The sequence below is a fragment of the Chiloscyllium punctatum genome, chromosome 2 (assembly GCF_047496795.1).
Source record: "Chiloscyllium punctatum isolate Juve2018m chromosome 2, sChiPun1.3, whole genome shotgun sequence".
NCBI lineage: Eukaryota > Metazoa > Chordata > Chondrichthyes > Orectolobiformes > Hemiscylliidae > Chiloscyllium > Chiloscyllium punctatum.
In genome coordinates this window covers 85,845,615-86,422,330 of record NC_092740.1, presented here as the reverse complement: position 1 = coordinate 86,422,330, position 576,716 = coordinate 85,845,615, and the positions used below count along the sequence as shown (strand labels likewise).

The 576,716-nt window shown below is 40.0% G+C and overlaps 3 protein-coding genes across 7 annotated transcripts; 1 reads left to right on the top strand and 2 right to left on the bottom strand.

The window, feature by feature from the left end:
• Window positions 1-6,009: 6,009 nt before the first annotated feature.
• LOC140486261 (beta-1,3-galactosyl-O-glycosyl-glycoprotein beta-1,6-N-acetylglucosaminyltransferase-like) lies at window positions 6,010-116,467 on the bottom strand. Of its 2 annotated transcripts, XM_072585172.1 has the most exons (3): window positions 116,069-116,467; window positions 62,020-62,137; window positions 6,010-9,499 (listed from the first exon to the last, which is right to left on the bottom strand). In XM_072585172.1, exon 3 carries the CDS (start codon window positions 9,361-9,363, stop codon window positions 8,071-8,073), a length of 1,293 nt encoding a protein of 430 aa, XP_072441273.1. In that variant the 5' UTR covers window positions 9,364-9,499; window positions 62,020-62,137; window positions 116,069-116,467; the 3' UTR covers window positions 6,010-8,070. The 2 variants fall into 2 exon arrangements, with proteins under 2 accessions (XP_072441273.1, XP_072441281.1); XM_072585180.1 differs by lacking the exon at window positions 62,020-62,137.
• A 26,002-nt stretch (window positions 116,468-142,469) lies between these two features.
• On the top strand, window positions 142,470-162,084 carry rfk (riboflavin kinase). The gene is made up of 4 exons (XM_072585160.1): window positions 142,470-142,811; window positions 151,357-151,508; window positions 153,222-153,324; window positions 159,250-162,084. Exons 1-4 carry the CDS (start codon window positions 142,730-142,732, stop codon window positions 159,378-159,380), a joined length of 468 nt encoding a protein of 155 aa, XP_072441261.1. The 5' UTR covers window positions 142,470-142,729; the 3' UTR covers window positions 159,381-162,084.
• A 17,845-nt stretch (window positions 162,085-179,929) lies between these two features.
• Window positions 179,930-555,572, bottom strand: pcsk5b (proprotein convertase subtilisin/kexin type 5b). 4 transcript variants are annotated; one of them, XM_072585118.1, is made up of 38 exons: window positions 554,920-555,572; window positions 541,376-541,480; window positions 485,927-486,040; window positions 483,890-484,033; window positions 476,445-476,521; window positions 445,017-445,105; window positions 420,758-420,930; window positions 401,626-401,838; window positions 394,815-394,915; window positions 377,854-377,957; window positions 372,437-372,554; window positions 359,731-359,919; window positions 344,666-344,802; window positions 338,285-338,425; window positions 326,260-326,359; window positions 323,577-323,770; window positions 320,825-320,909; window positions 319,468-319,571; window positions 310,546-310,675; window positions 308,197-308,312; window positions 259,868-259,970; window positions 257,280-257,416; window positions 249,968-250,168; window positions 247,347-247,415; window positions 233,386-233,428; window positions 231,126-231,268; window positions 220,329-220,532; window positions 213,493-213,579; window positions 211,763-211,961; window positions 203,387-203,607; window positions 201,978-202,220; window positions 200,750-200,833; window positions 198,786-199,013; window positions 196,144-196,321; window positions 192,240-192,457; window positions 184,521-184,621; window positions 182,942-183,125; window positions 179,930-181,448 (listed from the first exon to the last, which is right to left on the bottom strand). In XM_072585118.1, exons 1-38 carry the CDS (start codon window positions 555,097-555,099, stop codon window positions 181,033-181,035), a joined length of 5,673 nt encoding a protein of 1,890 aa, XP_072441219.1. In that variant the 5' UTR covers window positions 555,100-555,572; the 3' UTR covers window positions 179,930-181,032. The 4 variants fall into 4 exon arrangements, with proteins under 4 accessions (XP_072441219.1, XP_072441228.1, XP_072441247.1 ...); XM_072585127.1 differs by lacking the exon at window positions 200,750-200,833; XM_072585146.1 differs by lacking the exons at window positions 179,930-181,448; window positions 182,942-183,125; window positions 184,521-184,621; ... (13 more) ...; window positions 257,280-257,416; window positions 259,868-259,970 and adding an exon at window positions 303,423-306,668 and having other exon boundaries at window positions 554,920-555,563.
• Between the last annotated feature and the right edge of the window lie 21,144 nt (window positions 555,573-576,716).

The following is a 576,716-nucleotide window of genomic DNA, read 5'->3' as shown; positions in this document are numbered from 1 at the left end:
AGAAAGGTGCCTGTGGAAAACAGGGAGGTAGGGTCTCCTTCGCCAATATGAATTGTGATGTTACAACATACATCAGGTCTAATGCAATGTTGAACTATGCACTGGACAGAATGCAAGCTGCACAAGCCTTGCCCAGCACCACTATATGTACAAAGACTAAACAAATGTTCTCAAAAGGTAAGTTAGAGCTTACTTTTGTGTTCCATTTCAGACTAGTGCTCTTCCAGTAGCAAGAGATTTAAAATAGTTCATTAATGATTTACAGCAAGAGGACTATGGTAACACTTCCTTGTTTTTGGTTGTGCCCTATTTTCCCATTTTTGATAATGTAAGAGTGAAGGAATGGCTAGAGCTCACAAGGTTGAGCGAGGCTGCCACACTAAATAGGTAACACACTTGAAAGCGATAGTGCAGCAGTACTGACTACTGAGTTAATGAGCAAGGCACTAATCAATTCTTGTTTCTTGAGTGTACACTCCCAGGAATTTGGTGAACTTTGTCCAAAAAAACAATAGGCATCCTTATGGAGATGTGATTGCTTGGTGCTGATGAAGCATCAATGTTGTCTGTAACCTTTCCAAGCCGAGGTATTACTTAAGTTCTGATCTAGGGTGAAATGGGATGCTTGAGAAGAGCTGCTGGTCAGATCTTCGATGCCAGCAAACAACCTCACTTCTGACCATGTAAACATGAAAGATTGTTAATGAAGTAGCAGAAAATGTCTGGTCAGAGGATGTTGTGCTGAAGAACATCTGAAATCATGTCCTAGGGCTGCAACAAATGGCATCTTAAGATCCTACCCATTATCTGGCAGGGTACAACCTCAACAACTCAACCATTAATTCACTGAATTTTGCCATGTATCTTTGGTGCTATAAATGATGAAATGCTGCCTTATTTAGTGGAGTAATGCTCATCTCCCACCTGGCATTCCAATTTGGTATCCATAGTGTTGAAAAAGGGTTAGAGCACAGTGACTGGGCAGACCCTGACTGAGATTCAGTGGACATTCTGTGGTAACTTGATAGTAATGCTGGTGCCATCTGCCATCATTTTGTTAATTGTTAGGAAGAGACTGATAGGAAGGCCATTGGTAGGCTTGAATGTGTCTTGATATTTATAGATTTAAATATCTAAATAAATTTTCACACTGTGTACAGCTGCCGATGCTGCGCCTGGATAGGAATAATTTGATAGGGGACCAGTTAGTTTCAGTGCAATATGTCTACAGTATAACAGCCTCAACATTATTGTACATATAAAACAAAATTTTGTCACTTGCTATTAAAAGTTTATTGATGGGTATGTTCACTGTGTTCAACTCAACATGGCCTGGAATGAATTTTCTCAATCTTCCACACTTTATTAATTATGAAACTGAGCTCTTGGATACTTTTCTCAAAGAATCACATGGCTGGAGGGATCCGATTGTTTGCCGCTGGCCAGTGATTCCAGTGTCCATGTCTCTGGTGCCATATTCAATGCCTAGCTGCACTCCACTTCTAATGCTGCAAGCTAGGAATGGCTCCTCACACAGTGTTATTCAACTATCAATATTGAAGACATGTCTCTGAAGCCAGACAAGCTAGCTCCCTGCTTCATGAACAGTGTCCTGGAGGTGTTGGTGAATGGGGTGGTGGTGACGTGTGCAATTTTTCTCACTCTCAAATATCACAGGAGGCCATACCACTAAAGCAAGCCCGCCAGAACATAGATTGCAGCACAGGTCAATGTCTTATCCTGAATGAAATTCAATGCCGAGTAAAGCAGAAATAAGATAAATAATCTTCCGCACTCCACAAGACTAAGTGTCACCATCTTCTCCCTGCTAGCTCACAGTCACGGGGACATATCCAATCTAAATCTGGCAGTACTTATGCCTCTTACCAATGCTCAAAGACAGCAGATCTCAGTATTGCATGCATCATATCCTCTCAATGGCTGTCACCCACTTCATCCTCTAGAATTACTAAAGCTACCTGGCCTCTGTGCTTCCTTTCTAATCACTGGGGACCTCGCCAGCTATCCTGCTCACGCATGATCACTAACTGCATCTGCATCCACTTTCATCTACCTAAACCCTCATTTTGTCTCATTGTGGGAAATTTTGGCCTAACCTCTGGCCTGATGTCATAACAGCTCTCCAACTTGACTTAACTGTGAGCCCAGAGTTGAAAAATGTGGTGCTGGAAAAGCGCAGCAGATCAGGCAGCATCCAAGGAGCAGGAGGATCGACATTTCGGGCATAAGCCCTTCTGTGAGTTCAGAGTGTTGCACTTGATCTGCAAGACTAAGTGTGGCCAAATCTCGAGACTGCAAGCACACAGAACCACAGGGTCTGATAGGACCAAGCACCTAACTGACCGTGGTCCCATAGTGTAAACAGATATGACCCTATTGACTGACTGCAGTGTCCCTGCATCACATTAGGTCCTTTGACTTTCACACATCACCATTTACTTGAAATACATACAGTTTCAGGCACTGAAGCTGCTTGCACATGCTGTAACTCTGATATTGATGCAGCATGGTACTGCACGATGCAGCACTGTACTGTCCATCTCCGTCTGACTAATAGATTGACTTTTCACTGCTCCTCAACCCCATGCTTACAACCATCACAAACTGCCTGCCTCTCCCTCTAAGTGAAAAAGCATTGCATGTCACTGAGGCTGGCAGCCTGGACTGAGCACTAAAGATCTCGTGCAACCTGTAAGTTAGTCGAAGTAAGAAACATACATTTAAAAAAAAATGAGCCACACAGGCACTCTCCAAGTAAGTGCTACAATGAGTAAGATATTAGAAGGTAACCTAAGAGCAATAAGTCTGTGTCCATATCTGTGTCCAAACAAAAGCAACCAGTGTAGATGCACAAAATACATGTCTGTTCCTATGCACAAAGTGATATGGTGGAAGCATGCAAGTTATAAGTGCTGCTGAGCTGCAAAGAAAATGTTGAAGGCCTAAAAACAGACACAATGGATGGATTGCCAAACCTATCTTACAAGGAGGATGATGGCCATGAAACATGAAGGAACATCTGAAGACACAGTTTAATAATGGCCAGGACAATCTTTCAGACAGCTGCAGCCACTAAGTGACTGTTGTCTTTTACCTCTCTGGAATTTGAATCATCTAATTTTACAGTAGAAGAAAGGACAATTAGAACTGGCCTATAAGTAAGATAAGTTGTGGTTTTAATAAGATGTAAATGTTTGGAAATAAGGTCATCACTATTCAAAGACAATATTCTAAAATTGCAATTTAGGGTTTGAGGGGAAAATTGGGAATTTTTTTCTTGACATTGAGTCTGAATTTTCATTCATATCATTTTTTTTCCATCTTTCTCATCATTACACTCACCATATTATGGAAGGAAAGGTTTTGTCCATGGTGTTTCTCATCAACTACTTCCTGAGTTATGTAATAAATCAACCTGGCTGAACAAAGGTCTGAAATCAATATTGAATCCTTGCAGTGTCAAGCATATGTGACTGGAGATCATTGTTTCCCCTACATTGGTTTTGTGAATGCAACTGATGAGACAAGACGTACTATTGTGCAGTAACGAAGGAGAATCGAATATAAGCTGATCGGTATGATTCTATGAATATTACAACATTAGGCTGCAGCTTCATTTGTCAGTGGTGCAGCTTCATTCATTTTAGATGGTTATAATATTTCCCAAAATACGCTTCACTTTCCAATTAAGTGATGAGGAATTTGTAAGACCAACTAGTTGGAAATATCTGAATAATAATTGTGCTTTGTCAGTAAGTCTGCTTTATATTTACAGTTTTATACTGCTGCCTTGCAACTGAGTAACTAATTACCCCACTTCAGGAACTATATGGAGTAGGCCCATTTGACTAGCAAATTCATGAAAGAATGCTGGAAATTCAGTTCTTTATTAAATGGAAATTATAATCTCAGGGTTACTAGTGCAATATCATGACCATAAAACAATGCACAAGGCTACCACTGTATTTAAAAATGTTGTAAATCTCTTCTGATAGGGAGTAGCTGTACAGGGAATAATGGAAGCAGACATTCACTGTCAAGTTCACCTCTCATAAGGCCCTTCTCTCAAAACCAAAAGAAAACAGGATGACCTGTGCCAAATATCAGACAGTGACATTTCAAATGATAAATCTTTAGTAACCCGCCCTCAATCTCCCTCAATTTGTACACTGTTTATAGGTATTAGGTGCTAGGATTCCTCAGAGTTCATTATGAATACATATTAAAGAAGTGCTGAACAAAATTTAGCTGATTCTCAGTAGAATTATATTTTGGACAGAAGTGCAGTTTCAGGGCTATGCTAGTCTATGAATCTATCACTGAGGAAAATATAGCCACAGAAGTGAATTCATTATTGTTATGTACTGTAATTCTAATTGCAATTTTAAATAAATATACAACAGAAATGTTTTAATTCTACTTTCCCTATATTTATCCCATTCTATTCTTTCCTAATTCTTTTTCCTGTCTTTATTACTTTAAGTTATATGTTACCATTTTGTTAACACAATCCAACCTTCTCTTTTAAATGTTTTTACGATTTAAAAAAGAACTTTGAATGTTTTACTTGTCATATTTGTTTGTCTTACGTCTTTCTCCTGACTCTCAAGAATCCTTATGATTTTACAGTCAATTGAAAATATAAAGTCTAACACACATCAAAGCAAATTGAATGGCCAATACAACTGACTGTCCTGAGACAGTCCATAACTCGTGTCACATGATAAGGATTAATTTGAAACACACTACTATAAATGATAAGTAAACACACAATGATGGAGAAACTCAGCAGTTCTAGCAGCAGCAGTGGAGAGAGAAACAGAATTAACATTTTGAGTCTGGTTTGAAGAAGTCATATCAGACTTAAAAACATTAACTCTTGTTTTCTCTCTCCCCAGATACCACCAGACATGCCGACTTTCTCCAGCATTACCTGTGCTTGCTTCAGATTTTCAGCACCATCAGTATTTTGCCTTTATTCGACTATTGTGAATAATATTGCTGACAGCAATAGAATATTTAGTCCAGTACAGGCTGTTAACATCAATATTGTGAACAAAGGAAATAGGAGTGTGGAAGTATATAAGTTTGAGTATGCTCTGCCATTTAACTAGTGAAGGGTTGATTTTGAAAGTCAAAGCCACTTTCTCACACTATTCCCATGATATATTTGATATCCAGAAACTTGTCAATCTCTGTACTGAATATAACTAATGGCTTGGGGTCCACAGCCCTCTGTTATACAGAATTTCAAAGACCCATTATTATTTGAATGAAGAAATTTTTCCTTATCTCAGTCTTACGTGGCCTCCCTCTTATTCTGAGACTGTGTCCACTGGCTCTAGAACTCTCCCACCCCAGAGAAACATCCTTCCTGTTCTACATTGTCAAGCCCTGAAAGACTTCAGTGAGATCATCTCTCACTTTTCTAAACTCTTCAAGAATATTGGCTCAGAATCCTCAATCTTTCAGTCCAGTCTTCCTGAACCACATCCATTTGGTTTTTAACTGAGAAATCAAGATGAAAAATCAATGTCTGTATTGCAGGACAATGTTGAACAGTATGAAAAAGTAGATTAGGTAAAACAGGAAAAATGATTAGGTCAACACAAATCACTAATTTCATAAGCCTAAAGATTTTTAAGAGGAAAGAATGACTAAAAGATATTCAATCTAAACTCATTGTTAATTTTTTTTTGCTTAGAATGGTACTAATGCTGAATGATGCCAATTTCCCTGATTCACCAGGTACAGAGGAACTTCGATTATCCAAAGAACACAGGCAGGGAGTATTTCATTTGAATAAATGAATGCCAGATAATCGAATACTGGATAACACAGTTTAGTCAAGCATTGGGTCCTTGCAATCTTGTTCGGATAATCGAATGCTGGATAATCAAGGTTCCTCTGTAACTTGAAGCCTGGTGCTTTGTTGAAGTTAATGCACCTAACATATAGCAAAAGTATTGCCCTTGACCTTAAGAAACCCATGATCATATGAGATTTATTTCAACACAACAAAACAAACTTCAGTAATATAATAAACCTGCAATTCATACAGAATGCTGTACCATACACCAAACCAAATTTCTAAAATCATTTTTGAACTGCTTTGAATTATGCTAAAGATCAACAGTAGAAAACACAGCTATAGGCTAATCTCTTGCTTGAAGTGTTGGCATATGGGAGAAAAGTATATTGTTTCTCAGTTGTCAAGAGCTGTAATGAACAGGCGATACAGAAAATGCTGAAAAGTAAGAAGAATGGACTGAAGGGATTTGGCTCACAGGAAGAGTGCAAATCATCAAACTAATGTCAAATTTGATGTAAACACTCACAATTTTCAATGATAAACACTAAATTTCCTGATATTCAAATATAATTATATGAGAGCTGTAATCATGGGATGGCTTATTCTAAACTACATACTGCTTTGAAGATCAGGGAATGTGAAATGAGGTTTCAGTTGAGAAACTTCTTCTTGAACTGGAAATCTAAGGAAATTTCTCTAGCCACTTGATTGTTCAGAATTTAAATAATATTGATAAAAGTCATATGTTGCTAAAGCGATCATCAGGACAAACACAATAATGCTAAACTTTTGTTACAGATATTTAATATTCTTGCATTTGTACTGATGAGTACAAGATGAAAAGCTTTAGCAGGTGTCTTTCTTTTCAGCGTTGTAGTTCTATACTCAAAGAGTGGTCAGAATATGGAACCTACTAACAAAGGGAATACGTCAGTGAATAGCATAGATGTATTTAAGTGGAGCCTAGATAAGTGTATGAGGGAGAAAGAAATAAAAATATTTTTTCAATAGGTTGAGATGAAGTAGAATGGAGGATGGTTTAAATAGAGTATAAACACTAAAATTGATGATTTGGGGTGTGTTCAATGGTCTATTTCTGTATAGCTATTTCTATACAATTCTATGCAAACTGGATGCACTATGTTCTCTCAGTACAATGTATTTTAAAAATGAGAACAGAAGGTTAAGCTACATGACAGTAAATTATTTTAACCACAGGTGTTAACATGCAATTGTTTGCATAACTTTTCCACTGGGTAAATACTCTTTTACTTGCAGACTTTCATGAAACTGAGTCCAAATACCCTATATGTAAATAAATTGTAATTATTAAATTTGAACTGAGCCAGATTACGAATGAGGCTCATCTCTCCAGACAATATTGGGTGCCATTAAGCTAGTTTGCTGAATATAATATTCACGTTTTTGAAAATAACTAGTTCTTTTTTACAACCTATATAATTTAAAAAGCAATAATGCAAATTTGCATTTAGTCCTGCTGAATAATAATAATGACTTGGCCTGAAGTTTTCTCCTTTAAATATTCACTGTTATCTTAACTTGGCAAGGAAGTGCACGTACATACTGTTCATTGAACACAGAGGCAGTGCTTTTAAAAAACTAGTCTTCTACTACAAAAAGAACTTAATCTAGCATGTAGCCTGGTACATTTATGAGCCATCAACCAGTACCAGCCTGGCAAATTTGGTGGACTTACTCTTTTAAGGAAACTGAGGAATGTGATTGTTTTTCTCCATAATTATTGATCTGCAATTTAAATTCAGTAGCAGGATGAATTGGGGTACTCCTAACACCCAATGTGAGGTGTTTTAAAAATCTCACATTCAATCTCGACCTACCAGTAAAGATGGGACAACAAATGGACAGTTGTCCCAGTACCCAAGAAACAGGATGTCCACTTATTAATTACATGGGGCTCCAACTCTCACACATTGTGGGTTTAACATGGATGGGCAGATTTTCTAGGCCTCAGGGGAAATGAAGTTAAGGAAATTGCCATTACGAATTATCTTGTGGGTAGAGGAGCAGGAATGCTTTCTCTTGGCTTAGATTTTGCTCAGCATTACACTCCTACATTCAATATCAAGTCTGAATTCTTCTGACGTACATGTTTTATAATGTGTTTGTAGATCACTAAATTATGAAGAAAGACAGGCAGTCTCCCATTCTGTTTAGAGAATTGAGAATTCCCAAATTGAGATATTTCTTTAGGAAGATCATGCCTCAGTATAACTTAAAAGATTGCTAATAGCTTTATGTCTTAGATGCTCCTCCAAACATTGCAATGCAATTCCATCGACTTCTGTGTCAAACTTATTGGCAAATAGGTGATGCTGCTGCAACATCCATTTCAGATCCCCTGCTCCAAATACACACACTGAACGGACGTGTACACCAGTGCAAGGTGGATAAGGTGCTCCTTTGGAAACATCACCCTCAAGGTAACTCCATTTTACTAGCCTTGCTAAAGAGTTCATGTCGGAGGTATCGTATTTATTATTAACAGGGACTGATCCAGGCATATCAGGCATTCTTTGTAATGTTGCCCACATGTGTTCATCTGGACTGAAAGTATCCTTTTCCCATTCGATAAACTTTTGTATTTTAGGGCTTTTAAGTAAATATTCCACAAAACGTCTACTGACAATGAAGTAGGCACTTCCTGAAAACATTGGTGTTTCAATTGGTGGAGCATTTTTATTCGTCTCTGTGTCCTTTAATTTCCCATTCACCACCTTAAAACTGTGTTTCCATCTCTTCTCTTTATGTGGTGCAGTCTTCTCTGTTTCTAAGCTGTTTGCCCCTTTTAAAGCCTTGAGTTTTTCCACCATTTCCAAATTGGTTTTTAAGGGAAAATCCATGCCACAAAGATTGATCAAGTATTTCCATGTTGAATTCTTTTGAAGTAGATCTTTCATGCAATTTACATCGGCCTGAACCCTGCTCCAGGATGCATAGGTTACATTTTCAAGCTGGCTGGCAACAAAAACATTATCAAAGCAGGAGGCTATGCCCCTGACTGCATCCAAGAAAGTCGGAGATGACTTTTTGTCAACGTGAATACAATAAAAATTTTGAGGTGCATATATCAAGCGTAAAAGTTTCCCAAACATGTCAATCCTGTGATGGATTACTATTGAATATGCTAATGGAAATTCTTCTTCCTCTTTGCTAAGTGGAAACGTGATATATCTTTGTAATCTGGTGAAGTTGGAGCAATGTTTGGTCATGCCTATGTAATCTTTCTCATTCAGCACAAGACGTTTTTTGTATATAACTGAGAGCGTCTGAAGTTTAGCCAGTTTTATTGACTCTTCATCTCCATTGATAACACCAGTGCAATTTACATAATATCTGGGGTCCTCTTCAACAAGCTCCAAATTTTGGTGCTCATTGACAGGACTCTTGTCACGTCTTATAAGAAATAGTAAGGTTATTGAACAGAAAATGCCTGTCAGCACCCATCGAAATTGCCTGTATCTAAAATATTGCAGTCTTCGGCACAACATTTCTGATTGTTTAATGTATCAAATTTTATTTCCTGCTCATCGTCAGTTTCCTTTCCACTTAGCCAATGAAGCCTTCGCTGTAGAACATCATCTTCAATCTCAGATGTATTGATTCACATGAGACAGACTGAGACAACTGTAAGAAAATACAAAGAAAAAAACAATCATGTGTTCAATAAATAAGTGAAATTGAATTGTTGGGAATTGTAAAACTCTCTACACTGTAAAACATACACTGTAATTCTGACATTGAAAACATAAATAAAATGCTTTGAGAGAATTAAACACAATCAATAAGATAAACACTTTAACAATCTGAATACGTTTGTAGCTCTAAGACTATTTTAATTCCTTGCTATGATAAAAAAAATGAATAAGTATGCTTCTGCATTTATTGAGAATAAATATGAAATAACAAGTACAACAATAAAGTGACATATAAACTTAAACCTTCAAATAGCATCCAACACTCAAAAAATTGTGTAGTACATTTTCAGCTTTGACTGCTTCAGGCTTGAGCTCTTCCATAGATACAAAGACATTCTTGATATACTTTTGAAGACAGATACTCAAAATGTAATTTTAATTATTAGGCAAAAACATGATGGATAGAACTAATTCTGAGTGTTACTCAGATCATATGAACAGTTGCTGCCTGTGGTGGTTCCCAATACTATGTGACATTGTGGAAAAAATGTATTCATGTTTAATTTTGTAGGTTTAGGCCACTCACTCCCAACATTCCAATTTTTTTTCAGTTCTGAAGAAGTCATACCAGGTTCAAAACATTAATTCTGTTTCTCTCTCCACATATTGCCAGACATCCATTTTCTCTGTGTTTGATTCCAATTAAATATCGTGTTCTAAAGAAATACTCATTTAAAATGTATTGGATGATGACAGCAAGTCTTACATGAAACAACGACAGTGACTTAGATTATAAATTATTTCCACGTTGTGATGTGGATACACATTGCACTCCAATGAGATGGAGATGCATGGTCTATGAATTCCCAGCAGAGACAATGATTTTCCCAGAGACGTAAACAATTTCCTTATCACTTTGTCAAAAATACTTCCAATGGTCTACGGACTTGCCTCCTTCCTCAACACATGATAAACGTAAATTCAATGCATTTCCCCAATTCGGATTTCTACAACATTTTCATTCTCTTCATTACGCTTAATACATTGGTAATGTATATCTAAATGCCATTCTGAATTACTTTAACATAAATGATAATTGCATCATTAACATTCAAGAATTTGAGATTGTTTTCCTTAAAAGAGCGAGTGTTTGTGTTAAAATGTTTGATCCAATTCTTTCATCAAATACCATGAAGTCAGATTGCATATTCACAATGAGCCTACCTCTGTGTTTTCCACAGAATCTTTCCACAGAATTCCACAATATCTTTCAGGTCAGATTAAGGATTAAAACTCAGGTACATTAACATGGCCTTCTTGAAATTTTACTACTCTTCAACTGCACAATATACACAGAGATTTAACTGATTGCTAATTATTAGGAACATCGGAATACCATCGCAGTACATCGTGTTCGAGAAGTATAAATCACTCAGAAATACATCTGAAAGTGGTGTTATTTGCATAACAGAGATTAAAAAAAAGACAAAGTGCTAGAAAGATTCAGCAGACTTGGCAGCTTCTGTAGACAGAGAAATGTTCATCAGTCCAATATTACACCTCTTCAGAACTTTTTCACTGAGCATGCCTATATGCTGAAAGTAAATAGCTCTCAATTGGCACAATCAGAACAGTGGACAGCTATCCCTTAATTTAAGTTTGAAATCTACTCAGGTGTATATGTTTCTGCTCTGGCTCTTTGATAGAATTTCTACAGCGTGGAATCAAGCCATTCAGCTCATTGAATCTACACCAACCCTCCGTAGAGCATCTCTTCCATACCCACCCCCTACCCTAACCCTGCAATTTCCCATGGTTAATCTACCTAGCCTACATCTCCCTGTACACGAAGGGCAATGTAGTATGACAAATCCACCTAACCTGCAGATCTTTGGACTGTGAGAGGAAATCAGAGCACTCAGAGGAAACCCACGCAGTTGGGGGACTGGAAAGCAGGGTTTGCTTCCTTTTATTTCCTTCTCTACTGCAGCTCAACAATGTAATTTAAGATAGGGAGGACTTAATGGATACGTATTGATCAAGAGCTTGATTGAATTTATAGAATCCCTACAATGTGGAAACAGGCCCAACAAGTCCACACTGACCCTCTGAAGAGTATCCCACCCAGATCCATTCCCCAACCCTGCAATCCTATATTTGCCCCAACTAATACATCTAACCTACACATCCCTGAACACAATGGGCAATTCAGTATGGCCAATTCACCTAACCTGCACATCTTTTTGACTGTGGGAGGAAACTGGAGCACCCAGTGGAAACCCATGCAGACACGGGAACAATGTGCAAGCTACACACAGATGGACAGTTGTCTGAAGCTGGAATCAAACCAGAATCCCTGGTGCTGTGAGGCAGCAGTGCTAACCACTGAGCCACCATGCTGCTTCAATTGAAGAATTGATTGAAGACAGGTCCTCCACTGATGTCAATTTTACCATGCTTGATGTATAATAAGATCAACAGCAGCAGGAAATGCCACCCTGACCCACTTGCCACATTCCCATCTACCACTTCACTCACCTGGCCCATCCACTTGCTACCCCACCTACCTGGCAGTTACCCACATATAACTCCACATCACCCATCTGCCCCATTCATCTGTCGCCTCACACAACTGCCAACTACCCACTTACCATCTCACCGACCTGCCATCTCTGGGACTGGAGGGTTTGGGTTATAAGGAGAGACTGGATAGGTTGGGGCCAAGAGGGAGGGGATGGAGTCGAGAGAGGACAAGATGTGTTTATCGTCTTGACTCCATCCTCTTCCCCTTGGTTCAGTCACTTCCCACCTACATTTGTGAAATCAACCACGCCTGCCACCTCTTCAATAACTTCCAGTTCCCCAGACCCATGCGCTTTATCTTCACTGTGGATGTGCAGTCCTTATACATCTCCACACCCCTTAAGGATGGCCTCCAGGCCCTCAGCTTCTTCCTCTCCAACAGACCTATTCAGGCCCTCTCCACCAATACCCTCCTCCACCTTGCCGAACTAGTCCTCACCCTTAATAACTTTTCCTTTAACTCTGCCCATTTCTTCCAAATCCAGGGGTGGCCATGGGTATTCGGATGGGCCCCAGCTATACCTGTCTCTTTGTCAGCTGTGTCAAACAGTTCCTCTTCAGTACCTGCACAGGCACTGTGCCCCAACTCTTCTGCTGTTACATCAATGACTGCATCTGTGCAGCGTCCTGCAGCCAGGCTGAACTGGAGCAGTTCATTGACTTCGCCCACAACTTCACTTGTTCCATCTTGCACGCCTCCCTCTCCTTTCTTGACCTCTCCATTTCCATCTTTGGCGACAGTCTACAGACAGACGTATACTATAAACTCACAGACTCTCACAACTATCAGGAGCACACTTCCTCTCACTCAGCATCTACAAGAATTCAATCCTATTCTCCCAATGCCTCACCTCTGCCACATCTGCTCAGACAAGGAGACATTCCACTCCCAAACATCCCAGATGTCCACCTATTTTGAACAATGTGCTTTTCCCACCTCTGTCATCAAGACAGCCTTTTACCGCACCGCTTCCCCTTCTTGTTCCACTGTTCTAACCCCACCACCTTCAAACGCAATAAAGACAGGATCCCTCTTGTCCTCACCTCCCACCTATCAGTCTCCACATCCAATGCATCATCCTTAAACAGCTCTGCTAACTCTAACATAAACACATCAGCCATTGCTGCCTGAAGACAGTGAGTTTGGTTTTACTGTTCGCTGCACTCTGCTCTGGCTTTCCAGTCTGCTAGCTATACCACTCCATTCCGGGTCTGCCAGCCATCATGCTCCGCTCCAGGTTTTCAGAATTACTGCAATGGTATGACAATACAGGGTGACTGCCATATCCATGGAGTTGGTTTCTACTTTTTCAGTTATCTGTGGTTTACTGCAGACCAAACATACAGGGCCGCTGTATCTACAAATACTGCAGGATTTTGATAGTTATGAATCATTTTCATTTCTAAACCCAATTTGAAAAGTAGTCTCAGCCAATACTGCAATTTAACCTATTTCAATGTATTTCTAATACTTACACATGCCAGTCACTGACAGTACTAAAAGGGAGGAGGTTGGTAAAGGAATGCACAGGTTGCATTCCTAAGCACCAATAATCAGCAAGAGGATACATACTTTTCATAGGAGTCAGTTCTATTCTCAGTGAAGGGAGAAGAGTTAAGGGACAAGCAGGGAAGAGGCTCCAGTCTAACGAGCCAGCCATGGTAATTTATTTTGATTTTTTTTTAAACAGAAGCCTTCTGGTCAGCATCAATTGTCAAGTAATGCTGTAGCACTAGAGCATTTCTCAGGCATTTTAGTCAAAATTTAATCATTTTCAAAGACATCATGAGCTTGTTAGTAAACTTTCAATGCACTTTGTGCTTTGAACCACATTGGGCTGTATTGCTTCCATCAGGCATATTGAAGATCTTAGAACTCCACGTTTGATAACACGGGCATGCTTTAATATATCTGTTGCTAAGCATCACATTTGATATTCTAATCTATCCAAAATACAATATTTGTACCTCTATTTCTGTTTTATATTACCTTAGTTAGATAAACATGTTGAATGCTGTAAATAGTTTTGGCCTCCAAATTATCAGTAGGAGGTGAAGACATTGGAGAAAGTGCAAGATATACAGAACATATGCAAAGAGCATACAGCATAGAACATAGAACAGTAGAGGCCCTTCGGCCCTTGGTATTGTGCCAACCGTTTATCCTATTCTAAGATCAAACTAACTGACACACCCACCATTTTACTACCATCCATGTGTTTATCCAAGAGTGGCTTAAATGTCTCTGACTCTACTACCACTACTGGCAGTGCATTCTATGCACCCACCACTCTGTGTAAAGAATCTACTTCTGACATCTCCCAAAACCTTCCTCCAGTCACCTTAAAATGATGACCCCTTGTGATAGCCATTTCAGCCCTGGGAAAAAGTCTCTGGCTATCCGCTCTATCCAAACCTCTCATCATGTTGTATACCTCTATCAAGTCACCTCTCATCCTTCTTCACTCCAATAAGAAACGCCCTAGCTCCTTCAACCATTTTTAATAAGACATACCCTCTAATCCAGGCAGCATCCTAGTAAACCTCCTCTGCACCATCTTTAAGGCTTCCACATCCTTCCTATAATCAGGTGACAAGAATTGAACACAATATTCCAAGTGTAGTCTAACCAGGGTTATATAGAGCTGCAGCATAACTTCGCGGCTATTAAACTCAATCCCCTGCTAACGAAAGCAACACACATACACCTTCTTAACAACCCTTTCAGCTTGGGTGGCAACTGTGAGAGATCTATAGACGTGGACCCCCAAGATCCCCCTGTCCCTCCAATAATCCTGCCTTTAACCCTGTCATCAGCATTCAAATTCGATCTTCCATAATGAATCACTTCACTCTTTTCCAAGTTGAACACCATGTGCCACTTATCTGCCCAGCTCTGTATCCTATCAATGTCCCATTGCAACCTACAACAGCCCTCCATACCTTCCATAACTCCACCAACCTTCATGTCATTGGCAAACTTACTAACACACCCTACCATTTCCTCATCCAAGTCTCTTAGACATATCATAAACGCAGAAGTACTAGCACAGATCCCTGCAGAACACCGATCTCCACAGTGAATATTTTCCATCCACTACCACGCTTTTGTCTTCTTTGGCCCAGTCAATTCTGTATCCAGACAGTTGTATTTTCCTGTATCCTATGCATTCTTACTTTCTAAATGAGCTTATGATGGAGAACCTTATCAAACACCTTGCTAAAATCCATATACACCACATCTACTGCTCTACCTTTGTCAATGTGTTTTGTCACATCCTTAAAAGATTCAGTAAGGCTTGTGAGGCATGACTTGCCCTTCACAAAGCCATGCTGACTACTTCTAATTAAACTATGCTTTTCCAAATAATCATCAGTCCTGACCCTCAGAATCCTCTCCAATAATTTGCTCACTGCCAATGTAAGACTGACTCGTCTGCAATTCCCAGGAATACCCCTTTTCCCTATCTTAAACAAGGGAATAACATTTGCCACTCTGCAATCATCTGGTACTACTCCAGTGGACATTGAGGACACAAAGATCATCACCAAAGGCACAGTAATCTCTTCCCTCACTTCCCGTAGTAACCTTGGGTATATCTCATCTGCCTCAGAGGATTTACCTATCCTCATGTCTTTCAAAATTTCCAGCACATCATTCTTCTTATCAACAACCTATTCAAGCATATCAGCCTGCTTCACGCTGATCTCACAAATGACAAGGTTCCCTTTCACTAATGAATAGCTGAAGCAAATCAATCATTAAGGAGCTCCCTTACCTCCTCCGACTCCAGGCACAAGTTCCCTCCACTATCCATGATCAGCCCTACCTTCACTCTGCCCATCCTCTTGTTCCTTACATAAATGTAGAACACCTTGGGGTTTTCCGTAATACTACCTGCCAAGACTTTTTCATGCCCCTTCTAGCTCTCCTAAGTCCAGTGTTCAGTTCCTTCCTGGCTACCTTGTAACCTCTAAAGCCGTGTCTGATCCCTGCTTCCTCAACCTCAAGTAAGCTTCCTTCTTGCTCTTGACTAGGTGGTCCCAATCTCTTGTGATCCATGGTTCCTTCATCCTACCATCCCTTGCCTCAGTGGGACAAACCGATTCAGCACTCACAGCAAGTGCTCCCTAAACAACCTCCACATTTCCCTGAGAATGTCTGCTCCCAATTTATGCTCAACAGTTCCTGCCTAATAGTACTATAATTCCCTCTCTCCCAATTAAATATTTTCCCACATCGTCTGATGCTATCTTTCTCCATGACTATTGTAAAAGTCAGGGAGTTGTGACCACTATCACCGAAATGCTCTCCCACTGAGAGATCTGAAACCTAACCTGCTTCACTGCCAAGCACCAAATCCAATATGGCCTCCCCCTAGTCGGCCTATCTACGTATGGAGTCAGGAATCATTACTAGACACACCTGACAAAATCTGCTCAATTCAAACTACTTGCACTAAGGAGGTGCCAGTCAATATTAGGGAAGTTGAAGTCACCCATGATAACAACTCTGTTACTTCTGCACCTTTCCCAAATTTGTCTCCTGATCTGCTCAGTGTCTCTATTGCTACTGGGACGTCTATAGAAAACTTCCAATAAGGTGACTGCTCCTTTTCTGTTTCTGAGTTCTACCCATATTGACTCAGTAGACAAACCATCCTCAATGACGTCCCTTTCTGCAGCTGTGATACTACCCTGATTAGCAATGCCACCCCACCACCTCTTTTACCTCTCTCCCTATTTCTTTTGAAACGTCTAAAGCCTGGAACATCCCAACAACCATTCCTGCCCCTGTGATAGCCAAGTCTTGAAATGGCCACAACATTGTAACTCCAAGTACTGATCCATGCTTTAGGTTCATCCCCCTTATTCCTGACACTGCTTGTGTTAAAATAGACACACTTCAACCAATCACACTGACTGCAACTTTGCCCTATCAACTGTCTATCCTTCCTCAGAGACTCTCTGTATGCTGTATCTGGCTGTTCACCAGATACCCCATCCTCTGATCTGTAGCTCCAGTTTTCATTCCCCTACAAAACTACTTTAAACCCTCCTGAAGTGGTCTAGCAAACATCCTGCCCAAGATAATGGTACCCAGTATATTTGTTACAATCTTACAGTGCTGAGATAGTTATCAGGAAAATTAAAAGCTGTGTAGTCTTTCTTGAAAATGTTGGATTTTTAAAAAAAAACTCATGTTTTTTATAGCTTTTGTGTGACCACCAGATTTCTTCAAGCACTTTACAGCCAATGAAGAGGATTCATAGAGAAGCTACAGGGCAGAAAGTGAACTTCATCCTGTCACGTCATTGCTAACATTCTCCTGCCTTTTTCCCAAAGCTGTGCACATTGTGGCTTTTCAGGTAATGATCTGATTTCCTTTGATTGCCTCGATTGACCTAACCTCTACCATACCCACAGGCAGTAGTTTCTAAATTCTAAGCATTCTTTGTGTGAATTCTTTTCTTCATTTGCCAACATTGATTAATTTACCTATTACCTTGAATCTGTACCCTCTGATTCTTGACCCTTCACTAATGGGACCAATTTTTCTGTATCTACCTGGTCTAGAACACTCATGATTTTGAATATTTCTATCAAATCTTCTCTGAACTTTCTCTAAGGAGAACATTCTAATCCATCCATGTAGCTAAACTTCCTCATCCCTCGAAATATCCTGGTGAATCTTTTCTACGGTCTTTCCTTCCTAAATATGCTGTCCAAAACTAGATGCAATTCTACAAATGAAGTCAAATCAGTATATTCTATCGGTTTAATATAAGTTTTATTTATTTTTACTCTATGTCTCAAGTTGCCATTTGATTTATTAACCACATTCTCAACCTGTCCTGTTACCTTCAACGATTTATGCAGATATAAATTCTGATTCTTCTGCTCCTACACCTGATTTATAATTACACTTTTTACTTTGCATTGTCTCTCTGTATTCTTCCTACCAAAATGGGGGTTGCTTTGTAATGTTGGTTTGTAATGCAAAGTGATGTCAACAGTGTGGGTTTAATTCCTATGCCAGCTGAAGTTACCATGAAGAACTCAATCTCTCACCTCGTATGAAATGTGCTGATCGTTAGGTTAAAGCCACTATCAGACTTCTCTCCCTATTGAAAGAATAGCCCTATGGTCTGGAGAAATTATGGTGACTTTACCTACCAAATTAATTGCTTTATGCCTCCCTTCATTACATTTAATCTGATACTTGTCTAATCTTTCTATTACCTTGTCTACTTTCATTAGAATTTTGACATCATCATCCTGGTGATTCACAGCACTTGCACATTTTGTATCATCACAGTTTTGATACTGTCCTCTATAAATCAAGGTCTGGGACATGACTAAGTAAGAAGGAAGAGCAACTGTCCTATGTCCCACGGGAACTTCAGATAAACCTTTCTCTAGTTTGAAAAGGAACCCTTCACGACTACGATGTGCTCATAGTCAATTCTATATGCTTGTTACTCCTGTTCTCTGTCGTCTATAAACTCTAACCTTTCATATTCAGATAATCACTGTCATTATGTGATAACCAATGCAGTGGAATTGGTAAATGACAAACTCCCACAAGCAGCAATCTATTTTATGTAATGCTAATTGCGAAGTAATCATTAGTGGAACCTAACAGTTCATTTTTTGAAATACCATGGGATTATTTACATCTATCTGATGCAGATAGATAAGGCCTTGATTTAGTATCTCACCTGAAATGGTGCTTTGTCATTGCAGTACCAACAGAGATCTTTGTGCTCAAGACTTGAACTCTGTACCTTGTAATTCTGAGACAAAACTGGAACCTACTGAGCCAAGGCTGACAATGATTTTGATGGGTGACCTTTAAGTCCAAGGAAGGAATTTATGGGCTAAACACAGGCATTTGTTGCTAAGTATAAGTTAAACCCAAACTAGAAGTCATAAATATAAGATCCTATCCTCAAGTTACCTCCCTGAAGGCAGGTTTTGATGGTTAATCAACAAACCATGGAGAGGTTGAAGAGGCAAGCCAAGGTGTACCTCAGCCAGAATGGGGATCAAACCCGATGATTTTGACATGAATTTTAATCTACATGCCATGTATCTACTCTGAGATAACCAGCCTTGATACAACTCACAAATGTATGATAGTAACACATAAACTCATGATGGAAGTAAGGAGAACCTCTATGCTTGGACACAGTGGTTACACTTTGAAATTTGCTTTCATAGAAAACAGTTGAAAGGAATACCATTGATATATTCAATGAAAAGCTGAAAATATATTAGCGAGAAAGTAATAGAGATATATATTGCTGACTTCAGACAAAGAGAGGTAGGAAAAGGCTTATGTGGAGCATGGAACTGTTGGACTAATAGTCTGTTTCTGTGCTGCAAATGCCTTGTAATACTTTTCAACATACTCAGTCACTTTCAAACAAAGTGATAGATTTCACAGGAAACAGTTACCACATCCGATGGCCTTTGCTGATGAATGCTTTTTTAGGGTTTCGTCAACAAATAGTACAGTTATAGCTGTTGTAACAATGACTACTTTTAATTTCACGCTTTACCAAGCAATATGTGTGTGGTTATCAAAGCCATGCAATGAAAGTAGCAATTTATAACTTCTCAGTTCAAAAATGGAAAGTCAGAAAGCAGAAAATTATCTGCTAGTTAGCTTGTCACCTGTCATGGAGTAGGTGTTAGAATCAACCAGTCAGTAGGTTACAGCTGAGAACTTAGCAAAGTATGAAGTTAGTGAGAAGACTCGGCATGTTTTTTAATGAAAGAAAAATCATGTTTGACCAGTTTATTGGAGTTCTTTGAAGGGATAACATATGTTTTGGATAAAGGGAATCTTGTAGTGTACTACCCTTGAATTTCCAAAGCAATTGACAAAGTGCCATACAAAGGTTACTGTGCAGAGAAGTAGCTCATGGTTGCAGGTAACATATCAGCATGGATAGAAGATTGGCTGGCTGGCAGAAAACAGAGAGTATGCTTAAATGGGCATTTTTTACAATTGGTAAGATGTGACTTCCTTAGCTTCATGTTGGACTCAATATTTAACTCAATTTCTTTCTTTCCATAGATGCAGCCAGATTTGATCTGTTTCTTCAGAAATTTCTGTTTTTCATTCAGATCTTCAGCATTTCAGCATTTGCAATATTCTGTTTTTATTTCAGGTCAGAACGTATGTTGGGTGGATGACATTGGAGGTTGCAGACAGTTATAGATAGATTAGGTTAGTGGGCAAAAATCTGTCAGATTAAATATAAGGCGCAATATGTAAAGTTCACTTTAGCAAAATGAATAAAACAGCAGAGTATTATAGAAACAGAGAACCACTGTTGAATTCTGAGCTGCAGAGGAATCTAGGTGGTTCTACAGCATGAGTCACAAAAATTAGTGTACAGGTAGAGCAAGTATTTAGGAGGCCAATGAAATACTATTTTTTATTGAAAGAGGAATCGAACATTGGTGTCAATCCTCAGTTATACACAGCTTTGGTCAGACCAAATCTGGAGAGGGTGTGCAGCTTTGGCCTCCATATTTAATGAAGGATGTAATGGCGCAGTGGAACCTTGACTGGGAGGCACAGGTTCAAGTCCCACCTACTACAGAGGTGTGCAATAACGTCTCTAAGCTGGTTGATTGGGAAAATAGATTAAGGTAGGATGCAAATGTGTTAGACATGGCTCTCAAGTGTTTTACTAGATTTATACTTGGATGAGTAGGTTATCCATGAGAATAAGATAAAAACAATGACTGCAGATGCTGAAAATCAAATACTGGAATAGTGGTGCTGGAAGAGCACAGCAGTTCAGGCAGCATCCAACGAGCAGCGAAATCAACGTTTCGGGCAAAAGCCCTTCATCAGGAGGGGTTTTGCCCGAAACGTTGATTTCGCTGCTCATTGGATGCTGCCTGAACTGCTGTGCTCTTCCAGCACCACTAATCCATGAGAATAGGTTGGACAGATTTTTTTTATTTCCACTGGAATTTAGAAGAGTGAGAACTCACTTGGTTGAAACATATAAGATCCTTCATAATCTTGACAAGGCAGGCTTGGAAAGGACGTTTGCTCTTGTGGGTGAGACCAGAACAAGGAAGTACTATTCAAAAATTAGAAGTTGCCCTTTTAAAAGGGCGATGAGGTTGTGTGACTTTGTAACTGTCTGCCCCATATTGAAATGGAGGCAGAAACTGAGAGATTCTTGATAGGTAAGTGAATCAAAGATTATCAAAGGGGTAGATTGAAAAGTAGAATCTGAGGCAAACTGATCAGTCATGATCTTGTTGACAGCAGAACAGGCTCAATGGGCCAAATGGTGTTCCAAATTTCAAGTTTGTATCACCATAGTATATACCCTCTGTGGTGATTACTAGCAATCTGTTCAAGTTTTATTTTGGGTACCCACTGCAAATATTTAATAGCATTATATTACTGCAGTTTGTGAATGATATTGAAGCATATGTGTAATGAAAGTGGAACTTCAGATAAACCTTTCTCTAGTTTGAAAAGGAACCCTTCACGACTACGATGTGCTCATAGTCAATTCTATATGCTTGTTACTCCTGTTCTCTGTCGTCTATAAACTCTAACCTTTCATATTCAGATAATCACTGTCATTATGTGATAACCAATGCAGTGGAATTGGTAAGTGACAAACTCCCACAAGCAGCAATCTATTTTATGTAATGCTAATTGCGAAGTAATCATTAGTGGAACCTAACAGTTCGTTTTTTGAAATACCATGGGATTATTTACATCTATCTGATGCAGATAGATAACGCCTTGATTTAGTATCTCACCTGAAATGGTGCTTTGTCATTGCAGTACCAACAGAGATCTTTGTGCTCAAGACTTGAACTCTGTACCTTGTAATTCTGAGACAAAACTGGAACCTACTGAGCCAAGGCTGACAATGATTTTGATGGGTGACCTTTAAGTCCAAGGAAGGAATTTATGGGCTAAACACAGGCATTTGTTGCTAAGTATAAGTTAAACCCAAACTAGAAGTCATAAATATAAGATCCTATCCTCAAGTTACCTCCCTGAAGGCAGGTTTTGATGGTTAATCAACAAACCATGGAGAGGTTGAAGAGGCAAGCCAAGGTGTACCTCAGCCAGAATGGGGATCAAACCCGATGATTTTGACATGAATTTTAATCTACATGCCATGTACCTACTCTGAGATAACCAGCCTTGATACAACTCACAAATGTATGATAGTAACACATAAACTCATGATGGAAGTAAGGAGAACCTCTATGCTTGGACACAGTGGTTACACTTTGAAATTTGCTTTCATAGAAAACAGTTGAAAGGAATACCATTGATATATTCAATGAAAAGCTGAAAATATATTAGCGAGAAAGTAATAGAGATATATATTGCTGACTTCAGACAAAGAGAGGTAGGAAAAGGCTTATGTGGAGCATGGAACTGTTGGACTAATAGTCTGTTTCTGTGCTGCAAATGCCTTGTAATACTTTTCAACATACTCAGTCACTTTCAAACAAAGTGATAGATTTCACAGGAAACAGTTACCACATCCGATGGCCTTTGCTGATGAATGCTTTTTTAGGGTTTCGTCAACAAATAGTACAGTTATAGCTGTTGTAACAATGACTACTTTTAATTTCACGCTTTACCAAGCAATATGTGTGTGGTTATCAAAGCCATGCAATGAAAGTAGCAATTTATAACTTCTCAGTTCAAAAATGGAAAGTCAGAAAGCAGAAAATTATCTGCTAGTTAGCTTGTCACCTGTCATGGAGTAGGTGTTAGAATCAACCAGTCAGTAGATTACAGCTGAGAACTTAGCAAAGTTTGAAGTTAGTGAGAAGACTCGGCATGTTTTTTAATGAAAGAAAAATCATGTTTGACCAGTTTACTGGAGTTCTTTGAAGGGATAACATATGTTTTGGATAAAGGGAATCTTGTAGTGTACTACCCGTGAATTTCCAAAGCAATTGACAAAGTGCCATACAAAGGTTACTGTGCAGAGAAGTAGCTCATGGTTGCAGGTAACATATCAGCATGGATAGAAGATTGGCTGGCTGGCAGAAAACAGAGAGTATGCTTAAATGGGAATTTTTTACAATTGGTAGGATGTGACTTCTTTAGCTTCATGTTGGACTCAATATTTAACTCAATTTCTTTCTTTCCATAGATGCAGCCAGATTTGATCTGTTTCTTCAGAAATTTCTGTTTTTCATTCAGATCTTCAGCATTTCAGCATTTGCAATATTCTGTTTTTATTTCAGGTCAGAACGTATGTTGGGTGGATGACATTGGAGGTTGCAGACAGTTATAGATAGATTAGGTTAGTGGGCAAAAATCTGTCAGATTAAATATAAGGCGCAATATGTAAAGTTCACTTTAGCAAAATGAATAAAACAGCAGAGTATTATAGAAACAGAGAACCACTGTTGAATTCTGAGCTGCAGAGGAATCTAGGTGGTTCTACAGCATGAGTCACAAAAATTAGTGTACAGGTAGAGCAAGTATTTAGGAGGCCAATGAAATACTATTTTTTATTGAAAGAGGAATCGAACGTTGGTGTCAATCCTCAGTTATACACAGCTTTGGTCAGACCAAATCTGGAGAGGGTGTGCAGCTTTGGCCTCCATATTTAATGAAGGATGTAATGGCGCAGTGGAACCTTGACTGGGAGGCACAGGTTCAAGTCCCACCTACTACAGAGGTGTGCAATAACGTCTCTAAGCTGGTTGATTGGGAAAATAGATTAAGGTAGGATGCAAATGTGTTAGACATGGCTCTCAAGTGTTTTACTAGATTTATACTTGGATGAGTAGGTTATCCATGAGAATAGGTTGGACAGATTTTTTTTTATTTTCACTGGAATTTAGAAGAGTGAGAACTCACTTGGTTGAAACATATAAGATCCTTCATAATCTTGACAAGGCAGGCTTGGAAAGGACGTTTGCTCTTGTGGGTGAGACCAGAACAAGGAAGTACTATTCAAAAATTAGAAGTTGCCCTTTTAAAAGGGCGATGAGGTTGTGTGACTTTGTAACTGTCTGCCCCATATTGAAATGGAGGCAGAAACTGAGAGATTCTTGATAGGTAAGTGAATCAAAGATTATCAAAGGGGTAGATGGAAAAGTAGAATCTGAGGCAAACTGATCAGTCATGATCTTGTTGCTCAATGGGCCAAATGGTGTTCCAAATTTCAAGTTTGTATCACCATAGTATATACCCTCTGTGGTGATTACGAGCAATCTGTTCAAGTTTTATTTTGGGTACCCACTGCAAATATTTAATAGCATTATATTACTGCAGTTTGTGAATGATATTGAAGCATATGTGTAATGAAAGTGAGTTTTTGAGACAGATCACAAGATAGATGTTACAAACCATTGCTCTTATTAATGAGTCTCACGTATTGCAAGTATACAATGAGAATTTGGTGGAGAGGTCCCTGGGCTTTTACTGCCTGTTGATATGTTTGGAGCACAATTCTGGAATGAATTTAAGCTGGCACAGGTTAAAATTCCACAACAAAACAAACACAATCCCTAAACTACAACAGGGCCTCCAGAACAGAATTTAAACAAAATGTTTCAGTGTAAACTTTGGATACAAAGGGATATTTCTGTGATTTTCTGTTTCCTGCTTGTGGACGGAGTCTGAGATGGTGCCTGCCTCTGAACCATAATTTTTAACAGAGCAGTATTCTTGTTGGAAATGCAAAGTTCACCCAATTACTCACTCTGCCCAAGGGTGCTCTTCAGCCCTCAGGAATAAACATGATCTCCAAGAGCTTGACACATAAACTCGATTATTGCTGGATTCTTCGAAACACATTCTGATCTTTCCCTTCAAGAGTAGAGCCATGTCTTAATGACTGATTGCATATTCAATACATGTTAAATGTTTTCAGATTTAATGCTGGACCTGCAAAACTTTAAGTCTATTTACTTTGTGAAAGTATTTTACATATTTCCACTCCTGTCTATTTTATGCTATTATCATCCTTTAGGCTTTTTTTCCCATTCAGCTTTAATAAAAAGAATTGTATTAAAAACATTAATCTTGCTTTCTCTTTCATGTCCTAACTCATCCGGTAAACACCCTGCAGTTTAATGAACATTTTTAACTGAAAAATACTACATTTATTTGAATAGCATTATTAGAGATGACAACAACAGGAGTCAAATAGGGTGACAAAGTTAAAAACGGCCTGGCTGAACCAGTGACAATGGTTGAGGAGGGTATACAATTCACAACAGAGACTTAAGGTAAAGGCCATTATCTTCGCTGTGTTTAATAGACGGAAATTTTGGCTCATTCATACTAGGAGTCAACAAGCTATTGGAAAAGTCAAGAGAGGTGATTAATTGCTAGAGATGATCATGTAGTAGAGCCTAATGTCAGGAACATATATATAAAAGCTAACCTGATATATATGGATCATGTCAATAAGAACTCGTACATGAGAAAAAGAAATAGCATAATTAAATCAGAATTGCTGGAATAGTTCAGCAGGCCTGGCAGCATCTGTGAAGAGAAATCAGTTTTAACATTTCGGGTCCAGTGACCCTTCCTCAGAACTGAAGAAGGGTCACTGGACCCAAAATGTTAACTCTGACTTCTCTTCACAGATGCTGCCAGACCTGCTGAACTTTTCCAGCAATTCCTGTTTTTATCTCTGATTTAAAGCATCTGCAGTTCTTTCAGTGTTAATTTGGTATAATTAAATCTTTGGGAGAACCCAGATGCAATTGTGCAGGTGAAGGAAGAAATGTCAATGCTAGAGACACTATATGACTGGCATGTTCTTGAACTGAGGGCTATTAAAATGTGTGATGTTTCACCACAGGTGTCTATTGAGAGAAAATCTAGAACATAAAAAAGATAAGTCAATATGGACACCAAACAATTAACACTTCATACAAGAGTACCAAGCAAGATTCATTCGTCAAAATATTAACTCTGGTTTTTCCTCCACAAATGCTAAGGCAGTAAACTTTGCATTATCAGGAAGGAGAGATCACATTCGCAATGAGGCACAACATGAGTGAATATATGTATTTCTGGGATTTTGGAGCAGTGTGGGAATTCTGAGCAGAGGGCGAGGGATGCTTTTTGCCTGCTTTTTAGGTTCATAGACAGTAAGTTTTTTTGAACATGGTAAGTTGGAAGCCCAGGATCAGGGGCCCAGCATAATACACAGGAAAACAGTACATTCATTGGTTGGTAATAACTGCTAAATTGACTATCATCATAAGACCATAAAATCATAAGACATAGGAGCAGAAATTAGGCCATTCGGCCCATTGAGTCTGCTTTGACATTCAATCATGGCTGATGAGTTTCTCAATCACATTCTCTTGCTTTCTCCCTATAACCCTTGATCCCCTTTACAATCAAGAACTGATCTATCTCCATCCTAAATATACTCAATGACCTGGCCTCCACTTCTGTGGCAGTGAATTCCATAGATTCACCACTCTCTGGCTGAAGAAGTTTCTCCTTATCTCCATTCTAAAAGGTCTTCCCTTTTCCCTAAGGCTGTGCCCTCAGGTCCTAGTCTCCACTACCAATGGAAGCAGCTTCCCAATATCCACACTGTCTAGGACATTCAGTATTCTGTAAGCTTCAATTAGATCAACCCCCCATCCTTCTAAACTCCATTGAGTATAAATTCAGAGTACTCAAATGTTCCTCATATGTTAAGCTGTTCATTCCTGGGAACATTCTCGTGATTCTACTCTGAATGCATTCCAGGGCCAGTACATCCTTCCTGAGATATGGAGCCCAATACCGGGCACAATACTCGAAATGTGGCCTGACCAGAACCTTATAGAGCCTTGGAAGTACATCCCTGCTTTTATATTCAAGTCCTCTTGAAATAAATGCCATCATTGCATTTGCATTCCTAACTAATGACTCAATTTGTAAGTTTACCTTGAGAGAATCCTGGACTTGAACTTCCAAGTTTCTTTGCACTTCAGACTTTTAAATTTTCACCCCATTTAGAAAATAGTCCATGCCACGAATCTTCCGACCAAGTTGCATGACTTCACACTTTCCCATGTTGTACTCCATCTGCCACTCCCTTGCCCACTCTCCTAACCTGTCCAAATCCTTCTGCAGGATCCCTGCCACCTCTATAATACCTATCCCTCTACTTATTTTTGTATCATCCGCAAAGGTAATCATATATTATTTTAAAAGAGTTTTTTTAGGAGAGACGTTTTACTGTTTAAAAACTAAGAGACCAGTAGCAGGTAAAAAAGAAAATAAATTGAGAACTAAGTAAATACAACATGATCAGATGATGTGTTGTATAATATGGGAGCTACTGAATCTCATTGTATTTCATAGTAATTACATTTGTGGCAAACTTTGGTTGCTTAAGGAACCCCAGCTCTGAGCTGGTGTTTAAACGTTGAACATTGCATCATCTCAGGGAGGGGAGTTATGTGGATGCAGTGTTTCATGAGGAAGCGACATCCTTTAGATTAGATACCTTATATTCTGTCAGTGTGCACATGGGGGGAAGGATGTGACCACGAGTGAGGCAGTTAGAGGGTACCAGGAGCAAGGCAGGCCGAGGATACCAGAAGTCTCAGCTATTGAGCTTGTCTAACAGGTTTGAGATCCTTGCTCCCTGTATGGAAGAGAGTGCAGGCTGCAGGGAAGATGAGTGAACTAACCATAGCACCATGATCCAGGGAGAAATTCAAGAGTGGGAAGAAAAGAGCGATGTAGTTGTAATCAGTGATAGTATAATTAGGGAATAGCTACTGTTCTCTGTGGCCAGGATTGTGAGTCCCAAAGGCTGTGTTGTCTGCCTGATGCCCTGGTTCATGATGTCTCATCTGAGCAACAGAGGAACTTGAAGTGTGAGGAGAATGATCCAGTTGGCATGATTGATATAGGTACCAATTGTATAGGTAGAAAGAGGAAAGTGGTTCTGCTGAGAAAGTATGAGCAGCTAGGAGCTAAATTAGAAAACAGAAATAATAAAGTTAATGATCTCTGGAATACTACCTAAACCATGGGTTAATTGGCATACGATAAACAAGATTGAAGAAAGCTGAAACAAACGTTGCAAAGATTGTTGTGGGTTCAAATTCACAGGACATTGACACCAGTACTGGGAAAAGAAGGCACTGTTCCAATGTCATGGGCTCCCCCTGAATCATGCTTGGGCCAGAGTCCTGGTGAATTGCATAACTACACTATGGATAAGGTTTTAAACTAAATAGTTGGCAGGGTGGTGTTCAGTTGCATGTCAAATTAGAAAGTTAAAGGTAAATGAGAACGTAAGACTGCAGATTATGATGCGGCTGATTGTCTACAGAAAACAAAAGGGTCCAAATGTGTGAATATCATATTATACCAAGGAAAAATCAAAGTGTAGGGAATTGGATGATAGATTAAACTTAAAAGCTTTGTATCTTAATACACTAAGAATTTGGAATAAGGTTGATTAACTGACAGTGTAAATCAAGGTAAATTGATATGATCTCATAGCCATTACAGAAACATGATTACAAGGCAATCAAAACTGGGAACATTACATTCAGGGATATTTGACCTGATGGAGAGACAGGAGAGATGGATAAGTGGTCGTGTAGCATTATTAATGAGATATTAAATGAGGACAATTGTGAGAGATGATCTAGTCTCGGATGATGTAGAACCCACTTGGGTGGAGATAAAAAACAGCAAAGACGACATTGGTAGGTGTAATGTACAGAACTAGGAGAAAGTGAGGACTGCAGATGCTGGAGATCAGAGCTTAAAAATGTGTCGATTCTCCTGTTCCTTTGATGCTGCCTGACCTGCTGTGCTTTTCCAGGAAGGGCTTATGCCCGAAACATCGATTCTCCTGTTCCTTTGATGCTGCCTGACCTGCTGCGCTTTTCCAGCAACACGTTTTTAAGTAATGTACAGAACCCCAAACAGTTGGCACACTATAGAAAAGCTATAAATCAACATATAAGAGCAAGTAAAAAGAATAGAGCAATAATTATGGATGACTTTAATCTTTATGTTGATTGGATTAATTCATTTAGAAAGGGTAGCTATGACAAAAAATTCATGGAGTGCAATAGGGATAGTTTCTTAGAGCAATAGGTCATGGAATCAACTAGGGAGCACGTTATCTTGGAACTGGTAATGAGTAATGAGGCACGTTTGATAAATGACCTCAGAGCAAAATATCGTTTGGGAAGTACAGAGGAGCCGCAATTAAGCGAAAGACACAGGCGGACAGTATTTCGTTCAGTTAATCGAATTCTGGATAATTGAATGCTGGATAACATACTTTAGCCAAGCATCGGATCATTGCGATCTTGCCAGATCAACCGATATTAGGATAATCGAATGCTCGATAATTGAGGCTCCTCTGTAGTGATCTTAACATGATAAATTTGAATATTCAGTTTCAAATGTGAGGAACGTGGGTCAAAAACAACTGTGTTTCACAGAAATGAAGGGAATTACAATGAAATGATGATAGAGCTGACGAAAGTGAATTAGGCCAGTAGAATAGAATTGAATGGCCTTCATTATCACATGCTCATGAATGAATGCAGTGAAAATAGATTAGCTAGAATGACAGTTAGATATGACTATAGGAGATATAGTTAGTAAGTTTGCAGGTGACACCGAAATTGGAGGTGAAGTGGACAGTGAAGAAGGTTACCTCAGATTACAAAGGCATCTTGATCAGATGGGCCAATGGGCTGAGGAGTGGCAGATGGAGTTTAATTTAGATAAATGCAAGGTGCTGCATTTTGGAAAAGCAAGGAGATCTTCGAGTGCAGGTTCAAAGCTCCTTGAAAGTAGAGTCACAGGTAGATCAGATAGTGAAGAAGGTATTTGGTATGCTTTCCTTTATTGGTCAGACTATTGAGTATAGGAGTTGGGAGATCATGTTGCAGCTGTACAGGATATTGGTTAGGCCACTTCTGAAATTTTGTGTGCAATTCTGGTCTCCCTCCTATTGGAAGAATGTTGTGAAACTTGAAAGGGTGTTGCCAGGGTTGGAGGATTTGAGCTATAGGGAGAGGTTGAACAGGTTGGGGCTGTTTTCCCTGGAGCATCAGAGACTGACAGGTGACCTTATAAAGGTTTATAAAATAATAAGGGGCATGGATAGGGTAAATAGACAAAGTCTTTTCCCTGGAGTGGGGGAGTCCAAAGCTAGAGGACATAGATTTAGGGTGAGAGGGGAAAGATATAAAAGGCTCCTAAGGGGCAACCTTTTCACGTAGAGGGTGGTGCATGTATGAAATGAGATGCCAGAGGAAGTGGTAGAGTCTGATACAATTGCAACATTTAAAAGGCATCTGGATGGATACATGAAGAGGAAGGGTTTGGAGGGATATGGGCCAAGTGCTAGCAAATGGGATGAGATTAGGTTGGGATATCTGTTCGGCATGGACGAGTTGGACCAAAGGGTCTGTTTCCATGCTGTGACTCTATGATTCTATAATTCTATGATAGTAGTCAAGCAGTAGCAGATATTTCAGAAGGTAAGTAATGATTCTCAGCAAAAATACATCCAATTAATAAGCAAAGATTCTAAGAGAAAGATAAACCAACCATGGCTAGCCAAGGAAGTTAACGAGAATATTAATTTGAAAGAAAAAGCATATAAGGGGATAAATTCAGAATCTAGCAAAGGAGGACTAAAAGGATAATAAAGATAGAGAAAATAAAATTTTGGGGGCAAACTATGAGGAATGTAGAAACTTATAAGCACTTCTGTAAATTTATAAAAAAGGAACAGAGAGGTCAAAGTGAACACAGGTCCTTCAGAAGATAAACCCATGGAATTTGTATGGGAACAAGGAAATGGGACAGGAGTTCAACAAATACTTTGCATCAGTGCTTACGGTGGAAGATGACTTGAATGTTCCATTAAAAGTAAAGAATACAGGGGAGGAATTAAGTAGCATCACATTGCTAAAGAAATCGACAAACTAATGATGCTAAAGGCAGATAAGTCCCCTGGCCGTGCTGGCTTGCATCCTTGGATCCTAGAAAAAGTAGCTATCACGATAGTGGAGGCAATGGTTATAGTTTTCCAAACTTCCTTGGATGCTGGAGAAGTGCCAAAGGACTGGAAAACTACTAATATGACATCCCTATTCAACAAGAGATGGAAACAAAAAGTGGCATCTAAAGACCCATTAGCCTAACATCTATGTTGGAAACGTATTGGGATCGATTAATAAGAAAGTAATAGCAGAACATTTGGAAAAACATAATCTAATCAAGCAGATTCAGCATGGCCTCAATAAAGGGAAATCATTTCTGATTAACTTATTAGTGTTTTTTTGAAGAAATTTCAACCAGGGTGGCTAGAGGGAAAGTTGGTAATTTTGGATAGGAGAACAGCAGAACAGAATATTATTTAAATGTAGCAAAGCTGCAGAAAGCTGCAACACACAGGAATTGGGGGAATTTGTACATGAAACACAGAAAGCTAGTTCAAAATGTATCAGATGATCAAGAAGGCTAATGGAATGTTGATACTTATTTTAAGGAGGTTAGATAATAACAATAGCAAAGTTCTACTGCAACTGTACAAAATGCTGGTGAGACCATATCTAGAGAGCAATTTCGAGAGTCCCCTTATTTAATGAAAGGTATCATTCAATTGGAAGCAGCTCAGGCACAGTTCACTAGGGTGATTCTTTGATCATCTTATCACCAAAGGCTAAACAGTCTGGGATTCTACTCACTGGAGTTCAGAAGAATGGAAGGTAATCTCATTGAAAAATATAGGATTCTTAAAGGATGTGACATGGTAAATGTTGAGAGGAAATTTCTGCTCATGGGAGAGTTTGGGCCAAAGGGCATAGTCTCAGAATAAAGGGTGCCAATTTACGGTGATATGAGGAGGAATTTCTTCTCTGAGAGGGTTGAGTGCCTTTGGAACTCCTTACCATTGACAGTTGTGAGGGCAGAGTCCTCGTGTATACTTAAAGCTGCGCAAAAAAGATTCTTGATCAGTACAGAAATCAAGGAAACCATGGGGGAAGAGCAGGAAAGTGGATATGATGAATGTCAGATCAGTCACAATCCTATTGAATGGTGGGTGAGGTTTTAGGTGTTTGTGGTCTCACATACATAAGGCATGCCTTGGCCATCCAAGGTCAGCCACACCGATTGGGGAGAACATGTCTGCTAATTTTAGTTCGTCACTTTTGGACACTATCTTAAGCAAGGACATTGATAAACTGATATCCCTCCATTGTTTTGTGTTTAAAATTGTTGCAAGCTAATATCCTCTTTCAATTTGTATCCACCTACGTGTTTGCAAGCATGCCTGCTTTGAGAATTACGCCCTCTCCCCTACTAATGGCATCCATGAGTATGTGAAATAATTGCCACTGTTGGTTTAACTTTACAATACTTCTGTTACAATTTTTACAAGTCAGAGTTCACCAATAGAAAAATGGGAAACATAAAATAATGTTTGTGTTAGGGAGGAATACGCCATTCAGCCCTTTGAGCCTGCCCCACCATTCAATAGGATTGTGGCTAATTCTCTATCTCAGTGCCATATTACAATTTCTCCCATACCTCTTTTACTTTTAAAAACTAGAGTTTTGCTTGTCTCTTTCTGTGGTAGAGAATTCCACTGGTTCAATACCCTCTGAGAGAAGAAACTTATCCTTCTAACAGTTCTAAATGGTCTCCCCCATATCCTGAGACAATGTCTTAGGAAAATAAGCTACCACTTTAAAAAAAGGGTAAAAGTTAAATCATGGTCAGCTTACGGACGGTTGGTAAATATATGGAGAACGATTCACTTTGAAACTCACACTCTATCTATAGCAAGAGATATATCATTCACACAAAAGTTCTGTCAAAACTGGACAGGAATGGAGGGAACATCCCCTAATTACTATGTCTTTGCAACACTATAAACATATGGGAACATATTCTTTATTTGCTAGCAGCAGAATGTTTGTGCAATATGGTAAATTCAATTCGAGAAACTTTTCATCCATGGTTACAATGTAACAAGAAATGTCCCAGAGTCAAGTGAGATTTTCTGTGTTGTAACAAAACTCGTACTAAGGGCAATTTCGCAATCTTCCTAAACCTAGTGACCACATCACTCTCATCCCAAAGTTGTTTAACCTTTTGTTTTTTTTAACCGAGACTTACATTCACTAATCTTTGCTTTTTTATACTAAATTCTGAAGTACCAATACTACAACTGTGCCAGAAGGACTGCCACAATTCCAACAGGCAGCTAGACATCACTTTGTCAAAGGCAATTAAGACTTGGCAATATGAGGTGCCCACATTTAATTAACAACTAAAATAGAAGTTCTCTGACTTTTGGGGTTAACTAATACTGTCTTTGGCAGATGGGATTAACTCAGTCTAGATCCTTCAATCCATAAACTGTTGGTTCATGAGTCACTGAAAGCTGAACTGCATCCAAAATTTGTATACTAGGTGACAGTCATTCCAAGATTGTATCACCTTATTGTATTATTTGCTTAATTTAACCTTTAAAAAACTGAGCTTCTTAAACCTAACTAACAGAAATAAAGCTTGAAACTAAACTTAATGAGCTTTGGATTAGACAGTTTAAATTCCCATGGCTAATTCCCATTTGTCCGATTAGTTGGCCTAACTGTACCAAGAATCAGACAGTCCTTACATATTTTGCCAAGAGATTTCCCTCATGCTCTCCCATTCTCTCTTTGTATTCCTCTTGCCTCCACATTAAAGGAAGTCAAACCAAAGTGGTTGCAATATTGTTTGCCTGCAGCCTCAAAACACCCCAAAGCCATTATTAAGCATGCTTGGCACAGGTATCATAAAGCATCAGTGCCAGCAATGTCACACTGAGATTACTTTCAATTTAGAAAGTGTTACAATGGTCTCATGAGAACAGTGACTGAATATAATTGTTCACATTTCCTTCTCCCTCATACCTTCCACCTTTCTCTCATAGGTCTCAATAATTTGTCCCTGACACGATATTTTTCAGCATCTGAGATCAAGGGCATACTGCACAGCATACTTTCTAATTCGAGCACATTTAATATATATGCATTTTACACTCCTTGCAATGCACACTAGCGCCATTTTCTTTTTATACCCTAATACGAATAACAACTCTTTCTATTACTCCTTCCTCTTTACGTATGAACACAAAGATTAGGAACAGGAGTAACTCATTCAACCTTTGAGCCTGTTTCATCACTTAATAAGCTCATGACTGATCTGATTGTAACCTTAAATCTGCATTCTCTGATATACTTGCAGCCCCTTCCTCATGAAGAATCTATCTGTCAGTGCATTAAAAATATTCAAGGACTCTGCTTCCATAACCTTTTCAGGAAGAGAGTTCTAAAAACTCATGGAGAGATGAAAATCTCCTAGTTTCTGTGTTTAAATGGGTGCTTTGATTTTTAAACAGTGACCCCTAGTTCTAGGTTCTCCCACATGAGGAAACATCCTCCCTATAACTCCCCAGTCAAGACTGTTCAGAATCTTACACATTCAACATGTTTGCCTTTCCACTTACATCCCCCTAGTGTGATTCCATCTTTTTTTCTTCTTCCTTTCAACATTTGCATGAGTAAGCCATAGATATCTCCATTTACCTTTTCAGAGCTTCTCAACAATTCTCCTACACTTTCCTCAAAACAAAATACCAAGCAAAGGAAGATAAGCTTAGGGAAAAGTATCCAGCATCTGAGGCCTCATCCAAGTAGATCAGAGGAGATTAGAATCCTGGCATAACCACGAATATCAGAAAACACATGTCAGACAAATTATCTTATCAGGTGTCTGCATATTATTTTTAATGATTAAATTAAATCACCTTTACCACATTCCAAACTTTAATCAGCAGTATGATTTATAGCATTGTCAGTCTGTCATTGGTATTGAATTTGGGTCAATGGTTTAAACATACTTAAAAGAAGAATGGAAAATAAGTCTGCTAATATCCTATGACAAACAACTACTCATTAAACCTCCCACAGATAATATCTGTGCTGCTCAGGTGTATGCAGTGCAGAGGGATATAATGACTGTCTCATTTGACTCCCAGTTAGCATCAATTTTTTTTAGATTACTGATCATGTGAGAAATGTTCAGAGATTTTATTGTGTTAAAGGCTCTAATTAATGCAAATAATTGCTAGTGATTCTGCTGCTGCTCTTTCCATTACATTTTTCTTCATCTAAATTGTGTAAGTAATAATTACTTTCATGTTCTGTACAAGAATATAACTGAGATTATAGGTAATAAAACATGTGAAAGAAGCAATCTGGAAACTTTCTAGTAAACTAGATGATCCATTGACACACAAAAGTATCCCTTTAAATCTAATTTGATTGACATAGAAAAATTATTCTCAGAGGATTTTGCCGTTTTAATATAAAATTGAAGTCCTAATTGTATCATAGGATATATTTTAAACTGTACTTTAAACTGTACTCCAGAACTTGAATTGAAAAGAGACATATATATTGCCAAAGCTTTCACCCGACACTGATCATGACCAACACAAGAATGCCAAATTAACAATAAACACAACAACTTTAACACAATAAAAGGATGCTGATTAGTTAGCAAGTTGACTCTGATTGGCTGAGACATTGCCATGGAAAAAGCAATGCAGAAGTTTAAGTTCTCCTAGCCCCTGGGGAATTCAAAAACATCTCAAGCCTTGAACATAATCCTACTGCTTGTGGAGAATGGGTTCCCATGTATAGAACATGTTTTATTAACTGGCACCTATGGGAATAGGAGTATGCCAGTTGATCAAATATTCCAATTGATTAAGACGTCTATAATTAATGTAAAAACACATACTAAGTAATAGAAATGTAATGCAGAGGATATACACATCACTGTTTGAACATTGCAGAGATTGTGATAATACAATAAACTTTTGGCATTTGAGATATATAGTTTTTGCTGGTTTGCCAAGAGTGTCGGTTCATAATGTGCCAGTTAAATTAAAGTTTACTGTATATTATTTGTTGCAAGTATAAATGAGTTACTTTATGAACTTGACTGATTTTCTTAAATATCTATATATTAACACAAAAGCAAATGCTGTCCAATCACAGAAACACCATGAATAGTCAGTGTTTTGCTTTGGGTTTTACTAAGAAAGATTGGTTGCGTATGGTTTGTACTCTACCTATGATGAATATATGGATGTGATCTATATGGACGTCAGTAAGGCGTTCGACAAGGTTCCCCATGGGAGACTGATTAGCAAGGTTAGATCTCATGGAATACAGGGAAAACTAGCCATTTGGATACAGAACTGGCTCAAAGGTTAAGACAGAGGGTGGTGGCGGAGGGTTGTTTTGCAGACTGGAGGTCTGTGACCAGTGGAGTGCCACAAGGATCGATGCTGAGCCCTTTACTTTTTGACATTTACACAAATGATTTGGATGCGAGCATAAGAGGTACAGTTAGTAAGCCCACAGATGACACCAAAATTGGAGGTGTAGTGAACAGCAAAGAAGGTTACTTCGGATTACAACAGGATATTGACCAGATGGGCCAATGGGTTGAGAAGTGGCAGATGGAGTTTAATTCAGATAAATGCAAGGTGCTGTATTTTGAGAAAGCAAATCCTAGCAGGACTTATACACTTAATGGTAAGGTCCTAGGGAGTGTTGCTGAACAAACAGACCTTGGAGTGCAGGTTCACAGCTCCTTGAAAGTGGAGTCGCAGGTAGGTAGGATAGTGAAGAAGGCGTTTGGTATGCTTTCCTTTATTGGTCAGAGTATTGAGCACAGGAGTTGGGAGGTCATGTTGCGGCTGGGTTGGAGGATTTGAGCTAGAGGGAGAGGCTGAGCAGGCTGGGGTTGTTTTCCCTGGAGCTTTGGAGGCTGAGGGGTGACCTTATAGAGGTTTACAAAATTATGAGGGGCATGGATAGGGTTTGGAGGGATATGGGCCGGGTGCTGGCAGGTGGGACTAGATTGGGGTGGGATAACTGGTCGACAAGGACAGGTTAGACCGAAGGGTCTGTTTCCATGCTGTACTTCTCTATGACTCTATGCTCGAACATCTAAGGGAGATAACATAGCCATTCAATGGGATGTATGGTTTATATTTGAAGTTTGGCAGTGTTGCATTTTTCCCCATAAATGCATGCCAAAAAGTTTGGCAATATGTTGCTCTTTTCAGCAAGATCCTCGTTAATGTATTCATGAAGTCCCTGCCTATTCGTGACATGTGCTCGTCCAGATCAAGAATAATTAAGATGAACTTGGGAAGGAAGTATTGGAAATGCATCCAACTTTGTGATTGCTATTTCAATGACTTGCCTTCTTACCAGATAATCAGGGCTTAAGCTTTTGAGCAGATATTGACTTTGCAATTTTGCAAAAACATTTAGCATCTCTCCATATATTTACTTTGATTTTAATTCATTTACTTCTCTGTATTTCACTGACATCCCTATTTTCATATTACAATTTGAACATGTGCAAATATCAAGACATTTACCCACGTTTAAAAAATGGGTCACATTCGACAGAATAACAAATAGGAGCTTGCTTTGTTTATGTGGAAAAGTAATCCATTATTCATAACAAATGACTGCCTTGGGACTTGGGTTTTAAATGTCATTTGCCTTTTGGCAGAAACACTTCTGCACCTTACAAACTGTATTCACTTTGAAACCTGAATGTTAAATAGATTTATGACTGACTGAACAATACTGCTGGCACCAAAGAAATAAAGGCATTATTGTGTGAATTTTAAGTATGTTGTACAGTTTAACACAGAGAAGGCAGTGACATAGCAGTATTGTCACTGTAGTAGTAATCCAGAGACCTAGGCTAATGATCCAGGAACGTTGTTTCAAATCCCAGTGTAATAGTGAATTTTAAATTCAATCAAGAAATCTAGAATTATTGACATAGTCTAACAATGATAATGCCAGTGATCAATTGTTAAAAGCTGGTCTGATTCACTAATGACCTTCAGGGAAGCAAATTTCACCTGGCTTGGCTTATATGTGATTCCACATCCCCTCTGAAATAGCCTAGCAAACCTCTCGGTTATTCCTAAACATGATAAAGTCCAATAAAAGAAATGAAACTGGACAGACCATCCAGCATCAACATCAGAAATGACAAGGAGGTGCCAGTGTTAGACTGGGGTGGATAAAATTAAAAATCACACAGCACTGGGTTATAGTCCAAAGGGTTTATTTGGAAGCAGTGCTCTGAAATCTAGTACTTCCAAATACACCTATTGGACTATAACCTGGTGTTGAATGATTTTTAACTTTATCAGCAATGACAGCAGCAAACATTGCCCTGTTGACCCTCCAAAATTCTCCAGATTAGTATCTTACGCCAAAGTGGGAGAGCTGTCTCATAGATTCATCAAGTAGCAGTCTGGGATGGGCATACTCATGGAATAATATCTTAAACATTACTAACACAATTCCTGGAAAAGTCCTCTCCCACAAACAAGATAGACACACCAGAGGTGGAAGCACAGAGATAAACAGTAAGGAGGGAGCTGCCCTTGAAATCCTTAACATTGACTGCAGATGGCATAAGGTTTCATGGCATTAGGTCAAACATGGACAAGGAAACCTATTGCTGATTACTTGTAACTACATGCCCTCAGCTGATGAGTCAGTGCTCCTCCACATTGAACACAACTTTGCAGGATGTACTAAGGGCAGCAAGAGCACAAAACATACTCTGGGTGGGGGTAAATCACCAACAATTACTTGGGAGTGAAATTACTCCACAGAGGCCAGTATCCCACTACCAAGTTGCCCTTTATTTACGTGCAGAGAGTCCTTGACACTGATCCAGCTCCCTCACAGCCAGCTCTCAGAGCGAACAGAACCTCAGACAATCTTGTTCCTATCTGTGAGCCAGGGCTCCCTGATTGGACTAAGGTTAACAGCCCCAATCAGGGAACTTATATTCTATGAAGGCCACTTGGCTACATCATTAAAATCACTACAGGTAGCACCAATACTGACCAAGTTCTGAAGGATAAAACTGTCAATTTGGGCCTGCAGCCTGTGGTAAAGGAACCAACAAGAGGAAAATACACTTAACCTCATCCTTACCAATCTATTTATAGAAAATGCATCTGTCCTTGATTGTTTTGGCAGGAGTGACCACTATGCAGTCCTTGTGGAGATGAAGTTCTGCCTTCACTTTGAAGATAGCCACCGTCATGTTGTAGGCACTACCACCATGTTGAAATGGTAGAGTTCAAACAGATCAAGCAACTGAAGACAAGGCATCCGTGAGGTGCTGTAGGTCATCAGCAGCAGAATTATAATCAACAAAATCTATAACCTGCAATTATCACCAAGGGGATCAATCCTCATACAATGAAGGGTGCAGCAGAAACAATATCAGGGATTCCAAAAATGAGGTGTCAATATGGTTATGCCACAGTACAGGACTAATTGCATGCCAAACAGCATGCAATACACAGAGCTCAGCAACACCACAACAAATGGATCAGATCTAAGCTTGGCAGTACTGCCACATGCAGTCATCAATAGTGATGGAAAGTTACATAACTCACTGTAGGAAGAGCCTCAATTAATATTCCCATCCTCACTAAAGGAGAAAGCCAGTAGCTTACTGCAATAGTCAAGGCTAAATGATTAGTGTGAATCCAAAAGCCCTAAATGGACGATCCATCTTGGTTGCCTTATGAGGTCAGTGATATCACAGATGCCAGCCTCCAGCCCATTTGATACACTCCACATGATATCAAGAAAAGGTTCAAGGTACATGATTCTGAAGATTATGGGCCCTTATAACATTCCAGCAATAGAACTGAAGATATACTTCCAAACTAGGCAAGCTGTGCTAGTATCACCCTGGCATTCACCCCGTAATATGGAAAATTGCCCAAGTATACTTGTCCACAAAAAGCATGATAAATCAACCTGGCCAATTACTGCTCCAAAGAGACATAATACTCAACCAGAAGATACTTACTGATGTTCAACTTGGACTCCACCAGACCCACTCGGCCATGACATCAATACAATCTTGGCCCAAACATGAATAAATGAGCTGAACTCAAGAGGGTCACTGTCCTTAGCACAAAAACATTATTTAACTGAGTGTGGCATCAAGGAATCCTAGCAAAACTGGAGTGAATAGAAATTCAGGGGAAGCCGTTCCACTAGTTGGAACTATACCAACTACAATCCAAACTCATTGTGCTTGTTGGATATAAATCATCTCAGTCATTGCTGGAGTTCCTCAGAATAGTTTCCTGGGCCAACCACCTTTCGTTGTTTTATCAATGCCTTATATTGTCATGAAAATGATCAAGCAGATAATAGTATTCTTGTTACACATACAGCACCCTTATTACTAGCAGTGCAAGGGACACATCCTTAAAGGGTCAAAGGTTGCCTTTACCTAGAAAGTCTGCCTTTTGGCGGTTACAAATGTCAGGGTCCTTTCAGTAGTGAATACTGAGGCAAAGTACTCACTAAGGATTCCCCCTACCTCCTTTGACTCCAGGCATAGGTTCCTTCCACTCTCCCTGATCGGTCCTACCCTCACTCTGCCCATCTGCTTGTTCCTCACATAAGTGTAGAATGCCTTAGGGTTTTCCTTAATCCTACCCATTAAGGCTTTTTCATGTCCCCTTCTAGCTCTCCTAAATCCATTCTTCAGTTCCTTCCTGGCTACGTTGTCACCCTATAGAACCCTGTCTGACCCTTGAGTGGGAGGTTTGCTAGAGCTCTTCAGGAGGATTTAAACTAGTTTGTCGGGGGATTGAAACTGGAGGAAAGTATCTGAGGATGGAGTAGCTAGTGAACAGGGAGATACAGCATGCAGAGATTCTGTGAAAAGGGATAGACGGTTGATAGGGCAAAGTTGTCGTCAGTGTGATGGGTTGAAGTGTGTCTATTGTAACGCAAGAAGTGTCAGGAATAGAGGTGATGAATATAGAGTGTGGAGCAGTATTTGGAACGATGATGTTGTAACTATTACAGAGACATGGATAACAAAAGGGCAGGAATGGTTGTTGGATATTATATAAATGACGAAGAGCAGTGGACCACCACTGGTCACAAGCCTCCCGCCTGAAAGGCAACCCTCCACCACCGCCCTCTGTCTTCTACCTTTAAGCCAGTTCTGTATCCAACTGGCTAGTTCTCCCTGTATTCCATGAGATCTAACCTTGCTAACCAGTCTACCTGATCTACTTCAACACCACTTTCCCACACTATCTCCACAACCCTTTATGATAGTAGTCTTCAGAATTTAATTGACTTCTGTCTTTAACAAGTTCAATTATTGAACTTCTCCAGCCATCTGGAGTAGAGTATTCCAAAGTCTCTTCATCCTCTGAGTGAAGAAATCCTTCTCATCTCAGTTTTAACTGATTCCTATGCCTTATGCTAAGATTATATCCCCTGATTTTAGATTCACAAATTGGGGAAACATCTTATCCATATCTATCCTTTAATTTCAGAAGTTTCAATGAGGTCACCCCACTTTCTTCAAACTTAATATAATACATATCCAGACTCCTCAATCTATCTGCGTGAAACAGTCCCAACATCTCAGGGAATAATCTGCTGAACTTCCCCTGCATTCTCCCTATGGCCAATATATTCCTACTTACATTAAAGGACCAAAATTTACACATTATTCTAGGTGAGGAGTCAACAAGTCTCTATTCAACTGCAGTAAGTCATTTTCAGTCCTGTACATAAATTCCCTTGTGGATGAAGGCAGACATACCACTTGCCTTCCTAATTGCTTGCTGCATTGTGTGTGAGCTTTTAGTGACTCATGAACAAGACATTCAGTTCCTTCTGGACACCTGCATTTCCCAACCTCCCATATTTAAAAAATATTTTTCTGTTCTTTCATATTAAAGTGATTGGCTTCATCTTTTATCGCATTTTGTTCCATCTGTTATGTTCTCGCCTATTCACTTAGTTTGTCCAAGTCCTCTTGAAGCATCCTTGCATCTCCCAGACAATTAACATTCCTGCCCAAAAGCTTCATTAAGTTTGTTCAACATGGTTTCCCTTTCAGCTCCATATCGGCTCTGCAAACATTACCAGCTTTTTCTAAATGTGCATTGTCTCTTATCAACTCAATCAAACATGAGGTTAACCCTGATTACTTCCTTTATTGATGTCCACATGCCCTTCTTATCTTCTCCTCCACCTCCATTTCCTTAATCCAATGCAGATTGACTTGAATGGATTTGGTTTAGCCATTCACTGGGGGAGGCGATGGCCTAGTGGTATTATTGCTGGACTGTTAATCCAGAGACCCACATAACATCCTGGGGAACTGGGTTCAAATCCTGCCATGGCAGATAGTGGAATGTGAATTCAATAAATATCTGGAATTAAGAGTCTAATGATGACCATGCATCAATTGTTAGGAAAAGAAACCCATCTGGTTCACTAACATCCTTTAGGGGAGGAAACTGCCATCCTTACTTAATCTGGCCTAAATGTGACTCATAGCAATTAGGGAAGGGCAATAAATGCTGGTCTGGCCAGTGATGACCTCATCCTGTGATTGAATTAAAAATTTACGTAAAGATATGATCAGATCTTCATTGTTCTAGGATCATTATGTACTGCACAGATAATGCCCAGCTTCTTATGTTGACTAAAAACTGGCTTTTTTCACCCTCACCCCCAACAACAGGCACCTTGGTGACCCTGTTAAATTACTGATAGGTCAGGAAACAGGTTTGATTCTGGAAAGTTTAGAATTCAGAGTTCGAACATGCCATGATTGGCATCTTAACAACCTCAGCTACTTTCTAATTAGTTAAATAATAGATAGAATGGACTTCTATCAACTTTAATCACAGTTTTTCTTTCCTGGGACATGGCTATTACTGGCAAGGTCAATGCTTATTTCCCAGCCCAATTAAAGTGATTACTTGAACCGCTGCAGTCTATGTGGTGTCAAATACCAAAAGTGATTTTAGGAAGTGAGTATCAGAATTTTACGTTGGGGAAAATCAGGACAAGACAAGATCATGTTAGGATCCTAATCCAAATGTTGTTCTAATCCCCTTAGAGAACAATAACATGTTCTATAGATCATAAATTTGAGCCTCCAACTGTATGATATGACAAGATTTCTCATTTTGAAATTCAGTTCAGTATTAGCTAAACACATTTTGTTGTTTCAGGAAAGTGGAAAGAGAGAAATCTGAAACGTTTTTGTAAAATAAAAATATACATAACTTTTTTTTACAAAGTAGATTCTGGCTGGATCTTAAGATGGCTGTTATTAACACAGAACAGTCAAACTGACTTCTTTTGGAATTATTCAGTAATTATCAGCACAAAAACAAAATCAGCACTTCCAGCCAAATTAAGACAAAGGACTAATAAATGCAATCTCCACTCAGCTAGTTTTGAACAAAGGAAACCATCAAAACCCATTCTGGCATGACTGGTACAAAAGCCTCTACAGTTACTAAAAAACCACATCAGTTTCAGACAAGAGACTATCATGACCACCTGATTGGCTAAGTGGCTTAGCCTGAATCCCAGTCACATGACTGAATCTGTTGGTTTGTTTGAATCATCTTTAATTATATAGCTTTGACCTTTGTTCTTCAGTCAGCATCCAACACCTGAATAGTAAGCAGCTCCAAGTTTAGCTAAACACCTGTCTCCGATATCAAATTCTTTGAAACGTCTGATTTCTGAAAAGAAACTGGTGTCTCACCTGCAAAGTGAAAAATTCCCAGTTAGTGGGCACTGCACTCATCTCAGCAATTCATCTAAATCTGAGCTCCTGCAAAAGTGACTTCAGTGCACAGTGAACTGAAACAACCAACCAGACATCACTTACTGGACACTTTCATTCATTTGAACTAATTCTACTATCTTTGAACTTAAGAAATTTGCAAATTGTTACTTCTCTCCATTCCTTTCTCTTTCTTTCTTAGAAGTGTGTGCATGAGAATGTGTCCAATTTAATGTAACAATAAACCCTACTTTGTTTTAACTTTAAAGCCCTGAAACCTACCTTTCTAGCTCACCTTCCTAAAATTTTCATAAATTCTATCCTTGGCCGTCTCTTCTAATATCATCTCATGGGGGTCACAGTCAACCTTTTATAAATTATGTCTATGTAGCCTTTTGGGATGTGTGTAACATTAAAAACACTTCATATATTTATTGTCATTGTTTGAAAGTTCAACTCCTATGAGGAGAATAGCACCACCATCTTGAAGGGATCTTATCCATTTAAGACAATACAATCTGAGTGTTCAAATTTACTTCCCCTACTCTGCTGTATTTCAAGCCACCTGGGAGATCTCATTCTTACTTCCTGCCTAGAGGAACTTGTGCTGGGACCGTCAGAAGCAGAAACAGCACTTGAACTCTACACCTAGTAACCCATCTTCTGTCTCCTCATAGTCTGTCCACCATCTAAAACACACATGTCAGGATTGTGATGGAATACTGTCTACTTGCCTGGATTGCTTCAGCTCCAACAACAATTAAGAAGCTTGATGTTGTGAAAGAAAAACAAACTGGCCCAGTCGATTAGAATTCCATTCACCCCCTTCAACATTCACTCCCTTCATCAGGGATACACAATGGCAGTGTGCACCATCTATAAGAGGAATGTTCAATAGTCAGACCATGGATCACAATATAGCCTGCTAAAGGTCATTTCCAGTCAACCACTGCGGTTCTTAATAGAGGAACTAAAAGCCCTGAAAGAAGCATTTAAGGCTGTAAATAGGGGTGCCCTGGTGTGAGGAGGGCCTTCATGAATGAGGAGGAGAAAAGGAGTTTGAGAGAGAGAGATGGTGAGGTAAAGTGAAGGTATATATGAGTAAAGGAATGCATGAGTGAGGAAAGGACCATGACTGAGAAAGTGACTGGGTAAGAGAGTGTATGTGCATGAACCCTGACAGTGAGGCAAACACACACCACCTTTCACTTCTATCTTCAAAAATCTATCCACAAAAGGAATAAAACCCAGACTGGGAATAATCCATTTTTATGTGAATCCCCTGAGGCCTACTAGGTGTGTATGCTTAGAAAGGAATGAAATGTCAGTGTTCATTAAACCCATCTGAGCTTGGCAACCATTTCCACCTTTCCCAGATGATCGACACTTGGGGCCTAGTCTCATCTTCCTCTTGCTCTGCTTTTTAACTAAAAAGGTCAAAAGGTGGTTTTATTAGTTAGCTCAACTGTTTGGCACTTTTTAATGATCATTTTTATTGAATTAAGCTTTTTTTCATACTTGCTCATGCAATTTGTGTGTCACTAGTCAGGCACATTTATTGCCCATCCTTAATTGCTCCAGAGGGCAGTCAAGAGCCACCCACATTGCTGTGGGTCTGTCGTCACATGTAAGACAGACCAGGTAAGGATGGCACACTTTTTATTTGTAATTGGATTCAATTTTCACCATCTGTCATGGTGGGATTTGAACCCGTGTACCTAGGACATTACCTGGGTTTCTGGATTAATAACTCAAGAGTGTGGTGGGAGAAAAGCACAGCAGGTCAGGCAGCAGCTGAGGAGCAGGAAAATCAATGTTTCGGGCATAAGCCCTTCATTAGGAAGGACTTTCTGGATTAATAAGCCAGTGATAATATCACCAGGCCAATCACCTCCCCCTCAGTTGTTGAGTGATTCCTTAGGAATTACTTCTCACAAAATTTAATCTCTTCTATTGAAATTTGTTCAATAGCGCCCTGAAGAAGAGGAAAATTGAAATATGGCTCTCTGTGTGAAAAGGGTGGGCTACTGTGATCTACAAGATGCACTGAGCAATTCACCAATACTTGTTGGATAGCATCTCTACCCCCAAGGAGTTGCATGGTAACTTCATCACCTGCAAGTTCCTCTCTAAACCACACACCATTTTGACCTGGAACCATATCACTAGCCTTTCAGCGTCATTGGGTCAAAAACCTGGAATATCCATCCTACCAGCACTGCAGATGTACCTACACCAAATGGACTGCAGTGGTTCAAGAAGACAGCTCACCACCACCTTCGCAAAGACAATACATGATGCCCAGTCATTATCCCAACCCATGAACAAATAATTTTTTAAAACTGAAATGTGGAACAAATAAAGGATCTCCTCAATGCACCTAGTAAGAGAAAAACTTCAAAAGGTTGAACACAGAACAACCAGTTGAGAGACCAAACCTAGATTATCTGATTGGAATTAGAGTGAAGGACAAGCCAGTCTCACCAGCATGAATGGCACCCTCAATATATTTTCCTTTCTCAATTTTTATAGGCAACAGTTAAAGGCCTCATGAAATCTGAAGGAGCAGGCATAATCATAATATGTTGTATGGTGCAAATAAACCAGGCAGAGATCCCTCATGTTCTCAGATTTAAAAATGAAACTGTAAAAAGCAGTCTGCATTGCTACCCTTAACATTAAAATTAGTAAATCACAAAGGCATCAGGTAGTTAAAAGGATGAGAAACCAAGGAAGGAAATGACAAAGGAACTAGCAAAGCTTGGTTAATAACCTCAGTTGTAAATTCTTTATTTAAAAAGAAGTTGGAATGGTGAAATATAAGTTGGCTGAATTTATGCTGCCAACTGTAGCTGGGAGAAATACAGAATATTGATGAAGTATGAATGTTTTGGAGTTTGAGGGGATTACCAAAATTGGATGGTGTAAAGCAGTGAAAAGGGTCTGATAGAGTCATAGAGATGCACAGCATGGAAACAGACCCTTCAGTCCAACCCGTCCATGCCGACCAGATATCCCAACCCAATCTAGTCCCACCTGTCAGCACCCGGCCCATATCCCTCCAAACCCTTCCTATTCATATACCCAACCAAATGTCTTTTAAATATTGCAATTGTACCAGCCTCCAGCACTTCCTCTGGCAGCTCATTCCATACACGTACCACCCTCCATGTGAAAATGTTGCCCCTTAGGTCTCTTTTATATCTTTCCCCTCTCACCCTAAACCTATGCCCTCTAGTTCTGGATTCCCATACCCCAAGGAAAGGACTTTGTCTATTTACCCTATCCATGCCCCTCATAATTTTGTAAATCTCTATAAGGTCACCCCTCAGCCTCCGACGCTCCAGGGAAAACAGCCCCAGCCTGTTCAGCCTCTCCCTATAGCTCAAATCCACCAACCCTGGCAACATCCTTGTAAATCTGTTCTGAACCCCTTCAAGTTTCACAACATCTTTCTCATAGGAAGGAGGCCAGAATTGCATGCAATATTCCAACAGTGGCCTAACCAATGTCCTGTACAGCCGCAACATGACCTCCCAACTCCTGTACTCAATACCCTGACCAATAAAGGAAAGCATACCAAACACCTTTTTCACTATCCTATCTACCTGCGACTCCACTTTCAAGGAACAATGAACCTTCATTCCAAGGTCTCTTTGTTCAGCAACACTCCCTAGGACCTAACCATTACGTATGTAAGTCCTGCTAAGATTTGCTTTCTCAAAATGCAGCACCTCACATTTATCTAAATTAAACTCCATCTGCCATAAGCTGTCAGTCCTACCCATCCCTGAGCCATGTTTCTGTAATTTCTATGATATCTCAGTCCCATGTTCCTAACCATGCCCTGAGTTCATCTGCCTTCCCTGTTAGGGCCCTTGCATTGAAATAAATGCAATTTAATTTATTAGTCCTACCTTGTCCCTGCCTGCCCTGACTGTTTGACTCACTTCTGTTGTCAACTGTACCAGTCTCAGAATGATCTGTTTCCTCATGGGGTAGACCACTTAGGACAGAGATGAGGAGAAACTTCTTCACCCAGAGAGTGGTGGCTGTGTGGAATGCTCTTCCCAGAGGGCAGTGGAGGCCCAGTCTCTGGATTCATTTAAGAAAGAGTTGGATAGAACTCTCAAGGATTGTGGAATCAAGGGTTATGGAGATAAGGCAGGAACAGGATACTGATTAAGGATGATCAGCCATGATCATATTGAATGGTGGTGCAGGCTCAAAGGGCAGAACGGCCTACTCCTGCACCTATTGTCTATTGTCTCACTATCTCCCTGGGTCCCACCTCACCACCCCCACCACCCCTCCCCCCCCCCCACCCCCACCCCCAACCCCACCTTACTAGTTTAAATCCTCCTGAGCTGCTCTAGCAAATCTCCCTGCCAGTATATTAGTCCCCTTCCAATCCGTCCTTCTTGTACAGATCACTTCTACCCCAAAAGAGATTCTAATGATCCAAAAATGTTAATCCTTCTCCTATGCACCAGCTCCTCAGCCATGCATTCATCTGCTCTATCCTCCTATTCCTGCCCTCACTAGCTCGTAGCACTGGGAGTAATCCAGATATTACTACTCTTGAGGACCTCTTTTTTTAAGTTCCTGCCTAACTCTCTGTAATCTCCCTTCAGAATCTCAACCTTTCCCCTTCTTATGTCATTGGTTCCATTGTGTACAATGACCTCTTTGAAGGGCTTAGGCCCGAAATGTTGATCCTCCTGCTCCTTGGATGCTGCCTGACCTGCTGTGCTTTTCCAGCAACACACTCTCGACTCCTCTCCAGCATCTGTATTCCTCACTTTTTCTCTAAAGCAGTGAAAAGACTGAAGTACAACGGTACAAATTTTACATTTTTGAGGATGATGCACAATGAACAAGTATAAGAAAAGAAACAGGAATTACTGCAGGAACAAATATGAGAAGCAGCATTTTAATTGAGCTGAAAATTAAACAAGAGGAAGTCCACTAGAAGCATATCAGCATAATGATCGCTTTCGATGACAAACACATTTCTGAGCCATTTTGAGTTTAACAAATAATATGGGCGTACACCGTTACTGTGCAAGAGACAAAGTCAAAAATCCTGAGAGCGAGTTTAAGAGGATACTAAATTGTTTTCAATCTTGGACAATCCAAGAGAGTCAGGGGAACAGATAGGGATGCAGTCACAAGATAGAATTTATGTTTGGGTGGTAGCAGTAAAACTGTCTCCAAATAAGAACTGCAGATGCAGGCAAAGAAATCCTATCTCATAATTTGGAGATGTCTATCTTGCTCAACTTAGATATGTTTTGCAATCAGCTGGCAGGGCTCACTGATCTCACTGATAACGTTAAGTTTTCTTTCTGTCAGATCAATATCAAGACAGGAACGTTGATGCTGTCTGTCAGATGAACAATGATCCAGCAATTCTACTTGGAATATCTTATATGGTGCTTCTGATTCATCTTTAAACCTGAAGTGTATTTTCAACAAATAAGTGCTCAACTATACTACTGGGATGTGAATGGAATTCTTTATTCTGATACTCAGCTCACAACCTGGGAAAGAATGGAAGTCTTGAGCCATTGCCACTGAAATATAAACCTGAGAGTGTGGGTGAGAAGGTAGGTGGGAAGCCTGGAAGATTAGGACTGAAACATAGTGCCTTCCCATGTCCACGCAAGTAAGGCCCAGGGTAGGAAAACTCAGGCTGCCCACCTCCACTTTAAGATTCTTTGTGATTAATTAACAATTACTCAAGGGCACAGACATGAGCTACTCACACGACCCAATTCCCAATCTCCATAAATCCAATGTCCCTGCTACCATCATCTCATGGAACTCTGCCTCCATCCCAACAATACCTACCTTTAATCATCTGGGTCAGGTCATATTGGAATAATGAATTGGCTTTATATAAAGGGAAAGCTGCAATTTCCAGAAAGATTCTGAAGTTGGCAAAATTACCCCCCCCCCTCCCCGATTTTGAGAATGCTGTCATTCTGCAAAAGTATAGCCATTTACTAATATTGATTGACCACAAAGGGGAAACTGAAATTGCTTGCTCTGAAAACTGTCAAGAAGTAACGTACATTCTTGCATCTGGACTGCTGCATAACAGCAACCTCCCAGAATTTAGTGGTGCATAACCACAATTGACATCACATGCTGACCACAATTTTCAAGTCTCAAATGTCAGAAAATCTTGAGTAGTACACCCTCAAGTCCTTAAAAGTTCATCCATCTGAAAAAGCTTTACATCGGTAGTTTAGTTGAGTAAAACTATTCCTTTCATGCCAGAAACGTAAACTAACATCACCATGTGTCAACTAACTCTGTAAGTTGCAAGATAAGTATATGATTGCGATGAATTAATTCTGGCATTAGGAGAGTTTTACCTCTCACCCATTAATTTTCATACCCTTTGCTAAAATTAAATTATTACCGTCGGTTATGATATGTGTTTCTTCAACGCGAATTGGTTTTTAGGCGATTGAAGAATGTAGACCATTACCTGTCGAGTGCGAATTTTCCTTACCTGTATTGGATAGAATGTGATTCTGGCCCCATTAGTTTAAATGGCACAGCTATTGCACGATTTTCTTATTACGTGAGATCACACGAGAACAGAATTATCACATTGTATGAGAACCGACTGTATAACCTCTTCTTGACCTCTCTGTACTTCCTATCCATCTTAGCTCCAGATCTCTCAGCCTCATCTGCTATCAGTGCTGCCTGCTAGAATGCTTTTTTAACTGAAATTTAATATCCAGAATTAATTAAAACTAGTTGGGGCACTAAGATGAAAGTAAAAGTGAGTAGAAGACTCAAACAGCAGCAGGGTAATAACTAGTTTGGAAATATGAGATCAGCCAGAAGGAAACTGTGAGGCAGTCTTAAATTAATTTGGAATGTGTATAAATGCACATGACTTGGTCAATAAGGTTGGTTGTTGCAGTTGCAAATCATCATGGATAAGCTAAGGGAAGGTCATATTTGATTAACTTGGATGGAATTTTCTGTGGAGGAATAGCATACACGTATTTAAATGACACCGTTCAGAAGGTTCTATAGACAGAAAAGCAACGGCACATGGGATCTAAGAAAATGTAGGAGGTTGTATCTCAAGTGCAGTATGTTAGAAGTTAAGGCCAGCAAGACTATCCTGAACAATTCTGCAGTAGATGGCTCTGTTTGAAATCTGTCCAGCTCTGAATCTTGAGCTGGAGTGTAAATTTGAGACACTGGCACATCACAGAAAGGAAGCAGTACCTGGATAGTTTCTTCAGTCACACTCTTATATAAAGGTGCAGTTCAGTGCTGGCGAAGTCATGTGTACGCAACCAATAACTCCCTGCATTCAAGTTCCTCCTTGCCACTTTTTAAAAGAAGACAATACAGTCCTCTCACCAACTGTATGAAGCTTGTGTGACCTCCTGAGAGCAGCAACAGACGATAAACTGTGAGACATTTACCGTGCTGTCTGTTCTTGGCTGGAATATCCCACTGGCACCAAAATTCAAAATCACTGTAACCTTAGCAGCCACTAGCAGTGCCATTCTTTCCCTGCATGAGGCTGCAGGTCAAGTTCTAAGAGGTGGCACAGTTCCAGTTGCAACCATCTGAATGGTGAGATGCAGACACTAACCACATTATTCCTGGTTTAGGTACACTTAGAGAAGTGCTTCTTAAAGATTTTAGATGGATAAGTCTTCCTTTTGAGTCTCTTTCTCTTACTGAGATCATCTGTCTTCACGGTTCCTTTTGCTCCATTTCCCTCATTCTGCAATCTCATCTACCAACATAGCTCTCGTGACTCGGAATTTGTATACTCAGGGGCCATTCAGAATAATATAATGCCTTCCAAATGCTCACAAAACAAATTACGTATTTTAACAACTCTTCAGAACTCTTGCAAAGAGCTTCCAATTTATATACCTTTGAGAGAAAGGGATTAACGACTTATAACGACTTATTGTTTCTTGCTTGAGATGCTTATTGCTTGAGATGCTCACGCATACAGTAAGATACAGAAGAGTCACTGGTTGGGAGTTTGCAGTTACCGCACAGATAACTGAAATGCCTGTTAGGAAACAGATAACACTATCTACTGGAATATCTGGCTTCTGATGTGAATGAAGACACCATGAGTGCTATCCAATAATGTAGCAAGTGTCTATCAGAAGCACACATTCTGCAATTTGTATTATGAGAATCAATTATACTAATTTTCATCAAGCTGGGACAAATTCCTGCGTCTGCTTGTTTACAAATCAGAAACATATTGATTCAGCAATGCAAAAATCTGCATTCTTGAATATAAATAACTTAATGCATTCAAGAAGTAAATAGATAAAGACATAACAGAAAAATGTTACGTTGGTAGGGTGAGTTGAGGAAAATGCCAGGAGTGATTTTCAAGTGTTAATACATTAGTGATTGCTAGGCAAAATAGCCTGTGCCTGTGCTGTTCAGTCTATTTGTAAACACCAAAATTCAGCATTTTTCTTTCTGCTTAAGAGCCCCAGCCCAAACCACCTCAGGTTTTTGTTTTTTGACTGCTGATTAACTAACTTCATCTTTGTTACTTACTGTCCCTGCCATGAACAAAATGCTGCCTGAGTGATTATAAGGTAAATAATTTCAGTCTAAATGAGCTCATATTTATGCAACCAATGTAATTTCCATTAGTGTACAATGGAATTAATAGGAATCACGGAAGAAAATAAGCTTATTCTGTGTCGCAGTGTAGTGAAATATGCTGTAGTGTCATCATTCTGTTTTTGTTTTGTATTTTACATTGTCTGACACATCCATTGTCTCTTCTCTGAAGATGGTAAATTAATTGTGAAGTTTTCACTATTGATCACAAATATTATCCATGCCATTTTAAATGCAATTATGGTAAAACCCCAACTAGTCAAATCCCAGGTGATTTTCCTACAAATTAAATGAGACAAAAGAACTGCAGATGCTGGAATCCAAAATAGATAGGCCGAAGGTTGGAAGAACACAGCAGGCCAGGCAGCATCAGGAGGTGCAGGTGCCAAGTCCAGAAGAAAGATTACACCCAAAACGTCGACCCCAGTCCTGAAGAAGGGTTACATCCAAAACGTCAATGTCTCCACCTTCTGATGCTGTCTGGCCTGCTGTGTTCTTCCAGCCTCCTATTTTAAAAATTGAATGAAGCTTTGAAATTGCCAAGGAGGTGCTGATGTAATCTGATTTGCATACATGCATATAGCTTGATCTTCAGAATCATTTGTAGCTGTAGTGTGTGTTAATCCAACAGTTGGCATGTGTGGTTTCCATCACCATCTTCCACTTCTTCTTCATTATGATCATGACCTCCAGAAGAGATGGGTTGTACTTCTGCTTCCTATGAAATTCCTCGCTATGCTGAGAGATCAGTTACCATCAGCCTTTTTCACCCTCTTAATCGCTCCTGTTCCATTGGCTGCAGTCTGCCCGTGGTGCTAGGAGGCAAGAATGCCAGCTTGACGCTCTTGAGACCAGCAATGTTGGGGTATGAGTGGCAGTCGTCTGCACTCATAACAATCTTCCATGTCTTTCATTAATGTATTTTGTCCTATTTCATGATCCCTACCTCAAAAATTGTGGAGAGCATCAGATGGTTTTAACAACCTGGTTGTATTTGTGCAGGGCTTTGACATTTACAAAGTAATGTGGCTTTTGAACTTCACTTTCACAAGAAGTGGAAGCTTTTTGGTGCCATCCAGGTTGGCACACATCACAGAAGTGACAAGTGTCTTTCTACTCTTTCCACTATTTTACGTTTCATTTTAAAATGGAAATGTGATCCGACCAATAAACCTTTTAAATAGTCCTATTACTTCGATATTAGCAATGTCTTTTGGTACATACTCATTCAAAACATGGGCAAGATCACTTTGAAGCCAATCATCTCTTATTGCAAAATGAAAACCGAAAGAACTGTGGCTGCTGTAAATCAGAAACAAAAATAGAAATTGCTGGAAAAGCTCAGTAGATCTGGCAGCATCTGGCAGAACCAGATCTGAGGAAGGGTCACTCAACCCAAAATGTTAACTCTGATTTCTCTCCACAGATGCTGCCAGACCTGCTGAACTTTTTCCAGCAATTTCTGTTCCTGTTTCATCTCTTTTTGCTGCTGTGTGTGGAGACTTTGTATGTCCTTTCACCCTTGAAGATCTCAATGTGAAGTGATGGCTTGTCAATAGCTCCTGGATTTAATGCTCTTGTGTGCCTTAATTCAACACTTATTACACACCTTATTCATGTAATAAGTTTAAACAAGTCTGGGAAATCTAGAGTTACCAGTTTGAAATTTGGGCTTATCACAAGCAGAATTTGATATTTGCTATTCGTTGAACAAGAATGGCTGAGAACTTTGATGAAACTGAAACTTCAAATTCCCCAAATTTAACTCATTGCAATTGTACCACTTAACCTTTTAAACTATTATGACATATAAGGAGAACTAAAGTGGTAATTCTTAGCTTTTGCTCTCATTTTAATTCCTTTCCTCTGTTTAGGGACTTGTTGCTATGAGAATTGAGTGTTTTTGTTTACTTTGTAGTTATGGAGTCAGGAATATCTAAAGGGATAATGAAAATATTTATTAAATGTTTCATTATTTGGGATTTTTGGTTTCTGCAGCTTCCTCTTGCCTTACGATGAAGAGAATAACTGATGACAAAGGTAATTAAGCCCTCAGTGGGTTGAGTATTCATTTGTGGATCCTCATCCGGACATCAAGAGGCAATGCTGATTGGAAACAAACTTTTAAATACAGAGAGTTTGAGACATTTGAGCAGGTCAGCAATTATGTAGCTGCTTCTCCATTCCTCATTAGAATGGAGGGTAGGCTTGCAAGACTGCATTTGACCAATAGAGAGCTTGGCAGACACATTGTCGGAGATGGAAACTGCTGATGTAGGCAGGTAAAGGAGAGAATACATCAAGATGGAGGTGACATTGAAGACTTTTCAAAAATTTTTTAAAAAGTAGACATATTGCAACTGCAGTATGTGCACCAAAGTATGTTGGCTTCAGATGGAGGTGGGTGGAGGCTTAAATAATGCTAAATCACTCACACTCACCCTTGGGTGGCCATCTCCATGCATTGTCCATGCTTTGGATCCCATGGATGTCCAATTGGTATGTGTGCAAAATTTAGAACATTGGCCTGAAATAGGCCCTTAAATTGCCCCAATTTACTACCTGTCACTTACAGAGAGATAGCACTCACCAAGCCTTCCCCAATCCTCTTTCTACTAAAATGGTCCAGGAAAAAACTTGACTGACTCTTGGGAAATAAGGCAGGGCAGGTGACTGAGGTGTCAGTGGGGGAGCACTTTGGGGCCAGCAACCATAATTCTATTCGTTATAAAATAGTGATGGAAAAGGATAGAGCAGATCTAAAAGTTGAAATTCTAAATTGGAGAAAGGCCAATTTTGACGGAATTAGGCAAGAACTTTCGAAAGCTGATTGGAGGCAGATGTTCGCAGGTAAAGGGACGGCTGGAAAATGGGAAGCCTTCAGAAATGAGATATTGAGAATTCAGAGAAAGTATATTCCTGTCAGGGTGAAAGGGAAGGCTGGTAGATATAGGGAATGCTGGATGACTAAATAAATTGAGGGTTTGGTTAGGAAAAGAAGGAAGCATATGTCAGGTATAGACAGGATAGATCGAGTGAATTCTTAAAAGAGTATAAAGGAAATAGGAGTATATTTAAGAGGGAAATCAGGAGGGCAAAAAGGCGACATGAGATAGCTTTGGCAAATAGAATTAAGGAGAATCCAAAGGGTTTTTACAAATAAATTAAGGACAAAAGGGTACTAGGGAGAGAATAGGGCCCCTCAAAGGTCAGCAAGGTGGCCTTTGTGTGAAGTCACAGAAAATGGAGGAGATACTAAATTAATATTTTGCATCAGTATTTACTGTGAAAAAGGATATGGAAGATATAGACTGTAAGGAAATAGATGGTGACATCTTGCAAAACAGAGGAGGAAGTGCTGGATTTCTTGAAACGGTTAAAGGTAGATAAATCCCCAGGACCTGATCAGGTGTACCCGAGAACTCTATGGGAAGCTAGAGAAGTGATTGCTGGGCCTCTTGCTGAGATATTTGTATCACCGATAGTCACAGGTGAGGTGCCGGAAGAGGTTGGCAAACGTGGTGCCACTGTTTAAGAAAGGCAGTAAAGACAAGCCAAGGAACTATAGACTGGTGCGCCTGACCTCAGTGGTGGGCAAGTTGTTGGAGGGAATCCTGAGGGACAGGATGTACATGTATTTGGAAAGGCAAGGACTGATTAGGGATAGTCAACATGGCTTTGTGCGTGGGAAATCATGTCTCACAAACTTGATTGAGTTTTTGAAGAGGTAACGAAGAAGATTGATGAGGGCAGAGTAGTAGATGTGATCTATATGGACTTCAGAAAGGTATTCAACAAGGTTCCCCATGGGAGACTGATTAGCAAGGTTAGATCTCATGGAATACAGGGAGAACTAGCCATTTGGATACAGAACTGACTCAAAGGTAGAAGACAGAGGGTGGTGGTAGAGGGTTGTTTTTCAGACTGGAGGCCTGTGACCAGTGGAGTGCCACAAGGATCGATGCTGGGTCCTCTACATTTTGTCATTTACATGAATGATTTGGATTCGAGCATAAGAGGTACAGTAAGTATGTTTGCAGATGACACCAAAATTGGAGGTGTAGTGGACAGCGAAGAGGGTTACCTCTGATTACAACAGGATCTGGACCAGATTGGCCAATGGGCTGAGAAGTGGCAGATGGAGTTTAATTCAGATAAATGCGAGGTGCTGCATTTTGGGAAAGCAAATCTTAGCAGGACTTATACACTTAATGGTAAGGTCCATGGGATTGTTGCTGAACAAAGAGACCTTGGAGTGCAGGTTCATAGTTCCTTGAAAGTGGAGTTGCAGGTAGATAGGATAGTGAGGAAGGCGTTTGGTATGCTTTCCTTTATTGGTCAGTGTACTGAGTACAGGAGTTGGGAGGTCATGTTGCGGCTGTACAGGACATTGGTTAGGCCACTGTTGGAATATTGAGTGCAATTCTGATCTCTTTCCTGTCGGAAAAATGTTGTGAAACTTGAAACGGTTCAGAAAAGATTTACAAGGATATTGCCAGGGTTGGAAGATCTGAGCTACAGGGAGAGGCTGAACAGGCTGAGGCTGTTTTCACTGGAGCATCGGAGGCTGAGGGGTGACCTTACAGAAGTTTACAAAATTATGAGGGGCATGGATAAGGTAAATAGGCAAAGTCTTTTCCCTGGGGTGGGGGAGTCCAGAACTAGAGGGCATAGGTTTAGGGTGAGAGGGGAGAGATATAAAAGAGACCTAAGGGGCAACATTTTCACGCAGAGGGTGATACGTGTATGGAATGAGCTGCCAGAGGATGTGGTGGAGGCTGGTACAATTGCAACATTAAAGAGGCATTTGGATGGGCATATGAATAGGAAGGTTTTGGAGGGATATGGGCCAAGTGCTGGCAGGTGGGACTCGATTAGGTTGGGATATCTGGTCGGCATGGACAGGTTGGACCGAAGGGTCTGTTTCCATGCTGTACATCTCTATGACTCTATCACTCTTTGACAGGAAACTTCACAGCAATGGGCACACTATTCACTAATGCCAACTTTCCAGCCCTCCAATACATTTCAAAAATTCTGTCCACTATCTCGGAACTACATTCACATTACTTTTAAAATGTTGTAGAAAATGTATTTTCCCAGGATTTCAGCAGAAGTTCAAGGGCAATTTCTCTTTACCAATTGATGCCATGATGACAAAGAGGAAGATATTTTAAGGAAATTCAACACCATAATCTTTGCTTTAATTACTGTTTGAACATTTTCATAATCTGACATATGAAAACAATTCAATTTCCCAGCTGCTGCTTATACTGATAATTTTGCAGCTATACCCCTTATTCTCCTGTTACCAGGCAATGGAAATTATCTTGTTATATGCTGAGCTATTTCAACTATTACATGTGCCCATTTTTGCTGAAGGTCATTTACCAGTTATTTCAGAAGTTAAAAAAGGTTAATGTAAAATCCACACTGTTAAATCAGAGAGGGAGGATATTTAATTTCATGAAAAAAAAGGTACAATCGTACTTGCTCGTAATTATGTCTAATAATTTGTTTAGTAAGTTCTGCCATGATAATGAGATTCCAATTATACATAGAGTCATTGACCAAATGTAGATGACTCTATGGGCTCCCCATTACAATAATAAGAGTTAAAGGATTTGTAAGAGCTAACCTGCCATTAATATGCATGTCATTGGTCATGCACAGACCATAGCATGCCATGATACCTTCATCCTGAGGCAGTCTGGTATTATCACAATCTTCAAACCTACAAAAAGAACCTGAGAATGACTGCTGGAGACATGGGAGATGCATCCACCATCTAGCTGATAACCTACCTCCACCACTCGACTATTCCAAGATCACAGAGCTATAATAAAAGCTACATAGTCACCAGAAATATCATGCAGCGGACCATCAGCATTATAAAACAATGCTTTGATTATGCTTGGATCATATGGGAGAGGTCAGTGGGAGGGAAACCCTCCAGTAAAGGGCAGAGTACGTCTCCAAGTTTTTAGCAATCTGTTGAAACCTCCTCAAGCCATCACGAGGATGCAGACTTTGCCATTAGGCATTCAAAGATCACCTTGGAAGAAGGAGGACAATGAAGAGTAAAAAGCAGGGAAGAGGCAGCTGGCACTCCAAGTAAGCTGTTCGTGAATGCCTGATTAGACTGTACTTTCATTTGTGGAAACATCCCTTCACTAATATGCCACTGAAAAAAGGGTGAGATGAGGAGAAATTTCTATTCTCAGAGGGTTGTGAGTCTTTAGGAAACCTTGCCAGAGAGCAGTAGGGGCACAGTCCTGTGTTTATTTAAAGCTAAGATAGATAGATTCTTAATCAGTAGGGGAATCATGGGTTAGGGAGGAAGGGCAGAAACATGGATGTTAGCCATGTCAGAGCAGCCATGACCCTATTTCTTACGGTCTTATGTTCTCTGCCATGTTATCATCCATATGACTCACAGCATTTTCTTTGTCAAGATCCTGCAAGAAAAACTACCAAAAATAACCTTTCCTTAACATCTTTAGCTAAAACCACATCATGTAAACAAACAAATAAGAATTTTTCATTCTTGTGCATTCCATTAGCCTCGGAGCTTTTGTCTGGTCCAATGATTGCATGTTGTGATATTTCGGTGGCAGCAGCAGAGCTGACAGAAGGCTGCAGACCTTCATGGGGGAGGTTGCAGGATGACTCTGCAAGATGCTCTCAAGCAGCTTTGGGCCTAGGAGTGGGCAACAAATGGTGGTCTGCCCAGGACACTCACATCCCATGAATGAATAAATTAAACTCTGCACCATCTAGGATGGGCAGTCACAGTCTGCTGACAGCCAATACAAAGGCATTGGCAGAATGTCCATAATCTTAGTGAACACTCAGAGGGCACATTGCTTGACTTTAGAGTGCAGAGATTCACAAACTTGCTGGCTCAAACTTTGGGCCTGAATGGCATCAATTGTGAATCTCATGATTTCTGACTGAGCCCTTGCAGCACTGAGACAGTGGATGGCTGCTGTGAAAGTTGAGTCAGCAGCCCTCAAGTCCTGCATCCTGCAGGTACTCAAATGCTATCATGGAGTTAGTCACCTATTCCACAATGGTAAAGACAGACTCCAAGCTCTCCAAACAGCCCTGAGCCAGAACCTTCCGTTGTATAAGATAATGGCTCTGAAGGGGTTAATGTACATGTTACATTGGCTCCACCCATTCTTCTACTGATATACATTCTGTGAGTGGAGTCAAAGCACTCTACTCTACAGATACTTCTGTATCAGCTCCTTAAGGTGCTAGTAATTATGCTTGATCAAATATAGTTTTACTATTACTTTCAAGTACTAAATCTTCTTGTTAACTCAAGCAGTACCTTGGCTGTAGATAACTTATAATAATGTATCCTCTACCACTAATCATGAGAAAGGCAAGGACAAAGGAAGATTGGCGGCAGTGAACCCTCTGAAAAGCTCTTTTTCACTGAACACATACTGTTAAAGCTGGCAAATACCACAATGGTGCCAGTAGTGGTCATCTGGGCGAATACAACATTCTCTGTGCCTCTGGGCAGTAATAAGAGGCTGTTTGGGAGGCCTGTCAATGCACCAAGCATTTCAGCATACATTGTGATAAATGTTACCCTGTCAAAGTCCTAATCTGTGTTCATTGTAGCAGAATCCATCTAGGACCATGGCCTCTGGTGAGCTAGTGTGCAAGCAATCATTTTGCCACCACCAAGCCCACTCCCAACCACACCCACACCCCACTGGTAAAAGTCAAGCTCTTTCTGATCAAAATTTACGTGAACTGTAGGGAGTCAAATTACACATGAGAAATATTTTTGAGGAGTGAAATGATCCATTTTCCTCAACATCAAATTTGCATAATTCTTTGAGTTGCCTGATCACTTTTTAAAGACAATAAGGAGGCAAGCAACATTTCAGTTTTAGAATGAGAGACAGAAAGGTTAAAAATTAATCAATTGCATTGAGCCTTGCATGAAGAAGCAGGCTGAAATAAGAGTGGCTGTCACCATATCAGAAAAGGACTGGGAGCCGGGGGTGGGCTGAATGAAGTCTGTCTGCTCAGAAACAGGGCTAGTGAAGACGGATGAATCATGAAGGAGGATTCATTGGAGTCTGAAGAAGTCTGAAACATGATAATGGCACCTAAAACAGGAGTGCCATGTCTTGCCCACTCTCCTGGACCCCTTCAGCAAAATCAGTTAAATGGGGGCTACCTTCTGAGACTCCAGTTGAATGATGGGAATAGTAACTGTTGCAAATGTCTATGAACATATTACTGATGGAAGTTCCTCCCATATTTTAGCTTCTTAGAGTCATAGAGTCATAGAGATGTACAGCATGGAAACAGACCCTTTGGTCCAACCCATGCCGACCAGATATCCCAACCCAATCTAGTCCCATCTGCCAGCACCCAGCCCATATCCCCCCAAACCCTTCCTATTCATATACCCATCCAAATTCCTCTTATATGTTGCAATTGTACCAGCCTCCATCACATGCTCTGGCAGCTCATTCCATACATGTACCACCCTCTGCTTGAAAACATTGCCCCTTAGGTCTCTTTTATACCTTTCCCCTCTCACCCTAAACCTATACCCTCTAGTTCTGGACTCCCCCAGCCCAGGGAAAAGACTTTGTCTATTTATCCTATCCATGCCCCTCATAATTTTGTAAACCTCCATAAGGTCACCCCTCAGCCTCTGATGCTCCAGGGAAAACAGTCCCAGCCTGTTCAGCCTCTCCCTATAGCTCAGATCTTCCAACCCTGGTAACATCCTTGTAAATCTTTTCTGAACCCTTTCAAGTATCACAACATCTTTCCGATAGGAAGGAGACCAGAATTGCATGCAATATTCCAACAGTGGCCTAACCAATGTCCTGTACAGCCGCAACATGACCTCCCAACTCCTGTACTCAATTCTCTGACCAATAAAGGAAAGCATACCAAATGCCTTTTTCACTATCCTATCTACCTGCGACTCCACTTTCAAGGAGCTATGAACCTGCACTCCAGGTCTCTTTGTTCAGCAACACTCCCTAGGACCTTACCATTAAGTGTATAAGTCCTGCTAAGATTTGCTTTCCCAAAATGCAGCACCTCGCATTTATCTGCCCTTGTTGGCATTCTGCATCCAAAAGTTGCCTTGGAGATGTTGTTAGTTTTTCCAATTATATGACACACATTCTATTTCCATTCAAGTTCCCAAATCAGAAATCTATCAGACTATTGTCATGTAACATGCAAAATACACTTTACTATCCCTCAGATATTACAGTAAACTTGTACATGAAATATAACAAAAAATGAGGGATATTTTAGCCAAAATTTGACATTTGCACATTATCAACTATTACTTTAGTATGGATAGTAACTCGAAGCAGAAATTCAGAAGAGGAGCGTTCAGATGAGGGAACGGCATAATGGGTGGAAAGCAATTGTTGCATGGTCACACATATGCAGTTGCACTTCAAGCCAGAAAGCTATATGATCATGATGTGGGAGTTGAGAAAGGACATAAAGCAGAAACATACTGTTATCCTGAATGTCCTCGGTCACACCGAATGCAGTTGACCTTTCAGCAGGGCTCAAATTATGTTGGCGTGTCTGTCCTTTGCTGCTCTGCTGACTTTTATTTCATACCGCCTAGTCCTATGAAGAAGAGGGCAGAATTTTAATGATTGCATTGGGTAATGTACCTGCCATGTGACAAAAGATGGCACATGAAATAGAATTTAATGGTCACTGTAGGAAGAGTTTTGATGGAGAATGTCCTGAAGATTGGTTGGAGCTCCAGCAGGACCATACACAGGAAACAGTGAGGGCTTCCCATGGAATCAAACCTGTTACAAGGTAGGGATCCCACACTAGTGAATCAGAGGCTGACAGCTCTCTGGTACTGGCAATTCCATTGGGAGCTGTAGTCACTGTGGTATGTCATTCAGGCCTTTGGAGGGTTGTCAGTTAGTTCAATTGGCTGGATGGCTGGTTTGCAATACAGAGTGACACCAATACTGTGGCTTCAATTCTCTTACTGGCTAAGGTCACCATGAAAGTCCTGCCTTCCCAACTACACCCCTTGCATGAGATGTAGTTTCCCTCAGGTTAAATCTCCAACCTATCACCTTTACCCCACCTCCATCCACCTGTTGACTCTCAGCTATCTTCTCCCCAGACCCACCCCCCTCCCATTTAACTGTCCACCCCCAAGGCTCCCAGCCTCATTCCTGATGAAGGGCTCTGGCCCAAAATGTCAATTCTCTTGCTCCTCTGATGCTGCCTGACCTGCTTTGCTTTTCTAGCAACACACTCTTGACTTAAATCACTACCTATCAATCGTCTCTCTCTAACGACACAGCAGCCACAGGGTCCTCTGGAACTCTAGTGACTTTACCTCTGCCTTAACCAGACATAGACACTGGAGCCATGAGAGAAAGCTAAGTGGAGCAGAATGTGAGAGGGATTACCAGGAAGGCTCAGGGAGGTTTTTCTGTGGGCTTCCTCCTCCTGAGGCCGGGACTCTGGCACAAAGTGCCTGAAACAAAGGGGTTCTCTACAAATTGGCCATAGACAAGTCAGACAGGATTGCTTTGTGGTTGTCCCAGTAGAATTCCAATGGCGCCAGCATAAGGCCCTTAATTGGCTCTGAGGTAACTACTTAAGGGACTCAACTGGCCTCCAGGGAGGATTGCTACATACCCTCTACAGTTTCTGCTTGGATCTTACTCGGGCAATGTAAGATCCGCAAAGGTACCTTTGGATCAGATCCAATAGGATACTTTATCTCCTCAAAGCATACCCTATCTATCCAAGTAAATCCATATGGTTTAGATCTGCTGTTATCTGATTTAATGTGCACACTTCAGGTTTCAGACACCTTCCTCATTAGAATCATTAGAATCATAGAAGAATAGAAGTAGCCAATGATTGAAATGACTAGCTGCTTCCATAACAGTCCACATATGAATCCTAAGGTGACTCTGTTGCCATACCATTTCAGGAGGGTGGGAGGAAATGGCATAGTGGTATTATCACCTGGCTATTAACCTAGAGACCCAAGTAATGTTCTAGGAACTGGATGCAAATCCTGCCATGGTAGACGGTGGAATTTGAATTCAATAAGAATCTGGAATTAACAGTCTAATGATTACCATTGTCGATTGTCATGAAAAAAAACCCATCTGGTTCACTAATGTCCTTCAGGGAAGGAAATTGCCATCCCTGCCTGGTCTGGCTTACATTTGATTCCAGACCGAGAATAATGTGGTTGATTCTCAACTGCCCTCTGGCCAGTTACAGGTGGGAAAATAATGCTGGTCTCACCAGTGACACCCTTATCCTGTGAACGAATAATGAAAAAAAGAGAGATGCTATGTCTGGGGACAAGACTAAGACTTTCTGTGGACTTGGTTATTTTTGCCACTTCAGAGGGACGCTACAACTGGATCTATTATGAGATGGAACTGTAGGAGACTCCCGAATGAAAGATGGGAGAAAGCAAAAATATCTAAAGCATTAAATGTGAACAATGACACCCTGAAGCATACCATGCATACCAACAATGTTTTACTATTTACTGAAACATGTGCCTAGGAATCTGAATTTACTGCCAGGAATTTCACCATGCAATTGGGAGAATGCCTTAAAAAGTCACCTCTGCTGCGTAGGCTTCTCAAGCGTTTGCAAACTCAGCAGTGACCGGAAGCTGGAAGTTACTGAATCAACAGTGTTTTTCTCAGTCCCCCTTGTAATTCAGAAAGAGCAGGCGTATTTCCTCAGGCATCAAAAAAACAAACCATCCTCCATGTTCCTGATTAATTACTTGCTTTTGTTCCCACCTTAACCTTATAACTTCTCTTCCTCCCACAACTTTGACAACAGACCGTATTCCCTCCTAATAATAAACACACGCTTTACTGGTTACCCATTTGCTAGTCACCAACTTCAACGGTTCCCTGTAACATCATTTTGACATCGAAGGTCCCTCTCAGTAGTTGGCCAATCTGATTGGCTTTTGGGAAACAAGATCATAAAACATAGGAGCAAAAGTTAGGCCATTCGGCCCATTAAATCTGCTCCACCATTCAATCATGGCAAATAAGTTTCTCAAGCCCATTCTCCCGCTTTCTCCCCGTAACCTTTGATCCTATTGATAATCAAGAACTCTGTCTTAAATATAGTCAATGACCTGGCCTCCACAGCCTTCTGCAGCAATGAATTCCATAGGTTGACCACTCTGACTGAATAGGTTTCTTGTCACCTCTGTTCTAAAAGGTCTTCCCTTTACCTTAAGGCTGTGCCATCAGGTTCTAGTCCCTCCTGTTAATGAAAACATCTTCCCAACTTGCACTCTATCCAGGCTGTTCAGTATTCTATAAGTTTCAATTAGATTCCCCCCACCCCCCCCAACCCAACACCCCAACATCCTTCTCAACTCCATTGAGTATAGACCCAGAGTCCTCAAATGTAAATGTCAAGCCTTTAATTCCTCGGATCATTCTCGTAAACCTCCTCTGGACCCGCTCCAGAGCCAGTACATCCTTCCTGTGGTATGGGGCCCAAAATTGCTCACAATACTCTCAATGTGGTCTGACCAGAGCCTTTTAGAGCCTCAGATGCACATCCTTGCTTTTACATACTAGTCCTCTCAAAATAAGTGCCAACATTCTATTTGCCTTCCTAACTACCAACTCAACCTGCAAGTTTATCTTAAGAGAATCCTGAAACAAAATAAAGAGTTACCTTGGCAGGACTTCCAGTTCTCTCACCTGGATAGATTCTTCAACCATTTCAGCCTCACCCACAACATGAATTGAAGTATTAGTGAATGCCAATATTTAATCACTGATATAAGGTCATCAATTTGAAATGGCAATTATTTCTCTCCACATAGATGCGTCCATGACTCCTTGTGCGTTTTGCATATCTTCTGTCTTTATTTTAAGTCCCAAAGTGGGGCTTGAATATTAATAAGGAATTAGCAGTCCTACAGTTCTGTCATAGCCAGATGGTCTGTTCGAGGATGAATGAACAGTGACATAATGCAGTGAAGCACATTTAATATAACTTAAAAGGCAATGTGCTAAATAGAAACCAAGTTTTGAAAGATATGTGTCCTAAAATGATGCAAAGCACTAATTGGTATTGTTTCAAAGCTGTAGTAATTTGTAATATTTCAGCATTTATTACACAATCTGATGTTCTATTTCAAAAGGAGAAAATTACTTTCCACCTAATACTATATGCCTTTATCTTATGTTACAATTAGCTTTCCTCCTTTTTTATTCAGGTCGGATCACCTACAGCATACTCTGAATTTCTGTCGATATAGAGGGAAAAGAGAATGAAATCGACAGCAATTGTGCAGAACATACAATACCAAGAAAGTGTAGTGCACTGTCCAGACAACACTGGGGGACCCTCTCATACAGTTCCAAGCTGTGAATCACAATTTTAGCAGCCCCACCGTTTGCGCCACCGTGGCCCTGATCATTGCTTATGCACCAAATTGGCAAAGGTGCCACGCTGCCTGAGTGGCTAACACATTATATCCAAAGGACTGTGCCAGCTCTACTGTAAACCTCTTCCTGTCTCACACCCACCTCAACTAATTCACACATGATACTTTCATGATATATGAAGCAGCATTCAGTTGTCTCCTCAATGGCTAAGGTCCAACAGATTCCATGCTTTCACTTATAAAAGTGACACAGACCCTGCTCACCCTGTGCATTTTCTGAGCCATTTTTCATTTGCACTGGGCATTGAGAGAATGGAAAGTGATAGCTAGGAACGTAGCTCACGATGGTCACCATCGCCAAAAGGGTCTCTCTGGGTATGAGGTAGCTGCCCCGACCCACTCCCCCACCACCCGCTGCCCTGGTCCAAAGTTTCCAGGCCCCCCTTCCTGTTGCATTAGCTCGACATCCGATTTCCACACACCCTCCAAATGGGGAGACCAAGCATATCAAATGTCACCTCCAACAGACTTCCTGCTCTCCCATATTCCAGCATTACCCATTACTCAAAACTCCCACTGTGGATGGCATGGTGGTGCCACTGTCTATAACCCCCCCTCCCATTGGCTATCACGCCTTCAACTGTTGTTTCACATACATTCATACATCTGCACTGTCCCCCTGTCACTAATCTTGTTCTCATCTCCACATGTTCCTCTGTTTCCCACACTGCCAGCCCTGATCCCCTAGCTCTAATACATGAGAATGGATTGAATATGAGCAGGAGTCAGCCATTTGGTCCTTCAGGTCAGACCCACCATTCAACAAGATCATGGCTGAATTGCCCAGGCCTTATTTCTTCTTCTCAGGCAGCTCCCAGTCGTCAAATATCTGCCTACCTTCACCTTAAATACTTCAATTATCTAGTCTCTGCAACTGTATGATATACCGAATTCCAAACATTTTTGGCTCTATCACTCACGCCAGTGTTCTTCCTGTTTTCCCAATAGGTCCCCTTTTCAACCTCACACCAATCAATGGATTGACACCCATGGTTGTATTTACCCAAGTTCTCGAACCCCTATTGACAAGCAGACCCTAGACATAGAATCATGTGGTCATAGAGATGTACAGCACAGAAACAGATCCCTCAGACCAACTCGTTCATGCCAACCAGATATCCCAACCTAATCTAGTGGGCGGCACGGTGACACAGTGGTTAGCACTGCTGCCTCACAGCGCCAGAGACCCGGGTTCAATTCCCGCCTCAGGCGACTGACTGTGTGGAGTTTGCACGTTCTCCCCGTGTCTGCGTGGGTTTCCTCTGGGTGCTCCGGTTTCCTCCCACAGTCCAAAGATGTGCAGGTCAGGTGAATTGGCTATCCTAAATTGCCCGTAGTGTAGGTAAGGGGTAGATGTAGGGGTATGGGGTGGGTTGCGCTTCGGCGGGGCGGTGTGGACTTGTTGGGCCGAAGGGCCTGTTTCCACACTGTAAGTAATCTAATGTAATCTAATCTAGTCCCATTTGCCAGCACTTGGTCCACGTCCCTCCAAACATTTCCTATTCATATACCCATCCAGATGCTTTTTAAATATTGTAATTGTACCAGCCTCCACCACTTCCCCTGGCAACTTATTCCATACATGCACCGTCCTCTGTGTGAAAAGGTTGCCCCTTAGGCCTCTTTTAAATTTTGCCCATCTCACCCTATAGCTATACCCTCTAGTTCTAGACTCCCCCACCCCAGGGAAAAGACCTTGTCTGTTTATCTGATCCATGCCCCTCATGATTTTATAAACCTCTATAAGGTCACCTTTCAGCCTCCGACACTCCAGGGAAAACAGCCCCAGCTTAATCAGCGTCTCCCTATAGCTCAATTCCTCCAACCCTTGCAACATCCTTGTAAATCTGTTATGAGCCCTTTCAAGTTTCACAACATTCTTCCGATAGGAAGGAGAAAAGAATTGCATGCAATATTCCATAAGTGGCCTAATCAATGTCCTGTACAGCTGCAACATGACCTCCCAACTCCTGTAGTCAATACTCTGACCCATAAAGGAAAGCATACGATACGCCTTTTTCACTATCCTATCTACCTGCGACTCTACTTTCAAGGAACTATGAACCTACACTCCAAGGTTTCTTTGTTCAGTAATGCTCCCTAGGACCTTACCATTAAGTGTAGAATTCCTGTTCAGATTTGTTATCCCAAAATGCAGCACCTTGCATTTATCTAAATTAAACTCCATCTGCCACTCCTCAGCCTATTGGACCATCTGGTCAAGATGCTGTTGTAATCTGAGGTGACCTTCTTCGCTGTCCACTACACCTCCAATTTGGTGTCATCTGCAAATTTACTAACCGTACCTCTTATGCTCACATCCAAATCATTTATGTAAATGACAAACAGTGGTGGACCCAGCACCGATCCTTGTGACACTCCACTCAACTCCTATACTCAATGCACTGACTTATAAAGACAAGCACACCAAATGCCTTCTTTATTACCCAGTCTACTTGCAAATCCACTATCAAGGAACTATGAACCTACACTCCAAGGTCTCTTTGCTCAGCAACACTCCCCAGGACCTTACCATTATGGACAAGTACAGAACCACCCTGGTCCTCACCTTCCACCCCACCAACCTCTGCATAAATTGCATCACCCACTGACATTTCTGGCACCTACAAATAGACCCCACCACTAGAGATATACTTCCCTCCCCACCCCATCCACTTTCCGCAAAGAGCGTTCCCTCTGCAACTAGCTGGTCAGGTCCATGTTCCCCAACAACCCACCCTCCTCTCCCAGAACCTGCCCCTGCCACCTCAGGAATTGCAAAATCTGCACCCACACCTCCCCCTTCACCTCCATCCAATGCCCAAAGGAGCCTTCCACATCTGTCAAAGTTTCACTGCACTTTCAAACATGTCATTTATTGTATCCTTTGCTCCTGATGCGGTCTCCTCTACACTGGGGAGACTGGATGCCGTCTCGCACAGCACTTTAGGGAACAATAGACAATAGACAATAGGTGCAGGAGTAGGCCATTCTGCCCTTCGAGCCTGCACCACCATTCAATATGATCATGGCTGATCATCCTTAATCAGTACCCTGTTCCTGCCCTATTTCCATAACCCTTGATTCCACTATCCTTGAGAGCTCTATCCAACTCTTTCTTAAATGAATCCAGAGACTGGGCCTCCACTGCCCTCTGGAACATCTCCAGGACACCTGCACCAATCAATCCCACTGACCTGTGGCCGAACATGCAGGTCCTGGGCCTTCTGCATCACCACTCCCTTACCGCCCGATGCCTGGAGGAAGAATGCTTTATCTTCTGCCTTGTTACCCTTCAACCCCAGGGCATCAATGTGGACTTCACCCATTTTCTCATTTCCCCTCCCCCGAACTTGCCCCAGTTCCAATCTTCCAGCTTAACACTGCCCTCATGACCTGTCCCACCTATCAATCTTCCTTTCCACCTATCCGCTCCACTCTCCTCTCTGACCTATCACCTTTACCCCCACCTCCATCCACCTACTGCACTCTTAGCTACCTTCTCCCCAGCCCCACGCCCCTCCCATTTATCTCTCCAGCCCTGACGCTCCCAGCCTCATTCTGATGAAGGGCTCCAGCCCAAAACATCGATTTTCCTGCTCCTTGGATGCTGCCTGACCTGCTGTGCTTTTCCAGTAACACACTCTCGACTCTGATCTCCAGCATCTGCAGACCCCACTTTCTCCTTACCATTAAGTATCTAAGTCCTCCTCTGATTTAGTTTTGCAAAATGCAACACCTCACATTTATCTAAATTAAAATGCATCTGCTATTCCTCAGCCCATTAGCCCATCTGATTAAGATCCCACTGTACTCTGAAGTAACCTTCTTCGCTGTTCACTACATCTCCAATTTTGGTGTCACCTGCAAACTTACTAACTCTACCTCCTTTGTTCGCATCCAAATCATTTATATAAATGAGAAAAAGCAGTAACTAGCTAAACCCCTGATTGCTCTGTTTGCAGCTTCCTATCTGACTGTACACCTCTTCCCCTGACTGTTGGTGCTGGCCTCACAGCACAGATGTCAGCCCACTTCGTGGACTGCAGGAGGGAAATCCCCTGACAGTGAACTGCTCAAGCTGATAACTGACTTTGACCAAGCCTGTGGACTGTGTGTGGACTATGCCCCTGACTAATGGTCCCAGGATCCCTACAGATGGCAGCTCCTTTTGACTGGCTATTTGGTGGAATAAATGTGCTGTGTGTTTGACGTACAGGCAGCTGGGACATGCTGTGAATTTTAGATTTATATCCTGTTACACTGTACAACATGTTGTCAACCACAGCTCTGCTGCTTCTAACCCCTCCTTAACTCCAGGACAGTTTGCAACCAAAAAGGCAAGCAGCTGTCCATGTATCTGTTCAAAAGAGCATGTCAATATGTATTTGGTTCTGGCTGAAGCATCAACTTGCTAACAGGCAAGGCATGGATGCTCAAAGCATGCAAGTAGTCCTGTTGTAGTCTTTGTAATTGTCAATGCATCTTGCATTGTAAGTCTATGCTTCCTAAATAGTCTACAAGTGGACCAGAGAGAAGCCATGTTGGTTGTGAAGTGTGACAATCATGATAGCACCTTTAGTCATTCAGGCCCCGAGCTCTGTAATTTTCTCCCATACCTCTCTGCGTTCCTTCCTCCTCTGTTTGGAGACTACCTCTATAGTGCTAGTGAACCCTGCTAGGTCTATATGTAATGCACCTAACATAATTTTCATGTTACAGATAATCGTGTTTTGCAAAGACATTAATTAACCATTTTCCAAATGTTCTCTGTCTCCCTTGTTATTGAGCAATAGCCAATTAGGACTTCAGCAGAGGCGATTTTTATTGGCTGAAGTTCGTTGAGGGCTAGCCTTCAACATTTGTAGCTTGGCAATAAATCGGATTGCACAGATGAAAAACAAGCACAACTGAATTTTTAAAATTAATATTAATGTAGCATCCATGAACTTCTCTGGATTATCATAATCATACAATGTTCACATTGGATAAACAAAAAAAGTTTGAGATTAATAATATTGAGTCCATTATCTGGATAAGAGCATCTAGAACTTTGCTTTTATGGATGTTTTATGCATTAGTCAAATTGTTATACTATCAAATAGGCAACCTAATTGCAAGAATGTGATATCATTTCCTTTACGGTCATTAAATGTGGCTTTCTTATCAACTGCTAATGAGTAAATGTCAGCTTGAATTTATGATCAAACAAAAAAATCGAACAAAAAAAACTGGACGACTGGTGATACAAGGAAAATGATTGTCTCACTGCATTTCAGAATGATATGTTCAATAACACATGGAGTTATGTTTTCATACATCAGTTATTACCTATTCTGTGTTCTTCATAATTACATTCATTTGCACTTATTTCTGTACATAGTGAAGGGATAGTTCCAATGCTGAATAGTTAAAGGTTTACGTGTGAATGAAATTGTTTGCATTTGATAATTTATTTTTATCTAACCTGCAATTTGATTAATAATAGAATATGATAACATTTGACTTGGAAGACAAATAGTAAAGAAAATTTTAATTTCCTTAGGTGTGTGGAATCTGTAATTGTTTTTCAGAATATTTGGAAATTACATTTATGAATATTCATCAATTAAAAGGGATGCATTTAATTTTCTAAGCTATAAAGAAAGTCTGGCCCATGTCATCTTGATCCAGAAGCACTAACAGGAAAGAAGTTAAGAAAGAAAATGTGTGGCTGTAAGATACGAAGGGAAGCTGCATGCAGAGAACAACTACAAGCAGAGAAATTGGATTCTGAAAGAAATCAGACTAGAGATACAAACGCAGAAAGAAAGGAGACAGACAGAAAGACCAAATAAAGTCCTGAGAGAAGACAAAGCAGATCACTTTCAAGGCACAGTCATTATTTTTTGTTTGGCAGAGGAGAAGGTGTTCTTGCAGGTATTGTTTCAACTGACTAAAAATGTCTAAAACCTGGAAAACTGTGTTAATGGTTCAGTCATTACTGTTATCCCAGAAATGGCCAAACCATGAACTGGAAAAATATTGATTTTTTTGGTTGAAAAGGAATTCTAGAAAGCTACATGATCATGATTATTTCATTCATAAAACTCAAAGGTGAAATACTCTTCTGCCCTATTCTAGATAAATCAAGCACAGTCTGTTTTGGAAAGGTATGGCTACAGTTGTGACAATTATGCAGGTGCTGATGTAACTGCTTGTAATTACATGGCATATCTTTGCTATATCTAGCATTTAAAATGAAACATGTTTTTTCCATTTACAATATCATTTGTCTGTTAGTTAATGAATTCAATTTAATGTGCATTGGTTCTGATTCATGTTAATGTAAAAGCAATGAAAATTGGAATTGTGTTCCTGATGTCTTAAGTTAGAAGCCATTCAGTAAACCTGGTTTAGTTGTGAGTTTTTAATGGGGCTTCTAACAATTGTTCCATAGTATTTACAGTTCAGAAACAGGCCACTTAACCTAACAGGTCCACAATGATGCTTATACTGCCTCTCTGCACCCTTCTTCATCTAACATCATCAACATGTCCAGCTGTTCCTTTCCCCCTTCTTCTTAGCTACCCTTAAGTACATCAACATTGCGAAAACCACTATTCGTGCTGTTTTGCATTATAATTATTCTCTGCCGTTCTCCTAGCTTTTGTTTTGCTTTGTTTTATTTACTCGTGGAACATGGGCATCACAGACTGGGTCAGCATTTATTGTCCCTCCCTAGTTGCCCTTGAGAAAGTATGGTAAGTTGCTTAAACCTACCATACGATTAGGGAGAGAGTTCCTGGATTTTGACCAAAGATACTGAAGGAACTGCAATTTGTTTCCAAATCAGAATGACAAGTGGCTTGGAGGGGAGCTTGCATGTTATAGCATTCTAAATATCTGCTGCCCATGTCCTTTTAAATGGAAGTTGTCATAGGTTTTGAAGATGTTGTCTAAGGATCGATTGTGAATTTCTGCAGAGTATCTTGTATATCCTATATACTACTACTGAGTGTCAGTAGTGGAAGGACTAGGAGTTTGTGGATTGGAGCCAAATAAGCGGGCTGCTCTATCCTGGATAGCGTCAAGCTTCATCATTATTGTTACAGCTATACTCATCCAGGCAAGTGGGGAATATTCATCCCATTGTACTCCTGATTCGTTCTTTGTACACAATGTTACATTTGTTTATTAATTTTGGTTTCACCCCCAAGTGAAAATATATTTTCTAGTATACCTTACAAAACCCAGTGTCACCAGTATTGAACAAATAAAACGAAGATGGAAACTGGAACAGTAGCATATCCCATTGGTACCTAAACTCGATTCTACATAAGGTTAATAGATGTTCTTTGATAATCAATTCTGTCCTTCCAGAAATTGACTCCAGTTCTTATTTCAAACCAGCCTTGCTACTTTTAATCACTTAAATCTCTTTCAGATATTTAGTTTACTTTTATTTTCTTCAATCACAGTAACTAACATAACACATGTGTATAATGTATATTATCATTTACGAAGCCCATATTTCTCTTAATCCTTCTCCCTATCATAGGTTTGCTGCAAAAGCTTCTTTTGATCATTTTTAATGCCTTACCAAGCTCCATTTTAAGTTTTATTATCTGTTTTGCCATTTTTTATCTGACATACCAAGGAGAATAGCCCAAGTCTGTTCAGCCTCTCCCTTTAGCTCAAACCCTCCAATCTACCTTTCATCAGGATTTACCTGTTTTTGCATTCTTGTGTGTACTGTATTTGTATTCAGCTTTATGTGGTTTCTTCTCTATTCAACCAAGGGAATTTGTTTTGATGAGTACAGCTCTTGTTTGACCTGCACTTTATATTTAGTCCTTTTCTTTAAATACCATACCTTCCACTGACATTCTATTGTTTTACCCTCTAGCCGATTTGCTTCGCTAACAATAGACAGTCTCTGTCTCACTGTATTGAATCAACCTCATTTAAATCAAGTATTTTAGGAGCTGTTCTGGGTTCCTCCCTTTCAAAAACAACAGTTAACTCAGGAACTCCTGTAGTGTAGTGATAGTGTCCCTACCCCTGGACTGAGAAACTTGGTTTCAAATCCCACCTGATCCAAAGGTCATAGAGTCAGAGAAATGTACAGATTGGAAACAGATGCTTTGGCCCAATTCGCCCATGCTGACCAGATATCCTAAATTAATCTGAATCCAATTGGCCCATATCCCTCGAAATCCTTCCTTTTCATATACCCATTCAGATGTCTTTTAAATGTTGTCACTATACCAGCCTCCATCACGTTCTCTGGCAGATCATTCCAGACAAGCACGACCCTCTGTGTGAAAAAGTTGCCTCCTTGGGTCCCTTTTAAATCTTTCCTCTCTCACTTTAAATCTAATTTTGGACTCCCCTACCCTGGGGAAAAATCTTGAATATTCACTCTGACCGTGCCTCTCATGATTTTATAATCATCTGTAAGGTCAGCCCTCAGCCTCCAACACTCCGGGGAAAATAGCTTAAACTCTCCCTATAGCTTAAACTCTCTAACCCTGGGAATGTCCTTATAAATCTTTTCTGAACCCTTTCAAGTTTTACAACATATTTCATATAACAGGGAAAGCAGACTTGAACAGAGTATTACAAAAGTGGTTTAACCAATGTCCTGTACAGCCACAACATGACCTCCCAACTCTATACTCAGTGTACTGACCAATAAAGGAAGAATGTTAGAACTGCAGATGCTAGAGATTAGAGTCAAAAAGTGTGGTACTGGAAAAGCACAGCAGGTCAGGCAGCATCCGAGGAGCAGGAGAGTCAACATTTTGAGCATAAACCCTTCATCAGGAATGTGAGGGAACAGGGAGTCAATGTTTCAAGCATAAGATCTTCATCAGGAATGTGGGGGAGCAGGAGAGTCGAAGAGCTAATGTTCAAAATGTTGACTCTCCTGCTCCTCAGATGCTACCTGACCAGCTGTGCTTTTCCAACACAACACTTTTTGACTACTGATCAATAAAGGTAAACATACCAAACACCTTCTTCACTATCCTGTCTACCTGCGTCTCCAGTTTCAAGGAACTATGTACTTGCACTCTAAGCTCTCTTTGTTCAGCAACACTCCCTAGAATCTCACCAGTAAGTATTTAAGTCCTGCTCTGATTTGCCTTTCCAAAATGCAGCACCTCACATTTATCTAAATTAAATTCCATCTAGCACTCCTTGATGCACTGGCCCATCTGATCAAGGTCCTGTTGTACTCTGAGATAACCTTATTTGCTGTCCATTATATCTCCAATATTGGTGTCAACTGCAAACTTACTAACCATACCTCCTATATTCACATCCAGATCATTTATATAAATGACAAAATCCAGCGGATCCAGCACCAATCTTTGCGGCACACCAAAGGTCACAGGCCTCCAATCCAAAAGCAACAGTCTACCACCACCCTTTGTCTCTTACCTTCAATCCAAGTGGCTACCTCTCCCTGTATTCCATGTGATCCAACTTTGCCTAGCTGTCTACCATGCAGAACCCTGTCAAACTCCTTACTGATGTCCACATGACAACTTCCACTGCTCTGTCTTCATCAATCCCCTCTTTCGCTTCTTCAAAAAATTCATGTGTTATAATATCTTTAAATAGGTTGATCAGGGGAAAATAACAGTGAACTCTATGTTGTGGTTTTGGTTGCACATCAGCCCTATGCTTCTGATCTTCGGGCATCAGGTGTGGAAGGGTCTTGGCAGATTGAATGACCTGCTTGTGGTTCTAGCTGTAAATAGGCCCAGAGAGCAGGCTATGGAGGGGGTCTGCCCCTCTTTGATATGCCTTGGCATCGTTGGAGACTGAGCACATGGAGTGCATCAATGTTCTGAATCTGTTCAGAGAGAGGTTGGCATCAGAGGATACAGTGCTTTATGTCCACCTCACTGCATCTGTAATTTAGTCTCTTCTCTCTCTCCCTAAACTTTCCCCACTCTTCACTTTCGATGTTTTGCATTGCCCATAATGCGCTTTGCATGTAAATACTGAATCAGCTACATGGGTGTTTTTACTGGTGGTGAATAATCGTTAAAAAAAAGAACAAAAAAATCACAATGCATCTGGTGGTGGGAAGTTCACTCAGTTGTGTATGCAAACTCTTCTGAATAGAAAAAAACCCCTCAATAATGACATGACCATGATTAGGTATGTGCATTTAACATTAGGCAGTTAACTAAAACTGCCTCATTGCTTACTGTTAATTCTATGGCATCAATAATATGACCTCTCCTCTTGATTCCAGTATATGTTTTGAAAGAAACTATTCTGACAGTGAAGAAATCAGCTAGCTTCCTCATATGAGCTCATCAATTTATTCCAATATATAAGGGAGCTAAGATTCCCAAATAAAACCAGTTTGTTATTTCTAACCGCATGTTTATTCTCTTCATTAATGTATTCTATCACTTCACAGCTGTAATCAGAAAGACAAAGGACACTCACTACAGTCTTATGTTAATAGCAGACCCTTTTAGGCTATTTCTAATCAACTTGTTCACAGGTGTAATTACACAGCTCTGAAGCATGTGGAACTTGAAGTCTAGCCTCCTAACTCAGAGGGAAGGGTACTACCATGATTCCACTTGAAAGCCTTTTACCTTTGCTTCTTGAAGTTTTAACTGAATACTGCTGGCCTGACATCAGCCATTTCAACATGTTCTTTCAATGAGCCACTTCCCTTTCAACTTATCTCACTTTCTCCGAATGGAGATATATTGCCACAGGTAACACATGAGTTCCAGCATGTCTTTATGACTAGATTAGATTACTTACAGTGTGGAAACAGGCCCTTCGGCCCAACAAGCCCACACTGTCCCTCCGAAGTGCAACCCACCCAGACCCATTCCCCTACATTTACCCCTTCACCTAATACTACGGGCAATTTAGCATGGCCAATTCACCTAACCTGCACATCTTTGGACTGTGGGAGGAAACCCACACAGACACAGGGAGAATGTGCAAACTCCACATAGACAGTTGCCTGAGGTGGGAATTGAACCTGGGTCTCTGGTGTTGTGAGACAGCAGTGCTAACCATTGTGCCACCATGCCTCCCTATCTGAAATATGTGAATCATTTCCTTTTCCAATCCTACTCAAACCAAACCTTAGATTGATAACTATTTCAGTGCTGCCATCTGCTCAAATCCTGAATGGAAAACCTTCAACATATTTTTTCCAATTTCCAAGCTTCTCTCATCTTCCATGTCCAACTTTTCCCCATGTTGACTTCACTGTCTCCATTTCTTGGGGTAGATTATCCACAACCATTCGATATAAGTCCATTGACTCTTACACGTTTCTCAGCTATACTTCCTCACATCTACACTATGTAAGGATTTCCTTCCATTCTCTAAGTTTCTACATCTTCATTGTATCTGTTCCAATAATGCAACCTTCCAAACCACAGTATTTGTTATGTCTGCATTTAATCTCAGCTGAGGATTCCCACCTACAATGTGTCTGGCCCATTCCCCTCACTTATGCTCTCACCCTTCCTCCTCCTTCCCACAGCCATGAAAGAGTTAATCCTGTCCCACCTTCTGCCCTACCAGCCTCCATTTCAACAGATTATTCTTCATTATTTTCACCACATCCAACACGATGCACACACCAATTGCAGCTGCTCTTCTCCCCTCATCATTCGAAAAGGACCGTTCCATCTGGGACACCATGTTCCACATCTCTATAATCCCCAATACTCCAAGTTCATCCAAAGGCATTTTTTCATGCAAACACATAAGATGTTACACCATTTTATCATCTCTCATCTCACCAACCAAGGTCTACTAAACACTAATTATAGTTGAAACATTGGGCTGGAGTGGCAATTTCATGAGGATTGGCCCTTTGCCCTTGTATTTTACAAAATAATGGTGAGTTCCACCTTCCTGAGAGGAGATTCTGATCAGGTCAGCAAACAAGAATGCAGAGCTTTACTTCTATTCTAACAGTTCTTTGGCACTGCAAAACTGTCAGGGGAAGGCAAACCTCATACTGTTCTCACAGCAGTCAGCAGCCATATTTTGAAACTTGAAGTTCCCGATAGGCACTTTGACAACGCAAAAATATGTGAAGTTGGGTGCTTCAGAGGTGGCCATTGGTATTGGAATCCAAAGTCTAAATTCTTTTTTTGCTGTGTAAGTTCCCCTATAATAGGGGGCCTGCGGCTTATTAATCATGCATGGAGAAATCTTCTCAGGATGTTTGAAATAAAGTTCCAAAAACATTAATTGTTACGCAAATTGTAGCTGGGGCTTCCAGAAACTGGCTTTGACTCTGAATCTTTACAGTGTGTACAGTCGATTTCTCAAGTAATAAAATTAAGAATGAGATGTGGGATGTAAAAAAACAATTAAGGCATCAGCAAATAAAATAAAATTTGCAAATCATAAATATTAGATACATTCAGAACATGGCATTGTTCATTAAAATTATTGATCTACAATAATTTGGTAGAACCTTCCCAACCCCTGAGCAGCATGGGTGTTGGCAAGTCAATTCCAGAAAAAAAGGTTGACAGAAATGAGTTTCTCAAAGACAACAGGAATTACTCCTATTCTCCAAAACATTGCTTTAGCATGCAATTATTGCCAAATCTTACCTCTTTTATGTGGATATGCATCTTTCCACCTAGGAGATAGAAACTACATGGCAACAATTTCTGAAATGATAGAGCAGGTACCTGATGACTTCAGATCTCTGCTTGTGCCTCTAGCTCTCCATCAGTCACCACCATCTCGCTGCATGCCCAATGAGCAGCAACTACCAACATCCCCCCATGCACAAGATTGACATTAGGAAGTACCAACCTCTCTGCTTGCTCATTGCACATCTCTAGTCAACTTATAATACAGTTCTGCACTTCAAAGCTGCACTTTGGAGTGCACCAGCACCTATCATTTTATAATGCTGATGCCAGGACATTGCACACAGGCATCTTGTGGACTAGCATCTCAGGGATTGTTGCTTGTCCTCTTAGCATTCATACACTTAGTGCCTGTTTGGATGCTCACACCATGCCTGCTATTCCTTAACATTTTACACATTGCCCTTAAGGTTTCACAGTACCTCTGTCTTGCCCTGCTTTTTACTTCAGAGAAAAAGTCAGGCACTTTCTTGTGGTTGCCAGCAGTAATCAGATAAGGGGGTGAACACTATTGTTGGCTGGCACTATGTTACATGTCTCAATTTCATGTCTGCACCACGTGTCAGCTAGGCTAACAAGGAAGGGACAGAGTTAACAGGCATTAGTCAACAGCAGCAAAAAGAATCAAAAACATTCTAAAAATACAAAGTTGATGACTCTTAAATACATGTAGTATTCTGAACAGCGTAAATGAATTACCAATGTAAGTAGAGGTTAATGGACATGATCTTATAGAGACTTAGTTATGAGGAAATCAAAGTTGGAAACTAAATATTTAGGATGTAATGATTGAGACCAAGTTGACCTTGTCAACTATGAAATGCTTGACTGGGTTTGTTTACCTGGGACAATCAGGAAAGCCTTGGCTGACCAATATAACCAAGAGATTAGAATTTTCTTAGTTTAGAGAACTGACTCTGAGCTGGCTGGGTACAGCCAGTGTACTGTGCACTAGTGAATAAAGGGTGACTGGTGCTGGGACCTGGGTATGTGACTTTTCAAAACGATCATCAGGAAACAAAGAATGGTGGGGTAGTTTTGTTAGTATGAGATAGAATGAGTATGATAGCAAGACATGATCTTGAGCTGAATGATGTTGAATCTATATTGGTGGAGGTAGTGGATAGAGTGAGTGTTTTTTTCCCTGTCAGAGCATTCAAGTTTTACCTGTGAGTGATGTGAGGGCCTTCGGGGTAATTTGCATTAATAAGATACTTTCACAGTACAGGTCATCTTTAATCATAGAATCCTACATTTGAAATGTAACATCCAACTATGTGGGATATAAGTCCTGGCACAAGCAATTTTAATCATTTCATTAGTTAATTCAGATTGGTCATAGTCATTTCTGTGAAGCAGAAGTAATCACAGGGGCCCCTAAAAGTAGCACCTGTAGAGCACAATTCACAAATTTAATCCATGATCTCATAGGTTTCACAAGGGCACAGAGCTGATTTCTTCTCACCTTGAACTGTAAATGTTCACTAATATGCCCTTACATGCAATATTGGGTTAGAACCAAAAAAACTGCATGTGGGAAGGGAGATTATTTAGAATTAGAGAACATAATGTTGAGTGTTCTGGACTGTAAGTGGCCCGGGCAGAAGGTGAGATGTTTCTCCTCCAATTTACCGTCTAATTCACTGTGACAATGGAGGAGGCCAAGAATGATCATGTCAGAGAGGGAATGGGAAGGGGAATTAAAATAACTGGTGACACAGGAGGCTTGAAGAACACAGTGAGCTAGGCAGCATCAGGAGGTGGAGAAGTCAACATTTTGTGTGTAACCATTCTTCAGGACTCAGGGCGGTGAAAGGTGAGCTGCAAATAAGGGCATGGTGGGGAGGGGGTGAGGGGGAGTGGTGGTGGTGGTGGTGGAGCCAGGTGGTGAAGTCGGGTTACATGAACACAGATAGAGGGTAGGAGCTGGTTGGTCAATGGGAGAAATGAGAAACTCCCATCCCTGACTCCCTTCCCAGACCCTCCCCCTCCCTTCCATTTCTCTGATCGATCCTTCCTTCCAGCTACCAACTGGATTCATTCCTCATATCGACCAACTAGGTCATTTTCACTCCCTATTGTTCACCTATCGCGACTTCACCACCCTGCCCCACACTCCCCGCCCACCTCTTTACCTGTAGCTCCCCTTACACCCATACCCAGTCGTAAAAAAGGGTTACACTGAAACATTGCCTGGCTTGCTCTATTCTTCCAGCCTCCTATGTCACTGCCCATTTTGATTCCCTTTCCCTTTCTGTCTCTGACATGACCATCTTGGGCCTCCTCCATTGCCACAGTGAATCAGACCGTAAATTGGAGGACCAACACCTCATTTTCTGCATTGAGTTCTCCAATTTCAAATAACCTCCCTTCCCATCCCCAAATCACTTCCCTGACCCTCTCCCTCCCTTCCATTCCTCTGATCAACCCTCCCTATCAGCTAGCAACCAGATTCATTCCTCCCATCGACCAACCAGGTTTTACCCTATACCTGTGTTCACTTATTCCTACCTTACCACTCTGCTCCCTCTCCTCCATCACCAACCCCCCCACCCTCTTTATCTGCAGCTCTACTTACATTTATCCTCAGTCCTGAAGAGGAGTTACACCCGAAATGTTGACTTCTCTACCTCCTGACGCTGCTTGGCTTTCTGCGTTCTTCCAACCATTCTGTTTGTCTACCTCATATGCAATATTGTCTTTTTTGCTGACATGAGCTGGAGGGCAAGGTATCAGTAATCATACAACACTTAACAACCTTCTATTTTATTTGTTTGTCATGGCATGTGCTACATTCATCTGAATAAAGTTCCAGTGACATGGTCCAGGTACGGATCCTCTTTGTCAGAGTCTCCATGTCCCCGTTTGAAAGAACATGCTAAACTGACATTTGTGAGTGATGTGAATTCTGACTGATTATGTTACATTGGAGAGGGTGCAGAAAAGATTTAAAAGGATGTTACCAATACTGAAGGGTTTGGTTTATAAGAAGAGGCTGGATAGACTGTGACTTTTTTCCCTGGAGCTCGGCAGGTGACCTTTATAAAGGTTTACAAAATTGTGACAAGCATAGATAACGTGAATATCAAAGGTCTTTTCCCTGGAGTGGGGCAGTTCAAAACCAGAGAGTATATCTTTAAGGTGAGAGGGGAAAGATTTATAATGGTTCTGAGGGGAAACTTCTTCTCACAGAGGGTGGTTTGAATATAGAATGAACTGCCAGAGATACAGGTACAATTACAACATTTAAAAGACATTCGGACAGGTACATGAATAGGAAAGGTTTAGGGCGATGTGGGCCAATTGCAGGCAAATGGGACTAGCTTGGTTTGGTAAACCTGGTCGCCATGGATAGATTGGACCACAGGGTCTATTCCTGTCATAGAGTCATAGATGACTCTATGATTTGTCATGTTTCTTATGGTCCCCCCAAACAGGCATGACTAATGGATCCAGCCACACCTGAGATATTGTCACTGTAGCTGCACTGCAACTAAAGCACAGAAAATGAGGAGCAACAGATGCTCCAGCAGGTCCAAGAGCAGCAGCAACCTCCAATGCTTTGCAAACAGCCTTCACATGAAGAGTTCATTGGTAAAGGACCCCTCAGGGTGTGCACAATGTCAGAATCCTCAATGCCATTTCCTGCAAGTGAGTGGGAAGCAGTGTTGGCACTGACTGAGGATACCCTGACACTGCCACACAACAATACCAACTTCTGAAGTGGACCCACCAAAGTAGCGTGTTGAAAATTGAGTCTTGCTATTCCCAGAATGGTCACAAAAGCTAAAGATTTCATAAAAAGAATACTAAATTTCCAAATTTACCTATATTTCGAGATCCAGGTTAACAGAAAACATGAACAAGATTTCTGCATATAACAATGACTACTGTTTAGTACAACCATAGAATCCTTGCAGTGAGACAGAAACTATTCAGCACATTGAATCTGCACAGACCCATCAAGCAGCATCTCACCCAGATCCACACCCTCTGACTATCCCAATAACCACATTTATCCCACCTAGCCTGCACAGTCCTGGACATTACCTGGTCAATTCCATCTAAATTGCACATCTTTGGACCATGGGAGGAAAGCCCAGCATCCAGAGGAAACTCACGCAGAAGCTGGGAGAATATGCAAGCTACACGGACAGTTAGCCAAGGCTGGAATTGAACCTGGGTCCCTAACACTGTGTGGCAGCAGTGTTAACCACTGAGCCACCCAATAAATGGATTCTAGTTGGAGGTAACCAATAATGAGCAGTCATTTTTCATGGTGGAGAAAAGGACACCTATTGGATGTCTAAAGGCTCCTGGCTATCTTGCTCCCACACACAAGGTGTTCAGTGACCTGGGAGCCAATATAGTTGTTGGTAGACAAAACATGTTTGCCATCAACAACTGTTCTCCACTCCATAGACCAATCAGCTGTATATTGATGGCCGAAACTACTTTGTACACTCTCTTGGCAACACTCCACCTGTTGTAACTGGTGTCACTAATTGATCAAACAACAATGTAAACAATATTTACTCTAAGTGTTAAAAAAAGTGCAGCAATTCCTCCATTGTCCTTGATTTTTTTTAAAAACATCCCTTTTCACATTTCAGTCCACAATCAAAAGTACAGAAAAACAAAAAGTTAGTCTTTATACCTGCGACATGTAGGAGTGGGTGGCCATCCTATCCAGTTGCCAAGGTGACAGCTGCACTGAAATATTTATGTAAGTGACTGCTTCAAAGTTTCCACTGGAAACCTTTGTGGGACTTCTCAATCCTCAACCCATAAATGTAACAATGCTGTTATTGGTACAAATCGTGATGGTCACACTACTTTATCTCATTTCCACACGATGAGGTCCGTGCTACAGCCCAGGCTTTGGCATCATACTAGCTTGCCCCAGTGCAGGGTGCTTTAGTCTGTGTACGTGCTGCACTGAGAGCACCAGATCAAACTGCAACTGACTTCGTGGACAGAAAAGGACTTCACTTCATCAATGTACAAGTCAACTGAGATCATGTGTACCACATCTTAAAAGTCTGTGCAAAGTTGCCATGATGTTTAAGTTTTTGAGAATTTTCATGATCCCACATCATTTCAAGGTCCTAATGCTTTACAAGGATGGTTACAGGGACCCTCGGTGACCATTGCTGATGACTCCAGTATCCATCCCTGAAGAGGCCAAAAGTAGATATGATGCAGTTCATTCTTTCATTAGGGATACCATGGAACAGGCCTGCTACAGATGAAGCTCTGATGCTTGGAAAGCTCTTGAGGCTTGCAGTATAGCCTAGACAGGTGGTGCTGCATAATTCTAGCATGTTGTGCTCTATACAACTGGAACAGGCAAAGAGGGGATACGATGGAGCTAGGAGAGTGGAAGCACTCTTCTGAGGAGGAGGAGGATGAGGAAACTCAGCCTTTGGAGTACTCTACTGTAGGATATTCTACAGTATCATAGAATATCCTTTAACAAAACAGGCAGGACTTAATTGACACCCATTTGAAAAAGATGTGAGTTGGGTGAAATGATCGTCCATTGAATATAAATTTATTGCAATGCAAAAGGCAAGCATTCACAAAGGCAACAGCAGCTTCTGTACACTTGCTTTAGTTTTGCTTTGGCTATTGCTAAATAAAGGTGATCCTTTTCATCCAATTGAACAATTCCAGTATGTGATGGTCCCATGTTGAAGAATGAGAAATTAATAGCCTACACAGAGCATTGGGGTAAAAGCAGCACTCCCTTAGACATGATTCTAAAATGGGATGACCCTAAGGACTAGTAACCGGTGTACTTTGTTTCTTAAATAGGATTGCATTTCCAAACATACACTAGCATTTGCAAAGAAGGCTCAGCTGTGTCACATCAAAAGCATTAGTTTTTGGTTCCCTCCTGCCTGATGAAGGGCAGCTATGGATCTGGCAAACAGGGGGCTTTTAAAAATGGTGTCAGCACCAGGAATATACCAAGGTCCCAGCTGTGGCAATTACTTGTGCCTCGAAGGAGAGGGAAAATTGGACAAGTGGGATGCCACAGAGGCACATTCCTTAGGTAAAGAGAATGGGATTTGGAGAATAGCCTGAGAAATGTCACTCGGTCTCAGAGGGTAAACTGTCCATGAGACTCACCAAAATTAATACTTAGTTACTTTCTGGTAAAATTCAACCCATTAATTCTCTTTCTCTCTTCACTGATGCTGACTGACCTACTCATTATTTACAACATTTTTCCTTTTTATCCCAGCACCTGAAGTATTTTGCTTTGGTTTTACTGAGTCCTTGCCATGACTGTTGATACCAAGCCAGCACCATCATGAAATGGTCCAGAATTTCCCACCTGCTGGTATTTGAACCATACTGGGACCTGCTTTGCCAAGAGATTTTTACTGTTCAGCAATTTTCAGAATGTCTACCATGTGTAACGTTGTCACACTGCACGTTGCCCACTTGAGTAAACTTGAATGATGAAGTCATTTCAAACACACCCAAGAACTCACAATGCTGCTTTCCAAGTTGGATTGCACCCAATGATGTTAGCAGCTTTTCGCTTAGGAATGAAGATCATTAACCCGACATCTGGCAAAACTCAGTGATTTGTATCAATCTGCTGATTTGTTTAAAGAAACTTAAAGCAGGCCTTTGTACCAGTTATTTCTTTCCTATACTCATTGAGTGTTTGTTTATCACAAAAGCTTTGATTTCATATAAATAAGTTAAATGTTTCATTGTCTTGATGCACTTATTTTAACAATCAAGTTTTAATTTAAAAAAGAAATTAGAGTAGTTGGGATCAGCATTTAAAGGAATATTTCTCAGCAAAGATAAAGCTGAAAGGACATTGCAATATTTGCTTTACTCCTGATCTGTAATGTAATTTAAATCTTTGGAAGAGACAAGCTACAGGCAGAATTTTATCGATACAAACGTAGATTTCAGTTCTGAATAACTTGAAACATTAACTCTGTTTCTCTCTCCACAGATGCTATCGGACCTGCTGAGTTATAGAGTCAGAGACATAGAGATGTACAGCACAAAAACAGATCCCTTAGTCCAATTCATCCATGCTGACTAGATATCCTAAATTAATTTAGTCCCATTTGCCAGCACATGGCACATATCCCTCTAAACCCTTCCTATTCATTTATCCATCCAGATGCCTTTTAAATGTTGTAATTGTACCAGCCTCCACTACTTCCTCTGGCAGCTTTCACCAGCATTTTCTCTGATTTTTTTCAGATTTCTGGCATCCACAGTATTTTACTTTCACTTGAATTTTTCTGATTGCAGATTTTACTGTCCCGCCACTGGAAAAATCAGCCAGGAACTTACACCCCTCTTCCCCGCTCCTGACGGATACCCTTGGTTGTATGGAACATTAATTGAATGGGGCAGGATTTCCACCAGATTTCTGAAACAAGTTCCACCTCCAAGAACTGCCAGCCCATCTGATAGATCAGCAGGTCTCTTGTCCCAGCACTGCCAGGTGGAGTAATGCCCACTGCAAGGACAACATTGAGACATGGCAAAGAACAGCCAGGATCCACAGGCAAAGGTGAATACTGTGGAACCTTTGACAAGGGGAAGATTGTCAGAGGCCAGGTTCCAAAAGGCCAAGTGGAGAAGGTAAGTGGAGGGAATGTGGAAAGGAATTCAATCAAGAAAGAGGAAGAGTAAATCAGGGCACTAGTTTAGAAAACTGTAGTTGGAGATATTTTTAATTAAGCTGTTTTAATATGACACATAAATGGAGTAGGTGGGACTTGAACCAAGCCTGCTGGCTCAGAAGAACCCAAAAGTGCATTTGCAGTTTTAGTATATTGGCTGTCTTTCCATAGCCATATAACCTCTACCTCTGCTGTAAGTGCTGTGGTGCAGTGTGTGGGAGCCAATACGTACACATCACCTGAAATAGCATCATGAGACTCCACCACGCTAAACTTGCTAAGATTCTCTGACCCATTCCCTCGACTCCGACTACACATCTGGACATTGAGGCCAGGTAGAGCCAATAAAGGGTTTTATGACTGAATTTGTGACAGGATTCTAGGACTTAGGGCTAACCCATTTGTTGTAGGATTGATTAGCTCCATCACATGCTGCATTTTCTGTTCACATAATCTTGTGTTTTCACTGTACCAGTTTGGTAACTCATATTTTGGAATGTCCAGTGCTGTTTTTGGCATGTTTCTTGTGCACTCATTATTGAGACTGAATGTGAAAGTTTATTAGGGGTAAGCAGGAATATGGAGTAAGCAGACCAGTAACAATATTGCGAAATGACAGAGCAGGCTTGGGTGTCTGAATGACCTACTACAGCTCTGATTTCATGCTTTTGTATGTATGTACAGTGGTATGTATGCACAATGGTTAGCTCTGCTGCCTCACAGCACCATAGACCTGGATTTGATTCCAGCCTTGATGACTGTCTGTGTGGATTTTGTACACGCTCTCTTGTCTACATGGATTTCCACTAGGTGCTTCAATTTACCCCCACAGTCCAAAGATGTGCAGGTTAGGCAGACTGGCCATGTCAAATTGCTGCATAGTGTTTGGAGAATATGCAGGCCGGATGGGTTACCTACGATAAGTGTGGAGTTACAGAGATAACAGGGGATGCTCTTTGGAGGGTTAGGGTGGACTTGATGGGTTGAATGGCCTCTATCTGCACTGTAGGGATTCTACGTGTGTATGCTGAAGATGACTGCATAGGATCAACTCAGTCATTGTCATCTCCAGAGTCTTAGTAGATATTAGGTGGTCTCTTTGTTTTTCTTTTTTATTTGACTTTTGTGATCTGGTCTGATACAACTGAGATGCTTGTTAGACCATTTCAGATGGTAAATCAGAATTAACCAGATCACAATGAGTCTGGTAGCACATACAGAGGATATATGTGAACCAGATGGGTTTTTTAAATAATCCAGTAATATGATAATCATTATTGCTGAATCTAGAATTTTATTAATTCATTGAATTTAAATTCACTAGATCAAATGTCTCTCAATAATAACACTGTAAATACACCACATGGACAGCAACAGATCAATGAAGTGATTCTTTCTCAAAGGCAGTTAGGGATACACAATAAATATAAGTCTTTCCAGCTACACTCACATCCCAACAACAAAGAATCAAGCAAAAATTTATATTAATATAAATAAAGCATCCCAGTTCAGACTCACAGAACTCTGACAGCACAGTAAGATGTCTTTCATTCCATCATGTCGACACTGACCCTCTGAATCAGAAGTTGACTATTTCTTCTCCCTGTAACGCTACATGTTCTTCCCTTTCAGATAGCTGTCTAATTCCCTCTTTAGTGCCTCAAATAAATTTCCTTATACTCCACGCTCTGAAAATGCAGTTTTTAACCACATGAAAAAAATCCTTATATTGATGCATTTTCAAATTGCTTTACACCTGTCAATGTTGTCCTCATGATTTTGAATACTATGACCAAACCTCCTCTCAGTTATCTCCTCTGTAAGAAAAGTAGTCCTAACTTCTCAAACTTATCTTTGTAACTGAATTTCCTCATCCTTTGAACGATTCTCTTGAACTTTTTATTCACTTTTTCTAATGCCATCAAATCTTTCCCAAAGTACAACACGCAGAATGGGCTGCACCTCTTAACTATTGTTTTGTACAAGTTCAAAATAACATCTTTGCCCTTGTACTTTATGCCTTTATTACTAAAGCCAAGGATACAATGACCTAGAACATTTCTGTATGGTTTGGTAATATTTTCAAAAAATGTCCATTTATCTTTCTCTGATTTATGCAGCCAAGCCTCTGATCCAGATACTCTCAGAGTCTTGACACAACATAATAGAGATGAAACTATGTTTTCCCACATGATGCCAGAGGTACTGGGGTCCCCTTATGTGTAGCAGCAAACAGTATAGAGATTAACTGAGAATGGCATGTATAAGAAAACTTCTGCAGTTATTATGTAGCTTGTTGCTCTTTTTAAACATTTAATATTATTATTATTGATTAATTGTATGTACAATGATTTTTAATTTAAAGTTAAATTCTAAATGTCTTTTTATTTAATAATTCTAAGTGCAATTTATTTTTCTTATTTGTTCGAACATTCAATATTATTTGATGATCTCTAGTGAGTGAGAGTGGATAAGTGAGTAAGGGATTAAGGTGATAGGTGAGCTGGGTGGCAAAGTTTTAAGTGACAGGGTTATTGTGAGAACCGTGTCTTTTCTCACTTTGTTTAAAATTGTGGACAGAAATGAGAAAGAGCTATTTTAAAATTAGTGTTTTGAAAGGTTGGCTGCATATTTTGAAAAGCAAGTAAGCTAATACATGTGGCAAGCTCATCAATAGCTGTTTGAACAAGCAACAATTAAAGTGGTTGATGAACAGGAGCAGAGAGTTGTGTATAGATGTAGTTGGGTGGCATGAAGGAGTTGATTGCTTTCGGGACGAGTAATCAGTTATTGATGACGAAAATCTTTTGTCTGCCAACAACCGTGTGATTGGTTTTCAGGTAACTGAACAGCTTGAGGTTGGGAGCAAGATATTGAAAAGCGCTTTGGTCTATGCAGTCAAACTTGAAGAAAACCAATGAATATTGCCCTCAGGTGATTGCTATAAGCGTGATATTAATTGATACATCAGAGATAGTTTGCTAAATAAGCAGCCAGCCCTTTTCTCTTATAAATCAGTGGAAACATTTGGAAAAGGAAAGCCAAGAATAAACTTTCAGATCAGCACAACTCAACACAATTTGTGGACAAAGACTACTGAATTGTCTTTCCAGATTTTCCCCTCGATCTACCTGTCTGTTTGTGTGTGTGTAAGGGAAAGTTTATAAGGGCATTACAATTTTATGTTAAGTGCTGATTGCCATAATTGACTACCTGTAGCTTGAACCTAATTATTTGTAATTAATAGCAATTTCTGTTAAGTGCAGAAACCTGGTCCACAGGCTGAAAATCAGATAAATTAGAAAATGTTGTACACTTATTTTAAAAATTTTAACTTCTGCGACAACTCTGAATAATAGGGTTTGATTTCCAGTTCATTATACCATTGAGCCATGGCATTGGGAGGTGGGAGGAGGATAAGATAGCAGATAAGTGGGTGAAGGCTCAGGGTCGCACAGTTTGGCAAGCCCAGAAATGGAGGGAAGCGGGGGAGCTTTCAGGTCTGAAGGCCAGGTTTTGGGAGTGTGTAGGTTTGGAGTTTTGGCTCAGTATGAGTTAAACTTAGATTGTTCTTTAACTTCTTGTCTGTTGCCCTCACTACTTCCAAGATAATCTTTCCCATGAGATGTATCTCCTGCTTTCTGAAGTCTATTTCAACAAAAAATATTTGACCATTTAACTGTTGACAATATCAACTGCTGATATTGTCAACAGTTCACTTGTCACAGTGACTGTCAGGGTCCCCTTCAAATATGCCAGGATCAGTTCTCTTTTATCTCTTACCTCTTTAAATATGTTGTTGCTTCTCAAATCTGTACTCATATTTTGTCTAAGAGCTCCTTGTATGAATCTCTCCAATCAGATTTCTGCCTCATCACAATACTAAAATGGCTCTTGCCCAAGGTGGCCTATTCCTTTTTGTCTCCTTTGACATTGTTGACCACTCCATCCCCTCTAAATTCTCTCCAATGTCATTGAGCTGGATAGGATAGCACTCAGTTGCTTATACTATATCTCTTATTAGAGCCACAGAGTTACCTGCAATGGCTTCTCTTCTCATTCCAGCACTGTTACTTCTAATGTCCCCGAAGGATTTATCTTGGGCAGCCTGCTGTTTCCCATCTACATGCTACCCCTCATTACTATGTTGCTCAACCTTTCCACTCACCCTGAACTGTAAGACTTGTTGACTGATATCCAGTACTGACAAATAGAACCTTTCTCCAAATAAATATTTAAAGGACCAAAAGCACTGGCTTCAGTCCCTACTACAAGCTCCATTCCTTAGCTATTGACTGGGTCCCTTTTCCTAGCAATTATCTGAGCCTGAATCAGGCGATGAGCAAACCTGGTGTCATATTTGACCTTGGAATGTGCCTCATGCTGTGCATTTGCACCGCACTGGGACAGCTACTTTCATTGTGAGATGAGCTGAAATAGAGGTCTCTTGAAATTAAAGTAGATGAACAGAGCTTAGATTTCAAAAATTCAGGGTGAGATTTCTTTGAGATGACCATCAAATGTCAACAACTGAAGGAAAAACTTAGCAAGAATGTCCACTAGATGGATAATGGCAAGAAAGCTGTGGAAAGTTTTAGGTCAATGATTTCTCGATAAAATGCATTGTGGATATCTATAATGTGTTGCGATTTCATAGTCATACAGCATGAAAACTGACCTTTCATTCCAGCCAGTCCATGCTGGACATAATTCCAAACTAAATGAATCCCACCCGCCTGCTCCTGGCCCATATCCCTCCAAATCTTTCCTATTCATGAATTTGTCTCAGTGTTTTTTAAACATGGTAACTGTCCACATCCACCACTCCCTTAGAAGTTCATTTCACTCCCTCCATATAAAAACCTTGCCCCTCATGTCTTTTTTAAATCTCTCTACTCTCACCTTAAAAAATGCCACTTAGTCTTGAAATTCCCCATCCAAGGGAAAAGACACCTACCATTAGCCCTATATATACCTCTCATGATTTTATAAACGTATGTAAGGCCACCTCTCAACCTCCTACACTCAGGTGAAAAAAATGTTCCAGCCTATCCAGCCTTTCTTCATAACATTTCCTTTTTTAAATATGATCCTGAAAAGACTTTGATAAAGCGATGGGGGATTACCAAAGGCAGTTGGCTGTTCGGTGGTAAAGAAAATAATTCCCTTAAACCATATCTGTTGTTTCAAACACTTAAAACTAATAGCATAAATGCACATGCCTCAGTAATTTTGACACTGAAAAGCCACACTGACTAATGAGAATCATGCATGACAGGAAATGGTTTATTATACAAAATCAACTGACCTTTGGTGCTGGATCAATGGGCTTTATCACATCCCTGATAAATGTTCAGTTCTAAGAGGTACAATGTGTTGATTTACGTAATTAACTGCCAAACCCATTCTGATGCAGGCAACACTACAATTTCACACTAACTTTAAGGATTTCCATGATATGGAGGTGCCGGTGGCGGACTGAGGTGGACAGAGTTAAAAATCACACAACACCAGGGTATAGTCCAACAGATTTATTTGGAAATACTAGCTTACAGTGCTGCTCCTTCAACATTAATGATTTCAGCATCCGTCTACCAATAACCGTACTTTTGGTTAGCTGGATTCATCAGCAGAGAGCTAACACCATCAATAATAATCACCCATCAAGATATAAAGGACTGAAATAAAAACAGAAAGTACTGAAGAAACTCAGCAACATCTGTTGTAGATTGAACATTCAAGTCAATATGACCCTCCTAATTTTGCAAAATATTGCAAACACAATGTCTTTCCTGCTTTTTTTTAACATGAACTGCTGGTTTTGAGGCAAAAGTTCTGCTGGATGTTGGAGTCTCTTTTGAGGAGCTCAGTGAAAGGTTACAACAACTGGGCTTCAACACTTTGTAAAAACATGGATCATGCCTCTCAGCTTGTGCCTGTGGTGAGATGACCCATACCTCTGTGACAACCAATGGTGTTAAACAAGGATATATCATGACTCCCTAACTCTTTAATTTCTTCTTTGCATCGATGCTTAACAAAGCCAAAGACACTTCTGCAGATACTTACATTAGGTTCCACTCAGGGAAGCTCTTCAATTTTTCTGACTACAAGATTTCACCAAAGTCACACGGCCTAAAATCAGAAAGTTTCTGTATAGAGATTAATGTGCCCTAACTGTCCATAACAAGGATGTTATTCAGATTATGGCAAACAAATGATTGAGCGCTGCCAAAAACTTTGGTCCCCAAGCCAGTGTCTCTAAAACCAAGATTATGTTTCGGTCAGTACCATGTACATATTATGAAGCACCAGGCATAACTATTGATAGCATTAGTCTCACATTGTAGAAACATTCTCATTCTTTCCACTGTGCACCTTAGGGATGCTACTGTTGATAACGGTATTAGCCATGTATCCAGAAAGTAAGTTTGGCCCAAGGCTGACTTCATAATCAAGTCTAGAAGCAACGTGACATTAAACTGAAGACTAAAATCAAACTCTACCAAGCCATTTTCCTGACCGTCCACTAAATGCTTCAGAATCATGTAACTGCTGTAGGTCCACATGAAGGTTGGGGAACACTTTTCACCAAGAACATCTGAAGTCCATCATAAGAATTAATGACAGGACCAACAAAGTCCATCATTGCCCTGTGGTAAACAGTATAGAGACCACCAAATAAATACATTATCTCAATTGGTTATGTCTCTAACATGGATGACTGCAATATCCCAACCATCTCTTTAAAAGGAAATACCTTGAGGCAAATAATTTCAAGTTGGTCAGCAAAAACAATACAAGGATAGTCTAAAAGAGAGCCTTACAAACCTGTGCTTCAGATTACCATTTTTGAGAAAACACCAGCCAGCCAACCCTTGAGGAGATTAGCACTGAAATTTGGTTCAGCATGCTTCAAGGAACCTCTGCATTAAATTTGCAGCATCTAAAGTGCCGGGGGTCAGTTAGAGGTGGCACAGGTTGAGTGTGTTCTCCAATTACTAATAACAACATGAACCATCAATTTTGTGGACATTGATGACAATCTCACTTCAGCCTCTACAGTCATGAGTGAACCCACATAAGATAAATAGAAGGCATCATCATGGCCCAGTGATTAACACTGCTGCCTCACAGTGCTTGGGGCCTGAATTCAATTCCACCCTCAGGTGACTGGCTGTGTGGAGTTTGCACATTTGCCTGATGTCTGCATGGGTTTCCTCTGGGTACTCTGGTTTCGTCCCACACTGCAAAAAAGTGAAGGTTAGATAATTTGGCCATGCTAAACTGCCCATCCTGTGCAGCGATATGATGGCTGGTTGGATGAGCCACAGGAAATGCAGAATTACAGGGATAGGGAGGGAGTGGGGATGGGTCCGCGAGGGATGCTCTTCGCAGGGTCAGTATGGACTGAATGAGCTGAATGGCCTGTTTCCACACTGTAGGAATTCTATGAAATCACCTCCAGTTTGGAAATACTCAAATTACAAAGATTCTACTGCTAAGAATGGGACTGTTTGAAAGGGTTATAGCAATGTAAACAACTTACAAACAAAAGTAAAAGTCTTCTGCAGTAAAATTTCATCCAAAAATACTGCATCAGTGTCAGGCACAGCTTCCAGAAATGGTGCAACGATTCCAAAGCTACTATTTAAATAAAGTCATATTAGCATGGTCATTATTTTTGGATTTTTGCTGCTTCTATATTTATTGCAGACTACAGTTGTTACTTTACACAGCGATGGAGATCATGTTGAGTTATGCATTACTGTTTAGTGGTAAACAGATGAGGAGAGATTTCCATGAACAGTTTGAGGGTTATTGAGTCAATAACTGTTTCCCATTGCAGAGCAAAGAAATCAACCACCTTCCCCATGCCATGTGATTAATCCAAATAAAAAGCCACTATCCTTCATACCTACACTATCTTCATTATTCCTTCACTAACTAGGTGGTAATGGTGCTGCCTTTTGACATAGTAGCATGCACACATTCACAAAGTGTGGCACATTTAAACAAACATATAGACCACAGAAATGCAAGTTGCAGCTTCGAGCTGGTTAAAATAGATTTCAGACTCTCTAAGTTTTATCAATAGAGGACTGTTTTTCAAAGGTTCCAGAAAGCTTAAAATATGTCTTTAAAAATCTTTTCTTGTCCTATAATATCAAATTCCGATTGTTAATGATGGTCAGGCAACACCAACAACTTTAGATAACTTAACTGAAAACATGGAAACATGGAAAAATGATAAAAGGAAACTAAATATTGTGATTTACTCAGTTTATGAAATTAATTTATAACACTGCAAACAGATTTTTTGTTCTCTTCTTTGGATACTCACTATTGTCCATCTACATATGTGATCTTAATGGTGCTTGACTCAAAAGTTCATATTGCCATTCTGTCCTGCCACACTGCACAGGGAGATGATGATATGTCCCATAATATAAGGTCAAGAAGATCAATTTGCAGTCAATAGCTTCAATATTAGGCATTCGTGTAATAACACATAAGGAATCAGATTTTAGACCCAATTTCTAAATTGGATGGCTGTAAGGCTAGTGGATGTCAAAATCTTGAATTCTGGAATAATCCCACTGATTTGGAAGTTAGTAAATAAAGCCCTTTATTCAATGAGGATAGTTAGCCTGACATCAGTCATCAGGAAACACTTGGATCAATTACTAATAATGTGGTCACGGAGCACTTCAAAAATCATAGCATAAGTTGGCAGAGTCAATTAGATTTTATGAAAGGGAAATAGTGTTTAACAAATCTATTTAAGTTTTTGAGTATACAGCTAGCAGGGGAGATACACAGAGAGATTGTCAATGTGAAGTCTTTGGAATTGTTAAAAAGCATTTTGATAAGGTGCCACATGAAATACAAAAGGCTGGTCCATAAAATAAGATATTATGGGATGGTGATGGTTTATTAGCAAAGTTATAAAACTAGCACAAAAAGAAAACAGAGAGCAGATACATGTGTCATTTTCAATTTGTCAGCTGTTACAAGGCGAGAGATTTAAAAAGGATCAGTGCTCCAGCCTATGTACTTATAATTTATAAAATCACAGAATCACATTATTCCTACAATGCCAAAAGAAATCCTTTGGGCCTATCATGTTTGTGCCAGCTCTCCAAATCTGCAATTCACTTAGTTCCACTCTCCAGCCGTGTCCCCTCAAAACTGCACATTCTTCATTTTCAGCTAACACTTTCTTTTGAATGTTTCCATTGAACCTGTCTCCACCACAATCTCAGGCAGCACAGTTTAGGTCTTAACCACATGCTGCATGAAAATGCTTTTGCTCAGTACATCATTGCTTCTTTTACCCATTACATTATATCTGTGCCCTTTCATTCTGGATTCCTTCGTGAATATAAACAGTTTCTCCCTATCGATTTTGTACAGATCTCTCATAATTTTGAAAACCTTTAACAAATCCCCACTCAGCTTTCTTATTTCTGTGGAAAATAGCTTCAAATTCTTCAATCTATTTTGAAAATTGAAGTTCCTCATCCGGGAATCGCCCTAATGAATATTTTCTGCACTTTCTCGAATACCTTCATATTTATCCTGACAGTGAAATTCCAGACTTAATGTAGTGCTCCAGTTGAGGCAGAAATGTATTTTATATAGGTTCATCATTCCTTATTTAGTCTCGTACTCCTACCCCATTCATAAAGCCTGAAACACTGTATGCTTTGTTAACTGCACTCTCCATCGGTCCTGCCACATTCAATGACTATTACGTATATACACCTAGCTTCCCCTGCTCCTGCATTCTGTTTAGCATTGTGTCCTTTATTTTATATTCTCTCTATGTATATTCTTTCTAAAAGAATCACTGAATTGTTGTGGTGCAAAAGAAGGCCACTCAGTCCATCATGTTTGCATTTCTGTTACCTATGCCGATTTCCTGCATTTTCCCCAGATTACTGCACACAATGTCTTTTACAATGCAAAAAGGAAGGGCTGACTGGACCTGCAATTTCAGCATGCCCCAGAATGCCGAGTACAAGATAAGATGATAATGTGACCATTCAATAAGAGTAAACATAAAAACACTTTCTTTCACTGTAAAGAAATGTCCCTAACTCCCCTGCAACTATCAAAGCATGTCAACAAAGAGGTGTGTTGCTGCATATAGTCCTCTGACAAAACCTATTTGATATTAAAGGATCCATGCTTACTTTTGCTAGTCTCTTCCAATTAAAAGACATGTACTATTTGTTGGGAGTTTTCTTACTTTTTTCTAGCTAACTCTCATTCTTTTGCATTTGATCAATTTTTCAGTAATCTTATAAATTGTATCTATGATAAATAGATAGTTTAAATTAAGATATTGTGTGGAATACTAAAGGGGTTCAAATGACATGGGTTACAGTTAGCTGTGGCAGAATCAAATGAGATCTCAACAACAGAAGAACCTTGCTTCATTTTTTATGCTTTTACAGGTCGCGTGACCAGATTCTCGCTTGGCAATTAATGGCATTAAAGCTTATCAAACACATCATTGACAGCCCAACTTGCTGAAATAATATTCAGCTTTTCATCTTAGCAAACGCAACAAGCAAGCTAGATACTGAAAATACTTGACATGAAAACTAATGTGGGGTCCTGGAAAATTCAGCTCACTACTGTTCTGAATGACAACCCTGTTCGACACCAGACACTAACATCGCAGGCTATGCTCCATGGGCATCTGCTGTACACCATGTCCACTGATATTGGCTTTCAACATGTGCCAGCCTCTCACAACACTTATGGCAACTCCTGATCCACTTCCAGAATGCATCTCCACTTCAGTACTGCACCTTGAGATGCACAGGAAACATTCATTTCAATGTTGACTGTGTGTTCAAGAACATGCACCCAGTTCATGGATTGGACCAAGCTATATCTCCAGCCTGGTTACTTGCTCTGTCAATGCACGCTTACTCTGAGTCTGCCTGGATGGTCAGTTTCCTTTCCTTGCAATGCCTTTCATTTGTGTACTTTGGCCTCTCAGCCAGAAATATGAGGCTCATATTACTTGTGTTATTTTTTAGTGCAGAAACAATGGAAGGAAGTTTGTCACAGTTATCAATGGGTCTCAGTCAAGTCAAGGGAGAAAGCCAAAAACATGTAAGATTTAGCAATGTTTCTATGCATGGACCCAAATCTTGCTAGAAAATTAATTTCAATATAACAGTCACTTTTCATGTTTCTAAACACACAACAGCCGGAAAATCCTCTTTGTAATACTGTACTTGAATTTGCTCTCTCCCACAAAGGATAAAAATCAAATACTGAACACCTCCAACTTAAATTAATGACAATTCAGCCAGATTTAAATAATCAGCTTAGTACCTTGTCTTCATTGGGGCACATATTCACAGAAATATTGCTTATTAGCTTTTTGAGCTAATATACCCCCTTAAAACACCCCTTGTTTCAGTGCTACAAGTTTTAAAGGTGAGCATGTATGAATCAAAAACTGCAGGCCTTCTAAGTGCAGTGTAGTTACCTAGTTTTAGACATAATATGTGCTTTAATTCTCAAATCATATCTCATTGCCAAAATGTTTGTTGATGCACTGAAACTGCTCTATGATAAACAAGCAGACATTTATCTATGAATTCTTAAATCAGCCAGTAGAATTCTTTAAATGACCAAGATGCATTAAGCTTTAACAAATCAAAAAGCTTGATGTGTTTATTTTGACTAAATATTTAACACTAAAAAAGTAGTTCTCTTAACCCCTTCACCTTTCAGCTACATCCTACACTCTTTCTGTGTTGTGTATAATTCCACTTTTGAGTCATTTCTGGCCTTTTGTGAAATAGAATATTTTAAAGATTTTCAGAATGCTTAATGGTGTTTCTTCCACACAAAAGACATGTAAATAATACTCCAACTGTCAACACAGGATATAATACTCTTCTGACAGGAGGCTTTGTTCCTATTTATAGTGAATATTTTCCAACACCTGGGGATGGTTTACAAGACTGCAAAGTAAATTCAACGGTATGTCTTACAACACCAAACTATTTGTGCAACAGTGTCCTACAGATTCGGTTTGTACCATTTTACATTATATCTGTCATTTTTCCAACAGTTGGTTCATATTCAAATTCCATTCAAGCTAATGTAGCAATTATTTCAGATTTTCCTTTTGTCATGGGCCAAACCAAATTCCCTCAAAATATAACAAAGGCATAACCTCGACCCTAACTTTTTATTTTATTTACAGGAAGTGTAAGGTGCTATATTCCAAATGTGATTCAGTTGGTCCACCGTTGGGCTTTAAGCAAAACATGCTTTATTCTTGCAACACAGTGAAAATACGAGCAAAAAAAAAATTGGCATAACTTTAACTCCATTAAAATACTTAATTAAATAATACATTATGTATTACTAATCAGCAACTGTTCCAATATAGCAGCATCCCATAAACACATACTTGGGCAAAGGCGAATTCAGCAAAACAGAATCTCCTTGTGCGTTATTTCCTTTCCAGTCCAGGAGAAAGGAACTCTGAAACAAACAATATAGTAGCAGAGGAGGACTCAAGCTTTTTTTCTACAGCAGAGAGGGATCTACATCGATCAGCTTCAACAGCCATCTCCAAACCCCAACTGAAAACAAAACTAAAACTCTAGGTCTGTGTGAGCCTGACTCCACCTACTCAAAAAAGCTCTGGGAGCTCAAAGCTGTTTACCCATTGCTTCTGAAGCAAACATTCCAACACCACTGTGGTAATACCTCTTAAAGGCACAGTACCATCACAGTTTATTCATTAGGAGGTCACCTATTGGTATCTTACATTTATGAAAAAGCTATGCAAATTATGGCGAGTTGAGCCATACCATCCTCAGATCTGTTTTTCATTGCTTGAACTCTGTGGACAATGGGGCTAAATAGCAGTACTTGAAAGAAGGATTTGTTGTGACTGCTAGAGTGGTATCAGGAAGAATTCTATCAAGGTGGCATAATTTACCAGAGTGGTACCACAGATTTCTAATATGAGGTGGAGAGAACGAGAGACAATCTGCAACCCCAGGAGAAAGAGAACTTGCCAGCTTGCTTGAATAAAATCTTCATGGAAAAAAAATCATCATGGGTGGCTCGGTGGCACAATGGTTTTCACTGCTGCCTCACAGTGCCAGAGACCCTCAGGCAACTGTTTGTGTAGAGTTTGCACATTCTCCCCGTGTGTGCGTGGGTTTGCTCCGGTTTCCTCCCACAGTCCAAAAATGTACAGATTAGGTGAATTGGCCATGCTAAATTGCCCATAGTGTTAGGTGAAAGGGTAAATGTAGGGGAATGGGTCTGGGTGGGTTGCTCTTCGGAGGGTCAGTGTGGGCTTGTTGGGCCGAAGGGCCTGTTTCCACACTGTAAGTAATCTAATCTAAAAACAAATAATGTTGACCATCATGGGACAGAGCATTGCTGAGATTAGAGTCACTAGTGACACTGCATGGCTCGATGATGGGGGCATTTGCATTCTTAATCTTTCTTCTGTCTTTTAAGATTCTCCTTTATTCCACAATTTTGGGAATATCCTGGTGGCATACACGTAGACTTCTTACTTCATCCCTGGCCCAATCCTTTTTCAAAGGCCAGTGCATCTCTGATCAGTACAAGAAAATGAAAACATTGAAGATGAAGAGAAACCATCACTTGATCTTACCCTCATGGCCACTGTGACAAAAGGTGAAAGGTATAGTGCACAGCAAAGAAGGTTACCTTAGAGTACAACGGGAACTTGAACAGATGGGCTAATGGGCCGAGGAATGGCAGATGGAGTTTAATTTAGATAAATGTGAGGTGCTGCATTTTGGAAAGGCAAATCATGGCAGGACTTATATTGGTAAGGTCATGGGGAGTGTTGCTGAACAAAGAGATCTTGGAATGCAGGTTCATAGTTCCATGAAAGTACAGTCGCAGGTAGACAAGATAGTAAACAATGCATTTGGTACACTTGCCTTTATTGGTCAGTACATCAAGTATAGGATTTGGGAGGTCATGTTGTGGCTGCACAGGACATTGGTTAGGCCATTTTTGGAATATTGTATGCAAATCTGGCCTCCATCCTGTAGGAAGAATGAAATTTGAAAGTGTTCAGAAAAGATTCACAAAGATGTTGCCAGGGTTGGAGGGCATGAGGTGTTGGGAGAGGCTGATTAGACTGGGGCTGTTTTCCCTGGAGAATCGAAGGCTGAGGAATGAACTGATAGAGGTTTATAAAATCGTGAGGGGCACGGATAAGGCAAATAGACTAGGTCTTTTCCCTGGGGTGAGGGAATCCAAAACTAGAGGGGATAGGTTTAGAGTGAGATGGGAAAAATTTAGAAGAGACCTAAGGGGCAACATTTTCACACAGAAGGTGTAAAGAATGAGCTGCCAGAGAAAGTGGTGGAGGCTGGTACAATTACAACATTTACAAAGCATCTGGATAGGAAGGGTTTAGATGGATATGGGCCAAGTACTGGCAACAGGACTAGATGAGTTTAGGATATCTGGTTGGCATGGACGAGTTGGACCGAAGGATCTGTTTCTGTACTGTACATCTCTATGATGCTATGACTCTATGTATAAAATATTTTGGGGTCTTGTGTTTTAAAACACAAGCAGACAGATATTAATTTGTTCTGAGAAATTTTATTTTTAAAATAAGTTCGGAAAGTGACCTAAACGTATCAGTTCTGGGAAGATATATGACAAGTACCAAGCAGACCCCTGTGGTGTTAATCAATAAGATATCTATATTGTTGTGTTTATGACCAGCAGTGTAAACACTTTAAGGCAATTAATTTTTTCTGACTCTGAGTTGAGCTAGAAGAATGATTTCTCTAAATGTATGTCTCTGAAACAGACAGTATTGGAAACAAGTTGAACTTTGTTGTGCTGCTTGTATCAAATTGTCTTCTACATTATTTAACTTAGTTTATTTATCTTTTTTTGTTTAACTTATATTCTGTTAATGAACATCTGCAGCTTTGTCAGAATGAGATTCAGTGATTAAGCACCATGTTAACACATCAACTATAAAAATTAATTTATGATTTATCAAGTTAGGATCAATTCTGGGATCTGACTTTACAGTAGTATCATCAGTTGGGATTATAGCATCATCAACTCAGAGATTTAAACAAGATATACCTTTGAGGCATGAGTGTAATTTATATAGGTAAGATAAACAGCGTTATAAATAAAAAGCTACCATAGTACTGACTGTTATGCAAATCACTCCCTGGTTTGCACAGAATTAGAATATAACACATGAAACCTTTTCAGTCAAACCAGAAATGCAAAAGTTATGAACCTGTAGGAAAACCAGGGGGACTGCAGCAATTGCAAAATTTATTACTAAGATCAAGGGAGAAGTGTTTGCCAGTGTTTCCCTTATCAAACTGCAAATCCTGGTTGAATGTATCTATCCCAAAACCCAGTGTAGTTCCAGAACTGGAAGATTTACAACTGACATGATTTCTCACTGAAGAGAAATGCCATGAAAAAAGAATATATCCCTATTAAACTATCTTCAAGGTTCTTACCAAGGTATTTGATCATGTGAGCAGAGATAGCCAATTTAATATAGAGGCCCTTACTATTTAAGTTTTATGTTTCTCATTTTTTTTAGTTTGGAATTTTGAGATAAGGTTAAGAGTTGTACTTTGAAAAATCACTTTTTTTAAAGGAGAAATGAATAAAGGCAGATGTTTGCTGTTGGGAACTGATTTAGAAAATAATGCAACGTAATTACTGATCTAAGGGCATTGTAAATAAAGTGGCACTGAGTTGTTGCTCAGTTTAGGTTGACAGCTGGTTGGCTGTTGAATTGGCGAATCAAGGCAGGAGTGATTCCTCCTGGGTTTCATCGGGAGGCAGTGTGATTTTTAAAAACATCCAGAGGCATTTGCTCAATTTGCTGGATGACTGACCCAGAATGATACCAATAATGTGGGTTCAACTCCTGCATCAGCTGAGGTTACGATGAAGGATGCTCCTTCTCAACCTCACCCAAGGCATGATGACCCTCAGGTTTAAACACCATCATCTCTTTTTCTCTTTCTCTCTCTCTCTCTCCCTCTAATGAACGAGCAGCTCTTTGATCCATTACTTTACAAGGACCAGCAATCTACCATTTGATGCTGAAATCAATATTCACACATCAAAAAAGTTGGAATTGTCGCGTCTAAGCTGAGGAAAGAAGTATGGAACAATAGCAACCTGACTGAGGAAATCAAATTTATGGATTTACCAAGCCTGCATCCTCAGTTCACTCAACACCAGTGAGCACTGGGCTAACATATATTGGTCATAGAAAAGGCTAAACAGTTTCCACAATGCTGCTTCTATTGTGTATCCTCAATACCTTTTGACAGGACTAGATTATCAGCTTAGAGATTCTGTAGTCTCCTTATTCCATAGCACACAGTCATTGCTAAGCCAGTGATGTCTGCTCTGTCAGCTATATTCATCAAATACATGATAAGCAAATGATGGAAGGGCCATGAAGGGTCTGATGAACTGGCCACTGAGTTACAATCTCCTGGAAATGGTAAGGTTCTAAAAAGGTGACAGACATTGGCACTAGCATCTCGAAGATAGTCAAGTAACAATGGTGTCCTCTGGAGGCTGACTATTTGGAAGGACATAGGAAGAGGTGAGTCAAAAGGAGGGCCCAGAGAGAATTGTTTTCAGCCCACCATCTTTCTCTGCAGCAAATGCAGCAGAAACCGCCATGCAAGAATGGGGCTAATGTATCAGCTAACCAGTTGCCAAAAGAGTGAGGAGGACGTGAAGGAAAAGGAGAGGAGACCACAGCATTGACTTATCTTTCTTGTTGAGACTGTACAATTAAATCATGAGTGACAAGAATAAGTTGAACTACAGTTCTCCATTCATCCATTCAATGCTTAACACAGCATTGACCACCCGGGCCAAAACTATTGTGTTGATAAGAATGAAAGCTGCCACTTTGGAAAGAAGAGGGGAACTGTATATGATCAAAGGAAAGGATGGCACACACTCCAGCTCACTGGAGGATGGGTCAGATACAAGTTCTGCTCTGGATGACTCAGATAAAGACTTTAAAGTTTTACAGTACAAAAGGCTGATAAATGTACATAAATAAAAAACACAACTTCCATTGGAAAATAAACAGCTTCATCAAAGGTCTCACTGCTCTCTTGGAAATCCAGACTGCTAAGTTTGTGGGTCTGGATATGAATAATGAAGATAGCTGCTTGGTAGCACACCAATCCAACATGAAGGGAATGTTGGTGAATGTAGTTCAAGTTATTGTTGTCATTCATGATTAAACTGTACAGTCCTAGCAGGAAGGATATGTCAATGCTATAACCTACTTTCACCTTTTTCAATTTCTGCCTTACTTCCCTAGCAGCCAGTTCTGTTCAGCATATTTTACTTGGTTTTCTCAGTCACATTTAATTCCTGTCTGACCAATAATCCCAATGAAATTATTTACCCAACATATTATTTTCTGGTACATAAAAGGTCTGTGAAACCACCCAGATTATCCTGAGTTTACAATGACCTGGGTTATTGGTTTATCGATCATCAAATCAGGATCTTATACCAGGATCTCCCAGAAAATCCAATACAATTGAGCAAGCCTGAGGACTTTGAAGAAGCTTAATAAGGTTAAGCATCGGCAATAGTTAAAGTATAGAGTAAAGGAAATTGTATCTCAACTCTGCATATAGCTACTGAGCACGTGCAAAAGGAAACTATGTCATAGTGATACCAGATCACAAGGAACTGGGGCCTTCTGTAATGCTCCAAGTAAGATGTCCTTTTTCATTATCATTAGTATGTAGTTATATTCAGTAAAGCATGTTGCTGTTCACACACAAGAGCGTAGATCTCACGTCACCACGGGAAGGAAATCATGAAATCAAGAAAAGTATGTAAATTATGAGAATAATAGTTATGGTTATAACAGTAGCTATAGTATGGATAAAATGAAAAACATATTCTACATAATAATATGTCTGTGTAAGTTAAAACTTTTTTTCACCATGTTGAAGCTGTTGTATTAAAGTATTTGTTGCTGTAGTCAGGGATGGGTAAAGTCCTTAACACATGGAGCTGAGGTTAAGGTAAACAAGTTTGCCTGGGTTTTGTAACCATCAGTAAAAGAATAGTGCTCTCCACTTACTTTACTGACAACTGCCTGCAGCTTCTCAATGGAGACTGGCTGCCAGCAAACATTTGATTCTGTGTGATATCATATCTAGTGGATTTGTGGCATCTGTGAGCAGAGTAATCAATAGTGTGGTTCTGCAACTAATCAAACTGAAAAATTGCCAGTGATATATACAGAGTCTAAACAAGGAAGTATGAAATATAATGTTCGATTACTTGTAAAATCATGTACAGAAAATGAAATGAAGCGGAAGAAGAAAAATAGTGATTAGAAGTAAAACCAAAACAAACAATTTTTAATTTTAACATCTTTCACATTAATTAAAATCTGAAGGAATAAGATTAAATGAAATTTTTGGAGCCACTGAAGTGGTTTGACAGCAATTAGGTTTTTTTTATCATGCCATTAAAGATTCACTTAAACCTGAATGCATTCATGCTAACCTATTCTGCTATGTATAGTAACCTCACAACCCTAACATGGATTTCAATCTTTTTGATGAGAGACCAGTGTTGCAAAGCTTTTGGAGGAATACAGCAAATTATACCACAACCTCTGCAGGTTTTCATGAGTATGTGCAAACGCCAGAACTGGCTTCCTGAATTACCAAAAAACATGCCATGACTTTATTTGGCAGATAAAATGAAATACAAGTCAACACTGATTAAATGGGGAGCTGATGTGGTCAGGTTTTAATGTGATCGATATGTTCTACTTGGGTTGGAAATGTTATTTTCTAATTGAGATGTTGATTTTGCCCTTGTCCAAAAGACAGTCCAAATATTAAATCCAACAAAAGAGTGGAATTAAGAGTGTAATGATGACCATGAAACCATTGTCAATTTTCAGAAAAAAAACACACTGGTTCACTAATGTCCTTTAGGGAAGGAAATCTGCCGTCCTTAACTGTGGATCAGGCCAGACCACCTCAAAACATTTCAAGAAACTAGCCCAGACACTAACTTTGCTAGTCGTTTAAGCAGGTGTACAGTGGATATTCAGGGAGTGATGCAGCTGGCCCAATGACTTAGTTTTAAACAAACAGAATTTATTTACAAGATTATTAAATGAAGCACAAACAAAAGAATATAGAACAACTTAACCTATCCAAAAATCTAACAGATTATCCCATTTTAATGATGCTGTTCCAAATTCCTTCAACAATTCCCATAAGCACCCCTTGGCACAAAAGGTAAGATCAAACACTGGATCTTACAGGAGAGAGAGAGGGATGGCAGAGATTCAGCATGGAGCACTTTCATCCATGTAGCTGTTTTTAGACCAGCAGTTTCAAACCAGACTAACTTTTCTCTGAACAGCCAGACTGCTAAAACCTAAAACCAAACACTACAAAACCAAACCAGAGAAATCGCCACTCCCCTTTCATTATATAAGGGTTCTTTTTAATTTGAAAGCCTTTTTCCCAAGGCAGTATCTGTTACCAAAAATCAAATTAGCCTTAAAACCCATCCAAGCCAGACCTCTTGGCAGCTCTGCCTCATACAGCATAACCTTGTTAAAGAAGCAGCATCATCACACCTGGCCTGGCCTACATGTAACTCCAGACTCACAGAATCTGGCCTTCTAGGGCAATTAGGGATGGGCAATAAATGCTGGCCTGGCCCGTGATGCCCACACCCCATGCATGAATAAAGAAGAAGTCATTTTCTAATCACAAGTAAAATGTAAAAATTGGTCATTGTAATAAAAGACTCATTCTGCGTCTGTCATTTGATAAGAGATTAAGTAGAAACATGCAATTGAATCCTGGGTTATCTTTCCAAGTATGTGTTCATTTTATGTGTTTCCCCCAGAAAGTCTTATCTTTATCTCAGTTCAATCTTCTTTGCAAATTAATATTGTCATAATGTTGGTCTTTTTTGCAATGTTATGATGCGCTTGAGTATTTTCTCCAGAGAAGGGGTAATTGACCAGGCTCCAACGAGGCTGGATTTGCAAGGTTTATTGGGCCCTTTTTGTTTACCCCTAACAGTTAATGCCTCCAGCCTAGGACGTTCATGTCTTTAAAAAAAACTGGTAAAATCAAAGGGACGTGGCCAGCTAGCTATGTAGCTAGAGTCAGAGGGTCATAGAGATGATCAGCACAGAAACAGACCCTTCAATCCAACTCGTCTATGCTGTCAGATATTCCAACCCAGTCTAGTCCCACCTGGCAGCATCCAGCCCACATCCCTCCAAACCCTTCCTATTCATATCCCCATCCAGATGCCTTTTAAATGTTACAATTGTACTAGCTTTCGCTACTTCCTCTGGCTGCTCATTCCATAGTAATACCGCTGTCTGCGTGAAAAAGTTGCCCCTTAGGTCTATTTTATATCTTTCCTCTCTCACTCTAAACCTATGCCCTCTAGTTCTGGACTCCTCCACCCCAGGGAAAAGAATTTGTCTATTTATCCTATCCATGCCCCTCATGGTATTATAAACCTCTATAAGGTCACCCTTCAGCCTCCGATGCTCTCGGGAAAACAGCCCCAGCCTATTCAACCTCTCCCTATAGCTCAAATCCTCCAACCCTGGCAACATCCTTGTAAATCTTTTCTGAACTCTTTCTAGTTTCACATCTTTCCGATAGGAAGGAGACCAGAATTGCATGCAATACTTCAAAAGTGGCCTAACAAAGTCCTATACAGCCACAACACGACCTCCCAACTCTTGTATTCAATACTCTCACCAATAAAGGAAAGAATACCACATGCCTTCTTTACTATCCTATTTACCTGCAACTCTACTTTCAAGGAGCTATGAACCAGCATTCCAAAGTCTCTTTGTTCAGCAACACTCCCGAGGACCTTACCATTAAGTGTATAAATCCTGCTAAGATTTGCTTTCCCAAAATTCAGCACCTCACAGATACCTAAATTAAACACCATCTGCCACTCCTCAGCCCATTGGCCCATCTGATCAAGATCCTATTGTAATCTGAGGTTACCTTCTTTGCTGTCCAGTACATCTGCAAACTTACTAACTATACCTCTTTTGCTCACATCCAAATTATCTACATAAATGACAAAAAGTAGGGGACCCCACTACTGATCCTTGTGGCACTCCACTGGTCACTGACCTCCAATCTGAAAAACAATCCTCCACCACCACCCTCCATCTTCTACCTTTGAGCCAGTTCTGCATCCAAATGGCTAGTTCTTCCTGTATTCCATGAGATCTAACCTTGCTCACCAGTCTTCCATGGGGAACCTTGTTGAATGCTTTACTGAAATCCATATAGATCACATCTACTGCTCTGCCCTCATCAATCCTCTTTGCTACTTCTTCAAAAAACTCAATCAAGTTTGTGAGACATGATTTCCCACGCATAAAGCCATGTTGACTATCCCTAATCAGTCTTTGCCTATCCAAATACATGTACATTCTGTCCCTCAGGATTCCCTCCAACAACTTGCCCACCACAGACATCAGGCTCACTCGTCCATAGTTCCCTGGCTTGTCCTTACCACCTTTATTAAACAGTGACACCATGTCACCCAAACTGTAGTCTCCCGGCACCTCACCTGTGACTATCAATGATACAAATATCTCAGCAAGAGGTCCAGCAATCACTTCCCTGGCTTTCTACAGAGTTCTAGGGTACTCCTGATAAGGTCTTGGGGATTTATCCACTTTTATGCATTTCAAGACATCCAGCACTTCCTCCTCTGTAATATGGACATTTTTCAAGATGTCACCATCTATTTCCCTATATTTGTATATCTTCTATATCCTTTTCCACAGTAAACACTGATGCAAAGTACTCATTTAGTATCTCCCCATCTCCTGTGGCTCCACACAAAGGTCACCTTTCTGATCTTTGAGGGGCCCTATTCTCCCCCTAGTTACCCTTTTGCCCTTAATGTATTTGTAAAAACCCTTTGGATTCTCCTTAAGTCTATTTGCCAAAGCTATCTCATATTGCCTTTTTGTCTGCCTGATTTCCCTCTTAAGTATACACCTACTGCCTTTATACTCTTCTAAGGATTCACTCGATCTATCCTGTCTATACCTGACATATGCTTCCTTATTTTTCTTAACCAAACCCTCAATTTCTCTAGTCATCCAGCATTCCCTACACTTACCAGCCTTTCCCTTCACCCTATCAGGAATATACTGTCTCTGGACTCTCGTTATCAAATTTCTGAAGGCGTCCCATTTTCCAGCAGACCCTTTATCTGCCCCCAATCAGCTTTTGAAAGTTCATGCTTTATACCGTCAAAATTAGCCTTCCTCCAATGGAGACTGCATTCCAGATCACATTCTCCAAGAAAACCTTCAACTCCCCGCGGGTCTCCTCGTCGATTAAGCCTGAGATACGCTTGACCCCGCCATGCTGAGCCAGGCGCCGGATGGCTGGTTTTGTGATTACCTGGATGTTATCATGGAGCACTTTGTGGCGCCACTTTGATCCACCTTTCCACAGACCTTTGCCTCCTTTGCCTCTTCTAGACATCACATCTCTTCACTAGCCTTCGTTTTGATTCAGTTCCATAGCAGTGTGTGTGAAAAAAGACTGCTGGGGCAGGTCCAGCCAGGCACTCTCTCTGTCTCTCTCTCTCTCTTTCAAGACTGCAAACCCTGGTTTGTTTCATTTTTACTCTCTGTGCTAAGGGATGTGTGTTTATTGGGACAGTTGCAATTATTTCCAGAATAATTAAGTCTGGATAGTCTGTCAGGTTTTTGGATAGGATAAGTTATCCAGTATTCTATTTTCTGTTCTTCGTGTTTCAATCAGTAATTTTGTAAATAAATTCTGTTTGTTTAAAATTTGGCAGTCAGATCAGCTAATTCACACCAGGAATATCCAATATACACTTACCAAAACAAATAGCAAAAGTTACGGTCTGGGATACCTGCTTAAAAATGTTTTGAGGGGTCAGGCCTGGTCCATAACAATATATATTGCAAACAAAATTGGAAATGTATTTGTTGTTAGGTAATTTACAGACAAGTTGGCCACTATATTAGAATTGTTAACATGTAATTTTCTTTTTAAAAGTGACTTTGTGGTAAAATGGTCAAAGAACTAAAATTAGGATGGTTGAGAGAAAACAAGTAAAGGACAGAATGTGCTGCTTAGATAAAAAGTGGAGGATGATTCCCCAGTCTTGTGGACGCGCATAAATAATACACCCCTCAGCATGTGTTGTTTTGTGATAAAGTCATTGATATGGAGATTCAAGATTATAGGCAATTGCAGCGAAGAAACTGCAACATTATAAATTTTAAATCTAAAATTTAATAGACACTGGTCTGAAAAAACTCAATCTTTTGCAACCTTGAAAGCTTAGCAGATTCAGACCTGGTTATTATTTGGATGCAAGACTGCTTAAGAATACCAGGTGCAATAGGTATCTAAACTATCACTCTCCATTTGTTTCCTTAAAGACTAGAATTTAACATAGAAAATGGAAATACAGCCAGCATGTTTTAATAAAAGGAAAGAACACTAAATGAAATTGCTGACAACAATAAAAGATGCAATTTTAAAGGTATCATGTCATCTCTTATGCTACTACTATAGGGAATCAGAAGCAGTTGCATTTAGTGCATCAGAGAAAGTTTGGAATACAAGATATAATAATATACCTAACATACATTTAGAAAGGCAGGATCAGGAAATTATCCTGGAAATTCAGCTCAGAGAAGACGGTTCAGGTCTGAAATAATTGCAGCATAAAGTTATTTAGAAGTTACAAAATATCATGTATATCTGACAATGGCTGCATTGACAAAAATATTGATTGGCACAGGAGCTTATTCTATGCAATTTTGATAAAATAATGGAATCTATGCAATAATTAATAAAGGCAGCACAGAAAAGAAAGAACTAAAAGAGAAAAAATATTGCTAAAGAACAAAAGAGAGTCAAGATAAGTTTAAAAATGCTCAAGTATATTTTCATCAATCTAAAAAGAATCACCATAAGTAGCAGATATAATGATTTAGATTGGTATCATCTTCTCCACACTTGTAGAGGAAGATGCATGGTTTACGTGATACACTTGTTGAACATGTGTATAAGTGTGACCCTACCTCTTAACTCAGCATCTGAAGTTTTCGTTTTCTAAATTATATCAACTATCCTCATTGCACATTCTCTGTTATTTGGATAACAGGTGAAGAAATTGCAACATTATAAATTTTAAATCTAAAATTTAATAGTCATACTAGTCTGAAATAACTCTATCTTGTGCAACTTCAAAGGCTAAATAGATTCAGACTTGCTTAGTATTTGGATGCAAAACTGCTTAAGAATACCAAGTGCAATAGGTAACTAAACTTAGGATCTTAAAAAAAGGTGGCTGATGAGACATTAAGTGTATTAATGCTATTTTACAAAATTGTCTAGCTTCTGGAAAAGTTACTTCAGACAGGAATTGAGCAAATATAAGCCCTTCTCAAGAAGGGAGACAGAAAAAGAAAATCTGGCGGCCAGTTAGTTTGACAACTGGCGAGAAGAAGATCAGTAAAGAGATATAGACCATTCAGCATGATTTTGCAAAAACTGAATCATATTAAGCTAATTTATTGGTGTTCATTAAGGACAAAGGGAAGCCTGTAAAAATGTTACACTTGAATTTTCAAAAGGCAATTGATAAGTTGCCACATCAAAGATCATTGTAAAAACTAAAAGCTCATGGTATCTGGGGCAACATTAGTTTGGATAAAATATTGCCTGGCTGGCAGAAAAGAACACTTTTTTTCTCATTCATTCATAGAATAAAGGTTTTGCTGGCTGTGCTAGAATTTATTATCTAGCTTGAGTTGCTCTTAAAAAGCTGGTAGTAAGCAGACTTCTTGAACTTCTGCAGTCTATTTGCAGTAGGAAGACCTACAACGCTGTTAGGGAGTTCCAAATTTTGATCCAGCAACACTGAAGGAACAGTGACATATTTTCAAGTCAGCATGTTGACTGGCTTAGAGGGGAACTTGCAGGGTGGTGGTGTTACCTTGTCTCAGCTGCCCTTGTCCTTCTCAACAGTAATAGCAATGGTTTAGAAAGTGCTGTTTAAGATTTAATAAGCCTTGGTGAATTTCTACAATATATCTTATAGATAGTACACACTTCTGCTATTGTGTGTCACTGGTGGAGGGATGTGAATACTTGTGGATGTGTTGCCACAAGTATGTGTTGCCTAGATGTTGTCAAGCTTCTTAGTTGTTGTTGGAGCTGCATTCATCCAGGCAAATGGACAGTCTTCCATCAGACCCCTGACATGTACTTAGTAGATCATGGACATGCTGTGTAGAATCAAGAGGTGAATTACTCACCACAGAATTCCCAAACTCTAATCTGCCATAGTACCATATTTAGCTAGTTCAGTACAATTTCTGGTCAATGATTACACAAAGTTGTTGATAATCAGAATTCAGTAATAGCAATGTCATTGAATGTCAATGAGTGAAGGTTAGGTTGTCTCTTATTGGAAGTATTCATTGCCTGGCACTTGGGTGGTGCAAATGTTACTTGCCACTTGTTAACCCAAGTCTGTATATTGCCCAGATGTTGCTGCAATATGCATAAATGGATCTTTTTCTGATTGAAAAGTGGAGTTCCATCGGATTCTGTCCTGGACCTTAGCTTTTTTTTAATATATTTCAATTATTTAGACAAGGGGAGAGCCATGGTAGTTATATTTGCACATGACATAAAGAAAGATAAGAAAGTATGTAGTAAAGAGGACATAAGTAGGTTACAGACAGACATAGACAAGATAAGTGTGTGTTTAAAAAAAATCTGACAGAAGGGGTATAGTATGGGAAAATGTGGAGAGTTTTGCTGAAATGGATGAATGGCTGAACAATTCTGAGGTGCACAGAGATCTGGGTGCTTTTGTGTTATTGGACAGTGAATAAAGTTATTTAAAAAGGGTAATGAAATGTGATCCTTTTCTATGATTAGATTACATTACTTACAGTGTGGAAACAGGCCCTTCGGCATAACAAGTCCACAATGACCCGCCGAAGTGCAACCTACTCAGACCCATTCCCCTATATTTATCCCTTCACCTAACACTATGGGCAATTCACCTAACCTGCACATGTTTGGACTGTGGGAGGAAAAAGTGAGGACTGCAGATGCTGGAGATCAGAGCTGAAAATGTGTTGCTTGAAAAGCACAGCAGGTCAGGCAACATCCAAGGAACAGGAGAATCGACGTTTCGGGCATAAGCCCTTCTTCAGGAATGGGAGGAAACCCACCCAGACACGGGGAAAATGTGCAAACTCCACTCAGTCAGTCGCCTGAGGCGGGAATTGAACCCAGGTCTGCTGGCACTGTGAGGTAGCAGTGCAAACCACTGTGCCGCCCATGATAGTCATTGAACATAAATATATGGATGTTAGGCAGTTTTGCTTCTGTTATACATGGCAGTGAGGCAACCACACCTCAAGAACTGTGGAGTTTTGATATACTTGTGTAAGGAAGGATTGAAATTTATTGGAGATAATTTAGACAAGGTTACTAGCTTGATACCTGGAATGAGTGACCTGTCTCATGAGGAAAGGTTGAACAGACTGATCTTTTTATCCATTGGAGTTTGGTGACTTGATTGAAGTACATTAGAACTCAAGTAACAGCAAAATAGTGCAGTTGTTGGAAAGAAAAACAAAAAGTGCTGGAGACACTCATCAGCAACTGTGAAGAGAGAAACAGAGTTAATATTTCACGTCCAATACGACTCCTCTTCAGAGCTCACTTATGAAGTTCTTCTTCAGGACGTCTTCAGAGTTTTCTTCAAAATTTGGTTCTGAAGTTATTTTGGGATAGAAACATTAACTTTGCTTCTCTCTTCACACATGCTACCAGATCTGCTAAGTTTCTCCAGCATTTTCTGTTTTTGTTTAAAACATTTAAGATCCTGAACAGTCTTGACAAAGTGGGCATGAAAGGAAAGTTTCCTCTTGTGAATAAGTCCAGAACTAAGGTCCTGTGTTTAAAGATTAGGTGACTTCCTTATATGACACAGATGGAGTTTTTTTTTCTTCTCAGAGGGTCATGTAATTTTATAACTCAGCCTCAGAAGGCAATGAATGTAGAACTGTTGAATATTTATAAGTCACTCACGGCAACAATTGAGTACAACATTGAGTACCACACTATATTTCAATAATTTCTCTGACAGGCAGTGGCATCTCTTTTGTGTATGTAAAGAAATTTACAGCAAATTCAGTGACTAAACATGACTCATTCTTTACCAAATCTCAAAAGAGTATCTGTATTTGCATAACCTGATGTCTGATACTTATTATGCTGATAACTAATTTTAGTATTTGATTATCTTTTCTCAAAGACCACTTTTACTATGTGTAGTAATTTCCCGGTGTCAGATTTATTATTCCTGATCCCTTCCATAAATAACTGGATATTTTCACAAGTCACTTCCTTTTATTCAAGGAGACTTTACTTCCTCTTACTATCAGCAATGGAAAGGAACAGGATTAATCATCAATTTTCATGCAATTATTAATTAATCAATACTAGAATATGATTAGCTTAAAAATACGCGGTAGACCATTTAGGACAGAGATGAGGAGAAACTTCTTCACCCAGAGAGTGGTGGCTGTATGGAATGCTCTGCCCCAGAGGGCAGTGGAGGCCCAGTCTCTGGATTCATTTAAGAAAGAGTTGGATAGAGCTCTCAAAAATAGTGGAATCAAGGGTTATGGAGATAAGGCAGGAAAAGGATACTGATTAGGAATGATCAGCCATGATCATATTGAATGGCGGTGCAGGCTCGAAGGGCTGAATGGCCTACTCCTGGACCTACTGTCTATTGTCTATTATTTGAAATAACGTGTCAGCTTTACACCAATTTTGCAAGGAAATATCACTGAGAGACTTCTGTACTCTCCGTCGGACACTACTACAGTTGTACAAACACGACAGTAAGCTTTGCTTCTCTGCCTTTTTTATCTTTAGCTGCTGGAATTATTTTATCACAATGTTTGCATATCTATCGCATGTAAATTCAAGGACTTCAAGGCTCGATAGCTAACTTTAGACCCACCATGAATTGACAGGCAAGAGGGACAAGGGTTATGGTTGGGGAAAAACTCAGCAGGTCCGGCAAGGTGAAAGGTCGACCCAAAAAAATTAACAGTGATTTCTCTCCATTCATGCTGCCAGACCTGCTGAGCTTTTCCAGCAATTTATGTTTTTTTGTTGTTTCTGATTTTCAGCATCCACAGCTCTTTCGGTCTTTATTCAGATCGTTCACAATCGTTATTTAATGGCAGGGCAGATTCTAAACGCTGAATAGCCTACTGCTGTCTTCATGGACTTGGACTTCATTCTGGTGGCTGCTGTAACCCTGAGCTTTACTGTAACCTGGACCATTATGGTTTTCTCCTAAATGCGTTTGAATTTATGACTACGATACACGCCCTACTTCGGGGAAGTGGACGAGTCCATGAGGTGTATACTTTCGGCGGGAGAGGCTAATGGGCCGAAGGGCCTCTCCGGCACTTCTACGAAATGCTTGAAAGGCAGAAGCGAATTGTGAACTATAATGCCCATCATATATATATATATATATATATAAAAACTGCGTTTGGATTTAAATTAGATCCTGGCAACTTCAATGCCCGGCTAAATATCGAGAGGATGATGCGAGCCGCGAGACCATGACAGGTAATGAAGCGTTGTCCCGTGTAAGAAATCCAACCCGTCAGCATACCCAACACGCTGGAAATGTCATCATTCCTCAAAGTCATTCACCCCCTGGAAGAACTGCTTGGAACCCAATAAAGAAATCAATAGCAGAAAATGTGACACAACTTCAGGACATCTTACACCCCATCTGCAGCAGAGGTCAGGAGTACATGGGAACAGTTAAAAGCAAACATCCACGCTTTTAATAATTGCCGATTCTACATGTATTTTCACATTGCTGTTAGCAGAAGAATTTGAATTGATTGGCTTAATATACTTTGCTTTATTATCCTGGCGTGATACTGTTGAAAGGATCTTCCTCGAATGCACTCTGCCTTTAGATTTGAAACTAGTGGATGGCATTACCAGGGTCTATTGTAAGACGGCTATTGTCCTTCGAATGTCATAACTGCTACCGACAGGCAAAGATTTTCATTCATCTTATCCATCTAGACACAGCATTTGTGTGATTCACTTCTAATAAAATTGGATTCCATTTGGTGACAAAACCCTCTTCCTTAAAACTCAGCAATTTTTCTTGCTCCACTGTTCAGGTCACCAACAGTCAATACAGTTTAGTCAAACACAACGAGCTGCTTTAACAGTATTGCAAGACATGAACTAAATATCTAGTTAATTTATATTTCCTGCAACTCTGTTCAGCAGCTCTGTGTAATAAGTCCACTTTTAAAGAAACATGTCAAAATGGAACCAATGTCAGGAAACTGCATCAAAACACGTAGAACAAAGCATGCCTGTGTATTTTGTAAGCGTTTTTACTGTGCTCCTTGGATGCAAAGCTTAAACGTACAATGAAAACTAAATTTTTCAGGGAGGATTCGGATCTCAAGTTTCGGTAGCAACACGTAAAGTTTAAAAACCGATCTGAAAGAGTAAATTTAACTTACAGTCAAATCAATGCGCAGGCAATGTTGGAGCTCCTTGCGTCTTGGCAGTCAGGTCGAGACGGCAGCAGCATGTTGTTCCTGTTGGCTTCTGTGTCAGGCTGTTGCCGAGAGCTCAGTGAAACTGCGGCTGCGAGACTGACTCACTGGGAGAAGGGAGAACACTGGCTACGACATGACCTTGCATCTGCGACTGCTCTTTTATGGTAGGGCGTGGGGATTCTTCGTCTCTCTTTGATAGGGCTCTTGTTGCAGTTGTTTCCTAACCCAAGTCGACTGTCTGTTGAATTCCCGGCTGAGTGACGGCGATCAGTCAGCGAAAACATATCCCCCTTTCTCACTTTCCAGTTCACTGTCGCTGCGGTTACCGTTGATTTCCATTGGCAGGTGTGGGCGCCCCCTACTGTCCTCAGACCCCTCACAGCAGCATCAGGAATGTAAATTGCAGTGGGAAATAAGAGAAGTTACCATAGCACAATCCCGATATCAACCGTAAAGAGGAAGTCAGTTTCCCTTGATGACGATCAGTTAGCACGACCCACCCTTGACAAGCTCACAAATTATACTATGACGCATGATTTCGCATTTTACCTGACAGTGTTTGTCAAAGAGAACAGCTAATTCAGAGCTGCACTGAAAAAAAAATCTTTTCACCTTTGATCGTGATTGCAATAGGATTTTAGCATTGGCTGGGACACGCTGTATTTGCACTTTATGATGGTGCACGGCTGACTTTGGCAGCTTTGAGAAACTGTCGTCGACTGGTAAAGACAAATGGCATTAGGACATTCTCTTCGAATTAATTCTAGCCGTTTCCTGAATTACAGTAAAACTTGGCGCGATTGGACTAGGCTGCAGTCCCAGCTCAAATCAATGAATCAATCAATTTCCGAAGTGCATGAGGAGTTCACAGCATTTCCAACAATGTACATCACGCCCCGCCTTAGACCATAGATGGCAGATTTTCAAACTCTAGCCATACAATCCAGATCAGAAAATAGTTCTCATTGTATCTATTCACTTAGTTCCCGAGCCCTTCTAAATCTTTATTTTCCATCATCCTGCTATTCAATTTAATTTTGCATGATGACATTGTTTCTGCCTTCAACACTTATTTTGGAAGTGAATTGCACAGCTCACAACTGTGGGTAAAGCTATTTCTCCTGCCGTCTTCTAATTTTCTTACATATTGTCACATGGGATTGGCTCTCCTTCTAGACTCACCAGCTATCAGAAACAGTTCGCTTGTATTTATGTGCCTCCTATCAGTTTCATCCTAAACTGACTATACCTAATCATCCTATTATTCATGCCAGTATGATGAGAAAGCTTATTTATTCCTGTTCCTACATTTAATCTCTTAGCAAGATCCATTTGATTGATGCTGGTGTAATTCATTCATCCATGGCAAATGTTAGCCCTGAAATGCATTAAGCAATTTTAATACATTTTTTAAAAAATGCATCAAATCAATCAACATAGAATTCATCAAGTATAGCTTTATGTGTTTTTGTTCAAATACCCTGTGGTTAACAAATGTTCCTTATTGTATTTTCCATGTCCATACACAGAAATGTACCTATAAATTATATAAATTTATCATTAACACTGACATGTGGGAATGTTGGCATGCAGTTTAATATCACGAAGTTGGTCATATATTATGCTGTAAATATTAGGGTCATTTTTAAGTGTCAGTTGCAATCTTTTAGAATTGAAGATGACATCTATTAGGCGATGTGTGTCATCAAATAACTAAGGAACACAACTTTGGATCCACAAGTTTCTCTGCAATAGGGGCATGTTGCTGTGTGTAGAAATGGAATTCAATGCTATAACTTGGTTTACGTTTCTTTCCTCTGCAGCTACTATTCCATCCCACAGTCCAGTCACTAAGCCACAGACAGGTTTAGGACTTGATGGATCAGAATGCTAGGATGGTCCTCCAAGTCAATGGTGTCAATGCCTCTGTGTTTTAGGATGAGCTTGAGTGTATCAGTATATTTTTCCCACTTGCTAGACTTTGTGCATAGGCCAATACAGAGCTGAAAGATAAGAATCATCTAAAGTAGTTGGTTAATCAGGAACAGGACTTTAATTGGGATAAATGCAGCTTTCATGAAGGATGGTAGTGTTTTGGATCAGACCAAACTCCCTCAAAATATATTTAGAAGATAGTCTAGACCCTAACTTTTTCTTATTTCAGTGGTAAGCATAATGTGTTGTGGATGTAGGTTTGCTCACTGAGTTGGAAGGTTCATTTCCAGATGTTTTGTCACCCTACTAGGTAACATCTTCAGTGGGCCTCATGCGAAGCATTGCTGATAAGTCCTGCTTTCTATTTATATGTTTGGGTTTCTTTGGGTTGGTGATGTTATTTCCTGTGGTGATGTCATTTTCTGGGTAAAGTCACTTCCTGTTCTTTTTCTCAGAGGTGGTTGTTGATAGAGTTCCGGTTGGAATGCCATGCTTCTAGGAATTCTCATGCGTGTCTTTGTTTGGCTTGTTCGAGGATGGATGTGTTGTCCCAGTCTAAGTGGTGTCTTTCCTCATCTGTATGTGAGGATACTAGTGAGAGAGGGTCATGTTTTTTGTGGCTAATTGGTGTTCATGTATCCTGGTGACAAATTTTCTGCCTGTTTGTCCAATGTAGTGTTTGTTACAGTCGCTGAACAGTATTTTGTAAATGACATTAGTTTTGCTTGTTGCATCCTAGAAGCATGGTATTCCAACTAAACACATTGGGTTAGACCCCCATCTAGCACCCCCTGAGAAAAAGAACACGAAGTGACTTCATCACAGGAAATGACATCACCAACCCAAAGAAACCCAAACATATAAATAGAAAGCAGGGCTTATAAGCAGTGCTTCACCTGAGGCCCACTGAAGATGTTACCTAGTAGAGTAACGAAACGTCTGGAAATGAACTTTCCAGCTCAGTGAGCAAACCTACATCCAGAACCTCAACCTTAGCTACAAATCTTCTCAAAATTCAATAGGTGTTGTCCTTTGCAAGTTAGATCCTGAGCCACATTGTCCTGCGTAAACTTTCTCCTATTTCTGAAGAATTACTCCTGGTAACCCAGTGTGGCTTCTAAGACTTTGGGTCCAGGCAGGTCCAAGAAAAATGTCTGAAGCAAAGTCTAGGATTGTTCTTCATGTTCATCAGCTAAGGTCTTTGATTTTCAAAATGTGTTCCAGATGCAATTCGATTGGTCAATCTACCAGATTTGAAGCAAAACAAGCTTTATTCGTATACTATAGTCAAAATAAACAGAAGAAAAAAATAAAGAAAAGAGTTGACTTAGCTTTAACCCTATTGGAAAGCTAACAGAATAGTAGATTATTTTGCTACTCAACAATAACTGTTCCAATACAGTAAACATCCCATAAACACACTCTTGACAAAGGCAAATTCAGAAAACAGATTGTCTCACATGCAACTCCAGCAGCAGAAGGAAAAATATCAAGAGAAAACTCTGAGAGTGTAGCAGGGAAAAAAAAGACTGCAGTTTCCAAACCCTGCTGAGACCCCAGCAACAACTGTTATTGAAAAAAAATCCCAGTTCTGTGGGAGCTGGCCCCATCCATTTAGGCTGCTTCAACTGTTCCTACTTTTGAAAAAACCAAGGCATCACAAACTACTTACTCTAATAGCTCTGCATAGATTGCTCAATCCTCTCTCTCAACTTTTCTTCGTTAAAAAAAGGACAAAATACACCTCCTAAAGTCACAGAATCATCACAGTAGCATTGATCCAGCAGTCCTGCTATTTGATCCCCAGGACATAGGTATCACTGGTATAAGATCTCAAGAATTTGACTAATTGTGGAAGATAAAGAGGGATTTCTTTCCTGTCCATTGCAAGTTAGATCCTGAGCCACATTATCCTGCATAAACTTTCTCCTATTTCTGAAGAATTACTCCTGGTAACCCAGTGTGGCTTCTAAGACTTTGGGTCCAGGCAGGTCCAAGAAAAATGTCTGAAGCAAAGTCTAGAATTGTTCTTCATGTTCATCAGCTAAGGTCTTTGATTTTCAAAATCATGAAGCCATATTGATCAACTTCCAATGCTTTGTTTGCCCGTTGTTGAAGTCTGCCACTATCCTGAGATTTCTGCTTGACAATATGATCACTATCACCCTGAAGGAAGGATCTGAAACTGACACCTTTTATACCCAGAATGGGGTGAAAGAAGGTTGTGTGATCACTCCCACCTTGTTCATATCTACCTGAGCATCATCATCCACCTCCTCCAACATGACCTACTACCCAGTGTCATCATCTAACATCATGTGGGTAGGAAACTATTCAACCTTGGTTCAGGACAAAAACAAATCCTATCACCACGGACATGCACAATCTTCAGTGAGTGGATGATTGATATGTGGTGGCCTACTCCAACAGGACATGAAAATGATGCTTGACTTTTTCAACATTTTATATATGATGTTTGGCCAAGACAAAAGGTCCTCCAGCAATCTTCCCACCATCAGTTAAGCATACCATGTACCACATGCATAGAGAGATTGGCTCTGGAGTACACACAGCTCTTCCCACATTTTAGCAGCAAACATACGCAAGGAGCTATCAATGAAGAAATCCAGCAGCAAGTCAACTGTGTCAGTGGTGACTTTTTCAAGCTGCAACAACATATTTGACAATAGGGACTTCTAGAAGTCAACAAGATAAGACTATTATGTTGATCACCCTCCTCTACTGCAGCAAAATCGGGACAATCTTCTAATGTCATAGATTTTAAGTGGAGATGCATAATTATCAGAAACTAATGTAATTAACAAATATGATATATTGCTGATATATGCAGTAATAATTAACATTTGGCATCAATCATACTTTATAGGGAATATTGCTACTGGGTTGGCATTATGCTGTATTTTGTATCCAAATACTAAATGTATTATAAAAATGAACTATCATAGAGTCTTAGATATGTACAGCATGGAAACAGACCTTTCGGTCCAACCCGTCCATGCCGACCAGATATCAAAACCCAATCTAGTCCCACCTGCCAGTACCTGGCCCCTATCCCTCCAAACCCTTCCTATTCATATACCCATCCAAATGTCTTTTAAATGTTACAATTGTACCAGCTTCCACCACATCCTCTGGCAGCTCATTCCATACACGTACCACCCTCTGTGTGAAAGGTTGCCCCTTAGGTCTCTTTTATATCGTTCCCCTCTCACTCTAAACCTATGCCCTCTAGTTCTGGACTCCCTGATCCCAGGGAAAAGACTTTGTCTATTTAGCCTGTCCATGCCCCTCATAATTTTGTAAACCTTGATAAGATCACCCCTCAGCCTCCGACGCTCCAGGGAAAACAGCCCTAGCCTGTTCAGTCTCTCCCTTTAGTTCAAATCCTCCAACCCTGGCAACATCCTTGTAAATCTTTTCTGAACCCCTTCAAGTTTCACAATGTCTTTCCGATAGGAAGGAGACCAGAATTCCACGCAATATTCCAACAGTGGCCTAACTAATGTCCTATGCAGCCACAACATGACCTCCCAACTCCTGTACTCAATACTCTGACCAATAAAGTAATAAATTCACCTGCTGGTTTACATTTCACAGAAGCTGTCTGTTGTCAGTTATTTGTTGAAAATATCATGTTGAAATTGACAGGGCTGTAATCCTGAAACCCATTTATAATGATATGATGGTAATGCTAAGTATGTGACTGTATGAAAAATAATGAACTAAACATTAGCAATTATAAGAAGTGAAGAGAAGGAGCAAGTAGTTTATGTAATAGTCCTCAGTGAAAGGAACCAAAAAATTCTCTGTATAATACTAAATGACTAGATTTTATTATTTACAAAGGAAGTTGCAGAAAATTGTAACTTTTATATTCCTATTCTAAGTAGGTTCTTTTTTGTGTTTTGTTATACAGTTTTCAAACACAGAAACCTAACAATGAAATTGATTGGTCTGATTTCATCTTCAAAAACAATTTCAAAAGGTCCGATCTCTCCGTAAGAATTCACACTGGTTCTTTGATTTGTAGATGGTTCTGAACACTGAACCATGGTTCAACATGTGAGGAAAACTATTGTTCCTTTAAACTATTATTTTGTGTGTAGACTTTAGCTCATGTCAATCAAATATAAGAATGGTTTTAATTGATGGCAAGTGTTAAAATGGTTAACATAAAATTGACAGAAGTGACAAAGTTTCACCTGCACATCCACCAATATCATTTATTGTATCCGTTGCTCCCGATGTGGTCTCCTCTACATTGGGGAGACTGGGCGCCTCCTAGCAGAGCGCTTTAGGGAACATCTCCGAGACACCCGCACCAATCAACCAAACCGCCCCGTGGCCCAACATTTCAACTCCCCCTCCCACTCTGCCGAGGACATGGAGGTCCTGGGCCTCCTTCACCGCCGCTCCCTCACCACCAGACGACTGGAGGAAGAACGCCTCATCTTCCGCCTCGGAACACTTCAACCCCAGGGCATCAATGTGGACTTCAACAGCTTCCTCATTTCCCCTTCCCCCACCTCATCCTAGTTTCAAACTTGCAGCTCAGTTACTAACTCCTTGACTTGTCCGATCTGCCTATCTTCTTTTCCACCTATTCACTCCACCCTCTCCTCCTTGACCTATCACCTTCATCTCCTCCCCCACTCACCCATTGTACTCTGTGCTACTCTCTCCCCACCCCCACCCTCCTCTAGCTTATCTCTCCATGCTTCAGGCTCACTGCCTTTATTCCTGATGAAGGGCTTTTGCCCGAAACGTTGATTTCGCTGCTCGTTGGATGCTGCCTGAACTGCTGTGCTCTTCCAGCACCACTAATCCAGTGTTTGATTTTCAGCATCTGCAGTCATTGTTTTTGCCCAGAAGTGACAATAGCCCTATTCATTTCAACATGATGTTTTCAATTAAAAACTGACAAGGGAACAGCTCTTGTGAAATACAAACCAGCAGGTGACTTCTTTTTAAGAAATTAAATAAGGACAGTTCATTTTTGTAATACATTTTAGTACTTGGGTACAAAATACAGCAAAATGCCAATCAATAGCAATTTTCCCTATAAAGTATGATTGATGTCAAATTCAAACAATATACTATAGGAGAAAACCAGTCAAACCACTGAGAATGTTTACATTCTGCAGTCTGGAATCATTCTGTGAGAAAGAACACTGATGTACGTTTGATAGTCAAAGTTTAGCAATAATAAACAAACTCATAGTGTTCCTGCATTAAAAGGCTATTCAATATAACTTACTTCCATTCCTATGGCTTTGGGTCTTACTTTACTTTGTTTGGTGACTTTAACATAGAAGTTCAACCTTGAAATTCTGAAGAAAAATTATTTTACTTCTGAGTGTTGTTAGCACATTATAGTGTTCTTCTCCATTCATGAGACATGAACATATGAATATAACTCTACAATTGTGAATTCCAGCGATACATGACCTTTTCTTTTATACCAGCTTCCCCTTAATCTAAAGCTATAATGTCTTGTTCTAGATTTGTCCATAAGGTGAAACATCCACTCTGCATTACTTTGTCAATCCCATTTAGCATCGTACATACCTCAATTTTTAGGCCTTCTACCACCCTTCTAAACTGTAGCATGTACAACCTAAATTACTCAATCTCTCCATATAAGACAAACATATCACCTCTGGAATTAATCTATTGAACTTTCTCTGAACAACCTCCAGTGTAATTCTATCCTTCCCCAAGTAAGGTGACCAAACATATATGCAATATTCCAGATGTGGACTCACCAATCCCTTGTGCAGTTGCAACAACACCTCTCTACTTTTATACTCCATTTCTTCAGAATAAATGCCAACATTCCATTTTCCCTCCTTATTACCTGTTGTTTCTGCATACTAGTTTTAGTACCTCACAGACAAGGACACCCAGATTCTTCTGTACCTAAGCATTGTGAAGATTCCCTCCATTTAGGTAGTAAATTGTCTTTTTATTCTTCCAAGCAAAATGGATAAGAGCACAAGTAAATCCATGGCTATAAATATGTGAAACAAATTTTTGTCGTTGTATTTAATCTTTGTTTTTCAGCTTTCTGCAGGAGTAGGTTTAATCAAAATTACACTTAATGGGGAATTATATTTCTCCTGCACAAGACATGCTGTGGCTTTACTTTTGAGAAATTGAGGGGAGAGAAGGCAGGTGGGCAGTCAGGTAGCCCAGCTCAGCAGCTAACTACCACAACTGAAGACCAAGCTAACACCACAACTGATAACCATGATCGAAAGACTAGGGGAGGAAATAATCAGGCTGACAGTTTCACTGACAGTTACTACCAGTGGCACATCTGTGTTTTGGCACAACTAAAACTGATCCAAAAATTTAACCAAAAACCTAAGGACAATTTTTGCAGATGTGCAGTTTAAAGTTGTGATCGCATTACTTGAATATTGAAATTGTTCGACTTTTAATAACAAATTGAACTGCAAGGAATCCTGTTTACAAAAGAATTCTGCTTGACAGAGATTGTTGGAATAACACAAAGTTTACTATATTTGTTTTTTATATATATATATATTTTTAATATATATATTTGCCATTAAATTTTCTCTAGCCCTTAGTGCACTATTTTCCTTTTTCTCCACAAATTACTTTTGTTAAACATCCTTTTATTTCTCTCTTCACCACTTTCTCCTTCTGCCTCAGTTATCTTTCCTGACGTGTTTTTCCTTCATCCTATGCTGATAACAGAACTTCTTTTTCTCCAGATATCAGTCTCTTACCCCTTCCTTGAGGGTCATTTTCTCCTTTGTAGTAATTTTCCACTTCACAGCTTGTGCAGTAAAATCATAATATGGATCATTAATTGAAATGGAAATAAAACTTGGATATATGATTTGCTTTGTCCCAGTGCAGTTGTACAAGTACTGAAATGAAAATGAAATCCTCTGAGGCTGAATGTTTTTATCTGGTTTTTAGTAAATCTTGACTCTTTATTGAGATGGAACACTTTTTATTTCTCTATATTTATGAGCTGTGTCTGCAGTTTTGACTGTAAAAGGTTTTACTGAGCCCACTAGATGAGCTGTGGTGGAGAGGCAAAAATTGATATTTAACTCTATGCCAATCTTCCCTTTTAAGTAGTAGGTTCCCAATCCAAGCTTAGTTTGATTGACCTCTACCTTCAGCAAGAAACATTCTGGAGGAGGTTGTGCTCCAAGAGCAAGGACATAAATCGGTGGAAAAGTAATAGTGCTGATACTGGTAATATGAAATGAAACCAGAAAATGCTGGAAACGTTAATTTTCTATAATTCCAACATTGGAAGTTTTTCATGTACTCTGAATATTTGTAATAGTTTGTTACATCCTTCAGACATGGCATTGGTGGCACAGTGGCTAGCACTGCTGCCTCACAACAACAGGAACCCCAGTTCAATTCTAACTTTGGCTAACTGTGTGGAGTTTGCATGTTCTCCCTAACTGTGTGGGTATCTGGCAGGTACTCAGTTTCCTCCCACATTCCAGAGATGTGCAAGTTAGGTGGATTAGCCAAGGTAAATACGGATGGGTTGCTCTTAAGAGCAATCTCAGTGGGCTGAATGGCCTCAATCTGCACTATCTCTATTTATGAGTCAATGACTGCTTCACAATTCCAACCAGAGTCACTGGGTGTCTCCTTGGCAACAAGGCATATCATGTGTGGATGTGGACATGAGGGCCCCACAAAGGCTGCAGAAGGAAGTTATAACTGGAGCCATGAGAGCACAAGGTCATTCATTGAGAAAGGCATTGATCTGCTTAAGATGCAATTTTGAAAATGTCCGATATTTTGGTGCATATGCACGTGCAAATATTTCTTGAATGTTAATGGTCCGCTCTGTCTTGCACAATACTACAGTATAGAGTACTGGAGCTGCAGCAAGAGGAAGGTAATGTTTGTTCTGCAGCCTAGAGTGAGGAGGAATGTTGAGAAAAGACTTCCTTCCACATACACACATGTAATTTGCTGCCAGCCAAGAGCAAGAGAGTTCTTTGCTGCACCTCATTGTGATACAGAAGAGCAAAAACGAGGCTTTCCTTCATCTTAAGTGGAAGCCTGAATATGCAAGCCATTGGTCTGTTGCCTGCTATGTTTGATTTTCCATGCAGTTGTAAATTTCTCTATGGAGATGGGTATGAACACAAATACAAGACAGATCATGGCAGTTGCAATTATGATGAACATGGAGAGTGCATGTGCCATGAAATGACATTCCCTCAGTTGTACACCCTCTCTGACAACCCCTATGATAGCTTTCTATGTCAGCCATGGAAGACCTGTGGGAGATAAAAGACATGAATTAGAACTAATACGTGGAAAGTGTTTAAAATCACATTGTGCAGTTGTTCACCAGTGACAACAAGTCAAGCCTAGCATTAAGAAACATAACATCGTCTAGTTCAAAGCAGCCTGCTTGATCCACATATCAGCCACCAGTTTAGTCAATCATTCTTTACACTGCCAGCACACAGTGGCAGCAGTATATATACTATGCATAGGAAAGCACCTTGCCAAAGATCCTTTGATAGCACATTCGAAATCTGAAACTTCTACTGCACTGAACAACAAAGACAGCAGGTGCATGAGAAAGCCATCACTATTAAGTTCCACACTAAGTTATATAGCATCCCGATTTGCAGCTATATCTCAGTTCACTCCATTAGTGCTGAATCAAAATCTTGGAACTCCCTTCGAACAGTGCTCTGGGTGTAGCTATGTCAACATTGACAACAGTGGTTCAAGATTGTAGCTAAACAGAACTATCTCAAGGGCACTTAGGGATAGACAATGAATTAGCAACATCCATAACCCATAACACATTTACTATTTTTAATAGTAAACATTAGACAGTGTGATTTCAAATTCTGTCAGCACATATCAGCGAGACCCCAAAATAAATCAATAATAAAATAGTAATGAAATAAATAACTGTGTGCAAGCAGACTGAAAGAGGATGGGAAGTCATTGATTTTCCTTTGGCTTACAAAGATTCTGTCCCATGTTTAGCTTGCTGCTGTCTTCCTAAAGGTGCAATCTGTTCCTGTTTGAAAGTTGTGGGGTCTCTGTTTGGTGTAGAATCAATCTAAAATCCCTACTTGCAGCAATGTAAATAATCATGAAGTAGGCTGCATTTTGCAAATGCCTTTTTCTCATGTTAACAATTCTTCGAAAACTATTTGCTCTTCCTTTTCCTTTGATCGTAATTTGAGCTTCACTCAGTAGAGTATTATCCATCTGACTCGTTTCTGCCAAAGTTTGTACTCCATGTAAACCTTTCCTCATATTCTTTTCCTTTTGTTACTCAAACTCCATATCTCTTTGATGCATAAATCAGGCCTCCTTTAAGTGTATCAATGTATTCATTGTCATGTGTCACTGAGTGGCACATATTCATCACCTTTTGTATCGTGAAATTCTTCCTAACATTTGTTCACCTATTCATGATTCTTTTTTGTAGAAAGTGAGGATTGCAGATGCTGGAGATCAGAGTCGAGAATGTGGTGCTGGAAAGACACAGCAGGTCAGGCATCATCCAAGGAGCAGAAGAATCAACGTTTTGGGCAAAACCCCTTCATCAGGAATGAGGTTTGTGGGCCAAGGGGGCTGAGAGATAAATGGGAGTGGGGTGGGGTTGGGAAGAAGGTACCTGAGAATGTGATAGGTGATGAAGGTGGTGGAGAAAGTGGTAGGTCGGAGAGGAGGGTGGTGCACATAGATGGGAAAGGTGATGGACAGGTCAAGAGGGCAATGTCAAGTTGGAGGCTTGGGACTTGGATAATGTGAGGGGAGGGCAAATGAAGAAACTGGTGAAATCCACGTTGGTCCCATGTGTTTGGAGGGTCCTGAGGTGGAAGATGAGGCATTCTTCCTCTAGGCAACGGGTGACAAGGGTTTGGTGATGGAGGAGGCCCATGATCTGTGGATTGTGAGGGGGAGTTGAGGTGTTCAGCCGTGGAGCAGTGGGATTGGTTGGTGCAGGTGACCCAGAGATGTTCTTTGAAATGATATGCAAGTTGACACTCTGTCTTCCCGATGTAGAGGAGACCACATTGGTGGCAATGGATACAGTAGATGATGTTAGTGGAGGTACAGTAAATTACTGTCGGATGTGGAAGGTTCTTCTGGAGCCTTGGATGGAGGTGAGGGGAATGGTGTGAGTGTAAGCATTGCACTTCCTGTGGTGGCAGGAGAGGTGCTGCAAGTGGGGTGTGGTCTGTTGGGGGGCTTGGATCTGCTGAGTGAGTCACAGAGGGAATGGTCTTTTAAAAAGGAGGCCATCTTGGATTTTCTAAGGTGGAATTGGTCATCCTGAGAACAGGTGGGGCAGAGGCAGAGGAATTAGTAAGAAAGGATGGCATTTTTACAGGAGGTAGGGTGGGAGGAGTTGTAGTCCAGGTGAATTTGAGGTCGGGGTGAAAGGTGTGGGCGAAGGTGATGAACTGTTCAAGCTTTGAATCCTCCCACTTCCTCCAGACCAAAGGGGTAGCCAAGAGCACCCGCATTTGCCCAACTATACCCGCCTCTTTGCTGGGTATCTGAAACAGTCCATCTTCTGCAGCTACACGGGCACCAACTCCCACTTTTCCCTTGGCTACATCAATGACTGTATCGACGTCACCTTGTGCTCCCACGAGGAGCTTGAACAGTTCATCAACTTCACTAACACCTTTCACCTTGACCTCAAATTCACCTGGACCATCTCGGACACCTCCCTCCCCTTCCTGGACCTCAGCAATGCCATCTCCAGTGACCAACTAACCATGGACATCTACTACAAATCCAATGACTCCCAAAGCTACCTGGACTGCACCTCCTCTCACCCGAACTCCTGTAAAAATGCCATCTCTTATTCCTAATTCCTCTGCCTCTGCTGTATCTGTTTCCAGGATAACCAATTCCATTTTAGAAAATCCCAGATGGCCTCCTTCTTCAAAGATCGCAATTTCCCCTCTCACATCATTGATAATGCCCTCCAGTACATCTCCTCTACTTCCCACGCAGCAAGGACAGAACCCCCTGGTCCACATACAAACAGATTCCACCACCAGGGACTTATTTCCCTCCTCACCCCTATCAGCATTCCGGAGACACCATTCCCTCCCTAGCTTCCTTGTCAGATCCACGACCTCCACTCGCCCCCCCCCCCCCAAACACCAACACACATCCCACTCCCGGCACCTACCCCTGCCACCACAGGAAGTGCAAAACCTGCGCCCACACCTCTCCCCTCACTCCGTCCAAGGCCCCAAACAATCCTTCCACATCCAACAGAAATTTACCTGTACCTCCACCAATGTCATCTACTGTTTCCATTGCACCCGACGTGGTCTCCTCTACATCGGGGAGACAGGACGCCAACTTGTGGATCGTTTCAGAGAACATCTCTGGGACACCCGCACTAACCAACTCCACTGCCCCGTGGCTGAACACTTCAACTCCCCATCTCAACCTGCTAAGGACATGCAACTCCTAGGTCCCCTCCATTGCCAAACCCTTACCACCTGACACCTGGAGGAAAATGCTTCATCTACCACCTTGGGACCCTACAGCCACATAGGATTAATGTGGATTTCACCAGTTTCCTTAATTCCCCTCCCCCAACATTATTCCAGTCCTAAGCTCCCAATTTAACATCACCCTCTTGCCCTGTCCATCATCTTTCCCATCTATCTGCTCCATGGTGTGGCATGGTGCCTTAGTGGTTAGCACTGTTGCCTCACAACACCAGAGAACCCAGGTTCGATACCAGCCTCGGCTGACTGTCTGTGTGGAGCTTGTACATTCTCCCCGTGTCTGTGTGGGTTTCCTCCGAGTGCTCTGGTTTTCTCCCACAGTCCAAAAATGTGCAGGTCAGGTAAATTGGCCATGCTGAATTGCCCATAGTGTTAGATGCATTAGTCAGAGGGAAATGGATCTGGGAGGGTTACTCTTCGGAGGGTAGGTGTGGACTTGTGGGCCTGAAGGGCCTGTTTCCACACTGTAGGGAATCTAATTTGCTCCACCCTCCTCTCTGACCTATCACTTTCTCCCCCAACTTCATCTACCTATCGCATTCTCAGGAACTTTCTCCCCCAGACCTCTCCCATTTATCTCTCAGCCCCCCCAGCCCACAAACATCATTCCTGATGAAGTGCTTATGTTTGAAATGTCGATTCTCCTGCTCCTTGGGTGCTGCCTGACTTGCAGTTAATGATCCCTTTTTGTCATATTTATTTCCTTGTTCTGGATTCACACAAAAATCAGCATCATATAATTTTCTCTTCCTCTACTATAAAAGCGCAGCCTTGGTTAGGACTCAGTTCCAGAGAAGCATTGAACCTGATATGCTGTAACTGCACAGGAACACTGAGGTCCATTTCCATCAAAAGAGAAAGAGAAATATGTTGGGAGGAAACTTGGTGTTCATTCAGAACATTGGGGACATATAACATGTAAGCATTCTATTGTTATTTTTATCCTTTGTTCCAGTTCTAGATTGAGTAACAGCATGCCATAGCAATGCACAGGATTCTGAAGGGCTACATTTTCAAGCCAGTTTGGAAAGCTATCTTGCCAAGAGTTCATTATTTTGGGCTGCCAAGTCTAGGTAATAATACTTTACAAAAGCATGTGTACTGTTCTAGGCTGCTGCTTTTCAAATGGTCTTGAGGGGAACCTTTTAGCATTCTGGCCCAAGAGTTGAACATTGTGAGACTATAATGAGCTCTAACATTACTTGGTGCTTTCCTCCTGCCAGGAAATAATGTAAGGGGATACAATGTGCAACCCAGTTTGACAACTGCTGTTTAGTTAAGTAGGTGCCCAAGACAATGTACCAAAAATTGTATTTAGATTGGTGACTTTTATTTTTTAATCTTGTGTATATAACCCAGCAGAAACATTATCAAAGATTAAGGCTGTTGATATGCAATGGTAGTGTTCCTACCTCTCGGCCAAAAATCTGATATCAAGTCCCATATAACTTGGAAGTGTGACGTTAACATATCTGAACAGGTTGGGTAAAAATAACTTCAAAATACTTCTACTCTGCACAAGCCGATAGGTTGATACTTCTATACAATGAAGAACTGATGAACTTTGGCAACATAATCACATGAAATAAATACAACTATGTATAATGACGTGGAGATATTGTGTTGCAATCCTACCTTTGAGCTAAACATTCCAAGATTAAATCCGAGTTCATGACTTGATGATCGTGGAAGGTACTTTCATAATGTGGTGAAACAGGCTAACCAGCAAACTAAATCCCTCTGATACACCCATGGCAGGCAGCAAACATCTCCTTACCATGTGGAGTGGTGCCCCTCAAGCTAGAATCTCTGATGACAGACATGTACCAGGAAAACCTAGCTATGAAAAAGACATAAGCAGATACTTTGCCTGATGCACCACTAGGGTGGGTGGGACATCCACGCAGGAGTTCCTCAGGTTACTGTCTTAGGCCCAAGCTTCTTCAGCTGCTTCATCAATGATCTTCCCTCCATCATAAAGTCAGAAGTGAGAATGCTCACTGATAGGGTAAATGGACAAGGTCTTTTCCCTAGGGTGGGAGAGTAGAGAACTAGAGGGCATAGATTTAGGGTGAGCGGGGAAAGATTTAAAATGGACTTAAGGGACAATTTTTTCACACAGTGGGTTGTGCGTGTTTAGAATGAGCTGCCAGAGGAAGCGGTGAAGTTTCAACATTTAAAAGCATCTGGAAGAGTATATGAATAAGCAGGGTTTAGATGGTTATGGGCCATGTGCTAGCAAAAGGGACTAGATTAATTTAGGATATCTGGTCAGCATGGATGAGTTGGACTGAAGGGTCTTTTTCCATGCTGTACATCTCTGTGACTCTGCGACTGCACTGTGTTCAGTACATCAGTGCTTGCGCTGATAAGTAGAATGTAACAGTTGAACCCCAAAAGTGCCAGACAATGACCACTTCCAACAAAAGAGAATCTACCATCACCGTTTGACAACTAAAAGACATTCAAATCATTGAACTAACTACTGTCATCATTGATCAAAGATTGAACAGGGCTGGCAATGTAAATACTGTGGCTACAAGAACAAATTAAAGGCTAGAAATTCTGTAACAAGCAACTCACCTCCCAAATGCCCGTCCACCAACTGCAAGGTAGAAATCAGGAATGCATCTGAATCTCCTCAGATGGACTATTTAGTCCATATCAGCCCAATTTTTGGCACCTGAAACACCTCCTTCAACATCCAGTCACTTCACCATTGATAGACAATGGCAACAGTTTGTACCATCTACAAGATGAACTGGAGTAACTTATTAATCTCCTTTGCCAGCATCTTTCAAACTTGCAACCTCTATCATCAGGAAGACCAAGGGCAGTAGATGGATGGGGACAGCACCACTTGCAAGTTGCACTCCAAGAAGTCTATTATCTTGAACCAAAACAGAAATTGCTGGTGAAACTCAGCAGGTCTGGTAGCATTCCTGGGGAAAAAAGGAGAGTTAATATTTGTATCTGGTGACTGTTCATTTAAACTGTTTGTTCCCACAGATGTTGTCAGACATGCTGAGCTTTGCCAGCAATTTCTGTTTTTGATCCAATTTTTAAAATTTTTAACGTGTTATCTTGACTTGAAACTACATCACCGTTCCTTTATTGCCTCTGGGTCAAAATGCTATAACAGCACTGTGGTGTGCCTGCAAAAGAGGGTCTGCAGCATTTCAAGAATGCAGATCATCAACATTTTCTCTGGAGAATTTAGAAATGAACAGGAAATAGTGGCCTAGCCAATGATGCGTAAAACCCAAGAATAAATATATTAAAAACCTCACTCATCCGACCAGTGGGTCATTGAAATCTTCGAGGCCTACTAGACCCAAAGGAGTTTCATCCATATTCTCAGCTTCATGGAAGCAAACCTCTCAACCACTGTCCATGATTGCTGGAAGCCCAACTTAACGTCCTTACATTGATGGGTCTAATTAAGGACTAACCAAATGTAGTAAGAGAATCAACTATCAATACCTGCTGGAAAAAAGGTTGGATTGAGGACGTGAATAATTTTGTAGGGTTCCAAATGGATCCTGAAGTAGTCAAGATTATTATGTTCTCAAAACAAATTTACAGATCTGGTCACAGATCAGGTGGGGCGATTTGCTTTAGTCTGATCAAGTGGATCTCTATATAGAAGAGTTGATAGAACTGTTGAAATCACACAAAAGTAAAGAGAAGTGAGGAAAATCTTATAGAAGGCTCACTTTATACTAAAATGATGGCAGACTGCCTGAGATCAGCTTAAGAATTAACAGCAACACACTATGATACAAATATGAAAGTAAGCATTGTTCTGCTCATGTTTCTTACTGAGAGGTTTACAAAATTCAAAAGCAAAAAATGAAGCAATCAAAAATAATATTCTCTTTATATAATGTTACATCAAGATCCACCTCCATCTCATACACTCACTCTTTATACAACACAATGAAGGTTATTCTCAATGTGTAGGCAGGATTTCATCTCCACAAGGCCTGTGAGATGGTCTCTCTCTAATCGACATTGTCATGCTCAGATGCATCTGCAGCTGGCAGATTGGTAAGAATGAGGTCAAGTACATTTTTTCATCTTGTTGGACCAAATCTAGCAGCTACATCTTTTAGGACCTGACCAGCTCAGTCAGGAGTGTTGCTGCTGCTGAGCCACTCTTGGTGGCAGTCATTGAAATCTCTTACCCAGAGTGTATTATGGGCCCTAACTCCCCTTAGTTCTTCTTCCAGTGTTGAGCAACATGGAGGATCACTATTCACCAGCAGTTAGAGCACAGTATGTAATAATCAGATGGTTCCTTGCTCATGTTTAATCTGAATCCATGAGACATTATGGTGTATGGAGTCAATGTTGAGGACTCCCGGTGCAACCTCCCTCCTGAATGTATACCACTGTATTACCCTCTCTGCTGGGTCTGTCCTGCTGGTGGGGCTGGACATATCCAGGGATGTGATGGTGGTGTCTGGGACATTGTCTGCAAGGTATGACTATATCAGGCTATTGCAAGACAGGTCTCCCAATTTTAGCACTAGCCCACACATGCTAATAAGGAGTACATTGCAGGGTGAACAGGGCTGTTTCTGCCATTGTCTTTTCTGGTGCCCAGGTCGACGATAGGTGTCCACCCTGTTTAATATCTTTGTTGAGAATATTAGTAGTGATTGATACAACAGAGTGACTTGCTTGGCCATTTCAGAGGGTAGTTAAAAGTCAACACATTGCTGGCGGTTGGAGTCACGCGTAGGCCAACCAGGTGAGGATGGTAGATCCCTTCTCTGAAGGACATTGGTGAACCAGATGGGTTTGTTTGACAATGGACAATAGTTTCACAGTCATCAATAGATTCTTCATTCCAAATATTTTTCCTTTGAATTCAAATCCCAACTTCTGCCTTGGTGCCCAGAACATCAACTGAGTTTCTGGATTAACAGTCTATTTGTAATACCACTAGACCATCGACTCCCCTTAATAAGGGTCAGCGTGACCAATTTTATATATTTCTACATTTATTGCATTATTTATCTCCTGGAAAATCTTTAAAGAAAAACAATATTTTAAGTAATTTTTTTTTGCATTTCCATGTCAAAGTTTTGGATGGTTGGAATCAATCCAGTTGACTCCATTATGAAACATGCTTTCCATTTGCAATATTGTCATTGGTGAAGTTCTCCAGCACATTAAGTCCAGACAGTTGAGGGACTTGATTACACAGGTACTTTGATTTACAATTGGAGAACTCAAATAATGTTTTAGTGCATAATTGCCTGTATATTTCTGACACCTGCTGTTTACATTTAATATTGCAGCTGTATATTACCAAACAGATCTCCGAACTAGTATTGAAGTTGTACAGGGAACGTTGAGAGACTTCTTGTTGCCTTGTCTTCAGAGACTGTCGAGTTGTAAATAAGAAGTCCAAACTTACGCTCCTGCTCATGAAAAGTATTGTGTATATGAAATAACTGTCCAGAGGCCAGAATCCCATCACCAAGTCTCCCTTTATTTGTATGAGCACAGTACAATTTGTGGCCAACCAGCACGAAGATAGAAACCTGAACTGAGGAGCTTCTAATTTCCTGGTTATTATATTTCTTTTTTCCTTCTCCTTTTCTTCTCTCCTTTTTTTTCTTTTGGTGAAAACACATGCAAAAATGAAGTGCAAACACCAAAGATCGAGCCCTGCCACAAAATCATCATTGTCCTTGTTTAAAAAATAAAAGACTAACACACAGGCTGCAACTGTCCTGTGAAAGCTTTTTAAAATGTTCCCTAATGAGAACTAAAATACAACAGTACTCTCTAGCTGTAGCCAGCCAGCTCAGAAATCAGTTCTCAAAAAAGAATAACAGTAACACACTAGTTCTGGCCAACCAGCTCAAAGCCAAGAGTGTGGTGCTGGAAAAGCACAGCAGGTCAGGCAGCATCCAAGGAGCAGGAAAATCGACATTTCAGGCAAAGACCCTTAATTAGGAATGAGTCTGGGAGCCTCAGGAGTGGAGAGATAAATGGGAGGTGGTGCGGCTGGGGGGAAGGTAGCTGAGAGTGCAGGGCAGAGGAGATGACCTGGGAGTTGTAGTGAGATAGAGACTTACTGAGATTCTCATTTTTGCCCAGTTGATTTTAACCTACTGCGAACCCTCTTGAACCTCTTCAAGGTAGGCATCCTTGGAAGAGGGTTCGCAGTAGGTTAAAATCAACTGGGTGAAAATGAGAATCTCAGTGAGTCTCTATCTCGCTGCAACCCCCAGGTCATCTCCTCTGCCCTGCACTCTCAGCTACTTACCCCCAGCCCCATCACCTCCCATTTATTTCTCCACCCCAGTACAATGGGAATGCAGTCCTTTTTTGAAAATCTAGACTTCCTCGATATAAATACGGAACAGGCTTCCCTTTTGAATGCGCGTATAATGGTACAGGAAGTGCAGGAAGCAATATGGCATCTCCAGGGTGGCAAAGCACTGGGGCCAGATGGATTCCCAACTGAATTCTATAAGGAATTCATAAACATGTTGGTGGAGCCACTTCTGGGGATATATACACAGGACTGTCTGTCGTCTTCTCTTAGGGAGGCTAATATCTCCCTCATTTTAAAGAAAGGGAAAAATCCCGAAGAACGTGCTTCATATTGACCAATTTCACTGTTGAATTTAGATTTTAAAATTTTATCCAAGATGCTGGCTCTGAGGTTGGAGAAGGTCCTGCCTTGTGTTATAAAAGAAGACCATTCGGGTTTTGTTAAGGGCCATAGCTCCTCCAACAATATCAGGAGAGTACTGAACACAGTGCTCGTTGGATGCTGCCTGAACTGCTGTGCTCTTCCAGCACCATTAATCCACAGTGCAGGAATGCCAGCAAAGATTGATTCTGGGTTTGGTGATCTCCTTAGATGCAGAAAAGGCGTTTGATCGGATAGAATGGCTATATCCATTTGAGGTCCTAGAGTGCGTTGGTTTGGGGGTAGCAGATGGGTAGCAGTACTGTATAATGATCCTAAGGTGGCAGTCATTACAAATTGTATTAAATCAAATAACTTTAGTATCGGAAGAGGTCATTTACATAAATGATTTGGATGCGAGCATAAGAGGTATAGTTAGTAAGTTTGCAGATGACACCAAAATTGGAGGTGTAGTGGACAGCGATGATGATTACCTCAGATTACAACAGGATCTTGACCAGATGGGCCAATGGGCTGAGAAGTGGCAGATGGAGTTTAATTCAGGTAAATGCGATGTGCTGCATTTTGGGAAAGCAAGTCTTAGCAGGACTTATACACTTAATGGTAAGGTCCTCGGGAGTGTTGCTGAACAAACAGACCTTGGAGTGCAGGTTCATAGCTCCTTGAAAGTGGAGTCACAGTACATAAGATAGTGAAGAAGGCGTTTGGTATGCTTTCCTTTATTGGTCAGAGTCTTGAGTACAGAAATTGGGAGGTCATGTTGCGGCTGTACAGGGCATTGGTTAGGCCACTGTTGGAATATTGCATGCAATTCTGATCTCCTTCCTATCAGAAAGATGTTGTGAAATTTGAAAGGGTTCAGAAAAGATTTACAAGCATGTTTCCAAGGTTGGCAGATTTGAGCTATAGGGAGAGGCTGAACAGGCTGGGGCTGTTTTCCCTGGAGCATCAGAGGCTGAGGGGTGACCTTATTGAGGTTTACAAAATTATAAGGGAAATGGATAGGGTAAATCGACAAAGTCTTTTCCCTGGGGTGGGGGAATCCAGAACTAAAGGGCATAGGTTTAGGGTGAGAGGGGAAAGATATAAAAGTGACCTACGGGGTAACATTTTCACACAGAGGGTTGTATATGTATGGAATGAGCTGCGAGAGGAAATGGTGGAGGCTGGTACAATTGTAATATTTAAGAGGCATTTGGATGGGTATATGAATAAGAAGTGTTTGGAGGGATATGGGCCGGGTGCTGTCAGGTGGGACTAGATTGGATTGAGATATCTGGTCGGCATGGACGGGTTGGACCAAAGGGTCTGTTTCCATGCTGTACATCTCTATGACTCTAGATAGTCGATAGGGTGTCCTTTATCACCGCTGTTATTTACCTTGGTGATTGAGCCGTTAGCCGAAGCTATCAGGAGGGATCCTGAAATAGTAGCGCCAAAGGTGGGAATGGGGGAACCATAAGATCACCTTATATGCTGACAATGTCTTCTTGTTTTTGGCCAATCTGAAGAAGACTGTTTCTCAATTGATTCATGCAATTAATTCATATGGTGATTTCTCGGGTTACAGGATCAATTTTATAAAATCAGAAGCCATACCGGTAGGGGGATCAGTGGAGGTGCCTAACCTGAAGGATGGAATGCAATTCCCATTTAGATGGTCATCAAAAGGTTTTTTGTATTTGGGAATTTTTGTTGCCCCTTCCTTCCACCCGCTGTATAAAGTTAACTATGTACAACTACTGGAGAGGATAAAACAGGATTTGCAACGGTGGGAGAGATTACTGTTTACATGGTTGGGCCGAATTGCCCTGATTGAGATGAGTGCTCTTTCTACCTGCTGTACCTTACAAGAATGCTCCCATTGTTGTTAACGAGACAAGTGTTACAGAGGCTCAATGGTTGGCTCGGGTCTTTTCTTTGGTGCCACAGGCATCCTCTAATTAAATTCACCAAATTGCAGCTTTCGCGGGGTGGGGGAGAGTGGATCTTCGGAGCTGAAGAAATATCAAATAAGCGCCCTGTTAACATATGTTGGTAACTGGGTACGGGGAAATTCAGAGTCGATTTGGCTTGATATTGAAGCCTCACAGTCAAGATGTCCTTTAATTAATTTATTATTCATGGACAAGATGAAATCCGTGACCCAGCAGTGTAAAAGTCAAAATTATTTTAAATATGGAGAGAGCCTGGAGGATAATGAGGCAAGATGAGGACAATTGGTCCACCACCCAGGGTAAAGTCCACTCCAGAGGTCAGAGTCCACTCCTGAATGCAGCAAATGCACACACCCCAGCACACATACTGGCGTTCAGTCTCTACAGAGGCCTGGTCCATCCACAGATGCCCAGGCCCACTCACAGGGATGCAGCTCTTTGTACATTCATGACCCTATACTATGTTTACGCCTCTCCCCCCGTGTATCTTCCATAGTGACTGACCAAGTGTCTCAGATGGTCAAGTGTGAGTCTATGAAATGTACATGGCAGTAAATTAAATTTCTAAAAATCTTAAATAACTCTAACTCAAATATACATCATACTGAAATGCTTCTTATTAATTAAAACATTAATTAAATTTAAATTTCAAGTGATCAATTTGTTATAAAACCAAACCATCATCTTCTTCACAAAGAACATCAAAGATGTAACTATTTGATAACCTCTTAAAATTGTTGTTCAAAATGTGAGCCAATCCTCCTGATTTAATAAATGGTTTTGAAGGTGTTGAAACTCAGCCAAGCATTCATGTAGACTCAGTTATTATAAAAGTAAGTCCTGTGAAATGAAAATAAAAGAGTACCAAAATGGAGGGAACATGATAGCCCTTTATTTTCTAAACTGAACATATGTTGTCAAAGTAGTACAGGAGTAGATGGCTACTTTTCTTCCAAATGAAAACTGTTAATATTCTTCAAATTTAAGAGGGTTCTGGGCATTTAACTCACTCAATATCACTATACTAAGGATCCCAAGCAATGTTTTCTTTTGCCTTGAATTCATCAAAATAGCCTTTCAAATAGGAAACGCATTCTCATGCATTTCAACACTGACAGACTGTAATCAATGTAACGGTCATCTTAACTTTGTAGGTCAGAATTCTATAATCAATCAGTGAAGTAAAAACATATTTTCCCTGAAAAACATCATTTGACAATTGAAACTAAAACAGTATTTTTTTAATGCAAGAATTTCAGGAGCAAGTGCCTTTTTATTTGGTTCCACTTGGAACTGTTTCATGATTCCTCTGACAGGCGTGTAAAAAGAAACAAGTTTTTATGTGATGAGTGGCTGTAATTTGGAATGCATTGCCTGGAGATGCGGTGGAAGTTGCCTCAATTGGGTTCTTCAAGAGAGGATTGTACATGTTATCTGAAAAGGAAGAATTTACAAGGCTACACAGAGACAGTTGGAGAGTGACTTGAGGTGAATTGCTTCTTCAATGGCCAGCACTGACCCAAATGACCTTCTTCTGTGCTGCGACCATTCTATAACCCTGTAATTTAAAAATTGCAGACCATAGCAACATCTCATCACAAAGAAATTTCCTCCACAAAAGAAAACCAAGGTATTATAAAAAATATTAGAGATATAACAGTCTCGACCCTTACAGGTTAAGAATCAATGCTCAATATCAAAATGAGGTGAAAATTGTGTCAGTAGGTTATGTTGGCAGAATGGTACAAAAGGCAATTTTATTCATCAGCAAGTATTGAGATAATAGGAACACAGACCCAAGGAACCCAAGCTTGGTAGCAACTCTAGATGTTTTGGCCAAGATCAAAATAAATAAGATCAATCACATCAACAATATATGAAAAGCGTATGAAGCAAAGCTGATTCTAGACAAATTCACATAGCTGGAAGAGGTAGGGAACATTTTTATCTGTTCCTGCAACCAAATAATCAACATATGAAAGAAGTTTGGATGGTGTGTATATATAGGTGAGAAGCTACTAGTTTGACTGGAATAGGAAATTTACCAAAGCTGATTGGTAACCTCACAGGATCATTTTATCATGGGCTGGCCTCGATACGCCCTGAGACTAATTAGGCATGATATGTCTCATGGAAATTAATCTAACTTTAGAATTGGGTGGTACAACAAGGGAAAAACCAGGCTTGCCAGCACTAAGGGAAGTGTCCTAAAATGCACCATGGATTTTGCATTTTCTGCTGCACAGAATTCAGGAATTCCTGAAGAAGGGCTTATGCCCGAAACGTCGATTCTCCTGTTCCTTGGATGCTGCCTGACCTGCTGCGCTTTTCCAGCAACACATTTTCAGCGCTAATTACTGACTCAACCTGCAAGTTTACCTTGAGATAATCTTGGACTAGAACCCCCAAGTCTTTTTGCACTTCAGACTTCTGAAATTACTCCCCATTGAGAAAATAGGCCATGCTTGTATTCTTACCATTTTCCCAAGTTGTACTCCATCTGCCATTTCTTTACCCACTCTCCTAAATCTTTCTGCAGCCTTTCTAGCTAGAATGCCCTCAATTCCTTCATCTAGATCATTGATGTACAAAGTGAAAAGTTGTGGTCCCAACACTGACCCTTGCAGAACATCATTTGTCATCAGCTGCAATTCTGAGAAAGACCCTTCTATTGTTGTGGTTCTGTTCGCCGAACTGGTAATTTGTCTTGCAAACGTTTCATCCCCTGTCTCGGTGACATCCTCAGTGCTTGGGAGCCTCCTGTGAAGCGCTTCTGTGCTGTTTCCTCTGGCATTTATAATGGCCTGTCTCTGCCGCTTCCGGTTGTCAGTTCGAGCTGTCCGCTATAGTGGCCGGTATATTGGGTCCAGGTCGATGTGTTTGTTGATAGAGTCTGTGGATGAGTGCCATGCCTCTAGGAATTCCCTGGCTGTTCTCTGTTTGGCTTGCCCTATAATGGTAGTGTTGTCCCAGTCAAATTCATGTTGCTTGTCGTCTGAGTGTGTGGCTACTAAGGATAGCTGGTCGTGTCGTTTCGTGGCTAGTTGGTGTTTTGCAAAACTAATGTAGTGTACAAAATCCCATGCAAGGACCGCACAAAACACTACATTGGACAAACAGGAAGACAGTTAACGATCCGTATACATGAACACCAACTAGCCACGAAACGACACGACCAGCTATCCTCAGTAGCCACACACACAGACGACAAGCAACATGAATTTGACTGGGACCACACTACCATTATAGGGCAAGCCAAACAGAGAACAGCCAGGGAATTCCTAGAGGCATGGCACTCATCCACAGACTCTATCAACAAACACATTGACCTGGACCCAATATACCGGCCACTATAGCGGACAGCTCGAACTGACAACCGGAAGCGGCAGAGACAGGCCACTATAAATGCCGGAGGAAACAGCACAGAAGCGCTTCACAGGAGGCTCCCAAGCACTGAGGATGTCACCTAGACAGGGGACGAAACATTTGCAAGACAAATTCCCAGCTCGGCGAACAGAACCACAACAACGAGCACCCGAGCTACAAATTTTCTCCCAAACTTTGAACCCTTCTATTCCCATTCTGCTCATTTGCTAACACCTTGCCTCTAATACCATGGGCCCTTATCTTACTCAGCAGCCTCCTATGCTGTACCTTGTGAAAAGGCCTTCTGGAAGTCCAGGTATTTATCATCCATTGACTCTCCCTAGTCTAACCTGCTCGTTACTGCCTCAAAGAATTCTAGCAGATTTGTCAAGCATGACCTTCCTTTGATGAAACCATGCTGACTTTGCCCTATTTGACCAAACACTTGTTTGTTTTGTTTTAAACCCAAAAACCACTAGTCATAAAAGCATCAATCAGGAAAACAGAAACTGCTTAAATAGATTTTTCAATGGCTTGTTTCAGAACTAGTGACTTGGTAGTAGACAGCAATGGGGCAGAAAAATACAATGACGTTGGTCCTCCAGAGTGCAGGTTGCACTGTCACACTGATCACCCAGGTAGCTGACAATTCTGCCACACTGTTCCTCCAGGCAGCAGGTGGTGTGGCATTACCACAGTGGTCCTCCAAGCATCTGGTGACACTGCAGATGGCGCTGCCACAATACTCCTCCAGGCATCAGGTGGCACTGCCACACTGATCCTCCACATAAGCAGATGGCGCTGCCATACAAGTCCTCCAGACATCAGGTGGCACTGCCGTATGGGTCCTCCAGGTCTCAGGTGGCGCTGCCATACTATTTCCTCCACACAGCAGGTGGCGCTGCCGGACTGGGAGGACCCGTTGGCCTCAGTTTCCAAGAGGGCGGAGAAGGAAGCGTTCCCAGAAAATAAAAAGAAATTGACGTAACGGGTTTTCTTGAAACGCCGGTTCCTGTGAGTGAGGATTAGATCCTGTGGGTTTTTAGTGGCGGTGAATCGGGAGGGAGGCGGGAAGCCGGCTCTATCAGTTTTAAATCAGGCGGTCTGTTGTCGGTGGGCCTGGTTCGGAGAGCGGCTGAGCTGCGGAGCTGCGGCCATGAGGAGTTTGCCGTATTTCTGCCGCGGGGAGGTCGTGAGAGGATTCGGCCGAGGCAGCAAGGAGCTGGGGATCCGCACAGGTAAAGGCAGACACACGGCGGGGGGGGGATCCGGCACGGGTTTTCCCGTTGATCTGGTACATTCTCGCCGGGTCAGTGTCCACCGAGTGGCGGCTCCTCAGGCCGAGACCCTTTTCCTGTAAGTTCACTCAGTGTTCCTTCTCTATTCACAGAGCCTCTCCCTGGATTGCATCAGACCAGTTTAATATTACACAAAACGCGTTGCATGTGCTGGTGTGCTGGTTTTACTAGGTTCTTTATTGAAGGTTTAGGCAAAATTTAATGCATGCGCGTGGTCTCAAGAAAATGATGATTTGCGAAACAATTGTACTCGGACACATACACATTGTTTGCAGACTTTTACTCATAGACCTTGTACAGCAGGAAACAGACCCTTCGGTCTGTTTTTTTTAAATCTGTAGCTCTCCCTAACCCCACATTTCGTCCTGAAGAAGGATTATACCCAAAACGTTGACTTCTCCACCTCCTGTGTTCTTCCAGTCTCCTGTTCGCCTCCTTTGATGCTGACCAGATATCCTAAATTAAATTAATCTAGTCCCGTTTGCCAGCATTTGGCCCAGATCCCTCTTAAAAATTCTCCTATTCGTATGCCCATCTGGATGCCTTTTAAATCTTCTATCAGACTGCACCACTTCGTGCGGCAGCTTATTCCATAAGCACACCTCCTTGGTGAAAATATTGCCCTTCTGGTCCTTTGTGAATCTTGCCCCCTCACCTTAAATCTATGCCCTCTAGTTGTGGATTCTGCTATTCAGAGAAAAAGACCTTGGCTATTCACGCTAGCCGTGCCCCTTTATGATCTTTCAAACTTCTATAAGGTCATCTCTCACCTCTGATGCTCCAAAAAAAAAGTAGCCTCTGTCTATTTGGAGTCCCTATAACTCAAACCCTCTGAACTCTGGCAACATCCTTGTAAATCTTTTCTGGACCCTTTCAAGTTTAACATCTTTCCCATAACAAGGAGACCAGGATTGAACACCGTTTAGGCAGCTTTGATTCCTGATGAAGGGCTTTTGCCCGAAACGTCGATTTCGAAGCTACTTGGATGCTGCCTGAATTGCTGTGCTCTTCCAGCACCACTAATCCAGAATCTGGTTTCCAGCATCTGCAGTCATAGTATTCCAAAGAGGTAAAAACAATGTCCTGTACAGTCACAACATGACATCCCAACTCTTATACTCAATACACTCACCAATTGGCTGTTCTTTTGTCTCTCCATATTCCTGTGTTCCTTCCTAGGGAATTGTTGTGGAGCGTGCTACTGCTGTGGAAATTGTTGCAAATCCAATACCCTTGAAGGTGAATGATGGACTTCTAGTTAATGTGTACTCTGTATGTTTGTTGACATAACATCTTAATCTGTATACAGTGAAGGGGCAGCTTCTCAAGTTGTGCTTGTATAACTGTTCACATTCAATTGGTATGATGAGATTGAAAGTATTATTACACTATCACTCAGTCCAAGCAGACTCAGCTGTCTCGTAAATGACCTTCTCTTGATAAGGTCAGAAATACACATGTTCACTGATTGCACAATACTCAACACAATCCCTCTGATACTGAAGCAGCTTGTGACTATACGTAAAAGGCCTGAACAACACTCAGTCTTGGGCTGATAAGTGGCAAGTAACACTTCTGCCACAAATTCTCCATGCATAGACCACAGGACAACTTGAGTTTGCAGGTTAACTTTGTTCATTGAAATAACGTCTGTCTTAGACTGATTGAACAAAATTCTGTCTGATATTTTGTCCTGACCCTGTCCCACATCATGATGACAGCATTGGCGCCACCTCGTGCTCCCGCGAGGAGGTTGAGCAATTCATCAACTTCACCAACACATTCCACCCTGACCTTAAATTTACCTGGACCATCTCTGACACCTCGCTCCCCTTCCTGGATCTCTCCATCTCCATTAGTGACGACCGACTTGACACTGACATTTTTTACAAACCCACCGACTCCCACAGCTACCTGGATTACACCTCTTCCCACCCTATCTCTTGCAAAAATGCCATCCCGTATTCCCAATTTCTCCGCCTCCGCCGTATCTGCTCCCAGGAGGACCAGTTCCACCATAGAACACACCAGATGGCCGCCTCCTTTTAGAGACCGCAATTTCCCTTCCCACGTGCTTAAAGATGCCCTCCAACCGTAACAAGGACAGAACGCTCCTGGTGCTCACCTTCCACCCTACAAACCTTCGCATAAACCAAATCATCCGCCGACATTTCCGCCACCTCCAAAAAGACCCCACCACAAGGGATATATTTCCCTCCCCACCCCTTTCTGCCTTCCGCAAAGACCGTTCCCTCCGTGACTACCTGGTCAGGTCCACACCCCCCTACGATCCACCCTCCCATTCTGGCACTTTCCCCTGCCACCGCAGGAACTGTAAAACCTGTGCCCACACCTCCTCCCTCACCTCTATCCAAGGCCCTAAAGGAGCCTTCCACATCCATCAAAGTTTCACCTGCACATCCACCAATATCATTTATTGTATCCGTTGCTCCCGATGTGGTCTCCTCTACATTGGGGAGACTGGGCGCCTCCTAGCAGAGCGCTTTAGGGAACTTCTCCGAGACACCCGCACCAATCAACCAAACCGCCCCGTGGCCCAACATTTCAACTCCCCCTCCCACTCTGCCGAGGACATGGAGGTCCTGGGCCTCCTTCACCGTCGCTCCCTCACCACCAGACGCCTGGAGGAAGAACGCCTCATCTTCCGCCTCGGAACACTTCAACCCCAGGGCATCAATGTGGACTTCAACAGCTTCCTCATTTTCCCCTTCCCTCACCTCATCCTAGTTTCAGACTTCCAGCTCAGCACTGTCTCCTTGACTTGTCCGACCTGCCTATCTCCTTTTCCACCTATCCACTCCACCCTCTCCTCCTTGACCTATCATCTTCATCTCCTCCCCCACTCACCCACTCACCCATTGTACTCTATGCTACTCTCTCCCCACCCCCACCCTCCTCTAGCTTATCTCTCCATGCTTCAGGCTCACTGCCTTTATTCCTGATGAAGGGCTTTTGCCCGAAACGTCGATTTCGCTGCTCGTTGGATGCTGCCTGAACTGCTGTGCTCTTCCAGCACCACTAATCCAGTATTTGCTTTCCAGCATCTGCAGTCATTGTTTTTACCTCCTGTCCCACATCTGTCCAATGCAGAAAGTCATCAACCTTTATATGCATACATTGTTTATTTACTATAAGCAAATCATTTGCCCTAAGTCTTTCTCTTATCCTATCTCTGGGAATCTGTTTAAAACTCTCTAGTCTGCTCCCAAGATTGGCACAGACTGTGGGGACTCCTGTTGTAACCCCTTTTTGTGAAATTTATATTTAATTCTCACTACAATTGTCACCTCATTTAAGACTTTGAATATTCCCTCTTTCTATCACCACGTGATGGCAATAGTGTGTCATGATCTCTACATCCCAAGAATGACAAAAGCAACATGTAAATGATAAACATCATCACCTTCATGTTCCGTTGCAAGCCCTACATTGTTCTGTTTATTACTTTTGCTGTGGGTTAAATCCCTCCTTAACAGCACTGCGTGTACCCAAGCCACAAAGGCTGTAGCAGTTCAAGGAGCAAGCTCAGAGCATCACCTCGAGGACAGTTAGGGATAGAAGATAAATACTGGCTTAGCCAGCAACACATTCACCCTGTGAATAAATGGAAAATCCTAAGTGGACTCAGTCATAGAGATGTACAGCACGGAAACAGACCCTTCGGTTCAACATGTCCATGCTGACCAGATATCCCAACCGAATTTAGTCCCACCTACCAGCACCTGGCCCATATCCCTCCAAACCCTTCCTGTTCATATACCCATCTAGATGCCTTTTAAATGTTGCAATTGTACCAGCCTCCACCACATCCTCTGGGCAGCTCACTCCATACACGTACCACCGTCTGTATGAAAACGTTGCCCCTTAGGTCTCTTTTACATCTTCCCCTCTCACCCTAAACCTATGCCCTTTAGTTCTGGACTCCCCGTCTCCAGGGAAAACACTTTGTCTATTTATCCTATCCATGTCCCTCATAATTTTGTAAACCCCTATAAGTTCACCCCTCAGCCTCTGACACTCCAGGGAAACGGCCCCACCTGTTCAGCTTCTCCCTATAGCTCAAATCCTCCAACCCTGGCAATATCCTTTTTAAATTTCTTCTGAACCCTTTCAAGTTTCACAACATCTTTCCGATAGGAAGGAGATCAGAATTGCACGCAATATTCCAAAAGTTTCCCAGCCAGTATCCTGTACAGCCACAACATGTGTTTCTATCTCCTATTCTCAATGCACTGACCAATAAACATACCAAGCATTACCTTCACTATCCTATCTACCTGCGACTCCACTTTCAAGGAACTATGAACCTGCACTCCAAGTTCTCTTTGTTCAGCAACACTCCCCAGGAACTTACCATTAAGTGTGTAAGCCCAGCCCTGAGTTGCCTTTCCAAATTACAGCACCTCACATTAATCAAAATTAAACTCCATCTGCCACTCCTCATCCCATTGGCCCATCTATTCAAGATCACTTCTCATACTCTTCTTGTTGTCCACTACATTTCCAATTTTGGTGTCATCACCAAACTTACTAACCATACCTCCTTTGTTCACATCCAAATTATTTATATAAATGATGAAAAGCAGTGGACACAGCACCCGTCCTTGTGGCACACCACTGGTCACAGGCTTCCAGTCCGAAAAAGAACTCTCCGTCACCCTCTGTCTTCTACCTTCAAGCCAATTCTATATTAAAATGGCTAGTTCTCCCTGTATCCCATGTGATTTAACCTTGCTAACCAGTCTACCATGAGGAACCTTGTCAAATGCCTTTCTGAAGTCGATATAGATTACATCCACCACTCTGCCCTTATCAATCCTCTTTGTTATTTCTTCAAAAAACCTCAATCAAGTTCATGAATTAGATTTCCCACTCAGAGCCACGTTGACTTTCCTTAATTAATCCTTACCTTTCCAAACACGTGAAGCCAGCTGAGAGGTTTTGTGATTCAGTGTGACATGCAATTTTAACTCTAGGGCTGGCCGGAAGAAGCAGCAAAAATAAAAGTAATCAAGAATATCAGACAATAAACTGGCTTCTGTTTAAAGTGTGAGAAAATTTCCAGCAGGTGTTACAGCATCATCCAGAATCTCTGAGCCTGAATGAACGGGTTTCAGATCCTTGCTCTGCTTGGTTGATGTGTCAAATGGATTATTTAAGTAGTTTTGTAGTCTTTAAATGTTTGTTTGGAATGCCATAATGACCAGTGTTCTTTCAGGCATTCAACAAGTTCATAGATTAGCTGATGTCAATGATCATCAATCTCCGAGCTGATGGTGACAAAAGAATCGGTTCCTCCAAAAGTGAGGCGGTCTGCACCAAGCTTCATTCGTGGTCACCGATTCACGAGCAACTCTTCAGCTGGTTGAGCTTGGACATTCATTACAAGCATTGCAATGGCTGACGTATTCCTGAATGTTGCTGCTGACGTTTGACGAGTAGAGAACTTTTCTTGCCTTCCTCATATGAGACTTTAATTCCATACTGGCATACATGGATGCATATCAACGTTTGTTTTCTCATCTTAGATAATTGCTCTCGTTTCCTTGTATGAGATACTATTTTGAGCAATCACCTCATTACTGTAACGCTTCTATTGTTGCGTTCATGATGGTTTCAGGCTATCTTTTGATAACTACTTCCTGCAGAATTTGGAAAGCTGCATTTTGCAGAGTTTGCTTGATCTGTGAAGTGCTTGCCATTTAGATTTATTATCTCTTCTGAATCTTTTTCCAGAGCATATCCTGTTGTTGCTTTTTGCCAAATCTGGCAGATCTCTCTCATTGGACTAGAATCTTGAACTTTCTTTGCTGGGAATGCAACTCTTGATAGCTTGTTGGCAATGTATATTTACATCACTTCCACGTGATGTCTAAGAAATGAAGTCCTGTTCTTTGTCAGGATAAGGGGCCAATTACTGCATTTTTGGGTCACCATTTTGAGCCACCTCCCAGGTCTGCAAAGCTCATGATTTTGCACCAATGTCAATCTGCCACTTGATGCTCTTCTTTTGCAGTCGTTCTGCTTTAACTGAGGTTAGAGGGGTGAACTGTTTCCTGGTCCCAGTCCTCCCAATGAACATATCAAATAGCAAAAGCAATCAAGACAGATCTCACTGATTTCCCTGCAATACCCCTGAGACTTTAATTACATGATGGATCATCAATCTTATTAAAACATTTTACAAGAGGATCCATGCCTTGTTTTAGAAAACAAAGCTTTGAAAGGCACTTGTTAATGGACTGCTAAAACAACTGCTCACACTCTGGTAGTTCCCTATCTTTTCTTGGGACTGTGCTACCTATTCTGGAAACTACTCTTATTCATGGATATTGTTCCAGCTTGTCCACATTCACCTTGACTGAGCTGGAATTCCGAATTCTAATCTTGTTCTGCTGCACCAAGAAAATAGTGTAATGGGCTTCTTTAACCTCCACACTCGGTTAAGCTCTTAATGGCTGATAAGGTTTTTTCAAGGGCCCACAGTTCCTTGGGATCCAACCCCAACATTTGGCTGCATTTACCAGCTTCCAGGACATTTGATTCCGAATTGCTTGGAGCTTTTAGACAGGATCTGGGACTTATTGGAGCCAGTTACACTCAACTACCTTCTCAGTGGCAGCTGAGAGCAACTTCGTTTATTACATGGCACCGTCATCTGACATTCTCACCTAAAACACCCTCTGTATCCCTATTCTCTTTTTCCTGCATTTTAAAGAAATGATAACCCAGATTTGGGCATGACACTTTAAAGATTTATGCTAGTTTCAGATATCCAGAAAAAAATTATTCTCAATTAAAAATGAATTACAAAGAAAAGCTAAAGAACTTAGATGCTAAAAAAATTATCCATGTAGGTTTCTCCATGGCTTTGTTCATATTTTCAAAACATCTCATTGGTGTGTGTGCATATTTAAGACTTGCCTATTATAAAACTAGAGGATGATGTCACTTTAGAAACTCTGCCATATGTCCATCACCATTTATCCACTTTATCATATTAACTTTTTTCCAGCAGTGTAAGAATGTTTACTTGAAAGAATGGCACGAGCCATTTTAGTATTTTCTTCATAAGTATCCCAAAAGGTATTAATTTCGCAGCATTTAATTTTTGTTTTGGTTTTTGCCAAGTCTTATGCAGCTTTCAACAAATTTTGAGATTATTTTCAATGTTTTAAAAGCCCCATTTTAAATAGCTACAGGACTTTGGCAGTCACAAATCCAACCTCCACTATTTTCCAACAAAGTGTGGGACCATCTGCTGTAACAGTTCTGCTTTCTAGTGTGCCCACATGGTTTCAGCTTCATAGCTAGCAGCTAAAATCTAAAATTGTTTCCACTTTACTAACCGGTCTTGATGTGTTCTTTCTTGAACTCGGTATGTTTTGCTTAACAGTACTTCTGCCATCTCAGTAGTTAAGCTCATTGAGTTGGCTAATTCCACGCAAGTGTGAAAAATGGATGCACAGTTCCTGATCTCTCAAGGCTTTTGTTTTATTTTGAGTTTTGAGTGTCTCTGAGATTACCTGATGCTATTATTAAGATTCTAGAGAAGTGCAAGAGCTTTAAAATTTATTCTCAAATACGTTGAGTTTAATGGTATTTATTAAATTTGATGCCATGTTTGTGGAATTTTGTAAAATACTAATTTGGTTTACTAAATTGTTGTTTGTTTATTGGTAAGTACTGGTCTGATCTACAGTCTTTTCAGAATTATAACATGATTACAACACACAAGCAGGGCTCTGGCCTGTCTTGTTTATGTTGGCTCTTAAAAGGAACATTTCACCGAGTGCTACTTACCTGCCCTTTCCCCACGGTCCTGCAGATCCTTCCTATTCCGATAATTATCTGATGTCTTTGCGTTCAGATTCGATATGTAATGATACTTTAGAATGTTGTTTATGTAGATTGTACCCATACAGAATGAGCCCACTTCTGAAAAGTTGATGATGCAAGCATTGCTTACTTGCTGACATGAAGTGCCATTTTGCACTTCAAATGAAAAATGAATGTAACTATTGCACAGCAGAAGTGGAAATAAGGTTTGACAGTTTGACAGTTTAAGAATGGCCTTTGTAAAGGTTTTTTGAGTAATTCAACCTCTTTAGTTCTCGATAGAATAAATGAGTTAATGTTGTATCTTTCAAGTGCTGGTGGAAATGGTGTGGATCCCAGTCCACTTTCTGATGGAGTAAGTAGTGAGCCAAGTGATCGTTCTGTTTAATTATATTCTGACATTTTACCTGGTATCTTAAAGTGATACAAAAATCCTATGCTAGAGGTTTCCACCTCTGATTTTTTTTTTTGTACAATTTTAGTTGCTAAGTGTAACTTTAACCCTATTGGTAAGGATAATGTTTTTTTTCTTCTTCAATCTTATTATATGTTCCACTAATTCTGAATGTTCAAAAATGCATTATAAGCATATTTAATCTTACCTATCCTTTGTCTGATTCCACAGCTAACTTCCCAGACAGTGTCGTAGACAACCTACCAAGTGACATTACTACTGGTATTTACTATGGCTGGGCCTGTGTTGGTAATGGTGACGTGCATAAAATGGTTATGAGCATTGGTTGGAACCCATACTATAAAAATACAAAAAAATCTATGGTAATTAACTTTTTTTTGGTAACAGAAAGTGCTGGTTTAAAATCTTTCATTAAATTTGTTGCAAGGTGCATACATACACATTTGCCTAACATGCGATGAACAGATGAGGATCATGGGATTGTATTTGTTTAGAGTTTAGAAGATTGAGGGGAGATCTAATGGAAAGGCATGGCTTAGAAAGGGTGGACACTGGGAAATTGTCTCCGTCAGGCAGGGATACTAGGACTCGTGGGCACAGCCATAGAATTAGAGGGGGTCGATTTAAAACAGAAATGAGGTGACCTAATCTAATCTAATTTCTTCTGCCAGAGAGTGGTAGTCCTGTGGAATTCACTGCTACAGTGCACAGTGGAGGCTGGGATGTTAAATGTCTTCTAGGCAGAGATTGACAAATTCTTAATCTCACCAGAAATTAAGGGATATGGGGAGAGTGCAGGTAAGTGGCATTGAAATGCCAATCAGCCATGATTGAATGGCAGAGTGGACTCGATGGGCTGACTACCTTCCAGTGCTTTGTCTCATGGTCTTATGTTGGATGCAGTAGAAAAAATATGTATCTGCTTGATCCCTGATTCCAAGAACTGGAGAATTCAATTGGTCAGCTGCTAGCCGGTACTAGTTTGTATTGTTTTTGTTGAATATGATTTTATATTTTTAATGCTGAAACAAGATACTTGCTTTATTTAATAGATTTGTTTTAATTACTTTATTCACATTCAGACCTGAGGGAATGTATTTCAGGAGAAGCCAGTTAAACTGTCGATCAACCCCACTCTCCTCTTCTCTTCTCTTCTCTTCTCCCCCCCCCCCCCCCCCCCCCCCCCACTGCTGTTGCCACTTAAATTGCCTTTAGATCAGTTTTACTTTTTTTTTCCTTGTTGCATTTTCATCTTTTAACTAAACAACTTCTTCTACCTTTACTCCATCACAGATATTTTCCATCATCTTCCCGCTCACTCTTTCCCTGCCTCTTATGTGGAAGAAAGTTGTTACCTAACTACTACTAATCCTGACCAAGGATCATTGATCTGAAACAGTAAACTTGTTTCTCCCTGCACAGATGCAGCTTGATATGCTTAGTATTTTCAGGGATTATGCTGTTTTTGTATTAGCCATTCTTCACCTACAATATTAAGCATTTGCAAGAAATTGAAGCAGTATTGTTTGTACGAGAGACGGTTAATGCGTAGCAAAAGCAAGACCAGATTCGTATTTAAACATGAGCATGAGAATTTTAATTTTGAGGCTTTGGGAAACTGAAATCCAATAAATGTGGGTAAGGGCAGGGATGAATGAGGATTTTTAATAGTGTAATATGTAGGCAGCTTCTCATCTTAACAAGTTATGAATAGGCCTGGATACAGTGGCTAATTCAGAAATGTCTAACGCTTACGGAATAATGAAGATTGAAGACTGACACCACTAATAATTAAGTCAGTCCTTTTCTCTCATGATCCTGGAGTCTTAAATCCATTTTGATTCTACTGAGGTTATTTCAGCAATGAAATTCATGTTGTGAAATAACTTTAAATCACAGCTTAACAGCTTAAAAACTGTTAAAAATGAGGTGAACGATATTGGCTTGATTTTCTAGGAAAATTTATAATTTTGGAAAAAAATGCTTAAAATGTTCCGTATTCGGTTAAGGAATGACATAGCTTTTGACTCCCATTACAATAATGTTTTAGACATGGCTGTCTTTCTCACTTTCAGGAAACGCACATTATTCATACTTACAAAGAAGATTTTTATGGGGAAATACTCAGCATAGTTATTGTTGGATATATCCGAGCAGAGAAGTCATTTGAATCATTAGGTAAGATTTTAACTTGGAACTTCACCAGATCTTTCTTCTCTTTTGTTAAATAGACATTTTACTTTCCACAATGTAAAATTGAACACTGTTGCTTACTTTTAATGGCAAGTGAAGATTGGGCTCCATGTTTCGTAATCAGCAGTGAAAACATAACTTAAAGAATACTCCCCACACCACAAAGATCGAGTGGTCTGTGTGGCATGGGATTTCAGTTTGCCATTTTCCAATTTAGATTTGATACCAAGTTATTGCACACAGAAGCAATGATATCAGCAAGTAAGTATCACACCTGTTACCTTGCGTACATAAGAACATTAAAAATAGTGACATTCGTAGGCCATAACGCACTCAAGTCTGCTCTGCTACTTCATAAGATTGCTAATGTGATCTTTGCCTCAATTGCACTTTCCTCCTTGTTATCAAAAACATTGCCTCCCATAGTTTTCTGTTACTGTTTGAAATTACTTCAACTATAGGTCCCCTGAGGAAACTGAGGAGCAAATATAATAGGGAGATTTCCAATATGTGTAAGAAAAGTAATAGGGGACTTTAACTATCCAATCATAGACTTGGACTACTAAAGTGTAAAGTACTAGGATGGGAAGGAATTTGTTAGATGCATTCAAGAAAATTTTCTTCATCAATATGTAAATGTACCTACTAGAGAAGATCAAGTTTTGCATTTTCTGTTGGGAAATAAGGCCGGGAAAGTGACTGAAGTGTTAATGGAGGAGCACTTTGGGACCAGTGATCATAATTCTATAGACCCTGTCTAAAAGTTAAAGTTCGCAATTGGAGCACTGAGATAATGAGAGTTCAGATGCAGTAGGTTCTTGTCAGCGTGAAGGACAAGGTTGCTAACAGGGAACAATGGATGACTAGTGATATTGAGACTGGTCAAGAAAAAGCCATATGTCAGGTATAGACAGCTGGGAATGAGTGAATCCCTTGAAAAGTATAAAGAGTGTAGGGGCATACTTAAAGGGGAAATTAGAAGGGAAAAACAGGGATATGAGGTTAAGGATATAATATGACAACAGAGACTGTAGTGAGACTAGGTCCCCTTTAAAGATCAACAAGGTCATCTGTGTGTGAACAACAGGAGATTGGAGAGAGAGTAAATGAAAACTTGCATCGGTGTCTAATGTGGAGAAAGACATAAGACGCTAGGGAATACAGAGCAAAATAGTGATGTCTTGAAAATAGTCCACATTACAGAAGAGGAGATTCAGTGATCTTAAAATATAAACGTAGATAAATCTCCAGGATCTGATCATGTATATCCCAGGATATTGTGGGAAACTAGGAAAAAACTGTGGGGCTCCCAGTGGTAATATTTTTATCATCTACAGCCATAGGTGAGGTGCCAGAGGACTGAAGGGTGGCTAATCTTGTGCCTTAAGAAAGGCTGCAAGTAGAAGCCTGGGAATATAGACTGGTGAATTAGATGTCAGTGATCGATGAGTTGTTGGAAAGGATTCGGAGATATGGAATTTACATGCATTTGGAGAGACTGATTAGGGGTAGTCAGCATGGCTTTGTGTATGGGAATTATCTCAAACTTGATTTAACTTTTTTGTGGACAATGACAAAGAAGATTGAGGGCAGAGCATTAGATGTGCGTTTATGTGGACTTTAGCAAGGCCTTTAACAAGGTAAACTGGTTAGTAAAGTTAGATCACATGAGATCCAGGGAGAGCTTGCCAATTAGATAGAAAAGTTGACTTGAGAATAGGAGGTAGAGTGGTAATGGAAGGTTGTTTTTCAGACTGGAGGCCTGTGACCAGCGGTGGTCCACTATTGTTTGGTGTCAATATAAGCTATTAAGATGAGACCATAGCAAGCATGGTTAGTACATTTGTGGATGACACCAAAGTTGGTGGTATAGTGAACAGTGAAGACAATTATGTAAGAGTACAATGAAATCTTGGTCAACTGGGCCATTGGGCTGAAGAGTGACAGATGGAATTTAATTTAGATCAGTGTGAGGTGCTGCATTTTGGTCAGATAACAAACAAGGGCATGCCTTACATATTTAATAATAGGGCCCTGAGGCTGTTGTCAAACAGAGACCTAGGAGTTCAGGTGCATAGTTCCTTGAGAGTGGTGTCACAGGATGGTGAAGAAGGTATTTAGCGTGCTTGCCTTTATTGCTCAGAGCAATGGGTATACAATTTGGGATGTCATATTGTGGTTGTACAGGACATGGGTGAGGCCACTTTTAGAGTACTGTGTACAGTTTTGGTTGCCCTGCACTAAGAAGGATACTATTGAATTGAAAAAGGTGCAGAAAAGATTTACAATGTTATTGGGACTGGAGGGTTTGAATTACAAGTCATTCTGTTCTAATGGGTGTTTTGTTAATTCAAATTCACTGTAACGTGATTGACAAATTGAGGACGCTGTTTCTACAGTGCAAACTTTTAAAATGTGTGTTGGCTGTAACACAATTATAGTGCCAACACTTTAAGTGCTGTTTCTAAAACACGATTTTTCTAAAACACTATTTTTCTATAATGCAGGAAGGCACAAGAACACAACCGTAGTGTTCTAGCAGAACTGACTGTATAAGAAGAGGCTGGATAAGTTGTGACCACCTTCCTGGAGCATAGGAGGTTGAGATTTGACCTTTTTAGAGGTGCATAAAATCATGAGGGGCTCAGATAAGGTGAATAGCAACAGTCTTTTCTGTGGATTTGGGTAGAGGAGTTCAAAACTAGACAGCATGTTTTAAAGTGAGAGGAAAAAGATTTGAAAGGACCTGAGGGAAAACCTTTTCCACCAAGAGTGTGGTTCATTTGTGGAATGAACTGCCAGAGGAAGTGGTAGATTAAAGTACAGCATTTAAGACATTTGGACAGGTACATGAATAGGAATAATTTAGGAGGGTATAGACCAAATGCAGGCAAATGGGACTAGTTTAGTTTGGGAATTCTGGTCGGCATGGACAAGTTAAACCAAAGAGTCTTTTTCCATGTTGTATGACTCGAAGAATGTTTGTATCAACCTTTTAATGTCTTCACTGAATCAGACTCTGCAATTTGCTACGCTCTGAAAGAAAAATTCTTCCTCATTCTCATTTCCAAGACCCACTTCTGCTCTGATTTTATCCAATTCCATTGATCTGAAAAAATGTTCCTTGTTCTAAATTATCTTTTTTTGCTTTGTCATCTAACTCGTGTTTCTTAATATTGCACCTATCACTCATTATGTAACAAAAGTATTTGCAAATGTGTTAGTTAATACTTCAACTGCTGTCAGTTTATCAATTCCCACTGAACAATCAGGTCAAGAGCCTCCGTATTGCTTATTTGAAATGTACCTTAGAATTTCTGCCTTTTTAGAGGGTGTTAAAAGATTATTTTCAGATGATTATATTGAGCCACCTCAGTGATGTCCTCTACTCTTGCTAGGTGTTCAGGATTCCTGATTTGAGGACACTAGTTGGTTTTCAGGTGCATTCTCCAAAGATCTGTGCATCCTGTGAATGTCACTCTGAACCTCCATCATGCATTCCATGTAAGAGGTTCACTATTCTAGGAAGGAACTCATCCACTCATAGCCCTGAGCAATCACTGCATACGAATTAGATGGACACCTCCATTGAAGATTCATCCTGCCTCGGGAACACTTCCATGCAGGAGCACACCTGCTGCTGCTGAAGACAGAGCCTCTCGTCCAGAGTCTCCAAAGGTCCCGAACCTGTGGTCACCTGAGTTGATCTTGCCAATCCTCCCTTCTCTCTGCAGACAATGCCCCCTCCACCTGTGTTCATCACCCTATCTATCCTGAATACAAAAAAAATCTATATATGTGTATCTGCTGGTGGGCAGTGGACAAGTAAAGTGAGACTCTGCTGACTTATCTGAGTCATAGAGACGTATGCTGAAAATGTGTTGCTGGGAAAGCGCAGCAGGTCAGGCAGCATCCAAGGAGCAGTAGAATCGACGTTTCAGGCATGAGCTCTTCAAGATTCCTGATTCATGCTCCTTGGATGCTGTCTGACCTGCTGCGCTTTTCCAGCAACACATTTTCAGCTCCTATCTCCAGCATCTGCAGTCCTCACTTTCCCCTCAGATGTATGGCATGAAACAAACCCTTCGGTCCAACTTGTCCATGCTGACAATATCCTAGATAAATTTAGTCCCATTTGCCAGCATTTGGCCCATATCCCCTAAATGCTTCCTTTTCATATTCAGATCCACATGCCTTTTAAATGTTGTAATTGCACCAGCCTCTACCACTTTCTCATTCTGTGCATGTACCACTGTTTGCATGGAAAATGTTGCCCCTTAGGTCCCTTTTTAACTCTTGTTTTTTTTTCGTTTTGTCTTAAAGCTATGCCCTCCAGTTTTGGACTCTTTTTCACCCACTGCTCCAGGGAAAGGACCTTGTCTATTTACCCTATTCATGCCCCTCATAATTTTATGAACCTCTAAGGTCACCCCTCCCTCCAAAGCTCCAGGGAAAGTATCCCCAGCCTGTTCAGCCTCTCCTTAAAGCTCAAGCCCCCAGCCCTGGCGACATCCTTAAATCTTTTCTGAACCCTTTCAAGTTTCACAGCATCCTTCCTCTAACAGGGAGACCAGAGTTGCACAGGCCTAACCAATATCCTGTACAGCAGCAGCATGACCTCCCAACTTCTATACAGAATACACTGGCCAGTAAAGACAAGCATATCCAATGCCACCTTCACTGTCCTGTCTACATGTGACTCCGCTTCCAAGGAAGTATGAACCTGCATGCCAAGATCTTTGTTCAGCCACACTCCCCAGGACCTGACAGGATTATACTTGCTGCTCTAAGCCCACAGGGTGAGGGAAGAGAGGCTGCCTTGGGTTGGGTATCCATGCATCTGTGGGGGTATGAGAAGAGGCTATGAACGTTAGCCTGGATGAATAGAAACCGATGCATTGCTGAGAATGCCAGCTTTACTCAGTGTGCAACATATTATCAGTCAAAATGAAGTTCTATACACCCTTCAATGCCTACATTGTTCTGTCATCAGCAAGAGCTCCCATATCACCAGGTTATCTCCTTCGCTGCCTGCTCCATTAGGTTGATACAGTAGAAGACTGACAAACCTTCTCAATCCTCAAACTCTCATGGGCAATGTCTATGATGTTGAGGAGTCAGTGTTGGACTAGGGTGGACGAAGTAAAAAAAATCACGCAACATATAAATTCTGTGCCTTATGGTCCTGCTCCACAGATACCTGATGAAGGAGCAGCGTTCCGAAAGAAAGTGTTTCCAAGTAAACCTGTTGGACTATAACCTGGTGTTTTTTTTTAACTTTGGACATGACCTAAACAGTTAGAAAAGTTGCTATTGTGTCTTGTGGTCAGTGTTGTTATATCCTATCCATTGGGAGCTGTGTTTCTTAGTACTGTAGTGACAACTCTTCATCAGCACTATCTGATTTTCAGAAGGTTTTACTTTTTCATATTTTTATTAGTTTATGGTGCTAATCTGTTTTTATTTTAATTTATCTTTTACTTATAACTTATAAATTGACACTTTATTTCTTTAGCTTGTGAAATGTAAAATGATACTGCTATACTAATCTCTTGACACATGGATGGTTACAACAAAACAAAAAAAATTACTCCGCTAGAGATATAGCTATTTCTTTCCCCCAAACTACCAGAAGCCCCTTTTATGGAAGATAATGTTTTCGGACTCTTCCTTCATTATTTTAATACAGTAAAAACAACTATACCTTGAAGATAAATAGAAATGAGCATTAAATGAAATGCAGTCTTCAGTTGAGCATATCTGTCGGGTTGTTCAAAATACAAAAAGGTAATGTTGCTCTATGCAATTTTATCTCCAAGATGGCTCTTTATTTTACATACTTTTGGTTTTAAGTTTCACTTGCTGTTTTTGTTCATTCATGGTTTGTTTTTTATTTCCACTTTATTGCAGATTCTCTAATTACAGCAATTCACAATGATATTTCTGAAGCAAAGGAAAAGCTAGATCTGCCAGAACACCAGTGCATGAAGGATGACAACTTCTTCAGGTCACATGAAAACAATATAATGAATGGCCATTGACCAAAGTTTGTGCAACTGTGGTCTCTTCTTATCGTGTTCCCTTTAATTTTAGGCAATTGTTAACTTAGCATAACATAACTGTGCTGAACCCTGACCAGACTTTTGTTCTAAATGTCATAGACGAACTCATGAAGAAAATAATACATTTTACAAAAATAATATTCAGATGCAGATGTCTGTTGTTTAAAATTTACTAGCTGTGCAGTTGCTTTAATAACTACTGAAATCTTAAATGTCTTTTATGTGCTTTAATTTTGGCAATCTCAGTTGATAAAATGCCATAATAATGTGAGGCTAAAAGTGATAGTGTGACTCTAATAGGTGAAAGCTTAATGTGTCGTATGACATCTGTCTTAGATGGGGCATAAATTCATTAATACCTTATATAATGTAGATGTTTGAGGAAGTCCTATGAGAATGTTAGAAATATATTCACTAAAAATCTATAACAGTAGATTTTAAGCCTATGTTTCTGCTACTAAGATCTGCTCAAGAGCAATACCCTTAAACAGGATGGCCTTTCTTTCAACAAAAGCTGTTAAATCTGTGATTGCATTTATATTACTGTGCCCAGCTACTTGCAGTATTTCATGATTTGAGATAACCTTGTGCGTCAGATTTCTTTTCCGATGGTACAAAAATGTTTACAAGCAAATCTTAATCACCAAAACCTATTACAGTGCGTGTAATACCAACCTTATCCTCTTCAATTCCTTAACTTTTTGTTTTCTGTCATCTTTCAAAACAAAACTGTACTTTCTCTTCCATTTCATTGTCTTTCTAACTTTGCCTCTGATTTTTTTTAAACAGAAGAGCCAGTACTTTTGTTGGCTTCAAGTACTGCTCAAAGTTCATTGTCGCAGATGACAGTTGTTTGTCTATGCAAAATGAATCTCTAGTATCTGAATGCTTTACATTTGCCCCTGTGGTATTGCAAATTTAGCAGCATAAAAATCCCAAAATCTGTGCACAGCATTGTAAAGAGCACTCGTTGCTCCTCTGATTGATTATTTGCATTAAAATTATATTTTTTGTCCTCTATATGTTGGCACTGCCAAGATTAGGCAACATAAAGAAAGCCATACCTTCTGGTAGTGTACTTAATATGCATCAAAACCCAGGGGCTAAGATTTAGGGAATTTTCTGTAACCTGTAATTGTTATTGAAACTTATGATTCAGTCACCATCCTGTTTGTGGATTGAGATAAACTGGCCTAGTTTTTCTGGTTTTTTTTGTCTTTACCCATGTACCAAGAAGGAGTATTTGATTTAAAGGCACTCGCATGAGGAATAACACACTTTCAGTATTAGTGAATCCCCTTTGGGTGCTCTCCATTTCTAAGTAACAGCTAATGCTTTTCCCATTGCAAATGCCAGGGAACTGTATCCACTCATCTGTAACTGCCGTCTGTAAGTTTTGAATGGTATAGATGTCTGTACAGAATACTAATCCTGTCACTATTACATGATAGAAAATAATAATCTATGATTTCATGCTCCCTTTTGGACATCAATTAGGCACTGGGTAGAATTGGGAATAGATTCTTGAGTGGCTCCTCAATTTTCATTGATCCGTTTTACAACCAGTTATTTCTGTACATTTCTTTAGAAATCCTGATGTTTGAGTAATAGAAACCTATCTACTATGTATTTATTTTCGTCCCCTGAAAACATTTGCGGTCATGAGAGTATTGTAAGGAGAGGATTTACTGTTACATAATTTACCTCTACCAAAATATGCCCACATTGGCAGTATGCGCAGCATAGTACTTTGTAGAACTAATGATACTGCACAGTTATTAAATGTCTTATTGTAATTCTGTAGGAAAGGAATCCAATAGCGTAAAACCAATTAAAGGAATGATAAAGGGAGCTTCATGAAATTTCATCATAATAAATTAAATTGTCTGTGCTCATAATTTTATCAGTCATTGTCCCATCTCCTTGCATTGTAGGTGCTAAAACTAAGCAAACACTAGATCGTTCATTCTGCTTTAAACTAGAAAAAGGCATAGTCTATTCCTTTCCATTGAGGGATGGGGGGGTGGGGGATAAAAACATATTTTAAAAGTCTGAGTATGACAGTGCATTACGCCTTAACTTGTTTTGGGTTATTTATGGTTTTAATAAAAATGCAGGAGTCTGTAAGTGGTGGAGACAATTTTAATATATTTATCAAACACTCATCAGTAGAGGAGGAATTTTATTATTTTCAATATGAAATGCTCCTTTGTTTTGCTCCTCATGTCAAACCACCATGTTTACTGCAAACAGTTATGACACTCGTACCTTTACAACTCCATATGCATTCTCCATTTTAAAATGAAAGGTCCCTACACTTAAGGGCTGGGACTCCAATATGATATGAAATAAGAATGTTTAACCTTAATGTCCCTATCCATTATTTTGAGAAATGTGCAACAAATATTGCATAGTGTAAGAAGCCATAATTAAACTGTTATATATGTAATTTATTTAAAATCAAGACCAAATTTCATGTATGTATTTTTGTGGCAACTTGCATTATTTCTTTTTGACTGCTAAGTTGAGATTTTAATATATGGAACATATCACATTTATGTTTTCTTTTAATGTTCGGGTCTGGCTATGTGATTTATCTTTGCAAAGCTTACAATGTTAGGAAATTGATTTGTTTTCAGGCTCTTTGTAGGCTTGTATTGTATAGAATAAAGATCTAACTTCATTTGTCTTCTGCCAACCTGTTCAAATAATTCTATCATTGAATGCTTTTATTCTTTCAAAGACTGACTGGTAAGTGCTTGGGAGGAAGATTCATCCTCTGCTCAAACAATGCCAATTCGCAGCTCTAGTCTTAAAGTGGAAATAGACTCGTGATAAAATCTCAGACTGAAGTGATAAAATTAATTTTGCTTGTATTATGTGAGTTGTCCAATGAACAAATTATTGTTGGTTAACTCACTTTTCTGTGGAACTGTTAATAGACCAGATTTTTTTTTCAGTCAAAAACGTGTTTGTGTTGAATGTTACTTCTGCAATGAAGGAATAAGTTGTTTTAGTTTTAAAGCTGGAGTATTAATCATAACTATTCCGCCGGAATAGTAATTTCCCTGGTTAAAGGGATTTCTCTTAAATTCAATGCTCTCTTGATCATTTTAGTGAATAACGTCTTGGGGAAGATCTTGACATTTCTAACCTATTGCTAAGTTGCTGTCTTTCTGTTTTAACAAAGGCAAGTTGTGGGGTGGATAGCCACTTCAGTGTATTTCCTCCAGCCACCAATTTAATCATGCAGTAGACCTTTTCTGGCCCCCTGAATGGCCTCTTGCCTGCCAACTCTGATTTCTGCTCCCTTACAATTTTTGACTTGTACTGTCGTCACTGATTCCCCTCCCTTTGCAGTCTCTGAGACAACTCTCTTTCCTCTATGCTATCTTTGAGCTCACCCTGCTATCTAAATTTCCAAAATCCCTCCCTGCCACTTTAGTCTCCTCTACCACCAAAGGTATTTCCAACTTCTGACTGTAACTTTGTATTCTTAACATTTTATTATTCTGTTTATCCCTGCTCTTTTATAATGGCCATGGAAGACCGCATAGCATGCTGATGCCACAAGGCTCATGTTAACTGATGGATCTTGGCTCTTGCTCAAACAAGTTCTTAAACCTTCCTAAAATTCAATTAAGTGTAGTTGTAGTAATTCCATAATTTAAATTTCTTAGCATGTGCGCATCATCTTTAATTTGATATGTGCAAAACATGGGGAAATCTGAATTGCATTTCCATTTGTTGCATATGTTACTTTCTTAAGGAAAGAATTGGTTTGGAACATTTTGTATTGAGGGTACACAAGATATTAGGGAAGTAATGTAGAAATATTGTGTTCAATTGTTTGAACATTATTTTGCTGGAAAAAGATACATTTTGTACAGTGCTCACCATTGGGCATCCTACAACATGCATGTGCTAAGTGTTTTGGTTAATTTTCACATGCAACACTAATATCTGGTAGTGTTAATTCCCGAAGCTCAACATAGACATTTGTAAGCCTGACAACGGACTCAAATAGTTGTTGTTAACAAGTGTCTCTATATTAACAACTCCACTCCCAATACCTCTCCACACCCCTATGGCATCTTCTCATGCAATTGTGGAATGTGTAACATTTGCTAATTTACTTCCTCCCTCCTAACTATCTGAGATCCCAGGCACACCTGCCCGATGTTGCCTGAACCGATTGTATTGAATGTGGGGAGCTCCACTCAATCTAGACTTCTATTTGCTGGTCACAATGAATCCCCCTCTACATTGGGAAGACAAAGGGGAGAACGGGCAGCCACTTTGCAGAACTCTTACGTTTTTGACTGCAGAAATGACCCTAAACTTCAGGTTGCCAGCCACGTCATGCACCTCCATTTTCACTTGCTAACATTTGACTCTGCCTTACTGCAGTGCCCCCAGTAAAGCTCAGTGCATGCTGAAAGAAAAACACCTTATTATTTGTTTTGCTTGGGAACCCTGCAACCTTCTCGACTCTATTGAGTCTGACAATCTTTGGGCTTGAGCATCTTCTCCCATCTCTTTTACTTCCATTCCCAAACACCAGGCCTCATCACATGGATTGTTACTACAAACAACCAATTGTCAGACACTAATGGTTCCCATTAGCAGCTATTCATTCTCCCAGGTTGACATTTTACCCATTCTTTTGTCTGCCCAACTGCTATTCTCTCTCCAGAACTCCTCGCCACCTATCCTTATCTTTACCATGTATGACAACTTTTCTTAGCTACAGTCATTTTCTAAAGAAGTGTGGTTGGACCTGAAACACTAACTCTGCTTTCTCTGCACAGATGATGCTAGCCCTCTTGAGTTTTTCCAGCAATTTTTAATTTTGTTTCTGAATTCCAGCTTTTCTTTTGACAAAATGCGCACTGTTCTTAATGATAGGTCTAATGGATACAAATTTGGACCTACTTATAAACACAGCTGTGCACAAAGGCAAATTGTAAAACGTTTGCTCACTTTGTCTAAGAGCAATGTCCTGTCTCCTAGTAAATCTGAGATTTTTTTTCCTCCATGGTTCATTGTATTCGCATATGCATGGTCTGCATAAGATGCAAAAAATGTGGTGTGCCTTTTTTACGGTACTTTTATCTGTGATTGGTTCCGTATAGTTTTCTGGGTTTTTCATAAATTGCGAAGGATCCTTCACCTTTTATGGAGACCTGTACAGGACTTGTATACTGGCATTGAATCTGGATTGGGAACAGTTACTGGGGCATGCACTAGATTAGGATCGGGAATGGTGACTGGGACTGGCACTAAATCAGTATGGGCCACAGGATTAGGATTGAGAGGGATTGGAGGAATCGGTCTTTAAGAGCAGGTGGAACCAGTGGCTGTTGTTCTGAGCTCTGCCTGCCTTTTAATGTAGTTATATGATATCATCTAGTTGTTTTAGAGGCAGTCTTTTATACACTGGCTTGCCTTCTCCAAAACAGAATAGAGTCCAAAGTATTTGAGAGGGACTGAAATGTGCCTGGTTGGAAAACCTGGAGCATTATCTGTTGTCCTACCTTGTACATGTACCCTGTCTCACTTGCTTTGCCATCAAAGTAGGCTGCACTTCATTTCCTTTCTGCCCTGGTTTAATGGCAGCTATCATTTGCATAGCATATACGTTTTGTAGCAAGGCTGATTTCTGGCTCAGGTAGAGCTCATCTTAACAGCAGTTCAATTCCTTTCATAGAGCATCCAACCATTAGGCTATGTGAGTAAATCCATACCAACATCAGGTCAACAGATAGCACCATATTCCCAAGTGGAATTATTTTGCTAGATGGTCTTCCTAATTATACCTTTTTATGGTATGGTTCATTCTCTTCACGATCCCATTTGAATGGAGGTGGTCTGCAATGTGGAGTTCTTAGTTTATCTCACATAGGGACATGTTGCATTACCTGAGTGGTGAAATGGGGCTCCTGAACCGATTGTATTGAATGTGGGGAACTCCCACCTAGTCAATACCTGTCATAATATAATCTGGGGAAGGGGAACGTGTGGTTTTGCAATTCCTGCGGTGGCAGGGGAAGGTGCCAGCAGGGGACGGTGGGTTGTTGGGGGTGAGTGGACCTGACCACGTAGTTATGGAGGGAACGGTCTTTTGAGGAAAGCAGATAGGGTTGGGGAGGGAAATATATCCCTAGTGGTGGAATCCTTTTGTAGGTGGTGGAAATGGCGGATGATGCGGTTTATGCGAAGGTTGGTGGGGTGCAAGGTGAGGAACGGGGAGTGGGTCTGTCCTAGTTGCGATTGGAGGGTGGAGTTCGTGGGATGTGGATGAGATGCATTTGATGCTTAACAACATGGAAGGGGGAATTACGGCCGTTAAAGAAGGAGGCCACCTGGTGTGTTCTGTAGTGGAACTGATCCTCCTGGGAGCAGATATGGCGGAGGCAGAGGAATTGAGAATACAGGATAGGGTGGGAAGGGGTGTAATCCAGGTAGCTGTGGGAGTCGGTGGGTTTGTATATATTAAAAAAAAATGTCAGTGTTGAGTTGATTGTTATTGGTGGAGATGGAGAGACCCAGGAAGCGGAGGGAGGTGTCCGAGATGGTCCAGGTGAATTTAAGGTCAGGGCAGAATGTGTTGGTGAAGTTGATGAACTGCTCAACCACTTTGTAGGAACACGAGGTGGTGCAGATTACAGTCATCAAAGGAACGGAAGAAGTGGTGAGTGGTGCCGGTGTAACTACAGAGGTCCTGGGCCTCCTCCACTGCCACTCTGTCACCGCCTGATGGAAAAACGCCTAATCCTCTACCTCGGCACACTTCAGCCCCAGAGCATCAATGTGGACTTCACCAGTTTCTTCATTTCCTCCCTTTTCCCCCCCCTCCCCCCTCCTCTCTTCCCCCCCCACCCCCCTCCCCCCAACTTCTATTGATCTCTCCACTTTGGAGACTCCCAGCCTCATTCCTGATGAAGACCTTTTGCCTGAAATGTTGATTTTTTTCCTGCTCCTCGGATGCTGCCTGACCTGCTGTGCTTTTCCTGCACCATTCTAATCTTTACTCTGATCTCTAACATCTACAGTCCTCACTTTTGCCTATAATCTGTGGTGGTCCAGGCAGGGAATACTTTGACCTGTTTACTGAATATGCCAACTATGACTAGGACTCTTATTCCCCCAGCAAAGTGGTAAAGAGCTGAGAAAATAAATCTGCAAATTTGTCCAATGACCCTCAATTGGTTGGGTGTGTCTTAACTTTCCCTTTTGTGCACACTTGTCTGGATTGTGTTGTGCACAGAGGATAACATTTTCAACATTCTGTCTTTACCCATTTTTGGCCACCAGCCCATCCCTTAATTTTTTTCTTGTAGTGGTTCTATTTTTCCAATGCCTATGTCATATGTTTGCTTTATTGAATCTGCAGCTTTATGTAAGAATTTACACCTTAATGAACTCTGTCCAGCACTTAAGTTCACCTTCAAAATTGAGCAGCTAGCAAACTCCTTTCTCTCAAATATGCTAGTTGAGAAACCTATTACTAGGTTTTATACTACTGCCTACACTAAGCCTATCTTCAATGGTAATATATGCTTTTGGATCCTACAGTTTCTCACTATGTAAAATTATGGGGGCGACAAGGGTAACTCAGTAGTTAGCACTAATGCCTCACTGCTGGGGAGCTGGGTTCAGTTCCAGCCTCTGAGAACTGTGTGGAGTTTACACATTCTCCCTGTGTCTGCGTGGGTTGCCATGTTAAATGATCCGTTGTGTGAAGATTAGGTGTGATCGCCACGGGAAATGCAGGGTTGCAATGACCTAGTTGGGATGCTCTTCAGACGAATGGTGTGGACTTGTTGGGCCGAATGGCCAGTGCCCACAGTGTAGGGAATCTATGGAAATCTACCTGCAGTCTTGAAAATCAGTCTGAAACCTTGCAAACAATGTTGAAATAGCATATCAAAGCTATTTGATGGAATGATGGCTACCCTGAGCAGATCATTTATCACTGGGTATTGTCCACAAGTTCAGTTTTGAAAGTTTCCAGTTAACCTTTGATTTAGTGTGTCTGAAACATGAGCACTCAGTGAAGCTAGCTGTGTCACTGCTACTATGCAGTAGTAGCATGGGTGGTATTGTTCACGAACTAGCTGCTTGCTGTCAGACCAAAAGGACACTGCCTATCACACAGTAAGAAGTGTAGTTTACAAACTTATGTTGCTGTATGTTGGCAGTATGTCCCTGATAGATCATATATTCAACAGCAAGTCCCTTCAATTATTCATAACAGAATACTGACTGTCCTCAACCAGCCTGTGCTTGTAAAACACAGAACATATTTCAACGTTAGAGATTCTGTGACTGAGCAACACTTGCTAAACAAACCTGTTAGTCTTAATACTGAAACAAGTTTATCGGTTGAGCTTGTGGTGTGGCTCACTTGTACCAACTAGAAGCTAGGTGTCTTCACACATAAGGTCCAGTCCTTTGTAAACTCCAAAGAAACATGGCCACTTATTCTATTTTTTTCAGCTTTGGGGATAGCCTTTTTCTGATATTTCTGGGCCAATTAGAATTGAATTGTTTTGGTTGAGTTTTAAACAAAAGGTTAGCAGTTAACTGATTTATAATGTCATTTCCAGTGATATTGTTTCAAGTCCCTCGGAGATCAAAGATCTACCTCTGTGTCTTAAAAATATTTAGTTATCTTGCCTCCAATTGTTTGTACAGAAGATAATTTCATAGACTTATGACCTTATGAGAGAAGGCAAATTCTCCACTTGTTGATATTAAATGATAAACTTTTTAAAAATTGTGTATCTAGTTCTCATCTGTCCCAAAGAGGAAATATCATCCTAACATTCACTCTGGATTAGTGGTGCTGGAAGAGCACAGCAGTTCAGGCAGCATCCAACGAGCAGCGAAATCGACGTTTCGGGCAAAAGCCCTTCATCAGGCCTAACATTCACCCTGTCAAGTCCTCTCAGGATCTTTATATGTTTCCATGAAATTGTCTCTCGTTCTTCTTAACTTCAGCAAATTCAGCTACAGCCTTCCAACCTTCACAACATAATGCCTTCATCCCTGCTGCATTAATTTTCTCTCTGCTGCTTCTGGGGCAATTATGTTATTCATTAAGTAAGGTGTTAAAATGGCAGCAGTCTCACTGGAAGTTTTTTATTTTTGTATTATAAATTGCCCTGAAATAAGTGGCAACATTTTATTTGCCTTCTTAACTATATCTCCATGCTAATGTTTTGATATTCAAAGTTATTCAGTCTTCCTCTATTTAAAGAATGTGTTGCTTTTCTATATTTCACTCCAAAATGGACAAAATTCCATTTTCCCATAATATGTTAACCTTACATCCATTCATGTAGCCTATGTATATTGCTTTGCAGATTCCCTATGTTCTATTCACAACTTATTTCCTATCTATCATTTTATGATCAGCAAATTTTGCAACTTCAGTTCCGCCATCTAAGTCATCGATATGGGTAGTGTTGCCTGCACAATATTCCATACACTAGGATCAGTTCATTACTCATAAAATGCATTTAACCAGGTTCTATTACTATACGAAACAGTTACTTTTTTTTTATTAAAACCTCACAAGATAAAGAAAACAATTCTTACACAAATTAAGTTAACTTTTTCTGACCAAGGCTGACTGCCTGAAAAACTCATATACTACCCACTCTGGTGAACTTGACTGGGCTGCTGGATCCAATTCAGTGCTCTGTTGAAAGGGCACTCAGGGCCTTTGTGTGAAGGTGGATCTTGCACCTGTGTCAGATACAATGGTGGCATGAGCCAAAGTCACACTAGATAGCCCTTGTCCCCCACTAACCAGCTTTGAAAGGCACCTCAGCCCTCAAATACAGCACATACATGAGAGTGCTCCAGGGTAGCAGGCACATAGTTTGAAAAGAAGAAATCAGTAATTACACATCACCTTAGCATTAATTGAATGAAACTCTTTCCTGTTGATGAACTGTGCAGCATTGGGATAGGGCCCCCTCAGTGCTAACAGCATCTGATGGCACCCTGTACCAGAGGGAGCCCAGCCATGCTTCTGAATTGAATTAGCTGGGCTGTTGCATTGACCTGGACAGGGAATGATCCACTGTGATCTGGCACAGATGGTATTGCTCACTCTCCTGATCCATTTGTGGGTGGACGATTAAGAGATCCCAAATGAGCTGCTCTTTGTTTGCTGGAGGAAGGCAGCCACATGGAAGGTCAAAGCAGCTGTTTCCTTCACAGCCACCAAGAGCATATGCAGATCCCAACTGGCACAGTTCCATTATGGTGTCGCAGGACTACAGACACTGCATCAACGCTACACCTCATTTGTGTCAAGGAAGTGATCGTGAGGTTAAAAGACTCATGCCATTCTTTGGCCCTGCTGCATCATGAGGGTTTAGATTAGAGTGGTGCTGGAAAAGCACAGCCGGTCAGGCAGCATCTGAGGAGCAGGGAAATCGATGTTTCGGGTAAAAGCCTTTCATCAGGCATCATGATGGTTCCTGTATCTGCAAGCTCTCCCTGAGCTGGATCCTCACAGCATACATGGGCAGCCTGCTACTACTCCTAGACATGCTATTGAACCTGCTCTTCCTATATTTGCTTTCTTAGCAAAGCAGTTACTGTGACCAGCATTATACACATAACTGGGTCCATGACTTCTGCTGAAAGCCACCTATTTTGTTAGCATAAGAAACAGCTTCTTACCTCAGAGAAGGGTCAATACTGGAACGTCCTGTAGTTAACAGCTACTTAGACTGCTCTGCACATGAAATATGCTGCGTCTTGAACCACAGCAGAGATGTAGAGGTCCATGGTCCACAGTGGTCCAATAACATAGTGAACATTGCCTGTGACCAGCATGTTAATTCCAAACACTTTCAGAATGAAAATATTTCATGTGCAACTTGATATTGATCACAGAGCAAGTGTAGCTTCAGTTTGCAAATACATGATTGATGCCTTTGCCCTACACTGTCTTTCTGACACTGTTGCCCCTCAAACCAATACTGACCAGATTCAGCTTGGCCAGGGATCTATGCATTTTCTAGTTGCAAGTTACTTCCAGCAAACAGCAAGTGATGGCAGAGAGTGCATTCACAGTAGACACTGTCATCACTGGGCTCAGCCTGATCACCAAGTAACCCCCATTCCACCAATCTCGCTCCCATACCACACAGCACCAACCCCCACCCCACCATCCCAACCCAACCAACCAAAGTCTCCAACACTAATACCTTGCTATACCTGGGCAGGCCATTCCCGCAATAACCCTGCAACTTGGAAGCCCACGACTTAGAGATCTACCTTGAACTTTCCTCTCTATCCTCTGAGGCCTGATATTACGATTTAATGATGCCCTCCATGGTCCTGCATGTTCCACTGTGGAGGCCAAAGCTGAGATCTGGTTTCTTGTGCATGTGACCCTAACCCTCAATGGTAGCTGTGCGTTCAACAGCTGGATTTTTTTTTGTTCTGGAAACTTCTCTCTAAATATTACTGCTCTTCACCCTATTTTTCAAATATCACTTCAAAATTGACCTGTGAATAACTTTTCCGGTTGAGCCATGCTAATCTCTCTCCACAGCCTCTTTGACGCTGCATCTATTTGATTTCTTGATAGCTACTTTGTGGCACTTTTCTGCATCACAGATGCTAGAAAATCCAAACTGTTGCTGCTTTTGAAAATGATGGATATGAGTGTTTGATTGCAAGGCATGAAATGGAAGAAAAGCTCTTTTATTAAATTAGTCTTTAAATTTGTGCAAGTGATTGGTTTCTGAAGCTATAATTGCATTGTGACTATGATATTGCGACAAGTAATCCAGAGGCCTGTGTTACAAAGAAGCGTATATTGAATATTGCTTCAACCACTTGCATCTTGATAGATTGTGTAAAAATGAATTTATTTAATGTTTTGTAGACATACCTAGAGTGATTTGTTTAAAAAGGATGCCAAAGTTATGCTGCAGTTATACAAAACCCTGGTTAGATCCCACTTAGAGTACTGTGAGTAGATCTGGGCACCACAGCTTATGAAGGATATAATGGCCCTTGGAGAAAGTACTATGTAGGTTTACAATAATGACACCTGGACTTCATGGCTAAGTTATGAGGAGAAATTATACAAATTAGGCCTGTTTTCTCTATAATTTAGAGGATTAATGGATGATCTGATCAAAGTCTTCAAGACAGTAACAGGAAAAGTTATGGCAAATAACTATAAAGTATTCCCACTGGTTGGGGATTATAGAGTCGCGGACATTGTCTGAAAAGTAAGGCCTGATAGTTCAGAAGAAATATTAGGAAGCACTTCTGCACACAAAGGGTGGTAGATGTTTGGAATTCTCTTCCACAAATGGCAATGGATGCAGGAACAGTTGTTAATTTTAAATCTGAGATACATAAAGTTTTGTTAACCAGGGGTGTTATGGGATATGGGTAAAAGGCAGATATATGGAGTTAAGCCATGATCTCATTGAATGGTGAAACAGACCTGAGGGGCTGAATGGCCTATTGCTGTTCCTATCTTCTTAAAGAGGTATGAAAGTCCATGAAATCCAGCAGGCTGTTAGTGGATCTCTGTTTGAGGCCCAGGTATGTGACGGTATGACTAGGACACTAAAGGAAAGGACAACCTTTTTTTCGATATCATGCAAAAAAACCTTGATATCTATGGCAGTGTATCCTCTACCAAGGTGATCAGGAAGAATAGGCATCATTCATGGAAATAATGCTTACTTTGATAAATTAGAATTCTTTGAAGGAGGAATGTGCTGTGGGTAAAGGTCCTGTCTGTAGATTACCTTTAAATTTCCTCAAGGCATTTGACAAGATGCCATGTCAAAGGTTTCCAGAAAACAAATTCATGATGTAAGGGGTAACAGACTAGCATGAATAGAAGATTGACTGGCGGGCAGAAAACAATAAACATAAATATGTCTTTACTGTAAACAAAACTGATGGAAATCCAGGGGGTCAGGCAGCATGCTAATGTTTCGAGTTTAGATGACACTTAATCAGGTGACTCTGATAGCCCTTCCTGTGAACCTCATAAGCTTCACACCACCTCAGGCCTTTACCCAGCCCATCGATATGAGCCTATACCTGGCCATCTTCAACCCCAAGCCTCTGCCATATGAGGTGACCATGCCAGGTGTGGTTATAGACTGTAATCCCTTTGACAGCAGGCTGGTCCTGACCAATGGATGATTGGTCCTCTCCTTCATAAACCCATTCCCATCCAAGCTTTATTGTATTCCCGTCCCCTTCACAGTTGTCATATTCCTGCAGCTGTCCAATCCCAGCAATAGGTCCAGTAGTCTTCTTCCCATGCTAGGAGCCTCCCTAGCTATCCACACCAGGTCACACTCCCTTTCTCCTTGATCATAGTTGCTGTAAGTCAGAAACCAATACAGAAGTCGCTGGAAAAGCTGAGCTGATCTGGCAGCATCTGTGAACAGACACTAGTTCAGTGGAAGGGTCACCGGACTCGAAATGTCAACTCTGATTTATCTTCACAAATTCTGCCAGACCTACTGAGCTTTTACAGCAACTTCTGTTTTTGTTTTTGAGCATGTCTCAATGTCTTAGGGAAATAGTCCTCAGTGAAGTCAATAGAGTCAGGGGTTCCTGGCACAAAAAGTCAAGGACAGCCTTCAATACTACACAAAGAGGTTGTCCACTATCAGGCATCCACCCAGGATGTTATCGGTCAGAGAGTGCATGCCTCTTCAGTCCAACAAATGTGTCAAGTTCAGTCTTGTGGATCCATAGCATCCATGCGTGCCTTGGATTGCCTTGCCTGTTATTGCACCACGATGTTATCCAGAGCGAAAAGCTATCAATACTGCTATTTTGAGATAGTTTTCAACACAGATACACATGCAGCCTACTTGTCAATATGGATTTGCCTGGGTCAGAGGGTATATCTTGATGTATGACATGTAGCAGCTGCCAGCATGGCAAACACACCGCACATTCATTCAATCCAATGACCATGCGGAAATTATTGGGAGCTAGTCTTCAGCCCCGTCCAGGAGGAGCCACTGCCTGGGAATCCCTGGATCAGGGATTCTCAGTGCTGTCAGCCATGGGCACAGACTGCACACTGTCCAGAGGTTTAGTCATGGTCAATCATTTGCTTGTGAAGCTTCCAGTCAGGGGATTTATCCCAGTATACTCAAAGGGGTGTGTGGCTGTTAATCCTGAACCACCACTAGCAATCAGGGGAACCATATATCATTAGTTAGGGAGCTGCAAAGACGGTGGTCAGGAGTCTGGTCAGTCATATCTGGAGCTGGTCTTCAAAGTCAGTAGGAGCTTTCTGTGATTATAGTCTTGGGAGTATATCCAGTGGACCTTAAGGTGGCTTCTGGGAGGAGTCGGGGAGTGGTAGCTGGGGGTAAGAAAGGGGATCAATGCCAAAAGGGATGGGAGTGTGAGGGGTGCAAGCAGAGGCATTTATAGAAATGGAGTTCAGTACTGTGTAGTAAGGGTGGGGGTAGATTCAAACTGAATGGACAGTTTGGAGTGTCAGAGGGCATAATAATATTTAGAAACAAGATTCCATACAGTTTGTAAGCAAGCCATTTGGTCCATCAAGTCCACATCTACCCTCTGAAGAGCATCCCACCCAGGCCCACCTCCTTACCCTATCTCTGTGATGCTACATTTCTCCTAGCTAATCTACCTCAGCCTCACAGTTTGAAGTAATAGACAACATAGAAGCTTTTGGAGGGTGTACTTGGTGACCAGGCTAGGCAATTAAAATGAGTCGATAAAGTGTGGAGCTGGAAAAAGCACAGCAGGTCAAGCAGTATCAGGGGAGCAAGAGAGTCAATGTTTCAGGTTGAAACCTTTCATAAACACAAGGAAGGGGAAGGGAGCTGTGGGAAAGATAGATAGGTTAGTGTTAGGTGGATACAGGTAAGAGATGACAGTGATTGGTCGGTGGGAAGGGTGGAGCAGATTGGTGGGAAAGAAGTTGGACATGTTAATTCAGGTCAAGGAGGCAGGGTGGAGCAGGAGGGCTGTACCAGTGATGAAAATCTTTTTCCTGGGGTGGGGGAGTCCAGAAGTAGAGGGCATAAGTTTAGTGTGAGAAGGGAAAGATATTAAAAGGACCTAAGAGGCAACCTTTTCAAGCAGAGTGTGGTGCATACATGGAGTGAGCCGCCAGAGGAAATGGTGGAAGCTGGTACAATTGCCGCATTTAAAAGGCATCTGGATGTATATACGAACAGGAAGGGTGAAGAGATGTGGGCCAAGTGTTGATAATGAGACTAGATTAGGTTAGGATATCAGGTCAGTATGGAGGAAAGGATCTTTTTGCATGCTGTACATCTCTATGACTCTATATGTGACAAACTTTCTACAGAAAAAAAAACATTGTTTAGTGAAGACCTTTGAACCTAAAATTCAGTGTTGAGGACTAGGGTTGCTGTCTCCTGTGTAAATACACTGGTTATGCAGGAAAAGATTGTTTTGAAAGGAACAGTTAATGTGATATAAGAAGGACATACATTCAAGTTTGATGCAATTTCAATCTTCCTGCATTGTGTTACTGAGAGGTTTAAATGATTCTTGTAGAGTAGGGAGCCAGTTACCAAAGTTTCAACCATGTCAACTATATGCCTTAGCAATGTGGCTTATGGCTGCTGTGCCATGACATTGACAGTGAAGGCAATGCTGGCTACCATCTCACATCTGGGCACACAGTGACCTTTTAAAGAGAGCATGGCGACAAGGGGAGCTGATATTTCAGCCCCTGCCTGCTGAGTGGTGAGCTGTTCTGGGAACGGTGCTGAGAAGATGGAGCTGGAATCAGATGTTACAGGTGCCAGAATGGTGTGGTAGGTAGTTAGTAAGATGTGTTTGGTAAGATAGTGAGAAATACTGTTAGATCTTACAACAGAAACGCTTGAAAAACTTGCACAGTTCAGACTTAACCCAGAAAGATGTAAAATTTGGCCTCATGGAATTTCCCTTTTCTAACCTTCCCAACTCAGAACTGTGCTTTTAAAGTGAGTATTTTCACCCCTTCTCCCTCAATGTACATCTGGTGTTCGAAGTCAACCGCTTATTTCCCAGATAGTGACTTGAAAATCCTCCCTTGTATCAGAATCCTGGGCTGATATTCTCAGTCGCAGCAGGTCAGGCAGCACCCAAGGAGCAGGAGAATCGACGTTTCGGGCATGAGCCCTTCTTCAGGAATGAGAAATCTCAGATTTCTCCAGTTTCCTCATTTCCCCTCCCCCCACCTTGTCTCAGTCCCAACCCTTGAACTCAGCACCACCTTCCTAACCTGCAATCTTCTTCCTGACCTCAATCCGCCCCCACCCCATTCCGGCCTATCACCCTCACCTTAACCTCCTTCCACCTATCGCATTTCCAATGCACTTCCCCCAAGTTCCTCCTCCCTACCTTTTATCTTAGCCTGCTTGGCACATTTTCCTCATTCCTGAAGAAGGGCTCATGCCCGAAACATCGATTCTCCTGCTCCTTGGGTGCTGCCTAACCTGCTGCGCTTTTCCAGCAACACATTTTCAGCTCTGATCTCCAGCATCTGCAGTCCTCACTTTCTCCTGATATTCTCAATGTCACCATAGCAGATTCAATAACATCTGAATTAAAAGTTAGTTTAATGCTGACCATGTAACCATTGTAGATTGACAGAAAAATCCATCTGCTTCACTAATATCTGCCAGAAAAGGAGACCAGCCATTTTATTTGGTCTGTCTACATGTAACTCAACGAGCGGCATGGTGGCACAGTAGTTAGCACTGCTGCCTCACAGCGCCAGAGACCTGGGTTCAATTCCCGCCTCAGGCAACTGTCTGTGTGGAGTTTGCAGACTCTCCCTGTGTCTGCGTGGATTTCCTCGCCCCGGCCATCCACACCCCACACCCCCCTCACTCCCCACACCCCGTCACTCCGGGTGCTCCGGTTTCCTCTCACAGTCTAAAGATGTGCAGGTTAGGTGAATTGGCCATGCTAAATTGCCCTTGGTGTCAGGTGAAGGGGTAAATGTAGAGGAATGGATCTGGGTGGGCTGCTCTTCAGAGGGTCGGTGTGGACTTGTTGGGCCGAAGGGCCTGCTTCCACACTATAAGTAATCTAATCTAATCTAATACATGTAACAATGTGGTTGACTCTGACCTACCCTTTGAAATGGCCTAGTTAGTCACTCATTCAACCTCTAAGGGTACTCTAAGTTAAGTCACATAGGACTGAGATGAAGAAGTGAAGGCGACTGCCCTTGACATCAAGGCCATGTTTGAACAAATGTAACAACAAAAAGCTCTGTCAAAGCTAGAGTCAAAGGAAATCAGAAGGATAACTTTCCACTGGTTGGGGTCATATCCGGTACAATGGAAAATGGCTGAAGTTGTGGAGTCATCTTAGCTCCAGCATCTCTCTGCAGGAGTTCCTCAGGTAGTTTCCTAAATCTATTCACCTTCTGCTGCTTCACACTATCATATGGTCAGAAGTGGAGATGTTCACTGGTGATTCTACTAGATAGATGCTGTTCAGCATCATTCATGGGTCATGAGGTACTGAAGAAGTGCATCTCTACTTGAAGCAAAACCAAGACGACAACCAGACTTGGGCACATAACATTTATGCCGCACAAGTCCTCAGCAATGACTAACATTGACAAGAGAGAATCTAACTATTATTCCCTGTTGCTCCATAGCTTGACTATTGCTGAATCCCCTAATAGGAACTCTTAGGGTTAACATCAATCTGAAACTGAACCAGATCAGCTATATAAATACTGTGGCTACAGCAGCAGATCATAAGCAGATTCTGCAATTGATAATTCGCTACTTGTCTCTCCGATCCCTGTTAATCCTTTACAAGGCACAACTCAAAAGTGTGATAGAATATTCTCTACTTGATCTGAATGAGTGCTTCTGCAACAGTATTAAAGAAGCCCATCAAGGGCAGAGCAGTCCACTTGATTGGCACTCCATCTTCCACCTTCAGCATCCTCTCTCATCATCACTAACACACTCGTGCATCAAAGTGTACCATCTACAAGGTGTACTGTAGTAACTCTCCAAAGCTTCTCAAATACTATCTTCTAAACCGCTGACCCACACCACCTAGAAGGACAGTGGCAACAAATACAAGGTAAAACCAGCACTTGTAAGTTTCCCTCAAGTCACACATAACTTGGAACTCTATTGTTGCCTGGTCAAAAATCCTGAAGTTCAGTGGATGTCCCTACACCTCAAAGAGTGCAGCTCACCTCCACAGTTTTCTAGAGAAACGTGAGATGGGCACTGAATGCTAGTCTAGCCAATGACAGCCACATTCTATGAACAGAAACAAAAGTGCAATATTTTTCTCATGTTGCATTCCTTCACCACCCTTATGTGTGTTTAAATGGTTATGTGCATAGACCAGTATTTATTTGCATAATGGTATTAATGTAATTACAGGAGATAGTAACAATGAAACTAATGCTGTTTAGAATTGGGGCAGCTAGTGAAAAACAGTTTTTAATAAAAGGCAGAACTTGAAATGAATTGAATAGCTCTTCTTATTACTCCTTCATTCTGGAAATATTTAACTCTGATTAAGATAGAATTATATTTGGGATAGAATACAAATTTAAATGATCAGGATTTACAGACTCTTTGTACAAATATCCTTTTATTTAGCTTTCACAAAGATCATTAAAATTACTGTCATTATTACATCCATAAACCACAGCAATAAAGTCAGAACAGTCATTTAATGTCAAGAATCATTCAATCTTATACTTGTCAATGAGTCTTAGAAATTCGTAATCTGCTGATTTAATCAAATGAAAACCACTTAAGTATCAAATGAAAATTACATCAATGCCAAACTTATGAGGTATAATTTTGAAAAAAATGTACACTACTGTTCATTATCAGTCTTATCAGGAAATACGTATGCTGATCTTTGTGTCAGACATACAGTTAATTTATATTTAGGGCTCAAACAAGTTAATTGTATATGCACAATACCCAAGTTATTAAATTAGAGTATAGCAATCAAATAATCAATCTAAATTATTAAGTATAAATGTATTAGGTCATATTGAACTCCTTCTAAATTGGAGCAGTTACATTGGTATTCAAAGATTTCCATAGACAAGTATTGGCATCTTTCCAAATGATCAAGGCATAGACTATAACTCAGTAAATGACATTTCTCTATCTATTCATTATATAACACTGGATTAGCTATCAAACAGAAAGCTTAAAATTCATTTAAATTTAAATAAGCTGCCTTTCGTTGAACATCCTTATGATTTAATGAAATGTGTTTCAAGTGCTGTGCTAAACCACTAACTTATGAATCAGCATAGGTTTAATTTATCAACAATGTATAAAGAGTCAGATTCAAGATATGTGCATAATTTAGTTAGGTATAATTTTAAATGAGAAAGTAACTTGATAATTCCCTCTTCTGCTTTTAATTTGCATATAGTAGTTCCATTTTATAAGTATCAGATAATTTTCTTCATATGGAGCATCCTTGAATATAACCTACTGTTAACGAAATAGGGTACTGGTATTGGAATGAAAATGCCTTTTCTGCAGTTTGTTTCCTTCTTTAGTATTTTAAAAATATACACGAATCTTTTTAGGATTATGAAAACCAATTTTCAGCATTTAATTTCCTTGATAGAACTTTTGCTATGCCAAATTAGATAGGAATGTTTTTCAACTGGTCATACGTCTATACTAATGTTACATATTTCAAATTTGAAACACTTCTTAGGCATTTTATTGGGAACACCTAAGAAAGCAAGGTCTTTTTGGAGAGGCATTAACATGTAGTTAAGCCTGTGGAATGTTCATCAATGAGCATTGCATGGTCTCAATAATGTAGATTTTGACTATTATGCAATTTATCAGATTTTTTCTTTAATTCCAATAAAAGGTTTAGATAATCACTGCTTTTCATTTCTAATATTCCCAAAATGCCTACTAAGATATTGGTGCTGCAACCCTCTTGAAGACAGAAAAATGTTCATTTTAACAATTATTAATCTCAGGTAAAACAGATACTATCTTCGACCATTAGTGACTATTTTTTTCATTTTCTACTTGTGTAAGATTGTTAAACACCACATATTTCTCTGCAGCAGGAGAAAATTGGTGAACCCTGTATCCTTTAATACCAAAAATGTTGGTTCATGATTAGCCATTAGTCTGCATTGAGAATCATGAATTCTTGCTTTCCAGATCATTGAAAATCAAGAAATCTGCCAGTTAAGTTTCAGGGACACCATTAGCAACATTCTAAATGATCCACGAATATGGACAGAATGCTAACAATGTGACCCCATTTTTGCACTCTTCATGTGATACAAAGCAAGAAACTAAATATCATAAAATTTCTTTAACACACAAAAAAAAGTAGATCCCATCAAATATAATTAGTCACTTAAGTATCAAATGAAAATTACATCAATGCCAAACTTATGAGGTATAATTTTGAAAAAAATGTACACTACTGTTCATTATCATTGAACCACTATTCATGGTTCAATGTAGCTGCACTTCATTTTTGTAAATTCTTAACTGAAATGAAATATTCTACTTTCAAATTGAGCTTGTCGACTCAAAAATATTTTATCTTTAGGCAAAGAAAAATACAAACATATCTACATTTACCCATAATCTAAATGAACAGGAACTCCAAACAAAAAGAAGACATATTCCTCACGTGCTAACTAAATATGCTGGGACACATAAATAGACACTTTGAGAAACTTATTCAATTAAAAAACACAATTTTACTCCCAAGCAATCAAATAGCCTGACAGTTTTTGTTATTGTTTGATTTCAGTCAGTTAAACAATGTTTGGAATTTGCTCTGTAACAAGTGGAGCATTTTAACACACGAATGCTTGCTATTGTATTTTTCTAAGCAAACTGTGTTTAGCTCAGAGCTAAGCAGTAATCAGTCACTCACACTTCAATGTGGCAAGCATTGCAGTTTCAAGAGATTTGTATTTTTCAACTCTCATAACTTTTCATAATAAAATATAGAAAGTTTGGTACTGCTGTGGTGTACTATTGAGTACTTTGCTTTATAAAACAATATTTCCTTTGTATGTATGACGACATTGTGTACATGCAAATTGTCTTTGATGCTTCACAATTACAGATATTTCAGACTTGTGGATAACTTCCCAATTCAATTTGTCCATATAAATTATACTGAAATTCTATTGCAGAATGACCTATTTTATTTTACTCTTACCTGTATTGCTTCTATTGAAAGTGAAAAGTTGCATTGGTGGTATGTTATTAAAAGCTTTTGCAGATTATCCTTGCCTTCTAGGAACCTCGGCAACAATATAGGCAGCTAATAATTAATTAACAGTAATGTGTCAATGTACACAATATTTATTATTAGGAATGTGATTAGATAAACATTTTGAGAAATGTATTTGTTCAAGATAGGGCTCAAAAGCTTCAATTACATGTTTGTCAGTGCATTGTTTGAAACAGAAAATTGTCAGACACTGATCCCAGAAAAACATAGTCTTTCAGTATCTTCAATGGATGGGATATTAAGTGCATGGAATAAGTAGAGAATTTCATTAATAAGTACTGAAAAAAATACAATTAGTGTTATTTTATCTGAAGGAGTAGCTTTCATCATCATATTCTAGTTCATCATCATCATCATCATCTAACAGTCCATACTTAAATTTTCGGTAAACAGTGCCATCCTGGCCCATGTAGACAATGTCATCATCATCCTCTTCGTCATATATTTCATCCAGATGATCTTTATACTCAGTTGCTTGAGTCTCTCGAAAGCTAACACTGTCCTTACTTGCATTATAAACGGGGATGGATTTGGCTTGATTGGGCAGTTTCTCATATTTCCCTCTGTTAATGGGTTTTGATTTTGAACGGGTCTTTAGCAGAAGGAAGATACCAATACCAATACCCATAATGAGTAGCACTGAGACAACAGCAAATAATGCAGGTTTGCCTCCCCCTGTTTCATCTGGAACAACAACTGCTTTTCTTAAAACACATTCATCTGTAATTATTAAAAAAGGAAAACAAGGTGTAAAATTCCCACATATTATACTGTGTAAATGCTTAATCAAATTGATTAAGTCATGCTTATTAAAACAAACTGCAAAAAACAACTAGTTTGAAAATTATTGAGTGACAAAATTAACATTTGAAGATAACATGATTTATGGTCAGGATTTATTCAAGTTTTGAAGAAAGCCAGCTGGCATGTTGATGTAAATAGATGCAGTTACAACATATCCTTGCAACCAAATACTCCGCTTCTGTAAGAAATCCAGTTTATTGATGACAAACAGTAGCAGTAAAATTTGGCAAAAATCAGTCTTTAAACTAATTTGTGGAGAAGTTGTATTACTTATAGGTTCCTGTCAGGAATAAGTATAACTTGTGGAATTATTTCTGCACCTCAAAGTTGTAAGCTCCTAAATACCAACATATTTCTTATGAAGTGAATGTTTCATGGAGTGGAAAATCTTCCTACTTCTTTGGATTGATAATCTTTTATTTACATTTTTCTTTCCTGTACAGTTGATGTTGTCTCTTCTATTTCTTTTTGACATTTCTTTGTAAGAAAAGAAGATTCTTATTGCCCTTTTCCGTTTATAGTCCCTCACAAGCAGAGAACCTGAAAATCCCAGTCACACGAAGAGACCTGAAGTCAAATTCTAAACAGACATATTTTTGAAGAGACTATGTTGTAACTTGTAAACACCAAAACATAAGGATTGAGATGTTAAAAACTTTAAAATTCTCAATCCAGGTTAATTAGAGGGAGGTAGCCCAACCAGCTCATTTATTATTTATCTTAATGAAGCTTGTAGTCTCATTGTTAATAGGTTTTACAGACCCAGGGCTGCTAGTTTTCAGGGCTTCGCAAACCTAATAGCAGTGGGGAGAGCAGGACAGTTTTGAACACCTCAGGATAGTTCATGTGAGCAGATGTCACTTCATAAATTGACACTCTTGCCTTTGCTATAACCTTCCCTCATATACAGACACCCTCTGGAGTGCTTCTAGCCCATCCACAAACCAAGCCTGTCAATGAAACTGACTTCTGGTGGAGATTGTGATAAAGTGAATATGCATGCTGTGGAAACTCTACAGCATGTCATGAAATCTGAACTTCTGGGTTTCAAAATTAACATTTAACCTTTCTCCTTCTCGCTGATGAGCATAACCTGATTCTGTCAATATCAAGACTTAAGGTTCTGCTGCAATCTCATGCCAACATTATTTTTAGGATCTGCAATGATGGAACCCAGCCAAAACCATGGACCACTCTTTGCAATCTTCCTGAATACATAAAAGAATCAAATACTAAAAAGATAATATTTCAAATTTATATAGTTCTTGATTTCAACAATTATACTAATTGGCTCAAAAAGTAGTAACTGCTTTAGCTTTAACTTCTTCAACTACTTTAACAGATAAACAATTGAAGCCTTAGATGGATTTTGACAAATAATGAAGTTTTAAATACACTCAGAGTCTTACCAAAACTCATGTCACAATCACAGCAATCTTCAACATCAGGCAGAGCAGATTTGCAACAGTTTAAACACTTGCCATCAGCAAGATTTATCAAGAGACCGAGATGACAATCTGTGCAGTTATTAGGTCCTGGTCCTTTACACTCCAGGCAAGTGTCATGACATTTCTCGCACTGTGTTTCTGGGTCCTAATAATTAGATTCAGGGAAAAAATGGCATTTTTAAAAAATCCATGTCAATTAATAACAATGTAAACAAACTGCAAAATTGATTGTCTATATGTAGTTATTCAGTATTTTGGTAGAGACATTTTGAAAGATTAATTATTGGATCAATATTGATTAGATTAAAATCTAATTAATTTTTGTTTAAAGTAATAATTAAAATATCACAAAACAAATAACTATGATGGATGAAAATGTCAGTTTAAATAGTTTGAACCAGTGTTAACTAACTAGCAGCAAGTTAATTGATCCTTGCCTAACATGGCAAATAATGACTGTATTTTTGTGCTCAAATGGACTGTAGCTTTGTTTTCTCCACCAGTAAAATTATTACCTGCTCAGAAAGAATGGATTGTTTGTGCTAGAGACACTATGCAATCTCAAATTAGGTGAATATGCAACTATATTGAACTTGGATCACATTTAAAAATGGTAAATAGTTGAATCCAAAGTAAATATATGAAATTGCCAATTAGCACCTTTTACTAGGATGAAATGGAAAATTGGTTAGAAAGAAAATGGGAGACCAATTAGTGAAACACACTTAAATAGAAGGCTTGTTAGAAATGAGTGAAATACATTTTGACCAGGTGTAATAGAGGGTGGGATGTGTCTTTGTTTAAATAAAGCCCCAAATGTAGGCATTAGCTATTATAAGGTGGCGCAGAGGTTGCCTGGTGCTAATGTCAGTAATTCTGAGCCCAAGGTGAATGGGCTGGGACTGGGTTTGACTCCCAACATGGCAGATGATGAAACCTGCATTCAAAAAAATCTGGAATTAAACTTCATGGTGACCATGTAGCTATTGTAAAAATCCATCCAGCTGACAAATAGGGAAGGACATCTCCTGTGCTTATCTGGTCTGGACTATAAATGATTCTCAATCCAAGGCAATGTAGTTGACTGCTGAAATAGCCGAACAAATCATTAAGTTCAAGGCCAGTTAGGAATGTCAGCTTTGCCAGTGACAACCACACCTCATGCGAGAATTTTTAAAAATTGATTTTGAAACATGAACCTAATGAATATAGCGAGTGGCATGTGATTAATGAGGAACAGATATGTGAGAATTTTTTAAAAAGTAAAGAACATTCAGGTGGCAAGTATTTTACATTGGAAAATCAGGAAATGGAAGTCTAAACAATTATCAGTAACTGAAATAAAGCTGATTGGTCTATAATTTTCTGCCTTATCCATTTAACAGTTCCTTTTTAACTGCATGCTTGAAGCTTTGTGCTACAACAAAGGGCAAAGCCCCTATTTTATCAATGTGTTCACAATAAGTGCAGAGCAAGATGCAAAGTTTCTCTTTTTCTTTTATTGTTATAGCTATATTAGAAGTCACTTTGCGTTAAGTACCTCGGACAGCAGGTATTCTCCGGCAAAACACTGAGAACTGCAGATACTTCCGTACATCTGGAAGCCCCAATAACAGGAAGTACATCGAATCGGTCCCTTACCTGGAAAAACAGAAATCTTTCAATTTGCTTTTTCAAGGATTCAGAGGAACTTCTGCCATATAATATATAGGGGAGGGGTTTGGGGGTGGAGACAGAAGTGTAATACATGTCATTGGATGCAAAGGGAAATTCTAACAACAGCCCTTTAATAGAGGAAGAACCAAGTGATAACCGCTTCCTGCTCAATAACAAGAAACCTTCTGTAGGTTACTTCTAAACTGCACATAATTTTCATTGTTTCCTTCGAAAAATACACAAGGACAGGAGTTAAAAATGCAATTTAAATTCTAGGGAGGAGTTGTGGGATTATAAATTCACATGTGTATCAGGCTGAGGATTAGTGTGCTATAAAGGTCAGAAACGCCTGTGCTTCAGGAAAAGCCCTTCTGGTATTTTGAGTGCTAGATGTCGAATGGCCAGCAGCCAGGCAAAAGAGGAACAGGATTACAAAAGGAATCCAAACATATTCAAAAGAAATCAGAACTACAGAATCTCAACCAATCTGCAAAACTGAGAATTGTGAAACCAGCTGTTCAACTATCAATATCAGTGCTATTAAACCTCCACCAAGACAGCTTTAAAGTCCAACTATCTACTCTTCGCTAACAATTCAAAGACTGATTTTTTTTCACACTTATCTCAGCTGTCTCAATAGTATGGAGAAATGGCCAGCAGTGCCAAACAGTGGCCAATGATCTTCACTGCTCTGTTAGAGTACATGTCACAATCTTCCTTCCATTATCTCACATGCAACCTGCACCTCACACCAAGCTTCATGGTCTACCACTCTTCCTACTATATGCATTTTTAATCACTCAGTCTCATTCCTCCTCAATTCTCCCATACCACTAACCTTGTATGGTACCTGCACTGTCTACTCACTACCTGTGAACACCTCACCAACTTTTCCCCATCTGCACCAGCATTAACAGTCATGCCATTCACTTCTATTGAAATCATAAAATCGCTACAATGCGGAAACAGGCTATTCGGCCCATTGAGTCCACACTGACCCTCCAAAGAACATCCCACCCAAACTCACCCCCCTTTTCTATCCCTGTAATTCTGGATTTCCAATGGAAAACCCACCTCACCTGCATATAATGGGCAATTCCCCATGGCGAATCCACCTAACCTGCATATTTTTGGACTGTGGGAGGAAACTGGAGCACCCAGAGGAAACACATGCAGACATAGGGAGAATGTGCAAACTCCACACAAACAGTCACCCAAGGGTGGAATTGAACCCAGCCCCTGGTGCTGTGAGGCAACAGTACGAACCACTGAGCCACTGTACCGCCCATAAAGCTCACTCAGTTCCTCCCTTTTCTCTCATTCCAGGAGAAGATAGCCGACAAGAGGGCAGAAAGGTCTCAGGTGGATGCCCAATTTCAGCATCACAGCCTCCTAGAGAATAGAATCCTGCTCTTCAGATAGAAGACTAGGGCTGATCTATGTGGATGACAAGACGTCCATGTCCCACTAAGGGAGTAAGTACCATTCCACATTCTGCTGCAGTTCTCTCATCAACCATGCTGGCAATGTTATTCATTGCACCCCACTTCTAACTATTGCCTGCAACACCTTGATACCTTTGAGACAAAAGAATAATGAGATATTCACTAACGTTGCAAAGAAACAGCCTGCTCTCCCAGAAACCACCTACTCAACTTCTGTGGATGAGAGCCCTGATACACCAGAGGAAGCATCAACATGACTTTCTCCGGCATCCACTAGCAACACACATACTAACCCCGCAGTAGCGATGTTAGGCTTAGAAAGTTTGAGTATCATCGATAGTCACAGGTGAGGTGCTGGAAGACTGGAGGTTGTGGCTGTACAGGACATTAATTAGGACACTTTTGGAATATTGCATGCAATTCTGGTCTCCTTCCTATTGGAAAGATGTTGTGAAACTTGATAGGGTTCAGAAAAGATTTACAAAAGATGTTGCCAGGGTTGGAGGATTTGAGCTATATGAAGAGGTTGAATAGGTTAGAGTTGTTTTCCCTAGAGCGTTGGAGGCTGAGGGGTGACCTTATAAAGGTTTATAAAATCATAAGGGGCATAGATAGGGTAAATAGACAAAATCTTTTCCCTGGGCTGGAGCACTCCAGAACTAGAGGGCATAGGTTTAGGGTGAGAGGGAAAAGATATAAAAGAGACCTAAGGGGCAACTTTTTCATGCAGAAGGTGGTGCATGTATGGAATGAGGTGCCAGAGGAAGTGGTGGAGTCTGGTACAATTGCAACATTTAAAAGGCATCTGGATGGGTATGTGAATAGGAAGGGTTTGGAGGGATATTGGCCGGGTGCTGGTAGGTGGGATTAGATTGGATTGGGATATCTGGTTGGCACAGACAAGTTGGACTGAAGGGTCTGTTTCCATGCTGTACATCTCTATGACTCTATGAGAGCAATTCCACAGCAGACCAGGGCAGAAATAGCCCAGAGGACTGCCAGAGAAGACCCACTAATTTAGCCCCAGATGCTAGAGGACCAGTGGTGTCAACAAGTAGGGAATTGTCTGCAGGCACAGGGAGGAAGAGGAGCAGCAGATAGGCATGTGGGACACAATGGCCCTCAGTGCCCAAGGGCTCAAGGAGTGCCACTTTACTGTGGGGACCCAAATGACCCAAGCATGACCTCTAACCTAACTTTAAAGTCCACAGACTTGCCCCAAAAAGAGAGTCCAGGGAAGTTCCTGTTGAGAGAAGAGAGAGTCTTTAGCTCAGGAGTCTTCAACAAGGAGGTTAAGTGAAGTGATTACACCACAGTTGAAGAGGGTGAAGACATGACTGCCCAGCTGGTTCAGTGTGCTACGTGCATGATGTGGGAGGTCAACGGCTCTGGTGTAGCTGGCTCGTATATCTGTGGAAAGTGTGTGCACGTTCAGCTACTGACAGAGCATATCGCAGCACTGAAGAAAGAACTCGAGGACCTTAGGCTCATCCGAGAGATCGAGATCTTTCTGGACAGGACCTTCAGCAAGGTTATTACACTGACCATACCAGAAGAGAGCAGAAGAGAGAAGATGATAAGGAAGACAGAGAGGAGATAGGTGCAAGAGACCGCGGGGGAAGTACCTGTCAGGAACAAGTTGAATCTTTTGGAAACAGTAGAGACAGATGACACTGCCAGTCCACGAGGCGGCCAGGTCTGTCAATCAAAAGTTGGCGTGGAGGCAGAGCTGAGGAGTCAGACATCGTACAGAGCCATGGTAATAGGGGACTCCATAGTGAGAGGAACTGAATGGGGTTTCTGTGGCAACAGGCAGGATTTAAGGATGGTGTGTTGCCTTCCTGGTGCCAGGATTGAGGACATCACAGACAGAGTGCAGGAAGTCCTCAAGGGCGAAGGTGAAGAGCCAGAGGTGGTGGCACATGTCGGCACAAATGATATCGGGAAGAAGAGGAGGAACATACTACAGCGGGACTTCGGAGAACTAGGAAGAAGGCTAAAAACAGGACGTCCAGAGTGGTTATCTCCGGTTTGCTTCCAGTTCCTTGGGCTGGAGAGGCCAGGAAAAGGGAGATAATGGACTTGAATGTGTGGTTGGGGAACTGGTGCAGGAAGCAAGGATTTAAATTCTTGGATCACTGGGGTATGTTTTGTGTTAAGCATAAATTATACAAAAGAGGGGTTGCACCTTAATAGGTTGGGGACCAGCATTCTGGCAGGCAGGTTTTCTACTGCAACACAGCTACGCTTAAACTAAATAGCAGGGGGAGGGGACAAACTGGAAGTTTAAGAAGGAAATTGAAGGGAAAGTTAGAACAAGGGAAGTCAAGAAAGACAACGGTATCAATGAAGCAGAAAACTCAAAAAGGGATCATGCCGTAAGGTTGAGTGAAATAGGGATTGATAGGAAGGGTGAAGGCAGTAACAAATTAAAAATACTCTATATATATGAATGCACAAAGTATTAGAAATAAGATGGATGAGCTTGAGGCTCTTTTGGAAATTGGCAGCTACGATATTGTGGGGATAACTGAGACGTGGCTTCAAGTGGACAGGGCCTGGGAAATGAATATTCAAGAATATATGTGCTATCGTAAGGACAGACTGACAGGCAGAGGGGGTGGGGTGGCCCTGTTGGCAAGGGATGATATTCAATCCCTTGCGTCGGGGGACCTAGAATCAGGGGATGTAGAGTCAGTATGGATAGAGCTGAGAAATTCTAAGGGTAGAAGGACCATCTTGGGAGTTATCTACATGCCCCCAAACAGTCGTATCGATGTAGTGTGTAAGTTGAATAAGGAGCTGAAATTGGCCTGTCACAAAGATGTTACTATGGTTGTAATGGGGGATTTCAACATGCAGGTAGACTGGGAGAATCAGGATGGTATTGGACCTCAAGAAAGAGACTTTGTGGACTGCCTCCGAGATGGATTCTTAGAACAGCTGGTGCTGGAGCCTACCAGGGAGAAGGTAATTCTGGATCTGGTATTGTGCAACGAACCAGAATTGATCAGGGACCTCGAAGTGAAGGAGCCATTAGGAGGTAGTGACCATAATACAATAAGCTTCAATCTGCAATTTGAAAGGGAGAGGGTACAATTGGTAATGACAATATTTCAGTTGAATAAAGGGAACTATGGAGCTATAAGGAAGGAGCTGGCCAAAGTTCAATGGTGCAATACCCTAGCAGGGATGACAGTGGAGGAACAATGGCAGATATTTCTGGGTATAATGCAGAAGATGCAGGATCAATTCACTCCAAAAAGGAAGAAAGATCCTATGAGGAGGCGGGGTTGGCCGTGGCTGACAAGGGAAGTAAAGAAACATATAAAGTTAAAAGAGAAAACGTATAACATAGCAAAGATAAGTGGGAAAATGGAAGACTGGGAAGCTTTTAAAGAACAACAGAGGATTACTAAGAAGGAAATACGCAGAGAAAAAATGAGGTACGAAGGTAAACTGGCCAAAAATATAAAGGAGGATAGTAAAAGCTTTTTTAGGTATGTGAAAGGCAAAAAAAATGGTTAAGACTAAAATTGGGCCCTTGAAGACAGAAACAGGGGAATATATTACGGGGAACAAAGAAATGGCAGAAGAGTTGAATTGGTACTTCAGATCTGTGTTCACTGGGGAAGACACAAGCAATCTCCCTGAGGTAACAGTGGCTGAAGGACCTTAACTGAAGGGAATTTATATTTGCCAGGAATTGGTGTTGGAGAGACTGTTAGGTCTGAAGGCTGATACGTCACCGGGACCTGATGGTCTACATCCCAGGGTACTGAAGGAGATGGCTCTAGAAATTGTGAATGCATTGGTGATTATTTTTCAGAGTTTGATAGATTCAGGATCAGTTCCTGCGGATTGGAGGGTAGCTAATGTTGTACCACTTTTTAAGAAAGGAGTGAGAGAGAAAGCAGGAAATTATAGACCAGTTAGTCTGACCTCAGTGGTGGGAAAGATGCTGGAGTCAATTTAAAGGATGAAATTACGATACATCTGGATAGCAGTAACAAGATAGGTCAGAGTCAGCATGGATTTATGAAGGGGAAATCATGCTTGACTAATCTTCTGGAATTTTTTGACGACGTAACTCTGAAGATGGACAAGGGAGATCCAGTGGATGTAGTGTAACTGGACTTTCAGAAAGCCTTTGATAAAGTCCCACATTGGAGGTTAGTGAGCAAAATGAGGGCGCATGGTATCGGGGGCAAAGTACTGACTTGGATTGAAAATTGGTTGGCTGACAGGAAACAAAGAGTAGTGATAAACGGCTCCCTTTCGGAATGGCAGGCAGTGACCAGTGGGGTACCGCAGGGATTGGTGCTGGGACCGCAGCTTTTTACAATATATATTAATGATATAGAAGATGGTATTAATAGTAACATTAGCAAATTTGCTGATGATACAAAGCTGGATGGCAGGGTGAAATGTGAGGAGGATGTTAGGAGATTACAGGGTGACCTGGACAGGTTAGGTGAGCGGACAGATGCATGGCAGATGCAGTTTAATGTGGATAAATGTATGGTTATCCACTTTGGTGGCAAGAACAGGAAGGCAGATTACTACCTAAATGGAGTCAAGTTAGGTAAAGCGGCAGTACAGAGAGATCTGGGTGTTCTTGTACACCAGTTAATGAAGGCAAGCATGCAGGTACAGCAGGTAGTGAAGAAGGCTAATAGCATGCTGGCCTTCATAACAAGAGGGATTGAGTGTAGAAGCAAAGAGGTTCTTCTGCAGCTGTACAGGGCCCTGGTGAGACCGCACCTGGAATATTGTGTGCAGTTCTGGTCTCCAAATTTGAGGAAAGACATTCTGGCTATTGAGGGAGTGCAGCGTAGGTTCACGAGGTCAATTCCTGAAATGGTCACACTAGTACCTGAACACACTAGTACCTATTGACTAAGTCAACCTCCCATAAGGTCAACCTTATGTTGAAAGATTGGAGCGACTGAGCTTGTATACCCTTGAGTTTAGATGACTGAGAGGGGATCTGATTGAGAGGTAAAAGATTATTAAAGTATTGGACACTCTGGAGGCAGGAAACATGTTTCCGCTGATGGGTGAGTCCCGAACCAGAGGACACAGCTTAAAAATAAGGGATAGGCCATTTAGGACAGAGATGAGGAGAAACTTCTTCACCCAGAGAGTGGTGGGTGTGTGGAATGCTCTGCTCCAAAAGGCAGTGGAGGCCAGTCTCTAGATTCATTTAAGAAAGAGTTGGATAGAGCTCTCGAGGATAGTGGAATCAAGGGTTATGGAGATAAGGCAGGAACAGGATACTGATTGAGGATGATCAGCCATGATCATAATGAATGGTGGTGCAGGCTCGAAGGGCAGAATAGCGTATCCTGCACCTATTGTCTATTGTCATGTGATCATCGAGCTGCTTCCACAGACCGATTGATAGTTGCCATGGAAAGAGAGAGCCAGGTTCAGCACCTACAGGGTCTGCTGGAGAGGTGCATGCAATTGCTGAGTGAGGAATGCTCTTTATCTCTATACGGCCTCACTGCAGCAGATCTGCCCTCACAGGTTACATCATTTACCGGTTCCTCTCTAGCTATGGTCTCAGCCATTTTCCTTCCCACTGAGTCCTTTCAAATTCCAGAACAATGGATGGTGACAGGGAGTGACCTTCAGGCAGTAGCTTCCTGCCTCCAGGTCTCATTGTCAGTGAGGTCCCGAATATCCCCTTCCTGGTCACCCTTCTGTGAGACACATTGGTTTCACATCTCCCCAGGTCCCCACTCAACCTATATACATGAGCCTGAAACTGCCTTCTTTCCCCTCCCAGCCTCCGGCATCTGAGGCAACCATGCCAGGTGTGGTCATACGCTGCCTATCATGAAGTCAGGATGTTCCTGATTGTGGATGAGTGCCTGTCAGTATTACCTTATTCCCACTCATGCTTTATCACATCACCCCTTTGCAAATACAATTGACCCTCCTCACAATTGGCAATCTCCTTTATCCCTGGTCTCCAGTTTTCAATCCTGACAAGTAGGTTCCTGAGTCTCAATCCTGAAACAGGCTTGCCCCCACTTCCTTCCACAAAGAGAGACACTTTTATTTATATCACACCTACAAGTGCTAACATAGGTGATGTGATTGAGTTCTGATGTACACAGCAATCCTCTGATTGTAAATCTTAAACTTACCATCACAGGTTTTACAACTCGGGTGGCACCGTTCACAAGTTTGCTCCCATTTATTTTCATAGTATTGTTCTGGACATGACGGAAAGCATTTGTTTTCTGATTTCATCAGGAAATTATTGTCCTGACAACTTAGACATTCCGTATCACCTGGACCCCAACATTCTTTGCAGCTTGCGTGACAGTTTTCACAAACACCACTTGATCCATTTGCAAAACGCCTGAAACAAATGATGTGTGGCAATAAGGATCTTGTTTACAACATAGAAACAAATTTATTCATTTAAAAATATCTTATTTCAAGGTCATGGAGAAAAAAAATGCACAGATCAAATAATTGTCAAATCCAAACTTTTTCTTTCGTCATTGCAAACATCTTGAATTTATTTCTAATCATGATAGTCTGGAAATTGTGCCTTATTTTTACAGTGAATTGTTGAGGGAACAGATTTGCTTAGGTCTTGTAAATTTAAGAATAAAATGTAATGGGTCACAGTCTGCTGATGGAACTGATAGGACACATTCTGATTTACACTTCGACTTTTAACAGTGAGTCATATCCCTGAGGATAAAATAAAATAAGAAATGAACTACTCCCTAATAGAGGACATGCACACTCCAACAGACTCAAAACTTATGGGAAGGCTTCAAAAATAAATTAGAATGAGTAAAGTTGCAAATAGAATTGAAACCAATAGAAAAAGGTACAAGACATTAAATAAGGAAGGAAATTTAACCAAAGACAAGACTCAAAAATAAGAATATTACCTCCAGGGAATGGAACAACTCTCAAAATTGAGGGAACAAAGGTTACATAAAACTAAGGACTTGATCTTAATATAGCTATGTACCCTGACCAAAATTACATTATCCTACTAACACAATCCTCCAAAAGTGAAGCATCCAAATTAAATTTTCTGAATTAATGGAGGTCAGCAATTTCAATATAAGTAAGGACATTAATAGATGAAAAGGGTAAAGTCGAATTTCCTTGTGGAGCAGCGAGGATGGAAGAACAGAGACAGGAAGAAAGGAAGGGAGGGGAAGGAAGAAAATCAACTAAAGGAAGGGCGGGAAGGCAAGGAAGAAACAGGAAGACAGAAATAGCAAAGGGAAGGAGAGACAGGAAGGCAGAGGCAGAAAGAAAGGAAAGGAGGGTGGGAGAGGGGGAGAAAGGAAGGAAACAAATGGGAAGGTGAAGGGGTGGTATGGAAAGAAAATATTGACTGAGAAATAAACATTGACCTGAACAGTGGGGATAACTCATTTGCTCATGTTTAGAGTAGATCCCTAAATGCTAGAGTAAATCTTTTCTATTCAATACAGCAAGAAGACGGGGTCTCAGTTTATTGTCTCATCTGAAAGTCAACAACATCTTAAAGTTATATAGCACTTTTAATGTAATGAAATGTCCCAAGAAACTCTGCAGGTACACTTTAAAGCAAACTATGACACTCACTCATGTAAGGAGGTATTACGTCAAACAACCAAAATCTTGGTCGATGAGATCAGTTGTAGAGAGAACAAGGAAATAATTTCAGAGCTTTCGGTCTAGGCAGCTCAATGCATGCCCACTATCTACAAGGCACATGTCAGGAGTGTGATGTAATGCTCTCCTTTTGCTGCATGCAGCTACAACAACGCTCAAGGAGTTCAACTCCATTCAATACAAAGCAGCTCACATGATTTATATCCCATCTACCAACTTCAACACTGAGGCACAGCATCAGTAGTGAGTTGCATCCACAATATATGTTGCAGTAACGTACCCAGGGTTCTTCCACCAGCAGCTTCCAAACATTTACCATTTAGAAGGACAAGAGCAGCAGACAAATGGCAACATATTTGCCTATAAGTTCCTTCCAAGCCACACTCTATCTTGACTTGGGAAATATTCTATATTATTCTTACTTCACAGTCACTGGATCAAAATTCTGGAACTCCCTTCCTAACAGTAATATAGCCTTCCTTACATTTAAAGGACTACAATGGTTGAAGAAGGCAGCTCACCTCTATTTTCTCCAGGTAAATTAGGGATCAGCATTAAAGCTGGTCTCACCAGCAATGCTAATATTCCATGTACAAAGAAATAAAATACAAAGTAAAGCAGCTTTTGCTTCAGTTGTATAGAACCTTGGTCAGGCCCATTTGGAGTAATGTGTTCAGTTCTGGAGTGGACATGTGCACTTGGATGACCTTCGTGATGTTACACAGCTTCATCAAAATGCTATGAACTCTTACAGAGGCACATCATAAAGTCAGTGCATACATTTAGTTTAAATCCTTTAGAACCTGAAATGGGATCTGATCCAAATATTTAAAAAGTTAAAGGATTACAATCTGGTGCAGAGTAGCCAACGAAACATTGCAAGTCTTAGGAGAAAAAAATACCTTTGTTGCTTGAGCTTTTCTTACTTACAAGGCTTTTTCTCAGCAACTGCTGTTATCTTCTAGTTGACTTAGTCATTAATCATCAATATTAAATACCATAAACAGCTTTGTAAAACCTCAAGTACATACATTGACTGCATTTTCTTCATATTGCATGAGGATAATTGTTTCAAAACATCCCCATTGAAATGAAATACAATTGCGTGAATCCACACAAATCGTTCCTTGACAAGTTATTCTTTTCTAAGAGTTTACTCAGTAGATCGCCCTAAATTACTTGAAAGCTTTCCTACAGCTGATGCTACATTTTTGTCACTTGGTTTCTAGGCATATGGTTTTTGCATTTTTTTCAAAATGATCCCCACTATCCTGTGCTGAAATCTATAAGGAATTTAAAAGAAACATATTAGGCTGGATTTTCCGATGGCCTGATAGTCAGTTCTGCAGCGTAGATAGAAATTGCACATGGGGAGCATGCAGAATGCTCGACAAAGGAGACACCAAGGCAATTGCCTGGAAGACTGAAGATTTCTACTTTGCCTTGATTCTCCAAAATGTCTCTTTAAATCAGAGAGTTTGGAGGGTTCTGTTGAAGTTAAGTATGCACTCAGGAAAAGTTAGACGTTTAAAACCATTGTCTAACTCCTGAGAAACTATTAAGCCGTACCCTCTCTCCCAAAGTAGTACACGCACCTACGTCCCCCAAACCCTTTACATCCCCAGATCCTGATTCGACACTCTCCATTGCTGGACACAACATACCACATACCACCTTTCCTCCTGGGACTTGATCCAACCACTGCCCCCACTCCTGGGATTCTACCCCTGCCTCCAGTGCTGCACCTGACAGCTTTGCTCTACCCCAGGAAGTGACAACCCCTGCTGTTGGCACTTTACCTACCCGTACTATATCCCCTACCCACTTGGCACTTTACCCCTACCCATGTGGCACCTTATTTACCTGGCCCTCTGCACCCTACTCACCTGGCAGCCTACCCACTAACAATGTGGTACCTGGCACTGTCATCTATGGTTATCATACATACTTGCCCTTTCACAGGAACTGTTAAAGTGGCTGGCTGTGACGCTGGACTTCTAAATCACAGAATATGGCAACTGACTGCTGTGAAAGATAGCATGTGGTATGCCTTCCCCCCGTTCTGTGCGATGAGAGACCTGTCACAATGAAAGTACATTTCTGAAGGAGCAGTGATTCGAATCTCCTTTCAGGTCTTCCCTTGCATAAAAAATGAGCTCTGTGAGATTCCCCTCCTCGCAAAATCCGGTCCATTATTTAAAAATGTTTTCCTTACTTTCAGATGTACTCATTTTTAAAAAACAAAACTTATATTAAACCAAGTTGCAAGCATTATACAATTCAAATGACAATCATAAACAGTAAGCACTTGAAGCAGACCTTGATACATTATCTAATGCAAAAGGAGCTTCTTCAATCTGTCAGTCTCTCCAGTTTAATTTTCAGTGGAACAACTTTAATCTGATGGGTGGCACTTACCCAGATCCACAGGTCTTGACGCACATCAAGTTCAGCCTGTACCAGTCTGCTTTACAGGTAAGGCACTGTGTGCTCGACCTCCCATTGCAGGTTTTACAGCTTTTGTGACAAGCAAAGCATTGACGTCTATTCTGGTCTGTGTAGTAGCCATGTGGACATGTGTTAACGCATGTTGTATCTAATTGAAAGATAAATGGGTATAATGGTAATTATAATAAGATGAAAAGTAAAGAATGAAATACCTCGACCATGTTGTTGTTGAGAAATAAATTTTATAAACCTGTTGTAAAGTACATCATTGGAAGATCAACCAATTTTAGAAAGCAATACTTTATGAATCTTAAAAATTACAGCAAATAATCATCTACTGGAATTAATCACAATAATTTTTGACAGAATGAATGTCATACAAGTTGCAGTAACGCCAGTTCCAAAGTAAATTTTATGTTGCCAACATGTGGTTTATTTTGTAATGAAGAAACATATTCATGTTTATTTGTACATACTGAAGTGGATTGGCAGGGAGGCATCATCCACCACGAGAATGTGAGGAGAAGGACAGCATGTTTTCTGTGGCAGAGGACAGAGTGCGTGTTTTTAAACTAAGGCTTACTAGCAGCTATGGCCGTTGCCTATTAAGATTTGAAGACTTCACGAGGGATCATTTACAGGTTAGGGGCAGAGAGACCAGAGGCAAAGCCAGGGTTACTTTTCAGCACCCCACTCTCTAAAGCTAAGCTGTTTGATTGGACACTGTGTATTTACAGATGGGGAACTGCTGGGACTTGTTGTGCAGCCTTTGTGGAGGATGGGAGAGGCATGTGACGCCCATTTAACTTGTGTGTCACCGTCAGATTCCTGGTGATTTCAGGGATGGTGGGGGTCAAGTGGCTTAATAATGAGTTAATTGACATCCTACCCTGAGCAGGCAAGTTGCACACATTGGCTCCACCCCAAGCCCAACTTAGTTTCAGGAGGCTGTCCTGCTGTCAGTGGACTGATCTCTCTGATCTTGTGAACTTAGCCACCATGACATAACAGGATGAATTCAATTCCATCTATTTGCCTGTGAATGAAGCTGCTATTTTTGCTATGATCCTCCTTTCTTGAGTGGACTGTGGAAGGCAGTAATCTCATATGGAAGGGGTGAGTTGTTTTCAAAGATAAAGTAAATCATTTTATGACAGTCTCACAAATTCATAAAAACCACGGCATGAGTTTGCTGAACCTGTCTTCTGCTGTTTGGTTTTGACTCTGTTTCTAGTCCCCACCATCTACATTTCTTCAAAGTCAAAACCAAATAAAGTCTAAAAAAATAGTTTCAGTATCACAAAGAAGTTCCAAAAGTTTCACTCTAAGATAGAAACTGGCTCCTCAAATGTCATAAAAGGACAATGTACACTTGACAAAAGTGAATGTCTGGAGAAACTTATTTGTACTTAGTGTACATGCTGGCATGTTGTATTCATACCAGCTCTACTTCTACTGCAAGTGCTTTGTGCATAGTCTGTGGCAATCATTAAACACACAACTTTCAAACATGATGTCAGGAATGGTGCAGCCATCTTCCAGTTACTGAAAGAAACAGCAAGGAAGAAGTGAAGAACACATCTCTCCATTCCCACCACAGCAACCTCCAGTTTTGAATTAATAGAAAAGTCAAAATGCCTGCCAATTTTCCATTCCTTACTCTTGTGGAAATGAAGGGAGATTGAGACAGAATAAGACTTTTTCCTGTTTTAGTGGCAAGACAATGAAATATCTGCGGAGTTAAGTAAAAACTGTGAGCAAATTAGAGCAACAACACTGCTATCAGTGTTGGGGGAAAATTGCTACAAGCTTTTTTGCAGCCTAGATCTCACCGAGAAGCAGAAAAGACAGATTTTCAAAATACATTTTGAACCCATGTTAATGTTATTTATATGCAGGATGTGTCCAACCACCACAACGTGTTGGAGAGGTTGGTGACTGAGTTATCAAGTGCCACCTTCATTGTAATAACCTGTTAATTGGCACTCAGTTTGGCTTCTGATAAGGCAACCCAGCTCCTGACCTCACTACAGCCTTGGTCCAAACATGGACAAAAGAGCTGAATTCTGAAAGGGAGTTGAGAGTAACTTGTCATCAAAGCAGCAATTGACTGAGTATGATGTCAAGGAGCCTAGCAAAACTGGAGTTGTTGGGAATAAGGGGAAAACTCTGCTGCCTGCAGTCCTACATAGCACAAAGGAAATCATTATTGTGAAGTTCCTCAGTATCTTAGGTGCAACCATCTTCAGCTGCTTCATAAAAGACCTTCCCTCAATCATAAGATCCGAAGTTGGCATGTTTGCTGATGACTACACATCATTTGTGACACCTCAGACAGTGAAACAGTTTGTGTCTAAATGCAGCAAGACATGAACAACATCCAGACTTGAACTGAAAAGTGGCAAGTAACATTTGTGTATTTGGAGTAGCTCTCAGTCAAAGGAAAACTAGGTAAACTAAGTTAAGATTAAAATGGAAAATGACCAAGTGAATTTCTATTTGTACCATGTCCTCACATTCTCCCAGTTATTATCTCTTGTAAAATTGAGTTCTGAAACATTATTGTGTTGTTTTCCAGTTGCTGGATCTTTGAACAACTAACACATACTCACTGAGTAAAAAGTGATTGTGATTGCAGCTAAGGCAATCATCCTCTGTGGGCCCATAACAGCGGTAACATTTTTTGTGACAGGATTTACAGATCTTGTCCATGTACATATTCAGGGCACAATCCTTGTGCATTACGCAGTGCCCCTGTCTGTTCTTTATCATCCCATCTCGACAATATATGCAGTCTGTTGAATCTGGTCCTTGACAGGTCCGACATGTTTTATCACACTCTACAATTGAAAGAAGAGCAAAGCAATTTTAAACTGGCATTAACATTTTCATGGTGTCATTAAGATTTACAAAATACAATGGATTAATGCAAGGAATTTAAACTTGTTCTTGTGTTTGCCTTTAATTTTTGGTGGTTGTAAATTTCAATGAAAACCAAGTCGTATCTCTATATTTTCATGTTACGTTGCTTCCCAGTTACACCAGTAAGAACCAAACACAGAACACTGGAGAAATTCAGCAGCTCTGGCAACGTCTGTGGATGGAGGAACAGTGTTAATATTTCGAGTTTGGTATGACTCTTATTCAGAGTGTAAGAGCTGATGAAGAGTCAAAATGTTAACTCTTGTTTCTTTCTCCACAGATGCTGCCAGACTTGCTGAGTTTCTCCAGCATTTTCTGTATTTGCTTCAGACTTCCAGCATCTGCAGTATTTTTTTTAAACCAGTAAGAAATAAAGTTGCACACAATTCTCTATAGTCAAGAATTAACAAACCCTGTCTATCTAATCTGCATCCTCCCCAATCCATACTGATCAACGACAGTATCAAATAAGCATATGTAAGATCACTGATTTCCCCACCTAAATTCAACACTATTGTGCCTGTTTTATAAACCTAAAATCAGTACAATGATAGCTAGCTTATCAAGCAGAAACCTCTGGTAAAAGTACATGGGCATTTGGGCCACTGCTAAATTGGATGAGTTTAGGTGATCATTACTGTCCTGTTGGTATCAGGTTTCAGTGCCCATTTCATGACCAGGTTGCTAAATTTCTTTAGATTAGTTGCTTGTGATGAACAAACTTCAATTTGTCTTTTCATGTCTTGAGAAGTTTATGCAGCAGTTCTTTGAAGGACCACTGGAGGTTGCTCAAAATGAACATTTAAAGTCACAGTCTTAGAATCATGGAAATGATCAACTGAAAGGAGGCCATTCAGCCCACCATATCTAAATTTTTCCAGAAAAGAGCTATCCAGCCATTTCCACTTTTGAGCCTTTAGCCATAGCCCTGTATGGTATTGTACTTTGACTGCATGTCCAAGTAAATGAGGTTAGGATTTTCCATCTAACAATCTTTCGGGAACCAAATTCCAGTCCACCCTTACCTTCTAGGTGAAAACATTTCTTGGCATTTCCTCTACTCCTTTAAAAATTCCTATAATCTATGGTCCTTGGTTACTTGCTACTCTGCTAAGGAAAATAGGTGTTCCCCAAACACTCTATGCCTCCCATAATTCTATAGACCTCAATAAAATTTCCTCTCAGCCACTTCTGTTCCAAAGAAAACAATCCCAGGTTATCCAATCCCTCTTCCTAACTAAAATGCTTTACTTTAATAGAGTGTCTATGTAAATCTCCTTTGTGGCCTCGATAGTGTAATTATATTCTTTCTTTAAAGTGATGGACCAAACTTCTACAGTACACAAGCTGAGGTCAAATGACTGGTTTATAAATGACTTCCTCTTCCTATATTCTTTGCCTCAGCTAATGAAACCTGTATTTCTTCAGAACTCCCTTGTGTCCTGTGATCTATGCAGATGCAGACCAATGTGCTTTTGTTCCTCTCAGTTCACAGTACCCTACCTTTAATTCGCAGATTCTCTTGTTAAATTTATAACCTCACAGGTTAAATTTTTTAAAAAATGTTACTTGTAATGTTGAAGGGAGAACACGTGGTTTCTTCTAGCTTTGTCCTGTATGTTATTTGAGTCTTTTCCCTTTGCTCCAGACTCACCTGTAGTCCTTGGCTGTGCCCAATATTGGTTAGGCCCCGATAGGCAAGTTGCATCAAAGTGCCTGATTGACGTTTGAAGCTCCCCTGAATAAATTATGATAAGGCCCATGAATGAGTTTGAATGGTCCTTGTAACCTCTCTGTTAATGCAATGTTGCTGTGCACCACTGGAATCATACTTAATCCGGGGTGTGACGACGCTGCTCCTATACGAAGGTTATGTTGTTCTTGGTTGTTTTTTCAGAAAGGTCGTAAAAGTCACAGACTCTGAAAAGTCTAAGTTGAAGGGTTTTAGGGCCACTTTGAATATAGCTAACAGATACTGCCTCAGGCAAAAGGCTTTTAAGTTTAAAAAAAACACTTGTACAATGAAAGGGGAGTGGCCAGTTCTCCCAGTTCAGCTTTAGTTTGATTTGGTTTTTGGCACCCTGACTATTCAATGAAAGCAGTCAGGCAGTTGTAAAAACTGCTGGACCCAAAGAAGCAGGTCCACGTTGGTACTCTTTATCTGATTTCTCTCCTATAAGACCCAGTGTTTGATTTAACCTTTTGTGCCAAGAGGTGTTTATGGGGATTGTTGCAAGTGTTGGGAACAGGATCATTAAGTTGGCATAATCTGTTGGGTGTTTGGATAGGTTAATCTATTCAGTATTCTGTTCTCAATCGAGTTTCATTCAGTAATCTTGTAAATAAATTGTTTTGTTTCAAACTAAGTGGTTTGACCAGATACATCACTCCTGGAATATTTGTGTTACACCTGCTTAAAACAATTAGCAAAGTTAGGGTCTGGGCTACTTTCTTGAAATGTTTTGAGGGGGTTAGGTCTGGTTCATAACAAGGGCACTAAGTAATTTAGGTCCCAGGATATCTTCATTAAAATCATTTATTAGGTTGAAAATTATGATAGCAATTCAATGAATTCCAACCCAATATGGGAATAATTAGGTAAAATATATGTATTTGCAAATTACCTTGGTGGACCTCAAGTTCACAAAACATCTTGAGTTATATTAAGTATTAAGTATTGAGAAAATGTCTTTATTTTACAAAAATCACAACATTCAAAATGTAGGCAGGAAATAATGACACAGCAGTAAATCTAATACCATTGCACAATATTCATATGACAAATTTGTAACTAAATATTTTTTAAAATGCTGGGTCCTTCCTTTAGGATTCTTAAAAAAATTTAATGAATTATTTTTGTCACTGGAACATGCTAAGCTTACCCTGGCACTCTTCAGTTTCCTTGTCAGTGTAGGTTCCTTCAGGACAGAATTTCAAGCATTGCCCATCGTGTATAATCAAAGAAGGATTGGCGCACCCTTCACAGTCATCTGAGTCTGGACCATCACACACTGAGCATTCAGGATGGCATGAAGTGCATGTGAAGGTCTGAGTGTTTTGAAAGAAACCTCGAGGACAATCCTGTACGCAAGTGCCATTATGAAAGAAAAAGTATCTGCTGCATTCTGTGGAAACCAATACATTATTATTGCCTGCTTCCAAACAAACCATAATTTCATGATGATAATAGCGTCTCAACTAATCTGCGTAACAAGGAAAATGATGTATTAAAATAGGTTAGAACTTTACAGTTATTAGGATTACTCATCATTTACAGGAGATAATTTTATAAGTTTAGGAAAATAGGAACAGAATTAAGCCTGTCAACTACTTGAACCTGTTCCTAGCTATTTGCAGTAGGAACCTTTGATTCCAGAAGAGCGTAGCACGTGGGAACAGGAGTATGCCATTCAGTTCCTTGAAATTGCTCTGCTATTCAATGAGGTCATTGCTGATCTGAATTCTCAATTCTACTTTTCTGTCTTGTCCCCACAACCCTTGATTCCCTTCGTGATTAAAAAATGTCCACTTGAATGCACTTAATGACCCAATCTCCACAGCCCTCTGTGGTAAAGAATTCCACAGATTCACTACCCTCAGAGAAGAAATTCCTCTTCAACTCTGCTCAAATGGGCATGCCCTCTGGTCTTAGGTACAATTCCCATGAGTGCATATCAGAAAATCATGACTCATTTTCCACAATTGTCAGGTTTTCTTTCAAATAATCAGAAATGTGAAGAGATTTCTCATTCAGTATGGGAATGGTGAATAATTATTTTCTGTCTAAAGACCTGATACCCTAGTGATTACTCTTGAAAAACTGACAGCCAATTATACATGGTTTAATAAGGAAAATAAGGAAGGACTATATTATGTGTCTAGTGGATTAGTAATGAATAGTCATCAACACATTCATCACTAAATGGAGGAGAAAGATCATAAGATTTTTGAACATAGTGCATCATTTGAAGATTGAATAAATAATTGAAAAATTGGCCATTACAAAATTTGAAGGGAAATGGCCAAATATTTGAAACAAAGATGACTGATTGAGTATGGAAAAGAAGATACTGGGATATTCAGTCAATTTTAAATCATTCTAGCAACTAACTAGCTTGGACGTTACTGACCAAATCAGTCACTACTGTGTTGTAAACCTCTATGGTTATTTGACATGGTCCCCAGCAAATCTAGATCATCAGCTAGATACTTTTATCATGAAATCTGAGCTCTTAAAGAAAATGTGCATTTTTTGAATTTGTGTGTTTTAATATGTACATTTTATCTTTACCTGTGCACCTGTGCTCATTGCACTTTTCACACTTTGCTGGGCAGCGTTTGCAACGTCTTTGAGCAGTGGCATAATGTTTTCTGGAACATTTCATTTGACAACTGTTGTTGTCTAGAACGTAGGGCCTGACGCAAGATTGGCAGTTTGTAGGAGTATCTTCACAACTCTCACATGCATCATCACACTTTGCACAAATATTGTTTGTACTTTCAAAGTATCCCCTAACAAAATGAGAAACCATTGATTAGATACATACATAATCGTACAACGAAAAGATAGTAGACTATTATTCATTCCAATAACCTCACAAGCCAGAACTAATTCTCAAAATATTTTAACATTCAAATATGTTGGTGGCTCTTAAGGTTTGTTTCCCTAAATTCAGGCAGTAATTTTAGTAGTATCGGGGAAATGTTAATATTGTATTTAATTATAATTTAATCTGTTGAACTAATTAAGATAACACACATTGTTATTAAGTGGTACTTCTAAATTGAGATTTCCAGCATCACAGATTCCATATTTCAACTAATTCAATTTACTCCACGTGATACCAAGAAATGGCTAAAGGCACTGGAAACTGCAACAACTGTGGGCCCTAACAATATTTTGGACATACTACAGCCAATCGCCGGATTGTGAACAGGTTCTGTACTTGAATCCGCTTGCAAGTCAATTTGTATCCAAGTTGGGAACACAATGTAGGACAATATGAAATAGCCATTTGGAAATATGGAGACAGATTCATATGTCAGAGCTTGAAAATTGCACAAGTGAATGGGATCACATTTTTAAGTATAAGCATTCATAAGTCAGGTATTTGTAAACTGCGAACTCCATGTCCTGAAAGCCTGTGTCCTAGAAGTATTGACGCTAGCCAAGCTGTTCTAGTTACTATACTGGCATCTACCTGACAATGTAGAAAATTGCCTCGATATGTTCCATTAACAAAAAGGTAGGACAAATCCAACACAGCCATATACCACCCTATACCCACTCTTGATCTTCAGCAAAGTGATGGGAGGGGTCATTAACAGAGCTATCAAATGGACTTGCAAACAAATGAGCAGCTCACTGACAGTCAGTCTGAGTTCCACCAAGGACACTTGGTTCCTGTTTTGGTCCAAACATAGACAGAAGACCTGAAGAGAGAAGCAGCATTCGACCAAATATGGCATCAAAGAACAGAACTCGAGTCAATGGGGAATTTTCTCTGCTGTTGGAGTCAAACCTTGCACAAAAGATGATGAATGTGGTTTTTGGATGGCAATCATTTCAGCTACTGCAGGATTTCCTTAGAGTGGTGACATAAGCCTAGCCATTTTTATTTGCGTCATCAATTATCTTCCCTCCATCAGAAATGTTAAAAGTGAGGAACTTCACTGGTTTCACTATTTATTGCGCCACTTGCAAATTTCAGGTAAAAAGCTGTTCCTTTCCAATCATAGCATGACCTGGGCAAGTAACATTCTCACTACCAAGTGATGAATAATTACCACCTCCAACAACAAAGAGAATCTAACCATTACCCCTTGATGTTTAATTGCATTATCATAGCTGAACTCCAACTCTCAATATCCTGGGGGCTAGCACTGACCAGTAACTAAACTGGAGTAGCTATAAATACTGTGGATACAAGGGCAAGTCAGAGGTTAAGATTTCTGTGGAACATAACTCTTCTGTCTCACCAACACCTGTCCACCACCTACAAGGTTTAAGTCAGGAATACAATAAAATATTCTCCACTTATTTGAATGTGTGTAGTTCCAATAATACTCAAACAGCTTACCAACTCTAGGACAAAGCAGCCCACACAAGTGAAAATCCATCCACCACCTTCAATATCCACTATCTTTACCACCGACTCAGTGGCAACAGTGCATACCTTCCAAACCTACAATCTCTGTCACCTAGAAGAATAAGAATAGGTGGTATGTTGGAACACCACCACCTGCTAGGTTAGTCTCCAATTCATAACAAATACTTACCTTGACCAGGAAGAATGTGCCCATTGTTTCACTGGCACTAAGTCAAAATCCTGGAATTCCCTTCCTAACATTGCAAGGCTCTCAGCTATTCAAAAAAGCAGACTGTCAACATTTTCTCCATGGCAAACAGGTATGGTCAAAAAGCCAGGGATCACTCACATTCCAAGAACAAATAAAAGAAAACCCTAATTAGCTAAATAAAATGAAATAAGAGCGGAAAGTCAGGTGATGTGTTGCAGCTAAATCATGTGGGAATTCCCTGCCTTTGATTTGCTCTTGTATCCACGATATTTATATGGCTGATCCAATTCAGTTTCTGGTCAATGGTAATCCCAGGATGTTGATAGTGAAGAATGCATCGAAGATAGTGCCACTAAAGGTCTACATTTTAATTTCAAAGCTTTCTTTAATTCTGGAAGCCACGTGAAACATTTGCTCTTTTACTGAAGTAACGGTAAATATCCTTTATTCTTTACCTTAAGATTGCCATTTTACAACTTTGAACTCATTTAGTCTTATTCTATCCAGTAAGCACAAATTATCTTATGTATTTTAACCATATTAAATTTGTATTTTCCCACTGAAATTGCCATTAAAATGTAACGTTTAAGATTAAAGAACTTTACATCTGAAACAAAAGATCTATTATATTATATCCATAAAAATTAGAGAAATCAAGTATGCAAAAGTAACCTTGAGGATGGGTTAATTGAATGTACTCAAGGAGAGGATCGCCCAGTGGTGTTACAGGTGTATCAATCCAAAAGCCCAAGTAATGAACTGGAACTGGGTTTGAATCCCACCATGGCAGATGATGGAATTTGAATTCAATAAAAATATGGAACTAAGTGACTAATGATAACCATGAAACCACTGTCAACAGAAAAAACAGTCTGGTTCAGTAATGCCTTTTCTGGAAAAGAAATCAGCTCTCTTTACCTGGTTTGGCCTACGTGGGAGTCCAGGCCACAGCAGATTCTGAAATAACCTAGCAGATCACACAAATGTAATGATTCTACAAAGTCTAAAAAAAAATGAAACTGGATGGATAAAGTGGCTTTGACCTAGGCATTCAGAAATGACACCAGCAAAAGTCCACCTTACTAGCAGCTGGGTGTAAATGCCAAAATTAGGAGAGCTGTCTCACAGCCTAAGCAAACAGGAGACGGACATGGTAAAACTAATACTTACAAAGAATCATACTTTACAGTCCCTGACCTGGGAGTGGAGTCAGTATCGCATGCAACGAAGAAACAATGCAGAGCAAGACAATATAAGTCACAGCTTAGAAACAAAGCCTGCACTTTACCTGGGAGTCTTAACATTGTTAGCACCTTACATCCATAAAAAAAATAGCAATGGGGTAGGCCATTCAATAGGATCACGGCTGACTCGATATTCCTCACTTTATGATACTTTGGCTTTAAGAGACGTATTTTGTCTTGGTTTGTTTTTATGAAGAGAGCTTGAGACACAGATGCTGAGCAGTCTGTTCCAAGCTAATAAATGTAAACAGCTTGTGAAGCCTTGGGTTTTCTTTCAAAAACATTGGAACGATAGAAGATGCATGAGGAGGTGGGGGTCAAGCTCCCTCAGAACTAGGATTTTAAATTAACTTTCAGTAATTGCTGCTATTTTGAAGCTGAACATGGAAGCTATTGTTCCTCTCTCTGTTACAGCTAAAGGCTTGAGTTCTATTCCTGCTGCTAGAATTGCATGTGAGACAATCTATTTTACTGAATTTCCCTTTGTCAAGGATGTGTTTATGGGATGTTACTATATTGAAATAGTTGCTGTTTAGTAGATAAATAATCTATTATTCTGTTAAGTTTTCCAGTAGATTTACTTTATTCCAATTCTTCCTCCTTTTATTTGTATTTTAACTATAGTGTATGAATGAAGTGTGTTTTACTTGAAGCTGGTAGTTTGACCAATTGAATTGTATCCGGAATGCAACACCTTATATTTGCCTTCATAAATAAGAAAAAGCTAGGATCAAGGCTATCTTCTTTATATATTTTGAGGGGGTTTGTTCTGTGTCTTAACTTCATATTCTCATCTTTTCCCCATGATCCTCAATTTTCCTGGGATCAGGAATCCATCTATTGAGATCTTAAATACACACAAAGACTCTACCCATGCAGCTTTTTTGTGACAAGGAGTTCCAAAGATACTCAACCCTCTGAGAGATGTAATTCCTTCTTATCTCAGTCATAAATTGGCACCCCTTTATTCTGAGATAGTCCTCTCTGATCCTAGAGCCTCCCATGAGGGTAAACATCCTCTCAGCATTTACTCTGTCAATCCCCTTACATAACCTGTTATGTGGCACTATCACTGTGCCAACTGGGGGAGATTTTGAACAGATCTAGCGATTCAAGACTGGCCATCAACAGCATCTGATTATATTCCAACACAGTCTGCAAACTCATGGCCTGGCATATTCCATATCTCTACCATTACCATCAAGCCAAAGGACGAGCCATTCTTCAATGCAGAGTGCAGGGTGGCATGGCAAAGCATAAGCATACCTAAAAATGTGATTAAAATCTTCGAGGAGAAAGTGAGGACTGCAGATGCTGGAGATCAGAGCTGAAAATGTGTTGCTAGAAATTCCTGAAGAAGGGTTGATGCCCGAAACGTCGATTCTCCTGTTCCTTGGATGCTGCCTGACCTGCTGCGCTTTTCCAGCAACACATTTTCAGCTCTAAAAATGTGGTGTCAAACCTGGTGAAGCTACCAAGCTGGACTAATTACATGGCAAACAGCATAAGCAGCAAGTGATAGACAGAGCTAAGCAATCCCACAGCAATAAATCAGATCTAAGTCTGCACCTATCACATCCAGTTGTGAAGGGTGGTTGAAAATTAAACAACTTGCTGGAGGAAGAATCTCCACAAATATCTCCATCCTTAATTATGGAAGACCACAACACTGCAAAAGACAAGGCTAAAGCATTCGCAGCAATCTTCAGCCAGAAATGCTGAGTGGATGATCCATTGCAGCCTCCTCAAGTGGTCCCCAGCATTACAGATATCAGTCTTCAACAAATTTAATTCACTCCATGCAATATCAAGAAATGGGTGGAGATACTAGATACTCAAAAGGCTATGGGCTCCGACAACATTCCAGCAATAGTACAAAAGACTTGTGCTCTTGAACTTGATTCTCCCCTAGCCAAGCTCTTCCATTATAGCTACAATACTGGAATCTACCTGATAAGGTGGAAAATTGCTCAGATGTGTCCTCTATTCAAAAAAGCAGGATAAATCCAACCTGGCCAATTCCCACCCGTCAGTCCTATAATTCCCTCCCAGTCATTAGTAAAGTGATGGAAGGTGTCATCAGCAGTACTTTCAAGCACCTCCTGCTCAGCAATGACCTGCTCAGTGATGCAGTTTGGGTTTTGCCTGACTTCACAGTGTTGGTTCAAACATGGTCAACAAGAGCTGAATTCCAGAAGGTGAGGCGGGAGTGAATCTCCTTGATAGTAAAGCCACGCTTGACTGAGTGTGGCATTAAAAACCCTCGGAAAAACTTGTGTCATTGAATGTTAGGGGTGAACTCTGTTGGTTGGAGTCATACTTGGCACACAGTATCTAGTTGGTTGCCATTGTTGGAGGTCAGTCATCTCAACTCCAGGATATCTCTGCTGGAGTTCCTTAGGGTAGTGCCCAAGGCCCAAGCATCTTCAGCTGCTTTGTCAATGACCTTCCCTCCATCACATGGTCAGAAATGGCAATGTGCAATTATTGATGAACAATGTTCAGCACCTTTCGCGAGTCCTCATACTGAAGTAGTCCATGTTCAAATGCAACTAGATCTGGAAAATATCCAGGCTTGGGCTGGCAAGTGGCAACCAACATTCTTGCTACACAAATAATAGGCAATGACCATCTCCAATAGGAGACAATAAAATCAATGCCCCTTGACATTCAATGCTATTACTTTCACTGAATTCCCCCACTATCAGCATCCTGAGGGGTTACCATTGACAGAAACTGAACTTGACTAGCCATATAAATACACTGGCTACAAGAGCAGGTCAGATGCTAAGAATACTCGAACAATTAACTCACCTCCTGACTCATCAAAGCCTGTCCACCATCTACAAAGTACAAGTCAGGAATGTGATGGAATACCTCCCGCCACCTCTCAGGATGAATGCAGTTCCAACAACACTAAAGAAGCTTGACACTATCCAGGGGAAAGCTCCTGCTTGACTGGCACCATATCCACACTCGTTCACTCCCTCCATCACCAACACTCAGTAGCAGCCGTGTTTACATCTACTAGATACACTGCAGAAATTCAACAAAGATCCTTAGATAGCACCTTCCAAACCCATGACCATTCCCATCTGGAAGGACAAGAGCAGCAGATGCATAGAAACATCTGCAAGTTCCCCTCCAAGTTAGCTCACCATCCTGATTTGGAAGTTTGTCAGCGTTCCTTCACTGTCACTCGGTCAAAATCCTAGAATTCCCTCCCTAATGGCATTGTGGACTGAGTTGAAAACCCACACAAGACCAGGTTATGGATCAATATGTTTACTTGAAAATATAAGCTTTCAGAACACTGCTCCTTCATAGCTCCTTCACATCATTGTAGACTGAAGCAGTTCAAGAAGCAGCTTACCACCATCTACTCAAGACAAAGTTAAAAATCCAAATAAACCTGTTGGACTATAACCCTGTATTGTGTGATTTTTAATTTTGTCCACCCCAGTCCAACACTGGCACCTCCAAATCATGACTACGCAAGACAAATAGGGATAAGCACAAAACGGTGGCCAGCCAGTGATACCCACATTCCATCAGTGAGTTAAAACAAAATTGGGACAGTTTCTGAGAACAATGCATTTGAACAAACTAAGGGATTATTATTTTAGAGCCACTTGGTTTTGTAATTGTAATTTGTTAGCTAGTTAGCTCAGTTTGCTAGATGCCTACGGCATGTTTCAGATTAAATCCTACAGTGTCAGTGTCAATCTAGTCTAAAAGTCAGAGCAAATATCCTTAAACCAAAGGCAATACTTTGTACAAACATGCACACAGACAAAGTAGAAGAAACAACATACCATTCAGCATTTCTAGTCTGCGGTACCATTGACAATATCATGACTGATCTGTTTGTGGCCTTAATTTTACTTCCGTTTCTCTATCCCCAATACCTTTGACTTCCTTGTTGATCAATAATCCACCTCAACCTTAAAAATATTCATTAGTCTTGTCTTCATTGCTCTCTGGGGAAGAGAATTCCACAGACTAACAACATCATCAAGAAAAACAAAATCTTCTTGTTTCCATCTTATTTTTAAACTGTGTCTAGTTTTAGCCTCTTCCACTAAGGGGAAATATTTTCTTCGCACCCACTCTATCAATTTCCCTCAGGATCTTAAGTTTTAATAAGACCATTTCTCATTCTTGTAAACCCAACCAAAATGGACATAGTCCATCCAATCTTTCCTCATAAATTAACCCCTTCATCACAGAATCAGTCAAATTATCCCTTATCTAATTTGACAATTCACTGTGGCCAACTCTATCTTCATACACTTGTAATGTCTTTTATTTAAATTTAGTCTTCAGCTCACTCTTCTCTCCCTCAATCAGAATGCAAAATTCAACCATGTTATGATCACTTGCCTAAAGGCAATTTTACTAAAAGATCACTATTTAATCTTATTGCCTTGTCAAGAACAGTCTGTTTTCTGATGGGCTCTAGTATGTACTACTCTAAGGAACCATTCTAAAAATACTCCATGAACTTATCTTCCAAACTTCCTTTGCCAATCTGATTCATCCAATCTACATGATTATTACTTCATCTTTCTTGCAAGTCCTCATTATTTCTTCTTCAATACACTATCGTCCATTGTAGTTCCTGTTAGGGGGCTGCAAATTATTGCTGCAAGTGACTTTATTCCATTTCTATTATTTATCTATACTCAAACTGGTTATACATTAATCTAATTCTTAATTAACAGCATCACACTTTCCTTGCTTCCTATCCTTCTGGATTGACAAGTATCCTTACAGAGATAAAATTATGTTAATTCTCAAGAAGCAAACAGCACCACAGGCTGTGAAATGTGTGACCCACACTGGTGACTTCATTGATATAAATAATGAATCCTTTGCAGACCATCTCTTAAAGTCCATTGGTGGTGTTTGTCTTGGGAAATTGACGTCACATATCGCTGCTTTGAAGCCTTCATTGTTGTTTTCATTTGGAATTTCAAAGTAATACACTGATAATTATAGTAACCTAAGCATCAAACTTTTTTTTAGAAAACAATTCTACATTAGTGTAATTTACAAAGCTGTTTGGAACTTAGATTGACTTTATGATTGTTTAAGATACAGTAATGAAAGGAAACACTTACATTGGGCATTCACTTAAACATCTCCCCATGTGCAGATAAAGTGGACGATGTTGTCGTGTGCTACATTGGTGGCAGTTATTCTTGTTTCCTGAACAGATCTCACAGCCTTCTTCACAAGGCTCACATTTTTCATTGATTAGGCTAGCAAAGGTTTGTTTCGGGCAGTCATTGACACAGACTTGGCCATATAGGTAAAGACCTAGATATGAACAAAGTGTTTTGGGAATTATGCTATTTTTGTAATCATATAAACAATTGCAGCAAAAGATGCAAGATAATAATTGGCAGTGAATCAAGCTGGAAGCTATTTTGGCTAGCTTAGCTTCCCTTCAGACAAAAACAATCTAAGAGGAGTTTTTAATAGTTTCCACCAAACAGTAAGATAGTTAACAATGAGCAACTTCATTTCTCTGTCTGCAGCAGGTTTAACCCTGTTGCCACTGCAAATGAGTAATGTAGCTAATTGGGATACTACAATAAACATTGAATCCCAAAAGCTCTCTTGTATGGAATGGGCATGAGGTGGAGTCCCTAAAAAAGGTCAGCTTTAAACATAATGTTTGTGGCCAGAAGGAAGGAAAATGGACTCATTGAGTACAATTCCACTCTGCACCATTCTACCCACCATCCCTCCCCAGCTTCATGCCAGTGCCAGCAGAAAGGCTCTGGGATTCCTAATTATTCTATGTTGGGAATATGTAAACAGAGCTGGTAGTTGACTGGTCTCCCATGGAATATCCTGGTCTGTCAGCTTCAAGCCTCTCTGGCTTCTCACCTGAGTAATAAAATCACCCCTTCACCTCTATAGTCTCATCATGCTGATTAATGAGCGTTTGAATGGTTACACCAATTTGTACTTGTGCCCCATAGTCTTGGTGTCATGGTAACATTTTGTTATCATGCTGTAAGCACCTCCCCCTTGCTCTGTTGTAATTCTGGAAAATGCAGAACTAATTCTGCACTAAGCTTCTCTCCCTGACGAATGCTTTCATTGCACAATTTCTGAGCCAGAAAGAAGATACTACTTTAGAGCTACAGATTTCACATTTTCATTTACAATGTCCTTCGAATAGACCATCAAACAATCATTAAAATGAGACATTTTTTTCAGCTTGCGTGCTATGAACATAAATTTACAGTGCTGCTGGACCATTGTCTCTGATGTGGCAAATAACAGAGTATTTCCTTTGAGAAAGCAAATAAAATGTTGTTGCTTAGATGACTGAATTTAATCAAATGACTTTTTTCTCGTCTAAAATGATAGATCAAAATTCTTATCTCCCTTACAGTTGCAAGGCTCTAATAGAACGTGCACTGATCAACCTCTGTTTAGTTCTTAATGGGATTGAATGATATTAAATCTCTACAAATCCATTGTGATTGACAGAAAATGGTTAGTCTCACTCTCACTGACCATATGTGCAAAAGGGAAAAGTCATAATTAGAAATGTACTCCTAGGTTTGGGATTAAGGAAATTTGACTTCTTAATGCCTGTTGCTAATAATAAGTAGCAAAAAAGTGTTCTCTGCCCCAATCATTTGATAAGCTAGCAAAAGTATCAGAAAAAGAGACACCAGTTTATGAAGTGACAAGAATTTTGCTGTGTGGCTGCAAAAGACAGAACTTACTGTCTCGATGTATCCTCTTGTCCAAAGATCACTTATTTAGCAAGACAGATAGCTGACGACACATATTATTTGGAGCAAAATACAATCTGTGAGTTCTGTACCTGAAGGACAGCTGGTGCATTCATTCGATTCACCTCCTGTGCACGTCCTGCACAAATCATTACAGGTTTGACAGGTGCCTGTGTCATCTAAATGAAAATTCAAACAGTTAGTAGCACTGCTACATGCAGTGTTTTCTCATTGCAAATTTGCCTGTGCACATGACAAAACCATGCACACAGGACAGATATTCTTCTTGGCCACAAAGGCAATGTAAACATGGCTGGGAGGACTCTGCCAGCACCTTTGACCTCTTCTAATTTCCTGGGCTTGGGGTCACATTCATAACTTTGCAAGGCTCAGTGGCATGTTTGCAATTGGCAAGGTGACTGATTGAATTAGTTGTGGAGAGGGGTTTCAAGTGGTTGAGGAAAATAGTAATGATACCTGCCGCAATGTATTAATGGGAAGTGCCTTCAGCAGAAAAAATAACATTTTTTTAAGGAAAGAAATCTGTGTTGACTTGTGCACAATTTATTTCCTTAAAAATAAAGTTATTTCTCTGCTGTAGGCACACTCGATTCTTTCATCAGCTTAATCACCCTGCACACCAGGAACGGACTGGTTTTCCTAAGTGGCAATACTGTATTGATAGGAATTACATGCTGTAATCCAACCATTTAGATCTCATCACAGTACACTCATCCACATTTAGTTTAATGAATTATACAACCAATAACATATCTGGGAGGAAAATGCTGCTCTGCCATCAGTTGGCAAAGAATTAGCAGAAAGGCTCTCATTTTGATTGTCTTCTGCATTTTGGGTGAGGTAACTGAATGGCAGAGGAAAATCTGTCATATAAATTTATGTTGTTTATTTAAGTACCATTGCATCATATACAAAATCCTTTGTACCATCTTTATTAGACCAATTCTGTTACTTCCTTCAGATCTATTGCTGCAAAAATTGCAATGTTCTGTATTGCTCAAAGCTGAGGCAAACTGCAATATCCTTTTCTGAGCCATTACCATGGCCACCTTTGGCAAACACTCGATATCTAGCAGGGCTTAATATAGGCAGAAAATGGAAGTAATTTATATTGTTGTGGCTTTTCAGGTCATCTGCATCAGGAACATATGTTTCTTATTGGAAGGTCCAAAAATCTGTTCAGTAAATGCATGTTTCCAAACTTATTTTGGTTCACCTCTTCAACCTGCTGCCAGACCTTACCAGGTTTACTGTTCTCAGGGGGTTGTTAGCATAAGCTTTACTGAACATCTATGTGCATAACTGCCAATATTATGAACCCATTTAGCCAACCCACCAGCACATTTGCACAAAAAAGTTGGAAAGTGAAGTAAGCTCCCTTTTCCTTATGATATAGATTTGGCTCTCTATCTTACCAGAAACCTCAGAGGGTTCTCACTTGCCTATGCAATATGGGCCAGACCAAAATCCCTCAAAATATATTAAGAAGATAGCCTAGACCCTAACTTTTTGTTATCTTATACACAATTAACAGGCATTGTGTTCCAGACACAATTTTATCAGTCAAACTGCCAGTCTTGAAGCATAACACACTTTATTCATACACTATAGTTCAAATACAACAAAAGAAAGAACAAATTGGAAGACTATTGGAAAGCTCAACAGAAAAGTAGCTTATTTAACTATTAAACAACAACTGTTCCAATATAGTAGCATTCCTTAAACACACCCTTGGCAAAGGCAATTTCAGTAAAACAGATTGTCTCACATACAATTCTCCTGTCTAGGAGGGAAAAAAATCAAAAGAAAATTGTTAAAGAGAGTAGCAGGGAGAGATGTATCGCAGCTTCCAAACCTAGCTTCAAGATAGCGGTAACTGCTACTGAAAAACTAAATCTAAAAATCCTGGTCTGTGAGAGTTGGCACCACCCATTTAGGCTGCTTCTATTTTTGCAACTTTTAATTAAAAAAAAACCAAGGCCTCACCAACTGTTTACTTTATTGGTTCTGGGTAGACCACTTGACACCTCTGTCTTAACCTTTCTTCATTAAAAAAGAGCATAACCAAATAAAACTCTTAAAGCCATCATACCGTTACATTTATAATATGAGTGAGGACAACATCCTCTGGCAGTAATGGTAAAGAATGTTCCCCACTAATGTTTTATTTTTCAGCAAAACCAATCAGCTACTAGTAATCTGTCTGTTTCTTTGTGTTAATGGAATTGCCACTATTTTAAAATGTCTTGATAGGAAAAAGGTTCTCTTTAACCCAAACTTCTTAATTCTAGAGTGCTACTAGACCTTTGTGAGAACTGAATGGATCATAAACTTGAAAAGCTACAACAAAAGACTCTTGAAGTTGTTAACTATTTTTAATTAAAGACAGGAATTCAGATTGTCATCAATTAACCCACAAAGGTTCCCTAACAAGAATGAGTAGAATAACTAGTGTGTTAATTAACAAGGACATAGAATTTTGGAAAACTCAATGCGTCACATTTTGGAACCAGGGATCAGAAGTAAACTGAAGTGTCAAATGAATAGACTGGCATAAGTTAATAATTAAAAGTTGATTCTCTAAATCCCAATCTAAACCAAATGTCACCTTGGTCAAACAATTATATGTGTAGGAAGGATTTTTTTTGTTAAATTAAGTTTCAAAATATTACGTTCTTCACATTTAAATCAGAGTTTTGGAAGGACTGTTAAAGTAGATTGGAAATAATTTATTTGCTTATATTCATTCATGGAATGTGAGTGTCACTAGAAAAGCCATAATCTGTCCATCTTGAGGTGGCATTTGAGAGCATTTAAAAGTCAACCACATAGCTGTGTCTGGATCACATGTAGGCCAGACCAGGTACAGAAGGCAACCTTCCTTGAAGGACATTAGTGGCCCAGTTATGTTTTACAACAGTTGATAATGCTTGTTATGAGTTTAGATTTTTAAATCCAGATTTTGTTAATTTCAAATATCAGCCACTGCCATGGTGGAATTCCAACCTACATCCCCTGGGGTTCTGGATTACCAGTCCAGCAACATTAGCACTTATACCAACACTTCCCTGCAGCTATTTTTCATAGCTTTGGCACTGTTGTTATGAAGGTGTAGGTGTGTACTGTACCTTTAAGAAAGAGAGGACATTAGCAAGGACTGACTGAGAGCACATAGTGTGCTGAACAATTTAAAAATGTAACATTTGGTTGAAACAAATAGCTGGAAGTGTGTTGCCATGGTACAAAAACAAATTCAAATTCAGCCAAATTGTTTAAATTATGCCCCAGAGACCAAAAATCCAACTGAAATTGAATTTAGTGTTTTGATGACATCAAACCAATGAAATGATTCAATATTTTGGGGTATAAAACCGGACATTTTGAACAGTTATGGGGAGAACGGCCAAGAACATCAACAAGTATAGACTGATAGCCAAATAGCTCTCTGTAAGGTACCTGTCCATAAGAACCGTATGCAGCAGAACACTGAAGCTGACCTTGAGAAAAATCTACAGAGGAAAATCTACAAAGGAGAATTGACAAAGCTGACTGGTTTTGAAACATGATTTTCTTTTGTAAATCTTAATCAGGGTTTGTTTAAATTGGACCAGTATTGTAGAGTGGGAGGTAAAAGATAGGTTTAAGAGAATGGAGTTGTAAATAGTTGTTTGATGTTCTCTTTTGGACTTATAGAATAAAATTGTTAATTTTACTTTAAATAGTGAACTCTGGGAGAGTTCTTTGTCTCTCAAGATTTAACAGATTATGGCACAAGATGAACTTCTCTGTGTGTCAGGTTTAATTTAGCAGAGGGGTTTACCCCATACTGTAACACCGTATTTAGGTTTCTGTTGTTAAGACTGTATTTGACAGCAAACCTACACCTAACCAAATCAGGTCCAATATAAAATACAGCTTGTGTTACCTTAGTATGTTTGAAAAAGGTTTGGCATTTCAAAGTCCCAAGATCTTAAGTGGCTTGTCATTATTTATGGGTAAATTTTGCAGTGAGTGGGGTAGTCCTAAAGTTTTTTGTTTGTTTTGTCTCATTTTGGAAAATAAGTGCTTTTTTTTAGTCCTATTATATGACCAAACATGTCATGATTCCATCAAAGGACTTCAACCATCTTTGCTTACATGCAGACACAGAATATTACTCCAGATGTACTTTAAAAGAAGATGTAAAGACCATAAATAGTGCCATTGCCATCAAAAATTGTGACAAAACGTCTTCATAAAACTGTCCTGCTTCTTAAATCTCAGTAATTTGTCTGCTTTTGAATGCAGTCTGACCATATCTACAGCTTGCACAATGGGTTTTGCATAGTTGGGTTTTCCAAGCCAAATGTATTCAAAACTGTCCAAAAGGTTTCACACCTCGTTAGTTTGCATCGCGACATCATCATCATGATGTCCTTGGGACTTGTTACCTCCAGGTACAGGCCGACATTTAATATTGATTAAGCAAATAATATGGATCCTTTGATACCATTTTATCATGCTTACCTTGCATCTTCATTGACTCCATTTGTTAAAAATCAACAACAATTGGTTATAGTTCAACAGGTTTATTTGAAGTATTAGCTAGCTATCTGAGACAGGAGTAGCGCTCCGAAAGCTTGTACTTCCAAATAAACCTATAACTTGGTGTTGTGTGATTTTTAACTTTGTCCACCCTAGTCTAACACTGGCACCTCCTCATCATTCTCCATCTCTGGCAGTTTTAAATGAATGCAACACACAAATTGCCATTTCAAAATAGAACAGTAAACACTGGGGTCCTCTGGACCTGAAAGCCTGCATCTTAGAGTCATAAAATAGGCAGGCTGCAGGAATAGTGGATACATTGCTTGTAATTTTCTAGATTCTGGAAAGGTACCAGCAGATTGGAAAATTGCAAACATAACTCCTAAATTCAAGAAAGGAAACAGAAATATGGAATTACAGACTAGTTAGACTAGTATTGGTGGAAAGATGCTGGAAGCCATTATTAAGGAAGTCATAGTGATGCACAGCACAGAAACAAAGCTTTCGGTCCAACCCGTCCATGCCGATCAGATACCCAATCCAAGCTAGAGTCCCACTTGCCAGCACCCGGCCCATATTCCTCCAAACGTTTCCTATTCATATACCCATCCAGATGCCTTTTAAATGTTGCAATTGTGCTAGCCTCCCCCAATCTTCCAGCAACCAAGTCATACCAGGAAATTTAGAGAATTATGATAGTAATGAGTTTTGATTACCTTCTTGATGTCACCCTCAGTCAAATGTAGCCTTATATGAAGGACAGTCTGTATATTATATCTTTTGCATTGAAAAATGGGTAATGGAGACTGTTAATCTCTTAGAATAGCCTGACCAATCAGAGTCTACCTCCTTGCTCTGAACTTAATCATCTAAGATTTTCAGATAACAGTTCTTGACGCCAAACATAGTTCAACCAATCTGCAACTTCTTCTTTGTGTACCCTTTCTCAGTTTGGTTTCTGTGATTCCAGACCTGATGAGGGCAAGGCGAAAAGCTTTGACTTTATGCCTCTTTTTAGTGATGTAGGTAAGTGAAGTCAGTGGACAAAAACTTGGTAGATGGAATATAACGTGGGAAATGTGAGGTTTCCCACTTCGGTAGGAAGACTAGAGAAGGAAAATATCATTTAAATGTAGACCAGGCTAAAGAATTTACAAAGAGATTGGGCCACCTGAAACAAAGTATAGCAAGTGATTAAGAAGGCAAATGAGAGATGGATGGAGTTCAAATATAGGGGCATCATCTTCAAATGTATAGGGCATTAATGTGATCACTGAAGTACAACATACATTTTTGTTGTCCTTATTTTAAGAAGGAATCTGCTTACATTGGAGGTAATTCAGAGAAGATTCACTAGATTCCTGGGATGAACGTGCTGTTCTGTGAGAAAAGGTTGAGCAGGTAGGGCCTACACCTACTGCAGTTTAGAAGAATGAGAAGTGGCCTAATTGAAACATGTAAAACTCTGAGGAAGTTTGATAGGGTAGGTACTGAAAAAGTATTTGGCAACAGATGGAATTTAGAACTAAGGGGGACAGGTTATAATTAAAGGGTCTCATATTAAAACTGAGATGAGGATTGTTAAACTTTGAATTTATCCACCCCAAGAGCTAGGTTACCGAATATAATCAAGTCTAGACTTGGGTGGCAGGATTGGCGGGGTGTTGAAAAGAGGTTTTGGGGGGTACAGTTCAAACAAAGAAGTGGCTTAAAGCCACAATCAGGTCATCCATGATATTACTTAATAGCAGAGGAGGTTCAAGGGGCCAAATGGCCTACTCTTGCTCCTACTTCTTATATCTTATATTCTTTTGATTATAACAATTATATAAAGAAATAAATTTCTAATTCTGACCCATGGCATCAACTGTAGCTTGCTACTGTTTGTCCTACAGTGACTTGCCAATAACCACAGTCTATAGTTTCAAATGAATTGGTAATGATCTGACAGTTGTTCATGCCTGCGGAAAAATGGAGAACATTGGGGGGTGGTTAAGAAACTCATTTACCTGCAAACTATTCTGGGTTATTCTTGTTGAGGTTTTGCTCTGATTAAACATTAGGGCACATTCCTGTACAGCATCACTTTATGCATGAACTATATGTAATTCATCATTTTTTTTGTTTAAACCAAAACTATCTTTGAATTTTGAACAATCATTGCTTGTTCATTTTAAAATGTCTGCTAACAATTGTTAAGATGTAATTAAAAACATTTAATTTATCTATCAATAAAATTGCTTGTACACCCAATTCTTCCACCTTGTGTCTAACCCATCATTTGTATTTCAGCAAACATTAATAACATTTCACAATTTGAAAACGGATTCAGCATCCAAGTCTAATTTCCTCTTGGGCATTTATGGTAGATATGACTCACCTTGCCAGTAGGTTCCTTGTTTACAGCTTACTGAATGATCAGAGATGCATTTTCCATTCTGTAATATATATGAGCTCTCACAAATATCACAATCATCAAAGCTGGGACCATGGCACATACTGCATCTGGGATAACAACTTTCACAAACAGCACTATCTTCATTACCATAGTAACCACTTGGACAAGTTTGCACACATTGACTCTCTGAAATAACACAAAGTTACATGATCTCAATTATTAAATGGACAATTTTCAAATGCATTTCATGTGCACAATAAATCTAAATCTAAAAGGTTGGGATTGGAGAATTCCAGTGTTTTTTCTTATTGAAATAAGTGGCTTAACAGTGTATAATTCATAGTTTAATGTTGCTTTTTGCTCAAAAATACTTAATAATCAAGTTAAATAGGACAACACAGAAGGATTGCTTTGTTGAACAGTTTCAATTTGACAGAGCAGGTTATTTAACTAAAACAAGATTGAATTAAGAGACATAAGGGTAGAACTTCCACAAGTGCCCCAATCGTCCATCATAACTTTGGCTGAAAGCACAGGGCTAAGGCTTAAGTGCTGTCTGTTTAAACTTGACTGATGTTGCTCCCACAATTAGAATTTTATGGAAATTCTGAAAGTAATGAACATGACATTCATGTCAGGGATGAAACTTGGAACTTCATTAAAAGAACATTTGGACAGATTGGCAGAATAAAATGCAGCAATGAATGGATGTTCCTTCCAAGTTACAGAGATTACAGTTAAACAATAAAATAAAGTTATTTTCTTTAGAATGGCGAGAAATGAACTATCAAGCATTTAGATTTGCATACAACAAAGCATGTTTAAAAAAATCCAAAGTGCTTCCCAAATTGGCAGAAGGACAAAAAAGAACAAGCCAAGAAGAAAGGTTAGAAGATATCTGAGCGATGTGATTTGCAAAGGCTTTTAAATATGGAGAGACAAATTGATTTAGGAAGGTAATTTCAGTGAGAAAAATGAAGATGGTTGCAAATTCTGGTCCTGGTTATATATAGGGATCCAGGTGAAGTTTTGCATTGTTTTCTCTTTCAGAGACTTGGGGGACATTAAGAAGAAACTGCTAATGCAACAATGAGTAGAACTGGAAAGGTATGGGATGGAGTGCCAAATATTATAGATGTATTGAATGTTGCAAACAAACCACTGGTGCATTATAGTTGAGGTAGAGTGCAGACTCCAATTCCCCTTTATAGTTGAGGTAGGGTGTAATCTCCAATTCACTTTATAGTTGAGGTAGAGTGCAGACTCCAGTTCCCCTTTATAGTTGAGGTAGGGTGCAATCTCCAATTCTCCTTTATAGTTGAAGTAGGGTGCAGTGTCCCATTCCCCTTTATAGTTGAGGTAGGGTGCAGTCTCCAATTGTCCTTTATATTTTGAGTCTATAAGACCATAAGATGTAGGAGCAGAAGTAGGCCATTCAGCCCATCAGATTTGCTCCACCATTCAATGTGATCATGGCTGAGCTGATAATCTTCATTTTGCTGCCTTTTCCCCATAACCATTGACTCCCTTGCTGGTTAAAGATCTGCCTATCTGGGACTTGCATATAACTAATCACCGAGCCTTGACAGCTCTCTGCTGTGAAAAAGAATTTCAGAGATTGATTATGCACTGGAAAAAAAAACGTCTTCATCTCTGTCTTCAATGGACAATCCCTTACTCTGAGATTACGCCCTCTGGTCTTAGACTTTCCCACAAGATGAATAAGCTCTCTGCATCCACCCTATTCTCATAAAGTAATCCCTCCAAACCTGGATCAACCTAGTGAACCTTCTCTGGACTGCCTCCAATGCCAGTATATCTTTCCTTAGATAAGGTGCCAAAACTGTTCTTAATATTCCAGCTTTGGTTCAACAAGAGCCTTGTACAGTTTTTCTGCTCCATATCCCTGTGAAATAAAGTCTACTTGCCTTCCCTATTTCCTGGTGAAATTAGATGCTATCGTTTTTGTAATTCATGTGCAAAACTTCCAAATCTTATACTGTATTTTTCTGCAGTTTTCTGCATTTAATCAATATTCTGCACCTCTATACTTTCTCTCAAAGTGTATAGCCTTATATTTTCCCACATGATACTACATTAGCCAAGTTTTTGTCTACTTGCTTACCTTCCCTATCATCCTCATTATTTGCCTTCCCAGCTGTGTTTGTGGCATTCAGAAACTTGGCCAGAGTACTTTCATTTTTGTTATCTATGTTATTAATACCTACTAGAATTAACTGTGGCTCCAGCACTGATCCCTACAGCACTCCAATAGTCACCAGTTGCCATTCTGAAAATGCTTCCTTTATCACGATTCTCTGTTTTCTATTAGCTAGTCAATCCTCTATCCATTCTAATATACTGGCCCAAACAGAATGGGCTTTGTTCTTATTAAGTAGCCTTGAGTGCAACACTCTATTTAACGTCTGGCTGAAACTATGCTGTCTCTCCTTAATTTTATTATTCATTTTTAAATGTTCTGCTTCACCTTCTTTAGAATCTACTCTAATAAGAAACTGCCAAGCTAGCTGGCTATTTGTTACTTGGTTTTCTATCTCCTTCCCTTTTTGAATAAGTGTTTTACATTGGTTGCGTTTTAATCATGTGGGACTTGTCCTGAATCTAAGAATTCTTGGAAGATTACTACCATTTTCTCTGCACTGGCTTCTTGTACAATCCTTAAATGCAAACCATCAGGTTAGAGGCTTGTCAGCCTTTAGCCACATTAACTTCCTTAGTTCTTTTTCGCATGAAATTAACAATGGTAGAAGACAAACCATTATTGAGTCTTAATAAGAAGAGGAACTAATATTAATAACAAGATGCAGTTTGTTACATGATAGCAATAAGTACAAGTTTCAGTGTCTTGTTAGCTATAATTACAAAACCTAGAAGGAGCCAGAGATGACATTTCTGTCCCATAATACTAGGTCAAAAATCATAAAACACCAGGTTCTAGTCCAATGGGTTTATTTGAAAACACAAGCTTTTTGGAGAGCTGTTCCTTCATCAGGTGAAGGTGCAGTGCTCCGAAAACTAGTGTTTTTCAGATAAACCCATTGGATCAGAACCTGATGTTGTGTGATTTTTAACCTTGTCCAACCCAGTCACCTCCACATTATGGCCCATTATACTAGGCTCCTTCTTCTTTACCCAGCTCACTACCAATTAATGAGTCATCCCTGAGAATTCTATATGACCTTGGGAGCATATAAGAACCCACAATTCACTCCAGTTTCTGTTTCTTACATTCAGTGGGAACATGCAAACCCCAGCTATCCTTTATGAATGGATAGAGAAAGGGATGTTACGAGTGGTGGGGATGTCAATATTGTTTCCAATTGGATGAAAAAAGTGTTTGGGCAGAGATTTAGGGGTGGGGGCGGTTACAGTCAAAAGATGTAATGATTTGTAGACTGGATGAATACTCAACATTTGCCGAGTTGAGAAGCAGGGAATCAGTGCAGGTAACTATTGATGTGGTGATCAGTCAGCAATACTGGACATGAACAGGATGTCAACATACAGCCTTGGGATACTTGGAATTTGTGAATGATGGAGGAAGTGATGCCATCAGAGAGAGCTGAAATGAGAAAGTGTGGAGATGAAAAATATCAAATGCGATAATTAGAGAGCCTGATGTAAGAGCATACAAATGCAAACTAATCTATGCCCATGGATAATATTGGTAGGAACAGCAAGGAGATAAGCAAGAGCACAAATCATAAGGTGGGGGTCTGATGTGGTAGAGGTAGAAAATAAACCATTCCTGGAAATGCATTTCTTGCATTCAGGCAAAATCAAATGGTGCAGAAGTCTGGACTCTGGATCTGCACTTCAAAAGGTAGGAAATAGACACATATCAAACATGGAAAAAAGTTTGAGGATGAGAGTTCATACTGAAGGAGAAAGTGAGGACCGCAGATGCTGGAGATCGGAGCTGAAAATGTGTTGCTGGAAAAGCGCAGCAGGTCAGGCAGCATCGACGTTTCGGGCATGAGCCCTTCTTCAGTTTGAAGAAGGACTCATGCCCAAAACGTCGATTCTCCTGCTCCTTGGATGCTGCCTGACCTGCTGCACTTTTCCAGCAACACATTTTCAGCTGAGAGATCATACTCTCAAGCATTCAGGAAGAATGACACATCTGACTTTGTGTAAGGCTGTTTTGCACTCTGAGAAACTATAGTGGCGTGCATCATGTTCAATGTTTCCATTAGTGTTAGATTATGCTAATCTCATCAGAGGTCCTTGTAAATATTTAACAGATTAATCCTGGAGTTGGAGCCAGTGAGTCAACTTGACTGCTTCCCCGGACTGAATGTTCTGGACAACCCGGGACCGAGCAAAGTCACATTGACACAAAACTACTCTAAAATCCTGTGATGTTTAAAGTCCTGTAAATAAACTGTTTGCACTCTGAATCAGGGTCATCTCTGCATTGCTGTGGATGAAATCAGATAGATAGGATATATCGCAACCTAATACAAATTTAACAGAGGAAATTGAACAAAGTGTTTGGGAGAGGTTGGTATAGATCTTGGAAGTTTATAAAACTAGTTTGAAGAACTAGGGAAAGAATGGAATGCTGGGATTGGGCAGTAGGTGCAGAGAATGGCTGGGGTGCAGAGAGTTTTTCAGGATCAGAGTGACTGCAGCAATTTTGAATGGGAGAGGGATAATGCTTGAGGAAAGCATTGTCCAAAAATGAGTTCAATTATCAGGAAATGTATGGACAAGACATTGTGTGAGAAGATCTGTATGAACTTCGCTTACAGATTGCATGTAATAGAAAGGAGAAACATAATTGAAAGAGAAAGATTCAGGACTGAAGATGATGAGATCCAAGCAAGAGGTAGGTTGAAGACTAGCCAGGGAAAGAAATGACAGAAACAGTTGCATGGTGGTTTTTAGCTTAGGGAAAAATAAATCAATGAAGGTACTCACAGTTGAAGTCAACAAAGAGAAGAGAGCGGAGGAGACATTTGAGAATCAGAACAAGCAGTTTAGAATTGCCAGAAACAAAAATATAAATTGCTGGAAAAACTCAACAGGTCTGGCAGCATCTGTGGAGAGAAAGCAGAGTTCATGTGTCGAGTCCAGTAATCCTCCTTCAGAACTGAGTAGGTGAAGTAATACATTTGGGTGGTTGCATTACCTGAAACACTACTTAGGTAGTGTCTCCTACCCATCCTCCTCCTCTAACCAAAACAAAAGGTTCTGTGTGCCGGATTGGTAAGGTAACTAGTCCTTTTTATTGTTTATTTTTCTACAGTCTCTTTAGGAATTTAAAATAGTGGGAATGGCAGTTAAGGCAGTTGAATGTTCCTCCACCGGTGTCCCTGCTGACTTCATCTGCGGGAAGTGCACCCAACTCAAGCTCTTCTCAAACTGTTAGGGAACTGGAGCTGGATGATCTTTGGATCATTCGGGAGGTGGAGAGGGTTATTAAGTAGTTACAGGGAGGTAGTCACACCTCAGGTGCAAAAGAATGTCCGATAGGTTACTGTCAGAGGATGGAAAAGGAACCAGCAGGCAGTGCAGGGATCCCCTGTGGCCGTTCCCCTCAACAACAAGTATACTGTTTTGGATACTGTTGGGGGGGGAAGGGGTGGAGTAAACCATGGGGTACAGGTCTCTGGCACAGAGTCTGTCCTTGTTACTCAGAAGGGAAGAGGGTAGATGGACAGAGCAATAGTCATTGGGGACTCCATATTTAGGGGGACAGATAGGAGGTTCTGTAGGAACAAGAGAGACTCACGGTTGCTGTGTTGCCTCCCAGATGCCAGGATTTGTGATGTCTCAGATTATATTTTGGGGATTCTTGAGGGGGAAGGAGGAGCAGCCCCAAGTCGTGGTCCACATAGGCACCAACAACATAGGTAGGAAAAGGGAAGGGGATTTAAGGCAGAAATTCAGTGAGCTAGGGTGGAAGCTTAGTGTTAGAAAAAACAGAGTTGTTATCTCTGGTTTATTGTCCATGACACGTGCTAGTGAGGTGAGGAATAGAGAGAGAGAGGAGTTGAACACATGGCTACAGGGATAGTGCAGAAGGGAGGGCTTCAGATACCTGGATAATTGGGGCTCATTCTGGGGTAGGTGGGACCTATACAAACGGGATAGTCTTCACTCGAACCAGAGGGGTACCAATATCCTGGGAGGACAATTTGCTAATGCTCTTGGGGAGGGTTTAAACCAATGCAGCAGGGGGATGGAACCTAAATTGTGGTTCCAGTGTCCAGGAGGTTGAGAGTAGTGAGGTCAGAAATGAGGTTTCAAGGTTGCAAGAGTGTACCAGCAATCAGAAAGGTGGTTTGAAGTGTGTCTACTTCAACCGCCAGGAGCATCTGGAATAAGGTGGGTGAACTTGCAGCATGGGTTGGTACCTGGGACTTCGATGCTGTGGCCATTTTGGGTACATAGGTAGAACAGGGACAGGAGTGGTTGTTGCAGGTTCCGGGATTTAGATGTTTCAGTAAGAACAGAGAAGATGGAAAAAGACAGGGAGGTGTGACATTGTTTGTCAAGGACAGTTTTACGATGGCAGAAAGGACATTGAAGACTAATCTGCTGAAGTAGTATGAGCTGAGTTAGAAACAGGAAAGGAGAGGTCACCCAGGTGGGAGTTTTCTATAGGTCTCCGAGTAGTTCCAGAGATATAGAGGAAATGATAGCAAAGATAATTCTGGATAGGAGTGAGAGTAATAGGGTAGTTGTTATGGGGGGGCTTTAACTTTCCAAAAATTGACTGGAAATATTAATACATCGAGTACTTTAGATGGGTCAGTTTTTGTCCAAGGTAAGTCTTCCTAACACAGTATGCTGACAAGCCAACAAGGGGCAAGGCCACATTGGATTTGGTACTGGGTAATGAACCTGGCCAGGTGTTACATTTGAAGGTAGATGAGCACTTTGGTGATAGTGACCACAATTCAGTTATGTTTACTTTAGTAATGGTAAGGGATAGATATATAATTCAGGGCAAGAGTCATTGCTCGGGGAAAGATAGCTATGATACAGTTAGGTAAGATTTAGGATGCAAACAACAGGGAAGGAAACTGTGGGGGTTGGGCACAATTGAAAGGTGGAGCTTATTCAAGGAACAGCTACTGTGTGTCATTGATAAGTATATACCTGTCAGACAGGGAGGAAGTGGTAGAGCAAGGGAGCCACTATTTACGAAAGAAGTTGAATCTCTTGTCAAGAGGAAGAAGGCTCATGTTAGGATAAGATGTGAAAGCTCAGTCAGAGCACTTGAGTGTTATAAGTTAGCCAGGAACGACCTAAAGAGAGAGTTAAGAAGAGCCAGGAGGGGACATGAGAAGTCATTAGCAGATAGGATCAAGGAAAACCCTAAAGCTTTCAGGAATAAAAGAATGATGGGGGAAAGATTAGGGCCAATCAAGGATAGTAGTGGGAAGTTGTGTGTGGAGTCTGAGGAGATCGGGGAAGAGCTAAATGAATATTTAGCATCACTATTCACACTGGAAAAAGACAATGTTGTTGAGGAGAATATTGAGATACAGGCTACCAGACTTGATGGGATTGAGGTTCACAAGGAGGAGGTGTTAGCAATTCTGGAAAGTGTTAAAATAGTCAGGTCCTCTGGGCCAGATGGGATTTATCCTAGGATTCTCTGGAAAGCCAGGGAGAAGATTGCCGAGCCTTTGGCTTTGATCTTTGTCATCATTGTCTACAGGAATAATGCCAGAAGACTGGAGGATAGCAAATGCTGTCCCCTTGTTCAAGAAGGGGAGTAGAGACCTGTGAGCCTTACTTTGGTTTCGTGAAGGATAGGTCATGCCTCACAAACCTCATTGATTTCTTTGAGATGGTGACCATACAGGTGGATGAGGATAAAGCAGTTGATGTGGTGTATATGGATTTCAGTAAGGTGTTTGATAAGGTTCCCCACAGTAGCTATTGCACAAAATACGGAGGCATGGGATTGGGGGTGATTTAATGGTTTGGATCAGAAATTGGCTAGCTGAAAAAAGACAGAGGGTAGTGGTTGATGTTCATCCTGGAGTTCAGTTACTAGTGATTTACTGCAAGGATCTATTTTGGGTCCACTGCTGTTTGTCATTTTTTTAAATGACCTAGATGAGGGCATAGAAGGATGGGTTAGTAAATTTGCAGATGACACTAAGGTCAGTGGAGTTGTGAACAGTGCTGAAGGATGTTCCAGGTTACAGAGGGACATAGATAAGTAGAGCTGAGCTGAGAGGTGGCAATTGGAGTTTATGCAGAAAAGTGTGAAAACTTTGGAAGGAGCAACAGGAATACAGAGTACTGGGTTAATGGTAAGATTCTTGGTCGTGTAGATGAGCAGAGAGATCTCAGTGTCCATGTACTTAGATTCCTGAAAGTTACCACCCAGGGTGATAGGGTTGTTAAGGAAGCATACGGTGGGTTAGCTTTTATTGGTAGGGGGACTGAGTTTTGAATCTATGAGATCATACTGCAACTGTACAAAACTCTGGTGCGGCCGCACTTGGAGTATTGCGTACAGTTCTGGTCACTGCATTATAGGAAGGATGTGGAAGCTTTGGAAAGGGTTCAGAGGAGATTTACTAGGATGCTGCCTTATATGGAGGGAAGGTCTTATGAGGAAAGGCTAAGGGACTTGAGGCTGTTTTCGTTAGAGAGAAGAAGGTTGAGAGGTGACTTAATTGAGACATATAAGATAATCAGAGGATTAGATAGGGTGGACAGTGAGAGCCTTTTTTCTCAGATGGTAATGGCTAGCATGAGGGACATAGCTTTAAATTGAGGGGTGATAGATATAGGACAGATGTCAGAGGTTGTTTCTTTACTCAGAGAGTGATAGGGATGTGGAATGCACTGCCTAAACAGTAGTAAACTTGCCAACTTTAAGGGCATTTAAATGATCATTGGATAAACATTTGAATGAAAATGGAATAGTGTAGGATAGATAGACTTCAGATTGGTTCCACAGGTCAGCACAACATCGAGGGCTAAAGGGCCTTTACTGCGCTGTAATGTTCTATGTTCTAACTGACAATAGCTCAGAAAAGATTAGTAGTTATGCAGAAGATGGGATAAGGAGAGAGGGGAGGAGTAAATGATTGGTGGAGATAGAGCCTAGAGAGATAGAACAATAGTTGGACAGACAAAGTGATGACTTGGTGGTGTGTAGAGATAGGGGAAAGACATGAGGGAAGGTGCTCAAGTCCTAAAATTGCTGAACTCGATCTTGAATCCCAAAGGCTGCAGAGTTCCCAAGTGGAAAATGCAGCTTTTGGCTTGTGCTGAGCTTTGCTAGACCACTGCAGCAAGCCTGAGGCAAAGACCTTGACCAGGGAACAGGGCAGTATGTTGAGCTTGCCGGCAACTGGAAACAAGAATGATCCTGAGCTTGCAGTTGCCAGCCACTTCAACACATCAACATATTCCTTGGCCAACATCTTTGTCTCAGTCATGCTGAAGTGCTTGGCTTTCTGCTTGGGAACTCTTGAAGCCTTCTGGACTCAATATCAAGGTAAACAATTTTAAGGCTTCAACACCTTCACCCATGGCTTTTTCTTACCCCAAACACCAGACCTTGTTACCACTTGGGCTGCTATCACACACAACCCACTATCAGCTACCAATAGTCCCCATTAGCAACTATTCATTCTTCCAGGCTGATCTTTACCCATTTCTTTGTCCAACTAATTTCTCGTTGGGCTCTATCTCCACTTCATTTACTCCCTCCCTACACCTCATGTTTCGCATAAAGTATTTCCTAGCTATTATCAATTCTGAAGAAGGGTAACTGGACCTGATATGTTAACTCTGCTTTCACTCCACAAATGCTGCCAGTACCATTGGGATTTTCCAGCAATTCCTGTTTTTATTTCTAATTTCCAGCATCTGCAGTTCCTCCTATTTTCAGTTTAGAATTCTCCTCAGGTTAGAGCAATACACTTAAATATTGCTATGAGGAATCTAGAAATTGGAGCTTTTTGTCTGAACTTGTCAGAATAAAGATGTAGGGAACAGGCTTGAAAAAAGGCTGTAGACAGCCAAACTCTTCTGTATTACTGTAGCAACGTCCTGCCTAATTAGAGTCTACCTGCCTATCCTGAGAATTAAGATTGACAGTTAACTGTTCTTGCTGTATCTCCATGCCAATTATGGCCCAATACCCCCTTCCCATTTTGTATAAAATGTTGTCTCTGCTTTTAATTCTATTTTATTCATCTTCGTTTTGATGAGTGCAAGGGAAAAAGTTTCAAAGTCTAGTCTCCTTTTCGCAGTGTTTAAGTTCTGTACTTTCTACTGTGGAGAGGAAGGCATGGATCTGAAGAGAGATCCCTGGACTTGAAATGGTAACTCTGTTTTCTCTTCACAGATGCTGCCAGACCTGTGCAGTTTCTCCAGTGTTTTTCCTTGTTTCAGATCTCCAACATCTGCTATTCTTAACTTTCTATGAAAGCATGGTAATGACTGATTTGATCAAGTCACAATTCCTGTTAATAACGGAATCAGTTCAGTGATAGGTATACTTGATGAAGAAAAGAAAGAACAGAGGAATCATACAAGTGAAAAAGATCAGCATTGGTATTAAACCACAAAATGTGCGAGGAATACTGCAGCTGATGCTTATTTTCAATAAAACATTTAGCAGCTCTAACAGTATTGATGACTGAAAAAAATTCATTACTCTTATTGGCAGACACTTACATATAATCACAGGCATTGTCAAAAATTTCAATGTAACCTCATGCTTGTTTAATGTTGATCAGAATTAGAATTGCTCAGCCAGGCTTTGCTTACCTGAGAGGAAGAAGCCAGTCTCACACCAATAGCATCGTTCTTCATCACAGTCAATACAATTCTCGTGACAAAGTCTACACTCCATCGTAGATTCATTTTTAAATGTTTTGGCTGGACAAGTCTCATAACAGCGTTGGTGAAAACTAGAGACAAGGTTTTACAAGATCACAATGTTAGCATGAGAGCAAAATATGCTGATTATCCCAAGTTATATGGTTGAAATATTTGCCTAGAAATTCTGCTGATGTTCAGGAATCCTATTTCTAACATTTGGATAGACAAAACCTTATCCATAAATACATTTAGATGACTATTCAGGAATCTCTGCAGTCAGCAGGGGAGATGACGGCTACTGAAACCCTACCCCTCTTTTGTTAATATGCCACATTCTGAGAGTTAGATGTCCAACAGCAGTCAGCCATTTTGATGTCTCCTGTGAAAGGAAAAATATGCAAGCTAAATGTGGGTAGTGTTGCAGGTGGATAAGGAGGGGAATACTGTGCCAAGGAGGTATGGGATAGGTTGGTGGGTGGGTGATCAGGGCAGAATGCCAACTGGGTGAAGTAGGGATTTGGGTAAGGGATTAGCATGGCAGGTCAGCGATGAGATAGAGAGCAGGAAATTCTGAGTGTTTAGGTGAGAGTGACAGAGGTGGTAGGAGTGCTTGTATGTGTCAGACTGAGGTGAAGAGGGCAAAGCAGGTCTGAGTCTGGGACCATGTGTGTTGTATTGGCTGTGAGGATGGTGTTGGGTCAGATTGGGACCTGAGTCAGGCACTGTTGTGTTGCTGTGTCCAGTGAGGGTCGGGTCCAGTTCAGCGTGTTGGGTGTTGGGTCCAGGAAGTTTCAGATGAAAGGGTGTCGGTCATGGGAGACAATGGTGGGTCAGAGGTTCAGTTTAATAGTTACACAAGCATTCGAGTAGGTTTTTAATCTTCACATGTTTCCTGGTTAATTAATAAACTTAAATGTGTCAGAAACCCACTGCATTATTTGGCTAGAGTCCGTGGGATTCTTGGAAGGTTTCAGACACTAGGAAATGCTCATCAGAATTTTCAAATTCCTGGGTAATTCTCTTGGAGTCAGCAGTTCTAGGAAATCTGCATGTTCCCAGGAACTGGCCCAATCTAAGCTACAGAAACAACAGCTACCTAGCCATCAAAATTTCTGGGCCAATGATTTAAAATTGTATTATCACATTTGTATGGATGACATTGTAAACATGAGAAGAAACTCTTGAAATATAAAGGTATTTTGAATAATACTATTCACTCCCTTGTAATTTATAGCAAATATTTTTATGTAGTATTTTTTTACTTTGGCACTAGGGGAATAAAATCAAAATCCTGTTTTCTATGAAAGTTCTCATCATATACTCAATTATTATCAAGCCCAAAATACCTATAGTTGTATTTAAAGGGGATTTTACAAATAAAAGTCCTGTGACCTTGCTCACATTTAGAATGAGATAATGAGGGATTAGGATTTTCAATTTCCACCCAAAACAAGCAAGAGTAGAAAAAATAACCACGGTTTCGGGTCCTGTTATAAAATATAATCAACAATTACTTTAAGCAATGTTGGTTGGGCTGTTCAACATCTGTACTTGAAATCTTCCATCATTTGACCCGGTATCCTTTCTGAACATGTATCAAATAGACATGCATCTGTTTGACCATTAGTAGCTCCCTTGAAAATTGCACTGAAAGATGGCTCAGCTCCTCCAAACTACCTGACCCCTTCATTTTCCTCTGCTGCCTGCACTTCTTTAGATTAAAAAAAGCTGGAAGTCAGTTTTAAATCACCTTTGAGTATCATTTAACTACATTGGTTTTAACAACCTGACAATAATTACATCACAGCATTAGGAACTGTAAACAATTACCAGTTACTAATTCCAAAGGAAAGGATTAATTTTGCACAATTTCAATATAAAATAGAAACATACATCATTGGTATCGTGGTAGAACGTAACCGTTCATCTATCAAATCTTCTGTCATAAATGTATCAAACTACTGCAGGGAAGAGTAATGTTGGCAAACAGCTCCAGGGGTTAGCAAGATCATTTGCTCCATCTTTTGAGTGAAAAGCCAGAGAAAATGGATAATCACCAGAAATAAAGGTCTGCAATTATTCTTTTTTTAGGAGCAATGCAAATTAAACATTGTCCACTATTTAAAAGAGAAATAATTGCAATTTGGTTGTTTCTTATACAGAGTTCATTTTAAAAGATAATAAGTGAAGAGAAAAATAAACTTACATGTAGTAGCCCCCTTTACACAATGTACATAGTCTTGGATCATCTGTACAAAAAAATAAAAACCCTGATGAGTAGAAGTTGTAAACATAGAATGGGTTAACCTTTGAGTCAGATATTCTATTCAGTCTCTGTGCCATTTGCTGCAAAAGTCCAGATGACATTCTTTGAAAAAAGCTTCGATGTAGGTTTGCAAGTCCATCAAATAAAATTGACCTGAAGTTTGTTTTTCACAGTAACTAATAGGCAAGTAAATTCACCTAAAAACAAATTAAACAAAATGTGATAGGTCTATCAGCAATTCAGGTACGTTACACCTATCTAGCACTGTGCATGTGTGTGTGTGTTGAGGTGAGGTATTGGTGGTGGCTGGAGCATAGTGAGGGTTGCAGTAAAGAAATCAGAAAATTCAGCAACATTTTTCTAATTAGGATGATTCCTTCCAGAGACAAATTAGGATAAAATCCAGAGAAGTACTATGCCTTTAAGGTTCAACAAAGATTTTCACTGTCCCCTCATGCCACTACTGTTGCTGATAGCTGTGAGAGAACCTTACAACATGGATAATGATATACATCGTGCACTGTACGTAATGGTAACACAAGGGATATACATGCTTGACAAATAAATGCCAGCTTTTATTGCATTGGACTAGGTTAGTATTTTTAAGCAATATATTTAATTTCCCTGTTTGTAATATAATTTCTTCAAATGTGAATGAGTTTCTAAATTATCCTTTGTTCTGCAAATCAAGCCAAATAGGCTTGTTCTTCAACATAACTTTTATCAATGTACAACCACCAATTAGGTCTTCCCACCTAATAAGAATATCATATGTAACAGACTCTTTGACATGAATCAATAGAACTGAATGTGGTTGTGTGAAGAAAAAAAGTTTGAAATGAGATACAATTTGGCTATTTCAAATATTAATAAATAGAGGTGTTCAGGTATTCTAGGTTTGGGAAAATTGATTTTAATAGGTTGAGACAAAGTCTGTTCATGATAAACTGGGTAAATCTGTTAATAGATAAAACAAGAAAAGATCAATGGGAGTGGCTTTCAAAAAAACCATTATACAGACAGTTCAAAAACCTCTTTTGCCAAAAACAGGGAGAAAGTAAAGGATAATTAAAAGAAAAGAAAAATAGAAAATGCAAAAGCTAGCATAAATCCTGGTGCATGATAGGCACACAAGATGTAAAGGAAATCAAAGGAGAAAAAAAGTGAAAGCCACAAAAAGTAGTTAAAAAAATTAAACAGAATATCAAAATCAGCAGAAAACAATCATTATACGTGATGAAAGATAGGGCTGTAAGAAGTGATATAGATCACTTGAAAACCTATAATGGTCATACTGTAAATGGCAATAAGGCTTTGTGGTCCTGCATTGGTATTTATAAAAAGGGGAAGAGGATAGAATACTGGACATTCCAATGAAATGAATCATTAACCAGGGAGCTGAGTTCACTAAAGTTTATGTCAGCAAAAATATGGTAAATTACAAAAATAATGGTCCCTAGAACCTGATGTTTTAAAGAAGAGGTGTGCAGATGCCCTAATTATAATCATACAAACTTCAGTCTTATAGGACACTTTGCTTTAGATTGGAAAATAAGGTATGTCAGGAAGTACATTAATCATGGGTGGCATTCATTTTCATGTAGATTGGGATAGTCAGATTAGCAGGGAAAGCCTCAAGGAAGAGTTAATCAAATGTATTTGGGATAGTTTATTAGAAAGAAGTTACATGTATTTGGAAAGTCAAGGGCAGATTAGGGATAGTCAACGTGGCATTGTGCCTGGGACACTAACTTAATTCAGTTTTTAGAAGAAGTGATAGAGAAGATTAATGAAGACAGATGTTGTCTAAACAGACTTTAGCAATTTCCACATGGTAAACTGGTTAACAAGATTAGATCACATATAGTACAGGGACACAAAATTGGTTTGAAGGTAGGAGACAGAGAGTGGTGGTGGAGGGTTGCTTTTCAGACTGAAGGCCTGTGACCAACGGTATACTGGAAGGATTGGTGCTGGGTCCACTACTTTTTGTCATTTATATAAATGATTTAGATGTGAATATAGGAGTTATGGCTTGTAGGTTTGCATATGACACCAAATTGGTGGTGTAGTGGACGGTGAAGAAGATTACCACAGAGTACAATGAGACCTTGGTTGAGGTAGGCAAATGGACTGAGTAGTGGCAGATGGAGATTAATTTAGATAAATGTGAGGTGCTGCATTTTGGAAAGGCAAATCAGGGAAGGACTTATACACTTAATAGTAAGGTCCTGGGGAGTGTTGCTGAACAAAGAGAACTTGGGGGTTCTTTGAAAGTGGAGTTGCAGGTAGATAGGATACTGAAGAATGTGTTTGGTACATTTGCCTTTATCGGTCAGTGCATTGAGCTTCGGAGTTAGGAGGTCATTTTGTAACTGTACAGGATATTGGTTAGGCCACTTTTGGAATACTGTGTGCAATTTTGGTCTCCTGCTACAGAAAAGATGTGAAACTTGAAAACATTCAGAAAAGATTTACAAGGATGTTGCCAGGGTTCAGGGATGACATCTACAGAGAGGCTGAATAGGCTGGGGCTATTTTCCCTTGAATATCAGAGGCTGAGAGGTGACCTGATTGAGGTTTATAAAACCATGAATGGGCAAGGTCTTTTTCCCAGGGTAGGGGAGTCCAAAACTAGAGCGCATAGGTTTCAGAGGAGATGGGAAAGATTTAAAAGGGACCTAAGGGGCAACTTCTTTACACAGAGGATGGAGTGCAAATGGAATGAGTTGCCAGAGGAGGCGGTACAATTACACCATTTAAAGGACATCTGAATTGGTGTATGGATGGGTAGGGTTTAGAGGGATAGGGGCCAAATGCTGGCAAATGGGACTAGATTAATTTAGGATATCACGTCAGCATGAATGAGTTGGACCATGCTATACATTGCTATGACTATATGATTCTATAACAATCAGTGCTTAAAAATGTGTTGCTGGAAAAGCATAGCAGGTCAGGCAGCATCAAAGGAGAAAGAGAATCGACGTTTCGGGCATAAGCCCTTCTTCAGGAATGAGGAGGGTGTGCCAAGCAGGCTAAGATAAAAGGTAGGGAGGAGGGACTTGGGGAAGGGGCATTGGGAATGCGATAGGTGGAAGGAGGTTAAGGTGAGGGAATCAGTGATCAGGCTATTTTGATTTTGGTGATGTATAACATGGTAGGTTTAATAAAAAGATGTCATATTTCCTCAGAAACAGTGACCATAACATGATAGAATTTTGCATTCAGTTTGAAATGGAGGAACTTGGGCTTGAACCAACTATGCTAAGCTAAAATAAGGGAAATTAAAATGAATGAGGGCAATGTTAGCTGGGGTTATCTGGGGAAGGTATTTACCAGCAAGTACAGTTGAGCATTAATGGCAGACATTTAAGAAACTAACTCATGTTCACAGCAAAGATGAGAAAGAAGGATTATAGGAAGGGGAAAAACTATGACTATGACTAACCAGGGATGTTAAAGATAGCATCAGATTGAAAGATGAAACACACAATGCGGCAAAGAATAGTGGTAAATTGGAACATTAGAATTTGTTAAAATCAACAAAAGATTACCAAAATGAAGAATAAAAGGCGAGAGAAAATAAAGGCCAGCTTGCATAATTAAGATGGACAGCAAGAGCATCTTTAAATGTATGAAAAGGAAGAGAGAAGCCAAAGTGAATATATACCCATGAGAGAATGTGGCTGGGGAAGTAATAATGGGGAACCAGGAAATGGCAGAGGAGTTAAATAAATAGTATGCATCAGGCTTTACAGTACGAAACATGAATAACATACCAAAATTACAAAATATTTAAGGGGCAAAAGGATAGGAAATAAATACAATAACTATCTCAAGAAGACAAAATTGTGAAACTAATGGGGCTAAAGACCAATATATCCCCCAGACCTGATAGGGTGTGTTCTATGATATTAAAGGAAGTAGCTGCAGATATATAGGATAAATTAAAGTAGCCTTGCAGGAATTCTTAGGTTCTGCAGAAGTCTCAGAGAATTTGAAAAATGTGAAAATAACACATTTATTTAAAAAGGCAATGAACCAGAAAATGGATAACTATAGTCCAGTTAACTTAATGTACATTACTGGGAAAATGTTAGTCTGTTACAAACAATGCAATAGTAGAGCATTTAGAAATACACAATATAATTAAGCGGAGTCAGCATGGATTTATGAAGGGAAAATCATTCCTGGTAAAAATATTAGAATTATTTGAGGAGGTAACAAGCAGGATAGATAAAGGGGAAGCAATGGATGTAATATATTTAGATTTTCAAAAGTCATTTGATAAGGTGCCATACATTAAGCTAACTAATAAGAGCCAATGATGTTGGAGGTGGTATATTAGCATGGATAGAGGATTGGCTAATTATTGGACAACAGAGTTAGGAAAAGGCTGGCAACGTGTAACTAGTGGTGTGCTGCAGGGTTCAGTGCTGGGGTCACGATTATTTACAATTGTCTGTCAATGAGTTGGATGAGGAAAGTGAAAGTACTATAGACAAGTTTGCAGATGACACAAAGAGTTTGCAGACAGATATAGACAGTTAAGTGAGTGGCCAAAAACTTGGCAAATAGAATGTAATGTGAGGAAATTTGAGGTTATGCATTTTGGTAGGAAGAATAGATGAGCTGAATATTAGTTAAATGGAGATAGGCTGCAATAAGGGATTTAGGAGTTCTCAAAGATGAATCACAAAAGAGTTAGCATTCAAGTTCAGCAGGTAATAGAGAAGGCAAATGAAATGTTGGCCTTTATTTCGAAGGGAATGAAATATAAAAATAGGGAGGTGTTGCTAAAATTGTACAAGTCACTGGTCAGACCATAGCTGGAATACTGTAAACATTTTTGGATCCCTTTTCTAAAGAATAACATACTGGTATTGGAGGCAGTCTAGAGAAGGTTCATTAGGCTGGTCCCAGCTATGGAAGAATTGCCTTATGAAGAGAGGTTGACTAGGTTGGGCCTGAAAGGACTTGGCAGGGTAAGTTGTTTCCCCTTGTGGGAAAGTCCCACAGCAGAGGGTGTAATCTCAGAAAAATGGGTAACACATTTAGACAGAGATAAGGAGAAATTTTCTTTCTCATGGACTTGTTTATTTAATTCTTTACCACAGAGGACTGATGAAGTGAGGTCATTAGTGATATTCAAGAATTATGGGAAACAGCGGGAAAGTGGAGTTGAGGACTATCAGGTCAGCCATGATCTTATGGAATGGTGGAGAAGAATTGGTGGGCTGAATGGCCTACTTCTGTTCCTTGGCCATACAGTCTTAGAAATGTGCATGAGACAGACACCAGGAAATATTAATTTAAAATTACCCTTAACAAATGTGCTGAGGAGATTATAGTTAAAAATACAATAACTGAGCACTGAAATGTTTCAGCTGCTCTCAAAAATATTACTACTGCAAATTAAGTGAATGGTCAAAACTGGCAAATAGATATAAATATAGGCAAATGAGGGCATTTACTTTGGATCTCAAAAAAGAAAGGCTTGCATTTATGTAGCGCTTTCCATGAACATTTGAAAGGGCTTTACAGCTATGAAATGAAATACTTCTGAAGTGTAGTCATCGTTGTAATATAGGAAATGTGGCAACAATCTTTGTACACAGCAAGATCCCACAAATAACAATTTGTTAAAATTCACTGGCTGCTTTTATGATGTTGATGTTGAAACTTTTAAGCAAAACCTTTTCTGAATGGTAAAAATCAGAATCTATGAAAGTTGAAAAGATTTGGAGCACCATGTACATAGACTACTTTGGATGATTGATCATTAATGTTTTGGACTGGTACAGAAAATAATCATAATGACTAATGGAATGATGGCTTATATAGAATACAAAAGCATTGAAATTATTTTACTGCTATGCAAAGCTATGTTTGTTCTACATTTGGTGTACTGTAAACCGATATGGGTACCATATCTGAAGAGGTGTAGATTGACCTTGGGGAAAGTACACCACACGCATATAAAACTTCTGGAATTAAATTCCAAAGAGAGATTACACAAATTGAACTTGTATTTCCTGAAGCTTAGAAGGTTAAGCATGGAGATGAGCACGGAGACAAGAGGGTTTGAAAATTCTCACTGCTAGCCAGTATACTGGCTTGAAAACACTATGCTGCCCTTGGCCATTTCCTGGAGATGAGAGGGGTTTTCAGGGCAGGTAGTTAACTGAGATAGCTAAAAGTATATTGAGGCTTATTGTAAACTATCAGTTGGCAAGCATCAGCAATCAGTTTAGTTCTCTACCTTATTCTGACTGTGACCTTGCTATCCTTGGCCTCCAGCAATGTTCTAATGTAAGATTATGAAACAGCAGCGCATCTCTTGATTACATATTTTACAGCCCTTTGGATACAACATTGACTCCAAAAATAGAAAATATTTTCCCTTACATTTCTCTTTTATTTTGCAAACTTTGATCTCTTTCTTGCTCTCATTTTTGTTTTCTGACACTAATGTTTTGGTATTCATTCACAGAACATGGCTGTTCTCTCTCAGCCAGCATTTATTGCCTGTCCCTTATTGCCTAGGAGAAAGTGATACTTCTTGAATAATTGCAGTTCTTGGGTTGTAGGGATAATCCACAGTGCTAGTTTCAACCCTTCATTCTTTACTATTCCCTTTTGACCCTACTCCTCCAACACTGCCATTAGTATTTCCTGCCTCTCATTCTTCACTGGAACATTTATTCTTTTTCCTCCTCTATCCTGTGACTTGCAGAAACTGTGTACCATTTCAAACTTTTTCCAGTTCTGATAGCGAGTAACAAAGCTCAAATATTCACTCCATACTTGCTGCCAGGCTCAGTGATTATTTCAAGCATTTTCTTTTGTATTTCAGGTTTCCAGCATCTGAGAATTTTGTTTTGTCCAAATGGAACATGATGACTTCTATACTGATGGAAGTGAAAATATCAGAGAAAGCAATTGCTCAAAGGTAACAAGCCCCCAGGTTTCATTTTGGAGAGAAGGCAGCTCCTTAAGGAACTCACAGGGAGGGAAATGGAAACTTATTTGGAGTTGAGGAGGGATGTTTGTGACAGGACCTAGAAATCCTTGTAGCACAGATCAAGGAGGATCCAGATGAAACTGCAGTGGATGAGAGAGGATGTTGGGTTGGCAATCAGAAAAGAGGGCAGGTAAGAGAAGATGGCAGGGAAGAGCAATGGGTTTAGATCAGCAATCAGACGGTTTGGAAGATGTTGGGAAGTGGTGAGAGTGGATTTGGAGAGGGATGACAGCCGATTGTGGCAGAAGATAGTTTTCTTGAGGGGCCAGGAACACAGTCTGCCTGTTCCTCCTAGCTCACAAGCAGTAATCTAAAGAAGAAATGCCAACTTCACTGGTCTGCTCTTGCTTCCATTTTCACTGTTAAGTTTCAAGCCCTGGGAAAATGGTCAGCAAGTGTTATCTGTGCATTAACTTTCTAACCACATTGTGGAAGTTTGGCTTAAATATTAGGATGGGAATGGAACAGAGACTTGCCACACAAATCATGATGATAAAAATGATGAAAGGTACATATGTCATTTACAATTTTAGATTTTTTTAACATGTATCTCTGATCTCCACCTGTCCTGAGATGGGGTTTAAATTCCAAATAAAATTCAGATTGAGTCAATTGGGTAATATTCATTGCAGAGAAAATTGTTTGAGGAAAGGATGTGATTAATGGACAGAATGGTCTTTTCTCATTGTTTTAGAGGCAGACTGTAGATTTTGAATGAAATTTAATATTGCTGTAACCATTGCCCTAACACTGTATCAATTATTAGTCAATTTACTGTTTTTTAACACAGAAATCAAATCTGGCTGACATGACACCAATTGTTAAAGTTCACTTGAGAATGTAACTTTATAAAAACATTTTGTGATTTACGTATGAAAGAACTGAAACCAACATGGTCATTCTAAAAGATGAGAGGCTTAACAAACAATGTAAGTTTTTTTCAATATGTAATTTCAGTTACATCACACTGTAAACGTTTGCTATAAATTCTGTGTCTTACAATCTTATTCTCCACAACCACCTGATGAAGGAGCAGCGCTCCAAAAGCTAGTGCTTCCAAGTAAATCTGTTGAACTATAATCTGATGTTGTGTGATTTTTAACTTTGTACACCCCAGTCCAATACCGACTTCTCCAAATCAAATCAAATTGATAAAATCTTGATTTGTAATCTATAAAGATAGCCAGAAGTAACTCTTAAATCATCTGTGATATTTAATCATGTCCAGTGAATGTCCAGCACTTTCAACAACTTCGCTGGGTTATTTTTAAAGTTTAAATTGTCAAAGCTATTAATTCAATCTGATCTCTTTTCTGTTTTTATTGGATGCTTTTCGAGTTCTACTTTACTAAGGCTGCCAAACCAAACACTGCAGACACACTGATAACAGCAATTGAGAATAATTTCATAGCTGTGTAACTGAAAGGACTGAGAAGTAGATTTTGAAGAAAAATAATCATATTCATATTTCACAGTTCTAATGGTACCAAACCTCTGATCCAATTTGTTTCTATGCCATGTTTACCACTAGTCTCCAGGTAAAACTGCAAGTGAATTAGTTAATGTAGGTGCAGGTAGCAGCAAGCAATCAATAATGATTCTGTGCCATATTCACAGACAGAGTAACTAAATACTTAATGTCATTTTCTATTTCTTTTTGTCATAATAAATTTTAAAACATAAATATATTCATTCTTTTATTTATTTTCACCAACCTTATTTATAGAATGACAAAAACTGTGGAACAGAATGTAGAATTTAGTTTTGCACTTCATTAGAATTTTTTGCTTTTCCTCAGTAATTGGTTTTTAAATATCCCATATGTTCCTGGGTGTGTTTTTGGAACCAAATCTCAAGGCCACTAAGCAAATTGGGATACATTCGGATTTTGTGCAATAGTGTAAAAGAGGTAAAACAAAAAGCACAACATATTTCACATCTCCCCTGAAGTTTGTTATCATTTAAGCCATTAAAGGTGTGTTATTTTTTGAGAAACAATGTTTGAAAACTGCAGTTTTTATTTTATCAGAATATTAAGATATTATGGTAAAGTTATGCAAACAGGAGGTGAAAGATAATAGTTCATCATTTTCTCCTTACATATGCTAACCGTGTATCCTTTGCACATCATGTATTTTATTTTAAATGTTCAGATGATTAGTTGCCTTTTTCACTTTTCTTCACAATATTTCCTGAAGATGTGATATTCTGCCACTAGATGGCATCCAAGTACCACCTAGAGATTTCAGAATTAGGTAATCCCAACATTCGTAAATGGACCAATTGGTTGGCTTAGGTTTCAAAAACTGAAGAAAGGGTTAGACAGTCTTCATTTTAACATCTCATCACAAAGCCACACTTCTGACAATGCCACAGTTCCTTTGTACTACAGTGGAGTGTCAACCTAGATAATGAGCTCAAGCATCTGTATGCTCCTAACAATATGTGCTACTTTGCTATTTAACTATTTTTGAATTAAAGATAAATTTATGAGAGCTAATATTTGACTTTTACATAAGAAGTTAAGGGTTGGCCCCACCACCCCTCAAATGGATGTTAAAAATCCTAGATCACTAATTTGAAGAGTAGAGGAATTCTGTCCAGTCTCCTGTCCATAATTAATTTCTCTCAACAATTGAGACCAATTGATCATCATCATATTGTGGTTTCTGGAAAATGCTTCTTGCCATTCCCTGCATTGCAACAGTTGAAAATTGTTTGTTGTAGAGCATTTCAGGGAACTCTGAGGTCTTGACAAAGATATAAGTCTTCCTTTACTCAAATGTTATATACTGGATTAGTGGTGCTGGAAGAGCACAGCAGTTCAGGCAGCATCCAACGAGCAGCGAAATCGACATTTCGGGCAAAAGCCCTTCATCAGGAAATCCAGACCAAAGGCGTAGCCATGGGCACACGTATGGGCCCCAGCTATGCCTGTCTCTTTGTTGGCTATGTAGAACAGTTGATCTTCCGTAATTACACCGGCACCACTCCCCACCTCTTCCTCCGCTACATTGATGAAGCTTTATTCCTGATGAAGGGCTTTTGCCCGAAACGTCGATTTCGCTGCTCGTTGGACGCTGCCTGAACTGCTGTGCTCTTCCAGCACCACTAATCCAGTGTTTGGTTTTCAGCATCTGCAGTCATTGTTTTTACCTTGTTATATAATGGAACCTATTTGAATATAAGCTAGCTCCTACACTGTTTTCTTTTTGTTCCAGACAAACAAATGATGCCTACTTTTGATCACAATGTAATGAAATATTAATATGCATAGCAAAAAGTTCATGCTATGAAAAATAAATGTTGGCAGCGGGGACATCCACTTTTGAAAGTTCATTTGCGAGGGCAAAAATGAATTCCAAAAGAAGTTGCCCCATAAATGGAGTAGAAGGAAATGGTGAGGAGCTGCCACTCCAATCATGCACTGGTTTACTTCCATGCTTGTGAGCAACAAATGCAGGAAAGGCACAGTTCATCATTGAAGCAGCTAGGAAAGTTAATGCTTGCATTGAGGAATGTGGAGATTGCTGGGAGAGCATCTTTTTTCCAGGGGAGCAGTGCGATGAGAGCTGGTGGAAATTTGAGAGTGACGAATGAGCTGCTGAGAGTTGCCTTTGGCTGGGATTGCGGTCTTTTGTCAAGGTTGGAAGTTCTGTATGCTCGGTTCATGCTAGCAGCATCTGCCTGGAGAAGATGGGAGGGTGGAGGTAGGTGGTGACGCAGGAGGGGAGTGGGAGGAGACGATGCGATGATATGTAGGGGAGAAAGAGGCTGTTAGAGGCTAGTGGTAAGGGGATGGGGGAAGGAAGATTGCAAGTAGAATAAGGTGAGAAGAGGAGGCTACAAGACATGTAAAAATGTGGAAGAAGCTTCATCACCTCATGACTCACAATACTCAAAATATGTAGTGTCTTCTGTTGTAATGAATTTACATTTGCGATTCAGATCCATCTATGGTAAATATGTTTCTATGAGTTGTAACCATATGGTTAAAATGTTAGAATTTTGGGTATGTGTGAAGGAAATTCAATAGCTGTGATCATTGTTGTTAGTGGAAGTTGTGTTTAGGGCGATGGCTTATTTGGTGTTGAAGTGTATGTCTGAAATTTTGAAAAAGAAATTCCTAACTTATTCCTGTTATCTGTGCCAATCTAAGTACTGTGGTGTCTAGGAAATTAATCTTTTCCTTGTGTTTTGTATCCTTTTCAAGAAGGAGTGCAATGTAGTTCTGAGGGCTAAAATGATCAAAGCACTCATGGACAAAGAAGGAACAGGGTTCTGAGTTAGCTGATCAACCAGGATCATATTTGAATAGCAGAGACAGCTTGAAGGACTGAATGGTATACTCCTGCTCCTATTTTCTATGTTTCAAAGGTTATCATTAATGGAGAATTGGTAATTACTGAGAATATTGATAGAATATTTGATTTCTGCTTCTGTTGAACCAAAATACCCACATGTCAATGCACATCCAAAGACATGGTCACTACCTGATAGCAAGACCAATGAATGAATTAGTCAGAATGTAGAAAATAAAACCCAAAATCAAAGAAGCAGTTCCTGAAAATCGAAATGTTACCTTTAGGAAATCTCAAGAACAGCCCGCAAAAAAGAAAATATATAATTTTACCCCAGGATATGTATTTCAGTAAATAAAAGACATATAGCTTGCAATTTCCTGTTAATCAGTTTTAGTGGGTAAAAAATCCTGAAGTGAAAATTCCCAGGATGCATTTCCTGAAAGTGCACTCCCAATTAATGTTTTGGGTGGTGTTATGGCAATTCAGCTTGCAACAAAAAGAATCATGCAGCAAAACTCTTGCAGCAGTCTCACAGTCCTTCGCAGTGACACTTAGCTGTACAGATTAGGAACGTGCTGAATTTGGTGTTCTCAATTAGGTGTGCAAGGACATCAAAATAACAGAATAATTTCAGCATAGGAGGAGGCCATTTGGCTTGTTGAGCATACACAGACTCTCCAAATGAACAATTTACTTTAGTGCTGTTCGCTTTCCTTCTCCCTGTAAACCTTGTACATTCTTTCTTTTCAGATAATAATCCAATTCCCTCTTAATTAAGCTGATTGAACCTACCTCCACCACAGCCCTGATGCCCAACTCTAATCTACACCACTGAAATGATTGTCTCACCACAAGGACCTTTGGACAGTGTTTTATACATAACCTCTTTGATATTGTACTCTATGCCTCTTTTAATAAAGTTTAGAATATTGTATGCTTAATGAGCTCATGACTCACTATACTCACATCTCAACTCGTATACTCTATATTCTAATCAATGAAGGCAAGCATGCTGAAAGCCTTCTTCACCAGTCTGTCTATCTGTGACTCCACTTTCAAGGAGCTATGCACCAGACCATTGATACTTTCAATCTGTCTTGCTACCTTATGCACATATAAACTCAGATCCCTGTACTCTTGCATCCCCTTTATATTTGTAACCTTTATTTTATATTGCTTTTCAGCATTCATTCTCCCAAACTGAATATACATTATCTGTCCATGCCACCAACTTGTGAATATTCCTTTTGAAGCTTTACACTATTTTTCTTACAGTTCACACTGCTTCCAAGTATCAGATCATCTACAAAATGCTCTTAGTCCTTTATATTCCAGAGGAGCTAAAATTTCAGTTATGATAGTTGCTTCTTTTCTGTGCAGTGACCTCTGCTATGAAGTGTAAGAGTGGGTGACAAGTAAGAACAAGATTAAGCTCAGGTATCAGAGCTATGATACCTGTAAATGTGCAAATAGCCTAACTCTCACTGTACAAGTTTCAAAGAGGGCACTTGGTTACTGGAAGCTGATATCTGAAAGTCATCTGGGAATGCAGCAGGATCGTGATCAACTAGTCCAATGGACTATAGAGTACACGAGTTGAGATGTCTTGTTGCAGCTGTAAAAGATATTGGGTAAAAAGCCACATTTGGAGTACTGTGTGCAGTTCTGAATGCTTGACTATAGAAAGGATTTTATTAAACTAGAAAGAATGCAGAAAAGGTTTACGAGAATACTATCTTCGCAGGAAGGTTTGAGTTGTAAGGAGGCTGGACAGGCTGGGACTATTTTTTCCCTGGAGCATAAGAGACTCAAGGGTGACCTTATAGAGGTCTAGAAAATCATGAGAGGCATTGATAAGGTAGATAGACAATAGCTTTTCCCCATCATAGGAGAGTCTAAAACTAGAAAGCACAGGTTTAAGGTGAGAGGGGAGAGATACAAACAAGTCCAGGGGGCAGAGTTTTCACACAGAGGGTGGTGAGTCTCTGGAATGGATTAACAGAAGAATTAGTGGAGATGAGTACAATTCTGTCATTTAAGAAACAATTGGACAGGTACTTGGATGGAATAGGTATGGAAGGACATGGACCAAATTGCAGGTAATTGTGAAAATTGGGCGGCATGGACAAGTTGGGCCGAAGGGCCTGTTTCCACGCTGTAAACCTCTACAACTCTGCGGAATCCATCGTCAGCAATAGCTATGACCACCAGAAAGAGTAAAGAACTGCAACATTCATTTTGACCAGGATTTCAGATAGATTCTAATCAGTTTATAATCACCAATCTGCAGCTCTCCTGTTAATGCAGGTGCTAAAAGAAAATACAGGCTAGCCATCTGAGTGCTTCCTTTTGAATACACAGGCTAATAAACATGTTGTATTGAATAGGAATTCTACAAGTTGAACAAAAAGCTGTTGAAGGCTAATGGATGGATCAGTTAAATTGATGTGACAATGGTGTACTTATTTAGGATAAAGAGGACTGCTTACTTAGAGAATAAATGTCAACTAGATTGCCTGGCCCAAATGGCCAATCTTGTTGTGGATTTCATGCAGTTAAATGTAACAGCTTACCTAATGTGCATTTCTCACATCCTTCTGCACACTGCACACAATCTTCATAGTCAAGATCTTCAATTTCACCTGTGGATTGTAAGTGCAAATTTAATAGCAATATAAGCATTAGATATAAATTGTAATACAAATGAGAGTTTCTAGAGTTTTAATTTTAGTCTGACAAATTGCATCCTTTTCAGTGTTACTTTCAGATTGACTTTGGACATGTGAATTGCCAATTCTAAATTTGAATGTTGACATGTCTGAGCTTTAGCAGATTTTGGGACTGAACTCATTACGGACATGACAGAGCTAAGGCAAAGGCAAGATTACACTCAAAGTTGACCGGATGGGACAAAATGAGGAAAGATGTTACATTTATATCCCCACTTTCTTTGCCAAAGGTTAAAAATCATTGAAAAAAACAGTAATTACAGAATTGTTACACCATGAAAAAGGCCATTTATCCCTTTGTGTCTGTGCTAGCTCTTCATAGAAGTAAATCACCTAGTGCTATTCCCTGCCTTCTTCCCACAACCCTGTTATAATTTTCCATTTCCTTTTCAATGTGATTCCTTATTAAATTATCCTGAGATATATTATTTGACATGCTTAAGGTTAGAATCAGTGGAAAACTAAAGCTCTTAAAATATTCTTGGGCTGAAAAGGATTATAGAAAGGGAAGTAAGGCCATGAGGCATTTGAACATGATGACGATGAGAATTTTAAAGTGAAATCATTCAGGGACTGAGGGTCAATGTAAGCTGAAGTGCAGAGAGGTGAACTGGACTTGGTGAAAGCTTGCAGCTTAATTATTTGAACTCAAGTTTAGGAAAGGTGGAAGATAAGAGGCTTACCAGAAGAGCAATGGATTGTCAACTCTGAAAGTAAGGAAAACATGGGTGAGTGTTTCAGCAGCAGTTAGACAGAGACAGGGAATAGAATGAACCTTTTAAGGATGAAAATCCGGGGATAACTGATAATCCATCTTTTGTAGCTGCCCTTACCTGATCGTCTTTGTTTATTCTCAGAAAAATGTAAACCTATTTACTGAGCCATGTCCTCCTAAATGGTTCATACATTCGTGATATGCGGGGTGCGCACAATGTAAGGTATGCAAACACATATAGATAGCTACCCTTCGTAAAGCATGAATTCCATACTTTTCCAGGTTCCTGTTCTTTAAGGTGTCAGCAATTTTGCTGTTTATTTTTATGGTCTATCCTATAAAAAAGGATTAGAATTCTGTTTTGCTAATGAACAGTTAATTTTAATATGTAGCTTAAGATGTGAAGGAGAACTAAATTAATTGCATGCATGAGTTCATTTAAGTACATTCAATACAACATTAAGCTATTAACCCCTTAGTGAAGACAGTTAGGAGTCAGGTCACAAGTACATTTGGAGCATGTTATGAAGCTATTGTTAATTAAGAGACTATAGAAGTGGGTATCAGTGCAAATAGATGACATCCTTTAAAAATTACTTCGAACACACAAAGTTCCCCATTCCAAATGCTTGGTTCTGTAGGTGCTTGATAGAAGTCTAAGTGTACTACATCATCAAAGTAACATTTAGGTCTAACAATAAGTGCTAATGGATTATTCAATGGTGAATCACTGCTATGTCTAGTCCTCTCCTCATCAGATGTCTACATATGTACGCACTGCAGTGGGATAAGGAAAGGTAGTCGGAGAGGTGAAAAGATGGAACCCTTTTTTTTGTTTTATGATCACAAAATCCCTTGCTTGCCTAACTGAGAGTCACTAAGGTTAGTAAAGAATTTTTTATTCATGTCTTTACAGATGTTGATTCATGACAATCATTAGTTTTGACACAAGGGTGATGCTTACTAAATTTAGAGTCATAAAGTACAGAAACAGACCTTTTGGCCCAACTCATCTATGCCAAGCAGGTTTCCTTAACTGAACTAGTTCTATTTGCCTATATCCCTCTAAACGCTCCCTATCCAGCTATCTGTCCAAATGTCTTTAAAATGTTGTAATTGTACTCGCCTCTATCACTTCCTCTGGCCACTCGTTCTATGTACGCATCACTCTCCATGTGAAAGAGTTGTCCCTCAGGTCCCTTTTAAAACTTACCCCTCTCACCATAAACCCATGCACTCTAGTTTTGGATTCCCCTATCCTGAGAACAAGACCTTAGCTATTCACCTTATCTATGCCCCTCAGTTCCCACTCCAATCATTCTTAGATGCAAGACATACTTTCATCCAAGTCACTATTCCCTTATAAAATAATTAAAAGCTCCACATGAATAATTCCCTCCCAAAAAGCATTATGGGTTCATCGACAATAAATGAACTGCCATTGTTCAAGGAGTCAGTTCACTGCCTTCTCAAGGGATGGGTAAGAAATGTTGGCTCAGCCAATAATGCCCACATATTATGAGTGAATTTTTAAAACATGATATGAATACATGTTTGCTATCTTGGTAGCACAGAAACAGATGATATTTTCAGGTTCGATTTTATTCACATACTGAATGCGAAATATACATTCCCATAAACTAACCTGTCTTTGGAGTTCCAACTGATATTTTTATTTAGTCCTTCAATTTATCTATTAGGACAGAGCTTTAAAACCATCCATTAAATGAAGATGATGATTCCATCTTACCTTCTCCACAGTTTAGCTGTTGGCATCCGTCAGAGTCAGGGTAATAGCCAGAGGAACACTTTACACAGTGTTTACTATCAATGCATACTTCACAGTTCCTGGAACATGGACTGCAGACATTATCAGCAGCAGGGTGGTGAAATGCAGGACAATCCTCTCTGCATTCACCTTTGAAAAAGTACAGATTATTCCCAAATTTATCTGTGAAGATACAGAAAATGTGAAAGGCACATCCTTGAGTCAGAATTAGCATGAATCATACTGTCTTTAAGTTATGAACCAAAGTTTGATGGTAGCTCCATGTTGCTAACATGTCTTTTCAAATGACTCAGCAGTAATCACACACAGGGTGCAAAATGATTGTGTGTAACTTTTAGCAGAACTGCACAGGCTTCCGTTAATTCCCAGGGATATGCTGTTGCATCCCGTACATGTGCACAAACATGCAGGAACCATACTACCCTGACATTACTTTGCCTAACCAGCCAGTATAGCAAAATTGGACAATACAAGTCACAGCTGTTGTCTAATTTTGCAAGTCTTAGAAAGATAACATATTTTTCAGGCAACTAGATCAAGGAGAACATGTGATGCTATAGTATAAGAGGTCTCCATCTCCTTTGTCCATTCAGTCAACAATTAGTTGGAAAAGCAGTCAGGTTGATAGTCAGCATGTTAAATCAATTTATATAACATAAGCAAATAATTAAGATTGTTTGGAACATTTTTCTATTAGAAAATCACTGAATGTCTTCAGGAATATTTTTAAAGATGTTTTGGTACATTGGCTAGAGAGTGTTGCTACATCTTTGTAAGGATGGCAAAGGGACTGGAGCATTCTGACAGGGCAGTTAATGAACTCAGCATGCCCATGCAATTTTTTCTTGTGTGCCAATCTATCTGTCCTCACCTGGAGCTAAACAGTACAGTTTGACATCAAACCCTGTGGTGAACTGCACACAAGCTATATTTTACCTTTGCCTTTCTTGTAATTGCTATATCTGGTCACTAATTATGTGCTGATTTCAACTGTACGAGAGATATGCACTACAAGGTTTCTCTGAACACCATTCAAAGCCACAACCTCTACTACTTTGAAGGACAAAGACAGCAGATACATGGGAACACGGAGGTTTCTCTCCAAGCCACACATCATCCAGTTACATTGGAATTACATCACCAGTCCTTCATGGTCGCTGGATTAAAAGTCTTGCATTCCCTTCAAAATTGCACTGTGGCTGTCCCTACATCCTGCACCAGTTCAAAAAGGCAACTCACCACCAACGTCTCCAGAACGGTTAGAGATGGATAATCAATGTTGGACAGCTCTTGACACCCACGCTTGATAAATGCAGTCATAGAGCTGTACAGCATGGTAACAGACCCTTCGGTCTAACTCATCTATGTCCATCAGATATCTGAAATTAATCTATTCCCATTTGCCATTATTTGGCCCATAAACCTCTAAATTATTTCTATTCATATACCCATCCAGATACCTTTTAAATGTTGTAATTGCTCCAGCCTCCACCATTTCCTCTGGCAGCTTATTCCATGTACACACCACCCTCTGACTTAAAAGGTTGCCACCTCAGGTCCCTTTTAAATCTTTCCCCTCTCACCTTAAACCTAGTTTTGGACTCTCCTATATCCAAATGGCTAGTTCTCCCTATATTCCATGTAATCGAACCTTGTTAACCAATCCACCATGTGGAACCCTGGCAAACGCCTTACTGAAGTCCATATTGATCATGTCCATCACTCTGCCTTCATCAATCCTCTTTGTTACTTCTTCAAAAAAAGCATTTCCTGTGCACAAAGCCATATTGACTATCCTTAATCAGCCCTTGTCTTTCCAAATACATGATAATGAATAGGAAGGGTTTTCAAGAGATATGGGCCAAGTGCTGGCAAATGGGGCTAGATTAATTTAGGATATTTGGTTGGACTAAAGGGCCTGTTTTAGCTATACAGCTCTATGATCCTATGACTATTGGGGGTTCTATAGTACAATCCCATTAAGCTGATCATCCCTTTCTTATTTCTCAGTTCCATCCAAATAACTTCCCTGAATGTACTCCCAGGAATTAACTCCCTGAGCACAGCCATAGTGTTATCTCTAATCAAAAATGCCACTCCTCCTCTTCTCTTGCATCCCTTTCTATCTATAGCATCTATACCCCGGAAGATTAAGTTGCCAGCCCTGCCCCTCCCTGAGCCACATTTCTGTACTTGCTATGATATCCCAGTCTCATCTTCCCAACTATGCTCTGAGTTCATCTGCCTTACCTGCCAGGCCTCTCGAAATAAAATAAATGTAATTTAATTTATCAGTCCTACCTCATTCTCTGCTTTGTTCCCGTCTGCCTTGACTGTTTGACACATTCCTTTTCCCAACTGAACCAATCTCAGACTGATCTCTTTCCTCACTATCTCACTGGGTCCCACCTTAATAGGTTAAATCCTCAAGAACAGCTCTCACAAATCTCTCCACCAGTATATTTGCCCCCTTCCAATTCAGGTGCAATCAGTCTTTTTTATACAGGTCACTTCTACCCCAGAAGAGATTCCAATGATCCAAAAATGTGAACCCTTCTCCCCTACATCAGCTCCTCAGGCACATAGTCAGCTGCTCTATCCTCCTATTCCTACCCTCACTAGCTCTTGACACTGGGATTAATCCAGATACTACTCCCCTCAAGCTCTTACTTTTTAGCTTCCTGCCCAATTTCCTGTATTCTCTCTTCAGCACCTCGTTCTTTTGTCATCCTATGCCGTTGGATCAAATATGTACACTGACCTCCTGTTGTTCCTTCTCCCCTTTAAGAATTTTCTACACTCTCTCTGACGGGTCCTTGATCCTGGCACCAGGAAGGCAACACACCATTCCGATGTCTCGTTGCTGACCACAGAAGTTTCTGTCTGTGTCTTTGACTAGAGAGTGCCCTATCACAATTGATCACTTGGAACCCGACTTACCCTTCATTACATTAAAGCCAGTCTCAGTGCCAGAAACTTTGTTGTCAGTGTTACATTCGCCTGAGACTCCATAACCCCTACATTTTCATAACAGCACACTTGCTTGGGATGGGAATGGACCACAGGAGACTCCTGCATTACCTGCCTACCTCTTACCTTTCATGGAGGTAACCCATCTACCTGACTGTACCTGTGGTTTTTCTCCCTCCCTGAAACTACCATCCATCATGTGCACCCCCTCCACCACCTCCTATAAATTCCTCATTGCCTCTAAAAGCTGTTATAACCAATGCATACAATCAGCTAGGATTCACAACCAAACACACTTCCTGCAGACTTAATCATCAGTAACATTAAAGTTCTCCCTAACCTCTCACATCTGACAGGAAGAGCATATTGTTCTACTAAATGCCATCTTTGCACTTTAACAATCTACAGATCCAGAAAATAGCCCAGTCTTACTGCACTAAAAAGACTACTCCAGGCTAACTTAGTACCTATATTTTATATTTTTAAAGGCTAATCAAGAGACAGATCTCAATAATACATATAATGTAAAAATAACCCAACTCTACTCACTATTGTAGATTTACAAAAAAGAAACAAATTGCATTTGTTCCAATGCAAGAGGGCAAACAAGTAAGGCCAATAAACTCAGGGCATAGATAGGTAAGTGGGACTGGGATATTATAGCCATTACAGAAACATTGCTAAGGGAGGGACAAGACTGGCTTCAGACGGGACCGAGAAGGTGGAAGGAGGGGAGGGGAGTGCATTTTTAATTAAGGTGAGTATTACAGCAGTAATCAGAGATGAAATAACTGAAGGATCATCCCGTGAGGCTTTGTGAGTGGAGCTAAGAAATAAGAAGGCGATAGTGATGTTATTGGGGTTGTACTATAGGGTCTCAAATAGTCAATGGGAATTGGAGGAACAAATATACAGAGAGATTGGGGAGACTTGCAGGGTTGTCATAGTAGGGGATTTTCATTTTCCTAACATACACTGGGACTGCCAGAGTATTAAGGGCTGAGGTGGGGTGGAATTTGTTAAGTGCGTTAAGGAATGGTTTCCTGAAGCAGTATACAGAGGCTGCTACTTGGGAAAAACTCAACCTACTCTTGGGAAATAGAGCCGGACAGGTAAAGGAGGTGACAGTGGGGAGCACTTTGGGACCAGTGACCACAGTTCTATTAATTTTAAAATAGTTATGGAGAGGGACAAAAGTGGTCCACAGGTTCAAGTTCTAAATTGGGGCAAGGTGAATTTTGATGAAATTAGACAGGAGCATGCAGGGATTGATTAGAGCAGTTTGTTTACAGGCAAAGGGACCTCCGGAAAGTGGGAGGCCTTTAAAATACATAGCTAGATTTCAAAATTTATATGTTCGCATGAAAGTGATGGGCAAAGTTGGCAGGAATAGGGAACCCTGGATGACAAGGGATATTGAGGCTTCGACCAGAAAAAAAAAGGAGGGGTGGCTCAGGTGCAGGCAGCTGGGATCAAGGGAATCCCTGTAGGTATAGAGGGAATCCAGGAATTTACTGAAGAAAGAAATCAGGCAGGCAAATAGGGGGATTGACATACCCTTGGCTGAGAAGATTAGGGTGAATCCAAAGCGGTACTTTAAGTATATTAAAGGAAAAATAATAATTAGGGAGAGAATAAGGCCCTACAAGGACCAAAGTGGACATGTATGTGTAGAACTGCAGGAGATGGGCGAGATTTTCATTGAATTTTTCTCCCCTGTGTTTGCCATATAGAAAGACATGAAGACTTGGGAACTTAGGGAAGTTAGTGGTGATACCTTGGGGACAGTCCACTGCACAGTAGAGAAGGTGTTGGATGTATTAGAATGTATGAAGGTGGATAAATCTCCTGGTCCTGACCAGATAGAGCCAAGAATACTGCAAGAGGTTAGAGAAGAAATTGCGGGGGCCCTGGCTGATATTTTTGCATCATCACTAGCCATGGGTGAGGCCCTGGAAGAATGGATGGTAGCAAATGTTGTGCCATTATTCAAGAAGGACTGCAAAGAAGATCTGAACATCTGTGGTGGGTATATTACTTAAGAAAATTCTGATGGAGAAGATGTACATGCATTTGGAAAGACACGGTTTCATTGGGAGTAGTCTACATGGCTTTGTGAGTGGGAGACCATGTCTCACAAACTTGTTCGAGTTCTTTGATGATGCGACTAGGAAGGTTGATAAGGTCAGAGTGGTAGATTTAGTCTAAATAGATATCAGTAAGGATTTTGGTAAGGTTCCACACGGTAGGCTGCTCTGGAAAGTTAGTTCCAATCTTTTTCCCAGGGTTGGGGAATCGAGGACGAGAGGGCATCAGTTTAAGGTTAGAGGGGAAAAAACTAAAAGGGAATTCTGAGGGGCAACTTTTTTTACACAGAGGGTGGTATGCAAATGGAATAAGCTTCCAGCGGAAGTGGTTGAGGCAGGTATGTTAACACCATTTAAAAGGCATTTGGACAAATACAAGAATTAGAAGGATATGGGCCAAGTGCAGGGAATTGGAGTTAGCATGGATGGACATTTTGGTCATCATGGACCAATTTGGGCCAATGGGCCTGTCTCTATGCTGTAGGATTCAGACTCTAACATAGTAATATTACACTGTTAAAACTAAACCACATAGCTGCTCCCCTGCTATGAGCTCCTCACATAGGTTTCTCCAAGGTCAGCTGTGAATTTCACTGTTTGTTTACTTTTCATAGAACAAATTCCAATGTCAAAGATATTTGAAACTAAACAGCTGAGGCAGTCAGCAGTGAAGGTTCATTGCTGGGTCACACAGCTGTGTAGGTTTACTTCTCTGTTTTTTCACCTCCCACATGATATCTGCTTTGTTTCTCTTGCTCCTTTTTTTAAAGTTCCAAAAGAATGCTACACCTTATAAAACAGTAATTACTGCTTCAAAATTCAAGGAAATCAGCTCCAACACTGAAAATTCCTCAAAAAGAACAGCTGTTACAGATGCAATTTTACCCATCCTCTATCTTGGATTACCAGAATCCTCTTTCCTTACCCAGAATCCTCTTACTATAAAGGAAAATAAATACCATGGTTTAATGTTATGACACGGAAATGTGTCCAAATCTTTACAGAAACAAACTTTTGTTCATACAGTTGTGATTTCAATGGAATTTTCACAGTTAGGATGAAGCAATCAACTAAAAGAGGTTTGTGATAGCATGGATGCATTGAATTTTTTTATATGATGGGTCCTACCAGTTATACGTTACACTCCAAGTTTGTACTCTTTCCTTTAAGCCATGTAAAATAAATCAACATTTGGGAAAGGTCATCAATCAGGTTCATGGTTCCATAAAGTGAAGTTGCAGATAGATGGGACAGTGAAGAATACATTTGGTTTGCTTGCCTTTATTGGTCAGTGCAATGAGTATAGGAGTTGGGAGGTCATGTTGCGGCTGACATTGGTTTGATCACCTTGGAATACTGCATGTAATTCTGGGCTCCCTGCTACAGGAAGGACATTGTGAAATTTGAAAGAGTTCAGAAATGATTTACAAGGACGTTGCCAGGGTTGGAGGATTTGAGCTATAGAGAGAGGCTGAATAGGCTGGGGCTATTTTCCCTGGAGCATTGAAGGCTGAGGGGTGACTTTATAGAGGTTCATGAGGGGCATGGATAGGATGAATAGTCAAGTTTTTTTCTCTAGGGTTGAGGGAGTCCAAAACTATAGGGCATAGGTTTAGAGTGAGAGGGGAAAGATTTAAGAGGTATCTAATGGACAACCTTTTCATGAGAGGGTGGTGCATGTATGGTATAAGCTGCTAGAGGAAGTAGTGGAGGCTGGTACAACTACAAAATTTAAAAGGCATCTGGATGAGTATATGAAAGGGGAGGGTTTAGAAGGAGATGCACCAAATGCTGGCAAATGGGACTAGATTAATTTGGGATATTTAGTCGGCATGAATGAGTTTGACCAAAGGGTCTGCTTCTGTGCTGTGCATCTTTATGTTTCTATAATCACATTATTACATGGGAGGTAATTGTACATGTCCGTGTAAGCACTGAGGTGCCCTGTAGGGACCATCCAAATTCTAAATTAATCAGCAGAATGCAAGAATGAGATTCCTTGGTCCCAAGGAGAAACTAATAGTTTTAATCAATCATTTGAAATACAGTAATGATTTACCACCAAGTTTTGGTTGCGTGTACAACTAATTTCTTGATCTAATGTATCTGCCATAAATTATTTGTTCATTGTATCGTTGCTGTTGATGTTAACGAGAGGTATATGTGAGAAAAGAAAGGCTAATAGTGAGTTATTTTTGCATTTTCTATGGTCTTACCTTTATCACATGATGTGCAGTCGTTAGGTTCACCTCCTGTACATTCCTTACAAGTGTGATGACATGGGTAACACTGTCCATACATGCCAAATTTACCTGGGGGGCAGTGCATGACACAGTGTTCATTGTCAAAGAGCCTGAGGAGGAAAAGAACGCATTAACAAATGCACGCATATAAATTAGAAGCAGGAATAGGTCTATTGGCATCTTGAGTCTGTTCTTTCATTCAACAGCTCACGGCTGATCTGATTGTAAACTCAAATTCAGATTCCTGATGACCCCAAAAACCTTTCACCCCACTGTTTATTTTGAATCTATCTATCTGTGCCTTAAAAATATTCAGAAGTTCAGCTTCCACTGCCTTTTGAGGAAGAGTTCCTGATAGCTTCGTTAATTAAGTGTGTAAACATTGATACTGATGTAGTTTAGAAGCAATTCGTTGTGTAAGCTTCCTTGAATGGAAGCCCATTGAATTCAAATTTAACACAATCCTCGACTGCCTGGCTGAACTTGTCCTTATAATAATCAACTTTTCCATTAATTCCTCTCCTTTCCTTCAAATAAAAGGCATTCCTATAGGAATGTGTATGCACCCCACACATACTTTTTGAGGAAACATTATTGTTCCTGTCTTAATCAGCCCTTTTCCCTGACATCTTGTTAACATTTGTGTTGATGTTTATACTGAAGCATGGCATCAGCATCCATTCTTTCTTCACCTTCAAATAATCCAGCTCTGATTTTAAATTTTCCTTCCCATGACTTCCTCAATTTCTGGGGAAATGTTGCCTACCAGTATAATATAAACCGTTGATGCCCATATCTATCTTGAAGACACTTACTCCATTCTCACGCACTGTCAGGACTTTATTTCAATCACACTATTCTGATGACGCTAAATCTAATAATGATGTTTCCAACTTGTTTACCTTTTATCTCACTGAGGATAATGTTCTGGTGTAGTTAAGTTGCCTTTGAACATGAATGTTCTATTTCCTGTTCAAACAGTCTCATTTTCTCCTGTCCCTTACAGATTGGGATTCTGGATTAGTGGTGCTGGAAGAGCAAAGCAGTTCAGGCAGCATCCAAGGAGCAGCGAAATCGTCGTTTCGGGCAAAAGGTTTTATTCCTCATGAAGGGCTTTTGCCTGAAATGTCGATTTTGCTGCTCCTTGGATGCTGCCTGAACTGCTGTGCTCTTCCAGCACCACTAATCCAGAATCTGGTTTCCAGCATCTGCAGTCATTGTTTTTACCTTACAGATTGGGATACAGGCCCTCCTCTCTGAACACTTTACTCTTTCACCTCTGTACTCATTGGATCATCTCCAGCATTTCCACCACCTCCAGTTTGATGCCACCATGCCGCAATTCTGTGATTCTTTGGAACAATGTAGGAGACTGAGTGCCAGACTTGAAGTGGGATAGAGAATTAAAGCAACAAGCAAGTGAAAACTTGGGGTGATGCTTGGAAACTGATCAAATTGCAAGTCTCTCTATGGTAGGGGAGACTGAATTGTGATTGCAAAGACAATATATGAAGGGGCAATTAATGACCAGGGCACCAATGATAAAATGTCTCTCTGACGTAGAGCAGGCCAGGCCTGAAAGAAGCACACATAAATTGCCTTTTCAGAAGGAAGGAGAGTATAGGGTCTTAGATGTTGGATAGGGAGCTTGTGGAAGGACAAATGTATCTCATACTGCTTGTAAGGAAAGATATCATGGAAATCTGAAATGCTGGATTGAGAGTAGAGTGGATTTTGCAGCTGCTCCTGAGATTACAGGCTTATTTCTAATTTATTTTTAGATTTCTTACAGTTATTACATGAATAAGAAATATATGGGCCAAGCGCAGGCAGGTGGGACTAGTTTAGTTTGGGATTATGGTCAGCATGGACTGATTGGACTTAATGGTCTGCTTCCATGTTGTATGACTCCATGACTCTATAAATGAGAGCAGGGTCTGGAAATGATGAGAGAATGAAGATGTAGTGATAGGAATGGTTCCACTGAGTTCTCAAAGTGTCCAGTGACGACTGACCGCTCCCCAAACCCATGAACAACCCACATCAGACAATCCATTGGGATGCCTGCTCTGACCAGTCTCAGCAGTAGGGCTTATACCGGAAACATTGATTCTCCTGCTCCTTGGATGCTGCATGACCTGCTGTGCTTTTATGCAGTGCCACATTTTTTGATTCTGACTCTCCAACATCTGCAGTCCTCACTTTCTCCCAGTCTCAGCAGTAGTCAGTTGGAGATCCAGTAGTGGGCACCAATTGCTTCTACTGACACCATTCCTACTGGGAATAGTGAAATGGTGGCAGGAGTGGCAGATGTCAGGCAGGCTGTCTGCTGAATATTACATTCCTCCATTGGTGTTTTCAAACTCATGGACAGGGCACCATTAAATCCAGCCCATTAACTTTGCTTCTCTCGTCACAGTTATTGAGTGTTTCCAGCATTTCTGTCTTTGTCTTAGATGACTAATCTTTGTGATATTTTGCATTTAAACTGGAACAACTATAGTTTATCCACTACAGAATAAAAGAGGTAGGAACTTGGGAATAAGATCAAAATAACCCACCTTGGAACAACACAAGTGATGCACTCAACTTTGCTTGGGCCAAAACATTTGTCACAATAGGGATGACAGGAATGGCACTGGTCTGCATCATCAATGTATTCACCTACAACAACAATAAAAATTAGCTGAAGTTTAAGACAAAAAAGAAGATGAAGCAAAACCCAATATATCTTTATGCATTTATAACTGTGTCTCTTTATATTTCTAACTTTAAAGACATTACTGATTTTTATGCTTTTAGTACGGTATAAAACCAGAATCTAAGCTGTTATCTGACACAAATTATTATTTTGACAGTATTACAATGCAAATAGCAACTTTATTCTAAATATCATAAAAAAGCCCTTGAATTAGATCTAGCATCAAATACTTTAAGAAAATCTGTGACTGTGTGAGATTAACCTCAATGAAAGTCCAAGAAAATAAAATTTAATTCCATGGTGTCTGTTGTGCCAAAAACAGCAATGTAAATTTGTACATGAAAGGATATTTGGAGAGAGCGAGAGAGAGAGAGAGAAAATAAATGAACGAGTGACAAGTGAGAGACAGACAGAGAGAGAGAGAGAGAAGAGTACTGTTGATGTTTAAGATAGGTTAAGATATTAATTTCAATATTTACACTATGCGAAATAAAATTGCATGACTGTACTGCTGCTAAACCTTAGTTCAGTACTCACACTCTGTCTCTGAGGTAGAAGGTTGGAGTTTAAAACAAATTCTAAACAATAGTGAGGAGTGGAGGCACTATGACTCCATGACTCTCTAAATGAGAGCAGGGTCTGGAGATGATGACAGAGTGAAAAAGTAATGGTAGGAATGGTTCCATTGAGTTTTCAAAGGGTACATTGACGACTGACCCCTTCCCAAACCCACGAACAACCCACACCAGACAATCATTGGGGTGCCTGCTCTGAGGAGCTGAATCTTCCTCTGGGCCTGAGAAAATCTGACCAGCACACTTCTGTGGTTTGTCAACTTCACACCCGACACACGTGTGACTCCTCATGCTATTTTGCCTTGTCACAGCAGGGTTGCGTTCACAATATGATTTGCAAGCCGGACTGGAGTGCACAAGAATTGCAGCTGTGGGTGTGTGTGGCTAAGCCCATTAACACATGAAACTTAAACAAGAATCAATTAATGTCCACAGTTGTTTAAACAACAGTTTTCAGTGGAAAGTAAAGAACACCAGATTTACATTATAATTTCAAAGCACGGTCTTCTTCAATCAATCAAATGTAGGCGTCCATTTTCCAAATGTAGATTTTTCTAGTATCAGTCAAACCAAAATTTTTTGACTCAGCAACACTATTTAAATGACAGTAGAAAAGATGACAGTACAGATTGACAGGACATTTTGAAATAATTTTCACTGTTTATAGTATGTTCTCCATCATAATGCATGTGAACAAACACACAATGTTGGAAATCCAATAGTTAATTTACCATTAAAGGACAGATTTTCAATATATCACTGCATTAAAGCACATCTACATAACAATATAGCAGCTGATAATGACATTTGAAAACATGACATACTTTACACTTACCTTTCAGCGTGTTGCCAACTCCTCAGCATATTTTTCAATTTCTTCCCTACTCTCAAATGTTATGCTTTAAAATAGGCTTCCAAAACCATGTACTGCCTGATAAAAATGGTAAATGGACAGAAATCGGACTTTTGTCTCCCATTCAATGTAGGGAACCGTCTGCACCAAGGACAATTGTGAATTTTGAAAAGTAGCCGTTCTATACCCATTAAAATAATGGCAGAGGAATAAGGCACAGGGTTTAGAAGGCAGAGGAAAAATGAGATTCCCTCCAAAAATAAACAAAGACTGGATATGATGCTCCTCTGTTGGCACATTCAAAGGTGGGGTGGCTGGGGGTGGTGTGTGTGTGTGTGTGTGGGGGGGGGGTGGCAGGGAGTAAAATAGAGTGCATGGCCTACCTGTCACATTCCTGGCCAAACCCAACCTGTCTCTCGTTGTACAAAGATGATGGAAGGATTAGACACACTGACTTACCCTCAGATCTATTGAGTCTCTTAAGTGACCAATGAAGGGCCTCATCCTGCCCTTCTTGCTATTTTACCACAACAGTGAGAGGCCCATGCCAAGCAGATTGCTTTAGCTGCATGCCCCTAACAGCACAGGCTCTGATCTTATTTAGCAGCCTCCCGTGTGGCACCTTGTCAAAAGCTTTCTTGAAATCCAATAGATCACCATTCACTGGCTCTCTCCTTTGTCTAATTGCTCATTACCTCCTCAAAGAATTCTAACAGGTTTGTCAAGCATGAAGTCCGCAAAAAAAAGTCATGCTGACTCAGCCCTGTTTTACCATGCCTTACCATTCACTTCCATAAATGTATTAGTGTTGGTGCTCTCAATGAAAAGGACTGACTGATACCATGTAAACAATAAACTAATAATGAATAGATACATGTAAATTAACTTCTGTAAACTCTTACTTTCCCACTTGTATTAATCTCTATTAGGCATTTTTTCATTATTACAGATTGAAAACCAAAATACTTATAAATCAGCAGAATTATAATGCACTAGGGAAAAAAAACTATGTTGAGGTCAACCATACCAAATGTTTGGATAGTGTTTTTAAGACAGAAACAGATCAGAAGAGGCAGTTAAAGAAAAATAAAAGGACAAATGTTAAGTTTGAGGAAACCCTTGGAAGGAATGGCCAGAACCTAATCAAAGGCTTATGTTCAAGTAAGGCTTTTAGGGAGAGAATGAAGTAGAGGTGTGGATGCCTTTGGGTAAGGAATTTTGAAGCTTAAGGATTTAGATACTGAAGACTTGGGTGCCAAAAGGAAGGATAAGATGCACATATCTGTGAAGAGAAAGCAAAGCTAACATTTTGAGTCTGAGATGCTACAGACCTGCTGAATCTTTTTCCAGCAATTTCTGTCTTTTTTTTCAGCGTGCACAGTTCTTTGTTTTATTTTGAGGTAAAGTTGCAGACAGGTTCTTGAGGCAAAGGCCAGGAGGGAGGGGTGGAGTCAAAGATTTTGGAGTCAAAGTTTTGTAATCTTCTTTGGAATATGGGATGTTGCTGACTGTCACATTAATTGCCCATCCCTAAATGTCCTTCAGTTGAATGATTTACTGGGCCATTTCAGAGGAAAGCTCAGAGCCAACCACATTGCTGTGGCTCTGGAGTCACATTGTAAGCCAGACCAGGTAAGTATGACAGATTTCTTCCCTAAAGGAAATGAGTGAACCAGACATGGAAAAGAAGACGGTATGAAGTGATTGAGAAACAAGGATGTTAATTATAAATTTGAGATATTGTATGATCAATGGAAATCAGTAAGCTTGAGGATATAAGTGAGCATAGCTGGTGTGGGGTAGGACCAAGCAGCAAGATGAGCTGATATTTACAAATGGTGGAGTAAGAGATGCAGTCTATTAAGTGAATTAAACATGGTGAAGAATTTCAGTGGTAGATGGTGAATATAAAATGTTTGTGTGCATCTCCTTGGCAAAGCTATGGGTTATAAAAGAAATTTATTTATGAAGAAGCAGCTAAGGAGTCTAAAGTTCAGCTCAAGCTCAAAAAGTAATGAAGAGTGCAACAGTTGAGTTTAATCTGAGACAATTGTTCAGAACCTACTGCTTTCAATTTATTGAATGTGATGATTTTGGTGTTCCTGAAGATTAGCTGGAAAAATATTGCCTTATCTGATTTTGATCAATAGGATCTGATTTTGATCAACAGGCCAACAACACGATAAAATTGTTAAAGCAGGAGATAACGGTCTGTGACCAGCAGTGTGCCACAAGGATCAGTGCTAGGTCTACTGCTTTTTGTTATTTATATAAATGATTTGGATGTGAACATAGGAGGCAGAGTTAGTAAGTTTTCCTTTGACACCAAAATTGGCAGTGTAGTGGACAGCAAAGAATGTTACCACAGAGTACAGCAGGATCTTAGTCAGATGGGCCAAAGGACCAAGGAGTGGCCTATGGAGTTTAATTTAGATAAATGTGAGGTGCTGCATTTTGGAATGGCAAATCAGGGCAGGACTCATATACTTAATAGTAAGGTCCTGGGGAATGTTGCTGAACAAAGAGACCTTGGAGTGCAGGTTCATAGTTTTTTGAAAATGGAGTCAGAGGTAGGTAGGGTAATGAATAAGGCATTTGGTATGCTTTCCTTTATTGTTCAGAGCATTGAGTATAGGGGTTGGAAGCTTATGTTACAGCTGCATAGGACATCGGTTAGGCCACTTTTGGAATATTGTGTGCAATTCTGGTCTCCCTCCAATCAGAATAATGTTGTGAAAATTGAAAGGATTCAGAAAATATTTAGAAGGTTGTTGTCAGGGTTGGAAGGTTTGAGCTATCGGGAGAAGCTGAATAGACTGGGGCTGTTTTTCCTCAAGTGTCAGAGGCTGAGGAGTGACCTTTATGGAGGTTTATAAAATCAGGAGGAGCATGGATAGGGTAAATAGACAAGGTATTTTCTCTAGGTTTGGGGAGTCCAAACCTAGAGGGCATAGGTTTAGGGTGAGAAGGGAAAAATTTAAAAGGGACCAAAAGGGCAACTTTTTCACACAGAAGGTGGTGCGGATATGGAATGAGCTGCCAGAGAAAGTGGTGGAGGCTGGTACAATTACAATATTCAAAAGACAGCTGGATGGGTATATGAATAAGAAAGGTTTGGAGGGATATGGACCAATTGCTGGCAAATGGGACTAGATTAGTTTAGGATGTCTGGTCGACATGGACAAGTTGGACTGAAGGGTCTGTTTCCATGCTGCACAGATCTATGACTCTATAAGTTGGATATCATCAAATGAGGAATGTGAAAATATCAATGACAGTAACATTGGAGGGCTACAACCTGGATGAGGTGGTGTGAAAGAAAAGCTATTGTTGCAGATATTCTAACTATGATTATACAGGTAATTGTGTAATAAAGCAAGGGCAGTCTCCATACTTAGGTAAACAAAGAGGGGCTAGCGTCATCACCTTTCCAGAAACTTTTGAGAGAAAAGTAAATTAACACAACACACCACTATTGCAGAGAATGTCATTTTGTGACTGTTGGAAAAGTGTGAAAGTCAAATGTTCAGAATTTCAAACATTAATTTGTAGGAGAGGTTTGGTAACATCCAAAGACCTTGAGAGGATTGGGTATGGGGAGGTTTAACAATGAGCAGGTTTGGGAGAAATAGCACATTCAAAGATTTTGGAGGGGAAAGGGGGATTGCTTACGGAGTAATAGTTTGCCAGAATGGCAGGGTCCAGCATTGTATATTTTGTGGAGGAGAGTGATGAAGATAAATTCAAGGGAGGGAGAGTGGGAGTAAGGGTGTAAGAGTTAATGATGCCGGGTAACATAGACAACAGGAGTGGAGGTTGTGAGGTCAGGTCTTTAGAGAGAAAAGGACTGAATGAGCAAGAGCTGGGTCTTATGCTCAAGATTAACTGAGAGAAGGTATAAGGAGCAATTGCAGAGAAGCTCAAGAAAGCTATGATTTCCAGGTTAGAGCAAGGAGAAACATTAAAGAATTAAGCCTGCTGTCTTAGCAGAAGAGGGAAGGTGGCAGATGCAGTTGATTGAATAGTTTCAGCTTTCGATATGAAGCTAGGGTCACAATTTTCCTGTTTTCAGACTAAGTTCAAAAGCAGGTGGGTTTCTAGGATGGAAATCCACAGCCGACTAAGATAAGAAAGATGGATGTACTTTCCAGCCATGAGGCAGCTGATTGGGTGATGGTTGGTCTTATACGCACATTAAGACCCCAGAGCAGGAAGTCCCACCCATCTGGTCACCTACCTATCCTGGGTTCAATACTTCAGCTAGCACAAACTCCCCCAAGCTGACAACTAATCCAACTGACAGGCTGACTTTTTCTCATCCCACCTGGAGCTGAAGTAATTAAAGTTAACGGCTTCAATTGGTAGCGAGGTGGAAAATCTTATTTAAGCTTTTAATTAGGGCAAGGCCAGGGAGTTGGTAAGATGCTGTCCCACTCCCATCTCAATTAATTAATTTCACTTCCCATCTCCAGGCCCATTACACCTAGGCCTGGAAGACTGTACTCCAGATCTTTAATCATAAACAAACATATTAAGACTTGAAACATGAACACTTTAAAGCTAAATTAATTCATCAGTCAAGAGGCAATTATACTAGTTATTCACTTTAATTTACATATATATTAAATAAACTGTTGATGCTTTTGTTCATTTGCCACAATTCAGGACTTTCCCCTCACATAGTATAAATAGTTATTTTCCTGTTATTTTGGTTTTCTTGTGAATTATCCTGATCATGTAGATGAAAAACTTCAACTAAATGTGTCTTTTATCAGAAATACTCAAATTATAAATGACTGTAATTAAATAATTGTGTATTGCTTCTTATATCAGCTATCTGACAGACATGGCTAATGAACTAGTTTTCTGTGCTGCACCAGTGTCATCAAACAAAAGAACATCCCCTTTCAAAAAAACAGTTAAAAATAGGAACTTGAACATGTTAAGAATATGTTTCCAGTATACCTGCAAGTGCTTATGAGGTGTGTATGTATATCTTTTCTAGTCTGTGCATCATATTTGAGGATTCCCTATTAGGATGGAATGTAATTAAATTTGCATAGACCCTTGATTAGGCCATGGTTCTAGTATTGTACTAGTCTGCACTCCATGTCACAAAAGAATTTACTAGAATTATTATAAAGAAAATCTAGAGGAATTTCAGCTCCTCCACTTAGAGTTGTAGAAATGTACAGCACGGAAACAGACTCTTTGGTCCAACTTGTCCATGCTGACCAGATATCCCAACCTTGAGATTGATATCAATCTAGCAGCAGCACACAACCAACCCAACTTCAATGGTTCACTCTTCATCAACAATGATATTCATCTGCAGAACCTCTTCCACTCTGTTTGTGATGGTATAGATCCACCAATAGCATCTTAAAGTAACACGGACAGCTGCAACTTTTGTTCATTTCTCTATTCTTAACTTCAGAGTGTAACATCTGTCTTCTTGAGCACACACAAAATTGTTCCAGTAACAAATTAATTTGTCACAATAGGACCAAAGAGAGACTGTTACCAGTCCAATATTCTTAACAGAACTTTTTGAAAGCCCTTAACTGAAATGACCATTTGCCTTGTTTGATTTTGACTTTTACAGAGCCTCTTTGGAACCAACATAAGAGATTAATTTCTTCTGTGCACAATGGGGAAACAGAAATCTAAATTAATTCACAAAGAACAAGTTTGCAATGTCATTGTGAACACTGACCTTGTGAATACTACAATGAAGAAATAATCCCCCTAAGGCCAAAATTAAAGTTAACGTGGTGTACAGAGGATTGATTTCTCAATTACACATTGCCATATAAACTGTTGCATGATCGAAATAGCAACTTTGTGGTCAACTGTAATATGGCAGTATTATATAGTGCCAGCCATGGTGCTGAGCTGTAAAGTCTAGAAAATTACTGCTGTGGTTTCATTTGTGGTGCGTGCACTGAGTTGAGTTTAAACAGATGTTGGACACAAATGAAAGGAGTTTGCCTCTTCCCGACTCTGTGCCATACCAGCTGCATTGTCCAAACTGAAATATTCCTCTGGAAAATGATCAGAGAAGTCATCCCCAGCACTCTACTCGTAATCTGAAAATCTTTACAAAAAAGTAACATTTCAACAAGATTGAAAGCAGCTTTTATGTAAAAAAATAGAGACAATGTTTCACCTTGTACGTATCGACTTTTATCATTGTTTCTAATTTTATAAAGATGGCAAAAGCTTTCAGAACCATTTTAATAAGTTCTTGTTTTACAACTGAACATTCTGATCTGCTGAATACACAAAGGAGCTTATTGTTTTATCTGGAGCGTCGACTAATAGACAACAGGTGTGTAAAGCTAACTGCCCTTATTTCAAAGCAAGTGAGTATGGATCACAGGACCATGAAAATGTGCTGTACAGCTTTGAGATCAAACTATGAGAAAACCCCTTGTAGCTCTGGCTACTGTCAAAGACCCACCTCAACAGTAGCCCATACCTCACGGAACTACATTTTTTTTTGGCATTTTTTTCTTATCTCTGTTGCACAGTTGCAAAATGTTGTTTTACATATTAACATAAAGGCATTGATTTGGATAGTCTTAATATTCAGGCAAAGTTAAAAAAAAATTCCGATATAATTGACATGGTTTTAATAGATAAACAGCCGTGGGATAATTCGCTTTGATGATTAATACCTCAAAGCGATTTTCTCTCTTTAAAGCAGCATTCGAAAATAAGATCAATTGAGTTTGAAGATTGAAAGGCCAGCAGTTCTGCTGTTAGTGTTATAATGTGGTTAATGCCTTGATCCTAGCAAAGCTGTTTCTGTCCTTTTGATGATACTTCTAATTCTGAATTTCTAAACCTAATTTCTGTTTTTATTTTCTTAGTGAACATTCTTATTTGTGCTGTTATTCATATTTTATGAGAATATTACACACATAGTAGTAGCTCAAAAGAATTCTCAATTAATTTCTAGTTCACTGGTTCAATGGATAGAGAATTGAATGAGGTATATAATTTATTAAGGTTTACCAAAAATTAGTTGATGAGCTATCACAAAATACATTGATAAATAAGTTAGTAGATGTACACCCTGGGGCAAGAATGGATAACTTCTGACTGATTACACTTGCGGCCTTTGTCTCTCAATGATGGAGTAGGCTGATAGGAAGCACCAAATTGTCTGTTTTTGCTTTTACTTCTCAGTGCTTATGCTCAGCTAATTTCTAATCAGTTTAACAATTTGGCTTCATGTTCTCGAACTTCAACATTAGTTGAAGGAGTAGAGAACCATTCTGATAGAGTTATGTACAGAATGATGGAATGAGGCTTGAGTGAAATATAAACTACACTATGAACTGCCTGGATCCAGTGGCCAGATTTTGTGGTGTCTATTCTCTGTAATTTGTGAAGGACACTACAAACATAGCTTTGCGCATGGGAAATCATGTCTCACAAACTTGATTGAGTTTTTTGAAGAAGTAACAAAGAGGATTTATGAGGGCAGAGTGGTGGATGTGATCTTCAGTAAGGCGTTCAACAAGGTTCCCCATGAGAGAATTGTGAGCGAGGTTTGATCTCATGGAATACAAGGAGAACTAGCCATCTAGATACAGAACTGGCTCAAAGATAGAAGACAGAGGGTGGTGGTGGACGGTTGCTTTTCAGACTGAAGGCCTGTGACCAGTGGAGTGCCATAAGGATCGGTGCTGGGTCCACTACTTTTTGTCATTTATATAAATGATTTGGATATGAACATAGGAAGTTTAGTTAGTAAGTTTGCAGATGACACCAAAATTGGAGGTGTAGTGGACAGTGAAGAAGGTTACCTCAGATTACAATGGGACCTTGATCAGATGGGCCAATGGGCTGAGGAGTGGCAGATGGAGTTTAATTTAGATAAATGCGAGGTGCTGCATTTTGGAAAAGCAAATCTTAGCGGGACTTATCCACTTAATGGTAAGGTACTAGGGAGTGTTGCTGAACAAAGAAACCTTGAAGTGCAGGTTCATAGCTCCTTGAAAGTAGAGTCACAGGTAGATAGGATAGTGAAGAAGGTGTTTGGTATGCTTTCCTTTATTGGTCAGAGCATTGAGTACAGAAGTTGGGAGGTCATGTTGCGGCTGTACAGGATGTTGGTTAGACCACTTTTGGAATATTGCTTGCAATTCTGGTCTCCTTCCTATTGGAAAAATGTTGTGAAAGGATTCAGAAAAGATTTACAAAAATGTTGCCAGGGTTGGAGGATTTGAGCAGGAGAGAGGTTGAATAGGCTGGGGCTGTTTTCCCTGGAGCATCAAAGACTAAGGGGCGACCTTATAGAAGTTTATAAAATTATGAAGGGCCTGGATAGGATAAACAGACAAAGTGAGAGGGGAAAGATATAAAAGAGACCTAAGGGGCAACATTTTCACGCAGAGGGTGGAACGTGCACAGAATGAGCTGCCAGAGGACGTGGTGGAGGCTGGTACAATTGCAACATTTAAAAGGCATTTGGATGGGTATATGAATAGGAGGGGTTTAGAGGGATCTGGGGCAAGTGCTGGCAAATGGGACTAGGTTAGGTTGGGTTATCTGGTTGGCATGGACGGGTTGGACTGGAGGGTCTGTTTCTGTGCTGTACACCTCTATGTCTATGTCTCAAAATGAAATCATTATACACAAGAACAGAGAACCACAGCAGATCTGGCAACATTTGTAGACAGAAAACAGGTGAAGGTTTTGAATCCAGTAATCCTTTGTCAGAACAGAACTGCTGTATTTCTCTAGCACTCTGTTTTTATTTCAGATTTCCAGCAACCATAAGGCCATAAAACACAAGATGCAAGATCAGAATTAGGCCATTAAATCCATTGAGTCTGCTCTGTCATCTAATCATGGCTGATATGTTTCTCTGCCTCGCCTCGACACCCACAATACCCTTACTAGTCAAGAACCTATCTATCTGTCTTAAATACAATCAATGACATGGACTCCACAGCATTCTATGGCAAGGGGTTCCATGGATTCATGCCTTCTAGTTGAAAAATTTCTCTTCATCTCAGGTCCAAAAGGTCTTCCCTTCACTCTGAGGCAGTGCCCTCAGGTCCCAGTCTCTTCTTCTAGTGGAAACGTCTTCTCTGCATCCACTTTATCCAGGCCTCTCAGTATTCTTTAAAAAACTCAAAGAACTGATGATGCTGGAGAATTAGAAACAAAAGCAAAAATTGCTGGAAAAACTCAGCAGGTCTGGCAGCATCAGAAAGCAGAGTTAACATTTTGTGTCCAGTGACCCTTCTTCAGAATTAACCATAGCTGGGAAAAGTTTGGTATACAGAGGAACCTCGATTATTCAGCATTCGATTAATTTAATGTTGGATTATCCGAACAAGATTTCAAGGTCCCAATGCTTGGCTAACTATGTTATCTGGCATTTGATTAACCAAATGAAATATTCCCTGCCTGTGTCCTTTGGATAATTGAGGCTCCTCTGTACATGCTAAAGAGGAGGTGGGGGAGGGACAAGGAGTAATTGATTGTTGGACAGACAGAGGAATAGATAAATGTCCATCGAGGAGAATGAATTGCTAATAAAAGCTGACAATGGGTTGTTTGTGGTAGCAGCACATGTGATAACAAGGCTTGGTATGTAGTGGTTGGAAGAAATTCATGAGAGAAGGTTCTTCAGCTCTAAAATTGTTAGACTCAGTATTGAGTTTGGAATGCTGCAGAGTTCCCAGGCAGAAGGTGAAATGCTGTTCTTCTAGCATGCACTGAGCTTCACTAGACCACTGCAGCAAGCCTGAGACAGACATATTGGCCAGAGAACCCAATGGTGGGTTGAAGTGAGAGGCAACTGGAAGCTCAGGGTCATTCTTGCTGACAGAACATAGTGCTCTGCAAAGTGATTACCCCGTCTATGTATTATTTCACCAATATGGTGTCCACTACACTGGGACAACTGCAGCTTTCCTTAACACATCAGGTTAATGAATTCTTGATATGTAGATTAGGACCTGAATTAGAACATGCTTGAGTTAGTAAATTTGAATATTTTATTGAATATCCAGTTCTGTACAGAAAACAAAAAGGAGGAAAAGAAAGATGGAATTAATAAAGAGATGAAACAAAATGAAAAAAGTTAAATACATGCATTTCAATTTTTTAAATTTAATATCTCCAATATCTGAAATCTTTAAAAAAACCATAGATGTAAAAGTCATTTTCTGTGCCAATGTGTTTATTTAGCAGTAATTAATATTTATTATTATATTTTTAAAAGTCTATGAGAACTGGAATGAACCAACCCTCCTTTGTTATAACATCTGTCATGTAAGCACGGCTGCTTCACATTCAATAAGTTTCAATGCTGAATAACTCAATGAGTCACTGGTATGATATAGCTGTTCAAAGAACCGGTCAACTGGACAACAAATTCCCAATTCCTGCATTTAAATTTGCAAGTGTATTTTCTCTCCACTTCTGAAGAAGAGTCAGACTGGATCCAAGACACTGACTCTGTTTCTCTTTCCATAGATGAAGCCTGACCTGCGAGCTTTCTCTGGCACTTCCTGTGTGTTTGTTTTCGATTTCCAGTATCTGCAATATTTTGCTTTTATTTCAATCCTTCATGTTATACAGTAGTTCTGACACGGAAGGAGATAGTTCAGCCCATCATGTCCATTCTTGCTTCCCGTAGAGGTTTTCAATCACTCCCATTTCCCTGCTTTATCACCATAACCCTGCAGGTTTATTTTCCTGAAGTTCCTGTGGTGATACTATTTTAGGAGGGAATAGACCTTATGAGCAAGTAATCCAGATGTAGAACATATGACCCACAGCCATTGCACAATCTCGCTTGCATGTAGTGTGAGGGAGTGCAGGTGTAACAATAGTCACTGAACATCTCTTAACAGATCTATCTGCTGAGCAATTATGTCATCTTCAAAATCTTCAAATAAAGACATTCCATTCCTAGTTTACCAGTCCTTATGTGAGACTGGTAATTTTATGTAAGGCATCACAGAAACTGTGCACATCTGAAATTATTTTCAATCATTGATCACCTCAGCTTCCATCATTCGCCTAAGCAGCAAGTTTGATATCATTATCACGTGCATCACTTCTGAATCTCTTTCCCCAAACATTTAATATTTGTCCCGTAGTCCCTGTACATCCAAAACCCTGTGAAATTAACTTATAGTACAGTTTTGTTTTGTCTAGCTTATTTAAACCAGTCCTAAACTTGTATATCTCCATCAAATATTTCCTTAATCTTCTTTGTTCCAAGAAGAATCCTTGCTTCTGAAAGTAATGCTGGTAGCTGAAATCCCTTATCACTGTATTATGATATCAGCTGATGAAAAGACTGGCAAAGTCAGATTCCAGAGCGAAACCTGGTTTGATATACAGTCTGCTTCTTATAGTTGCTTACCATGGTGGTTCATCACTGAAGACAGTCACAATGTTCTTCAACAAAAGTTTATTAAATAAAAATAACTATTTAGGCCTAGAAATACCTTAACCAAAACAACCTGTTTCCCAGCATTATCCTTGGCAAAAAATCCATCTCAGAGAAATGTCATCCCCATTTCAATTCACTAATTTCTAACTGAACTAATTCATTCCAGTCCTTCTCCTAACTGCTGAAATGGTTTTAAGATATCTTTCTGGGTCCTCCTAGCCTCAACCACTTTTAATTTTAATGGCGTAAACCTCTTTTCATTCTGACAACAGCTCAGAGAATTTACATATTAAAATTCATCTATTAGTGTGAAAACTGCTTCCAGGAGCTGAAAATTTGATTCATCGTAGATGTAATTATCGAATCCCTACAGTATGGAAACAGGCAATTTGGCCCCACAAGTCCATACTGACCCTCCGAAGAGTTTCCCACCCAGACCCATTCTCCTACCACTTCACATTTCCCTGGAACACACGGAGGAAACCCACACAGACATGGGAAGAATGTGCAAACTCCACACAGACAGTTGCCCAATAACCACAAATGTATCTTGTTAGGCACTTAACTGTTAACTGCTTTCCTGGAAACTATGAATTTAGGTCACTGTATCAAATTATTTTCTGACCTCTTAAAAAATACTGTTAGTTACACAGAACTGACACCAAAGTCCATCTGCCTTTATTTTAAAAGTCCAAATTGATAGTATGTACTTTATATACATTTATCACGCCTGGAACCTTTCTGGTAAATTCCCTCTACACCCTGTCAAGGACTCTTAATTCCTACTAAAATGTATTAACTAGAACTGGATGCGACATTCTAGTTATGACCTAACCACAATGCTATAAAAGTTCTGTGTAACATTCCTAATTTTTAAAATAAAATCCCTTCAGTGTGGAAACAGGCCCCATGGCCCGATAAGTCCACACAGACCCTCCGAAGAGTAACCCACCCAGACCCATTCCCCCTACCTTGTATTTACCTCTGACTAATGCACCTACCTACATATCCCTAAACACTATGGGCAATTTAGCACAGCCAATTCACCTAACCTGCACAACCTTGGAGAGAGTGAGAGGAAACCGGAGGAAACACACGCAAACACAGGGAGAACATGCAAACTCTGCACAGACAGTCACCCAAGGCTGGAATTGAACCCGGGTCCCTAATTCTGTGAGGTAGCAGTGCTAACCACTGAGCCACCATGCTGAACACTTGGTACCTGTACTTATGAAGCTCAGCGCAGTATACTTTGTTAACCACACTCTCACCTCTTACTACCTTCAATGGGGTCAACATCCAAACCTCAAAGTTCCTCTGCTCCATTAAACTCTTTAGAACTGTGCCATTAAGTCGATATTACCTCTCACTTTCTGTCAAAATGCATCACTTCACATCAAGTTATAATAGTTTCAGTTCCCACTTGTTGTAGTTTGTTGGTAACAACTTGGCTGCTTACTCTGCCTTTATGTTTGATTCCAAATTTCAACATTTATTGGCTATTTTTCCACAGGAAGAATCTGAGGACAAGCCAATTTTGAAAAAAAAAGCTGGTTTTTAATTGCAAAATCAAATGGAAGTTGGTTAATTTGCTAAAGCTGTTTGTTTTTCTGCAGGCTAAACAGTCAGCAATTCAGTGCTTTGTCTCTTTAACATCTTGCTTCCATGTGATGAGATGAATTTGATCTCAGAAGCCTGAACATTGAAAAAGATTTTCTGACTTTGAAAATAATAGTGATTGTTCAAACCACTGCAAAAACCTTTAAAAAAGGTATAGTCCTTCATGAAATTAACACTTGGTCTGAGATTACTCTGTTTAAACGGAGTGAACCACCTTTCTGAATGGGAGAGTATGACTTGTTCATTTTTTTCTCTATTATTAGGTGTAGATACGTTTTAGTGATTGAACTAATAAGTCTGATCATAGCTACTACTGTGTGGTACACTCATGATGCAATAAAAAAAACTTTAGGCAAAACTAATCTCCCGTCTCGGGATAGATTGAAAAAAATATGCTGCAAAAGGCACAAATATCTGATCCAGAAAAAAGTTACATTCTGTCAGCATAGGCTGCACTACCAGGTTAGTAGATATAAGGCAGACTGAGTCAACTGCTGGAGGAGCAAACATCAAAGATTTTTTTAAAAATTCATTTGTGGGGTGTGGATGTCTCTGGCTGGATAGTAGTTGTTGCCCTTTACCCTTTATTGTCCCTAGTTGCCTTTGAGTAGAAACTTAACAAAGTGACTGATGTCACTGAACTGAAAAGTATCTACAATAGGCCAAAATTGCAACTAATCTGTCAATATTTTTTTGAAGGTTTCAATAGACCCTGAATTAATTGGCTGATTCCTCTCACACTGAAACAAATGCTTGGTATCAGGAAAGACTAAAACATAGAATTGTGAAGCTTCTACATTCCCTTATATTTTAACATAAAAACATAGAAATATAGAAAATAGAAGTAGGAGCAGGCCTTCAAGCCTGCTCTACCAGTCAATGTGATCACAGCTGGTCATCCAACTCCCCTGTTTTAACTTTGTCTCCATACCCTTTGATCCGTACTATTTACGACTACACCTTGAAAACATTCAATGTTTTGGCCTCAATTGCTTTCTGTGCCACAGAATTCCAAGGACTCTCTGGGTGAAGAAATTTCTTCTCCTCTCAGTCCTAAATGGCCTATCCCACAGCTATAAACTGTGATTCCTTTTTCTGGACTCTCCAGTCATTGGGAACATCCTTCCTCCATTTATCTGGTCTAATCCCTTAGAACAAAGGTTTCTATGGGGTCACCCCTCATTCTCCTATACTCCAGTGGATGTAGTTCGAACCGATCCATTCTCTCTTCCTCCATCAGTCCTGTCATCCCAGGAATCAATCTAGCAAACCTTCATTGCACTCCCTCCATAACCAGAACATCCTTCCTCAGATAAGGAGACCAAAGCTCTCATAGTGCCCCAGTTATAGTCTCACCAAGGCCCTGTATAACTGTAGCAAGAAATCTCTGCTTCTCCATTCAAATAAAGATCAAAATCCCATTTGCTGCCTTCACCACCTGCTGCAGCTGCATGCTTATGACTGGTGGACTCGGACACCTAACTTTCATTATACTTTCCCTTTCCTAATCTATTACCATTCAGTTAATAATCCACCCTCCTGTTTTTGCCACCAAAGTGGATCACATCACATTTATCCACATTATACTTTATCTGTAATGCTTTTAACCACTCACTCATCTGTCCAAATCACACTGAAGGATCACTGCATCCTCCTCACAGTTCACCCTCCCATGTAGATTTGTGTCTTACTCAAACTTAGAGACATTATGTTTTCCTTTCCTAATCTAAGTAAATAATATATATTGTGAATAGCTGGACTTCCAGCATTGATCCCTGTGGTACCCCATTAGTCAGGAAAAGATCTTTGCATTCTTACTCGTTGTTTCCTGTCTGCCAGCCATTCTCTATCCATGTCAGTTCACTACCCCCAGTCCATGTGCTTTCCCTTGACATGGTAATCTCTTATGTGGGACCTATATCAAAAGCCTTCTCAAAGTCCTACTAAACCACCTATCTGGCTCCACTGTATCCATTCTGCTAATTATACACTCAAAAGATTCCTGTAGATTTATCAAACGTGCTTTACTTTTGTAAATCCACACTGACTCTGTCAGATCATATCACTGTTTTCTGAGTGTTCTGCTTTGAATCTTTTTTTATAATGGATTCTAGCATTTTCCCCTACCAATGTCAGGCCAACCAGTCTCTAATTCCTTGTTCTTTTCACTGCCTCCTTGTTAAGTAGCGGAGTTGCATTAGCTTCCCTCCAATCTGTAGGAACTGTTCCAAAGTCTACAGAATCTTGAAAGATGATCACTAATGCGTCTATTATTATTAAGGTCACTTCCTTAAACACTGTGAGATGCAGATGTTCAGACCCTTGGGATTTATTGACCTTTAATTCCATTAATTTCTCTAACACAATTTCCCTATTAATGCAGATTTCTTTCAATTTATCCCTGTCCTTTCATTTATTTCCTCTTCATTGAGTAGTACAACCCCAACTCATTTCCTTTTTTGGTAGTCCTTCCTGAAAACTGAATACCCCTTGACATCCTGCAACAATGCCTCCATAATCCCAACTATATCATACATATTTATATCTTTTTACATAACTAATTAATCCATATTATTGCAAATGCTCCACACGTTAAGACATAAGGTCTTAAGGCTAGTCTTTTTAACATCCTTCATCCTGATTGTATTATTTTGCATTGTAACACCTTCTTATTTCCCTTTCTGTTTTTTGTATTTGCTTTTGTCTCCCCCCTCTCTGACTCCGTTAGGTTCTTATTAGCTTATTTGTAAAAATTGTCAGAGGCAAAATTACCTCTGATCATTAAAAATTATGGTCATGGAATTATTTTATTTTCTGCAGAAATCAGTCAATATATTCATGTGAAAGGATGCAGTCATTGTGGGTTAATACTTACCCAATGAGCTAGCCAGAAATGTATTCCATTTACTCATTAACTTTGTTTGTTAACATACCATTTTGAACTACTCAATATTTAAATGCATCATTATTTGAAATAAGTGGGTATGTTTGTTGACTGATGTCAAAATATCACCATGTGCATCATTTTGTGCTCCAGTGTTACCATACTAAGGCACACTTCCATTGGGCCATCCGAGTTACTCTCCGAGCTCTACCTTTTATAGCATCTTGCAAATGGAGCCAAAATAATAACAATTCTTAATACTTATTCTCATAATTTTCTATCTCTTAGCAGTCTACTTAAGATGTACAGGCTATGATGCTGTTCTCTGTAATGGCTGTGAACTCTAAGCATAGGTTTCAATGAGGTTTTACAGGGTACTTCCTTTTTATAAGAATATTGACGGGAGGGTGCCTAAAGGTAGCAAAGTCCAGAACAGAAATTTCCTCAGTTCCTGGTTTCATGAATCATTGGCTCGTGAGAATAGGTGCACTGGTCACATTGGTGGTGGTCCTGGTCTGTATCTACATCATTGCCTCAGAAGCTGTCAATTAAATGTCTTAAATTTTCTACAGAATAACAGATTTAGCAAGACATAATCCAGTGTGTTCAGGAACATAGTGTATGTTCCCTATGCAGGAGATAGGGTGCAAGCATTAAAAATGGCTGCTATGATCCACCTGCACATGCATGGATACAGTTACAATATGTTTGCAATATTAAGCAAACTTCTTGCAGGTTACTTCACTGGCAAAATGACCAATCACACAATCAAGAGGGAAATTTTTTCTTTATTCTTCTTGCTTGTGAAGTTTTAAAATAATTCTTGTACATTGCACATGGTGTTTTCATGCATGTATGCTCATTGCTTCACCAAGCAGTGGTGTCATACAAAAATGCAGCTATTCTGACCTATTCAACCCCTCAAACTGTTCAACTTGCAATGTTGTACTTAGTGTCCTGTCGGTACAGATGAGAGTCTAAGCTTACCTATAGTGGCTTGGGTACTTGCAATGTTGTATGTATTTTATTTCAATTTGCCACCATCCTTAACTTCCTTAGTCAGTGGCAATGTTTTGTAGAGTCTTTCCTTCTTAATAAAATATATCTTTACTGAGAATTATGCAATAGCTCTATAGATGTCTGCCATTGTTTACCTTTTAATCTATTTTTCTCAACACATTATTTTAACTCTGCCTTCATACCTTTGCAGCTACTTTTTTTCAGGTTTATGACTTTAATTTCAAACCCAGGTTTCTTGCCTTCAAACTAAACTTGAAAGCCCATTGTGTTATAGTCACTCTTCCATTGACATCCTTTACTATGAAATCATTAATTAAAACTATCGCATGACACATTACTAGATCCAAGATAGTCTGTCACCTGGTTGGGTCCACAATGTATTATTTAAATAAAGCCCAAATTAACTCAATGAACTTGTCCCCAATGTTAAATTTGCAAACTTGATTTGGCGGAGTGTAGAAAGAATAAATTTGCACATGATTAATGCAGTGCCTTTCTTATAATCTCCAATTATTTCTTCATGTATACTATACTCTGTTCTGCAGTGTAATTGCTATGGGGGGAGGGGGCTGAAACCCGTTCCCAGTAATGACCTTTCTTCTTTGCTATTTTTAATCTCCTCCCAGACCAATTCTCCATCTTAATCTTCAGAGCTAAGATCATCTATCAGCACTGTCCTGATCTCCTTATTGGTAAACAGTTGCCTCACCACTTTTTCTGTTCTGACTATGCTTGATAATATCAAATCACCGGAAATATTCAGTTCTGAGCCTTGGTTTCTTTGCAACCATGGCTTTCTAATGACCATTAGATATGCCCATTTATTTATTTTATAAAATAAGAACAGAAAAAGCTGAATGTAACCTTCCAGACACCCAACTCCCTCTATCCTCAGTGGTGCCGCAAGAGACCCAAAAATTGAAATTCTCTTCACAAATCTCCTGAGGCATGCCTTCACCTCAGTCTCCTTATTTATTGTATGCCATTTTGCTTGTGATTTAGAGATTATTACATTTGTGGTTCTGCTTTTAAAATTAATCCCTATCTCAGTCATTAAGTACTTTTACCTGATAAACTGTTCAAACAAACAAAACATTCTGGAAGAAGAAACATGTGGGAATCCCGATAAAAATGTTAAATAATAGAGTCAAGCTAGTTAGTAAGAATCTGACTTATAAGATGCAGCATAAAATGCATTTGCTTTCACTTGTCTCCAACACTATAGGGATGACCACATCAACTACTGAATTTCACATGATTTCATGTGAAATCAAGCAAAATCTGGTCTCGACACATGAAGAATAGGTAAAATTATTAATTTTCATTTCAAAATTAATTTGATGTTGTACAAGTCTCAATTTTACCTTTGGTTCAATAATATAGATAGTGACTGCAGTTCTCTGTAATATAGACTGGAACTGCTGATCTCTTATATAGTCAGGGACTGGTGTTTTCTACATCATTTCCTGAGATTGCTGTTCCCTACAATTTACACGTTTTTTGGGAGAACCATAATGACACATTCTTTTCCACATAGGATTAAGACCTTATTTTGACTCTTGATTCTTGTGATTGAGAAAAAGCTTTCAGTAGTACATTAGAATAATTCATCATCATGACTATGTTAGAAGGATTAATAGACAATAATAAACCTGTTTCTCAAACCAGACGATTAACTTTAAGCATGACCTAGCTGATGAAAATGTTTATTTAGTGCACTTATTAAAAAAAAATTAAAACTACACTAATCACTAGTCAAATCATAGCTAAACTACTGTAAATAGCTTTGGCCCCCTTACCTGGGCAAAGATATAGCATTGGAGGCAATCCAGAGAAGGTTTGCTCCACTGTTACTAGGTATGGAGGGACTATCATATCATAGAACCGCTATAGTGTGAGAGCAATCCATTTGGCTCATTGAGTCCCCACTGACCGTCCGAACAGCATCCCACCCAGACTCACCCCGTTCCCGTAACCCTATATTTTCCATGGCCAATCCACTTAATCTGCATGGCTTTGGACTGTGGGAGGAAACCAGACCACCTGGAATAAATCTACACAGGCATGGGGAGAGCGTGTACACTCCAGATGGTCACTGAGAGTAGAATTGAACCAAGATCTCTGCTAACCACTGAGGTTGAGTAAATTGGGCCTGTTCCTTGTTGGAATATAGAAGATTGAGCAGGTGACCTAATTAACACACACAAGATTCTGAGAGGACTTGACAGGGTGGTTGCAGAAAGGTTGTTTTCCGTTTGTGGTATAATCTAGGACTAGAGGGTCACACATTTAAGAAACAGAAGAGGAGGATTTTTCCCCATGGAGGGTTTATATAAATTTGCAACATTTACTGCAGAGGGCAGACAAGGTCATTAAGTGTATTCAAGGTTGAGAAAACTTTCAATCAACGGAATTAAGAGTTTTGGGAAAAGGAAGGAAAGTGGTGTTGAGGGTTATCAGATCAACCATAATCTCATTAAATGGTGGAGCATACTTCATGGGCTGAATTGCCAACTCCTGCTCCTATGTTTTCTCCTTTTATAGTTTAAGACAATAATTGAAACTATAATGATTAGCCAATTAACAACACGAAAAGAGGTTACCACTTCTTCTGCAAATTGAACAATGTGTGCTATTTTGCCAATTATAATTTTTATAATTTAGTAAAGTTTAGCATTAAATAATTGTGAAGGCTAAATTGTTCCACAACAATTTATATCTATATTACATCTTTAATGTAATGAAATATCCCAATTACAGATGAACATTATAAAACAAAATATGACACTGGTCACGTAGCTCGAGCTTGCTCAAAGAGGTTTGGTTTAGAAAGTGTATCAAAGGAGGAGAATAAGGCAGAGAATCAGAGAGGTGTAGAGGGGTACTTCTGAAGCTTGGAGCCAGGTGACTGAAGGGACAGTTACCAACAGTGGAACAATCGTAATTGCTATTGCACTAGAGACTAGAAATAGAGGACCATTTTGGACTTGGGGGGAGTCTTATCAAATTGTCATGATCTGGAATGCATTGCCTGAGCAGGCTGGAATTCAGTAGTAACTTTCAAAATTGAATTCAATAAGTGCTTGGGGGAAAAAAAATGTGGAAAAGCAATTGTGTTGACAGGATGATACGCTGTGCACCTTCAGGAAACAGTGACCTGTGACCATGGGGCAATGATTCTGTCAGATAAGAGGTATGAACTAATTAATATAAGTCACTCCTCTGTTATCTCCTGGACTACTTTCAGTCATCTAGTGGGATTGGAAAACAATTCTCCAGATCTATTTGCATGATTATTCTTTGATTTTTATTCTGGGTTCTTACTTCTTCTAAATGACTCCACACATTGAGCTGTAAAGAGTCTCTTAAACTGATGTATAAAACATAATGGTAAGAAATACCACTGGCTGTTTTTTTTTTGTGTGACAACTTTTTGCATTTCAAGACACAAATAACTTATTTGGAACAGAGTACCTGAATTGTTAGTCCTTTGTAAAAAGCCTCCAGTGCTGTTTGATTGTAGATATGTGTGTATATAAAAGTCAGCATAACACTTACTGCCCTTTGATGCCTGCACACGATTGTCTCTGTGCAATTTGCTGGTAGGTGCAATGTGATTATGAATATGACAATTGATCCTCTTTTAGAAGAAGAACTATATCCATCATGTTTATTAATTATATTATTACACAAATATCTTTACAAGCCCTCCACAGCCTTTGTATTCCCTAAGGTTACGTGCATGATCCCAGTACCAGGGCAGCAACTTCCTATCTTTATCACACATAGATTTGCAACAACTTAAATTGACATTGCCAAAAGACAATTGCTGCTTATGTGTTTTCAGTTTTTTCTCTATAATGCCTTTCTTTTGTCTAACAATCACAAGAGTTAATGGAGAAAATTTAAAATTTATAGCAATAGTCAAACTGAGTACCAAACACTAAGCCCTTTTGTAGAGGTATAAAAATAAAAAAATGTTGCACGTGCTAGAAATCTGAAAAGCGTACAGGAATGACAAACTGATCAGCAGACTAATATTGCTGGAAGGGGCACCTCAGGCTTCAGAAACACCTTTTATAATAGAACTCTTCCAAGCAAAGAATGGAAAGAACTATTGGAGATAGAGACTTTATTATGCAAGCACCATTCACAAATGTGTAACATCCTTTTTTTCCATCAAATTGTCAAGATCTGGAATGGACTGCCTGAAACGGCTGGAATTCAGTGGTAACTTTCAAAATGGAACCCAACAAGGGTTGAAGGAAAAAGAAGTGTAAAAGCAGGTGAGTAACTCTAATTGATAATTCTTCCAGAAAGCCAGAATGACACTGAATGGCCTTTTTGTGTTGTATTATTTTATGAGTTTATAAACTGTTTGAAATGATGGAAAGAAGTGGATGATGCTGTAAATTTGAAGCAAAAACAGAAAATACTGGAAATACTCAGATCAGGCAACATCAATGAAAAGAATTAACATTTCAGTCTGAGCAAAGCTATTATGTTGCTTACTGTACAAAAGGTGTTCTTAGTTTGGCATTTGGTGAAGTAACAGGACCAACCAAGATATCCATCAGAAAGGAAAAGCAACAGAACATAGATAGAAACTGCGGATGTTTCAATAAAAATGTCATAATCTAAAACGAAGATAGGAACTCTACAGCAGATCGATAAGCATCTGTAAAGAGCAAGTGCACATTCTGGCATTTGGCTGTGTATCCTATCTACTTTTTACAAATCAAGTTTGCTGCCTGTTGTATTAGATTAGATTACTTACAGTGTGGAAACAGGCCCTTTGGCCCAACAAGTCCACACCGACCCGCCGAAGCGCAACCAACCCATACCCGTACATTTACCCCTTCACCTAACACTGTGGGCAATTTAGCATGGCCAATTCACCTGACCTGCACATCCTTGGACTGTGAGAGGAAACCGGAGCACTCGGAGGAAACCCACACAGACATGGGGAGAATGTGCAAACTCCACACAGTCAGTCGTCTGAGGTGGGAATTGAACCCGGGTCTCTGGCGCTGTGAGGCAGCAGTGCTAACTACTGTGCCACCATGTTGTATTTCCAGAAATTTATGGGTTTTTTTCAGATCTTTATTTGCATTTGAGGCAGCTGATGTCTTATTGTAACATTGCAAATAATTTTTCTCCATTGGGTCAGAAAGAGTACAAAGCAGGCAGATGTGATTATATGCATCTGTATGTAAATCAGTAGACATTTCCTTAAAGTAAATAACCTAATTTGCACAAAATTAAATACATCTGGTTCACTTTTCTAATGCCAGAGGATCAGATTATGTCCAAAGTAGATGAGATAAATGTCTTAATGTGAACAGTATATTTCAGAAGGGCCAGATTTTGTCTGACTTGAGCCAAACCAGATAAAGGATATGTTGCAGTTGAATAATTAGCACTTTGTTTCACAAAACTGAACTATTTTCTTGAACAACAGAGATCTGCTCAATGTATCATAAGCAAAACATAGATTCCATTAACAATTAAAAGTGATCGTAAAATGGAGATCTTTTGGGGGGAGAAAATGCTTAATTCAAGGCTAATGTTTCTAAAGGAATGAGTCTATTGACTTAATTGGCTGAACGGCTGGTTTGCAAAGATGAATGATGCCAACAAGAATTTCTGCACCTGCTGAGGTTACCAAAAGGACTATCCTTCTCAACCTCTCCCCTCACGTTAAACCACTACTAATCGTCCATCTCTCTCTCACTATAATGAGTTAGCAACCCTACAGTCTGGTAAAGCTTAGGGCAACTTATCCTTTATTTGCAAAGGGGACATGAATTGCACTAAGTTATTTAATCAATAAAGTAATTTCAGAGTCAGAAGAAAAGCCTCTATTGCTGCCTCAGGCCTGAATTCAGAATTATTCTTCTCATTACCTTATGAAAAGTCAAGCACTTATTCAATTGCAGATTGACCGTGGTTAAATTATCAATACCAGTGACACAAACAATATTCCATTTCTGTCACAGTCTTTGCCCCCATTCTTAATACCTCTGGCGCAGTTCCCCAGTTTGGTATGGTTTCAGATAAGATACTGCAAATTGTTAAGATCCCAGGTGAGGAGGGATGAACTGAAATCCTCCTCCTCTTAGCTGGCTGCAGCAAGGTTAATTTAGAAGGAATTCCCGCTTCTATTGTATGTACCTTTCTCCCATTCTAAATTAACTCATGCTTTAACCAGGAGCCAATTTAGCCATGCTTTCTTGAATGAACAAAAAGGGAGATTTTATTAGTTACAAATGCAACACACATACACACAGATTAGAATCAGAAAGTAAAACCAAAAAGCTAAAAACAAAAACAATGTCTTTGAATCGTTCATGAACGAAAGAGAAGATCTGGAGATGCCGGTGTTGGACTGGGGTGGACAAAGTTAAAAATCACACAACGCCAGCTTATAGTCCAACAGGTTTAATTGGAAGTACAAGCTTTCAAAGTACCGCTCCTTCATCATGTGGATAATCACCTGCTGAAGGAGCAGGGCTCTGATAGCTGACACTTCCAAATAAACCTGTTGGACTATAACCTGCTGTTGTGTGATTTAAAAAAAATGATAAGATGACAGTGCAGTTGTTATTGGGTTGCATTGGTAGGGTTAGTGCTGATAGTTGAACAGTTAATTTTCAAGCTTCTTGGTTGTGTAGACTAAGGTCCTTTGTCTTGTTTCAATATTTTTAATAGTTTGCAGCACTGAGTAATCTTACCATTTTTCTTTACCTGTAGTGTAAGGGTGTCCACTGGCTGTTATCAAGTTGTGACCTCCGCCGCATACTAAACACAATCGAGTCCACAGCAGCCTAATAATTTTTTATAATTCACAGAATGTGAGCTGGTTTAGCCAACATTAAACGCCCATCCCTAATTAGGCAGACGGCAGGTAGGAGTCAACCACGTTGGAGTCATATGGAGGCCAGACCAGATATGGACAGCAGATTTCCTTTTCCTGACAATGGTAATAGTTTTATGGTCACTAGGCTCAGAATTCCAGAGTTTAATTGAATGCAAATTCCACCAGAGCAGGATTTGAACCTAGGCCCCCTAACCACATTATCCGGTCTCTGGATTAATAGTCTAGTGATAATACCAGAAGGTCATTGCCTCCCACTAAATTGAAGCTCTCATTTAACTCCTTATTTTATATTCTTGGAAAAGGAAATCACAAAAAATGTAGGGAGACATAGCTCTCTGCTGTGAGGAATGTGGTGGTGGGCTGGTGCGGGGTGGTTAGTCAGGCACCACTTATTCTCTCAAGTTATTCTCTCACTCTGGTTGAAGTTTCTTTGACATCTTTTGGGGTTGTATTCTATTGATCCCACATATCCCATTGAATTTAGACATGTAGTTTCTTTTTTGTCTCTGTAGCTGTTCTCTTTAATTTCAGAATGTGTTTTTATCAAAGGCTAAAAGAGTCCATAAATATTTTGAGATTCTGGCCATATGTAGCATATCAAACATGCTTGGAGTCACCTAACTACTTTTATTTGCTCTACCTTCCTTGTTTTCTGACATTCTAAATTTGGACATCCTATACAAATGGCGTCAGCCATTTCATAGGTTTCTCAAGTTTTGAAAACGAGACAATATAGATGAAGAACATGTATATTTTGCTTTAGAGTTGCTGAAAATTATTAGCCGGGTTTGAAAAGGTCCATCACTCAAATCAGTCTTTCATAGTGTCAGATTCTATAACTAGTATGGCACCTAGTTTAAAATAACTTATTTGTACTGTGAAGGGAAGGTCTGGTCTTATAGTGGTACAGTTAGCAGCTGAATAAAGTCAATCTACTTCACTGCCTATGCCAGTTATTCTGCACTGCTTTGCAGAGAATGCCGAGTACTGTAGACATTTCCACTGCTTTACATCAAAAGTAAGCAGTCTCTACTAACATGCTTCATGAATTCAGTGGAGCTTTGTCATGTATACGGTGGAGTTCTATTAAAGGCACAGTAACTTGGAAAATGCAAACCAGATATAAGCCTGTGAAGCGTTTAGAAGAAATGGTTAGGGCCTCCAACTGTTTTTAGAAAATCTTAAAAATACTTAAGATCTTAAAGACCATAAGAAATAGGGAGTAGGCCATGTGGCCTTTCAAGCCTGTTCCATCCTGCAAAAATTTCCTCATGTCCACTTTCCTACCCTTTTCTTGAAATCTTTGATTCCTCTATTGATCGAGAATCTATCTCAGCCTTCAACATACACATAAACTCTGTCCCCAGAGCTCTCTGTTGGAAGGAGAAGAAGAAATTCCTCCTCATCCCAGTCTTAAATTTGCATCCTTTATTCTGAGACTATGCCCTAGACTCTCCGATGAGAGGAAACATCCTCTCAGCATTTACCCTGTCAAGCTTGTTAAGAACCCTAAATATTTCAATGAGATCTTCTCTCTTTCTTCTAAACACTAGTGACGAGATTCCCAACCGGTTTAGCCATTGCTCATAAGACAATCCCTCCATATCAAGGATCATCCTACTGAACCTTATCAGTATTGCCATCAATGAAATTATATCTTTTCTTAAATAAGGGGACAAAAACTGCCCTCAGTACTCCAAATGTGGTCTCACCAGCACCTAGTATAGTTGCAGGCAGACATTCCTGCTCTTGTACTCCATAGCTTTATTTGTGAAGTCATAAAACACCAACTAATTTTAAAACTAAACTTTAAATAAGCAGACAATTAAATTTTTCTCTCTATTTACCTTTCTCCATCCTTGAAAGTATGAACTTATGTCTGGAATACAGTATGGTAGGTGCAATTGCATAGAGTCATACAGCATGGAAATAGACCACTTGGTCCAATCAGTCCATACCATCCATAATCCCAAACTGAGCTAGTCCCATCTGCTTGTGCTTAGCCCATATCCCTCCAAACATTTCTTGTTCATGTACATATATAAATGTCCTTTAAGTGTTGTAACTATACCCACATCCACCATTTCCTCTGGAAGTTCATTCCACACATGACCCACTTGCTGTTTAAATAAATTGCTCCTCAATTCTTTTTCAAATCTGTCTCCTCTCACCTTAAAATTACCCCCCCCCCCCCCCCGCGCACCAGTCCTGAAATGCCCACTCTCGGGAAAACTTTCATTGTACCAAATGAGAACCTTTACATGAAAGTCAGCAGTCACAGCTGGTATTACACCTGAACCCAATTTATCATTACTGAACAAATCGCTTACAACTGTTGGGTAACGAGTAGGAGCACCAGTCCCCTTTCCAATCAAGGGCACTGAAGTTACTTATATCACCTTTGTTGCCACCCTAGTTAATTCAGCATCTATTGGAGACTGCACTTTCATAGAATCCCTACAGTGTGGATACAGGCCATTTGGCCCAAAGAGTCCATACCAACTCTCCGAACAGCATCCCACCCAGACTCAATTCTCCGTCCTATAGCCCCACTTTTCGCATGGCTAGTCCCTGTAGCCTGCACATCCCTGGACATTACAGACAATTTAACATGGCCAATCCACCTAACCTGCACATCTTTGGACTGTGGGAGGAGACGGAGCACGTGGAGCAAACCCATGCAGACTCAGGGAGAAAGTGCAAACCCTACACAGACATTTGTCCAAGGCTGGAATTGAACCCGGGTCCATGAGGCAACCATGCTAACCACTGTGTCTGTGAGGTTCAGTTATTCATTCTGAGGAAAGTCATAAAATTAGGACAGCCTCGTCAATACCCATAAAATGTTGTGCTACAAAAAGGAGTCAAACAGTTATTGGCTAATTACAGATCCAGCAAACAGTTGGCACATATATAATTCCATAGAACTTACACAAGACCAAATATTGTAAGGTATGCATTTTAGTGAACACCTTACTAAAATAACTACTTTCATATTAATATCTATAAAATAGATATCATACATTATCTTGAATTACAAACTGCAATGCATTTGGAATTTGAGGTGCTTGTATCACCTTAAACAGGCACAGATAGATGTCTTGTGAAGTTGGATTGCATGTCCAATTGTACTGCAATTTTGCATTTTCTCAGTTAATCTATTTCATTCCTGGACATTCCACATACTAATTATATGTATTCACATTGACAGAAGCCCTTTGAGTTAAATTAAACAAAATTAAACATTATTCAATTTAGTACCTAATCAGCCTATAAAGTTTTCCTTGATTTAAATATGATCTAACACGGTTGAACAATACTGACATTTGCCTGTGGTCATTGCAATGTATAATGTCATAAAACCTTAATTGTTAAAATGACTTTTAAAAGGGAAAAATTGAGTTTTTTGCTTCTCACTTCAGCACTAACTGAAGAGCTTCCCTCATCACTGAAAAGTCATAACCCAGTGGAGCTGAAAATGGGACCTAATTAGCCTGAAGATAATTCTCTCAAAGTAATGCCAAGCATGTTTGAAAAATAGTACTGAGAAATGCCCACCTCTTTTGAAGGTCTATAAGGGACTGCAATTTGTGGCTGGTTCTCACAGATAGTAAAGATAGTAATTTTTAAAAAAATGTATAACTTGCTCACCGAGCTTCTGAGCTTTACACAGTTTTTTTTTATCTTGTTGCAAAACAAATAGTTCTGCTGCAATAGTGTGAATGAACTTCCACAAGTTCCAAGTAATTCCAAGTAGTAAACAATTTAATCCTTTGTGGAATCATTGTCCACTCCACCTGCCTTGCTGATATAGTCTTCTTGTCTCACTGTGCTGTATATTCCCCATTGCCCTACAAATATTTCCTTTTTGATATTATCCAATTCTTATTCAAAGTTACTACTAAACTGCCATTTTAAAGCAATGCATTCCAATTTATCATAATGCTCTGTGTAATTCTCCAATTAATTTTCTTCATCTTTGCTTTGGTTCTTTTGTCAATTCTCAGAACGGAGTCCTTTGTTAAACATTTCTCCTTACATCAAACACCTCATAATTTAAAAAGTTCCTGTTGTTATGACCCTAACCTTCTTGGTTCTGAAAATATTACAGCCTCCTTACAATTAACATGTGAAAACAATTAACATCTTTTACAATGTGAGTTTCCTTGTTGGTATATCTATAGTTATATCTATAAATATAAACAGAAAGCAATGGGAATGGAATGACTTGGCAAGTTTTGCAGCATTTGTAGAGAAGGAAAGAGAATTGATGTTTCTGGTCAATAGTTTCATCAGAACTGTGGCATTGAGCTGAAATGTTAATGTGGTTTCTTTCTCTATACATGCTCCCTCACTCTGAGAACGAACATAGAATTAGGCCTTTCAGTCCCTGGTGTCTGTGCCAGCTGTCTGTAAGCGGAACTGATTTGGTCTCATTGTGCAGATTTTTTCCCCATCGTGGATTGGCTATATTTCTCTTTCAGGTGTTTTTCTGATTCCTTTTTGAAAGCCACAAGCTTCCATCACATTCTCAGGCATTCCAGATCATAGTCAAAGACTTCCTCATGTCACCATCGGTTCTTTTGCCAATCATTTTAAATCAGGTTCTATTCTATTCTGCATTTGTCAGCCTCTGTTTGGGCTCCCCAAAACTCCGTGGTTGGGACTGGATCGGTTCATTTGACTGGGTCCTTGTTCATCTTAATGCAGCAGTTGGTACAAAGGGCAAGATTGCCAAAGTTGTGCAGAACGACTGAAGGGTTTTAAGTTTTTTTTAAAAAAATGTTGATTTATCAACAATGGTAGAAATACATAGAATATGTAGCAAAAGTATAAATTAGGTTATAAGGAGTTGTCTTATGATGATAGCTGTCCACTGCAATATTTAGCCAAAAGGTACAGATAATGTGATTCCCATTTAAACACAGGCTCATTTACTTTGATGAGAGAAAACAGAATGGGTGCAATGAGCTTTAGGAGTTCTTGGAGCAGTAGTTTGTTCTTCTAGATAACTGGTCAAGTGCTTGACAAACAGGGATCATTCTTGATCGATTGCAAAGCCCAAATACTATGACTACTATTAAAACCAGAAGTAAAACCAAGCATTTATCAGGTTACCTGAAAAGTATTTTTTCACTCTTTACCTAGAGAAGATAATAGGTTGACCAGAGAGGGTGAAACAAAGATTCCCTGTACTGATAATTGCACTGAAAGATTTGCTGTATGAAGAGAGATTTAGTTGATACTGTATGAAAAAGTGTGGCAAATGCCAACGATCCTTTCTTAACTGAATGATATCCTTTGTGACCTGTCTGTGAACTTTGATATAGGTGACCACTCCATCATCCTCATCCAAAGCTTTTCCCCAGCAGATATTTTTAAATCAACCTCTTCAGAGATATCATTATGCACATCGGAAACAGATGGGATTTGTACCTAAGCCTCCTGGCCCAGAGGGAGATACTACAACAGTTCCACAAGACCCATGAGCATCACTCACCTGAATCCATTGTAATCATAGCTAGACCTGCCAATGCTTCTCTTCTCACCTGAGCAATGAACTGTGGTGGCGCGCAAGGATCTATGCCTTATCCCTTCTTGGTGTCATTTACACACTGCCCCATGGCAACATCATTGGGAAACACTGAATCAGTTTTTATGTGTATACCGTATCCATCCAATTCCACCTCATCACCACCTCTTTCAACCCTTTTGTGAATTCTAACTTGCCAGACGGCTTCATCCAATATCTGGTAAGAGAATAGCAAAAATTATTAAACATTGAAAAAACTGAAGCTACTGTCTTTGGTGCGACCACAAACTTCATCCCTTTCTTCGACGATTGCCTGAGGCTGAACCAAACCATTCACAATCACGATGTTGTATTTAATTCTGAAAGGATCTTCCAATCACACGTCATTAACATCGTCCATTCCCAACTGAGTAACAATCTGCTACTGAAAACCTCATCCATGCCCTTTGCCACCTGTTGACTTGTCTATTCCAATGCTGTCCTGATCAGCCTCTGGGGTTTTACCCTCAGTATTCTGGCAGTTATTCAAATATCTACTACCTTTATCGTGTCATAACAAGTCCCATTTACTTTTCATCCCCCTCTTTGATGAGTGGAAAAAAATGCCTCAATGTTCTTATCCTGATTTCTAAATCTCATGTGGGCTAACCCCTTCCTATCTCTGTTATCTCCTCTACCCCTGCAAATCTCAAATGTCTATGCTTTCCTATTTTTGGTCTATTGTGCACCTCCAATTTTAACTGCACTACCACTGTGCTTTCAGATGCCAGGGTTCTCTGCTCCTGAATTTTTTACCTGAATCCCTTTGACTTCCTGTCCACCTTTAAAAATGGTTCCTTAAAAACTATCTCTTTGGATAATCTGCTGCTGTCAGCTGCTTAGCATGGAGCCCACCGCTGGGAATTAAACGTTCCACTGATAAATTGTGTAAACAGGTTCCTTTCATCAGATGGACTGCAGGTACCTACAAGTCAGCCTTGACTTGCTGCACACAGCTCCAATACATGTTCTTGCAAAAGAACCACATTTTAAAATTTAGCGAGCAGGCATTGCTCTACAAATAAGTCAAATCCTTAGAAATGTGACCGCAGTAAGAAAGTTCAACCAAGATAGTAATTTTGAGTGATGTATTTCATTGTCAATTTTCAGAGTTATCTGAATACTTAGATCTTTGAAACTTATAACACAACTACTCCAATTGTCTTAAACTTGCACATCCTGTTGGTCACATGAAAAGCACACAGACTTCATAGTTCTATCTCCTGGAGAGCTTTGTTCAGTGTTAAGACTTCATAAGTTCATCAAAATCTTATCCAGGGGAAAGTCATTCCACATAACAGGTGACAACTAGCTTACTTTAAGTAACAACCAAACTCAATCCCAATCTTATCTTCACCTGATGTGCACAAATTGAAGATGAACTTGATTTCAGATGGCAGTGCAAAATGAATGTCTGTAATAGTCTCTCTGGTGCCAATTAAACAGCTTCTGCAAACTTCATTCACTCCAAGAGAAACAAAAATAATAAAGGCTAATAGATGATGTATCAAGTTGGTATATCATTTTACACTATTGTCTGCACCCATAGACTTTCCTGCGGGACTCTTGTAAAAGCATTCGGAAATTGGGAGTCTGTCAGTTTTTTTTTAATCAAGGAAACCAATTGAAATCCTCTACCGCTAACATGTCTCAAATTAACATTTTACATTTATAATTCAGAAGGCATTTCAATACCTTTTACCAATGTGATAATGAGTCATGATCATGAGACAATTTGATTAAAAAGTCAATAAGAAACTACTCAAGACTCATTTGATATTTATAATTGACTTTCTTGATATGGAAAAGCCAACATTTATTGTCCATCTCAAAGGTAGTGGACCCCTAAGTAAAACAATTTGGTGCAATATAATGCCTGGCTCTACAATTTCAAAGAACAGTTAAATGTTGGTGTGGAACTGCAGTCAATTATGAGACTGAGCTGATGAGCCTCATCAGTTTTCTTCATCAAATGACGTTAATGAACCAGCTGGATTTCTATGGTATTCACTTTTAGAGATCTGTCTTTCCATATTTAGTTTTAAAATGGAAATGGTGGCAGTGCCATCATGGTAATGTCACTGGATTAGTAATCCAGGATCCCAGACTAATATTCTGGGAACATGGGTTTGAAGGTGGTGAAAATTGTATTCAATGAAAATCTGGACTTAAAAACTAGTCTAACATAACCATCATTGATTGTCATTAAAACTCAGTTTATTAATGTGCCTTAGGGAAGGAAACCTTATGGTATAACCAGACCCCAGGTGAGGTTCCAGTTCCAGTTCCAGAAAGAATACCCCAAACTCTTAAATTCTTCGGTGAGGAGGAAAGAACACTTCTTTATTCACCCATCTCCTTGGCTGGAGTCTTGATCATGAGGCAATTTGATTAAACAAGGTTAATTTAAATAAAAATCCATTCGCTGGTGGATTCCCATCTCCCCGACCCATTCTGTTTTCAAAGGGGCCAATTCAAGTTAGGCTTTCTTGAATTAACAAGAACAGTAGTTTCACTCATTACTACACGAGAAGAATTAATAACACAATACAGATACACAAAGATTAGAAATAAGTGTGGAGTCCGAAAAGGTAAAAACCAGCCTCAGAATGGTTTGCAAGGAACCAGATAGCTGAACATTACTGTGGAGGTTACCATTAGCATTGACATTCATTGTTGAACAGTCAGTTTCATAAACTTTAGTCTCAGATTCTGTCGTCTGATGTTTTTCGCCCATCATTGAATCACAGTATTCCGGCTGAGTGGGAGTCCTTCTGTCATCCTGTTTCATTTTTAATTGCACTCAGAGCGAAAAATTATCATTTCCTGGAACACAGGTACTACTAGGGAATAATTATCCAAATGTGACCTTCACAGTAAGCTAATGTTCAAACCCAAGCTGGCTCACAAGAGCATTTAATTCCATTAGTACACTGCAGTAGAGTTGCAATAGACTTTTTAAATTCCTTGTGCATTCTTCAAAGGGAAACACACAAAATGCTCCTGCAGTTTGGTACAAACTCCATGATTGGTGGCTTGCTGCTGAGTCTGGTGTCATAGAATCATAGAGCTGTGCAGCACGGAGACAGACCCTTTAGTCCAAATCGTCCATGCAAATCAGATATCCTAAATTAATCTAGTCCCATTTGCTAGCATTTGGCCCATAACCCCCTCAACCCTTCTTATTCATTCCCCATCCAGCTGACTTTTAACTGTTGCAATTGTATCAGCTTTCATCACTTCCTCTAGCAGCTCATTCCATAAATGCACTATCCTCTGCATGAAAATGCCTCTTAGGTCCCTTTTATATCTTTCCGCTCTCACCCTAAATCTATGCCTTCTAGTTTTGGACTCCCCTACTCTGGGGAAAAAAGGCCTTTGAGGAGAAAGTGAGGACTGCAGATGCTGGAGATCAGAGTTGAAAATGTGTTGCTGGAAAAGCGCAGCAGGTCAGGCAGCATCCAAGGAACAGGAGAATTGATGTTTCCTTCTTCAGGAAATAGACCTTGTCTATTTATCCTGTCCATTCCCCTTGTGACTTTATAAACCTCTCAGCCTCTGACGCCAGAAGGAAAATAGCCCCAGCCTATTCAGCCTCTCTCTACAGTTCAAACCTTCCATCCCTGGCAACATCCTTGGAAATATTTTCTGAACCCTTTCAAGTTTCACAACATCCTTCTTATAGCAAGGAGACCAGAATTGTATGCAATATTCCAAAAGTGGCCTAACCTATGTTCTGTACAGCCGCAACATGATGTCCTAACACTTGTACTCAATGTACTGAACAATAAAGGCAAGCATACCAAAAATCACGTTCACTATCCTATCTACCTGCGACTGTACTTTCAAGGAACTATGAACCTGCATTCTAAGGTTTCTTTGTTCTGTTATACACTTAATGGTAAGGTCCTGGGGAGTGTAAGTCCTGCTAAGATTTGCTTTTCCAAAACACAGCACCTCACATTTATCTAAATTAAACTCTATCTGCTACTCCTCAGCCTATTGGCTCATCTGCTCAAGATCCCATTGTACTCTTAGGTAATCTTCTTCATTGTCCACTACACCTCCAATTTTGTTGTCATCTGCAAGCTACTAAACATACCTCCTATATTCACATAAATGTTGTGTTCATCTCGTTACCTTGGTAGTTTAAAGAGATTACAGTCCAGTCTGCTTGATGTTTCTTTCACACCTTTAGGTGTTACGTGTTAACATAGAATTTGTTATGTAGCAGTTTTGTTTTAAAATTGTAGCAGGCTTATTTTCAAAAAAGAGATTTGGAATGAAAGGCTAAAAGTACCCTTAGCATTTTGGGGTTCCAACCTGTTGTTGTAACACTTGCCTGGTCTGGCTTACAGATGTCCAGCATAGTGGTTGACTTTTATCTATCCTCTGGGCAAGTAGAGAACAGAAATGCTGGTTCAGCCTGGAGGTCCACACCTCATGACTGAATAAAAAACCAAATTCTCAAACTGCCATGGTTAAATTTTAAGTCCTACTCTGAATTAATACTATACACCATAAACCTACTGTGTCCCATAAATAACTGGCAATTGGGGATTAATCATCACCCCCAAAGAACAAAAAGAGTGAAAAAGCGATCACATTTATCAAAACGTTTGAAGAAATCAATTATTGGTATATAAAAGGTTGTTATACAAGTAAAGCACTGAATACGCAAACATTACATGAAAATCCTCAACTCTCAAAAAAAGACAACCTGAGGGTGAATGTGGGCACAGACAGTGCAGTGGGAGTTTGGTTGCTGATGGCATGCCCTTGCCATATCTGAGCGTCCCTCCCCCAGCTTCCCCCACAAAAAAGGTAACATCCATGCCTAATGCTGGCCTTCTGCATTGCCATGAAACCAGCTGTTAAAGCCTCTACAGTGGTGCTGCAGCAGTTCACAGATACTGTACCCTCAGGCAGCTTGGCACACAATTCCTGGTGGAAAGCCCAGCTCGTGACCACTGAAGTACCTGATAGACCAAGATTTGATGGCATTCCCATTCGTTTTGCTAGTGCTGATCCTGTCCATTTTTATGTCAACAAACAAAATTAGATCAAAAGCAAAAATTACCATGCTTAAGAGATTTTTATTCTTTTACTTGTCTATGTAGCCCACAATATGTAAACACAATTTCTTGGATGATCAAGTTGAAACATCACTCATTCATCCAATATGAATGAGACAGGTAAGATGTAATCTCATGTTCTAGATACAATTTGGATTGATTTGGATTGACCACACATCTTAAAAAGCAGCTTCATGTGAGACTTTTAAAATTCAGTGTACAACCTTCTCTTGCGTACTTAGCCAAGAAATAGATGCAAAGAGAAGTGGTCAGATATTTTGGATATTGGAAACCCTTTTGTTCAATTTTAAAACTGTGAAACAATCATAACTGTCATTTTTAATAGGAAATATATTTTCTTAGGTGTAATGTCAATCTGTGTCTGTAGTATAACTATTTTACTTTCTGTTTCTCTCCCTTCCCCATCCTCCAAAAATGATCAAAAGACAAAAAGCTTTATAAAGTTATCTTGTTTAAGTAAGAGTCAGCTAAATATATTAATTCTCAGTTCAGAAAGACACTTTCTGAGAGACAGGACTTAAGAAAGATAAATGTCTGTGATTTATTTTCAGAATTTCAAAACAATTATTTACACAGGATTTGTTTAAACAGCTGTGATAACAGAAACATTTACGAAAGCACTAATGACTCGTCTTTCAGAAACCCAGATTTCCAAAAACATACATAATTGGAATTGTGCAACCTGAACTCCATTTAGAAACTGTAAAACCTGAAACATCTGAATATCTTGAGATCAGCTTTGATACATATAGCAAGACTGTATAAGCAAAATAATTTGCAGAAAAAGCAAGCTATTTGGCCCTCAGACCTGCACAATTTAATCATGCTTGATCTGAACGTGGCCTCAAGTCTAGTTTCTGCCCGTCTTCTATAACCCTTAATAAAAACTGAAAAAACTGCAGATGCTGTAAACCAGAAACAAAGCAGAGGTGGTTGGAAAAGCTCAGGTCTATAACCCTTAAATCCTTGTGGATCAAAAATCTAACCCAGCTATGAAAATATTCATTACCCAACTTCCACTGCTCTATAGGGTACAGCATTCTAAAGATTAATGACTCTAAGATAAAGACTTTCAAATAGGACAGTTCAAATCATCTCCTTTAAAATAGGAAAGCTCTTAATCTCCATCTTTGTCTCATATTTCTTAGATTCTCCCACAAAATGAAATCCTCTCAGTACCTGATCTGCCAAGCTCCCTTGAAATTCTATCTTTCAATAAAATCATATCTCAGTCTTTCTAAATTCCTTCTGGTATAGGCTCAGCCTGTTCATCTTCAGAGAAAAGCATAACTCCTTCATTCCAGGAATCAACTAGTGAACCTTCTTTGAACCTCAGTGCAAGTTTATCTCTTAAAGAGACCAAAATATTCAGAAAGGCATCCCTACTTTTATATATACTCTCAATTACTTGCTGCCTTTTTATTGTAATGTGCATGGACACCCAGGTCACTTTATACAGTAATAGTCTATAGCCTCTCTTCATTTAAATAATAGTTTTTCTACCCTTCCTGCCAAATGGATAACCTCTTCAGTTTCCCATATAAAACTCCATCTGCCACTCAATGACATATTTATATCCTTGTGCAGACTGTGTACTGCTTACAATATGCTTTCTATAATAATGTATATTCTGGAGATTTGTTTATAAATGCAAGTCAGAAGCTTACAGCTTTGTATCTGAAATCATAAATTTATTTTCCAAAGTAAAAAGAATGGCTAAAAGAAATTGGGCTAAAATTTAGTTTCTAGCAGAAGAGTGACAGAAGGAAAAACAAAATATGTCTGGTTCTTGAGGAAGTGGCAAAGGAGAAAAATGATTGAAGGAGATAGTTAGTAGGAGCGGGGAGTTGTACTTGAGTTTCAAGATCATCCTGGGGAAGTAGTAAGATTTTTTTATGACAAAATCATTGTCAGAATGGTATGACCTTTCTTTGGTGAATCATGTGATGTAATTTACCATACTATAAGTCATGCAAATTTCAGTATCATACTGTCCTTCAATGAGCTGAAAATGTGTTGCTGGAAAAGCGCAGCAGGTCAGGCAGCATCCAAGGAACAGGAGAATCGACGTTTCGGGCATCAGCCCTTCTTCAGGAATGAGGAAAGTGTGTCCAGCAGGCTAAGATAAAGGTAGGGAGGAGGGACTTGGGGGAGGGGCGTTGGGAATGCGATAGGTGGAGGGAGGTCAAGGTGAGGGTGATAGGCCGGAGTGGGGTAGGGGTGGAGAGGTCAGGAAGATTGCAGGTTAGGAAGGCGGTGCTGAGTTCGAGGGATTTGACTGAGACAAGGTGGGGGGAGGGGAAATCAGGAAACTGGAGAAATCGGAGTTCATCCCTTGTGGTTGGAGGGTTCCCAGGTGGAAGATGAGGCGCTCTTCCTCCAACCGTCGTATTGCCATGGTCTGGCGATGGAGGAGTCCAAGGACCTGCATGTCCTTGGTGAAGTGGGAGGGGGAGTTGAAGTGTTGGGCTACGGGGTGGTTGGATTGGTTGGTCCGGGTGTCCCAGAGGTGTTCTCTGAAACGTTCCGCAAGTAGGTGGCCTGTCTCCCCAATATAGAGAAGGCCACATCGGGTGCAGCGGATGCAATAGATGATATGTGTGGAGGTGCAGGTGAATTTGTGGCAGATATGGAAGTGTCCCTTGGGGCCTTTGAGGGAGGTAAGGGGGGAGGTGTGGGCGCAAGTTTTGCATTTCTTGTGGTTGCAGGGCAAGGTGCCAGGAGTGGAGATTGGGTTGGTGGGGGATGTGGACCTGACAAGGGAGTCATGGAGGGAGTGGTCTTTTTGGAACGCTGATAGGGGAGGGGAGGGAAATATGTCCCTGGTGATGGGGTCTGTTTGGAGGTGGCGGAAATGACGGCGGATAATACGCTGGACATGGAAGTTGGTGGGGTGGTAGGTGAGGACCAGTGGGGTTCTGTCCTGGGTGGTGGTTGGAGGGGCAGGGCTCAAGGGCGGAGTTGCGGGAAGTGGAAGAGATGCGGTGGAGGGCATTCGTCGACTATGTCTGGGGGGAAATTGCGGTCCTTGAAGAAGGAGGCCATCTGGGTGGTACGGTTTTGGAACTGGTCCTCCTGGGAGCAGATACGGCGGAGATGAAGGAATTGGGAATATGGGATGGCGTTTTTACAAGGGGCAGGGTGGGAGGAGGTGTAGTCTAGGTAGCTGTGGGAGTCGGTCGGTTTATAGTAAATGTCCGTGTCGATTCGGTCACCCGGAGATGGAAATGGAAGGTCTAGGAAGGAGAGGGAGTCTGAGACAGTCCAGGCGAATTTGAGGTCGGGGTGGAAATTGTTGGTAAAGTGGATGAACTGTTCAACCTCCTCGTCCTTCAATGACCTCAAATTTCTTATTGGTAAAATACAACAGGATATGGAAAAAAGAACTGGCAAATAAAGAAGGATGTTATAAAGGAGTTTGCATACACATATTATGTAAATATTGTTATAGAAAGATAGGACTAACTCAAAGTGAAAAAGCAAACTAACGAATTAAAGAATTATGGAAATACAAAATGATTACATCATCATGTCATAAATGTGCCACAAGTGGGAAAAGGAGGGCACCAGGATGCATCAGAGCAATCCAATAGTTAAAGGACAGTACTGAATAATCATTGGAACTCTAAAAATGACATGCATCCTAAAATATTGACACAAGTCAGAAAGGAAATAAAGGATCTGACCACAAAGGAGGAGAACTGTCAGTAAAACATGTCTGTTCCAAAAGATAAAACAGATACCCAGGCAATTGCAGACCAGTGGGTTCAATGTCAGTATTGGGTAAACTTCTAGGCAGCACAATATTCATTATGAATGTGTCTTGGTTCACTCGGGGCAGTTGTCAATAACTTGTGAAGGACAAATTGAATGTGACAAATTTGACAGCGTGTCGTGAGAAAATATAGACAAACTGTTGGGCAAGTAGGTGAACAGTGCCTACAGTTTGTCTTTTTGTTGTCATTTAATGTTGACAATATTTGCAGTAGGTTAGTGGAAGTGGGAGATTGAACCAGCATAAGAGACAATTATTTTCAAGGAATCAATCATTCATGAGATTGTTCTTGTCTAACTGCCCATCTTCTTGAACTGCTGCAGTCCACATGATGACGATATGTCAACAGTACTGTTAAGGTACTGTAAAGGAACAATAAGGCAATGATATATTTCCAAGTCAGGATCGTGCATAATTTGGATAGGAACTTGCAGAGGCCGCATTTTTGTTGTACTTATTATCCTAGATTGTAGAAGCATTGAACAGGCTTTGGTGGGATGCTGCAGTGCATGCTGCAGGTTATAAATATCTCAGGCACACAGTGTGCCAGTGGTGAAAGCAGTGAATAAGTGCCAGACAAATGGGTTGCGTTATCCTGGATAGTGTCGATCCTCTCAAATGATAATCTAACTGCACTAATTCGGACAGAACTTTTCCATACTCCTAGCTTCAGCCTGGAAGGAGGAAAACTGTGGGAGATCAGGAGAGGAGTTACTTATGATGGAATACCCATTTTACGGTCTGCAATGATCTGGCCAATGGAGATGCCAAGGTCAACAGGATGTATCTTCATTAGAAGAATTGGATAGAATATTTTTGCTCGGGACCCAATCACTTCTCTGGCTTCCCACAATGTCAAGGGAGTGTACTCTATTCCTACCAGCCTTGCCCTTCACACTGAACTATTGCATACAATGGTCACCAATGGCTGAATCTGTACTGGCAGAGAATGAGCCTGCAACATGCAGCTATAGCTTTTCAGAGCACACATGCTGCTGTTAGGACCTGGTGATGGGGAGAGAGATGATCTCACTGTATCAATTTCTTCATTATTAAAGAGGCACTAGATCATGTGAACCAACATCAGAGAGCACAAGCCACTGCAGTGGTCAGACTTCCCAATACAAATTACTTTGCAGTATGCTTTTGGACAGTGTGCAGTGCAACAAATCCCCACAATAAACTGTAGCCACTCTATCTGACTTCCATATGGTCTATAGTTCAGGTGATATTCACAGTTCCCTCAATAGTAGTGATAACATATTAGGAAACCAGATGTCTGTGCCCAGAAATTGTATGTTCCAGTGTAGGCACATAGATAGTTCTGAACCAGGGGAGTTCATAAATGCCATGAGTACACATTCAGGAACAGCAGGTACCAGAGTCATGTCCATTGTACTGGGGATTGCACTCAACTTGTCAGAGCTCATCAGGTCAGAAAATTCTTCTGCACTGGATCCAAACTGAGTGCCCCACACTGCTTTTGCTGATTATGTCAGCTATTTCCACCCATGCCTGGTTAGTCTGCGTATGTGACCTGTTCCTGCCACTCAAGAGAGAGGAGATCCCTTCTCTCCTTTATGCACTGAGGATTTCCAGTTCTGAAAGTGGCAGTCTGGTAGACTAGGCCTCTGACACTCAAATTTGTTTTCAATTCTTTGATCATCCAAATTGAAAAAGTGATTTTAAGACAGCCACGGTATTGGCTGTTGTGGTTCTGTTTAAATCAGACCCACAGTTGAACAGCGCTGAGACTACTCTCTCCCATCCCCTCAGCCACTGTGTTTATTAGTTCACTATAAATCTGGCCTGGGACTTAACAGAACATTTGTGAGGAAATAGTCAGCAGGTTCTGGACTGAGAAAGATTCCAGTTTCTTGGTAAAAAGCAGGAAGAGATTGGCAGGGTGGAGGAGGACTGGGGCAGAAGTAACACATACAGCACGCACAAGGGAGGCTTTGCAGGGGGCGATAATATGTTTTAAATTTCACATGTCAGGTCAGAATACAAGTATTTTACCCCTTGCACCACTGTCTCAACAAGTAAATTCATTTACTAAAGGGACAGCATTCTTTTTTAATAATTGCACTGTGATCTTAAATTATAACTCCACAATAACAAAACAAGGTTGGAAATTATATTAGGTCAGTCCTATAATGACAGTATTCTATTCAGATCAGCTACGAGCACCACAGAGAATTTATTAGTAGCTCTTTAAATTCTTCCTCCAGTCCCTGCCGCACATATTGCATTTTTGAAGTCGACTTCAACACATCACTAACATTTCAAATACTTGAAATTATTTTGTGCATCACAGATATTGAACAGGTACTGATGTTTCATTTGTTGATTAAGCTTTGAGATACAAATTTCCAACAGACCAACTATATTGTACTAGGTCAGTGTTATTTCAGCTCAGTTTTTATTTATAGATTCTGTACAGTGTGGAAACAGGTCCCTTGACTCATCAAGTCCACACCAACTCCCTCGAAGAGTAACCCACCCAGACCAATTCCCCATACGTTATATTTACCTCAGATGAATGCACCTAATCTACAGCCAATTCACCTAACCTGCACATCTTCGGACTGTGGGAGGAAACCGGAGTACCAGAAGGAAACCCATGCACACACACACAGAGCGTCTGTGTAGAGCTTGCACAGTCGCCAGAGGTTGGAATTGAACCCAGGCTCCTGGTGCTGTGAAGCAGCAATGCCTCATTGAAGTTTGTTAAAAAAAGAAATATGTTCTGAAGTGTTACTGAAAATTTTAACACAAGGTCAACATGATATTTTTACTCTAAGTTAGGTGAGCTGACAACCTGTATACAGATGCACTGAGAGATGTGGAACCTAGTCCTGTAACAGTCGTCCCAAGGTCCACACTGCGCCTGTGCTGAATTGTTGGGCATCAATGTAATGGCACAACTGGACTTGGTGTCCATGGAAAAGAAATGGCTGGTCATCAAACTTTCGTGTATTCCAACCTTACCTCCAGCCAGCGCTATCCAAACCTTACTACCACAAACCGTGTTAAATTTTAACACAAACTCAAAAAACAAAATTCAAGGCACAAATAGAAAACAGTCATTAATGCAAGCTTATATCTAATGGCAAGCAGTATGTCAGGCTATTAACAGCTTTTGCTTAATTAATGAATGCTCTTGAGATGATGAGCTTTCTGTTCTATAACAGGAGACAGTTACAGACATCAAGTTGTGCCATGTATTTTGATTTCACTGACTGTTTCTGTAAGACATAGTGGGACATTTATTGGAACAGCAAACTGGTGAGTATTATTCACATAAAACAAAACAAAGAATTTCAGATATTGGTAATCTGAAACCAAAACCGATTGTTGGAGGAACTCAACAGATTTAAGCAGCATCTGTAAAGAGAAAGCATAGCTAACATTCCAACTCTGATGGTCCTTCTGAAGGCATTAACTCTGCTTTCTCTGCACAAAACTGCCAGACCCATTGAGATCGCCCTGCAATTTTTGCTTCTCTTTCAGTTTTATTTGTCTGTTCACTCAGCTTTCCTATCTGTTGATTGATATTCTTAACTGGTCCACACAGTCAGTTTCTGAATTATATTTCTCCAGTAGCTTCTGAGAAACCACTTAAATGTAGGGAAATTATTGTCTATGGTCTAATAATAAAAATTCCATATATTTTGCTTCCTCACCAAATAATAGCACAAATACAATATTTGTATATAAAACACTTTTTAAACTTTATTGAACTGATTTTAATGCCGCTTTAAATTTTACAGTTAAAACTATCAAACTACATATTTTTAAAACATAGAAAGCTCTTTTGCACACAGTGATATTCTAAACAAGACTTTTAACAAGATTTATCCAAGACTGAAATATGAAATTAAAGGTTAATTTAATAGCAAAAATAAAATATGGAATTACTGATTTTGGCATTATCCAATACAACAGGACTACAATATTTTACACATAATGACTGAGCATTTTACACATGTACAGTAACCATCAGTAAACGTGATCTTGAATTCAATGACACTATGCTAAACGTAAACTAGATTATAGCCTGTTTTATCATAATAGTGTTTTGTTTTTGCTAGCATTTGACAAAATCTTTACAATCCATTTCCATTATAGTGAATACACATTTTACTTAAGTTTAAACAAATCAGACCAAGTTAAAATTTAATTAAAAACCATGAGACCAAGGCGGTATTTAAATAGTGGAGCTAATGCACATATAATAAAAGGATCAATTGGAGGAAATTTCCATTTCTTTCTCATTAAATATCAACTTTGAAGAATGATAAGCAAAAAGGGAGGGTCCCTTTAATCCAACAATGATAACCAATAGCTCAGTGCAATGTGGGAATATGCTTGCTCCACATTTGTGGTGAAGGATCGGGGAGAGCAGCATTCTATCATGCACTGTCAAAGCCTTGGTCCAATTAAATGGGTTTCATCATACAATCCGCACACTGGAAGTGGCAAGGGGGTTAAAAAAAGGATCTTGAGAGCTCAGATTTTTGTTGGGTACGGTACATGTGATGAGTGTGTAATAATAAATTGGATTAGGGCAAGCACAATTTCAAAAATCACTGCAGACATAAGTGTAAGAAATTAGAAAACATTTAGTGCAATGAATTAGGAAAACTACACCATCATTAGTCAAATTAAAAATCAGCACCATTATGGGAGGGCTGCAGTAGGGAGAACAAGGAAAAGAAAACAAAAGTGGGGTTGCTTTCTGAATTCATTGTGAATTTCCTCTTCTAGTCTTGCCATAAACCAATCCTTTCAAAAACATTTGAAAATCAACAAAAACAGCAAATATCAATAAAGGCAAGCATTCACTGCCCTTGAACAAAGAGGTCTCCATGCCCACAGCATACAAAACAGCAATTTGTTCCATTGTCTTAGCTAGAGTTTGTCCTGTACACCACAAATTTCTGATAACACAACTCCCTTGAGATAAAAGGAGCTTTTCCAACACCTATGATGCTGTCATTCAAAGATTTAAGTTGAATTTGAATATGGTAGAAGAGAGTGCGCTGCGAGGTAGAACCTTATGCTTCACCAGCCAATGAGATCGTATTTGTTTAGAAGCCCAAGCTCTCATTGCTGGGCTTTCTTTCCCTGTACCTTAAAAAGGGAGCAAAGTCCCCTGAAGATGAGCTGCAGTCACACTTACACAGGTCACCATATGTTCCAAGCACCATTAGTGCAACATACTGTGTTGCACATTAAATTTAGCTGGCCTATTTCTACAGTCTAAATCTGAAGTGAAAGGTTTTCTTGTAAATGCACACAAACATGCTATTTAATTTATTTCAGCCCAAAGCTAACGAGCCACGCCATATGCGCAATGCACCTGAGAACTTGAATTTTTTTTTCCATCTTAGCCGACATGTCTGACAACCTGTTCACCATGCTCATCAGTCCACTTTACTGACCATGTTAACAGAGTCTAAAGCCCAGAGATCTAGATAGGTGTGAGTGGCATGACAACGGAAGATCATAGAGAATTTGAAATGTGCAATCTTTCTGGCAGTAAAATACCAATCTGTGCAGGTGTTTAACTGCACAGAAAGATAGGGTTAGACTTAAGATTACCTGAGTCAGCTTATCGCGGTTCAATTTGAACAAATTTTGGTTTATATAAAACTAGGTCAGAATTTCTTTTCATCCAAATCTGTGCTCAAATCACATTTTGAGCACGTACTTTCATGAATGTTACTGCTGACTTTGGTAATCAAAAATGGGAGTAATCCTAAATTATTGAAATGGTAAGATCTAAAATTCCAGAAAAGTAGAAACTTCCAGTACTTAAAATGCTGAACACACCAGAGCAAACACAAATAAGTTTAGAGAAGAGAGAAGTAAATCAAGCTTTAAAAGGAACAAAGAATATTAGTGGAATGCAGATTAATTTGTAAGTACTTGCAAGCCAGAAAGACATTACAAGGTTTTGCATTAATGACATGATTATTCAGTGCCAACAACTCATTTGCAGAGCAAAAGGGGAGATTGCTTCATGAACTGCTGTCTGTTCTGCTTTTGAAAACATTCTGCGACAATCATTACCATGAACATCGATACGAATCTCAGCATTTTCCATCACTGACAACAGCATGATCATCGGCATCATACGGACCAATATATTGAAAGCGTCAGGTGGTTAGTTAATATTGATTAAAAGTTTAAATAGACTGAACTTTGTAAGTTACAATTGCAGAAGAGGTTTAATATGAACATGCAGATTAGCAGTTTGTTTTTTCCCAGCTAGAAAGATGCATATAATTTCTCACCTACATACCTGTCCATACTAAACTGGAATCACCCAATATTGGTATTTGTCGGGGTTTGAATTTCTCCAAGTATTCATTTTTAAATGTAAACACCAATTAATTTACTAACCTTCCAATGTTGGAATCATGTAAACTTTTCAATATTGTACAAAAATAACCAGGAAAGATATGTCTGTGTGTGTGTGTGTGTGTGTGTGTGTGTGTGTGTGTGTGTGTGTATGTATGTATAGGTATGTGTGTGTAGAAGATGTCTGATAGTGGGAGATGGAGAGAAAATCATATCTCATTTTCAAATACAAAGTTTGGCATTACACACTTTGGTCATAAAAGTAAAATACTGACAAGTTAGTTATTCCAGATGTCAGACAGTAAACACCTGAAGTGAAAGGTAGGTCTGTTGTAATTGCTTCACCAATAAAAGTTCTGTCACACAGTTCACCACCTGCTTGAAGGAGGAGAAAGGGTGGCTTTCTATTTTTTAATATTAAAAGAATTTACATGTGTGCATACAGGAGCAAAGGAGGGGGGAACCCTGTGGTCATCTGTTCAACCTTTAAGTGAACATGTTCTGCAACACAGTTGTTGAAGCACTTTTCGTTGGCAAAGACTGTTCTTTTTCACGAGGACGCAGAAACTTCCCTCGGCCCACGATTCTTCCGTTGCTTTCCAGAGATCGGGATCACAGAGACAGAAGTTTGAAGGTGGAGGGGAGTTGGAAGCAGAGGAACGAAGTAGGTGATTTTCAGACAGGGCAGAAGAAATCAGTCAAGAGGTTGACAGAACAATTTTTTTTGTTCATCAGAAGCAATTGCGTCCGACAGGAAGTAAGTCGTCATTTTATTTTCAAACAGGAATTGATTTTATTCCATTTTGAAGAGGAAAAAAGATCAAACAGGAAGACATTAGAAAACAGTTGTTTAAAACATCATGAAAGTGAATTAAAACCACAGACAAAAGAACTGTTTAATCATATTAAAGAAAGCAAAATAGGAATCTAGAAACAATGGCATAAAATAAAAAAAATCTATGTTTGCAATTGCAATAGATCAAATCCTCCATAGTATACACTATAAATGATACGAGTGACCATTTAAAATAAAGAATAACTACTGATGGAGATGCAAATGTCTTCTATGTTCATCATAAAAATATATTCTGACATTCATTTGAAAGACCTTTGAATATTTCACCTGCAGGCAGCTTAATTCAAGGAAATTATTTTGCCGATTTGTTTTTGGACTGTAAACTGACAGAAATCCAAGACCTTCCCAAACCTGTAGAAATGATTGCTTCTCCAGCATGTAATTTTTCAAAAATATTGTCTTTTAATAATACCATTTCAGAATACAAAGCATGCAGAAAGAAGATACACATTCAATCATTCGCCATTTAGTATAACTCAAATATTCCCATCTAAAACACAATATTCAGGCAACCCATGCGATTCTGGCAGTTGACTACACCCTGCTGATAATTGAAAATTACTATCCTCACCTCACAGTCACCCTTCCTACAATAAGGGTAATCGGACAGCAATATCCCTAACTATGTTTGCACCTTCGAGTCTGAAGCAAAGTGCAGTTCACCTAACAGCACCTCTGCTGTAATCAGTTCATTAAAAAATATACTCTGAACTGAGCCTATATATTTTGAATCAACCTGTTCAAGTATGCTATGCCTATATGCCTTGCTAATTAAGCATTTATTCACTGAATCATTAATTTGTTTTTCTCCGACATTTCATGTATGCCTTACAAATCAGCATGGTAATCTGAATGAAAATGGATGGGTTTCTGTTATGGCTCATTCTATGGGCACATGCAGAAAGACTGGCCTTTGGGCAAGTGACTGGACAACTACCAGTCTGTATCAAAACAGCACATCATTAAATGGATAGAAGGAAATTAGTGGGAGTAGTAACTTGCAGTCAAGTAGTACAAATCAAAACCACATGCCATTTTCAAATACCAAAACCATTTCCTGACAGGTGATTGAACAGTACCTTATGCTTTGCAGTGTCAGCTAAAAAACAAAAAACTTAGTAGAACTTTTACTGACAAATAAAATAGAAGCTGAATTCAGTTAGAGGCTGTCAAATAACATTCATGCTGCCAAATGAACTGATTTTCTCTTCCTCTCATGAGCAGAGTTGAAGCCAAAAGCAAAAACAACAGTACTCACCATCTTTGCAAACAGTACCGACCACACAGACTCCCCCCTCGAGGTTATACCCACTTGGACAGGTACTGCAGTTTCTTTCTCCCTGGCCAGCACAAGTTAAACAGCTTGCATCACACCTTGGGGAAAAAAAATTACATTTTGTTCCAAAGTCCCATAAATATCTTCGTAAATACAAACAAAATACATACAGGGAGACAGGAAGTGACTTTTCAATGGAAGGTAATTGCTGATCCAAAATCTGAAATGAAAACCTGTTTCTGCATCATCATATTTTGGGAGGGCAGATTACAAAGTATTTAGCACCTGAACCAACAGGCTCCCAAAATCTACAAGGTTGCAGTTCTAGTGTTTATGTTATGATTGCATCTGTTGAACCCACTGACATTCATAATGTTAAGTGAGTAGTCTACAGGACTTGGTGCTGTAGTCTACAGGCTCTTGGTGCTGTGGGACCTTTCTGAATTAACAAGAAACAGTGGCATCAGATATCTGACTGGGTTGTACATCCCTTCCTGAGTAACAGGAAGGTTTCCCTCTCGTGTTTCCTATGTTTTACTACATTAACACTTTGGGTTGTACAAAAGGGATGATGGATAGTTACAGAAAATTAGGGCACTTGGCCCATTATCTGTATTAGCTCTTCGGTGAGGTCATTCCAAATTATTGCCAGTATATGGCTGTTTACCAAAATCTGCAGCTGACAAAATGTGCTAATGTTGCAAACTATGTGAAGGATAAAAGGTTAAAACTTGAAAAGGGCATCCAGCCACCAGGGCTGGAATGTCAGACAGTGGCAGATTAAATTTAATTATGCATAATTAATTAATAGGGTGGGGCACTGTTAGCTAGACCAGTATTTATTGCCCATCTGTGACTATCTTTGGAGAAGGCGGCAGTAAACTGACTCCTTGGGGGAGTATGTGTGTTCTCAGTGCTGTTAGTAAAGGAGTTCTAGGCCTTTGAACCAGCAGTAGTGAAGGAATGGCAATACAGTTCCAAGTCAGGATGTTGCGTGACTTAGAGGGGACCTTGAGAGAGAGAGACAGCGCGCGAGAGTAGAATAAAGGAGAGCAGAAGCAGTGGAACTGGTGTACACAAATCATTGAAGGTGCCAAGGCAGCTTGATTCTTTGTTTCATAAATACAAGCATAGAATATACATTCAAGGAAGTTATAATAAAACTGTTTAAAATGCTGGTTTGGCCCCAAATGGAATATTGGATTCATTTCTGGAAAAAGCACTTTATGAAGGATGTATGGTATTAGAAAGGGTAAGGTAAGATTCAGAGACATGGTTCCATTAATGAGGAACTTCAGTTCAATAGACAGTTAGGTTAAAGAAATCGCAGCCATGTTCTTTGCAGAAGGCTAAATTGAAAGGAGATGTGAGACGGACATTCTAAATCATAAGGGGTCTGGACAGTGCAATGGAGAGAACCTATTCCTATGGATAGAGCAATTGAGAAGCATTATGGTGATTGGTAGAACAAGGACCAGTGTCTGGAAAAAAAAAGCTGTGTTTTTTAAACACTGACTAATTAGGATTTACAAAGCACCACCCAAGAGTTTGGCGGAGGCACATTCAAATTGTGGCTTCCAAAAGAGACTTGGAATATTTCCTGGAGACCAAACAATTGCAGGGCTACAGATGAAGGTAGGAAAGTGGCATTACCTAAATTGTTCTTGTCGACAGCCAGAGGCATAACAGGCTGAATGGTTTCCTTTTGTGCTGTATAAACTCTATGATTTTGTTTGAATAGTTTAAATAGGAGAAAATAGAAAAGTGGAACACAGCAAAGTCCATATTAGAACTAGAATGTTAAAATATTTTTAAAAATCAGCAAATACCTAACATTTTCATTCAATCGTTTGAATGTTTTCCCTACATTGCAACAACGCCTATATTTCAGAAATACTTCTAGACAAAATGTTTTGGGACATTCCATGGTTGAGAAAGGTTTTACATAATTGCAAATTTAAAGAAAATTGTTTAAGTAAAGAGAAGGAATATATTAACAGTGGAACAATTAACTTGGATTTTTCAGCAAAACCAGTTAGTGCTTTTGAGTAAAAAGAGAAATTAGCTCACTGCTAAATCCTCAGAGGTTTAACAATGTTGGCCTTCGAAAAGTGCAGCAAACAAACAAAAAGATTAGCCATCATCAAAAATAAATTTGAAAAACACCACCACATGTCTTGGTAATAATTCAACATGTCCTCTCAACAATGGGCAGGTGGTGAATAAGCAATGGATTGTCAGATTGGCATGGTTTAATAATGCTTGGCAACATGAATGAAATTGCAAAATACATTGTCATTCTTAATTTCATTTTCTAAAATCACAACTTGCCTCCTGCATATTTTTTCGCCACGTTCAGATGCCTGATCTATATAGTAGCCAAGACTACAACTCAGCACACATCTCCACTCCTCCAGGTAGTAATCTGTAGCACATTGTGTACAGGACTCTTGGCCTGGACCTGCAACACAGAAAAGAAAAACCAATTACTTTTGCAGTAGATCAGGGCTTCCCAAAGTGGGGAAAGGACCCTGACTGGGGTCGCATCATAGACTGATCACCATCATGCCCCTCTTCCCCACATACAATTTCACCTTGCAGCAAAGACCTTTTCCTCTTCCCTCCCACTCATCAAGAGTTGTCATAATCGTCAAGCCTCAAAATGGTGTCACTATAAAAAAATGGTTTGGGAAGTAGACCCTCAGACTCAAGTTGAGAAGTCCTATCTTTACTAAAAAGACACTCACGTTTTCTGTTTTCAAGTTGTCACTAAGCATGTCTAATCCTCTAGTTCAGAGATTTGAATCAAGGTTTGAAATATTATGGTGCTTTGTCAATGTTGGACATACTATTTAATCAGATTTGGTAGATGAGGATTTGACTGCAATTTCAGTCCACCTTTGTCTATTTATATCTGCACGCTTGATGGATTGTTTATTAGACATTTTACCCAAAATGAGCACATATTAAATGTTACATACTAATTTTCAAACAATTTTCACTCCACAATCCCAGTCAGGGGATTTTCAAATTTGTGCATTTCAAAGTGTGATAAAAGTATTTACTTCACGAAGATTGTAGTTCAGAGGACAAGGAACGTTTCTAAATGGTCAATATGGAACAAATACTTCAGCACTATAGCAAGCAAAGGGAGAAGAAAAAGTATTTTAAGAAAACAGACAATAGCCATCACCACGAGAGGAACAACGGTTTTCTCCTGCAAACAGGAAACCGTTTTGCTCAGAGCTCTAACCACAGTTCTCTAATGTGAATTTAGCACAGGTTCTTTGAAGAGAAATGAAAATAGGGTCCAAGTTTGAAATGTTTTGGAAATTTATTTATTCACTTTATCAGGTTTACTAACATCTATTCTGAAATTGCATTCATGAAATGATGTAGTTATCTTCACACTGCAGTCTGGTGTAACTGAACAGAAAAGATTGAACAAAGCACATTTATTTGGAATCTGGGATTCATCCACATGTCACACAAGAATCAGTGCTGAGGCAAAGATAATATCTGAAATAACTCAACTTTAATAAAAGTATTCAGAGTCATAGAAAAGTATTCAGAGGTATGGAAACAGAGTCTTCGGTTCAACTCATCCATGCTGACCAGATATCCTAAATTTGCCAGCATTTGGCTCATACCCCTCTAAACCCTTCCTGTTCATATGCCCATCCAGATGTCTTTTAAATGTTGTAATTATACCAGCCTCCACCATTTCCTCTGGCAGCTCATTCTATACACGCAGCACCCTTAGGCTGAAAAAGTTGCCCCCTCTCAAGTCCCTTTTAAATCTTGCCCGTCTCACCTTAAACCTATGCCCTCTAGTTTTGGGCCCTCCTACACAGGGGAAAAAATCCTTGGATATTCACCCTATCCAAGCCGCTCATTATTTTATAAACTTCTAAAAGGTCACCCCTCAGCCTCCGATACTCCAGTGAAATTCATGGCACATGGTTGGCTCTCCTGCAGAGGGAGGGAGAGATAAGGCATAGAAATGCTCTGGTTATAGGGGATTCAATCGCAAGGGGAATAGCTGGATGTTTCTGTGGCCGTAAACAAGAGTGCAGGATGGTGTGTTCCCTCCCTGGTGGTAGGATCCTAGATGTCTTGGAGCAGTTGCAGGATATTCTGGAGGGGGAGGGTGAACAGCCAGTGGTTGTAGTACACATTAAAAAAAAGAGTAATTCCTAAAAGCAGTTTATAAAGATCTTGGAAGAAAACTGAAATGTAGAACCTCAAAAAGGTTATCTTAGGATTACTATCAGTGCCATGAGCTAGTCAGAGTAGGAACAGCAGGATATACATGATGAACATATGGCTGAAAATATGGTGCAAGGGGGAGGGTTTCAGATTTGTGCGACATTGGGATCAGTTCTGTGGTATGTGGGATCTATACAAACTGGACTGGATACATTTGGACAGGACCGCGACTGATGTCCTTGGTGGGGGATACTTGATAGAATGGTTGGGGAGAGTTTAAATTAGTGTGGCTGGGGGGATGGGAACCAGAGAAGGATGGTAGATGCAGAAATTGAAGGAGAGTTAGAAACCAAGGCAAGAACAACAAGAACAGGCAGGGAAACGCTGCTGAAGAGAGCAGGGGAGGTGGTCTGAAATGCATGTGTTTCAATGCAAGAGGTATAATAGGCAAAGTAGATGAACTTAGAGCTTTGGTTAGTACTTGGAAGTGTGACATTATTGCGATGGCTGGAAGATGGACAGGACTGGCAGCTGAATGTCCCAGGTTTTAGGTGTTTCAGGTGTGATAAAAAGGGAGGCAGAAGGGTTTGGGGAAGTTGCACTACCAGTAAAGGAATATCCCAACTGTATTGAGGGAGGACAGAGGACCCGTACAGCGAGATAATATGGGTAGAACTAAGAAGTAGGAAAGGTGAAATCATAATGCTGGGGGTATACTACAGACCTCCCAACAGCCAGGAGATAGAGGAGAGAATAGATACAGATTTTGGAAAGATGCAAAAACAGTAGGGCTTTTGTGATAAGTGATTTTAACTTCCCCTCTATTGACTGGGATTCAGAACATGCTAGGGGCTTGGATGGGGCAGAATTTGTAAGGACCATTTGGGAGGGATTCTATACACAATATGAAAACAATCAAACCAGGAAAGTGGTTACACTGGATCTAGTTTTGGGAAATGAGCCCTACTAGATGAGTGAAAATTTTTGTGGGGGAGCATTTCAGGAGTAGTGACCATAATACCATGAGTTTAAAAATACACATAGACAGGGATAACCACAGTCCCTGGGTGAAAGTCTTAAATTGGGGGAAGGTGAACTAGAACGATATTAGGCAGGAACTGGAGAATTTTGATTGCAGACAGCTGTTTGAGGATAAATCTACATTGAACATGTAGGAATATTTCAAACAGCATATGATGAGTTCAGGAATGGCACGTTCCTGCGAGAATGAAGGATAGGTACGACAAGTTTCATGAACATTGGATGACCGGAGATGTTACAACCTTGAACAGAAAGAAAAAGGAAGCATACATAACATCTCAGAGGATGGGAACTGCCGAAGCCTTTGAAGGATAAAAGAAAAGTAGGAAAGAATATTAAGCAAGGAATTAGAAGGGCTAAAATGGGTAATGAAAAGTCATTAGCAAACAGGATTAAGGAGAATCCCAAGGCTTTTTAATATATAAAATGTAAAAAGCAAGAGGGTAGCCAGGCAAAGGGTGAGCCCACTCAACGACAAAAGAGGGAATCTACGTGTGGAGCAAGAGGTAGGTGAGATCCGAAAAGAATACTGTGCGTTGGTATTCGCCAAAGAGAAGAAACTGATGGAGGATGATCTCAGGGAAGGAAATGTTGAGTTTCTAAGCCAATTAATTCGCTCTTGAGGAAGGCATTGTGCGTCTTAAAAAGTATTAAGGCAGATTTGTCCAGGGTCCTGATGGGATCTATCCCAGAATATTGAGGGGTGCAAGAGAACAAATTGCTGGAGCACTGACAGACATCGGTGTATCCTCTCTGGCCACAGGTGAGGTCCCAGAGGACTGGAGAATAGCCAATGCTGTCCCACTGTTTAAGAAGAAGGATAGCAGGGACAATCCTGGGAATTACAAACCTGCGAGTGTCACTTCCAATAATTTCCCTATCGCTGACGAGATTCTCAGGGACAAGACCTATATGGATTTCTAAGCAAATGGACTCATTAAAGGTAGACATTAAAGGTTTTATAAGGGGGGAGTTTGTGCCTCACTAACTTGATCGAGGTTTTTGAGGTGGTGAAGATGATGGAGGGAAAAGCAGTTGTTGTCTATATGAACTTCAGTAAAGCCTTTGACAAGGTTCCTTGTGGCAGACTGGTACAAAAGGTGAAGTCACATGGTATCAAGGATGAGCAGGCAACATGGATATAGTCATAGGCTTAGTCATAGGAGACAGAGAGTAGTGTTGGAATAATGCTTTTTGGAATGGAGGGCAGTGACTGGTGATATTCCACAGGGATCAGTGCTGGGACCTCCGAAGTTCATGATCTACATAAATGATATGGAGGAAAACATAGTTGGTCTACTTAGTAAGTTTGTGAATGATACAAAGATTGGTGGAGCCGTGGATAGTGAGTACGATTATCAGAGGATACAGCAGGATATAGATCAGTTGGAGGCATAGGCAAAAAAATAGCAGATGGATTTTAATCCTGACAAATGTGATGTGATGTAGTTTGGAAGGTCAAGTGCAGGGGAAAAAATTACATAGTGAATGGCAAAAATCTTAGCAGTATTGATCTTAGCAGTAATGACCTATAGAATGCTTGTCTTCATTGGCAGGGACATAGAGTATAAGGATAGGCAAGATATGCTGCAGCTTTATAGAAACTTTAATTAGGCCACGGTATTGCACAAATTCTGGTTACCACATTACCAAAAGGATGTGGTGCTTTGGAGAGGATACAGAAAAACTTTACCTGGATGTTGTCTGGTATTGGGGGGGCGATTTTAGCTATGAAGAAAGTTTGAATAGACCTGGATTTGTTTTCACTGGAATACAGGAAGTTGAATGAGGGGCAAGCTGATAAAACTTTAATAGATTGTGAATGGCAAGGATAGAGTGGAAAATATGAGTCTTTCTCCCAGGGTGGAAGGATCAATTACTAGGGGACACAGGTTCAAAATGAGAGGGGTGGGGGAGTGGAGTTTAAAGGAAGTATGAAAGGCAGGTTTTTCACACAAAGGGTGGTGAGTGCCTGGAACATGTTACAGAGATGGTGGTGGAAGCAGATACAATAGCAGCATTCAAGATGCACCTGGACAAATATGTAAATGGGAAGAGGATAGATTGTAAGTGAAGACAGTTTTAGTCGAGAAGGGCAAAATGTGGTGGTGCAGGCTTGGAAGACTGAAGGGACTGTTCCTGTGTTGTATTGTTCTTTTGTTTTAATGAGGTCATCTTTCATTGAAGCAAACATGCAATGCTGAAGGGTCAATTTCAATACCAAATCAGAAATTTATTATGCAAAAGAAATTAAGCTAGCCACAAAAAGACACGACCCTCTCTCCCTCGTAGCCCTACACATGGATGAAAAAAACCCACCATTTCAACTGGGACAACACATCTATCCTGGAACAGGCTAAGCAAAGACATGCCAGAGAATTCCTAGAGGCCTGGCACTCCAACCACAACACCATAAACAAACACATAGATCTAGATGCCATCTATCAACCCCTCAGAAAACGAACAGGAAATGACATCACCACAAACCCCATCCAGGGGAAAGATATAAATAGAAAGCAGGAGACAACAGCTTCGCTTCACTTGGAGATCGCCACTGATGATGTTACCGAGCCAGGTAGTGAAACGTCTGGATATCAAACCTACAGCTCAGTGAGCAAATCTACACCCGAAACCTCAACCTGAGCTACAAACCTTCACAAAGCTTGCAAATTAAAAAAGAACAGAGTGAAGCAAATTATTTATCCAAAAACAATTTCAAAGATTTAGGACTACCTGGTAAAATACATGCCCTTAATTCCATAAACATTCCTTTCTAGTACTGACACCAGAGAGAATTCCCTTTTCTTTCACCTCTAACAGCCTTAATTTACCTTCTTAAGAATCAGGTGGCCTCTTTCTGGTATCTTCATACTACCAGAGTTTAAACTTTCTTAGCTTCAAATAATGCCTTCAGGGTCATAACCAAACACTCTGGTCTGGAAAATTCAAACTAAATGGCTTAGACTGAGGCAACATATTTCTTCACAATTCAGGACCATATCCTCTCATCAGGAGCAACAGTTTTATACATCCAGCTTCAGCCACGTCTTCTGCAAAACTGCCAAATCGAATCCTAAAAAAGTTTTTGTGAAGATCTGTGTGATGGGTTGTTGGCCGGTTCGCCAAGCTGATGGTTTTGTTTTGCAAATGTTTCATCCCATTCTTCGGTGATATCTTCAGTGCTGTGGAGCCCCCGAATGAAGCGCTGTTGTTTTGATCTGCCCAGAGTTTATACAGTTCTGTCAGTCACGGTTGGTGGTTCTATTTCTGGTTTTGTACTTAGTGGGCAGCAGATGGGGTCTATTTCAGCATGTTTGTTTATGGCACCAGTGGATGAATACCAGATCTCTAGGAATTCCTGAGCTTGTCTTGCAAGCACACCACCTTATTAACAACATATTCTCCAGGATCAAGTTCACCAGAGAACAAGAGAAAGACAACCAACTCCTGTTCTTGAAACATATTGGTAGAATAACCCAATGAAGAAACAACAGTGAATTCCTTATCAGAGTCTGCACAAAGGCTACACATACAGACCAGATTCTTAATTATAAAAGTAACCATCCCAAAGTTCATATGCAGAGCTGTGTCAAGACTCTATTTAAATGAGTTATAACACACTCCAACACCCCAGAGCTCTGCAAAAAAGAACATCTATACAAGGTACCCTAACAGCTTCATCCACTGATGCCTAGCACACAAACAACACTAAGACACTGTGCTCCCCAAAACTCTGACCACCCTACCCTATATTAGAAACTTCTCAGAACTGACTACTATACTCTTAACGCACTCTGGGAATAATGACAGCACACAAACGAACAGCCACACTTCACCAGCTACAAAAGACCCTATTCACACAACATTCAGGATGAATGTGACATACAAAATACCATGGTGAGAAACGTTACATAGGATAAACAGGCAGGAAACCCACCACCAGAATACATGGGCATCAGCTTGCAATAAGGCGACATGACCAGCTCTCCCTCATGGCACTGCATTCTGGGATATGCAAAACAAAGACAAGCTCAGGAATTCCTGGAGGCCTGGTATTCATCTACTGATTCCATAAACAAAGATGTTGAAATAGACTATCTACAAACCACTACAGTACAAAACCAGAAATAGAACCACCCACTGTGACAGACAGAACTGTATAAATTCTGGTCAGATCACAACAACAGCACTTCATCCGGAGACTCCACAGCACTGAAAAAGTGTTACCCAGTAGGGGGACAAAACATTTACAAAAAAGAATCAACTGGCTCTGTGAACCAACCAACTATTGAAATCTAAAAGCTTTTCTCTCAGATATTGGTATTTCCCCCATTCAAAAAGGGGAAAAAAAATCCTTGACCTTCTAAATGAAAGGCCAAACACACAACTGTATACTTCCTTTACTCAAAAACCCAGAGAAAAGAAAACCCCATTACAACAATAAAAAATCGGAGTAGCAGCTTATTCACCCCTTTGAGCCTGCTTCACTATCAAATAGAATTGCTGATCTTCTATTTCAATGCCATATTTCCACTTATCCCCATACCCCTTGATGCCTATAACATCTTAAAAAAAAATTACACACTTGGAATTCTGTCCAAATATAATCCGCATTTAACAAATAAATCACCATGGTTACAGAAATGCTTCCAAGTTAATTAAAAACCTTCATATACAGACCAAAACCCACATACCATTAACTCAAACCCAAATTCTAAAATAAATGATACATACTTACCTATACAGAATTCATCCTAAATTGCAGTAGAATGACTAAAAGAGAAATTGGAGGATTGACCGGATGCTCTCATGAATAGTTCCATTTTGCTGCTTCATTCCCACCCCTTCCTAACTCCTTCTATTGTAACAAATTAAACATCTCAGGCTTGGAACATAATATAATATCAACACATACATCTTTTTGTTAAATTTAAAAAGTATTCATTTGACGGAAAAATACCGTACTTGCATACCTACACTAAGTAAATGGTCCAATTTAGATCCCCAAAAACGACAAAAAGTCTTTGGCAATTAGTTAGTCAAATAAACATTTTTCTCCAGCTTGCCATATTCACCCCACAAGCTAATCTCATGGACATTAAACAGAAGTGAAATGATATATTGGTCTTTATAGTGAGATTGGAGCACAGGACTAGGTAGGAGTGTGTGGTGCTCGAAAACCACAACAGGTCAGGCAGCAACTGAGGAGGAGAGTCTACGTTTTGGGCAAAAACCCTTCATCAGGAAGGGCTTTTTCTGGAGAAACATCAGGAAACGTCAACTCTCCTGCTCCTCGGATGTTTCCTGACCTGTTGTGCTTTTCGAGCACCACACTCTCATACCTAGTCCTGTGCTCCAATCTCACTATTAAGACCAATATAGCATTTGACTTCTTCACCACCTGTTTCATGTCCATGTTCCAGCACCACACACTCGACTTTAATCTCCAGCATTTGCAGTCCTCACTTTCGCCTACAGGACTAGATATGTCTTGCTGCAATCATACAGTGCCTTGGTGAGTCCATACCTGGAGTATTGTGTGCAGTTTTTGTCTCCGTATCTGAGGAAGGATGTTCTGGCTATGGAGAGAGTGCAACTAAGGTTTATCAGACTGATTCCTGGGTTAGTAAGACTGATGTATGGAGAGAGACTGGATCAGTAAGATCTATATTCACTGGAGTATAGAAGAATGAGGGGGCTCTCAGAAACCTACAAACTTCCACAGGACTAGGCAGGGTAAATGCACGAAACATGTTCGTTGATAACAAGGAGTCCAGAACAGTGGAGCACAGTTTAAGAATATGGGTCTGTGGAATGCTCTGCTGTAGGAATGGGTTCAGGCCAACCATTGAGTGTGGTCAAGGTGAATCAGATGTAGTTTTTAGGGCTAAAGGGATCATGCTTATATTGAATGGCGGATCAGGCTCAAAGAGCAAAATGACTGGCTCCTGCTCTCATGTTCTATGTTTCACAACAAAAAAATGGCTTAAATAGCAAAGTTACCTGCACATGTTGCACAGGATACATGACATTTTTCACACTCCCTGCTCAGTGAATTAAAGTAAGTTCCAGCTTCACAACTGAAAACACACTTTTGACCTTGCAATCTGTAAGGAAAAGGAAAAATACATCACTGAAAAACAATGGTCTGATAACATATATAACATCTGAGATCTGGAAGATGATTTCCTATACAAGTTAAATGACATTATTAGAAATCACCAACTCTTTCTGGAGCAACCCACGGAGATGCAGGATGAATGTGCAAACTTCACAGACAGTCCCCCTAAGTTGGGATTGAACCCGATTCCTTGGCCCTGCCAAGAGGTAGTGCTAACCACTGAGCCAACATTTGAAATGGAGAAAATTACAGTGTTTTGGACAGAGAGGATAATCCCATTAATGGTTGTGTTTCCATTAGAAAAATTCACACAAGCATCATGTGCTAAATGGCCTGTTTCTGTACCGTAAATTTCTGAAGTTTTTTAAAAAGTGATTGTTTAACCCAAAACAAATGCAGTGGAATGTTTGTCTTTGGACATTAAAGAGCTAAATTTGACATGTGTTAGCAACTTGGCTATCTTAGCTATATTCAATTCGGAACATAACAACTCATCTGACTATCTAAGGAGCAGGCAATCAAATTAAAGAAAGTGAAACAGAGTGGCTTATTTACAGTTGTGCTAATATATTTTATACACGTGGATGACTTGCAGATTATTCAAGGTACTGAGGTCAAATGCACTATCTTTACCATCATCCAGGGTAGATCACCTAGGTGAAAGTCTTAAGATTATCCTGGGCAAATAACACTGCAATTTACCAAGTAAGCCATTGACAATGTAAGTAATCAATAGAAGGATATTGGAGAATCAATTTCTCCAATTGATTGGAGAAATCTGTTGTTATCTTAGTCAGAACCAACTATTAGATGGAGATCTGTGCCATAGGCAATAACCGAATTGGAGATTCAGAATCATAGAATCCCCATAGTGCAGAAGCAGGCTATTCAGCCCATCAAGTCACACTAACATTCTGAAGAGCATGCCATGCAGGCTGACATCCCCCCCAACCCTAATTCTGTAAACCTGCATTTCTTCAACTGAGCCTCTGAATAAACTATACTTGGGGCAAGTATGACAAATCTGATTTTAAATGATTAAATGCAAAAAAAAATGTTTAGAAATCTAAAGATTTGCTTAATACCAGCAAAAATTACATTTCACTGTTAAATTCTGAAAACAGGACTAGACAATACTTTGGAAGTTTATACAAGAACAGGGAGTCTCTTAATTTTTTTTTATATACATAACCTTATTGTTTTCTTTTGTGACAGGAAGAAGCCAAACAACATTCTTACCTCCATCCTGGTCTACAATCTGTACAATGGTGGAATGCACTACATTTCCTGCAGTTCTCACTACATCTTTTACACATATTATCACCTGGAAGGAAACAGAAATACACAAGGTAAGACAGAAGTCTGATCTGCAGTAGGGGAATGGGAAGAAAAATTTATAAGACACTGGTGCAAAAGCTACTTACTGCCAGACGCACCTGAAAACATACCACCCACTTGTTGAATAGTCTTCCAAGAAAACTGTTAACCACACGTGCACATTAAATCTTTTGCAAAATTTTGCAAGGTAAATAAATATCTTTCCCTAAACAAATAGGTTTCCAGTCTAATAATATAGAGAAGCAATGGTTGGCAAAGTGTTTCAGAAACTTCATTGCACTAACAATTCACAGAAGGGATTTTACTTTCCTATTGGATACACGGCAGGAATGATCTAGACTATTTCAGCATAAGCCCTAAGATTTGTGGGAACACTCACTTCTAAGCATAGGAAAAGTGAATTGGCTTGTGTGTTTGGATCACTTCATTTACCTTCATGTCGGAACATCTTAACTCAAATATTAGCTTTCTGCCTGCGCACTTGGGAAACTCAGAAAAAAACACTGGCAAGGAAGGAAGGTGGAAGATCACAATGCTGCTTATTCTATTTGCACTTTGGTTCAGAGTATTCTCCAGCAAAACTTTGATTTCCCCCAAGAGTTCTTTTATACCTTCCAGAATCTTGAAGGTTCTTTCATTTTTTTCCTGTGACCAGCCAAGGTGCATGGGAGAGCCCTTAAGGATTCACTTTAATTCTCCTCAGCATCCCAGTATCTTTCTTAGATTTCCAAAGTTAATTGCCCGTAGTGTTAGGTGAAGGTGTAAATGTAGGGGAATGGGTCTGGGTGGGTTGCGCTTCGGCGGGTCGGTGTGAACTTGGGCCGAAGGGCCTGTTTCCACTGTAAGTAATCTAATCTAATCTAAAAAAATCTAATCTAATTTTCTCAGACCTTAGGAACAGAACAAAACCAATCAATCAGTCTGTCAAGTCTACTCTGCTATTCAATATAATATGATTGATGGAACACCTTTTCCATCTTCTGCCCCCACTCTAATCGCCATGACCCTGTGGACCACTAATCATCAGAAAACAGTCAATCTTGACTTTAAACATACTCAAAGACAGAGCTTCCACAGTCCTCGGTGTTAGAAAACTCCAAAAGGAAAGAAAAGTTTCCTCATTGCAAGCCTAAGTGACATCCTTTTAAACTGTGCCCCTGGTGCTGGACTTCCCAATCCAGGAAAACATCTTACCTACATTAACCCTGCTCACCCATTTAGGTATTTTGTAAGTTTCAATGAGACCACCTCTCACTCTTTGAAATTCTAAAGAATGCAGACCCAGTTTGGTCAGTCTCTCTTCAATGGGTAATCTTGCTTTCCACTGAACAAGCTTGGTGATCCTTCACTGCATTTCCTGATGATTATAATATCTTTTCTGAGATAAGTAGACTGCACACAGTATTCTAGTTGTTGTCTAACCAAGCTCCAATATAGGTGAAGCAAGACTTCATTTCTCCTGTTCGTAAATCCTCTTCAATTACAGGCTTATATTCCATCAGTCTTCCTAATAGTTTGCAGCACCTCCATGTTAACCTTCAGTGTCTTAACAAGGACACCAAATTCCTTGGATTCTTTTGCTGATCTCTTCTAATATTGCAAGGTAAATTTAGTAAATGTAATTTGTCATGCACTTGGACTTTTTATTCCAAAAACTTTGGCTCACTTGCTATTCCTGTTTAGTGACCTCAGTACAGCAACACCAATAATTCCTCATGGTTTTTATGCTCCTTGTTCTAGATGATGGTGGATACACAACTGTGTTCTCTTGGCCTTTAAAAATTAACGCTGTGAGCTTTCTCTCAATCTTCTAAGTTGGCACACCTCTTATTTCAGTGGGAAAAACATACAACAGAGACCACACAAAATGGTAGTTCCCTGCAACCTATCTGCATAGCAATGTAGCTTACCAGGGATGTTCCAAACACAAAATTAAACTAATTATGCACCATCTTCAAAACAACATTTGATTTTGAAATTCACATGAAAGGTTTATATTTCTAGCCCTCTCACTAGACTTACTAGTTCTGCCCAGAAACTTTGTTTACAAATTGATTATTTGCTTATTTGATCTGGTTACTATATTAATACTTTAAATTCCTTATTGAAATAATTATACACATCCTCTCTCCAAAAGAGCTGAGAGATGGATCAGCAATTGTTTAAGCAATTACCTTAAAATAAATAAGAGTAATCATTTGAATTTTAGTTACCAGAGTTTTGTTTACTAGTTTCTCAATCAAGTGTTTCCATTTAAAATTAAATTTCTAAATTAAAAGTTATTTCCTAAAATGTATCACTTATGAAATCAGATATTCATAACAGCAGTCAGGGGAGCCAATGAAGAACTCTCACCAAAAATATTTCGATTAACAATAAAAAGATAAGAGAATCAAAAAGCCACAGAAGAGTCTAGAAGTAGATGTTAGGCAATTCAACATGAGACTTAATAGCTCAAAAGGAGACAGCATCGATAGTTCAAGACTCGAGATTCTACACTGAAACAACAAAAGAAGCAATATCAGTTTGTTCAAGCAGTCATAGTCGGAATCAACATAGAGGTATTGATCAATTCCAACAATCTGTAAAAATCACCATTCAAATCATCTTATATAATTATTGCTTTAATCTAATTTGTATTTTAAAAACATACCTTTATCGAGGTAGAAACTATCTGAGCAATTAGGTATACAGACATTAGTCTCTTCATTCAAGTGGTAGCCACTTTTACAGGATGTGCATTGGTCACTCCGGCTTCCTACACATACGTCACAAATTGACCAGCATTTTTTACAACGTTTCTTCTCATCACCAAAGAATCCGCTTGGGCATTCAGGAACACAGGTTCTGCATTCATGGCAAATGACCAACGTTAGATTTGGAATTCTTCACCCTTTCCTCAAGAGAGGCACATCACACAAATTTCTTAAAAATGTTACTTAGTATTCAAACCTAAAAAAATGATTTATCCCAGACCAATCACTAATGCATCTGCTACTTCATTAGCAGTGTTAATTGTCCAAAGTCCTTGGATTCAGGAGAAGTTCAAACAGACTGTAATGTAACATGTAAACTCTTGGTATTCAAGGCAGAAGGGGGCAGAAACCAAGTAACTACTGGCAAGTTAGTTTGATATCTGTCACGGAAAAGGTGTTCGAATTAATCGAAAAAAATCATTGCTACACACACTTGGAAAAACTCAAGGTAATTGAGAAGAGTTAGCATAATTTCAAAGAGCAAAGGGCAATCATGGTTAACCAATGTATTGTAGTTCTTTGAAGGAGTAATGGGGAGCTGTCTTGTCGCACAGTGGTAGTGTTATTATGCTAGACTGGAAGGCTGGGGTTCAAATCACATCTGCTCCAGAGGTGTGCAATAACATCTCTGAATAGGTTGATTAAAAAATAAGTTAAGCTTTTAAAAATTAAAGGAGTAACACGCAGTGTGGATAAAGTGGAGCCTGTTGACATTCTCTTTTTGAACTTCCATTAGCCATTTGATAAAGTGCTACATCAAAAATTATTGTGGAACTAAAAGCTCATAGTATAAGGGGTAATATATCAGTATAGATAGACAATACGCTTGCTGATCTGCATAAATGGGTCTTTGATTGGCAGAATGTGATGACTTTTTACAATTTACATCAACAACTTCAACGGATGAGAGTTAAGGTATGGGAGGTAATCTTTGTCATCTTCAGGTTGAGCAGGAATGTACGTTGTGAAGGTGACATAAGGAAGATGCAGACAGATTTTTAAAAGTTGTAAGTGTGCAAAATTTGGAAGATGGAGTATAATGTGAGAAAAAGTGATGTTGTTTCCTTTGGCAGAAAAAATATTATTTAAATTGAGAACTGCAGAATTCTGAGGCACAGAGAGATCTCGGTGTTCTGTGCACGAGTCACAATATGCAGGTATAAATGTCATCAAGATAGTTAATGGAAATGCTGTCTTTTGTTACGAGAGGAATTGTAAAAATAATGATCCAATTATACAGGGCATTGTTGAGGCCACATCTTGTTAATGAGGGCAGTTTTCTCACTTCCTTGCCAAAATAACCAGATCATTAGCAGGTTGAGAACACAATTAAATGCTTTGCTAATGCTCTTTAACTAAGCCTCAGCATAAACTTTTGAGTTTCCCCTGTAAATTCGGGAAAGGGGAATGATGATGCAGCAATACTGTCAAGGGGAAGGTTTCGAATAATGGGATTTTGAGATAGCAGCAACTATAGTAGTAGAAAGGTTGATCTGCTCACTCAGCCTTTCATTCTTACCTGAGATACTGTGGGATTTGAGGAGCTGTCCAACTCCCATCAATGTACAGGCCTGTGAGCATCTATGATTTGTTCAAACTGGCCTTGGGAGTCAAGGTAAACAGGGTCAAGAGTGAGACCGTGTTCTTTGAGAATGAGGTTGACCAATCCTTCAAGTCCTTCAGAATCAGATCAGATTACCTGAAGATGCTGGTACTATGGTTTAGAGGGGCCAGAGCATGCACTAAAAGCTGGGGAAGTGCTTCACCACATGGACGCAGAAACCAAGTGTGCGGCAACAATATTCCTTCTCGATTATCCTGGTCATCAGGCATGTACTGCACGTCTAGCTTATTCCCCAAGCCTATGTCACAGCAGTCACCTTCTACTTTATCTGAGGGATACCATGTAGAAAACCCTGGTTAGAGGAGTGATAATTATCCCAAACCTCATTCTCATGGCCACCTCTGTGTGGGGCTGCCTCATACTTGGGAGTGTGCCCTAAGTATGCAAACACCAAGTGTCACTATGTACTGAGGTACTACCTGTCCTCTGTTTTGTGGAGGATGGGTCTGGCCTCATTGCTTCAAAAGAATTAAGACTGTAACAAGTCACCCATCTTTCATGGAAAGGTTTCAACTGAAAAATATCTTTGACCATATCCATCAGGCATTGGTCAGCACATAACATCTTTGATACCTTGCAGGAAAAGGAGACAGTTGATACTGTCAGATTGTTCTCTGAGCACATTGAAATTTCTGGCATGAAGTAGTCTGCCAAATAACTTGAACAATCAAGCATTAAGATGCAGCTCTGTTGCTGGGGAGAAGGCCTCTCCTGTCAGATTGTGCATGCACACCTAAACTCCCAGTGCTACCATACACTATTGAATGCCTTGCTAAACAGCTGCATGAGATTTCTCTACTTAATTTCCAACTATCCAGGTGAAAGCGAGAATATTTTGGGATAAAGTTATCTTCCTAAGTTGACACTTTTAGTAATTAATTTCCTCTCATACATCCATACTTCTTTTCCATTTGGATAAGAAAATTCTATCCCTGGTTTCTACTGAGTTGACCTACCTTGTATTGTTTTTAAACTTGAGGAAGTAATGCAAACAATCAATGCATTGTTGGGGCCCAGGTCCATCACAACCATTATTACATTCAGTATGACAAGGTCCTAAACAAAAGAATTTTAATGTAATTTAATTCATTTCTCATTTTTCAAAATCAAGAGAAACATTTTATATAGAAAATGTATCTGTAAAATTCTGAATGAATATTGCTGAAAAACATGTTTTGAATACAATTCAATTTTGCTACTCAGAATGGAAAATACTGATGATAAAAATAAAGTTTAAATTTCTTTCACTGTATGAAGTCCCTACGATGCCTTTTGATATAAAGTGTGTAGGGATTGCACCCTCTTCACAAACCCACAGAAACAGGAACTGAAATTCACTTCAAGCAGTATGCACATTTTGTGTACAGTAATAACTTAGCTAAACAATGTAATCCAATGAGCATCTGACAGTCTTATCCATAGCAAGGAAAGTTATCGTTACGAAACAGAAATCTCAGGTGAGAACTACTTGGTGAAATAGGATTTTAATCCTTGTTTTATTGAACAACTTCTGATTTTAATTACCATGATATGTAACCACTAAAATGCCCATAATATGATGGTATCAAGATGTTTTCTTTGACAGATTTTTGTAAAATATGCAAGACCTGGAATTATAAAATCATTGAAGCCCATGGTAAAGGGGGATATTCAACCTGCCATGTCTGTGTCAACCAAAAGAGGAGGAGTTTGGCAGGTGGAATATAATGTGGTGAAATGCGAGGTTATACACTTTCTCAGGAAGAACAGAGAAGCTGAATATTTAACTGGAGAAAAACTGCAGAGACCTACAGCACAGATGGATTTGGGAGTCCTTGTCCATGAATCATAAAATCCATGGGAAATAGAAAGGCAACTGGAATGCTGGCCTTTATTTTAGAGTCATAGAGATGTACAGTATGGAAACAGCCCCTTCGGTCCAACCTGGAAAAAAACTGAATTTAAATTCCACCATCTGTCGTGGGAGGATTTGAACCCAGATCCCCAGAGCAGTATCAACGTTGCTGGCTTAACAGTCCAGTGATAATACCACTAGACCATCACTTCCCTGTTGAATGGGAATAGAGTATCGAAGGAGGGAGGCTTTGCTAAAACTATAAAAGGTACTAGTCAGAACATAACAGGAGTACAGTGAACAGTTGTGGGCCCCTGATCTAAGGAAAGATAAAAGGCATTGTAGATACAGAAGGTTCATTAGGCTGGTACCAGGTATGGAGGGACTGTCTTACGAAGAGAGGTTGATGAAATTGGGTCTGTACTATACGGAAGAATGGAGGGTGACCTTATACAGGACATGACAGGGTAGATGTGGAAAGGTTATTTACCCTTGTGGGTGTGACTAGAGAACATAATCTCAGAAGCTGTCACACATTTAACACCAAGATGAGGAGGAATTTCTTCTCCCAAAGGGATGTGAATCTGTGGAGTTCTTTACACCGAGGGCTATTGATCCTTGGTCATTAAGTATATTCAAGAAGAGACACATTTAGAATCAGTCAGGGAGTCGAGGGTTATGGGGGAAAGGCAGGAAAGGTGGAGTTGAGGATTATTAGATCAGCCACATTCTTATTGAACAGGTCAGACTAGATGGACTGAATGGCCTACTTTTGCTTCTATATCTTATGCTCTTGTAGAGCTAACTAGTCAAGACCCATTTTCAAGTTCTTGCCTTGCTTTGTATGTTATAATACCTCAACTGCTTTTACTTTTTTTAATGCAATAAATGTTGTTGTCTCTAATATCCTTTTAGCAGAGTGTTCCAGATCCCTATCACTCTCTCTCAACCTCACCTCTAACAATACCATTAACTACCTGAAATATATACCCCTTAATCATTAACATTTCCGTTGAGGTAAACAAGTCCATCCAATACACGCTGTTGAGACCTCCTATAAGTTTATACAGAACCATTAAATCTAACCTCAGCCTTCTTACTTCCAATGAAAATAACACAGCCAATCCAATCTTGCGTCATAGCTATAGCTTTACAGTCTTGGCAAAATTCTCACAAATCTCTCCTCTATCCTTTCTACTACAATCCTTCCTTAAATGTGGTGTGAAGAACTAGCTGGTAAAGAGCTGGACTATGCAGTTCCAGCATAACTTCTTTGCTCTTAGAATCTTTCTTGGCTCAAAGGAACTTATTTCATATATTTTACTAATTACCTGAACCTCATTTAATTCCTCAAAAAAAAATCAGTGTCAGTAAGCTCAACTCTCTTAAATCCATGGTGAATTCCTTTTTTATTTAAATCCATTCCTTTCCAAAGAATGGTTAATCTGTTCTTCAGAAATTTGTCTGACAGTTTTTTTCCCTTTATTGCAGTGGAACTGACTAACTTGTAAATATTCAACCCAAGCCTTTTATAGTTAAAAAGACAATTTCCAATCTAACCATTCATCTTACATCACACCTATAACTAGAGACAATTGTAAAATGGTCAGCTATTTTCTCCCTTGCAGATTTTTTTTGTTTAGAACAGATACACTTCATCCACATCTGGTGATTTAACATGAGATAGACTCTAATATTTCCTCTCAAATTGATCTCACCAAATATTTTGCACTCTTGTTTTCAAAGACCATGTCTGCGGTGTTTTTCATTTTGCAAATGATAAGTCTCCATTATCAGTGTCCTATTATTTTTGTACTTCATAAATTTGCCCACATACTTGCTCTTGTATCACCCTCTGGCTTGTTCGAAGTTAATATTACTCCTCAGAGTTAGTGCGCTTTTCCCTGACCTTCAGTTAAACCAGCATGGAGCCATTTCACAATCTTTCTAGCATGTAATCCCTTTTCACACCTATTTCTTCCATGGGAAATGGTATTAGGGAAATTGAGGGAATTGAAGACAGGTAAAACTTCAGGATGTTAATCTGCTAAACCAGAGTACTAAAGAAAGTGGCCCTAGAAATAGTGGATACTTTGGCTGTCATTTTTCAGGATTCTAAACACAGTCTGGAACTGTTCCTGAAGATTGGAGGGTAGCCAATGTAACTCCTGTATTTAAGGGGAGTGATCAGGGAGAGAAAACCAGAATTCATAAATCAGTCTGTTGGGTAGTGGTGAAAATGCTAGAGGCCAATGTGAGAGAATTCATAGCTGAGCACACTACAAATAGTGGCAGGATCAGGCATTCAGCACAGATTTACAAAAGGGAGATCTTGCTTGACAGGTCTACTGAAATTCTTTGAGAGTGAGTGTGACTAGTCGAGTTAATTAGTTATTTTGACTTTGGAAGACTTTCAAAAAAAATCTCACAATAGACATTAGTTTGTAAAATTAAAACATGTAAGATGTGAATTGTGTATTGAGATGGACAGAAAACTATTTGGCTGACAGGGAAAAAAAGATTAGGAAAAAGGAGCTATGACTACAATGAATGGCAGAGCAGGCTCAGAGGGCTGAATTGCCTACTCCTTATCCTATAAACCTATTTTCTAAAAATTGTCTCAGATTTAAAATTAACAATTGAATTAGTGTTCACCACTGTTTGAGGAAAAGTTCCAAACTTCCATATGTGATTAGCACAGTGGTTAGCACTGCTGCCTCAGTGCCAGAGACCAGGTTCAATTCCTGCCTTGGGTAACTGTCTGTGTGGAGTTTGCACATTCTACCCGCATCTGCGTGGGTTTCCTCTGGGTGCTCGGATTTCCTCCCACAGTCCAAAGATGTGCAGGTTAAGTGAATTGGCCATGCTAAATTGCCCGTAGTGTTAGGTGAAGGGGTAAATGTAGGGAAATGGGTCTGGGTGGGTTGCTCTTTGGAGGATTGGTGTGGACTTGTTGGGCCGAAGGGCCTGTTTCCACACTAAGTAAGTAATCTAATGTGTGTGGAGAAGTGCTTTATAACATCCCTCCTGAATGGCATGGCCCTAATTCTTAGACTATGCCCTGGGATTCTAGAAACTTCAATTAGTGGAAATAGTCTATCTTTATCTATCCTGCTTTTCCCTGTTAACTACTTGAAAACCTTGATTAGATCATCCCTTAACTTTCTAAATCCTAGAGAATGAAGACTTAATTTGTCTAATCTCTCCTCATACCTTATCCTCTTAAGTCTACATATTATCATGTAAACCTGCATTAAACTCTTTCCAGGGCCAAAACATCCTTCCCAAGGTGTGGTGCCTGGATCTGCTCACAGTACTCTAAGTGAGGTCAAACTCAGGTTTGGATTAACTGTAGCACGTCTACAAACTTATACTCCAGCCATTTACATAGGAAGGTCAGTACTCCATTAACCTTCTTGACTATTTTCTGTACCTGTTATGTGGCATTTTGAAGAGTAGTGCACCTGAACCTCCAAATCTCTTTGGACATCCACTGGATTTAACTTTGTGCCTTTTAACAAATATACCCTGATCTAATCTTTTTCAGTATGAAATGGATAATCTATAATTTCTAATATTCAAATCCATCTGCCTCAGCTTTGCCCATTCACCTAGTCTATCAATATCCTGTTGTAATTTTATACTGTAATCAAGATTGTCTACAATGCTGCCCAACTTTGTGTCATCAGCAAATTTGCATATTTGACTTTTTAATGCCATTACCCAAGTTGTTAATGAATATTGTGAATAATTGTAGCTCCAACACAGATTCCAGTGGGACAGCATTAGTCACCACCTGCCAATTTGATACTTATTTGATGCCTATTTTCCAACTGTTTGTTTCCCGCCACTCAACCAATTTCCTATCGATGTCAATAATTTGCCCTCAATTCCATTGGCACCCACCTTAGCTAACAGCCTCATTGTGGGACTTAAATCAAAAGATTTCCAGAAGTTCATGTGAACTACATTCATTGATTTACCTCCGTCTACTGTCTTGATTACCTCTTCAAAAAAAAAACCCTCCATGATTCCATGCTGACTCTTCCTGATCACCTCAAAATTCCAGGTAATCAGTTACCCTATTCTTTATTAGACTCCAATAATTTCCCACTGCAGTTATCAAGCTAACTGGTCTGTAATTCCCTGGTTTCCCCTCAGTCACCCTTCTTAAACAGTGAGTGACATGAGCATATTTCCAATCTACAGGAGAATCGACGTTTTGGGCATCAGCCCTTCTTCAGGAATGAGGAAAGTGTGTCCAGCAGGCTAAGATAAAAGGTAGGGAGGAGGCACTTGGGGGAGGGGCGTTGGGAATGCGATAGGTGGAGGGAGATCAAGGTGAGGGTGATAGGCCGGAGTGGGGTGGGGGTGGAGAGGTCAGGAAGATGATTGCAGGTTAGGAAGGCGGTGCTGAGTTCGAGGGATTTGACTGAGACAAGGTGGGGGGAGGGGAAATGAGGAAACAGGAGAAATCTGAGTTCATCCCTTGTGGTTGGAGGGTTCCCAGGCGGAAGATGAGGCGCTCTTCCACCAACAGTCATGGTCTGGCGATGGAGGAGTCCAAGGACCTGCATGTCCTTGGTGGAGTGGGAGGGTGCCCTGTACCCATAGCTACCTAGACTACATCTCCTCCCACCCTGCTCTCTGTACCCACAGCTACGTAGACTACACCTCCTCCCACCCTGCCCCCTGTAAAAACGCCATCCCATATTCCCAATTCCTTCGTCTCCGCCGCATCTGCTCCTAGGAGGACCAGTTCCAAAACCTACCACCCAGATGGCCTCCTTCTTCAAGGACCGCAATTTCCCCCCAGATGTAGTCGCTGATGCCCTCCACTGCATCTCTTCCACTCCCCACTCCTCCGCCCTTGAGCCCCACCCCTCCAACCACCACCAGGACAGAACCCCACTGGTCCTCACCTACCACCCCACCAACCTCCATGTCCAGCGTATCATCCGCCGTCATTTCCGCCACCTCCAAACGGACCCCACCACCAGGGACATATTTCCCTCCCCTCCCCTATCAGCGTTCCGAAAAGACCACTCCCTCTGTGACTCCCTCGTCAGGTCCACACCCCCCACCAACCCAACCTCCACTCCCGGCACCTTCCCCTGCAACTACAAGAAATGCAAAACTTGCGCCCACACCTCCCCCCTTACCTCCCTCCAAGGCCCCAAGGGACACTTCCATATCCGCCACAAATTCACCTGCACCTCCATACACATCATCTATTGCATCCGCTGCACCCGATGTGGCCTCCTCTATATTGGGGAGACAGGCTGCCTACTTGCGGAATGTTTCAAAGAACACCTCTGGGACATCCGGACCAACCAACCCAACCACCCTGTAGTCCAACACTTCAACTCCCCCTCCCACTCCACCAAGGACATGCAGGTCCTTGGACTCCTCCATCGCCAGACCATGGCAACACAACAGTTGGAGGAAGAGCGCCTCATCTTCCACCTGGGAACCCTCCAACCACAAGGGATGAACTCATTTCTCCAGTTTCCTCATTTCCCCTCCCCCCACCTTGTCTCAGTCAAATCCCTCGAACTCAGCACCGCCTTCCTAACCTGCAATCTTCTTCCTGACCTCTTCCGCCCCCACCCCACTCCAGCCTATCACCCTCACCTTGACCTCCCTCCACTGCCCAATACCCCTCCCTACCTTTTATCTTAGCCTGCTGGACACACTTTCCTCATTCCTGAAGGGCTGATGCCCGAAACGTCGATCCTCCTGTTCCTTGGATGCTGCCTGACCTGCTGCGCTTTTCCAGCAACACATTTTTAGCTCTGATCTCCAGCATCTGCAGTCCTCACTTTCTCCTCGAATATTTCCAATCTAAAAAGGTACACCTCCCAAATCCAGGGAGCGCTAAATGATCATCATTAGGACATTGACAATGTGCTTTCTTACCTCCTTTAACAAGCAATGAATGGAAATCATCAGATCCTGGGGATTTGTCACTTCAGTTCAATTCATTTCCCTATTATTGATTATATACTTGAGCTAATTTTATTTTGACCTTCTTAATTTCTTTGGGGCTTCTAATAAGCTATCCTCCTTTTCTGCTGTGAATTCTGAAGCAAAATATTTACTCAGCATGTCTGTCATTTCTCCATGGTCATTGACAATGTGCCTACTCTCAGCCTTTAGTGGGCCAATAGTACTCTTAAACAGCTGCTTTCCCTTTATATAACTAAAATCTCTACTTATTGTCCTTTATATCCTTTCCATAATCCTTTTTAGTCGCTCTCATAAGTTGCTTTGTGGCCCTTTGTTAGTCTTTGTATTTGTCCCATTCTGTGGGATCTGTACTGTTCTTTGAGTTTTTAAAATCAGTGCTTTCTAATAATCTTGTGTGTCCCTTACCTCCTTAGATGTCCATGACTGCTTTTTCTATGAGGTGGAGTTTTTTTCTCTCACGGGCACAAACCTGCTTTTGAAAAGCATTAAATGTTTCTTTGGATAGCCTCTACTGTCCCTGGTTGTACCTCTTAGCAAAATTACCCTGTTTACAGTGGACAGTCTCTGCGTTATCCTATTAAAGTCTGCCTTACTTAATTTCAAAATTCCAGTATCTGATCTTTGCTTTTCTCTTTCAAATGCTACATGAAACCTGATCAGGTTATGATAATTATTTGACAAATGCTCATGACAAATGCTAATTAAAACAAGCTCATTGTTCATTACTAGATCCAATATTGTTTGGCCTCTTGTCGCATCCATGACATTTTGCCACAGACCACTATCCCAGACACACACACACACAGACACACACACTATAAATTTCGGGCCTTTTTGGCAGATGCTTATCTGCCTCTATGTTAACATTAAAATCTCCCATTAGTACTATTCGGTCATTGCCAGATAATGCCTACCTTCACCATTTATACAATCTAGCACTTCTGAGTTGCTACCAAGTGGTGTATAAATGAGTTTTATTTCCTTTAATGTTTCTCAGTTCCACCCATAAAGGTGCCCAGTGGGTGCTTTCCCCTCATTACATCCACACTCACCATAGACATTATTCTGTTTCTAATCAGTAATGCTACTCCATCCCCATGCTATTTTCCCTATCCCTCCTGTAAACATTATAACCGGTATGTTTAGTTCTCAATCCTGACCATCCTGCAGCCATGACTAATAAATCATAGTTCCCCATTTGAATCCATGCCTGCAGCTCCTTTAATTTGTTCCTTACACTTCCTGCATTTTAACAAAAGAACTCTAATTTTGGTTGTACATTCTATCCAGTCTTTCAGCACCTTTGTATTGTTTCCCCTCTTGTCTTACTCAATACACTTTTCACAGGCCTGCTGTGTTTATTAAGCCAGTCCATTTTCTTCTCATGTCCTTACCTGCTGCTGTGGTTCTCAATCCCTGCCATACTAGTTTAAACCCTCTAGAATGGCACTAGCAAACCTCCCTGCAAGGCCATGAGTGCCCTTTCAAATTAGGTGCAGTCCCTCTTTTATGCAGGTCCCACCTGCCTTGGAAGAGATCCCAATGATCCAGATACATGAATCCCTCCCACTTACACCAACTCTTTAGCCACATATTCAGCTGTTCTATTTTCCTATTTCTGGGTCCAGTAGCACATGACACATGGAGTAATCCCAAGATTACAACTCTCAAGGTCTTGCATTTCAACTTCCTATCCAGATCCCTAAATTCCCTTTGCAGCACGCTAATATTTGTTAGTTCCAATACGGACCATGCCCTCTGGCTGCTCACCCTGCCCTTTCAGATATCCTGTACCTGCTCTCAGTCATCCTTAGTCTTGGGACCAGGAAGACAACACACTCTCCTGGAATCTTGCTTCAGGCCACAGAAAAACCTGTCTGTACTGCTGATTACAGAGTTCCTGTCCATCACTGCTTACCTGTACTTTGACCCTCCCTGTTGTACAATACAACCAGTTGTGGTGCCACTGTTCTGGCTACCACTGTCACCACCTCCTGACAGTTGATTCTTCCCAAACAGTATCCCAACTGGTATATTTGTTGCAAAAGGGAACAGCCCCACGGGTCTCTTGCACCGATTTACTCCACTCCCTTCCAGATCGGCACTCTTGATTGCCATCCACCTGCCTCTTAAGATAGAAGTCTAGCAAACCTCCCTTTTATAACGTTTTTCTTCCTTTTTGAGACATTTTAGCACATTTTTGAAACAAGAGTTGCTCTTTGACAAATTCATAAAAGTTGAGTCATATTGTTGAGTGTCTGTCGTTACATATAGGCCAGTACAAATTATATAACAAAATACTAGTATTGTCCTCAACCCTATTGACTGCAACTGGTTTAAATTTCACACTTCATTCAAACCAGGTACCAATGTCTCAGAAATCTAAAGATCTGGCCTGACCTCTCTCTTCGATCATATATTCATTGGTAATCACTGCTCACTTCTGTAATTACCTGCACTCAACATGGGGAGATCTGGAGATTACTATCTTTGAGATCTTAATTATCAATTTCTTTGTTAACCTCTTAAAAATCTGCCAATAAAGCCTCAGTCTCCTTCTGTGTCATTGGTACAGGGATAAACCATCATCTCTGGCTGTTAACTTTCCCCACTTAAATGTTGTCCAGGGATTTTCTGGAACTCTGAAGCTTGAGCTTCTTCAGCTGGTAATTGTTGCACATGTGGCCGTCCAGAATATAACATATCCTGAAGTTCCCATGTGGCATGGGAAGTGCATTTATGATACTAAACAGTTGTGCCATGTCTCAACGCCTTACACTCCAAAGTCAAGTCAGATCTGGACAGATAGCAATAATTGCCAATAACAAATCAATCAATTACAGAACCACAGAGTTATAGAACAGAAAGAGAATATACGATCTGTGGAGTCCAAATGAAAGAGTTATTCAACTCGGGTCACTCCCCAACCTTTTCTCATCACCCTGAAATTTTATTCCATTTAGTTCATTATTCAATTCCCTCTTGAAAGCTACATCTAAACTGTCTCTACCACACTCTTGGGCAATGCATTCCAAATTCACTACAGAAAGTACTTTTCCCCATAATTGCTCAGTATTTTATCTGATGGCCTTTAGCTCTTAATCCTACTGCCAATGCAATTTTTTTGCTCATCACTGTCTACACTAATCATAGCATTGAACACCTACTAAATCTTCTCATAAATGCCTAAGGTGATTAATTCCGGTTTCTCCTATTCACTCACTAGGCTGAAGTCTTTTATCCCTTGGTCAAAATCTTTTCTACACCATCTTTAAATCTCTCATTCATGGTAATATGGTACCCAGGAATGCACACTCCATTCTAGTTGAGGACTAAACATATCATACTTGACCACATTAAATTAAATTTGCCATGTGTCCACTCAATGCTAAATTTTGTGAGGTCTTTGCTAAGCTCCTTACAATAGTTCCAAGTTTTGTGTCATCTCCAAATTCTGAAACTGAAATCTGCTTACCCAAGTCTAAATTATTACTATATCAATAAAAGAGTGATCCTAGTCTCCACCGCATCCCCTTATGTTACCTACTACCATGTTAAAATTAAAACAACCATTAACAAATCCCCATTACCTCCAGTCACACAATACACATAATACACATGCTACCATAATCCATTCTCTTTTGTGGCCTTTGCTTGCAAGCCCATTTATTTGTCCTATGTCAAATGCTTCTGAAAGTCCATGTGAACAACATCAACTGCAATATCCACATCAACCCTCTCAGTTACTGCATGAGAAAACAAGTTGATTCAACACAATTTGCCTTTTAAGACCTCCACACTGGCTTTCTTTAATTAATCTACACTAATCCAAGTGACTTGATTTTGACATATTTTCACTTCTAAAATGTCTCTTGCCATTGAGTTGAATTGACTAGCTTGTAGTGCTGCATTTATCCTTATAAAAGGATTTGACATTTGCAATTCTCCAGTCCTCTTGAGAACACACATATCACACCACACCCGTATCTAAGGAGTATGGAGAAAATATGATTCATCAAATGGTCAAAGACTACAAAATTACAGTTTTAACATGCACTGGAGAAGAGATAACTATACTCTAAATGATACAGTCTGGCTACATATAAATAATCCTTCAACAGTGCAGTGAAACCTAACAAAAACATTGCACAGCCCTACTAATATAATGGGATTAAGGAGTTTAGCGAACTCAAAATCATTATTTACCGGCCTCCAATCGTGTACTGCTTTCATCCTAGTCATTTGGAAAGGATTTGACTGCACAGTTCAAAAGGCAAAATCCAAGTATACATTCTACAGCAAAAGCTGGCAAAACTCGACATGTCTACCAGCATCTGTGGGGAGAAAGCGGAGTCAACATTTTGAGTCTGATGAAGAGTCAGCAGACTCAAAACATTGGCTCTGCTTTCTCCCCACAGATGCTGTCAGACTTGCAGAGCTTTGCCAGCAATTTCTGATCTGGTTTCAGATCTTCAGCATCTGCAATTCTTTGTTTTATTACAAATTCTATAAGCTTCTTCCAGTAAAAAAAAAGTCCTTTGCTTCATTAAAATTGACTTTTTATTACATTTAGAAACATGTAATCTGGAACATTGTCAAATTCAAATTTTGTTTTCTTAAGAATGTCAGTTTGAAGGGTGCCCTGATCAAAAGAGGACCATGAAATAATGCGTAATATGTCAACAAATTTCCCAGTTCTATAACTAAAACTGAAATTTCTATACTTTAATGAGATCCAGAGTCATTACACACTATCAATCAGTTATGACTGGAATAGAACACAATTGCATATGGGTGGCACAGCAGCTCAGTGGTTAGCACTGCTGCCTCACAGTGTCAAGGTCTCAGGTTCAATTCAAGCCTTGGGTGACTGTCTGTGTAGAGTTTGCACATTTTACCCATATCGGTGGGTGCTCCAGTTTTCTCCCACATTCCAAAGATGTGCAGGTTAGGTGAATTGGCTATGCTAAATTGTCCATAGTGTTAGGTGGATTAGTCAGAGGGTTGGTGTGGACTTGTTGGGTTGAAGGACGTGTTTCCACACTGTAGGGAATCTAATCATACTATCAAATTGCTGCATGCTTATTCCTTTTTAAAAGGAAGTGAAGAGAAAAAGGAAAGAGGATGTACATTAATGCAGAGCCATATCACTGTTTCATATAAAGATTCCAACTTACCAGTGTACTCATCTGCATAGTCATCAGAGACATCTTCCCTTGGACTTGATCGCACCTTCAGTTGATCTAACCTTGTATATAAAGAAGTGTATGGATGGATGGATGTGCCATGAAGTACAAGAGACCACTCCTTCAGTTTGCCTAAGAAAAGGAGACAGAGTTGTAACAAGCTATAAAAAGTACAATGGACTCATTAGCAGAGCTGTAGATAACTGACATCTATCAAACCAGTCACATATACAACATCATCTGAAATCTAAACAAAACAATCCCCACCATTTTCCAGCTGGACTGTAGCAATTTTATCAGAAATAGGTTAGGGATCTAAAAAAGTGAACAACCAAAGGTTTGGTATCTTAGATGTATTGCAACTTCATTTGCTGAATATTAGAGTTGAGAGCTGTCATTTCAATATTGTGTGAACTTCTCTCCCCTACCACTGATACTATACCCTTTCCCATCCACTTACAGGTCGGAATAATAATTCTGGTTTGATGCTGGGTGAGGCTTCACACTTCATATCCTCTACAGCACTAAATCCACTTGACGACTTCTCACATCCATCCCTGAACGAAGTCAGCTGCTCCCACCGCAAGGCCGAATATTTTTCATCCTTTTATTACCTCCAGACTTAATTATTCCAATGTGACCCTTGCTATCTTTCTAAATATCTATAAATTTCAACTTATCCAAATGCAGTTGCCCACTTTGTCTCATTCATTCTTTCACTTCATTCCCACTGAGTTACACAAATTCCCCACTCCCAACACTAATTTAAAACCAGCATTATCTTCAAATCTCTTCGTTGCTTTGTACTTTCCACGTCTGAAGCATACAACCTGCCCAGTCATTTATTTGCTCCTTCATCCTTTAGTTCTGACTCCAGTTTGCTGCATAGTCCTCAACCCTCCCCACTTTAGCTTAACAACTGACTGTAGAACTTTTAGTCACTGCAGCCTTAAAGTAAAATATCCTTTTTATGCTCTTGTAACTCTTCAGGCTCATTTTAAAAATAAAATTCTTTTCAAACCAGCTTTCAGTCGTTTTTAGAAACTCAACTAGCGTCTCATTCTTGGCAAAATACTTGATGCCATTTGGTGTTTTTTTAATGTTAGTCTGATAACACATACTACAAACAGTGACATTCTGCTAAGTCAGATATCCTAAAGCAGATATTTACACACCAGGATGGGATTTATGCTTAGTGATGCTTCCAAATAAACCTGTTGGGACTATAACCTGGTCTTGTGTGATTTTTAACTTTGTACAACACCAGCACTCATCCTTTTGCTGTGGCTTCTATTAAATCATGTAGAGGGCCTACCGACTATCTCCACTGTGTAGCTATGCTTTGTCCAATGTATTCTGGGATTTGTAGCCTGCTTGATTAGGAATGAGCTGGTTATGCTGTCAAATGCAAAGTATTATAAAATTGGATTTTGCAAAGAAAAAAGGATGCAAAATAGGCCCAGATCCCTAACCTGGTCTGAAAACAAGGCTCAGGTGACCAGCTTTGGTCAGAAGGTGGAGGCTGGGGCACAGCTGAAAAGCTAAGTAAGCTGGATATGGGAGTACGGGTGAGGGCATCTTTGAGAGAAAAGGTGTGCCTTTGATGAAAACTGTACTTGAAGAACTGGGCAAAATAAAGCTGATGTTCAAAAATAATTTATGGCTAAAGCCCTGAAGCTAAAGCACTTGAATTTGGTGTGAGGTGGTTCAGCACTTTGAAGGATTTTGTGGCTGAATTTTGGTTAACATATACGAAGTGCACTGTGCAATACACACAAAATCAGAATTGTCTAATTTGTCATTTAGAGTTTATATTGACCATTCTTTACTATTAATTCATATTCAATTTTTAATTTTTGTTTGATTGTCAGAGTAAAAATTAAAGAAGTGAAAGCTTTGATTTTCACATAGGGGTTTTGGTCAATTGTTTTGTTGGTCTCTGCAGGGATCACAACATAAGCTGATGTTCTCTAATGCAATCACCTTAATAAATAGTCTTCTAATTTTATGCAATGGAACTTTGTGTTCCACCTCCAGAAAGTAGAGGACAAAAAAAAAGTGTCAACACAATTAGAGCATGAGAAAACAAATCTGAAATTTAAGAATTCAGTCAAATTATCCTGTGACTTGCAAAAGTTTGTTCAGACATGAAAGATCAACGAGACATTGCAGCTTGTCAGTTTCCTTGTGATTACTAGTCATAAACACAACTTATTTTCCAGTTGAGGTTTTTTGTGCAACATGAAATTCATGTTCAAATGCGTAAACATCATGGTTTACTAGAAGAGATGGAGTACATTACTCAATATTGTTTTATCTTACAGAAAGATACACTGCAACTACATGATGTGATGCAGACTACACACACACACACACACACACACACACACACACACACACACACACACACACACACACACACACAAACTGTACAGTAACCACTTGGTCTACTGTATGTATGACCCAGAGCCCGTTTGGAACTTCCAAACCCTTTACCACTATCTTCTAGAAGAAAAGACAGCAGATACTCAGCAACATCAGCAAATGCAATACACCCCCCAATGGCGCAGCATCCAGACTTCAAGATATATCACTGTTCTTTCAGCATGACTGGATCAAAACCCTGGAAGTCACTTCCCAATGACATTATGTATCTTGATCTGGTAACTTTGTGATAATGAAATTTACAGAAAAATGCGAAGTTGAATTTTCAAATGGATGAGTTTTCTTCATGCCCACTATGTGAAGAGTCAATGCGCATGTGTCTCCACTGATCAACACAGCTCCTTAATAAGATGTGCAGCATTAATTGGCTGGAGATGGACCTCTGCCTCACAAATCCTTTGGACAATTTCAATAGACAGTAGTTTAGCAAGCAGTAGTTGTCACCAGACTGAAAGTCCTTGAATTCAGGACAAAGCAAGCATGCGACAGGGATTTCGCAGTGGGGAGGAAAGAGGAGGCCACAGTGGGAGTGGAGGTCTTGGCAGAGACAGGTTGGAAGTGGAGGGAGCACCTTGTGAGGAGGCCTGAGGATAAGATAGCAGCGCCCTGGAGGGGAGATTCCGGAGTGAGAGGAATTTCTATCCATTCAGTCTTCAGGCTTGGACAGGGTTACATGTCAGCCTCCACAACAACCCTGAACCTTTCCTATAAGTCCTAAAACATTAACCATGGAACAAGGAGGGTGGGAATGAGAATTGGCTTCCAAGTGGCCAATAATTGGTGTTATAAGTTGCTTAAAACCTGGGGCCATGGCATTCAGATCACTTTCAAGTTTGCCTGTCTCCAACCCACCCTGTAAATGTTCAAGCTAAGTAATGGAAAAACACACAGACGCATAGACCTTCTTTCTAACATGGAGCATTTTATGGTAGAACTATTGGAACACATATTTTGTTACTGCTGAAACTTGTTTTGCCACAGTTGTAACACACACAAATGTCACATCGATAGCAACTATGCAGAAGGAGGAATGGCAGAGACATTATTGCAAAGTGCTATGATTTTATTTTATCCTGTTATAAACCGTGAGACTTAACCTACCTGCAGACTGCATTGCAGGCAAGGCTTAGGGGACAGAGGATAGTCATGAGTTTTGGATGTTTGACAACCTTGCTCATGAACAAATGTTTTACAGTTTTAACTATGTTTCAATTGGTTGACACCTAGGGATTGGACAGGGACCTCAGTAATTTTACAGCACATCCCTCTCATTACTTCCCCAACATGCAGGAAAATCTACCTCTTAAAAGATTATTTACTCAAATAGTTCACTCATGTCCTTCAGAGAAATGATCATTTAAGGTACAACACTGAAACAGGCCATTTGATTCAAACTGTCTAGGTTAGCATTTACCTGCCATGACAGCAAATTATTCTCATCACGTTCTATCCTATTCTTAAACAGAGTCATACAACACGGAAAAACAGACCGTACAGTCCAATTACATCTTTAATTTTTTTCCTTCACTCACCTATCCATTCAAATTGTGACTGCTGACAATTTCTGGATCAAGTACAAACACTGAATGAATGCCTTGCAAGTCTGCATATAACCTTCGCTTGAATTCTCCTCTGCACATTTAGTGAGGTGCTTTCCTAAACTCCATATGCAGTATATTCAGTCATTTCCCGCAATCCAGGATGTTGTTTTGTTTTAAGAAATTCTATGAGGTTCATCATGCATGCTTGTTTCTTTTGAGAAAGCTTACTTCACCTTCACCCGCCTGCTCTGGCTTACACATGATTCTAGAACAGAATGGATAGTTCTTAAAAGGCCTTAAGAAAATAGGATGGGTAATTAATACCGTCTGATCACAACATTCCAAGAACAAATCAAAACTAGATTTTACAAGTGTTATAATCCTCCCAATGCTTGTAGGTGATCTTCTTGACCCCTCAGGATTGGAGAAGAGATTAGTTGCCAGAGAACTTAAAAAATCATAGTGAATTGGAAGAGATTGTCCTTCCCAGTGACATTTTCTCCAACTCCATGCAGCAAAATAATTAGTCTCACAACATCACATGTTGCAAATGTCTTCAAATCATGTCTTTAAGGTTCAAGACCATTTAACTTTTCTGCAAGAGGTTTGGAAAGGACCAGGAGTTGGCACTTCCAGAACAATCATAGGGTATTGAGGCTTGTGTGGTTTTTGGCTCTCAAATCCTTGAGCTGTATGGTTGATTTGCCGCATACTGGATGCCAGCCAAACTATAATCGTGCAATCCAATTTCTGAAAGAGAAATTGCTTGGATTTCCAGCAAACACTTACCAGAAATTCAGCTTTTGTTCTTGGAGTAACATGCAATACATTCCCAGGTTTGTGTGAGCATTGCAAACCTCTTCCATATGATCAGGAATATCCTACCCCGCCACCCCCCCCACCCCCCCACGGCAGAGGTATCAATAGAAATTCAAAATGGCAGCCAGGAAGGTCAATTTTGCATTTTTGTTTCAGCAAAGAATTGCCACATGAAGCAGCTGTGCCATACCACAGATTTTATGAATTGAATGCAAATGTTAACAATGTCAAATCAAGAACAGAACTTTTCCATCACGTTAATTACAGCCATCACTGGCTAACATGACTGCTGTGCCTTTTGTACATGAATTTCACTCTGGCCCCCACGTCTACAGGAAAACAAAAGCTTGTATTTTTTCACAACCACTTCTAAACTCCAACTGAACACCCTCTCATGGAGTCAGAAGCATTTAGCATATGGTTTGGAATACAATACAGCAAAAAAAAAATCAAAACCTGGCTCAACACATAACCACTTGCAAATTAAATTATTTGATCAAAGGCTATTGCTCAATGTATTGGCTGAAAATAAACAGATCTTAAGTGATTAAGAACACATTCTGGAAGAAATTACCCAGGAAACTCTGCCCGAGGGAACAGAATTAGACCTGACCGTAACACGATGTAATAACACAGTTCATGAACAGGTGGGACCAGAACTAATTAAACGTTTGGGATAGAACCCAGTCGCCAGGGAAAATGACCTGATTTGTTTCCCAATTCCCTCTGACTCATGTACTCCTACTGAGTAACTTGCACTAACAGATTTTTATTGTGGGCAAAGCTTTGTGCCACAAAGGATGTTGTGGCTACCAATTCTTTACCATCTGGTCAGGCATTCTGTGGCTTAGACAGAGCAACTCCCTACACACTCCTTTGACAAATGGAAAATATTATTAGTGATGCTATTAGGCATGTTGTATTATTGCCAGCAAGTCTTTCACCCTTCCTCGGTTTCTTAGCAATGGTAGTGTCACATTTCAGAAATAAATTGTAATCAGGTTTGCCTCCCCTTATGGTGTGTGCTGTTCCGCCCACCCACTTGTAAATGTTCAAGCTAAATAATGGAAAAGCATACAGACACACAGACCTTCTTTCTAACATGGAGCATTTTATGGCATAACTACTGTAACACATTGTGTTACTGCTGAAACTAGCTTTGCCACAGTTGTAACACACACAAATGTCACATCGATAGCAACTATGCAGAAGGAGGAATGACAGAGGCATTATTGCAAAAATGCTATGATTTCATTTTATCTTGTTATAAACCGTGAGTTTTAACCTACCTGCAGGCAAGGCTTAGGGGACAGAGCCATATAGTCATGAGTTTTGGATGTTTGACAATCTTGCTCATGAACAAATGTTTTACAGTTTCAACCATGTTTCAATTGCGCTTTGAAACTTATCATCTGAATCTGTTCATCTGATTTTTAATTAAAATTTGCAAATGGTTAAATACAATTCAACAGTAAACTAGTTTAGGAATCCATATTCTAACAGTATTGTTCCACAGAAGAAATGCTGGCATTTAAAATTTTGAATTCTAATTGATTTCTGCAAGTACCTGGTGTTTTGAAGTTTCGGAGTTGTGAAGGACTGTCATGAATTTCAAGGATCCAGTCACCTGCTGCCTTTTCACCCCAGCAATGTGTGGTCATGAATTCCCAACTTTTAAACCCTTCCATGGAATGATCAAACAACCTAGAATAGAAACAGGGATAAGAAAATCAGACCTAATTTACAAAGGGGTACTCTTATTTCCCAACAAAAAGACATATGGGCCAACAGCTGCAGTATTCTCATCTTTTGGCAAGGCTTTCAAAAATGACTCCCTTCTGTACTAGAAGCTAGAAGAGAATGCAAAAGTGGCTTCAAACATTTCCCCTCATAATTTAAGAACTAGAGTTCAAGTCTAGAGCAGAAACAAAACAGATATTCACAATTGTTCTCAGGATCATTTCAAATTGTAACATAGAATATTTGAAGATACTTCAATTATGATGGAAGCTAACTTGTTAAAAGATGATAGTGAATAAATAGCACGCTACCTAATTTCTTAAGAGTTTGGCTTTTAGTAGTGGGATCACAGTGAAAGACTCAGTTCTTCAATAAATTAGATCCAGAACAAAGCAATGTGATTGTAGTACAAATAAATATTTGATTTCAGTCTCTGACAGCAAAGCTAAACCATCTGGGAAAGGGAATAAGAGATATTTCAAGTCATACCAAGTTTGAGTCATAACTCAGGACAGCAGATACTCTTGGGTGCAATTTTCAAGCATTCTAGAATAGCCAACAGGCTATATTTTGTACTTTAGAATTAATTTCTCCCTTTTCTCTTTCCATCCATGCAATTAACTACTGTGAGGTGTTCCACCTAGAAGCGACTGGAGGCAACTGAAAAGTATAATGTCAACTACATTGGCTTGGATTTATGAACAAAGGTTGAAAGAACTGCAGATGCTGTAAATCACACAAAAAACCAAATTGCTGGAAAAGCTCAGCAGGTCTGGCAGCATCTTTGGAGAGAAATCAGAGTTAATGTTTTGGGTCCTTTGAGGAACCATCACTTGACACAAAACTTGAGCCCTGATTTCTCTCCACAGATGCTGCCATACCAGAGTCTATCAAGCAGTTTCTGGTTTTGTGCTTAGATTTCTAGACCAGTTGCACACAGGAGACATTTCAGCATCGGACAGTATTGGTTGGAATGGAGAAAGGGCAACGCAGTCTCAACAACGTTTCTTACTGGACATGAACTATTGAAAGAGACAGCTAATTTTCTGTGATTTATGAGTAATATTTTCTGAATTGTTATTATTTATACAGCAGTTTTAAAAAGTCAGTTTTCATGACAAAATGTCATAATGACTGACAGCAACAACATTTAAATAGAAATGTTATGTTGAGGGGCAGATGCCAGCCAATTTTTCATTCCTTGAACATCTATTTCCTTTAGACTCAAAAAAACTAACTTCCCATTACACTGACATGAGTAAAGCAAATGGTTTCCGGCACTGCGGACATGACCTCCTTGACCAAACTTTTGACCACCTGATCTATTCTTTTACTTGGATCATAATGTTGCTTAACAATATTCCCTTAAAGCTCTGTGGTGTTTTTTTTTAATTATAAAGCCTTGAAGAAATGTTCTATAAACATGAGTAGCTGTTTTAGCAGGAGGAAAACTGCTGTGACTCAAATTCTCAAAATGTATGCGTGAATTCTGACTCAAGGATATATGAGCATAATTAAACCCAAGCTGCACTATTCCAAACACGTGACAATATGGTACAACAGTGCCATCCAAAGCACAAGACAAATTTATCTAGTAATTTGAAGCTTGAAATGGGGGATTATTATAACACATGAATTCATGGGCCTAACATCGATCATGGAGTACTGTGAACAGCTGGTACATTTGTGGGGGGGGGGGGGGGGGGGGGAAATCACTATCTACAGAATTCAGTGGGAAATAGCCAAAGCTAATGAATAAACAAATTGATAGGAAAAGGCAATCTTTGACTTCAATCAAAACATGGCATTTGAAAGTCATCACTGGCTCTCAAAATAGTCTTGTGATTGAAGGCACTAACTGGTATAACAGCAGCCAGAGAGACCACACTGTTCCAGCACTAATTCATACTTTTTGTATCAAGGAGTTAACCAACGCTGCTGCAGTTAGATAGAAAATCAGAAAGTTTCTGATTGGTGATTCCTATAGGAAAGTGAATAGGTGGACAAATACAATTTTAGGTATGACAGTGATATAATCTAACTGTGAATATCCAACTGATTTCTCAGGTTTAAAGATAAAGACTAGCAACTTGCGAAAAAAGATAAAGAGCTGAATTTTATGGGGCACTTGATGCCTCCATCATGTCCCTGCAAAATGTGCAAAATAATTTAAGGGTTTGGGGTAGAAGGCCATCTGTTGGATTATACCTGCCCCTTGCATTCAAGCCAATCTGTGGGGAAGCCTACGATCCAGGCCAAAAAGGTTCAGCCATCATTCTTAACAATTATATCCTCACCAGATTGACCAATAGGAGGAGACTTGGGGTTGGGGAAAACTCCCCTACAACAATCTGACATTAAAATAAAATAAACTTTTCATTCAAAAAGATTTACTTTGTATTTATACGAATACTTCAGCTTTCAAAGGTTCATAAAGATAATATATTCCAAATGGAAAGAGAACACTTCTGTGATCGCTGGTTGCAACCACATTTAGCACAAAAGGAAGATGGTTGTGACTGATGGAGTTCAATCATCTCAGTCCAAAGACACCTCTGCAGAAGGTCCTCAGAGGAATGTCACTGGTTCAATCATCTTCACCCTCGTCATCAACTGCCTTCCCTCCAGAAAGTCAGAAGTGGGGAAAGTTTACTAATGATTGCACAATATTCAGCACCATCATGATTCCTCAGATACTGAAGCAGTCTGTGTCCAAATGCAGCAAGACCTGGACAACATTCAGGCTTGGGCTAATAACTATGTAACATTCACGCCACACAAATAACAGGCAATGACCATCTCCAATGAGAATCGACCCATCTCCCCTTGACATTTAATGAAATTATCATTGCTAAAATATTCCACTACTAACATCCTGTGGAAGTGGTGGTGGGTGGGAGGTGGGGGGGGGGGGAGCAGTTGCCACTGACCATCTCCCAATGTCACATAGCCTGTCCATCACCTGCAAGGCACGAGTCAGACATATGATGGAATATGCTCTCCATATCTGGATTAGTGCAGCTCCAACGACACTCAAGAAGCTCCACCCATCCAAGGCAAATCCCCTTCACTGGCACCCCATCCACCTACTTCAACATTCACTCCCTCCATCAATATACTGCGTAGCACTGTACACTAACGATAAAATGTACTGCATCAACTTACAAATGCTCATGATACAGCACCTTCTAAACCCAAAACCTCAGACACTTAGAAGGACAAGGCCAGCAGACACATGGGAATAGCACCACTTGCAAGCTCACCACCGAAGCACTCACCATCCTGTCTTGGAATAACATCACAATTCCTTCACTGTCACTGGATCAAAACCTTGCAACTTATTCCTTAACAGCATTCCCTAACATGTAGTGCAGGGAACACAGTGGGTGTACACACACCATACAGACTGCAGAAATTCACCACCAACAACTTCTAAAAGGTGTTACAAATGGGCAATAAATGTTGGATTAGCCTGCAAACCCCACAATTTTAAAAATGGCCAGTACATTAATGGAGGAGCTTTAATATAACAGTGAGCAAAGTCAGATTTGGCCTTTGATAATCCTCAGGCTAAGCATTACCAGAAAAAGTCTTCTAGCTGTCATTCCTAATGATTGGCTCTGGTCTGTAGGATTTAGCATTGTCTGGCCACCTTTTTTAAAAAAAGTTAATGCTAGACACAGTTCAGAATCAGTTTTCAACTATTTATGCAATGTCTCAAAACATCTTTCAAAACGTATTGAACTGCCCCTTAATAGGTTAATCAACCTCTTAATATGTTTATTGAAATGTGTATTTTCTTAAAAGCAAAATCAAATTTTAATATTTTAATAATGCACAAATCAATTAGAATTGTTGCTTTCCACATTCCTTTCAGAGATGCGATCATAAACTAAAATATAACTAAAATGATGATTGAAGGGCTCCTTGGAGGCATCAGCACTACAACTTGTTGATGCATTGCTTTTCTACAGAAGCATAAGAACTTATCAAGGATGGTTTTTACTCATACTGCTAGTGATAACATTTACATGCAATGAAACAAATTTTAATTTTAATGCAGTACAGTTGGTTCAATGTTGCCATTAATTGCACCCTGTCATATAATGAGGCCCACAGAGAAAACAAGCAGCAATAAACATACTAGAGCATACAAACATTGCAAAATAATTTACATAGAGGTGACTCTATGGTGCAGGAGCAAATGAAGCATTCAATTCCAATTTTAAAAAAAAACACAAAGCAGCAGTTTAAATTTACCACAGGCCCAATAGCTAATGAAAGTGATTAACAAACGCACATTGAAATATCTGGTTTAATGTTTTCCCCCCTATACTTATGAAACGTTTGTCAAAACAGAGATAATGCTGTAAAAAATAATTGCAATATCCTGCTTAACTTTACAGTTTAAAAAGCAAGCAGCCAGAAATTTAAAAAAAACAGTTTGTTTAGAAGTACAAGATTAGAAGCAAGTTTTATTACAAGCATTTCTATTGCTAGATGCACAGTTAAAGGGCGTAATTTCCAAATTATCTGCTGGAATTTGGAGGTATAAGAAACACAGGTTTAGGCCACCAGGATTCAGGAAAACATTAACATTTTCCTACTTCTCCTATATTACTACATTTGTGCTAATTTCAGAGATACTCAAATAGTTGATGAATATTGTAAAGAATGTGTCAAACAGCATAACAATAAACACAAGCATTCAATCATTTTGAATAAACTATACGTAGTCTGCATTAACCACTGGACTCCAATAATAAAATCGGATTTATATCATTAGTTATTTGGCAATATTATTAAATCAACACACAAGACTATCCTTTAGCATTTGAAAAGGATGAGCCTAGAGATCCTGTATCATTCTGGAGTGTCATTTTATCACTTTTTTTAAAAACAACTTTAAGAAATGATGGTGGACCTTCATAAACTATCCTGGTTGATGCAATAAACCAGCAGTTAGAATCAACTATGTTTGTATAGGGTTAAAATCACATTTAGACCTGCTCTGGTAAGGATGGTGGATGGATTTCCTTAAAAGATATAAGTGAGACACTGGGTTTTATAAAGACAATCTGATAGCCACATGATCACTTTTATTAAGTTCAGAATTTTGGTTCCTTTCTTTCAAACTAAAAATCCCAGTAACACGTGTGTCCCCCCATAGAAACAAAGAAATGAAATCTGGGAGTTATTGACAATCAGAGGAACGATTATCCGAACAAGATCGCAAGGTCCCGATGCTTGGCTAAACTGTGTTATCCGAACATTTGATTATCCGATCAAAATACTCCCCACTCTCGTGTCAATCAGACAATCGAGGTTCCTCCGCTTTCATTTCAAAATAGAAAGCCAATGTAGAAAAGCGGGCACTTTAGACTCGAGAAGCACTATGCAACTAGACAAGAACAAAGTCAAAGGAAGAATTGGAAAGAAAGGCAAAATAAGCAGGCAATAAGTGGAATGTAGAAATTAAAATGGACAATAAAACAAAAGCATTTAATTTCTTGCAGCAGTTTTAAACTTAAGCTAGGCATTATGCAAATACTGCACAACTTGATATGTATATGAAATTTTTAAAAATTACCAGCACACTGTATAAATGCAGGAGCTGGTGTTTCCCCATAGGGAAGTAGTGATAGATTTGGGAACAATTCCCTCTAGCAGCCATCTTCAACAGCCATAATAGGTCTTATGCACTTCAGAAGAAAACTTAAAATTCACCGTAGCTCAGAAGCAACGTGGCCATTTGCAGGGGTCAAACTGATTACACACACAGGTTGTGCAACCCTGCAAGCTAACAGTTGCACAATAAACTGAACTTTGCCGGGCGTGTTAAAAGCTTCCGACCCAGTGAATTAGTACTTGACACGCAAGCAATCTATGCATGGTGTGTTAATGGAGTGGAATACTTTAAACAAGGCCAGTTTCAATACAGTAGTGGGCCTTTGCCTGTTCTGCACCTGCAGATATTAGATAAACTATCCATTGAGCAGCTGTTTTCCCTCAGGAATAGCTCCAGCCACTCATCAGCTGGCAAAGTGAACTGGAGAGGAAATCCAGACACACTAAACAGTCTAATCAAAACTTTCTGTTCTGTTCCTAGAGACTGATTACCATGAAAACATTTTCCTTTCGAACAAGTCTGTTTCAGACATTTTAGAAAACTATTCTAAACATGTGTTCAACTGCAAAGGATCAGTTTAGCTCACTATAAGTATAGTTTTCTATGTGCTTGTTACTTATGAATAAAAAAAAGTACATTATTTCACAAGAATGGGAAGTCTGCCTTAGGTTGCGTCAAAAGCAGTAGATTATTAATTGATGTATAACTTTCCAGAAGCATTCTTCAAGATCCACACCCAACCTTTGTTCACCCACGCACACGTGGTTGGAAAATACCAGAGCAAAGAGCCAAGTTGAATTGTAGTCATCTTTTTCTGTATTGGATGGCAGTGGTAACTCATACTTCTGGTGCTAGCTTGAAGTTTCATTAAACTATATTTTCATCTTCTACAGATGGTGGAACCGTTTCAACCATTGGTCACTGGTTTTCCCACACTTGGAGTGAAGGAAATTCAATTTTGTTATATCATTTAAACTGCTGCTACAAGTTAAAGAGCTAGGTATGATTTTGTGAATTATGGACTCAAAATAGCAAGAACTGCAATCACATTTGTTGAATGATATGATTTCTCTTTGCAAACCAAAGAGGTAGTTGATAATCAAAGCTAGAAAAAAAATGCATATCAGTGAATGACTGGCAATCCTGAAAATATGGTCTGAAAGGGGTGTCCCCTTGCATATAGAGAATGCAAATAATACAGGCAATAGAAAGACAGGGCAATAATAAATGATAGAGAGAGATAAAAGGCAGGGCTAGGAACATATCATTTTACCTCTACGTGGGCTTTCAATGGAAAGTGATGGCTATTCTTCTCAATGTGCATTCTCCAAGGAGTTAAACTGGCTTTTGTGTTTTTAAATACAGAGGTTATCTTGTGAAAAGAGGTTAAAAGCCATTGCACTTCTGATATTATGACCAGTAATCCAGAGGCTGTGTTCTAAAGATGCTTTATACCAAAGACTGCTTCAAAGACTTGCATTTTGAAAGATTGTGGAAAATGAAATTTAAAGTTTTGGGGATATAGTGGTTTGTTTAAAAAAAAGGTCATTGGAAGTTCGTTGCAGACAATGGAGATTTGTTTAAAATTGAAACAGACTTCTCAGAAATCTAATAACTGCTAGTTTTGCCATAGAATAAAAGCAAATACAGAGGAGCCTCGATTATCCAGCATTCGACTGTCCAAGTATTGGATTATCCGGCAAGATCGCAAGGTCCCGATGCAGACTAAACCAGGTTGTCCAGCATTCAATTAACCAAACAAAATGCTCCCCACCCATGTCCTTCAGATAATTGAGGTTCCTCTGCACTGCAGATGCTGAACATCTGAGCATGTGAAAAAGACAAGAAAGTCACAAGGCTAGGATCTGAAGTTGTGGAATTCATTATTAACTGTAGAGGCCGGATGGCCCTTAAACTTGCTTTGCACCTCACTGGAACAGTGCAGCATTCCTTCGTCCACCAAGGACTTTTGCCCCCTACCAGGGATTCCCTACTATGATGGTTCACAGGGCCCTCAGCTATGTCCAACCCATTTCCTGCAATTTTGCCCTCACCTCTTCCTTTCTTTTCCATAACAATATAGTGTCCCCCTTCACTTTCCACCCCACTATTCTCAGCATTCAAATATCATTCTCTGCCACCTCCAAATGCATCTTCCCCTCCACTCCACAAATCAGCATTTCCCAAGAACTGTTCCCACTGCAATACACTGTTTGACTGCTCCATCGCTCCTGACAATTCCTCACTCAACCATGGTAACTTCCCATGCAAATCTCAGCAGATGCAGCATTTGACCATTCACCAACTTCCTCCTTACTGTCCAAGCCAGACACCTTCCAGGTGAAGCAATATTTTACTTGCACTTCTTTCAATCTAGTCTACTCACAATTGGCTGCTCACAATATGGTATCCTTTACATTGGAGAGATCAAATGCAGATTGGGTGACCACTTTGCAGAGGAATTTTGCTCTGTCCACAGAAATGATCCCAATCTTCATGTTGCCATTTCAGTAAACCATCTTGCTCTCATGGTAAAATTTGTATCTTGGGCTGCTGCAAATGTTCCAAAGAAGCACAACACAAGCTCAAGGAACATCACCTCATTTTCTACACTGGCACTTTATAGATTCTAGGATACAACTTTAAATTCCATACCTTTAGAGCCTGACTTCATGATTTTTTTTCCTCCATTCTTCTAAACTCAACTCCTCCCATTCCCATCCCCACCCTCCAGACAGACAGACACAAATACTTGCCTTGTTTACTTTGCTCTCTAATTTTTGAGGTCTGTGCAGAACTCAGTCACCTGAGCGACACACTGTACTCATTGAATGCAAGTCATAATGCAACCTTTCCTGCAGTCCTGTCAACTATTAATAATAGGCATTTACATTATTTGAGTTATAGATATTCCACCTGCTAAAATAAAAGAAAATTGTTCTGCTCAGAAATGTGGGGACCAGTTTCGTGGAGGTGCTAGGTGCACCAGACCCACTACCTCATGGAATCAAGTCAAAAAGAGTAAATGAAACTTCTGTTGATCATCAATTGTATTCCCTCAGCTGACAAATATTTTGCATTCAACACCACTTTGAAGACATTCCAAGGACAAGGGAGAGGACACAGAATTGGCTGAACTGATTACTTCAATGTTTCTTACCAAAAGGGGCTCAGTACCACCAGTGACTTGGTCCTGTAGGACACAGCTGCCAGACTGCACCAGCAGCAGGTAGTGAGAAACCAATACAAGGTAGAATATGATCTAACATTGCTGTCACCGATCTACCTGTCACAGTTGCATCTGTCGATGGCAGTGTTAGTAACAATGACCACCATGTGGATGCAAAGTTCTATCTTCACACTTTAATATTATGCATAGACTGCTTCATTATCTTAAGAAATTTAAAAATAAGCTGCCCTATAACAATACCAAATTGTGCAGATGCAGAACAGATCCAGTAACTTAAAAACTGGTTATCTAGGAGGCATTGTGGGCCATTAGCAATGGAAAAGCATTCAACCACAACCTGTAACCTCAAGATCCAACATGTCCTCACTATCCTGGAGACCAGCCATGGTTTGATGTGTGTGAAAGAGATACTAGAAGCAGTATCATTCACACCTGACAATGAGATACCAAGCTGATGAAGTTACAACATAGGACAATACAAGATCGACAGATCAGATAAGAGCACCATAGTCCTGCCACATTTATTTTGAATTTGATTTATTGTTGTCAAATTCACTGAGATAGAGTGAAACATATTGTTGAGTGTGCTATCCAGGCAAGTTGTACCATACAAAGTGCATCATGGTAGCAGAGTGCAGAACACACTAATGCCACAGAGAATGTGGAGAGAGACAGAGAACGAGAGAGATCAGCATTAACTTTCGAGAGGTCCATTCAAAAGTCTGATAACAACAGAGAAGAGGCAGTTCTTGAATTCGTTCATACATACATTCAAACTTTCGATATTTTGTCTGGTGAGAGAGGAAGTAAGAGAGTATAACCAGGATGGGATACATCTTTGATTATGTCAGTTGCTTTCCTAAGGCTGTGTAGATGGAGTCAATGAATGGAAGGCTGGTTTGTGTGATGTCTGTAATATAAGTGATAGTAGACAATTAAAAGGAGTCTCTGAACATTCTCAATGCTGATAGAGCCCAAAATGTCAGTGTACATGTTTCAGCCTTGTCCTCTGCAACCATCTAGTGACAATACTGCTTAAATGGATGATTGATCTGGGCTGCCTCCTGAGATCTAGATGATTACAGAAGCTTGTCTCCAGCCAGTTTAACTCACTGTACGTAATACTGCAAACTTTATTTTAACCAGCACATCAACCAGACCTCTTGATGAACCTGCAAAAATTACACACCTCAAATATCATGATCTACCAATGTCTGAATATTTATGCTGTAAATAAGGAATAGCAGTGAGGTGTATATCCCCTGCATTACGTTTCTCCTCCTTACTGTGTGTTTTTACATTGATTTAGCAAGTGTGTTGATGTTTTTACCTAGAGTGTGTTTGAGGGATGTTGATGTCTAGAAGCTTCACTTGGTCAGGATTTACTGTGGTTATAATCTGTTGATTACCCACAGCATTTGATCAACCAGCACGCTCCTGGCTCCACAGGTACCAGTTGATAAAAGTCTGCTGTACCAAGCAATGGCTAAGCACTTTACATATCAAGGCTCTATACCTGACAACATCCTGTCAGTATTACAAAGACTTTTGCTTTAAACCTAGCCTCAGACTAAACTGCTTCAGTACAGCGTAGCAGTAACATCTACTCAAAAGTAAGTTTCCCAATCATTCTTGTTCACAATTACTGTCTAATCAGCATTTTTAAATGTGATGTGAATAAGTCAGAATTGTTATTGTTCATCTCAGAAAATGATCAGTTGTCTCGTTGAACTGCTGCAATGTGTGGAGTAGGTACGTCCACAGTGCTGTTAGGGAGTCTGAGGCCTCCTCAGTGATGTAGTTCCTCATCAGGATGGTATATCACTTGCAGAAGGCGGTGTTCTCCTCTGCCTACTGCTCTTGTTCTTTTTTAATGATATAGAAATGCTGTTAAGCAGCCAGAAAGTCTTCTACCCCATTGAGAGCTATCAGCAAAATATCTCAAATATCAGCAAAAAGATAGAATAAAAAAGTAATTACTGTTGCAAGCAGCATTTACTCTCAAATAATTAGCTCACTGATGCTCAGTTGGGTTTTGGCCCTAGATCTCATTCCACAGCCTCGATCCAACATTTAATTCCAGAGGTGAATGGGAGCAAAGATCTTGTCATCAACGCAACACTTGGTAAAACATGGCCTTCACAACATTGCAGTCAGTACGCATCAGGAAGAAAATCTATCCTGGCTGGAGTCATGCCTGATGCAGTGGAAGATGGTTGTGGATGAAAGCCAACATCCAGGAAATTGCAGCAGGGTTTCTCAGGGCAGTGTCAAGATGACCATCTTAACCTTTGTCTTTCCCTCCAAAATAAGAGCTGATGCTTATACATGTCGAGTTTCTTTAGTGATACAAATGTGTGGAAAATCCAACAAGGGGGCGAGGCCACATTGGATTTGGTACTGGGTAACGAACCTGGTCAGGTGTTAAGATTTGGAGGTAGGTGAGCATTTTGGTGACAGAGACCACAATTCGGATATTTCACTTTAGTGATGGAATGGGATAGGTATATAATGCAGGGCAAGAGCTTTTGCTGGAGGAAAGGCAATGATGATGCGATTAGGCAAGACTTAGGATGCATAGGATGGGGAAGGAAACTGAAGGGGATGGGCACAATTGAAATGTGGAGTTTTTTTCAAGGAACAGCTACTGCTTGTCCTTGATAAGTATGTACACGTCAGACAGGGAGGGAGTTATTGAGCGCGGGAGCAGTGATTTACTAAAGAAGTTGGATCTCCTGTCAAGACAAAGGTGGTGGCTTATGAGATGTGAAAGTCACGTGAAAGTTAGTGTTACAAGTTAGCCAGGAAAGACCTGAAGAGAGCTAAGAGGAGCCATGACATGAGAAGCAGGGGACATGAGAAGTCATTGGCAGGTAGGGTCAAGGAAAACCCTAAAGCTTTCTATAAATATATCAGGAATAAAAAAAAAATGTCTAGAGATAGATTAGGGCCAATCATGGATAGTAGTGGGAAGTTGTGGGAATGGGAGGAGATGGGGAAATGCAAAATGCGAAATGAATATTTATAGTCAGCATTCACACTGATAAAAGACAATGTTGTCAAGAAGATTACAGGCTATTAGACTAGTCGGGATTCAGTATCATAAGGAGGAAGTGTTAACTATTTTCACACTTTCCAAAATTGCTAAATCCCTGTGCTGGTTGGGATATATCCTAGGATTCTCTGGAAGCCAGGGAGGAGATTGCAGAGACTTTGACTTTGATCTTTATGCCATCATGGTCTACAGGAATAGTGCCAGAAGACTGGAGGACAGTAAATATTGTTCCCTTGTTCAAGAAGCGGGTAGAGACAACTCTGGAAATTATAGACTAGTCAGCCTTACTTTGGTTGTGGGAAAAAAGTGTTTGGAAAAGTTTATAAGAGATAGGATTTATAATCATCGAGAGGAAGAAGTTGATTAGGGATAGTCAACACAGTTGTGTAATAGGTAGATCATGCCTCAGAGACCTTATTGAGATCATTGAAATGATGACCAAAACAGGTAGATAAGGGTAAAGCGGTTGATGTGGTGAAGATGGATTTCAGTGGAAATATGTTCCACGGTAAGCTATTGCACAAATTATGGAGGCATGGGGATTGAGGGTGATTTAGCAGTTTGGATCTGAAACTGGCTAGCTGTAAGATGACAGAAGGTGATGGTTGATGGGAAATGTTGATCCTGGAGTTCAGTTACACGTGGTGTACTGCTTTGGGTCCACTGCTGTTTGTTAATTTTATAAATGACCTAGATGAGGGCATAGAAGGTTGGGCTAGTAAATTTGCAGATGACACGAAGGTCAGTGGAATTGTGGATAGTGACGAAGGATGTTGTAAGTTACAGAGAGACATAGGTCAGCTGTGGAGCTGGGTTGAGATGTGGCAAATGGAGTTTAATGTGGAAAAGTGTGCGGTGATTCACTTTGGAAGGAACAACAGGAATGCAGAGTACTGGACGAATGGTAAGATTCTTGGTCGTGTAGATGAGCAGAGAGGTCTCGGTGTCCATGAATGCAGATCCCTGATAGTTGCCACCCAGGTTGATAGATTATTAAGACGACACATGTGTGTAAGTTTTTATTGGTTGAGGGATTGAGTTTTGGAGCCATGGGGTCATGCTGCAGCTGTACAAATCTCCAGTGCGACTGAACTTGAATTATTGTTTACAGTTCTGGTCATTGTAATATAGGAAGGATGTAGAAGCTTTGAAAAGGGTTCAGAGGAGATTTACTAGGATGTTGCCAAGCTTGGAGGGAAGGTCTTATGAGGAAAGGCTAAGGGACTTAAGGCTGTTTTAATTAGAGAGAAGAAAGTTGAGAGGTGACTTAATTGAGACATACAAGATAATCAGAGGGTCAAATAGGGTAGTCAGTGAGAGCCTTTTTCCTTGGATGGTGATGGCTAGTACGAGGGGTGTTAGATATAGGACAGATGTCAGAGATGGTTTCTTTACTCAGAGAGTAGTAGGGGCGTGGAACACACTGCCTGCGACAGTAGTAGACTCATCAATTTTAAATGCAGTTAAATGGTCATTGGATAAATATATGCATGAAAATGGAATAGTGTAGGATAGATGGGCTTCAGATTGGTTCCACAGGTTAGCATAACATCAAGGGCTGAGGGGCCAGTCCGGCATTGTAATGCTCTGTTATAATAGAAAATTGCTTAATAGAAAGAATGGGGCCTGTAGGAAAAGTGGGATTGGGGCAGACCAGCAAAAACATCACTCACAATCGCTCAAAAATCACCTAAAAGTCTAACACAAAGTACAGCATAACCTAAATCAAGGTTGAAATCGTATTTATTAATAAAACAAAAGTAAATTTAAGTCAGTACATTTAAAAATGTAAGAAAGCTGCGCTATGTACAGTATCGCTCACAGAAAGCTACTTTGTCAGCAACTGACATTGGCGCACGTGCAGAGACTTCAGCACAGACATTGGTGCATGCGCAGAACGAAAAACATGAACCAATCGCCGATGGAATCATGCTTTTGCCAACGGAGATACACGGTCTCCAAAATATTGTTCCCTAATTCTTCAGCAAAGTTATGCCCAAATTGCGCTGTCGAAATGCGCATTGTCTCAGAATTACCTGTACCTCCAAACTCAGCTTTTCCAATGTTCAACTGGCCATGCTTCTATCCTCAGAACATTAGCGCACCTCAAATCCTGATGTATGCTGTCTACAACAGCTCCTGATTATCCACTATGACTAATTAAAATTCAAACCTCTGTGGCCTCACTGCTCCCATTTCTAATCTCCTCCAACTGTAAACCACCCTCTACCAACCAAGAGTGCCCCACCCACCCTGTGTCCAAATCTGCACAATCCTTCATTTGTTCAGAGTGTGGGGCTAGAAAAGCACAGCAAGTCAGGCAACATCCAAAGAGCAGGAGAATTGACAGTTCGGGCCTAAGTCCTGATGAATTGTCTTAAGCTATTTAGTTGTATCAACCACTAAAAAGTAAGAAAGGAATGAAACTGGTTGGAGCACCTGGCATAATCAAAGGAATCAGAAATACGCCAGTGAAGGGTTGATGCCTGAAACACTGATTCTCCTGCTCTTTGAATGCTACCTGACCTGCTATGCTTTTCTAGCACCACACTCTTGACTCTGATCTTTAGCACCTGCAGTGCTCATTTTCTCAATCCTTCATCTCTCATGTTATTTGTGCACTGCATCTTCCTTCCATAACTATGGATGTGTACAGTGACATTTTCTACCTGGAGAAATAGAATTCGGTCCCTTACAAGAAGCTAACGTAGGAGATAAAATAATGTCAATTATTTTGAATGATCAATGACTATTATACTCTTCTGAAATATTCCTTATTTCTTGTGAAATTATTGCCGAACTAGTGATCCAAAGACCCAAGTAATGTTCTAGGGACTGGGTTTCAATCCCACCAAAACAAATAGTGGAATCTGAATTGTAATTAAAAGTCTGAATACAGAATTGCAAAGGTTTAATACAAGTAAATGAAATAATTTCATTAACAGCAATGACTAATCGGGACATGGCATTGGCAATGATTTAAGGAATTAAATCTGGCTGATAGTGAAATGCAAATACCTGTTAGACAAGAGCTGAGACTTTGTTCCAGATGGAGAGGTCAGGTATATTGCCAGGTCACCTCGTCGAGGGTGGGAAATGGTGACTCGAACAACAACATGTTCCAAATAAATCACGCGGTGGTTTGCGTTGTCTAAACATCCAGTGGCTTTGTAGACTGCTCTCACGTGATGTTCAGGACGGATAGTTCTGCAACAAAAATAGTCAATGTGATTCAAGGTAAGCTACATAAGTTAAATATTTCATCATGGGCCTATATCCTTTCGAAGACTAGGCCAGTTACAAATTATTGCTACCACGACTGCCTCAGTAACAAGACAAAAAAAATAGCAATTGTTATTTATAAAGACTGTTCACAGAAACATTTTATTACATGGTATCCTAATTACGCCATTCCCTTCAGGAAATGTCTACAGGATTTCAGTTCAGTTTTTAAATAAATCACAAACACTTACGTTTCTGCAATGAAATTTTAGACTTGGAACTATTTACTGATTTTCTATCAACTTCTCCAAATAGTTTTGCATTCTGCTCAATTGCAAAGTGCTTAAAAGCAATTGAACTACCAGAAAATATTGATAAGAGAGAGATGTTACTAAAGCTTTTTGGTTTAGACTCAGACAAACGTGGAATCTGACTTCAACAATGTCAATGTTGCAGGGTCAAAATCCTCGAACTTGCTCCCCACCAGCATTGTGGATATACCTACACCCAGTGGACAACAGCAATGGAGATGGCATGTAGTGGCGATGATTATGGGGTATTATTGTTGAACTGTTAATCCAGAGACCCAGGTAATAGTCTGGGGACTGGGTTTTAACCAAACAGTGGAATCTGAATTGTAATTAAATGTCTACTGGTGATCATGAAACAATTGTCTTAAACCATTCAGTCGTATCAACCACTAGAAAGGAAGAAAGGACTGAAACTGGACAGAGCACCTGGCATAAATGAAGGACCTGGAAATACCAACTGCATAAACAGTTCCATTGACCCTGCAATGTCCTCTAATGTCAGGGGGCTAGAGCCAAAATTGGGAGTGCTATCTCACAGGCTAGTCAAGCAAAAGCCTGAATTAGGCCAATTATTCACGGAAACATTCCTTGCAAAGAATGTCCCAAAATCATCCTTAGGTATTTTTTGTTGCAACAACAGGGTAGATTCAACAGTGGTAGCAGCATATGGTATACAGTCAGGAGGGATCAGCCCCAAGAGTCTTCAAAATTGACTCCAGACACAATGAAATCGCATAGTATTAAGTCAACCTTGGGCATGAAATCTCCTGCTGCTTACTAAGCAACCATCCTCCCCCACTTCAGAGAAGAATTAGCACTCTGTGATGAAGAGCTCTTGGAAGAAGTACACAGGTTGTCAAGGGCACAGGATGTATTATTAAGGTGTAGAGAAAACTTCAAATGACTATCAAGAGTAGCTTGACAGTTGCACTAACTGACCCATTTAGTTGAGACCTAAAGGTCAGAGCTGGTAGTACTGGCTGTGCAGGTGGTGAGGGAATCAATAAAGGGGAAAAAACCCCACTTGACCTCATCCTTACCAAAGTGCTTGCCACTGATGTCCATGACCATATCAGTAAGGTCCTTGTGAAGGCAAAGTCACACCTTTGCATGAATAATATCAAACATCATGTTATCTGTTAAATTAATCTAGCAACACAAGACTGAGAATCCATGAGGCACTATGGACCATCAGCAGCCACTAAACTGTACTCCAGCATAATTTACAACCTCTTGGCCCAGCATATCCCCCACTCGAACATTACTGTTAAGATTAGATTAGATTCCTTATAGTATGGAAACAGGCCCTTCGGCCCAATAAGGCCACACCGACCCTCCGAAGAGTAACCCACCCAGACCCATTCCCTACCCTATATTTACCCCTAACTAATGCACCTAACACCATGGGTAATTTAGCATGGCCAATTCACCTGGCCTGCACATCTTTGGGTTGTGGGAGGAAATCGGATCACCCAGAGGAAACCCACGGAGACACGGGGAGAATGTGCAAACTCCACACAGACAGTCGCCAGAGGCTGGAATTGAACCCGGGTCCCTGGTGCTGTGAGGCAATAGTGCTAACCACTGAGCCACTGTGCTGCCCCTGAAGTGTGGAAACAGGCCCTTGGCCCAACAAGTTACACCAACCCTCCGAAGAGAAACCCACCCAGACCCACTTTCCTCTGACTAATGCACCTAACACTACGGGCAATTTAACTTTGGCCAATTCACCTGACCCGGACATTTTTGGATTGTGGAAGGATTAAGCCAAGGATCAACCCAATTTGAATGGTGAGTGCAAGAGGGCATACCAAGAACAGCACCAGGCTAACCTAAAACAAGATTTCAACTTGGTGAAGTTACAAAATAAGATGACTTGTGTGCCAAATGGTATAAACAGCAAATGATAGACAGAATTAATGGTTTCCACAACCAACAGATCAGATCTAAGCTCTGCAGTCCTGGCACACCAGTTGTGAATTGCAGTGGACAATTACAAACTTGGAGATGACTCGACAAATGTTCCAATCAATAATAGGAGAACTCAATACATCAATAATGCAAAGACATTGACAACAATCTTCACAGAAATGCTGAGTGAATGATCCATCTTGGCAGTAGATTCTACAAAGACTATGGGCCCAGATAACACTCTGGTAATAGTAATCCAGAATTTGCTGCAGCGCAAGTCAAGCCATTCCAGCATAGCTGTGACACTGGAATCTACCCGAATGTGGAAAATTACACAAAAATGGGTTAAATTGAACCTGGCCAATTCCCGTCCCATCAGTTTACTCTTGATCATCAGTAAAGTGATGAAAGGTATCATCCACAGTGCTATCAAGCAGCACCTTTGTCACAATAACACCTTAGTGATGCTCAGTTTGAAGTCCTTCAGGGCAGTCAGCTCCTAACCTCAGTACAGCTTGGGCTCAAACAAGGACAAAAGAACTGAATTCCAGAGTTGAGGTGAGACTGCATTTTACAAAAGTGTGGCATCAAGGATTTAGATTAGATTCCCTAAAGTGTGGAAAAGGTCCTTCGGCCCAACAAGTCCACACTGACCCTTCAAAGACCAACCTACCCAGACCCATTGTCCTACATTCACTCCTGACAAATACAACTAACACTACAGGCAATTTAGCATAGCCAATTCACCTAAGCTGCACATCTTTGGACTGTGGGAGGAAACCAGAGCACCCAGAGGAAACCCATGCAGACATGGGGAGAATGTGCAAGGAGACTGAATCAATGGGAAAAGATTGGAGTAGTAACTAGTAGAGAAAAAAAACCAGTCACGGTTGTTGTAAGCCAATTGAGCTCCAGAATATCCTCAGGATCGTGCCCTTGGCCCAACCACCTGCAGCAGCTTCATAATGATCTTCCCTCCATCATAAATGTTAGAAGTGGGGATGTTTGTTGATGGTTGCACTCCCCACATATTGAAACAGTCCATGTACAAATGCAACAAGACCTCGACAATATCCAGGCTTGGGCAGGCAGGTGGCAAGTAACATTCACACCACCAAGGAGGAGTCAAATCATCACCCTTTGACATTCAATAGCATTACTACTGAATTCCTTCACCATCACCAACCTGAGGTTTATAATGGACTAGAAACTGAACTGCATTAGCCATATAACTACAGTAGTTAGAGGCAGGTCAAAGACTGAGAATACTACAATGCGTAACGTACCATCTGACTTCTGATATGGACCAGGCCAGACCCCCTCAAAATATTTCATGGAAGGTAGCTCAGACCCTGACTTTGCACATTGTTTTAAGCAGGTGTAAAGTAAATATGCCAAGAGTGATGCAGCTGGCCCAACCACTCAGTTTTAAACAAAACAGAATTTATTTACAGAGTATTAAATGAAACATGAACAAAAGTATAGGCATTGGAAGATCATGTTGCAACTGCCCAGGATATTGGTTAGGCCACTGTTGGAATATTGTGTGCAATTCTGGTATCCTTCCGGTCAGGACAACATTGTGAAACTTCGAAGGATTCAGAAAAGATTTTCAAAGATGTTGCCAGGGTTGGAGGGTTTGAGCTATAGGGAGAGGCTGAATAGGCTGGGGCTGTTTTCCCTGGAGGTTGGAGGCTGAGGGGTGACCTTAGATTTATTCAAAATCATAAGGGGCATAGACAGGATAAACAGACAAGTCTTTTCCCTGGGATGGGGTAGACCAGAACTAGAGGGCATAAGGTTTAGGGGGAGAGGGGAAAGATATAAAAGAGACTGATGGGACAACGTTTTCATGGAGAGGGTGGTACACGTATGAAATGAGCTGCCAGAGAAAGTGGTGGATGCTGGTACAATTACAACATTTAAAAGGCATCTGGATGGGTATATGAATAGGAAGGGTTGGGAGGGATATGGGCCAGGCACTGGCAGATGGGACTAGATTGGGTTGGGATATTAGATTAGATTAGATTACATTACAGTGTGGAAACAGGCCCTTCAGCCCAACAAGTCCACACCGACCCGCCGAAGCGCACCCCACCCATACCCCTACATTTACCCCTTACCTAACACTACGGGCAATTTAGCATGGCCAATTCACCCGACCTGCACATCTTTGGACTCTGGGAGGAAACCGGAGCACCTGGAAGAAACCCACGCAGACACGGGGAGAACGTGCAAACTCCACACCGTCAGTCGCCTGAGGCGGGAATTGAACCCGGGTCTCTGGCACTGTGAGGCAGCAGTGCTAACCACTGTGCCACCAAGGATCCCACAAGGATGGTCGGCATGGACAGGTTGGACCGAAGGGTCAGTTTCTGTGCTGTCCATCTCTATGACTCTAAAAGAGAACCGAATTTAAAATAACAACCTATCTGAAAAACCCAATCGACTCTTTTTGCAACTTAATGCTGCTGTTCCAAATACTTTCAGCATTCCCATAAACACCCCCTCAGCAAAAAAGGTAAAATCAAAACACAGGTTCTTACAGGAGAGAGGATCAGCAACTTTAAACAAAACAGCTTGCGAAAACCAAACCAAACTAAACCCTGAACTGGGAGAACTTGCCTCTCCCCTTTCATTGTAGAAGCATTTTTAAAAACACTTAAAAGCTTTTTCAAGTAGATATTTCCAGACACATCAGAACCTCTGTTTTTTTTTCTCTTAGAAGGGTCGTAAAGGCAAAGACAGAATAAACCTTGTTAAAGGAGCAGCATCGTCATTCTTCCCAAGCCCATCTAGCATCTTTAAGTCACAAGTTAAGAGTACGATGGAATACTCCCCACGTGCCTGGATGAGTGCAGCTCCAGCAACACTGAAGAAGCTTGACACATTCCAGGCCCGAGGATCCGGTTTGATTGATTGTTTGTGGATATAGTGCCATCCAGTCACTCCACTAATGCTAAGGAAGTTACAGAAAGGTCTTACCTGCATGTACTAGTTATAAGGAAGGACTCAAACAACCTATAGTATATGGGGCAGCAAGGGACAAGCATTCCTAGATTGTATTTATAAGAATTTCCTAGAGTAGTTTGTACCCAGTCCAACAAGAAATAGGCACTGCAAGACCTAGTTCTTGGAAACTAGGTGGGCCAAGTAGATTATGTGACGGTGGGAAATTACTCTGGCAAACAACAGGCTTCCATTGGCAAGAACAAGACAGGGCCAAATAGACTGGAGCCAAAAGTAGATGGAAGAAACAGCTCCTCATCCAAATGACTTACAGACAATTCAGATATATTCCCTCAAAAAGGAAAACGCAGGGCAACAAATTCAGAGCTCCCTGGATGATGGAAGGCATAGAAATTAAGAAACAATGATGTGCCTATGACAAGTGCTGAGTAATAAATTCAATTGAGAACCAAGTTGAATAGCAAACCTAAATATGTGCAGCACACGGGATGATCAGTAAAAATTGGCACCTAACATAAATGACTTTGGGACAAACCTCTAGTACACCAGTAGAAAAAAAGTTCCGAATAGATTAAATACTGTCAATTGAGATTAAGAAAGATATTTATATGAAGACAAGAGGCTGAGGTCTTAAAACAATACTTTCCATCCATCTTAACCTGCCAGACAGATGCTGCCTAGAGGTGTTAACCTGGCCATGAGAAGGGACTAAATTTGACTAGGTGGTGGTATTGGATAAACTGTCAGTACCAAGTTGATAGGTAAAAACAATGACTGCAGATGCTGGAAACCAGATTCTGGATTACTGGTGCTGGAAGAGCACAGCAGTTCAGGCAACATCCGAAGAGCAGTAAAATCGACGTTTTGGGCAAAAGCCCTTCATCAGGAATGTTGATAACAACCAGAGCTGGAGGAGTTGCATGAAATGATATTAAAAAGGTAGTGACTAAAAATTAGACTGACAGTCACTGGTAATAACTTTTCAATCTCTCCTAGATTTGCAGTTGGCACCAGAGCTTGGAGAACTTCAACCAATACAGCCTTCTTAAATAAAGATTTATGAAGATGATTCAGCAATTACAGACAAGTGATTTTTAACTTTGGTAGAGGGGAAACCTTTATTTAGGATGGAACTGATAGTCACATGGAAAGTTTTGAGTTGTTTGATAAAGAATCAGCATGGATATGTAAAGGGAAAATCAAGTCTAACTAACTTGGAGGACTTTTTAAAAAGAGTAAAAGGAGGGGATTGATAACAGCAAAGGTGTTGAGGTAGTGTACATGGATTTCCAAAAGATATTATAGACTTTGTCAAATATCAGTGATGAGAGGAAAGTTATAGGTCATGGAATAAACCAAAGAGTATCAACATGGATACAAGATTGGCTGACGGATAGGATACGAAGATTAATGGTTAATGGGTATTTTTCAAGCTGGAAGCAACTTTGTAGTGGATATCACTAAGATTGGTATGGAGCAGAGTGGTCCAGGGATAATTTCAAAGTTAGAGGATGACAGAAAACTTGGCAGAATTTTAAACTGTGAGGACAACTGTGTGGAACTTCAAAAAGAACACTAACAAGTTGGTGCAATAGACAGATAAGTGAAAGACAGTGGCTCAGCGGTTAGCACTGCTGCCTCACAGTGCCAGGGACCCAGGTTCGATTCCACCCTCAGCCGACTATCTGTGTGGAATTTGCACATTCTCTCAGTATCTATGCTCCAGTTTCCTTTAAACACTCAACTGTGCGGGCTAGGTGGATTGGCCAGGGGAAATAGGAGGTTATAGGGTAGGGGGTGGGGTGCTCTTCAGAGGATCAATGTGGACTCAATGGACTACATGATCTGCTTTCACACTATACGAGCTTGATGGATAATCATATGTATAGAAATGTAAGCTGATGCACCTGAGTACAAAGGACATGGAAGGATTATATTTTTTAAAAAGGTGCAATTTTAAAATGTGCTTGGGAGCAGAGACACCAAGCATACATGTACATACATTATTACACGTACGATAGGTTGACAGACCTGTTAATAAACCATTCAGTATTCTAGACTACATTAATAGGGGCATATGTACAAACAGCAGGGGAGTTACGAAGAACTTCTATATTGGTTAGGGCGAGCTGGAGTATTGTGTACAGTTCTGATCACTACACTACAGGAAGGATGAGACTAGCTTCAGGGAGGATACACTTATGTGGTCAGACTGGAGAAACTGCCTTAGTGTGAAATGATTAGATATGGTGGAAATTTTTAAAGGGCATCCAGGAGAGCTTTTTGTACAAGTATGTAAATATCCCAACTAGAGATGGAGCAGTGCCATACCTAATCTTAGGGAATGAAGTCGATCAAGTGGTTGAAGTTTCAGTGGGTGAATATTTTAAGGATAGTGATCATAACAAAGTTTCAGTCATTACGGAAAGAGATAAAGATCATTTCTGCGCTAAATATCTACATTGTTCAAGGTCATTAAACAGGATCTGGCAAACATAGACTGGGCACAGCTAAGTGCAGGTAAATCTACATTTGGAAATTCAGAATCTTTTAAAAGTAGTGGCCATTGTGTTCTTTAAGAGTGAAGAACAAGTGCAGTGAGTCCAGGGAAGTCTGGACATTAATATCATGAGTTTGATAAAGAAAAAGAAAGAGGCATGCGTCAGGTACAGCACATTAAAAACAAGGGAGATGCTACAAAAATAGAGTGGTGGGGAGGTTGCTTAATAAATTCAGAGGGTAAAGCTGGGCCATGAAATATCTTTGGCAGATAGGATCAAGGAAAACCCCAAGGCTATTTATAAATATATTAGAGTAAGAGGATTACCAGGGCAAGAGTGGGATCTCAGAGACCAGAAGGCCAACCTAAATGTAGTGCTATGGGTAATGTCTCAAAATAAATACTTCTCTTTTGTATTCATAGAAAAAGACATTGTAGCCAGATATTTCAGATGGGGTGGTGAAGCTCTAGAACATTAAAATTAATAGGGAGGAGGTATTAGGTGTTTTAGTGGGCATAACTGTGCCTAAATCCCCAGGACCTGATGAAATTAATCCCAGGCTGCTATGGGATGCAAGGGAGGTGATTGCTGAGGCCCTGGCAAATACATTTAATACTTCCCTGGGACAGGAGGACCGGAGGATAGCTAATGTGGTTCTTTTGTTCAAGAGAGCAGCAGGGCCAGGTAATTATGAGCGCTTAGCCTGACACCATGTGGTAGGGAAATTACGGAAAAAAATTCTGAAGAACAGGATCAATCAATACTTGGAAAGACAGGAATTGATCAAGGATAGTCAGCATGGATTTGTTAAAGGGGGATGCTGTCTGACAAATTTAATTGAGATTTTTGAAAAGTAACTAAATATACTGATGAGGGTACAGTTGACGTGATTTAAATGAACTTCAGTTAACAAAGTTTCACATAGAAGGCTGGTCCAAAACACAAGATCCAATGCAAGTTCGCAAACCAGATCCAAAACTGGATTACAAATAAGTAGTAAAGATTGATAGTAGAGGGTTGTTTTTGTAACTGAAGCCTATGACCAGTGCTATCAGAGGGATAGATGTTGGCACCCTTACTGTCTGTTATGCACTTTAAAGATTTGATGTTAATGAAGCATGTATAATTAGTAAGTTTGCAGATGACAAAAAATGATGATGTTACTATTGATAGTGAAGAGAACGATCTCAGGCTACAGTCTGATATTCATCATTTAGTAAATCGGCAGAGTGATAAGAGATGGAATTTGATAAGTGAGAAGTGAAGAATTTTGGGAGGCCCAATAAGAAAGGATATACATAATGAATGTTAGGTTCCTAGGGAGTACAAAAGAACAAAAGGGACTTTGGTGTACAGGTCCACAGATCGCCAAGTGTCAGCACAGGTAGACAAGGTGATGAAGGCAGCAGATGGGATGCTTGTATTCTTTAGCCAGGGTGGAGACTGTAGGAGCAAAGAAATCTTATTACAACTTTGTAAAACATTGGACAGGCCACAAATGGAATACTTGTGCAGTCTGGTTGCCACACTATCAGAATGATGCAACTGCACTGGAGAGGATGCAGAGGAGATTGACCAGGATGTGGCCTGGGATGAAAAAGTTATGAGGAGAGACTGAATGAGTTGCGTTTGTTTTCCTTGGAGCAGACAAGGCTGAGGGGGGATCTGACTGAGAGATATAAAATTATGAGAGCCATAGACACAGCGGATTGCGAGAATCTCTTCCCCAAGGCAGACTTATCTAAGATTAGAGGGCATAAACTTATGATGAGCAAGTGGTCTAGACGAGATAGGAGAAACATTTTTTCTATTTAGAGGGTGGTTGAAATATGGAAAGTGCTGCCTAAGAGGGTGACAGAGGCAGATACTCTCGCGACCTTTAAGCAGCATCTGGATGAGTACTTAAAATGCATGGACACACTAGTCTATGGACAAACTGCAGGTAAATAGGATTTGTATAGCATTTGATGTTTTTAAGTTGGCATGGACATGGTGGGGTGAAGTACCTGTTTCTATGCTGTAGGACTATGACTATGAATTGAGACCATTAATCTTGGAGAGGATTGGGTTAAGAGGATATTTGATAAAAAGTAAACAAAATCATAAGGGATCTGGATTCAGGAGATAGGAAAAACAGTTCCCTCTTGTAAAAGGGTTGAGAAGCAAAGGGCACAATTTTTTGGAATTTTGTAAAGGAAGAAAATGCGAAGGGATAAAAAGACATTTCACACAAAGTAACTTCTGCCTAGAATGCACAACCTGGAACTATGGTGAGAAGACAGGTTTAACAGAGATATTTAAAAAGGGCATTGTTTCTATTTAAATAGTCATTCAGGGTTAGAGAGAAAAGGCTGGAGATTGGTACTCATGTAAACGGTGAGAGGTAGTGCAGACACAATGGGCCAAATGACCTTCTTCTGCACCATAACATTGTGATTCTGTGAAATTCCAACAAAAGCAAACGTCACTAAGTTCCAATACATTTAATTAATACACTGATTCCCATATCCAGTTGGTGAACATATATTCATTGCTGGAATTTTATCTACACCATAAAAAGGTTCCAAGACTAAACAATTTCTATTCATTGTAACAACTTAATTATAGTTACATACAGCCAAAATTTCATATGGGCATGGGTCATACACACCTGACCCATGTAAAACATTAAGGAGTTCTTGTCTTTTCATTCATAGCTCTGATTTGCAATACCTTTTGAGAGCTGCAATGGAACGCGAGAACAGAATGGATGTGGAGGCTGACTGGTTATAAAAGAGTAACTTAGCTCACAATGATATTGAAAGATATTCTAAAGCAACAGCCACTCATTTCCTCATGCGATAGCTCATTTCCAGTTTTTGCCCCAATAGTCACCAAAGCGCGCGCACAATACAAAATTCTCAGTGCGTATGTAATACCAGAGGGAATTATTTTGAAATAATTAGAAAACTATTAAACCGCCAACAATCTACAAAAGCAGACTTCAATCATGCTATTATTGGTGCTGGACCAAAACACCTGGGATGCATATAATATTTTCAGTACCTTTGTAAAGAAACAATATACTACATCACAGACAGCCTGTTTTTATACATTTGTATAAGTTCCAAAGATTTTCAGATCAATACTACCCACTGAGCTGAAGCTTTTGGAACTTAGCTGAGCATTCACAATGAAACACTTGACATAATAAAAGCTTCCAAATCCACTGACAGAACAGATATCCATTCCCATTTCAAAGTAGAATGTCAATTAATGGAGAAATGCAGATGAAGATCCTTTTTAGGATCTTCAGAAGCAGGGTTTGTTTTCTTAAATAAATATATTGAGGTTTTGCAAGTCCAATTAAATCAGAGCACAAAAGTATGACACAATGCTACTCTCTGCATTAAATATACTACAATGGAGGTATAAACTTAGAGTGCAGGTTACGAGCTGGGTCAATTTAACTTTGCAAAACAAACCCCCATGATAAATCACCAAATTAAAATCTCATCTCTATTACATTGCCTAATTGTGTCAAAGACATTAAAACATTTTATAATACCATTTAGGATGCTGCCAACTCCTCAGCAGGACTTCTTTTTTTTTCCATGAACTCAAAATTTAAAGTGATTGAGAAGTTTAAGAAGTGAACAACTTTAATCTTCTTAATGACCAATTCAAACACCTTCCCCATAACATGTATCAAGCTAATTGGCCTATGCAACCTTTCCACCTCCCTACTTTCTCAAAAATAGTTTTAGTAACTGTTTTCCAGTCCAATGAAGTCTTTCCAAAGCCTAGGGATTTTTCAAAAATTAAAACCAGCACATCTACTGACTCATTAGCAACTTCTGTTAAGAGCTGAGGGTGAAGTTCATTTGGATCTGGAGCCTAACCAACTGACAGTTCTAACTGTTTGCTTAGTAATATTTCCCTCTTGATTGAAATTTTCTTAGTTCCTCTTTTCTTTCTACCTTCTGGGTTTATACTTCTGACTGGAATATTTTTATCCTCTAATGTGAAGAGGGAAGCAAAATTTTTATTAAGTACTTAATATGGAAATTAGAGGTGAAATTTAAGACCATTTTCCAGAGGATCAAATCTTACCTACTCCTTTCTCTTTTAAAATACTTGTAGAAACCGTGCTGTGTATTTTGACATTCCTTGGTGGCTTCCTCTCATACTCTAATATGTTTTCCATCTGATGCATCTTTTCTTCAGTAATTCCCTGCTTTTTTAATATTCTGACCAATTCTGCTATATGGTGAACCCCATATCCACAGAATTATTTTCACGGTTTCAGTTACCTGCAGTTTACCGTGGCCCGCGAACATAATATAGGGAACTTTCTGGAATGCTGGGAAGGTAAATTTCCCATTTAAATTAATGGATTCACTCGTATCTGCGGTTTCGGGCTTCCGTGGTAGGTCTTGGGAATGTATCCCCCATAGTACGGGGGGGACTACTGTATTTGGTTTGTATCTTCTCTAGAATGCAAAAGAATGTATATTACCCAGCATTTAACGGAGTTAAAGTGTGACTGGTTAATTCAGATAATTCTCTTACAACAGGAAAAGAAAATAAGCCAGCAGACCCAAAATAAATTTATCCAATTAGCCATGGTTTTCTCTTTAATGTTAATGTTATCCTTCTAAAACTACACAGAATATTTTATAACAAAATGAAACTCAAGTTAAAAGCATTCAATGAAGGTTAACAAGAAGGGTAAAAAGTTACTAAAATTAGGTTATTGTGGAAAAATAGAGCTCTGAAATCATTGGCCAACCCAAGTTGACCATATCTTTGTTTGCACATATTTGGTACCTGCTTTGTTTGTCTGGGTTCTCTACGCAGCTATGTTGGGGTGGGACTGATTTCCAACGCTCTGCTTCTTTCACCATAGCTTCTGCATCCATTAATCCAAATCCATATAAGTGGCTCACTGTTAACATGGAATTTCAGTCAATAATTGCATAAAATCAAACCCCTTCTGAACTAGAGAAAAAAGTAGCTCTCCTTACCTCTTCATTGATCATTATCAATTGCATAGCACAACTACAACATACAACTATGACTTAATCTAGATCTTCCTCTTCTTGGTAGTATTTTAAAGACTAAAATGCATAATCATTTGGATTATCCCCTTTAAGTAGTTGCAAGTAAATCACTGTTTAATTGTAGTAATACACCACTCTCAAAAACTAAAATAGAAGAAATTGCAGGAAAAGCTCAGCAGGTCTGGCAGCATCTGTGAAGAGAAATCCAGAGGTAATGCTGCGGGTCGAGTGACCCTTCCTCAGAACTGAAGTTTTCCTGCAATTTCTATTTTTGTTTGTGTATTACAGCATTCGCAGTTATTTTGGTTTTTGAGTAACCTCTCTTTCAAGATTGTTTCATCACTAGAATACCTCTTAATTCCATTATTAATTTATACTGCCTTTTTAAAATAAACTCAATGTAAATCAGAAACCAATCATTCCAGTGAGTCTGAAGAAAAGATGTATTCTTCATCTGCTCATCCCAGTAAATTCTGAACGGCACACATATGCAAAATCAATAACTTGTAGCCATGGGCAAGGTGGAATTCACGTATCAGCACGTTTGTTGGGAGGTGGCGACAATGGCAGAAGGATAATATTTTGGTTAGCATTTTTGGGACATCCCTTTAAGACAGATAGAAGACTTCTGAATTTAATAAATAAACCTGAAAAATGCTCATCTAATGGTGACCACATGATCATTGTAAATTGTTTAAAACCCCACCTGGTTTACTCATGTCCTAGAGGGATAAAACTCTGTCCTTACCTGGTCATGTGACCCCAAATGTGTGACATCAGCCTCAGAGCAATGTGACTTGATTCTTAACTGCTCACTTCTCTGGGATTAGGAATGCCATCAACAGCTGCATCCCATGAATAATTTTTTTTAAATCAAAGACAGCAATTGGATGCTGCCTTGGTCTATTCCTTGCATGCTGAGGAAATGCTGGCAATAATGCACTAAAAACGTTACACAAGATTGTTCTCTTATTCCTCCATTCCAATCAACAAACAGATTTCATTAATTTAAGCAGCACAGAGTGCTCCAATATAACTAATGGAAATGAAAACCATGAAAAATTAGAGACACTAGCTGATTTTGACTATTCAAAATTGTATGTTATCAGCTAAACATCTTGAACATGATCAGCAGTGTCAGTACTTAACATTCAAATGACTTACTCACACTGCGCATGCAGCAAGCATCTGTTTCCCACCTTAGAGTAGAGAGTTGATGTTTCTGTTTTCAGCTGTCACATCTACACCTTCCACAATGAAACTAAGAAATCATTCCTCAGTCTTGGTTCTCTTATTGTAACTGCTATATTCCTCAAACTAAATCAGACCCAGTTCCATCGCTTACCATGTGGCTCATACACTTGGTTTCATTAAAAAGTGTTCAAGTTTAGGCTGGAGCTTATTGAAAGATTATGCACTCTGGACAACCATGCAGCTCCATTCTAATTGATTGCAGTTATAAATATTTGATACATTATTGACACTTCATTAACTATGATGGACAGTTTTTAGGCAAAGCCTCATTCTTCTTGGAGAAAATTAGTACACTTCATTCTTAAAAGGAGCTTGGCTTCTCAGATAGAGGAATGGTTAGGAAAACAGATTTATCAGTCCTTCAATTAAAAAAAAGAGACAGCACTTTGAATAAGGAATATTTTAAGACCAATGGTGTTGGACTTTTAAAAAAATCTACCAAATTTAAATATTTATTTCCTGATTCCCCTCTGTTTCACTTTGTGGGTAATTTCACTGATTCTTCTCTAAGCACTTTGGGGTAGATTTTCCAAGCCTGGGGTGAGCTGGATATGGGAGATGATGTTGGGGCAACACTCCAAACCATGCCCACCACCTGGAAAGACATGAAAGAAAATTCACCTGCAAACTCCAATGAGAAGAACACTTGCCAATCATACCATTTAGGAGCCAGAATGCACCCACCATCTGCAATTGGATAGGGAATCTACAAGTGACCTACCAATTTGCTGGCTCCAGAAGAACATGCAGGTGTGAAGCCTCAGTCAGAGACCTGAATCTGCATACAAACGCAGTGCCTGCTGGGAAACTCAGTTCTTTAACTCTCTTGATTCATTTATAACCACGCTTGCTTCCCATTCCTGCCAAAACTAACATTTTAAAAAATTCCTATTGGAATTAGAGTTATGTTCCATTAGAATATTGATAAAGATTATTGAGAGTTATCAAAAGTTAGTGAACATTCCAGAAGTGATGTTAAACAATCAGGCTTTTAACTACTACTGTTAAAATGCTGTGCCATTATGGAAACAAATTTCAAATACAAATTAAATTTTAGAAAAATAAACACTTTTCATGTTAGTAAAGTCTGGTTATACTACTGAATATAAAATGACTGAGGAGAGTTTATTATTTCCACCTTGGTTAAAAGTTGCAGTGCAATTATCCTTAGCACTCCTGGATTAAGAAAACAAAAGATACAAATATTCCACATCTAATTGATATTCAACAATCCCTGCAGAAAAATGACAACACAGACACCTTAATGGAATAAAGATGAGACTGGGTCTGGTTTAGTTTGAGGAATATTTTCAGTTGTAATAAGAGAACCAAAACTGAGGAATGACTTCTTAAGTTCATTGTGGAAGGTCTCTGCCAGCACAGACAACTTAAATGGAATAAAATATGCTTCACTGCAATTTGGGAGTGTGGTGCCGGAAAAGCACAGCAGGTCAGGCTGCAACTGAGGAGGGGAAATCGATGTTTCGGGCATAAGCCCTTCATCAAGAATGAGGCTTGTGGGCCAGGAGCTGAGAGATAAATGGGAGGGGTGTGGGGCTTGGGGGTAAGATAGCTGAGAGTGCAGTAGGTAGATGAAGGAGGGGGAAGGTGGTGATAGGTCAGAGGGGAGGGTGGAGCAGATAGATGGGAAAAGATGATGGACAGGTCAAGACAACAGTGCAGAGTTGGAAGCTCAGGTGGGGAGGTGGAGGAGGGAAAAAAAAAGGAGGCATCTGCAGTCCTCACTTTCCCCTCCTCCATCTCATTTGGTACATTTCAATAAACAACTAACATGAAAATTCTCGTCAAAAGCATGAAGAATTGCCATTTGGGTGAGGTGTAACAACTATTATGACAAAAGCAATGTCGATATCTTAGTAAGCAAATTGGCATGATATTCTTTTTAAATGGGTGACAGAATACACAAGATGAGGGCTTTGCAAATAATTTTGAAACCATTCAACATCTTCAAGGGGATATAAGTAAAAACAAAAAACTTTGCAGCCAAAAGTTCAATAGCTCAAATGTAATAAATACAATTGACATGTGTATTGCTTTGAGTTTAACATACATTAAGGATGGCAAAGGGCTCCCAATATGATACATTTAAATATAATTGTTGCTATTTACTTCAGCAGTGCACGGAGTACATTCATTTGGGTGCAGGAAAAAGGAAGTTCGGTGTTTAAAGAGTTAACAAAAAGTATTCTATTTACAGTTTAAAAAGCTTAGTGAAGTTAATTGAAAACTTCAACAAATTAGTAATTAAAATGCAAAGGTAAAGAGTAGTAATATGCCAGCAACATTTATTGCAAATCATAACATGGCACGCCTGAAGTGTTTTGCTCATATGGAACACCATCGGTCGAGACAAAACATATCATGTCAGGAGCTATGGTTGCCATGGAGAAGACTTCCCAGACAGCTGATGTTTTGCTGCCTGAAAGAAATAAACTTCAAAAGGTCCCACATGCAAGTGTTGGCTTCCAGCTGGAGATACGCTCAAACAGCCCTTCATTTTAGAAAAGAAAATTACTACTTAGAAAGTTTCAAAAGCTATCAGGAGATGAAGGCCATTCTTTAAAACTATATGACATCATTCCCCTAATTTAAGGATAGGCCAGTTATAACACCATTTGCCTCACAGATCAAAATAATATGACAATAGCTTGTAAACTAGAAGTATGGAGCCAGCTGTGGCATTTAATCCTGGTGCCAAAAGTGAACCTGTGCATATACAAATCGGGGCAAAGCAGCAGCAGTAGTGTCCCTACCCGTGAGCCAAGAGGCCTGGGGTCAAGTCTTACTTGTTTCAGAGGTAGATAACAAAAACTCTGGACAGGTGGATTGGAAAATCCTTGAAAGACCTCAAGGATGCCATAAATGAGGACGGATCAGCCTCAATTGGCATACTGTGCCTCGAACAACACTTGGGAATGCTGGACAGCAATAGATACAAAATCCAGAAAACCATTTCTTTAAATAACACAAACTTGATTGACAGGAACATAGACCATGAAATGTTTGGTTCATAGATAACTGTTCGAGTTGTATTCTAACTATCCAGTGTAAAAAAAATGCAATGACTGTTGATTAGAAGTAATGACACAAAAAAAAGCACTTCAAATAAACAATTCAGTATCGTTTTAACTTCTTGAAATTAAGGGGCTTAATGGGGTAAACACTGAAAGCATGCTCATGGGAAATTCTAGGGCAAGAGGACAGAATCTCAGAATAAAGATCCAACAATTTAAAACTGAGATAAGGAGGACTTTCTTGTCTCAGAGGGTTGAGTTACTGGAACTTCTTGCCACAGAGAGCTGCAAGGGCAGCATTATTATGTGTTTTTAAGGTTGAGATGGATACATTCTTGATTAGTAGGGAAAATCAAGGGTTGATGGGGGAAAAGGCAGGAAATTGGATGTGAGGAATGTAAGATCAGCTAGGATCCTACTGAATAATGGAGCAGGTTCAAAGGGCTGAAAGGCCTCCTCCTGTGCCTATTTCTTGTGGTAACCTTTACCTTGGGTGCAGTGCAGTTCCATCTAGGCAGATTGAGTGCATTGTGGCTGCCACTCAAGTACTGTGCTTATGGTTTACGTAATTCAGTAGGTTGAATTAATACGACATATCATTTGAGAAATAGCAACTAAATAAACGTAGATTTTAAAATAGTTTGAAAGTTATAATTTAGTTAAGCGACAGCAGTTACACTACTACAAATTTTCATAATTTGGCAAGAGTGTAAATCTGCTCAGCTATCAGCCATCACAGAGATTCTCAAAGTGGTACTTTAAGATTAACAGATTAAAATCCTTAAAGATTTGCTGGGGTAATGAAACAGCATTTACATAAAAAGCACAATTTATTTTAGTTAAAATTAGTTTCCAAGTAGCTAAAATCTGCAATTTTCTAACAATGTGATTTTACCTCTGTATCCAGCAGCATTGCTCTTCCAGTCTGGAGCATTCAAATGGCCAGAGCGTGACGTTCTCACAATAATATGCTGCACATCCCTCCAATTCAGGTAAGGGCTGAAGGAAAGAGACAACTAAGTTTTAAATAAGCTTTTCAACCTTTAGTCCAGCTTTTAAAGTCAAACCATTCAAATACATTGCAAACTAAAATATGAAATCAGCTTTGAATTTCCTGCAATTTCAAATATGAACAGACTTTATAGGGTTAACGTTCGCAAAACAGTTATAGAAAAATTAATATCCTCCTAATGCTGCAATTACAACCTTTTCAACATTTTAATCATCCTGTTCAATCTCACCTTGGGGCAGGTGGGACTTGAACCCAGAACTTCTGATCCAGAAGTAGGGACACTACCACTAAACCACAAGAGCCCCAGGACGTTATCCCAGAGGTCCACTGCAACATTTCAGATATTTTCAATCAACTTTTTCAAACATGTTCTAACACACCTCCAGGGCAGGTTGGGCTTGAACCCAGACTCTCTGGCTCTGATCCAATTTTATAACTAATCGACTGCATTGTTTGCTTTAAGGTTAATTGAGAAGGAAATAACCCACAATGAGTCTCAAAGATTGCATTGCTGGCCATTAGCAATTAGTCTTTGCCAAATTAAATTCTTATAAAAAAGAAAAAAAAAAGAGCTAGGCTGCTGATTAATCAGGGAAAGTTTCGGAATGGCATTTTCTTTTGCGTATTCAGTATTGAAATACGTTCCACAGTCCACCTAATTTTACATGTACAATAATAAACATATTTGATAACCGACATGGCTTGATTTGTTTTTTAGGTTGCCCCGCTTGCTGACTTGAACAGGATACATTTTTAGTGCATCACTCCTGATCTCAAATACCTTCCATAAATGTGGGCAAGGGTTCATAGATGATGTTTACTCAATTAACCACACTAAGGGAATAAAACTGGACAGCAAATAATAACAGACAAGTAGAGGAACCTTATTCTTAACACCCAACTGCACATTTAAACTTCGGCACAGAGTCATGATACCACTAGTCTGATGGATATTTCCACCCCCTTACCCCCGCACACTGGATTTAAAATTGTTGGAGAATTTCAGCAGGTCTAACATCACGTGTGGAGAGAAAGCAGCGTTGATGTTTTGAGTCCAGCATTCACACAGGAAAAAGACAATGTTGTTGAGAATATGGAGACACAGGCTACTAGACTAAACAGGATTGAGGCTCACAAGGTAGTGTTAAAAGTGTAAAAATAGATAAATTGCCTGGGCCGGATAGGATTTATCCGAGGATTCTCTGGGAAGCCAGGGAGGAGATTGCAGAGCCTTTGACTTTAATTTTTTTTGTTGTCATTGTCTACAGGAATAGTGCCAGAAGACTGAAGGATAGCAAATAATATCCTCTTGTTCATGAAGGAGAGTAGAGACAGCCCTGGTAATTATAGACCAGTCAGCCTTACTTCAGTTGTGGGTAAAGTGTTGGAGAAGCTTATAACCAATATGATTTAAAATCATCTCAATAAGATTACGTTGACTAGGGACAGTCAACACGGTTTCGTGAAGGGTAGGTTGTGCCTCACAAACCTTATTGAGTTCTTTGAGATGGTGACCAAACAGGTGGATGACGGTAAAGCGGTTGATGTGGTGTATATGGATTTCAGGAAGGCATTGGATTATGTTCCCTATGATAGGCTATAGTAGAAAATACGGAGGCATGGGATTGAGGGTGATTTCACAGTTTGGATCAGATATTGGCTACCTGAAAGAAGTCAGAGGGGGATGGTTGATAGGAAATGGTCATCCTGGAGTTCAGTTACTAGTGGAATACCGGAAGGATCTACTTTGGGTGCACTGCTGTTTGTCATTTAATAAACAACTGGATGAGGGCGTAGAAGGATGGGTTAGTAAATTTGCGGATGAAACTAAAGTCAGTACAGTTGTGGATAGTGCCGAAGGATGTAGTAGATTACAGAGGGACATAGATAAGCTGCAGAGCTGGGCGGAGAGGTGGCAAATAAAGTTTAATGCAGAAAGGTATGAAGTGATTCACCTTAGAAGGAGTAACAGGAATGTAGAGTACTGGACAAATGGTAAGATTCTTGGTAGTATAGATGAGCAGTGAGATCTCTGTGTCCATTTACATAAATCCCTCAAAGTTGCCATCCAGGTTAATAGGGCTGTTAAGAAGCATATGGTGTGTTGGCTTTTATTAGTAGAGGGATTGAGTTTTGGAAACATGAGATCATGCTGCAGCTGGTCAAAACTCTGGTTTCGTTGCACTTAAGAGTATTGCATGCAGTTCTATCACCGCATTATCAGAAGGATATGGAAGCTTTGGAAAGGGTTCAGAGGAGATCTACTAGGATGTTGCCTGGTATGGAGGAAAGGTCTTATGAGGAAAGGTTGAGGGACTTGAGGCTGTTTTCTTAGAGAGAACAAGGTTGACAGGTGATTTAATTAAGACTGAAGATAATCGGAGGGTTAGATCAGGCGGACATTGAGAGCCTTTGTCAGAGGACGGTGATGGCTAGCATGAGGGGACATAGCTTTAAAATGAAGGCTGATAGATATAAGACAGATGTCAAAGGTAGTTTCTTTAGTCAGGGAGTAGTAAGGATGTGGAACACACTGCCTGCAGCAGTTGGAGACTCACCAACTTTAAGGGCATTTAAATGGTCATTGGATAGACATATGGACGAGAATGGAATAGTGTAAGTTAGATGGGCTTCAGATTGGTTTCACACGGTGATGCAACATAGAGGGCAGAAGGGCAGAGTGCTGCAATGTTCAATGTATGGGGTACGCCATTTAGGATAGAGCGGAGGATAAATTTCTTTACCCAGTGAGCCTGTGAAATTCTCTATAACAGAAATCAGTTAAAGCCGAAATACTGAATGTTTTTAAGGAGGAGGTAAACATAACTCTTAGGGCTAAAGGAATCATAAGGATATGGGGAGAAAACAGAAGTGAGGCACTGAGTTGGATGATGAGCAATGATCATATTGGCAGAACAGGCTCAAAAAGGGCCCAATGTCTTATTCCTATTTTCTATGTTTCTACATTCTTTCACTGTCACTGGGTTAAAATTCAAGAAATGCCTTCCTTACAGCACAGTGTGTGTATCTATCCCAATACAGACTGTAGCAAATTCCTGCTCCTATCGCTTATATTTCTACATAACAGCTCACTGTGCTGGTTTTCCGATGTAGGACATTTTGGTGAAAATGTGACCAGGGCCAGCAGGGTCACTCAATACAATGAGGCAGGTAGACAGTTTGGCTCATTAGAAACTTTGCTAAGTTTACTTTCAAAATAACAAGTCCTGTTGGCATCCCCTTCGTGAACCGCCTGAAGGTGGGCACCTACTTAATTGTCGGAAAGATACCTGATAAGGATAGCAAGATTCTTATCGCATGAATACTATTAGAAACCAGGATAAGATCACACTTAAATACAGAGAAGTGAAACATCTTTACTGATAAAATAATTATTTGCTAAAGATTTATGAATGAAAGAATAAGGGAGAGATGAAAGGAATATCTAGATACAAAATGAAACGTCTTAACTGATAAAAGACTCCTTCAAAGCTTTAGGATTGAAAGAATAAGGGAGAAATGAAAGAAGTATGAAACATAAACAAATGGACTAGATGAAAGCTCAAATTCAAATGAATCTTTAAGTAAAAGTTAAGGAACAATGTTAAATGATACAGAATCACATGCAAGTGAGAGGAAGCTCTATGGTGGGTTGACTTCCCTATTTGCAAAGCAGGGCTCAAAATAATATTTTTAAAAACTCCTTTCACTAAAGATCTCAGAAATATTAGGAACTCTCAAAATACTTTTCAAAAGTCATTCTCTCCATTCAGAAGACAGCTTACTAGGCTGGGCAAGTGTTGCTGGATCTTCTATTCTTATGATGCTGTTAGATATTTTATGCTTACTTGTTCTAAAGATACTCCTAGATGTTCTTAGATTTGATAATACATTGTTTGATAGCTTTTAAGCTATATATTTATCCACATATAGGATATTGCTCATTAATTTGTTAAATAAATTATAAAATTAGTAAATCGTCCCATTTAAGCTTTTCTATTGCAACAATAACGTTTCCAGGAAGCTTCTCCTATGGGATGCATTATTTAAATCTAAATTCTATAAAGTTAAGCATTTGTGGAATTAGCTAACTTGAATTCAGCAGACAGAACTCATGAAATACTCATGATCCAAGTTAGTTCTAAATAAGAGTTAAATGCCAATAATTAACATGAGGGCACTAAACTAGGAATAAATACCATTCTCTCCTCAGAATTGGCAGAACGGGGTGGCACCGTGACTCAGTGGTTAGCACGGCTGCCTCAACGCCAGGGACCTGGGTTCGATTCCATCCTCAGGCAACTGTCCATGTGGAGTTTGCACATTCTCCTGTGTCTGCGTGGGTTTCCTCCCACAATCCAAAGATGGGCAGGTTAGGTGAATTGGCCATGCTAAATTGCCCATAGTGTTCAGGAATGTGTAGGTTAGGTGCATTAGTCAGTGGTAAATCTAGGGGAATGGGTCTGGGTGGGTTACTCTTCCAAGGGTCAGTGTGGTCTTGTTGGGCTGAAGGGCGTCTTTCCACACTGTAGTGATTCCCTTAAAAAGGGCCGGCTCAGTGGTTAGAACTGCTGCCTCACAGTAGAGGGTCCAGGTTTGGTTCCAGTCTCAGGCGACTGTCTGTGTGGGTTTCCTCCGGATGCTCCGGTTTCCTCCCACAGTCCAAAGATGTGCAGGTTAGGTGAATCGGCCATGCCAAATTGCCCATAGTGCTAGGTGCATTAGACAGAGGGAAACAGGTCTGGGTGGATTACTCTTGGGAGGGTCAGTGTGGACTGGTTGGGCCGAAAGGCCTGTTTCCGCACTGTAGGGAATCTAATCTAATCCAAACTAATCCATGTTCTATTTTCCAATTCAGATTATTTAAAATACATGTTATAATATGTGTTTTAGTAAAGTAGAAGTCAAAGAGGACAAATATTTATTTTTAACTGAAATACGTAAATCTGAAAGGAACCTTGTTATGTTTAGTATTGGATAATCAAATGAGCCAGACAACCACAGTCTCAAGTTGATTTGATTCAGTGTTTCATACTAGTAAAAGAAATCCATACATCAATAAGTTCTCCCAATATTTTTCACTTAATAGAGTACATACATATACTTTTCTTGCTTAAATAAAGTGGGTGGGTGTAAAGCAAACTGCTGGAATAGGCTGGACTGGGGCTCATTTCCTATTATTATTTGATGATCTGCACATATAAAGGGGACACAATGGAATGCATTTCAAAGTACAACAATGGGAATGAAATTGTTGGAATGCAAGTCTTTCACAGGCTGTATTAAAAAGTGAATTACAATTATTAAACATTTAACTGGATCAGACTACTATGGAGTTGAAACACATTGGTTTAAAATCTTTCAAATCATTAATTCACTTTCACTCGCTTCTCTTTATCTTTGTTATTCTTCCTAGTGGCTATAATAGGAAGTTGCAGTTCTGGTTGCTAAGAAACACCAGTGGACATGCTGAATTCATGTAAACAAACAAGTCCTTTTTAAACAAAATCATGTTAGATAGGGGTCTTTTGTGTTTCCAGCTGTATTTAGATGTGAACAGCTGCATTGAAACAGTTTACAACACCAAGAGTTAGCACTGAATGGTCAAATCCAGCCCCTAGGAGGAAAACAGTTTCCTAGGACACAGTCAGAATAAAAAAAGGTCATGTTCTGCATGAGTGCATCCTGTGAAAATGTCACAGCATCAAGCTCTTCACCAATCTTGTCATTGCTAGAGACTTACATAAAAGGACACTAGCTCCTCACAATGCATTTAGACATCTGTTGATTCTGTAAATGCTGCCCTCTGAGCAGAATCATGTATTAGGGGAACCTGTACATGACTAATCTCATCCTATTAGCTAAATTTTAGATAACTGAAATGAGTTCACAATTTTACCATCTGGATGAGGAGAGCAATTTTCACAAAATAATGTGCACATGAGCTCAGTAAACAATTTACCCAAGAACAAAACACTAGAAAGGCCAAATACAAAAATAATTATGGAGTCACCAATATATATAGACATATGCCCAAGTCACTGGCCTCCACTGTTGCACATCATTAAATTCATTTGTAAGATCTCTAACTGTTGATTACACCAACAGGCTCAAGAAACTGGAAAGGCATAGTCTTATCCTTTTGATTGTGCCCCAACGTACAAAAATTAACATGGGAGGGCACTAAACTTGGAATAAATACCATTCCCTCCTCAGGATTGCCAGAGAATCCATGTTTTATCATCTAATTATTATTCTAAAGCTACCTAATAATTGATAATGGACAGTCCACAACAACCTGACAAATAAAGAATGAAGCAATGCCCGTTTCGTGGTTAGTTTGTGTTCATGGATGCGGATCGTTAGCAGTCTTCCTATTTGTCCTATGTAGTGTTTTGTGCAGTCCTTGCATGGGATTTTGCACACTACGTTGGTTTTGCTCATGCTGGGTATCGGGTCCTTCGTTCTGGTGAGTTGTTGTCTGAGAGTGTTGTTCTCACACACAAATTTTTAATGATGTCAGGAAAAAAAAATGAGCCTGTGTAAAAAGGCAAATAAGACCCTTCACATTGAAAACTGTGCTAGAGAGAGTACAAATACAAAACTTTGTAGATGAGTGCAAATATGCAAATGAATTGCAAGTGCAAAGCACTGACATCTGATCTTTGTCTTACACTCTATAACATGCAAGTGCATCACACATAATAAATCAAGCAAGTCCCCAAGTCCTTGCACCATAATTTTTGTTTCATATCTTCACAAATGTTATTCCAACTATGATTAGCCATTATCATATTGAATGGCACAGCAAGCTCAAGAGGCAATTGACTTCCATGGCCTGCTCCTGTTTTCCATGTTTCTACATTTGACCATCTAGGCTTGGTTGGCACCACTTCCAAAAACATTCATTCCTTCCAACATTGATGTTCAGGAGGAGCAACATGTTATTTACAAAACATACTGCAAAAATTCAATGCTCCTTAGATAGCACCCTCTAAATCCATGACGACTTTTATCTAGAAGGACAAGAGCATAGATACTGAAGAAGGCAAGGGAGAAAATTGCTTGGGCATTCTATGAAATTGTTGTGGTTCTGTTCGCTGAGCTGGGAATTTGTGTTGCAAACGTTTCGTCCCCTGACTAGGTGACATCCTCAGTGCTTGGGAGCCTCCTGTGAAGCGCTTCTGTGATGTTTCCTCCAGCATTTATAGTGGCTTGTCTCTGTCACTTCCGGTTGTCTGTTCGAGCTGTCCGCTGCAGTGGCCGGTATATTGGGTCCAGGTCGATGAGTCTGTTGATAGAGTCTGTGGATGAGTGCCATGCTCTAGGAATTCCCTGGCTGTTCTCTATTTGGCTTGCCCTATAATAGTAGTGTTGTCCCAGTCGAATTCATGTTGCTTGCTAGCTGCGTGTGTGGCTACTAAGGATAGCTGGTCATGTCGTTTCGTGGCTAGTTGGTGTTCATGGATGCGGATCATGAGCTGTCTTCCTGTTTGTCCTATGTAGTGTTTTGTGCAGTCCTTGCATGGGATTTTGTACACTACATTGGTTTTGCTCATGCTGGGTATCGGGTCCTTCGTTCTGATGAGTTATTGTCTGACAGTGGCTGTTGGTTTGTGTGCTGTTATGAGTCCTAGTGGTCGCAGTAGTCTAGCTGTCAGTTCGAAAATGCTCCTGATGTATGGTAGTGTGGCTAGTCCTTTGGGTTGCAGTATGTCCTCGTTCTGTTGTCTTTCCCTTAGGCATCTGTTGATGAAATTGTGAGGGTATCCGTTTTTGGCGAATACACTGTATAGGTGTTCTTCTTCCTCGTTTTGCAGTTCTGGTGTATTGCAGTGTGTTGTAGCCCTTTTGAATAGTGACTTGATGCATCTTCGTTTGTGTGTGTTGGGGTGGTTGCTTTCGTAGTTCAGGACTTGGTCTGTGTGTGTGGCTTTCTTGTATACCTTTGTGCTGAATTCTCCGTTCGGTGTTCTCTGTACCATCACGTCTAGGAATGGGAGTTGGTTGTCCTTTTCTTCCTCTCTCAGAGTGTGGCGTTGATGATCCGGTGTGTGATCTATTTCTGTGTTTTTAATGATTACAAAAGGTGTCATCCACATATCTGACCCAGAGTTTGGGTTGAATTTGCGGTTAGACGGTTTGTTCTAATCTTTGCATTACCGCTTCTGCTGAGTCCAGAGATGGGTGAACCCATGGATGTGCCGTTGATTTGTTCGTATATCTGGTTGTTGAATGTGAAGTGTGTTGTGAGGCATAGGTCCAGTAGTTTAAGTATGCCGTCTTTGTTGATAGGTTCAAAGTCCTGTTGTCTGTTCTGTATGTCCAGCAGGCTGGCTATTGTTTCTCTGGCTAGGGTTTTGTCGATAGAGGTGAACAGTGCCGTTACATCAAATGAGAGCATGGTTTCTTCCTTGTCTATGTGTATATTTCTGATGATGGCCAAGAATTCCTGTGTTGATTGTATAGATTATCTGGATCTGCTGATCAGGTGTTTCAGTTTCTGCTGTAGTTCTTTAGCCAGTTTGTGTGATGGTGTCCCTGGTAGTGATACTATGGGTCTGAGTGGGATGTCTGGTTTGTGCACTTTAGGTAGTCCATAGAATCTGGGGGCGTTGTTGCTTTCAGGTTTCATTCTTTGTAGGTCAGACCTAGTTATCTGTCCGTTTTTTTGTAGATTCCTCAGTGTGTTGTTTATCCTATTGGTGAGCTGAGGGGTGGGGTCAAACTCCCTCTTTTGGTAGGTGTTGGTATCTGCAAGTAGTTGTTGTGCTTTTTGGATGTACTCTGCTTTGTCCAGGATGACTGTCATTCTGCCTTTGTCTGCTGGTAATATGATTATGTTCTTATCATTTCTTAGTGATTTTAGTGCTTCTCTCTCCTTGGTGTTGAGGTTATGTGTTTGTCTTTTCCTTGTTATCAGGGGTACGATACTTTGTCTCACTGTTTGTTATGTCTCTTCTGTCAGTCCATTGTTACTGAGTGTGCATTCTAGTGCTGCTAGGAAGTCTGCTGTCTTGGCGTCCCTGAGGTTGGAGTTGATACCCTTGGCCAGTATTGTTCTTTCCGTGTCCGTGAGCGGTCTGTGGGAGAGGTTTTTAACCCAGGTGTGTGTTGTGGTGTCCTCTTCGTTGTGTGTTAGTTTGGCCATTTTTTTCTTTTAGTGCCGTTTTTTTGCGTGGTCCTGTTCTGTCTTATGGTGACGGCCTGTTCTATGGTCCAGGTCCATTCCTGATTGGTGGTTTTTGAAATTAACGATATTTGGCGCGCAATTTCTCATCAACGCCACACTCACAGGAATCCGATTCACGAGAGAGAGTTAGAAAAGGATAACCAACTCCCATTCCTAGACGTGATGGTACAGAGAACACCAAATGGAGAATTCAGCACAAAGGTATACAGGAAAGCCACACACACAGATCAAGTCCTGAACTATGAAGGCAACCACTCCAACACACACAAATGAAGTTGCATCAAGACACTATTCAAAAGAGCCACAACACACTGCAGTACACCAGAACTGCAAAAAGAGGAGGAACACCACCTATACAAGGTATTCGCCAAAAACGGATATCCGCGCAATTTCATCAACAGATGCCTAAGGGAAAGACAACGGAATGAGGACATGCCGCAACCCAAAAGGGCTAGCCACACTACCATACATCAGGAGCATTTCTGAACTGACAGCTAGACTACTGCGACCACTAGGACTCATAACAGCACACAAACCAACAGCCACTCTCAGACAACAACTCATCAGAACGAAGGACCCGTTACCCAGCATTAGCAAACCCAATGTAGTGTACAAAATCCCATGCAAGGATTGCACAAAACACTATGTAGGACAAACCGGAAGACAGCTAACGATCCGCATCCATGGACACCAACTAGCCACGAAACGACACGACCAGCTATCCTTCGTAGCCACACACGCAGATGACAAGCAACATGAATTCGACTGGGACAACACTACTATTATAGGACAAGCCAAACAGAGAACAGCCAGGGAATTCCTAGAGGCATGGCACTCATCCACAGATTCAATCAATAACCGCATCAACCTGGACCCAATATACTGGCCACTGCAGCGGACAGCTGGAACTGACAACCGGAAGCGGCAGAGACAAGCCACTATGAATGCCGGAGGAAATATCACAGAAGCACTTCACACGAGGCTCCCAAGCACTGAGGATGTCACCTAGACAGGGGACGAAACGTTTGCAATACAAATTCCCAGCTCAGCAAACAGAACCACAACAACGAGCACCCGAGCTACAAATTGTCTCCCAAACTTTGAACATTCTGTGAAATCTTTGTATCCTCTTTAGTCAAGGAGAGGTCCCAGAGGAGTGGAGAATAGGCAATGTTCAAGAAGGGCAATAGGGATAATCTGGAAATTATAGGCCAGTCATCCTTTCATCAGTGGTAGGGAAATTACTGGACAAGATTTTTACGGACAGGTTTTATTCACATTTGGAAAAATATGTACGCATTAGCAACAGACAGCTTGGTTTTATGAGAAGGAAATGATGTCTCAAACTTGATAGAGTTTTGTGAGGTAGTGACAAAGATGATTGATGAGGGCAGGGTGGTGGATCTTCACTACATCAACTTAAGCAATATCTTTGTGAAGGACCTTCATGGCAGGCTGATACAGAAGATGAAGGTCCCACATGGCATCCAGAGTGATCTGGTAAGATGGAAAAAAAAGAACTGGTTTGGTCATAGGAAACAGAGTAGCATGGAAGGTGGTTTTGCTCACTGAAGATTTGTGACTAGTGGTGTTCCACTGGGATCAGTGCTATGATCCCTGCTGTCTGTAAGATAATACAAATGATTTGGAGGAGAATGGAGGTGGTCTGATTAGTAAGTTTGCACAAAGACTGGGGGAGCTACTGGTAGAGGGAAAGATTGCCAATGGATACACAGCAGGATATAGATAGAATGGAGAACTGGCAGATGGAATTTAATACAGAACAACATGAGATGATGGATTTTGGAAGGTCTAATGCAGCAGGGAAGTATGTAGTAAATGGCAGAGCCCTTAGAAACATTAACATATAGAGAGATCTAGATGTGCAGATAAACACAGTTCCCTGAAAGCAGCAACCCAAGTGGGTACGGTGGTCTAGATCGCCTATGGCATGCTTGCCTTCACTGGTCAGGGAGCAGAGCATAAAAATTGTCAAGTCATATTGTAGCTGTACAGAACTTTAGTTAGGCTATATTTGGAATAGCGTGTACAGTTTTGGTTGCTACACTGCCAAACGAATGTTGGAGGCTTTGGAGAGGGTACAGAAAAGGTTTACCAGGATGTTGCCTCATTTGGAGGGTATTAGCTGTGAGCAGAGATTGAACAAACTTGGTTTGCTTTCACTTGAATGATGGAAGCTGATGCATGGATAGTCAGAATATTTTTCCCATGGTAGAAATGCAAGTATTACAGGACAGATTTAAGGAATGGGGGAAAGTTTAAAAGGAAGTGCGAGGGGCAAGTTCCCCCCTCCCACCCAGAGTGTGGTAAGTGCTTGGAACACGCTGCTAGGGTAGGTGGTAAAAGCAGATACAATACACTGGCATTCATATTATATGATGTCAATACATGCCCTGGTGTTAGGAGGTCAAAGTAGCTTGTATGATTTGATTCTAAGGTTTAACGGGTGGGGGAATGTAACCTTACTAAACTGCAAAGTTTTAGATTACTGTAGTGAGATCCAGGGTTTGCAATAAAGAATCGTTTCTTTCTATAGTGCTACTGTAATACGTCACATGCCAACAAATTCTATTCTCTTGAATGGTGAACCAGGTGCTCTTGCCAAATTGAGATATTGGCTTTGAACCAAGCAACTTCACTTGCACAAGACAGACAGCAAAACAGTAAAATACCATGATAATGTAAGATCTATTTAATATATCACGAGTATGTATAAGATAGATTTATTTTCACTAATTAGATTCCAAATAGAATTGTGTTAACTCAAAAGAATCTGTTTCTTTGGCTGGACAACCAATGATTTTAAGGAAAAAATAGGCTAAATCTCTTGTCTGAGGGGTATTTTGCTAACTAAAAGCTGATGGTGGATTAGAAGTCCTCTAAGAAGCACCATAAAGTAAAGTTGAAGCAAGATGACAAGGAATATATTTTCAAAAAGAAAAGTTCGATTTACTCTGCCCTTGCCTCAGTCTAAGAAATGTCAAAGGTCATTGTAAAATGTTGCAGCCTATCTAATTTATGACTACATATATTGTTTACATTCCCACGAACAGAATGTATTTAAGACATGCTTAACTAGCTAGCCATTAATATTAAACAAAGAAGCAAACTTTGAGCTGGACAAAAGTAAAATATTTTGAATTATAAGCTTTGCAATCCTTTTCAGTGCCTCACATTTGATTCTAGCAATATAATTCAAAGGAAAAATATTTAGTACTGATGAAAAGGACATTTTTACTACAATAACAAAGCTGCAAACATTAATTTTTAGGTGTACGAACTGTTGCATAGCATTTCATGCGGACATTATTAAACAGAATTTGATACTGAGACACAGAAGGATGCATTAGTACAAATGATCAAAGGTTTGGTCAAAGAGACCAAATGAGGAGAGGTAGAGCATTGGAGAGGTTTAGAAAGGGAATTCCATAGTTTATGCTGCAAGCAATTGAAATCACAGCTACCAGTGAAAAGTTATAAACCTGGAATTCCAAGGAGCTACAATTGGAGGCTACACATCTTGGAGGGAGAATGGGCTTGAGGATGTTACAAAGATGGGAAGCAGAAAGCAACCTAATTTATTTTGGTTTCAAAAAAGCATTGATCATTGGGAGATAATGTAGCTCATTCAATACAGAATTGAAATGTGAATGGGATTTAGGTTTTAAATATTCATCTTAGGGGCACAGAGAGATGGTGATGAGCTACCATTTGGAATTGCTGCAGGTTGGGTGATGTAGGATTGACTGACACTGCTGTCAGATCTGTTCCAGGATTGTGATCCAGTGACAGAGAAGAAACACCATTATATTCCATTGTCAAGATGGTCCATGACCTATAGGGAAAATTGGAGGTGAAGGCGTATTGATGAAACTATTAGCTTGCTCGGTTCGGAAGTATAGCTTTGTCGAAAATAAACATGAACAAGCTGCAACAGTGCATCTTATGGTTGGAACACAATGCTGCCAAGGTGGACCAGGGTGGAAAGAGTGAATTTCTAAGATATTAAGTGCTTTGTTTTGTCCTGGGTGACGTTAAGCCTCAAGGTTTGGTGGAGCTGCACACATCCAGATATCTATGAAGTATTCCATCACACTCCCAACTTCTAATGTGTCCATATTAGACAGGCTTTAGAGTTATTTGTCATAGATTTTCCAGCCTCGATCCTACCCTTGTGGCCACAGTAGTTATGTGACTGCTGCAACAAAGTGCTTAGCACCACAGACACTGCACCTCTTGGTCCCACTATTGCATCCATCCTTCACCTCCTTTCACATTTGGATCAAGACTTTAATGAAGTGTCCAACTGAGTGGTCCTGCTGGAGCCCAACCTAAACATCAATGAACAAATTACTGGTGAGCAGGGCCCATTTGATGCCACTGTTGATAGCACCTTCTAGCACTTTGATGATTGAAGACAGACTGATGGGAAAGCAATAGGTCAAGTTAAATTTATTCTGCCTTTTTTTGTGGACAGGATATACCTGAACAATTTTCAAATTGCCGAGTGAATGCTTGCGTTGTAGCTGGATTGGATCATCTTGTTTAGTGCTGCAGCTACTTATAGAGAGAGTGTCTCAGCACAGAAACAGACCCTTCGGTCCAACTCGTCCACATTGACCAGGTTTCCTAAACTGAACTATTCCTATTTGCCTGTGTTTGCCTCATATCCCTTTAAATATTCCCTATTCTTGTACTTGTCCAATATCTTTTTAAACGTAGTAATTGTACTCACCTCTACCCCTTCTACTGGCTGTTTATACAATATATGTACCACCTTCTGTGTGAACAAGTTGCCCCCAGGTCCCTTTTAAATCTTTCCCCTCTCACCTTAAATGTAAGCCCTCTAGTTTTGGACTCCCCTATACTAGGCAAGAGACCTTGGATCTTCACCTTGTCTATGTCCCTTTTGATTTTATAAACCACTCAGCATCCTACAACTCAGAGGAAAAAAGTCCCAGCCTCTCTAACTCACCTCTACCAGTCTCAGTAACATCCCTGTGTATCATTTGTACCCTTTCCAGTTTAATAATATTCTTCCTATAGCAAGCCAACCAGAATTGTATGCTGTATTCCAAGTGTGGTCTCACCAATGTCTTGTACAGCCGTAATGTAATGATCCAATTCCTACACTTTTAATGTTATACCGATGAAGGCAAGTGTGCAGAATGCTTCCTTCACCACCTTGTCTACCTGTGATGCCACTTTCAACAAACTATGTACCTGTACCCCTAGGTCTCTGTTTGACAACACTCCCAGGGCTCTGTCTTTAACTGTGCAAGTCCTGTCCTGATTTTCTTACCAAAATGCAACACCGCTCACTTATCTAAATTAAACACTACCTGCCACTCCTCGGCCCACTGATCCAGCCTATCAAAATCTCATTGTACGAGATCACTTTCTTCGCTCTCCACTACACCGACAATTTTGGTGGCATCACTAACTAACAAACCATGCCTCCTATTTTCTCATCCAAATCGTTTATACAAATGACAAACAATAGTAAGCCCAGCACAAGAGTCTTCGGTAATACAACTGGACTGTTGTTGAGTCCATAAGTTTGGTTTGAAATTTGAAAAATTTGATTAAAAATGACTACCATCAAGCAATCATGCTGAACAAACATATGGCATTACAAATAAGTGCTTGCAACTGCATGTAAAAAAGGTGAGGGGTAACATAATGAAGGGAAGCTAACAAGGCAGGTTGGATCATGAAAAGTAAAGAGGAACTTCAGGGCACATGTCCATACATCCCTGAAAGTGTGCTGGACAGGAACGTAAAGTTGTCAAAAAGGTACACAGGATATTTGATTTTATTAATTGAGGCACAGAATATGAAAGCTGAGAGGTTATTTTGGAATTGTATGAAACAGTGGTCAGGCTACAGCTGGAATACTGCATTCAATTCTTGTAAATGCACAACAGGAAATTCATGATTACATTGAGGGCATAGAAAAAATTTACAAAACTGTAACTGAACTGGAGAATTTTAGTTAACAAGGAAAGATTATTTATAGGGTCATGTTTTCTTCATTAGAATAGAGGAGGACAAAAGAAGAGCTAACTGAAGTGCGTAAAATTATGAACAGTCTAGACAGAATGGCGAGGAAGGCCCTACTCCCCATGCTTTGGGAATCGATCATGAGGCACAGATTTAACGGAAGAGTCATTAAGTTCAGAAATGACTTGAGGAGAAATTTCTTCATCCAGAGGACGATGGCAAACCAGAACTCTCTGCGTGAAAGACTACTGGAAATCTTAAACAAATATTTGAGCATACACTTAATGTGCTGTAACCTTCAAGGCTACAGAGCTGGCAAGTAGAATTAGATTGGATGGCTCTTCATCAGCCAGCATAGAGATGACAGTCCAAGTGGCCTCTTAATGCTGCAATTTTGTTTTATCGTTCTGTGATTATAAACAGAAAAACTGATCTTCCAAACAAAAGTCTTTATAGCAGAGTCCTCTGGAAGTGGGAAGGATAATTGCTGCATTTATTAGAGCAAATCAAACAGGAGAAAAAGCACTTTTTCAATACAAATCAGTAGAAGTAGATTTGCATGGCAATGGTTAATTGGACATGCAGAGGATAATAAACCCTTCATCAAGCAACTTCAGAAATAAACTTTAAAACAAAATGGAAGGGTGGGAAGAGAGTGGAGCTTTTTAAAAAAAAGTCTAGCCAAGAAACACAAGAGAAAATTAACATCATATTTCAGCTGGGAAAGGTGATGTCACCACTATGATCTTTTGGATTCTAAAAAGCATGCCTGCATAAATTACAGTGCTATTACAACCGTTACATAATCTGTACTGGATTCATGCACAAACAATTCACCTGCCAATAGTCCATCTCAGAACACATTTGCTTTTCTCATGTGCCAGCAGAGTTCAAGCAGTGATTAAATCAGCATTTTTTCCCCAATTCAAAGTGCATGACAACCCAGGTCAAAGAAAGGCTTTAAACAATTCAGCAGATAGCCCCAGACTGCCAAATTCTTCCATGACCCCAGTACTACATGTGGAAAATCTTTCATAAAGACACTTTAAATAAGATTAAAACATTTTTTAAAAACAGTCTGAAGTAAACTTGATAAATCCAATGCTTTTTGAATACAGCAGCTTTTAGTGAAGAGAGAATTAACTAACTGTATGAGTCTATTTGAGAAATTTGGCTCTATTTACCTGTTAGTTTGGCAAGATGCCCAGTTGAACAAATAACTACACAGGTCTTGCTTGGTAAATGCACAAAAGCAAAAATAATCATTAGTACATACATCAGGTTCCTTGTAGCGTTCTTCAACAGCAAAACCTAAAATAATTGTGAAACCCTGTCTCTCTTTTGGCGTTGATCTTCAGCAGTGGTCTAATTTTCTTGGGTGGAGTAGCCTCTCAATTAAATCAAATATATCCATGTACTCAGCCAATTCCACTCATCACAGCTCACAGCATAAATATAGTAGCTTGAAAATATCTTAGGCATGCCAAAAGAGTTCTTGTGAAAATGATTAAGATGAAGGTGTTTAAAATTTATCTAATTAAGTCAATTCAGTTGAGCTTGTCAGCTTTCATTAAATTCACAGAGGAACCATTTAACAGAAGTGGTCTTAAAATGAACTGGAGCTTACTTTGCTTCCAGTGCCAGTGCAATAATCCCAGCAGCCATTGGTGCCGAAGCAGATGTTCCAGTGTGACTATCTGTACATCGCTGCCTGAGGTCAGTTGTGATCTGAAAAAAAAAATTGTCCAAAATAATTTTATGAAACATTATTTTCTATGTCAAATAAATCTTTGGCTGCAGTAATTTAAATAATAATTCTCATCCAGTAGGATGTAAACAAATTTGGTATTTTTGACATAGTTTACTTTAGGCTATCAATTTGAAAACTATGCACAATTTCAGGTGACCAAACAGTACAGTGCAAAAGAGATAGGGTATGGAGTTCCATACACTGCCCTCTTCCTAATTTCACTGGTTGTAACATGGCTCCTGCAGGGAAGGAATATTGGAAAAAAAGCATAGTTATGGAATTTTTTTTTTAAAACCACTAAGGGGGAAATTGATGGAGGCATAAAAATTTTCAATTAGTATTAACAACATGCTTGTGCTCAAAGGAGTGCAAAATGAAGAAATAAAACAAATATATAATTTAAACATTACAGTAACCACAAATGTCACTGTACAAAACTTAATGGGGGATTGTTAACATCATTATTAATGGTTTGATTTGGCTGGTTAGCTTGATCCAAACCTACAGGTACTATAAATCTAGAAAAAAAAAGTTCAAGTAATAGACATTATGGCAAATCCTTACGAAATAGGATTGCAAATTTTAAGAATTGAACATTTCTCAAATATGAGCCAGTGTTTCATTTTTCATTTCCACAAGCTGGGCTTTTAAAATGATGTATTTCCCTGCAAATGTATGGCGCCATAGTCTTACCAGACCATAGGGACTGCAGTCTCAGAATGAGAAGCAACTGGTGGTGATTTAACCTGAGGACCACCAGACCGCAGACTAGTGAAGAGGCTGAGAAGGAGTCCTTCATGATAACCTCAAGCTGGTGATGGGTATTGAATCCATGCTGTTGGTATCACACTGCTCTGCAAACTGACAATCAAGTCAACTGAGCTAAACCAATTCCCTCTCTACAAATACAGTTGTGTTCTAACTAGATTAATTGCTGACTCTGCATTTTAGGCTGACATGTACAATAACAAACTGATTACATTTTAATTTTCAGATTAACTATTCAAAGCACCAAGACTGATTAAACATCATACAGCTTTTATAACAGATTTTATTTTGACGCTATTAAGATGGCATCAAAAGGTTATGCAAATTTGCTGAGGTGGCATTGGTGGCTCTTTTCCTTGTTCAGTGAGATTTCTTATGACAATGGTGCTTCTCTATTGGAGTTCGCTAAGGAATTCAGGATGTGTGTGTAACGGTAATAAATGGCCAAGTTACAACGATGTGTAACTTAGCAACCCCATTACGTTTAATATTCTTCCTATGATTCTGCGACTCTTGCCCTTCTTAATAATGAAGCTTTGACGATTTGCCATCTGTTGATGGTAAACTTTGATGCACTATATACAAAGGAGGATTGATGGATATGGACTCCACTAGGAGAGTTTAATGAACCAATTGCTTAGCCCTGTCTATAGCCTGCTGAATTTGGTATTTAAGACAAAAGCTATTCCGTCAAATAGTGTCACTTAGCAGTACTGCCTTTTAAGACAATACTCTCCATTGAATCAGTATTGGTTTCCCAGCAATGAATGATTGTGGGATCAGGCCTGCAGTTACAGATTATGTTGACACCTAATTGTTCTGCTAATAGGTTTACAGAAAGCCAGTTTTGGAATGCTAAATTTTGTTTTTAGTTTTTCCTTACATGGCTTGAAGGCAAATATTGTATGACAAAACTGAAAAGGCTTTAACATGACAAAATCTTAACTTTACAGGGAATGCTGCAGGAAACAAAACTTTTGACAGAGGTATTACTCAAGTTGAAGTCAAATGGTGAATTTCCTCTTCAGTTGATAAAAATCTAGAAAACTGTATGAATCAGCATCTCAACATTTAAAAAGGGGGGCGCAAGAGATTAACTGGAATGTCAACATAAATCTCACATTTTTGGTATGTGGAAAAACATGAATTGTTCTCCTTGCAGCAAACCAGGTTTTGAGGAGGTTTAGTACAGATATTCAAAATATTGAAAAATCTTGATTACATAGGTGGTGATGGGGGAGGGGTGGTGGTGATGGGGGAGGGGTGGTGGGATTGAGGGAGGGGTGAGCAAGGTGTGTGGGATGTGGTTGGTAACAGTTTCCATTGGTAAGCAAGTTTGGTAACCACAGAACAGATTTCAGATTTAACGATGGGGAAGAGAAGGTGTGTTGAATTAATTGGACAGCTCTTTCAAAAGTCAGGTATAGACATCGAGAACCAAATAGTTTCCTTCTGTTCGACACAACCTGCTGAATTAACATAACTTAATACAATGGAAGATTGGCACCTCAACTTGTGCATCTCTATTTTTTTAACGTGATGCAAGTTCATGAGGTGAATAGCATTCAATCCCTGAATTTAATATATCAACTGCAAAGCAATAATTCAGGAGGAGCGGTTATTTAAAAAGGTAATAAAAATAAAAACAGAAGATAGAATCATAAAAAGTTCATAGCCCTTTGTTACTCTGCTGGTAACTAGGACATTTGTTAGTGTCTGATGCTGGTGTACACCTGACCAGTATGTTAGCATGTTTTTTTTTTCTTGACAGGTCTTAACTGCCCTGTGTAACTGTCATCAAAAGGTTCAATTTTGATTTCTACAAGTGACAAAGTCAGCACAATATTTTTGAGGAAAAAAAAGAGAACATCATTCTCTCCAAATGCCAACCCCAACCCAACCTTTTGTGTTAGTATTACTGCCTTGTTCACATTACAATCCTAGCTGCACAGAGTAGGTACCATGTCAAACATTTGTTGCTGACTGTTTCTCATGTCCTAGATATAAAGTAAAGTAATTACACTAGGGAAATGCTATATCCAATCTCTATTTTTTAAACAGTTAAATGACCATCTCAAACTCTAACCCCATTCCTAGTTTTAGATCATTTAAGTCAACCTGTCAGACATGTTATAACACAACTCTGGAGCAGATGGGACTTGAACCCAAGCATTTCTGGCTCAGAGGTGTGGCCACTACCATTATATTGCAAAATTCCCCATCCAATCTCTAACCTATTTTCCTAATCATACTGTTCAGAGATGTTATTAGACCTCTGGAGTAGTTGGACTTGAACCCGGATCTCTTGGTTCAGGAATAGGGATTCTACCTCTGTGCCACAAGATGGCCCTTTCAATCGCTAATCCTTCGCTGAGTTAGTTACCTCACCTGGAGCAGCAGCATTGATACTTTAATTGACTCCAGCACTCCTGGATCAAGTAATAAAATCATTAGTCAAAGCATTGCTTCCTAATAGTATAAACATTTCAAACAATAGTAATGGCCATCTGATGAGGTACTAGAAGTAGTATATCCAGTAAGGTATCAATACATTTAGAAGAGATAAGATAACAAGAACGTGGAGGAGGAGGAAAGTAAAAGGGATAATAATAGCTAAGCACTTTCATGAAGTCAGAACCTGCAGAATGCAAGATTTATGGAAGAATTTAAGTTGCATGATCAGTCAGTTATAAGTAGTTTGAATTACATGGCAAAGCTCGCACAAAGGGCCTTGAATAGTGCAAACACTTGAATAGAAGTTATTCAAATAATTATGGTCACTGCTTTTTTGCACAAATGTTTGTAAACCTGTCTGACAAGAGGAGCAAGTGCAATTTAACATGTGTTCCACAGACTAAATTTCCTAAAGGAAAATCTCACAGCATATGTGTGCTATTGGGCTTCATTGCTCCAAATGAACTTTTACTGAATCATCAACACAATGCCAAAGCATTGTTCCTACTGAGATCAGCTCCAATAACCACAACAGAAATATTCCAATACAGCCAGCATATGCAGACCAAGTTCATTAGCCTGGGATTCTTCAAAATAGTTCCTATTCAGACCTGCCAAGTAATCTGCTAGGGTAGTAAGAGTCCAAAATAGGTATAATTGTGTACACTTGGGGAAAGGTTAAAATAAACATAGGGAGTAGTTATAACAACTTTAAAATGGTCCCCATTGAAGGCCGCCTGGTAGCTCAATGAGTAAAAGCATCAAATAACCAAGCCCCGAGACGAAGAACACAATTTTGATTTTCCAGTCATGCTGGGTTAGTCTATTCCTGCCAAGGTATGAGGTAAAGGCCGTATGGTTAGCTTCTTCACTCAAGTCAGGGGTTGAAAGTTGGCCAGGCTGATTTTGAATGTTGTCCCATAAAATAGCCATTTTCCCCTCATTGTGATCATTATCATCATTAAAGCACAAGTGATCAAAGAAAATGAAAGTAATTTTTTTTAAAAATACTGATTTCTATCACGAGGAAGTCTGCAAGAGATTACTCTCCAATTTATTGAGACTTCAGGATAGTGTTATGGGGTTAGAAACCGGACATTGTGTCCAAACCTCACACATAACATTATCTCAGTTGAGTGAGATACTGAAGGGCAATATCGGATATCAGGACTGTATAAGAGTGAGAAATTAATGTCATTTTGAGATAACTGACTAAAGGAAAAAGAAAAATTATTTCACAGAAACAATTCGAAACAACTTAGCAAACACACTTGAGAGTTGGTTCTGGGCTCAACTATTAAGCCGTGTAGTTTTGTCCTGATACAAGATGCAACTTTTCCAACTTAATTAGGAATTCTTCTCATGTATCCTTGCACAAAGGGATCTATAAATCTTGGTCATTTTGGAATGATTTTGAACCTTGGTAAATATCAGATTTCATATCCCCTATAGTTACTGCCAATACTGAATGCTTTGCTCTTGCATCATTGTTTGGAAATTGTTACTGCTTTCAAAAAGGGAATTGGTTAAGCACCTGAAGTAGTAAAATTTGCAGTGCTACAAGAGAGGAGCAGTGAGACTAGTTGAGTTTATCTTGCAAAAAGCCAACACTATTCCAAAGGGCTGAAAGGCCTCTCAGTACCATCGCAATCACCTACATCATTCATCTCCTTTAAATTAACTTATTGCGCAGAGCACTTTTGAGACACAGATGGGGCATAAAGAAATATTGAAGTAATTCTTTTCCCATGATATAGTTTCATCAGACTTCAAAAGAAGTCTGCTACAGAAAGGACATTATTAAATTGGAGAGGGTTCACAAAAGATTGAGCAGGATGTTGCTCGGACTGGAGGGGTTGAGGCTGGATAGGCTGGGAGTCTCTCTCACTGAAGCATAGGAGGTTCAGGGGGTGAACTTGTAGAAGTTTATAAAATCAGGAGGGGCATAGATAAAAGGTGAATAGCCAAGGGCTTTTCCCTAGGATAAGAGAGTTCAAAATCACATGGTATATTTTTAACAAGGAGGAGAGAAAGATTTAAAAGGGGACCTGAACAGTAACTTTTTCACACAGTGGATGGTGCGTACGTGGAATGAACTGTCAGAGGAAATTGTAACTGAACCTGCATCAACCACATTTAAAAGACATTTGGGCAGGTACGTGAATAGGACAGGTTTATTGGGATATGGGCCAAACAGAAGCAAATGGGACTAGTTTAGTTTGGGAAACAGAGCTGCATTGGATAAGTTGGACTGAAGGACCTGTTTCCTTGCTGTATGATTCTATGACTATAACTATATTGCCTTTCATATGATAAGACATCTGTCCAAGTGCACTTGACAGAGGCAACACAAAGCAAAGGTTTGATACTGCATCATACAAGTCAATTAGGGAGGTGATCAAAAACCTCAAAGAGGCAAGATTTAAGGAATGCCTTAAAGGGGAAAAATAATGGTAAAGAAGCAAAGAGGATTAGGAAGTAAATTCCAGAACTTGGGGCCTAAAGGCAGCTGAAAACACAGTGAACAATGATAGAGCGATGAACATCAGGGATGTTTAAGAGCCACATTTAGATATAATGAGGTGGTGTCTGTCTTAGATTGGGGTGGACAAAAGTTAAAAGTCACACCACACCAGGTTATAGTCCAACAGGTTTATTTGGAAGTACAAGCTTTCTGCCCCACTATATGAAGAAGCAGTGCTCCAAAAGCTTGGACTTCCAAATAAACCTGTTGGGCTATAACCTCGTGCTGTGTGTTTTTTCAAACTTTGTTTACGTTTAGAGGAGCACTGTTTGCTAAGTTCACCTCTGATCTTTCAATTGCTACGCAGGATCATGTGCTTAACTGCATTGGGTCACCATTCTTTATGCCTATTGCCTGTTGTCAGATTGATAATGAAGCCCAATCCTCAAAATAGATTGTGCTTCCTTCTGATAATATCAGGTGGCCAGCCAATATACTTAGTCAATTGTTTTATAGTTAAAATATACCCCACATGTGGGCGGCACTGTGGCACAGTGGTTAGCACTGCTGCCTCACAGTGCCAGAGACTCGGGTTCAATTCCCACCTCAGGTGACTGACTCTGTGGAGTTTGCACATTCTCCGCATGGGTTTCCTCCGGGTGCTCCGGTTTCCTCCCACAGTCCAAAAACGTGCAGGTTAGGTGAATTGGCCATGCTAAATCGCCTGTAGTGTTCGGTGCAGGGGTAAATGTAGGGGTCTGGGTGGGTGCGCTTCGGCAGATCAGTGTGGGCTTGTTGGGCCGAAGGGCCTGTTTCCACACTAAGTAACCTAATCTAATCTAATCTAGGGTGCATCTTATTCTGCAAAAATTACAACTAACACAAGACTATTTACGACAGTGTGGGTCAATCTTCAAATCTACATCTAAACTTTCAAATGAACAGATTTGGAAAATGGAAATAGGAAGCGCTCAGGGAAGAGTTGGAGAGAAAGAAACTTACTATTTTTCGATCATAAGACTCTCCACTGCTATAAGTAGTTGCAAGGGTTGATGAGCATTCCTCCAAGTACCAAGGCTTCTTCCCACTCTCAGCTGTACTACTAATAGAGATTGTATAGATGCTATTGGTATAACCATCACAGGAACAGTGATCGCGGCTACGGCCGCCATTACCAGATGCCCACACGTAGATGGAGCCCAAACCTCCACGGCCCTGTCAAGATAAGAACATTGTCACAAATTACTTTTTTAGACCAAGTTATCAAGAAATAAATGGTGGAACAAAGAGGACTACATTCTTATGGCAACCTTTCACTTCTGTTCATGCATTTAAGATGAAAATTATCTTTGCAAAAAATTCTTGTTTTTTTTAAGTTTCGCATTTAAAATAATTTTACATTGATGTTAGCTCTATTAAGTTGATTTTAGCTTCAATAATAAAAGAACCTTGGTGAGAAGTGTACAGGATTAGGATTGAGTCAGTTAGACATAGAAAAGCTGTTTCCATGAGCTGATGATACAAGAACTGCAGCTCACATAAGGTTTTGGCAAAAGATTGCAGTGTGGATAGTATGGAAGAACTTGTTTTTTAAAAAAACGCCACATCTGGTAATTACCTGGAAGTCACTACCTTGGAGGATGTTGGAAGAACAGACTATGAATAGTGTCAGAACAAAACTAGTTAAATACTGAGGGAATACATTATCCCACAGCCTTGAATAGGAGTGGAAATTATTCACTCTATAGGATTACTCTCTAGAGATTTGGTGTACACTCGGCAGGCCATATGCCCACCCTGCCATTGTGACCAAGTGCAAAGAATATTCCAATCCTGTGGACTTGTGAAAAAAATTGTTGGCTTCATGAAATAAAAATACAAAGTGCTGTAGAAACTCAACAGGTCTGGCAGCATCTGTTGAGAGAAAGAATTAAAGTTTTAGTCCAATATGACTGTGACAATGCTGTCTGATCTAATGAGGTTTGCAGGATTTTCAGATTTTAGATCACTTAAAAGATCAACATCACTTAAAGGACGCAATTGTTTGAAAGTGTTAGTGCTGTGGAATGCATTACATATAGATTCCGGCAGAACAACAACTTTGGATTTCAAAAGGAATAGGACCCAACTGAAACCTCCTCCAGTCTCAACAACAATGTCTCACATACCAATATAAACCACACCAAGTTGCCGTCATCTACATCAAACTACATCTTGTTTAAGGCAAGAGCTGCTTCCATTTCGACCATAAAGTGGTTTTCCTTTACACCACTGAGCAAGCAACCCTTCAAATCCACACCAGAAATACAATTTAGCAGCAACTGTATCAGATGGGTCTCATACCACAATGAGCTATGCAGAGGGTTTATTTTGCAGCAGAGGAGTAACACGTTGTCAGTGACAATACAAAATTTAACACCACCACAATGATTGATTTTACAGAAGACAGTGCATCATATTGGAAAGAAGAAATATGAATCCCATGAGAATTAAATCCCAGCTTTTATGATAGGCTCATAAAAAGGCCATAACCAACTGATACAAAGAAATCATTGCTGGTCTTTTGCAAAGTATTATATATGAACATTTGCCATATGGATATGAAATGTATTGATATCATTTGCTGTCATGTTCATCCTGGCACTGCATCTGCAGCAGACTGTATTTTGGGTCATAAGGCAAATTTATAAAATTAATTGTCACTGTTCAAGTAGATTTTTGGATTTATAAATGATTCATAATTGCAATAATTATTTTTCATTTTAACAGTGAAATTATTTATAAACAAGAACTTAAAAGAAAAATCAATGTCACAAGTTCATTGAAAGATAAGTATACACACAAGACAGATAGATGGATGAAAACTGAGCTTTCTGAATGAACACTTTGTAGATGGAGCTTGGCAGGATTTTCCCATTCCTAGAAGTCTTTTTGTCTACCATCACTCTTATAGTAAATAAGCTTTGGAGGTTGTAGGCATAAAAAAACCAAACAAAAATGAGATCTGGCCTTTGGTCAAATATACCTAATCCAATGATGCTGAAGCTGTTCTCTTTGGCAACTGAATCAATTGGAATGATTTGTGAATAATGGAAGTGACACCCAGTGCAGTAGGTGGTTGAGTTATTGGCTCTAATTTAAGGTATACTGACTTGGTGATGCCAGAGGAGTGTAAGTATTTCCATGTCTGTTATTATTTCTGACAGCAGACTGTTTACGCCTGTCACACTGTTGAAATGCTTTATTTTGCCCTGGCACTGCCAGCTGTCATCCTTTGAAATACAATTTTTGTACATCAGTGAAGCTTGTAACAAAATAGCAATCTATACCTTCAGCAGAGCAGGCACACTGACAGGCCCTTTCACGCCAAGTTAATAGAGACATTGCTTCCAGCCTATTCCCACGTCAGCCACCTTGCCTCATATGGCTAACTAGTGCCACTGAAATATTTCTATTCTGTGGCATTGCTAGGAATAGAAGTAATACAATTTTGAAGACAAATTTTAAAATTAATAAACAAATTAAAATTAAGAGACAGCAAAGAAAGTTACTTCAGAGTACAACTGGATCTTGACCCGATTGGCCAATGGGCTGAGGGGTAACATGCAGAGTTTAATTTTGACAAACAAGAATTGCGGCATTTTGGAAAGGCAAATCAGGGCAGGACTTATAGACTTAGTGGTAAAGTGCTGGGGAGTGTTGCTGAACAAAGATCTTAGAATACAGGTTCATAGTTCCTTGAAAGTGGAGTCACAGGTAAATAGGATAGAATAGGCGGCATTTGGTATGCTTGCCATTATTGGTCAGTGCATTGCGTATAGGAGTTGAGAGGTCATGTTGCCAATGTCCTCTACAGCTGCTAGGCTATCATTGAAATACTGCATGCAATTCTGGTCTCCCTGCTTTCAGAAGGATGTTGTGAAACTTGAAAGGGTTCAAAAAAGATTTACAAGGATATTGCTAGGATTGGAAAGTTTGAGCTATAGTTGAATATACGAGGGTTATTTTCCCTGGAATGTTGGAGGTTGAGTGGTGAACTTATAGATGTTTATAAAATCATGATAGGCCTGGATAGGATAAATAGACAAGATCTTTTCCCCTGGGTGGAAAGTCCAAAACTAGAGGGCACAGGTTTAAGGTGACAGCAGACGGTGGTAAGTATATGGAATGAATTGCCAGAGGAAGTGGTGGAGGCTGCTGCCACTGCAGCTACTACTACTACACTTAAAAGGCATCTGGATACGTACACAAATAGGAAGGGTTTAGAGCGATTTGGGCTAAATGCTGGCAAATGGGTCTATATTTATTTAGGATATCTAGTCAGCATGGACGAGTTGGACCAAAGGGTCTGTTTCTGTGCTTTATATCTCTATGATCAAATCTAAATTACAAGGTGTTGCTTATTAGTACACAGTTCTCTGCACTACATCTTGTGCCCACATATCCTTTAGTGAAACAGACAGCATCAAAACAAGACCTGCTTTACTTCTGTGATGGCTTGGAGGTTATAGACACAAAAGAAACACAATGAGGTCTGGCAATTGGTCAAATATACATAATCCAATGATTTAAAAACCTTTATAATACTTTAAAATAGAATCAGTTTATTTATGCAAAATTCATTTATTCAATGTATCAAAAATATATTTGAAATTGATAATGCTTGAGCACTTTAATAAATAAATCTCCTTCCACTCATAGAACTTTACAGTGGAGGGAGGCTGCTCACTCGACCCAGTCTTACAGTAATGAGAGAGTTCCTCGTTCATAAATCAGGCATCTACTTTTTAAAAATAATTTCAAGGTTTTTCACTTCACTACCCAATGTAGAAAACCACTTCATGTGACGTGTGTGAAGCATTTCCTGATATCAGTCCTAAACCTTTAGTTTGTTTAAATAAAGAGTCCCCATGTCCAACACTCATTTTGTTTTGTTTTCTGCATTGTTTCATCGGGGTACAAGATTACACTGAAAGATCATAGTCTTTCAATGTTTCAAGTTAAGTTTCTCCAATTTCTCCTTACGTTTTAGTTTTTCAGTACAAGGATCAGCCACGGTGCAAATACCTTTCTCATGCAATTCAAGAATTATCTTGAATCCACTATTTCAAACTTAACAAATAGTCTTCCATAATTGATCTTTACGAATTCTCTCTTCGTAAATCTGTGTTGATCAAATTATGCTGCTTTATGGTGTAAAACTACGTGTTGGGGCTATCACTAAGAAAATGTAAAATATAAAGATTGTAAGGATCAAATGTTGGTCAGATATAACAATTTTACATAGCATGGAATAGAAAATTTCAGACATGGAAATAGATTAAAGATTAATAAAAGACATCCATCAGAATCCATACAGCATTTGGTAGAGATTTAAAAGACAAAAATCCAAAAGGTCATCTCCTGCTATCAGCAGCAGAAAGTGTTAAAACAGTTGACTGCAGCCAAAGTCATTATCATATTTGATGCTCATTATTTATGTTATTATAATCCCTTTTGTTTCTAAGTTATTGGCGATCAAGAACACTTGTTACACAACACTAAATGTTTGATGTACAATAGTGACTACGTCTTTAATGCACTTATGCTGTAGCAAGCTCCCCATTCTCAATTTTCAGGGTAAAGAATAATGTTTCTGAATTTACCATTTGATTCCTTGGTGACTATCCTATAATTGATGGTCCCTAGCTGTGATCTACACCACAAGTGAAAACATTCTCTGTATCTACTTGATCACGATCTTTTTCAAGGTGTTTATTAGACTACCTTTTGTTTCAAAAGAAGAGAATTTCTATTCATGCAGGAAGAGTTGTAGTTAATCAAGCATTCCCAATGCTGAGGTTTAAAAACAGGTATATGGAATACAAAAGCGAGGTACTTATTACAAACATAAAACACTAGTTCAGCCTTACCTGGAATATTGTGCCCAATTCTGGGCACCAAACTTTACAAAGTATGTGTAGACAATACAGACGCCACAAAATATTCACAAGAATTGTTCCAGCAAAGAGGAACTTAAGCGATGTGGATACATTGGAGAAACTGGAGCTGTTGACCATGAAGAGGAAATGCTGCGATGAGATTTGGCAAAAGTATTTAAAATTATGAGGGTTTTGAATAGTGTGGTTAAGGAGAAACTGGCTGTACTAGCTGATGGGCTGAGAAGCAGAGGATATCAATTTAAAATGACTGACAAAACAAGCAATAGCAACAGGAAAAAATTTAATATAGTTAGTGATTAGGATCAGCCAAAGTGAGAAGGGTGCAAATTCAAGTATAATTTTCAAAACAAAACTGGATCATTGCCTGAAGAGAAAGAAAAAGTGAGAGGTTAATGGGCAAACAAAAGAGGAAATGAAGCTGCCAAATTGCTGTTGCACAGAGCTGGCACAGAGATCCAACGTGTTCTACAAACTATTCTACAATTCTGTAGATTCAAGAGTAATCATGTTTCTCTCATAGACATAACCTTGTAATCATTTTCTGTGTCAATTCCAATGCCTCTATATCCATTTTTAATAATATGGTGATCTGATTGAATACAGTAGCCCATGTGTGATCTAGTCAAATTTCAATTCAGATTTAGCATTGTTTTGCTCAGGAGATAAGACATGGATGTCACTGTTAAGATCAGCATTTATAGCCAATCCCTAATTGCCTTTGAGAAGATGGCATCTTCTCGAATCACTGCAGTCTATACGGTGTTGGTACGTCAATCACATTCAAGGAAGTTCAGGATTTTGACCCAGGAAAAGTAAAGAAACAGCAAAATATTTCCAGGTCAGTGTGATGTGATTCGTAGGCAGTGGCATTTCCACACGTTGTCCATGTTTTCTAGATGGTATTGGACACAGGTTTGGAATGTGCTGCCATTTAAATCTTGTTGAGTTGCTGCAGTGCATGATGGTAGACATCATAGCCATGGCATGCCAGTATTGGGAGAAAGTGAATGTTTAAGTTAGGTCGTTTCGATCCAATCAAGTGAGTTGCTTTTTCCTGGATGATATCAAGTGTCTGGAGTATTGATGGAGCTGTAGCATCGAGGCATGTGGAGGGTATTCCTTTGCATTCCTTACTTGAGCATTAAACACGGAAGATGGATTTGGGGAATCACTAGGTGAATGACTTGCCATAGAATTCCCAGCTTAATGAGCTGCTCTTTTATTCACCCTAGATGTTGATTGCTGGGGAATTCAGTAATAAAAATGTTATGGGGTAATCATTAGTTTCTCTCTTGTTGGAAATGGTCCTTGATCTGCACTCTTGAGGTGGGAATGTTGTTATCATCTCAAACCTGAATGCTGCCCTAAATGTGGTGAATGCAGGCATGGACTGCATTATCATCTTATCTGGGGAATTTCAAATGAAATTGAACATTGCAGTCAATTGCAAACATCCTGCTTCTGACTTCATGATAGAAGGAGGGTTTCCTTCTATTCAATGAAGCAAGCCAACATGACTTCAGCCTGGAGACTATCTGGATGAACTCCTGCATCCACAAGGAGGGACTGAGATGAATGGTCTCGAACATCCACAACATTTTCCTTTGTGCAAGTTATGGCTCCAGCCAGTGTAAATTTTTTCCCCCTTGATTCATAGTAAATTCACAAGGGCTTCTTGATACCATATTACCTCAAATACTTTGGGGAGCCACATGCTCCTCACCTCTGTATTCAACTGTTTTGCCCACATTTTGACCAAGGCTTTAATGAGTTCAGAAGTTAAGTGGCCCCAGCAGAAACCAAATAGAGCTTCAGTAAGCAAGTTATTGCTGTGTAAATGCTACTTGACAGTACTGTCAGCAACATTTTCCATCACTTTGTTTATCACTGTGAGGAGACTAATGCAGCATTAATTAAACAGATTAAATTTGTCCCATTTTTTGTGGGCAGGATATGTGTAGGTAATTTTCTACTTTGCAGCTACTGCCAGTGTTCCAGCTCTGAAACAATTTGGCTAGGCATACAGCTGGCTCTGCAGCAAGTCTTCAAACTCTTAAGCTTCGGTAACAACATGCTGCTGCAGAGTCTTAACTGTATCAAGAGTGTGCAGCCATTTTATGCAGAATGAACTGAATTCACTGAAGACTGACATCCGTGATTGCGCTTACTTCAGCAGCAGTCTGGGATTGGCACTTGCCTCATTAAATAACTTTCCTGAACTTTTTCCTCGCTGACCTGGAAAGTTTTGTGATGTCTTTTCCTATCCTTTTCCTCAGAGGGTGTTAGAGGGGGTCCACGTGGACATGCTTGTTGATACATACAGATGAGAAAGGAAACCACTTCAACCGAGACAACACATCCATCCTCTGACTAGCCAAACACAGACATGAACGAGAATTCCTAGAAGCATGGCATTCCAACTGGAAACTCCATCAACACATTCATCCATTTGGACCCCATTTACCACACTCTGAGAAAAAGAATAGAAAAAGACATCACCACAGTAAATGACATCGCCAACCCAAGGAAACCTGAACACAAATAGAATGCGGGTCATAACACCGGTGCTTCACTGGAGGGTCACTGATGATGTTACCTAGTTTGGTGACAAATCGTCTGAAAATGAACCTTCCAGCTCAGCGAGCAAACTTACATCCAGAACCTCAACCTGAGCTACAAATCTACTCTAAACTTGCATAATCTTACCTACAAGCATAAACACCAAAGCACTCATTTTTATGCCAGCAAGTGGTTCCTTGGACTTCCACATATTCTTTTGACCTACCTTAAACTAATATAAATGCATTGAGATCAAACCTGCAACACAATCTTTCCAAATACTCAAATTGTAGCTGCAAGAGAGTTTGCTTCATGACCATGCCTACAGAGCTGTCCTGCTCACGAGCAAATTTAACAGATATTGAATTATTGCTATTCTGGACTAGAGTTGCTACCAGCATAAATTGACCAAACCATCATAGAATAAACCAGCAAGTGCAAATTACATCCAGAACAAATTGTTTCCACAATCTTTTATGCAAGTTAAAATAAAAGTTACAAAAGTCAGTCTGATCCACAAAAGTGGTCACATGCCCGATCAAATTAATGAGAACAATGAGAACAATTACCAGTTGTTCCTTTCAAGGATGATTTTCAAATTGTGTTTTTTATGCAAACAGCACTATTTATTGAACTTCCTAAGAAACTGACTGAAGCACCCTAATAAAATTAGTAAACGCTTGAGTGTATTTTTAAAAGTTCTTTCTCAGTTATTCAAAATCAGATTGCTTTAGGTTACAGATTAGGCATGCAATAAAAAATGCATACTGCTGAACATGGGTTTAGCACTTATTAGTCGAACTGCCCAGGTTACCCTTTAAGTACATTGAGAAATATTTTTAATGCATGGTGACAGTACTGTCATCTCTACCACATCAAGCAGGGGAAAGAAAGGGCACCAAGCAAGGGCCAGTCATTGGTCCTAATGTTTACCATCTGAGCCACCTGGCCAAAAAAAAACAACTTTCATATACAAAGGATCATTATCACACATACTGCATTAAACTGAAATTTTTATCAGTCAAGGACTAGTTTAATCAAAATTTCTTTTCCAAAAATGTTATTTCTAGTCACAAGTCTTACAAACATAATACAGGTTCTCTACAAAATGTCCAGAGTTCATTTCAAAATGAAATTAACACAGCTTGTAGAATACTTATCCTTTGAATTTGTTTAACTTAATTATTTAGATACAAAATGCCCTAACTCATATGCAGTTTAAAAGTATTTTGACATGCACATATATGTCTGAAAGCCAGTGCATCCATTCTGTGCCAAACTCTAATCAAGATTAAAGGATCATGCATGCATCTGAAGAGACAAATGTCACAGACTGCAGAACACTTGCAAAGTTTCAAAAATAGCATTGGAACAGAAATATTTATATTGAAGTGCCACACAGCCATAAACACACACATAAGGAGATCAAGGCATGTGCCGATAAACGTTCATGGTATACAAAATATAGATAGCACCTTCCAAACCCACAACCATTACCATCCTGAAGGACAAGGTCAGCAGATACACAGGAACACTGCCATTGGCAAGTTCCCTTCCAAGCTGCTCAACATCCTGACTTGGAAACATATTACCATTTCTTCACTGTCAAGGGGTCAAAATCCTAGAATCACCACCCTTAGGGCATGGAGTATATGCAGCAGTTCAAGCAGGCCACTCACCACCATCTTAAAGATCAACTAGGAATGCGTACTAAATGTTGGCCCAGTCAATGATCCCCATATCCTGTCAGTAAATAACAATAAAGTATACAATGCTGGATTTTATGGTCTCTGATCTGGAGGCTGAACTCTCCATATACATATAAAGTATTGCATGATGATATCAGCAATCTGAAGTCATCAGAAAATGACAGTATTGGAGACCTGTCACTTTGAAATACCAAGCTCAATGGCTTGTTGATTGGTTATGCATCTAATTGCGTGATTTTGTTGTGTAATTGATGTTTGACTGTCAGAGAGAAACATTTGGCAGCACATTATGCCAGGTGAGAGGGTAGAATAAAACCTTGCCAATAAGAGCTTGATCGTATGTAGCAATTTGCAGAAGGTGACAGGAATTGTGTTTTCAACTTCAACTATTCACAGTTTTGAATTATCAAAAATAAATAATAAGAGAATGATGGCAGCAGACCTTTAAATTGGTGACAGTGATCAACGTCTTGGTCTTAGCATTAACCAACATGCTAGCCCAAATGCTGGATTGACTAGAGGCTGGGGTTTCAGAAAAATAGCAGAATATTCCCTCTAGAAGGATGATTAGCTGATCCACCTGTTGGTCCTGGCCAATGATGCAGACAGCCAACTGAACTCAATAAAGCCCCAGGCAGGGACACTACCACCAGCTCATTGTGCTCTTGTGACACAATGGTAGTGACTTTAGCTCTGGGCCAGAAAACCCAGATTCAAGTCCCACCTGCTCCAAGGCTGGGTCATCACAGGTTGAGTAAAGAATATCTGCACATTTGCCAGCTCACATATTTTCGCTGGTGGCAAAGATAGAATCTATGGTGGTTTTCAAAAGTAAAATTGATTATCAATGAACAAAGGAATCTTGATGTCTACAGGGAAAGGATGGAGGAGTGGCACTAGTTACTAGGAACTACTCTTGCAGAGAGCTAGTACCGACTCAACAGGTTGAATCATCTCCTTATATGCTATAGTCATTTTGTGATTCTTTACACAAATCATCTTGTGACAAATGGCAATGTTAGTTAGCCAGAAGAACAATAGAACCAATAAATGGATGAGATAATTTTGAGAATCACAAGCTCCTTTGCAGCACATGTTAAGTGTAAATTCTTCACTGAAAAAGACTTTTAAATGAAATTCCTCTCAGCAGGGAGCAACATCACATGTTAGAAGCCATCACTCACTCATTTCCAAAACAGATTCAAAAATATCGATTCAAAAATTTGGGAAATGTTAACTACTTCTTTTAAGATTTCCTACCTACGTATGCAAAAGAATTGAAAGCAACATTGCAAGGCATTTAATTTGGGTAGAAGGCCAAAGTTTTCATTTTATGCCCCTAGTCAATGAGCTTCTACAAGGGACAACATAATCATCTGTTGCAAAACAAGCATCAGTTTGCAGATGCAGTGGGGATACTGAAGTGGAGTGGCAAAGAGACATAATAATAATGATACAGAACTACAGTTAGAAAATCTTATCAACAAATCATTTGCAATAACTCATCAGTTAGCAAGCTGCAATTTTAGAAGGGGTCACTACAAGAGTTGTAATAGTTTAAAAGGCATTTCTACACCTGTTTTTGGTTAACTCTACATTGAACATTTAACATGCCTAATCTCAGGAGTCAACATTAAGATATTGTTCCGTGGTAGTATACACAGCCCTTATGGTCTGACAATGTTCAGTGACAGATTTACCTTGCCAGTTTCATGCACCAGAAAATTGTTTCTGCAAGGTGCAAAGGACATTTAATTGCTCTGATGATAGGTTATTTCAGTTCGATGCTCCCTTTGCACATCAGCTTGATAGAAACAACAAAGTGTTTTTGCAGGAGAACTGAGCAAAGACAAGAGGAACAACTTTTTAAAAACTGGACACAAAGTGAAAACAACTCTGCTACTCCTGGTCATATCTTGTATATGGTAACACAAGTGACAGTTTTAGTAAATATTGTCAACAGAAGGGAGAAGATGATTATCCATGTAAGTGTCACTGTGCTATTTTTGACAACAAAGCATGAACTAAAAGTTTCCCTCTTGGTAATTAAATGAATATGTAAGATGTATTTTTAAAAATGTATTATTTTGTGGAATGTGGGCATTGCTGCTGGACCAGTTTTTATGAACCATCTCTTATTCCCTTGAGGGGTTGGTGGTGAGATACCTTCATGACCACTGCAGTTCACCCACATTGCTGTCAAGAAGGCAGTTCAAAGATTTTGAACTAGTGAAAATAAAAGAACATATCTCCACGTCAGTATGGCAAGTGTTGAATTTGTAAGTTCTCCCATACATTGGCTGCTCTTGACCGGCAGAATTTGCTAGTATGGAAGGTGCTATCACAGAGGTCATGGTGAATTGTTGTAGTGCATCCTATAGGTCGTACATACTCCTGCCACTGTGTATCAGTAGCATAGGGAGTGATGGTTAAGATGGTGGATGGGCTGCCAATCAAGCAGGCTGCTTTTATCATAGATTATATCAGGGGGTACGGTGACTCATTGGTTCGCACTGCTGCCTCACAGCACCAGAGACCCAGGTTTGATTCCAGCCCCATGCAACTATCTGTGCAGAGTTTGCATGTTCTCCCAATGTCTGTGTGGATTTTCTTCAGGTGCTCCAGTTTCCTCCCACAATCCAAAGATGTGCAGGCTTAGTGGATTAGCCATGGGAAATGCAGGTTTACAGGGATACGGTAAGAGGGTGGGCCTGGGTGGGATGCTCTTTGGAGTGTCAGTATGAAATTAACGGGCCACATGGCCTGCTTTCACACTGTAGGGATTCAATGATCATTTGACCCCTGACTAGTGCCTTATAGATGGTGGACAGGGTTTTAGGAGTCAGGTGGTGAGTTACTCACTGAAGGATTCCTAGCCATTGACCTGCCCTTGCTGCCACAATATTTACACAATTGGTCACATTCCTTTTCTGGTCAATGGTAATCACCAGGATGTTGGTAGTGGGGAGGTTCAGCGATTGTACTGCCATGAAAAGTTAAGGAGAGAGGGCCAGATGTTCTGCTATTAGAAATGGGTCATTGCCTGACACGGGTATTATTTGTCACTTATTGGCTCAAGTCTGGATGTTAACCAGCTCTTGCTGCTTTGTAACACAAACTGCTTCAGTGTTTGAGGCATTGTGAATGATATCGAATACTATGTAATCATTAGTGAATATCCCCACTTCTGACCTTATGAAGGAGGCAAGGTTATTGATGAAGCAGCTGAAGGAGGTTGAACCTATGTCACTACCCTGAAGAACATTTTCTTGATGAAATGTGGAGCGAATCAAATTGACTGAAACATCCATGTCTAATGCTGTGGACCTCAGCAAGAGGCCAAGATGACTCAATTATTCAGTAATTCTTGCTGAAGATTGTTGCAAATGCTTTTGCCTTACCTTTTGCACTGAAGTGCAGGACTACCCCATCATTTGAGGATAACCGATATTAGCAGGGCCATCTCCCCCTCCAAGTTAGTGATTTAAATGTCCACCTCCATTCCTAGCTGAACCTAGCAAAACTGCAGACCTTGATCTCATCTACTTGTTGTGGGATTGCTTAGCTCTATTTATCATATACAGCTTTTCATGTTCGGCATACAAATAATACCGTGTTCCAGCTTCACCCAGATTACCACCTCATGTTTTAGTATGTCTGCTGTTGCTCCTACATGCCCTCTTGCATTTTTCAAATCGCAACCAGACCACAATCAGTGAAGGTAGGTAACTGCACTTCCTCCACAATAACACTCAAGTCCCCCAAAGGATGTGTTCTCAGCCTCCTACTGTACTCCCTATACACCCATGACTATGTTGCCAAATGAACTCCATCTACAGGTTCGCTGACAACACCATTGTAGTAGGATGAATATCTAAATGAGTCAAAATACAGAAGGGAGATTGAAGGCTTGGTGACATGATGCAATGAGAACAACCTCTTCCTTAATGTTGGCAAAACTAAAGAACTGATCACTGGCTTCAGAAAGAAAAGAGAACATGCCCTCATCTACCTCAGCAGAACAGAGGTTGAGAAGGTGGTGAGCATCAAATTCTTTGGAGTGAAGATAACCGACAATTTATCTTGAATTTCCCACATGTGACAGTCAAGGTGGCATGTCAACATCTCTTCTTCCTCAGGTGACTCAGGAAATTTGGCCTGTCCATAGGGACCCTCATCAACTTCTACAGATCCAACAATGCAAGCATACTGTCCAGGTTCATAACAGCCTGGTATGGCAGCTGTTCTGCACAGGGCTATAAGAAACTACAGGTGATCTGCATAGCCCAGACCATCATGGAAGACAGCCTTCCATCCGCTGACTTCATTTACATGACTTGGTGCCGCGGAAAGGCTGCCAACATCAAAGACCCATCCTACCCCAGTAATGATTTACTGCAACCTCTTCCATTAGGCAGAAGATACAGGAGCCCAAACATACGCATCAGCAGGTACAGGAGCAGCTTCCTCCCAGCCATTATTAGACAGATGAATGGACTCTCTAGCCTCAAATAATGATGATCTTGCCCTGTGCAATGTAACTGTGAATAAGTCTTTTCGATCTATACATACTCGCTTACTTTGATCTGCCTGTACTCCTTGTAAACAAAGTAAACTTTGGTACATGTGACAATAAATAAAATCAATCAGGGTTAATTCAAAGTTTGAAGTATGGTGGTGTGGAAGGTATGCCAGCCAATGAGGTTAGAGGTAGAGTACAATTCTGCTGCTGATAGCCCACACTGCCTCGGGGATGCCCAGGTTTGAATCGCTACATTTGTTCAAAACTATCGTGTTTAGCACTTTGGAATGCCACGCAACACAAAAGAAAATATCCTTGATGTGAAGACGGGACTGTTACCACAAGGACTGTGCAGCGATCACACCTACAAATACCATCATGAAAAAAATGCATGTGTTACAGGCAGATTGGCGAGGAGGAGGTCAAGCAGAGGTTTCCCTCTGATTTACTCCCTTGCTACAGGTCACAGAACTACTCGAGCAAACAAATATCCAGTTCTAAAGGAGTTTTTGGAATCAAACAGTCAGTTTCTCTGTCTTCAGATGCTGCTAGACCTGTTGAGTTTCTCCACCATTTTTCAGTGTTTATTTTAGATTTCCAGCACCTGCAATATATTGCTCGAGTATTCCTCAAGGATTCAGCCAGCTGATTGGTGCTAATGAGATCCTAACAGGGGAGCCACAGCTAACACTACACCCTTAGAAACAATGGGTTGGAATAGGTGGTCTCAGTATGAGCATTACTTCAGTCAACTGGGCTGTTGATTATTGCAAACATTTTTTTCCCCTCTGAATGAATTTTTAAAAAGTGAGATCACAATATCTAGTGAGGAAAGGACAAAAATGCACTTTGAGAGAGCTAGATAGTCGGAAGTGAAAGAATGAACATATTATCATCTTCTATTCCGTTCAGGTGCAAGGTGCTAGAAGCCAGTTCAGCAGCAAGTATGTCTTGAAGACTTATCCCTCAAGCAACACTGACAAATAGATTGCCTCATTCGTTATTCTTCACTATTTGTGGAGCTTGCGGTGCACGAATTGGCTGCACACTTTACAATTTATAACCCTGACTACACTTAAAATGCCAGTAGATCCTCCGAGATGCATTGTCAAGAACTGTACACTGTTCTCCAGATGAGATCTAATTATGCCTTGGTATAGCAGTAGCAAAGCATCTACCACCTTCCTCACATTGTAGCCATCTAGTTATAAAGGTTAATAATGCTCTAGCCTTTTACTTAACTTTGTATCCACTACATTGTGCTGACCTTTGTACATGGACCACAGCTGAAATGCTGAGTATCGTTATGGTCCCCTTTTGGGAGGATGTGGTTGTATTGGAGGCAATTCAGAGGAGGTTCACTAGTTTGGTTCCAGAAAGGAGTCTGTTTTATGAAGAGAGATTAAACAGTTTAGATCCATACTCTCTGGAACTTGGAAGAATGACAGAAGATAGAGATGCTAAAGGGTACTGACAAAGTAGAAATTGAAAGGATGTTTCCTCACATGGAGCAATCTAGAAGGAGAGATCAAAGTTTTAGGATAAGGGATAGCAGATTTATAATGGAGAATGAGAAGAAATTTACTTCCCTCAAATGGTCGTGAATCTGTGATAGTCACTACTCCAGAGTATGGTGGATGCTGGGACATTGAGTAAACTTAAAACAGCAGATAGACCAATTTTATTAGTAATGGGTTGAAGGGTTATGCAGAGCAGGCAGTAAAGTGGAGATGAGGCAGAGAGGAGATGAGATCAGTCATGATGAACCGAATTAAATGGTGGAACAGGCTCGACAGACTGAATGGCCCACTTATGTTGATATGTATCAATTTATCTTGGCAATTCTATACTTCTTACAATGCCACTTTTTTTGTTTTTAGTAAACATATATGCATGGTTCTCTCCTTTGTTGCCCAAGACACTAGTAATAATAATTAGTGGAGGCCCCAGCAGAGATCCTAATGGGATACTATTCATTACTTCCTATCAAGACATATCCATTATTCCTTCTGTCTTCTACTGTCCAATAAGGTCAGTGTTTTGTCTTGAATACCATGAGCTAATAGTCTCATGTAGAACCAGATTCAAGATTTTATGGAAATCTAAACAAAACTACACTTGTAGACATTCCAATCTACTACATTCTTACTTCCTCAATATATTCAATTAGCTTCATTAGACAAGACTTGCACTTTACAAATCCTTGTGGCTCTCTCCAGTCAGATGAAACTTCTGTAAATGCCCTGGCATTATGCTTATAGATTCAATAATTTCCTAAAGTATGCTGGGTCAGCAATCCATAATTTCTTTGATCGACAATCCCTACATTTTAAAAAATAAAGTAATAGTTGCAGATTTTTAAATACAGAGACAATTCCTGACAAGACTATTTTGGGAGATTGTGACCATTATATCTGCATTTTCCTCATCTGCTTCCTATAAAATCCTGGAGGCGGAAACCATCCTGTCCTGAGGATCAGAGTCTTCAAGATTTTTTTTTCCGATAGAGTCTTCCATTTTGCTTAGACAGCTCCTGTCTGAGTTATTATTATCTTCAATGTCAGGTATCATTTTTCCTAATTTGAAGATTAACTCCTAGTATTTATTTAACAAACTTGTTTGCAAGAACAAATAAACCACCCACATTATGCTTTTTGTTCTATTGGCCTCTTTTCTAATATCTTATCAAAAGCAACCAATAAGCAATGCCATTCCATAAGCCCTGATCATCAATTTAATTTTCTCTTCAACTTCACCTATAAACAAACAATTGCAGATTAATTTGCTTTTGGTTTTTCTAGAACAAAGAAATCCACATTGCAGGATAGCTGCATCTGCTAAATATCACCCAACAAAAGAACAGTCAAGCCAGTTTAAATGTCAAGTTTTGATTGGGACTATGATCCACTCCATATCAAGTCTAAGTATAACATGAAGGACTGACAGAAGGCAACATTCATACACAGCTGCACAACTGCAGGTATCTCACACATGCTTCCATTTACCTTATTTTCAAAGTTGAGATTTGGTTTTAAATACAACAGACCTTTTAGCCAGCTGTACAGGAACTCCATTAGATTAGCAAATGGAAGTCTGTCATTAGTCACAGGTTAATTTGCCTCTTGAGAATTTTAAAATGTTTAATTCATATCTTAAATATTAAAATAAGGAAATAAGGTAGCTCAATATAAAGAAACAATGGAAGCATGAGAGTTTGTTTTATATAAAATCTTGAAATTTCTTAATTAACAAAACTTGCATCCACTTAGTGCTTTTCACAACCTCAAGATGTCTCAAAGCACTTCACAGTTGATGAAATGCTTTTTCAGAGTGTAATAATCATTGCAATACAGGGAAAAAAAAGAACAGGCAATCTGTACAGGGCGACAAGAACAACATCAATACAAATTGTCACATACTAATGACCAAGTCATTAGAAGGATACATATTAGCAACTACAACAAGGAGAACTCCCTTATTCTTCAAATTAACATTGTTACATATTTGCATCTACCTGAGTGGGCATTTGAGCACTCTGTTTAATGCAAAGACTCACATCATTCACACATCTTTAAACACCCACATTGATATTGAATAAAATTCAGAACTAACTTAAAGCATCCTTGATTTCTGATTGAGGTCAGAATCATACAGCAAGGAAATAGACCCTTTGGTCCAATCCGTCTGTACCCACCAGATTTGCCAGCATTTTGCCATGTCCCTCTGAAACCCTTCATATGCGCATTCAGATGCTTTTGAAATTATATACACCTCCACCACTTTGCCTGGCAGCTCATTCCACACGTGGATCACAGTCTGCATGAAAAAGTTGCCCCTCAGCTCTTTTCAAAATCTGTTCCTTCTCATCTTCTGTAGGTTTGGATTGGCCTCACCCTGAGGAAAATTACCTTGGCTATTCACCCTACCCATGGCCCTCATGATTTTATAAAGCTCTATGGTCACCCTCCAGCCTCAGAAACTCGGTGTAATATTAAACAAACAAATAGTTTGTGTCAGTATTTTCTGTAGAGAAGAACGTGGAAGCAAGGGAACCTGTTGAAAAAAAGTGATATCTTAAAAAGAAAGAGTTCATATCACAGAACAGGAGGTGCTGGAGGTCACAAAAGTAGATAAATCCCCAGGATTTGATCAGATGTTTCCAAGAACTTTGTGGGAAGGTAGAGAAAAGATTGCTAGGCCCCTTGCTGAGATGTGTGTGTTATCGGCAGCACCAGGCGAGGTGCCGGAAGACTGGAAGGTAGATAATGGGCGTGGGGAGAGGCATTATTTAAAAGCAACTCGAAGGAAAAACCAGGAACTAAAGAGAGGAGAGCCTTGTGGCCTTGTGTCAGTGGTTGGTAAGTTGTTGCAGGGGACTTGAAGGGATAGATTTACATGTATTCTGAGTGGCAAGAACGGATAGTCAGCATTGCTTTCTAAATGGGAAATCTTGTTTCATGATCACCAGAACCTGACAGTGGACTTTTATTCATTAGTTACATTTACAGTTCACCAGCTGCTATGGTGGATCTCACTTATCATTTTTGGAATATTAATTCAGGCATCTGGATTACTAGCCCAACAACATTACCATTATGCTACTCTCCCTGACTATACAAAACTATTTGTCAATGATTACATTTAAGTAAACTCAAAGTGCCCAATTGATGATTCACTAAAATATTTTTTAAAATTACTGCCTGATTCTATATTCAACTTCAGGAGGTTTAGAAAAGCTAGTTTGGATTGAACAATCGCTCACCATTCCCATGGGAAAGTTTGCTGGAAGTCTTGTTTTGCACCACCACCTCCACTGTACTCCCCCCTTCTCGCATATCCAGCTAAGAATGGATATTCACTGTGTCGAGAAATCTTGGGTGTGAACACACATCGCTAAGCTTCAATTCATTCAAAACTCCCACTGTTCATGGTGTTAGTGCTCTTGAAAAAGGATTAAATTGTCAGCTGTATTTGAACAGTTTTCAAGGCTTTATGGACCAATCACACACCTCACACTTTTGTTTTTAAAAAGTGACAAGCTCAAGCAAACCTGAATTTTTTAAAAAAGGGAATGTTCCAGAGCTGTCCAGTCTCCCAGCTGTGAGAACAAGTCTGTGCCTCTTGCGAATTGATCTAGCTCAAAAGCCAGTTAAAAAAAGCAAAAATGATGAAACTGGGTAATAAAACATAAGGGACATGATGCTGAGCACATCCCAGCAGCTCAATCATACAATATCTGATCATTAATCGCCATCAAAGCACTGGCCTAACGCCAGGCTTTACCACATAGCCACAAAACTCCAAGAAGCGGGGAGGAGGAGAGTAGATTTTGTTTTTAAAAAGTGATGTTGCAAGCCAGAAAAGCAGCTAAATAATTCCACATAAAAGTTCTGCAGCCTTACTTGTCTGATGCCATTCTCAAAGGCCCGTATTGCAAGGGATGCTGGGCCATCCACAGTTTTTCCATCATCATCTGGTCCCCAGCTGGCACTGTAGATGTCAATGTGCTGAGGGCTCAAACTGAGAGACTTTGCTTCCACCATATCTGTCACATCACCATCCAGCATGCGAACACCTAATGGAATTTCAACAAATTAAAGATGGCCTTAGCATAATCATTTGCACCTGCAGTACCTCAACAAGTGATAGCAAGTAAAGGAAAAGCTTTCAAAGGAAGAAAAATCGGATAGGAATACTGCTATTCAAATTATTCTGTATTTTAAATAATGCAAAAAACTGTGTACATATAAAAAACTTTTATTCATAGAAAAAAAAATTGTTTTCCTTGCCTCATACTTGCCAAAGAAGGTTACCTCTTGCTTTCTATTAAGCCATTCTGTATTTTCTCACCGTTAGTTCAAAACTGCACCCCAAACCATTCTATAAAGCATGAACGGAGTCCAATACTTCCTCTGGGGGTGAACATAGGGTATGGAAGATTTAATATTTCAAATGCAAATCCAAAGAGACCTTAACCCAAGAGAACTCACTTCTGGCCAAGAATTTTGCATTGCTTGTTTTTGCTGGCTGAGGAATTAAAGAAAGTATAAGTGAAAAAGGAAAAAAAAATAAGAATTTCAACTGAAGTAAGGAAAATTTAGATAATGATCCTTCAGTTAAAGATAGTGATCGGAAATACGAAACTCTTTCCAAAACACTCATGACAGGTTGGAAAAGCGAACTTAAACTCTACCCAGAAATGATGGTCTTGAAACTACAGTATTCAAGGATGGATATGTACAAACATATTAGGTGAAACCGATTCTATCACAGATGAAACTAAAATGTTGACATGAATGAAGCCATATTCAAAAATGGAAGCAACATTCTGCACTGCACTTCTTTGCCTTCTCAATAAGACACAGCCGAAAGTTTTATGGCAGGGTATCAATTGAGTTAGTAAGTATTGCTATACTGAGGATGTTAAGTCAGTTTGCCAACAGAATAAAATTAGAGAGTGCACTTCACTGACCTACTATGGGAATCAATTAGTTAATTTGGCCGGATGGATTTGGGTTAGGGTTAGCACTAACAATGGGACTTACAATGCAGAATGACTCTGACTGTACAGATTCCATTCCCATACTGCTAGAGTTCACCATTAAAGGTCCTACTTTCTGACTTTGCCCCTAGCGTGGGAGATGCCGAATATCCAATTAAATACGGGCATTTACAGCCTTGCTGGGAATTCACACATCCCTTTTTAAAAGGATGGGCGAACAAAAGGACTATGGAATCCCTAGGCCATTTGTCTCGGTTTCATGTGACAAAAAAAGGAGAGATTGAATCACAATTTCCATTGATTCAGGATGCCACAGACCCTCAACTGTGTTTATGGTCACCACTTCCAAACCAAACTGGGTGAATTGCAAAGGTGCTAAATCTCAACACAGCCTACAGGAATCAACATTAACACCACCCTTCATTTGGAAACTATTCTGAATATATGAAAAATCACTTGGTGAGACAGTCATGTTTTCTGCCGTTAATAATCAGGTAAAAGCCGTCTTTTCAACAGTTCCACCCAAAGCAGAAGTAACAGTTCAGCCAATGTTATACTCCATAACCACCTGATGAAGAAGCAATGCTCCAAAAGCTAGTGTTCCAAAAAAACCAATTGGACCAAAACCTGGTATTCAAAGTTTGAGAGAAGATTTGTAGCTCGGGTGCTCGTTGTTGTGGTTCTATTCGCCAACCTGGGAATTTGCATTGCAGACGTTTCATCCCCTGTCTAGGTGACCAGCTATCCTAAGTAGCCACACACGCAGATGACAAGCAACATGAATTCGACTGGGACAACACTACTATTACAGGACAAGCCAAACAGAGAACAGCCAGGGAATTCCTAGAGGCATGGCACTCATCCACAGATTCAATCAATAAGCACATCGACCTGGACCCAATATACCGGCCACTGTAGCAGACAGCTGGAACTGACAACCGGAAGCGGCAGAGACAGGCCACTATAAATGCCGGAGGAAACACACAGAAGCGCTTCACAGGAGGCTCCCAAGCACTGAGGATGTCACCTAGACAAGGGACGAAAACGTCTGCAACACAAATTCCCAGCTTGGCGAACAGAACCACTATAACCTGGTATTGTGTGATTTTTAACTTTGTACACAACAGCCCAACACCGCCATCTCCAAAATCAGCTAATCTGTGACCTTGATTCAGAACAGCAGCCACAGCAAGCAACTGCTGGAATTGAAAGTCATGTGAAAATCATCTTCCTAGAAATTCAACTACAGGAAATATCAGGTTCTTGACAATCCTTTGCTTTATAGGCACTGACTTCAACTTTCATACATCAAAACTATTTCAAAACAACTTCAGGCCAACCACATAGGACATACATAAATCAGATTGAGAAAATTATCTTCACTTATGTACATTTACAGATTATAATGTACAATCTGTTTGTCAAAACATACAAGAGATCAAGTGTGAAATATCACACTTAATTTACGCATGTCTGGGAGAATAAATGACCTTTGTTTTAATCTTATGAAAGGATGTGGCCAAATTATTTAATTGGATCTGTATCCTAAGAGAAAATAAGTACCTCTTCCATATAAAACACATTGTCCACAGGCAGAGGATGTATGCATTTTGTCTATGACATCTGTGTAAACAATAGCTTTACAATGAAAAATCTCTATTTTTAGTTTTCTGAATGGGGAACCTGTTACTGGTGATGAGCACTAGGTTCAGTCTTGGGTAAGGAAGTAACAATGCATAACTATCTTTGCTGCTCCTATAGCTATGTTCAGAATTAAACAGCGTTTGGCTGAATCGAATGGCCATAGCATTCGAATATGGGTGCAAGGATTTTCAATATGGAGAGGACATATTGCACAAGTGTTTTGATCCACACATTCTTAGATTATTTCAGCAGACAGCACAAAACCTTCTATGTACCTTGGAGTTGAAAAATAATTAAGGAAATTCTATTTTGGTCAGGGACAGTATATAAAGAAATCAAATCCCAATGAACCTCCTTTTCTAATCTTCTCGCACCCTCAAAATTATGAAAGATTGTTTTTGGAGATTGAATCCTCACAATCCTTCTTGAAACCATGAGAAGGATTTCTAGAAAGTAAAGGTAATATGAACATACAGCAAATGGATGGACGACCATCTCATTGAAGGACCATTACCTCAACAAATACTAATTATATCAGGTGCCAAAACAACCATCATAGTTTTGCCTGAACACTTCTCACAAAGTCGGCTGCTGGGACTGTAATAAACAACCTTACCAAAAACTTATGGTATTAAGAATGGACTCTATCTTGGGTTAGAATGGTTACCATTGTACTGCAGTACATGCACACTTTCAAATTCATTCTAATTAGATTTATACTTTGCTCACCAACCAACAGCTTTTAAATCACCTCTTTCAAATTTGTTTCTCTGATTCAAATTTTCTTTAAACAGTGAAATTCACAACTGAACTTGGAGGAACTGTTTGGGAGAAGTTCACAGCACAGAATCAGATAAGTGAATTGTTTTAAGTGTGGCCTACAGAAAGTCTGCAGTAGTGAGTAGAGTGGGTTCTTTCTTGAGTATATGTTTTTTGAGATATGTCTCATGATTAAACTTAAAATATAAACCATAACTATTAATTTAACCTGGGGCAGTGTTTGTAGAGGGATAAGACGGTGTTATTTTCTGGGTCTGTAGGTTGTGAAGGTGCAAATATGGCCTTTAGTAGAGTGAAACGTGCTTGTCAGATGTGGGAGATTAAAGAAAGTTTAAGGGTTACTGCGGATTATATCTGCAATAAATGCTGTTGGTTGTGAATCTTATCAGATCAAATAGATAGGTTGGAGTGACAGCTAGAAGCGATGAGGAATTTGTAATAGCAACAGTATGTGATGAATGGCAGTTATTTGGGGGGGGGGGGGGGGGGGAGTCTCAGATATAGTCACATAGATGGTTAACTCCAGGAAAGATGAGAGAGGTAGACAGCTAGTGCAGGAGTCTACTGTGGCCATACCCATTTCAAACAAGTATGCTGTTTTGGAAAACGTAGGGGGTGATGGATTCTCAGGGGAACGTCGCACGAACAGCTAAGTTTCTGGTATTGAGACTGGCTCTAATGCAACGAGGGGTATGCCGGGTTCCAAGAGATCAATTGTGTTCGGGGACAGAGGGGTATAGACAGACGTTTCTGGGGCCAGCAGCGAAAAATCAGAATGGTGTGTTGCTTCCCTGGTGCCAGGATCAAGGACGTCTCAGAGAGGGTGCAGAATGTTCTCATGGGGCAAGGGGTCAGCAAGAGGTCATTGTCCACATTGGAACCAACGACATTGGGTTGAGACTCTGAAGGGAGATTTCACAGAGAGAGAGAGAGAGTGAGCGTGGGAGAGCGAGGGCGGGAGGGGTAGGGGATTTTTGATAAGGGATAGCATTACAGCTGTGCTGAGGGAGGATATTCCTGAAAAGACATCCAGGAAAGTTCTTTTGGTGGAACTGAGAAATAAGAAAGGGATGATAATCTTGCTGGGATTGTATTATAGACCCCCTAATTGTCAGAGGGAAATTAAGAAACAAACTTGCAAAGAGATCTCAGCTATCTGTAAGAATAATAGGGTAATTATGCTGGGGGATTTTAACTTTCTAAACATAGACTGGGAGTGCCATAGTCTTAACAAATTCCTCTCCATCTAAACCCTTAAGTGTGTACAAGAAAATGTTCTGATTCAGTATGTGGATGTACCTACTAGAGAAGGTGCAAAACTTGACCTACTCTTGGGAAATAAGGCAGGGCAGGTGACTGAGGTGTCAGGGGGAGCACTTTGGGGCCAGTGACCATAATTCTATTAGATTTAAAATAACGATGGAAAAGAATAGACCAGACCTAAATATTGTAGTTCTAAATTGGAGAAAGGCCAATTTTGACAGTATTAGTAACAAACTTTCAAAAGCTGATTGGAGGCAGATGTGCGCAGGTAAACGGACAGCTGGAAAATGAGAAGCCTTCAGAATTGAGCTAATAAGAATCCAGAGAAAGTATATTCCTGTCAGGGTGAAAGGAAAGGCTGGTAGGTATAGGGAATGCTGAATGACTAAAGAAATTGAGGGTTTGGTTAAGAAAAAGAAGGAAGCATATGTAAGGTATAGACAGGATAGATCAAGAGAATCCTTAGAAGAGTATAAAGGAAGTAGGAGTATACTTAAGATAATCAGGAGGATAAAAAGACGACATGAGATAGCTTTGGCAAATAGAATTAAGGAGAATCCAAAGGGCTTTTACAAATATATTAAAGACAAAAGGGTAACAAGGGAGAGAATAGGGCCCCTCAACAATCAGCAAGGCAGCCTTTGTGTGGAGCCAAGAAAATGGGGGAGATAGTAAATGAATATTTTGCATCAGTATTTACTGTGGAAAAGGATATGGAAGATATAGGCTGTAGGGAAATTGATGGTGACATCTTGCAAAATGTCCAAATTATAGAGGAGGAAGTGCTAGATATCTTGAAATGGTTAAAGGTCGATAAATCCCTCAGAGCTGATCAGGTGTACCGAGAACTCTGTGGGAAGCTAGGGAAGTGATTGCTGGGCCTCTTGCTGAGATATTTGTATCATCGATAGTGAGGTACCAGAAGATTGGAGGTTGGCAAACGTGGTGCCACTGTTTAAGAAGGGTGGTAAAGACAAGCTAGGGAACTATAGACCGGTGAGCCTGACCTCGGTGGTGGGCAAGTTGTTGGAGGGAATCCTGAGGGACAGGATGTTCATGTATTTGGAAAGGCAAGGACTGATTCAGGAGAGTCAACATGGCTTTGTACATGGGAAATCATGTCTCAAACTTGATTGAGTTTTTTGAAGAAGCAACAAAGAAGATTGCTGAGGGCAGAGTGGTAGATGTGATCTATATGGACTTCCGAAAGGCCTTCGACAAGGTTCCCCATGGGAGACCGATTAGCAAGGTTAGATCTCACGGAATACAGGGAGAACTAGCCATTTGGATACTGAACTAGCTCAAAGGTTGAAGACAGAGGGTGGTGGTTGTGGAGGATTGTTTTTCAGACTGGAGGTCTGTGACCAGTGGAGTGCCACAAGGATCGGTGCTGGTTCCTCTACTTTTTGTCATTTACATAAATAATTGAGATGCGAGCATAAGAGGTACAGTTAGTAAGTTTGCAGATGACACCAAAATTGGAGGTGTAGTGGACAGCGAAGAAGGTTACCTCAGATTACAACAGGATCTTGACCAGATGGGCCAATGGGCTGAGAAGTGGCAGATGGAGTTTAATTCAGATAAATGCAAGGTGCTGTATTTTGGAAAAACAAATCTTAGCAGGACTTATATACTTAATGGAAAGGCCCTTGGGAGTGTTGATGAACAAAGAAACCTTGGAGTACAGATTCATAGCTCCTTGAAAGTAGAGTCGCAGGTAGATAGGATAGTGAAGGTGGTGTTTGGTATGTTTTCTTTTATTGGTCACAGCATTGAGTACAGGAGTTGGGAGGTCATGTTGTGGCTGTACAGGACATTGGTTAGGCCACTGTTGGAATATTGCATGCAATTCTGGTCTCCTACTGATCAGAAAGATGTTGTGAAACTTGAAAGGGTTCAGAAAAGATTTACAAGGATGTTACCAGGGTTGGAGGATGTGTGCTATGGGGATAGGCTGAACAGGCTGGGGCTGTTTTCCCTGGAGCGTTGGAGGCTGAGGGGTGACCTTATAGAGGTTTACAATATTACGAGGGGCATGGATAGGATAAGTAGACAAGGTCTTTTCCATGGCATCGGGGAGACCAGAACTAGAGGGCATAGGTTTAGGGCGAGAGGGGAAAGATAGAAAAGAGATCCAAGGGGCAACTTGTTCATGCAAAGGGTGATACATATATGAAATGAGCTGCCAGAGTAAGTGGTGGAGGCTGGTACAGTTGCAACATTTAAAAGGCATTTGGATGGGTATATGAACAGGAAGGGTTTGGAGGGATATATGGGCAGGCAGGTGGAACTAGATTGGATTGGGATATCTGGTCGGCATGGACGGGTTGGAGCGAAGGGTCTGCTTCCATGCTGTACATCTCCATGACTATCTTGGGATGTTGGTCCCTAAGGCACCCATAAGTCATCCATTAACCCCATCAAACTGGTACCAATGAGTGTTAATATATTTAGTTAACCATTAGACAAGGGAATAGGCAACAAGAAATGATTGTGCATTAGACACCATAGCAATGCACATTCCGTCTATCAAAGCTTTATTTTGGCTGATTTTTAATGTCCTTCCTTTATCTAGGAGGTAGTGAAGATAATTGTAACACTTAGTCCCTACCTTAGGTAATGATCACATCACAGAGGAAGAATTTAACAGCAAAAATGTTCCTGATAAGTTAGGAAGTTAAAGATTATTGGGATCAGTGGGAATGTGGTGTCATTAGATTAACCAAGTTCTTAGTGAATTGTGTAGCAGGCTCGAGGGGCCTTGAGTGATCCACTCTAGTTTCGAACTGGTGTTTATACAGTCATAAGACTTCGAACAGCAGAGTGAATATAGCTTTGCATCATAGAGCAGCAATTATCCCATTAAATTTAAAATGCATCCGCTAACTCAAATTGCACTTTTTTACCTCTTTCATCAAAGTGAAATTTAAGCTGTGGAAATGTGAGCCATTTCCCTCATTGTCTGAATGCAATTTTACTCGCAGCAAGTTTATTGCTGAGCCACACGGTGATATTCAGGGACCTCGTGACCTAAATCAGTCAGTTAAGCATTTTGTGCTCCACCAGTTGAGAGATAAAACAGAGGAGAACCAATGTATTCAAGAAGAACGGATACTCAAAAAATACAGTGCACAGATTCCTCAAGAACAAACCACGACAAGCAGACCAAACAGCCAGAAACCCTAACCACCTTACCATACAAAGAAGTTTCAGAAATGACAGCCAGACTACTAAGACCCCTCGGAAAACTTACAAACTTAAAAGACCAAGTACATCCCATGGACAAAACCAACGTCATCTACAAAATTCCATGCAAGGACTGCCACAAACACTACGTAGGACAAACAGGAAGAAAGTTAGCCACCAGGATACACGAACACCAGCTAGCCACAAAAATACACGACCCTCTCTCCCTCGTAGCCCTACACACGGATGGAAAAAAAACATTTTGACTGGGACAACACACCTATCCTGGGACAGGCTAAGCAAAGACATGCCAGAGAATTCCTAGAGGCCTGGCACTCCAACCACAACGCCATAAACAAACACACCGATCTAGATCAACCCTTCAGAAAACAAACAGGAAATGACATCACCACAAACCCCAGGAACCCCATCCAGGAGAAAGATTTAAATAGAAAGGAGACAACAGCTTCGCTTCACTTGGAGGTCGCTACTGATGATGTTACCTAGCCAGGTAATGAAACGTCTGGATATCAAACCTACAGCTCAGTGAGCAAACCTATACCCTAGAGATAAAATTGCTGCTGCTTCCATGTTAATGAAGTTAAGTCATTTAAAGTCAATAAAATTTTGAATTGAATTGAAACTTCCATGTCTTCAGTGCAAAGTAACAATTACAAACTAAAGATAGATACAAAATTAGACTGGAATTTGTTCCATCTACCTTCAATGCAGCTACTTTACAAGCTATGTCAGATTCCACTTTGTGGGTCTCATAACAGTTATGATAGTTATACGACTAATAGTTTATGTTCAGGCTGTTCCACAAAGTCACTGTCAAGCTTGGCTTTAAGAAAACAGAGAAACAATGGGCCTAGCTGTTAACCTTAAACCACAACTACATAGCACTTATCACTTAGTTACTAATATAAACCACAGTTATTTGAAATCAGCTGTAAATAAGGAGTACACTGGCATAGAATTCAGAAAGCAAATTCCCTGAGGCTTCCAACACCACTTTGTTGTATTTTCTGCATGTTCGAAGCTGGAATGGACTATGCACCTGTAGTTGAGTAACACTGAAGATTTGTTTAATAACAAAGCACAAAAGAGAGAGTATTGGCAATAGCAGTACACTTGACATCTGTGGATACTGTTTCTAATCCTGTCAACCTGGCATGCAAGATGCAGAATGTATCAGGGGCCTTTTAGTTTAAAACAAAAAAATTCCAGGCCACAATTTTGAAATAGAATTCAGCTGTTGACACAACAAAGGTCTGAGCTATTACAACTTTCACATCCTAGTAATTAGGCAGATGGCCTACATCATAGTGTTTCTCCATAACAGATAGCACTCAGGCTGAAAGAACACAAACACTGAGTTGCAAGTTGAATTCCAAGTAACCAGCTGCCCTGAAATGGTGAGCTTTACATAAACGGGACAAAGTGGCACTGACCCAATCTAAATTTTAAGTTCAGTTTGGACATGACATTGCCAAGAAGGGTATACCTATTTTTCTAATCAACCTGTTCATAGAGGTTATCACACACCTCTGGAGCAGGTGGAACTTGAACCTGGACCTCTCAGCCCAGAGGTAAGAAACTACCACTGTGCCACAACAGGACCTAAAAGAAATTCAAACCTACAATCTTCTGATATGTAGTCAGATGTGTTATCCATCGTGCCACTGACCCATTGGATCATTTCAATTTTTGCTCCATCAAAATTAGAAAGTTGATTGGTGAACTAATTGAAGTGATGAAGGTCATAAAATACTTTAGTGTGCAAAACCCCATTTCCTATAGATGAGAAGGCAAATAGCAGCACAGCAAACAATGAAACATCCTGGTTAATCTTCGAGGGATACTGGTTTGAATCATATCATGGCAGATGATGAAATTGGAGCCCAGTAACATCTAGCATTAATCCATAAAAACCCATCTGGTTTATTAATGCTCTTTAGGGAAAGAAATCTGGCATTTTTTGCCTGACCGGGCCTAAATGCGATTCCAAATTGACAGGAATGTGACAACTTTTAACCACCCTCAAATGGTCTAGCAACTGACTCCCTTATATGAAAGCAGTATCTGCTAAAACAACTCTCAGGCAACTTTGTGTGAATCTTACTCGGAAACACATATGCGCATGGTTCCAGACACTACATCATTGCATCATGAGTAAAATGTGCATATGCACAATATTGAAACCAGAATCAAAGTTGGTGGGGGAGCACAGTTCAGTGGTGGGAAGAGGGAATGCAACCCCTTCCTTGTGTGATCCAAAATGGCACACAGCAACAAATGCAGCATTGTATCAAACTGCTACAAGAGCTGAAGAAACAAATGAATTCTGTCCTGAGCCTATGCACCTGAAATGATGATGCACAGAGTTCTTATTAGTATCCAAGGGCTTCTGCCAGAATTGGGAGAGCTTGCACACAGAGTCAAACAACAGTTTGAGACAGTCATACAAGTAGAATCATGCATTACAGGCAACACCACCAATATCCCAGAGGTTGTCATGTCTCACCAACTGATCAGATTCACAAGAGGTAGTAACACAATTGTATAGAGTCAGAAGGGAGCTAGTTTGGGATAGCTTATCATAAATTTGTACCCTATTAAGTCTCATAGGCAAGGAAATCACCTGAAGATTAACATCTACCACCCTCCTTCAGTTAGCAAATAAGTAATCTTCAATGTTGCACATCTATTAGAAGCAGCACTGGGCTAGCAAAAACACAGGGTGCACGCTGGATAAGGACAATTCAAATGTCAGGTGCACCATTACTGATCAAGATTGCCTTAAAAAGGACACAGCTATTAGATCAGGCCTCTAGCAGGTGGTGAAAACACCAAGAAAAATTTTTTACTGAGCTTGTCTTCATCAGTGTACCTGTCACAGAGATATCTGTCTATGGCAGGCAGTCAACAGTGCTCAGTTAGCCACTGTGGAAATGAAGTCCTACCTTCACGCTGAACACATCATCCATCTTGTTTGGCACTCCCACTATGCTAAACGTGTCAGATTATGAGCAAATCTAGCAACTCAAAACATAGCAACAGATGCTATGGGCCATCCATAGCAGTACAATTGCATTAAACTACAATTTGTAATATCATTGCCAAGTGCAACCACCATTCCACAATTACTTTCAAACCAGGAGTTCGATTCTGATTCAAACAAAGATGACTAAAAGCATATCAGGAACACTAGTTATACCTAAACATGAGCTGCCAACTTGGCTTAACTACAACATAAAATGCCAAATAGCAGATGCATACAATAGTCATGGCTAAATGATCTCTCAACATACAGATCAGATAGAAGCTCGACATTCCTACCATACCCTAGTATAAATGATGCTAGACAATTAAGCAACTAACAGGAGGAGAAGACGGCTTCACAATATCCATAACTTAAATGATAGGGGAGCCCAGTACATGTAAATGTCAAATTTGAAGTATTTGTATCCATCTTTACTCAGATCAGCCCAATCTCTATCTCTGCCAGAGGTCCCCAGCATTACAAGTGCCAGTCTTCAACCAATTCAATTCACCCCACATTATATGAAGAAATGGCTGCAAGTATTGGATACTGCAAAGTCTATGAGCCCTGACAGTCTGACAACAATACTGAAGAGTTATATTCTAACTACGCCAAGAGCCTAGCGTTTCTACTACAGTTACAACACTGACATCTACCTGACAAATGTGGAAACTTGCCCAGATGTCCTGTCCACAAAATACAGGACAAATCCCAACCCAGTCAATTACTGCCTTTTTAGGCTACTCTCCAAAGTGATGGTGTCATTGACAATGCTATGCTGTTCCCCACTGACTTAAACTTGTCCATGTCTCTTTGCAGCTTTTGTGTCCTCCTTACAGTTTATATTTCCACCCAGTTTTGCATTATCAGCAAACTTAGCAATAGTACTCTCTTTCTCTTTGTCAAAGTTATTAATGTGGATTGTACATAGCTGAAGCCCCAGCACTGATCCTTGGCATACTCCACAGTTCGTGGCTAAGCTATGCTTAGAAGCATAAGGTGAGGGGATAACAATATTATTAGACATAGTTATGGGAAATGAGCCAGACCATGCAAGAGAAATAAAGATTGGAGAACATCTAGGCAATCAATAGAGAACCTAAAATAATGGCCTTTAAGATTGTAATAATGAATAAGTGTGGTCAAACCATTTTAATAGATGGGAGAAAAGCTGATTTTGAATGGCTGCAAATAGAACTTGGGACTATACTAACAAAAATACTAACAAACGATGGTGTGGAACTATAATGGAAAACATTTAATATGGCATTTAACTGAGTGCAGGAAAAATATATTCTGTTAAACAGAAAGAAATAAGTACTAATGAGATTCTATGGACAAATAAGGACACAATGAAATAATTGAGTTTCAGAAAGAAGGATACATTAAGTACATGGCAGAAGAGCTCATGACAAAACAAACAGATTAAGAAAGTGATCAAAGCAATTGGAAACAAAGACAATCTATGAAATTAACTTGTTAAAAAACATAGAACGAAGTAAGAATGCACCAATAACAAAAGGAAGGCTGGGATGGGAATTGAACGATTGAGCAACAGATACGATAAGAGAAAATATCATAGGAATATCACAAAGTGAGGTGGTAGTAGAAATATTAGATTATTACTGTGCTTCGGTTATTTACCAGGGATAGAGAGCAGGTCAACATGACACTGAATGAGGAGATAAGTGTTTCCAGAAAATGAGGAGGTATATTGAATAAACAAACTCAAAAGGGATAAAAAGCTGATATGCTGGACTACATTTATGCATTTTAAATGCCTCAAGGGAAGAGAATCAGCAGAGGTATATATTTAATAATTTGTTTAAAATAAAGGTGACATGCAAGAGGACACAAAATAGCACCGAAGAATCATTTTTTAAAAATGATTTTAAAACATTTTTTTTTAAATTCTGCTTGACCAATCGTACTGAAGTTTTTGAGAAGATACCAGGGGAAAAAATGTTATTGCAGCACGTGCAATTTTCTGAATTTTCAAAAGGCTTTTGTTTAGTCACCCCACAATGGGCGTATGAATCAGATTAGAGACTGGATACTCAAGGCACTAGCATCAGAATAGATTACTCATTAACTTCAAAGCAAAAAATGGAGAGGTAGTTATTCAGATTTGCAGAAGGTAGATGTGATATTTTGCAAGGATCAGCACAGGGACCACTGTAGTTCACCACGTGACTTCGGAGTCAAAACAAATTCCCAATTTGTAGATTTGAACCAGATTTTGGGATGACGAATTAGTTAATCTTGGGGGGACTGCAACAAGTTAGAAAGATCATTAATAGACTTGCGAAATAGCAAGTAAATGGCACCTGAAGTTCAGCACAGAAAAAGATGTAGTACTGCATTTGGAAGGAAGGTCATTTATGACTTAAAAGCTGCAAGACCTGGTGGCACCCTCAAGCAGATTCACGCTATCCTACTCCAATGGATGCTCCCTACACACCTTTCACCACCATTTCTGTACAAGCATACATGTGGGCACATTCCCACAACCTCACAGCTCCCACAGGTATCTGGCCCCGGACTCCTGGGGTGCAGACTCTAGAGACTGTTTTCATGGATTGCAGTCCCAGTCCTGTCCACTGCAGTTTTTAACCACACTGGGACCAGACAGCTACTGGCTGTTCAAATTGGCTATGTGCTTTCTGGGCTGGGACTTCCTCTTGAGTCAATTAAGGAGACCCATCTCTACAATAAAACACTCCTTGGATAACATTAGCTACTGACACTGCTGGTGGAGGAAAGGGAAACTCCATCCTCGTAAACATGCTGACCCTGATCTTGTGCAGTAAACATTTATAGAGCACATTACAGAATACTTTTAGAAATCCAAATACACCATGCCTGAGCTTGCCTTCATTCACATTTCTAACAATTTTCTCATTTCGATTTTACTTTCGTAAAACCAAGCTAGATTGTACAGTGATTTCTAAATGTCCTGCTGCTACTTCCTTAACAGCAAATTGCAACATTTTCTTCAATGACCGATATTGGGTTAACTGGCCAAATCTTTCCTGCTTTCCATTTCCCTCCTTTTTGTGCAGAAAGTTACATTTGTGGTGTTCCAATCTGTTAGGACCTTCCCATAATTTAGGGAATTTTGGAAGATTACAACGAATGTTTTGACTTCTATTAAGACCTTACAATGCAGGCTCTTATGATTAGGGTCTGATTAACTTTCAATCCCATTAGTTTGCCTGAATCTTCTTCCCCTCTAGTGATAATTATTGTTTCACCTTCCTCTCCCCCGATTGTATACAATTATTGAGATTTTGGTGTCTAACACAAAGAAAGGCTCCAAAAATCGGTTTGATATTTTGGAGATTGACTTGGAACCAAGGCAAATCCTTTACAGAACAAAAATCCACCTTAGCTACTCTTTTCCTTATTATATACTTGATGGCCTCACCCAGGTTTCATATTTCTTGCTTATTTATTAAATCTATTTTCTCTCTAAATATCTTCTGTTATTTTATAATATTGTTCTAATCCTTTGACCCACCACTAATCTTCATAGCATTGGACACTTTTTCTTTTGATTTAATGGCACAATTAACTTCCTCAGCTATTCATAAATGATTCAACCTTCTTGTACAGTGTTACTTCCTCAATTTTAATATACCTTTGTTGGAAGTTAAGAAATATTCCCTTATGTCAGCCATTGCTCTTTAATGTCTTTGTTTAAATTTACTCTTCCAGTTCACTTTTGCTAACTCTGTCTTCACCCCTTTGTCATGGTATCAATTGATGGTTAAGACACTGATTTCCCATCCAAGTTTATCAACCTGTAATGGAATGTGAAATTCTCGAATGTTAATGATTACTTGGCATGTGGTGATCCCTTATTATAATATAATTAATCAATTCTGTCGCATGCAATGTTACCAGATCTGATATAATCTGTTCTCTGGTAGGTTTCACGTTATGTCATGCGAAAAAAAGAAATATTCACAAAGCAAACCAAGAAATTGAAAACACTTAATGACCTTCACTTATCATTTAAACTTTCAAATAGTTGAAATAATCAACAGACGAGACTAAGTTATGCAATCCTGCCATAGTCGTGAATGGTGGTAGACAATTAAACAACTCACAGAAGGAGATGGTTCCACAGATATCCCAATCTTCAATGACAGGGGAGCCTCATGACAAAAGACAGGGCTGAAGCCTCTATCTTCTGCCAAAGAGTGAGTGGCTGATTCATCTTCGCATCCTCCTGAAGTTGCCAGCATCAGAGATGCCAGTCATAGAGATGTACAGCACAGAAACAGACCCTTTGGGTTGTATGTTTGCTCGCAGAGCTGGAAAGTTTGTTTTCAGATGTTTCATCACCATACTAGATAAGATCAGTGAGCCTCCAGCGAAGCGCTGGTGTTATGTCCCACTTTCTGTTTGTGTGTCTTGGTTTCTTAAGGTGGGTGATATCATTTCCAGTTCTTTTCTCTCAGACGGTGATAGATGGGGTCTAAATTGATGCATAGGACCTCCTGTGTGTGCCTGTGTTTAGCTTGTCCTATGATGGATGTGCTGCCCTAGTCAAAGGTGTGTCCTTCCTAGTTTGTACGTAAGGATACTAGTGGTGGTGTGACATGCCTTTTGGTGGCTAGTTGGCGTTCATATATCCTGGTGGCTAGGCTTTTGCTTGTTTGTCCGATGTAGTGTTTGTTCCAGACCTTGCACGGCATTTTGTAAATGACATTTGTTTTGCTGGTTGTTTGTATAGGGTTCTTTTAGGTTCAATAGCCGCTGTTTAACTGTTTGGTAGGTTTGGGGGCTACCATGATGCCAAGGGGTAGGAGTAGTCTGAAAGTCATTTCAGAGATGTCTTTGACATAAGGTAATGTGGCTAGAGTTTCTGGGCGTGTTGTGTCTGCTTGTTTGCGTTTGTTGCTGAGAAGTCGACAGACTGTTTTCTTCCTAAATATGCTGTACAGGTATTTTTCTTCAGCTGCTCCTAGTTCCCAGGTGCTGCAGTATGTTGTGTCTTGTTGAAATAATGTCCTGTTGCAGCTCTGTTTTGTGGGTATTGGATTAATTGCTTCTGTAGTTAAGTACTTGATGTGTGCACGTTGTTTTTCTGTAGATGCTGGTTTGACAGTTCTCCATTAACTGCTCGTTCTACTTTGACATCCCAGAATGGGAGCCTGTTGTCATTCTTCTCTTTTGTGAATCTTATGCCAGTAAGGCTATTATAGATGGTGTTGTAGGTTCCTCTAATTTTCTGTTTTGTAATCATGAAGGTGTCATCCATGTCGTGTACCCAAAGTTTGGGTTGGATAGTTGGAAGAGCTGTTTGTTAGAGTCTCTGCATTACTGCCTCTGCTAGGAACCCTGGTATTGGTGATCCCATGGGTGTTGTGTTGATTTGTTTGTAGGTCTTGTTATTGAATGTGAAATGGTTGGTGAGGCACAGGTCTACTTGCTTGAGAACATTGTCTTTACTGATGAAGTTGGTGCTGTCTGGTGTGTCCCCCCTTGGTTCCTCTAGTAGCGAAGTCAGTGTTTCTTTGGCCAGTTTAATGTTAATTGATGTGAACAGGGCTGTTACAAAAGGAGAACATCATTTGTCCTCATCTATTTTGGTGTCTTTGATGGTATCTAAGAATTCTTGGATGGAGTGAATGGACTGGCAGGAGTCTTCCACTCGGTATTTCAGTGGAGTTCCTTGGCTAGTCTGTATGTCGGTGTTCCAGGTAGTGAGACTATGGGTCTGAGGGAGGCCTCTGGTTTGTGTACTTTAGGTAGTTTGTAGAAGCTGGGTGTGTTTAATCATCCAGTTCCATTTTTGGGAAGTCTGGCTTGTTTAATTGCCCTGATTTCTGAAGCCTTTTCAAAGTGATATGGATTTCTAGTTATGGGGTCACCTGTAGGTAAGTGTCAGTTTCTGCCAGTAGTGAGTTCCCTGGGTTGAGGGGAGTCTAGGACTAGAAGACAGACTTCAAGAAAATAGAAACCGGATGGATCCAACAGACACCACTTCAATGAACTACCTAAAGTACACAGACTAGTCTCTACCTGGAACACCGACATACAGACTAGCCAAGGAAATCCACCAGAAACTGAAATACCAAATGGAAAACTCATGCTACTCCATTCACTCCATCCAAGAATTCCTGAACACCAAAGACACCAAGATAGACGAGGATGAAAACATGTTCTCCCTTTGACACAACATTAAACGGGCCAAAGAAACACTGACTGCACTAATAGAGGAACTAAGGGGACACACACCAGACAGCATCAATGTCTTCAGCAAAGACAACGTCCTCAAGCAGGTAGACCTGTGCCTCACCACCCATTTCACATTCAATAACAAGACCTACAAATAAATCAACACAACACCCATGGGATCACCAATACCAGGGTTCCTAGCAGAGGCAGTAATGCAGAGACTCTAACAAACAGCCCTTCCAACTATCCAACCCAAACTTTGGGTACGTGACATGGATGACAAACAGAATAAAATTAGAGGAAACCTACAACACCATCTACAATAGCCTTATTGGCATAAAATTCACAAAAGAGAAGAATGACAATAGACTCCCATTCTGAGATGTCAAAGTAGAACGAACAGTTAATGGAGAACTTCAAACCAGCATCTCCAGAAAAAAAACATTTCTTCCCCCCCTCCCCCCAATACCTAACTACAGAAGCAATCAATCCAACACCCACAAAACAGAGCCACATCAGGACATTATTTCGACAAGCCACAACACACTGCAGCACCTGGGAACTACGAGCAGCTGAAGAAAAATACCTGTACAGCATATTTAGGAAGAAAACACCATCTGTCGACTTCTCAACAACAAATCCAAACAAGCAGACACAACACGCCCAGAAACTCTAGCCACATTACCTTACATCAAAGGCATCTCTGAAATGACTTTCAGGCTACTCCTACCCCTTGGCATCATGGTAGCCCCCAAACTTACCAAAAAGTCAAACAGCGGCTATTGAACCTAAAAGAACCCTATACAAACAACCAGCAAAGCAAATGACATTTACAAAGTGCCATGCAAGGTCTGTAACAAACACTACATTGGACAAGCAGGCAAAAACCTAGCCACCAGGATACATGAACGCCAACTAGCCACCAAAAGAAATGACCCACTATCACTAGTATCCTTACATACAGACTAGGAAGGACACAACTTTGACTGGGACAGCACATTCACCATAGGACAAGCTAAACAGAGACACACACAGGAGCTCCTAGAGGCCTGGCATTCTAACTGGATATCCATCAATAAACACATCAATTTGGACCTCATCAACACCCTCGGAGAGGAAAGAGCTGGAAATGATATCACTTCCCTTATGGAACCAAGCCGCAAACAGAAAGTGGGACATAACACCAGTGCTTTGCTGGTGGCTCACTGATGACGTTACAAAACGTCTGAAAACAAACTTTCCAGCTCACCACCAAACTTACAACCTGAACCTCAACCCGAGGTATAAATCTTCTCAAAAATCACACAGACTCTTTGGTCCAACTGATCCATGCCGACTAGATATCGCAACCTAATCTAGAGTTATTTGCCAGCACTTAGCCCATATTCCTCTAAACCCTTTCTATTTATATACTCATCCAGATGCCTTTAAAATGTTGTAATTGTATCAGCCTCCACCACTTCCTCTGGCAGTTCATTCCATGCATGTACCCTTAGGTCTCTTTTATATTTTTCCTCTCTCATCCTAAATCTATGCCCTCTAGTTCTGGCCTCCCCCACCCCAGGGAAAAGACTTTGTCTATTGACCATATACATGCCCCTCGATTTTATAAACCTCCATAATGGTCACCCCTCAGCCTCCAACATTCCAAGGAAAACAGCCCCAGCTTACTTAGCCTTGCCATATAACTCAAACCCTCCAACTCTGAAACATCCTTGTTAAATCTTTTCTGAACCCTTTCAAGTTTCACAACATCCTTCCGATAGGAGGGACACAAGAATTGCATGCAATATTCCAAAAGTGGCCTAACCAATGTCCTGTACAGCCACAACTTGACCTTCCAACTCCTATACACAATGCTCTGAACAATAAAGGAAAGCATACCAAATGCCTGCTTCACTATCCTATCTACCTGCGACTCCACTTCAAGGAGCTATGAACCTGCACTTCAAGGTCTCTTTGTTCTTGACTTTCCCATTAAATGTATCAGTCCTGCTCTGATTCACTCGAAGCTGCAACACTTCACATTTATCTAAATTAAACTCCATGGGCCACTCTTCAGCCAATTGAGTCATCTGATCAAGAGCCCATTGTACTCGGAGGTAACCTTTTTAGATTAGATTAGATTAGATTAGATTACTTACAGTGTGGAAACAGGCCCTTCGGCCCAACAAGTCCACACCGCCCCGCCAAAGCGCAACCCACCCATACCCCTACATCTACCCCTTACCTAACACTATGGGCAATTTAGCATGGCCAATGCACCTGACCCGCACATCTTTGAACTGTGGGAGGAAACCGGAGCACCCGGAGGAAACCCACGCAGACACGGGGAGAACGTGCAAACTCCACACAGTCAGTCGCCTGAGGTGGGAATTGAACCCGGGTCTCTAGCGCTGTGAGGCAGCAGTGCTAACCACTGTGCCACTGTGCCGCCCACCTTCTTCGCTGTCCACTACACCTCCAATTTTGGTGTCATCTGTAAACTTATTAACTACACCTATGCTCACAAGTTCTCAATAATTTGATGCACTCTGCATAATATCAAGAAAGAAGAGAAGATACTGGATACTGCAAAGGCTGTGGGCCCCAATAACACAGGAAATAGGAAAGAAAATTTGTGCTCCATAATTTATTGCTCCCCTAACCAAGCTGTTCCATTACTGTTACAATACTAGCATCTACTTGACCATGTAGGAAAATCCCAGGGACATCCAGTCCAAACAAGCAGGCTCCTTCCATCACAGTAAAGTGATGGAAGGAGCACTTTCAAAGGCATAACCTATCCATTGACACTCAGTTTGGGTTCTATCAGGACCACTCAGCTCCTGACATCATGAATAGCCCTGGTCCAAACATGGAAAAAAGCAGCTCAACTCCAGCTAAGGAAAGAGCAAGTCCTGATCTAAAGTGGTATTTAACAGAGGGTGGCATCAAGGAGCCCTAGCAAAACTAGAGTGCATGGCAATTAGGGTAAATCTTTTCACTAGTTGGCATAAATTAAAATTGATGTGTTTGTTGGAGATTAGTCTTCTCAGCTCCACAGCATTTCTGCAGGAGTTCCTCAGGGTAATGTTATAAACCAAAACATCTTCAACTACCTTTTCTCCATCATAAAGAGAGTGGGAATGTTCACAGATGATGAGATAACGATCATTACTGTTCACCACTTCAAGTTCTAAAATGGTCTGTGTCCATATGCAGTGAGGTCTTGACAACATTCAGGCTTGGGCTATTAAGTCTCAAAGTAGCATTCATGCCACACAAGTGCTGGACATGAGCATCAGAAGAAGAAAGTCTAACCAGTGCCCCTGGATGTTCAATTTCATCAGTAGGAAAATCCAGAGTTATAGGGAGGTTGCAGTAAAGTAGAATCCCTACAATGCAGAGAGAGGCCATCCTGAAGAGCGCTCCATCCAGACCCACCTCATCCCTGTGACCCTGCAAGGCACTTTTACCATGGCTAACCCACCTACCTTGCACGTCCCTGGACATTGTGGGGCAATTTTAAGTTAGGTAGATTGACCATGCTTATCTACACATCTTTGGACTGCAGGAGAAACCTGTGTAGGCACAAACAGAATGTGCAAATGCTACACAAACAAACAGTCACCCAAGGCTGGGAGCAAACCCTGGTCCTTGTTGCTGTAAGGCAGCATTGGTAACCACTGTGCCATTGTGCTGCTGGAAGAGTGAATGTGAAGAGTGCCAGATCACCTATGAGCCTACTGAATGCTAGAGCATGCTCAAGGCGCAGAACAACCTATCATATTCCTATTTCTTGTGGTCTTCTCACCCTCACAGTAGGCCCCAATATCATTGAACAGAAACTGAACTTGACCAGATATATAAATACTGAGAATCCTTGGACAACATCTTCTAAACTTGCAACCACATCCACCTAAAAAGGACAACAGGAGCAGATATAACAGACCACAACTACCACCTGCAAGATCTCTTCCAAGCCACAACACATCTCAACTTGGGAATATATTGCCATTCAAAATGCAACTCATAACCACCATATTGTCAAGGATCAAGTAGGGATGGGCAATAAATGCTCGCCTTGGCAGCAACACCCACATCCCTTGAAGAAATAATTAAGGACAACAACATTTTTCTCAAAACAGTGAAATCTAAAATACTGAAATTTAAATAACAAACCTATATAATTTCTTCAGTATACATGCGTACTTATGGGCCTTTATTTAAATTCTTTCTTTGGACATCTTACATACTGCTATGTGTTGGTGACAGGAACAGTAAATGTTGAAGGTACTAAATGGGGTAACAATCAAGCAGGCTGTATTATCCAGGATAGTGTTGAGATTGGTGAATATTATTGAAACTCTACTTCTACTCAATGTATTTGCATGGTCAGTGAACAGGAAAAGGATATTAAGTGTAGGCAAGCACTGGCAAATACCTGAGCAATGCTTTAAACTTTTTTTTGGCAACTTTGCAAATCCCAATGAATTTATGCAGATATTAAGTTGGCACAGGGGCTTGTAGGATGGGCACAGTGTAACCTTCTCACTTTTTGCGTTGATAAGGTAGCCCCCTCGATCTCTTCCTGGAAGACTTTTCATGGAGGTGAGGGACCATGTGTGATAGGCAAGGTACCTTTCTGCATTGTGAAAAGGTTTGATTGTACCTCTACTTGCATAAATTCATTGGGATTTGCAAAGTTGGCAAAAAAAAGTTTAAAGCATTGCTCAGGTATTTGCCAGTGCTTGCCTACACTGAACCAATACAAGATTTGTGCTACATGACCGATCTCTCAAGCTATCATTTTCACAACAGGATGCCACTGATAAATAATTCCATTTGCTTATTGAACATAAATGTTTATTCACAAGATTTTTAATTACTTGAGGGAAATGTTTGACTGAAATATGAACTCTAAATGAAATGTTTGTTTATATAAATAACTGAACACAAATTTGATTTCTCCACCCCCCCCCCCCCCACCTTTAGTAGTGACAAAACCAATAGACTAGTAGCTGTTTCATGCGATGGTGGCATGGTGGCTCAGTGCACCAGGGTCCCAGATTCGGGTGACTGTGTTGAGTTTGCACATTCTCCCAGTGTCTGTGTGGGTTTCCTCTGGGTACTCTGGTTTCCTCCCACAGTCCAAAGGTGTGCAGGTCAGGTGAATTGGCCATGCTAAATTGTCCATAATGTTCAGTGCATTAGTCAGAGTGAAATGGGTCTGCATGGGTTACTCTTCAGAGGGTTGGTGCAGACTGGTTGGACTGAAGAGCCTGTTTCCACACTGTAGGGAATCTAATCTAATCATTTAGACGCCACATAACAGATAAATTGGCAAGAAGAAGCAAGGTCAAAGATGTGATTAGGGGTGAGTTGGCATTGAGTTAGTGTAGGGGCTATAAAGAATCAAGCAGAAAATAGGAAGCTTTAATATAGGAATGGCCAGGTTGGATGAGTAAATGGGAAGAGTGGCACAGATCATGAAGGACCATTGGGGTAACTGTAGGGTCATATTCTGGCATCGAGAAAATAGGGAGGGGAGAGCTGGAGGGATGTTTTCTGTGTTAATCTTTATTTTTAAAGTTTGTTTACAGAGCCTGGGTCCCTAAGGAGGCTTTTCAACCAGCACAGGTCCTGAGGAATTTTCAAAGATTCTTCCTGGGTCACCTAGCCCAATTAACCTTCCAGCCCAACCACACCTAGACCAATCATGTGAAGTGTGGACAGCTATTTTTAATGCCTGGGTTCGCAAAGCCAGGAATTTTTCCAAACTCTTTTCCTGACCCAGGAATTGAAATTAGGATCTATCACCTATATCTCAGTCAATTTTCTGGCTATATTAATAATTTGAATTTAGTTGCATAGTCTCAATTGGAGGTGAAACTTTTCACAAATGCCTTCTTCATAGTCACTACTTCTGTCATTTCTTTTAAAAATTCAGATGTGTTAGGCATGAGCTATCCTTTACAAATCCATGCCAGCACTCAGATCAGCTGGACATTTTTAACAGGTGTTCAGTCATTGTATTCTTAAATATCAATGCTCATAATTTTCCAATTCAATAATAGTTTGAGTGATATCTGGTGTTGTAATCTCTTCCCTACTTAAACAATGCACTAATTAACTTACTTCATCTGCCATTTTCTGATTTTCATTGATAATCTCATGACGATTGGTGTTCAAGTGGCCACAATGATTCTAATTATCTTCTTTATCTTAATATAGTTGTAAAAGGTTGAGATGATTGAGGTCTCATATGTTTCTTTTCATATTCCATTCTTGTCTGCTTTCTAACCATTTGTTACTCATTGTATCTCTCCCATTTACAATAGTTTTCTTTTTAAAAATCTTGTATTTTTTCCCCTTATGCTCTCTTTCTCCTTTAGTTGGCCATGGTTGCCACTTTAGCGAGTAGAATCCTTGCTCTTTATGATTACAGACTGGTTCTTCTTTTACATTGAATTCTTTATTGAACAATTTCCTTTGCATTTTCTCCATTCACAGATTTGACCAGTTTATTGTTGACAGATTATTTAATCTCATTGATGGCAACTTTGCTAAAGTCTACAATTTCAGCAAGAGTGTTTGCATGACAGATACTTTACTGTATCACGATTAATATTATATAAATGTTCATGCATTGTTAGGCTAACTAAAATTCACTTATTACTTGATCTAATAGGAACTTGCTGCAGAAATCTATCCAGGCACTTCAAGGAAATAATTGTGAATTCAAATCCACTGACAGATATCGGAGATTTTCAAATCCATTTGAACACTACATCCTGATCACTTGGCAGGGAAAAATGACATTCATTCCACCAGTATGGGTTGAACGTTTGATCCTGGACTAAGAGGTGAACATATGGTGTTCCAGACCAAATATCCCACCCTTTCTTTCTTTCCCTTGTGTCCATCAAATATTTGTATTCCAGAATGCCCAGAAAACCCCATTAAAGTAAACAATGTGCTAAAAATGTGAATTAGTAAAAGGTAGCCACACAGTGCAGGCCATTTGCACATCATTGCTTTCATTTTAGAATGGAAAGACTTCACAAACCTCCAATCTTTGCATTGTAAGCAACTCCTATTGTGCAATGTGAATTGTTTGCAACAGCAGCTACTTCTCCTGCACATCGAGTCCCATGCCTGCAGTAGAACATGGAAAAAAAATACATTAGACACTGGCACCAAACAGTGAAATTCCAAATGTACAGACCACTCTGAAAGATAAGTAATGGGGTTCCCTAGGAGTTGATGCTAGAACCACCGCTATTGTTGATGTATGTTAGCGACTTTGACTTGGGTATACAAGGCTCAATTTTAAAAACTGCAAATGACAAAAAACAAAATCAGTGTATTATGAATTGGGAGGAGAACAGTATTATACTTCAAAACATAAACACACTACTGTAATGGACAGATACAAGAGGATTAAGGGTGACATGAAAAGGCGAGGGAATGGAGTTGAGAATGGTGAAGCAGACCCGATGGGTTTAATAACCTAATTATGCTCCTGCATCTTTTGGTCTTATGGCAGATATGCCTGAATTCAGAGAAGTGCAGTAGAATGTCTTGCTTCATTCTTCTCACCAAAAATCAATATAAATTACAAACAGTACAGTTCTAAAATTGTTGCAGGAACTAAGGCATGTATATGATGAACCTTTACAAAATGACTGGTTTTGGCATCACGATATGATAATTTCATTGGAGTTTCACAATTTCTACAATTTAAAGTTTATCATGGAAGGTCATTTCAGTTTAATGTGGCTGTTCACTCACCAATTCTCAAAAAAAATGCTTAATCCAGGGTGACTACAACTCAGTTACGTGGGGATGGATACAAATGAAAGAACTACTCCAACTGCAATTTTAGGGGTGAGAATTTCAACATTATTAACTCAGTTGAGGTAAAATTGACATAACTGTGTAAACTACAGCAAGGTTCAAGGATATTCCAATTCCAAGTTCCAAACTAAACATCACAATGGTGCTAACGCCAAAAGCCAAAATAAATAAATTGGAATATTTCAACTTGAGAGATGAGTCACTACAACTTATCCTGTTTGGAGGGCTGGAGTTGAAAAACTGGTGAAACAGGATCTAATCAGAAAAAAGATATGTAGGCAAAAACTGTGTGGAGGAGGAAGAATGTTTGGCTCCAGAGTCTAAAATCTCTTGGAAGGGGTGTTGTCCTAAGATATATTCCTTACTTCTGGATGGTAGAATTGCTGCTTTTACAGAGCATTAACAAATGGATGCAGTAGGGTCAAACACAAACTCAACTTCCAACAAGTAGCCACTTTTTCAGCTACATTTTCAGTTTCTTTAATGCATTCTTTTTGTAACATTCTGAAGGCACTAAATCGATAATATTTACATTTCTTAACAGAAATTAAATGAGACACTTTAATATGGGACATGTTTTGAAACTTGGCAAACTTATTTACAGTAGTTGATGAGGTCCATACATAGGGTCTATAAATGCTGACAAAAACAACAAATCTTCTCATTCTCCTTTCTATATAATCAAAAAACATTATTTTTGTACGTGCTCTTTCAATCAACCCACAATTCTGACCTCACTCAAAGGGTTAGCGAATTGCAGTAAATATTTCAGCAGAAATAAATTTGGTGCAATTCCCTGAAATTGTCTGAAAAGTAGAATGATACTAGATGTGCCATTTATTGGTTTGACTGTCAAGTATTTCCTGTTTCAGCAAGATATGGAGAGGTGATATGTTAGTCATATTACACATACAATGGCCAAATACCATCTGCATTCATTAACTGAACTTAGCCCACAATTTATTAAGTTACGATTCTGCTGGTCTGACCAGGTGAAGCATGTCATGGCTTTCGAAATAAAAGTATGGAATTAATCTAACTGGAGCAAGCTGAAAATTGAAGTAATAACCTCACAATTTTTGACTAAATTATCAATAGCATGGATATTTTCTATACAGCCCAACAAAACAAAACTAATAAAAATTAACTGGCATTTAATTAACACCCCAATCTTATCCTTTTGTTTCATAAAAACCTTTAGAATTCATTTCCAACTCTAAAGCTCCTTCTGAAGATATGACTTCAATTCTAGACAAAAGACAAATCAATTTGCAGCTGTAGAACGTGATAAAATAGCCATAATTGTCAAGAGAATTTTCAAAATATGGATTTGTCAAAAGTAAATGCTCATACAATGTTTCACAATGAATTGAAGATGCTGGTGTTGGACTGGCACGTACAGAGTTAAAAATCACACAACACCAGGTTATAGTCCAACAGGTTTATTCGGAAGCAGTAGCTTTCGGAACGCCGCTTCTTCATCAGGTGGTTGCGCAAAATAAGATTGTAAGACGCAGAATTTAGAGCAAAGGTTTACATTATCTCATTAGGTGAATTGCCCATGCTAAACTGTCATAGCGTTAGGTGCATCATTCAGAGGGAAGTGTGTCTGGGTGGGTTACTCTTCGGAGGGTCGGTGTGGACTGGTTGGGCCGAAGGGCCTGTTTCCACACCGTAGGGAATCTAATCTAAAAAAAGTATACATTAAATTTAAAAAGACCTGGATTGTTCGTAAAGTCTCTCACCTTTTACAATAAAGTAAAATGTAATTCTGCAAGTACAAATTCACCCCACGAACTGGTATATGTATGCGTGCATGTGCGTGTATGTTTTGGGGGGGGGGGGGGGGGGGGGGGGGGGGGCGCATTTGCGTGCGTGCAGATGTGGCAGTGATTATGAGTGTCTGTGAGAGAGTGTGTGTTTGTTTGTATGTATGTATGAGTGTAAAGGGGTATACGCCTGTGAGAGGGTGCATGTGGGAGTGTATATTTGAGCGAGAGAGAGAGGGTCCGAATGCATGTATATGTAGGAGAGCACGTGTGTGTCTTTATCTGCGTGCAAGCATGTATAGTGCAATGGGGTCACCTGTAGTGTGACATGAATCCAAGTCCTGGTTGAGGCCATCCCCATGGGTTCCTCCCACCATGTACGTGGCAGTTATTCATGCGACTCAGACAACGTTGTCTATCTCATACACTGCAGGCAAGGATGCCCCAAGGCATGGTACATTAGCGAGACCAAGGAGAGTCTACAGAAATGGATGAATGGACACCACACAATCAACAGACAGGAGTGTTCCCTCCCAGTCAGAGAACACTTTAGGACAATCGACTTTGGACCTTCGGGTGACTGTCCTCCAAGGCAGACTTCAGGACAGGCAACAATGAAACATGGCCGAGCAAAGCTGATAGCCAGGTTTGGGGATGGCCTCAACCGGGACCTTGGGCTCATGTCACGCTACAGGTGCACCATTGCACTATATACACACAGGAAGGTGCATGCGCACACTCCTAAAGACCCATACACCTCACAGACCTTCTCTCATACACTCGCACACTTACATATGCACCCTCTCATAGGCTTATACCCCTTTACACTCACACATACATACAAACCCTCTCAGATACCCAGACCCCTCCCCTCCCCCACCACCACACACACCCACATATACAAGTTTGTGGGGTAAAATTGTACTTGCAGAATTGCATTTTGTTTTGCTCAGAAACTGCATTAATCCATGTAAGATTCTGTAATCTGTTTTTTCGATTAGAATCAGTCTGACCATCGTGGCACAGTCGCACACAGGGCAGCTCACACCTTCAATACATTATCTGGGCCGACATGGCACCAGTTGTTAAAGTACACTTGAGAATGTAACTTGTAAGTGATGTGATTTATATATGCAAGAACTGAAACCAACATGGTCATTCTAAAAGATGAGAGATTTAACAAATAATCTAGGTCTTTTTCAATATATAATTTCAGTTACATCACACTGTAAACTTTCGCTATAAATTCTGCGTCTTACAATCTTATACTAAACAACCACCTGAAGGAGCAGCACTCCGAAAGCTATGTTTCCAAATAAACCTGTTGGACAATAAGCTGGTGTTGTGAGATTTTTTTAACTTTTCACAATGAAAACAGTCCTTACTCATTGATGTTCCATTGATTCTCATTTTTCTTTACAGTAACTATAATGAAAATAAGTTTGTGAACCACAGATGGTTAATACATTCCATAGATTTCCAATCTGACACACACGGAGTTTTTTTTAAAATTGTCTTCTTAAGTATACTCCAAAAAGGTTTAAAAAAAAATTCAACAACCAGAAACCATCAAGAGTCAAGGGGCAGCATGGTGGTTCAGTGGTTATCACTGCTGCCTCACAACACCATGGTCCTGATTTGATTCCACCCTCAGGCCACTGTGTGTGTGGAGTCTGCATATTCTCCCCATATCTGCGTGGGTTTCTTCCAGGTGTTTCGGTTTTCCCCTACAGTCCAAAGACCAGCAGGCTAGGTGGATTAGCCTTGGGAAAATGCAGGGGTACAAGGATAGTGGATGGGGGAATGTTATTTAGAGGGTCAGTATGCACTCAATGGGCCAAATGGCCTGCTTCTATGCTTTAGGGATTCAAATGATTCTATTGTAAAAAGTTTCCTGAAATCTTTCAATTATGTGAACTCAAATAAAAAAAGAACTTCACCAAACTATATTTGGAATTAGCATCAGTGTTTGCGAAAAATAAATGAAAGACATCAGCAGTGTGGATTCGTGAATTTAAAGCATCTGATCTGCATTAATGCTGACACTGCTTATCCTGGTAAACTCAAGTAGAATATCATGTTGTTAATCAGTCTACTACATCCCATATTTTGATAACTCCGGTTTAAACATATAGATTCAAACATTTTTCAGAAGCTCCTGATTTGAAGAGTGCAGAGAAAGAAAAAAAGTTTCTAGAAACATCTTAAAACAGTTGTTTTCTCTCAAGCCATCCATTATTTCTGAACTGTCAGATTTCTAAAACTGAAATGTTGGATAAGCAAAATAGTAATTTCTCCTAACAAAAGTTTTCAGATGACCAAATCCACAGTCTTTCTCCCCATGACTAAAATTTAGTTTCTTTCCATCTCCCTTCCTGGCAACTGAGGTTAAACTAAGCAACTTCGTTGTTGACGTATTTAAACTGGGAAGTAGTTTCGGAGCACATATCATACCATCGTTACAAATGCCTATTTCCACCTCTAACATTGTCCAAATCGACACATGACAGTTCATTTGCTGATTTGTTTCATTTATTGCACTTGTTACCATTAGAGTCGACAACACTAATGCATCCTTCTTTAACTCTCACATTGTACCAAGATCATCCAAAATATTGCCTCCATCAAATTTTGCATAAAATCCCATTCCTTACACTTACTGGCCTACATTGCAGTGCCTCAATTTTTAAAATTTCATTCTAATATCAAATCTGTCCATTGCTTTGCTCATTCTACCACTTTAATATAGCCTTTTAACCCTCCAAGATGTTGCTCCCCTCCAATTCTACACTTTTGAGCATAGTCAATTTTAACCATTTCATCATTGGTGGCCATATCATTAGTTACCAAGGTCCTGAGCACAGGAATTCTCTGCTAAACATTTCTGCCTCTCATTCAACCTCTAGTATGTTCCTTAAAGCTCCCTCTTTTAAAAAATGGTCATCTGCCTTAATAGTTCCTTGTGTGACACATGGCAAATGTTGTTGTTCATGCTCCTGTGAAGAGCCTCAAGACATTCTATTGTTTTGAACGATACTATAGGAGTTTAAGTTGGTGGTGTTCTGGAATAAAATTAAGCACAAATACAAACAAGTAAATCAGAACAAACAAGGATTAGATCATATCTTTGCAGAATGTCAGTCTACTACAGGATTAAGAGTTCAGCCTGGCAAGCTGTATTTTTTTGGGAGAAAAATACTGTCATTTAAAAGAATTTTTCTGCAAATATAGTCCAGTGGACAACCATTGTAGTTAAATGCAATTACCTCTGCTATAAAAGGAATTTTGTCATCTGCAATATTTTAAATAAAATCATTAGTGTGGCACTGGAGCACACTCACATATTAAGTAAATTAACAGTCATCCCTTATAGTCAAAGCATTTCTGTTCTGAACCAGTAACTTAAGAAATTAGACACTTCGGCACTTTATTGTTCATGTATGACGGTCATTCAACCACACACAGCATGATAGAAGAGTCTTTTGTTACAAAATTCCTTTAAGGATGTAGGCTGTATTTAGAGCCTAGTTGGCATTAGTAATATTGAGGTTTTTGCAGTTGTCTAGTTTAGAATTTCCTCAGCTTTTGTTCAATTTCATCCACTGCCATGACACCCCACCATTGACCCTCCCACCCTGAAAGGTTCATGACTCGTTTCAGTTGAAATTTACATTAGAACCAATAAAAATATGCATGCTATATCCAAGGGGGATGTGCCAACTTTTATTCCTGCTTTCTGTCAAGCATAATTTTACCTCCAAATCATCAAAAATGTCATAGTTAGGACACTGCTGGTTTAGATGATTTGGACACATCAGTGATGGTTTGGTATGGTGCATCAGTAATCTCAGGCTTTGAAGAACAAAATCTGCATACCATTATCATTTAAAACTACCATCTGGTCTTTTTGCAGATTACAAAGGAATAACTGGCATAAATCTATATCTTGCTCCCAATTTCAAATTTTGTTATATATTACTGGTATTTGGCCAGATAGCATACTGTATCCACGGTATGAATGTTCATCTCAAAATGATTTTTTTTCACTCTAATCATACATGTTAATATAATTCTCTCTCTCCACATATTGATAGCGTGTCAAACTTTCTGAAGTGTAATGCAAAAACATTTTGTCCATCATTTACCAGGTACAATTTAAAACCACGGCAGCACAAAATACCTTCTAAAACATCTGAGGCCTTTGACATGCTTTCAGTCTCTCAACTCAATTACATTTGTTGTGCACATTGCACTTGAATCGGACAGATTTACTTCCATATTCATGCAACACCACAGTGCACCCGAACAGATAGGAAACTTAAAGAAAAAACAGTCGCAAAATTTTAAAGAAAAGCTGTTTGTACCGATTGACAGCAATTAGACTTTATGACGTCAAGAGTGTTATCTGATTAGAAACAGCTGCATCTTCGCAGTTGAATAGATGTTACCCTGTGTGGTGTAATGTTTCTCTTTTTAAAGAGAAAACGCAGCACAGCATCCAACATCCAATGAGTAATATCACTTGGGATGTGTTATGTTAACATAGTGCACACAAAACAAAATAAATTCTTAATTTTGCCAACTGAGATGACTGGAATCTTCATTGAGCAATGTCAGAAACTAAAATTATTTTGCACACCCTTCACTCAAAGGATTGATGAAAGTTTTATTTAAGAAAGAATCAGAACAAAATACAACTCCTAGAAACTGCTTAAGGTTCTGTTGCAATTAAAACAAACTGCTTCAGGGTGTCATTGCTAAAATGTAAATACAACTGAATGCTATCATTCTAACAACTGTTTAAACCATTGTTTTGGCATTACCAGATGTAGCCCAGGAGAGTCCATGGAACAATGTCTGAGCGTATCCCCAAAATTGACAGACAACCCCTTAAATCAGAGTAGAATTAAAAAGAAATTCAAATCCAAAGTGTGCCATAATTATATTCAACCCAAGTGTCTGTAACCTTTAAGGCTTATCCAACAACAAGTGCTCACCCAAATTTGCCCCCCACTCATAAGTAACCCATGCCTTTAGGTCAGAGAGATAAACTTTGACAATTCTATTCATTCAGGAAAGCTTTTTACATTATTTAAAATTCTCAGACACACATAGGAATAAGTTCAGGCTACTTATTCCTTTAAGTCTGCTTGTTCAAGATGATCCACGTTAACTCCAATCGCTGCCTTTGGGGAGCAAAATAGAAGTATATAGATCAAGGATAAACTTTAAAATTGATCTTGCATTAATTTCCTTTACAAAACTAAGTTCCAAACTTCTCCACACTGTTGTTTAGAATCACTTTATAATGTCAGAAAAAAAAAGGTCTGGCTGTAATTTTTCAAGACTATGCCTATTATCCATTTTCTTTACTGATTAAAAATGTCACACACAGCCTTGAATGTACTTAAATGACCCAGCATTTACTGCTCAGTATGGTGAAGAACTCAACAGTTTCAGCACTCCTGGAAGAAATTTCTCCTTATCTTAGTCATAAAGGTGCAACCCCTTAATAAGATTATAGTCCTCTGGTCTGAGACTCACCAACAAGGAAAAAAACCTCTCCACATCTACCTTGTTAAGCTCCCTAAGATTCATATGGTTGTCTCTCATTCTTTTAAACTCCAATATGTATAGGCCCAACTGATCGCTGACAAAACCAAGAAAAGATGCCTTTATTTATTTGCCTGTTTAAAAACAAATTTGTTCACTTTCTGAACATTACATACCCAATCATGATTGAAAACATGTTTTAAACTCATGTTATTGTCAAATATCAAAAAATAGTTTGAAACAGAGCTGGCAAACGTAACTGTTCTTTAGTCTGCAATCAAGAAAAGAAAGGCTTAAACCATACAAAAAAGGATAAGAGAAATATAGAAATTAGGTGATAAGAGATAATTAAAGCAAGAGAAGGCTGATATGGTGTATATATACACACCAGCATAAACCAGTTGACTGTAGGGCTCAGTTCTGTGTTGCAAATTCTGCATAATATGTTAACACTAGATGGCAGTATCAGAGGTAATTCTGGTATTATAAACAGAAAATGCTGGTCTGGCAGCATCTGTGGAGAAAGAAACACAGTTAGTGTTTTAATTCCAATAACTCTTCTGTAGGGACTTGGAAGATAATATTTTTTATGCTGTTAGTGGGGTTTGATGGGGGGGGGGGGGGAGGGAACCAAGTGGAACAGATGCCCAGAGCAAAATACAAAAAGGAGTGCTAATGTGGTTACACAATTGAGATGTAAAGTAAGTGTTAACGATAGGTTTGAGTAAGAGAAAATAGGTTAGTTCTGCTGAGAATAAAGGCAACAAAACAAGGCATGAGGAGGTGGGGCTGTAACAGAATTGCAAATCAGTATTTGTGCTCAATACCTCAATTTTAGTTCAGGCAATTTACAGCTTTCCAACATGGAATTCAACAACTTTATAGCATGAACATGATCCTCTATTGGGAAGGACTACGGAATACCTTCCACAAACTGGTTGCTTGCAACAACTCATCACCATCCTTCACATGGCATGATGCTATACAAGCCATAATGCTCACAAATGGGTCCAAGATGGACCCACACATCTGCAAACTGGGGTCACGCAATGCAGTGTCAGTGCACCACTACTCTTCTCCATATTTCTTACCACAACACAATTCAATATCCATGAAACATCCTATTAATATGGAGTTATCCTCAGGATGAATGAGAAACCGTTCGACCTGTGTCGCCTTCAGTCCAGAACTAAGACCAAAGAACCACCATCAACAAGCACAAGAGGAGTTCCAAATTGTAGGAACAGAGGCATGAGTGAGACTGGGCTTTAGCCTAAGCATGTGGGAGATAAAGATCTTCTGTCAGACTGTATCCACTGCACAACTCTTCTCCTGGCTAGCAGGAGGACAGAGAAAACACTTCAAGAATATCAAGTCCTTGCTGAAAAAAATTGCAATACCACAGTAACTCATGGGAATCAAAGACTAAGACCACCCAAACTGGAAATGCATCATCATGAAAGTGACAAACAATCTGCGCATCTCTCACAGGCCCAGACTGAAGTTCAGCACAAAACGGTGGAAGGAGTGTGCATCCCACCCACCTATTTCAGTAAACACCACGTGCCCCACCTTTGGCATTGGATTATGTTATCATCTCAGGACACACTTAACCAAAGTGGAATAAAGTCATTATTAGTCCCAGGAGAAAATGCACAAGTGTGAAGAAAGAAAATTTACCTCTAAATTATTGTAAATACCTCAATACCAAAATGTACCTAGAAACTTAATTTAAGTAATTCCATTAAAACGGCAGCTGAGGTTGACAAATTTATACCAAAGGACTGAATCTTTCCTCTGTTCAGGTAAATAACTTAATATTGCCTATATCCAAGTTATTACCAAATCAACTAACTCAATCAACAATTTAGCTAATGCAAGGTATTCATGGGAACAAGGGGTTTAGATTATAAGTCTGCACTTTTCCTTCATGTTATAATGTTTACAATACCAATTCCTTAAGATTTTTTTTTAAAAACTTTGATTTATCATTGTTTTCTCCTACTTCTTAACCATATGATGCTCATTGGATCATCATTCAGAATAAATGTCACATTCTCATTTAAGTCGATGAGACCTTTTCTCCCTCTCTTCCACCTTTAAACAATTCCTCCATTGTTTTTTCATTATCAGCTTGACATGCAGGAAACAATAAACAGAAATTAAATACTGGTAGGAAAATAAGGAAAGATTTATGGAAACAAATGTGGAGGCTACGTTGTATGCTAGAAATTCTATACACTGACAGTAAAACAAACGAGTGTTTGCTAAAGAAGTGACATCCAAATAGGCAACGTCAGTATTTTGGTCACTGAAAAGCTACAGAGATTTTTGCAAGGCGGCAAAGTGGAGCGTTGTAGTGTGAGGGGTTGACCTAGTTATAGTGGGATGGTGGATTCCAGACAATCCAGAGTGGATGTGCAAGGATGGGGCATGATAGAGGAGTGGGGCATACCACACAACAGATCGATGGACAGGGTAAGCTATAAGCAGCAGCAGGCCACAATCACCATATTTGGTCCATGCCACAAGTGCTGATCCCTAGCCATCAACTATATTACCATCATTCCCACCCCCATTGACAAGGAGATGCTAAACTACATCACTCTCACCTAACTTTGGTGTCAATTCCAACCATCTGACTCCACCCTACATCTGCTTGTCTGTTGATGAAATGCCACCCATAACAAACAGAGAACACTGGAGAAACTAAGCACATCAAGCAGCAGTATTAATGTTTTGAGTCTGTTATGACTCTTCTTCAGAATGCTAAAACCTATCAGCTTCAAAAATCATATCCATGCTTTTATTTCCTCTAGACTTGACTAATCCTAATCCAAACCGCCACCCCCCCCCCCCCCCCCCCCCACAAGCCTCTCAAATTCTACCCTCCTTAAACTTGAAGTCATCCAGAGCTTTGCAGCTTATGCCTGAAGTTGCATCAAGGGCCACTTGCCCTTGTACTCATTAAGCTACAATGACCCTGATTAAGTAACATCTTTACCTTAAAATTTTCATTCATAGAATTCCTGTGGTGTGGAAACAGGCCCTTCGGCTTAATAAATCCACATCAACCCTCTGAAAAGTAGCCCACCTTGATCCATCCCCCTACCCCTGACTAATGCATCTAATCTACACATCCCTGAACACTACGGGCAATTTAACATGGCCAATTCACCTAAGCTGCACATTTTTGGATTGTGGGAGGAAATCGGAGAAAGTCAACACAGACACAGGGAGAATGTGCAAACTCCACACAGACAGTTACCAAAGGCTGGAATCAAACCCAGATCCCTGGTGCTGTGAGGCAGCAGTGCTAACTACTGAACCACCATGCTGCCATTCTTATTTTTAGTTACATGTGTGGTCTCTGGCCCATTTCTTAATCTCTACAAATTTTCCATTCCCACAATCCTCCAGGTTTTATGCTCTCATCCAGTTTTCCCCTCCTAAGCATCCCAGACTTTAATTATCCTTTAGGTAGCCCATGATATAAGACACTTCTTAGAAGCCCAATTCTTCCTTGTATATCTTTACAAGAGTAATTATCAAATTTCATTACATAATACTATAAAGTGCCTTAGGATGTTTTATCATGATAAAATGTGCTTGATAAATATATAAATTATATTAATATCACAGCAAAGTAAAAGTGCTTTCACTTTTTAGCAAAAATACCATATCTTTCAGATTTTACCATCTCTGCTAACATTATATGGAATGGCTCAAATGCCAGCTTTTCCTTTGTTTTTCAAGAAATCTCCTATTTCACAATAAGAGTGGTAATTTCCAACTCCTAATAAAGAGAAATTGGGTGAAAAGTTATCCCATACCCATATCAGGACACCAAAGAAAATGACGGATGACTCCTATTTGAGGTATATTGATCAGGTAAGATATAAAAGCACAGTTGTGCTACTGAGACTTTATAAAGCTCTAGTTAGGCCCCATTTGGAGTATTGTGTCCAGTGTTGGTCCAAAAGGAAGGACATACTGGCACTGGAACGTGTCCAGCGGATATTCACACGGATGATCCCTGGAAAGGTGGGTCTAACATACGAGGAACGGCTGAGGATCCTGGGATTGTATTCATTGGAGTTTAAAAGATTAAGGGGTGATCTAATAGAAACTTACAAGATAATACATGGCTTGGAAAGGGTGGACACTAGGAAATTGTTTCCGTTAGGCGAGGAGTCTAGGACCCGTGGACACAGCCTTAGAATTAGAGCGAGTAAATTCCAAACAGAAATGCGGAGACATTTCTTCAGCCAGAGAGTGGTGGGCCTGTGGAATTCGTTGCCGCAGAGTGCAGTGGAGGCCGGGACGCTAAATGTCTTCAAGGCAGAGATTGATAAATTCTTGATGTCACAAGGAATTAAGGGCTACGGGGAGAATGCGGGTAAGTGGAGTTGAGATGCCCATCAGCCATGATTGAATGGCGGAGTGGACTTGATGGGCCGAATGGCCTTACTTCCACTCCTATGTCTTATGGTCTTTTAATATTTGTTTATTAAATATGCTCATTGCCGATCCCAAAATGCTCCCAAGAAAGTGCCGGTTAGCCATCTGTGACACAGGCCTATCCATAATGTTATTTTGAAGGTTTTCGGACCAGTGACGATTAAGATATAGGCAATATATTTCCAAGTTGGACCGATATGATTTGAAGGGAACTTGTAGGTAATACTGTTCCAATACACACGTAACACTCAATACTGCTAGCTGCAGTTTAGAAGACAATGTCTTTATTCCTGATGAAGGGCTTTTGCCCGAAACGTTGATTTCGCTGCTCGTTGGATGCTGCCTGAACTGCTGTGCTCTTCCAGCACCACTAATCCAGTATTTGATTTTCAGCATCTGCAGTCATTGTTTTTACCTTGTTGATTTTAACCCTACTGCGAATCCTCTTGCAAGGATGCCTACCTTGAAGAAGTTTTCCTCCTCTCTCTACAAGAATCTCAGGGAGTCCCTCTCCCACTGCAACTCACAGGTCATTTCCTCTGCTCTGAAACTCTTCAACCATGTCCTTATTTCCCCTTCCCCCACCTCACCCTAGTTTCAAACTTCCAGCTCAGTTACTGTCTCCTTGACTTGTCCGACCTGCCTATCTTCTTTTCCACCTATCCACTCCACCCTCTCCTCCTTGACCTATCACCTTCATCTCCTCCCCCACTCACCCATTGTACTCTATGCTACTCTCTCCCCACCCCCACCCTCCTCTAGCTTATCCCTCCATGCTTCAGGCTCACTGCCTTTATTCCTGATGAAGGGCTTTTGCCCGAAACGTTGATTTCGCTGCTCGTTGGACGCTGCCTGAACTGCTGTGCTCTTCCAGCACCACTAATCCAGTATTTGATTTTCAGCATCTGCAGTCATTGTTTTTACCTTGAAGAAGTCAAGTTGAGTTGCTACAATGCATCTTCACTGTTACCACGGTGTGCAACAGATGAAAGGATTGCAGGTAATGAGTGAAGTGCCAATCATGTAGGCTGCTTCTTCAATGTTTCTGGAGTTAAACTTATCCAACAAGGCAAATGTTCCTGGGCATTACCAATGAGCAGAAACTTAAATGGACTAGCCATATAAATACTGTGTTAATCAGAGATTTGGAATCCTGCAGCAGGTATCTCAACTCTACATACAGCAAGTCAAGCCAGGAATGTGGGCTTGACAGGATGCCAGGGTGAATGCAGCTCCAACAACACTGAAGCAGCTTGACACCACCCAAGCTCCTTGACTGGCATCAAATCCATAAACATTCATTCACTTCACCACTGACGCACAGCGGCAGGACAATACATCATCTACAAGGCACCTTACAGAGATTCATCAAGACTCCTCATACAGCACCATCCAAACAGCATTACAGTCTAGAAGAACAAGGACAGCAGATATATGGGAACACTACCACCTGCAAGTTTCTCTCCAAGCCACTCACCATCTGACTTAGAGTCAGAGAGATGTACAGCGTGGAAACAGACCCTTCAGTCTAACTCGTTCATGCCGACTAGATATTCCAATCTAGTCCCAACTGCCAGCACCCAGCCCATATCCCTCCAAATCCTTTGTATTCACATACCCATCAAAAAGCCTTTTAAATGTTGCAATTGTACCAGCCCGCACCAACTTCTGAAAAAGTTGCCCCTTAGATCTCTTATACCTTTCCCCCCTCACCCAAAACCTATGCCCTCCCCCACCCAAGGGAAAAGCCCTTGTCTATTTACCCTATCCATGCCCCTCATGATTTTATAAACCTCTATAAGGTCACTCCTCAGCCTCCGATGCTCCAGGGAAAACAGCCCTGGCGTATTCAACCTCTCCCTATAGCTCAATTTCCTTATAAATCTTTTCTGAACCTTTTCAAGTTTCACAGCCTCTTTCCGATAGGAAGGAGACCAGAATTGCAAGCAATATTCCAACAATGGCCTACACAGCCGCAACATGACCTCCCAACTCTTATGCTCCATACTCTGACCAATAAAGGAAAGCATACCAAACACCTTCTTCACTATCCTATCTACCTTCGACTCCACTTTCAAGGAGCTATGAACCTGCACTGCAAGGTCTCTTTGTTCAGCAACACTCCCCAGGACCTTACTATTAATGTGGGTGAGTGGTGTTCCACAGGGCTCTGTCCTTGGGCCTCTACTGTTTGTAATTTTTATTAATGACTTGGATGAGGGGATTGAAGGTTGGGTCAGCAAGTTTGCAGACGACACAAAGGTTGGAGGTGTCATTGACAGTATAGAGGGCTGTTGTAGGCTGCAGCTGGACATTGACAGGCTGCAGAGATGGGCCGAGAGGTGGCAGATAGAGTTCAACCTGGATAAATGCGAGGTGATGCATTTTGGAATTTGAAAGTTGAGTACAGGATTAAGGATAGGATTCTTGGCAGTGTGGAGGAACAGAGGGATCTTGGTGTGCAGGTACATAGATCCCTTAAAATGGCCACCCAAGTGGACAGGGTTGTTAAGAAAGCAAATGATGTTTTGGCTTTCATTATCATGGGGATTGAGTTTAAGAATCATGAGATCTTGTCGCAGCTCTAGAAAACTTTGGTTAGACCGCACTTTGAATACTGCGTTCAGTTCTGGTCGCCCTATTATAGGAAAGACGTGGATGCTTTGGAGAGGGTTCAGAGGAGGTTTACCAGGATGCTGCCTGGACTGAAGGGCTTATCTTATGAGAGGCATAGATAGAGTCGATAGCCAGTGTCTATTTCCCAGGGAAGAAATGACTAACACAAAGGGTCATAGTTTTAAGCTGGTTGGAGGAAAGTATAGCGGGGATGTCAGAGGCGGGTTCTTTACACAGAGTTGTGAGAGCATGGAATGCGTTGCCAGCAGCAGTTGTGGAAGCAAGGTCATTGGGGACATTTAAGAGACTGCTGGACATGCATATGGTCACAGAAATTTGAGGGTGCATACATGAGGATCAGTGGTCGGCACAACATCGTGGGCTGAAGGGCCTGTTCTGTGCTGTACTGTTCTATGTTCTATGTTCTATTAAGTGTATAAGACCTGCTAAGATTTGCTTTCCTAAAATGCAGCACCTCGCATTTATCTGAATTAAACTCCATCTGCCACTCCTCAGCCCATTGGCCCATCTGATCAAGACCCTGTTGTAATCTGAGGTAACCTTCTTTGCTGTCCACTACACCTCCAGTTTTGGTGTCATCTGCAAACTTACTAACTACATCTATTATGCTCACATCCGAATTATTTATAGAAGTGAGACTTGGAAAACATATTGCCATTTCTTCATGGTTATTGGATCAAAATTCCGATATCCCTCCTGAAAAACATTGACTGTATTTACAGCACATGGACCACAGTGGTTCATTGCCACCTTCTCATCATCAGTTAAAGATGGTCAATAACTACTGCCCAGCCAGAGAACTCCACATTCCAAGAATGAATAAATGAAAAAAATAAAGGGTTGCCCATTGTTTTTTGCTGTCTTGGAAGGTTTGACAGTCCTTTGGTTCTCTGCCCTGAAAAGCACTGAACACTGAGCTATTCAAATATTTTTAAAATATAGGAGTAGAAAGATACTTTACTAATAAGGCAAAGATTATTTGAAGTTGAAGCCATAATCAGATCAGCTACAATTTTATTAAAGGCATAGTAGATTCAAAAGGCTGAATTGCCTACTTCTGCTCCTAATTCTCACGTTCACACGTTGCTTATAGCATGCTGATCCCCTTATTTGTTATGCATGTGGCTCTGGTGTTCTAACTTCACCAGATTGGCAATTCATTTATAAATGCACTTAGTCCTTTTTATATGACAGTTTGATGTCAATCATAGAGCAAGGGCACATAACAACACGAAGTTATAGGCCTTGAGAGAACATGATATTGCAGAAGCTGATGATTTTATGGATAGTATGCTAAGACATTAGATTCAGATTTCACCTCATTTAGCACAGTAACAGTGCCATAGAACCCAATGCATAGTCTCCTCAGGGTGAAATGGAGACACCGTCTCTACAAGAATTGTGCAAATGGACAATGCTAATGGGATCCTTCTAAAGAGCTGCATCTGTAGCAATAGTTCTAGAGTTATCGGGTATTCACTTTTCATTTCAGATTTATGTAATTAATTACATATAAATTCCTCAACTATTGAAGATTTGGGCACACATTGCTCAATCATTAATCCAGACCTCTGGTTCTTAATATTGTACCAATCATGATATTGCACCATGGCCACCCAAACCATAAATTATTTTAAAGTCATTAGGTTGCTTCATACAAAAATTGTTCAGTTTTTTTTTTAGTCGCCACCTTGAATACTCGTCAAGGGAAGAAAACAATGGCACTGGAATTATAGGCAATCTCTGTTGTTGATTAGACGTACTACTAATTTAAATACCACAATCTCCTAGAATACCACTAATTAGTGGAGCATCCTTGGCACTGTTCTCACTCAATTTAAGTAACATGGCCTTTATTGTTTCAAATGAGGTCACCAACCCAAGGTTTATGAAGAGAATGATACTGGATTCCAAACTTATTTTCAGCATCCGCAGTATTTTGCTTTCATTCATGATTTCTCTGGATCCAACAACTCGTTATCAGACTAAGGGTCTCCACTTTCAGATTCTGAAAACCTGTGTTCATTAGTTACAATGTGGCGATTTGATGCTGCCACAATTTCAATGACACAACTTGCTCTGGTTTGATGTTCAGTTAACACATCAAACAACTCTACATTGGGATCTGACTGATTCTCCACTGGGTACTCTTCACTGTGGATATAAAATCGGTCATTCCAGCACAAATTGCATCGGTTTTACAAAATGTTTCATTTTCCTCTCTAAACTCAATTGTTTATCACAAGATGCAAAATCCGCAGTAAACCAATACAATGAGGAGGTTTTAAAATTTAATTGCACTAAGCATGTGATTTTTTTCCATCAATTATGCTAATGGCAGGGGAAATTATACTGAAAAGAAAACAGTTCAGAAGCCACCATCAGACCAAACATCGCCACTCTGGACTTCAGAAAGATAGAATGAACAGCACCAAACAAACATAAATGTGAGGCCCACATGCATATGTAACACACTGATGTTCATTTGCTTCTGACCTAGTTGCAAAAACCTACAATTAACAAGTGCACATAGTGTGTAGTGCACAAAATCAAAACCTCATCCTCCCCATCCACTACCAAACAACAAAAAAAAAGGAATTGAATAGAACAAAAACCATTTACTTGTTGAACGCAATTCTGCTTTGCTCTTCAAGTCCTCGGAGATGAGAGAAGGGTTAGTGATTCAAATCACTAAAGATTCCACATTCACTTTAAGAGGTTTCAGCAGTTTGTACGAGGAACACAGAACAGCTTTGAAATTTAGCCCAAAATGTAGAACTACGAGTATTTTCTCAAGGAAATCCTCTTTTCCAGTTTGTTTGGGAGGGTGATGGAGGCAATGAAATAAGACACTGCCATGAGAGGGGTAGATTGTATAGCTCACAAGGGGCAGATTCATTTCACTGCTACACAAAACCCATGTGCCCATATAATTAATCAAGTTTGAATACACTTTCTTGGAGAATAATTATAAGTACACAGCGTACTGTGCCAAGTGAGCCAACCTTCACGCCTCACCAGATGTGGCCAGCTAGCATTTTGAAAATTCTCTAATGGTGGATTATTAAACTCACAATCATGTCTTGGCCTGAAACAGATCCACCCTGCCAGCAATCTGATCTGGGGGAAAAAAAAGCAAATTTTAAAATGTGATGCTAGCAGCAACCCAAGAAGAAATTCCATCAGTAGAATTTCCTTTTGCGAGAAAAGTCCTAGGCAGAGACTGGCTCAAAAAAGGCAGAAAAGCACCACTTGCTGGCTCACCCCATCTAATACCCATATATCAGAAGCCTTTGGAAACAAAATTTCTTCATCTTTTCCTAATTGACTGCATACATGAATGCTGTAATGCTTTAGATGTTACATTCGTCACAACTCCTACGGGTTACTTGCAATGATTCCGTGACAGCGTCACTACTAGCATGATGACTTGCAATATGAAGCGTTTGCAAATACTCATGCAAGTGTACGTCTTAACAGGAGAAATTGCAGCTGTAGATTAATACAGTCATAGCCATGCTAGCTTCTTTAGTTACTTGTGCCCTTTAAGTCATTTGCATTGGACTGGTCTCAAAAAATGTTTTTAAAATGTTCCATGGAAATTTATGATACTTGAAATAAGTTGATGGGCAGAGGCCTCATTTTCCTTCCTGTGGACAAGGCTCCCACGGGGTTATAAGCAGTGATTTCATCAAATGGATATAGGAAATTCTGGTCACAGTACCCAGCACCAATGAATTCAGGTTGCTTTCAAAATAAAATGTTTTCCTTTTTCTATATTATCCCCATTAATCCTTAAAATGCATTCTGTACCCACACATTGCCAAAAAAAGTATACACTGCAATGTTTTATAGTTGATTAAATTGAATACAAAAACTAAATTTAAACACTATAATCTTAGATAATTAATGTTTACAGTTCCATGAACAATTATGCGAATACCGCACTGCAATGGGTCTGACAAGAATTCTTGGGCCTCTCTCATTACCAGAGCAAGTCTTCATTCCTGTAGATTCATGGCTACTCTATGATCTTAATATACAAAAGAATTCCAAGTAAAATGTGACGTTGTCAGCCTCCTCAACCATTTGATTTTGTGTGGCTCTGATGTGAGAATATCTTCAGCTCTGACCTATAATTGCTTTGAAACCACTGCAGAATATTTTACTATACCTTCCCTTCTTGTTTGTGTTTAGGATTTTATCGTCATTTGTGATCAAGCAATTGCCACCAAAATTTGGAGTATTACTACAGCAACAAGCAGGCTATGCTCAAATTACATACATATAAATATACCAATGTTAAACTGCTTTTTAGCATTTAAAACGCACCACACATTCCTTCAAAAGCCATTTTTTCTGTAAGCTTTGCATTATTTAATGAGTAGGGCCAACCATCAACAGTATGAAAAGCAGCGACTGAAATTTACAAATCATCAGTTTGCTGTAAATTGAACGAGGGATCTTTTATATTCTGACTTAATATTAATTTCAAAACAATTTTGCTGACTAAAAGAGTAGCAGAATCAAGAATAGAATATGTCATGCAATCTCAGAGTGAGGTGGTGTTAGAGGTTCTGGGAAGCTTAAAAGTGGACAAACCCCTAGGTCCAGATGAATTATATCCAGATTTGCTCTGGGAAATGAGACAAGAAATTACAGGGGCTCTGACTCAATTTCTAAAGTCTCCTCTGGCCAAAGGGGAGGTGCCAGAGGACTGGAGGACAGCAGGACAGCTAGTATGGTTCCACTTTACAAGGAGGGATATGAATAAACCAGGGAATTGGAGATAATTGATTCTCACATCAACGAGATGAAAACTATTGCAGAGAATTAATCTCCCCTCAGAAAGGCAAACTTTGCTCATGGGTAGTCAGCACATTTTGACTGAGGAGATCACGAATAACAAATCTGATTGAATTTTGAGGTAGTGATCAGTCGCAGGTAAGCCTCTGTGCTGAATGACTTTATAAAAATACACCACAAATTCAACTTTGAGTCAATGCAGTAAATGCCAGGAGGACTGGATAAAAGTGAACAACTAGTAGGCTTTACAGAGGATCTTATAAGAAAAAGCAGAATGACAGAACATGGCAGAATGTTCAAGTTCAATGCCTGGATGGTTATAGTCATATCCAGCAATGGAGGGGTAAATTGGATGGGTGGAGGTGGGGCAGGGGATGGCAAGATCATGAAGGATGGCAATGTGATGGTGAGAATTTTTCATTTGTGACCCTGGACAAGGACTGAACAAGCACTGGCATGAGAGCACAGTAGGACATTGGCAGAGTTCTGGATGAATTTCATTTTATGGTGGATGCAGAGGGATACTGAACAGAAGAAACTGGAAAAATAAAACTATAAGAGATTTGACTGCAGAGGAGATAAAGCAAAAATGGAGACAGCTGCAGATGTAATGAGGCGAACTTTGTGACTGACCGTGTTTACGTATGTTTAGCAGTTCTACACAGTGTTAAATGGAATGGAATGGAGGTTATAAACAAATAGTCTGTTTGAGTCATTCAATCATAGTGACTGCAGAGGAGAAGTAACTACATGGCAAAGTATAAAATTTGTTGTGGGAGCCAAAAGATGATAGTTATGATTTTCTTAGTTGAGGTAATGGTGGTTCAGCCCAGGACAGAATACCAGACGTGTCTGACTGCAAGGTAAATATGACATGCAATTAAAATGAGGAAAAGAAAACCATGCATGGAAGACTCTGACAGTCAAAATTTCAATCCCATCCTCAGAATACCCTTTTTGACTCAGTGTTAATGTTTTTCCAAAGTTGGAAACCATCTTGGGATACTTTACGCTAGAGATACTTTATTTATAAGGGCAATAACTGTAGTCACTTTGCTGGAAAAGTAACTGAGAGACATTGATTGAAATCATATTATATCCCTGCCAATTATCGCCCCATCGGTCTATTCACAATCAATAAAGTGATGAAGGTGTCAATGGGAGTATTGAGCAGCAGGTGCTCAGCAATAACATGCTCAATGACACCTAGTTTGAGTTCCTCCAGGATCACTCCACTCCTGACTTTCTTATAGCCTTGGTTCAAATACAGAGAAGAGCTGGATTCGAGAGGTAAGGTAAGAGTAACAGCCCCGACATCAAGGCCGCAAATCAACCAAGTGTGGCATCAAGGAGACCCAAAAAAAACTAGAATCAATGGGAATCAGGAGGCAAGCGCTCCACTGGTTGGAGTCATACCTGGCACATAGGAAGATGGTTGGGGTTATTGGACGTCAATCATATCAGCTTCAGGACATCTCTGCAAGACCTCTTCAGGGTAGTGTCTTAGGCCCAACCATCTTCAGCTGCTTCATCAATAACCTTCCCTCCATTAGAAAGTCAAAACTAGGGATGATCATGTATGAATGTGTTATGTTCAGCACCATTTGCAATTCTCCAGATACTGAACCCAAATAATGTTCAAATGCAACAAGATCTGCACAATATCCAGGCTTGAGCTGACAAGTGGCAAACAACATTTAGGCCAGACAAATGCCATACAATGACCACCTCTAATAGGAGACAATTTAACCACTGCCCAAACCTTGTCCACCATCTACAAGACACAAAATCAGGAGAGTGAGGAAGTACTTCCCACTTGCCTGGATGAATACACTCAGGAAGTTTGACATCAACATCAACCAGGACAAAACAGCCCACTTGACTGGCATCACATTCACAAGCATCCATTCAACCAACTACCAATATATTTACTGCAAGGTGGCAGCTCACCTCAATTTTCTCAAGGCAACTAGGGATGCCTGATCAACCAGCGACATCCATTTCCCACAAGTGAAGAAAAAAAGATGCACTGCAGAAATTCACTAAAAGGTCCTTAGACAACTCATGACCACTGCCAAGCAGAAGGACAGGGGCAGCAGATACATGTATACACTGTCACCCACAAGTTCTCTTCCAAGCTACTCACCTTGGAAGGTGCTTGACTTGGAAACGTATTACCATTTCTACAAAATCCTAGAATTCCCTCCCTGATAGGATTGTGGGTCTACCAAAAGCAAATGGACTGCAGCAATTCAAAGGCAGCTCACCATCATTTTCTCAAGGTCAACTATAAATGGGCAATAAGTGCTGGCATGTCAGTGCCATGCACATCTCACAAGTGAGCACAAAAATTACATTAAATTAAACCTATTAATTAATTTTCAATTAAAATATAAGTCTTATTCATAATCATGAAATTATTGATTGACAATGTAACCATGTGATACACATGACCAACAGGGAAAGATTACTGCCAGTAAAAATGGAAGTTTATGACCTGCGATTCCAACAGCAAAATCACTGATTTGAGTGCCCTAGTGATAACATAGAACATAACAGCGCAGTACAAGCCCTTCAGCCCTTGATGTTGCAGTGACCTGTGGAACTAATCTGAAGCCCATCTATCCTGCACTATTCCATTTTCATCCATGTGTTTATGCAATGACCATTTAAATGCCTTTAAAGTTAGTGAGTCTACTATTGTTGCAGGCAGTGCATTCCAAACCCCTACTACTCTGAGTAAAGAGACCACCTCGGACACTGTCCTGTATTTATCACCCGTCAATTTAAAGCTATTTCCCCTCGTGCTAACCATTACCATCTAGTTCTGGACTCCTCCACTCCAGGGAAAAGACCTTGTCTATTTACCCTATCCGTGCTCCTCATTATTTTAATAAACCTCTTTAAGGTCATCCCTCAGCCTCCGACGCTCCAGGTAAAACAGCCTCAGCCTATTCAACCTCTCCCTATAGCTCAAATCCTCCAATCCTGAAACATCCTTTTAAATCTTTTCTGAACCCTTTCAAATTTCACAACATCTTTATGAATGGGTGGAGAAAGTTCTCCTCGATCCTACCTGCCAATGACTTCTCATGCCCCCTCCTGACTCTTCTTAGCTCTCTTAGGTCTTTCCTGGCTAACTTGTAACTCTTAAGCGCCCTAACTGAGCCTTCACATCCCATCCTAATATAGTTAAAAATCATACAACACCAGGTTATAGTCCAACAGGATTAATTGGAAGCAAGCTAGCTTTCAGAGTGACGCTCCTTCATCAGGTGGTACCAAAGGAGCGTCACTCTGAAAGCTAGCTTGCTTCCAATTAATCCTGTTGGACTATAACCTGGTGTTGTATGATTTTTAACTTTGTACACCCCAGTCCAACACCGGCATCTCCAAATCATCATAACAGAAGCTGCGATCTTCATCTTCACAAGAGACTCAGCTTCTTTAGTAAACCAAAGCTCCTTCGCTCGTCCACTTCCTCCCTGCCTGACAGGCACATACTTATCAAGGACATACAATAGCTGTTCCTTCAAGCTCCACATTTCAAATTGTGCCCATCCCCTGCAGTTTCCTTCCCCATCCTATGCATCCTAAATCTTGCCTAATCACATCATAATTACCTTTCCCCCAGCAATAACTCTTGCCCTGAATTATATACCTATCCCTTTCCATTGCTAAAGTAAACATAACCGAATTATGTTCACTGTCACCAAAGTGCTCACCTACCTCCAAATCTAACACCAGGCCAGGTTCATTACCCAGTACCAAATCCAATGTGGCCTCAACCCTTGTTGGCTTGTCTACATACTGTCAGGAAACCATCCTGTACACTTTGGACAAAAACTGACTCATCTAACTGACTCAAACTATAACATTTCCAGTCAATATTTGGAAAGTTAAAAGGCCCCCATAACAACTACCCTGTTACACTTGCTCTTATCCAGATTTATCTTTGCTATCCTATCCTTCATATCTCTGGAACTATTCTGAGATCTATAGAAAAACTCCCAAAGGGGTGACCTCTCCTTTCCAGTTTCTGACCTCAGCCCATACGACCTCATTAGATGAGTCCTCAAACATCCTTTCTGCCATCGTAATGCTGTCCTTGACTAACAATGCCACACCTCCCCCTCTTTTACCATCTTCTCTGTTCATCCTAAAACATCTAAATCCCAGGACCTGCAACAACCATTCCTGTCCCTGCTCTATCCATGTCTCCAAAATGGCCACAACATCAAAGTCCCAGGTACCAACCCACGCTATAAGTTCATCCACCTTATTCCACATGCTCCTGATATTGAATTAGACACGCTTCAAATCGCCTTCCTGCTGGCTGGTACACTTGCAACCTTGAAACTTCATTTCTTAGCTCACATCTTTCAACCTCCTCGACCCTGGAACTACAATTTAGGTTCCTATCTCGCTGCTGAATTATTTTAAACCCTCCCAAATAGCACTAGCAAACATCACCCGCCCAGCATATCGGTACCCCTCTGGTTCAGGTGTAGACCATCCGGTTTGTAGAAGTCCCACCTACCCCAGAATGAGTCCCAATTATCCAGGTTTCCGAAACCCTCCCTCCTGCACCAACCCTGTAGCCACGTGTTGAACTCTTCTCTCTCCCTACTCCTCATCTCACCAGCACGTGACCTGGACAACAAACCACAGAGAAAACAACTCTTTTTCTCGAGCACTAAGCTTCCACCCTAGCTCCCTGAATTTCTGCCTTAAATCCCCATCACTTTTCCTACCTATGTCGTTAGTACCTATGTGGACCATATCTTGGGGCTGCTCCCCCTCCCCATCAAGGATCCCAAGAACACTATCAGAGACATCATGAACCCTGGCACCAGAGAGGCAACACCAACTGTGAATCTCTCTCATTCCCACAGAACCTTCTATCTGTTCCCCTAACTATGGAGTCCCCAATGACTAATGCTCTTCCCCCCTTCCCTTCTGAGCAGCAGGGACAGATTCTGTGCCAGAGACCTGGACCCCATGGCTTACCCCTGCTAAGTCGTCTCACCCAATAGTATCCAAAACGGTATACTTGTTGTTATTGAGGGGAACAGCCACAGGGGATCACTGCACTGACCGCTGGTTCCCTTTCCATCCCTCCCAATAACCCTCTCTGCTTCCCAAATGATCTGAAGTTCATCCAGCTCCAGCTCCAGCTCCCTAACTTGGTTTACGAGGGGCTGGAGTTGGGTGCACTTCCTGCAGACGAGGTCAGCAGGGACACTAGTGGTGACCCTTACCTCCCATATTCTGCAGGAGGAACATTGAATTGCTGTAACTGCCATCTCCACTGTTCTAAATTCCTAAAGAGACTTCCCGGCAGCTGTTGCTCCTGGGGATTAAAAAACCTAACAAGCTTCTTATTTCGAGGCTATTTAGAGATGGGACATACATGTCTGTCTTGCAAACAACACTCATAGTAAGAGCAAATAAAGTATACCCAAGTTGTTGCTATTAATAAAATTGATTTAGTTGAAGGAGGAGGATTTGGATTATCTTGTGACTGATAACCATTAGAAAACAAAAACAGAAAAAAAAATTACACTTGAGAATGTGTTTGTTAGTCTGAACAGGTTTTCACGTGTGACTGAGGTTATTGGCAGCAGCAAAGAGAGATTTGCACCACTTTGAAATTTCCTAATGAGCATCAACAATTAATGCCAAACCAAACTGTACAGTTCAATCAAAATAAACTGACATTATAGTGCAGGTTGAAGTTGATTTTGAGGTTGTAGGAGTATATTACAAGTCACAATTGCAACACTAAGCCATGTTGACATCTAAACTGAGCACATTGCTAGTTTCCATAGAACCAAGCAAATTTAACCTCCGATCTATAGTGCAAGACAATGGTTAATGCGTCCAGTAGTCTTCCTTTACCAAGTAAGCAATAAGACATAGGGTGCTCTTAGTCTGCATACCACTGAATTCCATAAAATTACACAATGGATAATCACTATCCAGCCCATTCAATCAAATATTTCACTGAACAGTGAAAGCCCAAGATTTTTTTGCTCTTCTGATCACATCACTCAATAACTGTTGCTAGCAGTGTAACCTATTCTTAAAATTTAAGATGGCCTAATTTAATTCACAGCCTCTCCTGCTCTCCATTCTGAATTTCTGATGTAATTTGCAGTTACAACACCTTGTTCACTAGAAAATAGGTTTCTTTCTACTCAGTTGCACTGCTGCAATTTTAAACACCTCCACCAAAATTGTCCCGAAACTCCTGGACAAGAGTTTTACATCCCCAATTTTTAAAGACTCTATTTAATTTCCTTAACAAGGCAACGTTCTGCCCAAGATGGGCTACACATCCTCTGTTCCCACAAGTTCCTTCCTATATTATAAGGCCAATTGTACATTTTAAGATTATCAAAGTGCTCACTGATATCACCATCTCAAAGTCAGATATGATCTTGGATATGTTCACTGCCATCAACCCTTCCGATCGATATTGGTAATGCTCCTCTTGCAATGTGGGGAAGGACACCCACGTGACATACAGGTAATCCCCAGCTTGCAAATGGGCTGTGTTTTGGAATCCGTTTGCAAGTCAGAATATAATGCAGGATACTGGAAAGCAAATGTTCATAAGTAAAAGAAATGTTCACATGTCGGGTCTTTAAAATTATAACCATGTATGGGATCACCTTTGTAAGCATGAGCATTTGTAAGTTGGACATTGATAAATCAGGGATCTCTCCTTCAGCAGAGGACAGGTTCACTTTTGATTAAACAGTAAGTAGATTTATTACATATCAATTAGTTGCTAGTTAAAATACAATGATACATGATTGTCTCTTGAGACATATCAGGCTCAACTTTAAAAGTTAGTTCACATTGCAGTTACTAAAATATTCTCAGTCTTGGTAACAAAGCACCAGAACTGGTTAAAACAAACACAGCTCCTTCCTGAAAAAGTACTTTAAATATTAATGGTCAAAGCTTATCGTGATGTCAGGTGACCCTTTCAGATACTGACTGACTTAGACAACAGCACACCATACTGAAATGGTGTAAGATTTTAGACAGATTTACCATTTCATTGACTTTACGTTCAACCTTATATAAGGAAAACAAATTCCATTAAAAATTAGTTTTCTGAAGACATTAACAGCAACTCCTTGTAAAACTCTATCCTAATGCTCTCTGCTTCACAGGGTCATCCAACCTAACCTGAAACATTTTAAATTTCTTTATATTAATTGACATGAAAAATCCATCTGTCACTTGTTTTCTAATTCTACCATCTTATTAATATTAGAATTATTTACTACACTTCTCAATATCTGAAAGTGCCAGCAACATGCAAGTCATCGATACAGAGTGAAGGAGAAGAAAACCCAGAAAAAGAATAATAGAACACCATCCACCTCCAAAACACCCATGAAAGCTGTCTTTACTTCCCATCTAATGTGTAAGCCAATACCAACATGAAATACATAATTAATTTGAGCCTACTGTTTTGTATTGAAGGACGTGTAGCTTGGGACATTGTTGGAGTTAGTTTTTTGAAGGGTGGCACAGTGGCTCAGTGGTTAGCACTGCTGCCTCACAGCACCAGGGTCCCAGGTTCAATTCCAGTCTGTGTGGAGTTTGCACATTCTCCCCGTGTCTGCGTGGGTTTCCTCCGGGTGTTCCGCTTTCCTCCCACAATCCAAAGATGTGCAAGTCAGGTGAATTGGCCATGCTAAATTGCCGATAGTGTTAGGTGCATTAGTCGGAGGGGAATGGGTCTGGGTGGGATACTCTGAGGAGGTTCGGTGTGGATTTGTTGGGCTGAAGGGCCTGTTTCCACACTGTAGGGAATCTAATCTATTCAGCCTTTAGTTCAAAACTCCTAGGTCCCGAGCTACAAACCTGTTTAAAAGCAAAGCGAACAAAATCCAATCTAGCTCTGCTTAAAAGCCCAATAATTTACTAATCACAGAATTAGTATGGTGAAGAAAGAAGCCATTGTGCAGTCACCATAAGGCCATTGACAGCTTAGCCAACTTGGTCAGCACTGACTACATGGCAGTGTGTTCAATGCAACAGGTTTCCTTTCACAAAGCCCGTCATATTCATACTTGCAAGTTTATTTTCCTATGACTTATTAAAGCTTCGAGTCAAGCTGATATTGAGACAAGGATGTAGCAAATATGATCATTTTTGACAGTGTCACAAAGCCACTCCTTATCATAACAGCCAACAACAGATTACACCAAGATGATAGACTAACACTTCATGACTTTAAAGTCACTACCTGTGAGATCATGCACATTCTTGTTACAAGCTCGGACACTGGTCTGAGTGGAGTTTGGTATGACTAAACAAACAACATTCTGCTACAAATTTTAAGACTTCAGTTGCAGGAGTCTCATCTGGATGTTATTCTAAACAGAATCCAACTGGAGAATTTAACTGGTGGTTTTAGTCTTTTACCTTTCCAAAACACAGATCTGTGATGAGTATCTTTCTGGAATTTTTTCAACTGTATTTTTACACATTAGGATTTTCCATTTCATGCAGTTGTTTTCTTTCTTCCTCCACAATTTGCACCTCCCAAAACTTTGGAAGTTAAAAAGGAGGTTGAGGTGAGTGGGTGTAAGGAGAAAATGGCTTGGTGAGCACAGCAAACAATGTGCTCAGTATTAGAGCTTAAACGTTTTCAATAACATTGCAATGGGAAGACAGAAGAATTGGATGGTCTATAAAGATAGAATCTAATAGGGAGAGGACTTTCTGCATTTAAAACCAACACAGTATATGAAAAAATTCCAGATTTGTACTGATCTGTTGATATGGTTAACTATTCAATTTACAATAAAGTACTGTACTATTAAACTCTAATGCACCCCCCCCCCTCCCCCTTACGGGGATGAGGGATAGTAACTATCTTGGGTGGTCAAAACACCAAAACCTTTTTATGTTAAATATTTCTTAATGAGATTCCCAGAGTTCAATTCAAGTAAATTGTGCTGGCTTCTCATTTCCTGGCTATTACATACTGTCCAATTGAGTACAATTCTGTAAATAGATTTAAATTGAAATATCCTTAAATGAAGAACCAGACCACCAATGGAGGATTTACTGAAGATCCAATACAAAATTTACCAGCCTCAATAGCTATACAGTTGCTAAAATACCCAATAACTCTGATCCTGTAGTACACACTGAGCTTTGTGCAAGATGAGGGCAGGAACTTTTCACATCAGCACTGAGGTCACCACCAGTAAGTTTTCCTTTTTCCACAACTGTATGTAGTAGTTTGTAACAGTACAGTATCCAATTACTGGCCCGGTGTCCAAAAATAAATAAATGCAAACAAAACAGCAAGGACATAAAAACAAAACAAATTAACAAATTTGCAGATTCCTCTGCATTCATTCACATAACATAAAATGGTACAGAATGTTAGGTTTTCCCATCAGCAGGTTGGCAAGCGGAGGGTTACGAGGGGAGGTAAAGTTCCCTAGTTCACCATCTCAAGGGCTCCCTTTCCACATCAGACATTCATCCCTGCTCCCCTGCAAATGCTGCCTCATTGTCTGGTCTCTCCACAAAGACACCTGGGTCCATAACCATCACCAACACCACCTCCTCCACTTACCATAGGGAATACACAAACAGGAAACCCCTACTCAGCTGCCTCTGTACTCGTGGATTTAAGAATCAGAGAACTACTTTTAGTCCCAGCCACTGCTACTGCTGGCATTACAGAAATCCTGGCCAATAGCTGAGGAGTTGTTGCGATTGCATGGATGCATGCATCACTGACTCAACCCAAATAATCCTGCTCAAGAATTCTTACATTGGCTATGTTAGGCTTTTGAAGTATTTCAGGTTGCCATATGTTTCAAAATTCAAAAGATTCAACTTTCCAATAGCTACCACGTAAAGATATGAAAATCATTTTCCATACCTCCAAACATCAAATGCTACACTCATTCTTCTGGAGGACATGTCTTAAATGAATTAAAAGACTAGCACTCTGGGTACCCAAACTTCTTTTCTCATCTGCCTTCCATGAAATCGGATTTCAGGAGCTCTGAATTAGTTTGTTGGCTTCTGACATTTATTGTTTGATCTAGTTTCTGCAGGCTGGTAATGGATCTCTAAGCCCCATTTTACCTGGATATACAACTGCTGCAAGTCTAGATTTAGCTGCATAAATGCCAGGGGCTATTTTTCTAAATGTTGCCTTCTCCAAATTCCAAACAGTAAAACAAAAGACTCTTAAGTGAAGCTGTTGAGGATGTGGAATTGTTCTGCAATGAATCATTTAAAGGACTCTAATTTTTAAGCAGTGGAGTTTTTTAAAAAAATGTTTAATGAACAAGCAGTATGAAATAAAGTAATTACTGTGATATGCCACTTTTACCTGCTCAGTGAAGTGATTGTGTGCAAATTTACTTGGATAACAAGGACATTGTAACATGAATTGAAATCACTGACATCTTTCCACAATTTAAAAAAATTATAATTTTTTATTAAAACATTTGAAATGTTTTGAAAAGTTTAATCTGTTAAAAAGTGAAACAAATGTCAAGTGCAATCCCTCAAAAAGTGAAACATGGCGAGTGTAAAGTAGTAGTCCACAAACAAGATTATTCACATGACAGAATTTCTCAGTCAACAGAGAAGGCATACGTACCAACTAAAGCAGCCGACAGCAAATCACCAGCTCTTTAGTCCCACTAGTGCCAGCACCAACAATGGCCAAGAAGGTCTCAAGATCACTATATCTACACACCTTTAAAAGATTTACTCTGGGATCACTTGAATCAGAACTTGCTACTCTGTTGTAATTTAGTGTTGTGTAATTTAACTGCAATAAACATCTTCTAGCTTTTTTGCTATGATATCTATGACTAGTTTCTTATGCTACAAGAGACAATACAAGCATTTCCACATGAGCCAAAATACCCCACCGGGGGAAAAAGCCATATGAAAGATGAACAGTCTCCCGTTTCTGAGTCCCAGAATCCAGGACCAGCTAAGTGTAGAGGTTGTCACAGCAGGAAGCCTTAGTGGCCAAAACTGAAAGTCAGAAATTTAAGCATATACTTCATAAAATTTTCCAACTAAATAAATTAGTTCAGAGCGTCTAACATGCAAAAAATTAATGTGGGATATAAAAGTGGAATATTATATATCTATATTTATTTGTGTAACCCAATGAACACTTTGGAATATTTTATAAATGTAGTTGTTGTAAGACTCTCGTTGAAATGCAACTCATGTAGCTTATGGGACATTGAAAATTCGAGCTTCAAATTTGTAATTTTCTTTCAACATTAAGAAAGGAAAGCAAAGTTAAATTGAGAAACTTCATAGGCCAAGTTCAACTGAAACCGTGTATGGAAGACAGGTGCTGAAACAGAAATAGATATTTCCCTTACTTGTTCTCATTGCTGGCATCATAACGAGGCATGGGATCCCAGTCATTTCCATTGACATCAAAGCTAGCCATTTGATCCTACAGCAAGAAGGGAAGAAAAGAAAATCACACAACTACATTAATAAATAAAGTCACTGTAAAATTCATGCATTCTTAAAAGGTTTTCCATGCATAAATGATTCAACTTAGCTACACAAGAGTTGTTGGGAAATGTGTGTTAATATCATCCCCTGGCCTCATGAGAATAACAAACAAACTAGGTTTTGGATGACGTACATCATTCCTCAGACAGAATTATTCCAAGATTATTGAAAATGTTAAAGCCATTCCAATAGTTTCAGCCAACATTTCTTGGCAGTCAGAACCATTGTATGGATGGAGGAGAAGAACGAAACGCAGCAAGTTTTGGAAATATTAACAAACAACAGAAAATGGTGGCAATCACCAGGTATACAGAAAGGGGAGGGGAAAAACAAAGAGGACAGGGCAGTCTTGATTAAGGTTATATTCCCAAAACATATTAAACTAGTCTTCTATTATAGCTACTGACTGATCTGCTGCTTATTCCCAGCATTCTCCTGTTTAATTCATTGTCATTGTAGCAGATGCAAGTTTCCATCAGTGCAGTGGGATACACAGTAGGATCTTTAAGTTATTGAGAGATCAAACCCAGGTAGCCTTGGAAATATTTCAGGACTCCAAGTATGGTTGCATGTCAGACCATTAGAATTGGCCAATACAGTATCAAGTTTTAAAAAAGGAAACAAAGCTAAATGAGTTTAATTGTGAGCCAGCTAGTTTAATCTGATATAGCAGAAGAGCAGAAGTCATTAATTAAGAATAAAACTAACATGCATCAAGATGACAAACTTTAGTTATAGGCTCCAAATTTACAACCAATATAATCAATTTCAACAAAGCTTAGGAAATGTTTTGAAAAAGGGAGCAGATACAGTAGATGAGAGAAAATGTAGTGTGTGTACATTATGTGGAGCATACAAAAGAGTAATAATGTGAGATCACAAGAGAAGGATAAAAGGTGCATGAAATTAGGGATATGACAGCATACTGGCTCAAGTGAGAAAATAGGAGATACAGTTCTTTCATAGAAAGAAAGAAACTACAAAAGGATATTGATTAAATGGGGTTTGGGCTAAAAAGTGACACATCAATTTAGTGTCAGTAAGAAAGATAATGAATTTTGGTAAAAGAAATAATAGCAATAATTATACTCAATTAAAGTAAGCTTGGTGTTGCATAAGAGGGGGTGAATTTTGGAAAACTGTTTCACAGAACATTAAATGAACAAGGACTTTGTGAGAAGCTAGAGAAATGTTTGCTAGGCCCCTTGCTATGATGCTTGTTTCATCGACATCCTTGGGTGAGGTGCCAGACGTCTGGAGGTTAGCCAACATGGTACCGTTATTTAAGAAAGGCTGCAAGCCTTACTTCAGTGGTCAGTAAGTCATTGGAGGGAATTCTGAGGGACAGGATTTACATTCATTTGGAAAGAATATGGCTGACTTGGGATAGTCAAAGAGCTTTGTGCATGGGAAATTGGGTTTGAGTTTGAGATTTTTTTGAAGAGGTGACAAAGAAGATTGATGAAGGGAGAGTGGTAGACATTATCGATATGTACTTCAGCAAAGTGTTTGATAAGTTTCTGTAGACTTGTTAATAAGATTAGACGACATGAGATCCAGGAGGAGCTAGTCAATTTGGTACAAAATTGGCTTTAAGGTAGGAGACAGAGGGTGGTGGTAGAGAGTCGGACTGGTGGCCTGTAACCAGCAGTGCACCACAAGAACCAACGCTGGGTCCACTGCTTTCCAAATCATTTATATAAATTTGAAATGTGCATACAGGCAGCATGGTTAGCAAGTTGGCAGATGACACCAGAAGAGATGGTGTAGTGAACAGTGAACAAGATTACCTCAGAGTATAATGGGACTTTGATCAAATGGGCCAATGGGTCAAGTAGTGGCAGATACAGTTTAATTTAGATATATGTGAGGTGCTGCATCTTGGTAAGGTAAACCAGGTCAGAACTGAGACAGTTAATGGTAGGTCTACAGGGAGTGTTGCCAAACAAAGAGACCAAGGGGTACAGGTGCATAGCCCCTCGAAAATGGAATTGCAGGTGGTCAGGGCGGTGAAGGTGGTGTTTAGTGCAATTGTCTTCATTGGTCAGAACACGGAGTATAGGAGTTGGGATGTCATGTTTCAGCTGTATAGAACATTGGTGAGGTCGCGTTTAGAATACTGCCAACAATTCTCATCGCCCCTCTATAAGAAGGATGTTGTTAAACTGGAGAGGGCACAGAAAATATTTACAAGGATGTTGCCAGAACTGGAGGATTTGAGTTAAAAGGGAGAGGTTGAATAGGCTGGGGTTTTATTTTTCCTGAGCATTGCAGACTGAGGGTTATTTTATAGGACGTTTATAAAATCATAAGGGAGACTAATTCAACACAATACAATACAGCAAGTCTGCACTGCTTCCTAATTCCTGTTTAGACTATTACTTATTACAGAGAGTTTATATCTCTCTGTTCAGCACATGATTGTGTGTCTATTAAGATAAGTCTTCTATTTGCTAATGTTCCTGCTTCCACCAGCTCCACTCGAAGTGCATTCCAGGCACCCTTGTGTGAAAGATTTTCCCCACACATCTCTCCTAAATTTCAACCCTCTCACCTTGAATGAATGCTCTCTTGTAATTGATCTTCTTATCCTGGGAAAAAGCTTCTGACCATCCACCCTATCTATGCTTCTCAATTTCATAAACCTCTGTCAGGTCACCCCTCAGTGAAAATAATCCGAGTTTATCTAACCTCTCCTCATAACTAAAACCTCCAGACCAGGTAACATCCTGGTAAATCTTCTCTGCACCCTTTACAAAGTATCCATGTCTTTCTGTATTGTGGTGCCCAGAAATGGAATATTCCGAATGTGGCCTAGCTAAAGCTTTGCACAGTTTGTCAACTTTTATATTCATTGTCCTGGCCAATGAAGTCAAGCATGCTGTATGCCTTCTTTGACCATCGAGTCCATCTCTGTTACCATTTATAGCGATCTGTGGATCTATAGGCCCAGAACCCCACTGTATGTCAATGGTCCTAAGGGTTCAGCCATTTACAGTATAAATCACACCTGAGTTTCAGATTCCAAAATGACCACCTGTCATTTGTCCAGATTAAACTCCATCTGCCATTTCTCTGCCCAATTCTGCAATCTATATTCCTCTGCATCCTTGGACAATTAGATTAGATTACTTACAGTGTGGAAACAGGCCCTTCGGTCCAACAAGTCCACACCGCCCCGCCGAAGTGCAACCCACCCATACCCCTACATCTACCCCTTACCTAACACTACGGGCAATTTGGCATGGCTAATTCACCTGACCTGCACATCTTTGGACTGTGGGAGGAAACCCACGCAGACACGGGGAGAATATGCAAACTCCACACAGTCAGTCGTCTGAGGCGGGAATTGAACCCGGGTCTCTAGCGCTGTGAGGCAGCAGTGCTAACCACTGTGCCACCGTGCCGTCCACTAATTCTTCTCGCTATCTGCAACACCACCAACTTACTAAATCAGACCACCCATAACTTTTCTCCAGATCATTTATATACATATATTATGAAGGTCCCAGTACTGTTCCCTGCAGACCACCACCAGTTACTGATCTCCATTCAGAAAAGCACCCTTCCACTACTATTGTGTGTTTTCTATGACCAAGCCAGCATTGTATCCATCTAGACAGCTCAGCCTGGACCAGCCTGTCACGAAGTACCTTATCGAATGTCTTACTAAAGTCCATATAGACAACATCTAGTGCCCTTCTCTCAATCATTCTTGTAGCCTCCTCAAAAAAAAACTATCAAGTTGATGAGGCATGATCTTCCCTGCACAAATCCAGGCTGTCCCCCCATCACTAACAAGTCCATTCACTTCCAAATGTGAATAAATCCTGTCTCTTAGTATCTTCTCCAAAAGCTTCCCACCATTAACGTCAGGCTCACCGGTCTGTAGTTGCCTGGATGATCTCGGTTTCCTTTCTCAAACAAAGTCAAAAAAATTTGCCATTCTCCAGTCCTCTGGAACCTCGCCAGAGGCTAAAAAGGTTGCAAAGATATCTGTTAAGGGTCCAACTACAGAGGAACCTCAAATTATCTGAATATCAAATTATCCAAAGGACATAATTTTTCTCCAGATCATTTATATACATATATTACAAAAGGTCCCAGTACTGATCCCTGCAGAACACCCCCAGTCATGGGGCGGGTCTGCTGGGGGGCAAGGGCGCAGATGGGGTTAGACGGGTTCGGGATCGGGATTGGGGAAATTGAACAGGATTTGGGGGGTGGGGTGGGAGTGAAAGGTGTTTGGGAGGGGGCGGGATGGGAGCGGGCAGGGTTGGACGGACTGGGTGTGGGGCAGATGGGGTTGGGGTCAGGTGGGGCTCACGCAAGGTGTGTTGCTGCCTAGTCTCCTGAATGGGGAGCAGACTTAAAAAACACTCCGAGTCCTAGAGGAAATCAATTAACTGAATAATCAATTATCCAAACAAAACAGTGCCCGCCCATCTCGTTCGGATAATTGGGGTTCTTCTGTATTTCCTCTGTTCCCTCCTACAGTATCCTGGCCCTGGGGACATATCTACTTTAATGTATTTTAACACACCCAACACTTCCTTCTTCATTATGTTGACCTGCTTGAGAGTATTCACACACCTTTCCCTAACCTCAACCTGTACTGGGTGAGTAGTCAAAATCGTTCTTCTAGGGAGTCCAAAACTAGACAGCACAGGTTTAAAGGGGAGGGGAAAGGTTTTAAAAAAGACCTGTGGGATAACGTTTTCATGTAGAGGGTGGTACATGTACGGAATGAACTGCCAGAGGAAGTGGAGGAGGCTGGTACAATTTTAACAATTAAAAAGGCATCAAGATGGGTATATGAATACGAAGGTTTACAGGGATATGGGCCAAAGGCTGGCAAATGGTACTAGGTCAGATTCGGATTTCCAGTTGGCGTGGATGAGTTGGACCAAAGAGATGTTTCCTTGCTCTTTGACTAATGAATTTTAGATGTTATTTTAAGTAAACAGTATAAATAACCAATGTATAACAATTAGTCTATGTAAAACATTAAATTGCAGTTAAACCACTACGTCCATATCTGCAATATTGGCAGCATGTTGAGGTTTTTGAGGGAATACAACATTGTTTCACTAAAATGCCACCCGGTAAGAGACAGTAATTGGAATCAAGTCAGTCTTTTAAAAAAAAATCTACCTTTCTCCCCCAACAATAACAATGCAGATTGCGGGGCTATGTATAAAACCTCTACAATGCAGAAAGAGGTCATTCGGCCCATCTAGTCTGCACTGACTCTCCAAAGAGCATTCTACCCAGACCCAGGCCCTTGCCCCATCTCTGCAAGACCATTTAACCCATGGCTAATCCACCTAGCCCACACATCAATGGACACTATAGAATTCAGCATGGCTAATCCACCTAATCTGCATACCTTTTGACTATAGGAGGAAGATAGAGCACCTGGCAGAAAGCCAAGCAAATACAGAGCGAATGTCTGTGTGGAGAGTTTGCACAGCCACCCAAGGATGCAATCAAACCGGAGTCCCTGGCACTGAGAGGCATCCGTGCTAACCACTGATGCCACCCCATAGATGATGATGATGATGATGATGATAATAATAATAATAATGATAATAATAATAAAGAAATGATAATTCAACAATAATAAAATAGAAGCATAATGAAAGAATGGAATGTGCATAAAAACAAATAAAAAAGGTTCAATAATGAATCACAGCTAACTTAAATGTCTAATTGATGGTAGAAACGACATCATACAGTGCATTGAGGAATTTGAGTTAACATTGAGTTAGCAGTTGAGGAAGAGGTAATGAAGGAAGTAATATGGATAAAGGGTGATAATGTAATTGGAATTATTAGTCTGGGTGGATGGTATGTGTTGACTTGAAGTGATTGGATTTAAATGTCTTTATATGCTTATTAATGTTTATGTATTTTAGAAATACAAACAATAATTGGAACAAGTGCCATGAGATTTTGGAAATATTTTGTTTAAAAAAAGTGCATTTTGGAATTTTAAACAACTTGCTTCTGAAGAAATCAAATGTTCAAGCAATTTGAAGGAATCTCAAACTTGATCCAAGAAAGATACAATTCTTTAATTAACCATGTTTGAATTCCATTTAATGTTGCCTTGGAAACTGGCACAAAGACAAAGGGGGAACAAGATTGAATGGGAAACCACAGAATATGGTTTAAAAAAAAAAATTGCAAAGCTCCCCTAGCTCCAAATTGTCCAGGTTCTGCCATAAAGATGACAAACTCCATTCCCATCTGTACAATTTCGCAGTTCTACTAGCAAGACTGGATACCTAATCCAAAGAGAAATTTCAGCTGTTTTTCTTAATTAGTTCTAGTTAAATTCACATTTTAGTTAAATATCAAAGGAGAACTGCGTTGTCCGAGGAGACATTAAACCAAGAACACATCCCTGCTTGTTCAGGCAGAAGTGAAAAATCCCATACTCTCTGCGGAGTGTTCCCTACATCCTAACTAAAAACAGATTGTCTGATTATTTGTCTCATTTGCTCTTTGTGGAACATTGCTATGTGCAATTTGGCATCAAGGTTTACTTAAACCACATTCACTATATTTCAAAATAAATCTTTTAAGTATAGTACTTAGGGTGATGACATAAATCTAATAGGTTCACCATATATAAATTTTAACAACTTATAACTTCCCATTTTAATTTGTAGTTAATACTGTCATTACTGGATATACAAGGGGGCTTAAAATAATAAATGCATTTTCCCAACAGAGAATACAATGAGCAAACCTGTTCCAATTTTAAGGAGAGATTCTACATTTGAGGTTCAAAAAATTCTTGCTGACAAGAAATTTGAGACTGGAAAGTAAATTAGTGCATCCAACTCATAGCAGGATTTAATTTGTACTTGTCATATTACACCAGTAGCATTTGTATTGTACCAATTCTAGATCAATCAGTAAATATATTCTAAGACACCAAAACAAAGTTACAAACCTAATGAAATTAACTGTTCTAACTTGCAAATAGATTCTTGGGATAAGGAGAAGCAGTAATCACAGTCACCATAATTATCCCTTATTGCCCAACTACAGTAGAATCTGGTTCACAAACAGAAGTTTGCAATCAAGTGTAATGGGGGAGTGCCCAAATTCCACTTATACAAATGGTTATGGGTGTAAACGCCAAAAGGAAGCAGTGACAATTTCTAAAACACTTAAATTGAGTTATCTTAGTTTCCCTTAGTGTCATAACTCACTTACAGCAGGACCCAAATAAGTCTTTGCAAATTTTTGAAAGGCATTTGCTTGAAAGAAAATTGAAAACAAAACATACATAATTCTGCTGCAAGTCAGGGTGGTTCCTCTCAATGCCATCATCCAGAATTGTTACCACTACATTTCGACCTGTATAGCCTCTCCGCCAAGCACCAACAATGTTCATATCTGATTGGCAGTGATGAGTGTCATCGTTGCAGTGCTAATGGGTGGATAGAAACAAAACAAGGTTTAAACGTTACTATCAAATACAATAACAAACTTTTGCATTCAAGAAAGCAACATTTTCATTGAGAAGAATGAAATATTCTCAACAAGATAGTGACAAAACAGTTTGCAAAAAATAGGAAATAAAGGCATCAATTTTGTTTGATATTTATTCCATTAAGTCGGTTCAGCCTTGAATTTAACTGAAGCCTCCCTGCCTATGTACAACTGTCCTTTTTATATGCCAGCTTGCCCTTTTCCCTTCAACAAGGACATTGTTTTATTCTGCAGCCTTTTTACATTATAAGATGTCACATGCTGATGCCAGAACAAAGTCAATCCCAAAATAAGAACAAGAACAGAAGTAGGCCATGTGGACTCATGTCCCTGTTCTGCCATTCAACGGGAGTCATGGGACATCAATGATCTAATTTTATATACCCATAATATGCCTTCTATCTCAATATCTGCAATTTTTGAAGAGATTGATAGATTTAATATCCAATTAACTGCAATTTGCAGAATAGAGTTCCAAACATCACCATTGTTTATTTGAAAAATTAGTTTCAATTTCTAAAAGGTTTATCTCTAATATTTAAACTACAGATGTTACTCCTCGATTCCACTTTGAGTGGAAAAAGTTTATCTATATCTATTTCTCTTAATATCTTGTGAAATTCAAATAAATTACTTCAGGCTTCTAAGTTTAACAAAATATATCCATACTTTGTTTAATCTTTCCCTGTAATTTAACCATTGAAGTTCACATACCATTCTACTTAAATGTACACACCTAAGCTAATATGTCCTTTGTATAATGTGGTGTTCAGAACTTCAGTTACTCTAGGTGTGGTTTGAACTTTGTATAGCTTTTACCATTTTGTAATCAAGTTCCCTCTCCATAAAAGCCAACATCCCACTGGTCTTTTTGATTTTTTTTCCCGTTTCTGTTCACAACAGTTTAATGCGTGTGCTTGGGTGCACTTAAAGCTTTGGAACCCTACTATTTTAGGTATTCACCTTTCAAACAGTATGGTCTAAAATGTTTGCTTATAATTAAACTCTCTGCCAAAGTTTTGCCCATTAACCAGGTTAATCAAAATCCTCAATTGGAAGAATATTAAAATAATCTAAAAGACAAAAGCTGAGGAGATGGTAGGATAGTGCTAATATGAATAGACTCATAATCCAAAGTGCTAGGTCAATGTTCTGGCGACATGAGTTAGAATCCTATTATTACAAATGGTGCCCTTTGAATTCAATAAAAACCCTGGAATTTAAATTTTTTAAAAAAGGCTGGTCGAATGGAAACAATATAACCATTGCATAATTGACGTTTAAGGAAGCAAATCTGCTATCCTGACCTGACCTGGCCTGGCCCACGTGATTCCTGACACATAACAATATAGTTAACTCTTAACTGCCTTCAGTTCAAGCAGTAACAGCAATGGCAATAAATGCCAGCTCAGCCGTGGTGCCCATATCCCACGAATAATTTTTTTTTTAAAAAAAGAGTTGCAAGGTGGCCATGAATAAATGAGATGGAAATCTGTCGGTAATTTGAGACGATACATTTTAATAGAAACAGAATAAGTACACTTGGATAATTTAGGAAGGCAGGTGATTAAAATTCACAAAGGATTAAAAACAATATCTTAGAATACAGGTGAGAAACAAACTAATGGAATAATGATTTTTTTATGATGACGCAATAGAACAAACAAATTGAGATGCGATATTGACCAAAATTGGAGTATGGTACACAATTTGAGCTCCAAAGCAAAAACTGCAAACATTTCAGCATGCAACAAAGTTGATGTAAAGAGAAAAGTATTGTGGAGGATGGAAATGGGTGTGGAGAATTACACAAAAATCAAATACCACTTACTATGTACCACATGCTTGACCATTTAGGATCATTGAAGTAAGGATACTGAGGAGCTCCAGCTTTAAAATCTCTCTTTATCCGTCGTTTTACCACCTGCTGCTGTATCCATTCCACCTGCCATGAAAACAAGTTAAGACAAACCAGAAAAAAAATAACTGTCGAGGCCAAAATGTACATTAATTTGTACAAAGTACAAGGTCTATCAGTTTCAGTGAATGCAAGTAGCTTTGCTTTGTATCAGAAGTTCATTGTTTCAAGATTGTGTTCTCAATGTAATAGATTTGGATTTTCAGAAGGTGTTTCATAAGATACTATATATTACATTACTTAATTAGATAAGTGCCTATGGTGTTGGAAGTTGTATATTAGCATGGACAGAAGATTGCCTAACTGATAGAAGAGAGAGTTGGGTGGTGGTACTGTTCTAGGATGGCAAACGGTCACAGGAATCATCCTGCACCACAATTACTATTCCTGTACTGTACATTGAGGACTTGGATAAAGAAAAAAAAATGAATGTACTATAGGCAAGTTTGCAGATAAAAATATACATGAGAAACCAAGCGGTGAGGATGGCATAGAGGCTGCAGAGGGATACTGACCGGTTTACTAACTGGGAATAAACTTGACAAATGGAATATAATGTGAGAAAATGTGAGGACATGCATTCTGGCAGAAAGAGGAGCTGCTGAACAGGATTTAAAATGGTGAAAGAGTGCAGGAATCTATAGGACAGACAGATTTGGGAACCCTTGTGCATGAATCGCAAAAAGCTTACATGCAAGTTCAGTGTGTAATAAAGGAAGGCAAATGGAATGTTGGGCTTTATTTCAAAGGGCATGGGGCATAACAAAGCACCAGTCAATCAATAGCTGGAATATTGTAAACAATGAGTTCCTTATCTAAAAGGAAAAAAAACTGGCATTGGAGGCAGTCCAGAGAAAGATCACTCAGCTGGTACCAGGTATGGAAGGAATGCTTTATAAAGGAGAGGTTGAGCTAATTACTCATTGCTTCTTATTCTTCTAAATTCCAATGTTATTGAAATATAATAAATTCATAGAGAACTTGATAGGATAGTTGTGGAAAGGTTGCTTCTCCTTGTGGGAGAAAATAGGGCCAGAAGGCATAATCCGAGTTGTGGGTTTCCCATTTGCGACAGAGATGAGGAGGAATTCCTTCTCAGAAGGATGCAAACGTATGGAATTTTCTACCTTAGCATGCTATTAAGGCCAGATAATTACATATATTCAAGGTTGAGATAAGGCAATTTTTAAATCAGCAAAGTAACCAAGGGTTTTGGGGAAAATATAGGAAAAAGTGGAATTGAGGTTCAGGTCAACAGTAATCTCAACGAATGGTCGTGCAGATGCGTTGAACTGAATGGACGACTCCTGCTCCTTTAATCTATGGTCTAAGTCCAGGAAATCTGTCAATTTGCTACATCTGTAATTTTTATAATCTGCAACAACTTGCTCTATTACATTCCTTCTAGCTTTAAATGAAACACATTTCACCTCATTACATTTATACCAATTCAATGTTTACACCGGATTTGCTTGGTAACTTGCAATTTAAATCTACTAACATCTAGATACATCTTTTAGTAAGAGAAAGCTTATCTTTAATAAGCTATAATTGTGAAAGCTCAATTCCAGTTTATACTAGGGAAGCCACAAACCGCAGTTTCATGATGTGTGTGTAATAATGGGATAACATCCAGTTTCCATATTATCAAACAAAGTGCTTTTTTTTATTAAATAAACTGAAGCATCAAGAAAATTCAATCCAACCTTTCTACTTTATCTCAAAATAAAGAGACAGACAAACAACAAGGTCCGTCTTTTTTGGGATAAGAGGAGAAATTATTGATATATGTAAGTTACTATGGAATAGATTTTGTAAACATATAACCATATTCTCAAATGTGCACTATTTTCAAGTTAAAATTACATTTTTTTTTAAAAAGAAGGCAACTTCATCAAACGAGGCTCTTTACAAACTTGTTAAAATATTTTTCTTAGGTAGATGTTAACCTCAACTCAATAACAAGTTTCAACCTCAGTCTCACCAACAGTAAGCCAATGGACCACAGTATGAACTTAACAATTTACCACCACTTGGTCTCCTGTCAGAAGATCCAAATAAAATACATATTTGAAAATAAAGAGTCCATCCATTCCAGATTCACATTCCAGTCAGAAGAAACAACCTTTCCATGTTCCTTATACAGCATCTTCAGTAAGATCATCATCTTCATTTAAACTCCAAAGTTTAATTTTCTCAGCCTCATGGGACATCTGCCATCTCAGAAACCAATGTAGTGAACATTTGTTGTTCTGCCACCAATGCAATCATACCATTCCTTAAATACAAAAAAAACTCACCCATACCCTGTAAAGCTCTAACAACAATTCCTGCTTTTCACACTCCTCCGATTCTGATGCAGTCAAAAAAAACTTTAGAACTAAATTGAAACAGCCAGGATGCTAACCAAGAGAGAGTGTAATGAATTCATTATTTTTCTGTCCTTAGGGTGAAAAGAATTTTAATTCAAAAATTATTAGTAGCATAGCAATATTTACTTACAATAGATTACCTACTTTGGTTTGGGAATAGCTGGGGATAAGGGAATTTAGCAACCAGATATTCAGTCACTCACCTTCGAGTGCATCCTGAAGCACTTCACAGTCAATAACTTTGAGAATCGTAGTTGCTATTGTAATAGGAATAGGCCATTCAACCCTTTAAGCCTGTTCCACAATTCAATTAGATCATTATTGACCTGAAACTTCACTCTACCTACCCAGGCTCCAAAATTATTAATATCTTTGCCTTAGGAAACTCTATGAATCTCAATTACAAAAGGTACCTACCCTACACCTTGGAGGGTGTGCAAACATGGGGGAGACAGGAAGAGTATTACCACAAAGTTTCATTATCCTGTTCTGTGTGAAGTAGTAACACTGTGGCATTACTCAAGAACAGCCTAGAACCAATTTGATGGGTTATCCAGTTCCCCTGGAATTCCACATCAGGAGAAATGGACAAACTGTTTGACTCATTGTTTTGTTAATCAACTTAAGCATTCCCATTCAATCATTCAACAGCATGCAAAGAGACGCCACCAACAGCAATAGGAACTATCAGTTCTAGGGTTATCTGTTTGAGAGATTAACACTTATCAGGATACCAGGGAGAACTTCCCTATTCTTTGGGGGAAAAAAAGCCATGGAATCTTTAGGGCAGATAGGGCCCTAATTTACATCTCATTCCAAAGATCTTTATTAAAAGAAAGGAGGGAGAAAAAATATGAGGATATGAAGATTAGTTATTGTGACATCAGTTACCAGCAAAACATTGGCATTAACAAAATCATAGTATGAGCAGAAGGTGCCAACATCATTTTATGAAAGGGAAATAGTGAGAGACAAATTATTAAGAGATGGAGGAGGAATTAGCTAGCAGGCTAGATAAATGGGGAGGCAACAGATTTTTTAAAATCATACATTTCCACAAAGCATTTAGATTGGCCAATGGACAAGCAGCAGAGAGCAGGAATGATTAGGGTATTTTTAAATTGGTGAGCTGTAATTAGTGACCTGCCACAAGGATTGGTGATACAGTATCATCTATTTACAATGTGCATTAATAATGTAGGCAAAGACAAAGACACCCAAGACTAACATCTATGTTTTCTTACAATTCAAAGTCAAGTTGGAAGATAATTCATATGAAGGGTATAAAGAGCCTGCAAATAGATATAGGCAGGTTAAATGGGTGTGTACTGAGGTGGCAGATGGAGTATAACATAGGGAAGTGTGGGGTATTGCTTTGGTTTTCTGTTCTTAGAATGAAAACAGAGTAATTTTTTAAAAATGTAAAACTCTTAAATGGTGATGTTTAGCAAGACTGGAGTATACTCTTACAAGCATTCAGGCATGTCAAGCAGTTAGGAAGCACATTGCAAATTATTGCAAGGGGACTGGAGTGCAAGAATAATTGATTGTACTGAGCTCTAGTGAGACCACTCATTGGCCAGTTTAGATTTTCATATCTTTAGCATAATATACTTGCACTACAGGCAGTCAAGTAATGTTTCACTACATTGGCTCCTGTAGAGGCAAGTGTCCTATAATGAGGCGAAGGTAAATTAAACCAATATTTTCAGAAATTCAGATGAATGCAGTGATCATATTGATATGCACAAGATTATGACACAGCTTGATAATGTTAGCTCCACCAGTTAGGGAATCTGGAACATAGGCAGAGTCTCAGGACAAGGGATCAACCATTCAGTGCTGAGATGACAACAAAGCTTTTTCACTTAAATGGGCTGTGTATCTTTGGAATAGTCTTTCCCAGAGGGCTGTGCATGCACCATTGTTGAATCCATTTAAGGCTAAGATGACTGATTTTTGGTCTTGCAGGAAATCAAGCAAGCAGGTGGATTAGAAGCCTGAAATCAAACATATTAAAATGATGAAGGCAGCTGGTTTAGCTTTATGGTTTGGTCATGATCCTTTTACTCATATCGTTAAGTTTTCATCTCTGGTAATACTGTACTCCCCCAGTAGTGCACCAATATTTGTATCCATGATTTTTTTGACTGGGAAGCACGAATGCCACTTACTGCAACAGCTATGGGTCAAAAAGTGAAAGGGGGAAAACAAATACAAATTTGTAAATCTGAATGCATTATTGCTTTTTGCCAAATGTTATTGCTCTAAAAATGCTGTTGGTGGTATGATTACTAAAAGTTTATTTTTCTTCAAATAATACCCTAGCTGGCTTCCAGTGGGTCCCAGTTGGCATACGCTTTTAATTTTAAAATGCTCATTTTCATTTTCCAATTCCTTCGTGACCTTGCTTGCCCGTGTCCCCCAAAAACCCCAGAGATGCATTTTAACAAACTTGATTTTAATTGCTCTATCATTTGTAGCAACGTCTTCAACTGCCTTAGGTTAAGCTCTGTCTCTCTAATTCACTTATCTAAAGATAGCTCTTAAAATATTTGGCACCCTCACCATTACTCATTCCCATCTACATTATCTATCACCTTCAAAATTCATTCTCTCCACTACTGGTGCACTACGGCAGTTATGCCTGTCTGAAAGGTGAACAGAAGCAATTGGCCAAGGTATATTCAAAAGCATCTTCAAGATCTGTAATTTCCATTACCTAGAATGACAGGAAATCAGCAAATACAAACTACACCAGCATCTCCAAATTAGGAAAAGCAGGTTCACCTCCATGCCACACACCATCACCATCACCTTCATTAATGGGTCAAAATTCTGGAACTTCCTACCACCAATACTGTGGAAGTAATCTTCACCACATGGACTAGAAGTTCACCACCACCTTCATAACAGCAATTAGAGATGGGGAATAAATGTTGCCAACAGCACAAACATCATGAACAAATAATAAAAAAAAGAGATTAATCTGAACTTATTTTATCTGTACCTGCTTCGATTTAGCATTCAATTATTTATTACTCGCAACTGTCTCTATATTGGGGATGGGAAAGCAAATTGGATGGTCGTTTCACCTCAATCTTCTGGTTGCCTGTTATTTTGGTTCTCCGCCCCACTTCCACTGATATTGGCTTTCTCCTCTGTTCTCAAAGCTTAGCACAACCTTAAAAGAACAGAACCCCATTACAGGTTTCTGCTGTTTGCGTATAAGATTTTGTAGCTATCCATCGTTTCTTCACTTGTCTTATTGCCATTCCCTTTCACCTGTACCTCAGTATTTACTTAAGGCATCTCTGCTTGTCATGAACATTTTTAGCGTTTCCTATTGACCAATCTAATGCTATCCAGCACAGCCTCCATCATCGCTCTATCCACACCACTCAATCGCAGATGGTTTCTTCAACGCTGACAAATGTCTTCAGGTGTGTGGCACAATGTTGAGAGCTCACCCCTAAATTCCCCTGTCTTTATTCTATGTTGCTAATGGGTCAAATGCTCCAAATATGAAATAAATATCCAACTGGCCATGGGAATTCAATGGGTTTCCACAGCGATTTCCTTTCAGTTAACCTTTGAAACAGTTTTTACAAAACATCAGAGGCATATATGAACAGACAAGCATAGTATTTCTTCGATTAACTAAATGAAAAATCATGACTGAACAGCTGAGTGTTTCAGCCTGGAAGTGTAAGCTGCAATTTTGAATTTGATATCAAACAGACACAGAAAATGAAAATACTGAAGATGAGATTGAGGGAAAAAAAAACATATTTTAAAAAATCCCTAACTGCTCCAGTTAAAGTTAAATTGCAGTGTCAGAATACTTGTTTAGTATTCCCACACTGGAATGGACAAGCTGAATGTATTTCAGCAAATTTAGGTCTCGCCTTTGAGGTACATCCAACTTTCAATATATTTGAATTGAGAGACAGACAACAAGATGCAATTTTTGGGAAGCATCTGAAAAAGGCAGGGAAACCCAGATAGCAGCTGCTGGAAGTGTATTTAATTGGGTGCTGAATGTTACTGTTCGATTTGCACATCAACAATAACTGCAAGGTAAGCCCACGATCTCATCCTTGGTTTGTAATCCATTTTTGCCTGTTATACTTCTGGAGCACCTTGGGCATTTTCCAATAGTGTAAGGCACTATATAAATGTAAGCTGTCCTTGTTCGAACCAGTTGAGAACTGTATCAGCAGGGCACCTCTAAGCTCACTTTGGAAGAAAATGGAACAAGATTAGCTATAGATACCAACTGAAAACAGGATAGTAGTGAGGCTGGACACTGCTGCTTTTGTTTGCATACAGACATGTTACTGTGGAATCAAGCAAATAGAGCTGCTGCAACATCCACTCTAAATATTTGCTATCGTTTCAAGTTACAAAACAGACCAGTGTGCAACTGTTTGAGACTTTGGCAGCAAACCTAATCTGAACATTTCCTCTTTTAAGCAGGTGGGATTTTCCAAAATCAACGATCATAAAAAAATCTGCTCTTAAATGGAATTAATCCAAAATGAGAATTCAAGTTCTGTGCCTTTCAGCACTTCACCCAAGTGGCCATTATTCACATATGAACATTGAATAATCTGGCAACGCTGAGTGCCAATCATTGAGAAAGGACAGAGCATCATAGCCAAAGAACAGTGTCCACGGACATTTTCCCAATCCCTTTCCCTGCAAAAATAAAGTGTATTTCAGGCAGAGATCACCTATATCTTTCTCAAATCTATGCCCAACATCTTTGACAGTGTTGCTCCAAAATGAACCAATGAGTGCATGCTAGGGACCAGAGAGAACTCTTGGCAATTTTACCCTATGGCTGATGCTTAGTTTCTAGTCAGTTGTTTACCACAAATAAGCAGAAGTCACAGGGAACGGGCAGCTTAGCTTGAAAAGGGGAAAACAACAGGATGGACCACATCAAACCACTCCATCTTGCAGGCTATTATTCCAGATTACTAGTTTACCTGCAATGGGAGATCATGACGGGTATTCCTAAGCAATCATCATCTGAAAATGTAGTTTACCAACAAAAATGGTAAATGAACTATAGACCAAGAACTGGGTCATCTGGTGATGGAAGTGAAAAAATGAATACTTTAAACAGCAGCAGGAATAAGCCATTCAGGCCTTGGAGTCTGCTCCACCATCCAATGAGATCAGAGCCTATCAGATTGTAGCTCAAATACACAATCAAATTTAAAATCTTGCAACTCCTTGCTTCACAAGAGTCTATATTTACCTCTGCTTTAAAAATATTCAAATGATTCTACTTGCACCACCTTTACTAGAAGAACATTCCAAAGACTCGACACAAAAAGCACACAATTACTCTTTTAAATTGAGGACTGCTGATTTTTAAGTAGTGATCTCCCCCTTGTTTTAGATTCTCACATAACAGGAAAAATTTATCTCCCCATTTACCCTAGTAAGGCTCCTGAGGATTTTATGTTTCAATCAAGTTGCCCATTACATTTTGAAACTTCAGCAGATACAAGCCTAGCCTGTCAATTTTTCCTCACAGGACAAACTACCCATTTCACGTATTAGTCCAGACATCTTTCTCTGAACTACCTCCAACGTATTCAGATCTTTCCATAAATAAGCTGACAGATACTATGCTCCAGATATGGTCTCACCAATAACCTGTATAACTGAAGCATTACATCCATATTTTTGTATTCAATTCTCCTCACTAAAAAAGGTGAGAACGTTCAATTAGCTTTCCTAATTAGAGTTAAAGAGATGTACAGCACGGAAACAGACCCTTCAAAGTTCAACTCGTCCATGCCAACCAGACATCCTAACCTAATCTAGTCCTATATCCCTCTAAACCCTTCCTATTCATAAACCCATCCAGACACCTTTTAAATACTGGCATTGTACCAGCCTCAACCATTTCCTCTGGCAGCTCATTCCATACATGCACCACCCTCGATGTGAAGAAGTTGCTCCTTAAGTCCCTTTTAAATCTTTCCTATCTCACCCTAAACTTATGCCAGCTAGTTTTGGACTCCCCCACCCCAGGGAAAAGACTATCTATTTATCTTATCCATGCCCCTCATGATGTTATAAACCTTCTGCAGTCACCCCTCTGAGGTAAAACAGCCCCAGCCTATTCAGCTTCTCCCTATAGCTCAAATCCTCCAATCCTGGCAACATCCTTGCAAGTCTTTTCTGAACCCTTTCAAGTTTCACAACATTCTTCCAAAAGGAAGGAGACCAGAATTGCACGCAATATTCCAAAAGCGGCCGAACCAATATCTTGTACAGCCGCAACATGACCTCCCAATTCCTGTACTCAATACTCTGACCAATAAAGGAAAGTTGTACTTGCTGCATCTGCACACTGACCTCTTGTGATTCATGGACAAGGACATCCAGGTCCTTCTGCATCTTACAGTCTAAATGAAAGATTGCAGAGCTGTAGGTCTATTTTGTTAAGAATTTTAAAACTTCACATTTCCCTCGGAAATACTCAACTATACAAATCTTTACCCAGTTGCGTAACCTATTAACATCTTTTGGTACCCTCTTTGCATCCACTTCATAAATTACTTTGCTACCTATCCTTTCGTCATCAGCAAATTTGGCAACCCTACCTTTCATTCCTTCATCCAAGTCATTTATATAAGCTGTCAACAGTTGAGGTCCCAGCATTAATGCCTATGGCACAGCACTCAGCACATTTTCTCAGGTTCACAAAAGAACCATTTATAACTACTCTTTGCGCCCTTCAATCCAATACCAATATGCTACCTCTTACACTAAGTTTTTATTTTCTACATAACCTTCATACAGTACCTTACAGAATGTTCTCTGGAAAGCAAAATGCAGTACATCCACCATAGAATCATAGAGATGTACAGCATGGAAACAGACCATTCGGTCCAACCCGTCCATGCCGAACAGATATCCAACCCAATCTAGTCCAACTTGCAAGCACCTGGCTCATATCCCTCCAAACTCTTCCTATTCATATACCCATCCAAATGCCTCTTAAATGTTGCAATTGTACCAGCCTCCACCACATCCTCTGGCAGCTCATTCCATACACGTACCACCCCCTGCGTGAAAAAGTTGCCCCTTGGATCTCTTTTATATCTTTCCCCTCTCACCCTAAACCTATGCTCTCTAGTTCTGGACTCCCCCACCCCAGGGAAAAGATATGGTCTATTTATCCTATCCATGTCCCTCATAATTTTATAAACCTCTAAGGTCACCCCTCAGCCTCTGACGCTCCAGGGAAAACAACCCCAGCCTGTTCAGCCTCTCCCTATAGCTCAGATCCTCCAACCCTGGCAACATCCTTGTAAATCTTTTCTGAACCCTTTCAAGTTTCACAACATCTTTCCCATAGGAAGGAGACCAGAATTGCATGCAATATTCCAACAGTGGCCTAATCAATGTCCTGTATAGCCGCAACATGACCTCCCAACTCCTGTACTCAATACTCTGACCAATAAAGGAAAGCATACCAAACGCCTTCTTCACTATCCTATCTACCTGTGACTCCACTTTCAAGGAGCTATGAACCTGCTCTCCAAGGTCTCTTTGTTCAGCAACTCTCCCTAGGACCTTACCATTCAGTGTATACATCCTGATAAGATTTGCTTTCCAAAATGCAGCACCTCGCATTTATTGGAATTAAGCTCCATCTGCCACTTCTCAGCCCCATTGGCCCATCTGGTCAAGATCCTGTTGTAATCAGAGGTAACCCTCTTCGCTGTCCACTACACCTCCAATTTTGGTGTCATCTGCAAACTTACTAACTGGGCCTCTTATGCTCACATCCAAATCATTTACATAAATGACAAAAAGTAGGGGACCCAGCATCAATCCTTGTGGCACTTCACTGGTCACAGACCTCCAGTCTGAAAAACAACACTCCACCACCACCCTCGGTCTTCCACCTTTGAGCCAGTTCTGTATCAAATGGCTAGTTCTCCCTGTATTCCATGAGATCTAACCTTGCTAATCAGTCTCCCATGGGGAGCCTTACGAACGTCTTACTGAAGTGCATATAGATCACATCTACGGCTCTGCCTTCATCAATCTTCTTTGTTACTTCTTCAAAAAACTCAATCAAGTTTGAGACATGATTTCTCACGCACAAAGCCATGTTGACTTATCCCGAATCAGTCTTTGCCTTTCCAAATACATGTACATCCTGTCCCTCAGGATTCCCTCCAACAACTTGCCCACCACCAAGGTCAGGCTCACCAATCTATAGTTCCCTGGCTTGTCTTTACCACCCTTCGTAAACAGTGGCACCATGTTTGCCAACCTCCAGTCGTCCAGCACCTCACCTGTAACTATCTATAATACAAATATCTCAGCAAGAGGCCCAGCAATCACTTCTCTAGCTTCCCACAGAGGTCTCGGGTACACCTGATCACGTCCTGAGGATCTATCCATCTTTAACCGTTTCAAGACATCCAGCACTTCCTCCTCTGTAATCTGGACATTTTGCAAGATGTCACCATCTATTTCCCTACAGTCAATATCTGCCATATCCTTTTCCACATACTGATGCAAAATATTCATTTCGTATCTCCCTCATTTTCTGTGGCTCCACACAAAGGCTGCCTTGCTGATTGTTGAGGGGCCCTATTCTCTCCCTAGTTACCCTTTTGTCCTTAATATATTTGTAAAAACCCTTTGGATTCTCCTTAATTCTATTTGCCAAAGCTATCTCATGTCCCTGTTTTGCCCCCCTGATTTCCCTCTTAAAAGTGCACTCCTACTTTCTTTATACTCTAAGGATTCACCTGATCTTTCCTGTCTGTACTTGACATGCTTCCTTCTTTTTCTTAACCAAACCCTCAATTTCTTTAGTCATCCTGCATTCCTATACCTACAAGCCCTTCCCTTTCACCCTAACAGCAATATACTTTCTCTGGATTCTTGTTATCTCATTTCTGAAGGCTTCCCATTTTCCAGCCTGAGAACATCTGCCTCCAATCACCTTTCGAAAGTTCTTGCCTAATACCGTCAAAATTGACCTTTCTCCAATTTAAAACTTCAACTTTTAGATCTGGTCTATCCTTTTCCATCGCTATTTTATAACGAATGGAATTATGGTCGCTGGCCCCAAAGTGCTCCCCCACTGACACCTCAGTCACCTGCCCTCCCTTATTTCCCAAGAGTAGCTCAAGCTTTGCACCTTCTCTAGTAGGTACATCCACATACTGAAACAGAAAATTGTCTTGTACACAATTAACAAATTCCTCTCCATGTAAACCTTTAACACTATGGCAGTCCCAGTCGATGTTTGGAAAGTTAAAATCCCCTACCATATCTACCCTATTATTCTTACAGATAGCTGAGATCTCCTTACAAGTTTGTTTCTCAATTTCCCTCTGCCTACTAGGGGGGAGTCTATAATACAATCCCAATAAGATGATCATCCCTTTCTTATTTCTCAATTCCACTCAAATAGCTTCCCTGGATGTATATCCTCCTTTAGCACAGCTGTAATGCTATCCCTTATCAAAAATGCCACTCCCCCTCCTCTTTTGCCTCCCTTTCTACCCTTCCTGTTGCATTTGTATCCTTGAACATTAAGCTGCCAGTCCTGCCCATCCCTGACCCATGTTTCTGTAATTGCTAGGATATCCCAGTCCCATGTTCCTAACCATGCCGTGAGTTCATCTGCCTTCCCTGTTAGGGCCCTTTCATTGAAATAAATGCAGTTTAATTTATTAGTCCTACCTTGTCCCTGCCTGCCCTGACTGTTTGACTCACTTTTCTCAACTGCATCCATCTCACATCGATGTCTTTCCTCACTATCTCCCTGGGTCCCACCCCCCCACCTTACTAGTTTAAATCCTCGCAAGCAGTTCTAGCAAATTTCCCTACTAGTATATTAGTCCCCGTCCTTCTTGTACAGGTCACTTCTACCCCAGTAGAGATTCCAATGCTCCAAAAATATGAATCCTTCTCCCATATACCAGCTCCTCAGCCATGCATTCATCTGCTCTATCCTCCTATTCCTGCCCTCACTAGCTCGTAGTACTGAGAATAATCCAGATATTACTACCCTTAAGGACCTCCTTTTTAAATTTCTACCTAACTCTCTGTAATCTCCCTTCAGAATCTCAACCTGTTCCCTTCCAATGTCGTTCGTTCCATCTGGCCCCTCGCCCACGTGAGAACATTCTGCTCCCTCTCGGAGACATCCTTGTTCCTGCCACCGGGGAAACAACACACCATTCTGCTTTTTCTCTGCTGACCACAGAAACGTCTGTCTGTACCTCTGACTACAGAATCCCCAAACACAATTGATCTCTTGGAAGCAGACATTCCCCTCATTGCATTACAGCCAGTCTCAATACCAGAAACTTGGCTGTTCATGCTACGTTCCCCTGAGAATCCATCACCCCCTACATTTTCCAAAACAGCATACCTGTTTAAAATGGGTATATCCACAAAAGACTTCTGCCCTAGGTGCCGACCTCTCTTACCCTTCCTGGGGTTAACCCATCTATGTGACTGCATCCGAGACTTTCCCCCCTTCCTATAACTGCCATCCATCAAAAACTGTTGCTATTGCAATTTCCTCATCGCTTCGGTCTCCAATTACTTCCTCAAACGAACTCTAAATGATTGAATAGGGAGACCCTATTTGACCAAAAACAAAAATCATGCTAGCGCTGCATGATTACCTTAAATGTATCCAAGTGCCCTGTTTAAACATTTTTAGTAACAGCTTCTAACATTTTCCCAATGACAGGGATAACCTAATTGGTCAGAACTTTACTGCTTCGTCTCTCTGAAAATAATGGCACTAAGTTTGCGATTTTCCAGTCTAATAGATCCATTAATGAATCAAGGGAGTTTTGGAAAATAGAAACTAATGACCTCTCATTCGTCACTTTTTTTTTTAAAAAGGTCCTAGGATGAAGTCCATTAAGACCCAAGCACTTGGCACAATTTCCTCAGTGTCACTTCTCTGGACTCTGGTTTGCCCCAAGTTCCTCCTTCCTTTCCATTTCCTGATTTCTCACTACTTCAGGCATTTTTCTTGCATCCTCTTTCGTGAATATTGTTGCAAAATACCTGTTGAGTTCATCTGCCATTTCCTCATCAATTCTCCAATCTGACTCTCTGTACGACCAATGCTCACTTTCTTTACTCTTCTGTAAATATTTAAACAGAAGCTCTTACTGTTCTGCTTAATATTTCTGGCTAGTTTTTTCTTCTACTCTAAAGTTTTTCCCTCTTATTTTTTGATCACTCTTTGTTGTTTTTACATGCTATCCAATCTTCTGACCTGCCATTTGACTATATACTTTGTCTTTATGTTGATACCATGGTAATATTTCTAGTAAACCACACATGGTGGTTATGTCCCTTGGAATGTTTGATTTGTTGGGATCTACAATGTATATTCTGAAAGATCCCTTTATATGTCTGCTACTGAATCACTACTGATCTATTCTTTAACTCAGTTTACTAATTCACATGAGCCAACTCTGCCTTCAATGCCCACAGAATTACCCTTATTAAAATCATAAAAATATGATCTCAGATCCACTCCTCACTCACTCCAATAGAATCTAAAATTCAATCCTATTATGATCATTGCTACCTTGGGATCCTTAATTAATACCATCTCATTGCGCAATACTTGGTTTGGTGTGGCTTGCTCTCTGGTCAGCTCCAGTATGTACTAATCTAAAACTATGCTAAAAACATTCTTTCTATAGGCTCATCTTGGCCATTTTTGTCCAACTAAAGTTTCTCGTCAATATATACATTAAAATCTCCCATAATTATCTCAGTGCCTTTTGACAAGCTTTCAATACTTCTTCCTTAGGTTAGGAACATGCTGACAGGTTACAAAAATGTTTTGACAACTAAATGTCACTAATGGATGGGGAGGATGATAAGATTTAATTTAACTGCAGCAATTCATCACAGGATGGGGCTCCATCCAGAAAATGAGTTTCCTGTTACATTCACATGCATTTTTTTTAAAAAAGTATGATAAATTGGAGTACTTTTCACATTGGAGGAAGTGCTTTATGTATTCAGAGCTATGAAACAAAACTGGTTTGTAAAATGCCTGACATGTTTTGGGTATAATTTAATTTAACGCCAGAAGATTTAAAATTTTGAAGAAAAATGACCTACTGTTGGAAATGTTTTAAACAGTCTGATCACTTGGTGTACTTGATCAATAGGCATTCTGCTCTGAAATGCAAGTGAAACATCTAGTCTTTTAGCTTCATTGCCTGGGGCTTGCAATTAGTTTTGACAACTGTGGATGCTATAAATGCTGGGCTGAGATTCAAAGGCTTTGGAAGCATTTAGCAGTAGGGGCTATTTTGTTTGATAGTTTTAAGAAATTTTAACAAAAGATTCTGTTTTAATGTAAGAAGTGAATAAGTTTGGAAAAAAAACACTAACTTGATCAGGAGGAGAAATCATTTTTTGAATAACCACATGCTTGAATGAAATGTTAGATTTTTAAAACAAAATTCAAAGAAATGCCAAGATATGCCATAGTCGATACTGGGCAAGTGGCTATGGACAGTACATGGGGTATACAGGGAAATAAACAGTAATACAAGGGCTCCAGGGGGCACAGAGCACAAGGCTGTATTTTATTTACAGAAGAATCATGTTGGGAGGCAGGCTGCTATCCCCAGAAGCCAACTTAGAGTCAGAGATGTATAGCATGGAAACAGACCCTTCGGTCCAACTCATCCATGCTGACCAGATATTCCATCCAATCTAGTCCCACCCGGCCCATATCCCTCCAAACCCTTCCTATTCATATACCCATCCAAATGCCTTTTAAATATGGCAATCTTACTAGCCTCCATAACTTCTTCCACCAGCTCATTCCATACACGCACCACCCTCTTTAGTCATGCAGCATTCTCTACACCTACCAGCAATATACTGTCTCTGGACTCTTGTTATCTCATTTCTGAAGGCTTCCCATTTTCCAGCCGTCCCTTTACCTGGGAACATCTACACTCAATCAGCTTTTGAAAATTCTTGCCCAATACCGTCAAAATTAGTCTTCCTCCAATTTAGACCTTCAACTTTTAGATCTGGTCTATCCTTTTCCATCACTATTTTAAATCTAATATAATGTTGGTTGCTGGCCCCACTGACACCCGAGTCACCTGCCCTGCCTTATTTCCAAAGAGTAGATCAAGCTTTGCACCTTCTCTAAAAGTACATGCACGTATTGAATCAGAATTTTTTCCTGTACACACTTAATAAATTTGTCTCCATCTAAACCCTTAACACTATGGCAGATCCAGTCTACGTTTGGAAAGTTAAAATCCCCTACCATAAACACCCTATTATTCTTACACATAACTGAGAGCTTCTTATAAATTGGTTTCTCAATATCCAGCTGACTATTAGGGGTCTATAATACAATCCCAATAAGGTGATCATCCCTTGCTTATTTCTCAGTTCCACCCAAATAACTTCCCTGGATGTATTTCCAGGAATATCCTCCCTCAGTACAGCTGTAATGCTATCCCTTATCAAAAACGCCACTTCCCTCCTCTCTTGCCTCCCTTTCTGTCCTTCCTGTAGCATTTATATCCTGGAACATTAAGCTGCATGTCCTATCCATCCTTGAGCCACATTTCTGTAATTACTATGATATCCCAGCCTCATGTTCCCAATCATGCCCTGAGTTCATTTGCCTTCCCTGTTAGGCCTTTTGCATTGAAATAAATGCACTTTAATTTATCAGTCCTACCTTGTTCTCTGCTGTGTCCCTGCCTGCCCTGACTGTTTGACTCGCTTTTGCTTAACTGTATTAGTCTCAGATTGATCTCTTTCCTCTCTATCTCTTTGGGGGCCACCCCCTCCCCCCCACCACCACCTTGAGAGTTTAATTCTTCCTGAGCAGCTCGAGCAAATCTCCCTGCCAGTATATTAGTCCCCTTCCAAGTCAGGTGCAATCTGTCCTTGTACAGGTCATTGCTAGCCCAGAAGGGATTCCAATGATCCAAAAATGTGAATCTTTCTCCCATACACCAGCTCCTCAGCCACACATTCATCTACTCTATCTGCCTATTCCTACCCTTACTAGCTTGCAGCACCGCGAGTAATCCAGATTACTCTCAAGGATTGCCTTTTAAAATTCCTGTCTAACTCTCTATATTCTCTCTTCAGAAGCTCAACCTTTTCCCTTCCTACGTTAATGGTGTACAATGATCTCCTGCTGGTCCCTGCCCCCCAGAACATTCTGCACTCTCTCGGTGAGATCCTTGATCCTTGCTCCAGGGAGGCAATGCACCATTCTGATTTTTCACTGCTGGCCAAAAACGTCTGTTTGTGCCTCAGACTACAGGGAGTGCCCTAAGACAATTAATCTCTTGGAACCTGATGTACCCCTTATTGCATTAGAGTCAGTCTTGATACCAGAAACTTGGCTGTTCATGCTACATTCCCCTGAGAATCCACCACCTCCTACATTTTCCAAAACAGCATATTTGTTTGAAATAGGGATAGCCACAGAAGACTCCTGCCTCACCTGACTACCTCTTTTACCTTTTGTGGAGTTAGCTCATCTATGTGACTGTATCTGCAATTTTTCTCCCTTCTTATAATTGCCATCCATCACATCCCCTTGCTCTTGTAGATTCCTTATTGCCTCTGTCTCTCCAACCAATCCATTCGATCGGATAGGGTTTGCAACCAACGGCATTTATTGCAGATATAATCCTCAGTAACCTGTAAACTCTCCCTAAACTCCCATATCTGACAAGAAAAGCATATCACTCTACCAAAGGCCATTTTTGCTTCTTTCAATCTATAGACCCAGAAAATAGAACCATCTTATTTCTCTATATAGCACTGCTCCAGGCTAACTTAATACTTACGGCCTACATTTTTAAGTTTAATCAAAGAGACATCACAATAAAACATTTAATCAAGAAAGAACACACTCTACTCAATACTGCAGACCTACTGTAAGACCACACTTAAAATGTTTAATTATCTGTGTTGCGACCTCTCCCAAACAGGTTCCTCCAAGATCAGTTGCGAATTTCACCATTTGTTAATTTTCCCTGACGCACTCCGACGTCCAGTGATACATGAATTCAACAGCAAAGGAAGTAACTGCTGTGTCAGGGAGGGGTATGTGTCTCACTCTCACTCTCTGCACTGACCTCACCCTGTGCTGCCTTTATCTGTCAATCTTCCTTTTAAACGTGCCATTGTTTCGGCTTTTTTTCCTCCAAAATTCCAAAACAATGCAACAGCATATAAAATAGTAATTGCTGCTCTTGAAATTCAAGGAAATTACCTCCAACACCTAAAATACCTCAAAAGGAGCAGCGTATTACCGCCAGAAATTTTTCCTGTCCTCCATCTTGGATTACCCAAAGTGAAAAGAGCTATCTAACCAGACCACTTCTAAACCTGCTAAAGATGCATAACAGAAAACATCCTATCCAGATGCATTACAACTTGGTATAACAAATGCTCCTCCTAAGACCACAAGAAATTACAGAGAGTTGTCCATCTGAAAATCAGCCTTCCTTCTACTGACTCTGTCTGCACTTCGTGCTACCTTGGGAAAACAGCCAACATAATTAATGACCCCTCCCATCCCAGTTATAGTATTTTCCAACAGGCAGAAGATGCAAAATTTTGAAAACACATACCAACAGATTGAAGAACAGCTTCCTTACTGTGGTTATCAGAATTATGAATGGACCTCTCATATTAGAGTTGATCTTTCTCTGCACCTTCTGTTTAGGTGTAACACGATATTGACCACAATACAATAAGCTTTAATCTGTAGGTTGAAAGGGAGAGGGTAGACTCAGAAGTGACAATATGTCAGTTGAATATTGGGAACTATGGAGCTATGAGGGAGCAGCTGGCCAAAGTTCAATGGTGCAATACCCTAGCAGGGATGGTAGTGGAACAACAATGGCAGGTATTTCTGGGTATAATGCAGAAGATGCAGGATCAGTTCATTCCAAAAAGGAAGAAAGATCCTAAGGGGAGGCAGGGATGGCAGTGGCTGACAAGGGAAGTTAAGGACCATATAAAGACAAAAGGGAAAAAGTATAACATAGTAAAAGATAAGTGGAAAAATTGGAGGACTGGGAAGCTTTTAAAGAACAACAGATGATAACTAAAAAGGAAATACGCAAAGAAAAAATAAGGTACGAAGGTAAACTGGCCAAAAAGAAAAAGGAGGATAGTAAAGGCTTTTTTTTTAGGTACGTGAAAAGAAAAAAAAACTGGTTAAGACTAAAATTGGGCTCTTGAATTGGGCAGCTTTATACAATGTACATTAATGATATAGATGAAGGTATTAAAAGTAATATGAGCAAATTTCCTGATGACACAAAGCTAGGTGGCAGGGTGAAATGTGAAGAGGATGTTAGGAGAATACAGGGTGACCTGGACAGGCTAGGTGAGTGGACATGGCAGATGCAGTTTAATGTGGATAAATGGGTGGTTATCCACTTTGATGGCAAGAACAGGAAGGCAGATTACTACCCAAGTCAAGTTAGGTAAAGGGGCTGTACAACGAGATCTAGGTGTTCTTGTACATCAGTCAATGATGTCTTGTACATCAGTCAATGTAGGTACAGCAGGCAATGAAGAAAGCTAATAGCATGCTGGCCTTCATAACAAGAGGGATTGAGTGTAGAAGCAAAGAGGTCCTTCTGCAGCTGTACAGGGCCCTGGTGAGACCATACCTGGAATATTGTGCGCAGTTTTGGTCTCCAAACTTGAGGAAAGACATTCTGGCTATTGAGGGAGTGCAGCGTAGGTTCACGAGGTCAATTCCCCAAATGGCGGGATTATCTTACGCTGAAAGATTGGAGCGACCAGGCTTGTAAATGCTGGAGTTTAGACGGCTGAGAGGGGATCTGATTGAGACATATAAGATTATTAAAGGATTGGACACTCTGGAGGCAGGAAGCATGTTTCCGCTGAATCCCGAACCAGAGGACAGTTTAAAAGTAAGGGGTAGGCCACTTAGGACAGAGTTGAGGAGAAACTTCTTCACCCAGAGAGTGGTGGGTGTATGGAACGTTCTGCCCCAGAAGGCTATAGAGGCCAAGTCTCTGGATACTTTCAAGAAAGAGTTGGATAGAGCTCTTAAGGATAGTGGAATCAAGGGTTATGGGGATAAGGCAGGAACAGGATACTGATTGAGGTTGATCAGCCATGATCATAATGAATGGTGGTGCTGGCTCGAAGGGCAGAACGGCCTATTCCTGCACCTATTGTCTATTGATATTCTGCATTCTGTACTAATGCAAGGTATAATTTGTCTGGATAGCATGCAAAACAATACTTTTCACTATCTCAGTACATGTGACAATAAATCAAATCAAATTAAATCATGGCTCACAAAAATTGACATAAGTCCACCCACATCTCTCAGAGACAAAAGATAACATTTTTTACAATGGTTTTCCCGCTTCACCATCCAAAATGTGGGTAGAATGCCAGCTGCTCCATAAAGCATTAATTAGCTGGAGGCATGATTATGGTCCATATCTTGCGGGAGTAACTCCTACTTACCAACCAATCCTAATGGCCAGAATACCTGCACTGCAGCGGTCACTGGGAGAGGTAGGCACTGCTGGAGCTACAAGCACTTCTGCACATTGAGTCCCAGAGCCAGGAATGGAAAAGTGCAGAGAGATCCCATGTCAGGGCTGAGAGGATAGACCCATACATGTTTCAATGGTTGATGGGAGTAATGATGGCAAGCTAGGCAGGGGGCTTAACATGCAGAAGTAGCGCCAGACTTTGGCAGGATGAGGACTGAGACTCAACCAGAGACTGATAATGGGGCACTGAATCTCACTCCCTAATCAAAGGGGGAAGGGTCATAAAACATTGCCCAAAAATATGGGATGTGTTGACAACATCTTATTTCAGAAATGGGCTCAACTCTCATTTCGGAGAAAGTGAGGACTGCAGATAGCTGGGGATCAAAGCTTAAAAATGTGTTGCTGGAAAAGTGCAGCAGGTCAGGCAGCATCCAGGGAGAAGGAGAAGGGGCTTATGCCCGAAACGGCGATTCTCCTTCTCCTTTGATGCTGCCTGACCTGCTGTGCTTTTCCAGCAACACATTTTAAAGCTCAACTCTTATTTCCCCAACCAGAGACTGAAATCTGAGCTCAGCTCTTGGAATTAGATGGAGCTATGACTGAAAGTACAAAATGTAAACAAGCACAATATACTTGTACTTCCTTCTCATACTGTTTAATAAACATGTCCTGTCTAAACTGTCAATATTTCTAAAAAGAAATGCTGCTTTAATATACTTATCTTTTTCTTTCATGAAACTGTGTTTGTGTGTTCTAAATTTTGACTTTGGAGGTGAAGACATCATGTATTAATTTGATTATATTTAAAAAAGTGACTGCTTACCACATGCTGGATCTGTAGCAGGAGCTCTTTAGTTTATGTTGGACTTTCATTTTGGACCATGCAAGTGTACTTGACAAGAACCAGTTTATCAAGTAAACTTGCAGTTCTGTCTACAGAAACTAAAATCCTCAAAAAAAAAATCAATTCTCCATTTCCTTCAGCTGTCCATAGAGCTGAGTTTCACATTTTAACGAATCAACATGCACTTGCATGGAAATTTTGAGTTTAGCTCTTTTTTAAAAAAACATTGTCTACTCCTTTGCCTATTCCTCATGAATATGACATCAGTCTAAGCTTCTTAATTCATTTCCCTCTCTCCAGGGTTCGAAGTGTACAGCACCTTCTGTGATCAGGAAATGATTACTGAGAATTGCAGACCAAACTTACACCTTCCTACTCACTACAATATATTGACCACATTATATCGCAACAGTGTTTGCGCTGGAGAAGTATTCCATTGACTGTGAAATGATTTCTGAAACAATGAGAGCTGCTTCCCCATCCAAGTCCTATTTATGGCCATTCTGATTGACAGAAAAGCTTTAGAATTGGCAGAATGAGATCGGGACCAGAAGTAAGGATTACCATCAGTTAAACATATAATCTGTGGGTGATGTCAACTATATACACATCCCCAGCTGCGGACACTTAGAGTCGTAAAGATGTACAGCATGGAAACAGACCCTTCGGTCCAACCCGTCCATGCCAACCAGATATCCCAACCCAATCTCGACCCACCTGCCAGCACCTGGCCCATATTCCTTCAAACCCTTCCTATTCATATACCCATCCAAATGCTTCTTAAATGTTGCAATTGTACCAGCCTCCACTACTTCCTCTGGCAGCTCATTCCATACACGTACCACTCGTGAAAACATTGCCCCTTAGGTCTCTTTTATATCTTTCCCCTCTCACCCTAAACCTGCGCTCTCTAGTTCCGGACTCCCCGACCACAGGGAAAAGACATGGTCTATTTATCCTATCCATGCCCATCATAATTTTGTAAACCTCTATAAGGTCACCCCTCAGCCTCCGACACTCCAGAGAAAACAGCCCCAGCCTGTTCAGCCTCTCCATGTAGCTCAGATCCTCCAACCCTGGCAACATCCTTGTAAATCTTTTCTGAACCCTTTCAAGTTTCACAACATCTTTCCGATAGGAAGGAGACCAGAATTGCACGTAATATTCCAACAGTGGCCGAACCAATGACCTAACACTTCTATTACTTCAAATTTATTTGACATAATTAATGCCCATCCCTTCAAAACAAATTACTTCACTGCCATAGAAAATACTCAGGCATAGTGCAAACTCCAAGCACCAATGTTAGCTGTAATATAGTGTACTGTAATCCTGTAGTACATCATCTCAGCTAATAATAACTATACAAGAAACACGACAAAAGAACAATTTCTGACACTAATATTGTTAGTAGTGTCCAGTGTAGCACATTTGTTGCAGTCTTGCATGACAAAGTATAGAAGCATCTGTGGAGGGGTGTAGAAGATGGAGATCAAAGTGCAGGATAATATATTATGCCACTACTCAGTTAACATTTTTGCAGCTAGCAGGTGTTAAGACAGGCAGTCCCCAAGTTACAAATAAGTTCCATTCAAGCACATTTGGAAGTTGATTTGTACACAAGTTGAAGCAAAATGCAGTCCAATATAAAATAGCTGTTCGCAAGAATGAGCAAACATTTGCATGATGGATCTCCTATATGGGATCTCATTTGTAAGTATCAGCATTCATAAGTCAGACGTTAAAAATCAGTGACCACCTGGACAAAGATTTTCCAGGAACATCATGTGCCCAAAGGCCTTAAAGCAGATGAGTACGAGTGAATAGGATCCAAACATTCGCAAATATGTAAGTTTCTCCTACCACCAATTATTAAAAAGTCAATTAACCATAATGACACAGCTTAGTATTCAGTTATCCACACGTTTGGATTAATTGGCGATTGAGAAGATAGAATGCATCAAAACAAATCAGGTTGCAAAGTCTGGTAATAGTAATAAAGTGTTACTTATTAGAAGAAAAATACAAAACAGAAAATAAGCTACATTTAGTTTGGCAGAAAATTTGTGTAAACTGTGTGATTGAACCAGATTTCAATGCAAGTTAGTTTTGATGTAGATTTACCTCCAACTGTCCCAGATCATGCATGCTCTTTTGGACTTTTATCTCTGGTTATCTCACTTGTCTTAACAGTAACAATGATTTCACACTACAGAAGCAATTATGTTTGCACTTTGAAACTTTAAAAATTGATCATTGCAATAGGTAATGCAAGATCAGAGTTCACAGTGAAGGGCTTCACAATGACTCACTGGAAATCATGTGATTCAACAGCTGTGTGTTGGCTTCATTCAAGCCCCCTCTGAATTTACTTAATCACATTTTGTCAACAAACATGTGTTGTTCAAGGTAATGGCTTTGAAAGAGTAAAACGTTAAAGCTACAGTAGGCTCCATCCAATCGGATGATGTCACAGTCTTTGGGTGGAGAACTAGTAATCTAGCACATCGTCCAAATGGGGTCAGGTGTGTCACATCTAGCTGTGATTTAATAGTTTTTGTAATTACACTGGACAATGTAACTTTTATCTATTGTTATTATGACAAGCCAAACCTTGTGCAAGACAAAGAGTCTCTTCTCCAATAAGCTGCATGGCTGCCACAGAATCAGTGTTTGGCCTAGTTGACTCCCATTTCCAGACACTGCTGCTGTACACTGACCTTGCAGGGACAGGAAAAATGAAAGGGAATGGATCTCTTCTCATTGGAGATTTAATAATGGCCTGACCTCTACAACTACTGATTAGATAGGTCCTCAACTCAGCATGCAATGGAAAACTGGTGGCAGCACTCCAGCCCAACCACAAGTGACCATTGCTTGGGATCAATATATGTCACTTTTATTTCCTTTACCAACTTTCAATTAATTAGCTTAGTCTTAAAAGACTAGGTGAACCACTGACCAAAAAGATATTAGCTAGATAAAAATAGAACACAGATTGGCCTCTCAAATGATCCATAATTAAGCAAACATGATTCATGGTCCTACTTCCAACCCAGTAGCCTCTTGGCAACACATACCCAGGCTGCACTCAGAAGCCCTGTCTTCTTTAAAAGGCTCCATATCATTGCTCTGCATATTGCTACCTGCCAATCTTTAGTTCCAATTTACCTATGTCCAACTCCTTTTCCAATTTAATGAAATTAGACTTTCACCAGTTAAGCATTTTTACAATCAATTGCTCCTTGTACTTGTACATCTTAAACTGTTAGGTATTGTAATTGCCATTTGGAATCAAAGTATGGCAGGGCTCTCCAGAATTCACATCAATTATTCCTCAATGTTCCTGCTATTTTTCAGGATCAAAATTTATGGAAACCCTTCCACTAGCTTTTATCTAAGTGCTGCTGCAAATTTCCGTCAAAAGTTTAATAACTTCTCAGCTGAAGCTTGGGTCTCGTTGCATTCATGCAATGATTAACAAGTTAGGAAAACCCTTCGTTCCTAAAAGCCTGCACATAGCTCGTGCTAGTTTGGATTGACATCATCTGCTTTCTTCCAGTTTGCCAGGTCAACTGCTGTTCACTGTAAGGGTTTAGATCAGAGTGGTGCTGGAAAAGCACAGCAGGTCAGGCACCATCCAAGAAGCAGGAATGCTCCTCGGATGCTGCCTGACCTGCTGTGCTTTTCCAGCAGCACTCTGATCTAAACTCTGGTTTCCAGCATCGCCAGTCCTCACTTTTGCCTTGCTGTTCACTAAGGTTTACTAGGGGTTTATTTCTTTAGTTTCAAACCAGGCAAGTCTTTCTCCTTCTTTCTTCCTCATGAAAGAAGTCTACAAATTGAACACAATCACTCACCATTATTTTGTTTGGAGAGCTGTAAAAGTTAGTTTACTCTTAAGATGCAGGCCTAGCTAACATTCCCCTTTCTCCCCAACTCTTGATGCTTTTGAAAGCTAACTGGTTGTTTACTTCAGCAAAAACACAAAATTCCCCCCCCGCCCAAACAAAAAATGGTCAATACCCTATAACTTAACATTTTGGTAATGTGACATTTCTGGGATGTTCCAAACAAAAATATCTTTTGCTATAAAAAGAAATGCTGGGACTTTGGAACTTAAGTGAATAAAGTATATTTCCAATGGTATTAATGGCCCTATTTCCAGAGTTGCTAGTTCTCCTAACTAAAACCCTTTGTTAACAAATATGCTTTCAACTTTTTTGGACTTGGAAACTGTATGAATAAATTACTCCAAAAATTATTGTAACCAGCTTGCCCCTTACCTAATCAAGATATAGGCCATTCAACTCTTCCAACTCTTACCCTTGTTAATCAAACTCATATTACCCTTTAAACGGAGGGTTGTGTGGCAACACTTATACCCCTCAAACATTCTCCCTATGTCTGTGTGGGTTTCCTCTGGGTGCTCCGGTTTCCTCCCACAATCCAAAGATATGTAAACTAGGAAATTGGCCATGCTAAATTGCCCATTGTGTTCATTGATGTGTAATTTAGGTACATTACTCAGGGGTAAATGTACAGGAATGGGTGGGTTGCTCTTTGGAGAGTTGGTGTGGAGTTGTTGGGCCGAAGGGTCTGTTTCCACATTGTAGAGATCCTAATGTTCAAAGAGGCCTGTGTTCAAATCCAGCAGAGTGTTATAACCCATCTGAACAGTTGATTAAAAATATCCACTCTGAACTATATTGACTTCAGGTGTGTTTACTTGTTTCTCAACCAAATCTTTCCATTTATCTATATTTAAAATTAAATTTCCAAACTAAAAGATTATTTGGGTAATCCATATGGATTATGAAATCAAATATTCACAACAGGAAGACAGACAAAAGTTGGCAGTATTTTGAAGTTAATAAATCATAAGATCTGGATGGAATATATCTGAAATTGCTAAGAGAAAACAAAAGGTCATGACTGCAAATGTTAATCACAATCTTATACTAATTGAATGCACAGTGATTCCAAAAGGTCTGCTGGATTGCAAATGTTACACCTTTGTTCAAAAAAGGGAAGGTAGATAAATAAGAAGCCAGCTGATGGGTAGCTTTGAAAGCAATAATCCATGTGAAAATTTATATTTGTTTAGTCAAGTTTGCACCATTAATAAAGAAACAGCATAAATGTGCTTGAATATTTAGTGAGATATTAAAGGTAAAAAGCTGCAAAGAGTGCAATACAGTTAACATTTTGCACATGGAGTTTTAAACGGTGTTTAATAAAATGGTATGTATTACATTAGCTAACAAAGTTGAAATCCATTGGATAAAATGGGAAGGAGCAGCAAGAATATGCAGTCTCAGCACATCATGAGGACTTCCTCAGAACTTGGTGCTCACTTTAACCAACCTAACAACTGCAACACCATCCAGAGGTCAATAAGTGGTAAGTGATGGAAAGGGTCATCCATAGTACTATCAAACAGCACTTCCTCAGCAATAACCTGCTTATCACTGATGCCCAGTTCGGGATCTGCCAGGACCACTCAGCCTCTGACCTCATTACAAACGTGGACGGAAAAGCTAAATTCCAGGGGTGAGATGAGAGAGTGGCTGCTCTTGACATCAAGGCCACATTTGACCAAGTGTGGCATCAAGGAGCCCAAGAAAAACTAGAGTCAATGGGATCCAGGGGAAATTTCTCTGCTGGTTGGAATCATACCTGGCACAAAAGAGGATGGTGATTGTTGAAGGTCAGTCATCTCTGTTCCAGGACACCTCTGCAGGTGTTTGAGACTCAAACATCTTCAGCTGCTTCACGAACAGCCTTTCCAAAAGTCAGAAGTAGGGATGTTCGTTGAGCATTGCACAATATCTAGCACTATTGAAGACTCCTCAGATACTGGAGTAGTCCATGTCCATAAAAATGCCAAATAATGACCATTAAACCACAACGCCTTGATATTTAATACTGAATTTCCCATCATCAGTATTTTGGAAGTTACAATTGACTAGGAACTGAATTGGACTCGGTGTCTAAATACAGCAACTATGAGCTGATCAGAGGCCAGGGAATCTTGCAGCAATAACTCCTGTCTCCCCAGTGTCCATTCACCAATCTATAAGGCACGAGTCAGGAGTGTATGGAATGCTCCCTACTTGCCTGGATGAGTACAGCTCCAACCACACTGACGAAGTTAGATACCACGGGGCAAAGCAGCCCACTTGATTGGCACCACCTTTACAAACATCCATTTCCTCTGTCATTGATACTCAGTGGCAGCAGTCTCTTCCATCTAAAAACTGCATTGCAGAAATACAAAGTGTCTTAAAAAGAACCTTCCAAACCTCCATCTCGAAGGACAAGGATAGAAAATGCAAAGGAGCCCTAACCCCTGCAAGTTTGCCGTCAAGCTATATACCATCCTATCCTGGAATGATTGCTGGATCAAAAGCCCACTCACTGCCTAAGAGCACCGCACAATTACCTGTGTCCCAACACAGAGTCAGAGTTGTACAGCATGGAAACAGACCCTTCAGTCCAACCCGTCCATGCCGACGGGATATCCCAACCCAATCTAGTCCCAACTGCCAGCACTCGGCCCATATCCCTCCAAACCCTTCCTATTCATATACCCATCCAAATGCCTCTTAAATGTTGCAAGTGTACCAGCCTCCGCCACGTCCTCTGACAGCTCATTCCATACACGTACCACCCTCTGCATGAAAACGTTGCTCCTTAGGTCTCTTTTATATCTTTCCCCTCTCACCCTACACCTACGCCCTCTAGACTCCCCAAACCCAGGGAAAAGACAGTATGTGATGGATGGCAATTATAGGAAGGTGGGGGGGGGAAAAAAAAAAAAAAAGAGTCTCAGATATAGTCACATAGATGGGTTAACTCCAGGAAAGGTAAGAGGTAGGCTGCTAGTGCAGGAGTCTTTTGTGGATATACCCATTTCAAACAGGTATGCTGTTTTGGAAAAATGTAGGGGGTGATGGATTCTCAGGGAAACGTATCACAAACAGCCAAGTTTCTGGTATGCAACGAGGGGTATCTCGGCTCCCAAGAGATCAATTGTGTTCGGGGATTCTGTAGTCAGAGGTACAGACAGACCACCAGAGAAAAAGCAGCAAGGTGTGTTGTTTCCCTGGTGCCAGGATCAAGAATGTCTCAGAGAGGGTGCAGAATGTTCTCACAGGAGAGAGGGACCAACAGGAGGTCATTGTTGTTCGTTCCAATGTGGACATTGGAAGGGAAAAGGTTGAGATTCCAGAATAAAAAGGAGGTCCTCAAAAGGTAGTAATATCTGGATTACTCCCGGTGCTACGAGCTAGTGAGGGCAAGAATAGGAGGATAAAGCAGATGAATGCATGGCTGAGGAGCTGGTGTATGGGAGAAGGGTTCACATTTTTGGATCATCGGAATCTCTTTTGGGTAGAAGAAGTGACCTGTACAAGGAGGACGGATTGCACCTAAATTGGAAGGGGACTAATATACTGGCAGGGACATTTGCTAGAACTGCTTGGGAGGATTTAAACTAGTAAGGTGGGGGGGTGGGACCTAGGGAGACAGTGAGGAAAGAGATCAATCTGAGACGGGTACAGTTGAGAAGAGAAGTGAGTCAAACAGTCAGGGCAGGCAGGGACAAGGGAGGACTAATAAATTAAACTGCATTTATTTCAATGCAAGGGCCCTAACAGGGAAGGCAGATGAACTCAGGGCATGGTTAGGAACATGGGACTGGGATATCCTAGCAATTACGGAAACATGGCTCAGGGATGGGCAGGACTGGCAGCTTAATGTTCAAGGATACAAATGCTACAGGAAGGATAGAAAGGGAGGCAACAGAGGAGGGGGAGTGGCATTTTTGATAAGGGATTGCATTACAGCTGTGCTAAGGGAGGATATACATCCAGGGAAGTTATTTGGGTGGAACTGAGAAATAAGAAAGGGATGATCACCTTATTGGGATTGTATTATAGACCCCCTAATAGTCAGAGGGAAATTGAGAAACAAACTTGTAGGGAGATATCAGTTATCTGTAAGAATAACAGGGTGGTTATGGTAGGGGATTTTAAAACATTGACTGGGACTGCCATAGTGTTAAAGGTTTGTGTACAAGACAATTTTCTGATTCAGTATGTGGATGTACCTACTAGAGAAAGTGCAAAACTTTACCTACTCTTGGGAAATAAGGGAGGGCAGGTGACTGAGGTGTCAATGGGGGAGCACTTTGGGGCCAGCGACCATAATTCTATTCATTTTAAAACAGTGATGGAAAAGGATGGACCAGATCTAAAAAGTTGGAGTTCTAAATTGGAAAAAGGCCAATTTTGATGGTATTAGGTAAGAACTTTTGAAAGCTGATTGGAGGCAAATGTTCTCAGATAAAGGGACGGCTAGAAAATGGGAAGCCTTCAGAAAGGAGATAACAAGAATCCAGAGAAAGTATATTGCTGTTAGGGTGAAAGGGAAGGCTGGTAGGTATAGGAAATGCTGGATCACTGAAGAAATTGAGGGTTTGGTTAAGAAAAAGAAGGAAGCATATGTCAGGTATAGACAGGATAGATTGAGTGAATCCTTAGAAGAGTATAAAGAAAGTAGGAGAAGACTGAAGAAGAAAATCAGGAGGGCAAAAAGGGGACATGAGATAGCTTTGGCAAATAGAATTAAGGAGAATCCAAAGGGTTTTTACAAATATATTAAGGACAAAAGGGTAACTAGGGAGAGAATAGGGCCCCTCAACGATCAGCAAGGCAGCCTTTGTGTGGAGCCACAGAAAATGGGGGAGATACTAAATGAATATTTTGCATCAGTATTTACTGTGGAAAAGGATATGGAAGATATAGGCTGTAGGGAAATTGATGGTGACATCTTGCAAAATGTCCAAATTATAGAGGAGGAAGTGCTAGATATCTTGAAATGGTTAAAAGGTGGATAAATCCCTCAGAGCTGATCAGGTGTACCGCGAACTCTGTGGGAAGCTAGAGAAGTGATTGCTGGGCCTCTTGCTGAGATACTTGTATCATCGATAGGGAGGTACCAGAAGACTGGAGGATGGCAAACATGGTGCCACTGTTTAAAAAGGGTGGTAAAGACAAGCCAGGGAACTATAGACCGGTGAGCCTGACCTCGGTGGTGGGCAAGTTGTTGGAGGGAATCCTGAGGGACAGGATGTACATGTATTTGGAAAGGCAAGGACTGATTCAGGAGTGTCAACATGGCTTTGTGTGAGAGAAATCATGTCTCAAACTTGATTGAGTTTTTTGAAGAAGCAACAAAGAAGATTGAGGAGGGCAGAGTGGTAGATGTGATCTATATGGACTTCAGTAAGGCCTTCAACAAGGTTCCCCATGGGAGACTGATTAGCAAGGTTAGATCTCACGGAATACAGGGAGAACTAGCCATTTGGATACAGAACTAGCTCAAAGGTTGAAGACAGAGGGTGGTGGTGGAGGAGGGTTGTTTTTCAGACTGGAGGCCTGTGACCAGTGGAGTACCACAAGGATCAGTGCTGGGCCCTCTACTTTTTGTTATTTACATAAATGATTTGGATGTGAGTATAAGAGGTACAGTAAGTAAGTTTGCAGATGACACCAAACTTGGAGGTGTAGTGGACAGCAAAGAGGGTTACCTCAGATTACAACAGGATCTGGACCAGATGGGCCAATGGACTGAGAAGTGGCAGATGGAGTTTCATTCAGATAAATGTGAGGTGTTGCATTTTAGGAAAGCAAATCTTAGCAGGATGTATACACTTAATGGTAAGGTCCTAGGGATTGCTGCTGAACAATGCAGGTGCAGGTTCATAGCTCCTTGAAAGTAGAGTTGTAGGTAGATAGGATAGTGAAGGCAGTGTTTGGTATGCTTTCCTTTATTGGTCAGAGTATTGAGTACAGGAGTTGGGAGGTCATGTTGCGGCTGTACAGGACATTGGTTAGGCCACTGTTGGAATAGTGTGCGCAATTCTGGTCTCCTTTGTATCGGAAAGATGTTGTGAAACTTGAAAGGGTTCAGAAAAGATTTCCAAGGATGTTGCCAGGGTTGGAGGATCTGAGCTACAGGGAGAGGCTGAACAGGCTGGGGCTGTCTTCCCTGGAGCGTTGGAGGCTGAGGGGTGACCTTATAGAGGTTTACAAAAATTATGAGGGGCATGGATAGGATAAATAGACAAAACCTTTTCCATCTGCAGCAGTTCAGGTAGCCACCTCACTGCCACGTTCAAGAATAATTAGAGAAGGCAATAAATGCTAATCTGTCCAACAATGTCCACATTTTTTAAAATGGCAATGGATAGAAACAGAGAAAGTTGCATTGAATTGTTAATTTGTAGATAGGTGAGCTGTTGCTGCCACCATCCTCCTCAAATGCAGGAAATTACAGAGTCTGCTTCATTTAGTCTCAGAGGAAAACCACTTCCTAGTCTAACTAGGAGAATCTCTTGCAATTAATTAACTGTTTAATGCATGCCAGTAACTAGTTACAGGTTATATTGATATGACAGGCATTGTTAAAGAAACTTCAAGGAGGACAATATGTTGGATCTCACTCCTTCAAGATGCTAAAGTGCTTTTGTTCAGTCCATATGATATCTTCACAGCGAATACAATGCATGGCATTCCTCAAAATTAAATTTTAAGGCCCAGAATTGTATTGGAATTATGCTCAACAGCTGTTTCAAACCAAGTAGTACACATTTGCATTCCAAAATTCAGTACAAGGACCATTTCTGATCTTGATTTACATTTAAGTGGGGACACAATACAGTATTGAAATATACATCTGACATGAAACTTGGAAGTATAGTACAGCCTGAAGATCCATAATAGACTTCAAGAGGACATGGACCAGCTGGTGAAACATGGCAAATTAAATTCAGTGCTGAAAAAGGGAAGAGGAGGGTTGGTACAGTTTATGCTGAATAATAATTTTAGAGAGAGTACGTAAACAATGGTCTGAGGATTTTCAGCACAAACCTTTCGAGGCAGCAGGACAGATGAATAAAACAGCTAGTATCCTAAATGTTATAAATGGAGACACTATAAATGTCAGGATGTTTGCTAAATCTATACAAATCATTAGTTTGATCCCCTGGAGTATTACGTTCAGTTCTGAGCACTTGACTTCATTAAAGCCATAAAGAATTTGGAAAAGGTACAAATGACATTTACTGAAATGGGGGATGAGAGATTACAGGTATGTGAATTGACTGAACAAACTGCTCTCTTTACAGCAGAGAAGATTAAAGGAGACCTAATGGAAATATTTAACATCCTCAACAACCTAATTGGAATAAATAAAGCTAGAGTATTTCCAATGAGTAATGGATCAAAATGAGGCAAAAAAAAAGATGATAATCAAAGATCCAGAAATTACATGAGGAAAATTGTTGTTTTCATAAAAATCAAAGTAACAAGGGGTTTGGATATAGGTTGTGTTGCTTGATGTGTTTAATGCTAGTAAATACAAATTCAATAGTAGACTTCAAAAGGATTTGAAAAATTAACTGGAAGAAAAATAAAAAGTATGGTATGGGGGAAAAAAAGCATGGATTGGAACTAACTGGATTGCTCTTTAAAAGAGCCAGCACAGACTTAAGGGGGTCAACTGTTCTACTTCTAATCATAAAATAGTGTCACAACTTACGGACACTGCTGAAATTAAGCCTTAATAACATGAATCCATACCTCAGGCATACCTCAAACATCATTTTGTGACCTATAAAATTAATGGCTTGAACATCTCAAACAGCTCATGCCCAAATTTTCAATGAACATTCTGAAAGGCCAAGTCTCCCTGTTGGGTATGTGAAATTGGAAAATTATCCCATATTCAGACACATTCAAAATTTCAACTCCTCCTGTTCAATATTATATATTAGTGCCAATGGATCTTTACCATAACCTGTAGGGAAAAATTACCAGAGGCCCAAATGACATATCTCCATAAGACTGTCCCTCCATTCCTAGTATCAGTCTCATGAATCTTCTCTGAACTGCCTCCAATGCCAGTATTTTATTCCTAAAGTAGTGGCCCAAAACTATTCACAGTATTCCAGATTGTGGTTAGACTAGTGTCATGTACAGTTTTAGCAAAAGTTCACTACTTTTATAATCCATTCCCTTTGAAATAAAAGCCAATATCCCATTTGCCTTCCTTATTACCCAGAGGTTTTTGCTCGCTCGTGATTTATGCACAAGGACTCCCAAATTTCACTGCTCTATAGCAGTCTGCAGTTTTTCATTTTTAGATTAGATTCCCTACAGTGTGGAAACAGGCCCTTTGGCCCAACCAGTCCACACTGATCCTCTGAAGAGTAACCCATCCAGACCCATTTAACTCTGAATAATGCACCTAACACAATGGGCAATTTAGCATGACCAACTCTCCTGATCTACCCATCTTTGGGCTGTGGGAGGAAACCCACGCAGACACTGGGAGAATGTGCAAACTCCACACAGAGTCACCAGAGGCTGGAATTGAACCTGGGACCCTGGTGCTGGGAGGCTGCAGTGCTAACCACTGAGCCACTGTGCCACCCTATTTTTAAATCATGTTCAGCTCCTCTTTTCTTCCTGACAAAGTGCAGAACCTAATTTTCCTACATTAAATCCCATTTGCTTTTACCCACTTACTTAAGTGGTCTATTTCCCTCTACAGAGCATCATCTTCACCACTTGCTTTCCCACCTATCTTTTGTCTCATCCGCAAACTTGACTATAGTACATTCACTTTCCTCACCCAAGCACTGATTCCTGTAGCATTCCACCAGTTAATGGTTGCCATCCTGAAAATGTCCCCTTCATGCTAACTCTCTATTAACTTTCCTTATCAATGGTTTGAAAATCCAACTAAATTACATCCATTGCTTCCCCATTATCTAACCTTCTGAGAATTCTAGTAAATTTGTTAGGCATGATTTAACCTTCATGAAGCTATGCTGACTTAGCAGAGCAATCAGAAACACATAAAAAATGTAACTGCTTGACCATGTTATTATATATTCTTAACATTTTCCCAATAACAGATTTTAAACTAACTGGCCTGTTGTTACCTGGTTTTAAATCTCCTTCACTTTCGAAATAAAAAGGTGTTACACTGGCAGTTTTCCAATTGTCTGGGACTTATTCCAAACCCAAGGATTCTTGGTAGATTACTACCAGTGAATAGAGAGTCCAATCTCTAACATTGCTCTCTTTTTCAGAATTACCCTAGAAAGCAAACATAACCCTCAGCTTCTATGAGGAAACAAATGGTCTTCCCAAACCATTCTCCCCATTTCCTCCACACATACTTCAAAAATAAGCACATGAAACTCCTGGAATTTCTTATTACCAGAAGGGAGATTATCCAAACTAGTTATGCCACTTCTTGCCCTCCACTGGGCCTGCTAGGCTAAAATTCCACTTCTCTTGGTTTGAAGTTGCATCATTCTCTAGTTGCTCTCCAATCTCACCTTGTCCACTGTTCACTGAATCTTATTCCCACTCAATTGCTGTCTACCACCCTCCATTCCCGGTCACATCAGCTAGTTCCCTCTCTCTCTCCTCCCTTGTACCTTCAATGCTGCAATTATCTTTCCCACTATTACTCTTTCTCCAAACACCCACACCTCCCAAATTGCCTGAACAAAGCTCTTGCCTCAAATCTATATCCACCTTTCTTGGATTTCCATGTTTGAATGTGTTTGATCAGGTTTCCATACTGCCACAGTATCAAGTGGCTCTTATCAAAGTCTAATGATATCTTATGTGACTGCAACAAAGGTAAGCTAACCCCGTTCATCCTGTTTTCAGCACTTAAAATAATCTCCCATGCTCTCCACTGTTGGCTAGAACTGGTCTTGCCTCATTCTATTCTCATCCTCCTGCTCCATTACCTCAGGTTTCCACCTCAGGATCCAACCTAGTCCTCCCGTGCACACCTCCCACCCCCGATTCTCATCTGTGTACTACCCCTTGGCAACACGATGCAGAAGCACAGCAATTTTCACTCGTGCTGATGACCTCCAGCTCTTCCTAACCAGCCCCTCTCAATCTCACAAAATGTTGTAAAAACTACCTGTCACGCTTTTGTCTGCTGTTACTGAATGAACATAAATTGACTCCAAGTACGTGAAGACAGAATACATTCTTTCAAGTACCTTCTACAAAGTCCATTCATTAGCCATCAACTTTGTCCCTCTCAACTGTCTCAGGGCTGAAACAGACTGTAATCATGGTGTCATATTTTGACTACAAGATGAGCATCTGGTCTCGTATCTAAACAAGACCATTTTAACATCCACAAAATTATCCAACTCTGATCCTGAATCAACTCATCTGCTGTTGAAACTCTCAACTGTGGCTTTATCATTCAAAGTCAAGATTAGAGTAGTGCTCGAAAAGCACAGCAGGTCAGTCAGAATGATTCCTGACAAAGGGCTTATGCCTGAAACTTCGATTCTCCTGCTCCTCGGATGCTGCCTGGTCTGCTGTGCTTTTCCAGCACTACTCTAATCTCCAGCATCTGCAGTACCCACTTTTGCCTACTTTATCATTCAAATGCAATCCCAATGTCTAAGTTTCAAATCATCTAAATCTCTATTGCCAGAGTCCTTGCTCAAACCAAGCCTATTCTGACTTCCACCCTCATGTTAGCTGGTCTATAACAACTCTCAGTCAAGCAAGGCCTCGATTTTAAGATTTTCTACCTTATTGCCTCACTCTTCAAGCCACTCAATCCACACTCCAGTCTGGCCTCTTGAGCATGCCCAATTTTAATTGCTCTATCACTGATGGCTATACCTTTAGATGCTGAGCTCTCTCACAATGGAATTTCCTTCTTAATTTTTCCCTCCCTAAAGTGGTTTCTAAAACTTCTTTGCTAAATTGCTTCGTTATTTGCATTTAAACTTTGCAGAGTGACAGTTTATTATGATCCTTTAAAAGACGCGAACATTTAATTCTAAAAAAGTTTATTTTTATAAAACAAATGGCGTCAGATTCATTACAAACAGGATCTAACTGCTTCTTTTACACAAAAGCACCCAGAGCAGATTGAATCTTATTTTTGACTAAATGGGATCAAAGATTTTTGTTTTATTACCCTCCCCTTTCTCATCTCCCTCTTGTTTTCAACCTAAATTTTTATTTCCTTCATGTACAGATCCCAAGTGGATGGATCTATGATGAATGACCTTAGAGGAACATTAACAGAAAGCATTTTGTGACCAACTTGTACGAGAAGAGGTGCAAGTAAGACATACATACACACACAAAAGAAATTGCTGCAGCATCAACTGGGAAGTCATATGGCACAAATGAATTCTCATGTATGAACCTTGCTGGGATAAAAAAAAATTGTCAGGAAAACGCAAGTTTTCATTAAAATCACAGCGTCAGAAAAACTCGAATTCAGACCAGAGACCAAATCATAGAATCCCTAATGTTGAAGCTAGCCATTCAGCCCATCAAGTCTACATCATCTCTCCAAAGAGCACCCTCCTCACCCCTTTCCCTGTAACCCTGCATTTCCTACAGCTAATCCACCTAACCCACATATCCTTGGACTCCATGGATAATTACAGCATGGTCAATTCACCTAATCTGCATATCTTTGAACTGAGAGAGGAAACCCATGCAGACACAGGAGAATGTGCAAACTCTACACAGACAGTTGCTTGGGTTCCTGGCACTGAGAGGCAACAGTGCTAATCACAGAGCCCACCACACTGCCCATTAGAACCAAGTTGTAAATAACCTGGTTCAGATCAAGCTGTGAGCAAATGAGAAGGAGAATGGAACCAATGCCAATAGAACAGAATTTGCAGTGGCCAATGAAAACGTATTTAGATTCTCAATGCTTAAACAACTTTAGTTAATCCAGCTCTGGATGTCTGAAAATCTGTCTAGCAACACAGAGCAGTGAAGGGACAGAGGGTGGTGCTGGAGAGGTAAAATTTGCATGTTGAGAGCAAATCATAGAATGTAATCCTGTGTCCTAAATTTCCCATAGTAAAAACTTAACTCTCATGCAATTGCAGTATTTTCAATTTGAGTTGCATATTCACTAACAGTGATTAACCTTGTCCACTGTTCATGTATACAAGGGTTTACTGTAGTTTGAACATTTTTAAAGACAGACATACAACTGGTGAAAAGAAAACTGCATACATAACTTCTCAGCAGCAAAATGGGCATGCTACTTGCCAGGCATTTGTTTATTCATTGGCTGGTAGTCAGCTCTGGAGAAAAGAAAAGAAACACTAAGGAAATCCCTGGCACCTTGGCTGCCAAACTATAATTTAACCTACATGGACAGAGGAGACAGGGACCAAGTGGCACAAGTTAGGGTCACAGAAATATCAAATACCTCCAGACACTTCACAAACAGCAAGATCCAAATGTTGGATGGAAGTCAAGGAACTGCACCATATGAACTAAATTGGTGAACAGGAGCTTTGTACTTTTATTATTTAAAATTATTGTGAAAGAAATAAAAGGAGTAAATATGTATAATCAAAATTTTAGTTTATTACAAAGTGTGTACACATTTTAAGCCAATGGCTCATTGAGTTCTACTTAGTCAGCCAGGTGGCACATTCTGTTAAGAATGATAGTAAATTGTAGAATGAAGACAAAATACTGCAGGTACTGGACACCTGAAGCAAAAAATGCTGGAGAAACTCAGCAGTTCTGGCATCCTAAGTGGAGACATGTTCTCAGTTCTGAACAAGAGTCATAAAGGACTCAAAACGTTAACTCGGTTTCCTCTCTCCACAGATGCTGCCAGACCTGCTGAGCTTCTCCAGCATTCAAGAGTCAGAGGGATCATGACTTGTGCTAGAAAGAATCATGACATCTAAGATTACAAAGAGAGGTCTTGATCAATTGGGCCAGTGGGGTGAAGACTGGCAGATGGAGTTTAATTTGGATCCATTTGGCAAGACAAACCAAGTCGGACTTAATGTTAATAGTAGGGCCCTGGAGAATATTGTTGAACAGAAACACCTAGGGGCTCAGGTTCATAGTTCCTTGAAAATTATACCACAGGTAGGCAAGGTGGTTAAAAGGCATTTAGCACACTTGTCTTCATTGCTCAGACCACTGAATATAGGAGGTGGGATGTCATGTTGAGGTTGTACAGAACATTGGCAAGATCACTTTTGAGCAGAGCACTGTGTACAGTTTTGGTTACCCTGCTATAGGAACAATATTATTAAAATGGACAGAGTTCAGATATGATTTACCAGGAGGTTACTGGGACTGAGGGTTTGAGTTATAAGGAGAGGCTGGATAGGCGGGCATGTTTTTTCCACTGGAGCTTAGGAAGACATGGGGTGATCTTAAAGAGGTTTATAAAAATCAAGAGGGGTACAATTAAGGTCTTTTCCCTAGGGTAGGGGAGTTCAAAACTAGGGGACATATTTTTAAGGTGAGAGGAGAAAGATTTAAAAAGGAACCTGATGGGCAACATTTTCACACAAAGGGAGATTTGTATGTAGAATGAACTGGCAGTAGTAGTGTTAAATGCAGGGAAAGTTACATCATTTAAAAAGCCACTCGATATGGATATAGGCCAAACACAGACAAATGGGACTGGTTTAGTTTGGTAAACTTGGTCAACATGGATGAGTAGGACTGAATGGTCTGTCTCTGGGCTATATGGCTCTATGGCATAAACTAGTCAATTATTAATTGGTTAGTGTTGAGCAGGGGGATGAGGAGGGGTTGTAAGAGTTGGACTCAATAGGTCCCACCTGGAGAAAAAAAAAGCCCAGGAAGGGTTCTTAAACTTTTAACACTTTGTGCTGGTGTCAGGAGAACAGGACTGGGATCAGGTAACATTCTGTTCCAGCGTCAATAGCGCTATAAAGGTATTCATTATCCAAATAAATGTGTAAAATTAATTTAACAAAGCACATTAAAAAGGAAGTTTACACTAATGTGTCACTCCTATGGGACAAAAACATTTTTTTTTAAAAAAGAACTGGTCACGAGATTTGAATTTCTATTAAAATAGCAGAACTAAATAGCTGATAGCCTGAATTTGACTCCAAATGTTTTGGCAATACTAAGCATTCATGGCTATAGACATGTGCAATATGCAAACAGAGAATTTATTGTAATCAATAATTGTATGTATTCAACTCCAAAAGATTTCCCTTAGATATACAACAGCATGCAGGTATATCATTTGAACAATGTCAAAACTAAGAACACAATCACTAAGGAGTTAGATCAATGCTATGATCTGGAGAATCTGATGGATTTAACCAGCTCTTTGCTTCAAGTTTATGCAAAATAAAATTTTTAATTATGCAATTATCAAATCTTCAGTAGGCTCGTCACACTTTGAAGAAACAATTTGGGATGATTACTCAACATGATAGATGCTGTATAAATATATGGTGTCAGCAAATAGATCGCACTTTATTTTAGCTGCCTAATTCAACACTTGTTCAGTTTATAAATAAAGCATTTTTATTCATCTTTCAATAAGACTATTACATAATTTGGAGTTTACTGAAAGTCCATAAACATTTAAATTTTCCTTGCTCAGAAAAAAAAAATGCCTCAACTGTCCTCATCATCGCACCTTCTCCTACAGCTCCCAGAAATGTCATTCTAAATTATGTGAATTTAAACAATGAACATCTACAGGACATTCAGCTTGGATGGGAGCAGTGCTGAAAAGTTGTTCACAATAGGCAGAACATAGAACAATACAGCACAGAACAGGCCCTTTGGCCCACAATGTTGTGCCAAACATTTGTCCTAGCTTAAGCACCCATCCATGTACCTATCCAATTGCCGCTTAAAGGTCACCAATGATTCTGACTCTGCCACTCCCATGGGCAGCACATTCCATGCCCCCACCACTCTCTGGGTAAAGAACCTACACCTGACATCCCCCCATACCTTCCACCCTTCACCTTAAATTTATGTCCCCTTGTAACACTCTGTTGTACCCGGGAAAAAAGTTTCTGTCTGTCTACTCTATCTATTCCTCTGATCATCTTATAAACCTCTATCAAGTCACCCCTCATCCTTTGCCGTTCCAATGAGAAAAGGCCTAGAACTCTCATCCTATCCTCGTACGACCTATTCTCCATTCCAGGCAACATCCTGGTAAATGTTCTCTGCACCCTCTCCAAAGCTTCCACATCTTTCCTAAAGGGAGGTGACCAGAACTGCACACAGCACTCCAAATGTGGCCTAACCAAGGTCCTGTACAGCTGCAACATCACTTCACGACTCTTGAATTCAATCCCTCTGCTAATGAACGCTAATATGCCTTCTTACAAGCTCTATCCACCTGAGTGGCAACTTTCAAAGATCTATGAACATAGACCCCAAGATCCCTCCGCTCCTCCACCTTACTAAGAACCCTACCGTTAACCCTGTATTCCGCATTCTTATTTGTCCTTCCAAAATGGACAACCTCACATTTGGCAGGGTTGAACTCCATCTGCCACTCCTCAGCCCAGCTCTGCATCATATCCAAGTCCCTTTGCAGCCGACAACAGCCCTCCTCAGTATCCACAACTCCACCAATCTTCGTATCATCTGCAAGTTTACTGACCCACCCTTCGACTCCCTCTTCCAAGTCATTAATAAAAATACTTGTTAAATAAATAAAATGCACCCATTTTCACAGTAGAGGGAGAGGACCAGTAGTACGGGGAACCCAAAAATAAGTCAAGAGGGAAAAACTCAAGTGAATTCCATGTCATTTACTGGAGTGAAGTGGTCATTAAGAAACTAATGGGGCTTGACAGATGTTGCTTCAGAACTGAATTGTTTCCAACCCAGAGAATTAGAAGTACTAAGGAAATTACAAGAAGTTACAAATTTCCGTGACACACAGACTTTCTAGCTTCAGAATTTGAGATTCTGAATTGGATACAGTTGAATTAGAGGCAAAATTGAGATACAAATTAGTGGCTAGGATTGACAGAATGTGGCAAAAGGTGCTTCAAAGCTGTATGCAAACAGACAGAAGCAGAAATCTAAAAGCGTGCAAAGCAGACAAATTCAGCAAGTAGCATTCAATATTGGCAGGTGTGATTACCATCCACTTCCAGATTTGAGGTAAACAAAGTCAGAACATTTTCCTCAACAGCGAAAGACCAGGAAATTTGAAGGCAAAATGAGCCTAGAATCTCTCAGTGGATAATTAAAAGCTACTGCAAAACTAATCAAGATGGTAAATAAAATGTCAGTTTTACATTCAGGAGGCCTAAATACACCATTAGGGATGTTAAGCTTCAAATTGCATGAAGAGTTTTAGTCAGTTCCATCGAGAATATGATGCTCAGAAATACATTCGCTAGAATGAAACCGGAACTCAAAAATGTTTATAATGTGAGAACTGGTTGAATAGACGTAGTTGTTTTCAGTCACAAAAAGGTAAATAATCCCAGTTGCTTAAAATGATAACGATATTCAAAAGGTTGCATTTTAGAAGCTTCCCAATGAATTTTACATGACCACTTGGCATCAAACCTCCCAGCATGAAATTGTAAACTACAGCCCAATACAGGTGAGACAGAGGGATAAACAGAGGACCACCTCCCCGCTCCTCACCTCACACAGGGGAGCAGAAACCTGGAGCCTTCTCAAGAACAATTGTGGATGACAGATCAATGAATATTTTCACTTTTGTTCAACATCCAGAAATATTACGTAAGGGTTGGACTCGACATCAGCCAACCAAATGAATGACAGAATATAGACAGATATCCCCATAGCAGTCCAAAATTCCAATGTGCTCTCTGTACTTTTAGTCATTCCCTCCCTTATCCAATAAGATGCCAATTTAGCTAGTTGTTGTACAATTTATCTTCCATTGTGATCAGACAACTTAGAAAACTGATATTTTAAAAATCTTTTCTGATTATGATCATAATGATGATAATAATGATGATGCCAGCAATTATTGCCCATCACATTACCTCTGAATGGAGCACTTTTCTTGGCATTTTCAAAAAGTTAAGTGTCAACCACGTTGCTGTCACACCTACATTAGATAGAGTACGAATGGCAGATTTCCTTTCCTGCATGGAGTAGCGTACTAGGTGGTTTTTTTGTAATGACAACAGAGTGATTCCCTGGTCACCAGTAGACTATGTTTTACTCCAGATGTATTAGTTGTACTTAAATTTCACCAGCTGTGGAATCCAAACCCCTGTGCCATCCTAATGGCATCCTGGGTCTACCTACACAAATGGGCTGCCATACTTAAAGAAGGCAGCTCACCGTATGTCCTGCCCAAAATGTCAAATCTCCTGCACTTCCGCTTAACCTGCAGCACTAACTCCAGCTCACCGTAACCGACTCAAGGGCAACTAGGGACAAGCAATGAATGCTGGCACAGCCATAAGTTAAAAAAGAACACATCAGCTAGGGATTCTGCATCCGTAGTCAAGTGGCTATACCATCACACCACTACTTCTTCCAAAGTTCAACCAGAAACACTGATCATGTGTTTAATGACTGAAGCTTTCTTTTAAAAAACGATGGTAGTATGGAAGTATTTCTGCATTAAGAATGAAGTCTGAAATATTTCAAAACAATAGAAACATTAATTTATAAACAGCAAAACCTCAATCTTAAAACGTTCAGGGTGGGAGGTGGGAAGAAGAGGAAGCAAACAAGAGAACATGTGCAGATAGAGAAAATCCACTTCTTACAGAGGCAATAAGCTTCTGTTACAAAACAGCTTTTTTTCCATGAACAAAGTAGCCAGTATATCTAAACAAGTACTCCTTAGAATACTGAAAGCCTTTCAAATATTTGCCCAGGTTCAATTCACTAACTGAAGAAAATGTGTTCAATTCCAGAGAAATGAAGTCCACAGCAACCACTATATCCTCGACCACATAAAAGCAGCAGAAAGTACTGATTAATGAATTTTCTGGCTTGAGCCGTTTTAAAGACAGTCAGTAGAGCTGCAGCCAGCTATTTAGCAGTTAATATACATGTTATACTATAACTAGAGCCAACAGCCCAGTTCTAGCAGTAAACATTTCACACCCCATGATTTTATTTAATCACCACATCCAAACTTCTCTTCAAGTGTATTTTTTGACTTCGTTCAGCTAGATTTCAGCACCCACATAATTTAATTTAAAACAAGTCAACCAATATGGATGTATCATTTAAATGACAATTCTGTACAGTACTGAGGAGGTGCTAACACTGTCAAAGGGGTATTCTTTCACATGAGATTTGTACAGAGGTTCACACTGCCTGCTCAGGTGGATATGAAAAGATCTCATAGCACTATTCTAAGGAAACAAAAAGGAGAAATGTCCCCAGTAGCCGGAGCAAGATTCATGCCCAAAATCATATTAATTGCATTACCACCTTTGGAGATGTGTTCTGTATAAATTGGTTTCATGTTTCCTAAGTCTAACAGTGACTACACTGAAGTCATCCTTCCTTAATTGTGAAATGCTTCGAGGAATCTGTGGTCATAAAACACACACTATTTTATGAAAACAAAATTTATTAAGAAATGCTAACCCCAAGCAATGAAGGTCTGGAGGGAGTCCAGACGAGGTTCACAAGAATTATCACAGGAATGAAGAGCTGGTCACATGAGGAGTGGTTGAGGACTCTTACCAGTACTCACTGGAGTTTAGAAAAATTGAGGAGGGGCAGGGGAGGGTCTAATTGAAACTTTCAGAAGAATATGGAGAGGTCTAGATAGATGGGACATGGAGAAGATGCTTCCACTAACAGGAGTGTCTAGGACCCCAGGGAACAGCCTCAGAGTACGGCAGAAGGCTGTGGAGGTAGAGTCATTGACTGTATTTAAGACTGTATTTAAGATATGGGCGGCACGGTGGCACAGTGGTTAATACTGCTGCCTCACAGCGCCAGAGACCCGGGTTCAATTCCCATCTCAGGCGACTGACTGTGTGGAGTTTGCACATTCTCCCAGTGTCTGCGTGGGTTTCCTCCAGGTACTCCGGTTTCCTCCCACAATCCAAAAATGTGCAGGTTAGGTGAATTGGCCATGCTAAATTGCCCGTAGTGTTAGGTGAAGGGGTAAATGTAGGGGAATGGGCCTGGGTGGGTTGCGCTTCAACGGGTCGGTGTGGACTTGTTGGGCCGAAGGGCCTGTTTCCACATTGTAAGTAATCTAATCTAATACAAGGGTAGATAGGCTGTTGATAACAGGGATCTGAAGTTGAGAGAGAGAGAGAGAGAGAGAGAGAGAGAGAGAGAGAGAGAGAGAGAGAGAGAGAGAGAGAGAGAGAGAGAGAGAGAGAGAGAGAGAGAGAGAGAGAGAGAGAGAGAGAGAGAGAGAGAGAGAGAGAGAGAGAGAGGAAATCAGGGTTGAGAAATACATCAGCCATGATCGAATGTCAGAGCATATCCATTGGGTCAAACATTCCTATTTTGTTATTATAACTTTTGGTCTTATGGTCCTATGGTCTTAATAAGTAATTCAGTTGCTGGTCTGTTGAGCACTTACAAACAAACAATAAATGATTATTCTAGAGATAAGAAGAACATACATCCAGAAGTGCAAAAGGGCCCTTTATAATCTTTAATCAACAGATTCAAAACAAGTCAAGAGAATTGATCAAGCAGATTCTCAGTGTTTGAAGGAAAGAATTTTAGATAACCCCATTAGTTCAAAAAACCTACTAAAAGCTGACAAATTCACAGAACCTGATAACTTTCATCTCAGAGTACAAAGAGAGTGTTGGCCTTGGAAATATTGGCTGCAGTGGTCACTACATCCTAACTTCTACAATCTCAAACAGCTTCTACAGACTGGAGGGAGAAGTACATCCCTCTGAGCTGGATGTATATTCATAAAGGGATGGCAATAATCTGCTCTTAGTTTTCTGGTATTAACACTAGGCAGAAACCAGATCCCTAAAACCACAAAATCAGACAAGGCTTCTGTTTTTCAATAATGTATTTTTCTTTATTTTTTTCAATAGGATGTGGGCATTGATGGCAATATCAGCCATTTGATACCCATCACAATTGCCCTCTAATGGTGTGGGTTGCTAGGTCATGTCAGGGGACAATTAAGTGACAAACTTATTCTGTTACTCGAGACCAGACCAAGTAAAGACAACATATCTTGAAATGATATTGTTGAAAAAACCCATCTGGTTGACCAGTCAGTCAACAGCAATTTCACAGTCTCCATTACTGAGACTAGTTTTGTATTCCAGATTTATTAATCAAATTTAAATTTGCCCAGTGCTCTGGTATGCTATGAACCCAAGACCCCAGAGCATTGTAGTTACTAGTCAATGGAGAATGGCTCATCTCCAGTCAAATCTCACTCCTTACCAATAGCAGTAATTGCTATCTCTAACAACTTGAGAAAAAAACATCCATGTACGAGTGTATGACTATACAAATAAGGAACAAGAATAGGCCATTCCAACCTTCGAGCCTGCACTGCCATTCAGTGAGAACATGGCTGATTCTAATCTTAACTCTACATTCCTGCAGATCCTTGGTAATCTTTTATGCCCTTGGTGAGCAATATCTAACTACATGCTTTTAAAACTTTTAAATATTCTGCAAACACTGCCTTTTTGTCAAAGGGCATTTCAAAGATTCTCAACCCTCACATAAAAAACGTTTCTTCATCTGTTTTAAATAGGTGCTCCCTTATTTTTAAACTATCATCCTTCATTCTATTTTCTCCCATAACAGAAAACATCCTTTCAACATTTACCCAGTCAAGAACCCTCAGGATTTCATATTTCAATTGAGTCTCCTCTGATTTTTCTAAACTCCATAGTATACAGGCCTGTCCAGCTTTTTCACATAAGGCAATACGTTCATTCCAGATATTGGTCTGGTAAACCTTCTCTGAACCGCTCTCAATGCATTAATACCTTTCCATAAGTAGTGACCAGTACAATACAGAGTCCACTGGATGCAGTCTCATCAAAGCTCCATATAACTGAAGCGTAATGACCCTATTCTTGCCTTTAAATCCCTTCACAACAAACCATAACATTTCATTAGATTTCCTGATTAGCTGTATCTGCTAACTAACCTTCTGCAACTCATGCACTAAAATACCCAGGTGTGGTGAACTTGAACCGAAAAAGAGGAAGATCAAACAACTAGGGAGGAATTGTTTCCTCTGGTGGGAAATGCAGCCAGAACAAAGGGACAGAAACTTAAAATCATTAGCAAAGATTTCTTTACCCAAGGTAAAACTGAATTGTAAAATTTTATCTCCAGAAGTCTGTGTGTGCTGGGCAAATTGAAATTTAAGACTATCGCCAATAGCAGAAAAGGATCAAAATCACCAATTGGTTTAAACTCTAGCTCCTGTGTTGGTCTCTGTGCATCATCATTCATAATGCTCCTTCTGTTGCAGTGTTTGGTACCCCTCTGACCCGTTCCAGCATTTTGAAGTCTATACTGTTTGGAACCTTGTGGCTCAATCCAAGGGAAGATCTGCTCACTTAGGTATATTCAAAAAAATGGCTTGTAGAGTGATCGCTGGAAAATACACATGCTCCAACAATCTGCGATCATTCGTTGACTTAATCAAACATTTTGAATCATTTTCACATGAGTGATTTGAATATACCTAAGTGAGCAGATCTTCCCCTTGGATTGAGCCACAAGGTTCCAAACAGTATAGACTTCAAAATGCTGGAACGGGTCAGAGGGGTACCAAACACTGCAACAGAAGGAGCATTATGAATGATGATGCACAGAGACCAACACAGGAGCTAGAGTTTAAACCAATTGGTGATTTTGATCCTTTTCTGCTATTGGCGATAGTCTTAAATTTTAATTTGCCCAGCACACACAGACTTCTGGAGATAAAATTTTACAATTCAGTTTTACCTTGGGTAAAGAAATCTTTGCTAATGATTTTAAGTTTCTGTCCCTTTGTTCTGGCTGCATTTCCCACCAGAGGAAACAATTCCTTCCTAGTTGTTTGATCTTCCTCTTTTTCGGTTCAAGTTCACCACACCTGGGTATTTTAGTGCATGAGTTGCAGAAGGTTAGTTAGCAGATACAGCTAATAATCAGGAAATCTAATGAAATGTTATGGTTTGTTGTGAAGGGATTTAAAGGCAAGAATAGGGTCATTATGCTTCAGTTATATGGAATGAACGCATTGCCTTATGTGAAAAAGCTGGACAGGCCTGTATACTATGGAGTTTAGAAAAATCAGAGGAGACTCATTTGAAATATGAAATCCTGAGGGTTCTTGACTGGGTAAATGTTGAAAGGATGTTTTCTGTTATGGGAGAAAATAGAATGAAGGATGATAGTTTAAAAATAAGGGAGCACCTATTTAAAACAGATGAAGAAACGCCTGCCTTGAAGTAGTTTTCCTCCTCTCTCTACAAGAATCTCAGGGAGTCCCTCTCCCACTGCAACTCCCAGGTCATTTCCTCTGCTCTGAAGCTCTTCAACCATGTTGTGAAACAAACTCTGTACCACAGCCACATTTGCTTCCTCTCTCCCCACCCCCACCCTCCTCTAGCTTATCTCTCCATGCTTCAGGCTCACTGCCTTTATTCCTGATGAAGGGCTTTTGCCCGAAACGTCGATTTCGCTGCTCGTTGGATGCTGCCTGAACTGCTGTGCTCTTCCAGCACCACTAATCCAGTATTTGGTTTTCAGCATCTGCAGTCATTGACATTTAACCAATGAGGTAAAAACAATCATGGAATTTGAAGGTCGAAGGGTACTAATGACAAGAGGTCATGTTAGATCTGCCTCGTATCTTTTCTGACACCATTCAACACATGACTTGTCCTACCAACTTAATTGGTGACCAACAGTACAAGACATTTTAGATTAATTCCCAGTCAGCAAATCCAAGAAAGAAAATCTGGTGTTATCCTCATCATCACACCCACATGACCATTCACCATTTCAAAAACGGAACAGATACTTCAATAACATATTGGCACAATGTCTGCCCCTGACGGCAGAAAAATGGAAATCAGCACATTTTTATGAAAAGCACAACATTCATTCACATGTACCATTGAGTTATTTTGTTTAAAAAAAAAGAGTGCAAGGCACGTGCATCTCACAGGCATAATCGACTGTAGCATAAATATAGATAAAGAAATTTGCAATAACTATGCCGAGGAGAGAGATCCGATGTTGGAACTCATGAACAGAAACATGGACAGAGAATATTCCAGCACTGTATATAGAAACACGCAGATTTGATTAAAGCCAGTGATTCTCCTTTGACAACTGTTGCTTCAAACAGGATTGGAAAGAAATAATTTCAAAAGATATATTTCAATTTTCAGAATGGGTATTTACTGTAGGAATTCAAAAATGATAGCTAAAAAACCGTGGACACAATTACAAATGGAAATATTTTCCAAATTCAGGGCCTTCAGTATCAGCCTGGACTTGCCAATTTTTCAGCGGAGAACAGATGTTAATTACATAAAGCACAACAGTGTTTACCAAAAACTGAAACTTGCTCAAAAGGGGCAATCTCAAAGCAACTAACCCTTGGGTTCATTTTTCCCCCAAAATGCAGTGACGTATATTGTCAGAAACAATTATTTTGATGTTAGACACATAATTCAAGGTATGGGCTCATATTTGCATAAGTGAGCAGAACACAGCAACTGAAGGAATTCTATGCTTTCTCCACAACTGGCAGATTACTGAAATGCTGTAAACCTGGGGCATGCAATTTTTAAGAGTTTCGGTGAGGAACAGCAATTCAAAAAGCCACAGAACTGCTTTGGGGGGACACAAGGTCACCAAAGTGTCTGAAGTTTACTTCTTTATCAGCAATACTCAAGCTATTCACAGATTGTATTGATGTTTTAGAGCAACGTTCATTGTCTTTTTGGTGTATGAGCTGATGATTAGGAAAAGGAAAGTGGGATTTGGGATGAGATATTTGAATTTACAGTGAATAGAAAACTGAAGCAAAATAGGAAGGACTTTTAATTTTGAAAAGAAAAAGAGTCAAGTAGTACTTGAGCGACTTGTATGTGTTGTGAAATCTTTCAGACAAATTAATGTCCAAAACAACCCTCCAAATTGTGCTTCCTTTGAAGAATGTTGTGATTGCCCTAACAAGATCTTAAAGAGATTTGCATGGACATGCTGCATGAGGCATTTGGCACTGTTAAAAGAACTATATCCTCCAAGGAGATGAGGCATTATGGAGACCAGTAAAAAAACAGGGTTCACAAAACGTCTTGGTAAAGCCAAGGAAAAATATTTGTGAAGAAAAGAATCCATGCCCAGATATTCTCCGCACCATCCAGCAATGCTCAGTGTGTTTTCTTCTTTATAATCACCGCTTGCACAAACAAGAAAAGTAAACTTGAAAGCGATTTGTGTGAAAGCAGAGCTCCAGAGTGACATCAATTATTCAGAAGAAACAAAAAGAAATCCCCCATAGTTCTGGTGTAAAAAAAAACAGAAACCTCTGAATGCCACCAGGAATGGTCAAAAGGAAAAACAAAATAAATGTAACAGCCACTAATCGCACACTTGGTACACTCACCTTATACTGCTTTTCTTCTCAATAATACTTTACTGTGTTATTTAATAAAATTTATTTATTTGTGCAGTTATTATTCAAGCTTCTCCATGGTTGGGGTGCAAGCATTTGACAGAGGGCAGTAGTGAGAAGTGACTAAGGAGGATCTAGGAGAAGTCAGCTCAATCACCAAAATCGAGAAGAGGAACACAAAGGACCCAGTGCTCAATAGGAGGCAGTGCATCTAGGCAGTAGTGCTGAGAAGTGTCTGAGGAGTATTCTGGGAGTTATTGGCCATTTTGGGAACCACCATGGTGGAGGAGGGTGTGAGGTCAAAATGCTGCTGGGAAGGTCAAACACCAGACCTCGGAAGGGAGCACGGAGCTTCACTGAGGAGGCTGAAATGAACTTGGCAGTTTGGATTAAAAAGAATCCAAAAGACATTTCATACAAATGTTAAGAGCAAGGGGTATCTACAGAAAGGGTAGGTCCACTAAAGGACAAAGGAGGGACTCTTAATAAGTACTTTACACTGGTATTGACCAAGGAAAGGAATGGATAATGGTAAGATTAGGGAGGGGAATGTTGATATTCGAGAACATTACAATATTTAGAAGGATGCAGTGTTGGTGCCTTCAAAAAGATTAAGGTAGACAAGTCCCCATAGCCAGATGGGATCTATCACAGGATATGGAGGGAGGCAAGACAGGAGATTGCTGAAACCTTGGCAAAATCTTGTATCCTCTTTAGCCAAAGGCAAGGTCCCAGAAGACTAAAGAATAGCCAATCTTGAACCTTAATAAAAAGGAGGGCAACAGGGATAATCCAGGACAATATAGGCCAGAGAGCCTTATGTCAGTGGTGGGAAATTATTGGAGAAGATTCTTAGGTACAGGATTTACTCACATTTAAAAAGGAATGGACTTATTCAGGAGAGTCAGCATGGCTTTGTTTGGGGGAGATCATTTCTCAAATTTGATTCAGCTTTTTGAGGAAAAGATGAAGATAATTGAGGAGGATGGGGTAGTGGATAGGGTCTACATGAAATTTACTAAAGCATGTGACATGGGTGGGTCAGAAGATTAAATTTACATTGAATCGTTGGGGAGTTGTTAAATTGGATACAAAACTGTCGGCCACAGAAGATAAAAGGTAGTTATGCAGAGGTGTTTTTCTGACTGTAGGTCTGTGACCAGTGGTGCTCTACAAGGATCAATGCTAGGACTTCTGTTGTTTGTGATATATGTTTCCATTCAAATCATGTATGTATGTGGTCTATTTACAAATTATATGAAAATTGGTGGAGTAAGGAAGGCAGTCAAAGGATACAGCAGGATATAGATCAGTTGGAAAGGTGGCCAGAGAAATGGCAGATGGAGTTTAATCCAGCCAAGTGTAAAGTGAAATGTTTTGGGAAGTCAAATGCAAGAAGGCATGTAATAAATGATAGGACCCTAAGAGCATTGATATATAGAGGGATTTTGGGGTGTAAGTCCATAGCTCCATGAAAGTGGCAACTTAAAGTGGTAAAGGAGGTGTATGGCATAATTGCCTTCATCATTTGCGGCACTGAGTATAGAAGTTGGCAAGTTATGCTGCAGCTGTGTAAAGCTTTAGTTAGGCCACATTTGGAATGTTGTGTGCTGTTGACATCCCTACACAACGGGAAGGATATAGAAGCTTTGGAGTAGGTGCAAAAAAATGCTTAACCAGGATTTTGCCTGGATTGGACTTTATTAGCTACAAGGAGAGGTTAGACAAACTTGGTTTTTTTAATCCCCCAAAAAAGTGTTGGAAGAGGAAAGGCAACCACAGAGGGTCGTGGATACTTGGAACGCACAGCCAGATACAATAACAACGTTTAACAGATATTTAGATAGACACATGAACAGGCAGGGAGTAGAAGGATACAAACCATGTGCTGGGAGTTGGGGTTAGTTTGGAATAGCATCACATTTGTTGCAAACATGGTAGGCCAATCGGCTGTTCTGTGCTATATTGTTCTATCTTCCATATTCATTCTTGAATTGCAATTTCACCACATTTAGGTAGGCCTACTACAGATCCCACAGTGTTCTGCTCCAATTCTATTGAACAAGGATTAATTTATTCTTTTGCTGATAAATGAGAGGGTGAGGGCTAGTCTGGAATGAGGTTACAGTCTGTGCTGGAATACAATTCTGCTGCTAATTGTCCACAGTGCCTCTTGGATCCTAGTTTTGGCAACTATATTTGTTCTGAATCGACTAATCTTTCAGAATCATGTGCAACATAGTACAATTTAGTACAAAATAAAGGATCGTCATCTCCACATGGATTTTAACCATTACTGCGTGGACATGTGTATCTGGGACAAGTGGATTGGCAAGAATGAGGTCATAGGTTCTTCCTTCTGGCTGATTTTCTCATCACCCACATCAAGTCCAGTCTAGTCCAGCAGCTTTATCCATCAGGGCTCACCCAGCATTACTGAACCACTTGTAGCAATGGCTATTGAAACCCTGCTGCCAGAATACACTCAGTACTGTCACTAACCTCCATGCTTCTTCCAAGTGATGTTCAACATGGAGGAATACCAACTTGTTAGTTGAAAGACGCTGTTAGATGGTTATCTGCGGAGGGTTTTTTTGCCCATGACTGATAGGTGCCATGAAATTTCACAAAGCCTGACTTCAATGTCAAATACCAGGCTCTCTCACTGCTGACTCTATACCACAATACGGCCATCTTTAGTGGCCCTATCATGTCAGTGGGACATGACATACCCAGGGATGGTGATGGAGAAGTCAAAAACATTAATTGTAATGTATGGTTCTATGAGAATGACTATATGACATTGTTCAATTAATCTATGGACTTAGTTGTTCCAAATTTTTCAAGTCTCCAGATGTTTGGAAGAAATTTGCAGTTCACTGAACATGTGAAACTTTATTTGACACAATCTTTAATTTGAATGGTTTTATCATTTTGCCATAATAACTTTGTAAAACAAAAACTTAGCACCCATTTCAGGAGGACACAGTTAAGAATGACCCACTTTGCTCAGTGTCTGAATCAGTTTGGCTAATTAGCCGGATTGAATAATGACAGATATCCTTCCCGAAAACACATTGGTGAATCAACTGTCATTTTAGGATAATCCAGTTGTTTCAGTTCTAATTAGCTGCAGAATTTGAAATAAAGTTATCAACATAGCGATTTGAACTCATGCCTCCTAATCATTAGTAGAGGCCTGGAAAGGGGAGATTAGGAAGTAAACCGTAAGAGATTATTTTTAGCTGTGTTTTTTTTAAGAAGGGATACAGAGAAAGTGATTGAAAACTTCACACTTCTAAAGGAACCACCACCAGTGATGCAGTGAAGGGGAAGGAAAGAGAACAAAATTAAGAAACAGGAAAACATTATTCATTAGAGAGCAAGAACTCAAAATGGAACTAGGTTGCAGAAGTAGGGTAGGATTAGGGTGTAGAGGGATTTAAAGATCCCTTGGATTTTAAGCTGGTCATTTGAGTAACAAAAGTCTTATTTGCCAAGTGTGGAAAGCAACTTGCTGAAATTCTTGACTTTAATAGATGATTAAGAAAGGCAAGTATTGGAGCAAATCAGTTTTGGAGCAACAAATACGAACACATTAATGTTTAAGCAATGGAGGGATATGGGAAGTGAAAGACAATACCAGAACTGGGGAAAAGAGTCATCTTTATAGCACAAAAGAAACTAAATCAGAGACTGAGCTTAGGTACAAACAGAATTCAGTGAAGCCAACAAAACAGCCAGGAAGGAAAGATGAAATTAAAGTAGCTAAAGTTAGGTGATGAACACAATGATTTTGTCTTCTCACTGTTGATCGGGAGGAAGTCCAGACCCATTTAATATCTCACGTAGGAAAATCAGTCTGGGTTCTGCTTCTGTAGGCAAAACAGCTGAAGATGTTGAGTGAACAGTGTGAATAAAAGATAACAAGTGGATGCAAACAGTATAGTGCAAGGCAGGTCATAGAAATGTGATTGTATTGAGATATTAGAAGTTGTTAGGTGTTGTTAGTTTTAATCAAACATTACAGCAAGATCGAGGGGGAACTTAGTAACAGAGGTAATATTTGTCACACTTCAGGCAAGGACATTTAATGCTGAGAGAAAATAAACATGCAAGGACTGAGGAGCCTCCAAGAGGGAATTAGAAACAAGATACAAATGTGACAACAATGTAATTGAGTTGTCATGAGCCAAAAGTAGTAATTTGAGATGACACCTCTAATGATAAGGAATGTTGCTGGTTTTGCTCATGAGTTTGTGCTTTTTAAGCGAAGTCTGACGTGCAATTCAGACCAAGAAGAAAATTCTGAAATGGCCTTTTCTCAATGCAGAATAAAATAACATTTCAAATGACAGTACTGCTTAGCATATGGATACATAAAAAAGTTAATCAACTGGAATCTTCCAGAGAAAGGTTTAACAATAAAAAAGGAAAACAGATGATGATGGCGGTCACTGTCCACTTCTGTGCAATTCAAATGATCTTTATGAAATCAGCTTGTATTTAAATTAGTTTTTAAATTATACTTTAGTTGTAACTATCAGAATTCCCAAAGTGCCTTAGCTGAGGTCCACTCAAATGCAGAAAGTGAAAAGTTACAAAATTCCAACTGGAACCAGATTGCAAACTGGACTAAGGTCACATATGGGAAGTATACATTTAATATTAAAGAAGCTAGGTGACAAATACATAATGGGAGGACAAAGTTAAAAATAATAAAAAGAAAGTGGCAAAATAATTAGTAATACCAAATCTTGGTTTGAGACACCCAAACTTGGCAAGTGGAAGGAAAATCGGATGTAGTTAATGAGTACCACAGCATTACAGTCCTTTGATTGTATGTGCAGAAAATTGGCCAAGGTCACTTTATTTTAGGTTGTTCTGTACCTTCACTCAAATCAAATCATTTTTACATGCTATAAAATGGCAACAATTTTGCAGAATTACAACTTAAAATATACCTTAAGTTATTTTCAACATCAATTTTAGCTAAACTCTCTTATCTATAGTGGATATGAAATTTTAGGACAACAAATGCCGTACACCTCAACCTTACGAACTGTACAAATAGTTTACTGATTAGCAAAAGTCAAGGTCCTATTATGGTTCCAGAGGACTGAAACCCAGTGAGATCCTACAGCAACAACAAAAACATGTGGCTCAAGTTCAACTTTTGTAGCTCAGTTAAATTACAGTGGAAATTAGTTTGATATTTCAATTTTATTTCAGCTGGTTCTAGACCTATTGAAAGACATTAATTCTAATTTGAAGTCTTATTTAAACATCCAAACCATCAACTATATTGTAGTTACTTTGTGACATTAAATGCTAATTTCACTGCCCAATGGAGCACTAATTTATGAGAGAAAGTCACACAAACATGCAAATCCTTATAAGTGGTCCAGATTTCAAGAATAGTTCTTTTTAAAGGATCATTCTCCCCATTAAATTTCTTCAATGCCATGTTGTTTTTCACTGAAACCAATAATTTCCTTATGCCCGTAGATACAAATTTCTATGATTGTACATGATAGAAATCAGATCAGCATCAATGTGAAAGATGCCTTCCATATAGTAGTTCACCGATTGTAAATTCCACTGTGATACTGTATAACAACTACAACAAACATCACTGTTTTAGGTAAACTTTCCAGTGTTCACTTCAAGATTAGCAGTGTATGTATTTTAAGTTTAATTAGATATAATACCATCTGCTCTTAAATTCTGCCCCCCCAACCACATTGTTGTAATATTTATAACCAATAAAATCCTTAACAGGTCTAAGAGTCATTATTGCAACATTCAAATGTCACCTTGATTAATTATAGCCAAGAAATGTGTCACTCCCTTCGGTGATCTCACTATTCCATATTATCTACTGCATGTACTCCAAGTCTAACTCACTCATCTCTATTGTTCTTTTCATGGTTACTGTGTAGCATGCGTCAATTCTTCCTAATTCAGCACTTAATCACAGAACATTTCCTCATGTGACATTACTAATTAATAATAAAACAACCCATCTCTGCTACTCTGTTAGAAGTGAAAAAAACTACCAGAATCTACACACCTTTGGTTCCATTGAGATGAAGCTATGAGTTCCTCGAATAGAAATTGTTGATCGTTTCATTGTCCTACTGTGGTAAAAGTGGTAGTAGTCTTTCAAGGACCCAATCTAGAAAGGAAAGAAAGAAAAGCTATTGTTTTCATTGAAATTTTCAACCTTTATCTTTTGCCTACCTTCAATAAATTATTCAGTTTAATTTAATCTAGATGATCTCAAGTGTTACTCTGACCCTCAAGATCAGCTTTCACAGAGAAATGCTACATGATACAAAACATGCCATTATTTTTTCATAGACTCATTTCATTGTGGAGACTAGGCAATTTTCAAGCCCTACTGTAGACTGAAGTTGTTTGCACACATTAGAGCACCATTGACAAGAAACCTTTGCAACAGGAACTCTTTGCTGTCTCTATACAAGGCAAATTTAAAATAATTACAAGAGAAGAACAAACATAGTGCACCATACTCATTTTATAAAGTGATTTTCAATTACTAGGAGTCAAACTAATAACTAGTGAGAAGATCTCTTGTCAGGTTGATCTACAAGAACCATTTGTTCATGCTGACATATTCCACAGGCCACAAGGTCTGGAGGCCATTTTATGCTTTAAAAGCCTTTTATAGACAGCAAATTACTCAGCTACAAACACGTACATGCTTCAGCTTGTAGACTGGTCACCTTTAGGGATTTTAATCTGATAGATGATGTACAAATTTCAGTTCTGCACTACATATTCTTTGGAATGACTGATCTCTATGGTGCTGGGCCTACGTCCCATGATCAAAGGTCACTCTTACAGATCAATAACTAGTCATAAAAGAGTAATAACAACATGACTCAAATGCAATACAGCATTCTCAAACAGTCCTTTTCCATTCCAGAAAGTGCACGGATGTCTCACTAAGTGAGACTGATGTAATTTATTTGATACATGATAGCAGATCAGTATTGACAGTGAATCTGAATCTATTTTGCAACGTGTCTTGTAATGTAAAAAATAAAGTAGGCTACATAATCTGTTAAATACACTTTTCTGAAACAACTGCCTGAAATGAGTTTCATCAAACCAAAATAAGGAGCTCCATTTCAATGTATTTTACTTTTATTCTGAATTGCTGTAGGCATTTTCCTAATGTAAGCATGTGAAGTAGGTGGCCAAATGCTCCTATCTGCATACCTTGATATTGTCAAAGTCAAATTACCAATCGAAACACTGCCAAATTCCTAGATGTGAACTCTCAATGATTCCAACACATTGAGAACTGATTGCACCCAACTCTCAATGTTCACACAACCTGGAGTTGCTGGGTGCCACCAGCAACCTCAGCCAACATTTCCCTGTCTAGAAAAGAATCAACAATTCGGGTTCTCGGTCACAACAACAGCTAGTCATCCGAACATCTAATTTTTGGCTCCTGGTCTGGACTACTAGGATTTCTCTTCATATTTGAACAGAACTGCTTCAAAAATTATTTCAGAGATTGAACTATTGAACAAAAACAGCAAGTACTGCGGGTCCCGTTACGTCACAAGGTCTAGTTTACAAAAAAGAGGCCTATAATAAAGATAACAACAAGAATAAACAGAGCCTGTAGTTTAACTATTACAAAAACATTTGACTTCTGGGAAGGACAAAAAAAAAACTCCTGTTGATTATATATTTACTGCTGAAACATAGTCCATTTCACAAAGGCGTGGCGACACTTTGGCTTTAAGAGGTGCATTTTGTCTGGAATCTTTTGTTTAAAAGAAAGGTTGAGATGAGGTGGTGAGCAGCCTGTTCAAAGCCTATAAAGCAAACAGCCTGTGAGGAGTTGGAACAATAGAAGCAACCTAAATAGGTGGGGTCAATCTATATTACTGAAATTGCCTTTGCCAAGGGTGTGTTTATAGGGTGTTACTATACTGGAACAGTTAGCGATTGTTAATTATTGTTGTGGTTCTGTTCGCCGAGCTGGGAATTTGTCTTCCAAACGTTTCGTCCCCTGTCTAGGTGACATCTTCAGTGCTTGGGAGCCTACTGTGAAGCGCTTCTGTGCTGTTTTCTCCGGTATTTATAGTGGCCTGTCTCTGCCACTTCGGGTTGTCAGTTCGATACCATACATCAGGAGCATTTCTGAACTGACAGCCAGACTACTGCGACCACTAGGACTCATAACAGCACACAAACCAACAGCCACGCTCAGACAACTCACCAGAACAAAGGACCCGATACCCAACATGAGCAAAACTAATGTAGTGTTTTCTGCAGTCCTTGCATGGGATTTTGTACACTACATCGGACAAACAGGAAGACAGTTAACGATCCGTATACACGAACACCAACTAGCCACGAAACGACACGACCAGCTATCCTTAGTAGCCACACACACAGACGACAAGCAACATGAATTCGACTGTACAACACTACCATTAAAGGGCAAGCCAAACAGAGAACAGCCAGGGAATTCCTAGAGGCATGGCACTCATCCACAGACCATCAACAAACACATCGACCTGGACCCAATATACCGGCCACTACAGCGGACAGCTCGAACTGACAACCGGAAGCGGCAGAGTCAGGCCACTATAAATACCGGAGAAAACAGCACAGAAGCGCTTCACAGGAGGCTCCCAAGCACTGAGGATGTCACCTAGACAGGGGACGAAACGTTTGCAAGACAAATTCCCAGCTCGGCGAACAGAACCACAACAACGAGCACCCGAGCTACAAATCTTCTACCAAACTTTGATTGTTAATTATTTTGTTAAGCATTTCGATAGTTACAGTTAAGCCAATTCTCCTCTTAATTTTGTCTGTGCTTTAATTTTAGTGTCTGAATAAATTGAATTTTGCTTAAAGTCTAGTAGTTTGACCAAATGAATTGCATCTGGAAAACAATGCCAAACACTTGCCTTTAAAATATATAAAAAAAGAGGGTCTAGGCCACTTCCTAACATATTTGGAGGGAGTTTGGTCTGGTCCATAACAAAAAGATTACTAGAACACAAACAGAGAGAAACTATTCACAAAGGATGTTCAAATCCAATTTCTTAACTAAAGAAAATAGACAAACAATGTTTATCGCAATTTTATTGAGATTTAGATGAATTGTAGAAAATAAAAGAGCAGTCAATTTATTAAAATTTATTATCACCTCAGAGTCATTGAGGGATTTACCTTTCCAGATTTAAGTCTTACTTCTGGAGCTTCAAGGCCACTAGAGATGAGCAATAAAAACAAGCTTGTTGACATCACCTCCATCACAAACATCGTCAAACAAATGAGAGACAAATAAGGAAAGAATCAAACCTCTCATCATCAGTTAATCTGTGTGTTGATCGGTCCCAGTAGCCACAAAAAAAAGTTTAAACTTGCTCATTCTTCTTCCAAATGAATTATGGTGAAGATGATGCAACAAATATAGGAAGGGTTCAGAGGGACATGGGCCAAGTGCTGGCAAATGGGACTTGATTAGATTAGGAGATCTGGTAGGCAGGGACAGGTTGTACCAAAAGGTCTCTTTCCATGTTGTATGTCTCTATGACTCAAAGTCAAAATATCAATAAACTTGTCATACAAAGCTAAGTATTTACAGTTTTGAAAATGACTCTGCTGTTTACTGAGTCACGAGTATTCCGTATTTAAAAAGAAAGTCCACTCAGCTTCCTGAATCCAATCTCTTATTGACGGTGTCGATATGGAACCAGAGTACATTATGCCTTTTATCCTTGAAAATAATTTCTTAATAAAGAAACTCAAGTACATTAGCAACCAACAGCAAAACAAAGTCAACTTACGTGAACAGACTTGTGTAAACAGAACCTCGACTGCAAATTTGAACAAGTTTCACACCCATAATGTAGCTTGTTTTTGATAACGACAAGATAATACTTTTGGACTTGCTTTTAATATTGTAATACGGAAAGGAATAATCCAATGGTAAAGTGTGCTCCATAGCAATTAAGATCAAAGTACTTTTATGCAGCAAATCATAATGTTATCTGACCTGTCTTGATTACAGGCTAAAATACAATTCTAGATTAAGGAGGAAAGAAAAACAGTAGAACAGGTAAATGACACATCTTGTAAAATTAAAAAAAAAGAAAGAAGGTCCATCACAATTAGTATATTCAACCCACAATCTCAAATCTTTCCTCAACACAATTCTAAATAGTCTAACCCATATCCTTAACTGGTGATCCCTGGATTCCGGGCATTGAGAACATCTTTTCTCAACATGGTTACCAGAGTATTACTTTCTTTTTGTAATAGTTTTTCTCTCTGGTAATCCATTGATCAGCATCATATTGGTGAAATACATGGCAGTTGGATGTTTGTGCAAAAGTATGATATTAAAATACCTTCATTCACCTCCACAGATTGCAATGAAATAGTGGCCTACCGTCTGCACGGTTTCTTAAAGCACCTTCACTATCTTGTCAAAAGCCTAATAGTCTAAAAGAGAACATATACAAAAGTGAAACATAAAAAAAAGGGAGCAGAATAATAGGTTTCATATCCATCATGAATTACATTTAACATTCAGTCCCATGATGTAGGTAAGTCAAGTCACATTTTGAGTTTGACAGTATTTAACAGGCAAGCGTAAAGAATTTCTACATTTTGGATGAACATCGAATAGAATAAACTAAATTATCCAATTTGAGTTTTTTTTCTTCACAACTGTTAATATCTTTTTGCTTTCGCCAAACACAATGCATTTTCTGCCAATAAAGGGTGACATTTGATACCTGAAATGTCTGTCCCTACTTTAACATGCAGTGATCAGTACACAGTACACACTTATTGCATTCCACCCAGTAAATTTACTGCGGGGTAGAATTTGATGCCAGGTTACTAATGCAACAGGTGAAAGCACATATTCTGTGCCCTACTCTAAAATATTTAAATATTATCTAGGTACCAACTAGTCAAGCCTCAACTTCTCCTCTCCCCCAACCACCTTTTGCATTAGTTGAAACATTACAACATATGATGAATTTAAGTGATTACCAGGTTTGATGTATAGCTCGCTGGTGTATATAAGGTTGATCATGGCATTAATCAACTCCAGCCTCCCCACTACTCTTGACCATTCCAATTTGCCTATCAGATCAACAGATCCAGGTCAGATGCCGTATCACTTGCCCTTCACTCCTCCCTCGAACATCTTGACACAAATAACAGCTATGTAAGAGTCCTACTCATTGAAGACTGAACTGTCAACACTATTATCCCCTCGAGACTGATTACTAAAACTTAGTGATCTCTGACTAAGCCCCACTCTCTGAAATTAGATCCTCAGTTTCCTGACCCACAGGCCACACAATCAATGAAGATTGGGGACAATATTTCATCCTCACTAACACTCAGCACTGGAGTCCCCTAGGGGTGCGTACTCAGCCCCCTACCGTACTGACTATATACCCATGTCTGCATCACCAAATACCAGACTAAGTGCCATTTATAAGCTGATGACACCACTATAGTTGGTCGAATCTCAGATGGCGACAAAACTACCCACAGGAGGTAAAGACCTGGAAGAATAGTGCACTGAGAACAACCTAGCTCTCAATGCTGGCAAAACCAAGGAACTCATTGTTGACTTTCAGCAGGATGTTACTCATGCACGCGCCCCCCCCCACCCGCTACCCCACACACTACACACTAACAGCACAGAGGTGGAATGAGTGGAAAGTGTTAAGCTCCTGGAAGTGGTCATCAACAAAGCTTTCTTGCACTCTTCATGTGGACGCACTGGTTATAAAGGCCCAACGTCTCTTCGTCCTCAGACAGCTGAGAAAATTTGGCATGACGGCAAATACCCTTGCCAACCTTTATAGGTGTACCAGAGAGCATTCTGTCTGAATGTGTCACTACCTGGTATGGCAACTGTACCATTCAAGATCGGAGACGGTTACAGAGAGTGGTGAACTCTGCCCAGACAATCACAAAGGCCAACGTCCCATCTACAGAATCCATCTACCAGGTCTGCTGTCAAGGAAAGGCCGCCAGCATTCTCAAAGATCCATCCCATCCGGGCAATGCTTTTCTACAACCTCTACCATCAGGGAGAAGATATAGAAGCCTGAACACATGCATCAGCTGGTTTTAAAAACAGTTTCTACCCTACAGTTGTTAGAATACTGAATGGGTTCAAACTCTTAGCATTCACCTGTACCTGCGTTTTGGTTTTTGCCACTGTTTAATTATTATTTACTTATCTATTCTATTTAACTATGTGATCTGCCTGTACTGCTCACAAGTCAGAGCTTTTCACTGTGCATCGGTACACATGACAATAAATTCAATTCAACAGTTCACATTAAAGATGGTAACAGAGGGGCCAGAAAACAGCAGTTACACTACAATTAAGCCCAACGTCTTCAACTAAGAAGATAACAAACCTAAGAATGACACATGGTGCAAACAAAAATCAGAAGAAACTACACTCCTAAAATAGCTTTTGTTGTAATAATGTACTGATTGTGGTGACATTCATACTTCAACAAAAACATGGCCTACTTCTGTGATGTTTGAATTGTGCCTAAATTACAGAAACAAATACCATATTTGAAGCAGAAACGGATGAAAATCTGGATTGAGATCTAGAGTAAGATCAAGAGTAGGAATATTTCACCCAAGAACAATTTCACAATTTTTAAAAAAACACTAGAAAGTTGTGTTTCATAAACTATACAAAAAAAAAATTCAATCAGGTTTATCACTAAACATTAACAGGCATGTTGCTGAAATGTGAAATTGACAGTGAAAACAGAAGACCATATACTGGGTCCAAACAGTATGTATCAGGAACAATCAAGTATGGTTCAAGTGAAGACACTAGTATGACAAGGTTTTGTACTGCCTCTAAACTGAATCAAATCAATCAGTACACAGATATTCAGAGAATTTGATGTACTCTTAGGGATGATAATTGGAGGCAAGAACAGAAACGTGCAGTAAACAGACGACACAGCATTACTTGCAGAATCACAGGAGGCCCTACAAGATATTGCGGCTCAAGTAAAATTTAAAAATTTAGAATATGGACAGTGTATGATCCGCAAGACGACAAAAGCACTGACAGTTAGCGGGAATACAGACTGAAGAGGATGGTGTTATACTGGAACAAAATGTGAAGCAGAAGTTGCTATGGTGGCATGGTTGTTCATTAGTTAGCACTACTGCATCATAGAACCAGGGATCTGGGTTCAATTCCAGCCTCTGGTGACTATGTGTGGAGTTTGCACATTCTCCCTGTGCCTGCATGGGTTTCCTCTGGATGTTCTAGTTTACTTCCATAATCCAAAGATATACAGGTTAGGTGAGCTGACCATGGTAAATAGCCAATAGTCTTTCAGGGATGTGTAGGTTAGGTGCATGTGGAGTAGAGGAACAGGTCTGGGTGTGTTACTCTTTGGAGGGTCAGTGTGGACTTGTTGGGCCTAATGGCCAGTTTCCACACTTTAGGGATTCTATGAGTGTTACAAAGGTAGCCATATTGAAGAAATAATTGAGGAGAAGAACTAGAAGAACGTGTTAACAAGGAAAAAAAACTCAAGCTTGTTAAAAAAAAAGGGAAATAAAACACCAAGATGCTCCATTCTATCCACTTTCCTGGAAGCATCAAAACAGACGAATTCATTGTTGTCACATGTACCGGGATAGAGTAAAAAAAAAGTGTTCTTTTGTTGTTATACAGCCCGACTGAACCAAACAACTGTGGCTGGGTGGGGAGAGAGACAGAGAGACAGAGAGACAAAGAGACAGAGAGAGAAAGAGAGAGAGAGAGAGAGAGAGAGAGAGAGAGAGAGAGAGAGAGAGAGAGAGAGAGAGAGAGAGAGAGAGAGAGAGAGAGAGAGAGAGAGAGAGAGAGAGAGAGAGAGAGAGAGAGAGAGAAAGAGAGAGAGAGAAAGAGAAAGAGAAAGAGAAAGAGAGAGAAAGAAAAGAAAAAGAAAGAAAAAGGAAGAAAAGGAAGAAAAGGAAGAAAAGGAAGAAAAGGAAGAAAAGGAAGAAAAGGAAGAAAAGGAAGAAAAGGAAGAAAAGGAAGAAAAGGAAGAAAAGAAAAGAAAGAAAAGAAAGAAAAAGAAAGAAAAAGAAAGAAAAAGAAAGAAAAAGAAAAAGAAAGAAAAAGAAAGAAAGGAAGGATAGAAAGGAAAAGTGAGTGATCAGAATTAACATTTGAGAGATCTATTTACAAGGCTGATAACAGAGGGGAAGAAGATGAAGCTGTTCTTGAATCTATTCATAGAAAAGTTTGAATATATGTATCTTCTGCCTGACAGAAAAGGGTGGAAGAGAGCACAATCAGGGTGAGAGTGATCCTTAAGATTTGTTGAAGAAAATTGACACCCTTGAAATGTGACTGCAAAGACCCAGGCTAAAAATTCCATGTATAGACCATAAGACAAACGAAAAGATAATTCAAATAGCAAGAGCAAAAAGAACTCTACAAATTGACATTCAGAAAAATCTCAGTATTTCAGCCATTTGATCAAAGCTGAAAAGCCACAAAAATCTCTTCCAGAAAGCAAAGTGCAGGATTGCAACAAGATGGCTTATCCTGGGTGTAGTGGGACGACAGATGTCACTAGCTACAGATAAGGTACCGTGAATGCGCAAGAATGGTGTAAATCAGGGAAGTGTGGCATATCATAGATCTCCTGGCAGGGCTGGATAAAAGTAACAGCAGTTTACAGTTTATGATTAAAATATAGATTTCATTAATACAGTAGCCTTGGGATCAGAGCATGGCTGGAAGTCCATCATAAAAGAATGAGGAGAATCAAGAGTTTCTCCAACATGACTGGGCTTATTGAACAAGCACAACTTTAAAAAAAAAGGTTAAATCAACATGCCAGATAAAGGTATAACTTTATGAATGTCTATCATTGGACAAAGTTTGCTGCTAATTAAAAATTAATGCTACCAAAGATTAAGATAATTCACCCCATTATTTCAGCTATCTAATACAAAACTTTAATAAAATTGGTGTCACAGAAGATAAATAAGCTTTACATTATTAAAAAAAGGACATCTCAGAAAGTATCAAATACTCTGCAGGAAGTGTACAGTAATCATAAAAAGGTAGGATTATAAAATACAGCCATCAAGAGATTAGTTTATTTTTGTCTTTCAAAGAAACTGCAGACATTTCACCTAACTTGGTTCTATAGAACCAGAGTCTGAAACAGCAGATTCTATGGTAAATCTCTTCAGTTCAGAAGAGATGATGGTACTATGTAAATATTTTGGATATTCTTGTATCACATCCAGTTTACAACTACATTGTAACCAAAACGTTTCTGCAAAATGATATGAATGAATATATCTATGATCCACTCATGCTGGTTTAGTTCATTTATAACTAAGTAATATTTACAGGATTTTTTTTTAAAAATCACTAACTGTTGCATTACACTCCTGCTGCAAATGCACTTATGGATATAGAATATGAGCAGAATCAGAATCAGAATCAGCCTCAGCTTGGATACCCTCAAACTCGCATGAAAAATGAACACTCCATTGAGGTACTGAATGATTGCTATCCATGGAACTATAGTTCATTGAGAGCTTAGATGATAAGATTTTTTTAAAAAAGCAAGATTGTATTTCACAGAACTTCCAGTTTCCAAAGAAAGGCAAACAAGACTTTTAAGAAAAGCTTTTACTGGACTGCTAGAGATGACTCAAGACATGTTCTTGTGGTATATTTTGTAGATAAAAATAATCCGGAGTCTATCCATCAACAAATATGCACATCTTATGGTATAGCATTGTGTTCGACTATCACAGATGTTGAGGCTTTATTTCATGCCATTTCATCTCCTTGTCTAAGGAAATTATATGGATGACTCATCCTGTGCACAGTACAACAGTTGACAACAACCCTTGAGTGCCTCTCACAGTCATGTGAGCCAAGACAGTAAGTGTTAGCACAAAATTTTTGCAAAACAGATCCTATCCCCACCAGATGCCCACTTTTCTTTATTCACTGGATGGCCATAGATCCCACCATTGACTATTACTTTGCCACACCAACAAGGTCAGGGTCATTGAAGGCAACTGCAATGCTTGTAAAACTGCAGTTTAGGTACTCAATTCAACAAAAAATCTCAACCTTTCTGATTCATTTGGCTCAGTGTCCAACTACGTAGTGAATTTCCCAGTTAATTCAGAGAAGGTAAGTTCCTCACTTCAAATTACTGTTTGAACTAATTTAGTGAATTTCAAACAGGATTGACAAAAGTTATCTTTTAATAGGCTATGGATGTCTCTGATCTAGGTATGAAATGTAAATAATCAAAGAGGCATCTGAAGATACTAAATTTGAACAGCTAACTAATACTCATTGGTTTCTTGGCCAATACCCAAGTATTTGTCATTATCTCTCAAATGATTCTTTGAAACACTGCTTTCTTCATAAAAGAGAAACATGAAAGGGGAAAGAAATCTTAAAAGGCGTCAGCACTCTCCATATCAAAAGGTTGAGTGTTCAAGTCCTGCTCCAGAGATTTGAGTGCAACAATCTAGCTAGACAATCTAATACAATCTGGCACTGCTTTAATGCTGTAAGAAAAGTTATCTTTCAGGTGAAACTTTAAACAGAGGCATTGTTAGCGCAATTTGGCAGGCATAATGACACTATTAAGAGTAGGGAGGTCAACCCAATGATCTCACCAAAATGCATCCCTTAATCAACATAAACGTTACCTGGTCTTTACCACATTGCTGTTTGAGGAAGGGTCACAGGACCCAAAGTGTTAATTCTGATTTCTTTCCATAGGTGCCATCAGACCAGTTGAGCTTTTTTTTAGCAATTTCTGTTTTTGTTGCTCTTTGAGGGAATTTGTTGCATGCAACTTTTCTTCTGTTTCCTATGTTACAACAGTGATTATACTTCAAATACACTGAAAGGCTGTAAAAACTGTTTTTGGTTGTGAAAAGTGCTATATGTGCAAGATTTCACAAACCTGAGCTGTGTGCTTCTAATTCTGGCCTCCTTGGCATTTCCAATTTTAAATCACTATCATTGGCCTCAAATCGATTAGGCCATAAATTCTGGAATGCCCTCCACTGGGGTCATTTGTCTCCTTAAAACCTACCACTACTTTGACCAAGCTTTTGAATATTTGACCCAATAGCACCTAATGTTGTTTTATTTCACTTTGTTTTACGCTGCTGTGAAACATCTTGGGACATTTTAATATTTTAAAAGCTGCAGCATTAATATTAGTTATGTTGAAAAGCAAGAGCTGAGCTACCAGTATCTTCACCCATCATTTGGAAAATGGACAAGAACAGTAAACATCCCACCAATACAAGGCTCAAACATTCCTCAATGTTCTCAAACCCCTCCTGACAAACCAACACATGCCCTCAAGAGCTCCTTTCAAATGGTAATTTAAGAATGACTTATCATTTTCATGCATTTCTTTAATAAAAATGCTGCAGTCACATAGCAACACTACTTTCTATATTTGATTTGACTGATTTGGATTTACAGTAGCAGAATTGGAAGAATTCAATCAATACCTTCAATAATTAAGTGCCCAAAATGCTGGTCTCCCTCCCTTACTGTCGACCCTTCACCCATACTCTCACTCCTGACCTCCTACCCCACAGCACAACTCCCCCCCATTATCCCCTCTCACCCATCCCACTCCTGCTCTCCCATATCCCCAACCCCTTGCCTTACTATGAGCCTAGCAAGCAACCAAAGGCAGGGAGAAGCAATCTATGTTTGGGGAAGCAACTCTTCACCATTTCTTTCTATTCTATCAACAGGGGCAACCTCTTGCCGGTTGGTCACCCTTGAAGCAAACTTAGTTAGGCAATGTTTTCATAGACGGATTTGCCCACTGCACATATATTTTGAGTGCTGTACTGAAGTGTCCTAGGAATTGGTGTGGCGATGCTAATTATTGAGGGTATCGGAGAATTCTTCAATTCTGCTGCAGAGAGACTTTAAATGAAATATAGAAGGTAGTGTTACTATGTGACTGCAGTACCTATTTAAAAGAAATGATTCTAATGAAACAGTCATTCAGTAATTTCACCTCTCAGAAATTCACACTTGTTACATAATTATCCAAACTGGTACCAACCAGCATTGGATCCCTATATACTCGTTCAAATGCAAAACAATTATCCATAAAACCACTCGTGACCTCTGGCCTGCTTAGTCTCAAATCTCTCCAGTACAGCCCCTCCGCACTCCTGAATCGGGCTCCACGCCCGCCAGCGTGGATCCAATGATAGAATCGTAACCCATCCATAATAAGTACTTCACCTATATAATTTTTGAAGGTGGAAGAAGAGAGTGAAAAGTGTGCGGGAGCGCGAGTCAAAATTTAACTCGAGGCATGCATTGGAGTTATCATGCAACTCTAACGTGACAGCTGTTTTAACCTCAACCATTTTGAGAACTTCACGCCGTGTTAAATTTTCCACATTAATTAAGCAAACGAAATGCAACCTGCTCCGATATTAAAACGGCACCTGTGTGCAGGGCATTTTTTTTTAGAAACAAGGTGACGGTGGAAATATTACAGTTTTTCCACAAGGCAGGTATGAAAGGGCTAAGCGTTGCCAGAGAAAAGGGAAACAGTCCAACGGGACGCTCGATGGAACAAGGTTAACCAGTTGATATGCAGATCGTACTTTCGTGAAAGTAGTCAGTGAGGGTTTTGGAATGTTTAAAGTTTAAGCGTTTGTGGAAAATCCGACAAAAAGGTTGTCCTTTTTAAATGAAAAAAAAAGGAAGGTGAGGGGGAAAGAGGGAGCCCCGCTGGAGCGGGACGCTGATGGAGTGCTGTCTGCCTCCAGGCCCGGACCGAGACCATCTCAAAGTCCGCTCGTTCGTTGCGAAACAACGGGGAGCTGCCCCGGCCCCTCGCACACTCCTACCTGGTCAGTTAGACCTCGAGTTCCTCATCCGGCTGGCTGTTTGTGTCTGCTTTATCCCGCCCCAGCCTTCCAGAACTACACTTCTCACAGCCTCCTTTCAAGTAAACATTAGACACAGACACCGCCAGCGACTCCAGCACATCATTCCAGAAAGTGGGGAGGGGGGTGGGGGTCTGTGTGTTCGCTCAGACCAGTCCAGGCCCAGGCCGGCTCTCCCTGTCTGGATCCCACACCTGTACTCGTCCACCTGAGCGGTGGTAGTTCAAATCTTTTCCCTTGAGGGGGGGGCGGCAAAATCATCTGGAAATCAGTTTCTTCCTTCTGCAATGGAATACATTTAAAGGAGGAAAGTCCCAACCTCACATTCTTCAGTAAAAAGTATCAATTTTAAACCCCTTTTTAAAAAAGGGTGTATGTGAAATGTAACTCAATTAAAATCATGTCGCCCAGAAAACCAAACCATTGCAACTAAGTTCATCGTTTGTCCTGAATTAGAATCCAATTGATTCCGCCCAGAGAGTCACAACTTAAAGCATCTGCTATGTCAGTGCTGCTGAGGACATCCAAACTTCAACCTATGATTAGCCACATGGGAGGTACAAGAACTCGGAAGGTCCGTTGAAAATACATATGCCGCAAAAAGCATCTTACCTGTCCCAAGTTTCTGTATCCGTATTTGCTTGCTATTGCATTGGCCTCTTCATTGCCTCCGGTTATTCTCACAGCCCAGTGGTTGGTGTACATCAGAGTTCTTGAAAAGGGCAGTAAAACCCCTAAAAATAACACCAGCGAAAAGACAAGATCCCAGCACCACTTCGGCGCTCGACCCATCTTTTGGGGGATTTTTTTTGTTTTTACAAAAACACCTTAAATTCAGATCCTTGTACTCAATTTCCGTACTAAATTGCAGAGCCGGGCAGATAAAGCGTGTGTCTTCTCAAGTCTATCCTGTTTAAACAAACTCGCCCACTCCACCAAAAACACGATCGTCCGCTCTTCATGAATCTTTCTTTCACGTTTCGTCGGGCTTTTGATGATAAACCAGGTGGAAAGAAAGACAGCGAGGCTGGAGCACCAGTCAGTCAGTGAGCGCCTGAGATTTGGATGTACTCCACAGACCTGAGTAGATTTATGAGCTGCTGTGCTTCCCACTGCTGCAGCTATTGTGTCTGTGTAGCTCTACCTCTGTGCGCGCCTGTGTTAAACACATAGAGCTGCGTGTCTATGCGTGTGTGTGTAAACGTACTGCTCGCAACTCGCTGGCTCTTCTGTTCCTCACTCAGATAAGCTCTGCCTTAAGATGGCCACAGCGCCTCCTCCAACTCCACCGGTAACTCAATTACCAGCCCCCTCCTCCTCCGCCAAAAAGAACTTCCCCCGGTCCTAGTGCACACAGCTTTTCAAAGGATTTTGTTTTACACATATTCAATTCTACCGAACCAAGCACATTGAAATTTCTCGTTCCTTATTTTGAGAGACACGTTCCTCGAAAAGAACTGCAGACTTTCTTACTTAAGGGGGTGAGACACGGTCTGTCACACTGACCTATCTACACACAGCCATAATAGATTCATATTATACATTTTAACACAATTATTATTTTAATTTTATGTGTACAGATCGGGAGAAGCAATACTCTCACCGGTTGTACTTAAAACGACAAAAAAACAATTTGTGATCTCTCAAGAAATGGTAGGTTAAGTAAAACTATGAGCCAAAAAATGTAATAATGTAATATGAGATGTGTTGCATTAGTCAGTTCGCGTTACAATTCTTTGACTTCAGGAAAACAGATGTCAGCAAAATAATATCGAAATGTTGCAATTGAGGGGCGGGCGGCTGAAGTGGGTTTCCCTATTGGTAGGATCCCAGTTTCCAGAGGATAATTGCTTTGCAACGTTGCAGACCAACGTCAAAGTGTGCAAACCCAAGGCTGAAGAAAATCACAGAATTGTGATCTCTGAAAATTGGTGGTCTCCACTGACCTTCCAACCCGTTTTAAAATGTCATTGTTGCAACCCATAACTAAAATGTCACATCACAAAGGGAGGCAAAATTTAATTATTCGTCGGATCTTAAATTCGAAACAACGAAAATTAAGATGAGTTGCTGACATCCAAGATTTTTTTTTGCCCTTTCTCCAGCTATTCCCCCTCCCACCCCACCAAAGTTAGATGATCAGATGATAAAGAGAGCCCCAAGAGATTCAGAGCCAATAGCACTGACCATTATTGAACTGTCAGGAGTTGTACAGGTCTTTTCTATCTTGTGACAATATAAGCAGGTTTCACACCTTAGTTAAATTCTCATTGACTATTTTTCATTCTTATCCTGGGATCTTGTGCCCAATTTAAGGTGGCCAACTTACTGATTGAACATGTTCCTCAAGGTGTCATCATCTGAACCTGTCTTCAACCTCCTCACCCCAATATCCACATCTGCCACTCATTGCCCTTCTTTGCAGTACTTTGCCTTCTCAAGCAAATTGGAAAGTGAATCTACTCTTCCTTAAAAGATTGATTGATTCATGAGAGTTAAGTACCATATTGATTCAAGGCGGAAGTCTATTCGGATTTGCAGGTTTCTACTGTGGGACTTCATGTGAATTAGCAGGACAGTCCATGAGGTGATGTGATCTAGTCTGCAAGATTTGCTTTCGTTTTTCTCCTTCTCTAGCATCATTTTGGCTAATTACTGGTATTTAGACTCAAAGTGTAATGCAGTCTTATGGACAACTTGTTTTCATTTTGAACAATTAGTAGCAAGCTTAAGAGTGTCTTTGTAGTAGTTCCTTTTCCCTCTCCCAGAACATTCGCTATTTGAAAGTTGAGAAACAGGACTAGCCAATAGTGGCATGTTTAGCCAGCCAATCCATTGGAGTTAGTTTTGCAGGAGTTTTCTTGTAGAATTCACTTCATGAAGGATACTAGCAAATGGTCCTGCCATTGAATTGAGAGAATGTGGCAGAAGCATCACAGCTGGGTTTTCTCCAGTGCTCTTATGTATTGCTGATATATGGTCAAGGTGTCATTGTTGAATAGGATGTAGTGACAACAACTGTTTAATACACTTTGTTGACTTTCAGAAGTCATTGTTGTCAAACATGTTGTCGAAGATTAAGCTTGTTCAGCTGATTCAGCGTTGGATTTCTTTGTTCAATGGTAGCCTTTTGAAAGAGATTGTCTTCAAAGCAGGGAAATGCTCAACATTTTCCAGGGTTTGCCCTTCAACATACAAGGGAGATGGAATATTTGATTAAATAAGGCTTGGTTAGTATATGAATTTTATTTTGGTAACAATCAAGGACTGGCATGCCAAATCTCTTGTATGCAGAACTGAAGAAATTGAGAGTGGCTTGCCACTCTGCTGCAGTGTGTATCCACATACAACAAATCATGTATGTCTATGGTGGTCAGTTTAGTTTTCGCACAGAGGCAAGTAGTTAAATAATTAGGTCAAACTTTTTTTTTTATCTAGGCAGTAATTAATACTCTGTCCCAGATCAACATCTGTCTGGCATATGTTTGCACAAGTAATATTTTCAAGGAGTTGAAACTCACCCTGTCCCATCATTTTGATATGCAGAGCTGTCAGTTTGGAAACTTTTCCTATCAACCCCTAAAAGTAGTGCAAGAGGAATCAGAATGTATTTTATTATTTAATTTTTATTTATGAATAAGTAAGAACTTCAAGGGAGACAGACTTCAAGTTATGCACAGATTCAAAAAGTGTGGTGCTGGAAAAGCACAGCCAGTCAGACAGCATCCAAGGAGCAGGAGAGTTGATGATTCAAACATAAGCTCTTCATCAGGAATGTGGGGTAGGCCCAAGGGGCCTGAGAGATAAAGGGGAGGGGGGTTTGGCTGGGGGTAAAGGTAGCTGGGATTGCAATGCGTAGATGAAGGTGGGGAGGTGATGGTGTTAGGTCGGAGCGGAGGGTGGAGCAGATAAGTGGGGAAGAAGATGGACTGGTAGGACAGTTCAAGAGGTCCCCTTCCTGGACCTTTCCATCTCCATTTCCGGCGCTCAACTCAACATGGACATCTACTTCAAACCAACTGACTCCCACAGCTACCTAGACTACACCTCCTCCCACCCTACCGCCTGTAAAAAACACTATCTCTTGCTCCCAACCCCTCTGCCTTCGCTGCATCTACTTCCCTCACCTCTGCTCTTGTACCCCACCCCTCCAATCGCAACAAGGACAGAATCCTCCGATCCTCACCTTGCACCCCATCAATCTCCGGATACAACACATCCTCCTCAACCATTTTTGCCACCCACAAACAGACCCTACCACCCCACCCCTATCTATGGTCCACAGAGGCCATTCCCTCTGTGACTCCCTTGTTAGGTCCATGCCCCCCACTAACCCACTCTCCACTCACGGCATCTTCCTTTGCCTCCACAAGAGGTATAAAACCTGCACTCACCTTCCCCCCTCACCTCCATCCAAGGCCCCAAAGTATCATTCCACATCCAGCAGAGATTTGCCTGCACATCCAAACACATCATCCACTGTGTCGGTCGCACCCAATTTAGTCTTCTCTACACTGTGGAGACAGGACGTCAACCTGCAAAACATTTCAGAGAACATCTCCGGGACACATGCACTAAACAACCCCACCGTTCTGTGGCCGAACATTCCAATGCCCTCTTCCACTCTGCCAAAAACATGCAAATCCTGGGTCTCCTCCACCAACAGATTCTAGCCACCCAACGCATGGAGGAAGTGTACCTCATGTTCTGCCTTGGGATCCACCAACCACACACAATCAATGTTGATTTCATCGGTTTCCTCATCTCCCCTCCCCACACCTTATCCTAGATCCTACCCTCCAACTCGGTACCACCCTCTTGAACTGTCCTACCTATCCATCTTTTTTCCAACTATCTGTTTCACCCTCCGTTCCAACCTATCACCCCCACCTTCATCTACCTATCACATTCCCAGCTACCATTCCCCAGCCCCACCCCCCTCCCATTTGTCTTTCAGCCCCGTTGGGTCTCCCCCACATTCCTGATGAAGAGCTTATGCTCGAAACATCAAGTCTCCTGCTCTTCGGATGCTGCCTGACTGGCTGTGCTTTTCCAACACCACACTTTTTGTCTCTGATCTCCCGCATCTGTAGTCCTCACTTTTCGCATCATAAAATCCTTACATTGTGGATTGAGGCAGTTTGGTTCAACAAGTCTGCACCAACCCTTTGAAGAGCATTCTAACCTCACCACCCCTCCCACCCGGCATCCCCATCGGGCGGCACAGTGGCACAGTGGTTAGCACTGCTGCCTCACAGCTCCAGAGACCTGGGTTCAATTCCCGCCTCAGGCAACTGACTGTGTGGAGTTTGCACGTTCTCCCCGTGTCAGGTGAATTGGCCATGGTTAGGTAAGGGGTAAATGTAGGGGTATGGGTGGGTTGCGCTTCGGCGGGGCGGTGTGGACTTGTTGGGCCAAAAGGCCTGTTTCCACACTGTAAGTAATCTAAAAAAACTACAATTCCCATGGCTAACCCACTTAACCTGCACAACCCTGGACAATATAGTACTATTTAGTATAGCCAATCTGCCTAAACTACATATCTTTGGACTGTGGAAGGAAACTGGGGCACCCAGAGGAAGCCTACACAGACACAGGGGGAACATACAAACACATACAGACAGACACCCAAGGCTGGAATTGCTATGAGGGAATAGTACTAACCACTGAGTCACCGTCAAACTCCTTAGACAAAAGCAAAAGTCATAAATACAAATTATCTAATTTTAACCAGGTTTCCACAATATAGAAAAAGAAAACTACTTAGGAGCAGGCGATGAACTGAACATGAATAAAAACGCATAAAAATATTACCTTCCCCTTCATTTTCAAGGCCAAGTAATGCATCTCAATTTGCTTCTTGAATAACGGCATCTTATGAAACATCAAAGTCATCTTGATCAGAAGCCATGTTGTTGCACAAATAACCGTATTCTGGGTGTCTTTTAGTGTGTTGGATATCCCATATTTCTTGAATGACTTGATGACAATCTCAATTCTGTTTTCAACCCAGGCGTTTATATATTGGGTTGTTAATGTTGACACTTCCCTTGGAGAATATCTTCCCACCTCTGATCATCCAGTAGTGCAATTTTTTTTTTGTTATTCTGTGCATGGAATATCTGTTTAGAGGGACATCCAATGGTTGACTAAGACCCGTCAAACCATTGGGAATCAATCTAATATCACTGTTTGCAAGTAATTTCAGAAAAACCCTGAAAAGGTATGATCACCCAGATGAGAAGATTCTTTTCTCTCTGAAGTCTGCCTGGTTGGAAACTCCAATACTTCATCAGCCACATTTTAAAACAATCCTCATCCATTTATCCTTTTCATTTATGTGGGCAGCTATTCCTATTGGAAAGTTTTGTGTTGGGAGGTTTTGTTTTCTCTTAAATTTTACCATTGACTAAAACTTTGTTCCATGACAAGATAACAGTGAATCTAGATTTTCATGAACAGTTGTGTTCCCCAATATATTTTCTATCAAGTGTTGATCGTCTTTTCACTCATCGACATTCCTATTGCAGGCCAATCTAGAATCTCTTTTGTTGATGTTTGATTATAAGCCCATAAAATGCAAAAAGCTTGTCATTATGTCCTGCTGGGAGATGCTATGAAGTCGAGGTCTTCTGGTGAAATAAAAATATTGTTTCTCTCCATACATTTGATACACCATTCTCTTTCATCTAGTAGCTTTAAAATCTATTATGCTTAATTTTCTTACTTGCTTCAAGGCAAAGATTCAGATAGGTTTGTGAGAAACTGAGAGTCCATTCTGGTGAGTTTCATTGACATATATTACAACTTCATTTTCTGCTGTGGCCTCTTGCTAGGCATCCCTCCGTTTGCACATTTACTCTTAGCTTTCTGCCTAATCAGTACAGAGATTTTCTCCAATCTCAATCATTCATCTCAGATAATCTGAATACCCTAGCTGTTGTATAATTATTTGTTTGCTCTGCAATCTCAACAACTTTAAGGTGGAACTGGACTTTATATCTGTAGTTCCTTCTGGAAACATGTTGCCAGATTAGAGGATGGGCTTGGTGCACACCAGTTAGGGTCAAATAAATACAGCTGAATATTTACGTCAATGGTGTGTTATTCTATGCTATTACAAATGGGTAGGAGTGATGAGCTCGTGGCAAGTACGTAGAGATTGGACTTTTGGACAAAAGTCAGGAGTCAATTTTATTGGGAGTATATGAAAATGAATGACTTTTGGCTAAATTCAAGAGTCAATTACACAAAACCAACAACTACTCAATAAATTTTCTCAGCACATGTCAGATAGGTTTACAACAAATAAGCAAATGTTTTCAAAATTTTTAAAACATGGTTTTTAGTATGTGATTAATCTCTTGAGGATCTTGCAGCCAATTCCAGGAGATTAATCTTTAAAGCATTCCAGTGGAATCCCGGGTGGTTTATATCCTAGCCCAATTGTATTCCTTTCCAGGCAGTTTGTCTAAATTCAAATAACTTATCATAGAGAAAGGGTCACAATCAGCCCATATCTGTCAGCGGGAAGCAAAATATTTTCCTTCAGCTCAATTAAGTTTCCACACCTGTCCATCTAAAGCTTTGCACAGGTCTGCAAAATTCCATGCAATGTTTTGAATTCTTCATTCAAGGAAAATCGGGGAATGACTTTATCATCTCTCTGTGGAGAGTCTCAATCTTCTACTAGTAGTAGAATTTTATGAATTAGTTTATGTAATTATCAAATTACTCTCTGATGAGGGACATAGTAAGAGAATATATCATTCTTGGACCTAAAAAGGGTTTGACTGAGAAAGTAGCTCTCTTAGTAGACATTTCATTGCATGCATTCCAAAATAACACATACTATAATGTATTTGTCTACTATCTTTTTTTTTGGATTATAATCTCAATATAAATACATTTTTATGCTGATTTATTGTTTACTGTCATTTTCTTTTAACTAAAAGATTGTTTGAAAAATTTCTGGGCACCCCACCAACACAATCAACATTGATTGCTAAATTGATGCATAAAATCCTGCCTGTGAAATGCATGCAGTGTCCAACAGTGTGGGGTGATAAATGCTAATCTTGAGCAATCTTAAGCATGTCACTGATCATTAGATTGTTCATAGTCATATCTGTGAAGCTGGGTAATCACAGACAACCTTAAAGGTGTCACTGAAGGCCACAGTTCACAAAAACAATCCAAGGCCTCTTAGGCTGCACAAAGGCAGCGAGTTGATTTCCTTTCACCTTGAACTGCAAGTATTACTCCAATATTCAATCTTGCCTCTGTTGAGTGATGTGGCAGTGGGAGGACAAGGTGTCAGTACTCAAATAGCATTCGTCATCTCCTACTGTGTCATTGGAGCATATCTTACTGCATTCATTGGTGTATGCTCCCTATTTCAAAATGCCATGTAGAGGCATTCAGTATCTCTACTTGTCCCAATGCAAGCATAAAGTAAACTGATATTTGTGAGTGATATGAATGCTGACAGTTCACATTGCTAAGGAACTTTTTTTCTTAAATTCCCGCACCACCCCACCCACACAAAACAGGTTCATTGGAAATGTGACCAACAGCAGTGGTTATCTCTGTATTTGCTGTGTGCATTAAAGTAGCAGAAAAAAATCCAGCAGGAACAGATGAACCAACAGGCACAGGACCGGCAGCAGCCTCCACTGGATGCTGAGCAGCCTCCTTATGAGGAGGTCAAAGCTGAAGTTCTCCTCAGTATGGATTAGGAGGCTGAGAATCTATTGTCCTTGATGCCTTTACTTCCAAGTGAGTGAGGCACAATGTCACCGCAAACTGAGGATGTCATGGGACACACAGAACCATCCCAGCCACTGGAGTTTTTCTTAATTCACCAGTGGAATGTGGGCATCACTGGCTGGCCAGCATGTTTTGCCCCTCCCTACTTGTCCTTGAGCTGCCTTCTTGAATTGCTGCAGTCCATGTGCTGCAGGTAGAAGCTGTGACATGAAGGAATGAGTGGCTTATACAACTGGCTGCTTCCAGCAACAATGTGGAATCTCTCAATTCCTAACCCACAAATGTATTAAAGCTAAGTAACAACCCACAAGAGCACACCATAAATCAAGCTCCATTATACTCAGAGTGGTACCAAGTTTTAAAGTACACACATTATCTCAATTTATGAGTTTCAGACCAAGGGTTGATAAAAAGCATGAACCAGATTTCTGTGCGAGCAAAGAATTATTATTTATCACAAGTAATTAGACTATAGCTACAAGTAAACAGATTAGATTAGATTAGATTACTTACAGTGTGGAAACAGGCCCTTCGGCCCAACAAGTCCACACCGCCCCGCCGAAGCGTAACCCACCCATACCCCTACATCTACATTTATCCCTTACCTAACACTATGGGCAATTTAGCATGGCCAATTCACCTGGCCTGCACATCTTTGGACTGTGGGAGGAAACCGGAGCACCCGGAGGAAACCCACGCAGACACGGGGAGAACGTGCAAACTCCACACAGTCAGTCGCCTGAGGCGGGAATTGAACCCGGGTCTCAGGTGCTGTGAGGCAGCAGTGCTAACCACTGCGCCACCGTGCCGCCCACCGTGCCAGTGGATATAAACCACTGGCATATAACACTACTAGCTAAAACTCTAATCCCCTTATAAACTCGCCTCATACACACAGACAATTAAATAGAGAAAATAGATTATTGTTGGAGATGGGAAAAAACTGTAAAGTCAGTTCAGTAGCTTTTGCTTCCAAGTTCTGATGTTGAAATGACCCTCCACCAGCGAGAATGAATTCCATCTCCCTTGTTTTCATTCTTTTTACTCTGATCAAAGGTCTGTGCTACTATACCTAGGTGTTTAATGATCAGTTATTTTTCGGTTCTATATAAATTCAGATGGAGACTTTAATTGCCTATCTTCTTCAATGAAAATGAATGGCAAATTGAAAACCCAGACAGAACCTTGGCTGCCTCAATCACCTTTCAGGGAAACCTTTCAGCATTCCTTGGTAAAAGAGGTTGGAAGTTATTCAAATATGCAAGTTAGGGTTATACCTATTGAATGGTGCCTGATTCTTCCACTTTCTACAGGCATTGAGAGAGCTTAAAAAGTGTGTGGTAGACCTTTTCCAGAAAGTAGATTTTCGGTCTTTCAGGAATTACGTCCAGCCAAATAAAACACAAGATTATCAATGTCGGGAAGCAGCAGAAACATGTTGTCTACATCCAGGGTCATGCTGGTTTAAAAGGTAAGATTATTCTACTCTGATCTTTTAATGCTTGCAGTAAGTGCAAATGGCATCTGTTCCAATGCCAGAAAAATGCATTAAACCTCAAGTGGAAACAAGCTTCCTGAAGTCATCCTGTTTGTGAGCAAATCAGGCACGTGGTAGCATGTTTTTCAATAACATATTTATGAAGCTGACCTGGACATGATTTGAGCCCATACCTTAAATCATATCCTATCATATTAGAGCGAAGTTTTGAAGTTCAACTTTTAAACGTTCAAGGAGACTCCTTACTATTTGTTCCCATCAAAATATTGAAGGACAGTCACTGGACTCAAAGCTTTAACTCTGCTTTCACTCCACAGATACTGCCAGACCTGAGTTTCTCCAGCACCTTATGCTTGTAACAAATCTTTCTACAGTCCTTACAATGCAGTAAGCAACTAAATTAGCACAAAAAAGTTGAATTAATGTAAAATAATTATTATTGTGGATTTAAAAAGAATCAAACAGCGAATAACAAATTTTCTTTCAAAGATATGTGTTTTTCAAAAGGCCTTTTAAAGCCTTGGAAGAAAAGAGGGAAAGAAAACATATGATTGATACTTCAGAATGAGCTACGAGGCTGGAATAAATCAAAAAGTTCATATGTTTTAAAAGAAATATATTGTATTTGTAGTAAAGCAAACTTATAAATCTAACATCAGGTGAAATCTAATTATCCAGAGTGAGCCTTTTGGTGAATCTGAAAATTACAGTCAGTATTACAAGATTGCTTTAATCCTCAGAGATTTTTACATTTTTAAAAAAGAAATTTGAACGTCCTAGTTGAACAGCTGACGTATGTTTACTATAACAAGCTAAAAACACCATTGACTAAACACTAATTTTACATATTATACCACAAAAAAGTATTTTAACTGAACTGAAAACATCTATCAGGTATTTGAAACAAACAGAGAATGCTGGAGAAACTCAGAAGGTCTAGCAGCAGCTGTGGAGAGAGAGAAAAAGAGAGTTAACATTTTGAGTCCAGCATGATGATTCTTCAGAAGTCGTAACTCTATTTTTCTCACCACAGATACTGCCAGAAAGCAAGTATGCAGGTACAGCACGCAGTGAAGAAAGCTAATAGCATGCTGGCCTTCATAACAAGAGGAATTGAGTATAGAAGCAAAGAGGTCCCTCTGCAGCTGTACAGGGCCCTGATGAGACCGCACCTGGAATATTGTGAGCAGTTTTGGTCTCCAAATTTGAGGAAAGACATTCTGGCTATTGAGGGAGTGCAGCGTAGGTTCACGAGGTCAATTCCCCGAATGGCAGGACTATCTTATGCTGAAAGATTGGAGTGACTGGGCTTGTATACGCTTGAGTTTCGAAGGCTGAGAGGGGATCTGATTGAGACGTATAAGCTTATTAAAGGATTGGACACTCTGGAGGCAGGAAGCATGTTTTCGCTGATTGGTGAGTCCCGAACCAGAGGACTCAGTTTAAAAATAAGGGGTAGGCCACTTAGAACAGAGTTGAGGAGAAACCTCTTCACCCAGAGAGTGGTGGGTGTATGGAATGCTCTGCCCCAGAAGGCTGTGGAGGCCAAGTCTCTGGATAATTTCAAGAAAGAGTTGGATAGAGCTCTTAAGGATAGTGGAATAAAGGGTTATGGGGATAAGGCAGGAACAGGATACTGATTGAGGATGATCAGCCATGATCATAATGAATGGTGGTGCTGGCTCGAAGGGCAGAATGGCCTACTTCTGCACCTATTGTCTCTTATCTACCTGCTGAGTTTCTCCAGACATTCTGTATTTGCTTCAGATCTCCAGCATCTGCAGTACTTTATGTTACTGCTAGCATGTATTTATTACATTGCCTTTAAGTAGCCATTTAAATTCATTCACTTGTGGGGCATGGGTGTCACTGGCTGGCCGACCAACATTTATTGCCCATCAATAATTGCCTCTGAGAAGGTGGTGAGCTGCCTTCTAGAAGTTCGGTGATCCATGTGTTGTAGGTTGACCAAATTGAGCAAGAATCCATTCAAAGTGGTTCTTAGCTCCAGGTGATTTACTTGTGTTCTGTTCTTTTCCTTTCCTAGCTGGTGACTTCTCACCCTTGAACTGTCCCTCACAGTATGAGCATTGCTGAAGATTCTACCTTCTTCAAATCTTCCAACCTTGCATTAACTCCCCATGAATCTGTGTTGTTTTCAATTTGAGCAGGAGCTTCTGCCAGCATACCACCATGGTGAACCAGAGAGACTTTCAGTCTTTAGCTGCTCTCCTCACACAACCTGGCAGACTAACCTGTCTGTGATATTTTAGGAAAGCCTGTAACTCAATATCACAATGACCTCCTTTGTACCTTCTAATCTCAAAGCTCATTACCATGGTAACAAGAATCATATGAGCCCTGTCTCCTGGTTGAGATGCTAATTAGTTATCCCTGACACCCCAACTCAATCCAATCCTGGAATTAAATGGAAAATTCAAAATATAGCCTTTATGTTTACTATCTAAAATTTTTAACAATTGCCTGTGATTTGGAGACCCACATCTATTCACTAATATCACAACTACTTTTGCTATTGCCTGCAAGTGTAAAATCTTGCATTTTCTTCACAGGAAAATGTTCTTAGTTTTCTTTGCAATCTTTAACAATTAAACCATCATACATGCTGGCAAACTCAGATTAAGTCACATGAGTTCTTTATTTTTACCTCAAATTAAAGACACTGTCCAAATCAGATCATTCTTTAAATCTCGCAGTTGTAACAATGTCCTTTTGTGCCATAATAACAAAGATAATAATAACTTATCAAGTAATTCATACTCTATTTACATTTAACAGTTCGGTACAAAAAAACGGTACAGTAACATAGCATAAATATGATCGTGATTAACTATGACTCTTATACAAATAACTTACTTTCACTTAAATAAAAATCTGAATTATTTCAGTTTGAGTAATTCACTATAGTGATGAGAGATTGCAATCTGGCAATGTATCCATCTACTTTTTTACTAATTCTGTAGAACTATTGGGGTTTAGCCATTTAAAATATAGTGTTCAGTATATTGTACTGAAAATAGTAACATGTCGAATTTTACAAGAAATGTACAAACTGAAAACCATCTGTTAAATCAATGCCATGAGTTGAACATCATACAGCACATTAACTAAAGTGGAACCTCTTAACCTGACTTTACAGTAGTTATCCCATGTCAGTGCATCTGAAAATCGTCTTGAGTGAAGCATTACAGGAATGAGATAGGCAAACAAATTTCTCAAATAATAAATATTATAAAGAGTACATTTGGGGTGGTATGATAGCTCAGTGGTTAGTACCCAGCCTCAGGCGACTCTCTGTGTGGATTTTGCAGTTCCTCTCTGTGTCCGCGCCAGTTTCCTCCCAGTGTCCAAAGATGTGCAGGTTAGGTGGATTGGTCATGCTAAATTGCCCATAATGTTCAGGGATGTGCAGCCTAGGTGGATTAGCCGTGGAAAATACATGGTAATAGGATAGAGAAGTGGGTCTAGTTGGGCTGCTCTTTAGAAGGTTGGTGTGGACTCAATGGGCTGAATGGCCTGCTTCCACACTGTAGGGATTCTATGATTCTATTCCATGATTCTACAATTGGTGAGCCAAAAAGTCCTTAACAAAGCATTGGTCTCGGTAGGTAAGTGCAACATATTAACCATGCAATAGAGAAATATAAACATATTCTGGTAGAACTACAACAAAGGAAAACTGACCATGTGCTGTCAAAACGTTCATGTTTCTATGGCCATAGACAGTCAATGCTAATGAGAAAGATAATTGGAGACAATAATATGGTGAATTTATTGAACATTAACTGTCATCTGCAGCTTCCACGTAGATGCCACAGGTAAATGAAATAAAGCAGTCACATAAATAAATCTATATACCTGTACTGTACTTATCAAGCAGCTCACTGCACACTGCTAAGTATTTGACCCCACTACAGGTACACAGTGAACAATGTTCTTCACCCCTCCCCCAATACCCTCCCATCCTGACTGTGAAACAGAAGTAGTTGTTTGATAAACTCCCCGCTGATGAGCAGTTTTCTTTTGAACTCCCGACTGACTCCCCACCCATCCCATCAAAGACTTTAAACTGTCAATGTGAACTTGTACATTAGCTGAGCAAGGAGAAATATTCTATCTTATTTTCTTTAAGCTAAGCAAAAATTTTCTCTAGAATCCCTTTGCCCCACTAAACATTTTTTTTCTGACCTTAAATTCTAAAGTGTCTTGTAGTTATATAGGGATTTTTATTAACAACGTCTCAAAGCACTTTGCAATGCATGTAATACTTTTTAAATATAGTTACTTATTTAACATAATGTAGCAACTGGTTTGCAAACTCCCAAAACCAAAGATGTGTTAATGATCAGATAATCTATCTTTGTGATGTAGATCCTTCACACTGGAAAGAGCTCCTCTATTCTTCTTCAAAACAATGCTTTGCTATCTTTCACATTCACATGAACACCAGATGTAGAGGTCTCAGTTTAATGCCCCATTTGAAACCTAACGCATTTCACCAGATGCCGGTGTTGGACTGGGGTGTACAAAGTTAAAAATCACACAACACCAGGTTATAGTCCAACAGGGTTAATTGGAAGCAAACTAGCTTTTGGAGCAACGCTCCGAAAGCTAGTGTGCTTCAAATTAAACCTGTTGGACTATCACCTGGTGTTGTGTGATTTTTAGCATTTCACCAGTGCAGCTTTCCTTCAGTACGGCACTTGAGTGTCAGGCTCAATTTTTGTGCCCAGCTCCTGGGGTAAGGTTTGAACCTGAAACCTGTGATTCAGAGGCAAATGCTACCAAACTGAGTCACTATTGATAGCATTCCCCAACAGCCCAAACACAGTGCCACTCTGTCAGTTGGAATAAGTCTGGCGAGTCCCACTTACTGCCTTAACACCCATGCAATGCCAACAAAAATATCATAAAAGATAATCAATCAATAGTGGACATCATAGCTGAGTTCAGTTCTTTTCACATCATAGCTGAGTTCAGTATTGAGTACAGGAGTTGGGAGGTCATGTTGCAGCTGTACAGGACATTGGTTCGGCCACTGTTGGAATATTGCATGCAATTCTGGTCTCCTTCCTATTGAAAAGATGTTGTGAAACTTGAAAGGGTTCAGAAAAGATTTCCAAGGATGTTGCCAGGGATGGAGGATTTGAGCTACAGGGAGAGGCTGAACAGGCTGGGGCTGTTTTCCCTGGAGCGTCGGAGGCTGAGGGGTGACCTTATAGAGGTTTACAAAATTATAAGGGGCATGGCTAGGATAAATAGACAAAGCCTTTTCCCTGGAGTTGGGGAGTCCAGAACTAGAGGGCGTAGGTTTAAGATGAGAGGGGAAAGATATAAAAGAGACCTAAGGGGCAAATCTTTCACGCAGAGGGTGGTACATGTATGGAATGAGTTGCCAGAGGATGTGGTGGAGGCTGATACAATTGCAACATTTAAGTGGCATTTGTTTGGGTATATGAATAGAAAGGGTTTGGAGGGATATGGGCCGGGTGCTGGCAGGTGGGACTAGATTGGGTTGGGATATCTGGTTGGCATGGATGGATTGGACCGAAGGGTCTGTTTCCATGCTGTACATCACGATGACTCTATGACTCTATATCACTCACTTGAAGAACCTGTATAGGATTGATTTCCCATTTATCACTCGTCTTCCTTGTAGCTTTAGCACCTGATTTCTATAACACCAGCCCAAACTAAGGAAAAAATAACTTCCTTTATGATGCTCAGTATCACAATGAAAGCACTTTATGCAGCTGAAATATTGGGAGAGTAAGACTGTAGCACATCATGGAAGCAACTATCCACTTGCACTCATTGTAACCATAGTTTAATTGGTATGGATTATGTCTAAAGTGAAGTTTTTGTACATAATAAATGTTGCCAGAAATTATTCAAGGCATGATAGTTTGCAGTCTTTTTTTTATCCCCAGAAAACCATTAGAAATTATTTTTAAGTCTAACTCTATCTCTTACAACAATAGCTTTCACCAGTGATTTTACAGTGTCAGTTACAAAAAGCAGGTTATAACACTACAGAACTATCGATAGCAAGCCAAGGACACCTCCATCACAGTTAATATTGTTAATTCGCAAACCAACAACAAAAAAACTCTTAAATGTGTTCCTTATTCAAGGACATTAAATTCCACAGCCCTGTTTTACTGGTACTGGATGTACAATTGCCTGACTTCTGCTCTCTGCCCCAATTCCACATTAGACAGAAAACTGAAGAAGAATGTAAACCAGTGCAAACAATAGGCTGCGTAGAATGTGGGAGAATATCTGCCAGTCTAGAAACAAGCACAAATCTGAAATTAAATTCAGGGGTCAAACTCATTTTGAGCAGTAATGTAAAGTGAATTAGCAGCATGTTTTACACTCTGTCCAATTTTCATTGCCATTAGAGTAAGCATGATAAAAAGAACAAATAGGTTATTTTCTCATTTTCACACAGCACACAAATATGGTGCTGGAGGATGGGAAGCCTGCTGATGTTGTATATCTGTTTAAAAATGCAGCAAGATATAGACCAAACAATAAGTCACTCAGTCTAACTTAAAATATGGAACATTGTGTAGTGTTAAAGAAAGGTGGGTTCTATACCTTCAATGTTGCATTTGCAGCTAGACAGAGACTTGCATAGATAGCTGATAGTGAAAAGTGAGTATGCATTTACAAATGTGAAATCGTAATTACATTGATGTGCCATCTATCTCTCCTCTAAAGCTTTTCTTCTTCCTTTCTCTCTCACTATGTCTCAATGCAGCAAGGTTCTGCACAGTGTGAAGAAGACTGTGGAGCCTGAGGCCTTAGAGGTTTAGTCAGGTAACCCTGGGGATGTGTGTGTTTAGAAGGCCCAACCAAACTGAATGTATTCTGCACAAAGACTGGTACACACTCTTTGGCTTGAACACCCACAGAGCTGAGGTTGAACGTGGCAAGAAGAGTGGAGATGGGAAGTCTGGAAAGCTCTGACAGGAGACCTATGGGTGGCTTGTGTATGGACTATGTGCCTAATGGCATTGCCTGTGTCTGCCTATGAGGAAGGGGTAACCAAAGAAAAGTCAAAATCCGTTGTCTTATTTTTGGTGCTAAACGTCAATGGCTAAAGTGGTGGAGTGCAGGTCCATGCACATATCCAGTGGACACAGAGACTGCTGAAATTGGGTCTCCATGGAGACAGCAGCTTTTGTTTAATATTGCCCAGTATAATGATAAACCTGCTTACCGCATCTGTGTTTGCTCATGCATTTGTATAAAGATCCTCACTGCTGACACCATGGGGTCCTCTCCTGCCTGGGATTAAGCTTGTGCCTGGTTTCCTGCATTGCTCCATATGCCAGCAGATCTGAGGCATTTCTACCTCGACTGGCTGCAGAGACGTGGCAGTGAAATGCTTATCCACAGGTGCTCCCTAATAAAACACCTGCGGAGGTGTGATTATCCGAGCTGGTGGGGAGTACAGGAGGCAGCCTTACTGACAAAGGGTCCTGATGAATGGGTTATGCCCAAAACATTGACTTCTCCACCTCCTGACACTGCCTGGCCTGCTGTGTTCTTCCAGCTGCCTGTCTGCCTATTTTGGAGTCCAGCATTTGCAGGGTTTTTTTGCCTCTAACCGAAGCTTCCTCTCAGACATGCATGCTGTCTTTCTTGAGTTTGGCAGGGGGATATCTTGTGAGGCCACCCTCTTGACCATGAAGGCCATGGATGTCCTGCTTATACCTACAAAAGAGAATAATAAAAGGCAGAAGTTATGGAAGGTTTACAATTGACAATGATGTTAAAAAGTGAGTAGCATAACAAAGAATAATGCTTCTTACTCAGTTGCTAGGTATGGAGGTTTCTTCATCTTCACAGTAATGATCCCAGTCTCTAGCTGCCAGTGCCAAGATCCCCTCCTCAAAAATAACCAACATCCCAACACCTGTCTTTGCTCTTTAGATCTTATTATGGATCATTTTCTCCTGGAATGAGAGAATGGAATAGATTGAGTGTTAGTGGCACTGCCGTTAGTGCTGGTGCAGGGAAAAGTGGTGAGGCAACACAAGTGAGAGAGTAGGCAGCACAGAGTTAGAAGTGTGAGAGGTTTCAGGACAGTATGAGTCGGTGATAGAAGGTATTGCAGGCAATGGTGAGAGTGGTAGAGTGTGAGCCTTGGTGGGAGGTGGGCGCAGTAGCAATGACTGAATGAATGTAAGGCAGGAGGATGTCAATCACCTTCAGCTTACACTGGTGGATGCTCTTCTGGACTGTGGAGACTGCACTAACCAAGACTAGGTTGGAAGGATTCAGTGTCACGGTCTTCTCTGCCAGTCCTAGGGGAAGGGGATGTCCCTCCTTTGCGCCACACTGTCCACCAGAACATTGAGGCTCCTGCCCACAAAGCAGGGTGCCAATTTCCTGTCATCTGCCACGTCCAGAGGAAATATCTCCAAACGTGCAGGGCAGCTCTGGAGTGTCAGCATTTGACCGGGTGTGCAACAGCCTTTTAAATATGGTACAGCTTCCAGGGATCTGGGGCATCCTGGCACTTCCAACTCTGCCAAGTGGTAAAATTGGGCTAGGGTCAGAACATAAGAGGTACCATAAGAGGTACATATCTAATGAGGTGAGTTTGGGAGGATTGCAAGAGAAAACTCATGAGGCCTTATGCAGAGATTCCCTCCATGAACGTTGAAGAAACTGACACTTTGCTGGTTTTAGGTAAGATTTAGCTCACATGTAGGGGTATAATCAAGACAAAAATTGGCTGCATAGTTGATAGTGAGAAAGAAAGCTGTAGACTGCAGGAAGAGGTTCAGGTGGGCAGACAAATGACAAATAGGCTTCTTATCAATGAAGTGAGAGGTGATATTTTAGAGGAGGGAAAACAAGGCAAAAATTATGCAATAAATGGGAGAATACTGGGAGGTATAGAACAAGTGAGGCACCTTGCAATAAATGTCAATAGATCCCTGAAGATAGCAGGAAGGATCGATAAAGAAGGCAAATGAAATACTTTCCTTTATTACCCGAGACATAAAATATTAGATCAAGGCAGTTATGTGACAGTTGTACAAAGCACTAGTTAGGTTACAATTTGAGTATTGTGTGCAGTTCTGATTACCTTCAAAACAGCTTTAGTCGCAATGTATTAGAAAGGGTACACAAGGGATCCAAGCTGGCGGTGATCTAGGAAGATCGTGTTGCAGAGCTCTGCACCGCTCACCCTACCCAGATCACCGCAGTATCCTCAGAATTGGGAAAGGTCATGGAGTCGCAGGAAATAGTCAGAGAGCAACTTACCTTAGTTTTTGCTGTCCAAGACTGCCGAAGAAGGGAGGAAGGTGCATCCAGGGCCAGGCATGCGGCCCAGCCTGCAGGATCCTCAGACTCTATTTCTTACTAGGTCCTGGTGAAGGACCTCGCAAAATCTTGCAAAATGTTGGGTAAGCAGATAGAGGAGAAGTTTGCCCTGATCTCTATCATGCTGCAGAAGCATGAACAGCAGCTGGGAGACCTGGAGAAAAAGACAGATGAGGTAAAACACAGAGTCACAGTAGTGGAAGCTGATACCCGTTCTTCCAAGGATAGGATCCAAGCCCTGGATACGCAGTCTGTAATTTGCTTGACCAGGTTGATGACCTCGAGAACAGGGACAAGAGAATAAATATTCAGATTGTCTGTCTGCCGGAGGGTAAGGAAGGTGAGCGGCTGGTGGAATTTATTGAGGACTGGTTGTCGAAATTCCTTATCTTGGAGGCTGGAATGCGAGGCTTGAATATTGAGAGGACTCACTGGGTCACAGCACAGAGGTCAGGTCTGGACCGACATCCTTATCCGATCTTGGTGTGGCTTCAGCACTATAGAGATAAGGAGAGAATCATAGAATCTTCCAGAATCCAGGAGAAGGATCCGAAGGCCCTAGTTTACGAGGGCTCTAAGATCATGTTCTTCCAGGACTTCCAGTGATCTGGAAAGGAAAATCCTATGATAGCATCAAGAGAAGATTGAGGGAGCTCAGGATTAAGTACTCTGAGGTACCCAGCGGTATTTCGGTCACCTTAGATGGATCTGTACATTTCTTTGACATGCCAGAGAAGGTGAGAGATTTTTGTGGACAAATTAACTTAATCTGAACAATTTAGTAAGTACAAATAGTAATGTTGTTTGGATATGTCTCTATTTTTCTTTAAAAAGAGGAAGTCCAGTTGTGGCTTTCTTTTGCTTTTTTTTAATTGGTAAACTATGTTCGGGTGCGATTGAGATGTGTCGTTTCAATTTCTAAGTTATACCAAAGAATGTATTTGTTCACATTGTCATTTCATGGTATATTTTCTTATGTTTCTGCTTGTGTTTGCAGTGTGGCTCCAGTCAGGAGGAGAGAAAATAGTTGGGATGTCTACTTGCCTGCTTACAGGAAGGTTTATGCCTTGTTCAGATATTTAAATGCCCTGCTGCAGTATTGGCAGTGGGATAGAAGGTTGGGTGGGGGGAGGTGGAGTAACCCTATTCAGCACCACTAGTGCTTTTAATGTTTGGTTTGTTTTTGGGTTTTTATGTAGGATATAATCTTTGATAACTTTGTTAACTCTAGTAGGTTTAGTTTATGTAGTTTTCATGTTCGATGGATCTTGTGACACTAAAGCTTAGTGATTTGTAATTCAAGTTCCTCCTCTCTGAACTCTAAATGTTACTGCAGAAGGTTATGGCCAATGACTTGATTAAATGGTGTACCTGGAACATCAAGGGGAGTCATTCACCAATTAAGAGGGAAAAGGTACTTTTGAGTCTTAGAAAGGAAAAGGTGGATATTGCTTTATTACAGGAGACACACTTGGATAATAGCGAGCATTTGAAACTACAGCACAATGGCTTTGATTCGGTTTACTTTTAATCTTTTAACACCAAAAGTAGGGGAGTGGCTATATTGGTTAGGAGGAATCTCCCATTTAAATTACTAGAGCATTTTAAAGACACACACACAGGAAATTTGTAATCTTCAAAGCCCTGATAAACAGGAAAGAATATGATATTTTAAATGTCTATTGCCCTCCGGCCCATCCCCTCAGATTTTGGTAGATGCGTTCTCTGAATTGATCAGTCTTGAGTCCTGACATATCATTTATAGGAGGAGATTTTAGTTCTCCTATGGATTTCACAGTAGACAGGTTGCCCAAAGGCCCCCAGTACCATCTGTACAACTAAACAATTATTGGATCTGTGTGTGGAGTTCAGGTTAGTGGACATCTGGAGGCGAATCCACCCTATAGGCAGGGATTTGACATTTTTTTCCAGTCCATACAGGTGTCACATTAGGATTGAATTTTCTTTCTGACCCCCATGGTAACCCTGGACTTGGTAGCATCTTGTACAGTTAGTAACATTACCATCTCCGATTACGCTCCAGTGTACCTGTTGGTTAAGGTTAAGGATGCTATAGTGGGCCTGAGGCACTAGCAAGTGGATCCCTTTATCTTTCAGGATAATTAGTTTGTGGAGTACTTCGCTAAGGAATTTAGGGTGTTCCTAGATGATAACTCAGGCTCGGTTAGTAGCCCGTCCGTCCTTTGGGAAACTGCCAAAGCCTATGCTAGGGGGTTAGTTATTTCCTACTCTGCCAGTAAGAAGTGGCAGAAGGGTGAGCAGCAATGTCTCCTCGAAGCATGGTTGAAGGCAGCCAAGAAGGCTTACTTTGACAGGCCCTCGTTGGCCAAGCTACAGAGGATTACAGCACTGTGGTCTGCATTGAATTCCATGTTCACGCAGACAATAAAGAAGAAGCTTACTTTTGCAAAGCAAAGGTTATATGAGCATGGTGACAAGCTGGGCAAGTATCCAGCACATCTCACCAGTGAAAGGAGTGCCCCTGAAGCCATTACGGTGATTAGGGAAGGGTCTGAGAACCTAACATGTGACTCCAAAAAGACTAAAGTGGCATTCCAGAGATCTTACTCTGAATTCTACCAATCTGAGGGTTGTGAGGAGGGGCGGGCCAAAACAGTCCTTTTTCATGGATTAGGAGCTCCCGAGGTGTGACTCCCAAACAAGAGTCTTTTCTCATCAGAGCAAGAGGTGCAGAAGGCTGTGAAGCAGCTTCAGAGTGGAAAGGCACCTGGTTCTGAGGGACTTCCCAGCT

What these genes read in the sequence shown, in the direction of transcription:
- rfk (XM_072585160.1), top strand. Translation starts at nt 142,730, where the DNA reads ATGAGGAGTTTGCCGTATTTCTGCCGCGGGGAGGTCGTGAGAGGATTC. An exon ending in GGAGCTGGGGATCCGCACAG is followed by an intron (nt 142,812 to 151,356) that starts GTAAAGGCAGAC and finishes CTGATTCCACAG; the next exon opens with CTAACTTCCCAGACAGTGTC. An exon ending in AAAATACAAAAAAATCTATG is followed by an intron (nt 151,509 to 153,221) that starts GTAATTAACTTT and finishes TCTCACTTTCAG; the next exon opens with GAAACGCACATTATTCATAC.
- LOC140486261 (XM_072585172.1), bottom strand. Translation starts at nt 9,363, where the DNA reads ATGTTGTGCCGAAGACTGCAATATTTTAGATACAGGCAATTTCGATGG.
- pcsk5b (XM_072585118.1), bottom strand. Translation starts at nt 555,099, where the DNA reads ATGGGTCGAGCGCCGAAGTGGTGCTGGGATCTTGTCTTTTCGCTGGTG. An exon ending in GACTGGCTTCTTCCTCTCAG is followed by an intron (nt 220,533 to 231,125) that starts GTAAGCAAAGCC and finishes GTGTTATTTCAG; the next exon opens with AGAGTCAATGTGTGCAAACT. An exon ending in GGAAACTGAAGAGTGCCAGG is followed by an intron (nt 200,834 to 201,977) that starts GTAAGCTTAGCA and finishes TAATTTATTCAG; the next exon opens with GGGAGCTTCAAACGTCAATC.